We start from the raw sequence: 557715 nt of genomic DNA, 5'->3' as shown, positions 1-557715 counted from the left end.
AGCCATCCTCAGTGCTCGGGCCAACTTTGCTCCAATGGAGCCCCGGCTGCGGGAGGGGAAGAGAGAGACAGAGAGGAAGGAGAGGGGGAGGGGTGGAGAAGCAGATGGGCGCTTCTCCTCTGTGCCCTGGCAGGGAATCGAACCCGGGACTCCTGCATGCCAGGCCGACGCTCTACCACTGAGCCAACCGGCCAGGGCCCAGTACTGCGCTTTTATGTGTGTCCAAACTCTCGCTAGACACCACCAGGTCCTAAAGACTGCCTGGCCACTCTCATCTCAGATCCTGGGGTTTCGACTGGGAGAAGGGCGGGATTGTGGTCAGAGAGGTCTCCACTCTTTCTTCTAGAAGAGACTTGCAAAGCCCCACACACAAAAGCTCTTCTCAGTCTTCAGTCATTGAATCTGCCACCAGCTATTCCAGAAAATGGGGTGGGTACCGGGTAGGAGAGGAAGTGTCTCCACCCTTTTTTTTTTTTTTTTTTTTTTTTTCATATTTCATTTTTCTGAAGCTGGAAACGGGGAGAGACAGTCAGACAGACTCCCGCATGCGCCCGACCGGGATCCACCCGGCACGCCCACCAGGGGCGACGCTCTGCCCACCAGGGGGCGATGCTCTGCCCATCCTGGGCATCGCCATGTTGCGACCAGAGCCACTCTAGCGCCTGAGGCAGAGGCCACAGAGCCATCCCCAGCGCCCGGGCCATCTTTGCTCCAATGGAGCCTTGGCTGCGGGAGGGGAAGAGAAAGACAGAGAGGGAGGCGCGGCGGAGCGGTGGAGAAGCAAATGGGCGCTTCTCCTGTGTGCCCTGGCCGGGAATCGAACCCAGGTCCTCTGCACGCTAGGCCGACGCTCTACCGCTGAGCCAACCGGCCAGGGCTCTCTCCACCCTTTTGAAGCCGGATCATGAAAAAGTGGAGAGCCACACCCCAGACACCCCATATGGGGCTTCTAAGTCTCATATGAGAAGCAGTGGGGTGTGTGCACATGTCATTGGTAGTGGCCACTGTGATAACACATGGGAAGTGCTATTTAAACTGCCCCAAGTAAGGCATCATCACTTATCATTCATTGCTTGTGTCTTTCAGTGACTTTGTGAGTGCAAGGCTGCACCTCCCAGCACCCTCAGAAACATGATTTTCCAGGTTCACCTCATATAATTCCATTGCCTGTGTTAACTGTGCACATTTGTGCGATGGTGTGAAAGCCTGAATCCTGATGTCAGATATGAATGCTAGCAGCTCTGGTCAGTGGGTGATGGCATATTCACCACTGGGTTTTTTTTTTCTTTTTTAAAAGATTTTATTTATTCACTTTTAGAGAGAGAGGAGACAGAGAGAGAAAGAGAGAAGGGAGGAGGAGCAGAGAGCACCAATTCCCACATGTCCCTGGACCAGGCAAGCCCAGGGTTTCGAACTGGTGAACTCAGCGTTCCAGGTCGATGCCCTTATCCACTGCGCCATCACAGGTCAGGCTCATCACTGTTTTGAGACAGTTTCTTCACCACCTATAAAAACCATAGGGGCCTGACCAGGCGGTGGCACAGTGGATAGAGCATCAGACTGGGATGCGGAAGATCCAGGTTCGAGACCCCGAGGTCGCCAGCTGGAGTGCAGGTTCATCTGGTTTGAGCAAAGCTCACCAGCTTGGACCCAAGGTCACTGGCTCGAGCAAGGAGTTACTCGGTCTGCTGAAGGCCCACGGTTAAAGCACATATGAGAAAGCAATCAATGAACTACTAAGGTGTCGCAACGAAAAACTGATGATTGATTCTTCTCATCTCTCTCTGTTCCCATCTCTCTGTCCCTATCTGTCCCTCTCTCTGACTCTCTGTCTCTGAAAAAAAAAAAAATAATAAAAATAAAAAATAAAATAAAATAAAACCATAGGAAAGGAAATTGCTCTGTAAATCACAAGACATCCTACAACTGTAGGGGCCATTCAGCCTTCAGAGAGTTAGTGTCTTCCTCACTGTTTTGCATCAGCCTATAAAATTAATAATCTTTAGTTAATAGTGTTTAATATAAAAACTGGAAAAGCCTGACCTGTGGTGGCGCAGTGGATAAAGCGTCGACCTGGAAATGCTGAGGTCGCCAGTTCGAAACCCTGGGCTTGCCTGGTCAAGGCACATATGGGAGTTGATGCTTCCAGCTCCTCCCCCCTTCTCTCTCTCTCTGTCTCTCCCTCTCCTCTCTAAAAAATGAATAAATAAATAAAAAATAAACAAAAAACAAAAAACGTGATGTTTTAAAAAAAACTGGAAAAAAGAAGCTATAGTAGTTAAGTGCTTGGTAAAGTGTCTGAGTATATACTGCTAGATGTAGATACAATAGTGATTTTGTAAAAACTCGTACTCGTGCCCTATTTAACTCTGTAGATATTCCACTATGAGATCATAGAATTTACTTTGCAAGGTCTCTATAAGCCAATGGTTCTCAAAGTGAGATTGAGCCAGGACAGCAGCATCAGCATCACCTGTGAGCTTGTTAGAAATGCAGATTTTTTTGCCTGACCAGGTGGTGGCGCAGTGGATAGAGCGTCAGACTGGGATGTGGAAGGACCCAGGTTCGAGACCCCGAAGTCGCCAGCTTGAGCGCGGGCTCAACTGGTTTGAGCAAAGCTCACCAGCTTGGACCCAAGGTCGCTGGCTCGAGCAAGGGGTTACTCCATCTACTGAAGGCCCACGGTCAAAGCACATGTGAGAAAGCAATCAATGAGCAGCTAGGGTGTCGCAATGAAAAACTGATGATTGATGCTTCTCATCTCTCTCCGTTCCTGTCTGTCTGTCCCTATCTATCCCTCTCTCTGAATCTCTGTCTCTGTAAAAAACAAACAAACAAAAAAAAACACGCAGATTTTTGGCCTGACCAGGTGGTGTGCAGTGGTTAGAGCATCGGCCTGGAACGTTGAGGACCGAGGTTTGAAACCCTGAGGTTGCTGGCTTGAGCATGGGCTCACCAGCTTGAGCATAGGATCATAGACATGACTCCATGGTTGCTGGCTTGAGGCCAAAGTTCACTGGCTTCAACCCCAAGGTCGCTGGCTTGAGCAAGGGGTCACTGGCTCAGCTGGAGCCCCCGGTCAAGGCACGTATGAGAAAGCAATCAATGAACTAAGGTGCCACAATTATGAGTTGATGCTTCTCATCTCTCTCCCTTCCTGTCTGTCCCTGATTCTCTCTTGCTAAAAAGAAAAAAAAATGCAGATTTTTTGGGTTTTGTGCTAGACCTACTGAATCAGAAACACTGTTGTAGGGCCCAGAAATCTGTTTTAACACATTTTCCACGTGATTTTTGTCAGAAGTTTGAGAACTATTGCTGTTGCAGATACAGTAGTTGCTTAAATGATTCATTTACTGATTTTACAGAAAGGAGAGAGAGAGGAAGGGGAACATGAAGTATCAACTCATACTTGCTTCACTCTAGCTGTTCATTGCTTGCTTGTTGTATGTGCTTTGACCCAGCAAGCCCAGGGTTTCAAACCGGTGACCTCAATGAGCCACCACAGGTCAGGCAGTAGTTGCCTTTTTTTTTTTTTTTTTTTTTTTTTGGTATTTTTCTGAAGTTGAAAACGGGGAGGGAGGCAGTCAGACAGACTCCCACATGCGCCCGACCGGGATCCACTCGGCATGCCCACCAGGGGGCGATGCTCTGCCCATCTGGGGCATCGCTCTGTTGCAACCAGAGCCATTCTAGAGCCTGAGGCAGAGGCCATTGAGCCATCCTCAGGGCCTGGGCCAACTTTGCTCCAATGTAGCCTTGGCTGCGGGAGGGGAAGAGACAGACAGAGAGGAAGGAGAGGGGGAGGGGTGAAGAAGCAGATGGGCACTTCTCCTGTGTGCCCTGGCTGGGAATCTAACCCGGGACTCCTGCACACCAGGCCAACGCTCTACCACTGAGCCAACAGGCCAGGGCCAGTAGTTGCTTTTTTTAAAAATTTTAATTTTGCCTTACCTGTGGTGGCACAGTGGATGGAGCGTCAACCTGGAAACGCTGAGGTTGCCGGTTCGAAACCCTGGGCTTGCCTGGTCAAGGCACATATGGGAGTTGATGCTTCTTGCTCCTCCCCCCTTCTCTCTCTCTCTCTCCTTTCTATAATGAATAAATAAAATCTTTAAAAAATTTTTTTTTTGCCCTGGCCGGTTGGCTCAGCGGTAGAGCGTCGGCCTGGCGTGCGGGGGACCTGGGTTCGATTCCCGGCCAGGGCACATAGGAGAAGCACCCATTTGCTTCTCCACGCCCCCCCCCCCTCCTTCCTCTCTGTCTCTCTTCCCCTCCCGCAGCCAAGGCTCCATTGGAGCAAAGATGGCCCGGGCGCTGGGGATGGCTCCTTGGCCTCTGCCCCAGGCGCTAGAGTGGCTCTGGTGGCGGCAGAGCGACGCCCCAGAGGGGCAGAGCATCGCCCCTGGTGGGCAGAGCGTCGCCCCTGGTGGGCATGCCGGGTGGATCCCCATCGGGCACATGCGGGAGTCTGTCTGACTGTCTCTCCCCGTTTCCAGCTTCAGAAAAGAAAAAAAAAAAATTTAATTTTATTCATTTTTAAAATTTATTTATTCATTTTTAGAGAGGAGAGAGAGACAGAAGGGGGGAGGAGCTGGAAGCATCAACTCCCATATGTGCCTTGACCAGGCAAGCCCACGGTTTCGAAATGGCGACCTCAACATTTCCAGGTCGACGCTTTTATCCACTGCGCCACCACAGGTCAGGCCTATTCATTTTTTTAGAGAGGAGAGTGAGAGAGAGAAGGGGGGGGCAGGAAGCATCAACTCCTATATGTGCCTTGACCAGACAAGTGCAGGGTTTTGAACTGGCGACCTCAATGTTCCAGGTCGACACTATCCACTGCGCCAGCACAGGTCAGGCAGGCAGTAATTGCTTAATAAAACTTATTGTAGCCCTGGCCACTTTGCGCAGTGGTAGTGTTGGGCTTGCATGTGGATGTCTCAGGTTCAATTCCTGATCAGGGCACACAGTGACCATTTGCTTTTCCACCCCTCCTCTTCTTGATTCTATCTCTTGCCTCCTGCAGCCATAGCTCAATTGGATCGAGTTGGCCCCAGGTGCTGAGGATGGCTCCAAAGTGAGAAGAGCTCAGTTGCTGAGCAACAGAGCAATGCCCCAGATGGGCAGAACATCACTCCCTAGTGGGCTTGCCAGGTGGATCCCCATTGGGGGTGCAGGCAGTAGTGTCTCTGCCTCCTCTCCTCTCACTGAATTAAAAAAACAAAACAAAACCCCTATCATATAATACTATGTTCAGCAGCTCCACTTATGGGGAGTGGGTTCTTTCTACCTACTGACAAGGCACACCACACTCATTCTGATGTCTTGTAAACACAGTGATTATAAGTAATTCCATATAACAAATGACCTTATAACACAGCTTAAGTGTTAGAAGTGCTTATCAAAAGAAAGAGATGGGGCCTGGAAGTTTGGCTCAGTGGCAGAGCATCATCAGCCTGGTATGTGCATGTTCCGGGTTCAATTCCTGGTTAGGGCACACAGAAGTGACCATCTGCTTCTCCCCAGTCTTTACCTACCACCAATAAAGTTCACAATGGAAGGGGTATTTGTAGGACAATGCTAAAGATTGAATGACTATGTCCTCCCACCCCCAAATTTATATGTTGAAATAATATCCTCAATGTGAGGGTATTTGGAGGTCGGACCTTTGGGACATGATTAGTCATGAGGGGTCCACCTTTGTGGGTGGAATAGGATTAGTGCCCTTATATAAAGACCCCAGAGAGCTCCTTTGTCCCTTCTGACATGAGACCTGCCTATAAACCAGAAAACAGGTTGTCATCAGATACTAAATCTGTCAATACCTTGATTTGGACTTTCCAGCCTCCAGAACTGTGAGAAATATATTTGTTTATAAGCCACACAGTCTATGGTATTGTTAATAGCAGCCCAAACAGATAAGACAAACAGCTACTGCAACAGTAATTTTTGGCCTCTTCATGTCTCAAGGTAACAGTTGATGGAAATGGAGGACCATAAGACAAGATGTGCCTGACTGGTGGTGGTGCAGTGGATAGAGCACTGAAGTCTCAGGTTCAAAACCTCACTGGTTTGAGAGTGGGCTCAGCCGGTTTGAGCGCAGGCTCACCAGTTTGAGCGCGGGGTCACCGACTTGAGTGTGAGATCATCATGATCCCATGGTCACTGGCTTGAGCCCAAGGCTTCAGCAAGGGGTCACTGACTCAGGGGGAGACCCCTGGTCAAGACACCTATGAGCGATCAATGAGCAACTAAAAATGCTGCAATTATGAGTTGATGCTTCTCATCTCTCCCTTCCTGTTTCTCTCTCTCTCTCTCTCTCAAAAAAAAAAAAAAAGATGCTGACTTTATTAGGATACCTATACTTTAAGGCAGGGGTCTCAAACTCACGGCCGTGCGGCCCGCCCACCAATTTTGTGCAGCCCGCAGACTAATCAAACTTCGTGGATTAATCTGCGGGCCAGTTTGCGGCCGCACAAAATTGGTGGGCGGGCCGCGAGTTTGAGACCCCTGCTCTAAGGGAACTGTTGAGAGAGTCCTTCCAGAAGTGCCCACAATCCCAAGAACATTATTGCCTTGGCCTGGCTCCACTCCAGAACTGGGACCCCACATTTTTGTTGTGTTCACAGGTGGTCTCAGTTTGCACCTTCCATTCATGATTCCTCCCCTGTCTTTCTCACACTTCTCTCCTGGGATAACCCAACCCTTGGTATCAATTCTGAACTAACCCATCTGAAATCAGCCCAAATCAGATTCCCAGGAGAAAAAAATTGTTTTATTTCAGTGCTCAGCTATAATGTTCATATACACTACCTGGGACAGCAGGAGGAAGGAGAGGTGTACTTAGTTTGTCTTGCTCCCAAAAGGGGGTAAATAGCTAAGACGCCCTTCACTCCCACCACTGATCCTCAGAAACCCCAGATCCTGAGCTCTAGATAGCAGGGTATTATGGTAGGGCTCACCCTGCTCCAAAAAATTCAAACAACCAGTTCCCAGGAAGGCCAGCCTTCTGCTCCTTTGTCTCCTGCCTTCCCTTAGGACACAAAGCCCTTCTGTCTGGCCAGGCATCTGTTGGTGAACTCCAGGAGAATGTATCCATCTCTTCAACCATAGCAGCTATTACTAGGTCTCTGATACTCCCTTTTGGGACAGCCCTGCGGTCAGTCCCTGGAGGTACTGTTGACGCAGAGGGGGCAACTGGGGATATAGTTCAAAGCCCTCGGGTAGTGTAGAATTAGGAAGCTTATAGTGGAGGAGGTGCTGCCGGAGACTCTGCAAAAAAAGGAAGGAACTTTATGAAGTGGGTAATGAGATCCCCAAGACCCCCTATTCTCCTACCCTCCAGGATGTGTTTAACCCTACCTCATCGGCCAGCAGCCAAGTTTTCTGCAGCATGCTCCTGCGGGCAGCCTTTACCTCGTCCTAGAGGCAAAACAGGGAGAGGTGGCTCTGGGCCATGGGTTGGTACCCATCACTGGCCCTGACTGGCCCTCACCTCCTCTCCAGCTGGCCCAAAGGCAACAGTCACAGGCTCCCTTCCTCCCTCTGGAGATAGGGCTATAACTTACTGAGCTCTTTGGATCCTGGGAGAAGATGAAGCTGTTGATATGAGCTACAGTCACGGCATAGAGCACTGGGCACCAGTGTGGACGGAGTGCACTAGTGACCAGGGCCCGGAAGTAGAGCTGAAGGAGAGCCAGGTTGTCTTCAGGAGGCATCATGTAGCATTCCAGGGACACAGGCAACTGACAGGGGAGATGAAATACACTGAGGGTGAGGGTGGAAATATGTGTCCCTGCACAACAGGGTAGATAGATGGTTGATAATCACATGAATTGAATCATGAGGGCAGAGGTCAGGCCCTAGAAAGACATCCTGCCTCCTCTCTTTTTTTTTGTTTTTTGTTTCATCCTTTCTCTATATCACAAGGCTCAAAGGTAAACACTAAAAAGCTGGAAGCAGGGGAACTTGAAAACTGAGAAGCAGTTGTGCATTTCTACTGCCCAACACTACTTGTTTAATCTACTTAAAATTAAAACTTTCAAAATGTTATGTTTAACTGCTCAATTATATTACCAAACCTTTCAAAAGTTCATCTTCTTTGGACCAGTAATTCTCTTTCTAAAAAAGTATTAATTCCATGGAGAAATGATTATGAGAGAAATAGAGATAAAGCTGCCAATAATGTTTATCATAAAGTTACTTAAAATATAAAAAAATCAGAAACAACTTTAATGCCCATTAATGGGTTCTGATAGAATAAACTGGGGTACACTTACACAATGAACTGTTATATAATAATAAAAAATGTTGATTTCTTAGAATATTTAATAATGTAGAAAATGATTAGTATGTAATCATTAAATGAAGAAAACATTAAGCAGTGATCCCAATTTTATAAAAATATATATGCATATAAAAAGGACTAGAAAAAGATAAATCAAAACCAAAATGGTTACCAGTGGGATTTTAAATTCTCAAAAATATTTTTGTGTTTTTATCTAAAACACATTTATATTTTATATACATAAGTTTACTAGCAAGTTATAATAAAATTTTTTAAAATATATTAAAAAATAGTAGCTCTTTATAGCTTATAAATATAATTCCATGAGAAAGCAATCAATGAACTAAAGTGCCACAACTACAAGTTGATGCTTCTCATCTCTTCCCTTCCTGTCTGTCCCTCACCTCGCTAAAAATAAATAAATAAATAAATCAGGCCTTAGCCTGATATTTGAGGTCCTCTAAGACTTTATTATTTATTAGCCTTGTTTCCAACAAGTTGCCAAAATGAAATCTGTTCTATATTCCTTCCTGTACCCAGGCCGTCATATTCCTCTCTGCCTCTGAGCTTTTGCTTATGCTGTTCTACTAGGTATATTCCTGGTCAGTGCCAGGTCAAGTCCCACTTCTTCCACAAAGCCACCTTCTTATGGGAAGCCAACTGTCCCTTCTCTAAATCCTGATTTAACACCTAAAATCTGAAAAATTTAGAACTATCTTGGCATTTGGGACATCTCTTATCCAGATCACAGCACATTCTGAGCAAGAAGCTGTGCTTTGACAACACATCCATCTACTACTATATATGCCAGAGAACACGTTAAACCCGTTTCATGGAGTCTTTTAATTTCCTCAGAGCCTGTAAGAGTTAAGATAAAGAACTGGAGGCCCACAAAAGCTCCCCACGGTTCAGGACTGCTCCAGACCCACTGCAGAACGCCACGGCAGGCTCTGCTGGGCTGAGAAAGTACCTGGGTCAGAGGCAGGCCCAGAGCTCGCAAGGCTCCCACATGCTCCCCGAAGAGGCTGAGGCGCAAGGTGACACTGAATCGACGCTGTAGGGGAAGGAGTACCAGAGCCCCAAAGAGGTGGTCCCCAAAAGAGACAGCCTCAAAATGCTCCAGGAAGTTGGAATAGAGGTCAGAGAAAGACGTCAGGCCAGGAAGTGGGCAATCTAGGTTTAGGTTTGGCAGGACTTCAGGCTGGCAGAGCTGGGCCAGGAGAGCTGCCACCAGATGTTGTATTGGGGTCTCCCGGAACAATTCACTGTCCACCAGGAACAAACACATGAGCCGTGCCAGGCGGGCAGCAGGAGACACGGCCCAGAGGGCCTGGGAGCGCCAGCTCTCCAGGACTAGCACCCACTGCAGGGCCCGCATGGCTGTGCCCACAGTGTCAGCAGGAGGAAGCCCTGGGGGGGTGTCTGAGGCCCAGTGGTAGAGGTGAATCAATGGCAGGAACGGCCAGTCGGTGGGCAGCAGAGGCTCCTTAGGCAAAGGCAGCAGCAGAGCTGGGACTCGCTGTAGCTCCCCTCGGTACAGGGCCTGTGAAGCTAGCAGGCTGTCTCGGGCCAGTGAGCAGTGGGTCAGGTAGCAGCTGCGAATGCTGGGGAGGTCCTGGCAGGCCTGAGCCAGCAGAGCTCCTCGCCCACACCCCGGGTCTCTGCTGCTCCCTAAGGACAGCCGGTCAGAGAAGTCAGCTGCCTCTGGACCCCCTGATGCTCTTTCCCTGTAATAGAAACCAAAAACCAAAAATAAGGGTTGGAACCACAGCACCCAGGCCATGCCAGCTTTCCAGGGCTTCCCGAGGACCCAGAGCCAGCTCTCTAGGAGCAGTTTCATGGAACTTGTTTGGACCTCAGTTTCCTCACAGTAAAATAGTGATAATAGTAATACTAGCCTACTTATCGGGGTGACCACTTTGTAAGGTATGTAAATGTCTAATCACTGTTGTACATCTGAAATTAATACTGTATTTCAACTGTAGTTGAAAAATAAACTTTAAAAAACAGTAATACTTAAGGGAATACCAGGCACAGAATAAGCACTGAGTAACTGTTGGCTATTATATGTGTATAGCTAGTTTATTTTTTATTTATTCTTTTTTATTTTTAGAGAGGAGGGGGGAGGGGGGGGAGAGAGAGAGAGAGAGAGAGAGAGAGAGAAGGGGGAGGAGCAGGAAGCATCAACTCCCATATGTGCCTTGACCAGGCAAGCCAGGGTTTTGAACCGGCAACCTCAGTGTTTCCAGGTTGACGCTTTATCCACTGCGCCACCACAGGTCAGGCCTGTATAGCTAGTTTATATACCACACAGTCACACTGAAGTCGCATACTATTTCTCTAGTGTGTGTTTGTCTCCAACCTCTTTTTACTAATCAGGAAACAGAAGCTCAGGCAGGTTAAGTGTAATCCATGGAAGAAAGAAAATTAAGCTCAGGTTTCCTGGCTCCAAATTTGGGGCTGCTCTATCAACAACCAGAGCACCCTCTAAAAGGGCTGAGTTGATGCCACAAATCCTGGACTTACGGGAGAAACTCTAGCCGGAATATACAGCTCAGCAGCAGCTCATGGACAAGGTGCTCACTCCCCGGCAGCAGCCGGCTCAGCAGGGCCAAGGCCACGCCATGATGGAGGGCAGCGTTGGTGGCCAGCGTTGGCTGGAGTGTTGCCTGTGGGCAGAAGGCGGGGATCCGGGGGGTTGAGAGGGGACAAAATGGACCGAAGTGAGGATAAGGACACAAGCAAAGAGGATATGTGCTGGAGGGCATGTCTGGAGGAAGGCAGGAGCTGCACTGCCTGCAAGGAGCAGCGCAGGTGCCAGAGAAGCAGGACGGGCACAATGTGCGGTGGGGGTAGTGGAGAGAGGAATGGAGGGTTGGGGGGTACTCACTGCTTTCTGAGCCAGGGCGAGTGCCAGGTACTGCAAGTGGTACTCATGGCGGAGGGCCCACACAGAGAAGGGTGTGAGGAGCGGGGCAGCCATAGGAGCCACACATTGCAGGAAGTAGTTCTGGAGTCCTGGGGCAGCCAATACAGCAGCCAGCTGAGGAAAAGCACCTTCAGATCAGAAGGTGACTCTGATGCCTTCTGGGGGCCCCCAGGTGGCTGCTCCCTCCCCAGCAAACTCAGAAAAGTGGGAGTTGGCAGAAGAAGCCTCCTTTTCCAAGTGGCGCCCTCCCTATTTTCTTTCTGATTCCTGCCATCCTGGCCCCCTGACTGGAGGCTAACCAGGTTCCTAGGGCTCACCTGGCCACACAGCCCCTTGTGGATCCGGGACAGGGTGTTGAAAAGAGAGAGAAGGGCAGTGAGGACCGGGAAGGGTGAAGCTGCACCAGCCAGACTGAGAGGGGGGCAGCCTCCGGCGCAGCCAAGTGACACAAGGCTGGGCACAGCTTCCGGGGCTGCAGCACAGGACTGTGGGTTGCAGAGAGGAGAACAGCGCCTGGAGGCAGAATGGGGAAGTTGAGGGGGTTTGTAGCCTGATGTGCACCAGGTTGGAACAGGCAGGGGCATGGCTGCACAGACCAGTGCCCATCTTCCTCAGAGCCCCCAGCTGGTGCCTGCTGGGGAGTCAGGTTTCCCTCGGGCTGAGGGCTTTCACCTGGGATGGACCAGGCAGGTAGATCCCAGAATCCCACAAGCAGAGAAATTGCCTCCCCCACAACTACACCCAGTACATACCCAAGGGAATCCCACAGGCTGCCCAGCATGGGCTGGCTCAGCAGGGGCAGCAGCAGCTCCTCTGACAGGTGCTCCATGTCCTGAAGCCAATCCCCTGGGCACAGGTCTGGCTGGAGAACCAAAGGGCTCACTGAGCTGACAGCCCAGGACACCCATTCTCCTAGATCCTGTATACACAGGCCAAGTCCATAATTCCAGGAGCCCCCCAAAAGTCAGTGTTTGGAGGCTTCTGCCTTCTGACCCTTGTGCAGGGAGAGAAGACCCTGAAGTCGCTCTGGTACCTGCTGTTTAGAGGTCCAGAGGGAGCATAAAGGCTCCATGGAGGTTGAGCTGCTTCTTGGGGTTCTCTGGTTCCTACCAATATGGCTCTTTGGAAACTCCACTGAGTGTGGAGGTGGAAAGAGGACAAGTAGGAAGGAAAAGGTGGTTACGGAGGCAGGAGTGGAGAGGTGAAGACAGAGAGAGAGAAAGAGGGTGGAGTGTTAAGATGCAGGCAGGGTACCCAGGGCAGGGTGGAAGGCAGGCAAGCGACACTCACCTGCTGGCTCCAGGCCTCATAGTAAGCATCTAGGAAGAGCAAGCAGGCAGTGGGCACCGGGCCCAGAGCATTCCACATCTCAGGTCTGGGAAGCAACTTCAAGGTCTGTCTTAGACACTGCTTCACAAGAAACTGAAGCCCAGACACCTGTGTCCAAGTGATCGAGGCAGGGGTGGCCGACAGACTGACCTCAGTGGAGTCACTAAAGGGATGCCAAAAGGGGCCACAGTGAGGATGTGGCTGCCTCAATTCCCCTCTAAGCTCTAGCCACCCCTTCCCTGAGGAGGAGCTCTCCTGCTTGTCCAGAGCTCCTGGTGGGAGGTCCCCGCTGGCAGCTCAGGAATATAACTTACCTGCTGGGTTCTGGGGCAGTGCTGCTGGCTGCCAAGGTCAGCCGGGTGAGGACAGTGAGCAATGAGGCTATCCGCTGCATGGACAGGGGCTGAAGGGGGAAGGTGCTGAGCTCCTTCGGCAGGGCTTGTAGGGCCCGAATCAGAGCTGGGTATAGCTCTCTGGGGAGAACAATGACCGCCTTTCAGTATAGAAGAGACAGATGTAAGATACAAGGCAAGGCCTTCCCCAGGGCTCTGCAGTCTAGTTACGGGAGACCAGAAGGCAGAGGTCCCGGGGCTGGGTACTCGTAGTAGGCTTCAGAGACAAGGAAGGTTAAGAGCTGAAGGGAAGGAAGTAGCCCTTCAAGGCTTCCCCTCAACAGGGAATCTGAATCTGACTTATATCAATGCTGCTGTGCACAACAGCACTGAATTTGTTCCACTCTCCCCTGACTGGTCATTACTCCCAGAATTCCCTCTTCCTCATTCCAGCCTCGCTCCAAGTTTCAAACCTGAGCAAGGTTGAGTCATCAGGTTAGGCAAGAGCGCAGAACTGGAGGGGTCTCCCAGGGAGCCTACCCCTTCACCTGTAAAGGTCACAGCCTTGGCCGTAGGAGGCTGCTACAGCCCACAGACGGAAGGCCTCAGTGTTCAGCATCTCGGCTTCCTCTGGGGGCAAGGCCAGTTCCTGGGGAGCCTCAACTATAAAGCGGCACAGGCAGCTCCGGAGATCAAAGCTTCTCAACTGAGGGTGAACAGAGTCTGGGGTCAGGGTCAGCTGGGAGTCCCAAGTAGCCTCAGGTCCTTTCACTATGGAGATCAGCTCAACTCAGCCCTGTTCCAAGCCTCTCTGGCGCCACAGGGTCCTAGTTCTGGGACAGGGTGAAACTACTTCATCTGCCTCTCTCTCCCCACTATTCTTCTTACTAAGCACTTCCTGGGCACCTTTTCTAGGGCTACTTGGCTATGGGTGATGTGTGCCCATCTGTATGTGGCTCTTCCGGTCTGGGATCCCTCCCTTCACATAATAAGAGCAGAGTAGGCCTACAGGATAACCAGGCTTCGGGTGACTAGGTTCCTGACCAGTGGTTTTGTTTCGTTTCATCAGAGATGAAAATGGTCCAGGGGCCATGCTTAGCTCCTAGGCCAGCACTGTCTCAAGAATCCTCACCCTCACCCCCACCATGAGTCGTGCTCACCAGCCGGGCAGCGATATTTCTACCAGCTGAGGCCAGGACACGAAGCAGTTTCATAGCAGCAGCACAGGGTACTTTGTGTAGACTGGGGGTAGGCCCCACAATGGGGGACCAGCTCGTGGGCAGGAACTCTCGAACGATGGTCTCTATTAGCCGAGGGCACTCTAAGACCTGTGGGGGACAGGAGAAAAGGGAAGTAGGGAGGCTGAAGGCCAAGATCAGGCCCAGCGAGGCTTTTTGCCCATTCCCTGTTTCCTCTTTCTCACCCTTGTGGCTGACTCCAGGGAATGCCGGGCCAGGCGGATGAGCACAGCCAGGATGTCAAGGACCACAGGAGGTCCTGGGCAGGCCACCTCTAGCACGTATCGCAGCCGAGGAAGCAGGTTGGTGGCTAGAAGCCCCTGGGGATTAGAGAAGATAAACCCACTGCCAAATGCAGCTGGGCCCTGGGCTTGATGACCTCCCCATATATATATTTTAGTTTATTATTTCATGCATTTAATATTTGTTTTCTTTTTTCTCTTTTTAAAACTTTTTTTTTTTGTATTTTTCTGAAGTTGGAAACGGGGAGGTAGTCAGACAGACTCCCGCATGTGCCCGACCGGGATCCACCCGGCATGTCCACCAGGGGGTGATGCTCTGCCCATCTGGGGCATTGCTCTGTGCGACCAGAGCCATTCTATCACCTGAAGCAGAGGCTGTGGAGCCGCCCTCAGCGCCCGGGACAACTTTGCTCCAATGGAGCCTTGGCTGCGGGAGGGGAAGAGAGAGACAGAGAGGAAGGAGAGGGGGAGGGGTGGAGAAGCAGATGGGCGCTTCTCCTGTGTGCCCTGGCCGGGAATCGAACCCAGGACTCCTGCATGCCAGGCCGACGCTCTACTACTGAGCCAACCGGCCAGGGCCTCCCCCCATATTTTTTAAACTGAGAGCTTTTAGAGAGACAGGGAGGAAGAGGGGAGGGAAGGAAGTATTTATTTCTTTCTCTAGTTAGTTGGCTGCTTTCCGTATGTTTCCTGACTGGGGACCGAACCCTCAACCTTGGTGTTTTGAGATGATGCTCTAACTGACTAAGCTGTTATAGCAAACATAAAATCAAACTAATATAAAATGTAAAAAGGAAACTAAGAGTGATTTAGGTGTAACCAGTTTACATCCTTTTGAGATAACTCCATGTTTTAACTGCATACCAATACCATGTGTGAAGTAATGTGATAAACTAAATCTTATGTAAAAGCCCGCTATGTAAAGGCCAACCACCAGGAGTATCGGGTTTACTCCCTTTTCTGATCACTCCATCTATCAACCTTATCAAGCCCACATGTGACTTATGCTTGAAGTGTGATAATATTACCCTATGACGTGACAAGTGGCTAAACCAGATATAAGTAGCTGGGGTGAAGATCAAGTCAGTTGCCTGAGACTCCAACGCAGACTCCAGATCGCCCACCATGACCATTTGGCAACTGCTGCAACCTCTCTGCCTCTCCAAGCAAGTTCGTTCAGGGCCCCACCAAAGCAGGGTCCTGGACTTAACCGGCCAATCGTCTTAACCGAGAGTGAATTAAAGTCTATGTTATCTAGCTTGCTAAGAGAGTCTTTGCCTATTCAACTGACTCCTAATTACTTTCATTTTACATTGTGAACTACCTAACAAACCTAGCTATAACTTAATTATAGTGTAACCAACTAAATAGTTTATCACGACACTAACCGTCCAAGGCCTTGATGACCTCTCTTGCCTAACACGTACAGGTCCTCGGTGTCAGGACAGAGGCAGCTGTCCCAGCATCTTTTTTACCTTGATGACATCATGTCGGGCCAGTTCAGATGGAGGCCGGTTTCCTTCCTCGGGGCTCTTCCTTTTTGCCTTTTCTCCTGAGGGCTCTTCATCTTCATCCTCGTCCTCCTTATCCTTTTGGCTGGGCATCAGAGGGAACACCATAGCTCCATGGTACCAGGAGAACGTGCTGTCAAGGAGCTCCTGTCAAAAGAAAGAGAATGGGGAAGGGAGAAGCAGTCGAGCCAGGAAACAGGTCCAGGAGTAGAGAGTGGAACCATCCACAAAGAAGAGAAAGGCAACGCCTTAGGGCCTCGAGGAGAAAAGGGTGATGTTGCCGGCCCACTCACTGCTCTGCCCGGCAAAGCCTTCACAATGCGGGCATGCCCAGCAGGAGGACTAGGGGCCCTGATACCTCAAAGCCCCATTCCTATCCCTGTTGTACCTCATCTCCAGGAGCCACCAGCAGAGCCCGAAGAGCCCGAACAGCAGCTGCGATGACCCCATCCACTCTATCATCCAGGGAGAAGCGCAGCAGGAAAAGGAAACCAGCATCCAGAAGGAGGTGCAAGATACTGCCCACCAGCTGGTCCCCAAACTCACCAGTGCGGGCCTGAGAGGTAGGAGGACAAAACCTTACAGGAGGGAGTTATAGAGTCTTTGTCCTAAACCCTACACTTGCCCACCCATGACCTTGGCTTTGTCCCATTCCCAGTCTGACCCACAGACAGCGGGTGTATGGATCAGTGAGCCAGAGTGAAAAGGGCAGGAGGTGGGAAAGTCTAAGGCTGAGAGGTGAGGTGTGGTGATGGGCAGGACCAAGACGGCAGCCCACTTACCCTGCTGATGACCTGGGCCAACACATGCAGTGCTAGTGCTCTCTGCTGGGACACCTGGCTGCGTGTCAGGTGGAACAGCTCCTGTAGGGAGTACCCTGCTCTCTGGGGCAGGAACAAGAAGTCAGACAGAGCCAAGATACAGGGAAGCACCCCCCAACAAAAACAAGGCAACCCCTATATGCCAGTCACTGAGTTAGGAGTCAAAGATAAGTGGTATATCTCTTGCTGCTGCTCTCCACGGATCCTCAAACTGGTAAAGAAGAGATCTGCATAGAAGTAACCATGATCTAAGGGAGACTGAGGAAGCAGATAGTAATGTGTTTAATTTGCAACCAGAGGGGGGTACTGGAAAAGTGATATGGTCTTAGCTTTGATAGTCTGGCCTGGAGCACGGGGTAAAGGAATTCCCTGGAGCAGGCTTCAGGAGCTGAGCCCTAGAGGTCGGTATGCACAGGATCTATGTGGGGAAAAGGCAGGAGAATGGTGCAGCCGGGTAAGGGAGGCAGGGACAGACTGTGGAAGGATTGCCTGTGGGGCCAAGGAGCCAAGACTTGATTCTTTGACCAGAAGGGTGCCAGGAAACTTTCTGAGGCAAGGCATGGCTCAGGCTGGGCCAGACGGAATCAGTGTGGCAGCCCCAGAAGGGATGGGATGGAAGAGCATGGCAGAGAGAGTGAAGACTTGGTGATTGAGCAGACAAGAGGGAGCAAGTCTCTGATCTAGGAAGGAGGCATCAAGGAGAAGTAAGAGAACTGGCAAGTTCTGGCCACTGACTAGAAAGTGAGGGAACAAGAAGAAAGGTTTTTGTTTTCTTCTTTTCCAAATGAGAGAGATACAGAGACAGACTCTGGCATGCGCCCCCACTGGGATCCACCCAGCAACCCCTGTCTGGGGCCGATGCTCTCTCCATCTGGAGCCATGCTCACAGCAAAGCTATTTTTAGCACCTGAGGTGGGGGCTCCACAGAGCCATCCTCAGCGTGCCCAGACTTGATGTGCTTGAACCAATAGAGCCATGGCTGTGGGAGAGGAAAAGAGAGAGAGAGAAGGAGGAAGGGTGGAAAAGCAGATGGGCACTTCTCCTCTTCTCCTGTGTGCTCTGACTGGTATTCAAACCCGGGACATCCACATGCCGGGCGGACGCTCTACCACTGAGCCAGGCAAGGCCACGAGGAGAAAGGTTTTGAGCTAGGAAACTGAATGGATAACAAGGCCATGATCTGGAATTGGACAATAGGAGGTCCAAAGCATCTGATCGAGCACCTTTTCCACATGGTTGTTAAAAGCTGCCCAGTCCTCCCTGGGCCCCATGCCTCACCTCTGCCTCCTCTCCATGGTGGTGCAGTCCCAGATGGGTGGGTAGGTCCACATTGGGAGCCAGTAGTTCTCCCTGAAGACTGAATCGGGCCTGCATCCTCTAATGGGAAGAAGAAAGAGGACTCTGGGCTGGAGGCGGCAACAACTTCCCCACATCTACTCCTCACCTTTAATTCCAGGCCTCTTAGGACTTAGGTCCTGACTCTACTTCTGATTAGAAAACGGGTTCCTCTGGCCTATGGTGCCAGGAGGGTGAGCACAGAAAAGAGATGGTTCTCAAGCTCAGGAGAAGAAAAGGGCCCGAGTTCTAGGTGCAAGAGCCGTAGCCCCACTCTCACCCTGCTCCAGGGTAGGCCCCTTGAAGGCCAGCTGGCCCTCCTCACCTCCTGTGTCTGCTGCCGCCGCAAAGGGGGTAGGTCCTGGGTCCACTGGAGCTTATCTAGCTCAATAGTGTCCATGTGCAGCCATTCCTTGTGGGGGGCCACAGGCAGTGCCAGAGCTGAGGAGATGGAAGGAGAGTAGTATTCCCTAAGGGTCTCAGCTCACTGATCCACTGGGGTCCCAGCCATCACCCAGCAGCTGCTACATCCATCCACCTCTGCCCCAAAGGCCTAGCAGCCTCTGCCTTCAGCTATGGCTAAATGGCATGGCCCAGGAGCTGGCATTCCTGGGACTGGGCGAGTGTCTCAGATATGGCAGAACACACCCAGTCCCTGGGCTCTAGCCCCTACCTGACCCCAAGGATTTGTTAAGAAGGGAAAGAGGAAAAGGAGGAGGTAAGGAAGAGAGAGGGAACAGAGAAGGCAAGGAGGACCACAAATATCAGGGGAAACAGTTCTCCACTGCCTAGTACCAACCTCCTAAAGGAGGAGAGGAGTGGGACAATGCAGAGGGGCAGCTACACTGCTTCAGGGAGGCAAGATACAGAAACACCCCCCACAGCACCCTCTTCCTTTCTCACCCCAAACCCCACCCAACCTGCTCAGCTGATCCAGGGGCAGGAGGTTCCTGGCTCTCATAATTCAATTTCTTTTTTTTGTTAATCACTAATAAAATAATCAAGTTCCTGGGAAATGAGTGCTCCCACTGGCCTCTCCGCTTCAGGTCTGGCATGTTCATAAGGCCTGCGTCACTCTCCTCCCCTCACCCTGACCCTGCCACCCTCCCCCAACACTGAGAGCAGAGGCAGCTATGCAAAGGCAGGGAGAAGCTGATCGGCTGGGCTGCGGGAGGGAGCCTTTCAGCCACCACACTCTGCTGCCTCTCACCAGGGAAGGGAGAAGGAGAAGGAACAGGACCAGAAAACAGGAAGCATGTGCAGGAAGAATACACATATCAACAAATGAAGACTGATTTCAAGGCAATAATGAGGATTCATGTCAGAAATCAAGGACAGAAAATATTCTCTTTTCTCATATGCCAGAAGGAATACTTTTCTCTACATTTATTCCCAAAAAGATGTCCCCCTCTTCAAACCTGGGGCTCCTGGCTCCAGCTCTGCTTCCTGCCTGGACTCGCTGGCAGAAGGTGGCATGCCGGGCTCCTCTCCAGTGTCCCCAACAGAGGGTGCTCCTGACCTCTGCTCCTCTCTGGCCTTTTTCTCTGCTTGCTCATGGCTGTGAGATTTTAAGAAAGCAACCAAGCTGGGATCTAAAAAAAAGGGGGCGGGGAGAGTGGGTAAGAGCACAGCCTCCCTAACCTCCTCTAGACTGGAAACCTAAGGTAAACACTGCCTGCCTATCGGTGCCAAAGCCGAGACAAGCCATTTCCCAGCCCTGGCCTGAGCCCCCTGAGCTCTTGTGGGGCCTCAGTGACCCATACATGTCGCTGGGACCTGCCTGCCCACCCTTGTCTCCACTCCTCACAGTCCCTTGGCCCAGGTTTATGCCCATCCTTGTGCTTTGCTCCAGGTCATAGGCCCAAAGTAAGTGGCTATGGAATAAATGAGTGAATGTTGACTAGGGTGAGAGAGAAGGAACAACTTCTCTTACTTTTAGCTAATTCATTTATTTATGCACCATATTCACTAAAAAGCTAACATACATTACCTCTGCATAGGTGCTAAATAAGCAGTTTGGAACAAGACTGACTTGGTGCACAGAAACTGGGAGGTATAGTATAGTAGAGCACCACATAGCAGAGTATACTGCAGCCACACTGGAGAACAGCTACAACACTGCCTATTACGCTAGGGTAGTATAGCACACACAGCAGAGTGGTTAAGAGAAGGGCCTGTGAGACCACATGGACCTTGGTTTACATCTCATCCTTGTTTCTTATTAGCTGTGTGACCTGGGGGAGAATTTAAAATTCTGAGCGTCAGCGTGACCTGTGGTGGCACAGTGGATAAAGCATTAACCTGGAATGCTGAGGTCGCTAGTTCAATTCCCCAGGCTTGCCTGATCAAGGCACATATGGGAGTTGATGCTTCCTGCTCCTTCCCCCTTCTCTCTCTCTCTCTCTCTCCCCTTTCTAAAAGAAATAAAGTATTTAAAAAAAAAAAAGAAAAATTTTGAGCTTTAGTTTTTTACATATATAAATAAGGTTAGTACCACCTACCTCACCTGAACAGTTTGAGGGCAGAATGATATACCATATTTTCCCATGTATAAGACGCACCCCACCCCGAAAAATTTGGGGTCTAAACACTGGGTGCGTCTTATACAGTGGTTGTAGATTTTTTTTAACTTGCATTTCCCACTTTTTTGCACTTGTTTTTGCACTCATTGATGAAGTCAGTGATTTGTCATCAGACACAGATGAGGACAAGCTAACAGATGGGAGTTTTTACAGTGAGGAGGAGTTAGTTGTATGAATTTTATGAGGAATAAAATTTGAGTTCAATAATTTTATGTAATACTTTTTTTTTTTTCAAATTTCAAGCCCCAAGATTAAGGTGCATCTTATCCATGGGAGTGTCTTATACATGGGGAAATATGGTAATGCATTCAAGAACTCAGCACAGTGCCTGGCAATCACAGTACCCTTCCCTCAATAAGTGGAAGTCCTTCCCAGCCCAGTCTCAGCAGGAAGGCCAGGAACCCGTACCCAGCTGAGCCAGCAACCTCTGCTGTTCCTGCAGGATCTCCTCAGTAGTCATGGCTTGCAGTCTTGCTGTATTCTCTTCATGGATGCTTTGGGCTTCCTGCTCAGCCTCCTGGTCCCTGAGCCCCTTCCCTGTGACCAGATGGGGTCCCTGGAAGTTTTGGTTGCCCCTTGGAGGCTGGTGATCCTGCTCCCCAGGTGTGAGTGACTCACAGGTCACAGCGCCTGGAAGAAATGTATGATCAGTTTTATTGCCTCGTACCAAATGGGGTTTTGGTCCTCTTCTCCAGTCCCATTAGCCCTTGAGACAGATGGGAGGCCCCAAAGCTTTCCCAGGCACAGAGTGGAGACCCCCACCTCCAACTCCCACTCATTTTTCCCATTGAACTTGTATGAGTAGGTTTCTCTTAGAAACATCCTTTATGACCATGCTGTTGTCTGCCTCCAGGGCATGCCCCCGGCAATTCTGCTAGTAATTTGCATCATTAAAGGAATCTTGGCTCCTATCTTTATTTTACAGTCTCTGCCAGACACTTCTATCCTCTTCCTTGGCCTGCCCTTTCCCTGCATCTAAGACCCAGAAGTGGACTCAAGCCACCCATACCCAATATTTAAGTGAGGATATGGGACAGCTTTCCCCTTGATGGTTCAAATGTAATTCATATTTGAGGCAAGGAACATGTATATCCAAAGATGACTCTACGACCATGCATCACAAACAAGCCAAGCCCATGCTTTTCTTTTTATTTATTCATTTTTTTTTTTTTTAGAGAGGAGAGGGAGAGACAGACAGAGAGAGAGAGAGAGAGAGAGAGAGAGAGGAGAGACAGAGAGAGAGAGAAGGGGGGAGGAGCTGGAAGTATCAACTCCCATATGTGCCTTGACCAGGCAAGCCCAGGGTTTCGAACCGGCGACCTCAGCATTTCCAGGTCGACGCTTTATCCACTGCGCCACCACAGGTCAGGCCAAGCCCATGCTTTTCAACTCCTGCTCACCCTCTGGTGGGTCCAGGGTAGATACAACTCCTGGTAGGAACCTGGCTTCAGACACTCTCCTTGCTGCAATTTCCTGGGCAAATATGCTTCTCTTACCAGATGTTGCTGGCTTCCTCTATGGGGCAAAAAGAAAACCCAGGTGACTGATATTTATTACTTCATTCTCTTCTCACCTCTTTATACCAAGGTCACTGGAATAAAAGGGAATTGCTTAATCTCCAAGGTTCACAACCCTAGTCCTCAGAAAAAGCAGGGCACTAAAGGAGCTCAGTTCTTGAAGCCTGACAGACAAATCATTTATCTTTTGGAGGGGGTCTCAGTTTCCTCATCTGAAAAAATGGGGATATTACCTACCTTACATGATTATTATGAGGATTAAATAAAGTGATGCAAATAAAGTGCTTAATATGGTGCTGCTTTAACAACGGAATTGCTTAACACTAAGATTATTTACTCATGGAAGAGGCACTACTAGACTCATTTGCCTGTACCCTGAGCACCATCTAAGTTTACCCCTGCCTACCTGTCTCTCCTGTGAACGATGGAATACAGGGGGAAATGCAACACCACTGGGCATGGGCAGATTCACAGCCACTGAACTTGTATCTCGTTCCTGTAGCAACAGAGGATAAAGGAATGATGACATAGAGGTTTCCCCAAGCTGGAGCCTATCCCAGTAGCCCCAGTTCTGTATAACTAGAACCTCATTCGGAAGTGACAAACCCACTTGCCTTTTAGGGCACAGTGATTTTAAACCAGCCCTGACCACAAAGGAATAACGTCCCAATTTTCTTTTCTTCTTTTCCAAGTGAGAGGAGGGGATAGAGAAACAGACTCCCACATGTGCCCAAACCAGGATCCACCCCACAACCTCTATCTGGGCCCAATGCTCCATTTGGGCCATGCTTACAACTGAGCTATTTTTATTGCCTGAGGTGGAGGCTCCATAGACGCTTCCTCAGTGCCCTGAGCCAATGTGCTCAAATCAATGGAGCCGTGGCTGTGGGAAAGGAAGAAAGAGAGAAGAGGGAAGGGAAAAGGGAGGGATGGAGAAGCAGATGGTCGCTTCTCCTGTGTGCCCTGACCGGGAATCAAACCCGACATCCACAGGCCAGGCCAACGCTCTACCAGAGCCAACCAGCCAGGGCCAAAGTCCCACTTTTCTTTCTTTCTTTTTTTTTTTTACAGAGACAGAGAGAATCAGAGAAAGGGATAGACAGGGACAGACAGACAGGAAGGGAGAGATATGAGAAGCATCAATCATCAGTTTTTCGTTGCGACACCTTAGTCGTTCATTGATGGCTTTCTCATATGTGCCTTGACCATGGGCCTTCAGCAGACCAAGTAACCCCTTGCTGGAGCCGGCGACCTTGGGTCCAAGCTGGTGAGCTTTGCTCAAACCAGATGAGCCTGCGCTCAAGCTGGCAACCTCGGGGTCTCGAACCTGGGTCCTCCGCATCCTAGTCCGATGCTCTATCCACTGCGCCACCGCCTGGCCAGGCAAAGTTCCACTTTTCTAAATCACCCTTTACTCATAAGGTTTACCACCCCCACCCAATATCCTTGCTGCCCTAGAATGCCTTGTCCCACCCCACTCAGCCAGGTTGAGACGTACAATAATCTTAGTCAAGACAGCAGTGATGTGCTGATCATGCCTGTTCAGCCTCTCTTCAGGGTCCTCATGGTCAACCAGGGGATGGCCAGTGCTGAGTTTGGCTCTTTTGGGGGAAGCAGGAACCAAAGCTGGGGGCAAATCTGGGAGAGCTGAGGAATAAAAACAACCCAGATGTGAGGATACTCATACCTTTCCAGGAAGAATCTGAGGGCTAGGGGAAAGCCAAAGCAAGCTGCTGAGGGACTCTGGCTCAAGCTGTGTCACCTTGGGCAAGATCTTTAACCATTCTGAGCCTTAGTTTCTTCCTACATAAAATGGGGTTGCAGCAACAGAAGCTAGCTAGTGTATGAAATAATGGGTAGAATCTAGCCACATCAGGAAGAGAAAGGAGTCTCTCGGGCTCTACCCTCTCCATCTCAGTCTCACACCCACAGGTACTCACTGTCCAGCATCACCACATCCCGATGGTCCTGCAGAGGAGGCTGGTCCAAGCTAGCACTGGCACCTCTCCTACTTCCTTTCTTCACCAATTGTACTGCTGGGGCTGCACCAGCTGCAAGAAACTGACTCTGGAAACGCAGCAAGTCCACCTCGGACTCCCCTGGCTTTGGTCTTGACAGCATCTTGGTGCTTAAGCTGCCTCCCCAGTGCACTCTTTCCAGCACTGCTTTGGTGTGAGGACTCTGTCTCATTCACCCCTAAAAGCAATAAAACTGGGGGCTCTTTAACTGATCCCTGGTTCTGTTTATTATGCATCAAAGAAGATACTTTTTCCTTAGGTTCATGTTAACTCGTTCCCCCTCATTCATGCCTTATTGCCATTCCCTTCCTATTTTGCCCTCCCTGATGTCATCAGCCAACAATATTTACTGCCAACTTAAGTTGTTTACAACCTGTGGATGGTAATGTTAGGAAAGGCAGCTCCATTTTGCCCCTCCTAACTCCCATCTTCATTAGGACTTTGCAACTCACAATGACCACAGTCTAACCCAAGAGAAACAGACATGGTTGAAAGACTTAAAGGCTGTAAACACTTTTCTGGTGTTCCTGGAACCCACTAGGCAGACTGACCCACCTGAACTCCAAGGAGCAGAGTTTTACCAGTTCCCTAGCAACACACAAGTCAGCAAGAACTTTCAAACCCTAAAAAGCCCCGACTCCCTCTTATAGGGACTGCCGCCTTTTCCAGCCTCAGCTCATCTGCACCCAGATGCCCTAATAAAGTCCAATGTTTTATCTCCCTTGGCCTCCTGCGATTCCTCTCCACGAACCTAACAGATAGTCTTAGTAACAACCCTAGGGGAAATCAAGAAAATGCCACCAGGAGCCAGGCAGATAAATGTGTCATAACAGGGCGTGCTGATTCTGTATCAAACTGGAGAGAACACACCTGGCCTAAAAGTATTGAATGAGTAAAACACCTTGGGTTGTAGATCGATATATAAAAATCACATGTATTTTTATATACTAGCAAAGACCGATCAGAAAATGAAATTAAGAAACAATCCCACTTACAATAGCATCAAAAAGAATAAAATACTGAAGAATAGATTTCACCAAAGAAGTAGAAGACCTGTAGACTGCCGGACCCCTCCACACCCCGCAGGGCTCTGCGGTCGCGCGTATTCTTGGACCACCCAAGTCAGCAAAGAGGAATCACCGAGTTTCAGGTTGTGCTGCAGGCGGATAGAGGGCCGTGCCGGGATCTCTGCACCCAAGTGGCCGCGACTGCTCCCATGCAGTCCAAACACTCAGGCAGCCTCTGACAAAGGAACTGAATACTCCACAACACAAGGCTCCGCCTTAATCCCCTGAAAGCCGTCTCTCCAGCCCCCCACCTACTCGCACTTGGACTGCCTGGGCGCCGCCATCTTGCCCCGCAGGGACCTTGCTTCCGCCGCCGCCAGATTTGAGATTCAGCCTCGCAGCAGGCTCCGCCTCTCCGGGCCTAGCTCCGCCCATGTTGGTGTTTACCGGCTTGGCGTTTGGGACCAGCGAGCGCGTAGGTACTCCGTTTGCCGGGTACCCAGCACACGCGTTCTTTGCTGACAGAACACATCCTTAGGATGTACGTCAGACACAGGCCCTTCTCCACATACAACACCGCGACAAACGCAAAGGGTTCCTCACCATCGCAGATGACCACATCCTACAAACCTACATTCTAGTATCCAAGCTGCAGGAATGGCGGTGGTGAAAAGAGAGAAGGCAGCCTCATTGCCGTCAAGGCGATCCCCTTCGCGAGCATTCTGCCTTAGTTCGTGTCAGTGCCCTTTAATGGAAATCCTTTTTTTTTTTAGACACAGAAAAGTTCTCAGTTTTATTAATCCTCTCATGAGAAATCTGCGTAATCACCACAGTCGCTGAAGAATCTTTACTCCTTCTGTTGTCCAATCTCCAGCTTATTTTTTTTTGCCAGGACCGACGTTGGCCTTTGCAGTCCCCTATTTTCTCTTCCACCATATCCTCAAGGTCTTTCTTTCCTTATTATTATTTTTTAACTGATTGATTGATTTATAGAGAGAGAGGAAGGGGGAGAAAGAGAGAGAAACATCAGCCTGCTGCTCCACCCACTTATATATTTATTGGTTGATCCTTGCATGTGCCCCTACCAGGGATAGAGCATCAACCTTGGTGCGTCTGAACCTCACTCCAACCAAAGGCATTACCCCGCTAAGGCCCTTTCTCTTCTTTTAAGGCCTAGTTGGAATCAACTCTAAAACCTTGGCTAACCTGGCTACTCACTGAACTTTCCAGGGAACCTTCCATCTGAACCACCTGTGTGGCATGTTGGGAACGCACTACTGACTATCAGCATCACTAGTTACCTTTTCACAAGCATATGTCTTGTGTCTTTGAATAAACTGTGTGTTCCTTGAGGGCAGTAGGCCTTCACATTTTCATCCATAATACTTAGCACCAGCATATTGCCATGCACATAGGACCTTAGGAAATCATTGCTTGGTTGAAGGTTGTCTTAGGATTGCCAATTATTAGTCTAGTGGTTCTCAAATTTTAGCAGGCACCAATCATATGGATTGCTGGGATGGGTGGGGGGAGGAAAGAAGAACAGATTGCTGGGCCTCATCTTCAGAGTTTCTGATTCAGTACGTCTGGAATTGGACCCAAGATTTTGCATTTCCAACAAGTTTCCAGGTATTCTATAGAACCCTTCTTTACTTCTCCTGATCTTAACCGCAGCAGTAAATTTCAGCTACTAGGATTTAGCCAACCCTTGGAATCCAAAATAGTACTGGACCTGGGAAATGAGGAGAGGAAAACTGGAGCCTAAAATACAAGAATAATGATAGTAAAAAATCTTTGTTTGCAGCTACTAATGATACAATCACTCCAGGCAATGATCATCAATGACTGATAAAAACTATTAAGTGAGGCCCTGGCCGGTTGGCTCAGTAGTAGAGCGTCGGCCTGGTGTGCAGGAGTCCCGGGGTTCGATTCCCGGCCAGGGCACACAGGAGAAGCGCCCATCTGCTTCTCCACCCCTCCCCCTCTCCTTCCTCTCTGTCTCTCTCTTCCCCTCCTGCAGCCAAGGCTCCATTGGAGCAAAGTTAGCCTGGGCGCTGAGGATGGCTCTGTGGCCTCTGCCTCAGGCACTAGAATGGCTCTGGTTGCAACAGAGTAATGGCCCCAAATGGGCAGAGCATCGCCCCTGTTGGGCGTGCCGGGTGGATCCCGGTCAGGCACACACAGGAGTCTGTCTGACTGCCTCCCCGTTTCCAACTTAAGAAAAATACAAACAAGCAAACAAACAAAACAACATAAAAGAATCTATTAAGTGAGCCTGAGCTGTGGTGGCGCAGTGGATAAAGCTTCAATCTGGAACACTGAGGTCGCTGGTTCGAAATCTTCAGCTTGCCTGGTCAAGGCATATATGGGAGTTGATGCTTCCTGCTCCTCCCCTTCTCTTTCTCGCTCTCTCTTCCTCTTTCCCTCTCTCTCTCTGAAAAATTAATAAAGTCCTTAAAAAAAGTTATAAAAAAGCCTGACCTGTGGTGGCGCAGTGGATAAAGCGTCAACCTGGAAATGCTGAGGTCGCCGGTTCAAAACCCTGGGCTTGCCTGGTCAAGGCACATATGGGAGTTGATGCTTTCAGCTCCTCCCCCCTATCTCTCTCTCTCTCTCCTCTCTAAAATGAATAAATAAAAATAAAAAAATTAAAATAAAATAAAAAAATTAAAAAAAAAAGTTATAAAAAACTATTAAGTGAAAGGTTGGTTAGGACTTTATATTGATGGATTAAGTTGCTAACTTATGAATTTACTAATGAATCTTTTTTTTTTTTTTTTTTTTTTTTTTTTTTTTTACAGAGACAGAGAGAAAGCCAGAAAGAGGGATAGATAGGGACAGACAGGAATGGAGAGAGATGAGAAGCATCAATCATCAATTTTATGTCGCGACATTTTAGTTGTTCATTGATTGCTTTCTCATATGTGCCTTGACCATGGGGCTACAGCAGACAGAGTAACCCCTTGCTCGAGCCAGCGACCTTGGGTCCAAGCTGGTGAGCTTTGCTCAATCCAGATGGGCCTGTGCTCAAACCAGATGAGCCTGTGCTCAAACTGGCAACCTCGGGGTCTCGAACCTGGGTCCGCCGCATCCCAGTCCTACGCTCTATCCACTGCGCCACCACCTGGTCAGGCTACTAATGAATCTTTTTTATTTATTTTTTTATTAAGTGAGAGACAGGAGGCAGGGAGGCAGAGACAGATTCCCGCATGCACCCAGACCGGGATCCACCTGAGAAGCCCCCTACAGGGCAATGCTCTGCCCATCTGGGGCAGCTGCTCCATTGCTCGTTGCTCAGTGACTGAGTTATTTCAGCTCCTGAGGTGAGGCCATGGAGCCATCCTCAGTGCTCTGGGACAAATTGCTTGAACCATTCAAGCTATAGCTGTGGGAGGGGAGGAGAGGGGCGGGGGTGGAGAAGCAGATAGTCACTTCTCCTGTGTGCCCTGACAGGCAATTGAACCCAGGACTTCCACACGCTGGGCGGATACTCTATCTACTGATGAATCTTTTAAAATTATATTGATTGATTTGAGAGAGAGAGAAATTGAATTGTTGTTTCACTTATTCATGTATTCATTAATTGATTATGTTCCCTGACTGGCAATTGAACCCACAACCCTGGCATATTGGGACCATGCTCTAACCAACTGAGCTACCCAGTCAGGGCTACTGATGAATCTTAACATCATTAAAAGTGAGCCTGACCAGGTGCAGTGGATAGAGCATTGGACTGAGATGGGGAGGATCTAGGTTCGAGACCCCGAGGTTGCCAGCTTGAGTGCAGGCTCGAGGCTCACCAACTTGAGCCCAAGGTCACTGGTTCGAGCAAGGGGTCACTTGGTCTGCTGTAGCCTCCCGGTCAAGGCACATATGAGAAAGCAATCAATGAACAACTAAGGAGCCGCAACGAAGAATTGATGTTTCTCATTTCTCTCCCTTCCTGTCTGTCTGTCCTTATCTGTCCCTCTCTCTGGTGCTCTCTGTCTCTGGCCACAAACAAACAAACAAACAAAACATCACTAAAAGTGAGACCACTGGACATAATGTGCCTCCTGATGTGATACAATTGGAAGTACAAAACACTGCCTCAGGCCTGACCTGTGGTGGCGCAGTGGATAAAGCGTCGACCTGGAAATGCTGAGGTCACCGGTTCGAAACCCTGGGCTTGCCTAGTCAAGGCACATATGGGAGTTGATGCTTCCAGCTCCTCACCCCCCTTCTCTCTCTCTGTCTCTCCCTCTCCTCTCTAAAATGAATAAATAAATTAAAAAACCCACTTCCTCAGAAGGCTTTATGCCAAAAAATTGAACCTGAAACTAGCCAAGCATCTGAATCTAACTGCCAATCTTCAGGAAGTACGGGTAGGAGAGGAACATGTTAAATGATAATACAAGGATACAATTAACCAAATCCAGATTGTTGCAAGTTCTTCAAATTTATTCTATAAATATCATGCCCCAAAGAGAAAGAGCTTATCTATTAAATATGTGGTCCTGTCTCAGTGGCTAGAGTGTTGGCCAGTGTTTGGATGTCCCAGGTTCATTTCCCAGTCAGGACACACAGGAGTAGCAACCATCTGCTTCTCCCCTCTTTCCCTTCTCTCCCTCTTCCCCTCCTGCAATGGCTCAATTGGTTAGAGTGTGGGCCTGGGCACTGAGGATATCTTGGGTTAGTACCAACATGTCAGCCTCAGGCACTAAAAATAGCTTGGAACTCGAGCATTGACCCTAGATGGGGTTGCCAGGTGAATTCCAGTCAGGGCACTTGTGGGAGTCTGCCTCACTATCTCCATTCCTTTCACCTAAAAAAGAAAAAAACCTACTATAAAAAGACATTTTTTTTTTGAGACTGTTGGGGAAAACTAAAACCAAACTGCATGCAATATGATATTTTTAAAAACTTTACTGAGTATGGATGTGTATTTTTGAACTAAACTTTATTTTAGAATAGTTTTAGATTTACAGAAAAATTGTAAATAAAGAGTTTCCACTTATTGCAAACATAGTTTCTCCTGGTATTAACATCTAATAATTATGTGGTCATTTTTTTAGATTTTTTTTTTTTTTTTTTTTAGAGAGAGAGAGAGTCAGAGGGATAGATAGGGACAGATAGACAGGAATGGAGAAAGATGAGAAGCATCAATCATCAGTTTTTCGTTGCAACACCTTAGTTGTTCATTGATTGCTTTCTCATATGTGCCTTGACCGTGGGGCTTCAGCAGACCGAGTAACCCTTTGTTCAAGCCAGCAACCTTGGGTCCAAGCTGGTGAGCTTTGCTCAAACCAGATGAGCCTGCGCTCAAGCTGGCGACCTCGGGTTCTCGAACCTGGGTCCTCCGCATCCCAGTCCAACGTTCTATCCACTGCGCCACCGCCTGGTCAGGCCATTTTTTTTTTAGAATTAATGAACCAATTTGACACATTATTACTAATTAAAGTTCATACATTATTTAGACATCCTTAACTTTTCCCTAATGTCTTTTTTCCTGTTCTATCAACTAAATTACATTTAGTTGTCATATCTCCTTAGGCTCCTCTTGGCTGAAACAGTTTTGTAGACTATGATGACTTGGACAGTTTAGAATAGTACCGGTAGAGTATTTTGGAGAATGTCACTCAATTGGGGTTTGTTTGATGTTTCATAGTTAGACTGGGCTTTGGGTTTTCGGGAGGAAGATCACAGAGCTAAAATGCCATTTTACAAGGGTAGCTATTATCAATGTGACTAATCATTTTTGGTGTTAGCTTTAATCGTCTGGCTGAGGTAATGTTTGTCAGATGTTCCCACTCTAAAGTTACTTTTCTCCCACTGTGTTCCAGTGGGCACTTTCCTACTTTCTGGGACTACAAGATATTCCAGGCTCATCTTGTATATTTCCTGCCCCAATCTTAGAAGCAACACTTTTTCCATTCTTGGTTCCAAATGGTTGCCTGGCATGTGGTAGTGCAGTGGATAAAGTATCAACCTGGAACGCTAAGGTTACCGGTTCGAAACCCTGGGCTTGCATGGTCAAGGCATATATGGGAATTGATGCTTCCTGCTCCTCCCATTTCTCTTTCTCTCTCTTTCCTCCCCTCTCTAAAATGAATTTAAAAATCTAAAAAAAAAAAAAAATCTTAAAGAAAAAAAAAGAAAGGAAAATTGTGCTCTGGCTGGATAGCTTGGCTTGTTAAAGCATTATCCTAAAGCACAGAGGTTGCTGGTTTGATCCCCAGTCAGGGCACATACAGAAACAGATTGATGTTCCTGCTTCTCTCTCTCTCTCTCTCTCTCTCTCTCGCTTCGGCAGCACATATACTAAAAGAAAGGAAGCGGGCCTGACCGGGAGGTGGTGCAATGGATAGAGCGTCGGACTGGGATGCGGAAGACCCAGGTTCGAGACCCCGAGGTCGCCAGCTTGAGCGCGAGCTCATCTGGTTTGAGCAAAGCTCACCAGCTTGGACCCAAGGTCGCTGGCTTGAGCAAGGGATTACTTGGTCTGCTGAAGGCCCACGGTCAAGGCACCTATGAGAGAGCAATCAATGAACAACTAAGGTATCGCAATGAAAAACTGATGGTTGATGCTTCTCATCTCTCTCCGTTCCTGTCTCTCTGTCCCTTTCTATCCCTCTGTCTGACTCTCTCTCTCTCTGTCTCTGTAAAAAAAAAAAAAAAAAAGAACCAACCAATGAGTGCCTAGATAAGTGGAAAAACAAGTTGATCTCTCTCCCCCCCACTAAAGAAAAATAAGTAGCCTGGCCTGTGGTGGCGCAGTGGATAAAGCGTCGACCTGGAAATGCTGAGGTCGCCGGTTCGAAACCCTGGGCTTGCCTGGTCAAGGCACATATGGGAGTTGATGCTTCCAGCTCCTCCCCCCGTCTCTCTCTCCCTCTCTGTCTCTCTCTCCTCTCTAAAAAAAATGAATAAATAAAGTAAAAAAAAAAAAAAAATTTAAAAAAAAAAAAAAAAAAAGAAAAGAAAAATAAGTAAATAATTATATTAGAGCCCGACCAGTGGTGGCACAGTGGATAGAGCATCAACCTGGGACTTTGTTGGTTCTTCTCAGCTGACAAAGGAAATGTATATGTATACTATTATATATTCACATATAAATATTTCCATATATAACCTCTGAGTCTATACATGGATGAATTTTTTTAAAACTCTGTTACAGATACACAGTATAATACATCTGATATTAATTATATAGCTAAGCTCTGGCCGGATACCTCAGTTGGTTAGAGTGTCCTCCTGATAAGCCAAGATTGTGGTTTGATCCCCAGTCAGGGCACACACAAGAAGCAGCCAATGAATGCACAACTAAGTGGAATTATAAATCGGATCAGTGTTTCTCTCTCTTTCTCTCCCTCTCTCTCTCTTTTCTCTGTCTCTCTAAAAAAGTCTATTTAAAAAAGTATAGCCTGACCAGGCGGTGGTGCAGTGGATAGAGCGTCAGACTGGGATGTGTGGAGGACTGAGGTTCGAGACCCCAAGGTCGCCAGCTTGAGTGTGAGCTCATCTGGTTTGAGCAAGGCTCATCAGCTTAAGCCCAAGGTTGCTGGCTCGAGCAAGGGGTCGCTCAGTCTGCTGTAGCTCCCCGGCCAAGGCACATATGAGAAATCAATCAATGAACAACTAAGGAACCACAACGAAGAATTGATGGTTCTCATCTCTCTCCCTTCCTGTCTGTCTGTCCCTCTTTCTGACTCTGTCTCTCACACAAGAAAAAATATATATATAGCGGCCTAGGCCAGGTGGCTCAGTGGATAGAGTGTTGTCCCCTGCCTTTGATGGGGCAGGTTCAATCCATGGTCAGGATACATATGAGAAGCAACGTATGAGTGCACGTCTAAATGGAACAACTAAGTGGAGCCATGAGTTGATGCCTCTTTTTCTCTCCTCTCCCTCCACTCCCACTCAAATTAATGGAAAAAAAATTTAATTATATAGCTAAGATTTACTTTTAAAGACTCCAGCAAAACAACAACAAAAAACAAGACAGTTGGCTAAGACAATCATTAAAGCTATGATGGTTATATTGAGGAGTCATCACACTATTCTCTCTACTTGTGTATATGTTTAAAATATTCCATAATAAAAAATACTCCATAATAAAAATTTTTAAATAAAAATAGAGCCAGAAAAGCCTCAATTGCCAGGCTTCAGTTAAAGAGGATCAACTCAAAAAGAGAAACACAGCCCTGGCCAGCTTGGTTGGTTGGTTAGAGCATCGTCCTAAATAAAGCAAAGGTTTTGGGTTCCATCCCCAGTCAGGGCACATACAGGAACAGATCAATGTTTCTGTCTGTCTGTCTCTCCTTTCCTCTCTCTCTCTAGAATCAATAAATAAAAATTTTAAAAAAGAAAAAGAAAAATGCAGACAGCCAGATAAGGGTGTTCTGACACACACACTCACACATGAAACTTCCTCTCTGGGTGAAACTCTGCCATCCCTAAATGAAATTTTGAAGAGGACAAATTTTTTTCTTCCATACATTTGGATCCATCTGACAGTTCAGAAACCTCAAACTTCTTGCTCTCTTCCTCCTTCCTAAATCTGCTTTTGGGGGGTAATCTGATCATTTGAAAGTCCCCTGTGACTATAAATTAAAGTGTAGTTTTTCCTAGAAATATGACCTTTCTGCTTCATCTTTGGCTGGGCAAGGAGTGGCATTGTTTTTAGCTTGGGAATTTCAGGCAGTGGATTTTTGGCAGGGTCAGTTCCAGTTCTCAGCGCCCCTGGAATCGCACCTGCAGGTGGTTTTCCTCCAAGCCCCACAAGCCTTCTCTAAGGTGATAAGGAACACAGTCTGTGCCCTGCCCCATTCCTTCAGTGAAACTTCCCAATTCTTACCTCTTTACCATTTATTACCTCAGGAAATAATATGTTCTTGGTCACAGGGCTGGGGACTGTCAGGAATCCACGGCTCACATTGATTCCCTCTTGGTTCACCTTCACCCTTCACTCCCCTACCCACAGTGCGGGAGGGCAGACAGGAAGAGGAGGTCCAAACTCTGAAAATAATAAAGCAGTTGCTTCCTAAGACTGCTGGAAGTTGCTACCAGGGTGTTCTGCTACTTTGGGCAGATGTTTTTTTTTTTTTTTTTTTTTAAATTTTATTTATTCATTTTAGAGAGGAGAGAGACAGAGGAGAGAGAGGAGAGAGAGGAGAGAGAGACAGGGGGGAGGAGCTGGAAGCATCAACTCCCATATGTGCCTTGACCAGGCAAGCCCAGGGTTTCGAACCGGCGACCTCAGCATTTCCAGGTCAACGCTTTATCCACTGTGCCACCACAGGTCAGGCTGGGCAGATGTTTTTTATTTTGAGGTTTGTCTTTCCCTTCTCTGGATCCTTGGCCTCCTTGTGGAGTCCTAGGTCATAAAAGGCAGAGAATGGGCAGACACTTAATTGATCTGAACAGGGAAATGCCAGGGCTCAACCTTGTTCCATCCATAAGGAACTGCTGGTGGCCGTTCCTCTCCCCAGGGATAGATCATAGCTGGCTTCAGTTCTGTTCTGAGGACAGGAATTCCTGGAACAGCTGCTCCTGCATTAGGTCAAATATATTTCCTGTTGATTTGATTACTTTGCTTCCAAGCAATGAATGTATGAGAGGAAGGGAGATTTTTACAGGCGTCTATTTGCATAGGCAGCCAACCGCCTCCAGTGCACGCGCACATGCATACACACACACACACACACACACACACCCCAATACACTTTCTCCCTATCCACCCACAAAGTGTCAGTCACATTTAGAGTTTGCACAAATGCATACCTTCCCTCATATATCACAATGCACACCCTCTCACCCACCTACACACGTCTCCCACAAAAGCACACCTGCTTGGATAACTTTAAAGTATGTTCTTATACCATGCTGACAGAGAGGGGGGGGGAGGGGGAGGGGGGAGATAGGTAAGAAGAATGGGTTGTGAGGGCTCAGGAAGGCAAGCATCCTATGTAGGAGCTGGAAATTCAGAAGATCCAGATCCCACAGCTCCCCCACCCCACCCACATACCCTGCAAATAGAAATACTAAGAATTGAGGCCCTGGGCAGGTAGTTTAGTGGATAGAGTGTCCTCCAGGTGCACTGAGGTTGTGGGTTCCATCTCCGGTCAGGGCACATACAAGAAATAATCACTGAGTACGCAACTAAATGGAACAACTAAATGGAACGAGTCAATGCTTCTCTCTCTCTCCCCCCTTTCCCCTCCCTTCCCCTCTCTCTCAAGTCAATGGAAACATTTAAAAAATAAGAGAGATATACTAAGAATTGAGAGGGATTCAGAAGCAGAAACTCAAGACTCCTGGCCCCACATGGAAATTGTGCTGCTGGAGAGTGACAGTGATTTGCTTCAGCAGAGCTGAGATACAAAGTAGTAGAAACTCTGACTAGAGAATGCAGTGACATCCATGACATGTATGAGGAGCGCATTTTAATAGGTAGCTTTGAATAATCCTTGGACTGGAATTCCTTGTGGGAGTTCAGTAAATGAGGAGAAGGGAATGAGGGGAATAGAGGAAGGGGAAGACTGGGTTTGGGCTCTGGGTTTAACATTATGTAGGAGGGTCTTTCCAGTGTCAGCCAGAGTCAATAAGAAGAGGCTTCCCACCTGACCTGTGGTGGTGCAGTGGATAAAGCGTCAACCTGGAAATGCTGAGGTTGCTGGTTCAAAACCCTGGGCTTGCCTGGTCAAGGCACGTATGGGAGTTGATGCTTCCTGCTCCCCCCCCCCCCATAATGAATAAATAAAATCTTAAAAAAAAAAAAAGAAGAAGAAGAGGCTTCCCTCCACTGTAAACCTGAAGTCCCCTTTAGAGCGGTAAGGTGAAGGAGAGAGCCTTGAGAAGCGACAAGGGCTCAAGGGCAGGGCTGCTGCAGCCACACTGCCACAGTGGCGGCCCTTGCGAATCTGGTTTCAGCACCAGACTGTCCCTGCCTGCCTTGATCCGACTCAGCCCAAACTCAGAAGCTGTGGGTTCTGGAGCGGGGCAAGTTTGTTTCTTTAGGGAAGGGTCCTGGAGCCAACCCACAGTGCCCAAGAAAATTGGTAGAGTGCTCAGCTAAATCGAAGACTTGGGCCCATGCGATCCAACTGACAGAGGTTCCAGAGCCTCTCCCCATGTTGTCGCCTGGGGCGCCCATAGCTGGGTCTGAGGCTGCCACCATCACTGCTGTTGTTATCATTAGTGTAATTAATAAACAAGCACTGATGGGGCCAAGCGGAGGAAGAGCCAGGCTCCCACTCCTCAGAAGGTGAATCCCTGGAAAGATCCAGTGAGGCTGCGGGAAACATGGGACTGAGTGGTGTGTCCCTCCTCCCCACCCAGGAGTTCTGTGAAGGGCCTTCTGGAGTAAGCTCTGTGGCCCAGTTAGAGGCAAAAGCAAGGGGAGGAGAACACAGGCTGGATTTGGAACCAGCTCTACATATGCCTGACAGGATCAACCACCACAGTGATTACTAATTCTGGGACAGGCCAACCTCTGATGCAATTTAATAGGCACCTATTTATTTATGGAGTGCCTACTGTGTGCAAAGTGCCCTACTAATAGCAACTAAAGTTTTATTGGGTACTGTAATAATACAGCCAACTTTCATATCATATCCTGGGGAATGTTGGGGTAGAAGCTGAGGAAGCAACTAAGAAGAATGACAACCCCCCAAACATATGGGCCACTGAGCTTTGGCCTAGCAGATAAAACCTGAGTATTACCAAGAAAGAGCTTGGAAAACTTGAGACTCAAGGCCCAAGATCTTGAAAATAAAGGGGTGGGAAATGAGGCACGAATTGGGGAATCTGGGTGAAAAGCTAATAGAGGCACGAAGGGATGCTAGTAGATCCTGTGGGGGAGCCCTGAGGCACGACAATTCGGGGGAGGGCTGATGATCCTAAGTGTCTTGGGATGCTTTGTACACTGAGAGGCAGGTGATGGGTCGGGACAAAAGTTGGGGTGTGGTAGAGGCTTCCAGCGACGTTTTGAGGGAAGGATCTGGAGTGTTGGGTTTGAAAAGATTCAAGAGTATTTCGGAAAAGAAGGGGCGTGGCTGGAGTGCCCATCCAGGGGACCCACCCAGATCCTCGGGATCGACATTAGGGTAGTTGGGACAGGGAGTGCTGGCCAGGACTGGGGAGATATGTAGGTGGGGATCGGCCGGAGACCTGGCTGGCAACCGCCAGATTGGCGCTGGGATCAAGCGGCTGGAGGCTCCGCGGGGGGGGCGGTACGAGCTCCGGCTGCGGGCGGGAGGACCAGGGAGGAGGCGGCGGCTCCGAGAAGAACATGAATCAGCGGCGGCGGCAGCGGCGACGGCGGCGACGGCTGTGGAAGGAGCGCAGTGGCCCAGGAGTGGCCCCGCGGACCCCGCGCTGCTGACAGCGGCCACCGCGACACTCAGCGGGCGCGGGTCTCGGAGGCTCCGGCCGCAGCACCGCCCCACCCCCGGCCGGCCCCCGCCCCTCCCGCGGCCCTCCTCTCCCCTTCCTCCTCCTCCTCTCCTCCTTCCTCCGCCCTGGTCGCTCGCGGGCCGGGCCCGGCATGGTGCGGCGCCGACGCCGATGGCGCTGAGGCGGAGCATGGGGCGGTCGGGGCTCCCGCCGCTGCCGCCGCCGCCGCCGCCGCCGCAGCCGCTGCTGCTGCTGGCGGGTCTGGCCGCCCTGCTGCTCCCCGAGCCCGTGGCCGAAGGTAGGGGCTGGCCCTGGAGGCGGCGGGAAGCAGGGGCTGCGGAGGGGCGCGGCCGGGGTCGGAGCCCCGGGACCGTAGCCGAGTGAGCCCCGGGCCTGGGCGGGCCAGAGATTTGGGTGAGGGGACCAAAGCTGGATGGCCGAGCCTTGGGGACTGGCAGAGGGGGCGTAGCGGTGTGTTCGCTGTGGGATCTCGGGGCCCCCACCCCCAACTTTCTCTTGTCCGGGGCTCTTCGTGGGGAATGGAAAGGAAAGGAGTGGGGCTGTGGGCTCAGTGGTCAGCGGGGTTGTTTGGGACCGGATTTTCCCATCTCTATGTTCCTAGTTGTTGGCTCTCCCTTCTCAGCCCCGGGACCCCCATTCTGCCCACTGCACACACCAAGCTCTCGCTGAAACCACAGGGACTGGGGCTAAGCACCCAAGGGGCACCATTTAGGTACAGGGCTGTGATGGTGCGGGGTTACAGAAAACAGCTGGCATACTCCAGTTCCTGGCCCACTAAGCTTCCTGAAGTCTGGGATGTTGGAGAGGGTGGGCTGGGGCAAGGTTGCTAGTCTTTGTGGGGGTTAGCCTTGTGTTCCCACATAGCCACAGAGGCATTTGCCAGTCACAGGAGTGCTCCTTGCAGCATACTGGATCCTCAAGTTTACACTACACACCCCTGGGACTGCTGGGAGTGTATGGGGCATGAGACTGTCTCTCCTTGCCCTGTGACTGATCCTGCCAGGATGAAGGGAGTAGGGAAGAAACACATGCCAGAGCAGCAGGCAGGGAGCTGGCACCTTCTCTGGAGACAGCACTCCTTGTCATACCAGCCTCTCAGGGAAGGGAAAGGAAAGAGTGAGAAGTATTTACAAGCTGAAAGGTATGTGTCTCAGGATCAGAGAGAGCCCAGGATAGAGTCACACAGCATAGGGCAGGAAGAAGCAGGACTGGGTTTCAGATATGTGGATAGTTCACCTGCCCTTCTTTGCTTAAAAACATGCCAGGAGACTAAGAGGGTGTCTGTGTGTGCACACATGCAGAGGATAGTGTTCAGAGGGTGGCTTCTGTTGATGTGACAGTAGCTCAGGGGTCTTGGGCTCCCCATTCAGGGCCCCTCCCCTCCCTTCTACCTCCTACCTTCCTAGCACCCGCCCCTGCACACATTCAGGTATTAATAGAGCAGGCGGCTGCCAGGAAGGCTGCCATGTGTTTGATCTGACGTGGTTTTGCAGCCATATGTTCTCCACTTCAGGGGAGCACCCCCCTCCCTCCCTTCCTCAGCCTCCTTTCATTTGCCGGGGTGGGCTGCAGGGAGTTGCCAGCAGGAGTGCAGGTCTGGGCTGACACCCTGGGTGGAGAACTGGCTGCCTGTTGCACTGGCTGGGTATGGCATTCCCAGGGCAGAACCTGCCCCATGTGTGTAAGAATGCCCCACTGTTTCAGCCTAGCTTGTTTTCTTTTTAGTTTTTGGGCCTGAACTTAACGTTGCCCAGCAGGGAGGTATGGGGAGGAGGTTGTTTCCTCAGCTCTGGGGGGAGCTTGGCAGTGGCGGAAATGGTGCCTAGAGAGCCTGTTATGCCCCTTTCCACAGCTCAGGTCTAAGTCCCTTGTACACTGTCCTGCCTCTGCTTCTGTGGCCATTGGCTGAGAATGAGCCCTCTGACACAGAAGGTAGATTCTAGAAAAGGATGGGGGATATTTCTAGAGACAGGGGACCTCTTAAGCTGGCTGACACATTCTTCTTCCCACCTCACAGGCCTGAAACTCATGGGAGCCCCAGTGAAGCTGACAGTGTCTCAAGGGCAGCCGGTTAGTCTCAACTGCAGTGTGGAAGGGATGGAAGATCCTGAGATACAGTGGATGAAGGACGGGGCTGTGGTCCGGGGCCTGGATCAGATGTACATCTCAGTCAGCGAGCAGCACTGGATCGGCTTCCTCAGGTGCAGGACTGTGGGGGAAGGTGTGGGATGCCAGCCTGGGGACATTGGGAGCTGGGGCAATGCTGATGCCCGGAGGTCTGTGGTTTCTTTATTTGGCAACCTGTGAAAACTTCCAGAAGTTGGGGCAGGCTGAAACTATTGACTCTGCCCAGCAGAGCTGCTCCCCTTGACCCTGGGAGTTGAGCCTCCTATCCTGTTTCCACAGCCTGAAGTCAGTGGATCGTTCTGATGCGGGCCAGTACTGGTGCCAGGTGGAGGATGGGGGCGAAACTGAGACCTCCCCGCCAGTGTGGCTCACAGTAGAAGGTGAGGAGGCATGTGGGCATGTTGGCCGTGTGCTGGTGACCACACCACTGGAAACAAAAGCTCAGTGGAAGAAAGCTGCCTCACTGCCCTCTGGAGCCTGACTGTACCAGGCTCCAGGCCCACCCCAACATTGAAAGACCATATCTGCTGGAGTCTGGGTATTTGAGAACCAAGGGGCAACTAGGTCTCACAACCTACGGGATCAAGTCAGTTTCAGTTGTTTGAACAACAAACCTCAAGCACCCATCTGGGGCTGGACCCTGTTCTGCCAAGTGGCCAGGCTAGGAGGGGGAGAGATGGGGGAGGGGAGGAAAGATTCACAGCTGTGGGAGCTCAGAGCTGTTCAGCCCAGGAAAACAAGTGACTAAGAAAGTAACAAAGGGCTCTGAACTGGAGCTGGGTCCTGCCAGCGGAACTCTGCTCAAGCTTCTGCCCACTTTTCCTCTCTTTTTGCCCTTCCTCCAGCTCCACATCCTCTGCCCTCTCTCTTGCTATCAGAGTGGGTCTGGGAAGTGGGAATTTGCTGTGCCCCAGGGGACAGCATAAAGGGTATTCCTAAGGGAGGCACAGAAGAGCAGTCCTGTCATGCTAGGTGCCTGTTCTGCAGGTGACCCAATCAGAAGGGCCTGTGGGACCTTATGCAGAGAGGGTTTAAAATGGTAGCAAATTTGTGGTTGGGGAGCTGGAAGCTGAGAGGGAGCAAGGCTCACTCCCCATGTCTCTTTTCTCCCTAGGTGTGCCATTTTTCACTGTGGAGCCAAAAGATCTGGCAGTACCACCCAATGCCCCTTTCCAACTGTCTTGTGAGGCCGTGGGTCCCCCCGAACCAGTTACCATTATCTGGTGGAGAGGAGGCACAAAAGTTGGGGGACCTGCTCCCTCTCCTTCTGTTTTAAATGTAACAGGTAAGTAGCCTCAGGAGGGGCTTTGAACAGGGGTGGTAAGGTTGTCAGAGTTCAAATCTGCTTAAATGACTATTTGCTTTTGTGAGTGTCCAGAGCAGACTCTGGTGCCTGGGTGCGAGAGCTGCACCATAGCTAAGCTCATTAATCAGGTGTGCTAGGCCTGCTGGGTGGCGATCCTGCTGCACGTGCTTAAGGCGGATGCTGGAGCCTCGTTCCCTGGTTCATGAGAGTGTAGGCTGTGTACAGCTGGCCCTGGGAGATGAATTGGGTGGGACCAGGGGCACCCATTTCCCTTCCATCCCCCACTCTTCCCAAGGGAAGGAGCCAGGAACCAGCCCACGCAGAGCTAGGAGGAGTGTCTGGCAGATTTGCCTAGAAGACAGTCTCAGGCTGCAGAGTGGGGAATGGCCGGGGGAAGAAAATCAGGGAGGGGAGGCCAGCACAAAAATACAGGGCATCCTCTCCTCATAGCCCTTGCATTGTTTTCCTAAACATCTGTATCTGTGCACACCTCCACACAATGAGACTTAGAGCTGCCATACCTGCATACCCACCTGCACCCCAGGGTCCTCAGACACATGCCTCACATGCTTGTGAGGCTCACTTATCTGCGAAACAAAGTTAATGTTTCTGGTAGAGGCTTGAATTGGCCAGAAAAGATTGTTTTTCTGAGGTTGGTCTCATGAACGGGCAGGTGGGAGGGACAGGCTCTGATCTGCCAAGTGTCCTAGCAGTATGAATCTTGAAAAGAGGTGGACTGCAGGACCTGTTGGAAACGAGGACAGGTCCTGTTTAGGAGGTGCTGGGTTGCAGATTAGAAGGGGGGTTGGGTTTCCTTCTCTCTAGATGTGCGCAGTCGGACCCTCAGGCAGCCAGCCTGGTAATAAGCACTCACTGAACTCCTCCACACGCCACACTGTGCTAGGCATCACAGGGGATGGAGGGAATACAAAAGAAATAGAAGCCATCTGTCCAGCCCCCAAGGAATTAGACAAGACACATGCATGAGGAGCCAAGAGCTATTGCAAGACAAAGAATCTGCAGATACAGCAATGATGTGGCACAGAGCAAACACAGAAGGGCTCTGGAATGTGCAATAATGGAGTGGCCAGAAAGGGGAGGCAGTCTTGTGCTGTGTTTTGGAGATGGGATTGAGGTGGGAGGATGGGATAGCACTTCTCAAGTGCTTACTGTGTGCCATGCACTTTACATCATTTGGTTCTCACAGTTCTCCCATTTGGGAGATGAGAAGACGGAAGTCCAGTCTTTGGATTTATACCCAGGCCCGTTAGACTCCAAAGCCCCTGTTTGTTCTGCTGTAACCCCACTAGCCTCTTCTTTTGGCTGTAGGGAATTTTAGGATATTTAAGATCTGGAGCCTAAGTATCTACCTTCCCCAATCTCAGTCTGAGTGGGAGTTGCTGCTTGGTAGGGGGGCTGACTGTGGTTTTCTGGCCCCAGGGGTGACCCAGAGCACTGTGTTCTCCTGTGAAGCTCACAACCTGAAAGGCCTGGCCTCTTCTCGCCCAGCCACGATTCGGCTCCAAGGTAGGACTGGTGAGGAGAGAGGGTAGGTGAGCCAGGGGCGTTCTTGGCAAGCTGTGCAGCAGTGGGTAAAGGCAGAATCATTTGGTGTTCCAGCTCTTTTCAGCCCTGCTGGGATCTGAGGGATGAGGGGTTAATTGGCATAGCTCCATTCCTAGTGGGAGCACCTGAGACCCTGCTGAGGCTGAGATGAGAATAGAAACCTGACGTCAGAGCAGATTTCCCATCATAGAGCAGAGCCCTTGGGAGGGAGGGAGAGGGAACCAGCAGGAGGTGGTCAAGGTTCATGCCCAACCTTGCTTCTGCCAGCCCTTGTGGAGGGCCTGGAGGAGGGGAAAACAGCCTGGCTGGATGATGGAGGAGACCCAAAGGACTGTGTTCACAGAGGGAGGGGAGGAGGGCTGAGGAGAGCCAGCTTGTGGAGGAATGGGCTGTGTCTGCAGGGCCTTCCTCTCCCAAGGCCGAGGTACTGCCTCCACCCGCTATCTTATTCTTTTCCTTGGTCAGACAGGGCCCCTGATTCAGGGAGCAGCAACCTCTCTCCACAGCCTAGGCACTCTCCTGGGCATGAGCATCTGTGTCCTACTGTTTGCTTGGCTTGTGGATATTGCTGTGGTCCTGGGAGTGACGAGTAGTCATCTTTAGTTTAAAGGGGACGGACCCTAGGGAGGGAGGGACTCCAGATTTGATTCCCATGTCGTCGTCGTCTGTTCTCTCCTCTCGTATCCTTCCTGGGCACTGAACTCTAGGACACTGACTCTGAGTTCCCATCCACAGCACTGCCCGCAGCCCCCTTCAACATCACCGTGACAAAGCTCTCCAGCAACAATGCTAGTGTGGCCTGGGTGCCAGGTGCTGACGGCCGAGCTGTGCTCCAATCCTGTACAGTCCAGGTAAACTAAGAGGGCGGATAGGCACCCTTGGCCTTGTTAATTCTGGCTGCCTCCGTGGCACTGTGTGGACAGTGGTATCACACTAACTACCACTAGACTTTCCCATGGAGCTTGGTCTCCAGCTCCATTTAGGTGTCGTTCTCTTACCAGGAACAGTGCAGTTCACTGCCTCTTATAATAGGCGGCTCTGGCAACCAAGTGACTCTGCAGAGTGGCTGAAACCCATGCATTCTTCAGGCTGGAAAGCAAATCACTAAAGCAGATTTGGGGTGTCTAGAAGGTTTTTTTTATGTTGACGAAACTCAAACCTTTGATTTATCTAATATCGACTCTTTCATGCCCCACCCCCTGACTCATGTCAAACAGAACAAGGGGACTAGGAGGGCTTCTAAGCCCCGGAGTGAAAAACCTGGGTAAGGCAACACTAAAAGCAAGAAATAATACAAGCTTATTTGTTCTCAGACATTTGCCCAAAGGGTATTATTTAATGAGTGCTGGGGAAACTGTTCTAGGCGGTTCCCCCAGGAAGCAAAAGCCCTTGCTCTGGGCTTTACCATTTAGAGGACACTACTGTGACCCTCGTTGACTCCCTTTAGCCCTTGCCCCTGGGCAAGTGGGACATGCCTATCTAGATCATGGGGACAACTCCCCGGCTTCCCAACGACCATACAACATCATAGTCTAGATAGTCAAGATTTCTTGTACATGGCGAGTCTGCCCAGGACTATATGGGCCTCTTCCATGCTCTGTCCTTGGGAGGGTATGATATGTGCATTTCTATACCCAAAGGACACCCATTTGTGTTGGGGGAGGTGGGTATGAAACAGTATTTTTACACTCATGCACATGACAGCTCTCGAGGTATAGATCCTTATGTCACCACATTCTGGCTTGAGAGTCCAAGGATTTGGAGATTATAAATACAAGCCTGATCTTCCAGGTTGTTTTGAAGCTTGTTTGTCAATATATTAAGATAGAAAATATTTTATTTAATAATTTGTGCCTGACCAGGTGGTGGTGCAGTGGATAGAGCATTGACCTAGGACGGTAAGGACCCAGGTTTGAAACCCCAAGGTCACCCGTGGGTTCATCCAACTTGAGTACAGGGTCACCAGCTTGAGTGTGAGATCATAGACATGACTCCATAGTCACTGGCTTGAGCCCAAAGGTCGCTGGCTTGAAGCCCAAGGCCATTGGCTTAAGCAAGGGGCCACTGGCTCAGCTGGAGTTCTCCAGGCACGTATGAGAAAGCAATCAAGGAACAACTAAAGTGTCGCAACTACGAGTTGATGCTTCTCATCTCTCTCCCTCCCTGTCTGTCCCTGCCCCTCTCTCTTTCTCTCTCTCTCTTGCTTGCTTGCTTAAAAAAAATGTTAGCTGATTTATAACATAAGTATTAAATGGAGCCATATGGTACACGATCTCCATTTGTACTGTTGCCTTGGGCTCCCAAATTGGGAGGTGAAGGCCTGGCTCACGATGCCCAAGGCTCCCTTGAGAAGCTCTGAGACTCTGAGCTGGCTGGCATACAGACAGTTACAATAAGTGGTAACTACCCTAATCAAGTTATGCACCAAGCACAAAGGGACACGAACTTTCTGCAGTAGTTGAGAAAGGCTTTCACAGAGAAAGTGGTATTTGTGTTGAGTGTTAAAGGATGAGTTGCACTTTGCTAAGAAGAGCAGGTCATTCTAAGCAAAGGGAACAGCATTTGCAAAGGCACAGAGGTATGGAAACTGGTGTATTATTGGCGGGGTGGTGGTGGTGGAAAGGGGTGGGTTGTGTTTTCTGATAGACGTAGAAGAGGCATTAGCTCCCCCCCAAACCCATACCCATACCCATACCACATCTGTCTCCCTCTACATCATTAATTTTCTGCTTTTCTGTAGGTGACGCAGGCCCCAGGAGGCTGGGAGGTCCTGGCTGTCGTGGTCCCTGTGCCGCCTTTTACCTGCCTTCTCCGGGACCTGGCACCTGCCACCAATTACAGCCTCAGGGTGCGCTGTGCCAATGCCTTGGGGCCTTCTCCATATGCTGATTGGGTGCCCTTTCAGACAAAGGGTCTAGGTAAAAGGACTTGCAGAGCGGAGTGGCTGGGCAAGGCTGGAGTGGGGGAGGGGCCATGTTGGTTCCTGTTCTGAATGGAGTTGATTGGGAGAGGAGCTACCAGAGGGAGCTTTACACATGATTTGGCAAACACTGAGTGCCTGCAGCATACTTGTGAACTAGATAAATCCTACCCTTCTCCCAAGCAGCTCTAGTTTTAGTGAATGGAATAGATAAACTAGATAGAACAGATAAAGAGAGTTCCTCAGGGTGGTTCAAGAAAACTTTCATAAAGAGATCTGCGGTGTGATTAAGGAAGAAGCCTTGTTTGGGGGGAAAATCTCACTGCAGGAAGAGGGGACAGTGAAGCTGACTGGTGGTGGCACAGGAGATAGAGTGTCGACCTGGAACGCTGAGGTCCCAGGTTCAAAACACCAAAGTCACCAGCTTGGGTGTGGGGTTGCCAGCTTGAGTGTGAGATCATAGACATGACCTCATGGTCGTTGGCTTGAGCAAGGGATCACTGGCTCAGCTGGAGCACCCTGTCAAAGCACATATGAGAAGCAATCAATGAACAACTAAAGTGCTGCAACTATAAGTTGATGCTTCTCATCTCTATGCCTTCCTGTCTGTCTTGTCTGTCTCTAAATAAATAAGAAGAGGGCACAGTGAGTGCAAAGACCTGCATGGCAGGAACTTATTTGGCATTCTCTAGCAACTCCAAGGAGACTGGCAGGATGTGGCTGAGGCAGTCACCAAGGTGATTAAGAGCAACACTGTCTAGCAGGGGTGCTGCCATTGCTAAGCCCTCCTCCCTAGGACATGGGTGAGAGTAGTCAGAACTAGTAGGCAAGCTCTTCCCCTACCTGTTGCTCACTGAGCTGTTTAGGCAAGCTCTTCCCCTACCTATTGCTCACTGAGCTGTTTAGTTCTTGGGAGTTGGCTCCAAAGGCCAGCATGGGATAGTGATGGTGGGAAGGGTAAGGCTTTTAGCATCCTCCTCTCTTTGGGTACAGCACCAGCCAGCGCTCCCCAGAACCTCCATGCCATCCGCACAGACTCAGGCCTCATCCTGGAGTGGGAAGAAGTGATCCCTGAGGGCCCGTTTGAAAGCCCTCTGGGATCCTACAAACTATCTTGGGTTCAAGACAACGGAACCCAGGTAAGAGAAGACAGAAGCCTCTACCCTCTAGGTTTACCAGTGACCTCTCAAGGGCTCTAAGGCCTTTGGCTTAAGAATAGCTGCCCTTGGTAGGCCTGGGGCCCTGGTGGGCCTCCCACCACCCCAGGAAGTTCACTCCTCCTGCCTGCCTTCCCCTGCAGGTTGTGCTTTTTATTGGATTATGTTTCCTGTTAGGATTGCATCCATTGGCTACTTTGTTTATAACGCAGGAAGCACATTTCTGCACAAACTGGGGGAGGGCACAGAAAGGACCTTATCCAGAGTCCAGTTTCCTCCCATCCCCCACCTCTGTGTTCCCGGGACTGAGCCTTATTTGTGTTCAGGAAAGGCATCTGTAGCCTGGAGCAGGAATGTGATAAGTTCAAGCTGGTATGTTCCTAGCTGGGCCTTTTTCTGCCTTCAGGCCCCAGCTAGAGGCCTTTTCCTCAGACCCAGTGTGGGATGGGGGCTTTTCTTGGCTGCAGGGTGAACTGATAGTGGAGGGGACCTGGGCCAACTTGACGGTTTGGGATCCCCAGAAGGACCTGATTGTGCGCGTGTGCGTCTCCAATGCAGTTGGCTGTGGGCCTTGGAGTCAGCCACTGGTGGTCTCTTCTCATGACCACGCAGGTGAGGCCTGTAGAGGGAGGGGACAGGATGAGGCATGTCAAGGGCACCCTAGACTAGTGGTAGGAGGCTGACAGCACTTTACTTCCCAGTAGGCCCAAAAACTCAGAGTCAAGCAGTTGAGGCTTGGGTTGAGCCTCATCTTACACTACATCTCATTCTCTGGTTGTGCGTCGGCCTCAGGAGCCAGGGCCAGTCACTGACAGGGTAGGGGCTCTCAAGGCTTCCTTTGGAGCCTCTTACCACTTGGGACCTGACATGGCTTAGGGAGTCTCTTGACCAGGTCAGAGGGCCATCACTGGAAAGTTTTAAAGGGACTCCTAGGTGTCAGCCTTCCTCATACCCCTGTCTCCCACAGGGCAGCAGGGCCCTCCCCAGAGCCGCGCATCCTGGGTGCCTGTGGTCCTGGGTGTGCTGACAGCGCTGGTGACCGCTGCTGCCCTGGCCCTCATCCTTCTTCGAAAGAGGCGGAAGGAGACGCGGTTCGGGTAAGGGGTAGGGACACGGAGAGAGCGGCAGGTGATGACTGAAGAATTTGGAGCTGACTCGAAGTCCTGGGTTTCCCTTTTAGGCAAGCTTTTGACAGTGTCATGGCCCGAGGGGAGCCGGCCGTTCACTTCCGGGCAGCCCGATCCTTCAATCGGGAAAGGCCTGAACGCATTGAGGCCACATGTGAGTTATGGGGAATCGTACAAGGGAAGAATGAGCTATCTTGTGCCCCTATCTGTATTCCTTTTACTAATTCATTAATTTGACCAATACATCTGAACCTTGATGAGTCCCAAGCATACCGTATAGAAAAGACACTCAGATCTTACTCTTGTGGAGGTCACCATTCTAGCTGTGGGAGAGCTAAACTAATCCCATCTCTGCTCTGTGGATGGAGTCTGCGGTGTAGGAGGCAGATTGGAGTTTGGATCAGGAACCAAAGGGGTCCCTCTCCTTTCACCACCCTCTCCCCAACAGTGGACAGCTTGGGCATTAGCGATGAACTGAAGGACAAGCTGGAGGATGTGCTCATCCCAGAGCAGCAGTTCACCCTGGGCCGGATGTTGGGCAAAGGTACCCAGACCTGTGCAGAGATGGACATGAGTGGAGTTTGCCATGTCTGAGTGTGTTTGGTTGCTCCGATCACCTTGAGGGTATGGATTTGGGATATGGTTATAAACGCCCGAGTTTGGTATGCATGGGGGAATGGTAGCTGGAAACGAGGAGTGCTGAAGAGGAGTCACTCCCAGCATACTTTGCTTTGTCTGTGGATGAGGAAGCCTCCACCAGTGGCCCCAGAGTTTAGTGAGTTTGTGTCCCTATGGAGGATCACCTGGGAGGTATAGGGGTGGAGGACGGGAGGGTGAGGGGACCAACCATAATTTTGATTGGTTTGTAGGAGAGTTTGGTTCAGTGCGGGAGGCCCAGCTGAAGCAGGAGGATGGCTCCTTTGTGAAAGTGGCAGTAAAGATGCTTAAAGGTGAGTGAAGAATAGCAGATGTAGAGTGAGGGCATCACTTGAGAGGATGAAAGTGGTGACTGGTCCTGAAGCAGGCTCTGCTGGGCCCCCAGACTTCCCCAAAAGAGTTAGTCAGCACTAACTGAGATGCCACGTGAATAATTCACAGGCCTGAACCCACAGACATCCGTGCCCAGCCTTTGCTCTCTGCCATCAGCAGTGACTGGCCTCTGAACTCAGAGTGATGAAAGCTGTGGTTGGATGAGCTGCTCGGTTGTACCAAGGGAAGGCATTAGCAAGTGGAGAAGTTGTTAAATAGCACCGCTCCTATAGCACGTTCTCCTGTTCAGGACCAGACTGTTTCCTGGGCTCCCCGGGAAGCCAAGGACATCTGAAGGACTAGGCCTTGGAGTCTTGGGTCAGAACTGGGGACATATCTTCCTCATTTCCTCCCTCCCATCCTTTTCTCCCAGCTGACATCATTGCCTCAAGCGACATTGAAGAGTTCCTCAGAGAAGCGGCTTGCATGAAGGAATTTGACCACCCACATGTGGCCAAGCTTGTTGGTGAGCTCCTTCTTAGGGGAGGCAGATACAAAATAAGGCTAAAACTGTGCTCCCTAAAGATAGCCTGTGGAAGAGAAGTTCAGACTTACCTGGTGAGTAAGCAGATTGTAAAATAGCTAGGATGTCCTGGCTGAAATCTGAGCAGTCTCCAGGTAAGGAGTTTAGTTTGTAGACCTTATACCAAAGGTCTGCACATGGAGGAGGAGGAGGAGACTCAGAAGATGCTCCCAAGATACGGGTAGTTACCAGGCCAGTGTGAAACTTGTGGGGAAAGAGGTAGCAGAGCCAGGGCTAGAGGGTAGGACCCGGCAAGTAGAGGTTTATGCAGACACTTGAACCATCCTTTGACCATTATGTGCCCTGCTCCTGACTCTTGCTTATTCCCAGGGGTCAGCCTCCGGAGCAGGGCCAAAGGCCGTCTCCCCATCCCCATGGTCATCCTGCCCTTCATGAAGCACGGGGACTTGCACGCCTTCCTGCTTGCCTCCCGGATTGGGGAAAACCCCTTTGTGAGTGATTTGGGGTGGGAGTGGCCAGGAGCTGGAAAGGGACAAAGACCCTGGGAATGAGGCTGTCTGGGTAGGGAGGGCCAATTGAACTGGTTGGGCTCTGAGTTTGCCTTTTTATGCTTAATGGGAATTATGGGCCAGGCAAGGACCCTTTCTGGGAGAAAAGACCTCTGGAGCCCCAAATTGGGGAAGTCTTGATTCCTGGGCACTTTGGAAGATTTGCCAAAGCTTCCTTGTTTTGGGAAGCCCCTCTATCCTCTTCCTTTCAGTGATTCCAAGGACAGTTGTCAGGCTTTCTGGCCAGGGATCCCCGTTTATCACACTCTGACTGGGTTGGCAGATCCAGCCTGAGCTTGCTCTGTCTATCCTCCAGAACCTGCCCCTGCAGACTCTGATTCAGTTCATGGTGGACATTGCCTGCGGCATGGAGTACCTGAGCTCCCGGAACTTTATCCACCGAGACCTGGCTGCTCGGAATTGCATGTATGTGAATTTTGGGGTCTCGGAGGTGGGAGGGAGTGGCGAGTGCCAGGAGGAGCTGGCTAATGGTCAGCTCTTGCCTGGGGCAGTATGTTCTGTGCGAGGGGACAGCTTAGGAATGAGAAGATGCCTGACTTTATTAGGGCTGCCAGCATGACCCCCTCCTTTAATACGCCTCACAGGCTGGCAGAAGACATGACTGTATGTGTGGCCGACTTCGGGCTCTCCCGGAAGATCTACAGTGGGGACTACTATCGTCAGGGCTGTGCCTCCAAACTGCCTGTCAAGTGGCTGGCCCTGGAGAGCCTGGCTGACAGCCTGTATACTGTGCAGAGTGATGTGGTGAGTATGGTGGCACAGTGAGGCTTGGTGGTAATGGAAGTAGTATGGACTAGTGTGTGGGTGGGCCTGGAGGGTTTTCAAGGGCTCAGCCAGGTTAGTGCTCTGAGCTGTGGATGCCTTGTATGAAGCCCCTGAGCCCCAAGATGTGCTTGCTTCGGGGCTCTGCCTAGCTGAGGTAGCCTAGTGACACCTTTCCTCCCACCTCGATTCTGTCCCAGTGGGCCTTCGGGGTGACCATGTGGGAGATCATGACTCGTGGGCAGACACCCTATGCTGGCATCGAGAATGCTGAGATTTACAACTACCTCATTGGCGGGAACCGCCTGAAACAGCCTCTGGACTGTATAGAGGACGTGTAAGTATCCCGGGAAGGGGCTTCTGGGAGGAAAGAGGAATTTAAAGTTTCAGCTAATGGCTATGTGCTGCTCATAACCTTGTTAGACCTTTTTTTTTTTTTGAAATGTTCTTGTCATTCATTAGGGGGAAGACTGACCTCCACCCCAAACCTCTTTATCTACCACCTCCCTATTTTCTTTCTTTCCTCCTTTCCCATCTCATATTTCTTGCTCCAGACTTTTCCTGTCGCTCTATTTTCTCCAGTTTCCAGGGAGAACCAGGAGCCCTGAAGACAAGTTATAGGGGTGAGCAGCAGTCAGTGCTGTCACCATCTCCCCACCCCCACTCCTGCTCAGTTTCCAGCTAGTCTAAGAAGACCTTTTCCCTGCCTGGGGAGCTTTCCCTGCCTGGGGAGCTTTCCCTCCCTCTCAGAGAGGGCTGCACAGGGAAAGAACTGCTGCTCCATCACATTCCTTGTTTGACAAGGAGGGGGCGTTGGGGGCGGGAGTTGGGTTCCTTTCTTGTCTTAGCCTCTTGGGAGTGGAGGGATTCCCTCCCATCGGTACTAGAGAAAAGGCCCTCTGGGGGCCCAGGTAGTCTCTGGCTTGCATGGGGTAAGGGAATAATACTAGAACAAATCAGTTAGCATGGTTAAGAGGCACTTTTTTTCCCCCCAAGTGAGAGGAAGGGAGATAGTGAGGCAGTCTCGCATGTGCCCTGACTGGGATCCACCCGGCAACCCCGACTATGGCCAATCCAGGGGTCTCCAAACTTTTTTTTTTTTTTTGTATTTTTCTGAAGCTGGAAATGGGGAGGCAGTCAGACAGACTCCCGCATGCGCCTGACCGGGATCCACCCGGCACGCCCACCAGGGGGCGATGCTCTGCCCATCTGGGGCGTCGCTCTTTGGCGACCAGAGCCATTCTAGTGCCTGGAGCAGAGGCCAAGGAGCCATCCCCAGTGCCCAGGCCATCTTTTGCTCCAATGGAGCCTCGGCTGAGGGAGGGGAAGAGAGAGACAGAGAGGAAGGAGAGGGGGAGGGGTGGAGAAGCAGATGGGCGCTTCTCCTGTGTGCCCTGGCCGGGAATCGAACCCGGGACTTCCGCACGCCAGGCCGACGCTCTACCACTGAGCCAACCGGCCAGGGCCGGGGTCTCCAAACTTTTTACACAGGGGGCCAGTTCACTGTCCCTCAGACCATTGGAGGGCTGCCAAATACAGTGGTCCTCTCACTGACCACCAATGAAAGAGGTGCCCCTTCCAGAAGTGCAGTGGGGGCTGGATAAATGGCCTCAGGGGGCCGCATTGCCTGCTGTAGTTTGGGGATGCCTGGAGCTATTCTTAGCATCTGACCTTAATGCACTCAGACCAGCCGAGCTATCCTCAGTGCCCAGGGCCATGCTTAAACCAATCAAGACACTGGCTGCAGGAGGGGAAGAGGGGGAGAGAAGGAAAAGACGGAGGGGGAGAGAAGTAGATGGTCACTTCTCCTGTGTGCCCTGACTGGGAATTGAACCCGGGGCGTCCATACGCTGGGCTGACACTCTATCCACTGAGCAACCAGCCAGGGCCAAGAGACACGTTTTCTAAAATGATAGGGATCTAGGTTCAAACCCCAGCTTATCAACTTAATAACTGTGTGACATTGGTCATATTACTTAACCTCTTTAATCCCCGTTCCTCATCTACAGTATGGGGGTTAATAATAGTCTTTTCCTCATAGGATTAGAGGAGGATTACCTCTGTTTCTTGTGGAATTAGACCTCCAGTGGTCCGAGAATGTGGACAGGTAGAGGAAGGCTCAGCCTGAATGATGGGGTCCTCTTTTTCTAGGGCAGTGGGTTCAAAGTGCCCTGAGCCTGTACTGTGTGGGTAAGAGAGAAATCTGAGTCATGAACCAGACCCTACCCCTCCTATTCATTCAGCAGAGCTCAGGGCATGGCAGGGCAGGAAGCTTGGGTCATCCTTTGGCTGCAGCCTGCCTCGGACTCGAGCCGCAGAGAGTCTGCTGGGCAGTGGGGACCAGTCCCTGGCTTAGTCTCCCGGGCAGGAGCTAGTGTTGTCAATAGAGAGTGGGCAGTTGCTGGCCTTGCACCAGGCAGCCTGGTGGACAGGTGCCAGTTGGCTCCTGGTACAGCCTTGACAATGTATCCCAGCCTGGCCATGGACTGATGGCCCCAGACCATTCCCACGGCCTACTCCGTGTCTGGCATGGTTTCCTCCCATCACTGGAGGCCCCTGTCAGGAAGGCTGCTGTGTAGGGAGTGTTTGGAGCTTTTATTTTGGGCACAGGCAAGAGAGTCGGGCATTTGCTGTTTCTAACTAATCTGATTTCAGCCCCTTCCCATTAGTTCTTTTTTTCTCTCCTTAGCTTGAGTCATGTGCTAGGAACAGGGTAAGACCTCAGAGAATCTGTAAGGTTCTTGAAATTCTATGTCAAAAGTGTTTCTGCCAGGGGAAGAGGGCTGGAGCTTTTCTTAGATTCTCAAAGGTAACCGTGAACAAAGAGGATTTAAGACTGCCTGAATGGGGGAGGAGTTAAGACAAAGGGTAGGTGCTGAAATCCACATTCCAGGCTGTGTTCTGCAAGATAAAAACACTGCTGGTACTTCCTCCCAAGATAGAATAGGAGGGACTCTAGAGCCAACCCACCTGGCTTCCAATTGCTTCTTTATGACTTTCTGCCTGTGTGACCTTGGTCAAGGTTCTTAACCTCTCTGTGCCTCAGTTTCCACATTGATAGAGTGGGAATCACTTACTTCATAGGGTTGTTGTGAGAATTAAATAATAAACGTAAAATGCTTAGAACAGTTCCTGATACATGATAAGCCCTATACATGACTGTGTTAAATTAAATTTTTTATATATATATATTTATTTATTTATTTTTATTTTATTTTTTTTACAGAGACATTGAGAGAGTCAGGGAGAGGAATAGGCAGGGACAGACAGACAGGAATGGAGAGAGATGAAAAGCATCATCAGTTTTTCGTTGCGACACCTTAGTTGTTCATTGATTGCTTTCTCATATGTGCCTTGACCGTGGGGCTACAGTAGACTGAGTAACCCCTTGCTTGAGCCAGCGACCTTGGGTCCAAGCTGGTGAGCTTTTTTTCTTTCTTTCTTTTTTTTTTTTTTTGCTCAAGCTAGATGAGCCCACGCTCAAGCTGGCGACCTCGGGGTCTTGAACCTGGGTCCTCCACATCCCAGTCCGACGCTCTATTTACTGCGCCACCGCCTGGTCAGGCAAATTAAATTTTTTTTAAGTCCTGGTTTTGTATGATTAAGGGGCCTCTGCTTTTGAGGGAGGGGCCATCCTTCCCCTTTCTTCTGGCTCCTCACGACCTTCCCTCACCCTTCTGTCTGCCCCAGGTATGAGCTCATGTACCAGTGCTGGAATGCCGACCCCAAGCAGCGCCCAAGCTTCACATGCCTGCGAATGGAGCTGGAAAACATTCTGGGCCACCTGTCTGTGCTGTCCACCAGCCAGGACCCCTTGTACATCAACCTTGAGAGAGCTGAAGAGCCAGCTGAGGGTGGCAGCCTGGAGCTGCCTGGTGGGGACCAGGCCAATGGCAGCAGTGGCATGGGCGCAGTGGAGGGTACCCCCAGTGACTATCGGTACATCCTCAGCCCTGGAGGGCTAGCTGAGCAGCCCAGGCAGGAGGAGCAGCAGCCAGGAAGCCCCGTCGAGTCCCAGAGGCTACTGCTGCTGCAGCAAGGGCTACTGCCCCACAGTAGCTGTTAGCCTCCAGGCAGAGGGCATCTGGGGCCATGTGGCTGGCTCTGCTGGCTGACCCAGCCCCATCTGACCCCAGCCCAGGCAGCAAGGCATGGAGGCTCCTGTGGTAGTCTTCCCAAGCTGTGCTGGAAGCCTGGACTGACCAAATCGCCCAATCCCAGTTCTTCCTGCAGCCACTCTGTGGCCAGCCTGGTCCCCTCAATTTAGGCCTTGGCTGTGTAGAGGTGGGGCCAGGCTTAGTTGTCTAAACCCAGACAGCTGGCAGGAGTGGGTGGTTATGTTTCCATGGTTACCATGGGTGTAGAAAGGAGTTGGGGGAGAGTACATCTAGCCCTGTGGGCTCCTACTTTCCTGGCTGAGCTGCCTCTGCCGCTTCGGTGCATGCATTGAGGTGTTTCTGGCTTGGGGACCCAGCTGTGCCCATGCTTGCGGTTTAAATGCCCAGGTTTGCTCCTCCTCACATAGAGATGCCCTTGTATTTTTTCCCTTTAGGTGAGAGTTGGTAAGGGCTTGGTACAGTCAGAACCTAAGCCAGTGTTAGGAGGCAGTGGGACATTCTCAGGTCTGAATCATTGTCACCTTCCTGATTACCAACTCTGCTTAGGCCAGGTCACAGTGAGGCATGCTGGGTTACCACAGGCTACCATTTGCCCAATTTCTAAAGGCAATGCCCTGAGCCTGGCAAGAAGGGGTGCTGAGGGATTGTTCAGGAATTAGTGAGGCCAGAGAGGAAACCAGGAGCCCCTCTTCATGCCCTTTCATAGTGTGTCTAAGCATGCTACCAAATCCCGAAATATCCCAAGACTAACAAAGGCAGCTGTGTCCGATCCCAGTCCTTCCACACAGCATCCCTTAGTCCCAGCTCCCCCTCTAACAGATCGTCTTCTGTCCCAGGTCTTCAGAGACAGAAAGAAAACAGGCCTGATGGTTGGTGTGGGTGAGGGGGAGTTACTGGAGCCTGGACCCCAGTCCTGGTTGGGGAAGTGCATGGGGTGGGCCCTTGTTGTTAGGGACATTTCCTTGCTGTTAGGGGCATTTCCAAACTGTTAGATGCTGTTTAAAAGCAGAAATAAAGTTGAAGACTAAATACCCATGGCTTTGTCTCTTAAATGTTTACTTTTCCAGATCACAAAAATGAAGCATCTCTACATAGAGAAAAGTCTGGAAAGACATATGCCAAAATGTTAACAGCTGTTAACTTCACATGATGTGATTAAGGAGGCTTTTCAAGGTTTTTGCATTGAGCACAAACTGCTTTTGTAATTAGAGAAGACCTCAAAGAATCTTTATTAAACATAATACATAGTCATTGTAGACAGTTGGGAAAATGCAGAAAATAATTTAAAAACTGCTAACTACCTATATCCTATCACCTAGAAATAACCACCTTTTGGAAAATGCAAATGTTTTGAAAGAGTTCTTCACCTTGAACAAATGCAAACTGCTTTGGCTGTCTCCTAGCCTCTCTCAGACTTTTCCTTCTATCATTGGTTGTGGAGACTTTTGTTCTCACTTTCACACTGTTGCCTGGAGCCAGGGGAAACTGGGGAGAATTGGGCAAAGAGAATGGTGAGCCTCTTGATTAGAAATAAGAGCGATGAAGTTTGTGCTTCCCAGTACTTCCACCTGAAAATTTTAGTTTAGAGGCTTTTAGCGTCAGCTCATGGGAACCTGCAGCTGGTGGCATGAGAAACAGGCCCAGGGTTGTGCTGAGAGCTGTGGGGAAACTGGGCGGGACACGGGTATTACACTGCTGACTAAGGGTAATGGAATGAGACAGGTGCTTCTGAAAACAAATATCCTGAAAAACCTGTTGCTGACGCTCCGGATTCTGGTTCCCACATGGATCATGACACCTGAATTGATTTCAGGGAAGTGGCTTTCAGAATGTTTTCTGCTGTGATTATCCTTAACTGCAAGTTATATCTATGAGGTGGGAGTTACTGATTGAGAAGACCTGTACACATTTTTTTAAAAAGATTTTATTTATTGATTTTAGAGAGTAGAAAAGAGGACAGGAGCAGGAAGCGTCAACTCAGTAGTTGCTTCTTGTATGTGCCTTGACCAGGCAAGCCTGGGGTTTCGAACAGGCGACCTCAGCATTCCAGGTCCAGGCTTTATCCACTGCACCACCACAGGTCAGGCTAGAAGACAAGTATTCCAATAATTGTCCATTAATGTGTCTATTACATGCCAGGAACTGTGCCTAGCACTTTGTATATATTATCTCATTTAATACACAGAGCATTCCTATAAAGTGACATATAATTAACATCCTCTTCTGGGACAGAAATGCAGAGGAACTTATCCAAGATTATATAGCTAATGAGTGGTAGGTTCAGACTCAAAGCCCACTAAGTCAGAGAGCAGAATCTGTGCTCTCTCACCTCCCACCACTCCAGAGAGTACCCTGAAGCTCTATTGTGATCATGTCATCTTTGGGTAAATGCAGTCAGTAGTAGGCACCTTTTAAAAAATGCAGAAATTCTGAAACGAGTGTGTGGGAGTAATCTATCAGTATTTAAGTCAGTACAAATAATTTTATCAGCTTAATATCATTTCCTCAAGTACCTTGGCACCTCCATCTAGGCATGTTCAAGGGGTTTGAGGTAGGTGATAGTAGTGGAATTTTTAAAAAAAACCTTTTTTTAAAAAAAAAATATTTATTTATTTATTTATTACAGAGACAGAGTGAGTCAGAGAGAGGGATAGACAGGGACAGACAGACAGGAACAAAGAGAGATGAGAAGCATCAATCATTATAAAAAAACATTTTTTTAGCCTGACCTGTGGTGGCACAGTGGATAAAACGTCGACCCAGAAGTGCTGAGGTCGCCAGTTCGAAACCCTGGGCTTGCCTGGTCAAGGCATATATGGGAGTTGATGCTTCCAGTTCCTCCCCCCCCCTCTCTCTCTGTCTCTCCTCTTTCTCTCTCTCTCTCTCTCTGTCTCTCCCTCTCCTCTCTAAAATGAATAAATAAAAAAAAAACAAAAAAAAACATTTTTATTGAAATATAAGATACACAAAAAGGCCCTGGCTGGTTGGCTCAGTGGTAGAGCGTCAGCCTGGCATGCAGGAGTCCCGAGTTCGATTCCCGGCCAGGGCACACAGGAGAAGCACCCATCTGCTTCTCCATCCCTCCCCCTCTCCTTCCTCTCTGTCTCTCTCTTCCCCTCCCACAGCCAAGGCTCCATTGGAGCAAAGTTGGCCCGGGCACTGAGGATGGCTCTATGGCCTCTGCCTCAGGCTCTAGAATGGCTCTGATTGCGGCAGAGCGACGCCCCAGATGGGCAGAGCATTGCCCCCTGGTGGGCGTGCAAGGTGGATCCCGGTTGGGCGCATGCGGGACTCTGTCTGATTGCCTCCCCATTTCCAACTTCAGAAAAATACAAAATAAATAAATAAATAAATAAGATACACAAAAAGTGCAACAATCAGAAATGTAAAGTCTGGCCCTGGCCAATTGGCTCAGCGGTAGAGCGTCTGCCCTGCATGAGAACACACAGAAGAAGCAACCATTTGCTTCTCCACCCCTCCCTTCCCCTTCTCTTTCTCTCTCTCTCTTTCTCTTTCTCTTTCTCTCTCTCTCTCTCTCTTCTGATTCTGCAGCCATAGCTAGATTGGTTCAAGCACACTGGCCCCAGGCACTGAGGATGGCTCCTTGGAGCTTCCACCTCAGTTGCTAAAAATAGCTCGGTTGCCGGCAGGGCAGCTCCAGATGGGCAGAGCATTAGCCCTAGACGGGGTTGCTGGGTGGATCACAGTTGGGGTGCATGCAGGAGTCTGTCTCTCTATCTCCTCTCCTCTCCTCTCAACTTGAAAAAGAATAAAAAAATTAAAAAAAAAAAAAAGAAATGTATAGTCCTTAAGAATTTTCACAAACATATGTAAATAACCAGTAACATTACCAGCTCTCCAAAAGCAACCCTTGGGCCCTGCCCCAATTCTACCAACTCCCTCCTCCCCTAAGGTAACTTCTATCTAGACTACTTTTCTTTTCAATTGATTTTAGAGAGAGAGAAACATCAATTTGGTGTTCCACTTATTTATGCATTCATTAGTTGATTCTTGTATGTGCCCTGACTGGGACTGGTGCCACTGCCTGGTCAGGCTTTTTTTTTAATTTTTATTTTAAGTAAGAGGAGGGGATATAGTGAGACAGACTTTTGCATGTACCCCCGCTGGGATTCATCTGAAAACCCCTGTCTTGGGCTGATGCTTGAATCAACTGAACTATTTTTAGTGTCTGAGGCTGTCCCACTCAGACCAACAGTAGCTATCCTCAGTGCTGGGGCAACACTGGAACTAATCAAGCCACTGGCTTTGGGAGGGAAAGAAGGAGAGAAGGGGCAGAGGAAAGGGGAGAGAGTAAGTGGTTTACTTCTTCTGTGTGTTGTGATGGGGAATTATACCTGGGAGATCCATATGCTGGGCTGACGCTCTATCCACTGAGCCAACTGGCCAGGGCCTTATTTTTCTTTTATAAAAATTATTTTGGGGCGGAACTGACAACCAAACCAACATCTTCTGAGCATCAAGAGGTGTGGCACGTGGAAGTGAGCTGGGCAAGAGATTTTTAAAAATTAAAAGAATAATTTATTGAACATGCTGTTTCTCCCCTTGTTCTTTTTATAAACAACATGTATAAGTAAATAACTAATGGTATATATTCTGGATATTGTTCTAAGTACTTTCAGTATTTAATTTATTTAATCTTCAAACAACCATTAGGTACAATTGTTTCCATTTTATATATGCAATTCAAATCTAGTATACCCTTGTTGGGCAGATAAAATGTATTATGCTCACTTTGTTAAAGAGGCCATTGTCCAGGTGATATTAATGTGTGTTGAGAATCGTTGTAGCCTGAGGCTTGGTTTTGGGATTAAGCCTTTCCCACCCTTTTTTGCTGTGGGGCGGCGGTACAATCCAATTGTGCCTCAGAGAAGTGACTGTATTAGAGACTTCCCTATTTTGTATATTGGATTAGAGGTTGTGAAGCTACAATATAAAATGGGGGCGCTCTTGGTTCCTGGGATGATTAGCATGAGAGAGCAGAGGGAGCAGAGCAGAGAGCAGGAAGAGGCCATGTGGCCAGGAGAAGCAGCCAAGATGGCGGAGTGCTGAGTGAGATGCCAGTTTGTGCAGAGTTTGTATCTGGGATAAGGAAGGAGATGGGGAACTGAGGAGAATAAGGCTGGTGAGCTAGAAACCTTTGATTCTAGGAAACTTGGATAAGTCAGTGGCTTTGTGAGCACTGAATGTGAGTGGGTTTTGGAGCCCAGTGTGTGTTTTTCACTTGCCTGCTGGGTGCAAGCTAGAATTAAAGACTATGGCCCACCAGTTTGTGGCTCCATTGTTTCTTTACCGACTATCCGAATCCAATGCGAACCTGCATGGGCCGGGCTGCTTTGATGGTGGCCCTGGTCCTGGCTTCTGGCTTTACAACCCTGTAGAGCCTCTACATTATGAAGATTTTCCCCTAGCTGTATATATACATCTCCACACCTTTGTATGATGTCAGTTTATTTAACAAGTTCCCTATTGATAGGCATTTAGGTTGTTAGGAATAATTTGTTATTACAAATAGTGTTGCAATGAATTTTCTAGGCATATTATCTTTTTTTTTTTTTAATTTTTAGATTTTACTTATTGATTTTCAGAAAGAGAGGAGAGAGAGAGAAAGGGGTGTGGGGAAGAGCAGGAAGCATCACTAGTAGTAGATGTTTCTTATATGTGCCTTGACCAGGCAAGCCCAGCCACCTCAGCATTCCAGGTTGTCTCTATCCACTGCGCCACCACAGGTCAGGCTATTATCTCATTCTTGTGGGAGTATATCTATAGGAAAATTCCTAAAAGAGAAATCGCTGAGTCAAAGGAATGCGCATTTTAATTTTGGTTGATGCTGCCAAGTTGCCTTCCATTGGTGAGTTTTGCCTATCTGATGAAACTGGTATTTCATTATAATTTCAGTTTGCATTTCTCTTATTATGAACGAAGCATCTTTTCATATGTTTAAGAGCCATTTTGGTTTTCTTTGTTGTGAACTGTTTGTCATATATTTTTCTACTAAGTTGTTGGTCTCCTGTTACTAATTTGTAAGCACTCATTTTTTATTAAGATAATTATTCCTTTGTCTGTAATATGTGGTGCATATGGTGGGGTTTTTTTTTTTGTATTTTTCTTAAGTTGGAAACGGGGAGGCAGCCAGACAGACTCCTGCATGTGCCCGACCGGGATCCACCTGGCACGCCCACCAGGGGGCATCGCTCTGTTGCAACCAGAGCCATTCTAGTGCCTGAGGCAGAGGCCATGGAGCCATCCTCAGTGCCGGGGCCCAACTTTGCTCCAATGGAGCCTTGGCTGCGGGAGGGGAAGAGAGAGACAGAGAGGAAGGAGAGGGGGAGGGGTGGACAAGCAGATGGGCACTTCTCCTGTGTGCCCTGGCCTGGAATTGAATCCGGGACTCCTGCACGCCAGGCTGACGCTCTACCACTGAGCCAACCGGCCAGGGCCGGTGGTTTTTGTTTGTTTGTTTGTTTGTTATGGTGGTTGTTTCTTTCTCTGTGAGCATGTATTTGTGTGTGGCTTCTGGGTTTTGCAGCATACTCAGGACTTCCCACTTCAAGATTATTTTAAACAACCTATATTTTCTTCTAGTGCTTCTGAAGCTTATTTTTTAGTGGTTCATTTTGAGTCATCTCAAGTGTATCTTTTTTTTTTTAAAGATTTCTATTTTTTAATTTTTTTAATTCATTTTAGAGAGGAGAGAGAAAGGGAGAAAGAGGACAGAGAGGGAGAGAGAGAGGAGAGAGAGACAGAGAGAGAATGGGGGGAGGAGCTGGAAGCATCAACTCACATATGTGTCTTGACCAGGCAAGCCCAGGATTTCGAACCGGCAACCTCAGCATTTCCAGGTCGATGCTTTTATCCACTGCGCCACCACAGGTCAGGCTCAAGTGTATCTTGTGAGATATGGATCCAAATTATTTTTTCAAAATGGCTCTTCACCAAATATTGAATAATCTATATTTTCCAGACATTTATGGAATAATCTCTATGTATTCCTATATATTATTTCCTTTGTCATATACTTTATCTATAGATGTATTTGGGTTACTCTAGATTCATTTGGGTTTTTCTAGACACATTTTTCCTTGCTCAGCACCTGGGGAATTGGTCTAGATGGCTCTTATTCCCCTTTTGTAATTACAATAACTAATTGTGGTTATCATTCCCTTCCCCCCATGTCAGTTGTGTGAGCACAGGGGTCTTGTCTGCTTTATTCATTACAGTATCCTCAGCACCTTAGCACATAGTAGCCTCTTAATAAATAGCCATTAAATAAACATGGGAGCAAAGGGAAAGATTCTAGTAAAATTTGTAACTGGAGGATTTGGTGGATGAAGAAGTTATTAACCATACCTGGGGCACAGAGGGGGAAAATTCTAACCTCAGTTTTCTAAGAATGGAAAGATAGAATGGGAAAATAATATTTACTTCACAAGTCCTTTTGTAGGGTTAACTAAAACTAAGAAGAATGCCTAGTAGTAGGCAAGTTCTGTAAATGTTGGTTATGCCTCCTCTCCTTCTCCCTAAATTTTTATTAATACCTGGGGGAGGAAGCAAAGAAGAGAAGGTGTTTGGACCTCTTTAAGACACAAAGAGGTGGAGGAAGCCCCTGTATTATGAAAAGGGTGAAAACAATTTTACCTTCCCATTCAAATGGCTGTGCCTGAACATTGGTCTAACGTGCTCAAAAAACCTGGGTGGGACATGGCGGTTGCCGCCAGACATTTTCAACCAATGGGGTCGCCCAAGGGAGGCTCCACAGATGTTGGGACTGGGGTTTGGGGAGGCTGGGGCTTGAGGAGGCTCAGCAAGCCCAGCAGGGAGCCTGATTTCATGCGGAGGCCACAGGCAGGGTCACAGGCTGGTGCACTGCTCTCCATTCTCTTCAGAGGCCTCTCAGCAGCCGCAGCGGGCAGGGAAAGGATCAGATCCTGGCAGGATAGAAGCCCCTTTGTCCTCGGCGTGGAGGCGCCGCAATTGCAAGGCTGGAGAGTGGAGCCGCTGGCACCCGGCTGGCTGCTGAAGCGGGAGGGGACGTTTCCTCGCCCGCCCGGGTGGGGTAGTGACCTCGAGAGGTCAGCTGGGTGGGTCTTCCCATTGGGCCCTCCCATAGCCCAGAAAACATTCCACTGTCACCTAACACTGGCGCTGCTTTTGTTACAGCTGTCTAAATTTGCTTCTTCTGGAGGTAAAATTTAATTCACCAAGGGTTGACTGGGCCAAGAGGAAGAAAAAGAACCATGAGCTCCAGTTTTTACACCCAGGGAGCTCACACTTATGGAAACAAAGTGTCCCCAGTTTGTCCTGAAAGAGCTAAGGGGCGGTATAAGACAGTACAGTAGGTGCCAGGGAGGACAGAGAGGGAGAGAGCTACGTGGGTGGGAGCCATCTATGCAGAGTGGAGGCGTGGAGATATCCCACCCAGGGTCTGGAACTGTGGAGGTGCCACATGGAAAAGAGGTCTGCAGTGCTTACTGGGCAAAAACGTAAATGAAGAGTAGGAAGAAATTGCTAAAGCCAAAGACCATAATCCAGTTCAACAAACAAATTTTCAATGTGTTATTTACAGGTGTTAGCAGTAGTCTTTTATTCAAATAAAATATCAATATATAATGTCAATATGTACATGGTTGGAAATAATATATTAGAACCTCAAAACATTTCAATCTTCGTTGTTAGGAAATACTTCCGTTCACGTAAGAAACATCCAAACCTGCCTTGGTGGGTGGTTCAGCTGGTTAGTGTCCTCCAGATACCCAAGGTTGAGAGTTTGAGCCTGGTCAGGGCACTTATAAGAATCAACCAATGAGTGCATATGTAAGTGGAACAACAAACCAAAGTTTTTCTCTTTCTCTCTGAAGTCAATAAATAAAAAAAAAGAAAGAAATGTCCAAACCTGTAGAGCAGGGGTCAGGAACCTATAGCTCACGAGCCAGATGTGGCTCTTTTGATGGCTGCATCTGGCTCACAGACAAATCTTTAATAAAAAAATAATAACGTTAAAAATATAAAACATTCTCATGTATTACAATCCATTCATTTCCAACTGCTCATGTTCATGGTTGCGGGTGGCTGGAGCCAATCACAGCTGTCCTCCGGGACAACACCAAACTTTTATTGGATAATGCGTAACGTAAACGGTTATTGTATGGCTCTTACGGAATTACATTTTTAAATATGTGGCATTCATGACTTTCTCTGCCAAAAAGGTTCCCGACCCCTGCTGTAGAGATTTTTACGAGTTTGTTTGAGCCGAACTGGTGACAATGCTAGGAAGCAGGATCTCAAAGGATCCAGAGGGTGAACTCTCACTCCCAGGAGCACACCCACACTTTCTTCCTTCTCAAGCATGCATTTTCTAAGCTCTAAGGGACCCCATGAGACCTGAAACCAGGGGAGCAATGGGCAACAGCAGCTCAACCAGGGCTAACCCACTGAACCTCTCTCCAAGGCTCCCTTTCTCTGACTTCCCAGTGAGCCATAGCAGGCCCGCCTAGTCTCTCTGGTTGCTTCTTCTAAATCCTTCCTTGTTTCACTGTCCCCAGCTTTAATAAATGTACTCTCAAAAAAAAAAAAAATAAATCAAATCCTCTGGAGAGTGACAGTTATGCAGTTTCTTTTTCTTTTCTTTTTTATGTGTGAGACAGATAGAGACAGACAGACAGAGACAGACAGGAAGGGAGCGAGATGAGAAGCATCAATTCCTCATTGCGCCCTAGTTGTTTGTTGATTGCTTTCTCATATGTACCTTGACCAGGGGCAACAGCTGAGCCATTGACCTCTTGTGTAAGCCAGTGACCTTGGGCTCAAGCTGGTGAGCCTGCACTCAAGCTGAATAAACCCATGCTTAAGCTGGCAACCTTACTCAAGCTGATGACTTTTGGGTTTTGAACCTGGCTCCACAACTTCCCAGGTCAACCCTCTATATACACTGCGTTACTGCCTGGGCAGGTTATGCAGTTCTTTTTTATTTTTATTTTTTTACAGAGAGAAAGAGGGATAGATAAGGACAGACAGGAATGGAGAGAGATGAGAAGCATCAATTATTAGTTTTTCGTTGCGACGCCTTAGTTGTTCATTGATTGCTTTCTCATATGTGCCTTGACCATGGGCCTTCAGCAGGCTCAGTGACCCCTTGCTCGAGCCAGCGACCTTGGGTCCAAGCTGCTGGTGAGCTTTGCTCAAACCAGATAAGCCTACGCTTAAGTTGGTGACCTGGGGATCTCGAACCTGGGTCCTCCGCATCCCAGTCTGATGCTCTATCCACTGCACCACCGCCTGGCCAGGCCCTTTCTTTTTTTTTTTTTTTTTTTTTTTTTTTTTTACAGAGACAGAGAGAGAGAGTCAGAAAGAGGGATAGATAGGAACAGACAGACAGGAACGAAGAGAGATGAGAAGCATCAATCATTAATTTTTTGTTGCGACACCTTAGTTGTTCATTGATTGAGTTCTCATACGTACCTTGACAGCGGGCCTTCAGCAGACCAAGTAACCCCTTGCTTGAGCCAGCGACCTTGGGTCCAAGCTGGTGAGCTTTGCTCAAACCAGATGAGCCCGTACTCAAGCTGGTGACCTTGGGGTCTCAAACCTGGGTCCTCTGCATCTTAATCTGACGCTCTATCCACTGTGCCACCACCTGGTCAGGCAGAACTAACCACTTTTTTTGTTGTTAAAATACTTTATTTATTGATTTTACAGAGACAGGAGAGAAAGGGGAGCATGGATTGGGAAGTATCAACTCATAGGTGCTTCATGTTAGTTGTTCATTGCTCGCTTGTTGTATGTGCCTTGGCCAGGGCAGCCCAGGGTTTCGAACTGGCAACCTTGGCATTCCAGGCCAAAGGTTTATCCACTGTGCCACCACAGGCCAGGCAGAACTAACCACTTTTGACTGCCACTCACTGATCCTACTTCTGCTCTGTGGAGCAGCCTCTGAAATATTACCTAGACTGATAGTATTTGTAGTAGGCAGAGTAATGGCTCCTAAAGATGTCCATTTAAAAAGAAAAAATAGATGTCTACTTTGTGGCAGAGAGAGTCAGAGAGAGGGGCAGATAGGGACAGACAGACAGGAAGGAAGAGATGAGAAACATCAATTCTGTGTTGTGGTTCCTTAGTTGTTCATTGATTGATTTCTCATATGTGCCTTGATTGGGGGGGGGGGTTATAGCAGACCGAGTGACCCCTTGCTCAAGACAGCGACCTTGGGCTCAAGCTGGTGAGCCTCGCTCAAACCCAATGAGCCCGCGCTCAAGCTGCGACCTTGGGGTCTCGAACTTGGGTCCTCCGCGTCCCAGTCTGATGCTCTATCCACTGCGCCACCGCCTGGTTAAGCAGATGTCTACTTTTTAAATGTTAGGTTACATGGCAAAGGGAAGTTAAAGTTGCAGATGGACTTAAGTTTGCTAATCAACTGAAACGGATATGGGAATAGACACAGGATAATCAAGAGTCCTATTAGTAAAGAGGAAGGCAGAAGAGGGGGAATCAGAGATAATGTGAGAAGGATTCCTTGACATTGCTGGACTTGGCTTTGAAGATGGAGGGGCCATGAGCCAAGAAATGTGAGCAGCTTCCAGAAATTGGAAAATGACAGGAACTAGAACCTAGAGCCTCCAGAAAAGCAACCCTGCCAACTTTTAGGTTCGACTCCAGGGCCCCTTGCTAAAAGCCTTAACTAGCCAGGTTGAACTTAGGTGACCTGTCGCCAGGGTAGTTCCCGTAACTCTCCACCTGAGCAATCCTGATTGCTATCTTACCTCTGCCTGACCCTCAGACATCCTGCCAGCTAGTCATCCCCCCTCACTTATCTGAACATTCTGTTGCTTGGTGATTAATCACTACCCCTTCATTGTTGAACTGCCACAGGTAACAGAATATTTTCCCTGGGGCAAAAAATGTAGCCAAACTCAATCCTATACAGGCTGAGGCTTTTCATCTTCCTGGGGCTGACACCACTAGGGTTTCAGCCCCTCTACTCACTTATGCATAAATAAATTTCTCATAAAAGTCATCAGGCCTTGTGCATCTCTCCTTTGGTAACTGAACATCAACACCTTCATTTTAGCCCAGTCAGACCCACTTTGAACTTGTGATCTCTAGAACGGTATAGTAATAAAAGTGTGTGGTTTTGTTTTTTATTTTTGTTTTTGTTTTTTTACAGAGAGAGAGAGGGATAGATAGGAACAGAGAAAGATGAGAAGCATCAATCATCAGTTTTTCATTGCAACACCTTAGTTGTTCATTGATTGCTTCCTCATATGTGCCTTGACTGTGGGCCTTCAGCAGACCAAGTAACCCCCTTGCTCAAGCCAGTGACCTTGGGTCCAAGCTGGTGAGCTCTTTTGCTCAAACCAGACAACCCCGTGCTCAAACTGGAGACCTTGGGATCTCGAACCTGGGTCCTCCGCATCCCAGTCCAACGCTCTATCCACTGCACTACTGCCTGGTCAGGCAAAAGTGTGGTTTTTTTGTTGTTGTTGTTGTTTTTTTTGTATTTTTCTGAAGCTGGAAACGGGGAGGGACAGTCAGATAGACTCCTGCATGCGCCCGACGGGGATCCACCCGGCACGCCCACCAGGGGGCAATGCTCTGCCCCTCCGGGGCGTCGCTCAGTTGCAACCAGAGCCACTCTAGCGCCTGGGGCAGAGGCCAAGGAGACATCCCCAGCACCCGGGCCATCTTTGCTCCAATGGAGCCCTGGCTGCGGGAGGGGAAGAGAGAGACAGAGAGGAAGGAGAGGGGGAGGGGTAGAGAAGCAGATGGGCGCTTCTCCTGTGTGCCCTGGCCGGGAATCGAACCCGGGACTTCTGCACACCAGGCCGACGCTCTACCACTGAGCCAACCGGCCAGGGCAAAGTGTGTTGTTTTAAACCACTAAATTTGTGGTGGTTTGTTATAGCAGAAATAGAGAACTTCAGTCTTTTTTTTTTTTTTTTTTTTTTTACAGGGTCAGAGAGAGAGTCAGAGAGAGGGATAAATAGGGACAGACAGGAAGGGAGAGAGATGAGAAGCATCAATCATCAGTTTTTCATTGCGACACCTTAGTTGTTCACTAATTGCTTTCTCATATGTGCCTTGACCACGGGTCTTCAGCAGACCAAGTAACCCCTTGCTCGAGCCAGAGACCTTGGGTCCAAGCTAGTGAGCTTTTTGCTCAAGCCAGATGAGTCCACGCTCAAGCTGGCGACCTCAGGGTCTCGCACCTAGGTCCTTCCACATACCAGTCCGATGCTCTATCCACTGCGCCACCGCCTGGTCAGGCTTTTTTTTTTTTTTTAAGATTTTATTTATTGCCTGACTGGAGGTGGTACAGCAGTTAGGGCATCAACCTGAGACACTGAAGTCCCAGGTTTGAAACCCTGCAGTCACTAGCATGAGTGTGGGCTCATCGGCCTGAGCGCAGGTTCACCAGCCTGAGCGTGGGATTGCCAGCTTGAGTGTGGGATCATGGTGGCTGGAGTAAGTAACGGGTCATTGGCTTGGGTGGAGCACCCTCCCATCAAGGAACGTGTGAGAAGTAATCAAGAACAACTGAAGAACTGCAACTAGGAGTTGATGCTTCTCATCCCTCTCCCTTCTTTTTTCTCTCTCTCAATAAAAAAATAATAAAATAAAAATAATGATTGTATCTATTGATTTTTTTAAAAATTTTTATTTATTCATTTGTTTTAGAGAGGAGAGGGAGAGACAGAGAGAGAGGAGAGACAGAGAAGGGAGGAGGAGCTGGAAGCAGCAACTCCCATATGTCCCTTTACCAGGCAAGCCCAGGGTTTCGAACCGGCAACCTCAGCATTTCCAGGTCGACGCTTTATCCACTATGCCACCACAGGTCAGGCATATAGCTATTGATTTTTAGGGGGAGGGAGAGAAAGAGTTAAGCGTTAACTGGTAGTTCCTTCACTGTAGTTGTGCGTTGACTGTTTTCTTGTATGTACCTTGGCCAGACAAGCCCAGAGTTTTGAACCAGAAATCAGCATTCTAGGTTGATGTCCTATCCACTGCGCCACCACAGGTCAAGAGAGAACTAGTTTTTGATTTTTTTTGAGAGAGAGAGGTAGGAAGAGAGAGAGAGACAGGATCACCGAGCTCCTCCTGCATGTGCCCTGATGTTGTCCATTGATTGCTTTCTTATATGTGACCCCTTGTTCCGGCAACCTCTGTGCTCCAGGACAGCGCTACCCCCAATCAAGCTATCTGGCCAGGGCTTAATTTTTATTGATTTTTAGAGAAACAAAGAAAAAAGGGGAGAGAGGAGGGGAAAGGAAGCATTTGTTCCACTCAGTTGTGCTTTTTTTTTTTGGTTGCTTCCATGTGTGCCCTGACTGGGGATCCCACTGCAACCTTGTGGTTGTTTCAGGACAACTCTCCAAATGACTTAGCTAACCAGCCAGGGCCTTCTTTTTTAAATTTTATTATTGATTGATTTTACAGGGCAGGAGGGAGGGTAAGAAGTATCAACTCATAGTTACTTTACTGTAGTTGTTCATTGATTGCTTATCGTATGTGCTTTGACTGGGCAAACCCAGGAATTACAACCAGCGACCTCAGCATTCCAGGTTAGTGCTCTATTCATTGTACCACCACAGGTCAGGCAAACTACAATCTTTTTTTTTTTTTTTTTTTTTTTTTATTATTTTTTTATTCAGTGAGAGGAGAGGAGACAGAGACAGAGTCCTGTGTGTACCCTGACTGGGATTCACCTGGCAAGCCCACTAGGGGGCAATGCTCTGCCCATCTGGGGCTGTTACTCCTTTGCTCAGCAGCTTAGCCCTTCTTAGCACCTGAGGCGGAGGCCATAGAGCCATCTCCAGCACCCGGAGCCAACTCACTCCAATAAAGCTATGGCTGCAAGAGTGGGAGAGAGAGAGAGAGAGTGAGAGATGAAGAGAGAGAGAGAGAGAGAGAGGTGCAGGGGGAGGGCTGGAAAAGCAGATGGATGCCTCTCCTGTGTGCCCTGACTGCAAATTGAACCTGGGACATCCACATGCTGGGCCAATGCTCTACCACTAAGCCAAATGGCCAGGGACAAACTACAGTCTTTGTGTGTGTGTGTGTGTGTGTGTGTGTGTGTGTGTGTGTGTGTGTGTGTGACAGAGAGAGAGACAGGGGGACTGACAGACAGGAAGGAAGAGAGATGAGAAGCATCAGTTCTTCATTGTGGCACCTTAGCTGTTCATTCACTGCTTTCTTATATGTGCCTTGACTGAGGGGCTACAGCAAAGCGAGTGACCCCTTGCTCAGACCAGCAACCCTGGACTCAGGCCAGTGACTTGGGCTTTGTTGGGCAGATAAAATGTATTATGTTCACTTTGTTAAAGATGGAGGCCGTCGCCCAGGTGATATTAATGTGTGTTGAGAATCCTTGTAGCCTGGGGCTTGGTTTTGGGATTAAGCCTTTCCCACCCTTTTTGATGTGGGGTGGTACAATCCAATCATGCCTCAGAGAAGTGACTTTGTATTAGAGACTTCCCTATTTTGTATATTGGATTAGAGGTTGTGAAGCTACACTATAAAATGGGGGCAGAGCAGGAGCTTGCGCTCTTGGTTCCTGGGTTGACTAGCATGAGAGAGCAGAGGGAGCAGAACAGAGAGCAGAAGGAGGCCACGTGGAGGAGGCCAGGAGAAGCAGCCAAGATGGTGGAGTGCTGAGTGAGATGCCAGTTTGTGTAGAGTTTGTATCTGGGATAAGGAAGGAGATGGGGAACAGTGGTGAATAAGTCTGGTGAGCTAGAAACCTTTGATTCTAGGAAACTCGGATAATTCAGTGGCTTTGTGAGCACTGAATGTGATTGGGTTTTGGAGCCCAGTGTGTGTTTTTACTTGCCTGTCGGGTGCAAGCTAGGATTAAAGACTATGGCCCACCAGTTTGTGGCTCTGTAAAGCCAGGAGCCAAGACCAGGGCCACTATCACAGGAGCCTGGCCCATGCAGGTTCGCATTGGATTCGGACAGTCGGTAAAGAAACAACGGAGCCAAAAACTGATGAGCCATAGTCTTTAATTCTAGCTTGCACCCGGTGAGCAAGTAAAAATACACACTGGGCTCCAAAACCCACTCACATTCAGTGCTCGCAAAGCTACTGACTTATCCGAGTTTCCTAGAATCAAAGGTTTCTAGCTCACCAACCTTATTCTCCTCAGTTCCCCATCTCCTTCCTTATCCCAGATACAAACTCTGCACAAACTGGCATCTCACTCAGCACTCCGCCATCTTGGCTGCTTCTCCTGGCCTACTCCACGTGGCCTCCTTCTGCTCTCTGCTCTGCTCTCTCCTCTAATGATAATCTCAGGGACCAAGAGCGCAAACTCTGCTCTGCCCCCATTTTATATTGTAGCTTCACAACCTCTAATCCAATATACAAAATAGGGAAGTCTCTAATACAAAGTCACTTCTCTGAGGCATGATTGGATTGTACCACCCCACATCAAAAAGGGTGGGAAAGGCTTAATCCCAAAACCAAGCCCCAGGCTACAACAATCCTGCCTACCCACAGAGACACACGTTAATATCACCTGGGCAACGGCTTCCACGTGGGCAGTGGCGCCATCTTTAACAAAGTGAGCATAATACATTTTATCTGCTCAACAGGCTCCGTTGTTTCTTTACCGACTGTCCGAATCCAATGCGATCCTGCATGGGCCGGGCTGCTTTGATGGTGGCCCTAGCCCTGGCTGCTGGCTTTACAGGCTTCAAGCCAGCAACTCTTGGGCTCAAGCCAGTGACCTCAGGTTTTTGAACCTGGGTCCTCCGTGTCCCAGTCTGATGCTCTATCCACTGCACCATCACCTGGTCAGGCAAACTACAGTCTTTTATTTATTTATTTTATTGAATTTTAGAGAGAGGAGAGAGACAGAAGGGGGGAGAGCAGGAAGCATCAACTCATAGTTGCTTCTCGTATGTCCCTTGACCGGGTAAGCCCAGGGTTTTGAAAAAGCAACCTCAGCATTCCAGGTCAATGCTTCATCTACTGCACCACCACAGGTCAGACAAAAACTACAGTCTTTAAAAAAAAATTTTTTATTTATTGATTTATAGTGATAGTGGAAGGAAGAAAGCGAAATGTTGATTTGTTGTTCCACTTATTCATGCCGTCATTTGCTGGGTCTTGTACATGACCTGACTGGGTATCAAACCCTCAACCTCAGCGTGTTGGGACAATGTTCTAACCAACTGAATACTTTACCAGGGCTGTTGGGCAGATAAAATATATTATGCTTACTTTGTTAAAGATGACGTTGCTCATGTGGAAGCCCGTCAGCCAGGTAATGGTATTGGTTATCCTTCTTGCTTGGGATGGGCGTAATTATATTAATGTGTGTTGGGGGCGGGCTATGGGCAGGCAGGATCCTTGTAGCCTGGGGCTTGGTTTTGGGACTAAGCCTTTCCCACCCTTTTTGATGTGGGGCAGTGCACTCTCATGAGGAATCCCATTATGTCTCAGATAAGTGACTTTGTATCAGAGACTTCCTTATTTGTATATTGGATTAAAGGTTTTGGTTTCCACACTATAAAGTGGGGCAGACCGGTTCCTGAGATTAGCATTAGAGGAGAGAGCAGAGAAAGGAGAGCAGAGTAAGGCCACGTGGAGGAGAGGAGAGGCAGCCAAGATGGAGGAATGCTGAAGAAGCCAGTTTGTGCAGAGTTTGTGCAGAGAGAAGGAGATGGGGAACAGAGGTGAATGAGACTGGTTAGAAACCAATGAGGTTAGAAACCTTTGATTCGAGGAAGCTCGGATAAGTCAGTAGCTTTGTGAGCACTGAATGAGTGGGTTCTGAAGCCCAGTGTGTGTTTTTACTTGCCCGCCCAGTGCAAGCTAGGATTAAAGGTAATGGCCCACCTGTTCCTGGCTCCATTGTTTCATTACCATTTGTCCGAATCTAATGTGAACCTGCATGGGCCAGGCGGCTGTGATGGTGGCCGTGGCTACTGGCTTTTCTTTTTTCTTTCTTTTTTTTTTTTTTTTTTTGCTACTGGCTTTTCAAGGGCTGAGAACTACATTTTTTTTTTTAAAGAGAGACAGACAGACAGACAGGAAGGGAGAGATGAAAAGTATCAACTCATAGCTGCAGCACCTTAGTTGTTCATTGATTGCTTTTTTTTTTTTTTTTTTTTTTTTACAGAGGCAGAGATAGACAGGGACAGACAGACAGGAACAGAGAGAGAGATGAGAAGCATCAATCATCAGTTTCTTGTTGCGTGTTGCGACTTTTTAGTTGTTCATTGATTGCTTTCTCACATGTGCCCTGACCGTGGGCCTTCAGCAGACCGAGTAACCCCCTGCTGGAGCCAGCGACCTTGGGTCCAAGCTGGTGAGCTCTTTGCTCAAGCCAGATGAGCCCGCGCTCAAGCTGGCGACCTCGGGGTCTCGAACCTGGGTCCTTCCGCATCCCAGTCTGACGCTCTATCCACTGTGCCACCACCTGGTCAGGCTTGATTGCTTTTTCATATGTGTCTGGACCAGGGCACTCCAGCTGAGCCAGTGACCCCTTGCTCAAGCCAGTGACCTTGACCTTCAAGCCAGCGACCATGGAATCAGGTATATGGTCCCACACTCAAGCCGGCAACCTCAGGGTTTTGAACCTGGGTCCACAGCGCCCCAGGTCAATGCTCTATCCACTGTGCCACCACTTGGTCAGGCAATGAGAACTACAGTCTTGAATAAATGCTTATTGACTAACTACTACCTTTTGTAAGGTATTTTTCCCCGTCGAGGAAGAAGAAAGGGGCCAGAGCCACGAAGTGTGGAATAATTAAAAGGCTTTATTGAGTACAGAGTGCATCCCGCCCAGCGATGTTCCCTGGTCCTGGGGACACAGAGGCCAGGGAAGTTGCATGGGGTGACCCATGTGAGAGATATTTAAAGGGTCTCTAGGGTGGTAGAGCTAATATGACGTGGTGAAATCTCACTGGCTGGCAGACAGTTGATTTTTCCTTTTTCTTTTTTTGTATTTTTTTGAAGTTGGAAACGGGGAGGCAGTCAGACAGAGTCCCGCATGCGCCCGACCGGGATCCACCCGGCAAGCCCACCAGGGGGCGATGCTCTGCCCATCGGGGCATCGCTCTGTTGCAACCAGAGCCACTCTAGCGCCTGGGGCAGAGACCAAGGAGCCATCCCCAGCGCCCGGGCCATCTTTGCTCCAGTGGAGCCTTGGCTGCGGGAGGGGAAGAGAGAGACAGAGAGGAAGGAGAGGGGGAGGGGTGGAGAAGCAGATGGGCGCTTCTCTTATGTGCCCTGGCCGGGAATCGAACCCGGGACTCCTGCACGCCAGGCCGACACTCTACCACTGAGCCAACCGGCCAGGGCCAACAGTTGCTTTTTTCCAAAGGGCCCTGGGAAGTTTCTTTTGGTGTGCTTGGCTGTGGGCGGTTCTAGCTAAGTTCCCAGGTCTGGGTTCCTCACGTGACCTTCCCCCATTGCTGACCACCTTACATTCCGATCTTTTTGTGTTAATTAGAGGTGCTGCTTATTCGTCTGGCTACTTCCTGCTGATTAGGGGCATGGTGGGGAGGGGGAGATTAGCAGGTGGTGGCTTTGAAGGGTGTCAGGAGGAACATCTGTTTGGCCGTGAGTTGAGAAACTTCGCGGATGCAGTCCTGTAAGCATTTTTTTTTTTTTTTTTTTTAAGAAGAGTAATAGGGGGATCTGCAGAGTCCAACCTTTTGGTGAGCTGGAGATGGGTAGGGTCCAGTGGTTCCAACTGCCAGTGGTCTGTATGGAGGCAAGCTTGAGGCAAAACTGCATGTCAGGGGTGGTGTAAGAAGGGGAAAAAAAGGGGCCCCATCCATTCCCATAACCGAGACCTGTGAGGGAACTAGAGGTCCAGAGTGTGATGGCAAAACAGAAAAGGCAGCTCCTGTGTCCACAAGAAATGAAATGGACTTACCCGTTTTTGCAGCATTACCCTGGGTGTGGTGAGGATTAGTGGGGGGGTCTCTGAGTCTAGGCCGTGTCAGCCGTCCATGATGTCTAGGAGTTCAAGTGATGGGCCCGTCTGGCTGTATTGGCCTCTCATTTGGGTGGCTTGTCCTCCATGTAAAGATGTTGAGAATGAGCCTGTTACCCAAAGAGGGCAATCGCTCCGCCAGTGATCGGGCTGCTTGCAGTTAGGGCAGGGCTCAGTGGGCAGCCGCAGGCAGGGGCCCTGCCGGGACCAGTGACCTTGCTTGCCACACTTAAAGCAAGCTGCTGGTGGGATTCCTCTTTGTGGCTTGGACTTGGGTGGAGCACTTCCTGTGCCTTGCCCCTGTTGCTCTGCTGGCCTCAGGGCTGCCACAAGAGTCTGGGTTTGGAGTGTTACCTTCTGCTGCATGTGGGCCTGGCTAACACAGCCTTGGCCTGTTCCTACTAGTCATGACCATTTAAAACTTTAAATAGCCTGACCTGTGGTGGCGCAGTGGATAAAAGCGTCGACCTGGTATACTGAGGTCGCTGGTTCAAAACCCTGGGCTTGCCCAGTCAAGGCACATATGGGAGTTGAAGCTTCCTGCTCCTCCCCCCTTCTCTCTCTCTCTTCCTCTCTCTCTCTCTCCCCCCCTAAAATGAATAAATAAAAATAATTTAGAAAAAGGTTTAAAAAAAATAAAATAAAACTTTATATGCCGCCTGACCAGGCAGTGGCGCAGTGGATAGAGCGTTGGACTGGGATGCAGAAGACCCAGGTTCGAGACCCCAAGGTCACCAGCTTGAGCGTGGGCTCATCTGGTTTGAGCAAAAGCCCACCAGCTTGAACCCAAGGTCGCTGGCTCCAGCAAGGGGTTACTCGGTCTGCTGACGGCCCGCGGTCAAGGCACATATGAGAAAGCAATCAATGAACAATTAAGATGTTGCAACGCGCAATGAAAAGCTAATGATTGATGCTTCTCATCTCTCTCTCTGTTCCTGTCTGTCTGTCCCTGTCTATTCCTCTCTCTGACTCACTCTATGTCTCTGTAAAAAAAACAAACACACACACACACACACACACAAAAAAAAACTTTAAATGCCATGTTCACAGGTCCCAGATAGAGGTTTGGGGGTTAGAATAAGAGGAGGGGGGCTTGTGGGGAGCCCAGCACCCAGATCCTGCCAGAAACGCTGGAGCTAGAGGCAAGACAGGGCCAGAACTTCCTGCAAGAAAATTGGGGTTGGGCCTTGGGGTCCTGCAAACTGGTGTAAGAGCCAATAGTAGGCGGAGAATGGCCTGATGGAGGAGGAACTTAAGAACACAGTGAAGAGGCCCTGGCCGGTTGGCTCAGCGGTGGAGCGTCGGCCTGGCGTGCGGGGGACCCGGGTTCGATTCCCGGCCAGGGCACATAGGAGAAGTGCCCATTTGCTTCTCCACCCCCCCCTTCCTCTCTGTCTCTCTCTTCCCCTCCCGCAGCCAGGGCTCCATTGGAGCGAGGATGGCCCGGGTGCTGGGGATGGCTCCTTGGCCTCTGCCCCAGGCGCTAGAGTGGCTCTGGTGGCAGCAGAGCGACGCTCTGGAGGGGCAGAGCATCGCCCCCTGGTGGGCAGAGCGTTGCTCCTGGTGGGCGTGCCGGTGGATCCCGGTCGGGCGCATGCAGGAGTCTGTCTGATTGTCTCCCCGTTTCCAGCTTCAGAAAAATACAAAAAAAAAAAAAAAAAAAAAAAGAACACAGTGAAGAGCCTGACCTGTGGTGGCGCAGTGGATAAAGCGTCAACCTGGAAATGCTGAGGTCGCCGGCTCGAAACCCTGGGCTTGCCTGGTCAAGGCACATATGGGAGTTGATGCTTCCAGCTCCTCCCCCCTTCTCTCTCTCTGTCTCTCTCTCTCTCCTCTCTAAAAATGAATAAAGAAAAAAAGAAAAAAAAGATTAAAAAAAAAACAACACAGTGAAGAAGGGAGGGGCCCCTCGCCAGCAGGGGAGGAGAAAAAAAGATTGGTATTTGCAGGTGAATGAAAAACAGAATTCTGCGAAGGGAGGGGAGGGGGCTCTTGGAGTGAAGAGACCCAAGTGAAAGAGGTCCTCAGAGGGACCAGAGAGGGGTCCCAAGAGAGGGGCATCCCTGGGGGTCAGGCAGGAAGGGAAGAGAGTTGGGAGTTGGGCAAAGGAGGAAAGATTAGGAGTGGAGGGTTTAGGTGAGGTTTCTCTGGCCAAAAAAAGGGCCTGCATGGTAGAACAGGCGGCACAGAAATTAGGACTGGAGTGCAAATAACTAGAAGCCCTGAATGTAAGGGATCTCCAGCCAGTTCCCAGTTCTTTTGGCGATAGTTAAATTGGTGAGGGTGTTAAAACCGAAAGTCCCTTCAGGAGGTTACCTGGTGGGTTCTGTGGCCTGGCCACAGTGGAGAAGAAGAACAGTTTCTTCTTCTTTAGGGAGGGAGATTCCTGTGCCCCTACGGCCGCCCTCAGACCTTGGAGTGGTCAGAGATGAGCATTGGCATCCCAAAACTCAAGCTCTTGCGACGGACGGATAAGGTAAAGTGGATGTGCTCGGGATGTCTCCATGGGCGCACACGCACTCTGAATGGAAAGAGGTCCCTGACGTAGCTGCAGTTTCAGACAGGGAGTCTCAGGGGAAAGAACTGAGGCTGGAAGCAGGGGACTTACCGCACCATGCGCTGAAGTGGATGGAAGGTCTAAGGTCCTGGTTCTTTCTCAGAGGGGAAGGAGAGAGGAGTGGTCCTTGTGGACTTCAACTCCTCCCGGGATTTTGGCACCAAAATGTAAGGTATTTTTCCCCGCCAAGGAAGAAGGAAGGGGCCAGAGCCACGAAGCGTGGAATAATAAAAGGCTTTATGAGTACAGAACGCATTCCCTGGTCCCGGGGACATGGAGGCCAAGAAAGTCGCATGGGGTGACCCACGTGAGAGATATTTAAAGGGTCTCTAGGGTGGTTGAGCTAATATAACGTGGTGAAATCTCACTGGCTGGCAGACAGTCGCTTTTTTCCAAAGGGCTCCTGGGAAGTTTCTTGTTGTGTGCTTGGCTGTGGGGGGTTCTAGCTAAGTTCCCGGGTCTGGGTTCCCCAGGTGACTGTCCCACATTGCCCACTAACCTACACCTTTCCTTTTCTTTTTAAGATTTTTAAATTTATTCACTTTAGAGAAGAAAGAGAGAGAGCAAGAGAGAGAGAGAGAGAGAGAGAGAGAGAGAGAGAGAGAGAAGGGGAGAAGCAGGAAGCATCAACTCTCATATATATGCCTTGACCAGGCAAGCCCAGGATTTCGAACTGGCGACTTAGCATTCCAGGTTGATGCTTTACCTTTTCCATATAATAATCCTTTTAATTTTTGATAAGAGAAGATTTAGTTTAGATCTTGCTATCTCCCTGAAAGATACTCTTATCTTAAGTAACATGGAATTCCTGGGTGTGAAGTGAAGATGATTTTGAGGTTGATTGAAGAATGCTATAGGCCCTGGCTGGTTGGCTCAGTGGTAGAGCATCGGCCACAGCATGTGGAAGTCCGGGGTTTGATTCCTGGTCAGGGCACACAGGAGAAGCACCCATCTACTTCTCCACCCTTCCCCCTCTCCTCCTCCTCTCTCTCTCTTCCCCTCCCACAGCCAAGGCTCTATTGGAGCAAAGTTGGTCCAGGTCTTGAGGATGGCTCCATCACCTCCACCTCAGGCACTAGAATGGCTCCGATTGCAACAGAGCAGCGGCCCAGATGGGCAGAGCATCGCCCCCTGGTGGGCATGCTGGATGGATCCTGGTCGGGCGCATGTGGGAGTCTGTCTCTCTGCTTCTCACTTCAAGAAAAAAAATGCTGTGGGCTGAATGCTTGTATCCCCCCAGATTTGTATATTGAAACTTGATCCCGTGTGATGGTATTTGGAAGTGAGGACTTTGGGAAGTGATTTAATGATTAGTGTTGAATGCTTATCAATGAGTTCCTTTACAAAAATGACTCCACAGCATGTTTCCAAGGGTTATGGCTGGCTGTAGGCATAGGATCTGACACCTCAGGTCAGCATAATACCTGCCACTGCCACTCTCCTTTCCTATACCATAAAAAAATAAATTAGAGCCTGACCTGTGGTGGCGCAGTGGATAAAGCGTCAACCTGGAAACACTGAGGTTGCCGGTTCAAAACCCTGGGCTTGCCTGGTCAAGGCACATATGAGGAGTTGATGCTTCCTGCTCCTCCCCCCTTCTCTCTCTCTCTCCCCTCTCTATAATAAATAAATAAAATCTTAAAAAAAAAAAAGAAAAAAAAATAAATTAGAGAGAAGGAGACTCCACAAAGCTCCTCCAATCCTTTCACCATATAAAAAGGCCAAAGCGAGAAGATGGTTGTCTCTGAATCAGGTAGTGAGCCCTCATCAGATATTAAATCTGCTGGCACCTTGATCTTGGGTTCTCAGCCTCCAGACTGTAAGAAATAAATTTCTGTTGTTTATAAACCACCTAGTCTAAGATATTCTGTTACAATAGCCTGAGTGGATTAAAACAAAGAGATTCGAGTAATTCCAGGTTTGATACACCATTGACAGAATAATGATTTAAATCATTCCCTTTGCTGTGTGTGTGTGTGTGTGGGGGGGGAGTTAGGTGGTTAAGGAGAGTATAGGGATGGTAAATGGTGATGGGAAAAAAATTAAAATTAAAAATATTTTAAAATCATATTCCATTTGCTATGACTATCTCTAGGTGGGCCAACAGTAGGCACACTAACCCCCACCAAGCAGCCAGCAGCCTTTCTTCTCCCGCCTGGGTAACTTCTCTTATTTATTTATTTACTTATTTATTTATTTGGTTGCTTTTCAGAGAGAGAGAGAGGAAAGGAGAGAGAAAGAGAGAAGTACACATTTATTTGTTGTTCCACTCAGTTGTGCATTCATTGGTTGCTTCTCATATGTGCCCTGTCTGGGGATCAACCTGCAGCCTTGGTGTTTTGAGACAATGCTCTAACTTACTGAGCTAACTTGATCAGAGCCTGGGTGACTTTTTTTATTTATTTTATTTTTATTTTAATGAGAGAGAGAGACAGAGACAGACAGGAAGGGAGATAGAGGAGAAGCATCAATTTTTCATTGCATGGGGGAGGGGAGGGGCACAAAGAAAACCAGTTAGAAGGTGACGGAAGACAATTGGACTTTGGGTGATCGGAATGCAGCATAATCAAAAGTCAAAATAACCTAGAGATGTTTTCTTTGAACATATGTACCCTGATTTATCAATGCCACCCCATTAAAATTAATTAAAAAAAATAAAACACCTGAAGCAGTAGCAAAAACTAAAAAAAAAAAAAAAAAAGTACCTGTGAGAGTGGAAAGGCAAGCTATAAAGAGAATTTGTAATACATATTGCAAGAGGGCTATATCTAACAAATATAAATAATTCACAAATCAATAAAAAGATCATATATCCCAATTTTCATTTATTTATTTATTTATTATTTTTTACAGAGACAGAGAGTCAGAGAGAAGGATAGATAAGGACAGACAGATAGGAACGGAGAGAGATGAGAAGCATCAATCATCAGTTATTCGTTTTGACATCTTAGTTGTTTATTGATTGCTTTCTCATATGGGCCTTGACCATGGGCCTTCAGCAGATGGAGTAACCCCTTGCTCAAGCCAGCAACCTTGGTCCAAGGTGGTGAGCTTTTGCTCAAACCAGATGAGCTCGCACTCAAGCTGGCGACCGCGGGGTCTTGAACCTGGGTCATCTGCATCCCAATCCGACGCTCTATCCACTGTGCCACCACCTGGTCAGGCCATATATCCCAATTTTTAAAAAAATAAAAAAATGCCTGACCTGTGGTGGCACAGTGGATAAAGCGTCGACCTGGAAATGCTGAGGTTGCTGGTTCAAAACCCTGGGCTTGCCTGGTCAAGGCACATATGGGAGTTGATGCTTCCAGCTCCTCCCCCTTTCTCTTTCTATGTTTCTCTCTCTCCTTCTCTCTCTCCTCTCTAAAAATGAATAAATAAAATTTTAAAAAAATAAAAAAATAAAAAAATAAAAAAAAATAAAAAAAGACTTGAACAAAGATTTCCCAAAAGAAGATTTCCAAATTGCCAATAAACACAGAAAGGTGCCTGACCTGTGGTGGCGCAGTGGGATAAAGCGTCGACCTGGAACACTGAGGTTGCCGGTTCGAAACCTTGGGCTTGCCCGGTCAAGGCACATATGGGAGTTGATGCTTCCTGCTCCTCCCTCCCCTTCTCTCTCTCTCTCTCCTCTCTCTCTAAAAATTAATAAATAAAATATAAAAAACAAAACAAAACAAAAAAAAAAACACAGAAAGGTGATCAGCTTCCCTGATCATTAGGGAAATATAGGTGAAAATCACAGTATATATATACTGACCACTGGGAAAAATAAGGAGAAACTGAAATGCTCATTCATACACTGCTGCTGGGAGTGAAAAGTGGTTCTATCACCATGGACAATACAAAAAGTACCTGTTAAAGCTCAAAAGACCCAGCAATTCCAGTCTTGGGTATATACTCGACAGAAATGCTGTATGTCTTCACCAGAAGGCATGTAGAAGGATGTTTAAGGCAGGATTCTTCATAATAGCAAAACACTAGAAAACAAAACAAAACAAAAAACAAACAAACAAAATTTTTCATTGCAGCACCTTAGTTGTTCATTGATTGCTTTTTCATATGTGCCTTGACCATGGGCCTTCCAGCTGAGCCAGTGACTTCTTGCCCAAGCCAATGACCTTGGGTTCAAGCCAGCAACCACGGGGTCATATCTATGATTCCACGCTCAAACCAGCGACCCCTCACTCAAGCTGGTGAGCTCTCACGTTCAAGCTAGTGACCTCAGTGTTTCAAGCTGATGCTATCTACATTCACTGCACCACCACCTGGTCAGGCCTGGGGGACTTCTTGAGCAGTGGTTCTCAAAGAAGCAAAAGAGGAACACATCAGAGTCAGCTGGGTAATCTTACAAACTGAATGCTCACTGTCCCCTTCTTTCTTGCCTACCCAGGGAATCTGATATGCCTTTTCCCCACCTCCCATACTCTGGAGAATCACTGTTTTAAAGCAAATATTGTATGAGCAGAAGGGAGAAGTATACACATGCAGATACACAAAGGGAACTCGAAGAGATTGCATTCTTATTTAAAGTTTGTTCAAACTCTTATCCTATGACTATGTCCAAGATGTTGACCTTTTTCTGTGGACTGAGCTTTCCCAGAGGATGCAAAAGCTCCAGGAAGAGTGAGCTCAGCTGTGAGTTTCTTCCCTTCTGTTCCTTTCTGTGTCACCTTCAGTCCTGGGTAGAACAGGTTCTATTAGTTATCTTTCCTCCTGGATGCTAAACAACCTTCCTGTCCTTTTCGGGACCTAGCCATTCCTATTTTGCTTTGGACAGGCTTCTGTGTTCCAGAATTAGAAACTGTGTTTGCTATTCTTATCTGAAACATCAGTAAATGAATTTTCTTGGCTTGAGGATCCTGATCCTGTGGAAGTCAGAAGCCTCCTTTGTCCTCTGCTAGAGTTACCAGGAGCTTCCTTTACTGAACTCTATCATCTCTCTGGTTTGATATACCTTGTCTGCAGCCTCTTTACCCCAGTAGATCCTAGCTCTGAAAAAAAAAAAAAAAAAGGAAAAAAAATTCTAGGCCTTGTCTAAGGAGCTCAGTGGATAGAGCATCATCCCCACACACAAAGATTGTGCGTTTGATCCTCTGTCAGGGCACATAAGAGAAGCAACCAATCAGTGCACAACTAAATAGGACAACTAAGTGGAATGAGTTGCTGCTTCTCTCTCTCTCCCCACCCACACCTTCTCTCTCTCTCTCTCTCAAACCACTGGAGGAAAAAAGACTCAAGATAATCTCTATGTTCCTTCTTAGTTCTGTGATTCTAGGGTTGTTCTGCTTCCACTGTGCTCTCCGGCCAAATTCAGCCAAATTCTTGGGGTTATTTCTTGGATGAAGAAGTCAGATTTCTCTACTATTCTTTTTTTTTTTTTTTTTTTTTCATTTTTCTGAAGCTGGAAACAGGGAGAGACAGTCAGACAGACTCCCGCATGCGCCCGACTGGGATCCACCCGGCACGCCCACCATGGGGCGATGCTCTGCCCATCCTGGGCGTCGCCATGTTGCGACCAGAGCCACTCTAGCGCCTGGGGCAGAGGCCAAGGAGCCATCCCCAGCGCCCGGGCCATCTTTGCTCCAATGGAGCCTTGGCTGCGGGAGGGGAAGAGAGAGACAGAGAGGAAGGTGCGGCGGAGGGGTGGAGAAGCAAATGGGCGCTTCTCCTATGTGCCCTGGCCGGGAATCGAACCCGGGTCCTCCGCACGCTAGGCCGACGCTCTACCACTGAGCCAACCGGCCAGGGCAGATTTCTCTACTATTCAATAGTTTGTTCTAACTCAATCTGCAGTTTATTTCCTCTAGAAGTTCCTGCTGTCAGGATGATTGCCATTTTGCCCATGCCCTGACCATGTTTGCCATTAGGGATCCTAGATACTTCTAATCTCATTATCAGTTGGGTGAAAAAACTTTTCTTCCTGTATAACTTTTAGATTCTCTTCCTCTTAGCCGCCCTGGCAGTTTCTCTGCTCCAACCCAAGTCTGGCTCAATGACTCAGGTCTGGTTCATGGCCCCTCATCCTGCCCATTCACTGCTGTAACCCTTTTTCTTAGCAGCAAATGTCTGCTCAGATTAGGATGAGGAAGGGGAACATAGACTCATGAGTCCACATTGCTACCTTTTCTAATAATTTCTTTTTAGAGAGAGAGAGAAAGGCAGGAGGGGAGGAGCGAGAAGCATCAACTCATAGTAGCTGCTTCTCGTATGTGCCTTGACCAGGCAAGCCCAGGATTTCAAACTGGCAACTTCAGCATTTCAGGTTGATGCTTTATCCACCGTGCCACCACAAGTCAGGTATTATAATATTTTAAAACAAATGTCAAACCAGAATTCAGCTCCCAACACTGGAAGGGCATCTTTCTTCACAAGGAGGAAATATGTGCATGTGCTCACTCCATGATGCTGAACTCCGGACAGCATTCTGGTACCATGCAAGAGTAAAAACGTGTGGATGATGGGCTCAGCCTAGTGCTGTCCCTTCCTGAAGTCCTGGGGAGTAGAGGAGCTCCCCTTGAACCATATTTCTTTTGGGCATGAAGTTCCTGGGTTATCTTCTTCCCAGATCCCAGGAGTGGCCTATGTCTCTCCCAGCACTGATGTTCACCCCACCAGCACTATCCCAGGGAGTGCCTGAGTATGTTCAGGGTTTCATGACTCTGGGATGAGGCCATATTGCATTCCCTGTTAAGTCTACGTCACATTCCAGATATCAGGGTTCTTAGATTCAACCTGATCCCCAAATCCATAAACAGTAATTCAACACTTTTAGAGGTTTAAAGTCAACTCTGTCTTTATATCCTTCAGCCAGAGATTTTTTCTAGGACCGTCGGGACTCCTTAGAGTTGCTGCCAATAGAACAGAAGGGAAACTCCAGCCCAGCCCAGGTAGACAGCCCTTGGATATCAATGTGGTTTCCTGTGATGTCTTCCACTCACCAGGTCAGTTTACTGCAGCTTGTTCCTGTGTTTTACAGAGTCCTTACAGTGGAGCTGTTCAGTTTTTCCAACAGCATAGGAGGAAAACAGTGAGGAAGAGGAATATTGGGGAAAGAAAGACTCATACAAAAAAAAAAAAAAGAGGAAGTGAGTGATGCTGAGGGAGGAGAAAAAGGTGAGCAGAAGCAGCAGCAGGAGAAGTCAGGAGTGTGCGGGTGTGAGGGAAAGGCAGAAATACACGGTCCCACTTACAACAGTATTAACTGGAGTTCCCGGTTAACGGTTTACAGTGACCTGTCAAATATGCATAAGAAAGGAAGGAAGGAAGCTTGCAGTTTGAAATGATGATAAAGCCCAATGTTTGCACAGTCCCCTTTGGGTAGAGCTTTGGGCTGATCCCCCTCCCCCCAGGTTTCCTGTGCAACTGGGTCTCAGGGTTCAGAGTTGGGGAGATTAGTAGAACTTAGTGGCTTTTTTTTTTCTTTTCCAAGTGAGAGGAAAGAAAATAGACTCCTGAATACAGCCCAATGGGGATCCACCCGGCCACCCCCCTCTGGGGCTGATGCTCTGCAAATCTGGAGCCATGCTCATAACTGAGCTACTTTTAGTGCTTGAGGCAGAAGCTCCACAGAACTACCCTCAGTGCCAGGCCAATGGGCTCAAACCAATCCAGCCATGGCCGTGGGAGGGGAAGAGAGAGAGAGAGAGAGAGAGAGTGCACAAAGTGGGAGGGGGAGGGGTGGATAAACACATGGTCACTTCTCCTGTGTGCCCTGACTAGATATTAAACCTGGGACATCCACATGCTGGGTCGACGCTCTACCACTGAGCCAACTGGCCAGGGACACTGAGTGACTGTTGCACTCCTTTGCCCCTGTATTGATAGTAGATCCCCTGACTACATTGTAGTGATTGAGATGCCAACAGCTCTCTGAAGATAATTCACATTATCTCTTTCTTTCTTGGGTTTTCCCTCTGTTCATTCCCCTTTAAACCTACTTGATTCTGGATAAGTCACTAATTCTTTCTAAATCTTCTGCATCTATAAAATGGAAATAAGAACACTTTTTTGGTATTTTCCCCAGAATGCAGCAAAGATCAAATGAACTCTCATTTACTATAAAAGTCTTATACATATTTTAAATTATAACACAAATATTAATTGTCATAGCTGGCCTTGGCTGGGTAGCTCAGTTGGTTAAAGCAATGACTATTTATTTATTTATTTATTTTTTATTTACGTGAGAGTAGGGGAGATAGAGAGACAGACTCCTGCATGCTCCCTGACCGGGATCCACCCGGCAACCCCAGTCTGGGGCCAATGCTCGAATCAATTGAGTTATCCTCAACACCAGGGGCCAACTCTCCAACCAATTGCACCACTGGCTGTTGAGAGGGTAAGAGAGAGAGAAGGGAGAGGGAAGGGAAGAGAGGCAGCAGATGGTCCTTTCTCATGTGTGCCCTGACGGGGGATTGAACCCAGGATGTCTGCACACTGGGCCAACACTCTATTCATTGAGCAAACTGGCCAAGGCCAATAAATAAAATCTTTAAAAAAACAAAAACGAAGTTCTATATAGTCCCAAAGTTCCACCTAGCTTCTGTCTCTCATAACAGAACAAGAAAATATCTACAGATTCTAAAAAAATCTGTTTCTCCCATCACTTTTGCTTCTTGCATAGGCTCAAACTCTCTTCATGAATTTTTGCATCATATTTCATTCCCTTTTTGTCAATATGTAGCTTTTGGTCCTTATATTTCAACCAGAGATTAGCTCTTCTTTTCTCTTAGTCAGCTCTGTTATTCTCTTATTGGTTTAGAGTTATCTCACCATAGTCACACAGAAGGCCCTCCTTGCTATTCTATTATGTATTTCTATAGCATTTTCAAGGTTACCTCCTACACACACACACACAGACACACTACATTACACACACACACACAGAGTATTTACATAGGATCCAGATGTCCTGGGCTCATATAAACTCATTCTAAATAGATATGCAAAGCCTGAATCCATAGCTCTTGGGGAGTTTAGCCCTAAAATACTTGCTTAACTGAATAAAGGGAAGGCAAGTTGGGAATAAAGGGAAGGCCATGAGTTGTGAATATGTGAGGTGGATCACTGTCCATAGAACAGAAAACATGAGAATATAGACTCCATGTTAATCCTAGTGACCCAGCAGTTGTTTTCCAAGTTCTCATAAATGTTTCCTGCTGCCTAGGAGATAGTGAAATTCAGAAAAAGTACTGATAGAACCCTCTCTGACAATCACACTGAAAGACGAAAGCAATTTATTTCATTGTATATCACAGCCATAACAATTACTTTATTTTATTTTTAATTTATTGATTTTAGAGAGAGAGAAAGGGAGAGGGAAAGAAACATTGATTTGTTGTTCCACTTATTTATGCATTTATTGGTTGATTCTTTTTTTTTTTTTTTTTTTGTATTTTTCTGAAGCTGGAAATGGGAAGAGACAGTCAGACAGACTCCCGCATGCGCCCGACCGGGATCCACCCGGCACGCCCACCAGGGGCGAAGCTCTGCCCACCGGGGGCGATGCTCTGCCCCTCCGGGGCGTCGCTCTGCCACGACCAGAGCCACTCTAGCGCCTGGGGCAGAGGCCAAGGAGCCATCCCCAGCGCCCGGGCCATCTTTGCTCCAATGGAGCCTTGGCTGTGGGAGGGGAAGAGAGAGAGAGAGAGGAAGGAGGGTGGGGGGTGGAGAAGCAAATGGACGCTTCTCCTGTGTGCCCTGGTCGGGAATCGAACCAGAGTCCCCCGCACATCAGGCCGACGCTCTACCGCTGAGCCAACCGGCCAGGGCCTATTGGTTGATTCTTGTATGTGCCCTGACTGGGGATTGAACCCACAATCATGGCATATTACGGATCAAACCTGATCTGGCCAGTTTGACCAGTGGATAAAGCATTGGTCCGAAGTGCGGAAGTCCAGGGTTTGATCGCCAGTCAGGGCACACATGAGAAGTGACCATCTGCTTCTCTATTGCCACAGTTTAGCTTTCTTTCCACTTAGAGGTAAAGAATTAGTCTTCCCTCTACAGCCACCAGGAGGAGTCAGAGAGCAGCACGTGGCCTAAGTGATGCCAGGGGCAGCTTTTAGCTCAATAGGGGTTTATAAAAAACTCCTCCCACCTCCCCACTCCACTTCATTCCTCTGACAGCAAATGCAGAGGTTAGGGTATCAAGTTTGTTGCCCAGAGTGGGGAGGAGGGATATGAAGGAAAGAAGACAGCATGTCAAAATGCACTTCCAAAACGAAAATGATTTCTGTGGCTCATTGTGCTTCCCAGGGAGAGGTGAGAAAAACAGCCTCCTCTCATTTCAGGAACAGTTCCCAGACTTGTCTGTAGGTGGATTCACATGACACTTTTTTTTTTTTTTTTGTATTTACAGAGACAGAGAGAGAGTCAGAGAGAGGGACAGACAGACAGGAATGGAGAGGGATGAGAAGCATCAATCATTAGTTTTTCGGCCCTGGCCGGTTGGCTCAGTGGTAGAGCGTTGGCCTGGCGTGCAGAAGTCCCGGGTTTGATTCCTGGCCAGGGCACACAGGAGAAGCGCCCATCTGCTTCTCCACCCCTCCCCCTCTCCTTCCTCTCTGTCTCTCTCTTCCCCTCCCGCAGCGAGGCTCCATTGGAGCAAAGATGGCCGGCACTGGGGATGGCTCCTTTGCCTCTGCCCCAGGTGCTAGAGTGGTTCTGGTCGCAACAGAGCGACACCCCAGAGGGGCAGAGCATCGCCCCCTGGTGGGCATGCCGGGTGGATCCCGGTCGGGTGCATGCGGGAATCTGTCTGACTGTCTCTCCCTGTTTCCAGCTTCAGAAAAATACAAAAAAAAAAAAAAAAAAAAATCATTAGTTTTTCGTTGTGACACCTTAGTTGTTCATTGATTGCTTTCTCATATGTGCCCCGACCTCGGGCCTTCAGCAGAGCAAGTAACCCCTTGTTCGAGCCAGCAACCTTGGGTTCAAGCTGGTGAGCTTTGTTCAAACCACATGAGCCAGTGCTCAAGTTGGTGACCTCGGGGTCTTAAACCTGGGTCCTCCGCATCCCAGTCCAACGCTCTATCCACTGCGCCACCTCCTGGTCAGGCATGACACATCCTTAAACCAGTTCCATTCTGTGCTGTGTTTGCTCCTTGTTCACTCTCAGTAACAATGAATCTTTACATCTTTGTATCTGAGTTTGATTCCTAATTGATTGTCTAGCTGAATATCCAGGCTACCCCACATCTAATGTATTTGTGGCCGTATTTGTCCTTTGAGTCATTAAACTTCATCAACCCAGTTCTACATGCACATGTGAATTGGACTACTGAATCGTCTGACTGTTCATACCTTAAGAGAATTATTATTAAAAAGTTGGGTGTTTTTTGCAATTTTTTTTTAATTTTGAATTTTTATGGGAGTTTATTTGAGCTGAACTGACAACATATGCCAGGGAGCAAGATCTTAAATGCTCCCCTCTTCACAATGTTTTGATGTGAAAATAATACTAATACATATTGCTAGAGGAAGTGATATCAATGATACAAATTTGCTTGGAATCCATCCTGAATCCAGTTTGCCTTTCTGTGAAATATAATTTGGGTTGTGACATTTTTTTGATTGATGTTTCTATATAAGGAGGTCTTTGGCTTTTTAGTGTTGCTGCTTTTCTGTTCTTACTCCTCTCAGAATCTTTGCCAACATACTGCTGACATTTGAAGAAAAGAATAGAGGCAGTTTGGTTTCTTGTAAAATTTTCTGTTTCCTTGGTGATGTAAATAATTATGAAACATATAATAAGTTTTTAGCAAATTTAAATTTAGTTTTGAAAAAGCAAGTTTGTTACCTGTGGTAAAGGCTACAGGAATAATCTCAGCAAGAAATTCTCTGTTCCTCTTTTTTTTTTTTTTTTTTCATTAAGTGAGAAGTGGGGAGGCAGAGAGACAGACTCCCACATGTGCCCTGGGATCTACCCCGGCAAGCCCCCTATTGGGGGTTGCTCTACCCATCTGGGGTATAGCTCCGTTGCTCAGCAACTGAGCTTTTTTAGCTCCTGAGGCAGGCCATGGAGCCATCCTCAGCGCCCTGGGCCAACTTGCTCAAATCAATGGAGCCAAGGCTTCGGGAGGGGAAGAAAGAGGGAGAGAGAGTAAGAAAGGAAGAGAGAAGAGTAAGAAAGAAAGAGAAAGAAGGGGAAGGGGGAGGAGTGGAGAAGCAGATGGTTACTTCTCCTGTGTGCCGTGACCAGGAATTGAACACGGGACTTCCATATGCTGGGCCGATACTCTACCACTGAGCCAATCGGCCAGGGCCATCTCTGTTCCTCTTTAATTCACTTTAAATTAGAAAATCTTCTCTGAAAATCTCCTACTGGGGCTTCTATTCTAATGACAATATAAGACATGCATTTTATAAGATTCAGGAAAGCTGCCCAGGTGGTGGTTGACTTCAGGCCTCATCTCTGAGAGCCAGAATAATTTTCTGCCTTCTTCAGTTTTACTAGGAGAATCCTGTCTAACGGGGCATAACTAGAGTTCAGGAACTCACAAAGAAGGGTTGAATCACTTAAAACTGAATGAGGAATTATGCAGTTCTCGATCATGGGGTTCAGGAGATCAGGGGTTCAGGAGAAAGAAAGAAAAACATGGGATTGCTGCCCTAAAAGAAGTCTCATTTTGGCCTGACCTGTGGTGGCGCAGTGGATAAAGCGTCAACCTGGAAACGCTGAGGTTGCCGGTTCAAAACCCTGGGCTTACCTGGTCAAGGCACATATGGGAGTTGATGCTTCCTGCTCCTCCCCCCCTTCTCTCTCTCTCACTCTCTCTCTCCTTTCTATAATGAATAAATAAAATCTTAAAAAAAAAAAAAAGTCCTCTCAAGCCCAACCTTAAAAAAAAAAAGTCTCATTTTAATTTCGATAGCTTAGTTTTTCACTTTGGCCATTCTAAACTTTCTCATATTCTTAAGGTCTTTAATTTCCCTTTTCCTTCTTTTCCCACCACTTTTTTTTTTTCTTCAGAGAGAAGGATAGACAGGGACAGACAGACTGGAATGGAGAGAGATGAAAAACATCAATCATCAGTTTTTCGTTGTGACACCTTAGTTGTTCATTGATTGCTTTCTCATATGTGACTTGACTGTGGGCCTTCAGCAGATTGAGTAACCCCTTGCTTAAGCCAGCGACCTTGGGTCCAAGCTGGTGAGCTTTTTGCTCAAGCCAGATGAGCCTGCGCTCGAGCTGGCGACCTCGGGGTCTCGAACCTGGATCCTCCACATCCCAGTCTGACACTCTATCCACTGCGCCACCGCCTGGTCGGGCCACTTCTTTTATTCTTGGTAAATCAATTCACTTCCTTCCTATCTCACAGGTGGAAATATATATTAGCTCCACCATTTTATTAGCTGCGTGACCTTGTTTAAGTTATTTCACATCTCAGTGATCTGTTTTCTTTTCTTTTTTTTTTTTTTGTATCTCTCCGAAGCTGGAAATGGGGAGAGACAGTCGGACAGACTCCCGCATGCGCCCCACCGGGATCCACCCTGCACGCCCACCAGGGGCGACGCTTTGCCCCTCTGGGGCGTCGCTCTGCAGCGACCAGAGCCACTGCAGTGCCTGGGGCAGAGGCCAAGGAGACATCCCCAGCGCCCGGGCCATCCCCGCTCCAATGGAGCCCTGGCTGCGGGAGGGGAAGAGAGAGACAGAGAGGAAGGAGGGAGGGGTGGTGGAGAAGCAAAAGGGCGCCTCTCCTATGTGCCCTGGCCGGGAATCGAACCCGTGTCCCCCACACGCCAGGCCGACGGTCCACCGCTGAGCCAACCGGCCAGGGCCAGTGATCTGTTTTCTTAAATGTAAAATAGGCATAACAAAGGTACAGGCACACCTCAGAGACATTGCTGGTTCAGGTCTAGACTGCTGCATTCAAGTGAATTGTAATCTTTTTGCTGGTGGAGGGTCTTATCTTCAATTTCTAAAAAGTGCAACATCTATGAAGTGCAATAAAATGAGGTAAACCGCCCTGGCTGAATAGCTCCACTGGTGAGAGCATCGGCCTGAAGCGCTAGGGTTGCTGGTTCGATCCCCTGTCACGGCACATACAGGAGCAGATTGATGTTCCTGTCTTTCTCTCCTTTCCTCTCTAGCTAAAATCAATAAATTAAAAGAAAAAAAAAATGAGGTAAGCCTGTACCTACCTATGGTTGGTGGGATTAAATGAGTTAATATATATAAAATAATAAATAAATGAGATAATATATAAAAATTATTTAGGCCATTACCATGGTGAATGCTTGGAAAAATTTATTATCTTAATTTTACTGAGAAGACAGGCCAATGACAGAAACTCCATTATCCAAACTCCTCTCCACCTAAAAATAATCTCTATCACTGCACTATCCATTCCTGCCTCTCTCTCTACTTTAGAGTAAAAGGCTGTTTTATGTTTTCCATCTGTCTTAATTCCATCCTCTCCTATGTCTTCAAGGGAACTTACTATAAGAATTATTTTCTCCTTCACATTTTAAATTGATTTATTTTTTCTTGATTCCTTTTCCGACTTTCTGTCACTCAGGTCTCTCCTATTTTGAAAAAGCCTCCATATGACTCTACTCTCTTTAAGCTACTGTCCCATTTTTCCTCCTCCTTTCATTGCCAAATGCTGTGTGCCTCCATATCTTCATGACTCATTCTCTCATTATTTCTCTGCCATCTGGCTCCCCCCCCCCCATGACTGTGCCTATGGTCATCTATCTCCCAATTAAAAGACTTTTTTTTTTTTAATTAAGTAAGAGGTGGGGAGGCAGAGACAGATTCCTGCATGTGCCCCTGCTGAGATCCACCTAGTAAGCTCCTTACCAGGCAGTGCTCTGCCTGTCTTGGCTGCCACTCAGTTGCTCAGCAACTGAGCTATTCTAGTGCCTGAAATGAGGCCATGGAGCCATCCTCATCACCTGGGGCCAACTTTGCTTGAACCATTCGAGCCATTGCTGCAGGAGGGAAAGAAAGAGAGAGAGAGAGAGAGAGAGAGAGCGAAGAGGGAGGGGTGGAGAAGCAGATGGTTGTCTCTCCTGTATGCCCTGACCAGGAATCAAACCCAGGACTTCCACACGCTGGGCTGACAAACTACCACTGAGCAAACCGACCAGGGCCAACGTTTCTTTTAAAAAATTTTTTTTTAAAAATGATTGGTTTTAGAGAGGCAGAGAGAGAGAAAGGGAGAGAGACAGTGAGAGAAGCATTCATTTGTTTTCTTTTGGGTTTTTAAAAAGATTTTATTTATTGATTTGAGAGAGAGAGAGAGAGAGAGAAAGGCAGGGGAGAGGAGCAGGAAGCATCAATTCATAGTTGCTTCTCATATGTGCCTTGACTGAGCAAGCGAATCAGCGACTTCAGCATTCCAGGTCAATGCTCTATCCACTGTGCCACCACAGGTCAGGTGAGAAGCATTCGTTTTTTTCCCCACTTAGTTGTGCATTTATTGGTCACTTCCTGTATGTGCTCTGACTAGGGATCGAACCCACAACCTTGGTGTTTCAGGGCAGCGCTCTAACAGATGGAGCTAACGGGCTAGGGCCCTCAAAGACTTTTCTTAATTTCTGTCCTCTTATGCCTCTTTGCAGTGGTCAGTATTGCTGACCATTATCTGCCTGAGGAATCCTCTCCTCCCTTCACCTATGTGCAAGTCTGTTTCGCTGCTTCTTCTCCTGCCCTGTGGCCTCTTTGTCTAGACTGGAACTCTTTGCAGCTTCCATTTCTTTTCTTTCCACTCCTCAGCTATGGGCATGGAGAGAGGTTCACTGTGCGATCTCTTGATTTGTCTCTGTATTCTTACCCTTTGATCTTCTTTGTGTCTCATGCCCTACCATTATTTCACTAAGTACAGTTTCTTTATCATGTCTTGTACTCACCGCTTTTTTTTTTTTTTTTTGTGGCAGAGACAGAGAGAGTCAGAGAGAGGGACAGCTAGGGACAGACAGACAGGAAGGGAGAGAGATGAATTCTTTGCTGCGGTTCCTTAGTTGTTCATTGATTGATTTCTCACATTGATTTATTTCTGCTATAGCCTTGACAGGGTGGCTACAGCAGACCCAGTGACCCCTTGCTCGAGCCAGCAACTTTGGGCTTAAGCTGGTGAGCCTTGCTCAAAGCAGATGAGCTCACTCTCAAGCTGGCAACCTCAGGGTCTCAAACCTGGGTCCTCCACATCCCAGTCTGACGCTCTATCCACTGCCCCACAGCCTGGTCAGGCAGTCACCTCTTAAGCCTAATCATGCATCATGCTTGCTGACTTCTAGTTTCTTTTAAACTTTTTAAAAATTATTTTTATTTATTTATTTATTCATTTTAGAGGGGAGAGAGAGAGAGAGAGAGAGAGAGAGAGGAGCGGTGGAGGAGCAGGAAGCTTCGACTCCCATATGTACCTTGACCGGGCAAGCCCAGGGTTTTGAACCGGCAACCTCAGCATTCCAGGTTGATGCTTTATCCACTGCACCACCACAGGTCAGGCAGTTCTAGTTTCTTGAAGGTGCTGTGTCCTCTCTGACACCAGCTTTTTGTTATTGGTATTGCTTAACTGGCATTCATATTCATCTTTTATTTTTTTGCATTTTTTTTTTTGTATTTTTCTGAAGTTGGAAATGGGGAGGCAGTTAGACTCCCGCATGCGCCTGACCAGGATCCACCCGGCACGCCCACCAGGGGGCGATGCTCTGCCCATCTGGGGCATCGCTCTGCCGCAATCAGAGCCATTCTAGCACCTGAGGCAGAGGCCACAGAGCCATCCTCAGTGCCCGGGCAAACTTTGCTCCAATGGAGCTTTGGCTGCGGGAGGGGAAGAAAGAGACAGAGAGGAAGGAGAGGGGAGGGGTGGAGAAGCAGATGGGCGCTTCTCCTGTGTGCCCTGGCTGGGAATCGAACCCGGGACTCCCGCACACCAGACCGATGCTCTACCACTGAGCAAACCAGCCAGGGCCCATATTCATCTTTATTGTAATTTTTTCTATTTAAAAAATGGAGGCCTTGGCCAGCTTGCTTAGTGGATAGAGCATCAGCTTGGAATATAGATGTCCTGGATTTGATTCCTGGTCACAGCACACAGGAAAAGTGACCATCTGCTTCTCTCCCCATTCTCTCCCTTTTCTCCTCCCACAGCCAGTGGCTCAATTAGTTTGAGAATCATTAGCCTTAGGTGCTCAAAATAGTTTGGTTGATTTGAGCATCGGCCCCAGACAGGGGTTGCTCAGTAGATCCCAGTTGGGGCTCATATGGAAGTCTGTCTCACTATCTTCCTTCTTCTTACTTAAAAAAAATGAGATATAATTCACATACCACAAAATACACCCTTTTAAAGTATACAATTCAGTGGATTTTATATCTCATTCTAAAACATTTCATTACCTCAGAAAGAAACTATACCATTAACAGGTCCTTCCTTTCTCCTTTGCCCTCCATTAACCCTTGGCAATAGCTAATCTGCTTTCTGTCTCTATCTATGCTATAGACTTTTGCACATACTGTTCTTTTTGCCTAGAACCGAATACCTCCCATTCTCTAGTCAACTTAAATCTTCCTTCAGTGACTAGTGCCAAATTCCTTGAGCAGGTCAATTTCTCTTATTATAGGTTTTCTTTGAGAATTTATTATAAGCTTCAATTTTATATTTATTTATTAAATTCTTTGATTTCTGTCTTATATACTTACATATATATGTATTTTTTGGGAGGGAGCATTCAGAAATGAGTAAAATTCTGTATCTCCATCTATAACAGTTTCACTTGAATGTAATAGTGTAACACCCAGCATGGCAAAGACAAAATTAATTATTTTTTCTCTTAGAACTAATTCCTCCTTCATACTTCCCCATTTAATGATGCTTCCTTCTTTTCTCTCTCTTTTTTAAAAGAGTTTTTCTTTGAGTGCTTTTCAAAATAATGTATTGGTCATTGGTATTTTTATTCCTTAGTATCCAGATTTTTATTTATTTATTTATTTATTACTTTTATGGGTTTTTTTTAGGTGAGAGGAATGGAGATAGTGAGGTAGACTTCCGCATGTGCCCCGACCAGAATCCACCCAACTAACCCATCTGGGGCTAATGCTCAAGTACCGAGCTATTTTTAGTGCCTGAGGCTAACATGCTCAGACCAACTAAGCCAGGGGTCCCCAAACTACAGCCCGCGGGCCACATGCGGCCCCCTGAGGCCATTTATCCAGCCCCCGCTGCACCTCCGATAGGGGCACTTCTTTCATTGGTGGTCAGTGAGAGGAGCACAGGATCCATCCTCATCGTGTGCTCCGGGAGTACTGTATGTGGCGGCGCCACAAAGCACAGCATGGCTCACGTACAGTACTACTTCCGGTGACGTGGGATGCATGCATCATGGCTCTAGAAGCGCGTCATATCACCTGTTACAACTAGCAGTGACAAATATGGAACCGGACATTGACCATCTCATTAGCCAAAAGCAGGCCCATAGTTCCCATTGAAATACTGGTCAGTTTGTTGATTTAAATTTACTTGTTCTTTATTTTAAATATTGTATTTGTTCCCGTTTTGTTTTTTTACTTTAAAATAAGATATGTGCAGTATGCATAGGGATTTGTTCATAGTTTTTTTTTATAGTCTGGCCCTCCAACGGTCTGAGGGACAGTGAACTGGCCCCCTGTGTAAAAAGTTTGGGGACCCCTGAACTAAGCTATCCTCAGTGCCAGGGCCCAGGTTCTAACCTATCAAGTACCTGGCTGCAGGGAGGGTAAGAGGGAAAGAAGAGGGAGCAGGGGGGAAAGAAGCAGATGGTCGCTTCTCCTGTTTACCCTGACTAGGAATCAAACCCAGCAAATCCATATCCAGGCTGACGCTCTATTCACTGGGCCACTGGCCAGGGCCACATTAGGATTTAAAAATAAATATATTGCCTGACCAGGCAGTGGTGCAGTGGATAGAGCATCGGACTGGGATGCGGAAGACTCAGGTTCAAGACCCTGAGGTCGCCAGCTTGAGCACGGACTCATCTGGCTTGAGCAAAAAGCTCACCAGCTTGAGCTCAAGGTTGCTGGCTCGAGCAAGGGGTTACTCGGTCTGCTGAAGGCCCACGGTCAAGGCACATATGAGAAAGCAATCAATGAACAACTAAGGTGTTGCAATGAAAAACTGATGATTGATGCTTCTCATCTCTCTCCGTTCCTATCTGTCTGTCCCTATATATCCCTCTCTCTGACTCTCTGCCCCTGTAAAAAAAAAATAAATAAATAAATAAAAATAAATATATTTTATTATTGACTTTAGGGGGTGGAGAAAGAAGTATCAACTTATAGCTGCTTCACTTTAATTGTTCATTGATTGTTTACTTTTTGTTTATGCCTTGATCAAGCAAGCTTAGAATTTTGAATGGCCAACCTCAGCATTCTAGAATGATGCTTTAGCCACTGTATCACCACAGGCCAGGCTCTTTTTTTTTGAGAATATATGTAAAAGTTTATTTGAGCCAAACTGATTGACATATGCCAGGAAACAAAATCTCAAAAACTCTTTTGATGCTTCCTTATTTTCTCTAGGGTGCACAGGCTCAGAATCAAATCAGATATTTGACTCCTGTCTTCCTTTGTCTTCAATATACAGTACTCTTCAAATCCTCAAGTCCTGTGTTTTTGTTGTTGTTGTTCTTTATGTATTCCCACCAGCAATGTAAGAGAGTCCCAGTTGCTCAGCATCTTTGCTGGCACTTGGTATTGTCAACCTTTTAAAATTTTATTGAACCTGTAACCTTGGCATATGGGGACAATGCTCTAATAATTAAGCTAACCAGCCATGGCTTGTCAGTCTTTTAAAAACATTTTATTTTAGGCAATATATGATGCATTGGCTGGGAAGCGAGGAGGAAAGATGCTCGCAATTGGTGGACTTCAGGCACCCCGCTGGGGAGCCCCCTAACCACCCTGAAGATGTGCCTGCTGAGTGTACATAGGGGATTTTCCTGTGTGGATGGAGGGGCGGATCCCCTTTGCCAGTCTCAGCAAGGACCAGACAACGAAGGAATGAGGAAACGAAGGCACGCCAGAGTCATGTGTAACCAGGTGTAGGTCAAAGAATGGAATCCAGCACCCCTCCATCCCAAGTGGAGAGGACCCTAAACTGTGATCCTGACCACTCCAATGGCTGCCAAAGTAGAAGGAATACTTACCTGGGCTCATCGCAATTCATTGAAGCTGGCGGCTCCTATAGAGACCCCCTCATAGACAGTGTAGATGGATCCCACCAACCCCTATAAATTGACCCTGAGAAGAACAACATGCCCTGCTCCAGCCACAAACCAGAAGCTGGCTGGTCCACACACAGCTGAAGCCTGAGGAACATTGTAGTGGGGCTCCTTATAATTGGAATCTAAGCCCTGGCCAGTTGGCTCAGTGGTAGAGCGTCGGCCTGGTGTGCAGGAGTCCTGGGTTCGATTCCCGGCCAGGGCACACAGGAGAAGTACCCATCTGCTTCTCCACCCCTCCCTCTCTCCTTCCTCTCTGCCTCTCTCTTCTCCTCCCGCAGCCAAGGCTCCACTGGAGCAAAGTTTGCCTGGGTGCTGAGGATGGCTCTGTGGCCTCTGCCTCAGACGCTAGAATGGCTCTGATTGAGGCAGAGCGACGCGCCAAGATGGGCAGAGCATTGCCCCCTGGTGGGCATGCCGGGTGGATCCCGGTCGGGCACATGCGGGAGTCTGTCTGCCTGCCTCCCCGTTTCCAGCTTCAGAAAAATACAAAAAAATAATAATGATAATAATTGGAATCTAAGGAGGGAGGGAAATGAGTCAAGAGAAAGCCAGAACAAATCATCTTAAGGTTTGATGCATGTACTGCTATGAGTCATATAGAAAGAGGGTGTAGGTCCTTTGGCTGGGAGAGCAGCTACAGGTAAATAAAAAGTATATACAGTATGGCTCATAGCTACCCCTATAGAATAACCTGTGAATATTGGTCATGTGTCCAATAGGCTACTTGGAAAAGAACACCTCCAAAAAGAAATATATTTTAAAAGAGGATTATTTATTACTAACTTAGTTTTCACTGAAGGTTAAAGTTTTTGGAAATTAAGAATTCTAATTAATTAGAAAGGAATTGTATGGTTTTAATGATAAAAGGTATAACGTATAGCAGTACTTTAGAAAGGAAAATGTAAGTTGTTGTGAAAGCTGATTATTTTTTTTAAGATTTTATTTATTTATTATAGAGGGGATAGAGAGAGAGAGAGAGAGAGAGAGAGAGAGAAGGGAGGAGGAGCAGGAAGCATCAACTCTCATATGTGCCTTGACCAGGCAAGCTAGGGTTTTGAACCGGCAACCTCAGTGTTTCCAGGTTGACACTTTATCCACTGCGCCAACACAGGTCAGGCTGGTTATTTCTGAATAGATAAGAAAGTTTATGAAAGTTGGAGGTTTGGGTAAGTTGCATAAAATTTGTGCAGGCTGTAGAAGGTTTGTTCAGAGGAGAAAAAAATGGGTGAAAAGAGAACTCCAGATAAGAGACTAAAAAGAAAATGAGTGGCCTCCAGAATAGATAATCCAAATCTATAGACCTGCCACCTGGGCAGAGGATGGCTCTTGGGGATACGGTACCCCTATTTACATGTTAAACTGGATTATCTGACTACAGAGGCAGTCTTAGAAATCATTTTCAATAAGACTGAGAGAGCCCTAACCCTCCTTGAACATCAACAGACTCAGATGAGAAATACCATCTACCAAAACAGGTTGGCACTAGACTATCTGTTAGCAGCAGAAGGAGGAGTATGTGAGAAATTCAATCTCACCAATTGTTTCCTGCAAATAGATGACCAAGGTGTAAAGCCAGTAGCTACGGCCACCATCACAGCAGCCTGGCCCATGCAGGTTTGCATTGGATTCGGACAGACGGTAATGAAACAACAGAGCCAAGAACTGGTGGGCCATTAGCTTTAATCCTAGCTTGCACTTGGCAGACAAGTAAAAACACACACTGGGCTCCAAAACCCACTCATTCAGTGCTCACAAAGCTACTGACTTATCCGAGTTTCCTAGAATTAAAGGTTTCTAGCTCACTAGCCTTATTCACCTCTGTTCCCCATCTCCTTCTCTCTGCACAAACTGGCTTCTCCTTCACCATTCTGCCATCTTGGCTGCTTCTCCTCTCCTTCATGTGGCCTTTATCTGCTCTCCTACAGCATGGGCTTCTTCTAGAACATAATCAGTCTTCTCTGGGAACAACGTGATCTCTCTTCCTTTTAAAACCTTTTGGCGCGAAAGCCCGCCCCCAACACATATTAACGTAATTATGTCCATCCCAAGCAGGAAGGGCAACTAATATCATCACCTGGAAGACGGGCTTCCATGTGGGCAGTGCCATCTTTAACAAAGTGAGCATAATATATTTTATCTTCCCAATAATCCACCCCTATGCTCACTTTATTACCCACAATCTACACCACCAGCATCCTTGTGCAAGGAAATTAGGCACATTACACAAATTACAAGAACATAACAAATTATACAATTTCAACAATTACAAAGGTACATTTCACCAGTCTCTGAGCATTTTGCCAAAAGCACAAAATGTCCTCGGCCTTCTTTCTAGCCGTTTGAAAGGCTTCCCGGGGCAGGGGAAGGGCCTCCAGCAAAGTCACCCCCCACCCCCATTAGGGTATTTCACATTGTCCAAAATCCATAAGTCCATCCTGTAAGGTCGGTGAATAATGGGGATGGTCACGTGGGAAACTCAGACCCGCGAACTTTGGCTGGGACCACCCACAACCAAGCGCCAAAAGAAGCTTAGCAGGAGCCCTTTGGAAAAAAGAGACTGTCTGCCAGCCAGTGAGATTTCACCACATCATATTAGTGAGATTTCACTTCCCTAGAGGGACCCTTTAAATATCTCCCACACGGTTTAATCCTTGCGACTTCCCCGGCCTCCATCTGGCCTCCATCCTTCCTGGGGGCCAGGGAACCTCGCCAGGCGGGAGATGTGCTGTACTCAATAAAGCCTTTTGTTATTCCACACTTCGTGGCTCTGGCCTCTTCCTTCCTTCTCGGTGGGGAAAAATACCTTACACATCCAACAAAGGAGCCAGTACTCACTCTGGTCATAGTCCAGGAATCAGTCCACGCACATGGGGCCTCAGCCACCCCCCTCACCCCTGCCATCCTGGCAGGTCTTACACTTTCCCAAAGAGGAGCTTGTGGCAATGGCAGTCAGCATTTCCATCTCTGCTCCAGAGAGCATGATGGCATTCACCTCTATGTCCCAAAATCGCAGACCTATCAGGGGCATCGTAAGTACTCCTTGCTGCTGGGCTCTCACCTTCTGGAGACTGCAGATCGCAACTGCAGATCGATTCTCCTCATCCTCCAAAGAGAAACTGGAAACACCAGCTCCTGCTGCCAGAATCGAGTCCCGGGCCACTGCCGCCTTCTGTTCAGCATGTCTTGCAACCCCAGCTCCGGTCTCAGCCCTGGCCTCCCGCAGCTGCTGGCTCTCCACAATGTCCAGGGCATGCTGCAACTCATGAACCTGTGATTCCTTCTCCAGCAGCTGTTCCATTTCCAAGAGAATCTCACAAACCTGGTCAGCCTCCTCCTCCAGCACTTCCTTCAGCTCCAGGCTCAGCATCTCTTTCTCCCACATTTGCTCCAGCTCCTTCCACTGCTCAGTTTACAGGTCCCAGGCAGCCTCTTCCACAGAGCTCTTGGTTTCCTCACAGATGATTGTAAAAGTCAGCCAGCCGGTTGGCTCAGCGGTAGAGCGTCGGCCTAGCGTGCGGAGGACCCGGGTTCAATTCCCGGCCAGGGCACATAGGAGAAGCGCCCATTTGCTTCTCCACCCCTCCGCCGCACCTTCCTCTCTGTCTCTCTCTTCCCCTCCTGCAGCCAAGGCTCCATTGGAGCAAAGATGGCCCGGGCGCTGGGGATGGCTCCTTGGCCTCTGCCCCAAGTGCTAGAGTAGCTCTGGTCGCAACATGGCGACGCCCAGGATGGGCAGAGCATCGCCCCCTGGTGGGCAGAGCACCACCCCCTGGTGGGCAGAGCGTCGCCCCTGGTGGGCGTGCCGGGTGGATCCTGGTTGGGCGCATGCGGGAGTCTGTCTCACTGTCTCTCCCTGTTTCCAGCTTCAGAAAAATGCAAAAAAAAAAAAAAAAAAGTCAGCCAGCCTACGGTCCTCAAAAGGACAACCATGGGGAACCATAACAGCAATCAGTCCTCTACTCCACCGCTCAAAGGTGGTGGTGGCTCTATACCGAACTGTATTGAATCCTGCCACAGACTACGCCAAGTGTAAAGCCAGTAGCCATGGCCACCATCACAGCAGCCTGGCCCATGCAGGTTCACATTGGATTCAGACAGATGGTAATGAAACAACGGAGCCAAGGACTGGTGGATCATTATCTTTAATCCTAGCTTGCACTCAGTGGGCAAGTAAAAACACACACTGGGCTCCAAAACCCACTCATTCAGTGCTCACAAAGCTACTGACTTATCCGAGTTTCCTAGAATTAAAGGTTTCTAGCTCACTAGCCTTATTCACCTCTGTTCCCCATCTCCTTCTCTCTGCACAAACTCTGCACAGACTGGCTTCTCCTTCACCATTCTGCCATCTTGGCTGCTTCTCCTCTCCTTCATGTGGCCTTTATCTGCGTTCCTACAGCATGGGCTCCTTCTAGAACATAATCAGTCTTCTCTGGGAACAACGTGATCTCTCTTCCTTTTAAAACCTTTTGGTGCAAAAGCCCTCCCCCAGCACATATTAACATAATCATGCCCATATATCATCACCTGGGAGACAGTAGTCCCCAAGGGGACTACTGATATTATTTTTATTGCCATATGTTTTGATTATCTACTGTTATTTAAAACCATCCCCAAACCTAGTGGCTTCAAATAACAAAATCATTCATTTGCTCATGATATGCAACTTGGTCAGAGTTTAGTGAAATCAATTTGTTTCTGTTTTTTGTGGCATTAACTGAAATGGCTTGACTGAGGCTGGCGAATCCACTTCTGAGATGACTCACTTATATGGCTGGCAAGTTGCAATGGCTCTTGGCTGGGAGCTCAGCTAGGACTGATAATTGGGTACTAATTTTTCCTTCACACAGCTATTTGGGGTTCCTCACAGCACCAATTCCAAGAAGGAGAAAGTGGAAGCTTTCAGTCCTTTAAATACTAGATCCAAAAGTGATACAGCATTACTTCTGCTGTATTTTGAAGCACAAAGCAATCACAACTCCAGCCCAAATTCAAAGAGGTGGAGAAATAAACCCCAACCTTCAGTGAGAATAGTGACAAAGAATTTGGACCATCTTTATTCCATCACATCATAGATTAATTTTGTTGGTTCTCGAGTGTCATATAAATAGAATAATATAGAATGTTTTATTGTATTGTCTGGCTTCTTTTGCTCAACATGTGTTTAGAGATTTATCCATGTTGCTACATCTATTAGTGGTTCTTTCCTTTTTATTGTTGAGTAATAGTCCATTGATAATCAATTTGTTTATGTATATTTATCTGTTGATAGACATTTAGGTTGTTTCTATTTTTTTTAAATTTTTTATTTATTAATTCATTTTAGAGAGGAGAGAGAGTGAGACAGAGAGAAAGAGAGAGAGAGGAAGGGGGGAGGAGCTGGAAGCATAAACTCCCATATGTGCCTTGACCAGGCAAGCCCAGGGTTTTAAATGAGCGACCTCAGCATTCCCGGTCACTGCTTTATCCACTGCGCCACCACAGGTCAGGCAGGTTGTTTCTATTTTTTGGTTATTATGAATAAAGCTGTTATAAAAATTCTTACGCCTGACCTGTGGTGGCGCAGTGGATAAAGCGTCGACCTGGAAATGCTGAGGTCGCCGGTTTGAAACCCTGGGCTTGCCTGGTCAAGGCACATATGGGAGTTGATGCTTCCAGCTCCTCCCCACCTTCTCTCTCTCTCTCTCTCTCTCTCTCTCTCTCTCTCTTCTCTCTCTTCCTCTCTGTCTCTCTCTCCCTCTTTCTCTCTCCTCTCTAAAATGAATTAAAAAAAATTCTTACATGACACTTTTTTGTAGATATTTTTCATTTCTCTTGAGTAAATACCTGGAAATTGTATTTCTGGGTCACAGGATAGGTATATATTAAAATTTATAAAAATGGTCAAACTGGGTCCTGGCCAGCTGGCTCAGTGGTAGAGCGTCGGCCTGGCGTGCAGGAGTCCCAGGTTCGATTCCCGGCCAGGGCACACAGGAGAGGCGCCCATCTGCTTCTCCACCCCTCCCCCTCTCCTTCCTCTCTGTCTCTCTCTTCTCCTCCCGCAGCCAAGGCTCCATTGGATCAAAGTTGGCCCGGGCGCTGAGGATGGCGCTGTGGCCTCTGCCTCATGAGCTAGAATGGCTCTGGTTGCAGCAGAGCGAAGCCCCAGAGGGGCAGAACATCGCCCCCTGGTGGACATGCGGGGTGGATCCCGGTCGGGCGCATGCGGGAGTCTGTCTGACTGCCTTCCTGTTTCCAGCTTCGGAAAAATACAAAAAAAAAAAAAAAAAAAAAAAGGTCAAATTGCTATCCAAAGGATTGTACTATTTTACATTCCCAGCAGCCACGTATGAGAATTACAGTTGCTCCAAATCTAGCCGACACTTCCTCTTGTCAGTCTTTCTAATTTTAAATTTAAAATTTTTTATTATTTATTTATTTTTACAGGGACAGAGAGAGAGTCAGAGAGAGGGATAGATAGGGACAGACAGACAGGAACAGAGAGACATGAGAAGCATCAATCATCAGTTTTTCATTGCGACACCTTAGTTGTTCATTGATTGATTTCTCATATGTACCTTGACCGCGGGCCTTCAACAGACTGAGTAACCCCTTGCTCGAGCCAGCGACCTTGGGTCCAAGCTGGTGAGTTTTTTTTTTTGTTTTTTTTTTTTGTTCAAGCCAGATGAGCCCTCACTCAAGCTAGCAACCTCGGGGTCTCAAACCTGGGTCCTTCCACATCCCAGTCCGATGCTCTACCCACTGTGCCACCACCTGGTCAGGCAGTCTTTCTAATTTTAGACATTCTGGAGGGTATGTGATATCTCATTGTAGTTTCAATTTGTATTTTCTAAAAATTAATACTATGGTACATCTTTTATTTTAAAAAATGATTTTATTTATTGATTTTAGAAAGAGAAGAGAGAATTAGAAATGTTGGGGGTGGGGTGGAAGCTTCAACTTGTAGTAGTTGCTTCTCGTATGTGCCTTGACTGGGCAAGCCTGGGGTTTTGAATCAGTGATCTCAGCATTCCAGGTTGACTCTCTATCCACTGCACTACCACAGGTCAGGTAGTATTGAGCTTTTCTTATATGCTTATTAGATATTTGCAGATTTGTTTTGTTGTGTCAGTTCAAATCTTGCCTACTTAAAAAATATTGGGTTGCTGTCTTATTAATATATAATAAGGCCTGACCTGTGGTGGCGCAGTGGATAAAGCATTGACCTGGAAATGCTGAGGTCGCCGGTTCGAAATCCTGGGCTTGCCTGGTCAAGGCACATATGGGAGTTGATGCTTCCAGCTCCTCCCCCTTTCTTTCTCTCTGTCTCTCTCTCCTCTCTCTCCCTCTTTTTCTCCTCTCTAAAAATAAATAAATAAATAAAAATTAAAAAATATATATATAATAAGAATTTTTTTTTTTTTTTCTGAAGCTGGAAACGGGGAGAGACAGTCAGACAGACTCCCGCATGCGCCCGACCGGGATCCACCGGCACGCCCACCAGGGGCGAAGCTCTGCCCACCAGGGGGCAATACTCTGCCCCTCCGGGGGGGGGGGGGGTCGCTCTGCCACGACCAGAGCCACTCTAGTGCCTGGGGCAGAGGCCAAGGAGCCATCCCCAGCACCCGGGCCATCTTTGCTCCAATGGAGCCTTGGCTGCGGGAGGGGAAGAGAGAGACAGAGAGGAAGGAGGGGGTGGGGGTGGAGAAGCAAAATGGGCGCTTCTCCTATGTGTCCTGGCCGGGAATCGAACCCGGGTCCCCCGCACGCCAGGCCGACGCTCTACTGCTGAGCCAACCGGCCAGGGCCTTTGTCAGATATATGTATCATGACTACATGCTAATGGATTGAAAGACAATATTATTAAGATATTAGTTAGCCCTGGTGGGCTAGCTTGGTTGGTTAGAATGTTGTACTGAAGCACAGAGGTTGCCAGTTTAATCCCCGGACAAGGCACATACAGGAACAGATTGATGTTCCCGTCTCTCTCTCTCTCTCTCTCTCTCCCTTCCTTTCTCATTAAAATAAATAATTAACAAAAGAATATTAGTTATTTAAAAATTGACCTGTAGGCCTGACCAGATGGTGGTGCAGTGAATAGAGCATCAGACTGGGATGAAGACCCAGGTTCAAAACCCCAAGGTCGTAGGCTTGAGCGCAGGCTCGACTGGCTTGAACGCAGGCTCACCAGCTTGAGCACCGGGTTGCCGGCTTTAGTGTGGCATCATAGACATGACCCCATAGTCGCTGGCTTGAGCCCAAAGGTCACTGGCTTGAAGCCTAAGGTTGCTGGCTTGAGCAAGGAGTCACTGGCTCAGCTGGTCAAGGCACGTATGAGAAAGCAATCAATGAACAACTAAGGTGTCGCAACTATGAGTTGATGCTTCTCATCTCTCCTTTCCTGTCTTTCTGTCTCTCTCACTAAAACAAACAAACAAAAAATCGAGAGCATCCTCCTGAAATGCCAAGGTTGCAGGTTCAATCCCTTGAATTAAGTCTTCAGATGAGACTACATCCCTGGCCAACAGCTTGACTCAACCTCATAAGAAACCTTCTTCAAGATCATCTAGCTAAACTGTACCCAGATTCCTTAACCATAGAAACTATAAATATTTGCTGTTTTAAGCTTCTAAGTTTTGGGGTAATTTGTTTCAGAGTGATAGATAACTAATACAGGTACCAAGGTAATTCAAAGGGGGAAAAATAGTTTCCACAGATAGTGTTGAATCAACTTGATATCCTTATGGAAAAAAAAAATGAAACTCAACCCCCTATATCACAGTGGTGTGTCACTATACACTGATATTAATTTGAGGTATATATTAGACCTAGACATAAAAGCTAAAACTCTAAAACTTCAGCAAAAGCACAGAAGAAAATCTTTACAACTTTGGGATGGGCAAATATTTCTCAGATAAGTACTAACCATAAAGAGGAGGCTGATAAGTTGAACTTTGTCATTGGTTTTATATGGAGGCATTATACAATATGATCTGTGTATAATAAGATACATTTGGGAGCAGTGTGGATAGAATGAGAAACTGGAGACAGGAAAGCCAGTTAGCAATCTAATGTAAGAATTGAGTAAAATGCTGAGTCAAAAAAGAAAATACGAGAGAAGAGAAGGAGGGACACACACACACACATACACACACACAGCAACACACATAGAGACAGAGACAGAGAGTCTGACATCTTCTTAGGGCAAATACCATAGGTAAGATACTGTATAACACTTTCATTTTCTTTTTCTTTTTTTTTTGAGAGAGAGAGACAGAGAGAGAGATATATAGAGAGAGACAAGAAGGGAAAGAGATGAGAAACATCAACTCATAGTGTGTCACTTTAGTTGTTCATTGATTACTTCTCATATGTGCCTTGACTATAGGGGTTGGGGTGGGGCATGAGCTGGGACAGTGACCCCTTGCTCAGGCCAGCGACCTTGGGCTTCAAGCCAGCAACCTTTGGGCCCAAACCAGCAACCTTAGGATCCCATGCTCAAGCTGGCAACCTTGAATCTCCAGCCTGAGACCTCAGCATCCCAGGTAAAGCTCTATCCACTGGGTCACCACCAGTCAGACTTACTAATATTTTTAAAAGATCACACTTTGGCTGATTTGTGAAGAATAGATTATGTAGTTGGGGGACATGAAAAACAAGGTTCCAATGAATGTTCTTTTTTCAGAGTTCTAATGAATATTCTTTTATAGCATCCTCAGGTAGTTTTCTCTTCATGCTGCTAGAATTTCCTACTTTCCTATTTTTCTTTCTTTTCTTTTTTTTTTCTTTTTTTTTGTGTGACAGAGACAGAGAGAGGGACAGAAAGGAACAGACAGGAAGGAACAGACAGGAAGGGAGAGAAATGAGAAGCATCAATTCTTCATTGTGGCACCTTAGTTGTTCATTGACTACTTTCTCAAATGTGCTTTGACTGGAGGGCTACAGCAGAGTGAGTGACTCCTTTCTCAAGCCAGTGACCTCTTGGCCTCAATCCAGCGACCATGGGGTCATGTCTATGATCCCATGCTCAAGCCAGTGACCCTGTGTTCAAGCCACATGAGCCTGTGCTCAAGACAGCAACCTTGGGGTTTCAAACCTGGGTCCTCTGTGTCTCAGTCTGAGGCTCTATCCACTGGGCCACTGCTTGGTCAGGCCTACTCTCCTATTTTTCTAAATTTGTATCATATCATGGACATTGGCATTAAGGTGTCCCTTAACAGAATGGATTTTGGTCACCTCTAGCAAGTTCTTCCATTTCTGTATCATTTAGTGAGTGCTAGGTTCTGTGTGATAACTGACAATCCCAATCTCAGTGTCTTAAAACAGCCTAAGTTATCAATATTTCTTGCTCATGATACATATTCACTGCTACTTGGGGTATCTCTTTGCTTCATCCACATTATGGGGCCAAGGCTGATGGCATAACTACCAAATGGAGCATTGCTTGTAGCTGTGGCAGAAGGAGAGAGAAAATGGCTGAATTGTGCACTGGCATAAAAACTTCTCTTCCAATAAGTGATACATGTCACTTTCACTCACATTTCATTGCCAAAGCAAGTAATATGTTCACTCCAAATTTCTTTTTTTCTCTTTAAGACTATTTATTGGCCCTGGCCAGCTGGCTCAGTGGCAGAGTGTTGGTCCAGTGTATGAAAGTCCTGGGTTCAATTCCCGGTCAAGGCACACAGGATAAATGACCATCTGCTTTTCCACTCCTCTTCCCTCCCTTCTTTCTCTCTCTCTCTCTCTCTCTTTCTCTCTCTCTCTCTCTCTCTCTCTCTTCTCCTCCTGCAGCCATGGCTTGATTGGTTCTAGCAAGTTGGCCCCAGACACTGAGTATGGCTCCATGGCGTTGCCTCAGATGCTAAAATAGCTTGGTTGCCAAACAACAAAGCAATGCCCCTGAGGGGCAAAGCATTAGCTGGTAGGGGCTGGCCAGGTGGATCCCAGTCGAGATGCATGTGGGAGTCTGTCTCTCTGCCTCCTGCCTTTCAGTTAATAATAATAATAAATTTTTTATTGATTGATTTTTAGAGAGAGAAGGGAAAGAGAGAAAGGAGGGAGAGGCGGAGTGGGAAGCATCATAGTAGTTGCTTCCTGTATGTTCCTTGATAGGGCAAGCCTGAGGATTAGAACCGGCAACCTCAGCACTCCAGGTTGATGCTTTTATCCCCTGTGCCACCACAGGTCAAGCTGTCACAACTAAGTCCTTCCTTCCTTCCTTCCTTCCTTCCTTCCTTCCTTCCTTCCTTCCTTCCTTCCTTCCTTTCTTCCTTCCTTTCTGATTTTATTTATTGATTTTTAGAGAGGAGAGAGAGAGAGAGAGAGAGAGAGAGAGAGAGATAAAAGGGGGAAGCAGGAAGCATCAACTCCCATATGTGCCTTGACCAGGCAATCCCAGGGTTTTGAACCGGCTAACTCAGCATTTTAGGTTAATGCTTTACCCACTGCGCCACCACAGGTTACGCTGTCACTACTAATTTCAAGGAAGAAAGGAAAAGCAATTATATCATGTTCCTAGAAGTTGGGAGAACCAAAAATATTTGATATTAGCATAAATATCTCCCACCACTTCTGAGATCATTACTAATATTCTTTAGCACTCAGTAAAGTATCTGTCCAAAACTCCCAGACTTTATAACTTTCTATGATATATATTTATATATATTTGTTTATATTATGAGAATTATTTCAATCATTTTTACTAATGGTCACAGTGTGGGACATTACAAACTTGTGTAGTCTATTGTAAAAACATTATAGATGACAAGTTTTCTATTCTGAAATCAACTTTAACACGCTATTATTATTATAATGAGAAACTTATAATTTAAGGGTCTTCTAAAGGTTAAACTAGTGCAGTGATGGAAGAAATGGAATGTAGGGGTTGGAATTAGAATGTATTTAAATGTTAGAAGCAACAGAACTTTGTAACCAATTGAGTGTGGAAAATAGATGTGAAGAAGCAATAAAAGTCCTAGACTGACTTATTGGAATGGTGTTGTTATTGCCTATTTAAGGGAATACAGTAGCCAGTGTGTGAGGTGAAGGAACAGATAACTAGTTTCACTTTGGAAATACTGAATTTCAGATATATATAGGAAACTGCCTTATCTAAACCTTCCCTTTGTTAGGAGTTAATGCTGAAGCTAGAAGAAGAAAAGGAATCACTAGAAGAAGACTGGAAAGGGAGATCTAAAACATTGTGTTTTAGTAAAGGGAAGAGTGAGTTTTCAGGGTATCTTCATTTTGAGGTATATAGATAAATACAGTTTTAACCACCTTGAAGTGTAGGTACAGGTGCCTCCTCCAGCCTCTAAATATCTCTATATCATTATTTTACTTCAATTATGTCTACCATTCAGCATTTTAATATGTCAAGAGAAAAAAGAAACTTGAAGGCAGGAAATAATGTAACAGTTTGTACCAACAGATGGGTAACAGTCACCAAGAAGTCTAAAAGAGATGTAAGAAACTGATAGCCTCTAGCACTGTCTAGGGGAGAAAGAGAATAGTGGAGAAAAAAGGGATTCAAGAATCTGCAGCCTGACCAGGTGGTGACTGACGCGGTGGATAGATATCGGACTGGGATGCGGAGGACCCAGGTTTGAGATCCCGAGGTCTCCAGCTTGAGTGCGGGCTCATCTGGTTTGAGCAAGGCTCACCAGCTTGAGCCCAAGGTTGCTGGCTCAAGCAAGGATCACTTGGTCTGCTGTAGCCCCCCCCCCCCCCCCGGGTCAAGGCACATATGAGAAAGCAATCAATGAATAACTAAGGAGCCACAAGAATTGATGTTTCTTATCTCTCTCCCTTCCTGTCTGTACCTCTCTCTGACTGTCTCTGTCAAAAAACCCCACAAAACTGCAATATTCGCCTGACCTGTGGTGGTGTAGTAGATAAAGTTTTGACCTAGAATGCTGAGGGTTCAGCGGTTCAAAACCTTGGGCTTGCCTGGTCAAGGCACATACAGGAAGTAACTACTACAAGTTGATGCTTCTCTCTCTTTCTTTCTCTCTCTCTCTCTTAAAAAAAAAAATAAAAAAAGAAGCCTGACCAGGTAGTGGCAGTAGATAGATCTTTGACCTGGGATACTGAGGACCCATGTTGCCAGGTTGAGCGTGCGATCATAGACATGGTTTCATGGTCTCTGGCTTTAAGCCCAAGGTTGCTGGCTTGAGCAAGGGGTCACTGGCTTAGCTAGGGTCCCCTGGTCAAAGCACATAGGAGAAAGCAATCAATGAATAACTAATGTGCCACAACCATGAGTTGACACTTCTCATCTCTCTTCCTTCCTGTCTGTCTCTCTCTCGCTAAAAAAAACAAAAACAAAAAATACTGCTATATTCTACAGAGAACAGGATGCTAATTAGAACACAATCTTTGCCATTAAGTTATACTCATATTTATAGAGAGCCTCCTATTCACCCAGAATTGTGACAGATATTCTAAATATTTTTTATCTCAGAATTAGCATGATACTCTAGACTAGGTATGATTGTTCTCCATATATAGTTTAAGAACTGAACCTCAAAAAGTTCAAAACCTGTACAGAAAGTGAGAGAACTGCAAGTCACCAAGATGGGTCTGACTTTAAGGTTTGGGCTCTTTCCATTGCAGCCAATAGACCACCAAACCTAGTTGTGCATCAGTTGCCTGAAGAATATGTTTAAAAATATTTTCCAGCTTTCCACTCAAGATTCTCAGAAGATGGTAATATTAGTATAGCACTTTATCTCAGGGCTGTTGTTATGATTTCAAACAATAAAGTATATTGAACTTGACCAGGCAGTGGCACACTGGATAGAGTGTCAACCTGGGATGCTGAGGACCCAGGTTCAAAATCTCAGAGTTGCTGGGTTGAGTGTGGGCTCACCAGCTTGAGTGTGAGGTCACTGGCTTGAGCAGGGATCATAGCCATGACCCCAAGGTTGCTTGCTTGAGCTGAAAGTCGCTGGCTTGAGCAAGGGGTCTCTGGCTCAGCTGGAGTCCCCTGGTCAAGGCACGTATGAGAAATCAATCAATGAACAACTAAGGTGCTATAGCTATGAGTTGATGCTTCTCATCTCTCCCTGCCTGTTTGTCTGTCTCTCTCTCACTAAAAAGAAAAAGAAAGTATATTGAATGTTTCATAAACTTCAAGCTAAACATAAGTATATCTGTAGTTTAATGGTTTTATTATATGATTATCTAATTTCCTTACTTTTATTTTTAAATTATTTTTATTTTTATTTATTTATTTTTTATTTTATTTATTCATTTTAGAGAGGAGAGAGACAGAGAAAGAGAGAAGGGGGGAGGAGCTGGAAGCATCAACTCCCATATGTGCCTTGACCAGGCAAGCCCAAGGTTTCGAACCGGTGACCTCAGCATTTCCAGGTCGACGCTTTATCCACTGCGCCACCACAGGTCAGGCTAAATTATTTTTAATTATTATATTTTAATTAAGGTAACATTAGTTAGTAACATTACATAATTTTCAGGTGTATGTTATAATTCAATATATGAATACACTATAGCATGTACACATCTAGATTTAATTCGTTGCAATACATTTGACTCCCTTTTACACATTTCGGCCTGACCTGTGGTGGTGCAGTGGATAAAACATTGACCTGGAATGCTGAGTTCCTCAATTCAAAGTCCTGGGCTTTCCTGGTAAAAGCACAAAAAGGAAGCAACTACTAAGAGTTGATGTTTTCCACTTCTCCCTCTTCTTTCCCTCTCTCCCTCTCTCTCTCTCCTCTCTCTAAAAATCAACAAATCAATAACTAAATTCGTATTTCACCCTGTACCTGCCACTCCACCTCTTCTCTGGTAACTTACCAATTGGTTATCTTTAGCTATGAGTTTGTTCATTTGTTTCTTTTTTGTTTTATATTTTTCACATTGGTTAAATCATATGTTTTTTATCTTTTTTCATTTGATTTATTTCACTTAGCATAATACCCTCAACATCAACCCATGTTGTTGTAAACGGCACTATTTCTTTGTTTTTAGATTTTATTTTACTGATTTTAGGTGGAGGGTGAAGAAAGAGCGAGAGAGGGAGCAAAAAGCATTTGTATGTGCCTTGACCATAAAAGGCAAGCTCAGGGTTTAGAACTGGTGACCTCAGTGTTCCAGGTTGACATTCTATCCACTACACTAACACAGGTCAGGTTATTTCATTTTTTTATGGCTGAGTAATATTGCATTTTCTGTGTGTGTGCATGTGCACGCATATGTGTGTGTGTCCACATACATATTCTTTATCCAATCACCTTTCTATAGACACTTCCATATCTTGGCTATTGTAAACAATGCTGCATTGAATACTGGGGTGCATATATTTCTCAAATTAGTGTTTTCATATTCTTTAGATAAATATCCAGAAGTTTAATTCCCCCCCTTTTTTTTATTTTCTAGTCAGGAAATAATTTTCTAATAATTAATTAGGCTCATCAAGAACCTGAGAGCTGAATACGTAACCCAAAATTATATGTTTCAGCTTGGTAACCGTGTCATAAATTAATTCATTTAATTTCTTGTTTATAAATTATTGCTCTTGTGAGCCTGACTACTAGCAGTCAGATTTCCCAAACTTGATCAGCCCTTTACAAACTGAAAAAACAAAGTTTGAAATCAGCAAACTTGAGGAATGATGTGCAAAGCAGAAGAGGTATAAATTGTTTTAATTGGGAGCTTTGTGGGGGTAGAACATTAAGTTTTGACCTGGAGGTCGATTTGTGAAGAGGTTGCAAAATTAACTCTGATGTAAGACCACCTTTTCTCAGGCTTAGAAGATGGTGTTTTTCTCGGTTCCAATATACCATAGCTAGTATTAGTTTGAAACAGAAAAGGTAATAGGGACACATTTGTGGTCCCTTTAAAATGCTTCCTGCTTCTCTCCCCAACCCACCCGCTCCTTCCTCAACAGGAGTAGTAAGTTTTTTGTTTTTTGTTTTTCTTAAGAGAATGAGAAGCTCATTTAATCCAAACTGACTACAAGCGCCCAGGAACAACCTCTCAAATGCTTTTTCGAGTAGTAAGTTTACCAAGAAAGGTACGTTCTTCTGACCCAAGAAATTTTAGGTATTATTTCCTCTCCCAAGTGGGGTTTGAAGTTGTATGTAAACTAAAACAGTTTTTTACTGACCATGAAAGTTTGGCGGTTTACGTGTAGGCAAATACCCTTGCTGTTTTTTTTGCAATTCAGAAAGGCACTCAGCAGGCACTTACTACATGCATGCTTCTTGAAGAAAGGTTAAACAGTTTCTTCAAGACCACACAGATAGAAGAAGGAGGGGCGGAGGGGGACTCAAAGTGCCTGTTATATCCAGTTACACTTCCACGATTACTCAAACCGCCTTATGCCAAACCCAAGGACAGGCTTTCAGTAGCGCATTAAAGGAATGCCCGAGAGGTGAGAGCCTGGAAATCGGGAGAGGTGCCTTTCCCGGCATGCTCTGCAGCACTCCGAGGGGCGCCAGACGTATCCCGGCGTGCATCGGGGAGCGCCCAAGGGCGATGGTTCCCGGCTCCTGGAGGGGCACGCGAGGTTAAACCGGTAGGTGTGAGCTTCCTTAGTTTTGGGACCCTGCTTTCTCCTTTTACCTATGTAAATACAACCCCCTCACGGTAGAAAAGGAGGTCCTCTAACTGGCCTCCCTTTCCGCGTGCGAACGACTTTAGGTGCCGCTTCGAGCACTGTGCCAGGTGATTAGCGGTTAGGGGCAGGCCTGAGCTGAGCACGTGACCAGAGCTGGCAGCCAATGACTAGCCGGGTGGTCCAGCAGCGCGAGGATTCCCGGACCCGTGAGCGGAGTGGCGCTTGGGCCCGCTCCGGTCGGCCCGGCAGGTACGCGCAGGCGCCTTGGTTGCCACGCGCTTCGTCTGTCCCCACGCGCCCAGTGGCGTGTACTTGGCGCGAGGTGTTAAGAGTCAGTCTGGGTGTTATTGTGGGTAGGGGGAAGTCAACGGCTGGGTGGGGGGAGGATGGCGTCATGTGGACGCCACAGCCAATCGCAGGCCGAGGCGCACCCACAGCTTTCCTTGGCGCCCCAGGGGTGCGATGTGTTCGGTGAGGTTCGGCACAGCCCTGACGGCCGGGGCTCTCTTTCGAAGCGCATGTGCGGCTTGTAAAATATGGCCACGGGTTTTCGCGGTGTCCAGCACCGCTGTGAGCACGGACGACAAGTTCTCAGCAAAATGGCTGCTGGAAAGAGTCCCAGGCAGGGGGAGCGTTGGGGCCGCGTGGAGGTCACATGATGAGGTTGGCAGCGCGTGCTGCTGGCGCGGGGAAGGGGGAGGTTGGGAGAGGGGAGAGGCGTAGCCAGTCACGTGCCGTCGACTGCGCGGTGCTGTGGTTTTTCATTGCCTTTGCTGCGGACAGATTGTCTGATTTACTCCTCCCTTCTCGAAACGTGGCAAGCCTCGCCGAGAACTTGTGGTGTGGAAGAATGAGCCGAGGTCTGGGAATTAGAGACCTGGGGTCTAAGCCTTGTGTACTTTTGTAATTAGCAAGTCATGTTGCCACTCTTGACCTCTATTCTCATATTTTAGCTCTGTGTAGACTTTTTTTTAAAGGTACTTCTTTTAGTATGTGACCTCTGCTGAATCCCAATGTCACGCAGATAACGAAGGAATTAACAGCAAATTATTAACAGTTATGAGACAATATCTCCCCACAAGAAAAAAACCATAAACTGCCCCCCCCCAACATTACACTGATGTGGGAAAACTGGTGGAGGTGATTTGTTATAATATTCTAGCATGTCTGTGCATATTTATCAATGGCATTTATACTCTGTATCTGCCTGCTTTCTTGTTTGAAAACTATTCTTTTAGACATCTAGTTCTTCTTGTGTGTTTCCTGAAAAGAAATAGAAATTAGTGTTACATAACTGTGGAGATAGGAAACATAAGTAGTTAGGGACTTGCTAATGCCCTGCAAGGCTTTTCCACTTAGTGAGCCACTCTGTAAAAAAATTGAGGCTTCTGGCCAATAGCTTTGGGTTCTCTGCTCCCAGTTCCCGCTCTTCATTTTATTTAACAGTCAAGGCCTTTAGTGAAATTAAGCAGGCATACATTAAGTATTTTTCGTATCAGTCTTTAGGCTTTATGCTACCCTTTAAAAAAAAATTATTTATGCATTTTAGAGAGGAGAGTGAGAGACAGAGAGAGAGAGAGAGAAACGGGGGAGGAGCAGGAAGATTCAACTCCCATATGTGCCTTGACCAGACAAGTGCAGGGTTTTGAACCAGCGACCTCAGTGTTCCAGGTCGATGCCTTTATCCACTGCGCCACCACAGGTCAGACTATGCTACCCTTTGATGGTATCTTAAAGAGCCTTTGAACTTTGTGAGAACACAATCTGGGTAGCATTTATCGAACAATTATTTTAATAATTGTTTTCATTTTTGAGCAATTATAATAATAGTTAACATCTTATTAGCATAGTACTTTATATGTCTTAATTCATTTAGTTCTTATAACATATCTATGAGGTAAGTACTATTATCTCCATTTACCAATGAAGGAAATATTAACAGAGAGATTAAGTAATTTACATAAGGTCATACAGAATTCCAACCAGAATTCCTTTTGAAAACTTGACAGAATGATTGTAAAATTCATTTGGAGGAATGAACCTGTAAAGTAGGAAATTTTTTGAAAGAGAAAAGTGAGGGGGGAAATTACACTAGTGAATATACAAATAAATCTGTGATATTAAGTAGTAACTCTGGAATAGAGCAGTGGAACAGAATAATAAATTTAGAAATATGTGAGGCTACTTAGTACTATAAAGGTGGCATTTCTTAGTAGTTGAGAAAGAATTTCAAAATTATACTGGAACCTTTTTTTTTAATGTAAAAATCTTCATTTCTACTGGCTTGTGAGGGAAATTTGACAGTTTTTTTCTTCAATTTATTTTGAATTTTTATGGAACAATTGGCTAATCATGTGAAAAAAGGAATCATACCTTAAAATGTAAATAAAATAAAATCCAGGTGAATTAAATATTTTTTTTTTAGAGGGACAGAGAGAATCAGAGAGAGGGATAGATAGGGACAGGACAGGAACGGAAAGAGATGAGAAGCATCAATCATAAGTTTTTTGTTGCGACACCTTAGTTGTTCATTGATTGCTTTCTCATGTGCCTTGACCGTGGGCCTTCAGCAGACCGAGTAACCCCTTGCTCAAGCCAGCGACCTTGGGTCCAAGCTGGTGAGCTTTTTGCTCAAGCCAGATGAGTCTGCGCTCAAGCTGGCAACTTCGGGGTCTCGAACCTGGGTCCTTCTGCATCCTGGTCCGATGCTCTACTCACTGTGCCACCACCTGGTCAGGCCAGGTGAATTAAGTATTTAGATATAAAATGTGAAATCAGAAAAACCATAAACAGTTTTCCAGTCTTAGATGAGGATGAGTGTTCTAAGCATGGCTGCAAAGGCAGAATCCATAAAGGCAAAGATTGACAGAATTATTGCATAAAACAATCTCTATTTGGCAAAAACACCATTAAGTAAAAAGACATGTATTCATTTAATGTTCATTTAACATAATTACTGAGTGCTTACTATGAGCCAGAAAGTTTTTCAGGTATAAGGGACCCAGTGATGAGCAAAGCTAGGCAAAGTGTGGGAAAAATATCTTGCTTCATGTGTTGGATCTAGTTTAATGACCTTAATAGCTAATGGTTTGGCAAAAAGTATGGATAGGTCGCACACAGAGACATAAAAATAACCAATAAAGATAAAAATACATTATTTTTCAACTATAAACAATGCAAAATAACCCCTCATCACAGTCTAGCAAATTGGCATTTATATAATAATATGTTAATATCTGGTATTGACATAGAAGTGGGAACATTGGTACATTCATACACTGCTGTTGGGTATTTACATATTGAACATCCTTATCGGAGGGCATTTTGACTATACTGATTGAAAGAATTAAGAACCTGTATGTCCTGTTACTCAGCAGCTTCTTGCTTGTGTTAAGGCACTAATTGGTAGACTTGCAAAGATTTTCATTTGAGTTATCTTTGTAGTATTTTTTATAATAGCAAAAACTGGAAAAACATGTGTTATATAGTAGGGGATTGGTTTAAATAACTGTAGTGCCTTTATAGAGGGTAATACTTTGTAGCTGATAGACTACACAACTAAAATATGGAACAGCTAAATGGAACAATGAGTTGATGCTTATATCTGCCCCACCCATCAATGGGAAAAAAGGAACAACAAAAAACATTTTGAAATGTATATATCAAAAGTAAATTAACAGTGAAGTCAAGAATGGTATACATCAAATGTGAACTACCAGTGATTTTATTTGAGTGGTAGAATTTTTGGATGAAAAAAACTAAAAAATTTTGAATGACTTTAATTAAAGAAAATAAACTTTATTTTTTAGGACCGTTTTAGAGTTATAGAAAAATTATAAAAATGTTATAGTTTCCGCCTGACCAGGTGGTGGCGCAGTGGATAGAGCGTCGGACTGGGATGCAGAGGACCCAGGTTCGAGACCCCGAGGTCACCAGCTTGAGCGCAGGCTCATCTGGTTTGAGCAAAAGCCCATCAACTTGAACCCAAGGTCGCTGGCTCCAGAAAGGGGTTACTCGGTCTGCTGAAGGCCCACGGTCAAGGCACATATGAGAAAGCAATCAATGAACAACTAAGGTGTTGCAATGCGCAATGAAAAACTAATGATTGATGCTTCTCATCTCTCTCTGTTCCTGTCTGTCTGTCCCTGTCTATCCCTCTCTCTGACTCACTCTCTGTCTCTGTAAAAAATAAATAAATAAATAATAATAATAAAAAAAATAAAAATGTTATAGTTTCCATATACCCAACACCCAAGTGTTCCTATTAATAACATGTTATATTAGCATGGTATATATGTTATAATTATTGAACCAATAAGTACTGATACATTATTATTAACTAAAGTTTGCAGTATAATCAGATTTTTTTTAGTTTTTATCTAATGTCTTTTTTCTATTCCAGGATCCCATCTAGGATACCACAATATTTTTTTTTGTTTTTTTTGTGTTTTTCTGAAATTGGAAATGGGGAGGCAGTCAGACAGACTCCCGCATGTGCCTTACCAGGATCCACCTGGCACACCCACCAGGGGGCGATGCTCTGCCCATCTGGGGCGTTGCTCTGTTGCAACCAGAGCCATTCTAGCACCTGAGGCAGAGGCCACAGTGCCATCCTCAGCACCCGGGCCAACTTTGCTCCAATGGAGCCTTGGCTGCGGGAGGGAAAGAGAGAGACAGAGAGGAAGGAGAAGGGGAGGGGTGGAGAAGCAGATGGGTGCTTCTCCTGTGTGCCCTGGCCGGGAATCGAACCGGGGACTCCTGCACGCCAGGCCGATGCTCTACCACTGAGCCAACTGGCCAGGGCTGCTTTTTTTTTTTTTTTTTTTTTAAGTATACTAATACTTTATTGATGGGTGGAATTCAGGGAGGAAGTTAGTGGTGGTGGGTGGGAGAAAGTGAAAACAAATAAGAGATGTGGTACCAAGATAGCTGTAGCTTTGCTACATTAAAATTTGTTGCTTATCTTCCAAGGTGTCTCCAGAGAGTGCATATGAAGCTACTGTCTCTCATCATTACACAGCCTTAGTAACTTTTAGTTAATCATGTCTCGTTGGGATCCTCTTGGCTAAGATAGTTTCTTAGACTTTCCTTGTTTTTGATGACTTTGATAGTTTTGAGGAATATTGATCAGTTATTTTGTAAACTGTTCCTCAGTTAGGATTGTTTTTTTCTTTCAGTTAGGATTTGATGTTTTTCTTGTGATTAGATTGGGGCTAGAGTACATACTATCAACATGACTTGTGACACTTGATGTTGACCTTGATCACCTGCCTGTGAATTTGATTTTTAAATATTTGCTTTTCTAAAGTTTTTACTTTTTAAAATAATTGGTGTTACTTACAGTATCAGAAGTATTATAATATTCTGGGCATGTCTGTTCATCTTTATCAGTAGCATTTATAATAAGCAGTACATTGACAAGCCTGATAATATAGAAAGAGGATGTGGGAGTTATAGTCACAGAAAAATAACTGGCCAAGTTGCTGGGAGGGCTAATCTTAGAAAGGAATTAAAGGCATTAGTACAGTATAGCTTGTTTTTAACTGTCTTTAAAGTGTTTTAGAACTCTGTTCTAGCAAAATCATGAATTAGATCTAAATTTAAAGGTGGGGAAGGAATTATTCAATTATGCTATAACAAGATGAGAATATAAATAAGAGAGGTTAGACTTATTAGGTTAGTTCATTCAACAACTAATTAATGAACTCTACTATATGCCAAGTATTATACTAGATCTAGGGATTGAGCAGTGAATAAGACAAACTCTACTATTATGGAATTTATATTCTAACAGACGATAAGCTAATAAATAATATGACTTCAGATATTGTCAAAGTGGTGAAGAAAATAAAACAAGAGGATAGAGTGTGGTAGTGGTGGATTTGGTGGTTCTTTAAGATAGGTTGTCAGGGTCTGACTGGGCGGTGGTGCAGTGGATAGAGCGTCGGACTGGGATGCCGAGGACCCAGGTTTGAGACCCTGAGGTCGCCAGCTTGATCATGGGCTCATCTGGTTTGAGCAAAAGCTCACCAGCTTGAGCCCAAAGTCGCTGGCTCCAGCAAGGGGTTACTCAGTCTGCTGAAGGCCCACGGTCAAGGCACGTATGAGAAAGCAATCAATGAACAATTAAGGTGTTGCAATGCGCAACGAAAAACTAATGATTGATGCTTCTCATCTCTCCGTACCTGTCTGTCTGTCCCTGTCTATCCCTCTCTCTGACTCTCTGAGCCATACTAATGTGGAGCACTTCAAACAGTGGGAATACTAATGCAGAGAATTTAGGGTGAAAATTAGTTTGGGATTTTCAAGGAATTGCAAGAAGGCTAATATGCTAGAGTTTGGAGATTGCTGGGGTATTAATTGGTGTTGGTTGTGGGGACATGATACTGGGAAGTTGCTGGGTCTCAGATATGTAGATCCTTGTGGACCAGAAGGCTTTGAATTTTATTCTAAGTGTAATGGGATCCATTGAACAGTTTTATGAAGACAAATGAAATAATCTAATTTGTTTTAAAAAGTCACTGATTGTTGTGTAGGCAAGAGGGAAAAGCAGGAGACTATTTAGGAAGTTGTTGGAATGATATGATGAAATATTGTGGCTTAGATCAGGGGAGCAAAGATGGAAGAAACAGTGAGATTCAGGATATATTGTGAAGGGAGAATTTGCGGATTAGTTGTGGGAGGTAACAGAAAGAGAAGAATCAAAGATGATTCCAAGGTTTTTTTTTTTTTTTTTTCTTTCTTTTTCTGAAGCTGGAAACGGGGAGAGACAGTCAGACAGACTCCCGCATGCGCCCGACCGGGATCCACCCGGCACGCCCACCAGGGGCGATGCTCTGCCCACCGAGGGTGATGCTCTGCCCCTCCGGGGCGTCGCTCTGCTGTGACCAGAGCCACTCTAGCGCCTGGGGCAGAGGCCAAGGAGCCATCCCCAGCGCCCGGGCCATCCTTGCTCCAATGGAGCCTTGACTGTGGGAGGGGAAGAGAGAGACAGAGAGGAAGGAGGGGGTGGGGGTGGAGAAGCAAATGGGCGCTTCTCCTATGTGCCCTGGCCGGGAATCGAACCCGGGTCCCCCGCACGCCAGGCCGACGCTCTACCGCTGAGCCAACCAGCCAGGGCCGATTCCAAGGTTTTAAAAAAAAAAAAAAAAAATTTATTTCAGAGACAGAGCGAGAATCAGAGAGAGGAATAGATAGGGACAGACAGACAGGAATGGAGAGAGATGAGAAGCATCAATCATCAGTTTTTCGTTGCGACACCTTAGTTGTTCATTGATTGCTTTCTCATATGTGCCTTGACCGTGGGGCTTCAGACGACCGAGTAACCCCTTGCTGGAGTCAGCGACCTTGGATCCAAGCTGGTGAGCTTTTTGCTCACACCAGATGAGCCTGCGCTCAAGCTGGCGACCTCGGGGTCTCGAACCTGGGTCCTTCTGCATCCCAGTCTGACGCTCTATCCACTGCGCCTGGTCAGGCTGATTCCAAGGTTTTTAGCTAGAACAACTGAGGTCATGTAAACAGAAATGGAAGAAGTTAGTCTGGGGTTTAAAATGAAGAGTTTAGTTGGATATGTTGTATTTGAGATGCTCACTGGATATCCAGAAATAGCCATTGAGTAGGGAGTTGACTGTTCAAGTCTGGAGCCCAGAGTCAAAGTCACGGCTGTAAAATATACATTTGGGATGTCATCAGTACATAGATGGTGTTTAAAACATGAGTTGGGTGAGTTCAGCCAGGGAGTGGAAAAGAGAGCCAATGACTAAAGCCCTGAAACTCAGTTAAGAGCAAGAGCAGAGAAATCTAGGTTTACACTTAGATTTTTTTTGTGTCTGCATCAGCATAGAATTTACTGTGCTGTATTACAGTATTTTTAAATAATGCCTTTGAGATTATTACGATGTAACCTATTATCCTCCTGTTATGGGACCTGATTCTTCAGGTTTTTGTCACTCTATTACTTGAAGATTTCCAGTTTCTCTCCATTACCCAGGGGCATAAACTAAATTTCATAGCCTAGCATACCACACTTATCATTGTTTGACCCCATCATACTTGACTCTCCTATCCTCTCTCCTTTTTTTTTTTTTACACTTGATCTTAGCCAAAAGGCCGAGAAGCGATCTCCTTTTTTTTTTTTTTTAAATACTTTATTTATTGATTTTACAGAGACAGGAAAGAGAGGGGAGTATGGAATGGGAAGTATCAACTCATAGTTGCTTCATGCTAGTTGTTCATTGCTTGCTTGTTGTATGTGCCTTGACCAGGGAAGCCCAGGGTCTCAAACCGGCAACCTTGGCATTCCAGGCCGAAGGTTTATCCACTGTGCCACCACAGGCCAGGCTCCTCTCTCCTTTTTAACACTCCTGTCATGCCCCGTGTGCTCTGACCAATAGCCCTTTGTTTGCCTGGAATACTCTTTCTCCCCTTCTTCCTGTTCTTTACTTTAACCCCCTACTGAGTCTTCCATGTCAGCTTAAATTTGCTGTATAATTTCCCTAGATTTCCAAAGATAGAAGTTGGCTTCTCACTTCATGGTACTTTCTCAGCTCTTCTTTTTTTAGTGCATGAGAGAGACAGAAACAGAGAGAGAGGGACTAACAGGGACAGACAGGACGGGAGAGAGATGAGAAGCATCAACCTCTTGCAGCACTTTAGTTGTTCATTGATTGCTTTCTCATTTGTACCTTGACTGGGGAGCTCCAGCCAAGCCAGTGACCCCTCGCGCAAGCCAGTGACCTTGGGCTTCAGGCCAGTGACCTTTGGGCTCAAGCCAGCAACCATGGAGTCACGTGTATGATCCCATGCTTAGGTCAGCTACCTCGTGCTTAATCTGGAGGAGCCCACGCTCAAGCCGGCGACCTTGGGTTTTGAACCTGGGTCCTCAGCATCCCAGGCCCACGCTCTATCCACCGCGCTACCACTTAATAATCAGTTGATATTTTCACTGGCTTTTTTTATTCGTTTTGCCATTGCTTGGCCTGTGGTAGATGCTCAATTGTAATGCTATAAAAAATTAGGAAGTTTTATTTTTTTTAAGTGAGACAGACTCCCCCACTTGTGCCCAGACCAGTATCTACCTTGTAACCCCTTCTGGGGCTGATGCTCAAGAACTGAGCTATTTTTAGCATCTGAGGCTGATGCGCTCAGACCAACTAAACTAGCCTTAGCACCCTGGCCGAGGCTCGAATGAATTGAGACACTGGCTGCAGGAGGGAAGAGGTAGAGAAAGGGAAGAGGGAAGGGGAGAGAGGGACTGGTTGCTTCTCTTGTGTGCCCTGACCAGGAATTGAACCCAGGACATCCATACACTCTATCCACTGAGCTAGCTGGCCAGGACCTAGAAGTTTTGTTTTGGCAAAAGAGAGTAAATTGTAAAAACTAGATCTTACAATATACAACCATAGGGACCATTAGCAGAGATTTTTAGGTTTTTTTTTTATGGTGAATTTTTGGTTTTGTTTTTCTTTTTTTTTCCTTGTATTTTTCTGAAGCTGGAAACGGGGAGAGACAGTCAGACAGACTCCCGCATGCGCCCGACCGGGATCCACCCGGCACGCCCACCAGGGGCGAAGCTCTGCCCACCAGGGGGCGACACTCTGCCCCTCCGAGGCGTCGCTCTCGTTGCGACCAGAGCCACTCTAGCGCCTGGGGCAGAGGCCAAAGAGCCATCCCCAGCGCCCGGGCCATCCTTGCTCCAATGGAGCCCCGGCTGCGGGAGGGGAAGAGAGAGACAGAGAGGAAGGGGGGGGGTGGAGAAGCAAATGGGTGCTTCTCCTATGTGCCCTGGCCGGGAATTGAACCCGGGTCTCCCGCACGCCAGGCCGACGCTCTACCGCTGAGCCAACCGGCCAGGGCCAGAATTTTTGGTTTTAATGATACTCATTATGGTGGAATTTAGCTGGTACAAAGTTTAATGAAGTGGTGTCAGGAGTCTTAGTTCAGAGACATTTTAGGAATGTTTTAATCTCTAGGACTGAATAAGGCTTTTTCTTTGGAGGCAAGCTATTATAATATTCTTCCTTCACTTGCCCACTTTCCCACCCACCTTCTCAGTAGTTAGGAATTCTATTTTAACATTACACGTGTACTTTAAGCTTTCTGCTGTAGAAAAAGCCTACTGTAATTAAGTTCAGTAGAATCAGCAGTACTCTCCCAAAGAATGTCCATTAAACTGTTGCACAAAGGGAGGCTTAATCGTGTGAATTATAGGTGTGAGAGTTTCAGTCTGTGAGCTCAAAGTGAGGTTATTTTGTCATTCAATTATAAGCATAATATATAGTGAGCATCTGCCATATATGGGCATTGTATGAGGTGCTATGGGGGACACAGAAAAGTAAGACATGGTTCTCTACACATAAATCCCTGATAGTTTAGTTGAGGAACTGAAACATAACATTAGAAGGGAATTTAATCTTAACAAGGAATGTATCAGTAAGTGAAAAGTACTGTAGTATAAAGCAGGACTTTGTCTTATTTTTTTTTTAGGACTTTGCATTTCTTAAGCCCATAATTTTGTTCTCCAAGTTATATGCATTCTTATCTTGCATCAGTTTTTCTTCTTCTTCTTCTTTTTTTTTAATTTATTTATTTTTTACAGAGACAGAGAGAGAGTCAGAAAGGGATAGATAGGGACAGACAGGAACGGAGAGAGACGAGAAGCATCAATCATTAGTTCTTCATTGCGTGTTGCAACACCTCAGTTGTTCACTGATTGCTTTCTCATATGTGCCTTGACTGCGGGTCTTCAGCAGACCGAGTAACCCCTCGCTGGAGCCAGTGACCTTGGGTTCAAGCTGGTGGGCTTTTATTCAAACCAGATGAGCCCGCGCTCAAGCCGGCGACCTCGGGCTCTCGAACCTGGGTCCTCCGCATCCCAGTCCGACGCTCTATCCACTGCGCCACCGCCTGGTCAGGCTAGCATCAGTTTTTAACATTTTGACTTGACCTGAAAACTTTGTGATTTCTCCTATCCTTTAACATTTCTAGATTCTTAAGATACTGCTTTGGCTTTTTGTTTGATGTGATGAAGAGTGCCCTGCCAGTACATTGCATTCAAGTATTTTATTCTTTCATGTCAATAAAGCAGATACATAGGTAGAATGTTATTTATCTCTTATAAGTATGACAGAGGCATACTTTCATAGTTCTGTTATGTATAGGTTTTCCTAGACATATTTTCTCCTACCTAAGGAAAGGGGGAGAAGAATACAGAACCTAGAGAACAAATTCGGTGTGTGTGTATGATTATGAGTTTTAATATACAATTGCCTCTTGAGCAACGTGATGGTTGGGGTGCTACCCCTGCACATATATCTACATATAGCTTTTGATTCTCTCAAAACTTAACTACTAGCCTATTGTTGACTGGAAGCCTTACTGATAACATAAACAGTCGATTAGCCTGACCTATGGTGGTGCAGTGGATAAAGCGCTGACCTGAAACACTGAAGTCACTGGTTCAAAATCCTGGGCTTGCCTGGTCAAGGCACATATAGGAATTAATGCTTCTTGCTCTTCCCCCACACCCCCTCTAAAATGAATAAATAGATTAAAAAATGTAATAAAAACCAGTTGATTAACATGTATTATGTATATGTATTACATACTGTATCCTTACAATAAAGTAGCTAAAGAAAAATGTTACTATTAGGAAGCCCAGGCTGAATAAGCTTAGTTGGTTAGAATATCATCCAGTAAAGCCAAGGTTGCAGGTTTGATTCCTGGTCAGGCCCATGTAAGAATCAACCAATGAGTGCATTAATAAGTGGAACAACAAATCTATGTTTCTCTGTCCTCCTTCCTTTCTCTCTAAAAACAATAAATAAAAATTGAAAAAATAAAATGTTATTAGGAAATAGTAAGGAAAATACATTTACATACTATACATACTCATTAAAAAAAACCCTATTTAAACCATGTGGACCCATACAGTTCAAACGCATGTGATTTAAAGGGTCAACTGTACTTATTTTGATTTTTTAAATTAAGTGAGAGTAGGGGAGCAGAGAGACAGACTCCCACATGTGTCCCAGCTGGAATCCACCTGGCAAGCCCTCTATTGGGCAATACTCTGCCTATCTGAGGGTTGCTTTGTTGCTTGTCAACTGAGCTATTTTTAATGCCTAAGGTAGAAGGCCACTGCAGTACCCTGGGCCAACTCGCTCCAGCCAAGAGCCAGTTGAGCCATGGCTGTGGGAGGGGGGAGAGAAAGAGAAAGAGAGAGAGAGAGAGAGAGAGAGAGAGAGAGAAAGAAAGAAGAAGAAGAAGAAGGAGGAGGGGTGGAGAAGCAGATGGTTGCTTCTCCTATATTCCCTGACTGGGAATCTTACCTGGGACATCCATACGCCAGGCTGACACTCTACTACTGAGCCAACTGGTCAGGGCCTGTACTTAATTTATTTTTTAATGTCTATTTTATTGATTTTTAGAAAGAGAGGAAGAGCGACAGGGAGAGAGAGATAGGAACATTGATCTGTTCCTGTATGTGTTCTGACCTGGGATTGAACATACAACCTCTATGCTTTGGGACAAGGTTCTAACCAACCCAGCTATCCAGCAAAGGCTGTACTTACCATTTTATTTGGATTATAAATGCAGTTTTCTTCTCATTTGAGAGGATATGAAAAACACAAAGAAGGAAGTGAAAAGTTTTCTATTATGCTATCCACCACTGTTAACCTCAGTGGTCCCTTGTCTGTCGTGGGGAGGGGTTAAGTTCCAGAACCCCCCATGATAGGCAAAAATCTGCAAATTAACGACCTTATATTTACTTCATTATTTATATCTATTTTAAGGCTTTATAAACCCTCCTCACACACTTTTTTTTTTCTTTACACAGAGACAGAGAGATAGATAGGGACAGACAGACAGGAACGGAGAGAGATGAGAAGCATCAATTATCAGTTTTCGTTGTGACACCTTAGTTGTTCATTGATTGCTTTCTCATATGTGCCTTGACTGTGGGGCTTCAGACGACCGAGTAACCCCTTGCTTGAGCCAGCGACCTTGGGTCCAAGCTGATGAGCTTTTTGCTCAAGCCAGATGAGCCTGTGCTCAAGCTGGCGACATCGGGGTCTCGAACCTGGGTTCTTCTGTATCCCAGTCCGACGCTCTATCCATTGCGCCACTGCCCAGTCAGGCCCTCCTCACACTCTTATAAACATTTTGTACACTGTTACTAACCTTTCCCACACTCTTATAAACATTATACTCTTAAACCTACATAATTTTAACAACATATAAAGTTCTATGCTATGTATTTCATTTCGATTTAATATTTTAATGTTTTAATTAACATTTTTATATTGTTTTTAATTTTTTAGGCTAGAAAGTGCTTATTTTACTGCAAAAATAATTAAAACAAATATATAAAAATACTTATATACCGCAAAATCCCGTGATATAGCAAAAAATCCGTGATACAAAATTAGATATATTCAATTTAAAAATCCACGATACAGTGAGACTGTGAAAAGTGAACTGCGATATGGCAGGGGACGACTACTAGTCTTTTTTAGTGGTAAGTTTTGTTTTATTAAACAAAATAAATAGCTCAGATACCTTTAGAAACAAAAATTCCCAATTATTTCAACCTTTCTTTTTTTATAGAGAGAAAGAGACAGGAAGGCAAGAGATAAGAATTGTCAACTTGTAGTTGTTCATTGATTACTTTTTGTATGTTTCATGACTGGTGTCTCAAGCTGAGCCAGTGACCCCTTGCTCAAGCCAGGGACCTTGGGCTCCAGCCAGCGACCTTGGGATCATGTCAACAATTCCATGTTCAAGCCAGCGACCCTACTCTCAAGCTGGCAAGCTTGTGCTTAAGCCTGATGAAGCCTGTACTCAAGCTGGCAAACCTGGGGTCTTGAACCTGGAACCTCAGTGTCCCAGGTTGACAGTCTATCCATTGCATCACCACCGGTCAGGCTCAACCTTTCTCAAATACATCATAGTTTTTGTATACTCTTACCACCCTTATTGGCCTTTAGTACTCTTCAGAGATGGTGCCCAAATAAGATATAATAAAGTCCAGATTTACGCAAGCCAGCCCAGCATATAGAGGAATTATTTCCTCTTAGGAGCTGGATACCATACCTACATTTTAGAGTTTTTTTGCAGATGTGTCCCATTGTTGGCTTATATTGGACTTTATTGGTATTTAAAACTTTAGTTTTGCTAACAGATTATAACAATTTTTAGCTCTTTTTCCAGTGAGTGTTTACATGCTGACATAAAAGAACTGGCTAGGGTTGGCTCAGCGGTAGAGCGTCGGCCTGGCGTGCGGGGGGACCCGGGTTTGATTCCCGGCCAGGGCACATAGGGGAAGCGCCCATTTGCTTCTCCACCCCACCCTCCTTCCTCTCTGTCTCTCTCTTCCCCTCCCGCAGCCAAGGCTCCATTGGAGCAAAGATGGCCCCGGGCGCTGGGGATGGCTCCTTGGCCTCTGCCCCAGGCGTGGTTGCGGCAGAGCGACGCCCTGGAGGGGCAGAGCATTGCCCCCTGGTGGGCAGAGCGTCGCCCCCTGGTGGGCAGAGCATCGCCAGGGGCGTGCGCCGGGTGGATCCCGGTCGGGCTCATGCGGGAGTCTGTCTGACTGTCTCTCCCCGTTTCCAGCTTCAGAAAAATACAAAAAAATATATATATAAAGCACTGGCCAGCTGATCTTTCATATAGTTTTGGTTTTACCTGTCCACCTTCATTGGAAGAGCTAGTAAGTAGTAGAATATCCAAAAGTTGGCCAGTCAGAGAATACAGAAGCAAAATCTGGATTTTATAATTATTCTTCAAATAATTTAATGATGACTATACATTTTCTAGGTGCTTTCTTTAGAATTTCTGAAATTGCAGAAGTTAAGTACTTGGATAATAATTAGAAACTGATCTCTTGGCTCGCTCTTCAAATAATATTGAAGCCTGTTCTCCCTGCCTACCCCTACCTCGCAGAAAATATGCTGCTGTAGTCTTACCCTTATTTTCTTTTTCTTTCTTTTTTATTTATTTTTTATAGAGACAGAGAGAGAGTCAGAGAGGGATAGATAGGGACAGACAGGAACGGAGAGAGATGAGAAGCATCAGTCATCAGTTTTTCATTGCGACACCTTAGTTGTTCATTGATTGCTTTCTCATATGTGCCTTGACCGTGGGCCTTCAGCAGACCGAGTAACCCCTTGCTTGAGCCAGAGACCTTGGGTCCAAGCTGGTGAGCTTTGCTCAAACCAGATAAGTCTGCGCTCAAGCTGGAGACCTCGGGGTTTCGAACCTGGGTCGCCTGTATCCCAGTCCGATGCTCTATTCACTGCGCCACCGCCTGGTCAGGCAGTCTTAACCCTTATTTTCCAAAATTCTGTCCAAACTCTTATCAGCCATCAGCCCTCCATATTTTATGGCTGTTATTGGCTCTTACAGTCATTGACCAGGGATTGGCAAAAAAAATTTTTTTTTTCATTTTTCCGAAGCTGGAAACGAGGAGGCAGTCAGACAGACTCCCGTATGTGCCTGACCGGGATCCACTCGGCATGCCCACCAGGGGGCGACGCTCTGCCCCCCTGGGGCGTCGCTCTCCTGCATCCAGAGCCACTCTAGCTCCTGAGGCAGAGGCCACAGAGCCATCCCCAGTGCCTGGGCCATCCCTGCTCCAATGGAGCCCCGGCTGCGGGAGGGGAAGAGAGAGACAGAGAGGAAGGAGAGGGGGAGGGATGGAGAAGCAAATGGGCACCTCTCCTGTGTGCCCCGGCTGGGAATCGAACCCGGGACCCCTGCATGCCAGGCTGACGCTCTACCGCTGAGCCAACCGGCCAGGGCCGGCAAAATTTTTTTTGTAAAGAACCAGGTAGTACATATTTTAGGCTTTGTGGTGTGGAATGTCTCTTCCTGAATAACACAACTGTTTTGTTGTATCAGAAAAACAGCCACAGCCTGACCAGGCAGTGGTGCAGTGGATAGACTATCAGACTGGGACACGGAGGACCCAGGTTTAAAACCCCAAGGTTGTCGGCTTGAGCATGGGCTCATCTGGCTTGAGTGCAGGCTCACCAGCTTGAGTGCGGGGTCGCTGGCTTGAGCGTGGGATCATAGACATGACCCCATGGTCGCTGGCTTGAAGCCCAAGTTTGCTGGCTTGAGCCCAAGGTCACTGGCTTGAGCAAGAGGTCACTTGCTGTGCTGTAGCCCCCCGGTTAAGGCACATATGAGAATGCAGTCAATAAACAACTAAGGTGCTGCAATGAGGAATTGATGCTTCTCATCTCTCTCCCTTCCTGTTTGTCCCTCTCTCTGTCACTGTCAAAAAAAAAAAAAAAAAAAAAAAAAAAAAAAAGAAAGAAAGAAAAACGGCTACACAGATATTACATAAATGAGTGGTCATGGCTGTGTTCCAATAAAACTATTTATGAAAACAGACATCAGTTTTACAAGGATTATGCATGTTAGTGTCAGAGTGTTTTCCAAGCTGGTTATATTTTCTAAATGAAAGATTTTTAGCATTTCAGGTTACTTTTCTGTTCTTTTAAAGTGCTATGCCTGCCATTTTATTTTAAATAGTGTTAGTTTTTGCAGCCAGCATTTTATATTATCACTAAGAATTTAAGATAATTAGATCGATATAGGTAATCAATATTGGTGCCATTTGAAATAGATTTGAAAAGAGCCATTTTTTTCCAGATTGAGATATTTTCATGTATAATTTATTCAATTTTTTTCTGTGTGTGTGTGAGGGGGCAGAGGGACAGATAGGAAGGGAAAGAGGTGAGAAGCATCAACTCATAGTTGCGGTACCTTAGTTGTTTATTGATTGCTTTCTCATATGTGCCCTGACTGGGGGGCTCCAACTGAGACAGTGACCCCTTGTTCAAGACAGCAACCTTGGGCTTCAAGCCAGTGACCATGGGGTCATGTCTATGATCCCACATTCAAGCCAGAGGAGCCCGCACTGACGCCAGCGACTTCAGGGTTTTGAACCTGGGTCAACAGCATCCCAGGTAGATGGTCTATCCATTGCACTGCTGCCTGGTCAGGCATTCCCCCCCACCCCATTTTTTGAGGTCTTTGCCTTCCTAGCATGAAAGATGTGGTTAGGAACAGACCTGCATCGTCTTTATGGAAAATGAGGAATCATTATAGTTTTTTTTTTTGTTTGTTTTTTGTTTTGTATTTTTCTGAAGCTGGAAACAGGGAGAGACAGTCAGACAGACTCCTGCATCCACCCGGCACACCCTCCAGGGGCACGCTCTGCCCACCAGGGGGAGATGCTCTGCCCCTCCGGGGCGTCGCTCTGCCACGACCAGAGCCACTCTAGTGCCTGGGGCAGAGGCCAAGGAACCATCCCCAGCGCCCGGGCCATCTTTGCTCCAATGGAGCCCTGGTTACGGGAGGGGAAGAGAGAGACAGAGAGGAAGGAGTGGGGGGTGGAGAAGCAAATGGGCGCTTCCCCTATGTGCCCTGGCCGGGAATCGAACCCGGGTCTCCCGCACGCCAGGCTGACGCTCTACCGCTGAGCCAACCGGCCAGGGCCGAGGAATCATTATAAAAGCCATCAATTATTTATTTAGATTTTTTATTTTTGTTAAGCCTAAATATATGACATATATTTGCCTTGCCCAGAAACTTCAGCTGGTTATTTTACTACTAATGTTTGGTCTAACAGGATGGGAAATTCATTCCCAATCCTGGAAAAATAGATACTTTTTTATATTTTTAATTTATTTTTTATCTTTTAGTGGGAGAGAGACAGACAGGAAGGGAGAAAGATGGGAAGCATCAATTCATAGTTATGGCACTTTAGTTGTTCATGGATTGCTTCTCATACATGCCTTGATGAAGGGGGTGTGGGAGTAGGAATGCTCCAGCGAAGCCAGTGACAACTTGCTCAAGCCAGTGACCTTGGGATTCAAGCCTCAACCATAGGATCATGTCTATGATGCCACACTCAAGCCAGCGACCGTGTGCTCAAGCTGGTGACCTTGATCTTGGGGTTTCGAACCTGGGACCTCAGCATTCCAGGTCGATGCTCTAAGCACTGTGCCACCACTGGTCAGGCAAAAATAGCTACCTTTTAAGGGACACTTATGCCAGGCATTGTGTTAAGTACTTATTTATTTTATCTCCTAAAAATTTCTTCTTCTGACCTCATTCTCTTATAGTATATTCTTTCTTTTTTATTTTTGCATTGATTTGAGAGAGGGGCAGGGGAGGGGAAGAGAGAAAGGGAGAGAGAGAGAAAAGCATCAACACATTCCATTTAGTTGTATACTCATTGGTTTCTTCTTGTATATGCCCTGACCAAGGATTGAACCCGTGACCTTGTTGAGTGGTTCAGTGTTCTAGCCATTTAGTAACCTGGCCAGGCCTATTCCTTTTCTTTTTAATTGATTTGAGAGAAAAAGAGAGAGAAAAACATCGATTTGTTGTTCTACTTATTTATGTATTCACTGGTTGATTTTTGTATGTGCCCTAAGGATCAGAACCTATAACCTTGGTGTATTGGGACAGCGCCCTAACCAACTGAGCTATCTGGCTAGGGCATTAGTTGATTTTTGTATGTGCCCTGCCCTGACCGGGGATTGAACCTACAATCTTGGCATATTGGGATAATGCTCTAACTCAGTGGTTTCAACCGTTTACCTTGAGGAGTGGTGAAAATAGAATTATTTTGGGGACTGCTAAGGCAGAAATCACCCTGAGCATAAGCGAATTTGACTAAGATCATTGGGTCTGTAATCTTCATACAACATTAGGGTGGTTAACTCTTTCACTGACCAGCATGAAATTTCCAGTGGACCAGTTAGTGGACTGGTGGTTGAAGGACACTGCTCTAACCAGCTGAGCTACGCAGCAAGGGCTAGTATATTCTTAATATAGTAGCCAGAGAGATGCTATTAAATCAGAAATGCTGGTAAAATGCTGTTAAGGTCAGGTCATATCATGCTCAAAACGTTCCAATGGCTTCCTATTTCCTTATTTAGTAAAAGCTAAAATCTGTACAGTGGTCTATCCGGTTCTAAATGATCTGAAGCCTTTTGCTTTTATACGTACTGCCAGCTCTCAGCTCCAGCTCCTTAGAATCCCTGTTTTTCTTTGATTATACCCTTTCAATACTGATTTTCTATGTCTGGGAAACTGCCTGGCTTGTTTCCTCAATTCTTTCATGTCTTGATTCAGAACTTGCTTTTTCCCTCTCTCTTCTCTGCTTTTTTGGTGTTTTTTTTTCTATAGTTTCTATCACTAGGTAACATGTCATCAATTTTTTTTGGTCATATATTTACATATTTATTTTGCTTGTTTGATGTTTCCTGTGCTAAAATTTAAATACCACAGGGCAGGTTTTTTTTTTTTTCTGTCTTGTTCACTGCTGTCTCCATACCACTTGGAACAGTGCTAATGCACAGAGTAAGTACTGAGGAAATGTTTGCTGAGTGAATGAGTAAATTGCTACAATATTATAACATGGGCATTGTTATTACTTTTATTCTGCAGATGAAGAAACTATAAAGTCCAGACAGGTTAAATAACTTGTATAAAATCACATAGCTCTTAGCCATCCTGCTGAATGGCTTTGTTTCCTATTATATCTCACCATCAGTGCCTTCTGTGCTTAGTTATAGAACATTTTTTTTTGTGTGAATATCTTACAGATATGCAAGTTTTTGTGCCTTCACTCCTATTGTTTTCTTTTTGGGAGTGTTTTTCTCCTTTCCTGCCCACTATTGAGGTAAAAATTTATTTGCATAAGAAATGGTGATTTAGAGAAGAATCAAAGGTTTGAAGTTTGTTGGGGAGGTAGAGGGATGAATATTGTAAGAAAAGGTCATATGGTAGCACATGCATGTATGTTCAAGAAGCAGGTTTGGCTGGATTGAGGTTTTGTTTAGGGGTATGATGATAAAGTTGGAGAGGGAGAGGGTTATGACCCTATTATTGTGAGTTTTGAGCTACAGACTAAGGGGCTGGTGGTTTTATCTTGTTGCCCCTTGAAGATTTTTGAGTAGAAGAGCGATAATGTATAACACTACTTTATTTTTATATTTACTTATTTATTTATTAAGTGAGAGGAGGGGAGATAGAGAGGCACACTCCCGCATGCACCCCAACCTAGACCCACTTGGCAACCTTCGTCTGGGGCCTATGCTTGAATCAGCCGAGCTGTTCTTAGCACCTGAGGCCAATGCTCGGACCAGTTGAGCCATTAGCTGAGAGTGGGGAAGAGAAAGAGAAGTAGGAGAGGGAAGGGAAGAGAAGCAGAAGGTCATTTCTCATGTGTACCCTGACCAGGTATTGAACCCGGGATGTTCATACTCTGGACTGATGCTCTGTCCACTGAGCCAACTGTCCAGGGCTTGTATAACATTACTTTAAAAAAATTTGATAGTATTGTGGTGCTAAGAATGGAGTGCTAAGAGGCTCAAATGAGGAAGAACACTTAGATTAGTACAATAATATAGTCTTGAAGGGAGGCAGTAAGGACTAAAGTTGAGAAGTGAGAGTGGAAATTAAAGCACAGACATGAGATACTTAAATATGACATAAAATCCAGACTTCTTACTGTAGCCTGTGTGATCTGACCTTTGCTTACCTCTACAACCTTATCTCCTGCTACCTTTCCTCTTATTCTGTGTGCTCTAGCCACACTGGCTATTCCTTTTCTTTGCATGGAATGTTCAAGTCTCATTCCTTCCTGTCAATGCTCAGTTTAAATCACCTCTCAGCTCTTTCCTGATCCACAAGTTTTAAGCATCCTCCCTTATTGCTTCATTCTTTTTTTTCTTTTTTTTAACTATCATAGTATATAATCACTACCTGGTTTTAAAATGTGTATTTGCCTGTCACTCTCCCTTAGAATGTCAATTCCAGCCCTGGCCAGGTAGCCCAGTTGGTTAGAACATTGACCCAGTATACCAAGGGTGTAGGTTTGATCCCTGGTCAGGCACATACAAGAACCAACCAGTGAATACATAAACAAGTTGAACAATAAATTGATGTTTCTCTCTCTCTTCCTCTCTTTCTCTCTAAAATCAATTAAAAAATGTTAATTCTATGAGAGAAAGAACTTTGTCATTTTTACTGCTATATTCTTTTTTTTTTTTTTTTTCCTGAAGCTGGAAATGGGGAGAGACAGTCAAACAGACTCCCGCATGTGCCCGACCGGGATCCACCTGGCATGCCCACCAGGGGGTGACGCTCTACCCACCAGGGGGCGATGTCTGCCCCTCCGGGGCGTCACTCTGCTGCGACCAGAGCCACTTTAGCGCCTGGGGCAGAGGCCAAGGAGCCATCCCCAGTGCCTGGGCCATCCTTGCTCCAATGGAGCCTCAGCTGCAGGAGAGGAAGAGAGAGACAGAGAGGAAGGAGAGGGGGAGGGGTGGAGAAGCAGATGGGCGCTTCTCCTGTGTGCCCTGGCCGGGAATCGAACCTGGGACTTCTGCACGCCAGGCCGACGCTCTCTACCACTGAGCCAACCAGCCAGGGCCCTGCTATAGTCTTTTAAAATTTTATTTATTTATTTATTTATCAAGTGGGAGGCAGGGAGGTAGAGAGACAGACTCCCACATGTGCCCTGACCTGGATCCACTGGGCAACCCCAGTCTCGGGGGCCAATGCTCAGTATCCAAGCTCTTTTAGTGCCGGAGGTGAGGCCATGGAGCCATCCTCAGTACTTAGGGCCAACTTGCTCATTTGAGCCATGGCTGTGGGAGGAGAAGAGAGAGAGAGAGAGAGAGAGGGAGAAAGAGTGAGAAAGAGAGGAGGAGGGAGAGGTAGAGAAGGAGATGGTTGCCTTTCTTGTGTGCCCTGACTGGGAATCGAACTGGGACTTCCACATGCTGCACTGACACTCTACTGCTGAGCCAACCTGACAGGGTCTGCTATATTCTTTTTTATTTTTTAATTTTTATTTGTTTATTGATTTTAGCAAGAGAGGAAGAGGGGGAAAGAGAGAGAGAGACAGGAACATTGAACTGTTCTGTATGTGCCTTGACCGGGGACCAAACTGGCAGCCTCTGTGCTTCAGGACAATGCTCTAGCCAACCAAACTATCTGGCCAGGGCTCACTGCTATATTCTTGTACCTAGAAAGGTACCTGGTGTACTTACTGGATTTGAAATGGGATTTGATAAATCACCTGAGTGGAGGAGTTCTCTGAGTCCAAAGTTATTAGCTTGGATATCTGTACCATTGATTGAAATAGAAAAGTCAGGAGGGATTTTTTTTTTTCAAAGTGAGAGGAGAGGAGATAGTGACACAGACTCCTGCTTGTGCCCCAAACAGGATCTAACTGGTAACCCCCGTCTGGAGGCTGATGCTCGAATCAACTGAGCTATCTTTAGTGCCCGAGTCTGATGCAGTCTGACCAACCGAGCCATCTTCAGTGCTGGGAGGCCAATGCTAGAACCAATCGAGCCACTGGCTGTGGGAGGGGTACAGGGACAGAGGGGGAAAGGGAGGAGGAGAGAAGCAGATGGTCGCTTCTCTTGTGTGCCCTAACTGGGAATCAAACCCGGGACGTCCATACACTGGCGGATGCTCTATCCACTAAGCTAGCCGGTCAGGGCCAGATTTTGGTTTTTGAAGGGAAGGTGGAGTCTGAGGTGGGGGCAGGACATCCAAGTGGTGATGTCCAGTAGGCAGTGGTCTGCTTAACTGCAACTTGCAAGGATGGTTAAGACTGAAGCTATAATCTCTTTTTACTTTTATATTTTACTATAGTGTAACATACATAAAGAACACTGGACATATCTTAAATGTACAGCTTGATGCATTTTTACAAAATGGGTATATCCTGGATTTAGCATCTGGATCAAGAAAGAGTTATTACCAGCCTCATGAGGCCCCCCTCATGATTGCACATGTGATGAGCAATCATGTTTTAATTGGTATTTGTTCTGTATTTCCTTTGATTATGAATACTTTGAGGTAAGGGCCATACCTGTTTAACTTATCAAACTAACAAATTTATTTTTGTTGATGATTGCTTAGCGCAGTATTACTATATTTTCATTAAAAGTCAACCCTGGATGAGGAAAGCATTTTTCTCTAGGATTATACTCTGTAGGACTTTCTGGTGATCTTTGTTTGTTTTCCTTGTCTCTGAACTCCTATAGCATCAGTCTGTTCTACTTGATTTAATACTTCATTTATGTTATCTTTTGTTCTTTTATTTTTTCCTGTGTTCAGTTTATATTTCTTATTAGAAAGTAAGTTCCTTGAGGTTTAGAGAGAAATGACAAACATCAATTCATAGTTCATTGATTGCTTTCTCATATGTGCTTGACCGGGGTGAGGGGCTCCAGTCAAGCCAGTGACTTCTTGCTCAAGCCAGCAGCCTTTGGGTTCAAGCCAGCAACCGTGGGGTTATGTCTATGATCCCACACTCAAGCTGGTGACCCCGTGTTCAAGTTGGTGAGCCCGCACTCAAGCCGGTGATCTTGGGGTTTCAAACCTGGGTCCTCAGCATCTCAGGCCGACACTCTATCCACTGTGCCATTGCCTGGTCAGGCATATTTTATATATATATTTTTAAGTGAGAAAAGGGGAGATACAGAGATGGACTTCTGCATGCGCCCTGACTGGGATCCACCCAGCAACCCCCATCTAGGATAGATGCTCTAATCAACCAAGCTATCCTCAGCATCTGGGGCTGACGCTCAAACCAGTAGAGCCGTTGGCTACAAGAAGGGAAGAGAAAAGGGGAGGGTTTGGGGAAAAGAAGCAGATGGTTGTTTCTCATGTGTGCTCTGACTGGGGATTGAACCTGGGACGTCCGCACACTGGGCTGATGCTTTATCCACTGAGCCAACTGGCCAGGGCTGTGTTACCCTATTTTAAAGACTAAATCCTAACTAAAAATATTTGAAAACCTGAGATCTTCCTTAAGTAACATTTTAATTACTGCTGAACGCCTTGTAAAATAGCAGAGAGCTGTCCCTGGCTGGGTAGCTCAGTGAATAGAGCACCATTCTCGTGTACTGAGATCATAGGTTTGATCCTTGGGTCAGGGTGTATATGAGAAGCAACCAATGAGTGCACAATTGGAACAACTAAATGGAACGATGAGTTGATGCCACTTTCTTATGCTCTTTCTCTCTCTGTCTCTTTCTTCCCTCCTCTCCCCCTCCTCACCTTTGGATTACATTACTGTTAAGGAATGACCGGCTTGAATTAATATATTATAACATTTCCACATTTATCATATCTTCATAGGTAGTTATTAAGCATTATTAAATGTAAGGGGAATTTTCCAGTTTTTCATGATATATTTTAATGTGATTTAATTTATTTTTTAAAATAAATTTTATTTGCCTGGTCTGTGGTGGTGTAATGGATAAAGTGTTGACCTGGAATGCTGAGGTCACTGGTTCGAAACCCTGGGCTTGCCTGGTCAAGGCACATGTGGGAGTTGATGCTTCCTGCTCCTCCCCTTACTTCTCCCCTCCCCAAATAAATAAAATCTGTAAAAAAATAATAAATTTTATTATTTTAAAAGTTTTAGGTCCTGCAGCAATTGCCTGACCAGACGGTGGCACAGTGGATAGAGTGTCGGACTGGGATGCAGAGGACCCAGGTTTGAGACCCCGAGGTCACCAGCGTGAGCGTGGGCTCATCTGGTTTGAGCAAAGCTCACCAGCTTGGACCCAAGGTCGCTGGCTCGAGCAAGGGGTTACTTGGTCTGCTGAAGGCCCGTGGTCAAGGCACATATGAGAGAGCAATCAATGAACAACTAAGGTGTTGCAATGTGCAATGAAAAACTAATGATTGATGCTTCTCATCTCTCTCCGTTCCTGTCTGTCTGTCCCTGTCTGTCCCTCTCTCTGACTCACTCACTGTCTCTGTAAAAAAAAAAAAAAGTTTTAAATTTTGCTGACTAGGTGGTGGCACAGTGGATAGAACAACCTGGGACACTGAGGACCCAGGTTTGAAACCCTGAGGTCACTGGCTTGAGTGCGGACTCCTCTGGCTTGAGTATGGGCTCACCAGCTTGAGTGTGGGGTTGCTGGCTTAAGCATGGGATCATAGACATGACCCCATTGTTGTTGGCTTGAGCCCAAAGCTTGCTGGCTTGAAACCCAAGATTGCTGGCTTGAGCAAGGGGTCATTGAGTGAGCTCCCCTCCTCAGGAAACATATGAGAAAGCAATCAGTGAATAACTCAAGTGCTGCAATGATGAGTTGATGCTCCCTTCCTGTCTGACCCTGTCTGTCTGTCTCTAAATAAAAAAAAAAGTTTAGGCCCTGGCCGGTTGGCTCAGCGGTAGAGCGTCGGCCTAGCGTGCGGAGGACCCGGGTTTGATTCCCGGCCAGGGCACACAGGAGAAGCGCCCATTTGCTTCTCCACCCCTCCGCCGCGCTTTCCTCTCTGTCTCTCTCTTCCCCTCCCGCAGCCAAGGCTCCATTGGAGCAAAGATGGCCCGGGTGCTGAGGATGGCTCTGTGGCCTCTGCCTCAGGCGCTAGAGTGGCTCTGGTCGCAACATGGCGACGCCCAGGATGGGCAGAGCATCGCCCCATGGTGGGCGTGCCGGGTGGATCCCGGTCGGGTGCATGCGGGAGTCTGTCTGACTGTCTCTCCCTGTTTCCAGCTTCAGAAAAATGCAAAAAAAAAAAAAAAAAAAAAAAAAAAAAAGTTTAAAAGTTTCTAATATTATTGATTTTATAGAGAGAGGAAGGAGGGAGGGAGATAGAAACATCAATTTGTTCCATTTGTTCGTTCATTGGTTCTTTTTAAAAAATGTTTATTTTATTGATTTTAGAGAGGAAGGGGGAGGGAGGCAGGAACACTGATCTGTTTCTATATGTGCCCTGACAAGGAATCAAACTGGCAACCTCTGTGTTTCAGGATGATGCTCTAACTAACTGAGCTATCTGGCCAGGGTAATTAAAATTTTTTTTTAGAGAGGAAAGGGGAGAAAGGGGAGAGAGAGATCGAGAGAGAGAGAGAGAGAGAGAGAGAGAGAGAGAGAGAGAAACTGATTTGTTGTTCTACTTATTTATGCATTCATTGATTGGTTCTTATGTGTGTCCTGACCTAGGATCAACTTGAAACCTTGGCATATCGGGGTGATGTTCTAACCAACTGGACTAGCCGGCCATGGCCATTGGTTGATTCTGAAATGTGTCCTGACCAGGGATTGAACCCACAACCTTGGGTGTATTGGAACAGTGCTCTAACCAACTGAACTAACTGGTAGAGCGGATATATTTTTATTTCAAAGTATTTTAATCTTATTCATATGTATGTGTGTATAGATGAGTCTTATATGGTAGCTGATTTTCTTTGGGCAACCTTTATATTTAGTATCAGGTTGGCTTATATAATTAAGAAATATATGGCATCGACTTTGTTTTCCTGCATGACTTGAAAGCATAGTATGAGTCCGTGCAAGTGGGTTGGAAGGTTGCCCAGTTCAATTGAAGATTAAATAGCTACGTATATACCTGAAGCTGAAATTCTGTTTTGTATAACACTTTCCACTGGGTCGTGGAGAGACCTACGTACTACAAAAGGTAGCTACAAATAAATATAACCAGGGAGGAGCAAATGTCCTCTGTGTTAAGTTTAGTGAATGTTGTTTTTAACCACTTTTAACTATACTTTTAAGAAATTTCCACATTCACTTTAGTTTTTTGAAAGGTCCTCATCAGCCATGTTGATTCAGGAAATATGAGCATCCAGACAGCAATCCAGCCAGGACTTAATTTTACACATTTCCCAATGCTATCCTTGTTATTGTTTGATTTTTTTTTTTTAAGAGAGAGAGAGAGAGAGAGTGCATGAGTGAGAGAGAGACAGGAAGGGTGAGAGATGAGAAGTATCAATGTATTGTTGCAGCACCATAGTTGTTCATTGTTTGCTTTCTCATATGTGCTTTGACCAGGGGGCTCCAGCTGAGCCAGTGGCACCTTGCTCAAGCCAGCAACCTTGGGTTTCAAGCCAGTAACCTTCAGTCTTAAGCCAGTGACCATGAGGTCATGTCTATTATCCCATGCTCAAGCCGGCAACCTTAGGGTTTTGGTCCTCAGTGTCCCAGTACGATGCCCTCAGTGTTGATGCTCTATCTACTGTGCCACTGCCTGGTTAGGCTTGTTCGATTTTTTTTTTTTTTTTTTTTGCAGCACTTTGCTGTTTTATTATCTTCTTTCTGAGAACCTTTGTGATTGAGGGACAACGGTATTTAAATTATTTTTTTGGCCTGACCTGTGCTGGAGCAGTGGATAAAGCGTCGACCTGGAAATGCTGAGGTCGCCGGTTCAAAACCCTGGACTTGCCTGGTCAAGGCACATATGGGAGTTGATGCTTCCTGCTCCTCCCCCTTTCTCTCTCTCTCTGTCTCTTTCTCTCTTCTCTCCAAAATGAATAAATAAAATCTAAAAAACTATATATTCTAAAAAAAAAAATTAAAAAAAATATTTTTTTGTTAATTTTTTTTTTTTTTACAGAGACAGAGTCAGAGAGAGGAATAGATAGGGACAGATAGATAGGAACGGAGAGAGATGAGAAGCATCAATCATCCGTTTTTCTTTGTGACATCTTAGTTGTTCATTGATTGCTTTCTCATATGTGCCTTAACTGTGGGGCTACAGCTGACCAAGTAACCCCTTGCTTGAGCCAGCGAACTTGGGCTCAAGCTGGTGAGCTTTTGTTTTGCTCAAACCAGATGAACCCGTGCTCAAGCTGGCGACCTTGGGGTCTCAAACCTGGGTCCTCTGCATCCCAGTCCAATGCTCTATCCAGTGAGCCACCGCCTGGTTAGGCTAATTTAATTTATTTTAAAGCTAGTTTTTGCTTTTGGGTTTTTTTTTTTCCACAAAGACTGGAGGATTTTTTTTTTCTTAAATTTTCTTAATTTTAGAGGAAGGGAAAGAATGGAGAAAGACAGGAACATCGAGCTGCTCCTGTATGTGTCCTGAACTGGGAATCAAACTGGCAACCTCTGCGCTTTGGGATGATGCTCCAGCTGAGCAATCCAGCCAGGACTTAATTTTTATTGATTTTTAGAGAGACAGACTGAACAAGGGAGAGAGAAGGGAGGGGGAAGGGAAGCATTCATTTGTTGTTCCATTTAGTCGTGCATTTTTTGGTTGCTTCTCATGTGCGTCTTGACTGGGAATTGAACCTGCAACCTGGTTGTTTTGGCACGACATTCTTTACTGACTAAGGTAACCAGCCAGGGCCTAGCTATGTGATTTATAATCAATGGACAACTTAGGCTTTATTTTTTTCTCTGTGAAAGAATACAGTGTGTCCGGTCCATAAGTCATGGTGCACTTTTGACCAGTCACAGGAAAGCAACAAAAGACGATAGCAATGTGAAATCTGCACCAAATAAAAGGAAAACCCTCCCAGTTTCTATAGGATGATGTGGCAGCATGTGCGCATGCGCAGATGATGATGTAACACTGTGTATACAGCGGAGCAGCCCACGGCCATGCCAGTCGAGATGTGGATGGTACAGAGGAAAGTTCAGTGCACCCTGTGGCTCGCTAAATTTCAGTCCGTGACCAAAGTGCAACGTGAATATCGGCACCTTTATAACGAAGCGCCACCACATAGGAATAACATTACTCGGTGGGATAAGCAGTTGAAGGAAACCGGCAGTTTGGTGGAGAAACCCTGTTCTGGTAGGCCATCAGTCAGTGACGAGTCTGTAGAGGCTATATGGGATAGCTACCTAAGGAGCCCTAAAAAATCTGTGCGTGAGCCCACATCGAACTGCACTGAATAGGTATGAAACTGGGAGAGTTTTCCTTTTATTTGGTGCAGATTTCACATTTCTGTCGTCTTTTGTTGCTTTCCTGTGATGGGTCAAAAGTGCACCATGACTTTACGGACACACTGTATTAATGCGTATCTTGCTTGTTTCATGGACTTAATGTGAATTAAATATGAAACAAGTATATGTTAAAATGCTTTAGACATGTAAACTGCACCTGACCAGGTAGTGGCACAGTGGATAGAGCATTGACCTAGGACACTGAGGACCCAGGTTCAAAACCCCAAGGTTGCCTGACCTGTGGTGGTGCAGTAGATAAAACGTCAACCTGGAAACACTGAGGTCATTGGTTCAAAACCCTGGGCTTGCCTGGTTAAGGCACATATGGGAGTTGATGCTTCCAGCTCCTTCCTCCTTCTCTCTCTCTCTCTCTCTCCTCTCTCTCTCTTTCTCTTCCTCTCTCTCTCATCTCTAAAAATGAATTTAAAAAAACAACAAAAAACCCCCAAGGTTGCCACTTGAGTGTAGGATCTCTGGCTCTAGCGTGGGATCATAGAAATGATCCATGGTTGTTGGCTTGAAGCCCAAGGTTGATGGCTTGAACCCAAGGTCGCTGGATTGAGCAAGGTGTCACTGGCTGAGCTGGAGCTCCCAGTCAAGGCACATAGGAGAAAGCAATGAGTGAACAATTAAAGTGTTGCAGTTACGAGTTGATGTTTCTTATCTCTCCCTTCCTGTCTGTCTCTCTCTCTCCACCCCCAAATGTGAAATGGTATATGTATCTATAGCCTATTGTTTGTAGTCAATATTAGAGAAATTTTTTTTTGTATGGAGTATATAAAGCTTACCAAGTCAAAATCTTCCAAACAGAAAGAAGCTACAGAGGCTTTTTGGCATTTTAGGACTATAAGATGTGGTACTCTTAGGTCTCTGAGTCTTTATCTTGTTTCTAGAAAGGTTTCTTTAAAATTCAGGAATGTTTTAATAAGTACTGCTGCTGACATTAGCACCTGAAATCATTTAAAACGTTGATGGTGGGAATAATTAAGGTGTAGTGTGTGGGAAAAATTCATTTTACTTTGAAGAAACAAAGTAATTTTCAGTGGTTTAAATTTGGCACAAGATGTGTGTCTTCTGCTAGTTCACTTCTCTTAACTTTTTTTTTTTTTCTTTTTACAGAGAGAGAGAGAGATAGGGACAGACAGTAATGGAGAGAGATGAGAAGCATCAATCATCAGTTTTTCATTGTGGCACTTTAGCTGTTTATCAATTGCCCTCTCATATGTGCCTTGACCGTGGGGCTACAGCAGACCAAGTTACCCCTTGCTCAAGCCAGAGACCCTGGGTCCAAGCTGGTGAGCTTTGCTCAAACAGGATGAGCCTGCGCTCAAGCTGGTGACCTCGGGGTCTCGAATCTGGGTCCTCCGCATCCCAGTCTGATGCTCTATCCACGGCGCCACCACTCGGTCAGGCTTCTTTTAACTTTTGAAAAACTGAACTTCAATTTTATTTATGAACTCTTTAGTACAGTATTTGGTGCATTAGAGTGATTTATGCTTGGCTCTTCTCCACTTTATTTATTTTTTTTGTATTTTTCTGAAGTTGGAATCGGGGAGGCAGTCAGACAGACTCCTGCATGTGCCCGACCGGGATCCGACCGGGATCCACCCGGCATGCCCACCAGGGGGCAATGCTCTGCCCATATGGGGCGTTGCTCTGCCACAACCAAAGCCATTCTAGCGCCTGAGGCAGAGGCCACAGAGCCATCCTCAACGCCCGGGCCAACTTTGCTCTAATGGAGCCTTGGCTGTAGGAGGGGAAGAGAGAGACAGAGAGGAAGGAGAAGGGGAGGGGTGGAGAAGCAGATGAGCACTTCTCCTATGTGCCCTGGCCGGGAATTGAACCTGGGACTCCTGCACGCCAGGCCGACGCTCTACCACTGAGACAACCGGCCAGGGCTCCTTTCCACTTTATATTTGTCCTCATGACACAGAGTTTTTTCATGTGTAGGGAATCTATCCCATGGTATTTAGTAAAAATAAAAAATAAAAAAGGTTTGCATTGTACCTTTTTTTAACATTTCCATTACTTTGCCTTTATCATAAGTCCTGGGTTTCTGTGTATGATTTCTAGGTGCTGAGGATGACTGAAGAAAATCATGTAATTGAGCTGATTGTTCTAGTACGGATACGTAGTTAGTGTAATTTGGCTCATGATGTTGTAGTTATCTATGAACATTTCATTGGATATGATGCTTTCTTGTTCTGCAGGCATAAAAATACTTGATTTTTTTTTAAATTTAGAAATTAAATTCAATGGGGTGACATTGATCAATAAGAGTACATAGGGCCCTGGCCAGTTGGCTCAGCGGTAGAGCGTCGGCCTGGCGTGCGGGGGACCCGGGTTCGATTCCCAGCCAGGGCACATAGGAGAAGCGCCCATTTGCTTCTCCACCCCCACCCCTCCTCCTCTCTGTCTCTCTCTTCCCCTCCCGCAGCCAAGGCTCCATTGGAGCAAAGATGGCCCGGGCGCTGGGGATGGCTCCTTGGCCTCTGCCCCAGGCACTAGAGTGGCTCTGGTCGCAGCAGAGCGACGCCCCGGAGGGGCCGAGCATCGCCCCCTGGTGGACAGAGCGTCGCCCCTGGTGGGTGTGCCGGGTGGATCCCGGTCGGGCGCATGCGGGAGTCTGACTGTCTCTCCCCGTTTCCAGCTTCAGAAAAATACCAAAAAAAAAAAAAAAAAAAAAAAAAAAAAGAGTACATAGGTTTCAGGTGAACATCTTTACAGCATTTGAACTGTTGATTCATTTTGTACCCTTATTCATTTATTCAAATGCAGAATGGAGCAAAAGTAGATTTACAGTGTGAGTACACGAAACAGTTTATTCCTGTATTATTTATTAATTTATTATATTATTTTCTATATGAACAACTGTAAATCTTCTTTGCCCCACACTATATATTTGAGTGTACTGTGTGCTGGCCAGTATGCTAATGAGTAGAAAAATTTCAGAGGGAAATGGTAACTGTTAAAAACAGTAACAGTATGAAATACAGTGCACCTTGGTATAGGAAAATAAAGACAGAGAAAATGTTCATTTGGTTTCATGATTCAGAAGTCATCATGGTGGCCCTGGCTGGTCGGCTCAGTGGTAGAGCATCAGCCTGGCGTGCGGTGGCCTGGCTTCAGTTCCCAATGAGGGCACACAGGAGAAGCAACCATCTGCTTCTCTCTCTTCCCCCCCTCTCCCTCTCTCTTCCCTTCTCTCTCCCCCTCTTCCTCTCTCCCCCTCTCCCCTTCTCCCTCTCTCTTCCCTTCTCCCTCTCTTTCCCCCTCTCCCCCTTTTGCTCTCTCTCCCTCTTTCTCTCTCTCTCTCTCTCCCGCTCTCCTTCTCTCTTCTCCCTTTCCCTCTCTCTTACTCTCTCTTCCCCCTTCCCATAGCATGGCTTGATTGATTCAAGTGAGTTTGGCCTTGGGTGCTGAGGATTTCTTTGTGTCATCAGTCTCAGGTGCTAAAATAGCTTGGTTGCAACTGAGCAACACCCCAGATGGGTGGAGCATCACTTCACAGGGGGCTTCCCAGGTGGATCCCTGTCAGGGTGCATGTGGGGAGTCTGTTTCTCTGCCTTCCCTGCTTTCAATTTAAAAAAAAAAAAGTCATGGTGTCTGGCTTGTGGTGGTGCAGTGGAGAGAGTGCTAATCTGTAATTCTGAGGTTGCCCTTTCGAAACCCTAGGCTTGCCTAGTCAAGGCACAGATGACAAGTAACCAATGAACAGCTAGAGTGAAGCAACTACTTCTCATTCCCCCTCTCTTCCTCTCTTTCTAAAATCAATAATATAAATCTTAAAAAGTAAAAAAGTCATGACTTTAAGAGCAGTTTTTTTTGTTGTTGTTGTTTTTTTTACAGAGACAGTGAGTCAGAGAGAGGGATAGACAGGGACAGACAGACAGGAATGGAGAGAGATGAGAAGCATCAATCATTAGTTTTTCATTGCGCGTTGCAACACTTTAGTTGTTCATTGATTGCTTTCTCATATGTGCCTTGACCGCGGGCCTTCAGCAGACTTAGTAACCCCTTGCTGGAGCCAGCGACCTTGGGTTCAAGCTAATGGGCTTTTGCTCGAACCAGATGAGCCTGCGCTCAAGCTGGCGACCTCAGTCAGGGTCTCGAACCTGGGTCCTCTGCATCCCAGTCCGACGCTCTATCCACTGTACTACCGCCTGGTCAGGCAAGAGCAGTTTTTATAGGAGGTTAAGGGTGGAATCCTCCTTATAGCTGATGAAAAAGTAAATACCAAGTGATAAAGGGGTGAAAGAAGAGGATAGAAGAAAAGGGGGGGGAATGAGGGAATGAGAGAAGAAATACAAAAGGAGAGTGAGAAAGAAAAGAGGAAAGGAAGAGGGAAAGTTGGGGAAAGGGGGAAATAAATAGGAAAGAGGGGTTGGACAGGAGAGAAAAAGAGAATAACTTTTCTTTGAGAAGGTTTATTGAGAAGAGAAAGAAGAGACTGGGCCTGACCTGTGGTGGTGCAGTGGATAAAGCGTCGACCTGGAAATGCTGAGGTTGCCGGTTCGAAACCCTGGGCTTGCCTGGTTAAGGCACACATGGGAGTTGATGCTTCTAGCTCCTCCCCCCTGTCTCTCTCTCCTCTCCTCTCCTCTTCTCTCTCTCTCTCTCTCTCTTTCTTTCTCTCTCTATTTCTCTCTCTCTCTCTCTCTTTCTCCCTCCCTCCCTCTCTCTCTCTTCTCTAAAAATGAATAAATTTAAAAAATTTTTAAAAAAAGAGAGAGGCCCTGGCCAGTTGGCTCAGCGGTAGAGCGTCGGCCTGGCGTGCGGGAGACCCGGGTTCGATTCCTGGCCAGGGCACATAGGAGAAGTGTCCATTTGCTTCTCCACACCCCCCTCCTTCCTCTCTGTCTCTCTCTTCCCCTCCCGCAGCCAAGGCTGGTAGCGGCAGAGCGACCCCCCGGAGGGGCAGAGCATCCCCCCCTGGTGGGCGTGCCGGGTGGATCCCGGTCGGCCGCATGCGGGAGTCTGTCTGACTGTCTCTCCCTGTTTCCAGCTTAATAAAAATAAAAAAAAAAAAAAAAAAAAAAGAAAAGAAGAGACTGGTTGGGAGCTAGGAAGGACTTTCTTTTTAGCATAAGACCTGACCTTGTGTATGTGCTAAGGGAAGAGGTACTGTTAACAGGAAAGAAGAGGATAGCTATGGCTTGATACAACAAGGTGTTGAAGGAGGTAGGAAGGCAGTGGGAGTCTCTGTGTGGGTCAAGGGTACAGGTGGATGGCCTGGCTTTGAGCAGGAGGAAGGACACCTCATTTTCTAGGAGTGAACTAAAAATAGGTAAGGAGAGGTATGAATATGGGCAAGGTTTTAGGTAGGGTTATGAGGGAGACTGTGCCTGATAACATATCTCTAAGATCAGAAGCAAGGCTGTTGGTTGAGAGTGAAGGGCCTGGGGATGACAGGGGAGCTTGAGTTGAGAAAATGATTGAAAGATTTGTTAAGGGGAATAAAAGAGGGAATTTATCAAATTTATTTGAAAGGACTAAGGTTGGAGACTTTATAGTCATATCAGTGTATCTAGTGTGGTTTTTCTCTAGAGTAGCTCATTTCTCAGAAACAGTATGGATCTGGAGCTATTGTTTTGGGGTCAGGTTCAGAGAAAGGTGTGCAAATCTGAAGTTGCTGCTGAGTGATTTTGTTATCCAGGATCTGGGTTGGGAGGAATCAGAGGATTTGAGGGACAGGTTTCTATAAAATCATAGAGTAAGTACAATCAGAGTAAGATTTCTGTGAACTATTAGAGTAATCAAGGGGGAGCAATTTCAAGTGATGACAAGATCCAGAATAAAGAACTGAAGAATACGTGCCTGAAATAGTGTTGAGCTAAAAGTCTTTGGAACTATGAATTCTAATGTATAGTAATTGGATGGGTTATCTTCATGGACAGTGAAATTTTCCAGGATTGTGAGAGGAGATTTAGTAGAGAAGACTGAAGTAGGCTCCTAGGTCTTCAGTGAATGAGGAGGTACAGGTAAGGGAACAGAAGATGCGGGTGATGAGAAGATACATCTTGAAGGTGGGCCATAAAGGAGGTTGATTATGATCTGGAAGCTGCAATAGAAAGGCAAGGGAATGCCAATCATTTCTGCTTTGGGGGAGTATGGATTGCAGTAAAGAGAGAAAACAGAAAATGTGTAAGGGGAGAGCCAGGTTGTTTCCCCCCCCCCCCCCGAAGTGAGAAGGGGGGTGTCAGACAGACAAACTCCCACAGGCGCTGGACTGGGATCCACCCGGCGGCATGCCCACCAGGGGACGGACGCTTGGCCCCTCTGTGGTGTTGCTCCACTGCAAATGGAGTTATTCTAGTGCCTGAGGCAGAGGCCATGGAGCCATCCTCAGTGCCCCGGCCAACTCTGCTCCAATGGAGCCTTGGCTGCGGGAGGGGGAGAGAGAGAGAGAAAGGAGAAGGGGAGGGGTGGAGAAGCAGATGGGCGCTTCTCCTGTGTACCTTGACCAGGAATTGAACCTGGGACCTCCACACGCCAGGCTGATGCTCTACAGCTGAGCCAACTGGCCAGGGCTGAGCCAGGTTTTAACTCAAGGTAAACATGTAGTAAGAACATTGATCAAAAAGATTGAAGAAGTCTGAGATTTGGTAACAAGAGAATCATTATTCTCTTGGGCATAATGAAAAAGATTTGGGCAGTGATGCTATGGAAGAAACTAGAGCTGAGGACATTTAGACAAGGAAGGTGGACAGGTGGGGATATTACTGTCTTTGCTAGAGGTTATTGATGGGCTTAATTGTCTGAACTTTGAAACAGGTTATTTTGGTACCAAAGCTGGTTTAAAGTCCCAGATAGTATGTGACTTGGTCTCATAGGGGTAGTAAAGGCTTTTTATAAAGTTAAAGGCCATATTCTAGGTTGAGAGATTGATGTTCTGAGCAGAGTTAAGTTCCTTGTCAGGCAAAGGCTCTCAGGAGGAATGTGGTCAAGGGCTGGTTGTGTCCAGGATGCTTATAGAAGGACTCTAAGCCCAGGTTGGGGGGGATATGGTGACAAGGATCATTTTGGAATAGAGTGATTATCAGTTTAAAATTGAATGGCTTGTGTATATGAACTAGAGGCAAACAGAAATAACTGTTTTGTTAGGATGTTGGGATACGGGTTAATGTTTTATTTAAAATATATATATATATTTTTAACAGAGGCAAAGAGAAAGTCGGAGAGAGGGATAGACAGGGACAGACAGACAGGAATGGAGAGATGAGAAGCATCAATCATTAGTTTTTTGTTGCGACACCTTTGTTGTTCATTGATTGCCTTCTCATATGTGCCTTAACCGCGGGCCTTTAGCAGACCGAGTAACCCCTTGCTCGAGCCAGTGACCTCAGCTGGCGACCTCGGGGTCTTGAACTTGGGTCCTTGGCATCCCAGTCCAACGCTTTATCCATTGCGCCACCACCTGGTCAGGCTTAAAATATATTTTTTGGAGAATTTCTATATGAATTAAGAATCTTGCACCTGACCAGGTGATGGTACAGTGGATAGAATGTCAGCCTGAGATGCTGAGGACCCGGATTCGAAACCCCAAGGTTGCCAGTTGGAGTGTGGGCTCACCAGCTTGAGTGTGGGGTTACCGGCTTGAGCATGGGATCATAGACATGACCTCATGGTTGCTGGCTTGAAGCTAGAGGTCACTGGCTTGAAGCCCAAGGTCACTGGCTTGAGCCCAAGGTTGCTGGCTTGAGCAAGGGGTCACTGGCTTGGCTGGAGCCCTCCGGTCAAGGCACAAATGAGAAAGCAATCAGTGAACAACTAAGGCGCCGCAGCTATGAGTTGGTGCTTCTCATCTCTCTCCCTTCCTGTCTGTCCCCCCACCAAAAAAAAAAAGTCTTGGTTGCAAGTGACAGAAAATACAACCAAAATTGGCTTAAAAATATAATATTTTGTCTTATGTTACTGGAAAGTCCTGGGAAAACACTGGCTTCAGGCATGGCTTTTTGTAGTTTAGATCAGTGGTTTTCAACCACCTGTCTTCAGACTCTTGCTGGTTGTAGACCGGTGCCGGTTAATCTTTGTTCAACATCAGGTTGAACCAGGATGGTAAACATCAGGGTGGTAAACTCTTTTTTTTTAATTTTAATTTTAATTTTATTTATTTATTTATTTTTAATTTATTTTATTTTATTTTTTTACAGAGACAGAGAGAGAGTCAGAGTGGGGGATAGACATGGACAGACAGACAGGAACGGAGGGATGAGAAGCATCAATCATTAGTTTTTCGTTGCGCATTGCGACACCTTAGTTGTTCATCGATTGCCCTCTCACATGTGCCTTGACCGTGGGCCTTCAGCAGACCGAATAACCCCCTGCTCAAGCCAGCGACCTTGGGTCCAAGCTGGCGAGCTTTTTGTTCAAGTCAGATGAGCCCACGCTCAAACTGGCAACCTTGGAGTCTCGAACCTGGGTCCTCCGCATCCCAGTCCGACGCTCTATCCACTGCACCACTGCCTGGTCAGGCAGGCTGGTAAACTCTTGATGGACCAGCATGAAATTTCTGGCAGAACTGCTCTGGGCCCTGTACCAGCGGTGGTTCAAAACCACTGGTTTAGATGTGTTACTTGGATGGAGTCTCTCGCCTTCTTGGAACTCAGATCTCCTTTCCACTGTGTGTTGATTTCATCTTTAGGTTTCATGTGGCAGCAAGCTGGCTGAAATAGCTACAGTTGCTATCCTTCCGGTTCAAATGCAGTAGGAGTAACTCTTTATCCAGCAACTCAAAGAAAAGTTCTCAGTCTGATTGTTATTGAACAGATGAATAATGTGTTCATTTAAAAAATTTTTTTTTTAATTTACTAATTTTAGCAAGAGAGGACGGAAGAGAGAGACACACACACAGGAACGTAGATCTGTTCTGTGTATGTCATAACTAGGGATCGAACTGGCAACCTCTGAGCTTCCGGATAATACTCTAACCCAGTGGTCCCCAACCTTTTTTGGGCCACGGACCGGTTTAATATCAGAAAATATTTTCACGGACCGGCCTTTAGGGTGGGACGGATAAATGTGTCATGTGACCGAGACAAGAGTCAAGAGTGAGTCTTAGACGGATGTAACAGAGGGAATCTGGTCATTTTTAAAAAAGAAAACATCGTTCAAAAAAAACCCAAAAAACAAAACAAAACAAAACATTGTTCAGACTTAAATATAAATAAAACGGAAATAATGTAAGTTATTTACTCTTTCTCTGCGGACCGGACTCGGTCCGTGGCCTGGGGTTTGGGGACCACTGCTGTAACCAACCTAGCTATCTGGCCAGGCCCATATGTTTATCTTTGATTCAGTTACAGCCAAGGGAATGTAATGCCTTGATTGACATATGTCTAAGTTACTAGTAGTTATGGGTTAGGATCAGTATCTCTCTCACTGCTTTGAATTTCTTTATTTTCAGAGAAATAGTTTTTTGTTTTTTTTTTTTAGTGGTTGGGCTTGCTCAACTTTTTCTTTTTTTTTCTTTTTTTTTATTACTTTTTTATTTATTCATTTTAGAGAGGAGAGGGAGAGACAGAGAAAGAGAGAGAGAGAGAGAGGAGAGACAGAGAGAGAGAAGTGGGGGAGGAGCTAGAAGCATCAACTCCCATATGTGCCTTGACCAGGCAAGCCCAGGGTTTTGAACCGGCAACCTCAGCATTTCCAGGTTGACGCTTTATCCACTGCGCCACCACAGGTCAGGCTCCAGAGAAATAGTCTTATGTCTCTGAATTTTCCTGTGTCTAGATTGCTTTTGTCTTAGAACAGGGGTCGGGAACCTTTTTGGCTGAGAGAGCGATGAACGCCACATATTTTAAAATGTAATTCTGTGAGAGTCATACAATATGTTTAACACTAAATACAAATAAATGTGTGCATTTTATGTAAGACCAACACTTCTAAAGTACAATAAGTCTCTGAATTATTTTTAATATGTTGTTATGCTGTTGCTAACCAATGATGAATAAAGTACTGCTTACCATTAATGCGACTTCTGGTGCTGCGTGGTTTTGCTGATGGCTTTGTAATCTGGTTGATATGTGGTGAGGTTAAGCTTCATGCAGGCGTTGAGACTTTCATCCATTAAACGTGATTGTAGGTTGGTCTTAACGTTCTCTAGATGTGAGAAAGACTGCTCACATGCATACATAGAGCCAAACATTGTCAGTACAGCAATACTCACACGCTGCAGTGTATGGTATGTGACGGCAAGCGTGTTCCAAGTTTTGACAATCAGCTGGTCCGTGGGTTGAAGTTTTTTCATTTCTCCCCACTTGTGTTTGCTCGCCAGCTCTGCTTGCTGTCATGCAAGTCTTTCCAAATCTTCATTCAGTGACTTGAACTTGTTCACCCACATGTCTGAGACCTTCAGGTCAGCAGCTTGTAGCTCAAAATCTCTGACAGACACCGGGGATGTAACTCAGGTCAGCACTGTCCACTGCACACTCATGTGGATGGGTGATGAACTTAAAAAGATGAGTCCACTCACGAAATTCTCCAAAGCGCGCTTTGAATGACTGCAGGAGATTCGATGTGAAGCCCGCTAGCTGCTGGAGATCAAGATGTTGAGCAGGGTCACTTGCTGTGTATGCATCTTTAAACTCTCCCAGTTTTTCAAAGTGTAGTAAACGACCTGTTTCAATGTCTGCAATGAAGAGTTCCAGCTTGTTTTCAAATGCAAACACTGCTTGTTGAAGGGATAAGACTGTATTTCCAACGCCTTGCATTTTCACATTGAGCTGGTTCAGATGTTCAGTCATGTCCACGAGATAGTAGAACTTCAGGAGCCACTCAGTGTTAACTAACTCAGGATGCTCGATGTTTTTCATTTCAAGAGAAGTCCGGATTTTGCTCAGACAAGCCGCGAAACGGCTGAGAATCTTCCCTCTTGTCAACCAACACACATTGCTGTGCAGAAGCAGACCAGGATAATTATCCTCAACTTCATCCAGCAGTGTTTTAAACTGGCGATCATTTAAAGCTCGGGCAACAATAATGTTGACCACCCGAATGACCAGTGACATCACCTCACCAAGCTGCTCGCCACACATCTGAGCACAAAGCGCCTCCTGATGTAGGATGCAGTGAAAACTTAGGATGTGTCTCTTTTCATGTTCATGAAGAAGCGCTACAAATCCTCTGTTTTTCCCCACCATGCATGGAGCACCATCAGTAGTACACACCTAAATAAGTTTATCCATCGGTAGATTCTTTTCTTTAGTGAACTCAGTGTAAGACTTGAATAAATCCTCCCCTCTTGTCTCTTTCATAAGCAAAACAGCAAGACTTTCCTCACGTAGTGTGTCACTGACAGCATACCTTGCAATCACGCTGAACTGGGATAAATGGCTTACGTCTGTTGACTCATTCAAAGCGAGAGAAAAGAATGGTGCTGCATTTATTTCCTTCACTTGTGTTGCCTCAATTTGATTTGCCATCATGATGGTACGATCGTGAACAGTTCTTGCCGACAGAGGCATGTCTTTTATTCATTTGATTATCTTGTCTTTATCTGAAAAGTCTTCAAAAAGTTCATTGGCAACATCAAGCATGAATGTTTTGGCATACTCTCCATCCGTGAATGGCTTTCCGTTTCTCACAATTGTTAAAGCACCAGCAAAGCTAACCGAATTCTAGTCACCTTATTGGGTCCAAACATGGAGTTGCTGCTGACTAGCTTGCACTCTGCACAGTAGCTCTTTACATGCTTTCTTCCTGCTGTCCCCCGCTGGATATTTCAATACAAATGTAGTATGGCGTGTTGAAGTGCCACTTTATATTTGACTGTTTCATTGATGCAATTTTATCATTGCATACTAGACACACTGCAGAACTTGCTCTCTCCACAAAGGCGAATTCCTCTGTCCATTCCTGCTGAAAAGTATGATACTTCCCACCTTTTTCTTTTAGCCATCCATCTTCTTTGTTAGAAGAGTTTCTGCAATTAGCTAGCTGACTACTTGATTAAAAGGTGGGAAGTTTACTTCCTGACCTCACAACGACTCATGTACATTACTCATTATCTAATAAAAATTTGGTGTTGTCCCTGAGGACAGCTGTGATTGGCTCCAGCCACCTGCAACCATGAAAATGAGCAATAGGAAATGAATGGATTGTAATACATGAGAATGTTTTATATTTTTAACATTATTTTTTTTTATTAAAGATTTGTCTGCGAGCCAGATGCAGCCATCAAAAGAGCGACATGTGGCTCGTGAGCCATAGGTTCCCAACCCCTGTCTTAGAACAATCTGGATATTTGAGATTTTGTTCATTTAGTATTTCTACAACAAATTAAATCAGTGCTGAGCTTTGTGAATGCCACAGTTCCAGGTGCTTTTGGCAATCCTTCTCTCCCTCTCTTTCAAAAAAATTTTTATTTTATTTTTCATTAAGTGAGAGGCGAGGAGGCAGGGAGGCAGAGAGACAGACTCCCACATGTGCCCTAACCGGGATCCACCTGGCAAGCCCACTAAGGGGTGATGCTCTGCCCATCGGGGTTGCTGCTTTGTTGCTCAGAACCAAGCCATTTCAGTGCCTGGCAAGGCCATGTTGCCATCCTTAGCCAAATTGCTTGAATCATTCAAGCCATGGCTGAGGGAGGAGAAAAGAGAGAGAAGGGGAAGGGGATGAGAAGCAGATGGTTGCTTCTCCTGTGTGTCCTGACCGGGAATCAAACCTGGGACTTCTACATGCCAGGCCAACACTCTACTGCTGAGCCACCTGCCCAGGGTGTCTCTCTTTTGTTTTTATATTTTTTAAGATTTTATTTATTAATTTTAGAGAGAGAGAAGAGAGAGAAAGGTGGTGGGGGAGTAAGAGGAAGCTTATAGTTGTTGCTTCTCGTTTGTGCCTTGACCAGGCAAGCCCGGGGTTTTGAACCAGCACCCACTGTATTCTAGGCCAACACTTTACCCACTGCACCACCACCAGTCAGGTGAGACTATGTTTTCTTGTATTCATTTTAGCATAAAAATTTATCATTCTCCCCCTACATTGGGGTTTCTAAACTTTTAAAAAAGATTTTTAAAAAATTTATTGATTTTTGAGAGAAAGGAGGAAGGGAGAGAGAAGAGAGAAACATCGATTTGTTGTTTCATCCATTCATGCTTTTATTGGTCGATTCTTGTATGTGCCCTGATCAGGTATCAAACTTGTAACCTTGTCATGTCAGGAGGATGCTCTAACCAACTGAGCTACCTGGCCAGGGCCTGTATTGGGGGTCCCATCCCTTCCCTTCTCTTCTTTATTTTTCTCTCTCTTTTTCTTTTTTCTTTCCCTCCCTCCCTCCAACTCATTCTTGTGGCACTTTAGTTGTTGACTGATTGTTTGTGGAACTTTAGTTGTTCATTGATTGCTTTCTCATATGTACCTTGACTGGGGTGCTCCAGCCAAGCCAGTGACCTCTTGCTCAAGCCAGCAACCTTTGGGCTCAAGCCAGCGACCATGAGGTCATGTCTCTGATACCACGCTCTTGCTGGCGACCCTGTGCTCAATCTGGCGACCCCATGCTCAAACCGGATGAGCCCATGCTCCAGCTGGCGACTTCAGTGTTTTGAACCTGGGTCCTTAGTGTCCCAGGTTGATACTATCCACAGTGCCACCACCTGGTTAGGCTGCATTGAGGTTTCTTAATGTCTTTTGTGGTCTCTGGTTATATTATTCCTGTCTTACTAAACCACTCACATCACCCTTTTCTTTGTATATGCTTCTCTTACCTTATGGTTTTTAAGTCATGTATGGTTCATGCTATCTTGTGACCTGTTCTCTGGCAATATTTCTGTTCTTGCTTTCCCACTTTTCATTCAGTTAGAGAGAGAGAGGGAGAAAGAGAGAGCGTGCATTTGTATATCTAAGAGAGAAAATCTGTCATTCTTGTTGGGCTAAGCTCTTTAGCAAGCTTTTTGCTCATAGGCTGATGGCTAGTCTGTAGGACTGGTGACTTTTAGGTCAGGTGCATCCCCATAGCTAATTAATTAGGCTCTAGGGCCAGGACTATTTGGTACTTACATGGAGATTAGAAGATAATATGAAATAAGAGGCAATCACACTGCTCCTTAATATGTGAGGGGCTATTGGTAGAGCTTTAACCTTGAGGGGGAATTGTGAGTGTGTTGACTATCCTGTCCAGTGCAGTGAGAACAAGATTGCTATGCACCAAAAGAAAATTACACATAGATTTTTTGGCATTTAAGCGAAGAAGGGCACTGTTTACCCAGCAAGGACATCAAGACAGGTTCTGATAGCACTCGACTTTTGAAAATGAGAATTTCAATGAGAAGACATTAGGGGGAATGATATTGACAAATTTATGAACTATGAAGGCAGAGAGAATGCGCTAAACAATAGCAGTTGTAAATGCAAACAATCCAGATAAGAAATATTGGGCAGCATATTTAAGTACAACACATAATAGTAGTGAGAAAGAGCTGAATCCAGAGTATTGAGGTATTTTTATGCTAAGCTAAGGCGTTTAATTGCAACTTGATGTTCATTGTCCTGAATTTCTGTCTTTAAAATCACTGTGAGAATTACAAATAAGTCAAGTTTAGTCCAGAGAAGTGATATAAATTTTTTTGTAATTGAGATAAAATTGCAAGTCCTTTGAATCTTAATTTTTTGACATTAGTACTCTATTGTTCAACATTAATTTGTAAAACTTGCCTTTGTGATTTAAAAATAAGTTGTTTTTTTTTAGATTTCATTTATTGATTTTTAGAGAGAGGAGAGAGAGAGAGAGAGAGAGAGAGAGAAAGTAGGGAGAGAAACAGGAAGTATCAACTTGTAGTAGTTACTTCCTGTACATGCCTTGACCAGGCAAGCCCAGGGTTTTGAACCGACGACCTCAGCATTCCAGGTTGACGCTTTATCCACTGCGCCACCACAGGTCAGGCTAAAAATAAGTTTTGAGATATAATTCATATACTATAGTGTTCACCTATTTAAAGTATACAATTCAGTGGTTTTAGTATATTTACAGTTGTGCACACATCACCAGAATTAATTTGTAGAAGATTTCATCTTAAAAAGAAATCTTATACCTATTAGCAATCACTCCTCATTTAGCCCAATCTCTTCCAGTGTTAGGCAACTATCAGTCTACTTTGTATCTTTATGGATTCATAGGATATGAGGTCTTTTGTTACTGACTTCTTTCACTTACAATGTTTTTTTCATACATTTATATATTTATTTATTTGTGACATAGAGGGACAGATGGGGACAGACAGCCAGGAAGGGAGAGATGAGAAGCATCAATTCTTCATTGCACCTTAGTTGTTCATTGATTGCTTTCTCATATGTGCCTTGACCAGGGGGCTACAGCAGACGGAGTGTCTCCTTGCTCGAGCCAGCGACCTTGGGCTCAAACTGGTGAGTCTTGCTCAAACCAGATGAGCCCGCGCTCAAGCTGGCGACCTCGGGGTCTCGAACCTGGGTCTTCCGCGTCCCAGTTCGACGCTCTATCCACTGCGCCACCGCCTGGTCAGGGTCACTTATAATGTTTTTAAGGTTCATCAATATTGTAGTATATATTAGTACTTCATCTCTTTTGTGTGTGTGTGTGTGTGTGTGTGTGTGACAGGGACAGAGAAAGACAGAGAGAGGGACATATAGGGACAGACAGACAAGAAGGGAGAAAGATGAGAAGCATCAGTTCTTTGTTGTGGCACGTTAGTTGTTCATTGATTGCTTTCTATATGTGCCTTGACCAGGGGCTACAGTAGACAGAGTGACCCCTTGCTCAAGCCAGCGACCTTGGGCTCAAGCTGGTGAGCCTTGCTCAAACCAGATGAGCCTGTGCTCAAGCTGGTGACCTCATGGTTTCGAACCTGAGTCCTCCGCATCCCAGTCTGACACTCTATTCACTGCGCCACTGCCTGGTCAGGCAGTACTTCATTCCCTTTTATGGCTGAATAATATTCCTTTGTATGGATATATACTATCTTTTTTGTATTCTTCTTTAGTTGATGGATATATTTGGGTTGTTTTCTCTTGTTGACTACTATGAATAATGCTGGTATAAACATTATGTACATTTTTTTGGTGAACATATCTTTTCATTTTGGGGGAGTATATACCTAGTAGTGGAATTACTGGGTTATATGGCAACTCTATTTAACTTTATGAGGAACTGCCAAACTGTTTTCCAAAGCACCTATACCATGGTTTATTCCTGCCAACAGAGTATGAGAGTTTCAGTTTTTCCACATCCTTTTTTTCCCCACATCCTTGATATAGCAGTTGTTATTATCTGTCTTTTTTATTATAGCCATCTTAGTGTGAGTGAAATGACATCTATTGTGATTTTGATTTGCTTTCTCCAAGACTTTGACTTTGAGCATCTTTCCATGTGCTTTTATGGGCTTTTTGTGTATTTACTTTGGTGAGCTAAGTTCTTTGCCCATTTTTGAATTGACTTTTGTTGTTGTTGAGCTGTAAGAGTTCTTTTTTTTTTTTTAATTTTATTTATTCATTTTAGAGAGGAGAGAGAAAAGGAGAGAGAGAGAAGGTGGGGAGGAGCTGGAAGCATCAACTACCATATGTGCCTTGACCAAGCAAGCCCAGGGTTTCGAACCAGCGACCTCAGCATTTCCAGGTCAACGCTTTATCCACTGTGCCACCACAGGTCAGGCCCTGTAAGAGTTCTTTATAGATTCTGGATATTAGTCTATAAGGTCTGTAATTTGAAGATTTGTCTCCCATTCTGTGGGTTGTTTTTCACTGTATTAATAGGGTCTTTTGCTGTACAAAAAGTTTTTAATTTTGATGAAATACAGAATTTTTCTTTTGTTGCCTACGTTGACCAAATTCAAAATTGTGAAGATTTTTTTCTAATGTTTTCTTCTAAAAGTTTTATAATTTTAATGCTTACATTTAGATCATCGATCTCTTTTGAGTTAATTTTTGCATATGTTATAAGGGTCCAACTTTATTCTTTTGCCTGTGTATGTCCACTTGTGCCAGTGCCATTTGTTGATTTTTTAATATAAAGTATTTCCTCATATTTTGCATAATAGGACATTTCATATTTTATAAACTGGCCTAGCCTAAAGTTCCATTCAAAACTTTATCATATATTGCCTGACCTATGGTGGTGCAGTGGATAAGGTGTCGACCTGGAATGCTGAGATCATTGATTCAAAATCCCGGGCTTGCTTCATCAAGGCACATATGAGAAGCAATGACTATGTTTCCCGCTCTACACCCCCCCTTCTCTCTCTCTAAAAATCAATAAATGAAACCCATCATATGAAGTAAATATAAAAGGTACTATTATTATTGGAATATTAGAGTTGGAAGGTACTGTAGAAATTTTCTTCAGTCTCATTCATTTTATAAACATAGAAACCAAGTCCTAGAGAAGTTAATTAATGTCCAAGGTTGTATAGCTAATCTTAGAGATAATGCTTTAACCTAGGGGTTGGCAAATGTTTCTATAGAGGGCCAGATCGTATTTTAGGTTTTGTGGGCCAAGAGGGAAAATAGGGTATTATGTAGGTACAGTAAGTCCTCATTTAATGCCATCAATACTTTCTGTGACTTAAAGCAAACTGATGTTTAAAGAAACCAATTTTAGGCCCTGGTGGGTTAGCTCAGTCAGTTGAGTGTTTGTTGTCCTAAAACAACAAGGTTTCAGGTTTGGTCCCTGGTCAGGGCACACACAGACAACCAAAAAATTCACGACTTAGTGGAACACAAATGCTTCCCTTCTCCCTCCCCTCTCGCTTCCTCTCTCTTTCTAAAAAGTCAATAAAAATTAAGCCCTGGCTAGATAGTTTGGTTGGTTGGAGCGTCATCCTTGGAGCATGAAGATTGCCGGCTGGATTCCCTGGTCAGGGCACATACAGGAGCAGCTCAATGTTCCTTTCTCTTTTATACCTCTCTCAAAAAACAAAAGAAACAAAACACCCCACCAATTTTACTATAGGCTAATTGACATAAACAGGAGTTAAGTTTTTATGGCATCTCATCAACATTATAGTGAAATGGTGTTGAAAGAAACCATGTTATTTGTGGCGCCACTGTACTCAGAAGTGGAATTGTTGGATCATATGGTAGTTCTATTTTCAGTTTTTTTGAGGAACCTCCATACTTTTTCCATTGTGGCTGCACCAATTTACAGTCTCACCAGTAGTGCACAAAGGTTCCCTTTTCTCCATATCCTTGCCAGCATTTGTTATCTCTCTTATCTCTGGGAATGGACATCTTTTCTTATTTTAAGTCTTGACGGTATTGGATGTGTATGCCGTTTGATGTTACTTGTAATTTAAACTGTGTTTTCACAGAAATTACTTTGTTGCAATATAAGTTTTACATATAGTTACTATTTTGCCTTTTGATTTTGTGTTAAATTCATTGAGAAATATTATCAATCAAGTCTGTAGAAAAATCTAATTCCCAAAGTTTTTCAAGTTCAATAATAGTGGTTAGGGTGGTTCTCATCTGGAAAAATTTCAACTTGAAAAAAATTGCAGTCTTTACCACTGCTAGGCCTGCAAACTTTTTAATGGTCGGGTAAATCAGGATATTCACTTTCTATTTTTGATAAAAATTAATGCAGTCAATGATGGTGAAGTTCATAAGAGTGAAGTCAACCATTGGCACTACTGGTTGAATAACGTATGATAGATTCAGGTATTTTCTACAAAGTATTTTCTGATGAATAATACAATGAAGAACAGGCTTTAAACACCCTTCATTTTCACAAGCTTTGTAAATTTGTTCAGTTAAGCTTTTTTCTGCCAACAGGTATTTTAACCACTCAATTGTAATGCATCTTAGCAGATTCTACTAAATTAGTTTTTTCTCTGCTTCTTTGAAAATATTCTTACCATGCCTGACTAGGTGGTGGTGCAGTGGTTCGCTGTGATTAGTGCAGGGAAGTGGAGACCTGAGTAGGGGCGATGGAAGACTAAAGAAAACACAAAGACATAGATAGAGTTTGGGCCAGGTGGGACATTGTGCTCTGATGGAGACACAATGACTCTGAGCCTGGAAAACCCATTTATTTTATATGCTTAAACAAGAGAGTACTGTGCTGGAGGATGGAGATGATAACTATGTAACGCTCTATCCTACAAGCATATCAGGACATCCTGAACCTCTGGTGGCACTGTGCTTGTTGCCCTGCTTCTGGCGTCAATACCATTAACAGCCTTCAAGTTGTTTTAGTGACCTTACCTTGCCAGGTCACTCAAGGCTGAGCAGAGGGCCCTTCCTCTGCTCTTAGCTGCACATAGGCCAGAAGCATTCGAATGCAGTGGCTCTCAACAGTGGATAGAGCATTGGACTGGGATGCAGAGGACCCAGGTTTGAAACCCCGAGGTCACTGGCTTGAGTGTTCGCTCACCAGCTTGAGTGCAGGGTCGCTGGCTTGAGTGTTGGATCATAGACATGACCCCATGGTCACTGGCTTGAGCATTGGAGCATAGACATGACCCCATGGTTGCTGGATTGAGTCCAAAGGCCGCTGGCTTGAAGCCCAGGGTCTCTGGCTTGAGCCCAAGGATGCTGGCTTGAGCAAGGGGTCACTTGCTCTGCTGTAGGCACCCCTCTCCCACCCCATCAAGGCACATATGAGAAAGCAATCAACGAACCACTAAGATATCGCAACAGAGACTTGGGTTTGACAAGTTGGTGGGGGGGGGGAACGTTCCAGCTGAGCCAGTGACCTTTTGCTCAAGCCAGCAACCTTGGGGTCATGTCTGTGATCCCATGTCAAGGTGGACACCTCAGGATTTTGAACCTGGGTCCTCAGCATCCCAGATTGACACTTTATCCACTGTACCACTGCCTGGTCAGGCTAGACACATTTCTTTATCTATCTGCTACAGTCAAACATGATTTAATTCAGTATTTTTTTTTTAATTGAGAGGTGGGGAGTTAGAGACAGACTCTAGGCATGCACCCTGACTGGGATCCATCAGCAAGACCCCTACTAGGCGATGCTCTGCCCTTCTGGGCCTCTGCTCCTGTTGCTCACCAACTGAATTATTTTAGTGCCTGAGGCAAGGCCATGGAGCCATCCTCGTCATTCGGGGCCAACTTTGCTCTAATCGTTTGAGCCATGGCTGCGGGAGGAGAAGCAAGAGAGAGATGGGGTGGGGAGAGGGGGAGAAGAAGATGGTCGCTTCTCCTGTGTGCCCTGAATTGGGAATTGAATCCGGGACTTCCATATACTGGGCCGACGCTCTACCACTGAGCAAACTGGCCAGGGCCTAATTCAGTATTTTTCTTTTTTTTCTTTTTTTTTTAATTTTTTTTTTTTTTTTCTCATTTTTCTGAAGCTGGAGACAGGGAAAGACAGTCAGACAGACTCCCGCATGCGCCCGACCGGGATCCACCCGGCACGCCCACCAGGGGCGACGCTCTGCCCACCAGGGGGCGGTGCTCTGCCCATCCTGGGCGTCGCCATGTTGCGACCAGAGCCACTCTAGCGCCTGAGGCAGAGGCCACAGAGCCATGCCCAGCGCCCGGGCCATCTTTGCTCCAATGGAGCCTTGGCTGCGGGAGGGGAAGAGAGAGAGAGGAAAGCGCGGCGGAGGGGTGGAGAAGCAAATGGGCGCTTCTCCTGTGTGCCCTGGCCGGGAATCGAACCTGGGTCTTCCTCACGCTAGGCCGACGCTCTACCGCTGAGCCAACCGGCCAGGGCTCAAAAAAGAAATTCAGTATTTTTCAATCTCGTCTGCAGACCGGTATACTAGAAATTTCATGCTGGTTCATGAAAGATTTAACTACTCTGATGTTGTATGAAGATTATAGACCCAGTAACCTTAATTGAATTTGTTTATGCTCAGGGTGATTTCTGCCTTAGCGGTCCCCAAAATAATTCTCCTATTTTAACTGGTCCCCAAGTGCAAAAAGGTTGGAAACCAGTGATTTAAGTAACTCACCATTTTAAGGGCCTTTGTTGCTTGGCTAACAAAAGAGCAATTCAGAAGCTTACTTTAGTTGCATCCTTATTTTTATTTTTGTGAAGAAATTCAGGTTTGATGAGATCTATTTAAATATTCTGATTTTTTTGTAAGTGAGAGGAGGGGAGATAGTGAGATTCCTGCATTTGTCCAGATTGGAATCCACCTGGCAACCCTTGTCATGGGCTGATGCTCGAATCAGCCAAGCTATTTTTAGCACCTGAGACTGATGCTGGGACCAACAGTGCTATTGCTATTGCTATTGCTGAACCAACTGTGCCACTGGCTGTGGGAGGAGAAGAGAGGGAGATGGGGGAGAGGAAGGGAGATAGAAGCAGATGGTCACTTCTCTTGTGTGCCTTAACCAGGAATTGAATCCAGGATGTCCATATGTTAGGCTGATGCCCTGTCTACTGAGCCAACTGGCCAGGGCTTAAACTTTCTAATTTTTCTGATTGTTTTTCTGTGAGTTGGAAATGAGTGCTTAGTCTGGTTGATGTATATTATATTCTTGAAAAGCTTGAAAAGCTGTCAGGTTATAACTATATCACTGTATTTTGAAGTGCTCTGAGCGGCATTGCAAAGGCCCTAGAGTGTTTTGGTCTCTTGTAAATACTAAATTCTGCCATTGTAAAAATATGAAATAGTTCTCTCTTTTTAAAGCATTTAAAAATGTATAAAGTGGGGTGTACAAAAACAGGCAGACGGTCCTAGTTTGTTTGTATGCTGTAATAATTTGCCAACTTCTCCCTTAACCCTGAAGAATAAGTCTACTGGGAGGAAAATATTTCTTGATGGAGGCAAGTCTGTGAGAGAAATCATTCTGGATAACATTTTTAACATCCCTTAACTCGTACTATTTAGACTGGTTTATGTCAGTATTGATACCATCTTAGAAGAAGAAAAAGGTTGAGACAGAGATTAAGAGTTTATGTGGTTTGTTTTTTAGTTACTTATTTAAGAAAAAAACTTGTATAACCTAACCAGTGATGTTGCAGTGGATAAAACATCCAATCAGAACCCTGAGGTCGCTGGCTTTGAGCATGAGCTCATCAGTGTGCGGTCACTGGCTTGAGCAGGGAAATCATCTTCAGGATCCCAAAAGCTCACCAGCTTGAGCCTAAAGGTCGCTTGCATGAAAAGTGTAAGGTTGCTGGCTTGAGCAATGAGACAGTGCATGCTTTGGTCAAGGCACGTATGAGAAGCTCAATGTACAACTAAAGTGAAAGCAAGTAGAAGTTCATGCTTCGCACCTTCTCTCTCCCTTCTTGTCTTTCTCATTCTCTCTCTCTTTCAAAAAAAAGACTTTATAATTTGTGGGTTTTGTGTACTGTCTGAAGAGCTCTTAGCCTTCTGAGTTTCTAATCTTAGGTATTTTTTTTTGAATCAACCAAACAGTCCTCAGAGTTCAAGGCTGAAGCTCAAACCAATTGAGCCACTGGCTCTGAGAGGGGAAGAAAGAGAGGAGGAGGAGGGCCAGGGGGAGGAGGAGAGAAACAGATGGTTGCTTCTCCTGTGTGCCTACTGGGAATTGAACCTGGGATGTCCATACACTGGGCTGACACTTTGTCTACTGAGCCTCTGGCCAGAACCTAATCTTAGGTCTTTTATGTGGAAAAAAAAAAAAAAATGAATTTTCTGTCCCCATAAGAAGAGTTTATTAAACTCTTTTATTAATATTATTTATTAATATTTTGACCTAGTAATTAGTAAATCTAAAATAATTTTAAAAACATGGAATGTACTGCTCTTAGTTTAGTTTGAAATTTTAATTGTGGCAGATTTTGCACAGGATAGGAAATACCAGAAAGTTTTTATTTTCTAACTTTCTGTTTCACAGAAATTTAGAATTTTCTGTCCCCATAAGAAGAGTTTATTAAACTCTTTTATTAATAATATTTATTAATATTTTTGACCTAGTAATTAGTAAATCTAAAATAATTTAAAAAACATGGAATGTATTGCTCTTAGTTTAGTTTGAAATTTTAATTGTGGCAGATTTTGCACAGGATAGGAAATACCAGAAAGTTTTTATTTTTCTAACTTTGTTTCACAAGTCTCAACAAATTATGAAGTTGTAGGAGGCTTTGACAGAATTCTATGAAATTGTAAATAGGTGTAGTTTATCCCCAGAGATAACTCAGGGAAGCTAGGTGTGCTCTTACTATAGCAATGGTACAAAATCCTTTATTAGGATTGAGTGAAAAGCACATAATCCTTTGTTCTTTCTTGTTTTTTGTGTATTGTGATTGTTCATCCTTTATTGTTTTTTTGTTTCTAAGAGAGAGAGAAAGAGAGAGAGGGAGAGGGACAGACAGGGACAGGCAGACAGGAAGGGAGAGAGATGAGAAGCATCAGTTCTTCATTGCGGCTCCTTAGTTGTTCATTGATTGCTTTCTCACATGTGCCTTGACTGGGGAGGAGGGGGGCTACAGCAGAGCAAGCCAGGGACCTTGGGCTCAAGCCAGCAACCATGGGGTCATGTTTATGATCCTGTGCTCAAGCTGGTGAGCTCACACTCAATTCTTTCAAAAAAAATTTTTTTTTTTAAAGTAAGTTTATTTTTTTTATTTTTTTCTTTACAGGGACAGAGAGAGGGATAGATAGGGACAGACAGACAGGAATGGAGAGAGATGAGAAGCATCAATCATCAGTTTTTCATTGCGACACCTTATTTCATTGATTGGTTTCTCATATGTGCCTTGACCGCAAGCCTTCAGCAGCCAGCGACCTTGGGTCTAAGCTGGTGAGCATTTTTTATTTTGCTCAAGCTGGCAACCTCGAGGTCTCGAACCCGGGTCCTTGGCATCCCAGTCCAACGCTCTATCCACTGCGCCACCGCCTGGTCAGGCTTGCACTCAATTCTGATGAGCCCACACTCAAACCGGCAATCTCGAGGTTTTGAACCTGGGTCCTTTGCATCCCAGTTCGATGCTCTATTTATTGCGCCACTGCCTGGTTAGGCCTAATATTTTTATTTTTTATTTTTTTAGGCCTAATATTTTATTTTTAAAGTTATAAGTAATTTATTAAGAATTTAATAATGGCTACCAATTACTGAGTGATTATATGTGTGTTATTCTCTGTGGCACATGTACCATTCTCTGTTCTTTATATCTCATTTAGTGTTCTTAATAGATCTTTGAAGTAGAAAGTGTTATAATATTACTGTTTCATAGATGAGGAAATGAAGACAAATTAAGTAATTTGCCCAGTCACAGTCAGGAAATGGTAGAGTTTGGATTCATTGTGACTCCACAATTTTGGTCTGTATGCTATCATCCATCTTTCTCAAGTGTGAATCCCTTAAATCATGCATTTTTAGTGCCTGCACTTCAGAAATGCTACTCTTAGAGCAGGGGTCCCCAAACTTTTTACACAGGGGGCCAGTTCACTGTCCCTCAGACCGTTGGAGGGCCGGACTATAAAAAAACTATGAACAAATTCCTATGCACACTGCACATATCTTATTTTAAAGTAAAAAAACAAAACAGGAACAAATACAATATTTAAAATAAAGAACAAGTAAATTTAAATCAACAAACTGACCAATATTTCAATGGGAACTATGCTCCTCTCACTGACCACCAATGAAAGAGGTGCCCTTCCAGAAGTGCGGCGGGGGCCGGATAAATGGCCTCAGGGGGCCGCATGTGGCCCGCAGGCTGTAGTTTGGGGACCCTTGTCTTAGAGGAACCATTTCTCTTTGGGGCCTTGGTGTTTCTTCTATTCTTGTTGAACCTTATCTGCCTACCATCCCATCTCTTTTCCCACTTGTCTTGTAGTGAGACATATAGATCAAAGGTTAATAAAACTGGTAGAGTAGGGAAGCTAGGTGATTTTTTTTTTCTTCTTTTCCAAGTGGGAGGAGTGGAGATAGACAGACTTCCTGCATGTGCCCTGACTCAGATCCACCTGGCAACCCCCATCTGGGGCTGCTCTGCCCATCTTGGGCGATGCTCTGCTCATCTGGGGCCATGCTCATAACTGAGCTACTTTTAGCACATGAGGTGAAGGCTCCATGGAGCCATCCTTGGTGTCCGGGGCCAATGAGCTCCAACCAATTGAGCCATGGCTGCGGGAGAAGAGGGAGAAAAGAAAAGGGAGGGAGAGGGGTGGAGAAGCAGATGGTCGCTTCTCCTGTGTGCCCTGAATGGGAATCAAACCCAGGACTTCCACATGCTGGGCCGACACTCTATCACTGAGCCAGCTGGCCAGGGCCACCGGGTGATGTTTTAATTTTGGTTCTTGAAAGAAAAAAACTTAGTTAAAATTTTTTGTGTATAGACTGAAGAAAGTAAGTTAAAGAGAAATATCACAATATTAAAGACATTGCAAAACAATTAAAAAGCAGAAACAAAATCTCAAGACCTTAACCTACTATGTATAAACTCTAGTTTCCTCCCTTACCCCTGTATTTAGAGACGAACATTTTAGCGAATCAGGACCATGTTGTTTGATTCTAGGTTATTGGAAAATTACTTCAGTGCTTGTATGTGGATATTGGTTAGCAATGTATTTTTCTCACTATGACTCAGAAAAGTTTGAGAACTACTTAATACATCATATATGATACCAAATATATTTTATTTTTATTTTCTGAGTTTCATGAAGACTGCTTTTCTCCTGTGTACACATCAGTTCTTTAGATTTGTTAATCCCACTTGATAAACTTATTTTATATGTTAGTGTTCTCCAGAGTTACTTTCTAGCCTGACCCTCTTCTTTTCTTATTCAACTTCTGTGGTTCTTAACCCTCTTTTTTGGGTCATAGACTCCTTTGAAAATCTGATATAACTATGGACTCTCCCTAAAAAACTGTACATTGCAAAAACTTCTGGCCCTGACCGGTTGGCTCAGTGGTAGAGTGTCAGCCTGGCGTGCGGGGGACCTGGGTTCGATTCCCAGCCAGGGCACATAGGAGAAGCGCCCATTTGCTTCTCCACCCCCCCCTCCTTCCTCTCTGTCTCTCTCTTCCCCTCCCGCAGCCAAGGCTCCATTGGAGCAAAGATGGCCCGGGCGCTGGGGATGGCTCCTTGGCCTCTGCCCCAGGCGCTAGAGTGGCTCTGGTCGTGGCAGAGGACACCTGGAGGGGCAGAGCATCGCCCCCTGGTGGGCAGAGCGTTGCCCCTGGTGGGCGTGCCAGGTGGATCCCGGTCGGGCGCATGCGGGAGTCTGACTGTCTCTCCCCGTTTCCAGCTTCAGAAAAATACAAAAAAACCCCCAAAACTTCTGCTTACAGTTTTAGGTGTTTCGTAGGACATTCTCCCCCAGGTTGATTCCAGATTAGAGCTTCACCCTCTACGTGTCCTCCCCAAACAATTTCATTCATTTTAATTCTTCCAAATACATTGGTGATTGCCCAGTCTACATATTCAATGTGATTCTCTCTCCTGAGAGGATCTAGACCAGCGGTTCTCAACCTGTGGGTCGTGACCACCGCCGCGGTCGCGACCCACAGGTTGAGAACCGCTGATCTAGACCTTTATATCCAGTTACTTCTTAGCCATCTGGATGTCCTATTGCACTACTATACTTTGTATTTCAAATTTATAAAACTGTGTGTAGTTCCTGGAACACATTTATCTGTTCTTCAATCCTAATTCCTTGGTAATTAGGTCCTGCTGACTAATTCCTTATTCTTTGAGATATTCTCCCTCTTTAGCCTGTGTAATGTTACTCTCACCTATTTTTCTCTTACCTTTGTGACATCTTCTCTTCCTCCTTCCTAGATTCTTCTTTTACCACTTGTCCTTTAAATGTTTGCTTCCCCAGAATTCTGACCATAACTCTCTGAGATCTTTTATTCTCTACACCATTTGGGGCAATCTTTTCCAAATTCCTGGCTTTAGTTACTTCCCAAATCTTTGTATTTAGCTAAAGTTCACACTTTGATCTCCAACTGCCTGTTAGACATTTCCATTTAGACTAATGATGCCTAAATACTTGGTGGATTACATACTCCATTAAGAATCTGGAAAAAGGTATACCTCTCTCCCCAGGAAAGTACATAGGTACACGAAACTCTGCATCTTTGTTTTAAGGTGTTTCTGGGTCTTCTAGAGCAGTGATTTTCAACCTTTTTTGAGCCGAGGCACATTTTTTACATTTACAAAATCCTGGGGCACACCACCAACCAAAATGACACTCTAACTGTTAGAATTTATTTAAAGTTTAAATAAATTACATTTATTAAAAAAAGTTAAATAAAAAAGGATAACCCCCTCATTGATGTTATCCCCATGTAACATCCTTCATATATACAGTCCCGCTAATAGATACTGGAGCTTTCATCAAGGTTGTAGGTTCAAATCAATTTGGCAAATACTCTATATAGAGACTGGACAAAATCAATTTTAGAAAATGTTGGGTACTTGTGTAACATCATAAGTCTTCAGAGCATCTCTACTGTCAGATTGAGAAGTTTGCTTTCTAGGTAAGGATTCTGATAAATACTAGAGTTCTCCCTGAGGTTGTGGGTTCAAATCCTATGGTCAGCTGGGTGCAGGGACCTTGGTTCTGTCTGTTTTGATGGTGTATATAGAGATTTGAGCTCTTTAAGAAGATGACCCTTCAGGAGGCCATATACAATATAGATAACATTGTGATGCATTGTATATCACCCTCTGCGGAGGCCTCTTTTAAAAAGAAAAAGGTCAAATACTATATACACCATCAGGATAGACATAACCAGCTGAGGCTGAGGCTTCATCTAGTGGTGGCAACATTTACCTCCAGTCCTGACCAGGATTAGAAATTGGAACCATGGGGAGGAGTAGCAGCTTCAACTACTCCCCGCAGCCACACAATGACAAGTGCGCGGCAACCCGAGCGGCAACCCGAGCGGGGACCTTCCTGGGTGTGGATGAGAGGCGGCCTACTATTGGTTCGTTGCTAGTGGTCGGGATGAATCCTTGAAGGTGATTGGTCAGTGAGCATTCCCTGTGCTTCCACTCTTCCTGTCGCTGATAGCTGGAGGGATTGTGAGGGGAATGTTTACGTTCAGAGGGAGGCGGCTGGCGGTGGCCCGGATAAATAGCCTCCGCGGGCCATATCCGGCACGCAGGCCGTAGTTTGGGGACCCATGTTTAATTTCTCCATGGCACACTTGACCATGTCTCAGGGCACACTGGTTGTAAAACACTATTCTAGAGGCCTCTCCATGGACTCCTTTGAAGTATGTGATCTTCTAAGAAGTTGTGACCTAAGACATTCTTTTTTCTTTTTTACAGAGACAGAGAGAGTCAGGGAGAGGGATAGATAGGGACAGACAGACAGGAACGGAGATAAAAAGCATCAATCATCAGTTTTTCGTTGCGAGACCTTAGTTGTTCATTGATTGCTTTCTCATATGTGCCTTGACCGTGGGCCTTCAGCAGACTGAGTAACCCCTTGCTCGAGCCCCCAACCTTGGGTCCAAGCTGGTGAGCTTTGCTCAAACCAGATGAGCCCACGCTCAAGCTGGCGACCTCGGAGTCTCGAACCTGGGTCCTCCGTATCCCAATCCGACGCTCCATCCACTGTGCCACCGCCTGGTCAGGCAACTAAGACATTCTTGAATGCCTCTAATTCAGCATGTCCAAAAGCAGCATCGCTATCATTGTTTCTAATCTCTTTTTATTCTTATCCCTCTCATGCCTATAAATCTATTCATTTTCATATTAATTATTTATTAATTTATTCACTTTGCAAATATGTGAATGCCTGCTTTATTTTTTTTTAGTAGCAGGCTTACATATATAGTGATATACAGAATAGACATACTTGGCCCTCTCAAAGTTAGAGGGCCGAGACATACTCGGCCCTCTAAAGCATAGTGATTAAAAATGTGAACTTTGGATTCAAATTTTGATTCTTACTGCTTTATGACTTAGCAAATTACTTCTCTCTAACTCAGTTTCATTGGTGAAATAAATTGTGCCTGCTTCTCTGGTTATTAGGATGAAATGAATTAAAATGTGTAAAATGCTCAGTTAAGTGTTAGCTTTTATTATTTGTGATGAATAGATATGAAATGGTTGTGAATAAATAATTATACATATTGACAAATGTTATGAAATAACAGAACAGGGTACTATCAGAGAGAGTTTAGATTAGCAGGTAGGGATAGCATTGCTGAGGAAGTGGATTAAAAGAATAGATGCTAACTAGGTAAAGATTTATGAGGACTGGAAGCAGTTCAGGCAAAAAGAAAAGCTAGTAAAAGGGCCCTGAGGTAGGAAAGGGTTTGGAGAATTTGACTAAAAGGTTATTGTACCTGGAATAAGGTAGGTTATGTGGAGAATGATGTAAATGCAGAGATCTTAGGCCATATATTGAGTTTGGATTTTATTCTGTATTAAACGAGAAGCTAATGGAAGATTATAAATGGCAGAGATGGTATGGACTGATTTGTTTAGAAAGGCTTATTTGATGCTATGTAGGGAATGGATTAGAGAGGAGCTAGAATGAATGCCTAGAGATCAAGTTAAGAATCTACTGCAGCCTGACCAGGCAGTGGCACAGTGGATAGAGTGTCAGACTGGGACACAGAGGACCCAGGTTTGAAACCCCAAGGTCTCTGGCTTGAGCCCAAAAATTGCTGGCTTGAAGCCCAATGTCTCTGGCTTGAGCCACAGTCACTGGTTTGAGCAAGGGGTCACTCGCTCTGCTCTAACCCCACAGTCAAGGCACATATGAGAAAGCAATCAACGAATAACTAATATGCCCCAGTGAAGAATTGATGCTTTTCATCTCTCTTCCTTTTTGTCTGTCCCTATCTGTCCTTCTCTCTGTCTGTTACCAAAGAAAAAACAATAAAAAATAAAAATAAAAATCTATTGCAGCCCTGGCTGGGTAGCTCAGTGAGTAAAGCATCATCTCAGTGTGCCGAGGTTGTGAGGTTGTGGGTTCGATCCCTGGTCAGTGCACGTATGAGAAGCAATCAGTGAGTATACAACTAAATAGAATAGTGAGTTAATGTCTTTCTCTCTCTCTTCCCCTCAATCTCCCTCTCCCCCTCAATCTCCCTCTCCCCCTCAATCTCCCTCTCTTTTTCTCCCTCCTCTCTCCCTTTGCTTTTCCCTCCCTCCCTCAAATCAATGGAAAAATTAAACTCTATTGCAACTCTTATGCATTGTTGGTGGGAGTGCAGATTGGTGCAGCCACTATGGAAAACTATGGAGATTCCTCAAAAAATTAAAAATATAACTGCTTTATGGTTCAGTAATTCACTTCTCGTGTATATTCAAAGATAGCTAAAACACTAATTAAAAAGAATATATACACCCCTATGTTCATTGCAGTGTTATTTACAATAGTCAAGATATAGAAGCAACCCAAGTGCCCATCAACAGATGCGTGGATAAAAATGCTGTGGTACATATATACAATGGAATATTAGTTGGCCATAAGAAAGAATGGAATCTTAGTATTTGCAACAGCATGGATGGACCTAGAGGGTATTAGGCTAAGTGAAATAAATCAGTCAAAGAAAAACAAATACTGTATGATTTCACTTAAATGTGGAATCTAAAGCAGACTCATAGATACAGAGAATAGACTGATGGTCTATAGAGGGGAGGAGGGTTAGAGGACTGGATAAAAAAAGTGAAGGGATTAAGAAGTACAAATTGGTAGTTACAAAATAAGCATGGTGATGTAAAGTACAAACTAGTGAGTGTAGTCAATAGTATTGTAGTAAGTATGTATGTTGCTGGGTGGGTAGTGGAAATATCAGGGGGATCACTATGTAAAGTATATGATTATCTAACTACTATATTGTACACCTGAAACTAATACATAATAATATTGAATGTAAACTAATTAAAAAATAAAATTTAAATTAAAAAACACATTGTTAAATAAAGGTAGTTGTGAAATAATAATAATAAAGAATCATTTGCAAAAAAAGGGGGGAAAAGGTCTCTTGTAATAGTCCAGGTAAGAACTGTTTGTTGTGTTTAGGTCTAGGTTGGTTGGAAGCAGTGGAGGTAGAATTAAATGTATGGGTTTAACATGTTTTAAGTTGAGGGACTGGCTGGGTAGCTCTCTTGGTTAGAGTGTTGTACTAATACACCAAGGTTGTGGGTATGTTCCTCGGTCAGGGCACATAAAAGAATCAACCAATGAATGCATAGATAGGTGGAACAACAGGTTGATGTTTCTCTCAACTCAATAAAAAATGTTTTAAATTGAGTAGGCATCTAAATGTTTGAATGAGTGAATGTGTATATATCATGAACACCATGGAATTGTAGATGAGTAAATATTTCCCAAGTGTCCAACCACATTTCAAAGGGTAGGTTACTTCTACTTCTACATGGTACTAAGCTTACCTTTTGCATTGATGTTTACCTGTTTTACTCTTCTAAAGGCAGCCGTATTTCCTAATTCTGGATAATTTATTTTAGTTGTTTACTGACTATATAACTGCTGCTTGCAGTGCCCTCCTTTTCTCTCATTAATTTTATTTCTCCTTCCAGACCAGACCCAACTCGAAAGTCCCCTCTTCTTTGTAACCTTTCTAGATTCCCTAGGCTGTGTGCATTCCTAAGTGTTCCTAGGAGGCTTTTTCCAAACTTCCAGTAATAGTTGTGCAACATGATTATCCTTTCTCTTAATCTAGAACTTGAGATTCATGAAGGGACTTAAAAAAGTCATTCTTTTATCCCTGGTTCAGTGCCTAACACATAGTTGGTGCTTAAATATTAAACTAATCATATCCTTATTTATTTTACTTGTGCTTAGATAACCCAGAATATGTTGGATGGAATTAATCCTGGGACAAAAAATATTGGCCCTGTCTTATACTCTTTACAATTTATAATCTCTATATAAATAAATTGAATAAGGCACAACATTCATGTTGCTTGAATAATCTTTACATTCTTTATTTCTTTAACAGGTGTTCCCTGCCCTCCAGTGGTTAGATCACAGCTAACATTTTGTTAAGGTAAAAGATCCTTTTACAGTGTTTTTCAGTTATATTTAAAATCCAAGCCCTGGTCAGGGAACATGCAAGAGTCAACCAATGAATGCATAAATAAATGGAATGACAAATTGATGTTTCACTCTTTCACTCTATCTCTCTCCCCCCTCCCTTTGCTCTAAAAATCAATAAAGGTTTTTTTGGGGGGAAAATACCATTAGGTCTACTTTTCAGATAAAACAAGTACCCCACTCCTCAAGTTTCTCCTTGTCTGATGTGCTGAAAGCCTAGCTTAAACTAAGATCTGCCTCTTCCTTTGCTGCCTTGAGCCACTATGTATTCCACAGTGTTTTTAAGCCTGCTGTGATTGGTTAGGTGGTTCGCTGAGTCTGACCTTAGTTCTTGGTTTCACTAGATTCTCATGTAGCTTTTCCAAGGTTCTAGGATCTTGCCACAGTGCAAAAGCTATCATCCTGTTCTCAGTACGACCCCTGCCCCCTAAGCATGGACATTCAAAGTAGCTTGCTAGTCATGTTGCTGTCCTTTAGTCTGGATTGAATTGTCTCTTGACTAACATCCTCTTCTCCACTGATGAGAAGAGGCTGACTCTTGACTTTTTGGCAAGGTGACTTAACCCCATCCCAGGCTTGTTGTATGTTATTTTTTCTCAGAAGACCAAATCTTAGCTATCCAGGAGCCTGCAATATGGCTAGCAGTCATTTCTAAATACCGGCTGCTAAAATTTCATGGTATAGCACAAAATAAGAACAATGTCATAAATTTTTTATTTATCTAAATGTATTCAAAATAAAAGAATGTTATTATGAGGTATGTTTTCTCAAGATTTCTGGTCTCAAAATACCCATTATTTTAAGAAAGAATGGTAATAGTAGGTGTGGTATATACTGTGCAAGATAAAAATTTGGTCTATGATGTTCATCTGAATTTTTTTTGGGGGAAGTTTTATTGGTCTGTGATGTCCCAGTTATCTAGGAACTGCTGTGTTGACCATCGTAATTTATTTCCATGTTACAGTGGTGCCCTTCATGTAAAGCAAGCATGGCTTCTTTAATATGTATTAGCAGATACATTTTCAGTGTATTTTTCTGTCATAGGCTTCTTGATTTTTTTTTCTTTGCCTGATTCCAGTCTTGCACTTTACTTACTGTCTCCTAGTCATCTTCTTTGGCCAGTATCTAGTTTCTGTTTTTATATGTTCTCATGTGTGTTTTAAATTTCTCTGCATCTTTAAGCTTAGTTAGGGAAACATTTCTGTTCTTCCTTGTATGCTTTCTTAGATGAGACATTTCTCCTAAGGGCTTAGTAGTACATTGAAAACTTTTATTTATCTATATTTTAGACCTATTATTTTTTTATGTTTTTATTTTATTTTTTTGGTATTTTTCTGAAGTTAGAAGCAGGGAGGCAGTCAGACTTCCGCATGCACCCAACCGGGATCCACCTGGCAGTGCGATGCTCTGCCCATCTGGGGTGTTGCAGCGTTGCAGCTGGAGCCATTCAAGTGCCTGAGCAGAGGCCATGGAGCCGTCCTCAGTGCCTGGGCCAACTTTGCTCCAGTGGAGCCTCGGCTGCAGGGGAAGAGAGAGATAGAGAGGAAGGAGAGGGGGGAGGGTGGAGAAGCAGATGGGCGCTTCTCCTGTGTGCCCTGGTCAGGAATCGAACCCAGGACTTCCACACGCCGGACCTGTGCTCTACCGCTGAGCCAACCAGCCAGAGCCGAGACCTATTATTTTTTATTTTGTAATCCTGCTGAAACTTAACTTTCTGAACTTCATTTATCTTATTGATTCAACATTTTCCCTGTAGATCTTAGTAAAACAAACTCACTGTTAACTAAGATGTCTTTGAAGATAGTATTTACTAATTTTTTTATTATAGATGAGTATATGCAAGTAGCAGTCTCCATTACAAACTTGTTGCTTTTATTACCAGATGGTAAATTATAGAATCATAACATTTCTTTCAACATTGAGAATCTATTTCCCTTTTTTGATTTTTCTAGGTAAATATTCAGGCAGCTGTCAATAAGTAATTAGATTTTCCTAGAAAATTAAAATTCTTATCTTTGAAAGCATCTGCCCTGTCAGTAATATTTATCCATTTCTCCAAGGAGAAATAATGTGGGATAAGAGTCAGTGGTACTAGTTTTTCCTAATTATGACTGCACCCCTGTGGGGAATGTTGGCCAAAGCTAGATACTTACTTGCTTATATAATATGAGGATAGTTAAATGTATTATGATCCTGTTTTCCAAATCTCATATTGTTGGACATTAAATCATTGTTGACATTTGGATTTGCCTGGAAAACTGGAACTTGTGGTTTCATAGTCATTTAACAAATATTATGTGTCTGCTCTCTTCTAGGCACTGAAATATGGTGCTAGGCACTGAAATAGAGTGGAGCTAACAGTCTAGTGGGCAAGATGTTCATTAATACATAGGTTTAAAAATAATTACTGTTGTGGCCTGATCAGGTGGTGGTGCAATGGATAGTGTTGGACTGAGACGTGGAGGACCCAGGTTTGAGACCCCGAGGTTGCCAGCTTGAGCACGGGCTCATCTGGTTTGAGCAAGCTTACCAGCTTGAGCCCAAGGTTGCTGGCTTGAGCAAGGGGTTACTCGGTCTGCTGTAGTCCCCTGGTCAAGGCACATATGAGAAAGCAATCAATGAACAACTAACGTGCTACAACAAAGAATTGATGCTTCTCATCTCTCTCCCTTCCTGTCTGTCCCTCTCTCTGTTTCTGTCCCTGTCACAAAAAAACAAACAAAAAAACAAAAAAATAATTACTGTTGTGGTAGGTGCTGTAAAGAAATACAGGGTAAAAAAAAAAAAAAAAAAAAAAAAAAAGAAATACAATGAGAGCATATAACAACAGGGAGACCTTAACTGATGTTGGGGCTTAAGGAAAGTTTCTTGTAGTTACATGTAAGCTTAGGCATGAAGAGTTAAGTTTGAGGCATCTAGGAAGATCTTAGGCAAAATGTAAGGAACATGATTGTTCAGGCTTGAGCTATGGGCAGCAAGAGGGAATGATATTTCTTAATGGATATTGATAACATTCCATCAAATCTATCCTCTTTTTCATCCTTCTTAGCAGACATTTTCAAAAACATGTTTTTAATAGCCTACTATCTGATTTAGAAACTGACACTCTTCATTGGGTGGATTAGTTCTTTGAGGTCAGGACTCTTGTAATTTTAAATTCCTTAGTCCAATTTTTTGGATACTGGAGTTAATAATACTTTGTTCCTCGACATGAGTTGGTTTTAGGAGCAAGGACTAAATGGTAGGCAAGAATGGAGTATGACTCCCTCTTTTTTGCCCTCTGCCTAGCACACAAGTTTTTTTTTTTTTTGCATTTTTTGAAGCTGGAAACAGGGAGAGACAGTCAGACTCCCGCATGCGCCCGACCGGGATCCACCCGGCACGCCCACCATGGGGCGATGCTCTGCCCACCAGGGGGCAATGCTCTGCCCATCCTGGGCATGGCCATGTCGGGACCAGAGCCACTCTAGCACCTGAGGCAGAGGCCACAGAGCCATCCCCAGCGCCCAGGCCATCTCCGCTCCAATGGAGCCTTGGCTGCGGGAGGGGAAGAGAGAGACAGAGAGGAAGGCGCGGCGGAGGGGCAGAGAAGCAAATGGGCGCTTCTCCCGTGTGCCCTGGCCGGGAATCAAACCTGGGTCCTCCGCACGCCAGGCCGATGCTCCACTGCTGAGCCAACCGGCCAGGGCTAGCACACAAGTTTTTATGGCCAATGAAGGACTTTGTGTAAAAACAAGCTTTTTTTGTAACCCAGTCTATATTTGTAGCTCTTATTCTAAGAGTGGTCTTATTGTTTGAATTAAGATATTGTAAACAAGACCACAACCTAGGGATTTTGAGGGGTGGTAATGGTTTCATCTGAAGAGTGAGGTCATTTCTCTTTTAGTTATTTGAAAGAGGTATGTTTTAGTAGAAATCTGAACTGAGAAGGTGGAATATGAAAAGATTGGATAAGGAATATAGTTTGTCTTGTTAGTGGATTTTGTTAAGGTGTGCCACTTCTTTTGAGTTATAGTGTAGACATCTGAACAGTGCATGAGGTGCCAGCCTTTCCTCTATCCTCAGCATATACAAGGCACTTCAATATTTGTTAAATAGGAAAAATGTACATGTAAATAGGATGGGGCATATATGTTTATAGAACAATTGAACAATCTTGAATCAAAACTGTGTACTTTCTAGGCCAGACTGTTTATATTCCAGGCATTCTCTGTTTCTATCCACCTAATTTAACTAAAGTTAAATCTCTTTGAAAATTCAAGAAAAACCAAAGGAATGATTTTTGTGTTAAGCTGGATGAACAAGGTAAGCTGTGATAATTTAAGAGAATTCTGGTAGCAAGGTAAACCTGAGGAGTGTCAATTGTAGCAGTTTAGTATTTTTAAAACTTGGGTTATATAAGGATGTATTTTAAAGGAAGACATTTTGATATAGCCAAGTTAAAAAGAAAATACAACCAAGGACCCCAGTTTGAGAAATGCTGCAATAAAAGTTAAATGTAACCATTTAAGAAGTTACTTGAAAAAGCCTGACCTGTGGTGGGGCAGTGGATGGAGCCTCGACCTGGACTACTGAGGTTGCTGGTTTGAGACCGCAAACTTGCCTGGTCAAGGCACATGGGAGAAGCAACTACTATGAATTGATGCTTCCTGTACCTCCCCTATGTTTCTCTAAAATCAACTAAAAAAAAAAAAGGCAAACAAGAAGGGGTTACTTGGTACTAGCTGGATGTTAAACCAAAATTGGGCCACTGATGTGGTGTGGCATATAATTATTTTTAGATCAGCTACATAAAAACAGTTATCAACTCTCAAGAGTCCTGATAGTACATCTCTAGATATTTAGAAGTTAGGCAGACCCCAATTTGAAACAAAGTTTACCTCTCCCACCAAGAGATCCAGTGCCTAATCTTGAAAATTTGTTTTTTTAAAGTATCTGGTATTTCATACTATGTTTGCCTGGTATAGGGAAAGTGTAGCAAAAGAAAAACTCCCCTCTCCCTCCCCACTAAGCTGTCCTCATAGATTCTTCAATTAGGGATATTATTTGTGTTAACTTGTCTTTCAGGATCCAGCTACCACTAGGCATGATTGTTAAGCAGTCATCAGTCATTTATACTTTAGCATCAGGTGTTTTAATGCTAAGTCAACACAAATTTCATTTTTGACTCAAAGTGGAAATTTCGTATGACAAAACATTAGACTCTTGAAAGGAACACATTCTTGGATGAGGTGAGGTGGGAAATTCTGACTGGGCAGCTTGTAGGAAAGAGGTTTTTGGGGTCAGGGAAGAGGAGGAAGGTATCGAGTCACTTTTCAATTTTGCCTAGGATTTGTTGCACTCCTAGTGTTCTTGTTGACAGTGCCTGAATGGAGGTGTTCAGGTCAGCCTCAGAAGTCTGCAAACTTTAGCTTACACATTTTCTAGTATACTGATTCCAGCAATTTCTTCCCATGGCATATCCTCTGAGGAAAGCAGAATGAAGAAAGAGAAGACCCTTCCTAATATGCCTAGAGTCTTAACTCAGATCAGTCCTGTTGGATAAGCTTCCTCCTCTTGGCTCCTTTCTTTCAACCTCCCTCATTCTCCTCCATAGAACTTTATATTTAGTCATCTAGCACATAGTTTCTCAGTACTGTACCTACTAATTCGTTTAATTAAGAGAGTGAAAGAAAAGTTTAACATTGACCACAACATCTGCTCTCTTACTAGTTCTATTTTGCCTCTTTTCTCACTTTAAATAGCTCTCCCTTTTTACTGGAGTGTTATGTTAGCACAGAGGAAAATCAGCTGGTTCGGAATAGGGAAGAAGAGAAAGATAATTTCTGATGTTTGGGAGAAATACTGTGTTCACTTAGTTCAGCAACTGCCTGACACAGATATTCGGTAATTTTTCTTTGCACCTAATAGCTTAAATAGCTTGAACAATTGAAAACATAAAATCAAGGCATTAAAACTCAGTACAGTGCAAAATTCTCATTCTCCAAGTATTAACTTTTACCAGGACATCTTTCTCTTAATCAGGCAAGTTATTAACAAGTCTTCATCCCTTCCCATTCGGCAGTGAGGTTTTCCTTCTCCTACTGTCCTAGTGTTCTTGGTTCATGGTTATTGCATACTCGACCATTCGTTTTTTTCAAGGTTTTTTCTTCAAAGTTTCCCGACGTTCTGGCTGATCCAAGCCCACAGCGCATTGGGAGGAAGACCTCGAAATCATTTGAAGGGCTTGAGAATCCCTGGGGGCTGCGAATCCCCTGTGGGTGGGGCTGGGCGCGGTAGGGGCGGGGCCGGCAGGAGCCTTAGGGAGCCGGTGGAAGGCACAGTTGAGGAAGCCCGCGGGCGAAGGTTTCACGGTTTTCTCGAAGGCTTCGTGTGCGAGGCTGAGGGAGTTGGGGAGCCTCTCTCCTTCCTCGTCTTTCTTGATTCTGGAAGCTTCAGGAATCTTATTTCCGTTGCTGGGACCCGGAAAGGCAGCGGTTTCAGCTCCAGGGGCGGGTCCCAAGGGTCTTGTCGCTGCTATGGGGCCGTTTGGCCTCCTGTTGTTGGGGGAGGGGTGAGGGAGGTGCTGCTCGTGCCCCAGTTTGCGCATGCGCGGCGGGGTCCGAGCGGGCAGGAGCGCGTGCGCGGTGACGTGGACGTTCCGTGCGCGCGCAGGCTCTTCAGCTGGAGCGGACACACGGTGTGCGAACCGAACAGAATAACCCGCCCCCAGCGGGATGTGAAGGACTCCGGGTGAGGCCGGCCACGCCCCGCACGGTAACTCTCGGGCCTGGATTGGGAGGTGTTGCATTAGTACTAGCCCGATTGGAGTTATTTTGAGAGTTTGAAGCTCTTGTGTTTTTGAACGGCGTGAGGAGCGTTCGGCTGAGCGATCTTCGCACGCTGGGGCCAGGCCCGGCCCGGCCTTGCGCGGGGCCGTCTTTGGCGCGCGCCTTCGGTCTCCCCCCTCTTCCCCGAGCGAGGCTGCGCATGTCACCTCGCGCGCGTCCCCGGCCTTACTTCCGCGTCACGCAGCGAATTAACTGGGAACATCGACGCCAGAGAGCGGCCACGAGGCGGGCGGGGTGAGAAGCGCCCTTGGCGCGGTCCTGCGCTCGCGTGCGTGGGGTGTCGTACCGCATGGTACGATCCGCGTGATAATTTCCCTCCGGAGCGGGGCTTTAAGTTGATATACTTGCTTGTGCGCTTTGCAGATAAGAGCCCACGTTTCAGGGTTCCAAAACTCCGAGGTAAACGGTGCTGACGTCGCTTTTCTAGGGAGCTGTCTGCAGTGTTTTGACACTAGTACAAATGTCTCTTCTATCATGTAACTTTCGAGTGAATTGAGGAAAGACCGCTAGTTTAATAAACAGGGGTGAGGAAGTGAGCTGTGTAGGAGTGGGAACTTGGTAAACAAAGGACCGGTGGTTCGCAAGTGCGGAAATGAGGTCGGGGGAAACAGGTGGGAAGAGCAGGTGCTATTTTCTTTTTCTCTCGGTGGGGCAGCCTTGAACCATTTCTATTAAATTGTCAAATAGGTCTTTGTTCCCAGTGGTAGGTGCGTCAGGGGCGTGAGTAAACCTCTCCGAGCACCAGTAATCAAAGTTGAGGAATCTGTGTGCTAAGATTATGGAGAAGTTAGGGATCTTTCAAAACAAGCGGAGAATAACGTCCTCCTTTGAAGATTTTTGCTTTCCTTTTGGAACCTCGGGGATGCCTCCATCTAGCTAGGGTGGAAGCAGGGAGGACTGAAAGTCTGAAAGGAGGGATTATTGATGGCAGAACACAGTGAGTAACCAAAGTAATCTTGTAAGGGAAGACCACTCCCCCAGGATTCACGTCGCGGGAGCAGACACGTGGATGGAGGGAACTCTCCAGCCCACCTGCGCGCTGCCCGTGCATGTTGTAAAGCTCCACAGGCGTCTGCGGCGAAGTTCCTGGCAAACGCTGCCTGCCCTGCCTTTACCTTTTGGGCACGACGCCGCGGCTAAGCTGCAGGGAAAGTGGCTAGAGGCGGCATAACGGCTGGTGGGAAGGGGGCTGGCGTGGGAGGGACGGGTTGCTTGTTCTCTAGTCTCCACGGTAACTGAATGCGACTGGGTTCCTCGGATTGATCCGCGGGTTCCGGCCGGCTGCACGTGATCTGTCGGAACTGCTGTTCCCCGGAAGAGCTTTCTTTGCGGCATCTTCTCACGTGGTTTTTGGCCAGCGGGCCTCGGCAGTCGAAAAGCGGTGATTGTGGGCCCTTTATAATCGACGGCGACTGTTCTTCCCTGGGGCTGGCAGGAGGCTGTTCCGTTTCCACGGGTATGGGATCGGCGTTAGTGTTTCTAGACGCCATAGAGTTGTTTTCCAGCGGTTAATTGGGTTAGGTTCGCTTAACCGAAAACACATGCTTAGAAGTTGAGGAAGTTCAGTGCCCTGGATACCTTTGCTATACTTCAAGGCAGGGTGGCTGTTTGATTACTGTCCATTTCTGCCATGAAAGTTCTCCAAATTCTTATGCAATGGCTAGGGACCTGAGAATAGGCTAACCCCGACTTGTAGTTAGGGACCATTTCTAGGATTAAAGAAATGTTCTTGAAGCCAGCATTAACGGAATGGTATATGGTGAGTGAGATCTTAAACAAATGTGACTTTGGACCGTAAAACCTAAAGTGCTAGAGGTAGTCTTTTGGAATTCACATTATTAGGAATGTGTTGATAAAATGCCCAGAATATTGTCTGGTCTGAAATAAGTGCTTACTAATAGATAAGTACCTTTTATTTAATTACTAATATTAACTTAATGACAAGAACTGGTAATGGACTATTTCACTGATTTTTCCACCATTTGCTATCACGTTTTTCTGATTATGTTTATTCTCAATCTGTATTAAGACTTAAAATTTCTGGTTCTAGTGTATATTGTTGAGTGCTGAAATTCGAGTGAACCTATTCTCTTACAGTTTGAGAAATGTAATTTAACTTAACTGTACTCTTGAAGTGAATGATCTTAGTAAGGAACTAACATCTTGGTACCTACAATGCAGTAATGAATTTGTTGTTATGAAAAGTTATGGTTATTTTTAGCAACTTTGAAAATATTCAAAATGGGTTTACCAGTATTTGTGGTTTTCTTAATGCTTTTTTATTTTTATTTTTTGCAAATTCCTGTTTTTTGGTGTTTTTTTTTTTTAACAGAGACAGAGAGTGAGTCAGAGAGGGATAGACAGACAGGAACGGAGAGAGATGAGAAGCGTCGATCATCAGCTTTTCTTTTTATTTTGTTTTGTATTTTTCTGAAGCTGGAAACTGGGAGTCAATCAGACAGACTCCTGCATGCGCCCCACCAGGGGGCGATGCTCTGCCCATCTGGGACGTCGCTCTGTTGTGACCAGAGCCATTCTAGCGCCTGAGGCCACGGAGCCATCCTCAGCGCCCGGTCCATCTCTGCTCCAATGGAGCCTTGGTTGCGGGAAGGGAAGAGAGAGACAGAGAGGAAGCAGAGGGGGAGGGATGGAGAAACAGATGGGCGCTTCTGTGTGCCCTGGCTGGGAATCGAACCCAGGACTCCCGCACGCCAGGCTGACGCTCTACCACTGAGCCAACCAGCCAGGGCCAGTTTTTCGTTGTGACATATTTGTTGTTCATTGATTGCTTTCTCGTATGTGCCCTGACCGCAGGCCTTCAGCAGACTGAGTAACCCCTTGCTCGAGCCAGCGACCTTGGGTCCAAGCTGATGAGCTTTTGCTCAAACCAGATGAGCCCGTGCTCAGGCTGGCAACCTCGGGGTCTCGAACCTGGGTCCTCCGCATCCCAGTCCGACGCTCTATCCACTGCGCCACTGCCTGGTCAGGCATATTTTGTGTTTTTAAAGCAGTGATACTGGTTTCGAATTTTGCTTTTATTATTATTTTTTGGTACAGTATCTGAGTCATTCAATTAGGTAACTACTGAGTAAACTAAATAGTGTGTTTTGTAAGTTGGATGAGGGTCACCCACTTTAGTAAATACTTACCAAAGAGGTCATTGGTGAAAATACATTTAGAATAGGAACTCTGAAATTGTAACAGTTTGTTTATGAAACTGGCCACATTACTTACCTCAAAACAGTCTTTGTGAAAGCCTCTGTCTGCTCTCTCTGACATTTTCAGAGTGTTACATATATGTTTGCAACTAAACATTTCCTTAGCTCATTATTATAGTTATTTTATGCAGATAAAAGGTTGCTCTTGAAAAGCTGAACTGAGTTGTTTTTTTTTTTTTTAAGATTTTATTTATTCATTTTAGGTTGGGAGGGAGAGACAGAGGAAGGAGGGAAGCCAGGGTTTTGAACTGGCTACCTCAGGTCAACCAGTTCCAGGTCAACACTTGATCCACTGTGCCACCCCACAAGTCAGGCAGGATTTTTTAAATGTTGAATTATATATGTACCAAGACTGGTCTTTTAAAGCTTTTAGAGAGTCAAATACAGAGTATTTTTAGACACTTATTAGGAATATTTCTTTACCTCTTCCTAAAGTACAGTGGGTTTTTCCAATTAGAGTGGTCTTAGCTTTTAGAGTGGTATTTATTGTGTGTCTGAAACACCTGAATATGGTCAGTTGACTATTTTTTTTTAACAGAGACAGAGAGAGTCAAAGAGAGGGATAGACAGGGACAGACAGGAATGGAGAGATGAGAAGCATCAATCATTAGTTTTTCGTTGCGCATTGCGACACATAGTTGTTCATTGATTGCTTTCTCATATGTGCCTTGACCATGGGCCTTCAGCAGATCGAGTAACCCCTTGCTCGAGCCAGCAGCCTTGGGTCCAAGTTGGTGAGCTTTTGCTCAAACCAGATGAGCCCACGTTCAAGCTGGCACCTCGGGGTCTCGAACCTGGGTCCTCGGCATCCCAGTTCGACGCTCTATTCACTGCGCCACTGCCTGGTCAGGCCAGTTGACTATTATTTGATTAGATAATCCAGTGTTGTGTCTCAAAAGCATAGCCATATTCTTACAGTGAAATAAAATCTGTACCTCAAGATTGATGTGAAATAAGAATTTGATTTCTTGTTCCTAAACCAGTAGGGAGGTATGGCTTAAGTTAGAGATTGTTTTGGTCATAAATTAGATCTTTAGATTTTTTTATTTATTCATTATAGAGAGGAGAGAGAGAGAGAGAGAGAAGGGGAGAGGAGCAGGAAGCATCAACTCCCATATGCGCCTTGACCAGGCAAGCCCAGGGTTTCGAACCGGCAACCTCAGTGTTTCCAGGTTGACGCTTTATCCACTGCGCCACCACAGGTCCATAAATTAGATCTTTAGTTTTATATGTTTTGATCAACTCATGGAATAACTTGAGAGAGGATTCTTAAAAGATCTGTATATATCATAATCTGAAAGTTCTAATTTTACTGTTCAGTATATATTTTTATGTTGTTGAATTAGATTCTTGTTTACAGAGTTCAAATAAGGCAGGTTGACTTCCTGCACTTAATTTTTTTAGGTGAAAAGAAAATCTGAAATGTGTATATGCAAAGTTAGCATAAAATTTACTTCAGTGTAGTCTGTAACACTAAACTTGATTTCTGTCAGTTGAATTTTGACATTTTATAGGTTAAATTTTAAAAGATAGTGATTTTTAAAGCATTGAGTAAAACTTTTTGTCCTGGTTCTACCTGTTATGGTCTGAAAACCAAGCTTTTGTATTGTAGAAGATAATTTTTAAGAAATTCTGAACCTTTTAATGTACTGACAGGTTTGGAATAGCTAAAATTTTGGGGGGAGTAGGTCTTTGTTAACAATCATTTAAGTGTACATAAAAGTGTTTTGCATAATTGCTCACAAAAATAATTGGTGATATGTAACAAAACTTGAGTTCTCTAAGCTTTCCTCTTTTGACAAAGTCACCTTACCTGTGACTTCAAAGTGTTTAAATTTTGTTTTATGAATATCTCATAGGTGTTGCTAAAACTTGTTTTAGTAATCTAAAGAACCAAATTGTTTTAAACCTGAGGCAGCTTTTGTAAAGAATCACCCTAAACTTTCTTTTTTTGTCAACTCATTGTCACCATATATTGTTGGCCTGTTCTGTTAACTCTTCAGCTTTATCTGTGTCCATGAGTCTCAGTTTTATATCCCACTTATGTGTGAAATCATATAGTTCTTAGCTTTTTCTTATTTACTTATTTTACTTAGTATAATGTTTTCAAGGTCCATCCATGTTGTTGTAAACGGCAGTCTATCATTTCTTATTGCTGAGTAGTATTCTATTGTATCTATGTACCACATCTTTATTTAGCTCTCTCTGGAGGAACAACATATCTTGGCCACCATGTTTCCATGTCTTGGCCATCATGAACAATGCTTTGATGAACATGGGCTGCATGTTTCTTTGTGTACCAGTGTTTTCAAGTTTTTGGGTAGATACCTAGTAAAGGGATTGCTGGGTCATACGGTAATTCTATTCTTAATTTTTTGAGGTACCACCATACTTTCTTCCATAATGACTATACCAGTATATATGTCCACCAGCAGTGAATTGAGGGTTCCTTTTCCTCCACAGTATTTCCAACACTTGTTATCACCTGTCTTGTTGATAACAGCCAGTATAACAGGTGCAAGGTGGTATCTCATTGTAGATTTGATTTGCATTTCTCTAATAGCTAGTGAAGATGAGCATCTTTTAATATATCTGTTGGTCATTTATCTTCTTAGGAGAAGTGTCTGTTCAGGTCTCCTCCCCATTTAAAAAATTTTTTTTTAGAAAGGAGAGAGAGTGAGAGAGAGAGAGAAGGGGGAGGGAGGAGCAGGAAGCATCAACTCCCATATGTGCCTTGACCAGGCAAGCCCAGGGTTTTGAACCTGCGACCTCAGCGTTTCCAGGTCGATGCTTTATCCACTGCGCCACCACAGGTTAGGCCTCCTCCCCATTTTATAATTGAATTTTTGTGCTCGTTTGTTGCTGAACTTAGTGAGTTCTTTATATATTTTGGATATTAACTCTTTATTAGAGCTGTTGTTTGTGAACATCATCTTCCTTATTTATTTATTTTTATTATTTTTATTTTTTGAGAGAGACAGGAACATTAAGCTCCTCCTGTATGTGCCCTGACTGGGGCATCAAGCTAGTAGTAACCTTTGCGCTTGGGACAATGCTTCAAGCAGCTGAGCTATCTGGCTATGGCTTAATTTTTTTTTTTTTTTTTAAGAGACAGAGAGAGGAAGAGAGAGAGAGGGGAGGGGAAAGGAAGCATTCGTTTATTGTTCCTTTCAGTCATACATTCATTATTGCTTCCTGTGTGTGCCCTGACCTGGCATCGGACGTGAAACCTTATTGTTTCAGGATGATGCTCTTAACCTACCGAGCTAACCAACCAAGGCCATCTCCCTTATTTCTTAAAAATAGACTTCATATCAGAGGAGTGCTTCTTTTTTCACTTTTCTTGGGTATTAGTGCTTTTAGTGTTAGGAAGTGGTTTTCTACTTCTATATTTAGTCATAATAGGAAACAATAGCTAGCCTTAGTGAGGTCTTGATTTTTACTTGTATCTGTTATCCTTAGGCTAGAGAATATTTTAAGTTTTGGAGTTCTTCCTCCCCTCCTTTCTTTCCTTCCTTGTCTGTGGGTGTTTGTGTTGATGTGGCCAGTCCTGTAAGAAGAGATAAAATTCAGATGCTGTCCAGTAGCTCTGATGAAAGGTAAAATTAGACTTTTTAATTAAAATGAGGAGCACTGATAAGTGCTGAATTTGATTATTCAGAATTACCCATTTACATTGGTAGTAATAATGTAGCATCTTCCTTTTTTTGTGTAAAGGCTAATTGGAAGTGATAATCTAGGTAATTTAGCACATCAGTTAATTTGGATTTAACAAACTCAGATTTCTTAACTTTTTATTGAGATATAGTTTACATAGCATAAAATACACCATTTTAACAGAGACACTTGAGTTGTTTTTATTTCCTGAACATTATCATTACCTGCCCTCTTCTATTAGCAATGGTTCCAATTATCCCTCTTTCTCACTGGCAATCACGAGTTTACTTTCTGTCTATGGAGTTGCTTATTCTGGACATTTTATGTCAGTGGAATAATACAATACATGTTGTGTTTTTGGTTATAACTTTTAAGAATTAACTGGTTTACCTTTTTTTATTTAGAACTCTTTTTTTATTTTCAGAGAGAGAGACACACAAACACATACACATACAGAGGAAGGGAGAGAGATTAGAAGCATTAACTAATAGTTGTGCCACTTTAGTAGTTCATGATTGTGTCTCATACATGCCTTGATTGGGGGGACTCCAGCTAAGCCAATGAACCCTTGCTTGAGCCAGCTACCCTGGGCTCAAGCCTGTGAGCCCTACTCAAACCAAATGAGCCCGGGCTCAAGCCGGTGACCTCGAGGTTTCTAACCTGGGTCCTCTTGTGTCCCAGTCTGATGTTTTGTCCACTGTGCCACCACCTGGTCAGGCCTGAATTACTTTTTAAATACACTGGTACCTTGAGATACGAGTTTAATTTGTTCTGTAACCGAGGTCGTAAGTTAGTCAACTCGTATATCAAACAAATTTCTCCCATTTAAAATAACTGAAATAGAATTTAATCCATTACAGCCCTGTTAAACATCCCCAAACCATCCTAAATTATGAAAAAAGACATGTTTTTAATTAAGAAACACACATGTATACTTTATCAATGCATAACAAAATATATGAAATAAAAGAAAAAAGTGTTATTTAGTACTGTATTCTTACCTTGGAGACAGACGAGTGTGGCTAATGGAGGTGAATGGCCGGGAGGAAGGGATGCAGGCACTGTAGACACAAACTAAAAGTGCACTTTCTTAACACTAAATGTAAACTAAAACTGCATTTTCTTTACTTTAAACAAAACTAAAACTGCACTATTTTTTTTTCAGAGACAGAGTCAGAGAGAGGGATAGATAGGGACAGACAGACAGGAACAGAGAAATGAGAAGCATCAATCATTAGTTTCTCGTTGTGACACCTTAGTTGTTCATTGATTGCTTTCTCATATGTGCCTTGACTGTGGGCCTTCAGCAGAACGAGTAACCCCTTGCTCAAGCAGCGACCTTGGGTCCAAGCTGGTGAGCTTTGCTCAAACCAGATGAGTCTGCGCTGAAGCTGGTGACCTCGGGGTCTTGAACCTGGGTCCTCTGCATCCCAGTCCGACACTGTATCCACTGCGCCACCACCTGGTCAGGCTGTACTTTCTTTACTTAAAATGAAACCACAAAAACTTAATTGAAAAAATGTACTTTCTTAAATTAACTTTAAACTTAACCTAAGCTTAACATAACGTATTTTTCATTTAATCATCACCTGTTTTTGCCTTTTATGGCTGCACTCTTGGCACTTTCACTTGTAGGACTTTTGAATAAAAATCTATCCAAAGAGGTTTGCTTTTGCCTGCCTTTTAAAATGTTACAGAAATGTGACAAACAAGTGTCATTAAAAAGTGCTGAAGCATACCAGTTGAAACTTTTATCTGGGTGTTTCTTTTTGATGAAACTTGAAAGCTTCTCCCACATTGCCAGCATGTCTTTAATTTCACTTGCAGAAATCACTTCCTCCACCTCTACCTCCTCTTCTCTACTAACTTTTGCAGAAGCTCAGTACATTGCATCACCTGTAGCTCCTTCAACTTCTCAATTGAGAGTTCCATCTCATGTTCCTCGACAAGCTCGTTTATGTCACCCTCATCTACCTCCAGACCCATTGACTTTCCGAGGGACACAATCTCCTCCAATGCTTCTACCTCAGTCTTGGTCTCTGGTTCGAATCCTTCGAAGTCCCTGTCTGCAATAACATCAGGCCATAACTTTTTCCATGCGAGTTCAAGGTACTTCTTGTAACCTCTTGCCATGCCAGTCAATAATGTATAAACATATCACGATGTTGTAGTGATCTTTCCAAAACTCTTGAAGGGTTAGACTTGTATTCTCAGTCACCTCAAAGCAGTGGCAGAACAAGTGCTTTGTGTAAAGTTTTTTAAAGTTGGAAATGACCTGCTGATCCATAGGTTGCAAGATTGAAGTCGTGTTGGGTGGGAGGTAGAGGACTCACGAATTTGAACTCACGAGAATGTCATCTTCAAGACCAAGTAGGTGGGCTGGAGCATTTTCAAGGATTAGTAGTGCTTTCATTGGGAGTTTATTTTCTTGAAGATATTTTTTCACTGCAGGACCAAAGATGAGATTTACCCATTCAATAAAAAACTGCCATGTGACCCATGTCCTAGCATTGGCGCGCCACATAACCTGCAGTTTTTCTTTAAGAATCTTCTGAGTCTTAAAGGCTCGAGGATTTTTGGAATGATACACTAGCAGTGGTTTTACTTTACAGTCATCGCTAGCATTTGCATACAATGCAAGAGTCAGATGGTCCTTCATGGGTTTATGGTCTGGCAGCTTCTTTTCTGCGGTGATGAAAGTCCTCTGGGGCATTTTTTCCAAATCAGTCCTGTTTCATCACAGTTGAACACTTGTTGGGGGATGTAGCCTTCCTTTGTGATAAGGGTAGCAAAATGTGTGATGTACTCCTCAGTTTCCTTAACGTCAGCACTCGCAGCTTCCACCACCAAGTGGATGCCAGATCTCTTCTTGAAATTTTCAAATCAGCCATGACTTGCCTTAAACGTATCTTCTGCTGCCTCTTTTGAGGTTGATGGTTCTTTCTTCTTCAAGTCGCTGTAAATAATACGTGCCTTTTCGCATATTACAGTCTCTGTCACTATATCTCCTGCCAGCTCTTTCACCCACACCAGCAGAAGCTTCTCCATTTCTTCATGGATATTTGTCCTTAACTGGGAAAGTATTGTAGTTCCTTTCACTGGATTTGCGCTTTTGATGGCATCTTTTTGTTTAAGGATGGTACAAATTGTAGATGTATTGCAGTCGTACAGCCTTGCCAGTTCAATCACTCGTACACTATGCTCATGTTTTTCTATTATTTCTTGCTTTACTTCTATCGACATCATTCTCTTCTCACCACTGTCCTTTACTTTCACTTTCTTCGGCCCCATGATAGCACACACACAAAGTTAGTAAAAAGTGCGAAAATGATGCGAGAACGAGTACAGTGCACGAGATTTGACTTGATTCTGTGGGTAACTCATGAGAAAGAATGAGATGCTGGTGCTGTGCTGCCAATACTGGACCCGTGCACCAATGTGTCAACTAGCTGCAGCTTCCCGAATCACAACTCGTATCTTGTAATTTTGCTTGGATCTTGAACAAAATTACGGACCGAGTTGCAGCTCATATCTTAAAAATTCGTATGTTGGTCTGCTCGTATCTCAAGGTACCACTGTATTTTTTGAATGTGCTATGTGTTTAAAAGATATAAAATTTAAGAAGTGTCAGAATGTTTTTTCCCAGCCACCCAGTTTTCCTTCAGTACAGCCAATACAATCAATTCATTTTCTGTCTTCAGTCTATCTATGTCAAGCAAATAGATAATACTCTCTTCTTTCTTTGGCTTTTTTTTTTTTTTTTTTTTTTTTTACAGAGACAGAGAAAGAGTCAGAGAGAGAGATTGACAGGGACAGACAGGAACGGAGAGATGAGAAGCATCAATTATTAGTTTTTTGTTGCGCATTGCGACACCTTAGTTGTTCATTGATTGCTTTCTCATATGTGCCTTGACCGTGGGCCTTCAGCAGACTGAGTAACCCCTTGTTTGAGCCAGCAACCTTGAGTCCAAGCTGGCGAACTTTTGCTCAAACCAGATGAGCCTGCGCTGAAGCTGGTGACCTCGGGGTCTCAAACCTGGGTCCTCGCCATCGCAGTCCGACGCCCTATCCACTGCGCCACCACCTGGTCAGGCGGCTTATTTTTTTTTTACTTTAGAAAGAATAACATAATCTTTAATAAGCCTTTATTTTATTTTATTTTTGAGAGAGAGAGAGAAGGGATGAGAGAGGGAGTGTCAGGAACAGATAAAGAGATGAGAAGTATGAGCTCGTAGTTGCGGCACTTCATTTGTTCATTGATTGCTTTCTCATATGTTCCTTGACTGGGGGGCTCCAGCTGAGCCAGTGACCCCTTGATCAAGCCAGTGACCTTGGGCTCAAGCCAGTGACCTTGAGTTTCAAACTAGTGACCATGGGGTCATGGCTTTGATCCCACACTCAAGTTGGATGAGCCTGCACTTAAGCCAGTGATTCGGGGCTCGTTTTTTTTTGTTGTTTTTTTTTTTGTATTTTTTGTATTTTTCTGAAGCTGGAAACGGGGAGAGACAGTCGACTCCCGCATGCGTCCGACCGGGATCCACCCGGCACGCCCACCAAGGGCGATGCTATGCCCCTCCGGGGCGTCTCTCTGCTGCGACCAGAGCCACTCTAGCGCCTGGGGCAGAGGCCAAGGAGCCATCCCCAGCGCCCGGGCCATCTTTGCTCCAATGGAGCCTTGGCTGTGGGAAGGGAAGAGAGAGACAGAGAGGAAGGGGGGGGGGTGGAGAAGCAAATGGGCGCTTCTCCTATGTGCCCTGGCTGGGAATCGAACCCGGGTCCCCCGCACACCAGGCCGACGCTCTACCACTGAGCCAACCGGCCAGGGCCTGATTCGGGGTTTTGAAACTGGGGCCTCAGCATTCTAGGTTGATACTTTGTCCACTGTGCCATCACCTAGTCAGGCTATAACAAGTCTTTTGAACATTTTACCCTTATTATAACTTATAGATAATTTTGTATGAGTCTGTGAAGTTTATACATTTTCTTTTGTTTTTTTTTTTTTTTTTATTCATTTTAGAGAGGAGACAGAGAGGGACAGAGAGAGACAGAGAGAGAGGAGCTGGAAGCATCAACTCCCATATGTGCCTTGACCAGGCAAGCCCAGGGTTTCAAACCAGCGACCTCAGCATTTCCAGGTCGATGCTTTATCCACTGTGCTACCACAGGTCAGGCCTACATTTTCTTTTGTAACTGCAGAATGTTCCACTCTGTGGATACGCCATCATTTATTTAACCAGCCTCTATTGATAGAGGCCACAATGTCTGAGGCGGCCATTGTGACTATGTGGTGACTACAGTTATCTTACTACTGAGTTTTCTCCAGGCTTTTACTGTTCTAAATGGAAATGCAGGGAATAATCGATACATATTTATCACAGATGTTTGTGCATGCACACGGACTTAAGATAAAGTTCTAGAAGAACTGCTGTTCCATGGGATATGTACATCTGTACTCTTGATATATATATTTTGTGTGTGTGTGTGTGAGAGAGAGAGAGAAAGAGACACACACACACACACACACACACACACACACCGAGAGGGACAAATAGGGAAAACAGGAAGGGAGAGAGATGAGAAACATCACCTTTTTGTTGCGGCTTCTTAGTTGTTCATTGATTGCTTTTTCGTACGTCCCTTGACCAGAGGCTCCAACACATTGAGTGACCCCTTGCTCAAGCCAGCGACCTTGGGCTTTGAGCCAGTGACCTTTGGCTCAAGCCAGTGACCATGGGGTTTTGAACCTGGGTCCTATGCATCCCAGCCTGATGCTATATCCACTGTGCCACCGCCTGGTCAAGATGTACTCTTGATATTTTTATGTTGCCCATTCTTTTCAATACCTCTACCAAACTTTGATTTTTACCAGTTGGATAAGGTTAAAAACAGTATCTCAGGATGATTTCCATTAGCATTTCTCCTATACTGAGACTATGTGCATTTTTATAGCCATTTGCTCTTTCTATTCTTCGCCCATATTTCTATTAGGTTTTTGGTGTTGTTGATTTGTAGGAATCCTTTTTATATAGGTAAATGAGTTATTTATGCTTTAAGTTATAAATACCTCTTTCCATTTAGTCATCTGTTTTTTGATTTTGCTTGGATTATATTACTAGATATAAAAATTTACACCCTGGCTGATTGGCACAGTGTGGTAGAGTGTCAACCTAGCATGTAGAAGTCCCAGATTCGATTCTCAGTCAGGGCACACAGAAGTGACCATCTGCTTCCTCTCCCTTCTACTCCCTTTTTTATCTCCTGCAGCCATGGCTAGATTAATTCCAGTGCATAGGGTGCTGAGGATGGCTCCATGGAGTCTCTACCTGAAGTGCTAAAAATAGCTCAGTTGCCAGGGGGTGGATCCCAGTTGGGGTGCATGTGGAAGCTTGTCTCTGTATCTCCTCTACTCTCTTAAAAAAAAAAAGAAGAAAATGTGCATAATGTTGAATTTATCAAAGGTCTTGTATCCTATTTATTACCAAAAAGCTTTTCTGAAGACTTAACCCTTTGAGTAGTATGAACGTTCATGTATGTCCTTGTGCCTCCTGACCATCCAGAGTATGATTATACAAAAAATTTTATTTTAAAAATGTGTAAGGCAACATTAAAAAAAGACAGATGGCCTGACCAGGCGGTGGCGCAGTGGATAGAGCATTGGACTGGGATGCAGAGGACCCAGGTTCGAGACCCTGAGGTTACCAGTTTGAGCGCGGGCTCATCTGGTTTGAGCAAAAAGCCCACCAGCTTGAACCCAAGGTTGCTGGCTCCAGCAAGGGGTTACTCGGTCTGCTGAAGACCCACGGCCAAGGCACATATGAGAAAGCAATCAATGAACAGCTAAGGTGTTGCATCGTGCAATGAAAAACGATTGATGCTTCTCATCTCTCTCCATTCCTGTCTGTCTGTCCCTGTCTATCCCTCTCTCTGACTCACTCTCTGTCTCTGTAAAAAAACAAACAAAATAAAACAAACAAAAAAAGGCAAATGTATGTTCCTCTTGTTTTCATAAATTGGTTATCAAACAAACATGATTTTAAGTTAATAAAGCTGTAACTGAAACTAATTTTATTTTTTTTTAATTTCATTTTTTGAAAAACAAAACAAAACAAAAACTTATTCTTGGTGGTCAGCAAGCATGAAAAAAACGCACTAATCAGAGGGTTAATTAAGAATTAAAAAAATGCACTCAGGAATAGGGGAGTAATTTAAATGTTTGATCCTTCTGGAATTTTGTTCAGTGTAAAGTGTGAAATATGGAGGTAAATGTTTCTTCTCCATTAAGTTCTAATGATTTGTCATGGTTTCTTTAAATGTGTATTAAGGTAACATTTTATTTTTAATGACCCATGCTAGTACCATAATAAAGAGTGAATTCTGTATAATGGTCCTGTGGAAATTTATTTTTACTCATCCCAGAAGAACTTGCTATGTAACAGAATCTTGTGGCAGATTAATCCATAAAGTGTTGAAATACTTTTAAAATGTACAACCTTCCAATTTAGTCTCATTGAGTTGATATATTTCTGTATTGTTTTTTATAAAGTGAATATATACTTTTATTTATTTTTATGTGAGGTTATAGTATCTGTAATGAGTTATAGGAGGGCTTGGATATAGTCATTTAATTAGACTATAATGAACTTTAAAAAAGATGATTAAATAATCCAGGATGAATTTCCTTTAAAGTGATTGAGAGAAAGGCAGAAGCAACATCTTAGAAGAATTTAGGAATATATTTGGGGGTAATAATCATTTTTGTACTTCAGTTAACAAAATACTTGCTTAATTAAAGGGTTTCTGTTTTTCTGCTTATTCTTTAGGCTGGGAAGGCCATTGTGACTATGTTGTGACTACAGGTATCTTACTACTGAGTTTTCCACTGGAATCATGGAGGAGAAACAGCAGATTATATTGGCTAATCAAGATGGTGGGACAGTGGCAGGAACAGCACCTACCTTCTTTGTCATCCTAAAACAGGCAGGAAATGGCAAAACAGATCAAGGAATATTGGTTACTAATCGGGATGCCTGTGCTTTGGCTACCAGTGTGTCATCACCAGGAAAATCTAAGGGGAAGATTTGCCTTCCAGCTGATTGTACTGTGGGCGGAATCACTGTCACCTTGGATAACAATAGTATGTGGAATGAGTTCTATCATCGAAGCACAGAGATGGTTCTGACCAAGCAGGGAAGACGTATGTTCCCTTACTGTCGTTATTGGATAACAGGTTTAGATTCAAATATGAAGTATATCCTCGTCATGGATATATCTCCTGTGGATAACCATCGTTATAAGTGGAATGGTCGCTGGTGGGAACCCAGTGGGAAGGCAGAGCCTCATGTTTTGGGGAGGGTTTTTATTCATCCAGAATCTCCTTCCACAGGTCATTATTGGATGCATCAACCAGTATCTTTCTATAAACTCAAACTTACCAACAATACACTGGACCAAGAAGGGCATATCATCTTGCATTCTATGCATCGGTACCTGCCAAGGCTTCATTTGGTACCTGCAGAAAAGGCTACTGAAGTGATACAATTAAATGGTCCTGGTGTCCACACGTTTACCTTCCCACAGACTGAATTCTTTGCAGTAACAGCTTATCAGAACATACAGATTACCCAGCTGAAAATAGATTACAATCCATTTGCTAAAGGCTTCCGGGATGATGGGCTGAATAGTAAGCCCCAGAGAGATGGAAAGCAAAAGAACAGCTCTGACCAAGAAGGGACTGGTGTTCCCAGCTCTGGTCAGCGGGCCCGTCTCACAGAAGGTGAAGGGTCAGAGATACAGATAAAGGATTCGGATCCTTTATCTAGCATTTATGAAACATCAGGCAAGGGTGTGGAAAAGACTTTCCGTAATATAAATCGAGAGTTCCTTGGTTTCATGGATATTGATTCATCACTTGGTGAAGCCACTCAGTTTAAGCAAGAGGTTTCTGAAAGGTAGGTAACAATTTTTTTATTTTTAGAGATAAAAGATTTATTTTGGATTTAACTTGTTGGTTATGTGGACTGCTGATTATAGACATTCATAAATTTAAGCTACTAAAAATACACCACAACTACTTTCACATTTTGTGCATTGACTTCATTTTTCTGCAATAAGAGTTGGGTTCAAGATTCAAAGTGTAGGCAAATTAGATGATTTATCAGAATGGTGTTTTTTCATTTGTTTAGAATTTTGTTAGTCATGCATAGGAGTTCCTTGGTTATATATAAAGAACTCTATTAATTGAGGAAGGGAAAAGAAATGACCACCAGAAATGTCCATAACTGACACAAAACTTATCTAGATGAAGCACAGAAAGGATTCAAAATTATATCTAATAGTTAAGAATTTACTGCCTTATGGACATCCTAATTTATAAATTGCCTGACTAAAAAACAAGCTGAAGGTAATTACATAATAACCCTTTTAGTAGTACAAAGGTTCATGTACGTCCTTATGCCTCCTTACTAGAGTATGATCGTACATGTACGTCTTTCTTTACAGATGGGAAGTACATGAGAATTGCATGAGATAACAAAAATTTTTATTCTAAACATGTGTAAGGCAACATTACAAAAGGCAAATGTATGTTCTTGTTTCCATAAATTGGTAAACAAACCTAATTTTAAGTTAATAAAACTGTAACTAGAACTAATCTCATTTTTTGAAAAAAATTCACCCCCGGGGTAGCGAGCATGAAAAACACTCGCTACTCAAAGGATGATATACTGTTGTCTTTTTTTATTTAAACTTGGATTATTTATTATTTTTTTTAATCAAGGACTTTTCTCAGAGCAGTTTTAGGTTCACAACAACATTTGTAAAATTGAAAAGTGTAGAGTTTTTTCATAGACGACCTACCCCAACCCATGCATAGCCTCTTCCATTCTTAAAAACTCCCATCAGAGTGATTGATACATTTGTTATAATTGATGAATCAACATTTACATATCATAATCACCCAAAGTCTATAGATTACATTAGGGTTTTACTGTTTGTGTTATATATTCTTTTGGTTTGGACAAATGTATAATGACACGTATCCAACATATGTACATATGTACATTCTATACAGAGTATTTCCATTGCCCTAAAAATCCTCTGTGCTTCGCCTGTGACTATTTCCTCATGTATAAGATGCACCCTTTCCCAAAAAATTTGTGGTCTAAAAACTGGGTGCCTCTTATACAGTGGTTGTAGCTTTTTTTACTTGGATTTTCTGCTTTTTTTGCGCTTGTCTTTTTTCAAATTTTAGGTCCCAAAATTAAGGTGCATCTTACACATGGGAACGACTCTTATACATGGGGAGATACGGTAATTCTTTCCTCCTCCCCACCCCAACCTCTGGCAACCTCTCACCTTTTTATTGTTTCCATAGCTTTCCTTGTCCAGTTGTCATACACTTGAAATTGTACAGTGTGTAGGTTTTTCAGATTGGTTTCTTTCACTTAGTAATATATATTTAAGGTTCTTTCATGTCTTTTTGTGGCTTGATAGTACATTTCTTTTTAATGTAATGATATTGCATTGTCTCAGTGTACCAGCTTATTTATCTGTTTATCTACTCAAGGACATTTTAGTTACTTTCAGGTTTTGGCAAGTATGAATAAAGTTTTTATAAATATCCTTGTCCAAGTTTTCTTTAGTTCATTTGGGTCTGTAATAGCCATCTAGTATGTACAAAGTGGTATCACTGGTTTTGATTTCTATTTCCCTAATGATAGTGATGTTGAGCATCGTTCATGTGTTTATTGGTCATGTGTATATTTTCTTTAAAAATATGTTCACTCATTCTTTGCCACTTAAAAATTCTTTTTTTGTTGCTGAACTAAGGGAGTTCTTCATATGTTCTCTATATTAATGCATTGTTAAACAAATGATTTGAAAATACTTCCTCCCCCCCCCCTTTTTTTTTCTGAAGTTGGAAATGGGGAGGCAGGCAGATGCCTGCATGCACCCGACTGGGATCCACCTGGCACGCCCACCAGCGGGCGATGCTCTGCCCATCTGGGCCTTTGCTCTGTTGCGACAAGAGCCATTCTAGCGCCTGAGGCAGAGGCCACAGAGCCATCCTCAGCGCCCGGGCCAACTTTGCTCCAACGGAGCCTTGGCTGCGGGAGGGGAAGAGAGAGACAGAGAGGAAGGAGAGGGGGAGGGGTGGAGAAGCAGATGGGCGTTTCTCTGTGCCCTGGCCGGGAATCGAACCCAGGACTCCTAAACACGAGGCTGACGCTTTACCACTGAGCCAGCCGGCCAGGGCCCCTTTTATTTCTTTTTTATGCGACAGAGACAGAGACAGAGGGACAGACAGATAGGAAGGGAGACAGATGAAAAGCATCAGTTCTTCGTTGTGGCACCCTAGTTGTTCATTGATTGCTCTCTCACATGTGCCCTGACTGAGGGAGCACAGCAGACCAAGTGACTCGTTGTTCAAGCCAGTGACCCTGGGCTCAAGCTGGTGAGCTCTGCTCAAACCAAATGAGCCCATGCTCAAGCTGGCAACCTCGGGGTCTCAAACCTGGGTCCTCCACATCCCAGTCCGATGCTCTATCCACTGCACCACCGCCTGGTCAGACTTTAAAAAACATTTTTTTTTAAGTGAGAAGCTGGGAGGCAGAGAGACAGACTCCTGCATGTACCCAACTGGGATCTACCTAGCAAGCCCACTAGGGGGTGATGCTCTGTTGCAACTGGAGCCATTTTAGCATGAGGTGAGGCCATGGTGCCATTCTCAGCACTGGTGCCAACTTACTCCAGTGGAGCCATGGCTGCAGGAGGAGAAGAGAGAGAGAGATATAGAAGGGAGAGGGGGAAGGGGTGGAGAAGCAGATGGGCGCTTCTTTGTGCCTTGACCGGGAATTGAACCTGGGACATCCACACACCAGGCCGACACTTTACTACTGAGACAACTAGCCAGGACCTTACTTTCTCCCATTTTGTGAGTTGATTGTGATAGTGTCCTTTGTTGCATAAAAACAAAAGTTTTAAATTTTGATGAAGTATAATGTAAAAATATTTTTTCTTCTGCTTGTGTTTTTGGTGTCCTACTTAAGGAACCATTGCCAAACCAAGGTTATAAAGATTTCTCCCTATGTTTTTTACTAAGACTTACATATTCACTCTTTAAGTTTAGGCTTTTGATCCATTTTGTATATTTTTAATTATGTTGTAAGGGTTCAGTTTTATTCTATTGCATGTGTATATCAAGATGTTTTCCTAGCACCATTTGTCAAAAAGACTGTCCTTTTCTGATTAAATGGTCTTGGTATTCTTGTCAAAAATCAGATGCTCATATACTGGAGAGTTTATTTCTGGGCTCTCGATTCTATTTGGTCTGTCTGTCTGCTCTTAATCTGGTACACAGTGTTTTGATTACTGTAGGTTTATAGTAAGTTTTGAAATTGAGATGTGAGTCTGCCAACTCTCTCCTGATTTTTCAAGATTGTTTTGGTTATCTGGGATCTCTTGAAATTCCATATGAATTTTAGTATCTGTGTTTTTTTCTTTTACCAAAAGCACAGTTGAGATTTTTATAAGGATTACACTGAATCTGTATATTGCTTTGGCTAGTGTTACCTTCACAACATTATTTTTCCAATCCATGAACATGGGATATCTTTCCATTTATTTAGATCTTTTAATTTTTTTCAGTAATACTGTACAGTTTTTTAAATTTTATTTATTTTTAGATTTTATTTATTCATTGTTAGAGAGGAGAGAGAAAGAGAGAAGGGTAGGAGGAGCAGGAAGCATCAAGTCTTATATGTGCCTTGACTAGGCAAGCCCAGGGTTTTGAACCAGTGACCTCAGTGTTCCATGTTGATTCTTTGTGCATCGCGCCACTACAGTTCAGGCTGTATAGCTTTTTTTTTTCCATTTTTAAAAATTTTTTTATTTTTATTTATTCATTTTTAGAGAGGAGAGAAAGAGGGAGAGAGACAGAGAGAGAGAGGAGAGACAGAGAGAGAGAAGGGGGGAGGAGCTGGAAGCATCAACTCCCATATGTGCCTTGACCAGGCAAGCCCAGGGTTTCAAACTGGCGACCTCAGCATTTCCAGGTCGACGCTTTATCCACTGCGCCACCACAGGTCAGGCAGGCTGTATAGTTTTTTTTTTTTTTTTTTTTTTTTGCATTTTTCTGAAGCTGGAAACAGGGAGAGACAGTCAGACAGACTCCCGCATGCGCCCGACCGGGATCCACCCGGCACGCCCACCAGGAGGCGACGCTCTGCCCACCAGGGGGCGATGCTCTGCCCATCCTGGGCGTCGCCATGTTGCGACCAGAGCCACTCTAGCGCCTGGGGCAGAGGCCACAGAGCCATCCCCAGCGCCCGGGCCATCTTTGCTCCAATGGAGCCTTGGCTGCGGGAGGGGAAGAGAGAGACAGAGAGGAAGGCGCGGCGGAGGGGTGGAGAAGCAAATGGGCGCTTCTCCTATGTGCCCTGGCCGGGAATCGAACCCGGGTCCTCCGCACGCTAGGCCGACGCTTTACCGCTGAGCCAACCGGCCAGGGCCAGGCTATATAGTTTTTAATCTAAACATGATTCCTTGGCAAAATTGATTTCTATGTCTTTTATTCTTATTTTTTAAAAATTTTCTTTGTTTTGAGAGAAAGAGAGTTAGGAAGAAATGGAGGAGGAAAGGGGGGAGAGAAAGAGAGAGAGAAGCATCAACTTGCCATTCCACTCAGTTCCATTTAGTTGTGTACTTATTGATAGCTTCTTATATATAGCTTGACTGGGGGCGACCTTTGTGCACTGGGACAATGCCTCTTCTAGTGAGCCACCTGGCAAGGGCCTATATTTTATTTTATTTTTCCAGAGAGAGAGGAAGGGAGAGAGATTTGAGGAGGCGAGAGATGAGAAACATCAACTCATTGATGCTTCACTTTAGTTGTTTATTGATTGCTTTTCATATGTGCCTCGATTGTTGGGAGTGCCTCAAACTGAGCCAGTGACCCCTTGCTTAAGCCAGCAATCTTTGCGCTCAAGTCAGTGACCTTGGGATCATGTCAGTGACCCCTCACCTTAGCTGGTGACTTCATGGTTTGGAACTGAGGCCCTCATTGTCCCGAGAGGACACTCAGTCTATAGCACCACCACTAGTCAGGCAGTATTTTCTTTTTTTTCTTTTTTTGTATTTTTCTGAAGCTGGAAACAGGGAGGCAGTCAGACTGACTCCCGCGTGCGCCCTACCGGGATCCACCTGGCATGCCCACCAGGGGGCAATGCTCTGCCCATCTTGGGGCGTCGCTCTGCTGCAATCAGAGCCATTCTAGCGCCTGAGGCAGAGGCCACAGAGCCATCCCCAGTGCCCAGGCAAACCCTGCTCCAGTGGAGCCTTGGCTGCGGGAGGGGAAGAGAGAGGCAGAGAGGAAGGAGAGGGGGAGGGGTAGAGAAGCAGATGGGCGCTTCTCCTGTGTGCCCTGGCTGTGAATCGAACCCGGGACTCCTGCACGTCAGGTCGACACTCTACCACTGAGCCAACTGGCCAGGGCCAGGCAGTATTCTTTTTGATGCTCTTGTAAGTTGAATGGTATTCTTAAGTTCCATTTTGAAAAGGGAATTGCTGTTTTATACTGCTTATTGCTGAATGTATAAAATATAGCTGATCTATTTAAAAAAAACCTTATTTTTAATTTAGAAATTAAATTTAATGGGGTGACAATGGTCCACATAGGTTTCAGGTAAACATCTCTGTAGCACTTGGACTGTATGTTGCATTGTGGGCCCGTAACACAAATAGCTGATTCTTTTGTGTGTGTGTGTGTCAGAGATAGATAGGAACAGATAGGAAGGGAGATGAGAAGCATCAGTTCTTTGTTGCAGCACATTAGCTGTTCGTTGATTGCTTTCTCATATGTGCCTTGATGGGTGCTACAGCAGAATGAGTGACCCATTGCTCAAGCCAGTGACCTTGGGCTTAAGCCAGCAACTTTGACTTCAAGCTAGTGACCTTTGGGCTCAAGCCAGTAACCCCATGTTCAAGCTGGTAACATTGGGGTTTCCAAGCTGGGTCCTCTGCATCCCAGTCTGAAGCCCTAGCCACTGTGCTACCTCCTGGTCTGGCCCAAATTCCTGATTCTTTTTTTTTTTTTTTTGGTATTTTTCTAAGGTGAGAAGCAGGGAGGCAGAGAGACAAGACTCTTGCATATGCCCGACCAGGATCCACCTGGCAAGCCCACCAGGGGGCAATGCTCTGCCCATCTGAAGTGTTGCTCTGTTACAACTGGAGCCATTCTAGCACCTGAGGTGGAGGCCGTGGAGCCACCTGCAGTGCCCAGGCCAACTTTGCTCCAGTGGAGCCTTGGGTGCGGGAGGGGAAGAGAGAGACAGAGAGAAAGGAGAGGAGGAAGGGTTGAGAAGTAGATGGATGCTTCTCCTGTGTGCCCTGACCGAGTATCAAACCTGGGACTTCCATACGTCAGGCCGACACTGTACCACTGAGCCAGCCAGCCAGTGCCAAAGTTAAGTACTACTTTTATTTTAAAAATATTTTATTTTTATTTGTGTGAGAGAGAGAGACAGGAATGGAGAGAGATGAGAAGCATCAGTTCGTAGTTATGGCACTTTAGTTGTTCATTTATTGCTTTTCATACGTGCCTTGACCTGGGTAGGGGGGCCCTCTAGTCAAGCCAGTGACCTCTTGTTCAAGCCAGCAACCTTTGGGCTCGAGCCAGCGACCATGGGATCATTTCAAACCTGGACCTCAGTGTCCCAGGTATTGGGCTCTATCCACTGCTCCATCACTGGTCAGGCAGTTGAGCACTTTTAAATTTACGTACTTGTTGACCATTGGAACTGCTCAGGTGATCATATATATGAGGATCTGTTTTTGGACACTTTTTCCCACCAGATCAGTTTGTTTACCCAATGGCCAAAACCACATTATTTTAATTAGTATAGCTTTGTAATATAACTACCTCACTTGCAGATTCTACTTACGTGGTCATTCATTTCACCTTTTTCTAAAGTTAATTGTTGGTTCTTACCTACTTTGACGTATTTAATAAATGTTTCTTGGTTGCGTCTGGTTTATTACATGTCCTTTCCTTCTATTTTGCCCTTGTTAAGCTTTTAACTTTTTAAATAGAAATTGGTTACTGTTAACTACTGTTTAATTCTTTCAGGTCTACCTATTGCCTTAAATGTAAATAACATTTTAAGTAAAAATAGTATATTTTAGCCCCAACTTAATTAGTGTCAGACTCCATAGATTTGAAGGCAAAATCCATAAGAATACTGCCCCTACTTCAGAAGCCAGTCACAAGTGGGGTCCCTAAGCTACCTAGACTTCTGACTAATTGGCTACAAATATAGGGGTGCCTGTGAATTCTCTCAGGTTTGCTAATTCACTAAAATCACAGAACTCAGGAAAGCACCTTATATTGAACAGTTTTATTATAAAGAATACAGATTAGGACCAGCCAAATTAAGAGACATATAGGGCAAGGTCAGGAGGGTCTGAACTATGAAGTTTTCATGCCCTCTCCCCAAGAGAAACACAAAGCATGTTGCCTTCCTGGCATATTGAGGTATTCACCAACCAGGAAACTACAGTGAGTTTTGGTGTCCAGAGTTTTAGTTGAGGTTCTGTTGAGTAGGTTCAGTTAATCAAATCATTGGCCAGGTTATTGAACTCAATCTCCAGTCTCCCTCTCTTCCCTGGTGGTCATGCTGTTTTAAGTCCAAATTGGTCTTCTAGGCCTTGGCCAGTTGGCTTAGTGGTAGAGTGTTGGCCTGGCATATGGAAGTCACAGGTTCGATTCCCAGTCAGGACACACAGGAGAAACAACTATCTGCTTCTCCCTCCTACCCCCTGCCTTCTCTTTCTCTCTCTTCCCCTCCTGTAGCCATGGCCTGATTGATTTGAGAATGTTGGCCTGGGTGCTGAGGATGTCTCCATGGAGCTTCTGCCTTAGGTGCTAAGAATAGTTTGGTTCTGAGCCTGGCCCCAGACAAGCATTGCCAGTTGGGCGCATTCGGGAGTCTGTCTCTCTATCTCTGCTTCTCTTACATTAAAAAAAATAGCTCTTCTGGTAATCAACCCCATCTTGAAGCTGTCTCCTGACTATGAATCATCTTAATAGCATAATCTTAAGTGTGATCCAGTGGGCTCCTGAATGACAGAGACACTTCTATCACTCAGGAATTTTCAAGGGTTTTGGAAGCTCTGCCAGGAACCTTAGAGATAGACCAGGAAAAATCTTTATTGTACAAAAAGTTTAAAACCACATGATGAAAAAGTAGTACTTCTTTGTTTCACATCTCTTCAGTGAGAGTAGGGGAGGCAGAGACAGACTCCCGCATGCACCCTGACCATTATCCACCCATCAAGCCCACTAGGGGGTGATAACCTGCCCATTTGGAGCCCTGCCTCCATTGCAACCGGAGCCATTTTTTAGTGCCTTTGGTGGAGGCCATGGAGACATCCTCAGCGCCTGGGGCCAATTTGCTCTAGTCGAGCCATGGCTGCAGGAGAGGAAGAGAGGAGAGACAGAGAAGTGGGAGGTGAAGGGGTGGAGAAGCAGATGGTGTCTCTCCCGTGTCCCCTGACTGGGAATCAAATCTATGACTTCCACATGGCAGGCTGATGCTCTACCACTGAGCCAACTGACCAGGACCTAATTGTTTCTTGTGATATTTGCCTCTGTCTAAGTCAGGGGTCTCAAACTCGTGGCCCGCAGGCCGCATGCGGCCCGCCGAACAATTTTGTGCGGCCCGCAGACTAATCCACGGGCTTACTTAATTTTATCCAAAATATTTTGAACTTCGTGGATTAGTCTGCGGGCCGTACAAAATTGTTCGGCAGGCCGCGAGTTTGAGACCCCTGGTCTAAATCATGTACTTTATGTGAACTAATTATCAGTATGACATGTTATTCAAGTCTTTTGGCTCTTGTATTCTCTCTCATTTTGTCAGTATAGTTATCACAAAAACAAGTTTTTTTAATGTTAAGATGTATAAATGTTCAATACTGCTGAGCTATGGTATACAAGTAGTGTATCATAAACATGTTTCCTTGTATAACTGTCTTTTCAGTAGTTAATTACTGTCATTTTTTTCTTTTTCTTTTTTTTCCTAAGTACCTGGTGCTAATTCTCAAATTCTTAAATTAAACCTGAAATCCCTGAGTTCATTCAGACTCAGATAACACACACTAATTTAAGAAAGTAAAATTGTTTTTCTTTTTTTAAATTTTGAAAAAAAAATCAGCCTTGTATTTTTATTAAAGAGAGTTAGAAAGAGACTACACCTGGCAACCGAGGGGTGAGGTATTGACCTGAAAGGTGAGGTGGGCTCCAGACCTGGACTTGCAGGGGCAGGCTAGGCTGATGGTATGGATGTGGCCCAGGAGACCAAGTCCTGGCAGCAGCTGAGGAGGTGCCTAAGGGTGAGTTTTTGTAACTGGGGGGATGAACTGGTTCTGCAGAGGTTACAGGGTAGATTGGGTTGACCTGGAATGTCTCTGAAGCCGTCCTTCCTTTTCTACCTAGATCATCCACTGGTCCTGATCCTTTCTGTTCGTTGTCTTCCATGTTCACTTCATTGACCTCTCCATCAGGTGACTCATCATAGCCATCATAGCTTCATCTGATCCATGCCCTACATGTCTCTGAGTTCTCTTCACTGTCTTCTGGTTGTCTTCATCCTCCTTTTCCTCATCATCATATTGTTCTGAGGCTGGCTTGCCAATAGGTACCAGGTTGTTGTCTTTCTCTGTGATGCTCTAGAGCCAGGCTTGATGCTGCTGTTCTTCCGGCTGCAGCTCTTTCAGACAAGGTCAATTTAGATTAAACCACAGTCTCAGTCACACGGGGGAAGAGGGAAATAGGTGGACACAGCTCCTAGGCATACCAGGAAGTGGCAGCCAGTGGTCAGCTGGAAGCACCTCTTTCCGCCTGGGTGGAAGGACCCACCAGAATCTGTGACGCACCCAGGGAAAGTAAATTTTTTTTGTCTCCTGGATAATTGCTCTTTATTCTCCTTTGCCAATCTGAACTGGTCGTTCTCTTAAGACCTTAGAAAGCTAGCTGCCTTTTTCGGATTTCACTTTGCTATCATTCTATTACATTTTTAAAAAATCATTATGCTATGTGTTTTTTCAATCAAGAAATTTGTGTTCTTTGGTTTTAGAACATTTTTAGTATTTGTCTAATATTTTTTACTTTCATTTTCTTTCTTTTTGTATCTCTTTTTTGAAACTTCTTATGGTTGGATGTTTCATTTTATTTTGTTATCTGTTTGCTCAACTTTATGTTGAGATTTCATTGATTTCTAACTTAACTAAATCTTATTGCAGCTATCAGTTTCAATGTTCAAGAACTCTTCTGTTTTCTTTTGCACTCCACATTCCCTTTTCCCAGTAGATTTCTTTTTTCCTATTAATTTAATAAGCACCAGTTTGGTGGAAGATATGTTATAGGTTCTTCTAATATACACCCTTAGTACCTGTGCATATCTTCTTTTTTTTTTTTTTTTTTTCCACAGAGACAGAGTCAGAGAGAGGGACAGACAGGAACGGAGGAACAGAGAGAGATGAGAAGCATCAATCATCAGTTTTTCATTGCGACACCTTAGTTGTTCATTGATTGCTTTCTCATATGTGCCTTGATTGTGAGCCTTCAGCAGACCGAGTAACCCCTTGCTCAAGCCAGCGACCTTGGGTCCAAGCTGGTGAGCTTTGCTCAAACCACGTGAGCCTGTGCTCAAGCTGGCGACCTCAGGGTCTCAAACCTGGGTCCTCCGCATCCCAGTCCGACGCTCTATCCACTGCGTCACCACCTGGTCAGGCCTGTACATATATATCTTTTATCCTAGTCTCTATTAAATAACATTCTACTGTCAACTTGTTTGTTTCCTGCACTGGTCTGTAAATTCTTTGTGTGTAGGGACTGTGATTTTTTGGTAATCCCTGGGCCCAACAAAATTCGTCTGGTACATTACAGACCCTCATAATAGTTATCTCTCAGTATCTGCGGAGGATTGGCACCAGGAACCCCCCCACCCCAAACCATAATTGACAGATGCTCAAGCCTCTTATATAAAATAACACAGTATTTGCACATAACCTACAAAAATTCTGTATACTTTATATTTTGTTTATTTTTTTTTAGTGAGGGGGCTGGGGGAGAGAGAGAGGGACAGATGAACAGACATGCAGAAAGGGAGAGAGATGAGAAGCTCAATTTATAGGCGAGGTACTTTAGTCGTTCATAGTTGCTTTCTTATACTTATCTTGATTGGGGGGGCTCTGGCTGAGCCAGTGACCCCTTGCTCAAGCCAGCGACCATGGGATCATGTCTATCCTGTGCTCAAGCTGGTGACCTCACACTCAAGCTGGTAAGCCTTTGTCAAGCCAGTGACCTCCTGGGTTTTGAGCCGGGGTCCTCAGCGTCCCAGGTTGATCCACTGTGCTGCCATATGATCAGGCTCTTCTGTATTCTTTACATCATCTTTAGAGATTGCTTTTTAGTATCTAATGCAATGTCAATGCTATGTAAGTACTTACTATGGTATTGTTAGTGTAGACACAAGCATCAGTAGGCCTAATTATATAGTAGTACATACACATCAGCAACAACTAACTTTTTCCCCTGAATATTTGCCATCTGTGGTTGGTAAAATCCTTGGATGCCGAACCCTCAGATACAGAGGACTGACTGTAAGTATTGACTGAAGGAGCTTATCCATAGTACTCTAAGCTTTTAAGTGGGGTTTCAGAGTAGACTCAATATGTCATATTGATTTGTTGCATTGATTATGTACAGCCAATAAAAAAAGCAGCTTTTTGCTTTAAATTAATTGATGTGTACCAGTAATTGGTTTTCCCATATTCTTGCTTAGATAATCTTTCATCTAGTTTATTTGGATAGAGACTTTTTAGAAGTACGAAACTTCAGGGTTCACAAAATCCTCCTGCCAAGACAAAACTTCATGCATTATGCATAAAGTTTTTATTGAAAGATAAGGAGAGATCTTTTCTGAGAATGTTTCTAACTTAGAACTGGTTTAATTTCTCAGAAAGATGTGAAATCAGTGATTTCAGTGGGATTCTCAGTTACTGCAAACAAAATTCAGGTTGTGAGGCTAAATGAAGATACAAGCTTTCCCCTACATTTTGGAAGTTACAAAGATGAGAAGTATTATTAAGTGTGAATTCTAGATTACTTGATGTAGAATGGCATTTATGTATAAAAATATACATATAAAAACATAATAGGAAAAGGGAAAAGAAAGAACTTGTTTTGCTTAACCTTAAAAACAGAAAGGAAAACTGGACTGTGATGATTGTAAAATAATAAATTTATTAAAAACCATTGAGTTGCTATTTTTAAAATGGGTGAATTTTATGTTATGTAACTTAGTATAAAGCTGTTTAAAAAATAAATAGCTGTTTTCACAAATTCAGATTTTTGAAAGGGGGAAGTTTTTGCTTTCACATTTAAATCTGTAATCCAGGGGTTGGAAACCTTTTTGGCTGAGAGAGCCATGAACGCCACATATTTTAAAATGTAATTCCATGAGAGCCATACAACGACCCGTGTACATTATGCATTATCCAATAAAAATTTGGTGTTGTCCCGGAGGACAGCTGTGATTGGCTCCAGCCATCTGCAACCATGAATATGAATGGTAGGAAATGGATTGTAATACGTAAGAATGTTTTATATTTTTAACATTGTTATTTTTTTAATTAAAAGATTTGTCTGTGATCCAGGTGCAGCCATCAAAAGAGCCACATCTGGCTCGTGAGCCATAGGTTCCCGACCCCTGCTGTGATCCATTTTGGCTTAGTTATTGTGTATGGTGTGAGGGGAGGAGTTGGAAGTTCCCGTTTTTCCATGCAAATATCTTGGCGCTCTAGCATTATTTATTTATTTATTTAAATTAATTTTAATGGGATGACATTGATAAATCAGGGTACATATGTTCAGAGAAAACATCTCTAGGTTATTTTGACATTTGATTATGCTGCATTCCCATCACCCAAAGTCCAACTGGCTTCCGTCACCTTCTAACTGGTTTTCTTTGTGCCCCTCCCCTCTCCCAAACCCCTCCCTCTTCTCCCCCCCACCCCGTAACCCCCACACTCTTGTCCATGTCTCTGAGTCTCATTTTTATGTCCCACCTATATATGAAATCATACAGTTCTTAGTTTTTTCTGATTTACTTACTTCGCTCAGTATAATGTTATCAGGGTCCATCCATGTTGTTGTAAATGATCCGATGTCATCATTTCTTATGGCTGAGTAGTAGTCCATAGTGTATATGTACCAAAGCTTTTAATCCACTTGTCCACTGACGGACACTTGGGCTGTTTCCAGATCTTCGCTATTGTGAACAATGCTGCCATAAACATGGGAGTGCATTTCTTCTTTTCAAACAGTGCTATGGTGTTTTTGGGGTATATTCCTAAAAGTGGTATAGCTGGGTCAAAAGGCAGTTCGATTTTTAATTTTTGAGGAATCTCCATACTGTTTTCCACAGTGGCTGCACCAGTCGGCATTCTCACCAGCAGTGCAGGAGGGTTCCCCTTTCTCCACATCCTTGCCAGCACTTATTCTGTGTTGTTTTGTTGATGAGCGCCATTCTGACTGGTGTGAGGTGATATCTCATTGTGGTTTTAATTTGCATTTCTCTAATGATTAGTGATGTTGAGCATTTTTTCATATGCCTATTGGCCATCGGTATGTTCTCTTTGGAGAAGTATCTATTCATTTCTTTCACCCATTTTTTGATTGGATTGTTTGTCTTCCTGGTATTGAGTTTTACAAGTTCTTTATAAATTTTGGTTATTAACCCCTTATCGGATGTATTGTCAAATATATATATTCTCCCATTGTGTAGTTTGTCTTTTTATTCTGTTCTTACTGTCTTTAGCTGTGCAAAAGCTTTTTAGTTTGATATAGTCCCATTTGTTTATCCTGTCTTTTATTTCACTTGCCCACGGAGATAAATCAAGTATATTGCTGCGAGAGATGTCAGAGAACTTACTGCCTATGTTTTCTTCTGAGATGCTTATGGTTTTACAGCTTACATTTAAGTCTTTTATCCATTTTGAATTTATTTTTGGTAAATGGTGTAAGTTGGTGGTCTAGTTTCATTTTTTTGCAGGTAGTTGTCCAATTTTCCCAACACCATTTGTTGAAGAGGCTGTCTTTACTCCAATGTATGCTCTTACCTCCTTTGTCAAACATCAGTTGTCCATCTAGCATTATTTATTGGGAAGACTTACTTTCCCTATTAAATTGCCCTGGTGGGTTGGAAAATCAGGTGACTGTATATATTGGTGGGTTTGGGGTTTTTTTTGGATTCAATTTAGTTTCATTTGTGTATTCTTTTGCCAGTCCATAAGGTCTTGGTGATAGTAGGGATAAGTCTTGGAGTCTGGTACTGTAAGCCTTCAACTTCTGATAATAAATAGAAATCCAGTTGAGTTTTGTATGTTCATCTTTGATGGCCTTGCTAAATTAACTTAATAATTTTAATTCCTTTGGATTTTCTACATATACAATTGTGTTGCCTATGACAAAAGTTAGTTTTTTTCCTTTCCATTCTTTATGCCTATTCTCTCTCTTGCTTTATTGTATTGGTTGGACTTTCAGTAATAACTTAAAATTAAATTTTGTGAGTGGTCATTCATGTCTCTTGATCTTATAGAAAATCAGTATTTCTAGTTTGTTGTGGTAAACTAATCGGTTATACTTAAGTTATAGCTGGGTTGGTTAGGTAGTTAATAGCGTAAAATGAAAGTAATTAGGAGTCAATTGAATAGGCAAAGACACTCATAGCAAGCTAACTAACATAGACTTTAATTCACTCTTGGTTAAGATGAGTGACCAGTTAAGTCTAGGTCCTTGCTTTGGTGGGGCCCTGAACGAACTTGCTTGGAGAGGCAGAGAGGTTCACAGCAGTTGCCAAATGGTCATGGTGGGCGATCTGGAGTCTGCGTTGGAGTCTCAGGTGAATGATTTGATCTTCACCCAGCTACTTATATCTGGTTTGGCCACTCATCACGTCATCAGGTAACATTATTTCACTTAAAACATAAGTCAAGGCCTGGCTAGTTGGCTCAGTGGTAGAGCGTCGGCCTGGCGTGCAGGAGTCCCAGGTTCGATTCCCGGCCAGGGCACACAGGAGAAGTGCCCATCTGCTTCTCCACCCCTCTTCCTCTCCTTCCTGTCTCTCTCTTCCCCTCCCGCAGCTGAGGCTCCATTGGAGCAAAGTTGACCCCGGGCGTTGAGGATGGCTCCATGGCCTCCGCCTCAGGCGCTAGAATGGCTCTGGTCCCAACAGAGGAACGCCCCAGATGGGTGGAGCATCGCCCCCTGGTGGGCATGCCGGGTGGATCCCCATCGGGTGCATGCAGGAGTCTGTCTGACTGCCTCCCTGTTTCCAACTTCAGAAAAATACAAAAAAAAAAAAAAGAAAGCAAGCCATAAGTCACACATGGTCTTGATAAGATTAACAGATAAAGTTATCAGAAAAGGGAGTAAACCCATTAAGCCTTGGTAATCGGGTCTTTTACATAGTGGGCTTTTACATAAGAAATAGTTAATCACATTGTTTCACACATGGTATGCAGTTAAAACATATGGAGTTATTTCAAAAGGACGTAAACTGGTTACACTTAAATCACTCTTAGTTTCCTTTTTACGTTTTATATTAAGTTGTTTTTATGTTTACTATAACTAGTTGGATGTGTAAGTTTTTTGTAATTCCTTGTATCACATTGAGAACCTTTCTTGTCCTGATTTCCTGAGTGTTAAAAATGAGTGTTGAATTTTATCAAATGATTTTGTTGTTTACATTAAGCTGTCATATATTTCACTTTCTTTACTTTGTTAATGTGGTTACATTGCTTTTTGAGGGAGTATGGGGCAAGGACTTGAAATGCTATACCAACCAGCCTTGCATTCCTGGATAAGTATAACCTGGTCATGTTCTTTTTAAGATTGCTAGATTTAATTTGCCAGTATTTTATTGAGAATTTTTGCATCTAAATTTGTAAAGGATATTTATTGGTAATTTTATTTAATTAATTTATTTGAGAGAGAGGCAGAGACAGAGAGACAGGAATAGACAGACAAGGAGAGAGAGGAGAAGCATTCACTTGTAGTTGCAGCACCTTAGTTGTTCATTGATTGCTTCAGATTGTTCCTTGACCAGGGGGCTCCAGTGTGCCAGTGACTCTTTGCTCAAGCCAGTGACCTTGGGCTTCAGCCAGCAACTTTGGTGTCATGTCTATGATTCCACGCTCAAGCTGGTGACCTCAGGAATTTAAACCTGGGTCCTCAGTGTCATAGGCTATTTACTGGGCTGATCAGATGGTAATTTTATTTCTGATTAATTGTTTTCAGGGTTATGCTTTCTTCATGAAACAAGTTATAATTTGTTTTATTCTTGTGTATTTTCTGAATTTGTGTAAGATTGGTATTTTTCATTATGTGTTTGATAGACTTTCAGGGAAACCATGAAGTTTTGTTGGCAGGTTTCAAATCACAAATTCAATTTCTCTGTTGTTTTCTATTTCATTGATTTCCCCCACATTCCCATCTGCATTTTTTTCTATTTCCTTTGGGTTTAATTTGCCTATTTTAGATCAGGGGTTGGTAGACTAAGACCTATGGACCATAACTATACCACTGTTTGTTTTTATATTGCCTGCACACTAAGAATGGTTTTTATATTTTTAAATAGTTGTGGAACAGAAAAGAATATTTTTTCATGTGTGAAAATGATATAAAATTCAAATTGCAGTGTCTATTTGTTGGAATATAGTTATGCTCACTTATCTGTGCTTTCTTTTATGCTACAGTAGCTGAGTATTGAGTAGTTGCAGTAGAGACTATGGAACTCAAAGCCCAAAATATTTGCTACTTAGCTTTTTACAAAAAACTTAGCCCCTGACTGAATTATTGATTTTAGGCCTTTATTTTAAAGTTAAAAACTTTTCTTTGAGCACTGCTTTAGGTGCATTGTATAAATTTTAATGTATTGTGTTGATATTTGTTAGTGATTTATAGTTTGATTCTATTGTTAAAAACGTGACTAAAAACCTTTGAGATAGAAATTCATTGTGACTTTATTGCCTAGCATATGATCTGCTTTGACGAATACTTCATGCACAATCGAAAATGATGTATGTATTGTACAGTTGTTGAATATGGTGGTTATTATTATATAAAGTCTTACAGATATGTTTGGTAGTATTGATGTTCAATTCTTCTGTTTCTTGAGGTTTTGTGGAGGTTTTTTTGCATGTCTTATCAGTTACTGAGAAAGGTATTTTATAAAGTCTCACTATAATTTGGATTTGTTTCTCTTTTTAGTATTGTAAGTTTTTGATTTAAGTAATTTGAAGCTATATGATAAAGGTATGCATACATTTAGGAACTCTTTTTTTTTTTTTTTTTTAGGGAGAGAGAGAGAGAGACAAGAAGCATCAACTTACAGTTGCTGCACTTTAGTTGTTTACTGATTGGTTCTCATTTTTGCCTTGACTAGGGGTTACAGCCAAGCTAGTGACCCATTGCTCATGTCTATGATCCCATGCTCAAGCTGTTAACCCTGTGCTCAAGCTGGTGAACCTGTGCTCAAGTTGATCTCAGGGTTTCAAACTTGGGTTCTCAGTATCACAGGTGGATGCTTTATCCACTGTGCCACCATGGGTCAGGCTAGAATTGTTATGTCTTTTTTTTTTTTTTAAGTGAGAGGAGGGAAGAAAGAGGCAAGCAGGATCCACCTGGCAACTCCTGTCTGGGGTTGATACTTAAATCAGCTGAGCTATCCTCAGCACCTGAGGCCAATGCTCGGACCATTTGAGCCACTGGCTGCAAGAGGGGAAGAGAAAAGGGAGAGGGAGGGAAAGCAAAGCAGATGGTTGCTTCTTCTGTGTGCCCCTACCGGAAATTGAACCTAGGACATGCACACACACAACTGATGCTCTATCCAGTTAGCCAGCCAGCCAGGGCCCGTTATGTCTTCTTCATGTATTGAGGCCAGAAAATATTTATAATGCCCTTTTTTATTTATTTATGTATGTATGTACGTTGTGTATGTATGTATTTTTCTGAAGTGAGAAGCAGGGAGGCAGAGAGACAGACTCCCACATGGGCTTGACCGGGATCCACCCAGCATGCCCACTAGGGGGCAATGTTCTGCCCGTTTGGGCCGTTGCTCTGTTGCAACCAGAGCCATTCTAGCGCCTGAGGTGGAGGCCATGGAGCCATCCTCAGCGCTTGGGCCAACTTTGCTCCAATGGAGCTTTGGCTGTGGATGGGGAAGAGAGAGAGAGAGAAAGGAGAGGGGGAAGGGTGGAGAAGCAGATGGGCACTTCTCCTGTGTGCCCTGGCCAGAATCTAATCTGGGATTTCCAATGCCAGGCCAGTGCTCTACCACTGAGCCAACTGGCCAGGGCTGGCCTTTTAAAAAAAAAAACTTCTAATGGTACTTTCAATAAATTTTTTTTTTGTGAGAGGGAGATGAAGGGAGAGAAAAGAGAAACATCAACTGGATGTTGCAGCATTTTACTTGTTCATGGATTGCTTCTCATATGTACCTTGATGGAAAAGGGGGGAGGGCTTTAGCTGAGCCAGTGACCTTGGGCTTTAAGCCAGTGATATGTGGGCTCAAACCAGCAACCATGGATCATATTGATGATCGCATGCTCAAGCTGGCTACCTTGGGATTTCCAATCTGGGACGCCAGTATCCCAGGTCGACACTCTTATCTACTGTGCTACCACTGGTCGGGCTGATGGTACTCTTTTAAAGTCTACTTTGTTTGATATTATTGAGCCATATTGGCCATATTCTGATTTTCTATTTGTATGATTTTATCTTTTTCCTTCCTTTAACTTTCTGTGTCTTGGAATTAAAGTGTATGTGTGTTTTAAACAGCTTATATTGATAGTTAGGACTTTGTTCTTTGTCCACTGTTCAGATTTCTTGACTTTTAATTGGACTGTTTCTTCATTTAAAATTATTACTGATATTGCTGGGTTTAAAGCATTTTATCATGATATTTTCTTTTTCTCTCATCTGTTCTTTGATTATACTTCTGTTTGAATTTGGATCGAATTTTAAAATTTTTGTTTTCATTGCCTGTTGGTTTTTTAGCTATACCTCTATTTTTTTTTTCTTTTTTGTAATTGTAGTATTAGTTTGTTCAGGTTGACATAACAAAATACTCTAAGGCTAAGTGGCTCAAACACAAAAATTTCTTTTTCTCACAGTTCCGGAGGCTGGAAAGTCCAAGATAATGGTTTTGGCAGTGTTTTTTTTTGTTGAGAGCTCTTACAGCTACCACATAGTGGGGAGAGATTTCCCCACCTTTATGACTTTATTTAACCATAATTTTGTCAAGACCATATCTCACTGTATAGTCACATTAATGGGTAGGGCTTCAATGTATGAATTTGGGAGGGACACAATTTCAATCCATAGCAATAGTTATAAAGATAATATGTATCCTTAATTTCTCAAGTAGAATTGAATTAATATTATAATAGTCATGAACAGCTAATATCCTTAATTGTTCATGTCTTTGTTATTAACCCCCAAAACATTTTATTTTCAATAGTCAGTAGTCATTTAATGAAGTATAAGAAAAACAGTCTTTTATATTTACTCATATATTGATTTTCTCCTGTGTCTTTTCATTTCTTTCTCGATTTATAAAGACTTCCTTTAGTATTTTTTTAACTTTTAAAAAATTGAGGTATAGTTTACTGCCATAAAATTTATCCTTTGCAGTGTATATTTCAGTGATTTTTTAGTATATTTACAGAATTATACAGGTATAACTACAGTCATTTTCAGGACATTCCCCCCCCCCCCCCCCCAAATCTTGTGCTCTCTGCTAGTCATTTCCCATTCTTCTCAGCCACTCCTCAACCCTACATCAAATCATACACAACTATGAGTCTCCTTTTTGTTTGTCTAGATTTGTCTACTCGAGACATTTTGTACAAATGGAATTGTATGTGAATATTTTTGTGTATGTGCTTGGTTTCTTTTACTTAGTTTAATGTTTTTAAGGTTTATACATGTTGTATCATGTATCAGTGCCTCAATTCTTTTTATTGCTGAATAATATTACTTTGAGGATAATACCACATTTTATTTATCCATTCATCAGTTGGTAGACATTGAAGTTGTTTCTACATTTGGACTTGTGAATAATGTTGCCATGAACATTTGTGTACCAGTTTTCATGTGAGAACAGTTCTGGGTGGTGCTAAACTCATTCTACCCCACTGAATTGTCTTAACACTCTTGGCAATTGAAAATTAATTGATATAAATGTGGGCACTGATTAATGGACTCTGAATTCTGTTCATTTGCTCTGTATTTTTAGCCTTATGCCAATAAAACACTGTTTTGATTACTGTAGCTTTGTATTAAGTTTTGAAATTAGGAAGTATGAGTTCTCAGAACTTTTTATTTTTCAAAAAATTGGGGGTCTGTTTTTGGGTCTCGTGCATTTCCATATTAATTGTAAGATCAGTTTGTCATTTTCCACAAAAATTTCAGGTGAGTTTTGAGAGAGATTGTGTTGAGTCTGCAGATGACTTTCAGGGAGTATGGCTGTCTTAACAATACTAAGTCTTCTAGTATGTAAATATGGGGATATTTGTCCTTTTTAAAATTGTCTTTAATATCTTTCAACAGTGTTTTGTAGACTGTGTGTGTGTGTGTGTGTATAAAAGTCTTACACTTCTTTGGTTCAGTTTGTTCCTAAGTATTTTATTCTTATTGATGCTGTTGCAAATGGAATTATTTGATTTCATTTTTGATGTATATTCCTAGTGTGTAGAAATACAGGTTTTTTTTGTGTGTATTGATCCTGGATCCTGCAATCTTGCTACTCATTTATACCAATAGTTTTTTAGTGGATTTTAAAGAATTTTCTGTATACAAGACTATGTGGTCTATGAGTGGAGAATTTTTCTTTTTCATCTATAGGTCTTTTATTTATTTTTCTTTGCTGATCACCTTCATAAACTTCTTGTACAATTGAGTAGAAGTAGTGAGATCTAACATCTTTGTCTTGTTTCTGATCTTAGGAGGTAGTATTTCTTTTTTTAATTTTAATTTTTATTAATTTTTTCTTTTCAAAGTGAGAGGAGGGGAGATAGAATCCTCTGTATATGCCCCAAGCAGGATCCACCTGGTAACCCATTTGGAGCCAATGCTTGCAACTGAGCTATTTTTAGCACCTGAGGCGAAGGTGCCTTGGAGCCACCCTCAGTGCTCAGGGCTGATGTGCTCTAAACAATTGAACCATGGCTGTGGGAGGAGAAGAGAGAGAGGGAAGGAAAAGGAGGAGGGGTGGAGAAGCAGGTGGTCGCTTCTTCTGTGTGCCCTGACTGGGAATTGAATCTGGGATATTCACACACCAGGCTGACACTGAGCCAATCTGCCAGGACCCAGAAGGTAGTATATCTTATACAGTTTAAGTTCTCTCAGTTGTCTAAAAATGTCTTCAACTTTATTTATTTATTTTTAAACATCTCTAGCCTGACCAGGCGGTGGTGCAGTGGATAGAGTGTTGGACTGGAGTGTGGAAGACCCAGGTTCGAGACCCTGAGGTCACCAGCTTGAGCGCGAGCTCATCTGGCTTGAGCAAAAAAAAAAAAAAAAAGCTTACCAGCTTGGATCCAAGGTCGCTGGCTCGAGCAAGGGGTCACTCGATCTGCTGAAGGCCTGTGGTCAAGGCACATATGAGAAGGCAATCAGTGAACAACTAAGGTGTCGCAATGAGAAACTGATGCTTCTCATCTCTCTCTGTTTCTGTCTGTCCCTGTCTATCCCTCTCTCTGACTCTCTCTCTGTAAAAATTAAATAAATAACCTGACCAGGTGGTGGCGCAGTGGATAGAGCGTCGGACTGGGATGCGGAAGGACCCAGGTTCGAGACCCCGAGGTCGCCAGCTTGAGCACGGGCTCATCTGGCTTGAGTAAAGAGCTCACCAGCTTGGACCCAGGGTCGCTGGCTCCAGCAGGGGGTTGCTTGGTCTGCTGAGGGCCCACGGTCAAGGCACATGTAAGAAGGCAATCAATGAACAACTAAGAAGTCTCAACGCACAACGAGAAAACTGATGATTGATGCTTCTCATCTCTCTCCGTTCCTGTCTGTCTATCTCTGCCTCTGTAAAAACAAACAAACAAACAAACAAAAAAAACCCAAAATAAATTTTAAAAAAAATTAAATAAATAAATAAACATCTCTAGATTTTTTTTTTTTTAAATTTTATATCTTTCTGAAGCTGGAAACGGGGAGAGACAGTCAGACAGACTCCCGCATGCGCCCAACCGGGATCCACCCAGCACACCCACCAGGGGGCGATGCTCTGCCCACCAGGGGGCGATGCTCTGCCACGACCAGAGCCACTCTAGCGCCTGGGGCAGAGGCCAAGGAGCCATCCCCAGTGCCCAGGCCATCCTTGCTCCAATGGAGCCTTGGCTGCGGGAGGGGAAGAGAGAGACAGAGAAGAAGGAGAGGGGGAGGGGTGGAGAAGCAGATGGGCACTTCTCCTGTGTGCCCTGACTGGGAATCGAACCCGGGACTTCTGCACGCCAGGCCGACGCTCTACCACTGAGCCAGCCGGCCAGGGCCAACATCTCTAAATTTTTTTTTTTAATTTAATTAATTTTTTACAGAGACAGAGAGTGAGTCAGAGAGAGGGATAGACAGGGACAGACAGGATGGAGAGAGATGAGAAGCATCAATCATTAGTTTTTCGTTGCGCATTGCAACACCTTAGTTGTTCATTGATTGCTTTCTCATATGTGCCTTGACCGTGGGCCTTCAGCAGACTGAGTAACCCCTTGCTTGAGCCAGCGACCTTGGGTTCAAGCTGGTGGGCTTTTGCTCAAACCAGATGAGCCTGCGCTCAAGCTGGCAACCTTGGGGTCTCGAACCTGGGTCCTCTGCATCCCAGTCCAACGCTCTATCTACTGTGCCACCACCTTGGTCAGGCGAAAAATGTCTTCAACTTTAAAGGTTTCTTTTGCTAGATTCAGAACATTAAGTTGACTCTTTCAGTACTTTATGATAGGTGTCATTCAACGGTCTTCTGTCTTTATTATTTCCAATGAGTAGTCAGTCTGTTGTTCTCTTTGTTGTTCCCCTAATGCAGGGGTCTCAAACTCGCGGCCCGCCGAACAATTTTGTGCGGCCCGCAGACTAATCCACAAAGTTCAAAATATTTTGGATAAAATTAAGTAAGCCTAGGGTCCTACTTGTATTTTTCATTTCTCTAGCATCCTAGCTAGATATTAGCTTAGTTAACAGCAGTTGTGATGCGAACTACAGTTTCTGGTCGTTTTGTGACACTGAGTAAACTGCATGTACGATTGTGCTTGTTGTACTGATTTTTTTTTTTTTTTGCATTTTTCTGAAGCTGGAAACAGGGAGAGACAGTCAGACAGACTCCCGCATGCGCCCGACCGGGATCCACCCGGCACGCCCACCATGGGGCGATGCTCTGCCCACCAGGGGACGATGCTCTGCCCATCCTGGGCGTCGCCATGTTGCGACCAGAGCCACTCTAGCGCCTGAGGCAGAGGCCACAGAGCCATCCCCAGCGCCCGGGCCATCTTTGCTCCAATGGAGCCTTGGCTGCAGGAGGGGAAGAGAGAGACAGAGAGGAAAGCGCGGCGGAGGGGTGGAGAAGCAAATGGGCGCTTCTCCTGTGTGCCCTGGCCGGGAATCGAACCCGGGTCCTCCGCACGCTAGGCCGACGCTCTATCGCTGAGCCAACCGGCCAGGGCCTGTACTGATTTTTTTTTTGTTTTCAACTGCAGTGAGAAAAGTGTTGCGTAACAGTTGCCTTTTGTAGACCTAGTGCGGCCCGTCGAATGGCTGTGATCTCGCTCTGCGGCCCACATGCTGAGTTGAGCTTGAGACCCCTGCTCTAGTGTAATGTGTTCTTTTCCTCTGCTGTTTATAAGGTTTTTTCTTTGGATCTTCAATTTTCAGCAGCCTGACCTTGATGTGTCTAGGCATGCCTTTCTATATATTTGTTCTCCTTGGTGTTTGTTAAACTTTTTGAATCTAGAGGTTAATGTCTTTCCACTTTAGGAATATTTTGGTTCATTTTTTGTCTTCAAATGTTTCTTCTTCTGCCTTTTTGGAAGGGTAGATACTAGTATGTTAGGTTAAAGTCTTTCCACTTTTGGAATATTTTGGTTCATTTTTGTCTTCAAATGTTTCTTCTTTCTCCTGCCGTTTTGGAAGGGTAGTTACTAGTATCTTAGATCATTTGTTGTTGTCCCACAGGTCTCTGTCACACTTTCTTTGTTTTCCTCTATTTTTCAGTTTAGGGGATTTACTTTCAGCTCCCCCACATTTCAGATGTTAAGGTTGTGATTGGACTTGGTATCTTAAGTGTAAGTTCTCTGTTTTCAGGCTAGTCTTGCTGTATCATTCCTGCTTATTTTGCAGAAGTCCCCTGGAGGATACTCGGTGGAAGTGAGGACTAGTTGTCTTTGGGGTCTATCCAGAGTCGGATTTAACGGCAGGAGCACCAGACATGTACCCTGTGCCCCGACTTCTGAAGGGCCCTGCAAAACCCCAACTTTACAGTTTTTTCTAATGACACCAAGTTTGGTTTCATATGTGCAGTTTTAACATGAATAGTACATAATATTTTTTATTTATTTAAAAATATGGTTAACATGTATTTTTATGTATTTTTATTTTCCCTGTCTCTTTTTTTTAAAGGGCCCAATATTTTCTTCTGCGCTCAGAGCCTCAACCGACCTTAATCCGCCTCTGGTTCTGCCAGACTCTAGTCTGCTTATACTCAGTCATTACAAGTTTGACTGGTTTTGGCGCTGGCCATTTGGCTCAGCTATAGAGCGTCAGCCTGGTGTGTGGAAGTCCCGGGTTCAAATCCTGATCAGAGCACACAAGAGAAGCAACGATTTGATTCTCCACTCCTCCTTCTGTCTCTTCTCCTCCCCCTCCTCCCCCTCCTCTCTCCCTCCTGCAGCCATGGCTCAAATGGTTAGAGCAGTTTGGCCCCGGGCTTTGAAGATGGCTCCATGGCCTTGCCTCAGGTGCTGAAATAGCTCTGTTCAGAGCAATGGAGCAGCGGCCCTAGATGGGCAGATCATTGCCTCCTAGTGGGCTTGCCAGGTGGATCCTGGACTGGGCGCATGTGGGATACTGTCTCCCTGCCTCCATGCTTCCCTGCCTCTCACTCAATTAAAAAAAAAAGTTTAACTAGTTTCTCTCTGTCCTAGCAAACATCTTTTGCCTGGAGCTGCTTTTTTCTCTGTTCACTTATGCTTCAAGCAATGTAAATGCTGCTAAGGGTTGAAAGCAGTAGCAGTCTGTTATCTAGAGAAGGCTGGCTGATTCCTCTCTGAAATTCAGTTCATTTAGACTTACCTGTGTCCAGAGGTCTTCAATAGCTTTAAAGAAAAATTGGGTTTTTAATTTATCTAGTGTTTTCTCTTTGTTATCTCAGAAGTGATGGTCTTTGTGATCTGCAACATTTTAACTGGGAGTAAAAATCCTGCATTTAAGTATTTTCAAGTAAGGTCAAGATCTTCAAGTAGGTTGTACAGGACCAAGTAACTGCATAGTGGAGTAATGGTTGCTTGTGCATATTTGAGATAAATGAAAACTTTACAAAGACAGACTTTAACTGGGTTGGTGGATAGATAGTTCTAACACATCCGTAAGCTACATTGGTATAGTTTATATGGTTTTAATAGTTAATTGGGAGGAGGAAAAAATAACAAAAAAATTGATTTTTGAAGAATCAAAAACACTGAATCTACCCCAGTCATATATACTTGCCTTCAACTACCCTACCTTTTTTATCTTGGAAGAATTAATATTAGAGTCTTTATACTGAAAGTGAGTTTTTAAATTTTTTTCTTCTTCTTTTCCAAATGAAAAGAGGGGAGATAGATTTCCACATGTATCTGACTGGGATACACCCAGCAACCTCCATCTCGGGCCAATGCTCTGCCCATCTGGGGCCATGCTTGCAATCGAGCTAATTTTAGTGCCAGAGGCAGAGGCTCCATGGAGTCATCCTTAGTGCCCAGGGCCAATGTGCTCCAACCGGTCTGCCATGGTTGCAGGAGGAGAGGAGAGGAGAGAAAGGGATGAGAAGGGATAGGAGGGGTGGGATGGAGAAGCAGATGATCACTTCTCCTGTGTGTCCTGACCAGGAATCAAACTCAGAACATCTGCATACTGGGCTGACACTCTACCACTGAGCCAACTAACCAGGGCCTCAGTTTTAAATTTGAAAAATCACCTGGCAACAACATTGTAAATAAACTAAAAAACTACCATTTTTAAATGGTTAAGTGTTATATGAATTTTTTCTTAATTTTAAAAAAGGGAAAGATCAAGCAGGCAGTTTGAAAGGCCCTTATTGCAATTTTTAATTATAATTGACCTTTGTTTGCTTTTTTTGTGTGTTTTTGTTTTTTTACAGAGAGAGAGAGTGAGAGAGAGGGATAGATAGGGACAGGCAGACAGGAACAGAGAGAGATGAGAAGCATCAATCATCTGTTTTTTCGTTGTGACGCCTTAGTTGTTAATTGATTGCTTTCTCAAATGTGCCTTGACCGTGGACCTTCAGCAGACCGAGTAACCAGTGACTTTGGGTCCTAGCTGGTGAGCTTTGCTCACACCAGATGAGCCCGCGCTCAAGCTGGCAACCTCAGGGTCTCGAACCTGGGTCCTTCCGCATCCCAGTCCTATGCTCTATCCACTGTGCCACCACCTGGTCAGGCCCTTTGTTTGCTTTTAGTGGCAATTTATAATCACTGTATATTTCTTAAGTTTGATTTTGGTTCAGTACCAGTTGACTTCAAAATTGAGTTTATTTGAAAAATAGTGTTAGGAAAATAAGTGTTATACATATCTTTTTGATTTAGTGATAAGAGGGTTACTTGTTTAAATGTTACTCTTTATTTTATGTATATATATGTGTGAGAAATTGACAGAAAACCTAAAAGTGTGATGTTGGTAGACTGCTTTTGAGATCCTTGTTATGTTATGCAGAGTGTTTCTTGAGGAATGGCTCATAAAATATGATGTCATTTGGTTTCCAAAATCCTATTTTTTCCTCCTGAGTCTTTATTTATGGAAAAGTATCTTCTTTTCAACCCTCCCTCTCCAGACTTGTTGCCAACAATTTTGAAGATGATTCCCATGTATCATCACCATTAGACCCGAATGGAAACTTCAATGTTGTCATTAAAGAGGAGCCTCTAGAAGATTATGACTATGAACTTGGTGAGTTTCCAGAAGGGGTCACTGTGAAACAGGAAGAGACAGATGAAGAAACAGATGTATACTCAAACAGTGATGATGATCCTATACTAGAGAAACAGCTAAAGAAGCACAATAAAGTTGATAACCTAGAAGCTAACCATCCATCTTCTAAATGGTTACCAAATAGCCCATCAGGTGTTGCTAAAGCTAAAATGTTCAAATTAGATGCCGGAAAGATGCCAGTAGTCTATCTGGAGCCTTGTGCTGTCACCAAAACCACAGTGAAGATTTCTGAGCTCCCTGATAACATGCTTTCTACATCTCGGAAGGATAAGTCTTCCTTGTTGACAGAATTAGACTATTTGCCTATGTACATTGAAAATTCCAGTGAGACTAGCTTTTGCTTAGGCCAAGAATCAGAAAATGGTCTTAGAAAACATTCACCAGATCTCAAAGTGGTACAGAAATATCCCTCACTTAAAGAACCTCAGTGGAAATATCCTGATATTTCTGACAGCATGAATACAGAAAGAACACTTGACAATTCAAAGAGTACAGCTGGGGATTCATTTCTAGGAAAAGAGGACTTGGGCAGAAAGAAAACAGCCATGTTTAAGATTTCATCAGTTTCTAAGACCGTGAATGCTAATCAGAATGTCCCTCCAAATGTCACTGGAAAAAGAGGAAGGCCACGAAAATTGAAACTTTCTAAGGCCGGGCGACCACCTAAAAACACAGGAAAATCTTTGACTTCTGCAAAGAACATTCCTATGGGCCCTGGGAATACCTTTCCAGATGTGAAGCCTGATCTGGAAGACGTAGATGGTGTTCTCTTTGTTTCCTTTGAATCAAAGGTAAGATGATCATTTCAGGATTCTTTCTAAGGCTAAGTAATTCTGAATTGTATACCTGCTGGATAACCAGCTTAAAATTTAGATGGTTTTTTTTTAAAGTATCCATTATGTGAAAGTATATGCATGGGGAGCCAAGTGTCTCCAAAATATTTGGTTTAGAATAATAGGCATCACTTAAGATATTTTGTTTGAATGAAGTTAAAAATTTATATCTGCTTTGATCTCAGGTTATGATTTTCTCACTGTACAGCTGGAATTTTTCAAATCTTCAGATCTTACTGAAATTTTCACCATTATGGACTTCAGAAAGGCTTAAGTAGCCCTGGTCGGTTGCCTAATGGATAGAGCATTGCCCCAGAGTGCTGAGGTCACTGGTTTGATTCTGGGATTGCCAGCTCAAGCCCCTCTCAAAGCTCTATCCTGAGGGTACCAGCTTAACACCTAGCTTGCTGGGTTTTTTTTGTTTTGTTTTTTTTTTCTTAAGCTGGAAACGGGGAGAGACAGCCAGACAGACTCCCGCATGCGCCCGACCGGGATCCACCAGGCACGCCCACCAGCGCCTGGGGCAGAGGCCAAGGAGCCATCCCCAGCGCCCGGGCCATCTCCACTCCAGTGGAGCCCTGGCCGCGGGAGGGGAAGAGAGAGACAGAGAGGAAGGAGAGGTTAGGGGTGGAGAAGCAAATGGGCGCCTCTCCTATGTGCCCTGGCCGGGAATCGAACCGGGGTCCCCCGCACACCAGACCGACGCTCCACCGCTGAGCCAACCGGCCAGGGCCCTTAGCTTGCTGTTTTGAGCTGCAGTTAGGACATGTATGAGAAACAGTCAGTGGATGCACAACTAAGTGGAATGAGTTAATGCTTCCTTCCCTCCCTCCCTCTTTTCCCCTACCCTCCTCTCTTTCAAAAATTTTTTCCATTGATTTTAGAGAGTGAAAGAGAGGAACAAAACTACTTGTTCCACACAGTTATATATTCATTGATTGCATCTCATACGTGACCAGGCGTTGACCCGTCACCTTGGCACGCAAAGACAAAGCTTTATCCATTGAACCACCCAGCCAGGGCCTGTGCCAGCTCTTTAACTAGATTATTTTTCATTTAGATTTTTATAGAATCCAATCTATAGAATTCTATTTTATAGAATCCAATCTATTTGTAAATAGAAGTTGATTTTTTCCTACTGGCTCTTACCCACTTTCCTTGCTAATTGCTAAGTAAGCTCTCTTTACATAGGCTTTAAGAAATCTATATGCAGCCTGACTAGGCTGTGGCACAGTGGAGAGAGTGTCCACCTGGGTTGCTGAGGACCCAGGTTCAAAACTGCAAGGTTGCCGGCTTGAACATAGGATTGTTGGCTTGAGCATGGGATCATAGACATGACCCCATGGTTGCTGGCTTGATGCCCAAAGTACCTGGCTTGAGCCTAAGTTCAATTTCTTGAGCCAAGGAATCACTAAGGTGCCACAACTACAAGTTGATGCTTCTCGTCTCGCTCCCTTTTGGTCAGCCTGTCCGTCTCCCCCTTAAAAAAATCTTTATACAGATTGGCATAAATATTGTTTTTGATCAGTTAGCTGAATATAGTCAGATTTTTTTCCCTTATTAAAGTGATGTTAATGTGGAAAATTTAGAAAATATCAAAAAGTTTCAAAAAGAAAAAATGCTCTGGTTTATGTTGAAACTTTTAGAAATGATACGAATTATGTTTTTGTTTTAAATATAGGAAGCTCTAGATATTCATGCAGTTGATGGGACAACAGAAGAACCCTCTAGTCTTCAGGCATCAGCCACAAATGACCCAGGTATTATATAATGATATAAAGAGAGACGTTTTGGGATTTGACTCTAGAAATGAAAGATGGGGTGTTTATTTTTCTGAGTGCATTACTAGTCTACTTCCATTATTTGTTTTGTGAGTAGGTTGCAGAGCAAGAATTTTCCAGTTGGAAAAGGAATTGATAGAAGATTTGAAGACCTTACGGCACAAGCAAGTGATACATCCTGGTCTTCAAGAAGGTAATATTCTCTTAATAATATATATAAAACTTAGGTTTAAATTTTGTTCTCTTTCTCCTCTCCTTCCACTGTTTCCTCTCATATCCCTTCCTGTTTTTCTTTCCTTTTCTATCTCCTTTCCCCCTGTCTTTGATTGCATTTCTCTGAGGGCCTCTCTAAGCTTACATTTTTCTCTTTTCTCCCTCCATGATTCTTCTCCCCTTAGTTTAAAAACATATCTAGGTTTTGTTTTGTTTTTTTACCCTAAGAGAAACCCTATTCTGAAGATAATTATCTTATCCTTGTGAAACATAATATCTTATGCATTAAAAAAATGTATCATCGACCTGTGGTGGCGCAGTGGATAAAGCGTCGACCTGGAATGCTGAGGTCGCCGGTACGAAACCCTGGGCTTGCCTGGTCAAAGCACATATGGGAGTTGATGCTTCCTGCTCCTCCCCCTGTTCTCTCTCTATCTCTCCCTCTCTCTTTCTCCCCCCTCTCTCTAATAAAAAATGAATAAATGAAATCTAAAAAAGTAAATAAATAAAAATTAAAAAAAAAAAAAGAAATGCATTCCTTTTAAAAAAAAAAAAATGTATCATCAGGAAGTGGTATTTTCTCTTTCTTAAAACACAGTATTTTCTTCCCTATTTCTTTTAAATTTTGTTTGCTTTTGTTTCTGTAGCTTTTTGGGAGGATGAGAGGGTCCTATTTATTCTTACATACTTAGTAATATATATATATATATATACATACATATATATATATATATATATTTTTTTTTTTTTTTCCCCATTTTTCTGAAGCTGGAAACAGGGAGAGACAGTCAGACAGACTCCTGCATGCGCCCTACCGGGATCTACCCGGCACGCCCACCAGGGGCAACGCTCTGCCCACCAGGGGGCGATGCTCTGCCCATCCTGGGCGTCGCCGTGTTGCGACCAGAGCCACTCCAGTGCCTGAGGCAGAGGCCACAGAGCCATCCCCAGCGCCCAGGCCATCTTTGCTCCAATGGAGCCTTGGCTGCAGGAGGAGAAGAGAGAGACAGAGAGGAAAGCGCGGCGGAGGGGTGGAGAAGCAAATGGGCGCTTCTCCTGTGTGCCCTGGCTGGGAATTGAACCCGGGTCCTCCGCACGCTAGGCCGACGCTCTACCACTGAGCCAACCGGCCAGGGCAATATATTTAGTTGTGTAAATGGAAGAATATTTTTCTCCTTTTGTGACTAAACATTTTATATATTTTATGTATTGACTTGTGACTGAACTGAAAATTTTCACTATCTCTGATTACGTTGCTTAATTCTTTTTTTAAAATAGTGATGAAGTCTGTTACACTTAACTGCTATTGTAGTAACTACTGAAATATTTTAGGTTTATTTTATATTATTTTATTTTTTATTCTGTGAGAGGAGGGGAAGCAGAGAGACAGACTCCTGCATGCACCCCCACTGGGATCCACTTGGCAAGCCCACTGTAAGTAGTGATGCTCTGCCCATTTGGGATGTTGCTCTGTGGTTCAGCAGCTGACCTTTTAGTGCCTGAGGCAGAGGCCATGGAACCATCCTCAGTGACCTGGGTCAACTTGCTCAAACCATTCGAGCCATGGATACAGGAGGGAAAGAGAGGGTGGGGGGGAGAGAAGCAAGACTGGGGGATGGGTGCTTCTCCTGTGTGCCTTGATTGGGAATTGAACCCAGGACATCCACATGCTGGGCCAGCACTGTACCACTGAACTAACTGGCCAGGGCTTGATTTATTTTTAAGTGAGGGGAGGGGAGGTAGACTCCCACATGCACTCCAACAGGGATCAACTTGACAACCACATATGGGGCTGATGCTTGAGTCAACGGAGCTATCCTCAGTGCCTGGGGCCAATGCTCAAACCAGTGGAGCCACTGGTTGCAAGCTGGGAAAAGAGAAAAGGAGAAGAGGGAGGGAAAGAGAAGCAGATGTTTGCTTCTCATGCGTGCCCTGACCAGGGATCGAACCCAGGATGTTTGCATGCCAGGCTGACACCTTATCCACTAAGCCAACCAGCCAGAGCCAGTGACTTTTTCATTTGTACTGTATATAAAAGATTGTAAGCCATGTCCTAATTTTTAGCTTCTTATATCTTTGATTTCAAGTGTGGTTCTTGGGGTAGTTTATTGAGTTTTTGACTGTTGTCAGTTTTCTTTTCAAAGGGGACTGTCTAGCTGATTTATATTATATAGATCATTTATATCAGGGGTCCCCAAACTACGGCCCGTGGGCCGCATGCGGCCCCCTGAGGCCATTTATCCGGCCCCCGCTGCACTTCCGGAAGGGGCACCTCTTTCATTGATGGTCAGTGAGAGGAGCATAGTTCCCATTGAAATACTGGTCATTTTGTCGATTTAAATTTACTTGTTCTTTATTTTAAATATTGTATTTGTTCCCGTTTTGTTTTTTTACTTTAAAATAAGATATGTACAATGTGCATAGGGATTTGTTCATAGTTTTTTTTATAGTCAGGCCCTCCAACAGTCTGAGGGACAGTGAACTGGCCCCCTGTGTAAAAAGTTTGGGGACCCCTGACTTAATGATAGTCTAAGCATTAGGTACTAAATGATTGATTTATAAAATGATCATTTATAATTCTAAATTAAATGGTAATTAAAGAACTTTTGATTTTATGTGAAATCACATATGATCTTGAAGTGTGCAAATCTCAATCCAAGTAATAAGGACTAGATACTGTGGATTATAATGGACAATCACAGTCATACCATATTTGTCTTGCTGTGTTAACATTTGCTATTGTTTATTGTCGGCTTTCACTTTTGCTATTTTATTTAAATAATATTCTTTTCCCCCATCAGTTAATTTACTCTTTATTTTCCTTCCAACTTCCATTTTTTCCTTATGTATGCTGATAATGTATAAATACAACATTTATATTGTGTTATTTCAACCTAATCCCACATATGAGTTAGTATTAGTTTTAGAGTTAAATATATCAGTAATCCCTGCTAGTTGTTGCTCTGGTTTTCCTATTATTTCCTGTTGGGTAAGGTTTGAGTTTTTTCCTTTCTTTATAGATGTTTTAGTCAAATCTGTAATTTTTTCCTTTGTGTAATGGAGCTTCAAAGTCAGGTGCCTATGGGAACTAAGCATTAAACATAAATAAAGTGAAATAAAGCCTGAATTTGTGGGTGGGGTTGGACTTTGGTGGGCTGGAGCACAGCTACCTCTTTTAAAGGGGCAGCTACATCCATTCCTGGATTGTTGTCATATGGGAATGTAGACTCAGTACTTTCAGAAATTTTCATGTTCAGTAGAAGCTGAAATCAATATTTTTATGTAATATCTTAATTTTTAAGTGATAGCAGCTGATAACTAGCTTTTTGGGCAAAGCTTTAAAAACACTGAGCCAAACAAAATGTGTATGAGCCATCAGTTTTCACCTGTTGTACATATTCTGCATTTGGTGTCAATGTCAAGTTTTTGCTTAATCCTCAGTAGTTAAAATGAATTCAACTGCATTCTTTTATGCATTTTCTTTTTCTTGTTTTAAATACATCTGTAATCCATGTGGTACTTAACTTTTCAAAAGGTGTGAGGTAGAGTTTTGTTTTAGATTATTTTTCTCTTATTTTATTTAGGCAGATGTTCTCCCTCCTAGCCCTCCCCCCCTTTACTTCTGTTTTTTTGTTTGTTTGTTTTAAGTGAGAGGAAGGGAGATAGACTCCTATATGTGCCCTGACTGGAATCCACCCAGCAACCGCCATCTGGGGCCAATGCTCGAATCAACTGAGCTACTGGCTGCAAGATGGGAAGAGAGAGAAGGGGGAGAGGGAGAAGAGAAGCAGATGGTTGCTTCTCATATGTGCCCTGATTGGGGAACCCAGGACTTCGTACGCCAGACTGATGCTCTATCCACTGAGCCAGCCGTCCAGAGCCCCTTTTTCTTAAGACATACAATTTAAAAGAATAACTTTAAATATTTGTACTGAGTGATCCCACCCCCTGGTCTATGAAGGTAATCAAAGTATTCTCCCAGATCTCTCTGAAAATTGACACTTGAAGTAATTTTTTAAATTTCAATTTTATGTCATGTTTCTTTGCCTTTCTTTTTTCTTTTTTTATTTTAAATATTAAAGTGACAGGAGAGAAGACAGACTCCCACATGTACCCCGACCAGAATCCACCTGGCAAGCCCTCTACCAGGGCAGAGCTTTGCCCATATGGGGCCACTGCTCTGTTGCTCAGCAACTGGCTTATTTTAGTGCCTGAGGCAAGGCCATGGAGCCATCCATCCTCAGTGCCTGAGGCCAACTTGCTTGAATCATTTGAGCCATGGCTGTGGAAGGGGAAGGGAGGTGGGGTTGGAGAAGCAGATGGTCACTTCTCTTATGTACCCTGACTGGGAATTGAACCAAGGACTTCCACACACTGGGCTGACACTCTACCACTGAGTCCACTGGTTATATTTCTGTAAAAACATTCCTACTTCATTGCTACCAAGTCAATTTTATGTCAGTTTTCAAGTAAACTTTTTACTTTAGGTAAGTTTTAGATTTGCAGCAAAATTGGGAACATGCTACAGAGAGTTTTCATGTACTCTGCACAATTTCCTCTGTTATTAACAACTAGCACTAGTATAGTAGTATGTTTGCTACAGTTAGTGAGCCAGTATTGATACAATATTATCTAAAGTTCATACTTTATTCAGATTTCTTTGGTTATTTTTCTCTGTTCCATGATCCCATGTAGGAAATGACATTATATTTAGTAGTCATGTCTCCTTAGGATCCTTGGCTGAGATGGTTTCTCAGACTTACTTTGTTTTTAGTGACCTTGACAATTTTGAGTAGTACTGTTCAGGTATTTTATAGAATATCCCTCATTGGGATTTGTCTGATGTTTCATGGTTACACTGGGGTTATATGTTTGTGGGAGGAATAATACCACAGAGATAAAGTGCCACTCTTATCTTGTTATATCAAGGCTATATATTATCAGCGTGATTTGTCACTGGCCTTTCCATTCTGTACTCTTTGGAAGTCACTGTGTAGCTATACTTAATGAATAGGGAGTTATGCTCTACTTTCTTTTTTCTTTATATGCTCCACTTTCTTGAGGTTGAAGTATCTCCATAAATTACTTAGAATTTTGCTGCAGCAGACATTTGTCTATTCATCCATTTGTTCATTCATTTGTTTATATCACTATGGACTTATGAGTTCTAATGTTAAATTCCTTTATGATAGTCTTTGCAGAGTTCTCTCCTTTTTCCTTTTTAGTTATTAAAAAATATTCTGAATGTAGTGTTAAAATTAATAGCTGGAATTTTTCTTATATATGTATCTACTTTTCTGTTCTTCGTTGACTATTTTCATAGGTGTTTATTCCTCTTGAGTTTTTGTGGATGCTTTATATTTCACTGGGTTTAGCTGGAGGCAGAAATTAACAGTTTATTACTTTAGCTGACTTTGAATCTAAAGATTTTTTTCCAGTTCTTTTAAAAAAAAATTTTATTTATTGATTTTTAGAGAAAGCAGAGAGAGAGAGAGAAAAGTGGGGCGGAAGGAGGAACAGGAAGCATCAGCTCATAGTAGTTCCTTCTTACATGTGCTTTGACTGGGCAAGCCCAGGGTTCTGAACCAGTTATCTCAGTGTTCCAGGTCCACACTCCCATCTATTGCACCACCACAGGTCAGGGTCCAGTTCTAGCTATATGGATCTTTTTTTTTTTTGCAATGGTGTAATATGTATTTAAGTATCTCAGCCCTGGTCAGGTAGCTCTGTTGGTTAGAACACTGTCGTGATATACCATGGTTGTGGGTTTGATCTCTGGTCAGGGCATATACAAGAATCAGCCAATGAATGCCTAAGTAAATTAACAAATTGATGTTTCTCTCTTACTCTGTTCTTCTCTTTAAAATCAATTAAAAAAAAACACATTTAGAATGATCTCCTAATAGGCAAAAAGGCAAAAGGCATTTGGGAATATAATTTTGTTTAATATGTGGAAAGGATTTTATTTTGGGGGGCTGGAATATGCTTTCTATGAATTATTTTGTTTCATTTTCTGTAAGCTAAAGTTACTCATATGAAACCAACTAAGTCTTGATTTTTCATGTATCTGTTACTTTGGGAAGGAATATTATGCAGGCACATATTTCAGGGTAGCTTCAGGATAGGCTAAATTGGGAATTACTTTGAACCGTGTTTGTGTGCCATTTAAGGCTTTAAAAAAATATGTATATTTAAAATAAAATGATGCTCTTGTTTTTAGGACTTAGTATCACTTTTGGGGGAAGGTGGCAGTTCAAAATACAAGTAAATGCAGAAAACAAAATACATAAAAACAGTCTCTAAATTTATTATATGGGTCAGATTTTGCATGTTTATCAACTTGGTTATCAATTTGGTACATTTTTAACAACTTAACCCTTTCAGTAGTACAAACGTTTATGTACGTCCTCACTGAAAGGGTTAACAAAAATCTCACTACTCAAGTAGTTAATTCCTATTTTTTTTACCTTTTCTGTAGTCAGCTGTTCTGGTATAGTTTTTGTCAACAACAATAGATACTTTTTCTTCTGAAAGCACTACAGTATTTCATTTTATTCTTTGTTTAGCGTTCAGTTCTCACTTGAATTTGTGTAGATCTTGCTTTCTAATTCCGCTCTGCTCTCCATCCCCAACTTTCCTAGTTAATTCCTACTTGTTGTAACTTAAGAATTAGACCTTCTGAAATGTTTTACCAGATTCCCTTGGGCTTTTCAAGTGTCATTTCTTTTTGTTGACATCTCATAAGACTTATTTCCCCTATTGAAACTACTAATGAGTCAGTTGGGAAAACAAAAATGCTCATTGAGGTCTGGGAAAAGTCTTATCTCTGTCATCATTTTCATTAGACTATTTCATAGAAAAGTAGTAAAATTCTTAAAACACAAAACCCATTGTGGTGGATTAATATATTTATTTTACTGAGGAGGAAGCTAAAGCTAATAGAAGGTTAGCCCAAAGACAAGATTAGAAACCTGTTGTTTTGATTCATAATCTTATTTTCTCCCCAGTTGATTAGAAACACAAAGAAAGAATGTTTCATTTTATTGATGTTAGTTTTAACCACATCATGACATTAGATAAAATAAAAATGATAAAAGTTTTTACTTTGGCCTAAAACTGTCACCTTTATTCACATAATTCTACAAAGTATTCCTTTTCTCACAGTGCTCTTTTCTAAGTTGAAATTTTTTTTCTAAATTTTTTTTTTAAGATTTTATTTATTCATTATAGAGAGGGGGGAGGGAGAGAGAGAGAGAGAGAAGGGGGAGGAGCAGAAAGCATCAACTCCCATATGTGCCTTGACCAGGCAAGCCCAGGGTTTTGAACCGGCAACCTCAGCATTTCCAGGTTGACGCTTTATCCACTGCGCCACCACAGGTCAGGCCTAAGTTGAAATTTTTCATGGATGCATCTGATTAGCAAAACCCATGTCTCGTGTCTGCACATAAACTGCAAGAGAAATTGGAAAGTGAGGTTTTCTAACACCTGCCTTAAAGAGGTAGGCATTATAGTGGGGAAAAATAACAGCTTATATAGGAAGGGTGTTTAAAATATTTTGGGCAGCCACAAATACGCCAAACAACATTCAATACAGTTAAAAAGATGAATATAAATGCTATTATATAGTAATTCTTTTTCTGGGTAAATACCATAAGAAAAAGCTAAATACAGTATAGCAAGTTCTCATACATGGTCACATGTGTGATGTATATCCTGGTAAAAGGTGTACAATGATACTGCAGCATTGTTCATAATAGTTAAAAATAGGAAACAATTATTCTCATCAATAGAACGGTGAATAATATGGAGTATATTATAATCTGGAATAGTCTATAGCAATGAAAATAAATGCTTGAGAGATAAATCTGTCAACATAGACAAATCTCAGATGTAAATTGTTAAGCAAAAACAGTAAGGGTAAAATACTTTCCCAAAAGATTGTCTATTAACATAAGTCAATATTTATAGGCTCAATTAACTATAAATGTCATTAATAATAACTAGAGAATTAGTAGCCATAAGCAGAGCATAAGCTGAGTCTATGGTAAGTTTGTATTTGAGGTCCTAGAAAGTCTCTGGAACACAAAAGGTTAAAAGCACAAAAGATCTGAATTCTGCTATGTTTATGGATTCCGTAGTTACCTGTTGCTGTTTAGCATTTTACTGCAAACTTCGCACCTTAAAACAATACATTTATTGTCTCACAGTTTCATTGGGTCAGAAGTCTGGGTATGGCTTAACAGGGTCTCACAAAATTAATAATCAAAATGTTAGGCTTGGTTTCTCCAATTTTGAGGTTTGGGGCGGTATGTTTCTAGTTTCCCTGAGGTTGTTGGCAGAACTTGTATCCTTGAAACCCTAGCAAGATGGGTGATGCATTTATTCTTTGTTATTATATACACATAATCGTGTATATTCCACCCCTTTTGCCATACTGTGTTGCTTAGAAACAAATCATAGGCCTCTCTTACTTTCAAGGAAGGAAGAGGATAACACAAATATGTAGTACTGGGGGTTACTTTTGCCATATAAATTTTTTATTTTATCATTTTGCTCTCCACTATCTCCTAAAAATTTAGCTCTATTATCTCCCCTGCCCCTTCCTCCCTGCAACTGAAGGTTAAAAAAACCCCAATATGATTTGTGGTCCTTTTTTTTGTAGTGGGCTTAAAACTGAATTCAGTGGATCCAACAATGAGCATTGATCTGAAATACTTGGGAGTACAACTACCTTTGGCTCCAGCCACTAGCTTTCCTTTCTGGAACCTTACAGGAACCAATCCTGCCTCTCCTGGTGAGTGTATAGCATTTATGAAGTCAAATTAATTTGTGATATAAATAAAAATATACCTTTGTTAGAGACAAAGTACATTTAGGATAGTTTAGGGTAGATTTTTTATCTAGTGGTATAGTTTTAATGACTTACACATTTCAGATAAAGGCTTAGTAATTAATTGGATATTAAATATTGGCTTGCTGGGATTTTGGTCATATCTTTTACTTTTTCTTTTACAGATGCTGGATTTCCTTTTGTTTCTAGAACAGGAAAGACCAATGACTTTACTAAGATCAAGGGATGGAGGGGAAAATTTCATGGTGCTTCTGCATCTAAGAATGAAGGTAATCAATTAGCTTTTGAAAAAATTATAAATATGTTTTGTAACATGTGACCACAGCCTTTGTTAAAAGTAAGTGTTGGAGTCCTACCCTAGTAGGTGAGTTGTTTATAGCATCGTCCTGATAAGTCCAGGTTGCAGGTTTGATCCCTCGTAAAGGCACATACAAGAATCAACCAATGGCCTGACCAGACAGTGGCACAGTTGATAGAGCATCAGCCTGGGATGCTGAGGTCACAGGTTCAAAACCCCAACGTCACTGGCTTGAGTATGGGATCATAAATGTGATCCCATGGTCGCTGACTTGAGCCCAAGGTCACTGGCTTGAGCAAAGAGTTACTGGCTCTGCTGGAGGCACCCCCCCCCCCCCCATCAAGGTACATATGAGAAGTAATCAGTGAACAATGAAAGTGCTGCAACTATAATTTGATGCTTCTCATTTCTTTCCCTTCTTGTCTGTCTTGCTTTCCAATCAATGAGTGCATGAATGGGTGGAACAGCAAACCATTGTTTCTCTCTCTCTCTCAAATCAATTTAAAAATATATAAAAATAAGTAAATAAAATAAACTGAAAATAGTTGTATTGCTGATACTTGTTTATCCTCTGTGTTCCTATAGCTCTGATTCTGGGGTTCAGTCCCTATCTGTGTCAAACTTAAATAATCCCTGCCATAATTTTTAACAGCTCTTTCTTTCTGTTATTCCTATGGTTATGAAAGGCATCATTCTCAAACATTATTTCAGGACTGTATACTTCAGAGTGTATAGTGATTCCTGACAGCATTATACTTCAGAGTTTTATATGTGCTGCCATAGTGAGCACTATACAGTACTTCAGAGTTAACTTTTTTTAAAAAATTAAGTGAGAGACAGGGAAGCAGACAGACTCCCACATCTACCCTGATCTGGATCCACTTGTTAAGCCCCCTACAGGGCGATGCTCTGCCCATCTGGGGCCACTGCTCTGTTGTTCGGCGACTGAGCTATTTTAGCACCTTGAGGTGGAGGCCATGGAGCCATCCTCAGCGCCCAGGGCCAACTTGCTTGAACAGTTTGAGCCATGGCTTAGGGAGGGGAAGTGTGGGGGCCAGGGGAGAAGCGGATGGTCTCTGCTCTTGTGTGCCCTGACCAGAAATAGAACCTGGGACTTCCACATGCCAGGCTGATGCTCTATTGCTGAGCCATCCTGCCAGCGCCTAAAGTTAACTTGTAGTGCAAGCCACATTTACTATATCCTATTGGTCTTACTTTCTTAGTGTGTTTCTTTTCCTGTTGCACTTGTTGGCAGTTTGTACTCTAACCAGATAAATTTGTTGTTTGTCCAAAATAGTTCTTCTCATCTTTAAACCTTTGTACAGTATTATAATAGTGTCTTGCTACTAAACTTTTTTATTCTTTAAAAACTAAATTTTATACTTCTCTTTTTGAATCTTAACCTCTCCACATTTTTTATTATAGTCCAGGTACTGCAGTCTCTTTAATCTCTTGGCATTCTGTTGATGTCTGATTTAAGTATATATTTTTTGCTCTTAAGTTTTTATTTATGTATGGTCTCTATACTGAGGTCATAAATTGTCAAAATTTATAGACTCTTATCAGTGTTAATTATTACTAATGTTAGTACTTTTAAATAATTTATGCTAAATATATGTAATGAGGTAATTTTAGAGAATGCACTTAAATATATTATCAGTGTATGACATTTAATCTTTTTTTTTTTTTAATTTTTCTGAAATGAGAAGTGGGGAGGTAGAGAGACTCCTGCATGCACCCTGACTGGGATCCACCTGGCATGCCCACCAGGGGGCAATGCTCTGCCCATCTGGGGCATTGCTCCATTGCAACCAGAGCCATTCTAGTGCCTGAGGCAGAGGCCATGAAGCCATCCTCAGCGCCAGGGCCAACTTTGCTCCAATGGAGCGTTGGCTGCAGGAGGGGAAGAGAGAGATAGAGAGAAAGGAGAGGGGGAAAGGTGGAAAAGCAGATAGGCACTTCTCCTGTGTGCCCTGGCAGGAGTTGAACCCAGGACTTCCACACGCTGGGCTGACGCTCTACCACTGAGCCAACTGGTCAGGCCCTAAACTTTTTTTTTTTTTTTTTAAGGAGAGAGAGAGAGAAAGGGACAGATAGGAGGGAGAGAGATGAGAAACATCAGCTCATAGTTGAGGCATCTTAGTTGTTTATTGATTGCTTTCTCATATGTGCTTTGACCAAGGGGGCTCCAGCCAAGCCAGTGACCCTTTACTGAAGTCAGCAACCTTTTGGGCTCAATCCAGCAACCATGGGGTTGATGTCTAATGATTCCATGCTCAAGCCCGGTGACCTTGGGGTTTTGAACCTGGGTCCTCAGCATCCCAAGCTGATGCTCATCTACTGCTCCCCTGCCTAGTCAGGTGACATTTAATCTATTTAGTTGATTTATTTTATATTTTTCTTCTGAGGAGGGAATGCTGGCCTTTTTTGGTGTATTTTTTTAGAGATCAAAAGATCTGTCCTAAACTTCTTTTAAGTATGTGTCTTCTTATTTCTAGGTGGAAATTCAGAAGGTCCACTGAAAAACCGTTCTGCTTTCTGCAGTGATAAGCTAGATGAGTACTTGGAAAATGAAGGCAAGCTGATGGAAACAAGTATGGGTTTCTCTTCTAATGCTCCCACATCTCCTGTGGTATACCAGCTTCCCACTAAGAGTACCAGCTATGTGCGTACACTTGATAGTGTACTAAAGAAGCAATCTACCATTTCTCCTTCTACCTCTTACTCTTTGAAGCCTCATTCTGTATCCCCTGCCTCTCGAAAGGCAAAGTCTCTAAACAAGCAGGCAGCTTTCAGTGGCCGAACTAAATCATCTTATAAATCCATTTTACCGTACCCTGTTTCACCAAAGCAGAAGCACACTCATGTTGCAGGAGATAAGGGTACCAAGAATTCTTCAAACACCATCTCAGAAAATCAGGTGACTAACTTTGTTGTACCAACTTTAGATGAGAATACATTCCCAAAGCAAATTAGTTTGCGGCAGGCACACCACCAGCAGCAACATCAACAGGGCACTCGCCCTCCAGGCTTGTCTAAATCTCAAGTGAAGCTAATGGACCTCGAAGACTGTGCACTTTGGGAAGGAAAACCAAGGACCTATATTACTGAAGAGCGAGCAGATGTATCTTTAACAACCCTACTTACAGCTCAAGTAAGTATCTGTTGTTTTCCAGAGCATATATTTTCTTGGCTAGAAGGAATTAGGTTAGGATAAATGGGAATGCGATTTATTGGAAGGAGGATTGAGCATTTAGTTATCTTAGTTACAATTTAGAAGAGGTCTTCCACATTTGTTCTTCTTTATCAGCTATACCAAAGTATAGATCCCTCCTGCTGTAGAGGGAAACAGTACATTTGTGTTTTTGAATAATATTCCTCATCTATATAAAGGCATCTGGCCATTCTGAAAGTCTCTAATTTTACTCTCCAGTATGTGGACAAGTACTTCTGCTGATCTTGTTAAAACAGCTTTGAAAATTCTGCTTATACGATACTAAAGACCCCCAAATCCAAAAAATTATAAGCGTGTAGAGATAAAGCTTTTGTCTTTCAAATTTTTATATTAAAATTTTTTGTGTATTATTGCTTCAACTAACTTAGTAGCCTCTAGTGATGTGAAGTGATACAACAAAATGAGGATAATTTTTTGTCATGAAATTTCTGTACTTTCAACTTTTAATTCTGTGTCTAAATTCTAGAGCTAAAGATAATCAGATGTTGGGGCTAAATAGAAAAGTGTGCTTTATGATTAATCTTTCCTAAAGATGTTTTACACGTGGATATTGTTATTCCCTTTTTATTATCGTAGAGCAGAGGTTGGCAAACTTTCTATAAACATAGTAAATATTTTAGGTTTTGTAGGCCATGCACTCTGTTGCAGTTTCTTAACCCTGCTGTTATAATGCCATAGACATTATTTAAATGAATGAACCTGTTTGTATTTTATGAAACTTTTATTTATGAAACTGACTGGGTTTGGTCCTTGTGACTTAAATTGCCAATCTTGGCCCTAGAATATTATGTGTGATTTCCATTGAGAGTAAGTTCATCTTTCTTGATATTTTGGCTCATAATTAATTAAAATATTCTCTTGCTTCTCTGTGCTATGTATTAGAATGGGAGATTGTTCAGAGTCCTTGCTATATTCATATTCTGTCATTTGAATCTGCCATAATCTTGTGCTGTTAGTGCTGAGTGCTCAGAGAAGGAGGCAGACTAACATATGACTGACTGTAGGTTGTTAAAAAAAAATGACTATAGATTGTTGGTGGTATTGGGGGATGATTTAGTAAATTTACAATTTTCTTCTTTCACTTTAGGCATCTCTCAAAACTAAACCCATCCACACTATCATAAAGAAACGAGCCCCTCCATGCAACAATGACTTCTGTCGGTTGGGTTGCATATGTTCCAGTCTAGCTTTGGAGAAGCGCCAGCCTGCTCACTGCCGGCGACCAGATTGCATGTTTGGCTGTACTTGTTTGAAAAGAAAAGTTGTACTTGTTAAAGGGGGATCCAAAACTAAGCATTTCCAGAGGAAGGCTGCTCATCGTGATGCAGTGTGTTATGATTCTTTGGGAGATGGGCAAAGAGAAGAAGAAGAAGAGGGAGTGAGGGAGGAAGAAGAACAATTGAAAGAGAAAAAGAAGAGGAAAAAGTTGGAATACAGTGAGTATCAGTTGAGACTTAAAACAGAGTACAGTTTTATTTTTTAGAAAAGTATAGTTATTTGAAAACCTGTTTGGCCCTGGCCAGTTGTCTCAGTGGTAGAACATTGGTGTGGTGTTTTTTTTTGTTTTGTTTTGTTTTTATTTTTTCTGTAAGAGAGAGGTGGAGGAGTGGAGGAGAGATATGAGAAGCATCCTGGGTTTGATTCCTGGCCAGGGCATGCAGGAGAGGTGCCCATTTGCTTCTTCACCCCTCCCAACTCACTTTCTCTCTCTCTCTCTCTCTCTCTCTCTTTCTCTCTCTCTCTCTCTCTCTCTCTCTCTCTCTCTCCCCTCCTCCTCCTCCTCCTCCTCCTCCTCCTCCCTTCCTGCAGCCATGGCTCTATTGGAGCAGGTTGGCCCTGGGTACTGAGGATAGCACCATGGCCTCCACTTCAGGTGCTAAAAACTGGCTCTAGTTGCAACAGAGCAAGGGCCCCAGATGGGCAGAGCATTGCTCACTAGTGGGTTTGCTGGGTGGATCCCGATGGGGCAGATGAGGGAGTCTGTCTTTGCCTCCCCTCCTCTCACTAAAAACAAACAAACAAACAAACAAACACCTGTTTCAAACAAAATAGTATTACTATTTCTTTCTTTAATCCTAACCTATGATCTAATAAGAATTTTGAGAAATTTCTACTATCCTTAAATGTTCTTTCTGTAGGTCATATCTTCTACACACACACACACACACACACACACCTACCTTTTTTCAATGGAGATTTTCTTTCGAAGATGTCTTTTTTTGCCCCTTTCCCCGCCAAATTTGGGATTTGAATCTTTCATGTGGAAACTTTATTTCTCTCACCCCCAATGTTCTTTGAATATACAGATGATCAATATAATTTATTATTTTCTTCTCTCCCATCAGCTGTATTGAGGTATAATTGACAAGATTGTACATAATTAATTAAAATATACAGTATAATTTGGCATACACACACACGTTGTAAAATAACCACAATCAAGTTAACTAATACATTTTATTTTCTAGAACAAGAAACTTGCAACAGGACCTTCTGGTTGTGGTTTGGGCCACTAACCAGGGGGTTAGCGATTTGGGGACAGATTAGGGGCATATAACTGAGTTGAGCATTATTATTATACTCTTTTTTGTTTTCCCTGCAAGAGAGGAAGTGTGGGGAGGGAGATGAGATGCATCAACTTGTAGTTGTGGCATTTTCATTGTTTATTGATTACTTCTCATACAGGCCTTGACTGGGGGCTCCAGTCGAGCCACCATGGGATCATGTCAGTGATCCCACCTTCAAACCAGCAACTCTGTGCTCGAGCTGGTGTGTGACCTTGGGGTTTCAAACCTGGGTCCTCAGCATCCAAGGTTGGTGCTCTGTCCACTACAGCACCACCGGTCAGGCTGTTACTAGACTTTCTTGAAAAACTTATTATTCCTTTTTGATAAAATGTTGTGTAAACAAATTTACATATTACTTCATTCTTGATTTTCTTTACTATATATCATTTTAGTTTGTTTAAATATAAAAAACGAATTTTATCATGTAATTGAGAAGAGTTCCTTGTGTGTTAGTTTATTAGAGAATTAATATTCCTTTTTGGCAGTTTATAGTCACATTCACTATATCTTACCCTGTACTTATTTTAGTCAGAGTGGGTGATGAATGTTTCAATGTATTTTCTTCCATAGATTTTCTGTTAATTCACTTGTGTGCATCTATCCATGATATTTTTATAGAAATGGTGCTACTGTGTATGTGCTATCATAACTTTTAGAAATTTAGTATCAAAATACTCTACTTTGCATATTAACAAGTGCAAATCTATATTATAATTTTAGTTTTAATAACTTTGTTACTTAACTCCTTTAGGTTACATCTAACCTTTTTAGACTTTTAAAAAATTATAGTACAGTGATGAACATCCATGTTTAGGATAGGGTATTAAAAGTGGAATTTCTGTGACAATGAGTGCTCTTTAAACATTTGTGGATGTTGCTAGAGTTGTACCAGTCACATAATTACCAATAATTAGATGGTGCCAGTTATTCTGTATTCTTAACACAGGGTATTCAAATTGATAGGCAGAAATTGATATATTTTGATTTTATATTCTATAAATTGCCTTTAAAAACCATTTATTTTAACTTTTCAATTACAGTTGATATACAATATCATATTTCAGGTGTGCAACATAGTGATTAGCTATTTATGTAACTAAAAAGTGATTACCCTGTTAAGTCTAGTACCCACCTGATGCCCTATATAGTTATTACAATATTATTCTCTGTATTCCTGTTTTATAACTGCCAATTTGTACTTCTTAATACCACCCCATTTTTATTCATCCCTGCACCTCATCCCATCTGGCAACCATCAGTTTGTCCTCTGTACTTATGAGGCTTGTTACTGTTTTGTTCGGTTGCTTTTTAGATTCATACATAAGTGACATAATATAGTATTTGTCTTTATCTGTATGACTTATTTCAATTAGCAACTAGGTCCATCTATGTTGTTACAAATGGAAGGTTTTATTTTGTTTTATGACTGAGTAATATGCCATTGTATTTATGTACCAGTTTCTCTTTATGAAGGAGTTTTGGATTTCGTTGGATAAATACCCAGAAGTGGGATTGCTGGGTCATATGGAAGTTCTATTTAAAATTTTTTACCTACTGTTTTCCATAGTGGTTGCATCAGTTTGCAGTTCTACCAGCAGTGCACGAGGTCACATCCTCACCAACACTAATTTGTTGATATACTGATTGATTGATTTAAATGGATTTTATTGGGGTGACACTGGTTATATAATTATACAGGTTTCAGGTGACCAATTCTGCAACACTTCTATGTACACCATATTGTGTATTCACCATTTGTTGATTTATTGATATCCATTCTGACCAGTGTGAGGTGGTGTCTTATTGTAGTTTCAATTTGCATTTTCCTGGTAGTTAGTGATGTTGAACATCTTTTCATGTCTGTTGGCCATTTGTATGTTCTCTTTGGAGAACTCTATTGCTTACAATAATTAGAGGCTATTTTATCATTTCATGTGAAGCTATAAAATATCTCCTAATTGTTGTGAGCAGTATATTTGGGTCATCTGTTCATTTTTCATTGCATTGTTTGTATTTTTTGTTTTTACTTGTATGAGGTTCTTATGTATTTTGGATATTAATCCTTTATGAGATGTATCATTTGCAAATGCTTCTTCCATTCAGTAAGTTGTCTTTTTGTTTTGTTGATAGTTTCCTTCACTGTGCAAAATCTTTAAGTTCGATGTAATCCTTTGTTTTGTTTTGCTTTTCTTACCTGAGAACACATATCTAAAAACAAAGTTCTAAGAGTGATATCAAAGAATTTATTGCCTAAATTTTCTTCTAAAAGTTTCATAGCTTTGGGCCTTACATTTAAGTCTTTAATCCATTTTGAGTTTCATCTTGCATATGGTGTAAGAACATGGATCTAATTTCAGTTGTTTGTTTGTATCTGGTTTTCTTACCACCATTTACGAGATGGTCTTCAGCCCATTATATAGTCTTGCTTCCTTTGTCACAGACTAGTTGACCACCATATAGGTGTTGGTTTATTTCTGGACACTCTATTCTGGTCCACTGATCTAAGTGTCTGTTTTTATGCCAGTACAATGCTGTTTTGATTACTATAGCCTTGTGGTATAGTTTGATATCAGGTAGTGGGATACCTCCAACTTTGTAGTTCTTTCTTAAGATTGCTTTGGCTATTCAGAGTCTTTTGTGGTTCTATCTAAATTTTAGGATTATTTGCCCTAATTCTGTGAAAAATAATGGTATTTTTATAGGGATTACATTGAGTCAATAGATACTTTGGGTAGTATGGACATTTTAATGATGTTAATTTTTCCTATCCATGAACATGGTATATGCTTCCACTTATTTGTATCTTCTTCAGTTTCTTTCTTCATTGTCTTATAGTACAGGTCTTTTACATCCTTGGTTAAATTCATTTTTTGGTATTTCTTTTTGAGGCAGTTGTATTTTTAATTTCTCTTTCTGATAGATCATTATTGGTATATACAAACACAACTGACTTTTGAATATTAATTTTGTATTTGCTACTTAATGAATTCACTTATTAGTTTTAGTAGTTCTTTTTTTGGTTTGTTTTTGTTTTTGTATTTTTCCGAAGTTAGAAGCGGGGAGGAAGTCAAGACAGATTTCCACATGTGTCCGACCGGGATCCAGCCAGCATGCCCACCAGGGGGTGATGCTCTGCCCATCTGGGGCGTTGCTCCATTGTGGCTGGAGCCATTCTAGCGCCTGAGGCGGAGGCCATGGAGCTGTCCTTAGTACCCTGGCCAACTTTGCTCCAATGGAGCCTTGGCTGCGGGAGGGGAAGAGAGAGACAGAGAGGAAGAAGGGGAAGGGTGGAGAAGCAGATGGACTCTTTTCCAGTGTGCCCTAAGTGGGAGTCGAACCCGGGGCTTCCACACGTTGGGCTGATGCTCTACCTCTGGGCTGTCTATCGCTCTACCTCTGAGTCCACCAGCCAGGGCCTTAGTAGTTTTTTTGATGAACACTTAGGATTCTCTATATACAGGGTGAGGCAAAGGTAGGCTTACTGTGTGAGTACATGAAACACAGAGTTTATTCTTATATTATTATTTATTAATTGTATAAGGTCTACCGGAAAGTTCTGTCCGTTTCTATCACAAGTTTCGACATGTAAGCACATATTTATTTGGCGCATGTGTGCCTCTCTATTTTTATCACTTAATGTATACATACTGACGTAGCAAATTAACTAAAACAAAGTTGATTCACGTTAGTCTTATGTGCGAAGCGATAGTGTACCCATGGCTACTGATAAAGTTCATTTACGCCACTGTATTTTTATGAATTTCAACAAGGAAGAAATGCTACAGAAGCATGTCTGTCACATCCATCATATTCCTCAGACTTAGCACCCTCTGACTATCACTTGTTTTTGTCCTTACAAATTTTTTTTTTTTTCTTTTTCTCTGAAGCTGGAAACAGGGAGAGACAGTCAGACAGACTCCCGCATGCGCCCGACCGGGATCCACCCAGCATGCCCACCAGGGGCCACGCTCTGCCCACCAGGGGGCGATGCTCTGCCCATCCTGGGCGTCGCCATGTTGCGACCAGAGCCACTCTAGCGCCTGAGGCAGAGGCCACAGAGCCATCCCCAGCGCCCGGGCCATCCTTGCTCCAATGGAGCCTTGGCTGCGGGAGGGGAAGAGAGAGACAGAGAGGAAAGCGCGGCGGAGGGGTGGAGAAGGAAATGGGCGCTTCTCCTGTGTGCCCTGGCCGGGAATCGAACCCGGGTCCTCCGCACGCTAGGCCGACGCTCTACCGCTGAGCCAACCGGCCAGGGCCTTACAAAATTTTTTGAAGGGCAAAAAATTCAAAAATGAAGAAGATACCAAGCACCGTTTCAATTTTTTGCATCAAAAGATAAAACATTTTTCAAAAATTGGATATACAAATTGCTCTCACACTGGCAAGAAATCATTAATAATAATGGCAATTATATTATTTAATAAAGTTTATTGACGATAAGAAAAATTTGTATTTTGTTTTATTCCAAAAACGGACAGAACTTTCTGATAGACCTTATATTATTTTCCATATCAACAACTATAAACCTACTTTTGCCCCACCCTGTGTAATATCATGTCATCTGCAAATAGTTGACAGTTTTATTTCTTCCTTCCCATTTGTATGCTTTGTATTTCTTGTCTGATTGCTGTGTTTAGGTCTTTCAATACTATGTTGAATGAAAGTGCTAAAACCGGAGATCTTGGTCTTATTCCTTACTCTTAAAAGAAGCTTTCAGCCTTTTACTGTTGAGTATGATGTTAGTTATGGGTTTGTCGTACATGGCATTTACTACGTTGAGGTTCTATCTCTTCTAATTATGCTATTTTTTATCATAAATATTTCTTGAGTTTTGTCAAATGCTTTTTCTGCATCTATTTATTATTATTTTTTGTATTTTTTCTGAAGCTGGAAACGGGGAGAGACAGTCAGACAGACTCCTGCATGCGCCCGACCAGGATCCACCCGGCACGCCCACCAGGGGGCGATGCTCTGCCCCTCCGGGGCATCGCTCTGCCGTGACCAGAGCCACTCTAGCGCCTGGGGCAGAGGCCAAGGAGCCATCCCCAGCGCCCGGGCCATCTTTGCTCCAATGGAGCCTTGGCTGCGGGAGGGGAAGAGAGAGACAGAGAGGAAGGAGGGGGGGTGGTGGAGAAGCAAATGGGCGCTTCTCCTATGTGCCCTGGCCGGGAATCGAACCCGGGTCCCCCGCACGCCAGGCCGACGCTCTACCGCTGAGCCAACCGGCTAGGGCCTTTCTGTATCTATTGATATGATCATGTTATTTTTATTTATTTTGTTTTCAATGTTAATTGATTTGTGCATATTGAACCAATCTTGTATTCCAAGAAAAAATCCCACTTGATCATGGTGTATGATCTTTTTAATATATTGCTGAATTTATTTTGCTAGTATTTTATTGATGATTTTTGCATTCTATGTTCATCAGGGATATTGACTTAAATATTTTTTTTTGTAAAGTTGTCTTTGCTTTTGGTATTAGGTTGATGTAAGCCTTGTAAATGACTTTAGGAGCCTTTCATCCTTTCAGGGTTTTTTTTGTTTTTTTTACAGAGACAGAAAGAGAGTCAGAGAGAGGGATAGACAGGGACAGACAGACAGGAACGGAGAAATGAGAAGCATCAATCATTAGTTTTTCGTGGTGCGTTGCAACACCTTAGTTGTTCATTGATTGCTTTCTCATATGTGCCTTGACCGTTGGCCTTCAGCAGACCGAGTAACCCCTTGCTTGAGCCAGCGACCTTGGGTCCAAGCTGGTGAGCTTTGCCCAAACCATATGAGCCTGCGTTCAAGCTGGCGGCCTCGAGGTCTCGAACCTGGGTCCTCTGCATTCCAGTCTGATGCTCATTCCACTGCGCCACCACCTGGTCATGCTTAGTTATTTTTTATAGCTTGAGAAGGCTAGGTATTAATTCGTCTTACAATTTTTTTAAAATTCACCTGTGAAGCCATCTGTTCCAGGCCTTATGTTTGTTAGGAGGGTTTTTTTTATTATTATTACTGCTTTTATTTCATTAGTAGTTATTGGTCTGTTCAGATATATTTTTTTAACTTTAAGAAAAAACTCTATATACTCTTGGAAGAGTGTATATTTCTAGGAATTTATCCATTTCTTCCAGGTTGTTCTGTAAATTGCCTTTTTGAATTCTTTAATTTTATTGAAGTGTTTGGGTGTTTCTTGTTTGTTTGTTTTGGGGTATTTTTTGCAACATTTCCAGTAACTATATTTTTTAGGTTTAATTTTGTAATTTATATTTTAATTTAGTTCAAAGTTCCCCCCTCTCCCATCACTCCTTCCCCTGAAACTGGAAAAAGACAAGCTGGTTAAGTTTGGCTGATTAAATTTATGGTTTCTGTTTTTGGAGTACTGATTGAAAAGTCTTTCTCTAGCCTCAAGGGCAGAAATAAATTTTGATTGGATTAATAAATAGGCTTCAAAAATTAGTTTGTTAATATGATTGGGATTTATTTGATTTGTTATGGAGTATTATTTTTTTTCCCAAATGGCTAGCCAGTTGTATCATTTATTGAGAACAGATACTTTCCCTACTGGCTTGAAATGGCTACAGTCATCCCTCGCTATATCATGGCTCACTTTCGCATTCTCACTCTATCATGGATTTTTAAATTGTACATATCTAATTTTGTATTGCGGATTTTTCGCTATATTGTGGGATTTTGTGGTATATTGGTATTTTTATATATTATTTTATTTTTGCAGTAAAATTTAAAACAAAATAAATGTGGGAAGGTTTTATAAGAGTGTGGGCAGGGTTTATAAAGCCTTAAAATATATATAAATAATAAAATAAATATAAGGTTGCTACTTCACAGATTTTCGCCTATCACTGGGGGTTCTAGAACCTATCCTTGGTGATAGACTAGGGACCACTGTACTTCTTAAAAGGTTTAAAATGAAATACAGAATCATTAATTTAGGTTTGTACATAACCTTCTTTTACTGAGTTTACTGCCATGTTGCGCTTTTTGTAGCAACTCTTTTCAATTTCAAAGCAACAGTAAGTTGCAAAAGCCACATACCCTTGACTAGTGTTAAGCCCCAGAAATCAGCTTTACTTTTCAGTTTTCTCACTGGTGTAGTCCATTATAAAAAAGAACCCTTGCCTACTATGCTGTTGGAGCCATAACTTTTCTTATGTTGTTAGGGAACGATGAGGAAAGGAAAGATTTTTGTTATGATTGCTATGTAAGAGTGGGAGGTAGAAATGTTGCTGAGACCAAAAAAACAAACAAAAATGTAAAAACTGGGAGAACTTGAAGAAATCTTCTAGTATGTTTTGCAAAAGAATAGATGGCAAATGAGAAAAAAAAATTATTGATAATTTAGAATATTAAAGAAAGTAAGGAGAAAATAAAGTCAGGGTAGAAAAAGGATCTCAGAGCTGACTGATATGAAATTTCAGATTAAAAAGGCCTACTGAATATCAGTTGGTAATAATTTTAAGAATACACTATTTAGACACATATCCTTATAATATTTGAGATCATTAAGAATAAAGAAGCCTGACCAGGCAGTGGCACAGTGTATAGAGCTATCCAACTGGGAAGCAGAGGACCCAGGTTCAAAACCCCGAGGTCACCAGCCTGAGCGCAGATTCATCTGGCTTGAGTGTGGGATCATAGACATTAACACATGGTTGCTGGCTTGAGCTCAGGTCGCTGGGTTGAGCAAGGGGTCACTCTGCTCTGCTCTAGCCCCCCCACCCATGACTTATACGAGAAAGCAGTGAACAACTATGGCAACTAAGGAGCCGCAGTGAAGAATTGATGCTTCTCATCTCTCTCCCTTTCTGCCTGTTTGTCTCTCTCTGTCACCCTCCCCCCAAATAAATAAACAAAGATATCCTGAACTCTTCAGGAGAAACCCTTTGCCTAGGAAGGGTTTTAGAATCAGTTTTCTGTCAAAGATATCATCAGTAATACTGGGTTTTAGAATCTTTGTTTCTAAAATCAGAGTTGGATGGGGATGGGATGAATTTTCAACCTAAAACTCTTAGCCAATCATTATAAATCAAATATGTTCAAAAATAAAGATATACTTAAAACATAAAGGAAGTAGGCCCTGGCTGGTTGGCTTAGTGATAGAGCGTCAGCCTGGCATGTGAATGTCCTGGGTTTGATTCCCTGTCAGGGCACACAGGAAAGGTGCCCATCTGCTTCTCCACCTTTCCCCCTCTTGCTTCTTCCTCTTCCCTTCCTGCAGTTATGGCTGATAGGAGTGAGTTGGCCCTGGGTGCTGAGCATGGCTCCATGGCCTTTGCCTGAGGCGCTGAGAAAAGCTGGGTTGCTGAGCAGCAGAGTAATGCCCCAGATGGGTAGAACATCACCCCCTAGTGGGCTTGCCAGGTAGATCTCAGTGGGGTGCCTGTGGGAGTCTCTTTGTCTCTGCCTCCCCTCCTCTCACTGAATTAAAAAAAAAAAACCTGACCAGGCGGTGGCACAGTGGATAGAGCATCGGACTGGGATGCTGAGGACCCAGGTTCAAGACCCCGAGGTTGCCAGCTTGAGCACGGGCTCATCTGGTTTGAGCAAAAGCTCACCAGCATGGATGCAAGGTCGCTGGCTCAAGCAAGGGGTTACTCGGTCTGCTGAAGGCCCGTGGTCAAGGCACATATGAGAAAGCAATCAATGAACAACTAAGGTGTCGCAATGCGCAATGAAAAACTAATGATTGATGCTTCTCATCTCTCCGTTCCTGTCTGTCTGTCCCTGTCTATCCCTCTCTCTAACTCTGTCTCTGTCTCTGTAAAAACAAAACAAACAAAAATAACATAAAGGAAGGTGACCTTTTAGGAACTTCTGGGGAATTTATTGAGATTGTGCTCTAGAAAATAAATTTAAAAAGCGGGAGATATCTTCTTGTGAAGTTGATCCAGCCTAAGAGTGAGGGAAAATATCATAGGATGACAACTACATAGTAAGATTGAAAGCAACCAGTTTAATTTAAAGTGGAAAATTAGAATATGCTTAGAAGACTGTCCTCAAGAAGACATTATATATATTTGTTTTAAGAAATAACATGGTTCCTGACCAGGCGGTGGCGCAGGGGATAGAGCGTAGGACTGGGATGCGGAGGACCCAGGTTTGTGACCCTGAGGTCACCAGCTTGAGCGCGGATTCATCTGGTTTGAGCAAAGCTTACCAGCTTAGACCCAAGGTTGCTGGCTTCAGCAACGGGTTATTCGGTTTGCTGAAGGCCCGCGGTCAAGGCACATATGAGAAAGCAATCAATGAACAACTAAGGTGTCGCAACGAAAAACTGATGATTGATGCTTCTCATTTCTCTCATCAATAAGGAAAAAAGCAATTAGGAGCACTGGTTGGGAAAAAATATATTTAGGAAAATTATGGTCTAACTGTGAATCGGTAAAATTTTGATGAATTAGAGCATGTAAAAGAGAAGCTGTTTCATCAAGATAATTTGAACAAATTTAATGATACTGATTTAATTTCCTTCTGATTCTACAAGGATTAATCACATAAACATAATTTTGTAAACAAATTGATTGGTTTTTGTTTTTAGAATTGGTTTGTGTACAAAGTGCTAAAGATCTATATAATTTTAGAAGAGAAATCAGTAATAGAAACCATGAAAATATGAAAGTAGTGCTATAGCAAACGGTATTTGAGAGGTGGAGCAAGTTTAGGATGCTAATTTCCTTGCCTTTCATCACCCCGAGTCCTTAGCTACTGCTGAATCTTGGAACTGAGAAGTGTTTGACTATGAATTATTGAGGTAACCACTAAAACTAAATAAACACAAATGGTTAAAAATAATTACTTGTGGGAACAGTGACACTGGGTATGGTGTAAGACTTAAGACTTTTTAAAAAAAATTTTATGTCTTTTTGTACAGTTTGAATTTTACATGCTAGTGTAGTTTATTCTATAATTACCTATATATAAATTAAAAATTAATCTTCTCTAGGCATTTAATAATGCACTTTTTTTGTCAATGCAATAGACTTAAACATTTTCCTGCCATTAATAGCCCATTTGTGTGAACAGAGGATATGTAACATTATTACACATGCTGCCAAAGGGAGCACAGGAAACTTAACTTTATTAGACATTCTTTATGCTAAACACTGTATGAGGGTTATAGCATTTAAATTTTGCAACCCTATAAGGAGGCTTCTTCATCTTACATATGCACTAATTGAGTGTTTGGAGAGTTTAAGTAACTTTTTCCTCAAGGTCACCTTGGTTTTGAGTGGTAGGGATTTGAACCCAAGCTTTTCTGACTTCAGTTCTTCATGTTCTTTTCTACTGTGTAATGTATGGCTTCTAAAATTTGACCTTCACTCTTCTCACCTATATTTTACCCTTTTGTTTGTTAGAAATGACTGCTGCCTGACTAGGTGGTTGCACAGTGGAAGCATTGACCTGGGATGCGGAGGACCCAGGTTTCAAACCCCAAGGTTGCTGGCTTGAGCATGGTGTCTTTGGCTTGAGTGTGTGATCACAGACATGAACCCAGAGGTCTCTGGCTTGAAGCCCAAGGTTGCCGCTTGAGCCTAAAGTTGCTGGCTTGAGCAAGGGGTCACTGGTTAGGCTGGGGATCCCCCACCCCCCGTCAAGGCATGTACAAGAAACAATGAACAACTCAGGTGCTGCAACTACAAGTTGGTACTTCTCGTCTCTCTCTCCCTGTCTCTCTCTCCCTGTCTCTCTCTCACTTAAAAACAAAACCAAAAACCTGCTGATGATGTACTTAGCTGTTGTTGCTGGTACCAAGAGAAAGGATAAAATCTGGCATTCCTTTTATTTTTTTAGGCTACTTAGAGTTTTGTTAGAGATGTATACCTACAAGTTAACTATGTAAAGAGAAGATCAGTAAAATTGATATGTATAATCAAACCAATTAGGATGAAAGGAAAACACACAATTACTCGTATCAGGAATAAGAAGTGACATTATTGCAGACATTAAAATGATAATACGGGAATGTCATATACAGCTTTATGCCAATATCTTGAACAACTTAGATGAAGTGAGCAAATTCTTTGAAAACCACAAAGCTACCAAACTCAAGAAGAAATAAATAGCTGCTTAGCTCTGAACTTGTAGTGAAAAAACCCACAGTAATGACTCCGAGTTCAAATGGCTTCACTAGTGAATTCTACATTACACATAAGGGCTCAGTTCACAGAAATTCTTCCATAAAATGGCCTTAATTCTATGTGACTAGCATTACGCTGATACTCAGACCAGGAAAAGATATACTAGAAAACAGGAGTGCAGTATCCCTCATGAACATATGTAAAATTTATAAATAAAATTTTATCAAATTCAAGAATATATTTATATGAACAAGTAGGGTTTGTCCCAGGAATGCAAGGTTGATTCACATTTGAAAATAGTCTAGATCACCATTATCATAACAGACTTTAAAAAATACCGTATACCTGACCAGGCGGCGGTGCAGTGGATAGTGTCGGCCTGGGACACTGAGGTCCCAGGTTTGAAACCTTGAGGTTGCTGGCTTGAGCACGGCATCATATCCATATCCCATGGTTGCTGATTTGAGCCCAAAGGTTGCTGGCTTGAGCCCAAGGTCACTGGCTTGAGCAAGGTGTTACTAACTGTACTTACTGGCTTGGCTGGAGGCCCCCCCCCCCCATCAAGGCACATAGGAGAAAACAATCAATGAACAACTAAGGTGCCCCAACTATGAGTTGATGCTTCTCATTTCTCTTTCTTCCTGTCTGTCCATCTCTGTCTGTCTCTCTCTTGGTTAAAAAGAAAATACCATATGATGATGTTTGTTTTTTTAGATTTTATTTATTTTTGAGAGAGAAGGGGGGGAGCAGGAAGCATCAACTCCCATATGTGCCTTGACCAAGCAAGCCCAGGGTTTCAAACTGGCAACCTCAATGCTGCAGGTCGACTCTGTATCCACTGTGCCACCACAGGTCAGGCCATATGATCATTTCAAGATATTTTTTAGGCCCCAGCCAGTTGGCTCAGGGACGACCCAGTGTGCGGATGTCCCAGATTCAATCCTATTCAGGACACTCATGAAAAGTGACCATCTGCTTTTCTTCCCCTCTGCCTCCCCCTTTTTTCTCTCTTTTCATCTCATAGTCAGTAGCTTGATTGGTTCAGATGTCAGCTTCCAGTGCTGAGGATAGCTCAATTGGTCTGAGCGTCCACCTCTGGTGCTGAGGATAGCTTAGTTGATTCAAGCATCAATCCCAGATGGAGGTTGCCAGGTGGATTCCAGTAGGGGCACATGTGGGAATCTGTATCTCAATATCTGCTTCTCTCTTAAAAAAAAAGCATAATTTAAAAAATTGACAAAATTTATTTCTGGTAAAAAGTTTAGCACACTAGGAATAGAAGGAATCTTTCAGCCTGATAAAGAGCATTTGTGGAAAACTCTACAACCAACATGTTAATGGTGAGACTCGTGAGTGCTTTCCTTCTAAGATTAGGAATGAGGAAGAATGTCTTCTATCACCATGTCTGTTTCACATCATCATAGAGGTCTTAGCCAATGCACTAAAGCATGAAAAAGAAAATGCATTCATTGTAGAAAGGAAGAAGTAAAATTGGCTTTTTCATAGGCAAATTCTAAGACATCTACAGAAAAGCAACTAGCACTAGAGTGAGGTTATAGAATACAATATCAGTATACAGTATGTTTGTATGTATGCCATTGAACAATTGGAAATTGAAATAAAAAATACCATTTCATTTTTATTTTTATTTATATTCATTTTTTAGAGAGGAGAGAGAGAGAGAGACAGAAAGGAGAGAGAGACAGAGAGAGAGAAGGGGGAAGGAGCTGGAAGTATCAACTCCCATATGTGCCTTGACCAGGCAAGCCCAGGGTTTTGAACCAGCGACCTCAGCATTTCCAGGTCGACGCTTTATCCACTGCGCCACCACAGGTCAAAAATACCATTTCAAATAGCATTCAAAGAAAGGAGACAGTTACAGATAAACTTGACAAAAGTTGCATAAGATCTAAGTAAGTGGATATACTTTTTTTTTTTTTTAATTTAGTGAGAGGAGGGGAGGCAGAGAGACAGACTCCCATATTTACACTGACGGGGATCCACCTGGCAAGCTCACTAGGGGGCATGCTCTGCCCATCTGGGGCATGTTGCTCAGCAACCGAGTCCTCCTTAGTGCCTGAGGCAGAGGCCATGGAGCCATCCTCAGCATCTGGGGCCAACTCACTCCAGTTGAGCCTGGCTGCAGGAGGTGGAGAGAGAGAGAGGGAAAAAGAAGGGGAAGGGGGAAGGGGGAAGAAGCAGATGGGTGCTTCTTCTGTGTGCCCTGACTAGGAATCGAACCTGGGACATCCACTCACTAGACCTACACTGTCACTGAGCCAGCCTGCCAGGACTACTTTTCTCATTTAGTAGAAGATTCTCTTGGTAAGATATAATTTTCCACAAGTGGATTCTGATTTTACTAAAAATCCCAGCAGGTTTTTTTGGGTAGAAATTGACAGTTGTTTGTAAAATTTATATGGTAATCAAAGGCTTAGAATAGTCCTTTGATAAGTATCTTTTACAAAGAAGAACATAGGTGGGCCCCGGCTGGATGGCTTAGATAGTTAGAATGTTGTCCCAATATGCCAAGGTTGAGGTTTTGATCCCTGGTCAGAGCACATACAAGCATCAACCAGTGGATGCGTAGGAGATTGGTAGAACAACAAGTTGATATGTCTCTCTCTTTCTTCCTTCCTGTCTCTCTAAAATCAATAATAAACAGAAAAAGAACATGGTTGGTAGATTTATACTACCTAATTTTAAGATTTACTATAAAGCTGAAATAATTGGGATAAATAAAGACAATGTAGGCCAATGGAACAGAATAGAGAGTTCAGAAGTTAATACACACTTATACAAGGCCAATTAATTTTTGATACAGTTCCAAGGTAGTTCAGTGAGGGAACAGTCATCTTTTCAGCAAATGGTTATGGAGCAATTGGATAGCTGTAGACACTTCCTTCTCTAGCACAAAGTGAACCTTGACTATTACTTCATATCAGTTTATAAAAATTAACTCAGTGTCTAAGAGTTGATATCATAGATTAAACATAAGTGCTTAAAGTATAAATTTTCTAGGACAAAATATAAGATAGTTTTTTCTGAACTTGTGGCTCATAAGATTTTTTAAATAGGACATCAAAAGCAGTATTCATAAATGCAACAAAGAAAGAAAATTGAATTTTTCAAAATTAAAAACCTACTCTTCAAAAGACCTGTTAAGAAAATGAAAAGATAGCCTGACCTGTGGTGGCACAGTAGACGGGGCGTTGACCTGGGCGTTGAGGACGCTGGTTCCAGGCCTCAAGCTTGCCTGGTCAGGGCACATAAACGAAACAAGTACTGGTTGATGCTTCCCACTCCCCTCCCCCACTCCATCTCTCTCTCCTCCTAAAATCAGTGGTTAAAAATATTTTAAAATAAGAGAATGAAAAGACAAGCCACAGACTAGGAAAAACACAAAACATAACATACATCCAACATAGGACTTGTATTTAAATTTAAAAAATGAAAAATTTTGAAAGACTATTGATTTTTAGGGAGAGGAAAGAGAAAGGTTGGAGAGGAGTGGGAAGCATCAACTCAGACTAGTTGCTTTCCATATGTACCTTGACCCGGCATGCCCAGGGTTTTGAACCAGTGACCTCATCATTCCAGGTTGAATGCTTTACCAACTGTTCCACCACAGGTCAGGCTAAGAAATGAATTCTTAATACTCATTAGGAAGAATACTTAAAACTCAGTATGAAGACAGTCAGCATATTTTAAAAAACAGAAAAGTGAAACAACACTATACCACATTAGATAAAGCGTGGGGCAAAAGTAGGTTGACAGTTGTTTGTATGAAAAAATAATACAAGAATAAACTGTTTTGCCTGCTTACAACTATAAACCTACTTTTGCTCTACCCTATAGATAGACAACAGATAAATACATGAAAAGATGCTTAGCATTAGTAGTCTCACTGAGGGAAATGCTTTTGGATACCACAGAGAAATACTGTATTACCACCAGGTGGCTAAAATTAAGAAGATTGACCATACCAAATGCTGGTGAATATACTCTAGTTTCTCTTCAGATCATATAAATCTTTTGCCTTTTACAAAATGCTCTGGAAATGCTGAGGTCGCCGGTTCGAAACCCTGGGCTTGCCTGGTCAAGGCACATATGGGAGTGGATGCTTCCAGCTCCTCCCCCCTTCTCTCTCTCCTCTCTCTCTCTTCCCCTCTCTCTCTCCTTCCTAAAATGAATAAAAAAAAAATAGTGGAACAAAATGCTGGTGAGAAGATAGAACAACTTGAACTCTTATAGCTGGTAGAAATGTAAAAGAGTAAGTCACTTTGGAAAACTGTGTGATAGCTTTTTAAAATGTTAAAGATATATCTACCATACAACCTAGTTAGTTATTTTATTTCTATGTATTTACTCAACAGAAATGAAAGTCTGTGTCATCATAAATCCTTGTTCATTGGTGTTCATAACAGCTTTATTTGTAATAGCAAGAAAATTGGAAACAACCCAGGTGTCCATCAACAGGTGAATTGATTAAGAAATTTGGGATAAATACAAACAAGAATACCACTCAGCAATACAACAAAACAAACTACAGTCAGCAGTAATCTCAGGACAATAATACTGAATGAAAACAGCCAGATCTCCCAGGTCCTGCCCCCCAAAGTTAACATTTTTATTCTATTACAGTAAAGAAATCAGGGTTGAGGTAGAATCTGTAGGCAGAGGGAGGAGAGGTAACCCAGTTAAAATTATAAGAAATCTTGGAGGAGATGGTTACCTTCACTATCTTTTTTTTTTTTTTTTTTCTGAAGCTGGAAACAGGGAGAGACAGTCAGACAGACTCCCGCATGCGCCCGACCGGGATCCACCCGGCACGCCCACCAGGGGCGCCCGCTCTGCCCACCAGGGGACGATGCTCTGCCCATCCTGGGCGTCGCCATGTTGCGACCAGAGCCACTCTAGCGCCTGGGGCAGAGGCCACAGAGCCATCCCCAGCGCCTGGGCCATCTTTGCTCCAATGGAGCCTTGGCTGCGGGAGGGGAAGAGAGAGACAGAGAGGGAAAGCGCGGCGGAGGGGTGGAGAAGCAAATGGGCGCTTCTCCTGTGTGCCCTGGCTGGGAATCGAACCCAGGTCCTCCGCACGCTAGGCTGACGCTCTACCGCTGAGCCAACCGGCCAGGGCTTTTTTTTTTTTTTTTAACAGAGACAGAGAGAGTCAGAGAGAGGGATAGACAGGGACAGACAGACAGAAATGGAGAGATGAGAAGCATCAATCATTAGTTTTTCATTGTACATTGTGACACCTTAGTTGTTCATTGATTGCTTTCTCACATGCGCCTTGACCGTGGGCCTTCAGCAGCCCGAGTAACCCCTCGCTTGAGCCAGGCACCTTGGGTCCAAGCTGGTGAGTTTTTTGCTCAAACCAGATGAGCCCACGCTCAAGCTGGCGACCTCGGGGTCTCGAACCTGGGTCCTCGGCATCCCAGTCCGACACTCTGTCCACTGTGCCACCGCCTGGTCAGGCTACCTTCACTATCTTAATTGTAGTGATGGTTTCACCAGGTATGTGTATGTTAGAACTCATCAAATTGTATATATGTGATATTCTATTACAGTTATAGCTCAATAAAACTATTTTAAAAAAGGGAAAAATAAGTGTACTTATAGGACTGTTTATTGCAAATTGTTTAATACTGAAAAGATGGGAGAAAATATACTGTATAATCCGGGTTAAAGTTTTATATATTTCTACAAAAGAATACAATGTGGTCATTAAAAATGATGTAAAATATTTAAATACTCTGAGAAACATTGCACCATAGTAGTTGATCATAAAATACCATATTATCACAATTTTATCACAATATATTTGTGCATATATACATTCGTGTGTGTGTGTATGTGACAAGAGACAGAGAGGGACAGACAGGAAGGGAGAGAGATGAGAAGTATCAACTCATAGTTGTGACTTCTTAGTTGTTCATTGATTGCTTTCTCATATGTGCTTTGACGGGGGTGGGCGGCTCCAGCAGAGCAAGTGACCCCTTGCTCAAGCCAGCGATTTTGGGCTTCAAGCCAGAGACGTTTGGGCTCAAGACAGTGACTATGGGGTCATGTCTATGATCGGATGCTCAAGCCAGCAACCCTGCGCTTAAGCGGTGACCTCGGGGTTTCAAACCTGGGTCCTCTGCATCTAGTCCAACGCTTTATCCGTTGCTCCACCACCTGGTGAGACCATATATACATTTTTTAAAAAGGAAATAATGCTAAGTTTTTATAGTGATTAGCTCTGCATGTTGAGGATTTGGATGACTTCTAAAATTCATGTTCTAAGTCATCTATAATATATGTTATACCGATAATTAGTAAAGGTGTCATGTAAAGGATAATATGTGGTAGGGCTGTAAGTTTGGTTTAGATATGAATATGTAATTTTCCACACTAACAGATTGAAGAAGAGAAATTTGATATCAGCAAATGCTGTAAAGTTGAAGAAAATTCAATATTTTTTAAAGTTTTTTCATTGTAAAATAAAATACACTTAACATAAGGTTTACCAGCCTGACCAGGCGGTGGCGCAGTGGATAGAGCGTTAGACTGGGATGCAGAGGACCCAGGTTTGAGACCCCGAGGTTACCAGCTTGAGCGCAAGCTCATCTGGTTTGAGCAGAGCCCACCAGCTTGGACCCAAGGTCGCTGGCTCGAGCAAGGGGTTACTCGGTCTGCTGAAGGCTGATGGTCAAGGCACATATGAGAAAGCAATCAATGAACAACTAAGGTCTCGCAACGAAAAACTGATGATTGATGCTTCTCATCTCTCTCCGTTTCTCTCTGTCCCTGTCTATCCCTCTCTCTGACTCTCTCTCTGTCCCTGTAAAAAAAACCACAAAACAACAACATAAGGTTTGCCATTTTAACCATTTTTAAGTGCACAGTTTAGTGGTATTAAATACATTGACATAGTATTACAATAACCACCACCACCACCTGCCTCTATAACTTTTCTTCATGTTGTAAAGCTGAAACTCTGTACCTGTTAAACAATAATTCCCCATTCCCTACCCCTAACCCACTCCTAGCAACCACCATTTTACTTTCTGTCTTTATGATTTTGACTATACTATAAATTTTTCATATAAGTGGAACCATACAGTATTAGTATTTGGTGACTAGTTTATTTTGCTTAATAGAATTTTCTCAGGATTTATCCATGTTGTAGCATATTGCAGAATTTCTTTCTTTTTAAAGGCTGAATAATATTCCACTTTATGTATATACCGTATATTGCTTATCCATTCATCTGTTGATGGACCATTGGGCTGCTTCCTTGTGTTATTGAACATAGGTGTTCAATATCTCTTTGAGACCCTGCTTTTAATTTTTTTGGGTATATACCCAAAGTGGAATTTCTGGATCATATGCTAATTCTGTTTTTAATTTCTTAAGGACCTGCCATACTGTTTTGTAGAGCATCTGTACCATTTTATTGTTCTACCAACAGTGCACAAAGGTTTTAATTTTTCCAAATCCTCACCACTACTTTGAAAGTAGCCATCCTAATGGGTATGAGGTGATATCTCATTGTGGTTCTGATTTGTATTCTTTTTTTTTTTTTTTTTTTTTTTTTTTTTTCCGAAGCTGGAAGTCAGACTCCCACATGCGCCCGACCGGGATCCACCCGGCATGCCCACCAGGGGGTGATGCTCTGCCCATCTTGGGGCGTTGTTCTGCCGCAATCAGAGCCATTCTAGCGCCTGAGGCAGAGGCCACAGAGCCATCCTCAGCGCCCGGGCAAACTTTGCTCCATTGGAGCCTTGGCTGCGGGAGGGGAAGAGAGAGACAGAGAGGTGGGAGAGGGGGAGGGGTGGAGAAGCAGATGGGCGCTTCTCCTGTGTGCCCTGGCCGGGAATCGAACCCGGGACTCCTACACTCCAGGCCGACACTCTACCACTGAGCCAACCGGCCAGGGCCTGATTTGTATTCTAATGATTAGTGATGTTTAGTATCTTTTCAAGTTCTATGGCTATTTAGTTTTTTGGAGAAATGTCTGTTCAAGTTGTGAACAAAGGGGCTATGCAAAATACCTGACAAGTTCAGAGAGGCCACATGGCACGCCTGAGAAGCTCAGTGACCAAAAGTAACCACACAGGATGGTCTGATCATAAATTTCTAAGTGGGTAGGTTATAATGTGTACTCATGTTCCAGGCCTATAACTTCCTTAGCAAAATTCAGTTTTTAAGTGAGCTCTGTCCATTTTTCTCATGCACCTAGGATATCATGTCTTTGAAATGTCAGAGTAATTTTCCTACCTCCTAGAAGGCTCAACCATCAGCACCAGAATACAAACCACTAGATATGGGATCACAGAATCCCTCATTGTTACTTTGTTCCCTGCCTACCGTCTCTATGTGCTGTAAATGTTACTATCCACCAATGCAAAAGAAGTATGTGTTTCTATGTTTTGCCTCTGATCCAATCCTGGAGATTTCTGTACTGGACTTTCTCCCACATACTTAATCTATCAGAATGGATTTCATATACCTTCCTTATGTATTCTCCTTAGATTCTAATGTGTAAAATAAGCTGCAAACTGCCATTCTCTAGACTAGTATTTGTGATCTTGCTCCCCAGCATATGTTAGCAGTTTGGCTCAAATAAACTCATACATACTCTTTATGTTTGGGCATTGTTCACAATGACAGAGTCCCTTGAAATGGGTTATTTGTTGTTCTTGTATTCTGAATGTTAATCCCTTATCAGATATATGTTTTGTAATTTTTTTTTTCATTCTGTGGGTTTTTTCTGTCTTGTTAGTATCTTTTTTAGATTTTTAAAATTTTTATTTATTCATTCGTTTTTTGTGAGAGACAGACAGGGAGAGAGATGGGAAGCATCACCTCATAGTTGTGGCACTATAGTTGTTCAGTGATTGCTTCTCATACGTGCCTTGATAGGAGCTTAAGCTGAGCCAGTGACCCCTTGCTCACCTGGTGACTTTGGGCTCAAACTAGTGACCTTGATCTTCAAGCCAGTGACCTTTGGGCTCAACCCAATGACCATGTGGTTGTCTATGATCCCACGCTCAAACCAGCAACCCTGTGCTCAAGCTGGTGAGCCCGTGTTCAAGCCATTGAAACCTCAGGGTTTCAAGCCTGGATCCTCTGCGTCCCAGTCCAACACTGACCCATTGTGCTACCGCCTGGTCAGGCTGTATATGGTTCTTTATGAATGTTTTGGTCTTTAATGTTTGGCTCCTGAAAGTGGAAAAGTAGAAAATGAAAGGGGAGAGAATGTTGGCCTTTTAGTCCCTTGGAAGTCACTTAAGATACAAGAGAAAGGCTTTCAACAGTGGGGGTGGGAGAAAGGTACAACATGCTGCCTTCCTCTTTGTACCTTTGTGATGAGAAGCAGCATTCATAGCAGGGATCCCTCCTATTTGGAGAACAGGGTTCATTTTGCCCACCCTAGCTCTCATAACCTTTGTATAAGCTGCTCAGGAACATATGTAAAGCTTGTGGCTGGGGTGTGAGGAAACGACAGTTGGCTACTGTGCTAAGAGTTTATATTGATCACAGTTAATGACAGTTGATTGTCCAAGTCTTCCCCTGGAAGTTGCAAGCTTTCAACAGACTCTAGAGTTCCTAAATAGTTATAATAGGAAGATTCTGCCAGTGCAGTTGTTGTTGGGAAGGGTAGATGGATTTCCCGATGCTGCTTACTCTTCTGTCTTCCCAGGATCTTCTCAGTTTACATTCTTTTTTTTTTATTTTGTTTTTGAGAGATTAAGAGAGAGGCAGGAACATGTGCCCTGACTAGGGAATTGAACCAACAACCTCTGCTCCAGGATAATGCTCTTACTAACTGAGCTGTCTGGCCAGGGCTAAATTTCTTTTTTATTTTCAGAGAGACAGAGGAAGGGAGATGGAAGGGATAAGGAGGGAAGTAGTTATTTGTTGTTCCACTCAGTCATGTACTGATTGGCTGCTTCCTGTGTGTGCCCTGACCAGGGATTAAATCTACAACCTTGCTGTTTCGGGAAGATGTTCTTAACTAACTGAGCTAACCGGCCAGGGCAATGTTCATTCTTGATTTAAAGAAAAAAATTGTTACTATCAGAACTGAATATTGTATTGGTGTCACTTTTCATTTTCATCTGTAATTTCATTGCACTTCTAATCAAAATGTTGACAGCCTTTTATGTGAAACCCGAAAAGTTGATTCTAAAACTTATATGGAAATGCAGAGGACCTAGAAATTGCGAGGACAATCTTGGACAGTGACAAGATGGGAGGACTTGTTCTGTTGAATGTCAAAACTTATAAAACTATTACTTTTTAAGACAGGGTGAGACTGGCTTGAGTATAAAGTGAACAGATCAGTAGAACAGAATAGAGGGGCTACAGTAGATTCAAATGTATGTTGACATTTGATTTGACAAAAATGACAGGAATTAAAGATAAGAGTGATCTTTTTAATAAATGGTGGTGAAATCATTAAATATTCATATGGTAAAGAGCTAAACTATTCCTTACACCATGCATGAAAATACAATTTCTAGGCAGATTATAGACCTAATTATGAAAAGATAAACAATATAACTTTAAAAAGATAATATAGAATAATGGGAAGGTTTATTAAATAAGCATGACTGAAGAAAACCTCAATTCTTAAAGGTAATACTTTTGACTAGTTAAAAATGAGAAATTCAAGTTTTTAAGACATTAAATGAGTGAAAATATAAGCTACAGTGAGAGAACAGATATTTGCAATACCTAAGGACTTATATCCAGAATGTTGTTGAGATGTCTGCAAATTAATCACAATTTAAAAGGTTTCATAAAAAGTGGGCAAAATTTTGGAGGCACTTTGTAAAGATGATGTTGAACAGCTCATTCATCATCAGGCAAATGCAAACTAGTTCATAGCAAGGATTCAATTACATGCCTGCCAGAATGGGTATAATTAAAATCCTGGATAATATCAATTATTGATAAATGGAAACTCATATACTGCTAATGGAAATGTAAATTGGTATAACTACTTTTGAAAATAGTTTGTAATTGTCACTAATCACCAGGGAAATGCAAATTAAAGTCACAATGAGATATCATGTTACATCAGCAAATCAACTAAGAATAAGTTGTTGGCGAGGATGTGGAGAAAAGGTGCAGGGTACCCTTGTGCACTGTTGATGGAAATGCATATTGGTGCACCCACTGGGGAAAGTAGAATGAAGTTACCTCAAAAATTTAAAAATGAAACAGCCTTATGACCCAGCAATATCACTCTGGGCATATATCTGAAGAAATTCGAAACACTGATTCAAAAGAATATATGCATCCCTATGTTCACTCCAGTGTTATCTGTAATAGATTTGGAAGCAGCCCAAGTGTTCACCAGTAGATGAGTGGATTAAAAAGCTGTGGTATGTTGACCCTTGCCGTTTGGCTCAGTGGTAGAGTGATGGCCTGGCGTGTGGATGTCCCAGGTTCAATTTCTGGTCAGGGCACACAGTAAAAGCACCCATCTGCTTCTTCACCCTTTCCCTTCTCGCTTTTCTCTCTCTCTTCTCTTCCCTTCCTGCAGCCAAGGCTTGATTAGAGTGAGTTGGCCCTGGGTGATGAGGATGGCTCCATGGCCTCCACCTCAGGCTCTAAAATGGCTCCAGTTGCAATGGAGCAACAGCCGTAGATGGACAGAGCATCGCCTCCATTGCCTGTTGGATCCTGGGCAGGGTGCATGCGGGAGTCTGTGTCTGTCTCCCCTCCTCTCACTTAAAAAAAAAAAAGCTGTGGTACATTTACACAATGGAGTACTACTGTGCTGTAAAAAAGGGAAATCTTACCTTTTGTGGCAGCATGGATGGACCTGGAAAGCATTGTGTTAAGTGAAATAAGCCAGTCAGAAAGACAAGTGCCATATGATTTCATTCATATGTGGAATCTGGGGAACAAACTAAACTAACAAAATAGAAACAGGCTCATAAAAAATAGACTGACAGCTCTTCGAGGGGAGATGGGTTTTGGGGTTGGGCCAAAAGGTGAAAGAATTAAGAGAAAAAAAACTTTACAGAAACAAAGAACAGTGTGATGATTCCAGAGGGGAAGGGATGGGGGCAGGTAGGAGAGGGTATAGCAGGAATAAATGGTAATGGAAGGAGACTGACTTGGGGTGGTGAATACACAGTACAATATACAGTTGATGTATTCTAGAATTGTACATCTGAAACCTGTATAATTTTATTAAGCAATGTCACCCCAATATTCAGTGAAAAAAAATCATTGGCATTATCTACTAAAGCTGATGATTTACATGCCCTTGATCTAGTAGTTTGACTTCAAAATAACCAGCAGATCTACATTGTACAGGAATGTTTTATGGCACCATGATTCACAGTAGCTAAACCGTGAAAACAGCTCCAGAAATCTAAAACAATAGAATGAATAGACAGTAGTATGAAAAATTAGTGGAATAATCTACCACAGTTAAAATAAATGAATTATAGGTAAAGAGCAGAGATGCATTTTACAAATATAGTATTGAGTGGAAAAAAGGTAGGGAAAGTATAGCTCTGTGATTACATTTAAATGAATTGAAAAAGCAGGCAGAATTTAGAGTTGTGTATTTTGGTGTTAAAAAGGGAAGGCAAGAAGTTGGTTTATCATTTTAGCTGTTTTCTTGTGTGGGAAGGGATTGTGATTGAGAAAGGGCATACAAAAGCTTCTAGGGTTGTTGGTAATGCATTGCTTGACGTGTATAGTGTATACTTGTTAATATGTATTAAGCCATATATACATTGTTTCTATACCTGTGTGTATTATATTTGAAAATAAATAAATTCAAAACACCTACAAAAATGGGAGGGGAGAATATGGTATGTTGATTATTAGCATGACAGTTTTCTGGGACTTCTATATCTACCACTATTCATTTATGGAACAACTACTGTTGACACTGCTAGAAGTGAAAGGCTTAGATATAGACAATTAAAATGAAGGCCATTTCTAAGAGGTTACTGCCAATTTGATGAAACAGGTATGTGGTAAACATAGATGTGTGTTTATTGTAATTTTAAGTGCTACAATAACATAGGTGTCTTAATGCTTTAAGTGTCATGAGCAAAAGGTTTATTGGGAATTCGGGAGACAGTGATAATGTCAGGAGACCTTGGGAAGATAATATATAATATATTGGGAGGCATTTGAATAGAAATAAGGGGAAACCACTTTCTTGAAACAGGTTTTTCTATTCTTGGTTTCTGTGACTGTATGCTACTCAGGTTCTCCCCTTAATCTTACCTTTGCTAGCTCCATTTTTCTGGATTTCAGGTGAAGTGGTCGGAGGATCTTTAGTATATTGGGAAAGAGAGCCCAAAAGTGCTCTTGGATCGCAGGCTGTGATGAAGAATCAAGTGGATAGGGAGGGGGCTAATGGAATGTGAGGAATTGGCTCTGCCCTGGTGGGGAGTCTGTCCATTTTTATGGTTTCATATGTAGTCTCTGCCAATGACTGTCTGATTTTTATTGCTTCCCCAATTTTATGATGTTGCTGTCACTTCAGTCTTAAAAGTTCTAAGCAAGTCCTAACAGAACTTCAGCTTCTTTTCTGAATTTTCCTACTTACTGGAACCACCATTGATTCACAGTTGAAACTTGAATCTTTTTTAAGACATTTTAAGAGGTTTTCTTCTGAAGTACTATAATGTGTACTTTGTAGCTATTTTCCAAAGAAAAAGACAAACAGGGTCCTTTAATTAGTACAGTAGCTTTTAGAGACTTAAAAATCCTTGAAAGATAATTGAAAGAGGTCAAAAACAATAGGGCTTGCCCTGAGGCACTTTTATTTTTGCATTAAAATTAATGAGTATGAAATCATTAGCAACATTAGACAGCTTTTACCAAATGAGTGGTAGAGCCTCAGTAAATACCACCTTTATTGTGAAGGCATCCCTGGTTACCTATTTAAAAATCGTAACACTTGGCCTGACCTGTGGTGGCACAGTGGATAAAGCATTGACCTCTGGAACACTGAGGTTGCGGGTTCAAAACCCCTGGCTTGCCTGGTCAAGGCATGAGAATACTAGGGAGTTGATGCTTCCTGCTTCTCCCCCACCTTTCTTTCCATATCCTCTCTAAAATCAATAAATACAGTCTTTAAAAATTGTAACACTTGCCCTCAAAATACATATCTGTGCATACACGTCCTACATACTGCTTATTTCCCTTTTCTTCTGCTTTACTTTTTCTCATATGCACTTACCACAATCCAACTTTTTTTTAACACTTTTTAAAAAATTGTCTTTTTTATTGTCTGTTTTGCTCTCTTCCTCCTAACTTAAATGTAAGCTCCACGAAAATGGGGATTTTTGTTAATTTTGTTCATTACTATATCTACAAAGTCTGATATATAATAAATTCAAATATTTATACATGAATGAACACTGGGGTCTTAGAGAAGAAGCCTTTGTGAATTATGTGGCAGATGAGCTAGGTTATAAAAGTTGGATAGCAGGAACTGCTAACTAGTGAAGTAATTAGCTCAAAGTTTTTTTCTTCCTATTTTAATTTTTAAGACTTTATTCAACATTTTATGGTTCTTCTCTGAATGATGTTAGCTGTAGGAACCCTTTAGACCAGGGGTCTCCAAACTTTTTACACAGGGGGCCAGTTCACTGTCCCTCAAGACTGTTGGAGGGCCAGGCTATAAAAAAAAACTATGAACAAATCCCTATGCACACTGCATATATCTTATTTTAAAGTAAAAAAACAAAACGGGGACAAATACAATATTTAAAATAAAGAACAAGTAAATTTAAATCAACAAACTGACCAGTATTTCAATGGAAACTATGGGCCTGCTTTTGGCTAATGAGATGGTCAATGTCTGGTTCCATATTTGTCACTGCTAGCTGTAACAAGTGATATGACGCGCTTCCGGAGCCGTGACGCGTACATCCCGCGTCACCGGAAGTAGTACTGTACGTGAGGGACGCTGCTACATACAGTACTCCAGGAGCACAGGATATGGATGCTGACCACCAATGAAAGAGGTGCCCCTTCCAGAAGTGTGGTGGGGGCTGGGTAAATGACCTCAGGGGGCCGCATGTGGCCTGCGGGCCGTAGTTTGGGGACCCCTGCTTTAGACATAGTTGCGGTCTTACTATTCAGAGCAAATATTAAGTAGCAGTTTGAATTCTCCTTTGATGTAAAAGAGTATTTGAATTAAGTGTGAATGCTGCTCAGTCATATTTCATGTTATTTTAGGGAAAGAGTTTGGATCTTTGGCTTAGAACCAACTAAATCTTGAGGATTAACTATTAAAATACAATATATAATGTTTGCTTCTCTGTAACTGTCTTCTTTCTGGGATGGGCATTTTGCTTCAAGAATAAATCCTCTTAACCTAGATCTTCCATTTGTTTTCTTTTGTGTAGAACTTCTGGATGGTATGATTTAATCTCATTTGGGTTTCATTGCTTTTCTTTTGACATATTTTTGCTCTAGTGCTAAGTTCAGGCTATTTTTTGAATACAATTTGTCATCAGAGGGCAACAGTAACAGCTCAGTCTTTGAAGACAGATTAACTGGGTTTGATCCTTAATTTCTGCTTCTGCAAAATGATAATATCTCAGGGACTGCTGTGACAGTCAAATGAGGTAAAACATATTAAGTGCTTAGTGTAGGTATATAGTAAGGTTCAATAAATATTTGTTATTTGTAAAATTAAAAAGTATAGTATAGAATGGTTATCTTATTAAGATTATAAAGAAGGCCTTTTCTGACTCTGCTAAATATAATAGCATCTCCTGTTAACTTTTCATTCCTCACCATGCTACAGTTTTTCTACCTTGCACTTATTATTTGATATTGTATGTTTACTAGTTTTCTCTTAGTGAATTATAAATATGAGGGCAGAAACTTTGTTTTATTCATAGCTGTGTTCACTTTAGTGCTTAACACAGTATCGGATTTACAGTATTCAACAAATATTTGCTTAATGACTAAATTAAGGTGTATGTGGGCAACTAAAGGTTTTTTGCGGATATCTGATTGATTGATTTTTTAATGAGTTAACTGCTGTTTATGAGGAAGCATATTTTTGTATTGGTGATGTGTCGGTGAGCTTCTCTTGCCAAAAGCACCTAAAATCTTATACTTCCTTTTGTTAAGCTATATGCGAAACAGAGCCTGAACAGCCTGTTCGACATTATCCATTATGGGTGAAAGTAGAAGGTGAAGTAGATCCAGAGCCAGTTTATATCCCAACACCTTCTGTCATTGAGCCTACGAAACCATTGTTGTTGCCTCAGCCAGAAGTTTCATCTACTGTGAAGGGCAAACTACTCACTGGAATTAAACCTGTACGAGCTTATACTCCCAAACCCAATCCTGTGGTAAGCCTGGAATTTCATCTTTTATTGCAAGTTGCAAAAATCATTTGTAAAGATTATGGGTTTCAGCCAAATTTTGGTTTATATTCTGTGAATCATTTTGCTTTCGGGTAATATGTATGTAAGCTATTTCCTTTTTTATTTAATCGGTTTAGTTGCTGGCAGTTAAAAAAATGTCAAAAAAGGAGAAGTTAGTAGTAATAATTGTTTTTTTAAGTGAGAGAGGGGGACAAATGGGAACAGATAGGAAGGGAGAGAGATGAGAAGTATCAGCTCATAGTTGTGGCATCTTAATTGTTTATTGATTGCTTTCTCATACGTGCCTTAACCGGGAGACTTCAGCTGAGCCAGTGACCACTTGCTCAAGCTATCAACCTTTGGGCTCAAGCCAGCAACCATGGGGTCATGTCTATGATCCCTCACTCAAGCCAGTTGAGCCCGCACTTAAGCTGGTGACCTTGGGATTTTGCAGTCTGGGTCCCCAGTATCCCAGGCTGATGCTCAGTCCACTGCAGCACTGCCTGGTCAGGCTAGTAATTCTTAAATATAGCCAAATCTTTCTTCAGGAGGATCATATTAGATGGACTTTTAAAAAACCTGACCTGCAAAAGTCTATAACAGTTGAAATGACTATGTGAAGACTGATAGGTAAAAGAATGGTAAGCATTTATAATTATTAAATCCATTTCCATCTTCTTAGTCCATTAAATTGAAGAAAGATCCTCTTGAGTTCAGTGCTCTTCAGTAGGTCTTTGTACAAGTGCTGATTTAAAACTGTTACCAGTCTGTGATGAAATATGTATAGAAAATAAGAGTAAATATTTAGAAATTTTAATAGCAAATTGATAGTCATTTTATATATACTAAATCTAATCCAAATATTTTGGGCTTATATTTTGTCTTGTTTTTCTAGTAATCTATTTTGTATTGCATTACTAATACAAAAGTAATTAGTCAGTATTAGACTGGTAATTTAAAAGTGTGTTTTTCACCACAGATCATTGGAGAAGCATTGTTTTGGTGTGATCTGAAATTTCTTGATAGAGAATCCAATTTTTTTCTGATTACCCCAAGATTCTGCACATACAAACTGAATTTTAATTTAACTTTTTAAAGTTTGCATTTTAAAAGTTTCACATGTAATAGAAAAATTAAACATCCTTTGCATTTTCAAGTCTAGGACACTGTTTTCTCCCAACATTTGGAATGTTTTGTTGTGTGAAACTTACAGATTCGGGAAGAAGACAAGGATCCAGTCTACTTGTACTTTGAAAGTATGATGACTTGTGCCCGAGTTCGAGTATATGAACGAAAGAAAAAGGAACAGAGACAGCCATCACCATCACCATCCTCATCATTTCAGCACCCCAGCTCATGTCATTCTAGTCCAGAGACCTGTAGTGCAAAGGTGAATTACTTATTGCACAATTTCTCTTTTTTAACTTCTAGTTTCTTGTTGCTGGTATTAGAATTTGCATTACTCTCTGAATAATTTGTAGTCATTCTTGTGGGGCCGAGAAGGCTTAATTGATATGTCTATCAATTTATCTGTTTTTCTCCATACCTATTTTAGAGAACAGTTTCTCAGGGTTATTAAAAGTATTGCTTTTTTTTGGTCCTGGCCAGTTGGCTCAGTGGTAGAGTGTCAGCCCAGTGTGTGGATATCCTGGGTTCAATTCCTAGTCAGGACACACAGGAGAAGTGACCTTATGCTTCTTCACCCCTCCCCCTCCCTTTCTCTTTCTCTCTTTTTCTGTCCCATAGCCATGGCTTGATTGGTTCGAGTGCATAGGCCCTAGGTGCTGAAGATGTCTCTATGGAGCCTCTGCCTCAGGTGTTAAAAATAGCTCAGTTGTGAGCATCAGCCCCATATGGGTAGAGCATCGGCCTAGATGGGGGTGACTGGGTGGATTGTCATCTGGGTGCATGTGGAAGTCTGTCTATCTCCCCTCCTCTTACTTAAATTTAAAATAAATAAATACAACTTTTTTATTGTTTAAAGAAAGTACTGTATTTTTTTAATGTTAGAGTAATTTTTAAAAGGTTAAACATTTCTAGTTTAAATAATTTATCTGTAATTATTAGAATTCATATCTTTACACATTGATGAAATTTCTAAATACCCAAATCTTGGCCCATTAAACAGCAAATATTTTTTCTTCTTTACTTTAATACATTATAAAAAACAATGCAAATTCTTTTCTTGGTAACTTAGTCACTATCAAGGATATTGCAGAACAAGTCTGCTTGTTTTAGCAAAGAGCTATGTAATATGATAGTAATACAGCTATGTATATTGATACGATGCTTTTCCATTTTAATCTTTCTACTGTTTCAGGCTTTTTTGAGAGACTTAATTCTTATGTCTTAGTCATCATTGATAGTATATATGTTGTTGAATTGAACTATTTCTTCTTATTCCATTTCTCAGGAGCCTGATGCTGAACAACAGCCCTTGAAAACAATTACCTGTGACCTGGAGGATGATTCTGATAAATCACAAGGTCAGCATGAAAACCAGATCTTTTTTTTTCCCTTTATTTATTTATTTATTTATTTATTTATTTTTTTTCTGAAGCTGGAAACAGGGAGAGACAGTCAGACAGACTCCCGCATGCGCCCGACCGGGATCCACCCGGCACGCCCACAAGGGGCGATGCTCTGCCCACCAGGGGGCGATGCTCTGCCCATCCTGGGCGTCGCCATGTTGCGACCAGAGCCACTCTAGCGCCTGAGGCAGAGGCCACAGAGCCATCCCCAGCGCCCGGGCCATCTTTGCTCCAACGGAGCCTTGGCTGCAGGAGGGGAAGAGAGAGACAGAGAGGAAAGCGCGGCGGAGGGGTGGAGAAGCAAATGGGCGCTTCTCCTGTGTGCCCTGGCCGGGAATCGAACCCGGGTCCTCCGCACGCTAGGCCGACGCTCTACCGCTGAGCCAACCGGCCAGGGCTAAAACCAGATCTTATTATTTTGGTAGTGATTATAGTAAGAATGAGGGGAGACCAAAACTAACAATTCATAATATGTCAACCTATCCTGTTTCTAGCTTCTGCTAAAAATAGATGATAGGTAAGTTTTTTCTTTTTTTTCTTATTTCTTCTTTTTTTTTTTTTTTACAGAGACAGAGAGTGAGTCAGAGAGAGGGATAGACAGGGACAGACAGACAGGAGTGGAGAGAGATGAGAAGCATCAATCATCAGTTTTTTGTTGCGAGACCTTAGTTGTTCATTGATTGCTTTCTCATATGTGTCTTGACCGCGGGCCTTCAGCAGACCGAGTAACCCCTTGCTCGAGCCAGCAAACTTGGGTCCAAGCTGGTGAGCTTTTGCTCAAACCAGATGAGCCTGTGCTCAAGCTGGCGACCTTGGGGTCTCGAACCTGGGTCCTCTGCATCCCAGTCCGACGCTCTATCCACTGCGCCACCGCTTGGTCAGGCTTCTCATATTTTGTGGGGTTTTTTTTGTTTTTTGTTTTCTTTTTGGTGTTGGATTGTATGACTTCCTTATATACAGGGTGGGGCAAAAGTAGGTTTACAGTGTGAGTATGTGAAACAGTTTGTTCTTGTATTATTATTTATTTATTGTATTATTTTCTATACAAAGAACTGTAAATATATTTCTGCTTGTCCTGTATTTTGGACATTAACCCTTTATCAGATATTCATTGTTGAAGATCTTCTTTCATTCAGTAGGCTGTCTTTGCATTTTGTTGATGGTTTCCTTTGCTGTGCAAAAACATTTTAGTTTGGTGTAGTCTTATTTTTGTTTTGTTTCCCTTGCCCGAGGAGGTATATCAGAAAAATGTTGCTACGAGAAATGCCAGAGATTTTACTGTCAATGTTTTCTTCCTGGCATTTTATTTCAAGTCTTACATTTAAGTCTTTAATCCATTTTGAGTTTATTTTTGCATATAGTGTGTAAGAAGGTAATCTAGTTTCATATTTTTGCATTTATATGCTAATTTTCCCAACATTTATTTATTTATTTATTTTAGAGAGAGAGGAAGGGGGAGAGACAGAGAAAAACATCAGTTTTGTTGTTCCACTTAATTTATGCATTTATTGATTTTTTTTGTATTTGACCTGACTGGGGATTGAACCCACAACCTTGGCTGTAATCAACTGAGCCTACCTGGCCAGGGCCCAACATCATTTATTGAATAGACTTTCTTGATCCTATTGTATGTTCTTGCCTCTTTGTCTAATACTAATTGTCCATATATGGTATAGGTTTATTTCTGGGCTTTCTGTTGTGTTCCACTGATCTATGTGCCTTTTTTTTTTTTTTAATGCTAATATCATGCTGTTTTGATTACTGTAGCTTTTCTATTATAGTTTGATATCAGGTAACATGATGCTGCCATCTTTGTTCTTCTTTTCTCAAGACTGCTGTGGCTATTTGTCATCTTTTACGGTTTTATATAAATTTTTGGATAATTTGTTCTTGGTCTTTGAAAAATGCTATTGGTGTATGTATATATATTTTTTTAAGTGAGAAGAAGGGAGATAGACTCCGCATGTGCTTCATCTGGGATCCACCTGGCAGCAGCCCCTGTGTGGGGCTTCTGAGGCTGATGCTCGGACCAGCTGAACTATTCTCAGCTCCTGAGGCTGATACTCAAACCAGTCACGCCCTGGCTGCCATAGAGGAAGAGAGAGAAAAGAGGGAGAGGATGGGGAAGAGAAGCAGATGATCACTTCTCATGTGTGCCCTGACCGGGGATCGAACCTGGGACTCTACACATTGGGCCAGCGCTCTTATCCACTGAGCCAACCAGCCAGGGCCGCCATTGGTATTTTGATAAGAATTGTTTTGAATCTGTAGATTGCATGGGATAGTGTGGGCCTTTATGATGATAATTTTTTAATCCTATCCATAAGCATGATATATGCTTCTGTTTAGATAAAGTGTCAACCTGGAATGCTGAGGTCGCCAGTTCAAATTCCTGGTCTTGGCCCCATCAAGGCACATACGAGAAGCAACCACTATGAGTTGATGCTTCCTTCTCCTACCTTCCTCCTTTCTGTCTCTCCTCTCTCTTAAAAAAAACAAAAACAATAAAAGTATCTTCAGTTTCTTTTTTCACTATGTTATAATTTGCTGAGTACAGGTATTTTATTTTTAAGACAGATGTAAATGGAGTTGTTTTCTTAGTTTTCCTTACTGATAGTTTGTTATTGGTGTATAAAAATACAACTGATTTCTGAAATTTTTTTTTGTAACCTGCCATTTTACTGAATTTATTAGTTATAGTAGTTCTTTGGTGAAATCTTTTGGGTTCTCTATATAGAATGTAATTTCATTGCAAATGATAGTTTTACTTCTTCCTCTCCAATTTGAATGTGTTTATTTCTTCTTGTGTGTTTGCTGTGGCTAGGACTTCTAGTACTATGTTGAAGAGACTGGTAAAAGTGAACATCCCTGTCTTGTTAGTGATATTTTTTTCTTAAACTTTTTTTTGAACCTCAGTCACATTGGCATACTTAGTTATTGAAATTTTCCCTCATGCCTAAAAAGGCAGTGGAGCAGTTGGATAGAGCGTTGGACTGGGACGCGGAGGACCCAGGTTTGAAACTCTGAGGTTGCTGGCTTGAGCACGGGATCACTGGCTTGAGTGCGAGATCCTAAATATGACCCCATGGTCGCTCACTTGAGTCCAAAGTCACTGGCTTGAACAAGCGGTCACTTGCTTTGCTGTCAACCCCCGGTCAAGGCACATATGAGAAAGCAGTCAATGAAAAGTAAGGTGCCACAACAAAAAATTGATGCTTCTCATCTCTCTCCCTTCCTGTTTGTTCCTATCAGTCCCTTTCTCTGACTCTCTCTATCTCTGTCAAAAAAAAAAAAAAAAAAAAGAAAAAAATAATTTTCCCTCAGGTTCTTAATAGCTGTTGTTAGAGAAATGCAGAGGAAGGAAAGGAAGGAATATCACTGATTTATCTAGCGGAAGCTACTGCCAGATTTGATGACAAGTAATATCTAGGGAGTTTGTTTTTATTTTGCTTCCTAAGACTTTAGACACTTAAGCACTAGTGCTTTTCAACTGCTATTTTTTTTTTCTAGTGGCATGATACACAAAAAATGTGAAAATGTTTTTATAGCACACTTACGTAAAGGGAGGGTTCTGCTGGAGTGGAGAGCACCTGCCTGGGAGTACGACCACCCTTAGAGTTGACAGGATCTGTATCCTGACATATCCGTAACTAGAGAACTGGAGAACTTTGGTTGAGAGGCTCTGCTATAGAAATCTACATGTCTTGTGAAATACTCTTCTAGTTAACATGTTGCCATGAATATAAAACATGCAGAGTTTAGTAGTGATCAGCATACAATATAGAAGCAGAGCAATCATGACTAGATGTAAAAGTAATTCAGAAGTAAAAACCAAAAAGTGATTCATAAATATTTTCAGTAGAAACTAGAGGTAGAGTGCATTTCTTTTTTTTAAACCTAACACTATCTGTCTTGTTTTTTAGGATTGACTTCTTACCATGTCTTAGAAAGAATCTGGCAAAAGTTCTTTGGTTTACCTATATGGATAGCAGAACACCAAACTATACTGAATAAGCTGTAACCTGATTTATAGATTATGCTTTGTTAGCAAGATAATACTTTCTCATGTAATAAAGTAGTTATGGCTTTTAAGAGCAGTCTTAAGTGAGACTCCCTTTATTACCAAGCCTAGTTAGCAGGGCAGTGAGGACTATTATTGTCTGATTCTCTGGAATCTTTCTTTTTCCTGGAAAACTTCTAAATTAGGAGTATTAAATTACCACTGAAAATACATGGGAATGGGACACTAGGCAACTGTTGATTTTCTATACCCCTGGTATCTCTCTGAGAACTTAGGAAAAGTAACAATCTTTCAGAGTTGAATATAAAATACTGTGATGCAGAAATATCTTTTGATTTCTTATCAGAAAAGAGCTGGAAGTCTTCCTGTAATGAAGGGGAATCTTCTACCTCCTATGTGCATCAGAGGTCACCTGGTGGTCCCACCAAACTGATAGAAATCATCTCAGACTGCAACTGGGAGGAGGATCGGAACAAGATTTTGAGCATCTTATCACAGCACATCAATAGCAACATGCCACAGTCACTTAAGGTGGGCAGCTTCATCATTGAGTTGGCTTCTCAGCGAAAGAGCCGGGGTGAGAAGAACCCCCCTGTTTATTCTTCTCGTGTGAAAATCTCTATGCCATCATGTCAAGACCAAGATGATATGGCTGAGAAATCTGGATCAGAGACTCCTGATGGTCCATTATCCCCTGGGAAAATGGATGATCTCTCTCCTGTGCAGACAGATGACCTGGATTCAGTGAGGGAGAGATTACATGGAGGCAAAGGTCTGCCTTTTTATGCAGGGCTTTCTCCTGCAGGGAAGCTTGTGGCCTATAAACGTAAACCCAGTTCAAGCACATCTGGGCTTATCCAGGTGAGAATTATCTTTAATCTGGGTGCAGCACCCTTTTGTATTTAGGTAACATCTTTGTTTTTCAGAGCCCTTTGTAAACCTTATATTATTTATCTTCACATTTCCTGGAAACTGGGTAACAAAATCATTATCTCTTTTTGTAATAGGCCTAGGTTAGATATATACCTAGAGCAAATTTTTGGCACATTTATAAACAAATGTAGAGCCTAGTCTTCTCAGAAAGTTGCTCCTCTTAAACTTCATTGTCTGGGCTCTGATGATACTTTGGCAACCAAGCAGGGATAGTAAGGAATTCAGTCTGGTTCTTAGGATTATTATTACCAGAAAGCTTTAAGAATAAAACAAGGTGAAATTGAATTTAAAATAGGCAGTATATGTTTGGAAACATAGGAGAAATTTTTAATTTAGTAAGGTATTATTCAAATATATAAATTTTTAAAAATTTAAGCACAATTTGCTTAATTTATTTTTTCCTTATGTGAATCATAGCATTTTTGAAAGTATAATCATATCGTAGGACAAATATCTATTCTTACTGTTCAGTAATTTAGGCAGGTTATATTTGTAAAATTACCTGGGCATATGGAAAATCCTTTGCAAAGAGAAGTTCTGAATTAAAATAGTCAAAAGGTTTTTCTCCTCTTGCTCAGAAACATTAAATGCACTTTTTATATCAGTGTAGCAAATGTGTGGAAGTGTCTGACTTTATTAGCTTGACTGCTTCTCTGGGCTTAGGACTATTCCAGTAATAACATAGTTGATCTACTTAGTTAAAAACTTTTTATTGCAGTTTATTTATTTTTTAAATTGATTTTAGAGAGAGGAGAGGAGACTGAAGGGGGGAGGATTGGGAAGCATCAGTTCATAGTAGTTGCTTCTCATATGTGCCTTGACCTGGCAAGTCTAGGGTTTCAAACTGGCTGCAGTTTATTCTTGGTGGTCCTATATAAGTGCTTTTATTGGGATTTCTTAATCTCTTGAATGATGAGAAGAACAGTATTTTTATTTTTATGTAATTTATTGGTTGATACTTTGAGAACAGAGACTTATCTGAGACTAGTCTCTTTGAAATACAGGCATGGAAGTTTTATATTTCTCCTGTCTAGAGCTCAGAAAGCCACCATAAAATGTGACTTTGTATAAGCAGTGTGGCCACTGTAGGCTTTTGAGGAAGCTGCTGGATAGTCTTCAGAGCAGGTCCCAAGGGAGCAGATTAGGGGTATTGGTCTAGACTCCACAGAGCCTGAAAAACTGTATGGTGAAGTTTGCTTCAGGATGGAAAGATCACATTCCATGTACCAAACTGAGGCAAAGATATTCCTGATCTCTCTGAGAGTAATCATAATTTTACTTAAGTAGCAAAGAGTAATTATGTTTTGTGCCTTTGAAGAGAGAGAGTGGCTTGCTTTAGCAATCTTTACCAATTCCCTTTTAATTTAGAGAGTTTGAGTTTCTCCACCTCACTCTACCCCCTCCTCTTTTTAATACTGTTGTAAAGGAGGTGAAAGAAGGATGTCTTCTTTAGTCATCCAGCACGATGACTTAGAGAACATGGGTAAGAAACTTGGGAGGTTTTGTTTTCTCTCTTACTTAAAAAAACTACCCTGCTGCACAAAATAGGGAATCTGTCAACTCAGACAGTAGATAAAAGTCTTTACTTGATTCGTTGATTTATTTTCTTCTGACAATTTAGTGACAATTTTAAAAGTGAGTTTCTACTAGCATTTATATTGAGCTCAACATTTGTCCAAGAGATGAAGGCAGTAACTTCAAAGTTGAGTTTTTAGGAAACTGAGGTAACTCTGTTACTTAGGTTAAAGTAGACTCACTGTATATTTCCCAAATGTGAAGGATAACATGAAAGGACCCTTGTGAGAGGGTTTCATTATGCATCTCTGTGTTTGTCAGAGAGATTCCGGAAAACATATTTTTGCTGATGATTGTTAATAACTTAAGCAGAATTGTTTATTGACAGATAAAACAAATGGATTATTCCTTAGCTATAATTGTATCTTTCACATTCCTAAGATGCAGATACAATGAGTTTCTAAGACCCTCTATTTCCCAGTTACCAAAATGAAGGATGAAATAAGTTCAGAATATCAATTGATAGCATTTTTTTCACCTCCTAAAGATTACTCAGATTATACCAAATGGGAAGAGTTCATTTCTTTTCCCTTTAAATCTGAAAAATAGACTTTTAAAACATTGTAAAAATAAAACCCCTGTCAAGGGAGATGAGTTAGCAAGAGAATTTTATCTTTACAGAATTTCTCTTTGCCACTTGTTTCAGGTTAATGGTAAGAGTTACCCGCAGGCTAAGTTGCTATTGGGACAGATGGGGGCATTGCATCCAGCCAATAGGCTAGCTGCTTATATCACAGGCAGGTTGCGACCCTCAGTCCTGGACCTCTCAACCCTCAGTACTGTCATCTCCAAGGTAGCATCCAATGCCAAGGTGGCTGCATCCAGGAAACCACGTACCCTGTTGCCTTCAACATCCAATTCCAAAATGGCATCCTCCTCCGGCACTACAACAAATCGCCCTGGGAAGAATCTGAAGGCATTTGTTCCAGCAAAAAGACCAATTGGTAAGTTGGATTGTATATGTATTTTGGAAAGGCCTTGACTTTGTTGTGGGCCAGTGGATACAGTATGGAGGCTATAAAATTAGAGAAGTAAAGAATTTGGCATTATTCTTAATGTCTGTTTTGCTTAAATTTTTTTATTTTGGGGGAACTCTTCTGATGACCTGTAATACTAACTCTAGTTAGTATTACAGTTATTACCATTCTTACTTTTCCTAATTTAATATTTCTCCTATGAAGACTGATTTTTTTTTTAAATGAGGAGAGGGGAGATGGTGAGACAGACTCCCACATGCACCCCAACTGGGATCTACCCAGCAACCCCCGTCTGGGGCTGATGCTCAAATCAACTGAGCTAATTTTAGTGCCTGAGGCTGACTCTCAGACCAGCTGAGCTATCCTCAGCGCCTGGGGCTGACGCTCTACAACCAGTTGAGCCACTGGCTGCAGGCGGGTAAGGAGAGGGGGAGAGAAGCAGATTGTCGCTCATCTTGTGTGCCCTGATTGGGAATAGAACCTAGGATGTCCATATGCTGGGTCGACCCTATCTACTGAGCCACTGTCCAGGGCTGAAGACTGATTTTTTTGTTATCAGTCATTATGTATGTTCCTTGAACTTAAGAAACCATAGAGCTAGCAAAATCAAAGTGGGTTTAGTATAGGCTTAAAGTATGAAGGCTCTTATAAAGCATAATTTTGGGAACATTTTACTCATTCCTGTTCGTGAATGAAAACCTTTTTTGCTTAACATTCTATTGCTAGAATCTGTAATAATCTTTTTTGAAGCATTTGTTTTTTAGCATTGAGTGTATACAATTGGTTTATTTATTTATTTACTCAATTTTTTTTGAGAGACAGAAAGGGAGAAGACGTGAGAAGCATCAACTCGTAGTTGCGACCATTTAGTTCATTGATTGCTTCTTATATGTGTTTTGACCAGGGGCTCCAGCTGAGCCAGTGACCCCTTATTCAAGCCAGCAACATTGGGCTTCAAGCCAGTGACCTTGGAATCATGTCTATGATCCCACATTCAAGCCGGTGAGCCTGTGCTCAAGCTGGATGAACCCACACTCAAGCCAGCGACCTAGGCTTGAACCTGGGAGTTTTGAACCTGGGACTTCTGTCCCAATGCTCTATTCACTGCACCACCACTAGTCATGATACTGTTGGTTTATTGAATTTCTCTTTTTGTTGTTTCAAGTCTATTTAAGAATCTTAAGTAAAATTGTCAGTTACTGTATTTTTCCTGTAGTAGGAAATTGAAATCTCTGGCTGAATGCTGGAGTTGTGTGAAGAGAGAGGGATAATCATTGAATATCTTACAAATAACCCTTTTTTTTTCTTTATAAAAAATAGTGGTGATTAAAAAAAGTGTTATATTCCGCCTGCTCATGAAAAATGTCATCACATAATTTAGAAATATGTAACACTTAACTGTCTCATGAGTCTTCAATAAAGAGGTGGAGGTGCTGGTACAGGAGGAAGTGGTGGAAATAAGTTTTAAAATTAGAGTTAGGGGAAAAGATCTTCTTACTTTATCGGTTTGAAGTTGTGTGTGCTGTATGGTCTTGTTAGGGTCCTGGCAAATTGGCTGTATTGTATAGACAAAGATTTTTAGTAGGAACACCCCATTTTAATCCTTTTCTTGTTAGAATATAAAGGTTTGGCATGGGTTGAGGAAGTTTATGGAAATTGACACATATAATGCAGGTAGGTAGTACCTGTAAGAAGTTGACCCAGTGGTTCACACAATAAATGTTGATAAACACAGTCACTAAGAGGAAAAGATATGAGAACTGAAGATTTTTGACCTGCAAATTTTTATTTGCAGCGGCTCGACCCTCTCCTGGTGGTGTGTTCACACAGTTTGTGATGAGTAAAGTTGGAGCCCTGCAGCAGAAGATACCTGGAGTTAGCACACCCCAACCCCTAACAGGGCCACAGAAGTTCAGTATCAGACCTTCTCCAGTAATGGTCGTCACACCTGTGGTTTCTTCCGAGGCAGTTCAGGTGTGCAGCCCTGTGACTGCTGCTGTCACTCCTACCACCCCTCAAGTGTTATTAGAGAATGTTACTGCTGTGACACCTATGACTGCTATTTCTGACGTGGGAACTAAAGAAACTACTTATCCTTCTGGTGCCACCACTGCAGGGGTTGTTGAGGTCTCTGAAACTAATGCCAGCACCCCTGTAACATCTACCCAGTCTACAGCCACTGTGAACCTTATCAAAACAACTGGGATAACTACCCCTGTGGCTTCAGTTGCTTTTCCTAAGTCTTTGGTAGCATCTCCTCCAACCATAACTCTTCCTGTTGCTTCCACTGCCTCCACCTCCATAGTCGTGGTGACCACAGCTGCATCTTCCTCCATGGTGACCACACCAACTTCATCTCTTGGCTCTGTACCTATTATACTCTCAGGAATTGATGGGAGTCCACCAGTGAGCCAGAGAACAGGTAAGGCCTAGATGTTACTAGCTGTTTTACTCTACAGCTGTTTATATAAGTATGGTTGTGATAAGATTATAGCTATATAGGGTAACAGTGTAGGTGTTTCTGTATAACATGATACATGTATTCTTGAACCTTTGCATTCTGCAAGACTGAACACTAAAAATAGTAGAGCTTGTGGTTAATATAGGTTTAGGACAAATCACTGAAAATCTATGCAACCTTGTTACCAGAGTACTAATAAAAATCATAAATGGTACTGTGGAGATAAATTGAACAGCTTTGACAGATGGTTTAGTGGGGCTGGTGATTTCCTCAAGGTATTAAAATTACTCAAAAACATTAGAATGGAAATGGTGGCTCAAGGGTAGTGAAATAATGCACATGGGAATGGAGCTCTGAGGCAGTAGAGCGGTCATTAAGGTGGGCACAGGAGAAAGTTGAATCTGTTGTGTACTGAGAGCTAGGGGTGTACATCTCTGATGAGAGCACCCAAATGGAGGGGCTCCTTTTTTTGGCTGGGGTGGGTTAGTCCATCTTTCTAATTAAAAAAAGAGAGAGAGAGATTATAGGCAGAATTCTGCCAATGCTGCAACAAAGCTGAGAGCTTTTTATTTGTCCTTGCTGAAGGTTAAAATTCTAAGTTCCCTTGCCTAGTAAAAATCATTTGCGAATTAGTCCGGCTCCCATTTGCTGCTGACATTATTCTCCTACTTAGTTATTATACATGAATTGATTGAAATAAAAATAAGGAGGCATATTTCTTTGCTTGGGACTCAAATATTTTGTTTATCAGCTTTTTAAGCTAAAATTAAAAATTCTTGTTGCCTTAGGATAAGTGAATTTGAAATAGTATTTTCATACTTTGGGATAATTTCCTATCCTAATTTTCCTATCCTAATTCACCCAACTAAAATAAGTAGTTTTCTGATTATACTCAGAGAGGAATTACTGTGGAAAAGAGTGAGAGACTTTGCAGGCTCTAAGGGGATATAGTCAACAGCAATTCTCTTACGGTTATGAATATACATATTTTTTTTGTGTCAGAGAGAGGGACAGGGGCAGAGAGACAGAAAGGGAGAGAGATGAGAAGCATCAGTTCTTCATTGCAGCACAGTTGTTCATTGATTGCTTTCCCATATGTGCCTTGACAGGGGGGGGGGGGATGGTACAGCAGAGTCAGTGACCCCTTGCTCAAGCTGGTGAGCCTTGCTCAAACCAGATGAGCCTGTGCTCAAGCTGGTGACCTTGGGGTTTTGAATCTGGGTCCTCTGCGTCCCAGTACGATGCTCTATCCAATGCACCACCACCTGGTCAGGCTGTGAATATTTTTACTACTAAATATTTTTGCCTTTAATGACATGGTCCAAAACCCTGTTGATATTTCAGGAAAGGAGTGACTTGGAATTTAGTTTATAATTTGAAGTTCTGTTGAAAGGAAAAGTGAATCACAGTATTAAATGTGTTAGTCTTCTGCTTCTCCCCCTAATAATCATATAAAAATGGTTAGTTTAACATATTATTTTGGAAGTGAGATCATTGTTGATAAAGCTGCTTTGATTTCTTATTGAATCTCAAGGCTCATACCTTGTCATATTTTAACTGATCATGCTTTCTAAACCATATGGGTTCTAACCTCTCTTTATCTTCTTAGTTCTGTCATGAAACTAAAAGTCGTTTAGGTTTTTGCACTTTATTTTTTTAGATTTTAGTCACTCAGACTATACATTAATGTATTTTGCGCCCATTCCCATTTGTACTATATTGACTTAATATTTTTATTTAAATCAAGTGATTTGTTTACTTAAGTTTATTTTTAAAAGGAGCGATCTTACTGTAATTAGAAGCCAACATTACTTGCCTGAATAGAGGTTAGCCTATAAGTTAAAATGCACTGGCAACAATAATGAAATATATATTCTAGCTAACTACTATAATGTATTCCTAGCATGTAGCTTGCTCTCTCTGTTAATGAAGAAAGCTAGAAAGTGTTGGCATATAAAGACATAATATCAAAGACCTGGGATTTTATTCTGTATAAAAAATCAAAAGATTAAAATTGAAAAGGAAATTACTTTCTGATAATGTGATATAGGTTAGTCTATATTCATATACCCCTAAAACCTATTACCTATCCTAATACCACTTGAGGAAATACTAATGTTAACAGATTTTTTTTTATTTGCTGTTTTACAAATGGGGCTGAATCACATAACTTGCTACATCTAAGGAAGTGTATATAATTTTGTTCTGGGTTTATGGAGAGTCCCAACTCAGTCACTTAGATGTCTGTGCTTTTTTATTTGACTTACCTTCTTTTTCTCTTGCCCCTTCCACATTTCCGTAACTACTGCCATAGTTAGCATGTGTATTAAAGGCTGTTTTTATTCTCTCAACTGGAGTAATTTAAGTTTTAATCACTCTAAAATTCAATTTAATAGAACTGTTCAGGCCCTGGCCGGTTGGCTCAGTGGATAGAGCATCGGTCCGGTGTGTGAATATTCCCGGTTCAATCCTCAGTCAGGGCACACAGGAGGAATGACCATCTGCTTCTCTTTTCCCCCCTCTCCCTTTTCTCTTTCTTCCCCTCTTTCAGCCAGGGCTTGATTGGTTTGAGCGTTGGCTCTGGTTGTGGAGGATAGCTTGGTTGATTCTAACATCGGCCCCAGACGGGTTGCTGGGTGGGTTCCAGTCAGAGTGCGCGCGTTAATCTGTCTCTCTGTCTCCCCTCCTCTCACTTTAAAAAAAATAATAAAGAAATGTTCAGGAAATTAAAGCTTTAACATGTTTTTTAATTCATTTACAACAGATGAATGCTTTCTGTTTAAATTGCACATTATTTCATTTTCAAGGGAAGTACTACATCTTCCATATATAATTTATCATTTAAATGTTAGGCATATGACTTTCTTTTAGAAATTTGATAGGTTTCTTGTGCAGAGTGCCTATCTGATAAGATATATGTTAAACTAAATCTTTGTGTTATTTATTGATTTTTCTATTTAGTGACAAAGTAATGAAAAGATTTATTAATGTTAGATAATTTTATTAATTTGAATGGCAATGTTAGACCAGTTTCATTAGCTTACTATCATTATTCCTGCCTCTTTATTCCCAAGGCCAGAAATCTGTCTGTAGATTACTCATTTTTTCTGTCTTTAGTATTTCTAAATGCTCTTGCAAACATTAAAGTGTATCTTTAGGTACTATCAGTGGTTTTAAATCTCTTAATTCACATCTTCTGCATTAACTTTTTGCTTTTTCTGTTTGCTTTAAAACTGTCTTTTGCCTCTTCCTAACCAGGCTTTATTTCTGCTTCTTTGATGTTTCTTAATTTCCTTTCATTTTGGGGGGGAGGAGTATGTATTATTTTCTTTTTGAAAAATAATTTTCACAAGTATATACACTTTTCTTATTTCTCAGTGAATTTTAAAAGCCAAGAAGTTTTTTTATACTTTATGTATACTCCTTGACTTAATCTTACATAGTTGAATATGATCTGTGAAACTAAGTCATAAGTCTAAGGAAGTGTATATAATTTTGTTCTAGGTTTATGGAGAGTCCCAACTCAGTCACTTAGATGTCTGTGCTTTTTCATTTGACTTACCTTCGTTTTCTCTTGCCCCTTCCACATTTCCATATGTGTTAACAGCTTGAATTTTAAAGTTGAAGAAGAGAATTTTGTCATAAATAATCTCACGAGCTTTAATGATAATTCAGATTTAGAAGCCTGCCCATGTTTTTTATTAAGCAGCATTATCTCTTTAAATGCACCTCTTAACAATTGATGCCTTCTTTTTTTTTACCAGCCCTAAGGCCCTGCGATGTCTGGTTAATGCTTAGGTTTAAGATAAATTGTTCTCAGCCATAGATCTATTAAGTAGTGTATCATAGAGGTACAGGATTTCACCAACTTTATAATTCAAATTAGAAGTTATTTGTAGCATGGTCAGATCCTGTGTCATAATATGTTTTCCTACCTGTGTTAAAGGGAAATTCTGATATTATGTTTTCATTTCCTGTTTTTCAGAAAACGCTTCTCATATTCCAGTGGCTACTCCACAGGTTTCTCCCAACACAGTGAAACGTGCTGGACCTCGATTGTTGTTGATTCCAGTGCAGCAGGGTTCTCCTACTGTTAGACCTGTCTCAAACACACAACTTCCTGGACATCGGATGGTCTTGCAGCCTATTAGGAGCCCAAGTGGAATGAACCTATTCAGGCACCCTAATGGGCAGATTGTACAGCTCCTCCCTTTGCATCAGCTTCGAAGCTCTAATACCCAGCCCAATTTGCAGCCTGTCATGTTCCGGAACCCAGGTATAAAACAAGATTTTTTGATGAGTTTTTCTTTTGTTGAATTACTTGGTCATGTGGTATGTTAATACACCAGAATTGGTCTCTTAGAATCACCTGTACAATTAAGAAAAATATATCTTGAATTGACCAGGTGGTGGCGCAGACAGGTGTCCCCAAACTACAGCCCGCAGGCCGCATGCGGCCCCCTGAGGCCATTTATCCGGCCCCTCGCCACACTTCCGGAAGGGGCACCTCTTTTATTGGTGGTTAGTGAGAGGAGCACTGTATGTGGCGGCCCTCCAACGGTCTGAGGGACTGTGAACTGGCCCCCTGTGTAAAAAGTTTGGGGACCCCTGGGCTAGAATGTCAGACTGTGGCACAGAGGACCCAGGTTTGAAACCCCAAGGTTGCTGGCTTGAGTGCAGACTCATTGGTCTTGAGCACAGGGTCGCTGGCTTAAGCATGAGATCATAGATATGACCCCATGGTCGCAGGCTTGAGCCCAAAGGTCACTGGCTTGAGGAAGGGGTAATTCACTCTGCTGTAGCCTCCTGGTCAAGGCACATAGGAGAAAGCAATCAGTGAACAACTAAGGAGCTACAATGAAGAATTGATGCTTCTCATCTCTCTCCCTTCCTGTCTGTCTATCCCTATCTGTCCCTTTCTCTGTCTCTCTCAAAAAAGAAAGGGGAGGGGAGGGGAGGGGAGAATGTGTCTTGAAAGCCTTGATATAGGCAGTGGTGATCTAAAGGTTCTTTTTTTTCTTACCAGGGTCTGTGATGGGAATCCGGTTACCAACTCCTTCCAAGCCTTTAGAGACTCCACCATCTACTGCTTCATCCTCTACTTTTTCTGTTATGAGTCCTGTAATACAGGCTGTTGGGTCTTCTCCAGCAGTGAATGTTATCACTCAGGCACCATCAGTGCTTTCTTCTGGACCTAGTTTTGTGTCTCAGTCTGGTACATTGACCCTGAGGATTTCCCCTCCTGAACCACAAAACTTTGCAAGTAAAATAGGCTCTGAAACCAAAATAACCTACAGCTCAGGAGGGCAACCTGTTGGTACAGCCAGCCTCATTCCTCTCCAGTCTGGTAATTTTGCCTTATTGCAGCTCCCAGGACAAAAACCTGTTCCCAGCTCCATTCTTCAGCATGTTGCTTCTCTTCAGATGAAGAGAGAATCCCAGAATGCAGACCAGAAGGATGGAACAAGCTTTTTAAAAAGAGAGCAGGAAACTAAGAAGACCCTGCAGTCAGAAGAAGCTGTAGACTCTGAAGCTAAGGTAATAAAGCAAAAAAACTTAGGAGCTACTGCCTCAGAAGAAACCCTGAATGATTCCTTGGAAGATGGGGGTGATCATTTGGATGAAGAATCCCTTACAGAGGAAGGTCTTTCAACTGTTAAACCTTCTGAGCACTCCTATATCACTGGGTCACGCACACCTGAAGAGGATAAAAATGTTGATGAAGATGGGATTAGGAATCATAACAGTTCCAAAGAAAGACTTACTCTTCTAGAAGTTAAGACCATTTCTGAAAGAGCCAGTAATATGACAGCCCAAAGTATAAGTAATGTGCAGCTTAAAAAACTTGGTAATGTGAAAGTGGAACAGCAGAAAGGATTAGACGGTTCAGAGGAAAAATCAAATAAGTTTTCAATCATCTCTAAGGAAGACTGTAAACTTGACTTACCAGAGAGCATAGTTGTGGAGCAACATCGATCTAATTTACAACCGGAGGCCAAAAAGAAGGGCCTTGGAGACTCTCTAATGGACAGTTTTAGGGAGAGATGGAGAAAACACCTAAGGGGCCCTTTGACCCAGAAATGTGTTGGAACTTCACAAGAATGCAAGAAAGAGGCAGATGAGCAGTTAATTAAAGAAATAAAGACTTGTCAGGAAAGTTCAGATATGTTTCAACAAGAACAACGCATCTCCAACTTACTTGGAAAAAGTGGAACTGAGAATATTAGAGTTTTAAAAACTGAATGTGATTCTTGGAGTAGGATTTCTAGTCCTGCACCCTTCTCCGTTGTTCCTAGGAGAGCTACAAAAGGGAGCAGAAGGGAAGGACGTTTTCAAGGTCACTTACTGCTATCAAGAGAACAGATACAACCAAAGCAAGAGAAGAAGTGTGGGAGAAGCAGTGCTGACTTCAGTGTTTTGGATTTGGAGGAAGATGAGGAAGATGAGAATGAGAAAACCGATGATTCTATTGATGAAATTGTGGATGTTGTTTCAGACTACCAGAGTGAGGAGGTTGATGATGTAGAAAAGGTGGTGAGCCTATTTTTGTTGTGACTGAAACCTCAAGAATTTAAATGATTGTTTGAGACAGTAGTTTTTCAGAAGATCACTAAGACCTTGATACATTCAGTTGGATGCTTAGATTTAGATCATGATTAAATGACTGTCGTTTTTTGGTTGTGTCAGTCAGATAACATTTATTGAGCTTACATTGTTCTTTGAGACTTGTTTGATATGGAAAGGCTGGCCTTTGCTGGATAGATGCTTGAGAATTCCTACCAAGTTAGGTTTAAAAAAAAAATCCTGAAACCATTACTCCTATTTGACCCAAATTAGAGTGTGGGTTTTTTTGTTTTTTTGTTTTTGTTTTTTTTTACATTTTCTATATAAAGCAATTGAAGCTTATCTGGTGGATATATAAGAAACAGGGAATAGGTGACTAGAACTTGGGGAGAACTTATTGCCCTGCATTTAGAGAGATATTCTTTTTGGAGAAAAATGGAAAATACCATTTAATATTTTAATATGACCGTGCCTTCAGTCACTCTCTATCTCCTGAAATTAAATAGTTTTTAGAATTTATATTTTGAACTTTGGTTGTTGTCATTCCTAATATGACCTTTATAATTTATTTTTCTGGGGCCATTTTTGTAGGGTTTCTATTTAGGGTTGTATTTGCTGAACTAAGTAACTGAGTGTTAGGTATGATATAGGGCAGAAGTGGGGCAAACTTTTTCTGTAAAGGGCCAAATTATAAATGTTTTAAACTTTCCAGGTTTGATGGCTTGCTGTTGCAACTGTTCAATTGCTGTTGTAGCATGAAAGCAGCCATGAACAGTAATAAATGAATAAGTGTAATAGCTGTGTTCCAGTAAAACTTGATTTACCAAAACGGGGTTGGCTGTGGTTTTCTGACCCCTGACATGGTATCTGCTATAAATCATAAGGAGATTATACCTAGCTGCCTGTGGGATGCCTTGAAATCTAAATGGAGTCCCTCTCTCCAGTAGTAGATAATATGGACCTTTGCAGATTGTCATGTAATGGGGTGTTTTAGAATCTCACTTCCTTGATGTTCACTCAGTCTTTATGTTACTTGATCCTTCTATGTTAATAACTAATTGCCTTATGCAGATAAAACAACAAAGTGATTAGTATTTTTAAACTCTAAAATGTTTAAATAATTTAATGTTGGTTAATTTTGTAACCTCAGTTGTCTTGTTAATAAAACAAGGATCTAGCTCTACAGTGGGATGATTCTATAGCATTTGCCTTATTTATCTCTAACCTAATACCTTCTGAGGGCAGATATATGTAGGTAACTGAAGAATCTGAATTCACTGCGTTTGGGAGTTAGATTGCAGATCTTGAGCTTTTTGCAGTCTCCCATTGTTAGCCTGGGTGAGCATCAGACCAAAAACAGTCCAACTTTAAAATCAGTGAAAACTATTACTGTTGTAAAACTGATTTAATAGAATATTTCGAGTGTCTTTAAATTTTTTTTTAAATTTATTGATGTTAGAGAGGGCAACATTGTTTGGTTATTCCACTTATTTATGCATTCATTGGTTAATTCTTGCATGTGCCCAGTCTAGAGATGGAACCCGCAATCTTGGCATATTGGGACGATACTAGAACCAACCAAGCTATCTGAACAGGAGAGTGTCTTAATTATACAGGGTGGCATTGCTTGCATTTTCTAATAGGGAATCTGACATACAAGATACACTGACCTTTTTAGAAGTAAGGACCATTATATTAAAAGATCTCTAAAATCTGAGTTCTACATTGTATTTATACACATGTATACACCCACGATACCTTTCTTTTCTTTTTCTTTTTGGTGAGAGGAGGAGAGTTAGTGAGGCAGACTCCCTGCATGTGCCCTGATCGGGATCCACTCAGCAACCCCTTTGTGGCCAATGCTTAAGTACCGAGCTATTTTTAGTGCCTGAGGTTGACGCGCTCAGACCAGCTGAGCTATCCTCAGGACTTGAGGCTATGCTCGAACCAGTTGAACCACTGACTGAGGGAAGGGAATCAGGAGAGAAGAGGGAGAGGGAGAGAAGCAGATGTTCGCTTCTCCTGTTTTCCCTGACTGGGAATCGAACCTGGGATATCTATATGCTGGGCCCACACTATCCACTAAGCCACTGGCCAGGGTCCACCCACTGTATCTTTATGCTTGTGATTAGCATTATATTGGATACTGTAAGGAAAGTTGTAAGTAGCCTCTTTTATTTAAACCTTCCATTATGAAGTTTATTGGATATTTATAGAGCCTGAAGTTAAAGTCATGCAGTGTAGGCAGACATTCTTCAACTTAAATATTATAAAGCATCTACCTACATTATTATCCAGACTGTAGATTCTGTTGGGTCTCCATTGATTTAGCTTCCTGGAGTTAATTTTAAATTTATTTATTTTTCTTTCTTTCTTTTTTTTTTTTTTTTTTTTTTTTATTTTTCCAAAGCTGGAAACGGGGAGAGAGTCAGACAGACTCCCGCATGCGCCTGACCGGGATCCACCCGGCACGCCCACCAGGGGGCGATGCTCTGCCCCTCCGGGGCGTCACTCTGCGCTGACCAGAGCCACTCCAGCGCCTGGGGCAGAGGCCAAGGAGCCATCCCCAGCGCCCGGGCCATCTTTGCTCCAATGGAGCCTTGGCTGCGGGAGGGGAAGAGAGAGAAAGAGAGGAAGGAGAGGGGGAGGGGTGGAGAGGCAGATGGGCGCCTTTCCTGTGTGCCCTGGCCGGGAATCGAACCTGGGACCTCTGCATGCCAGGCTGACGCTCTACCACTGAGCAAACCGGCCAGGGCAAGTTAATTTTAATATATGTTGTTTACATTGTTTAAATTAAGTATACTTCATTTAAATTGTGCTTAAATTGGGGGACATAAATGATGGCTTGCATTTAGTGTCTGTCAGCCTTATGAAGCCTATAATTTTGGGGTAATTTTTGGGGGGAGTAATTTTTATAGCAAGTTTAAATATAGATTGGGATGCTTTATTTTGAGTTGTGCCTCTCTGGTACAGTATGATTATACACTGCTCACAGATACTAGGGGATATTTTATCGCTTCATATTCATTTTGAAATATCCCTTAATTTTTGTGAACACTATAGATAGCATTTTCTCTGTTTAGTTTTTGGCATAGTAAACACTACTTTTAAAGGTAGACTAAATAATCTGCATTTCTCAATCTGTATAGTATATAAAGTGCATATAATATGTATTATATATACTACATATAAATAAATAATAGCACAGGGAGTTTCTGTGACGAGTGCTCAATAAATGCTTACAGATTGACTCATTTTTTGGTATAATTAGCAAGTAGTGCAAGCCTGGGCTGCATTTGATACCAGAAATTCTTCAAAAGCTCTTGTTCTGTGGGTTTGAAAGATTTAAAAGATTGAGCTATATTTTAATTTCCATATCTGCCTTAAGTCTGTTTTTGTGGATGTCTGGTATGGGGTTAGCTATGAAGCACTTTTAAAAAATTGTTTTTCAATTACAGTTTATAGTCAATATTATTTTGTATTAGTTTTAGGTACATAGCATAGAGTTAGTCAATCATGTATTTTACAAAGTGCCCCTCCAGCTCTCACCTGGCACCATCCATATTCATCACAATGTTATTGGATATGTTCCGTAGGCTGTACTTTACATCCCTGTGACTTTTGTAGCTACCAATTTGTACTTCTTAATTGCGTCACTGTTTTTACCCAGTCCCCTCAAATCATTAACCCCCCTGCAACCATTACTTTTTTCTCTGTATCTATGAGTCTGTTACGAAGCACTCTTAAAATAGAACCTGAATTTTTTTTCTATTTTTCTCCTTGCCAAATTTTATTTTACTGCTATTTCATCTTAAGGTTTATGCAGATTTAATATATCCGTACCAGAATTTTGTTCGCATCAGTACAGCCTTTTGGGGGACTCTGCTCAGTCTAATGATGTCTGTTTAATATATATCTGAGTTATACTGTAGTTCTTGGTTGTTAGCTCCATCCATATGTTACTTTATGAGTTAATTTCTTTTTATGATTAACACATTTAGGATTATCAGTACTCATGGTATAAGATCAGTGCTTGGTACTATTTGGTTTTTATAAGGGGAGCATTTGGTTGAATAGTTGAGGTGTGCTTCTTCCCAATACTTTATTAACTGTTGGAATGCTGTATTTCAGAATAACTGTGTAGAATTCATTGAGGAGGATGAGGAGCAGGTGGATATTGAGACTGTAGAAGAGCTCTCCGAGGAAGTCAATGTTGACCACATGAAGACCACAACTGCCCACACACAGACTTTTAAACAGACGTAAGTTTTTATTTCTTTTTGAATTATTTGTTTTTGACCATAAACAAAATATTCTGTTTAGGAGCTCTGGGTAACTGACCTGGTTCCTTTATTTGTCTTTTTTCTGAGTAGAGGATGAAGAGAGTAGCTGGAATTCAGAGGTAATTAACTTGCCTTTGTTATTGCTAGGAGACATTGTGTAAATGTGAATAAATAACATATGCTTTTGGAATCTACACATTGATATTGAAATATTGGTTTTGCTAGTTTGTAGTTACTGAAGCTTGGGAAGTCTTTAATCCCTCTGAATCTTTGATTCCTTACATTGAAATGAGGAAAATTTCCCCATTTGAAGTGTTAAATGAGATAATTTATGCAACTAGCATAACTGATACAGTGGATTTTCCAGTGAAGGTTAGTTCCTTTATCTGTTAAGAAAAAGACATTAAATTCTAAATGTGGTTACTTTACTAAACAGATGAGATATAGTTGGGAAAATTTTCCTACTTGTTCTACAGATGAGATGAAAATACAGAGGATGTGATGACTTGCTCAGGAAAATTTATTTCATTTTCTGTTTTAGTGAACCTTGTGTTTATTAGGGATTAGGGTATAGGAGAAAGGGCAAGATGATAGTGAGTTCTTATTTTTGTGCCAGACATTGTGCTATTTCTGTTATTACCTCATTAACCACCATATAAAGTAGCAATGAGTTGAGAAAGGAATGCTTTTTAAAAAATTGAATTTATTGAGGTGATACTGGTTAACAGAATTATATAAGTTTCAGGTGCACAATTCTACATTTGTACATTGTATTTTTTGTTCACCCCCCCCCCAAGTCAAATCTCCTTCTTTCACCATTTATCCACTCTATACACTCCTCTACTTGCCCCCATCTTCCCCACCCCAGTAATCACCACATTGTTGTCCGTGTTCATGAATTTTTGCTCAGTGCCTTCACTGCCCCCCAGCCCCCTAATCCTTCCTACTCCGGACAGCTGTCAGCCTTCTCTCTATCTGAGTCTGCCTCTGTTTTGCTTGTTCATTTTGTTCATTAGATTCCACATATGAGTGAAATCATGTTACATGTCTTTCACAGACTTATTTCACTTAATATAATGCTCTTCAGGTCCATCCATGCTGTTGCAAAGAGAAAGTAATTCTTTATTGCTAGTGATGTTTGGAAAGTCTAAGGAGGGGGAAAGTAAGTGGTCCTAGTAGCTTTCTTCATTCCAGAGCCATTTGGAGTCTACTTCAGTTGCCTTCTGCTTAAGGATGAAAGAGTGTAAATCTCTTGAAAACTTAATTTGACTTAAAGTCAGCAGTATTGGCTGGATGTAAGTTCAGCATACTAAAATTGAGTTCAAAAACAACAACAATAAAAAAAATGTAATCTAAAAACTACCATTTACAATAGTAATAAAAAAACTGGTATCAACAAAAGTTGTGCAAGACTTGTATAAATTGTTATTCAAACACATTGAAAAAGAATTCACTAAATGGAGGCATATCATGTTAATGAACTGAAATAATAAAGGACCAGGACCAAGAATAACACAGAAAGAGCAGACACTGTTGTAAAGGAAAAGATTAAGAATTTAAAACATTTTGTCTATCAATACCACTAAACAGTAAGAAGATAAACTCAGACTATAAGGAAAATATTTGCAGTAGTGTTTAACAAAGTATTGTTATCAATGATATAAAATAACTGTTACAAGTGATTCAGTTAGAAAAGGAAGTAATGTATATTTCAGGCAATTCACACAAGAGGAAACTTGAATGGCCAGTAAACAATGAAAATTAGTTAAACCTCACAAGTAATTAGGGAAATGCAAATTAAAACACAATGACTTTATTAATTCATACCCATAACATTGGTAAAATAGAAATTTCTAATAGTACTGTTGTTATCTATGTAGTTGTAGAGTAATGGGAACATAATACAGGTGGGGAGTATAAATTGTTATAATCACTTTGTTCTTTTCTTTTTTTTTGTATTTTTCTGAAGTTGGAAATGGGGAGACAGTCAGACTCCCGCATGTGCCCGACCGGGATCCACCCGGCATGCCCACCAAGGGGCGATGCTCTGCCCATCTGGGGCATTGCTCTGTCGCAACCAGAGCCATTCTAGCACCTGAGGCAGAGGCCACAGAGCCATCCTCAGCGCCCAGGCAAACTTTGCTCCAATGGAGCCTTGGCTGTGGGAGGGGAAGAGAGAGACAGAAAGGTGGGAGAGGGGGAGGGGTGGAGAAGCAGATGGGCACTTCTCCTGTGTGCCCTGGCCGGGAATTGAACCCGGGACTCCTGCACGCCAGGCCGACGCTCTACCACTGAGCCAACCGGCCAGGACCTGTTATAATCACTTTGGAGAGAGGTATAAAATTACTAAAGTTAAAAGATGTGCATGCCTTTCTCCAACCATCTATTCTACTCCTCAGTGTATGCTCTAAAAAAGCTCACACATGTACAAGGGATCATGTATGGGATTTTCCATTGTAGCAACATGAAAATTGGAAACAACCTAAATAACTACTAACATTCTGAAAAAATAAATCTTGGAAAATTTATACTTTAGGATACTATGTAGCAGTTATAATGATTTAATTAGAACTATGTATATCACCTGTCTCAGATGAGATGTTGAGTGAAACAGATCAGTTGAGACATACACTGTACTGAATATATAATGTTTAAAGTATTGTGTAATATTTTCTATTTAGGGGTATATCCTACATACCTAGTAAAACTAAGTATGTATATGGTAAACTCAGCTTGGGAGTGTTTACCTATGATTTGGAAGGAAGGAAATGTGATTGAGTAGGTTGCACATAGGATCTCTTCATTTTTAGAGGTTTTATTTCTCAAGCTAGGGGGTAAATACCTGGCTTTTCATTATGTTGTTTATACTGGTTTGTATGTCTGAAATATGTCATGATTGAAATAAGTAATTAGGTTTAGGGGCTATCTGGACACTTTCTTAGGGAAAGAATAAATTCTGTTGCCACGTACAGACCCTGAAGAAAAGCTGTTATAATTTAGACAGTTTGGGGTGGTTTAATTTAATACAGCTGTGAAAATAGGTCTTGGATTATTGAATTTCGGTAAGATATTGAAAAATACTGTCTTTATCTAGGTGCCGTACCCATATCTCTGCAGATGAAAAAACTGCTGAAAGGAGTCGAAAGGTATTTATAATATATTTAATGATAGGTACTCATTTAATAAAATTGATAACATTTGTCCTTAGGGTTAAAACAATGTTAACCTGTGTTAGAGATATTTAGAGTTAGTCTTACCAGTGAGTTAATATAATAAGGTTTGTTAATGCTTTTTATTTGCTTAATTCTTTACTATACCCAGATGATAAAATAATTTAGAAGAATTAAAATGGATATGGAGCTTATATAACACACTAGTTTTCTTAAATTCCATATCCATTTTAATCCTATAATGTAATGATATAATATAAAACAAGCTGGCATTCTTCAGTGATTTTCAGTGACCTAAAAAATTAATTGTTATCTATAATGATGGCTGGCAAGTCAAGGAGCTACGAAACTATAAGTCTTTGATTTTATCAATGCATTTACTATGTATCATAATACCATATTTAAGCAAGATTTTCTCTTTCTCCTTACTAACACTAGGAATAGAAGAGAGTTTGGTTGTTTAAATCATTTTCCAGTTGCAGTTGCTATTCTGTGTGTGTGTGTGTGTGTGTGTGTGTGTGTGTGTGAGAGAGAGAGAGAGAGAGAGAGAGAGAGACCGAAAGAGAGAGGGAGATGAGAAGCATCAATTCTTCATTGTGGCACCTTAGTTGCTCATTGATTGCTTTCTCATATGTGCCTTGACCAGGGGGCTACAGCAGACCGAGTGACACCCTTGCTCAAGCCTTTGACCTTGGGTTTAAGCTGGTGAGCCTTGTTCAAACCAGATGAGCCTGTGCTCAAGCTGGCGACCTCGGTGTTTTGAACTTGGGTCCTCCATGTCCCAGTCCAGTACTCTACCCACTGTGCACCGTGTGGTCAGGCTATTTATTCTGTCTTCCTAATTTAAGACAGTGATCAGCAAACTCATTAGTCAACGAGTTTGACAGAAGAGCCACACTCAAGGGGCCAAAGAACCAGCTGCATGCGGCTCATGAGCTGCAGTTTGCCGACCAGGGATGTAAGAGACAGAGACAGTGCTGGAGAGGCCCTGGCTGGTGGCTCAGTGGATAGAGTGTCTGCCCAGCATATGGACGTCCTGGGTTCAATTTCTGGTCAGGGCACACAGGAAAAACAACCATCTGCTTCTACCCCTCCCTCTGCTTCTTCTCTTTCTCATTTTCTGTGTAGCCATTGGTTTGATTGGTTTGAGTGTGGCCCTGGGCACTGAGGAAGCTTTGTTGGAGCACATCAGCTGCAGGCGCTAAAAAAAATAGCTCTGTACTCCAGCATTGACCCCAGATGGGGTTGCCACATAGATCTCAGTTGGGGGCATGTGGGAATCTCCCTCACTATCTCCCCTCCTCTCACCTAAAAAAAAAGAGAGACAGTGATGGAGAATTGGGTTGAGTTGGAGGGTGGTATTCAGATCCTTTCAAAAACCACTTGGTATTATTGGTTTGAGTTTGATCTGGTTTTTGAGATCACATGATTCTTATTTACTTGTAATTATTTTGTATATATTACTATATTTTTCATTTATTTTAAAACTTTTTTCAGATATAAGAATTTCATGATAGCTTATTTGTATAATCTATGGGTTTTACATGCAAATTTGTAGTGTTTTGCCATATTTATACCTGATATTAATTTTCTTCCTATCTTGTATCTTTTATTCTCTCATGCTATACTAATGCTCAATGAGTTTACCTTCAGAAATCTAGACAGTGATTTTATATAGAGTTTTAGTGTACTAGCAGGGTTATGATAAAGACAGACAATGGAAGACAACTAGAAACATCAGAGAGAAAAACACAAAATTAAACTGTAGAAGACAGGAAATGTAATTATTTGTATGAATAGTATTCATGTTGTCATAATAGGTTAGCTGCTGTTAGTGATTTTTTGAAACTTGTATAATCTGTGAATAAAGTATAGAAGACTTAATTTTAGTCTTGAAAAATGTTTAAGTACAAATGACACATTGGGAGATAAAAAGGAAGAAAAGATAAGGGGAGGGGATGGATAACGAGTGCTAATATTCTCATTTTGCAAAGAGGTACTATCTGTTGTTGATGAATTGAGAGATTGAAATTAGTATTACACTCAAGATGCAAAGGGATCAATAGAAGACCTAAAATAAATGATATATCTATATTAGGAAGGTGCAATGGTGAAATGAAGTAAGACAATCATATGAGCAAAATCCTCATCTGTGTAGCAGGAAGTAAGTAGACAGCATTGAAAATTGAAAAGCAGCCTGACCAGACGGTACAATGGATTGAGCATCAGCCTAGGACACTGAGGACCCAGGTCCGAAACACCAAGGTTGCCGGCTTGAGCGTGGGGTCGCTGGCTTGAGCCCAAAGGTTGCTGGCTTGAAGACCAAGGTCCTTGGCTTGGCTGGAGCTCCATGGTCAGGCTACATATGAGAAAGCAATCGATGAACTAAGGTGCTACAACTATGAGTTGATGTTTCTTATCTCTCTCCCTTTCTGTCTTTCTCTTTCTCTTCCTCTTCCTCTTCCTCTTCCTCTTTCTCCTTCTCAAAGAAAAAAGCATAAGTTTATGTTACTGTTTATTATTTAGGTATAGATTTAAGAACCAGAAAAATCACCTAAAAGCATCAAGTGGATGTTTCTGTGGATCCCTTTACAGGTGCAGGCACAGTTGATTTTTATTTAAGCCTTTTAAATAGTTATACTTAAAACCTTATGTGCATTTATTACTTCTTTATAATAAATAAGTTTAAAAACTGAAATATGGAATAAGAGAAAAAGGAAGCCTAAGACATCCTGAGGGCTAAGAAAGAGTTTTCTGAAAAAATGTGCAGTTTGAGTTTTATATGTTAAGAATTTACACTGTTGCTTACTCTCCCTCTCGGAAGTATGCCTATTCCTTTCCCTTTCCTTCTTCCTCTTTTTTTCCCCCACAGGTATTCATATCCTAAATTCTAGGGGACCCCCATGAGACTTGGAACCAGGGGAGCAATGGGCAATAGCAGCTCGTTCTGGCCTAACCCCTGAACCTCTCCAATTCCTCCTTTTTTCTGATTTGCCAGTGAGCCAAAGCAGCCCACCTAGGCTCTCCTCCTATTGCTTCTTCTATTTTAAGCCCTTCCTTGTTTCACTGCCCCCAGCTTTAATAAATGCACTTTCAAAATTAAAAAAAGAATTTACACTGTTAAAGTCAGGTTTGGAGAAGGACAGAATGGTAGTAAGATGACAAATTGAGAGTCTGTTTCGATAGTTCAGACAGAAGATTGTGGGTGTCCGATATAGAGCAGTTCTATTTGGGATAGAGGAAGAAGGAAAGTACATGTGGAAGATACTTAAGTGGTAATCTTTTGTTTGTATAGGCTTCACCAATGCCTCTAAAACTAAAGCCTGATTACTGGAGTGAAAAATTACAGAAAGAAGCAGAAGCTTTTGCTTACTATCGCCGGACACACACTGCCAATGAGCGGCGGCGGCGTGGTGAAATGAGAGATCTCTTTGAAAAATTGAAAATCACACTGGGTTTACTTCATTCTTCCAAGGTTTCCAAAAGTCTCATTCTCACTAGGGTAAGTGTTCTATGTAAATGACAAATAAGAGCTTGACAAAGAGAATCTTCTAGGGATATTGGAAGAAAAAATATTGCCGTTTGAGGGAAATTGAAATAAGAGTTGTATTTAACATCTGAATATGGACTAATGAGGCCCAATACATCCTTTAGGGCAGGGGTCCCCAAACTTTTTACACAAGGGGCCAGTTCACTGTCCCTCAGACTGTTAGAGGGCTGGACTATAAAAAAAACTATGTACAAATCCCTATGCACACTGCACATGTCTTATTTTAAAGTAAAAAAAAACGGGAACAATACAATATTTAAAATAAAGAACAAGTAAGTTTAAATCAACAAACTGACCAGTATTTCAATGGGAACTATGCTCTCACTGACCACCAATGAAAGAGGTGCCCCTTCCGGAAGTGCGGCGGGGGCCAGATAAATGGCCTCGAGGCCGCAGTTTGGGGACCCCTGCTTTAGAGGGAAAAGTCTTAATGTTGAGTCAGAGAAGCTTTTCATTAAAAGTCAGGTTCTTAATCAGCAGAGCTATTGTCAGAAACCCTGGTAAGCTCTCTTTAGCACAGTCGCTTTACATTGGTGTTCTTCATTGCACTTAGAACAGTTTATCTCGGTGAAAAGCACAACATAAGTGGTATTTTAACATACTTAATAATTGACATTCCTTTTAAAAGAACAGCTGAAATATTCAGGTGAGTATAAGTTTTAAGTTTGCATGGAGGGAAATACAAGGCAAGCCTTCATATCCCTCTAAACAATGTTATTTCAACCAGATTTCACTTAGACTAGGAGATGATTTTAAAGTTGATTATTAAAATCTAAGTAAGCAGAGTAAAAGGATGCTTTTTGGAAATAATTATGTTCTCTAGAATTATAAGACAGAAAACCTGCAGTTTAACAAAAAAAATAATTTCTAAGACATGAATTATTTTAAATGGCATTATAAAGTTCTCTAAAATAGTAGGTTAAATTTTTCAATAGAGACAGTTGATTGACATGATACTATTATTTCTATTCTAGGCATTCAGCGAAATTCAGGGACTAACAGATCAGGCTGACAAGTTAATAGGACAGAAAAATCTCCTGACTCGAAAACGGAATATTTTGATACGGAAAGTATCATCTCTTTCAGGTGAGACATGTGAATGGTCTCTGGTAAAGAGTATAACAGCTTTAGTAAGGAGAAATTCTCAGTAGATCTTTCAGATAGTACTTAGTTTAAGGTTTGGTTCCCATAGCGAATGGCACAGTTATCTTTTGACTAGGTGGGACTTTTTTTTTGGATTATAATCACTCTTGCCTTCCATAGTTTTGGGGAATATAGTTAAATCAACTGGATTTCAGTTGACTCTATTTCTCATTATTATGTGGGGTCACATAGAGAGTGACACTTTATTCCCTGTCAACTTATAGGTAAGACAGAAGAAGTGGTCCTGAAGAAGCTAGAGTATATTTATGCAAAACAACAAGCACTAGAGGCACAAAAAAGAAAAAAGAAGATGGGATCAGATGAGTTTGATGTGTCTCCCAGAACTAGCAAACAGCAGGAAGGATCTTCTTCATCATCTGTAGATCTCGGACAGATGTTTATTAATAACAGGAAGGGGAAACCTTTGATTCTTTCCAGGAAAAGAGACCAGGCCACAGGTAGGAGGGACATTCTTTGCTTTCCTCAATGTAGACAAGCATTAGTTTAGATTAGTTTAGTTTAGTTTAGTTTAGTGGACTGAACATCTTGTGGCCATACTTTTAGTTGTAATTGAATGAATTAAATATGGGTTGTATAAAAAGTAAAACATTAACTATATTAGATTTCAGTTTCTAGCTTTCATGCTGAAGCAAATCCTAAGAAGTTACCAGTCATGGTAACATATAAGACCTACTTATGATATAGCCTATAGTCATATGTATTTCCCTCTAGTGTTTCACTGAGTATTTTTTTTAGGCTGCCATCTTTTCAGACTTTATATATGAACTTTTGATTTCCTTGTGGTTCTGCTCATCAGTTGTAAGAAGTTTGGGTCTAGCTGAGACAAATAAATTGGAGAATTTTTAAATTTAATTTTGTTGAACCAGGCTCTTTTTTTCCATCAGATTGCCTATCAGTGAATTGATATTAAGGAACAAAGTAAATTGATTTTAACTTACTGCCCTCTCCTATCTTTATTTTTGGAAGTGAGGCAAAACTTATTTTACATTATTTGTTTATAGCCTTGGAGAATAGTATATCCTCTTTAACTCTTTCAGTAGCCTAGTGTATAAACCAGGAAGTCCGGTTTTTAAGATTAAGATAGTAGTGATGGAAACTGAAATACGAGTTAGTTTTAACATCGCAGAATCAAATGATGTTATTGCTGAGAAAGGATTTGCCATTTAGTCCAGTCACCTTATTTTACAGATGGAAAAACTGAGGTCTAGAAACTTGAAATAATTTGTTAGAGGTATATATAGGAAAGCAAGCCTAAAGGTAGAATTGTGTATGTTTTCATCCAGATTCACCATCAAGGTGATCAGAAGCATTCCATTGAAAAAGTGGTTTCATAGCTCATTCCTCAACAGTAACGAAATCTGATATTTAGGTAACCATTATTCAGTGAAAAGTAGTTCAGAAAGTAATTTACTTCTTGCCCTTTAAGTCAGTGTGTGGTTTTAAAAATGTCTCCTTGACTCATAGGCTACACTTGCATTAGCTGAGGATTTTTTATCCTTAACTAATCTCTGATCTTTCTTACAGAAAATACCTCACCCTCTAACACTACACACACCTCTGCCAACATCGTGATGACTCCACAAGGACAATTGCTCACCTTAAAAGGTCCCCTATTCTCAGGACCAGTGGTAACTGTTTCTCCTGCTCTGTTAGAAGCAGATTTGAAGCCTCAAGCCAGTGTTTCTGTGGCTCAATCAGGTATGTCATAGGTGTTGTCCTATATGGATAGTGAAAAAGAGTTACCCCTAATGTATCATAGTGACGGAGAAAGCCTTTGAATGTGTTCTGTAATGATGAAGAACTCTTATATCCACATGTGCCCTTTTAGAACACATTTGGTATTGATTTTTTTTTTTTTTTTTTTTTTTTTTTTTTTGGTATTTTTCTGAAGTTGGAAACAGGGAAGCAGTCAGACAGACTCCCACATGCGCCCGACCGGGATCCACCTGGCACGCCCACCAGGGGGCAGTGCTCTGCCCATCCAGGACATCGCTCTGTTGCAACCAGAGCCACTCTAGCGCCTGAGGCAGAGGCCATGGAGCCATCCTCAGCGCCCCGGCCAACTTTGCTCCAGTGGAGCCTTGGCTGCGGGAGGGGAAGAGAGAGACAAAGAGGAAGGAGAGGGGGAGGGGTGGAGAAGCAGATGGGCGCTTCTCCTGTGTGCCCTGGCCGGGAATCGAACCTGGGACTCCTGCATGCCAGGCCAATGCTCTACCACTGAGCCAACCGGCCAGGGCCTTTTTTTTTTTTTTTCCCTGAAGCTGGAAACGGAGAGACAGACAGACTCCCGCATGCGCCCGACCGGGATCTACCCGGCCCACCCACCAGGGGCAACGCTCTGCCCACCAGGGAGTGATGCTCTGCCCCTCTGGGGCGTTGCTCTGCTGCGACCAGAGCCACTGCAGCGCCTGGGGCAGAGGCCAAGGATCCATCCCCAGCGCCCGGGCCATCTTTGCTCCAATGGAGCCTTGGCTGCGGGAGGGGAAGAGAGAGACAGAGAGGAAGGAGGGCGTGGGGGTGGAGAAGCAGATGGACGCTTCTCCTATGTGCCCTGGCCGGGAATTGAACCCGGGTGCCCCGCACTCCAGGCCGACGCTCTACCGCTGAGCCAACTGGCCAGGGCCTTTTTTTTTTTTGAGAGAGAGAGAGATACAGAGAGGGACAAATGGGAAGAGGGGAGAGAGATGAGAAGCATCAATTCTTTGTTGCGGCACCTTAATTGTTCATTGATTACTTTATTATGTGCCTTGACCAGGGGGCTCCAGCTGAGCCAGTCATCCCTTGCTCAAGCCAGTGAGTGACCTTGGGGTCATGTCTATGACCCTATGCTAAAGCTGGTGAGCCCATGCTCAAGCCAGATGAGCCAGTGCTCAGGCCGGCGACCTCAGGTTTCTAACCTCGGTCCTCAGTGTCCCAGGCCGATGCTCTATCCACTAGGCCACCACCTGGTCAGGCTTGATTGTTTTTTGTGTTTTATTTTTGTTTTTACCTGGGATTGGGTACTATTTTGTGATCTCTAGTTATTTCTAACTAAGAAAAAAATTGAAAAGATGTAAGAGAAGGAAGACGAGAAGTCATTGTTTTAGTTTTTGGTACTGTTAATATTTGTAAATTTTGTATTTTAGTCAGAGATGATGTATTCCTACATTATGGGCCTGATTCAGTTTGAGTGCCACTTGTTTTGGGGAATAAGGAGTAGAGTTGAGAAGGAAGTCTGTTCCTTTTTTTCATGATATAGATTTTAGGCACCTGAGTTTCTATTAACATACAAGAGTATCCTTACTAATACTGCTAAACCCAGTCTGGAGGTATCATTTTTTCTCTTACAGTTCTTCCTATAGTGCTCCTCTTTCCCCTCAGAGAAGTTACTTGAGTGAACAGAATGAAGATCTGTCTGCATCAGGATAAAAAATTACCTTGGGGGCCCTGGCCGGTTGGCTCAGCGGTAGAGCGTCGGCCTGGCGTGTGGGGGACCCGGGTTCGATTCCCGGCCAGGGCACATAGGAGAGGCACCCATTTGCTTCCCCCCCCCCTTCCTCTCTGTCTCTCTCTTCCCCTCCCGCAGCCAAGGCTCCATTGGAGCAGGGATGGCCCGGCCGCTGGGGATGGCTCCTTGGCCTCTGCCCCAGGCACTAGAGTGGCTCTGGTCGCGGCAGAGTGACGCCCTGGTGGGGCAGAGCATCGCCCCCTGGTGGGCGGGCCGGGTGGATCCCAGTCGGGTGCATGCGGGAGTCTGTCTGACTGTCTCTCCCCGTTTCCAGCTTCAGAAAAATACACACACACACACACACAAAAGAATTATCTTGGGGCTCTGGCTGGATAGCTCAGTTGGCTAAAGCATCATGCGAAAGCACAGGGTTGCTGGTTTGATCCCTAGTCAGGGCACATATAGGAACAGATCAGTGTTTCTGTCTCTGTCTCTCTCTCCCTTCCTCTTTCTCTAAAATCAATAAAATAGACATTTAAAAAATGGATTTGGAGAACCTTTAAGGCCTCCATCTAAAAAAAAAAATTACCTTGGGGAGCATTTCTATAAAATAATTAAATAGAACTTTTATTAATGATGGAATATCAAATACTTTTTTTAAATAGTCTTTTGATTGGAATTTATCTATTATCTTTTTAGGCTAGGTCCATAATTTGAAGGACTAGTATTTCTATCTTTTTCATAAAAGTAGACTGGAATTTTAAGTACAGTTCCCCAAATAGTCATTGGTATGAATGAGAGATGCTTACTACTGTAGATCTAAATGTAATTTTCTCCCCCCCAGAAAATGACGACTTATTTATGATGCCAAGAATTGTTAATGTGACATCACTGGCCACAGAAGGAGGTTTGGTAGATATGAGTGGCAGCAAATATTCTCATGAAGTTCCTGATGGCAAGCCATCCGACCGCCTGAAAAACACTGTCAGGAATGAAGATAACTCCTTTGAAGATTCAGGTAGAATCTCTTCTAGAGGCAACCATAGAAATGGCAGAATGGCATTGGGTCCAACACAGGTTTTTCTGGCAAATAAAGATTCTGGTTTTCCACAAATAGTTGATGTTTCCAGTATGCAAGAAGCACAAGACTTCTTACCCAAAATGATTTCTGGTGATATGAGAGGGATTCAGTATAAATGGAAAGAGAATGAATCAAGACGAGAGAGACTGAAGCCAAAGGAGTCTCCATTTCATAAATTAAAAATGAAAGATCTCAAAGACTCAAGCATAGAGATGGAACTAAGAAAGGCAGCATCAGCTATAGAGGAAGCAGCACTGGATCCCAGCGAACTGCTAACTAATGTGGAAGATGAGGATGATACTGATGAGACACTGACATCTCTGCTCAATGAGATTGCCTTTCTTAATCAGCAACTAAATGATGACTCTGTTAGCCTGGCGGAACTGCCCAGCTCTATGGATACAGAGTTCCCAAGGGATGCTCGACAGGCTTTCATCAGTAAGCTTCCTCCTGGGAACAGAGAAAATTTTCAGGTTGGCCATTTGGGAACTGGTTTGAAAGAATTGCCTGATGTACAAGGGGAGAGTGACTCTGCCAGTCCCCTCCTCTTGCACTTGGAGGATGATGATTTTTCTGAGAATGAAAAACAAATTTCAGAACCAGCTTCTGAGCCAGATGTCCTTAAGATTGTTATTGACTCTGAGATAAAAGATTCCCTTCTTTTTCACAGGAAAGTCAGTGATGTAGGGAAGAGTACTTCTGGAGTCCCTGCAGAACCTGAAAATGTTTCCTCACCCCCCGTTCTACACATGAAGGCTGGCCTAGAGAACAGCAGTACAGATACTTTGTGGAGGCCTATGCCAAAATTGGCGCCTCTAGGATTAAAAGTAGCTAATCCTTCCAGTGATGCAGATGGTCAGAGTCTCAAGGTGATGCCTTGTTTGGCACCTGTAGCTGCCAAAGTTGGGGCAGTTGGACACAAAATAAACTTAACAGGGAATGACCAGGAATGCCGGGAGAGCAAGGTGATGCCTACATTGGCACCTGTTATGGCCAAATTGGGCAACTCTGGGACCTCACCAAGTTCTGCAGGGAAATGAACTTACTTATTTTCAGGCAGAAGCCAGGCTGTGAGGAGAAACCTCCTTTCTCTGCTGGCATCTGTTTATTTGTGTCATGAACTGTCATCCTTGACTTTGATGCAGTGGATAATGGTAGGGAAAGGGGTAGGTTGCTGACCTCGGTGTAAGAAGTTACTGCTTTGAAATTCTGATCATGTTAAAATGTGTTACCTCACTTGTGGTGCTGGGTCTCCTCATCCTCTCTAAGAAGATGTGATCCGTTACTGAACATGAGGTGCCCCTCTTACCCAAGGAATTCGTAACAAGATTATGTAGATCCATAGATGTTTCCTAATTATTCCCTCCCAGAGAAGAAGCTGCTTGAGACTTTGGACTTGCGGTGGACTGAACTGTAGTTGATAGCTGTTGTTTAAGTGCGAAATTCAAGGAATGTGGTGTACTTGTGCAGAGGGATCCAGAAGAGATAGTTTTTAGTTGGTGTTTCAAGAATAGAGAGAGGGATGGGTACCATGGAATACCAAAGTGAAGTACTTTGTGTCATTCAGCAAAATTCTCTTTCATATCCCAAGTAGCTTCCATTCCCTCATCTTTTCAATCAGACTTATCAGTCCAAGCTTTCTGGTAAATTAGGAATGCTTTTAACTTTTATTACTAAGATAATTTTTTGAGATGTTAAAAAAAATACTAATTCTCCCTTACTGTCTTTGGGCATTGAGAAGAGCATTTCATAGTACCAGGGATATATATTATATATATTTTGCAGGTAGGCATAGAGGGATCCCTCCCACTTTCACAAATCATGTCACTTGAGAGACAGCTAAAATGAAAAGCATTCCCTTCCCAGACAGAGAAAGTGGCCAAAATGAAAAATTGTGAGGCTGGATATTTCCCAAATCAAACCAGCCTCCTGGTGCTTGAAGGTTTCATTCACTATTACTTGCACAGGATGTTAAGTAAAGGAAAGTCACAGTAGGCACTCTTTACCAGGGAAATACGGCAGTATTTGAATCACAAGATATATTTTTTATTATCTGCTACCATGGATTCAATGATCTGTAGAGCTTTTTCACTCATTAGCTGTCAGGGTATGAAGGACTGGCAGCCTGTAAAGATAAAGATATATTTATATTTTTGTATAGTTGTTTTCATAGATTTCTCAAAGGCTGAAGTTTTCAACCTAGAAGATGAGATTTGTATTGAGTATAGAAATGATGTTTCCTATCTAGTTTGTAAATAATCATGGTGCACTTGAGGGGTCTCTTGGAAACTCTTGGGGGCAAGAATCACTATTCTGAAAATGTATAGACGGATTTAGCTGCTGCATTTGCCTTTCTTAAATAATTATATTTTGGAATGTAACCCATGTTCTGTCTTCATTGACAGGAGTTGCTTGTGTTGTTAAACACTAACACAAGAGCTTCCAGTGCCTGGGCTGTGCCTAGGTGATGCTATTTCTTTTACATCCCCTGCCTTCTTTATCCCAATTCCCATCAGCATATCTTCAGACCTAGGTTGTGAGACCAACTTTGGAATGGTTCTAGCCAGTGAATTATTACTTCCATGGTTGGTTCCCTTTCTAGTAACAGAATGAAAAGGGTGGAAAATTTTCCTCTGCCAGTCACAGGGGGAGCAGATTCTTTGTTTTGTGCTACTTGCCTTTCTAGACCTTGCTCATCTAGCATTCAGCCTTCCCTCCTCTAAGATTATTGAAGAAGCTTGAAGTAGGTAATGAGTGCCTCTTAGCTTCTCATTATCCTTTCCACTCTATACCCAGCAAATTTCATTCATGCCTTAGCCAAGGAGTCCAGCACCTGTCTTCCCTGCTAATAATTGTCCTTGGAGAGTTGCTAGTACTTTAATCCAGGTATAGCAGTTTCCCATTCTTTCCTTGCTTGTCCTCACATTTCCTCCTGACTTCCCAAAGCCCTTGTTATGGCTTTTGAGAGTTAGCAAAGGAACAGGCAAGTGAGCGAATACTCCTCAGGAAAAGAAGGACCATTCTGCTTCTGAACACTGTTCACTTTTTTATAGACAAACAGGTAGAAATCAGTTTTTGATGGAAAGATAATTTGTCTCAGAGATGTACAAAGGTGGAAATAAGAGATGGTTCCTGGTGATCAAGGAAGGCTGCAGATGTCATTACAAACCCCCAAGATACGGTGTTTTTAAGAGCTCTTAGAACTAGGAAGTTATTGGCTATTCTGAGGAGGGCTCAGTCTTCAGAACAATCCTGCAGTTTGACAGAAATCCAGAATATCCAGAAAGTCCTAACCTTTCACCTTACCCCAGGAGAAACTGATTTATGAAAATTACATGTGTAATTGTGAAAGATGTAATTGAGCGAGAGAAGTTGAGGAATCTGAAGAATAGTGAGCTCTCATCCTAACTCTAAGAAGCATGATATGAGTAGACCAATAATTCGCCTTTTTTATACATCTGTAAATAAATGGAATGTTTTTAAGAATATAATTATGTCAGATTTAGCTTTTTCTTTTATATATTAAATATATATCTTTCCTTTTTTGCTGTTGAAAAATGACTATTTTTTTAGAAACCCAAGAACAGAAGAAGTTTGATGAGCGGAAGGCAGAATGTGTGAACTTGAAGTAAATAAATCAGTTATAATAATTAAAGCAGGACTTTGTGTTGGGAGGTTTGTGCTTAGTTGGAGTAGAGTCTTAATGCACCGAGTCATGTTTGAGACAGGTACCACTGAAGTCGTTTTATCATAAGAATTCCTTACTGTTTTCAAATTTTCTGACATACGATTTGGGGGAGGTTTTTGGTGTTTTAATCCTTGAAGTATGTTTTAAATGAAGACTTTAGGATTTTGTACAACTTGATGTCAAGTATATGTCTCAAGAAGTCATTCTACAGTGAAGAAAGGCTAGCTTCATAGTACCAATGTGTGCAAGGAAAGGGCAAGTGAGCCTCTTACCCTGGGGAATAAAAGAACATAAACATAGTCATAGCAGGTAAGGACGATAGATGATCTTAAATCAAGATATATGTTACCTAGTACCATGACTTACAAAAAAATTTAAAAAAAAATATATATATATATACATATTGAAGTCTTTCAGATTGAACTACTCTAGGTCACAGATCAAGTCCAATTATATAAATTCATACAAATAGCTTTGTTTAGTTTCATAGTAAATGCAGGTCTTTCCCCCCAAAACTGATGAAATTGCCTGACTGTAGGCCTTTCAATAACAAGCTTGAAAATGTTTTGAATACAGAAAAAAGTCAGACAAGCCATCTATTATTTGGTCAGAGTTTAGAAGTATACTTATTTCCCCTGCTAAATTATATTGGTTGAGATATTCTAGTGGAATGGTATCAGGTGAATTGAGAGGTAAATGCACTTTGAAGACGGGTCTAAAAAAATGGTAATAACCCTTATCCCTCACGCCCAGAAGATTATTTTTTAAAAAATGCACAGAGTAGGCACATTTTCAGGTACTCTTTATAGAGAATGGTTGATAAACAAGAATCAATACATTTCTTGCACAAAATTGTTGGTTTTGAAGAAAGTACTTGTAAGAGCATCAATACTTCATGTATCTACAGAAATTTTACATGAACGTTAATGGCTAGATGCAGAGAAAATTAAAAGATGAGGTTATAGACTCATTGCCATTTGGAGAAAAAAAGATCAGTCCAAAATGCATTTTTGAAATAAGAAATTTGATATATATAACTTTTGAATTGAGGTAGTACATTAAATTTGAACTTCTCTACAAAGATATGTGTTGAGTAACAGTGATGAAGGTGTGTGTGGAATGTGAGATGGCTAAACCATGGGATGAGTTGGGAATTTTGAGACAAGTCTAAGCTCTACTGAATTTCTATTGTAAACTCTGCTGTCAGAAGAGATTTTGTTAAATAGGAATACAGTCTTGGAAGCATTGTTTTGAGATCCACCCTGTTTCCAACTGCAAGCATTGGTCTCAGCTGTCCTATAGTGCCTTGCATGTAAAGGTGCTCAATAAATATTTGAATTGATGAGCAAATGTTTAGCCTGTCAGTTTTCCAGGATCTTATAATTGCACCTATTGGCATGTTCAGTCTAGGGTGAATTTATTTGTACTTTTTAAAAATAATTAAATTTTTTTTAATTTTAGAGAAAAGGGAGAGAGAAACATTGATTTGTTTCACTTATTTATGCACTCATTGGTGTGCCCTCACTGGGATTGAACCTACCATCTTAGTGAGCTACCTGGCCAGGGCTATTTATGAATTTTTAGAGAGAGAGATATCAGTTTGTTGCTCCACTCATTCATGCATTCATTGGTTGGTTCTTTTTTTTTTTTTTTTTACAGAGGCAGAGATAGACAGGGACAGACAGACAGGAACGGAGAGAGATGAGAAGCATCAATCATCAGTTTCTCATTGTGCGCGTTGCGACTTCTTAGTTGTTCATTGATTGCTTTCTCACATGTGCCTTGACCGTGGGCCTTCAGCAGACCGAGTAACCCCCTGCTGGAGCCAGCGACCTTGGGTCCAAGCTGGTGAGCTCTTTGCTCAAGCCAGATGAGCCCGCGCTCAAGCTGGCGACCTCGGGGTCTCGAACCTGGGTCCTTACGCATCCCAGTCCGACGCTCTATCCACTGCGCCACCACCTGGTCAGGCTCATTGGTTGGTTCTTGTATGCACCCTGTGGGGGATTGAACACACAACTTTGGCATGTGGGAACAATATTCTAACCAACTTGTGAGCTACCTGGCCAGGCCAGGGCAAATCAGACAAGTGTATACATCTTTTCCTAGATATCTCTTTTAGAGTGACAACCATGTATACTGTGTAGTACATACACAAGCAGAATAAAAAGCGAAAGAATATGAATGATCAATTGCATTTTGGAGGGTGGAGTGGTGAATATATAATTTGGAGAAAAGGGAATAAGGCTTCTATTGACACTGGACCCAGGACTGTTATTTTTTGAGGAATAATTAATAAAGGTTGGGGACAGCCTAGCACAGGGGTCAGGAACCTTTTTGACTGAGAGAGCCATGAACGCCACATATTTTAAAATGTAATTCTGTGAGAGCCATACAACGACCATGTACCTTACGCATTATCCAATAAAAATTTGGTGTTGTCCCGGAGGACAGTTATGATTGGCCCCAGTCACTCGCAACCATGAACATGAGCGGTAGGAAATGAATGGCTTGTAATACATGAGAATGTTTTATATTTTTAACATTATTATTTTCTTATTAAAGATTTGTCTGTGAGCCAGATGCAGCCATCAAAAGAGCCACATCTGGCTCGCAAGCCATAGGTTCCTGACCCCTGACCTAGATCATCTTAGGCATTGAAAATTGGAACTTGAATTTGCCTCTGCAACTTAAGCTTCAGATGAGAATAATTTGGGGGCCATTTTCTCTAAGGCGATAAACCAATATAGGACAGAAAATGACCGAAGACACTCTAGAAACCCATTTTACCTGGCCATGAGTGAGGAAATCATTATTGGACCCAAAAGTGTCAGGAGAGAATTAGGAACAACTCTTGAGGATGGAAGTGGCAGTTGCTGGGAATGCAGCACATGGACACCAGGTGGCACCATTTATTAGTGTTATATTGTTTTCAACCACCATAGAGATAAAATGATAGACGAGGAATTAAAAGGAACCAATCTCCCATTTCATATTGTGGTTAACAACTTTGCCTCCTTCCAGATTTGGAGTATAAATGTGAAAATTCCGTTTTATAATTTCATTACATCTGCAGTGCATGGTTGAAGGGAAAGGGAAGCCTCATGCCTCTGGTAGCTATTGCTAGTTGGTCTAGGAGGCCATTTCTTGAGCTGTGAGTTTTACAGATCTTGTTTTTTAATACTTGGTTAGAATACATACAAGCACATACCTAGCAGCCTTGTTTTAATAATGTAGAATACATGTGCTTGACCAGGCAGTGGCGCAGTGGATAGAATGTGGACCTGGGATGCTGAGAACCCAGGTTTCAAACTGCAAGGTTGCCACCTTGAGCTGGCACGTAAGAGAAAGTCAATGAACAACTAAAATGCTGCAACTATGAGTTGATGCTTTTCATCTCTCCCTTGTTTGTCCCTGTCAGTGCCCCACTCCCATTAAAAAGACACACGAGGACATTCCTGTTTTGCCATTTGGTTGTACAAGACGCACCCACAGCAGTGGGTTTAGGGGTTCTCCCCCCCCCTTGTTAACATATCCACCAGGTGTTTCAAGGATCTAGATAGGTTAAGACACATACATGGTACTATTTCTCTGGCTTAGGATAACCTCTTTATAAGTCACTTTCTTGAAGTACCAAGGAGGCACAAATAAACTTTTATGCTGAGACACTTGTGAAATACTGTAAAGGTATTTCTGTGTACCCCCCCCCCCTACACACACACACAAGCCCCTTGTGTTAAAGCTAAAACAATACTACTAAAACTGGTGTAAGCAAGCTTGACAGTGACCTCGCCAAAGGAGTAGTACTAGGGAAAAGGTCTCATGAGTGAATTTTGATGGGAACAAGAAAAAGATCTGGATCAATGAAGCCCTTGTTATCTCAGCGTGAGAGTGCGGTGGGACGTCGTGGGAGGTTAAACAAAAGATGAAACAAGTACATTTCATAAATACATTTGTCTCTTCTCTCCCCCCCCCCCCCACACGCCTAAAGCTCTCACCCCTGTTTTCCAGCTAATTGCCTAATAGTAACACTTCCTAGCAATCTAAAGAGTTATACTCCGGAGAGTCCTTCCACGTATGTCAACGCGCTGGGCAGGCTGTGAGCAGCTATTCTAACCGCTTTGGGTTTCAGCGCTGGTGTTCAATGTGGAGCAGAACTTTATGGCTGTGTCTCAATCTTGTAATTTTGAGCTAGGAGTTAGTTTCAGCTCTGGTCCCTCGGGCCTATCAAATGCCAACCCTGGCTTCCTGGAGGCGTAGTTGCCGTCTTGCTGGGTCTCTGAGGAGTGCGCTTCTATGAGGGATCAGACCTCATGATACCATAAAAGGCTTGGTTCTTTCAATTCTGAAGTCATATTCTGTTGACCTTCTTCTAGAAGCGATATCCGCAACCAGGCTGTGCGGAATCGGTGGTTCTGAGGTCCGAGGTCCTCTGCTTCCTAGGCTTTCCCTTTGGCTCCGCCCCCACAAGTCTCATTCGTTCACTTTCGGAACGCCCTCCTGGATACAGACCGCACCCTCTCGCTTCTGCTCCGCCTGCCCAGCTCGTAGCTTGGCGATACTTCGCGTTTTGAGCCACTTGTGCCACCATAGCTGCTCTTGCTGCCGCGGCAGCGGAGCTGAAATCGCCGAGCGCGATGCTTGAGGGCGTTATGAACGTTGCAGTCCCCGGGCCACGGGGCTGGTGAGGTTGGGTCCGAGCGGGGGCGCTGGCGAGTAGCAGGGGCTTCTAAGGGAGGTGAAAGATAAAGGTCCAGGGCCTCGTGAACGGCCTAGAGCGAGCTCCCGAGGGTCGGGGTTGCGGTGGGAGGCTCCTGTGGCAGAACGGGCTGCCGGGCCACAGCGAGCCCCGCTGTGCCGAGTGTCCCCGCGCCGCCAGCGCAGGTAGCTGCTCAGGCCCCATAAGGGAGTCCTCGGTGGCCTCTGCGGCGTCCTCCTTTGGACCCTGCATTTGCAATGGGAACTGTTGGGAATTAACGGGGACTAGACCAGCTACTAGCTACTAGTCGTACTAGGGCCTGTCCATCCCTCCAGTTTAAACGCCTCTGGCAGGCATGGGCCTGTCCTGATGCTGTAAGGGGCCAGCAGGACTTGAAGCCAGAGGTGAGGAGAGGGGAAAGGGCTATATCTAGAGATAAGAGCGGCAGACTGAAAGGTGGCAGATTAGGTATGGTCGCTTTTGCTATCTCAGGCCTGTGAGAGGGCATACTGGGAGACCCTGTGGAGTGGAAAGGCAGTGCTACTGTTGAGACAGATACCAAGATTGGGCCAGGAACTGTCCCGGAGCACCTCATCCTGATGGCTGTGGAAGGGTCAACCATTACCAGCAGGCTCAAGAACCTGCTGCGATCCCCTTCCATCAAATTACGGAGGAGTAAGGCAGGAAACCGGCGAGAGGACCTCAGTTCCAAGGTGAGTCCTAGCAACTCTCCCCTCCTCTGCTCTGTTTCTCTTTCACCTACTCTTTCTTGGTAAAGGGGAGACCTAGAAGCTCCTGTTGGCTCTGAAAGATCAAATGTGTCCATCTCTACCCCTCAGGAAAGCAGTGATTTAGTTTTAGGTTAAAGGAAAAAGAGCAGCAGGGCTGGGTGGCATGCTGAGATTCATTCATGGAAAGATAATTAGGAAGAAGGCAACCTGGATTCAGTTCAGTACAAACTAAGTCTGTGCTTGGGGAAGCCAGTTGATGTGCTATGACTCGGTTTCCCTTCTTGGATCACATTCTGTGAAGGGTTAAGTTGTGACTAATGTAGCTGCAAGTGTTAGTGTCACAGCTGGGTTATGTAAGACTGTAGTAGCGTAAAGAAATGTGCTAGAACAGCTAGTCTGAGGAATTAGCTTGGCAGATACTCTTGCCTCGGGTCAAAACATTTATTTGTCTCTTCAAGAGATCTAAATTAATTTAACTGGAACTTCTTGGCTTCTTAGGAATGATAACATCAAAACAGTTCTGGTTTGCCCTTGAACATTGCTTATTTCATTCACTAAATGCCAAGAGCCACATCCCACCCTGCTGCACAGGTTCCTCAGAGACCAAGTCCCTTTTCATCCCTTCAGTTGTCTGGGTATTGGTGTTTATGTTTTCTTCTTTAGCTTTGCTGAGCCCCACAACTTTAGGAATACAAAAGTCGACTAAATTTACTTAATTCCTGAGGGAATTTAGCTAGGGCTTTTTCCCACAGGGTCATACTAGACTTTTGTATTTTATTAGCAGCCTGTAAACACAGTAGTAGCCTTGTGTGGTACAAGGTTGTTATAGGGAGAGGCATTTGAGACAGCAGAGTTTTATTGCCCTGCATGTATCTTTTTAGAGATGAGTAAAGTCATTGAGGAATGATTTAGATAGAGTATTAATGAAGAACATGGCAGGATTCTGGGAGGACTTAGTTCAGATCCCTATCCCTTAAGCAGAACTTTACTTGAATTTGGTCAGAAGGTGAATGGCCTTTCTATATATTTCTCAGAGGTCATATTAAATCAAAATTGGCCACAAGGTTTCCTGGCAGTGTAGATAGTGACTTTTCCAAGTCCTCTTATTAATTAATCATTGTTCATTTTCTCTAGATGCAGTAGAATGAGGATGAAACTTCTAAACTTTCTTAGATTTGACACTATTCAGTCATTTTTTTGTGTTGGATCATTTGTTGCTGCAAACACTCATATTCTTGACTAATAATTTGGCAATGACCAGCACTATTAGAGCAGTCTTCTCATATCTTTATCCTCTTTTTCTCACCAAGAATGGTATATAAGTAGTATAAATGTATGATGGGAATGTAGTCGTCAGTGTTAATACATATTGTAATTTTGGTCGGGATCCAGAGATATGGTCACCATTCTTTTGTTTGTTTTTGTTTTTGTATTTTTCTGAAGCTAGAAACGGGGAGAGACAGACAGACTCCCGCACGCACCCGACCGGGATCCACCCAGCATGCCCACCAGGGGGGCGACGCTCTGCCCACCAGGGGGCGATGCTCTGCCCCTCCGGGGCGTCGCTCTGCCGCGACCAGAGCCACTCCAGTGCCTGGGGCAGAGGCCAAGGAGCCATCCCCAGCGCCCGGGCCATCTTTGCTCCAGTGGAGCGCCTGGCTGCGGGAGGGGTAGAGAGAGACAGAGAGGAAGGAGAGGGGGAGGGGTGGAGAAGCAGATGGGCACTTCTCCTGTGTGCCCTGGCCGGGAATCGAACCCGGGACTTCTGCACGCCAGGCCGACGCTCTACCACTGAGCCAACCGGCCAGGGCCATGGTCACCATTCTTTAAAACTTCCCATGTCATTCATCATTCATGCATTAAACATGTTTGTTGTATGCCTATTATGTGTGGAATCAGGGATGAATAAAACATTATCTTTGCCATTCAAAGAACTTGTGGCTCGTCAGACTTGTAGAAGGATAATTACAACATGGTGTGTTAAGTGGTATAAATATGCAAAAGGTTAATGACAGCACAGGGGAAGGAACCTAAATCAGTTTAGGGGAATTAGGAAAGACTTCACAGAGGAAGGGGTGCTTGAACTGTGAGTCCTGAGGCAAGAGAAGAGAAGAAGCTCTCCAGGAAAACAGCGAAAAAGATTATCCCTTGCATCACCATTAAATACCCAGTTTCAAATAGGAATTCAGTGCTTTAGATCATTTATTTATTTATTTATTTGAGAGGAGGGGAGATAATGAGGCAGAATCCTGCATGTGCCCTGACAGGGATCCACCAGGCAACCCTGTCTGGGGCAGATGCTCGAGTCCAGAGCTATTTTTAGTGCTTGAGGTTGATGTGCTTTGACCAGCTGAGCTATCCTCAGTGCCTGGGGCCATGCTCTAACCCAGCGGTTCTCAACCTGTGGGTCACGACCCCGGTGGGGGTCGAACAACCAAAACACAGGGGTCTCCTAAAGCCATCGGAAATACATATTTTATTTAAAAATGTATAATAATTATGTATTTTCCGATGGCTTTAGGGGACCCCTGTGTTTTGGTCGTTCGACCCCCACCGGGGTCGCAACCCACAGGTTGAGAACGGCTGCTCTAACCAGTTGAGCTGCAGGAGGGGAAGAAGGAGAGAAGAGGGAGAGGAAGAGGAGGAGAAACATATGGTCGCTTCTCCTGTGTGCCCTGAGACTTAAACTCAGAACATCTATACACTGGGCTGTCACTCTATCTGCTGAGCCATCGGCCAGGGCAGCTTCAGACTCATTTTTTATTCTTTCCTTTTTTTAAGTGAGAGGGAGAGGGACAGTCAGGAAGGAGGAGAGATGAGGATCATAAACTCATAGTTGCAGCACCTTAGTTCATTGATTGCTTTCTCATATGTGCCTTGACAGGAGGGCTCCAGCCAAGCCAGTAACCCTTTGCTCAAGCCAGCAACCGTGGGCTCAAGACAGCGACCATGGGGTGATGTCTATAATCGCACACACAAGCCATTGAGTGACTCTGTGCTCAAGCTGGAAGAGCCTGTGCTCAAGCCAGCGACTTTGGAGTTTTGAACCTAGGTCCTCATCATTCCAGGCCGACCCTCTCTCAACTGTACCGGCACCTTGTCAGGCATAGATGGCTTTGTTGGTTCTAGAGCTGTGAATGAAGAAAATACTTAGCTGAAGTTGAAAGACCATTCAGTGGTCTGACAGAGCAAGAGTATTGGTGCATATCTTTAGCACTGAAAAGTAGTAGTCTTTGTGTGCCTAGGATCCTACAGGTACATGGCTCCCAACATTCCCTTGTTGAAAACTGTCTAACATAATTCTTAAAGCCTGCCTTGTGGTAACCCACATAGGACTTGCTGTGTAAAACATAAAGCTTTGTCAGCTGTTCTAATATGTGATGGCAGTGGGTAATCATGGTTACAGAGAGCTTGTGATTCATGGACAGCAAACTCTGAAATAAAATTTGAAGGCCAAAGACATATGCCCTTTGAGGGTCAAGGGACAAAGAAGGAAGTGACAGAGGGCCTTTCATGCAACTCTTACCTCAGATGGCCTGCTGCTTTGAATCATATTGTTCCTTCTTTCTAAAGTAGCCTTTTCACTAACGTCTTCACTTATTTTTGGACTCAAATCTGCATTTTCTGGAACCACAGGGCCTTCTCCGACTAGCCCCACTACCTTGGAACCAATTGTTATTTTATGTATGTCTTCATTTCCAAAGGTCAGGAGTCACATTCTTTATTTTCTTTATATTGCACTGTTTAGTACAGTGTAAGGTATACAGTAAATACTAAGTGACTAGTAAATTAATGAGAACAATTTAAAGATGTGAACTAGAGTAGGAATCAGTTTGGAATTCTGGAAGAACAGGAAATGATCAGGAGGAGTCTGTGACCTCTTTAGAAGACAAATCAAAATTAAGAATAATAGCCTGACCTGTGGTGGTGCAGTAGGTAAAGCGTTGACCTGGAAAGCTGAGGTCGCCAATTCGAAACCCTGGGCTTGCAAGGCACATATGGGAGTTGATGCTTCCTGCTCCTCCCCCTTCTCTCTCCTCTCTCTCTAAAAATGAATAAATAAAATATAAAAAATAATTTAAAAAAATTAAGAATAATAAAATGTTAGGAGACTTGACTTGGGGTGGTGAACACACAATACAATATATAGATGACATATTACAGAATTGTACACCTGAAACCTGTATAATTAATGTCACCCCAATAAATTCAATTTAAAAAGAATAGTATAATATTGAAAAAGAAGTAGTGGCCCTGACCAGCTAGCTCAGTGGTAGAGCGTTGGCCTAGCGTGTGGAAGTCCTGGGTTCGATTCCCAGCCTTCCTCTCTGTCTCTCTCTTCCCCTCCGCAGCCAAGGCTCTATTGGAGCAAAGTTGGCCTGGGTGCTGAGGATGGTTCCATGGCCTCTGCCTCAGGTTCTAGAATGACTCCAGTTGCAATGGGGCAATGCCCTAGATGGGCACAGCATCGCCCCCTTGTGGGCTTGCCAGGTGGATCTGGGTTGGGCACATGTGGGAGTCTTGTCTCTTTGCCTCCCCACTTCTCACTTCAGAAAAAGAAGAAGGAAAAAAAAAGGTAGTGAGGCAGCCTGGTTAGGAGTGAAGGACATGAGAAGGACAGGGAAGTACATATATGCAGAAAGTAGTACTCATTAAAGGCTTTTTTTTTTTTTTTTTTTGTATTTTTCTGATGTTGGAAACGGGGAGGCAGTCAGACAGACTCCTGCATGCGCCCAACCGGGATCCACCCAGCACGCCCACCAGGGGGCGATGCTCTGCCCACCTGGGGCGTTGCTCTGTTGCAACCAGAGCCATTCTAGCACCTGAGGCAGAGGCCATGGAGCCATCCTCAGCACCCGGGCCAACTTTGCTCCAATGGAGCCTTGGCTGCGGGAGGGGAAGTGAGAGACAGAGAGGAAGGAGAGGGGGAGGGGTGGAGAAGCAGATGGATGCTTTTCCTGTGTGCCCTGGCCGGGAATCGAACCCAGGACTCCTGCACGCCAGGCCGACGCTCTACCACTGAGCCAACCGGCCAGGGCATTAAAGGCTTTTTAATTAAGGAGAGATCTAGTTAAGAATATGGTTAATTGCGGAAGTCCCGGGTTCGATTCCCGGCCAGGGCACACAGGAGAGGCGCCCATCTGCTTCTCCACCCCTCCCCCTCTCCTTCCTCTCTGTCTCTCTCTTCCCCTCCCGCAGCCAAGGCTCCATTGGAGCAAAAGATAGCCTGGACGCTGGGGATGGCTCCTTGGCCTCTGCCCCAGGCGCTCGAGTGGCTCTGGTCGCGACAGAGCAACGCCCCTGATGGGCAGAGAACATAGCCCCCTGGTGGGCGTGCTGGGTGGATTCCGGTCGGGCGCATGCGGGGAGTCTGTCTGACTGCCTCCCCGTTTCCAGCTTCAGAAAAATACAAAAAAAAAAAAAAAAAAAAAGAATATGGTTAATGCCTGACCTGTGGTGGCGCAGTGGATAAAGCATCGACCTGAAAATGCTGAGGTCGCCGGTTGGAAACCCTGGGCTTGCCTGGTCAAGGCACATATGGGAGTTGATGCTTCCAGCTCCTCCCCATCTTCTCTCTCTGTCTCTCCTCTCTCTGTCTCTCTCTCCCTCTTTATCTCTCCTCTCTAAAATGAATAAATAAAATTTTAAAAAATGTAGAAAAAAAAGAATACGGTTAATATATGGTTAAAAGCTGGAGAGTTGGTAGAGATGGGAATTTAAATTATTAGAGAGTTGATGAGAGCTGAGATTTTTAAAAACATTCTCTAAGGTAGGGAAGCCTCTGCAGTATAATAGTACTGGAAATAATTTGCAGTTTTATGCCATATCTGCTGAGTCTCTAGAATAACTTACAGTTATCAGTTGTAAATACCCTTCAACTCTGAAATCCTGTACACTTAATTGTCAGGTCTATCTCTCATCTCAGTTGAGGCTATGTTATCCTTAGGCAAATGTGTGCTCTTGGTAGCTAACCCTCCCCCTATTAAAGTTTCTGAAAGATTTTTATGTGAAGGGAGTGGGGTTGTTCTTCTCTTTTAACAAAGGACAGAAATGGACTGAAGCTGAACAAACAAGATTTAAGTTAGGGACACAAAAGCATCACCTGTGCTGGAGTGCTGTTAATTTTGAAAAAGTAAGTGAAGGAGGTTTTCAGATCTTCTTTCTTAATACCCATTAATCCAGTCTGGGTTATATATTATCCCTTTTCGAAACAATGGACAAGGCGACTTGCAGCTTGCTTCTAGTTCTCAGTTTTATGAAGAAAAGTCTAATTAATTCTCATATTCTCCCCAATTTCCTTTCTCTCATTTTTTTCCCCAAAAATTTCTCCTGAATGTATGGTGGTACTTTGAGCCTTTTAACATGTGGCTCTAGGAAGTTTGTATAGATGAGCTTCGTGGAGGAGAAAAAAACTGGCAATAAATCTAACTTCAATTTTTGCTCAGTGTTTTTGTGTCCAAGTATTAGTATTGAAACTCTTTTTTTTTTTAATTGCTTTTCAGAAAGAAAGGAAGAGAGAGAGACAGAGAAAAACAACAGACTTGTTCGGCTTATTCATGCTGTCATTCTTTGATTCTTTTCTTTGATTCTTATATGTGCCCTGACCGGGGATCAAACCCATAATCTTGGCATGTCAGGACACATTTTAACCAACTGAGTTATGCAGTGAGGGCCAATATTGAAACTCTTTAATCTATCTATTTGTTACTGGGGAGACATTTATTTTTAAAACATTTATGGATCATTGGCTCTAGCTCAATGGCTTTTACTTGGGGAAAGGGTCAGGAGGGCAGTGGGACATCAGAATACCTGTGCAACATTTAAAAATACACATTCCTGGGGCATTTGGTAGTTGTATATATCCTTTTTTTTTTTTTTTTTTTAGTGAGAGAGAGAGAGAGGACAGACAGATGGGAAGGGAGAGAGATGAGAAGCATTAACTCATAATTGTGGCACCTTAGTTGTTTATTGATTGCTTTCTCACTTGTGCTTTGATCATGGTGGGCTCCAGACAAGCCAGTAACACGTTGCTCAAGCCAGCGACCATGGGGTCATGTCGATGATCCTATGCTCAAGCTGGTGACCCTGTGCTCAAGTTGATGGGTCTATGCTCAAGCCAGATGAGCCCATGCTCAAGCTGGCAATTTCGGGATTTCAAACCTGGGTTCTCAGCATCCCAGGTCGATGCTCCTGTGCTACCACCTGCTCTCGTGGTAGTTGTATGTGTCTTAAGTTATAAGGTCTACCGGAAAGTTCTTTCCATTTTTGGAATAAAACAAAATACAAATTTTTCTTACCGTCAATAAACTTTATTAAATAATATAATTGCCATAATTATTAATGATTTCTTGCCTGTGTGAGGGCAATTGTATATCCCATTTTTGAAAAATGTTTTATCTTTTGATGCAAAAAATTGAACAAGTGCTTGTTTGATATCTTCTTCATTTTTGAATTTTTTGCCCTTCAAAAAATTTTGTAAGGACAAAAGCAAGTGATAGTCGGAGGGTGCTAAGTCCGGGGAATATGGTGGATGCGACAGACATGCTTCTGTAGCATTTTTTCCTTGTTGAAATTCGTAAAAATTACAGTGGCATAAATGAACTTTATCAGTAGCCATGGGTACACTATCGCTTCACACATAAGACTAACGTGAATCAACTTTGTTTTAGTTAATTTGCTATGTCAGTATGTATACATTAAGTGATAAAAATAGAGAGGCACACATGTGCCAAATAAACATGTGCTTACGTGTCAAAACTTGTTGTGATAGTGCTAGTACCCTGATATCTGTTGGCTTTATACCCAAGCCCACATTGAGGCTTCTTGAGACTATGTAAAGCTAGCCCAGTAACTGTTCTCTTCTCCTTGAGTAGTTAAAAAAAATTTTTTTTTGCTTGACCAGTGGTAGTACAGTGGATTGAGAGTCGACCTGGGGTACTGAGGTCCTACGTTTGAAACTCTGAGGTTACTGGCTTGAGCATGGGATGTGGCTTGATCCCATCAACATGATCCCATGGTCACTAGCTTGAGCCCAAGGTCGCTGGCTTGAGCAAGCGGTAACTGGCTTGGCTGGAGCCCCCCGGTCAAGGCACATATGAGAAAACAATCAATGAACAACTAAAGTGCCACAACTACAAGTTGCTGCTTCTCATTTTTCTCCGTTTGTCTGTCTCTCAAAAAAATTTTTTTTTAATTTTTAAATTGCCGTTTACATATAATATCATACATATTTTAGTTTCAGGTGATTAGATGTTTATATCACTTATGAAATGATTATCTTGATAAAATGTAGTACCCATCTGACATCATAGTTATTACCATATTATTGGTTACATTCCCTGTGCTGTACCCTACATCCTCATGACTTTTTATAACTAGCAATTTGTAATTTGTACATCTTAGTCCTTCCCCTTTTTCATCTGTTTCCCTAAACTTCTCCCGTCTGGCAGCCATCAGTTCTCTTTATCTATGAGTTTGTTCTGGGGGTTTTTTTTGTTTTGTTTTGTTTTTCATTTATTTTGTTTTTTAGATTACACATATAAGAGAAATCATTGTATTTGTCTTTCTCTATCTTATTTCAATTAGCACAATATCCTTTAGGTCCATCCATGCTGTTACAGATGGGAGGTTTTATTTTTTTTTTTTATGGCTGAGTAATATTCTATTCTATGTATATATGTCATCTTCTTTATCCAGTCATCTCTTAATAGACACTTAGGTTGCTTCCCAAGCTTGGCTATTGTAAATAATGCTGCAGTGAATACAAGGCTGCATATATCTCCCTTTGCTGTCTAAAATATCCCATCCTCTTTAGGCTCTGAGTTGTCTTGCAAAGCTTTCCCTCATCTATTTGCCCTTACTCATTTTCAGAATCAAATAGCACTGCTGCTTTCCAAGTTTCTTTTTCCTTCTTTCACCTTGTAGTTTAAGGAAAGTTTCCCCTGTTGAATCCGTTTGAGTGACTGTCTTATTTCTTCCTAGTATTTTGAATGCCTTAGGGGCCATTGGTATTTCTCTAATTTCCTTTCTCTCCTCCATTTATCACTTGTGTGTTTTCATTTCTTGGCTGATGAAACAACTGGTAGAAGAGAGCTTGACCACTGTAATTCTCCGTCAATCCCGAGTCTAAAGTTGGGGCTTGTGGCTTTTATCACTTGGCCTTTTGTTTGGAAAACAGTTTAGGGCTTGAAATTTAGGACTATGTTTATTCAAACTAAGCTTCTCTGAGAACACAGTCTGTCCTACTGTAGTTCCCAGAGTATCTGTTGGTTTTACTTTATGTCCAGACTGCAGTGTTGGTAAAGAAAAAAACTACAGTGTTTTCAGTAGTATTTGTTGTATCATATTATACATCACATTCCCTCTTGTCTGGATTCAATTTTAGTTAATTTGTTTTTATTAATATTTATTTTATTGATTTTAGAGAGAGGAAGTGAAAGAGCAGAAACAGGAACATCCATCTGTTCCTGTATGTGCCCTGACCAGGGATTGAACTGGCAACCTCTGTGCTTTCAGACAAGGCTCTAATCAACCAAGCTATCCACTCAGGGCTGGGCTCCATTGTTTAATGCAGAACAAGGCCAGATGTTCTGCCAGCTTCCTTTTGCAGCAATTCTCAGTAGAGATATGTAATGAGAGCTGTCCACCTGCTTGGAAGTTTACTGAATTAAATCCACATCGTGGGTTTTAACTTCTGTTACTTCTTAAAATTAAAAAGAGAGAGAGAGATTGGGAGGAGGGCAAGAAATAAAGAATGACGGACAGACTGGGCAGTGTAGATCTTTAGGGTTGGTATTTTAGAGAGTTCAGATTTTCCAATTCTTGGTTTCCTTCCTCCCAACAATTGTACTAACAAGTCTGCAGTGCTTCTTAAATGGCCACGGCCTTTTCCTCTTGTTTTGAAGGATGCTTAATAAAAGAATGAGTTCACAGTATGGATAATTCCTCTTAGACTTTTAGGAGTAAATGCCACACCTTTTATTTTATCACAGAAAATATTTGTAATGCTTTTTTCTTGCTACCCTAGTCTATAAAACAATATTGTTTTTATTTTTATATAAAACAGTCTTTTATTTACCCCATGGCTGTTTATTTGGGGAAACCCAAAACACTAGTTCAAAAGACATATTCATCCATATGCTCATTACAACATCATTTGCAATAGCCAAGATATGGAAGCAACCTAAGTACCCATCAATAGGTGATTGGATAAAGAAGATGTGGTACGTATATACCATGGAATATTTCTGAACCTTAAAAAGAAAAATGGTCTGACCTGTGGTGGTGTAGTAGATAAAGCATCAACCTGGAATGCTGAAGTCTCCAGTTCAGAACCCTGGGCTTGCCAGTCAAAGCACATGCAAGAAGCAACTACTATGAGTTGATGCTCCCTTATTGTTTCCCTCCTTCCCTCCCCTCTCTCTCCTCTCTAAAATCAATAATAGTAATAAATAAATGAATTCCATGAAAAATGAAAGAAAAAAAGAATGAAATCTTACCATTTTTGACAACATGGTTGGACCTAGAGGGTCTTGTGTTGAATGAAGTAAGTTAGAGAAAGACAAATATGATTTCATTTACATGTGGAATCTAAAAAACAAAATAAATGAACAAACAAAACAGAAACAGACTCATAGATACAAAGAACATTTTGGTGGTTGCCAGAGGGGACGCTGGGTGAAAAAGGCTAAGGGGTTAAGAAGCATAAATTGGTAGTTACAAAATAGTCACAGGAAAATAAAGTACAGCATAGGGAATATAGTTAATAATATTATAATAACTGTGTATGGTGCTTGATGGGTACTAGGCTTATTGGGTTGATCACTCGTAAGCTATGTAAATGTCTAATCACTGGGTTGTATACCTGAAACTAATATAATGTTGTATGTCCACTGTAATTGAAAAATAAAAAACTATTAAGCAAAAACAACTAGATTTCTAAGTTTATATATATACTTTAAAGATGTTTTCTCTTCCCTGCCCTTTCATTCATAGTTGAGATTTAGTTTTTGAAGATCGTGGAACAATGCTTTGTGAAACTATGTGGCTGATTTTCTATCACTTTGTCAAATTCTCTTTAGTGGAGGAATACTGAGAACGGAGTTTCTTAGGTTCGTCTGGATTTGAACATTACTTCTTATTCCTGCTGAGCTCAAACAATTTCTAACTTCCCTTCATAAATCTTATCAGTCTCCGAACTCTGTGTCCCATAAGTGTAGCTGACCCCATTAAAGGTGTTGATGCTTAAAAACAAACTTTAAAAAAATTATGATATATAACAGAGAAGTTTATGAAATATATATTATTGTATTGTGAATAATTATAAAATGATTTCCCATATTACTACCACCCAAATCAAGAAATAGAACACTGCACCCTGGCCAGGTGACTTAGTGGATAAAGCGTTGACCTGGCCGCCATACGAGAAGCAATCAGTGAGTACACAACTAAAATGGAACAATTAAGTGAAACGAGTTGATGCTTCTCTTGATCTCTCTGCCATCTCTCCCTCCCTTCCCCCTTTCTTCTCTCTCTCTCTCTCAAATCAATGGAAAATTTTAAAAAAAGAAAAGAAATAGAAAACTGCCACAGCTTTGGTAGTTTCTGAAGGATGTGATGCTAATACTGTCATCAAGGTGGGTGAGGATGGAGATAAGGTTTTTCTCCTGTGTAATTAGGATGATTTTATTTTTAAAGATTACCCAAGGACTCGATCCTATTCTTATATTTTTATTTTAATTTAAATTTTATTTTTCAATTACAGTTTACATTCGATATTATTTTGTATTAGTTTCAGGTGTACAGCATAGTGGTTAGATAATTATATACTTTATAAAACGTTCCTCTAGGTCCATCCATGCTGTTGCAAATGATAAGATTTCATTTTTTTATGGCTGAGTAATATTCCATTGTATATATGTATCACAGCTTGTCTATGGATGTGCAGTTGGGTTGCTTTTATATCTTGGCTATTATAAATAGCCAGTTCACTGCAGTGAACATAGGGATGCATATATCTTTTGAATTAATGTTTTGGTATTCTTCAGAAATATACCTAGAAGTGGAATCTCTGGGTCATAAGGCAGTCTTATTTTTTATCGTTTTTTGTCGTAACTCCACATTGCTTTCCACAGTGGCTGAACCAATCTGCATTCCCACCAACAGTGCACAATAGGTTCCCTTTTCTCCATATCCTGGCCACACTTGTTGGTTGATTTATTAGTAATGGTTTTTTGACAGATATGAGATGACATTACACTGTGGCTTTAATTTGCATTTCTCAGATGATTAGTGATGTTGAACATCTTTTCATATACCTGTTGGCCATTTGTCTTCTTTGGAGAAGTATCTATTCAGGTAGTCTGCCTTTTTTAAATTTTTTATTGATTTTTAGATAGAGGGCAGAGAGTGAGAGAGAGAGAGGAGGGGGTGGGGAGAAGCAGGAAGCATCAACTCGTAGTAGTTGCTTCCCATCTGTGCCTTGACCGGGCAAGCCCAGGGTTTCGAACCAGCAACCTCAGCATTCAAGGTCAACGCTTTATCCACTGCACCGCCACAGGTCAGGCTCTGCCCTTTTTAAATTGGATCATTTGGGGCTTTGGGGGGTTTAGTTATATGAGTTCTTTATATATTTTGGATGTTAACTCCTTATTGATGTATCATTTACGAATACCTTCCATTCAGTAGGTTGTTTTTTTGTTTTATTGATAGTTTCCTTTGCTCTGTGTTCTTGTACTTTCCAAGTTTCTTCTTTTCCCATTAGATTTGTGCCATTCTGCATTTTCAGGCAGTATGCCTACTGATACTAGAAATAATAATATTTATAGTGTTAATAATGGCTAACATTTGTTGAGCTTTTGCTATATGCTGTACTAAGCATTTCATATATATTATCTCACTCAAGTTTTACATCACCCTACTTTAAGTATTTCTATTCCCATTCTGTATATCAGGAAACTGATATTAAGACAGGTTAGATTAGTAGCTGGTGGTTACATAACCTGTAGGTGGCTGAAGTGGGATTCAAACCTCGACTACCTGAACTCTAAAGCCTACATTTTATTCTCTTCTCCTCCCATGGACTCTTCATGTTCAAAACATGACACCAAGCATAGAAGTATGTCCAGTATTGCTATAGCCAAGAGTCACATCTGCATTCAGCTTGGAAAATGGTGGTACCTTAAAAAATACGCTTTTCTCCCAACATTCCTATAAGAGTTAATTTAATAAATTTCATTGTTATTTTAGAGCCATCATTCAGTAACCCTTGTCCCGCTACATACTTGCTCCTTTTCTCACCCCAACTCCAGATTTTCTGAACTGGTATCCTCACTTGTCTCCCTGTGGTTCTGTGGATACAAGAATGTCAAGTTGATAGGGTGCAGCTCCATGGTTCCAGATGTCCATAAGCCACAAGCAGTTGGTACTCCTCTCTGGAGTGATGTGAGGGAGTGGAGACCAACAGATGCCTTGGTTGTTTTTGTATATAGGTATCGTGAGACTTTCAGCTGTTTTGCTTTCAATTGGCAATTGATTGTGTACTCACATTCCTGACTGCTTGTTAGTGCTGCCTATTCCAAATCTCTCCCTTTTAAAAGATAAAGCATTTCTGTGCTTTATTATTTTATCTCTATAGCTGGCCCCACCCACAACAGACCTTATTTTTGAAGCAACAGAGAGTTGCTGAGTTAAAATACCTATTTTCTGTGGAAAAAACTGGATTTAAAATGTCCTTTGCCATGGCTGTCCTGGATTGTGGCAGTTGAAGTTCAGTGGACATGAAAATGAGCAAAATGAAGTCATTTCACTGACTCTGTTTGACTGGGTGGCCTCTGGGGTTGCTAAGTTCCTTGAACAAGTGATTTGCCTCCTCATTTGATCTCAAATTTGTATTATGGGTTCCCCACACTATCTGAAAGTAGAGTGTTCCTATGAAACCTTTTGTAAGCTGAAATGGAATAAAGCAAAGAAGCAATTACCATTAATTTACATGGAAAATTTTGTGTGTGTGTGTGTGTGTGTGTGTGACGGAGACAGAGAGAGTCAGAGAGAGGGACAGATAGGGACAGACAGGAAGGGAGAGAGATGCGAAGCATCAATTTTTCATTGCAGAACCTTAGTTGTTTATTGATTGCTTTCTCATATGTGCCTTGACCGGGGGGCTACATTAGACTGAGTGATCCCTTGCTTGAGCCAATGACCTTGGGCACAAGTGGATAGTGTCGGACTGGGATGCGGAGGACCCAAGTTTGAGATGCCGAGGTCGCCAACTTGATTGTGGGCTCATCTAGTTTGAGCAAAGCTCACCAGCTTGAGCCCAAGGTCGCTGGCTCGAGCAAAGGGTCACTTGGTCTGTTGTAGCCCCCACCCCCCAACGGTCAAGGCACATATGAAAAATCAACCATTGAACAACTAAGGAGCCGCAACGAAGAATTGATGTTTCTCATCTCTCTCCCTTCCTGTCATCTGTCCCTCTCTCTGACTCAGTCTGTCTCTGCCATAAAAAAAAAAAAAAAAAAAAAAAAAAAAAGAACTCATTATGGGATCTTAATGTATACTTTCCTACAGGTGTCCCAGTTAGTCCTACGGAGAGGTAGCCCCAAGCCAGGTGGATTGGGTAGAGGGCAGCCCAGGGATAGTTTGTTATCATGGGGGAGGAGGAGCTCAGAGCATGCTCAGGAACCCTGACCCTTGCTACCTCTCAGCTACTGCCTGGGAGAAAAGTAAGAGCTGCTTATCAGGACTAAATGTGCAACATGCAGCCTGCAGTCTATGCTCATTGGTCAGCTTCTGTTTGGGAAACCCACTATCTTTGTAGACCATGATTGTTTTCATAGGACATTATAACCTACTGCTGACTTTTCTAAACATGTCCTATCTTCTTATGATGCCCTTCATTCCTCAGGCTGCTATGGTCTCTCTTGTGAGGCCCCTATAGCAGCTGTCGTACTTTCCCTTGTAGCAAACCCAGAACTGGCTAGTTAACCGGGCTTCTAAGAGTTAATGCACATACAGATCAGTTGGTGGAGGTGAGAGGCAGTGGTCTTGCAGATCAGATTCAGATTCTGGTCCACCCCAGGACTCTGCATCTTTGCCAATTTCTCAAAAGATGCCTTTGCTGCTCTTTCCTGGGCCATACTTTGTGTAGCTAGGGGTGTGTGTGTGTGTGTGTGTGTGTGTGTGTGTGTGTGTGTAGTGGGGGATAATGAAACAAATTCCTCACTTCTGGGGAGCTGGTTTCTCTCTCATTTGTAAACTTGGAATACTGATGGCTTTTCCCAGAGCTGTTGGGAGGATTACATAAGATGAACATGAAAGCACATTGTAACATCTAAATAAGTTTACAGCAGCCAAGGTTGCAGATTTGAGTGCTAGTCAGAGCACATGTGGGAAGCAACCAATGAATGCACAGCTAAAGTGGAACAAGAAGTGCATGTTCTCCCTCCACACCCTCCCATCTCTCTAAATATCAATCAGTAATAAAAAAAAATAGTCTTTAAAAATAAATAAATAAGTTTGCAGGTGTTAAGGAACTGCTAAATATTATCAGGGTCTATAGATTTCTAGAATAACCAGTAATTTTCTTCTGATTTGCTGGTGAGGTTTTATTCCTTCAAGTTTCAACTAGTGAGAAGTCCTCTTTTGTATGTTTGCCCTCTTCAACTCTAACATTTTTTTTTTCCGAAGTAAGAAGCAAAGGGTGACAGACAGACTCCCGCATGCGCCCGACAGGGATCCACCTGACATGCCCACTAGGGGACAATGCTCTGCCCGGCTGGGCCGTTGCTCCGTTGCAACCAGAGCCATTCTAGCGCCTGAGGTGGAGGCCACAGAACCATCCTCAGCGCCTGGGCCAACTTTGCTCCAATAGAGCCTTGGCTGCAGGAGGGGAAGAGAGAAATAAAGAGAAAGGAGAGGGGAAGGGGTGGAGAAGCAGATGGGCGCTTCTCCTGTGTGCCCTGGCCAGGAATCAAACCTGGGACTTCCACATGCTAGACCAATGCTCTACCACTAAGCCAACTGGTCAGGGCCCAATTCCAACATTTAATTGTTTTCCCTGTGCAATGTTTTAAAATTTTTTATTTAAAATTTCTTAAATTTATGGTGTTAACATGGTTTCAAGTGTCCCACTCAATGTAACGTGTGCAACTTTTTATTGTTATATGGTATATCTTCAGTACCATTTTCTTCTCAACTGCTAACCAGAAGGAAGGCTTAACAAATATTCTTTTTGATACTATTGAAATCACTGGAATGATGAGCATGCTTTTGAATAGCAATCACTTCTCTAGAAATAGATATAACTTTTTTTTTCTTAAGAGGCTAATTTATTTCTATTGAGAAATAATTTGGAATGTGAATTAGTCCTAGAGCTTCCTTAGACCAAGAATTTAAAGGCAGAGTGAAAACACATTAACTTTATCACCCGTTGTTTTCAGTTTTAATGTTGTAATGAGTGTAATATTCTATTTAAATAATTTTTGCTGCAAGAAAATATATGTGGCCTGACTGGGCGGTGGCGCAGTGGATAGAGCGTCGGACTGGGATGCGGAAGACCCAGGTTCGAGACCCTGAGGTCTCCAGCTTGAGCGCGGGCTCATCTGCTTTGAGCAAGGCTCACCAGCTTGGACCCAAGGTTGCTGGCTCGAGCAAGGGGTTACTTGGTCTGCTGAAGGCCCACAGTCAAGGCACATATGAGAAAGCAATCAATGAACAATTAAAGTGTTGCAACGCGCAATGAAAAACTAATGATTGATGCTTCTCATCTCTCCGTTCCTGTCTGTCTATGCCTCTCTCTGACTCTCTCTCTGCCTCTGTTAAAAAAAAAAAAGAAAAAAAAAAAAGAAAATATATGTGAAGATTTGGGGAAACAGCACCCTCATACCTTACACTGCAAGAAAACATTCACACTGATGCAGCCTGCTTAAGGGACCATTGGATAATATCCATTAGGAGAAAAATTTGTATATTTTTATCTTTTGATGTACCAGTTATAATTCTGAGATCTTACTCTCTGCAAACATTCACACCACACAAAAGTGTATATAACTGATTTTATATTTTTTGGTGTTATTCACGGTCATGAGATCTTTGAAGTAATCCAAGTAGCCATCAGAAGGGGTTGGGGTGTGCATCTATAAAATGAAATATCTTGTGTTTGCTAAAATAGAGTGAGGTCAATCTATAGGTACCGATATTAAAACATGTACAAGATATATTAACAAAAAGCAAACTGTATAATAGTTTTTTATGTTAATGATTATGCATATTTTTGTTAAAACATACCTGTTATTATATGCATAGGAAAAAAAAAAAAGTAAGGCTATAAATACCAAACTGTTGTTAATATTGGTTACCTCAGGGAAGGATAGTAGATTATGACTGGATATTCACTATCTACATTTCTCTATTTCTGTAATGTTGGGAATTTTACAATTAGTCTGTATTATTTTTCTAAGTAGAAAAATAATAAAGGTAAAAGTCTCTCCAATTTGAAATTGTGTATTTTATATTTTAATATAAAATATTTAAATTTTGGGGCCTGACCTGTGGTGGCGCAGTGGATAAAGTGTTGACCTGGAAACGCTGAGGTCGCCGGTTCGAAACCCTGGGCTTGCCCGGTCAAGGCACATATGGGAGTTGATGCTTCCAGCTCCTCCCCCTTTCTCTCTCTCTCTGTCTCTCTCTCCTCTCTCTCTCTCTCTGTCCTCTCTAAAAATGAATAAATAAAAAAAAATTAAAAATCATTTAAAAAAAAAGAAGAGGTGTTGTATGTAGGAGATAGCTTTTAAAAAAATATTTAAATTTTGGGATCTATATCATTATTTTATTAAAGCAGTTATGTACAATTGTTACTGAAAAAATATATCTGGTACAATAAACTTCTGGTAATAAGAGAACAAAATACTTTCTCACAAATTAATCATTAACTTGTTGAATTTAAGATAATTTATTTCTACTATCTTCAAAAACATTTCCTTGGTTAGCTTTGGTAAATAAATTTTTTTTTGATACTTTCTGAAGTACATGTGCTTTCTAAAAAGATGTTTTATGTAACGAATACAGAGAAACATAAAGAAGAAAACAAGTCACTCATAATTCCACCATTCAGAATAACTACTCATAGCTGTATTTATTTCTTCTTATAAAGGACAGATAAGGCTCTTTTTAAACAATAGAATTGTTACTTTTATGAAAAAGTATTATCTTTTTGGACTTATTGTTTAATTATAATTTAAGTAAGATGTGTGTTGAGCCATGCCATGCATGTGTTTACTAAAGTCAAGGATACAACTGTTTTGTTTGTAATCATTTAAGGCACATGGATTATTCCATTCAGGCCTTCCCTTCTTCTGGAAAGACATCAAAAACTGGTTTCCTGTTCCATCTTCTAGGTCTGGTTGTGAATGTGGAGAATTCTCTAGGAGGTTAAATAACTTTCTCATTAAGATGAACCAAAGTGCCTGACCTGTGGTGGCACAGTGGATAAAGCGTTGACCTGGAAACGCTGAGGTTGCCGGTTCGAAACCCTGGGCTTGCCTGGTCAAGGCACATATGGGAGTTGATGCTTCCAGCTCCTCCCCACATTCTCTCTGTGTCTCTCCTCTCTCTCTCCCTTCCTCTCTCCTCTCTAAAATGAATAAGTAAAATTTAAAAAAAAAAAAGATGAACCAAACATATTCACAAATATCTTTAATGTATTAAAAATAGATTCAATAAATATATGGTAAACACTGTACCCTGTGCTAAAGCAGTGGTCCCCAACTCCTGGGCCGCGGACCGGTACCGGTCCGTGGGCCATTTGGTACCAGTCTACAGAGAAAGAATAAATAACTTACATTATTTCCGTTTTATTTATATTTAAGTCTGAACAATGTTTTATTTTTAAAAAATGAACAGATTCCCTCTTTTATATCCATCTAAGACTCACTCTTGACGCTTGTCTCGGTCACCTGATACATTTATCTGTCCCACGCCGGTCCATGAAAATATTTTCTGACATTAAACCGGTCCGTGGCCCAAAAAAGGTTGGGGACCACTGTGCTAAAGCACAGAGTTGGATGAGATATGGCCTTGGCCTTCCAGGAGATTACAGACTAATAGGAGAAAGAAGACAGATCCACAAAGAACTTCTCTACAAGGTACTAAGTAGCACATGCCATGTGAATGATGCAAATTAAGTGCTACTGTAGGAATACCAAGGAGGGAGAAATCATTTCTGTCCAGAGTGATCACAGAAAGAATCCTAGGGATGTGACATTTGAGCTGGTCCTTGAAGGAAGAGTAGGATTTTAGTATGGGGTGGTTGAAGGGAGGGGTATTCCAGGTAGAAGAAGAATGTAAACTAAAGCCCCAAAGCTCCTTTCTAGAATAATGAATATTCCAGATTTGCAAACATACTATTCATACAGGTGAGTAGTAGGAAATAGAATAATAAAACAGATAGGGCCCATTGAAAGAGAACTCTGGATACTATGCTAAGACAATAATTTATTTAGTTGGCAGTAAGGAGCCATTGACAATTTTTGAGCGAGGAGGCACATAAAGCTATGTCCTGGAAAGGTTATTCTCATGGGTTGCAGGATGTGAGGACAGGGTCTATGGTAAGCATATTGATTAGAAAGCCATTACTATATCTGGTAAGGAGATTGGTTAGAAAGCCATTACTATATCTGGTAAGGAGATTGGTTAGAAAGCCGTTACTATATCCAGGAATGTGGTGCTGAAGGCCTAAACCAGAGTGTTGATATTAGGAATGGAAAAGATGCAAGCATTTTACAGAGAATAATATGTTGAAGAAACCTTTCTTTTCCTAGGAGAGTCCTATGGCACAAGCTGGCATGATTGCAGGACACCAAGAATCCCCCCCTCATTGTCTCACAACACATGTTCTCTTTGCATATTTTATCCAGATAAGGAACAGTCAGTGTCTTCTCCTTGGTACAAAGTTGGGAAACCAAGAGATTAGGAAAACTCAAGGACCTGACCAGGCGGTGGTGCAGTGGATAGCGTGTCGGACTGGGATGCAGAGGACCCAGGTTCAAGACCCTGAGGTCGCCAGCTTGAGCGCGGGCTCATCTGGTTTGAGCAAAAGCTCACCAGCTTGGACCCAAGGTCACTGGCTCAAGCAAGGGGTTACTCGGTCTGCTGAAGGCCCACAGTCAAGGCACATATGAGAAAGCAATCAATGAACAACTAAGGTGTCTCAACGAAAAACTATTTAATTGATGCTTCTCGTCTCTCTCCGTTCCTGCCTGTCTCTATCTATCCCTCTCTCTGACTCTCTGTCTCTTAAAAAAAAAAGAAAAGTTCTCTGTATCTATAACTTTTTAAAAAAGAAAAAAAACTGAGGCATGTTGAGTTGGTGAATGAAGGGGAGTTAGATTTTTCTTGATGATCAGACCTTTAGCTCTTAAAGCTTTGTGGTTCTGGTCTTGCTGTAGAGGGAAATTTTTTACCTTATTTTGGTTGCTTAAATTAAGATATCTCTTGTGGCCCTGGCCAGTTGGCTCAGCGGTAGAGCATCGGCCTGGCGTGCGTGGGACCGGGGTTCGATTCCCGGCCAGGGCACATAGGAGAAGCGCCCATTTGCTTCTCCACCCCCCCCCTCCTTCCTCTCTGTCTCTCTCTTCCCCTCCCGCAGCCAAGGCTCCATTGGAGCAAAGATGGCCCGGGCGCTGGGGATGGCTCCTTGGCCTCTGCCCCAGGCGCTAGAGTGGCTCTGGTCACAGCAGAGCGGTGCCCCGGAGGGGCAGATCATCACCCCCTGGTGGGCAGAGCCTCGCCCCTGGTGGGCGTGCCGGGTGGATCCCGGTTGGGCGCATACGGGAGTCTGTCTGACTGTCTCTCCCTGTTTCCAGCTTCAGAAAAATACAAAAAAAAAAAAAAAAGATATCTCTTGTGCTTGCCTTCTGATAGCTGGATGAGAAAGGGAGGGTAGAAGTGCCTGGTCTGTACCAGGCACTGTGTTGTTAAAACTGGTCTTTGGACTTGAGCGCATGCTGATGTTTATATTAATTGAGTCCTTCAGCTAGAGGCCCCTTATTCCCTCCCCTCTTATCTGAGGTCTTATGCTCTTTTAACCTCTTTCTCTTTCTGCACATGAAATAAGATTCTCTGCTTCTGAAACAGTAATGTCAGTTGCCTTGGAAATGGGTGTCAGCTGTCCATGTTAACTGTAGATCAAGTACCGCTGGACATGGGCAAGATCTGACTACGTGGGTCCTCTGGCATTGTAAGAACCTCCATTCGCCTTTCTCTGTAATCATCTCAGTGAGGAGAGGTCAGAACCCATTTTTTTTTTTTTTTGTATTTTTTTTTTTGTATTTTTCTGAAGCTAGAAACGGGGAGAGACAGTCAGACAGACTCCCACATGCGCCCGACCGGGATCCACCTGGCACGCCCACCAGGGGGCGATGCTCTGCCCCTCCGGGGCATCGCTCTGCCATGACCAGAGCCACTCTAGCGCCTGGGGCAGAGGCCAAAGAGCCATCCCAGCGCCCGGGCCATCTTTGCTCCAATGGAGCCTCGGCTGCAGGAGGGGAAGAGAGAGACAGAGAGGAAGGAGAGGGGGAGGGGTGGAGAAGCAGATGGGCGCTTCTCCTGTATGCCCTGGCCGGGAATCAAACCCAGGACTTCTGCACGCCAGGCCGACGCTCTACCACTGAGCCAACCGGCCAGGGCCAGAACCCATTTTTTAAAGACAATTTCAGCTACTGGTAAGGCCTGCAATTTATTTTTTAAACATTAAAGCTAGCAGGGGAGGACCCTATTGGCTCTCTACTTTATCCTGTGCCCTCTGCCTACTACCTTAGTTCCCAGACTTGTCCCTGTTGGTTCCCCAAAGGCACAGTGACTTCCCCATGCACTCTTTCAGAAACTGCAACGTTCTAGTGGTTTTGGAGAACCTGACCTCCCTCCTCAGGTCACCATGGTTTCTGTAACTGGACAGATCTGGGTCTAAATCCTGATTGTTCCACTCACTGCTTACCTGCCTCCTTCATCTGTAAATGAAGATAATGCTTCTCCTTCATAAAGCTGTCAAGAGTGTTAAATGAGATAATCCTGTAAAGTGCTTAGCACAATTCTTGGCACAGAGTACACACACATGTAGTGAATGGTAGCTGTTATAGTTGTAGGTCCTCTCTATACAAGATACTTTGTACCCCATGGGTCTGGATATCGATTTTTTTCAAATTATAAGAGAAAGTTTACTTAGAAAGTTACAGAGGTAGTAAGAGTGAGCCACCTGGGCTATGCAGACTCAGGAAACAAGTTACAGAAACAAAAGAAGGGCCCTTGGAGCTTAGAAGTGAGAAGCGCAAAGGTAATGCATCTGGGGGAAGAAGAGGAGGACCGGAAAGGTGGGGGCACGCTCAGGGGAGGGAGAGCGCCTGGGTATTCTTGTAAGAATACTGGAAACATTGTTTTCTCTTTAGCCCTAGGAGTGGCTGTAATTTGGAAACAAAAAGGAAAATGCATTAATTTAATAGTTCCCTACCTAATTAATCATTAGAACCACCTGGAGAGCTTTATTATGCAGATTATTGAACCCCACTCCATGTCTGTAGATTGAAAATCTTTCAAGAAAGGAGATGGGAATAATGAAATGGGACTGCTATCTGAAAAAAATCTGTTAAACCTCCTGAGTAATTCTGTTGATAGGGCAGGACTGGGAACCTTTGTTCTCTAGTCTCCAGGGATTTAGGACTAGAGCAGTGGTGGGATTCAAATAATTTAACAACTAGTTCTCTGCCCTAATGACCATTTTAAGTATAAAAAAAACAATATACCGAAATGTAGTTTATTATTTCTTGCGTTTAATACTTAAATAAGAACAATAAAAGTACATGGAACTAGATTATAAGAAAGAGTTTTAGCCTGACCAGGCGGTGGCGCAGTGGATAGAGCATCGGACTGGTACACAGAGGATCCCCGTTCGAAACCCAGAGGTTGCTGGCTTGAGCATGGGCTCATCTGGTTTGAGTGTGGGGTCTCTGGCTTGAGAAAGGGGTCACTCACTCTGCTGTAGCCCCTGGTCAAGGCACATATGAGAAAGCAATTAATGAACAACTAAGGAGCTGCAACAAAGAATTGATGCTTCTCATCTCTCTCCCTTCCTGTCTGTCTGTTCCTATCTGTCCTTCTCTCTGTCTTTGTCACAAAAAAAGTTTTAAAATACTAATGAAAATATAATATACATTTTCTTCATTTTGTTGCTACTAAACGAAAATTTCTAGGCTGAGTTAATAAACGGCATAGGTTATGCTGATTAAATATGACCAAATAATGTGTACGACAAACCTGTTATGGGAAGGTTGTGAGCATTCTTCCACAGCTTCTGAAATGGGCAGTAACCCTTGAAATCTATATTTCTATTGGTTCATTGTGTCCTAGCTTTCTGTTGGTTTCACTGTTCTGAGAACACCAGCACACTCATAGTATCTCGGGAATTTTGGGCATAACACAAAGCTGAAACAAGTGACAGCTTGTCAGCCCCTACTTGTTTGGCACTTTTTCTCTTTACATTATATGTTTGTTTACTGAAGTAACAAACGCAAGGGAGTTAAAATGTAGTGTTTCATCAAAAGTATAATGAGTTTTATAAAATGAATAAATATTACAAGCATAGTTCTGTCAAATTTTTTTCACCTGTGGATGGAATGAACAGGCGCTTAGAATACACTGTTGCACAGATAAACATTAAAAAAGAGTAAGGAATGTAAATTTGTAATTTCCACATTGGGCGGCTGCCCAGGCTCACAGCTTAGAGAGAATCCTGGTGACAAGTGCCATTTTAATAGCCAGTTCTCTGAACTCAACAAAAAATTTAGGTATTGGTTCTGCCGAACCAGTGCAAACCGGCTGAATCCCACCATTGGACTAGAGAATCTCTAAGTTTACCTCCTCCCAAGCAGTGGCAGATTTACCTTCCTTAGAAGCTGAGGCTATTTTAATCTCAGCCCAGAGAATTGGCTCAACTCCAGCTGATTCTGAACTCAAGCAAGGGTGTGTGGTTTTTCTGTCATATTGGAAGTTACTTGTTTCTAGGAGCCTTTATGGTTTAGAACTTGTAAATCAGCCAGATGGGGTAGAGACCAGAGCGGAGTAGAGAGGCAAGGTCTGTTCTACAGTCTTGGAGTGGCCATCATGACCCTTCCTGCTTCTGACCAGATGGCACCTTGGACTCTGAAGGAGCAGGAGTGAACGAGCTTTGGCATAACACCTGCCTCCCCCTTTCCCTCCTCGGGCCAGTCACTAGGTCTCTGCCCAGCTGGCTAAATCTCTGCACAAAGCCTGGCCTCGGGCTTCCTCTGTGGCTTGCATAAGTGGCAATTCTCAGAATCTGGTGGAGATTCTGCTTTGTGAGATTAGAGTGTTGTGTGTGGGCCAGAGAAAAGCATAGTTATTCTTAACCTGCAGGAAGGGAGGGAAAGACGAGAGTGCTCTGGACAAGTCTGTGACATGTTTGTTTATAGAAATACCAAGTCTGTGGTTTGGCTAGGATGACTTATATAACTCAGGTATTTATAACTTATATTCAGTGGGATTGAGAAGTGGAGAAAGGGAGAAGGAAGAAACTGGTGGCAATAAAATATGGCAACACCATCAGAGATAGGCTTCCTCCAAGTTGCTGGGGTTTCCTTTACCAGTTTGAGGTCAGCTAAATCTTAGATGACCCTGGCCTTTGGTGACTCTGGCCTCTTAGTTCCACTATTGCAGACTCCCTGTAGTGGCCCATCATTCTAAGAAAGGAATACCCCTGGCTCAACCAGAAGCCCTACTCTAATAGCGTCATTATCTTGGCTCTACAAACTAGATCTTTTATTGGCTGGTGTTTCTCTTCTAGTTTGTGAGCTGCACAGTTCTGGGAGGTTGGGGTGGGGGGGTGCGGGTGAGAGAGATGGAGATAAAGAGAACAGAAAAACTTAGAAGGCCCTGTTCTTTGATCTTGTGTTAGAGGTCTGGGACTGCTTGGGACCCTGTTGCCATCTGTTACAGATGACTGGATTCTGGAGAGTCCTTTTCTTGCCTCCTTTACTTCTCTTTAGCACATCAACCAACTGTCCCTTCTGGGAATTCTCCCCTTCACTGGCTTCCTGGTTCTCCTCCCTTTCTAACGGCTGGCACCGCATCTTCTTCATACTCTAAAGATAGGTATTTTTCATGGTTCTAGCCTTTCTCTCCCCTTTCCTTTTTTCAACTCCTGTCTCATTGTACTTTTCAATGGTGGTTTTCACCTCCATGTGAATAATTCTCAGATATCGATTTCTAGTCATGACCTCTCTCCGAGCATTAATTCCTTGTTCAAGTTGCTAAGTTGAACATTCTATGTTTCCTACTAAATATCTCTGAAACACCTTAGATTCAACACATCTAAAATAGACATCACTGGCTCCCATTCTTCCTTTTGTATCCAGACCCAGGTCCTCTTTTTGATTATGGTACCATTTCTTTTCATGGTACCACCCTATTCCCTATCTCTGAGGTTCAAGATTTGAGTTTTCTTTTTCCTCCGACTTCTCCACTGCCCAGTCTTGGCAATTCTGTTTGCTTTGTCACTTTTGAATCCATCATTTCTACTCCCACTATCTTCATGCTGATCTAGATTCTCATTCTCACCTGAACTATTTTAACAGCTTCCTGCCCGGGTTGTGTGTCTTATATACATTATCGCCAAAATAGAGCTTTGATTATGTCCCTGGCTTGAAACCCTTCAATGGCTTCCCATGCCTACTCATAGCCCACTCCGTTTGGCATTCCAGCCCTTCCTGGTCTGGTTGCAGTCTGCCTCTCCTGACTTACTATCCTATACAATCTTTGCTTTCCTCATTGCTCAACTGCTCAGTTATTTCCTTCTGCCAAACTTTTGGTCATGCAGTTTCTTCTACTGAGAATTTCTGCTGTCTCTGTGTCCACCTATCAAAATTGACGGCCACATCCAAATACCATCTTACCCTCCAAGAAAGCTTTGTTGTTTTTCTTTCCTGATTCTGTTCAGAAATCATTTCTCTTCCTCTTCTTTGAGCACTCTGTATCTTTCTCATGACTCTTGTCACATAGTGGCTTGCTTTGTAGTATATCATTCATCTTCCTTGATGGATTTTGAGTGTAGAGGGTAAAGTATGTGTATTCTTTATCTTAGGATTTCCCCATAGCCTCCCAGTGGCTCTCAAACATTTTGTAGAACAGCCTGCATTAAGAAATACATTATAGCCTGACCAGGTGGTGGCGCAGTGGATAGAGCGTCGGACTGGGATGCAGAAGGACCCAGGTTCGAGACCCCGAGGTCGCCAGCTTGAGCGCGGGCTCATCTGGCTTGAACAAAGAGCTCACCAGCTTGGACCCAAGGTCGCTGGCTCCAGCAGGGGGTTACTCGGTCTGCTGAAGGCCCACGGTCAAGGCACATGTGAGAAAGCAATCAATGAACAACTAAGAAGTCGCAACGCGCACAACGAGAAACTGATGATTGATGCTTCTCATCTCTCTCCGTTCCTGTCTGTCTGTCCCTGTCTATCTCTGCCTCTGTAAAAAAAAAAAAAAAAAAAAAAAAAAATACATTATATATTGTGACCCAGTACACATACACACACATGTGCACACACACCCTGAAACAAAAGCTTCATGATAAATACCCTTAGAACATGCCATGTGAGATATATATATGTATATGGTGACAGAGACAGAGATAGGGACAGACAGAAAGGCAGAAAGGGAGAGATGAGAAGCATCAGTTCTTTGTTGTGGCTCCTTAATTGTTCATTGATTTCTTTCCCATATGTGCGTTGACTGGGGGCCTACAGCAGAGTGAGTGACCCCTTGCTCAATCCAGCGACCTTGGGCTCAAGCCAGCAACCATGGGGTCATGTCTATGATCCCACGCTCAAGCCAGCGACCCTGCACTCAAGCTGGTGAGCCCGCGCTCAAGCCGGTGACCTTAGTGTTTCGAACCTGGCTCCTCTGTGTTCCAGTCTGACACTGTATTCACTGTACCACCACCTGGTCAGGCGAGATTTATTTTATTCTATTTGTTCATTACCCACTAAATTGATTTTAAGTCCCATTTAATAGGCATGTTGGAAAATACTGTTTTTCTAAGATGAATGAGTAGTCTGTCGCCTCTAAGTCACCTGTTTTTTCTGTCTTCTTTAATTAGAGCCAGAATAGCACTTAAACAGTTGGCTTTATTCCTATTTTCTCTTTTGGGAATAGGCTATTATGAAGTTATCCTTTTATCTCATTATAGCGAGGGATGATTTTACTTTCCTTTTTTCTCTCAGGATACAATACTGCCCTGTCTAGTACATGCTGGGAGTGATGGATATTCAAGCCCTCCTTCACAGTATACCTGTAGTAATTCTGTCCTTCTGCAGCCTTGTTTCCAGGGAAAGATGACACCCTTTTTCAGGCTGGTATAGGCTTTCCTCTTATCTCAGCACCCCACCTGCCAAAGCAAAGGCTGGGTCACAACTTAATTCTTCTTCCTGTTTTTAGGCCGTGTTTTGGATGTGAGGAGATCGGTATAGAGTACAAAGTGAATGCTTTTTTCTTAGCTCTGAGTTTTTACTTGTACATGAAGCGATGTTCCTAGATCTATTGGATATATAGTGGGGTGCTAGCTGCCTGTCGTAGTTGTCTCCCAAGTCATAATCTGTTACCTAAATTCGTATGTGTCTTTGGGCTATGTTTCATTGGCATTTGGATAATGATGGTTCAGAATTGAAGTCCCTGTCAGAACTTTGGGCCTCATGCTAGACTTTGAATGTAGCTGTTTTCTTTTCAGTGACAATAGAATATTATTTTATTTATTTTTAAACCATTTATTTATTTATTTATTTATTTTTCTGAAGTTGGAAACAGGGAGGCAGTCAGACTCCTTCATGCGCCCTACCGGGATTTATCTGGCATGCCCACCAGGGGGCGATGCTCTGCCCATCTGGGGCGTCGCTCTGTTGCAACCAGAGCCACTCTAGCGCCTGAGGCAGAGGCCATGGAGCCATCCCCAGAGCCCGGGCCAACTTTGCTCTAATGGAGCCTTGGCTGCGGGAGGGGAAGAGAGAGACAAAGAGGAAGAAGAGGGGGAGGGGTGGAGAAGCAGATGGGTGCTTCTCCTGTGTGCCCTGGCCGGGAATCAAACCCGGGACTCCTGCACGCCAGGCCGATGCTCTACCACTGAGCCAACCGGCCAGGGCCATTTTTTTTTTTTTTTTTTTTTTTTTATTATTTTTTTTTCTTCTCATTTTTCTGAAGCTGGAAACAGGGAGAGACAGTCAGACAGACTCCCGCAGCGCCCGACCGGGATCCACCCGGCACGCCCACCAGGGGCAACACTCTGCCCACCAGGGAGCGATGCTCTGCCCATCCTGGGCGTTGCCATGTTGCGACCAGAGCCACTCTAGCGCCTGAGGCAGAGGCCACAGAGCCATCCCCAGCGCCCGGGCCATCTTTGCTCCAATGGAGCCTTGGCTGCGGGAGGGGAAGAGAGAGACAGAGAGGAAAGCGCAGCGGAGGGGTGGAGAAGCAAATGGGCGCTTCTCCTGTGTGCCCTGGCCGGGAATCGAACCCCGGGCCCTCCGCACGCTAGGCTGACGCTCTACCGCTGAGCCAACCGGCCAGGGCCTATTTTTTAATTACAGTTGACATACAATGTTATGTTAGTTTCAGGTGTATATTCTAGTGATCAGATTATATAACTTACTGACCATCCCAATAAATCTCATACCCATCTGACACCATACAGAATTATTAGATTATTACTAACTATAGTCCCTATGTGGTACTTTACATCCCCAGGACTGTTCTGTAACTACCAGTTTGTACTTCTTAATCCCTTCACCTTTTCCACCCATCCCTCCAGCCCCCTCCCATTTGGCAATTATCAAAATGTTGTCTGTATCTATGAGTCTGTTTCTGTTCTGCTTTTTATTTTGTCTTTTAGATTCAATTGTTGATATATATTTACTGCTATTTTATTATTATTATTATTATTTTATTTTTTTACAGAGACAGAGAGAGTCAGAGTGAGGGATAGACAAGGACAGACAGACAGGAACGGAGAGATGAGAAACATCAATCATCAGCCTTTCGTTGCGCACTGCGACACCTTAGTTGTTCATTGATTGTTCTCTCACATGTGCCTTGACCGTGGGCCCCCAGCAGACAGAATAACCCCTTGCTCGAGCCAGCAGCCCTGGGTCCAAGCTGGCGAGCTTTTTGCTCAAACCAGATGAGCCCGCGCTCAAACTGGCAACCTCGGGGTCTCGAACCTGGGCCCTCTGCATCCCAGTCCGACGTTCTATCCACTGCGCCACCGCCTGGTCAGGCTTTACTGCTATTTTATTGTTTCTATTTTAATCTTTATTTTTCTCCTTCTTAAAGACCCTTTAACATTTCATGTAATACTGGTTTGGTGGTGATGAACTACTTTAGCTTTAGCTTTTTCTTGTCTGGGAAGCTCATTATATATCTTTGGGTTCTAAATGATAGCTTTGCTGGGTAGAGTAATTTTGGTTGTAGGTCCTTACTTTTCATTACTTTGAATATTTCTTGCCACTCCCTTCTGGCCTGCACAGTTTCTGCTGAGAAATCAGCTGACAGTCTGTCTTATGGGAGCTCCCTTGTAGGTAACTGCCTTTCTGTTGAAGTTTTTAAGCTTCTTTTATTGTTTTTAACATTTTACATTTTAATTATGATGTGTCTTGGTGCAAGCATTTTTGGGTTTGTCTGCTTTGGACTCTCTGCATTCCTGGACTTGTATTTCTATTTCCTTCACCAGGTTAGGAAAGTTTTCCATCATTATTTTTTTGAATAGGTTTTCAGTTTCTTGATCTCTCTCTTCTCCTTCCAGCACCTCCATGATCTGAATGTTGGTATGCTTGAACTAGTTCCAGAGGTTTCTTACTGTAACCTCATTTTTTAAAATTTCTTTTTCTTTTTGCTGTTCTGATTGGGTATTTTCTGTGTGTTTTTTTTTTTTAATTTATTTTGGTGAGAGGCAGGGTGGGGAGGGAGAAAGAGGGAGAGACAAGGACAGGAACATAGATCTGTTCCTGTATGTGCCCTGACCAAGGATCAAACCAGCAACCTCTGTGCTTTGGGAGGATGTTCCAACCAACTGAGCTATCTGGCCAAGGCTGATGGGGTGTTTTTGCTTTCTTTCTTTTTTTTTTTCTTTTTTTTTTTTTTGAGAGAGAGAGGGAGGGAGAGAGAGATGAAAAACATCAACCTGAAGTTGCGTCACTTTTGTTGTTGAGTGCTTCTCATACATGCCTTGACTGGGGGAGGGGCTCCAACAGAGCCAGGGACCCTGGGTTCAAGCCAGTGACCTTGGGCTCAAGCCAGCGACCATGGGATCATGTCGGTGATCCCACACTCAGTCTGATGACCCCGCGCTCAAGCTGGCAAGCCTGCACTCAAGCCGATGAACTTGGGGTTTTGAACTTGGGTCCTCAGTGTTCCAGATCGACACTATATCCACTGTGCTACCACCAGTCAAGCTTTTTTGCTTCTTTATATTCCAAATTGCTGTTTTGATTCTGAGCCTTATCTATGCTGTTGATTTCCTGTAAGTTATTCTCCATTTCAGCTAGTGTCTCCTTCATTTCTGACTGGTTCTTTTTTATGGTTTCCTTGTCTTTTTTTATGCTGTTGAAGTTCTGAGTTCATCTACTCTTCCCCTAAGCTCATTGAGCATCCTGTAACCAATGTTTTGAGCTCTGCATCTAATAGATTGCTTGCGTTCACCCCACAGAGCAGGACTTCCTTCAGCAGGGCTCTAGTGCCCACTAAGTCTGTCCCTTGAGTGTGTTGCTCATGGAGGTGGTTGGGTGGTGCTTTGACGTGGTCTAAAGCTGTCCACTGGGTGGGCTGGCTCTGGGGCCTCCCATGAGGTGCACAAGGTCAGCTCCCACCTTCGTTCTGCTCGGGGCAACTCAGCATGAGCTACAGAGCAATCTGCAGATGGTTGCTCCTTGTACTGAGCTTAGAGTTGCTCAGGAGAGCCCACTGAGAGCCAGCTGCCACTTAATGAGAGATACGGGTCCCACTAAGGCCAGAAACTGCTTGTTTGAGAGATTTTTAGGAAATCTGAAGCATGAGCCAAGACAAATCATTTGTATGGAAAATCCACTGGAAACAGATTATGTGGGTCCACAAGATGGTGGGGGTGTCTCAGGGAATCACCAGGGCGGGGTGAACACTGATAGCCAGGTTGACAGACTCAGATATGGTGCCCGCCTGCTAGTTCCGTGGAGGAAGGGCTCAGAAAAGGAACAGTGGTCTCTGCCTGCCCTTCTGTCTGTAAGAAAGCTGCTTCTCCAGCCCTTGCTCTTATGCCAGACAATCCGTTTCCTCCCCATGTGTCCTTGGTACCTTTCAACCTGCTGCTGCAGCACTGGAACTCAGGGGCAGTGGGTCTGAGTAAGTCTGTGTATGGGCCCTTTAAGAGGAACTGCCTGGGACTCCTGCAGACCTCCATCTCACTCAGCCACAATTCCCTCTGGTTGTTACAGCCAGAAGTTATGGAGACTTCTCTTCCTGGCACCGGAACACTAAGCTGGGAACCCTGGTGGGGGCTGGGATCCCTTGCTCCTTGGGGGGACCTCCGCAGCCCAGATATCGTGATTTTATTCACCTTTTTCCACATCTCTGTCCCTCATATTAGTCTCTATGTGGCTTCTTTATATGCTAAGTTATCAGACTATGTTCAGCTAGATTTCAGGCAGTTCTGAATTATGGTTGTTTTGTAGTTTAGGTGTATTTTTGATGTGGTTGTGGGAGGATGTGAGTATTGCATTTACCTACACCATCATCTTAACTGGAAGTCAGTGAATTCAGCTATTTTCCCTTAGGGCCTCTTCCCTGTGCCAGTTTCCTCAAATGATGCTTGAGGCCAGAATCTCACAGTTGTGAGCTTGATGATATAGTATTCAAGAGGGGCTAGGTCAGTGGTCCCCATCCCCTGGGCCGCAGACCGGTACCGGCCCATGAGCCATTTGGTACCGGTCTGCAGAGAAAGAATAAATATTATTTCCGTTTTATTTATATTTAAGTCTGAACGATGTTTTATTTTTTAAAAATGACCAGATTCCTTCTTTTACATCCATCTAAGACTCACTCTTGACGCTGTCTCGGTCACGTGATACATTTATCCATCCCACCCTAAAGGCCGGTTCGTGAAAATATTTTCTGACATTAAACCAGTCCGTGGCCCAAAAAAGGTTGGGGACCACTAGGCTAGGTGATTGATTCTCAAAGTGGGGTTTGAGGACCCCTGGTGTCCCAAAAACCCTTTTAAGGGATCCATGAGATCCCCCTTTTGCATTTACATTTCCAGATCAGGCCAGATTTTCTTTATATTCAACTGGAATAACATTACAACAGATTGAATGTAGATGCAGATATGAAAATCCAGCTGTTTTCTGTTGAACCAGATATTAAAGAGATTTGCAAAAATATTAAACAATGCCACTCTTCTCATTAATTTTTTTTATTTGGAAAGTTTATTTTTATTAAAAGTGTTATGTTAGCATATAATGGGTATATTTTTAATGAATTAACAAATATATTTAAATATTTACATTATAAATTTTTGTTATTATTAGGTGAGAGGAGAGATAGTGAGGCAGCGTCCTGCACATGCCCTAACTGGGATCTGCCCGGCAAACCCGTCTGGGGCTGATGCTTGAGTACCGAGCTATTTTTAGCACCTGAGGCTGATATACTCAGACCAACCAAACTGTCCTTAGTGCCCAGGGCTACGTTTGAACCAATTGAGCCACTGGCTGTAGGAGGGGAAGACAGAGAGATGGGGGAGAGGAAGGGAGGAGAAGCAGATGGTAACTTCTCCTGTGTGCCTTGACCAGCAGTCAAACCCAGGACATCCATATGCCAGGTCAACACTCTTATCCACTGAGCCACTGGCCAGGGCTTATCATTTCTGTAGTAAATATTGATAAAAATAACATGTAAACAAGCTTTTTGGGGTCCTTGATAATTTCTAAGCATGTACCAAAAGAAGAAACTAAAGCGTGTAAGAGACCAAAACATGAAAATTGCTGGGCTAGGTCACACTATGGTAACACATCACCTCACAATCTCTCTCACTTAACAAGTAGTTATTTCTTGTTCATGCTTATATTTAGTGTGGGTCATCACAGGGCTTATGTTTGTCAAAGTTACTCATGGACCCAAACTGCTGCCATACTAAAAAGTCAGAAGAAGGGGTATACACTGTGGTTCTTGAAAGCTTCCACTGGGAGCGTCATGTCAGAGCATCATGAAAATGTGCAGCCTTTTAAGTACCTAAGCGAGAGACCTAAATTAAATAAAAACACATGTTCTTGAGCGTATTGTGCCCTTTCCTCCTGCATTGCTGGGTGAGTATCAGTGATAGGGCTTGAGGATAACGAGAGAATTCAGGGATGTATATTATCGAAGGATGTTGCTCATGAGATACTAAGCTCTATACCCCATCCTGGACCATATCTTTTCTGTTTTTGTTTTTTTTGTTTTGTTTTGTATTTTTCTGAAGCTGGAAACGGGGAAAGACAGTCAGACAGACTCCTGCATGCGCCCGACCGGGATCCACCCGGCACGCCCACCAGGGGGCGACGCTCTGCCCACCAGGGGGCGATGCTCTGCCCCTCCGGGGTGTTGCTCTGTTGCAACCAGAGCCACTCCAGCGCCTGGGGCAGAGGCCAAGAAGCCATCCCCAGCGCACGGGCCATCTTTGCTCCAATGGAGCCTCGCTGCGGGAAGGGAAGAGAGAGGCAGAGAGGAAGGAGAGGGGGAGGGGTGGAGAAGCAGATGGGCACTTCTCCTGTGTGCCCTGGCCGGGAATCGAACCCGGGACTTCTGCACGCCAGGCCGACGCTCTACCACTGAGCCAACTGGCCAGGGCTCTTTTCTGTTTTTAACATTTACTATGCAATATGTAAGACATATGATAAAGACATATGGAATATTAGAGTGAACAATTGTGTGCCCACTGTCAGCTTGTCCTCATATGGACGTTGTCTTTCTGTCACAACAGTTTTAGATACTGGGTGGAGAGCAACTCTCATGGCCTGAAATACCAGTGTTCCTGGGGTTTTCATGTCTTGTCTTTCGCTGTTTCTGAAGCCTCTGCCATGCATTCATTTATTCATCAAATATTTATCAAGTGCCCTTGTGTACCAGCATGATATAAATTATGTGCCATGGATTTGATTCATCAGTAAGGGATAGCTCCTTGCCCTCAAGGAGTTTATATTCTGGTGGAGAAGACAGACAATAATTAGGTTGACAGAGATATGATTAATGTCAGGTCACTGCCTGACTCTAAGTATAATGAAGAAAAATAAAACAGGGTAATTATACAATGATGGCAGAAAAAGCTAGTATGGAGAGCCTTTTCTGAGGCAGAGACCTTTGAACAAAGACCTGAGGGCCTGACCTGTGGTGGCGCAGTGGATAAAGTGTCGACCTGGGAACGCTGAGGTCGCCGGTTCAAAAAAAAAACCCTGGGCTTGCCTGGCCAAGGCACATATGAGAGTTGATGCTTTCTGCTCCTCTCCCTTCTCTCTCTCTGCCTGACCTGTGGTGGCACAGTGGATAAAGCGTCGACCTGGAAATGCTGAGATCGCCGGTTCAAAACCCTGGGCTTGCCAGGCCGAGGCACATATGGGAGTTGATGCTTCCAGCTCCTCCCCCCTTCTCTCTCTTTGTCTCTCTCTCCTCTCTAAAATGAATAAAAAAAAAAAAAATAATAATAATAATAAAAAAAAGACCTGAGAGAATTAGCTTTGTGAATAACTGGAAGGGGCATTTTAGTCCATGGAATAGCCTATGCGAAGAACCTTAGGCTAGAATCTGCTTGAGGTGCTTACTGCAGCCAGGATGGTGGGGGTGGCAAGTGAGAGGGATAGTGTAACAAATGAGGTCAGGGAGGTAGCCAGTGGCCAGATGATTTAGGGCCTTGTGAACCAGGATAAAGTATTGGATTTGAACTTAAGGATAGGAAGGTTTTGAGCAGAGTAAATGACATGTGTATGTAAAAATAATCACTGTGGCCTGTCATGTTGGAAAAAGACTGTCAGGGGCAAGGCCTGAAGTGGAGAGAACATGTAGGAGTTACAGCTGCAGACCAAGTGAGAGATAATAGTTGCTTAAACTCATTGTAGTGTTGGTAAATGTTTGCAGGCTCTCTGAGAGGAAAAAGGGACCCTGATATGTAGTGTTTGCTGATTTCCATGGTGTCCGTGCTCCCACTGTCGCTGAATGTGGAGGTGGGAAAAGAGTGCACGACCAGCTCTCACAGCCAGTGCAGGCTGGCTCCAGCACAGCACTGCTGGAACTTGGGTCCCTTTAGTTTTTAGAGTGTTTGCAGGGAGGATCCAGGTTTGTCTCCATTTTCTAGGGTACATGGAAACAATACCGTGTTTTTGGAAAGAAAAGATATGCAAAAAGTTATGAGAAGAAGAATCAGTTTATAAAGCCCATCGTGCTGGAGCTTTGTAAAATAAGCCTAGATGTTGGAGGCCTTGCAGGCTCTCTGACCTCTCAGATACTTTGAAAGTGGAGTTCAGCCCAAAACCTCCCTGCAAACAGGAAGCTGGTTTGAGTTAGAACATAAAATAAAAACCAGCTGATGCCCCTGTTTTCCCCTCCTCTTCCCCTCCACAGAGCCAAAGGAAACTGCCTTTCCCCCCTTGGATAGATAGTTTCTCAGAAAGCCAGAAAAAGCCAAAAACCACAAATCCTTTGCAAATAAGCCAAGTTTTGAGCCCTGGCAAACTGCTGACTGTGGGGTTTCCTAGCCCAGATGTCTGTGCTCTGCTGAGAATCCTGGGAGGAAAATGACTGGGAAACACAGACGTGCCAGATAGCAGAGCCTGAAACCCAGGCCCAGCAGAAAACGATGGTATGTAGCAGGGTTTTGCTAACTATAGCTTCCAGCCATTTTGTAGGTCATGAAATCAATAAAGTAGGCCATCACCAGAATTATTTTTAATGAAATAGAGTACAGCCTGGTCTGTGGTGGTGCAATGGAGAAGGCATCGACCTTCAGTGCAGGGGTCACTGGTTTGAAACCCCAGGCTTACCCAATCAAGGCACATACAAGAAGCAACTTCTACGAGTAGATGCTTCCTGCTCCTTTCTCCGTCTTTCTCTCACTATCCTCTCTCTAAAATAAATAAATAAAATCTGAAATAGATTACAATAAAAAATAGAGTATTACATTACTAACTATACCTAGTACTATATGCAATAAGAATAAGTATTGTTTTATGAAACTTTGTTTCACTTTTATATACATACACACACTACATATTATAAGATGTGTTTCTTATTGTGAGTCATGGTCAAAAATGTTAAACACTAGTCTTGGGAACCATTTGAGATCTTGCTCCCCTGCATACATCCTCAGTTTGGCTCAGATAACTCATAAAATTTCTCAAAAACAAACAAACAAAAACACTGGCCTTTAGGCTCTGAATAACTCACATCTCCTTTCTGCTTTAGACTGCTGGCAAAAGGTTCACACTAGTTTCAGAATCAATCCTCTATGGAAATGGATCATCTACCCACAAAATACCTACCCACATTCCTGTCAGAAGAAAAAGAAGCTGAGAACCAATGGACTGGTCTGATTCTTTGGGACCAAGCTAAAGCTAAGGGAGTGATTGATGCGAATTTGAAGCCAAAAACTTTGTCTGAAATCAGATTAGCTTGAAGAAAATAGGACTTGAGCAGTGTTTTAGCTTACTGCACTTGATTTTATGACCTTTCCCATCTGTCTGGGTAATGCAGCTTGGGCTTCTCTCTCCTCTGCAGTAGGCAGTTGATGCAGCAGCAATGTTCCTGAGCACCCTCCTTTGGGATAGCCAGAGGCACAATGCCAGCATAGGGGGTGGTGCCCTGAGCTGAGTGTCCTCCACATTTCCCCAGGATTATTTTGTGCTTTCCTGCCACTGCCTGGCCTGTCAGAAAGGTGACTGGGTGCCAGGGGCTCATTAAGCTGAGACTATGTTAGAACACACTATCAAGAATGTATCGCCCTTAAAAATAATGTATTGAGGGTCCATTTTTCCATCAGGAAGGACTTTGGTATTAAGGAGACTATAACTACTATGCCTTCCAGTGCTTGGATGAAACCTCAGATGTGTGGCCTGGCCAAGTGTCAGCAATTATGTTGTTGGAGTGATCAATGTGTAAGTTTGCTGTGGCTAAACCAAGAAAGAAGGTATATGGAGATTTCTACAGAAATTATGATTCCATGAAAGATTATTTGTTTTTTTAGTGAAAGAGACTCTGGACAGGAGAGAGATGAGAATCATCAACTTGTAGTTACATCACATTAGATGTTCATTGATTGCATCTCATTTGTGCCTTGACTGTGGGGAGGGGGGCTCCACTTGAACCAGTGACCCCTTGTTCAAGTCAGCTACCTTGGGCTTCAAGTCAGCAATCTTGGGGTTTCGAACCTGGGACTCTAGCATCCCAGGTTGATGCTCTGTCAACTGCATCACCACCAGTTAGGTCCATGAAAGATTTTGAGGAGATGAGCGAAGCTAGTATCTTTCAGAATGTAAAGTTATTTCCAAATGTAAAGAATTCTTTGGGTTGAGTCCCTGGAAGTTTGTCATTGACCTGTGTTTCTGAACTATGAAATATGAATATTTGAGCTAAGGAATAGTTTTTCCTGATAAACAACTAACAAAAACATGTATTGAATAGGCTAAAGTTAGTTTATCCCATACTAGTTTTAGTGCCTCAGATAGGCCCAAGGGTAACTGGTAAGTTTGATGCTTGCCAGGTGGTTATGGGTCGGCTTGGTATCCTAGAACTAATCTGCCTCTCTGTGAATAGACTAAGAATTTGGTCCATATCCCTAAGAAGCACAGAAGACTCTTGGGACCCTTCTGGAAAATAGGTTTTAATTATAATGTCTTTATTTTGGTCCTTGGCAGCCACAGGGCATTTCTTTACAAACTAATTTAAACTAAAATGGTCCTTGGAGATGGGAATTTAAACAGGCCCTCTAGGAGTACTTTGAACCCTCCAGCTGGGACAGTAAGAGAAAGAATGACCCTAAAGCTACTGTAATTGATTCTGGGCTTCCCCTCCCTAGAAACTGGCCTGGACTAGTAGGAGATCACTCTGCCACAGATATGAATACCCATGAAGTGTTTCTGGTTCTCATCTCCCTCCTAGGGCCTCCGAGACTCTCTTATCAGAGTACAGTCTAGCGTGTTTACTTGGCCATTCAAATTCAGAAGGCCCTTTCTTTGAGCCAACGAAAACCAAGGACGTCTCTGAGGAGACCCAGTGTAGGGAATCCAGACAGTACTAGAGAAAACTGGACCTGGAGTGACAGCAAGATATTTTGTAGCAGGGGTAAGATTTAGTGACAAGCAAGAGGTTATAGGGAAGTCTGACTCTCACTTGACATCATGTGACTGAAAGACCAGTAAACTAATTTGAGGTTAGTCCACTGTGCACCCTGGAGACTGCAGATGTGTGGGGTAACAATAGTGATGATGGGAGTGATGGTGAATATCCTGTGTAGTCATGTCCTCTTAGAATATCTGAGCACTTTCCACATGTTTCCCTTTCATCTCTGTGGGAATTGTGGCTTAATAATAATAATTAGAATATTCTGAGCATTTGTGCTTTGCAAAACACACCATTAAGCCATGTTTCTGCCTCCTAGGCTCATAGTCTTTATGAACTGGCAGACATATGGGTAGGGGTGGGGTCCTCTGATGGAGAAGAACATGATAGAATGCAAAGATCAAGGACATGTTTGTCACTTAAATGATACCTAACATTTTTCTGGTTCTTGGTAAATCAGAGTGGCCTTTCTTTCATGCCTGCCAAGGCACAAAGGTCAGTGACCTCCCTTGAATATCATCCACCCAAGAGTCAGTCTGGGGATCAAGGGCTTTATCTTCTTGTAATAGAGCCTTTCTGGATTGGGAGAGTGCTTTTTCTTTTCTGGCCAGGAGCAGAGTTTTAACCTCTTCATTTTCATTCCCATGGTACCAGAGGATTGAACCCTGTTAAAAGCCAGTGATGCACACTGGCTTTTCCCCAGGTGAATAAGGGACCTGTGGCCAGAAAAGAACCTGGAAAAGTCAATAGCCCATTCTCCCGAAGCAGGGCCATCAGGAAAGTAGTCAGCACTACAGGATGATCCCAAGTACCTTCAGTACCTCTTTTCCAACCACTCTGTCCATAACATGTCACTTCTCTGTCTTGCTCTAACAGGTGACCTTGGAGAAGGTGCTTGGAATAACAGTGTCTGGAGGTAGAGGACTTGCTTGTGACCCCCGAACTGGTTTAGTTGCCTATCCAGCTGGGTAAGTACCTTGGAAGAGGTCTCATTGCATGTGAATTTATAGCTATGCTAAACCGGTTGAAGTGGCCAGGGGTTTTCTGGTATCTTCTGGGAGATACATCCAGGTTAATGTTTTGGTGTCATTTTTGTAAAGGAGATGCAGGGCCAGACAAAAGCGCTGGCTTTTGGCCACCATCCCCACCCACACATACAGATTGGCATTTTATATTACACACAGCTCCCAATACTATCTTTAATATCTACTTTATCATTTAAAAAAACATGTTTATTGACATGGAATTCATATAACGCACAATTTGGCCATTTAAAATTCACAATTCAGTGGTTTCTAGTATATCCACAGAATTGTGTAGCCATCACTACAGTCAGTTATAGAACATTTTCATCACCCTAAAAGAAATCCTGTACTCATTAGTAATCACTCTCCATTTCCCCCTAAGATCTCCAGCCTTGGGTAACAACTAATTTATATTCTATGTAGACTTGCCTGTTCTGGATATTTTATATAGATGGAGTCATATACTGTTTGTCCTTTTATGACTTGCTTTTATCATTTAGCGTAATGTTTTCATGATTCATACATGTTGTAGCAGGTATTAGTACTATAATTCCTTTTTATAGCCAAGTAACCTTACATCCAAGATAAGCATTTTCTTGCGTCATCAGTTGATCGCACTCGAGTATTGTTCCCACTTTTTGGCTGTTATGAAAAGCTGCTGTGAACATTTATCTGCTCTGATCACCTTGAGAAATGTCAGTGCCCTGGAAGGAAAGCAGGCTCTGGGCTGGTGTTCTGCTCTCCCTTGCTGCTGTCTCACTTCTCTGCTCTTGCAGATAGAAATCTCAGCCATCGTTTTGTTAAGGCTTTTGCAGAAGTGTTTCTTTTGGAGGCTCAGGGCCATGCCTGTTTCTTGTCTGTCAGCCTCTGTTCCGTGCTCCTGGGCACAGAGACACAAAAATGAGAAGGCTACTGCTCTCCTTCTCTTGCCTCTCAGCCTGGGAATGCCGAGTTTCCCCACCTGAGTTTGTGAGTTTGTGTAGGTTTTGTGCCAGATACATGATTTTCTTAGTTTTATCATCCCATCACAAAAGCTACCTTATCAAGAACTTAACTCTGCTGCGCAGTCTGTGAAGCATTTTACAGGAATTATTTAATACTCAAAGCAGCCATGTGAGGTTGGTACTGTTATTGTTCTATATTTTAGAAACTAAAATTCAAAGAGCTTAAGCTGTTGGTGCAAGGTCACACAGCTAGTGTCTGTAGTGGGATTCCAACTCAAGTAGTCTGAGTGCAGAGCTCTTAATTTTAAAATGAGGGAAGATCAGACTTTCTGCTCATTTTTAAAAGTGACTTTTGCTTGACCAGGCAGTGGCACAGTGGATAGAGTGTCGATCTGGGATGCTGAGAACCCAGGTTCGGTACCCTGAGGTTGCCGGCTTGAGTGCAGGCTCTTTCGGCTTGGGCTCAGGCTCACCAGCTTGAGGCTGGTCACTGGCTTGAACCGAAAGGTTGCTGGCTTGAGCAAGGGGTCACTGGCTTGGCTAGAGCCCCCTACCCCCGTCAAGGCACATATAAGAAAGCAATCAATGAACAACTAAGGTGCCACAACTATGAGTTGATGCTTCTCATCTCTTTCTCTTCCTCTCTCTAAAAACAAACAAACAAATAAATAAATAAAGGTGACTTTCTCCCTAAGATGTCTACTTACATTTGAATGAGAAGAGCCCAATTTATGGGCATCTCAGTCTATGTTAGGGAGACTTCTGTCCTTGGGCTCTGGGGTCAGTGTCTTCTGAGTGGCCTTCTGGCATTTGATACCTGGTGGAGATGCTGTGGGAGCTGCACTGGCTTTGCCCTGCAGAAGCAAGTCCACGAATGACCTCTGTTGCTGGATACCCTGTGCAGCCTGCCTCAGGGGAATTCCTTTCATGCCTGCCACTGCCTGGGAAAGCTAGGTTCCTTGTTGGAGGTGGGGATGGGGCTGGGTAGGAACAGCCTGGGCTTCTGCTCAGTGCATGCTGAGCCCTGTGTCCTGCCTTTGAATCATGGAGCCCTGCCCGTTTCTTCCCCACACACCCCTGAACCTCAGGCCTGGCTCCTTTAAGGGCGAGTGTTTAAGGACAGGTCCTATCTGCTTCATGTGCCTTTCCGTCATTATCCTTCCAGGTGTTATGTGGGAGATTTCCTGCTGTGACCTCAGGTAGATTTCCTCAGTGTGCTTGTCTTGGGCCGGCCCTGGATAGTGCCCAGATCTACTCCCTGACCTTTTGATTTCCTAGAACTTTAAGTTCTCTTTTTGCAACTGGCCCCTTTCTGGCTGTTCAGTTTTGCTCTGTGCTAGAGCTGCCTGATGTGCCTCTGGGGTATCTGGGGGCCACCAGAGTCTGTGTGAGCCAGGCGGCTCATTCCTTCCCTCCTTCTCTTCCTTTTCTTCCTATCTGGTGATCCTAACACCCCCACCCCACCCCACCCCCACTCTCCTGTTCCTACTGAGCATGTTGGTCTGGGAGCAGCTCAGGTATCCTAGAAACAAGAAGAGAAACAAAGCTCAGAACATTCTCTCAGAGGCCTAGAGGCAAATATCAAACCAAAACAAAGTTTTCTGAAAGGAAATGAAACAGCTCAGGGAGGGCAGGGTTGGAACTCAGGCAGAAGTCTCTGGGCAGAGAACCCTCAGTTTTAGTGGCTCCAACATCTCTTCTGCAGAGTTCTCCCTTTGCTGTGGTTCTCCCCACAGGAAGCCTACCCCTCACCTGTCACCTTTCAGCCCCCTGCCCTAGGAGACCAGGCTGTTCCCCAGGTAGCCTCTTTGAAGGACTCAGTTTAGTTAACACTCAGAATTGACTTGGGCCCCTTTCCTGACTGGCTTGGTAGAGGGTTCAGGGGCTTTAGAGTCCGCACAGCCCCTATTGCTACTGTGGAGCCAGTCAGTGCTGAGAAAAGACTTCTCTTGGCCCCCAGTGCCAGGGCCTGGCTTGGGTGAATGCCATAGGCAGAAGAGCTACTGGAGTGGGAGGTGTCCTGGAAAGATGACTGTACCTATCTGGCAGCCAAGAGGAGACATTTTGGTTGCTTTAACTAGGGAGGAGGAGGGGAAACTCATTTCTCCTGAGAAGGCTCTTCATTTACTCAGCCCGTGTTGGAATTTATGCTGAAATCCCAGCTTCAAAGCACTGGACCAGGCGTGAAGCCACAGAATCTTCTCTTGAACTGTGTTCTAATGACATCTGAACTGAAGGTGCACAGAGCTACTTTCTTATTGTCTGTGGCAAGCCTTCTGTGGGCGTTGTGGAGAGACTGTGTGAACTTGAGAAATGAGGATGCTTGACTTGATGCCCTGAGGGATGTGAATCTGTGAATAAGACAGGCAGGGACACTACTTTTGTGGGGTTTACAATATGCATGTAAACAAAAAAATGAGCAATATCAGAGAGTGATAAATGTTCAAGAAAATAAAACTGGGTGATGGAAGAAACAACATGTGAAGTTTGACACTGAAGTGTTATAGGTAGAAAAAACCTCAAGTGTAAAGGTCCCAAGGAGAGAAGGCATCCATCCCCTCACTTTCCTGAGAAATGAAACAGTAGCCATGGTGGCTAGACCATAATGACTGAGAGTAAGGAGACTCAGACCTGCCACTTTGACCTGGATTGTAAGTCTTATACCTTACAGAGATTCAACTCTTGTCCGGGAAGAAAATATGTCTAACTTGATCAGGCGGTGACGCAGTGGATAGAATGTCAGCCTGGGATACAGAGAACCCATGTTCAAAACCCCAAGGTCGCCTGACCAGGCAGTGGTGCAGTGGACAGAGTGTCGGACTGGGATGCGGAGGACCCAGGTTCGAGACTCCGAGGTCGCCAGCTTGACCACGGGCTCAAGAAAAAAGCAGCATACTGGTAGCTCTACACTGGTGGCCATGTTATTCACTGGATTATTACCAAGTTTTTTCTCATGCCTTAGTGCTGGGGGGGCGGCAGGAATAGGGGTTCATAAAATGTCCCCGTGGGTCTCATGGCCTGGCTTAAGAGGGTTACTTATTTGGAAGGCTTTGGAGTTCCAGGTGTCTAAAGAGGACCACAACCAAGGATGCCCTAGGAAACATCCTAGGCTTATTATTTCATAGAATATTGATAGTTAAAGCTGTAAGATTTCCCCTTTTGGGGTAAATCTGGATAGACAGTCTATAACTGCACACCTGGATGAGGACCCTAATGAGTCACTGGTATCCAGCAAGTCCTAGATGGGATGCCATAGTTGGGTGCCTGCTACAACAGCTGACTCCCTGGATACCCCTGCTGTCATCCTTAAACACAGGGGTCACCTAAAGCCATCGGAAATTTCCCCTGTGTTTTGGTCGTTCAACCCCTGCCGGGGTCACGACCCACAGGTTGAGAACCGCTGGGATAGAGCGTCAGACTGGGATGCGGAGGACGGACCCAGGTTTGAGACCCCGAGGTCACCAGCTTGAGCGCAGGCTCATCTGGTTTGAACAAAGCTCACCAGCTTGGACCCAAGGTCACTGGCTTGAGCAAGGGGTCACTCGGTCTGCTGAAGGCCCATGGTCAAGGAACATATGAGAAAGCAATCAATGAACAACTAAGGTGTCGCAACGAAAAACTGATGATTGATGCTTCTCATCTCTCTCCATTCCTATCTGTCCCTATCTATCCCTCTCTCTGTCTCTCTGTCTCTGTAAAAAAACAAAAAACAAAAAAACCCAATATGGCTAGGAGCACCATGCTGGTTACTTTGACCATGATCTTCAGTCTCACAACAATTCTTTGAGGTAGATGCTATATTTCTATTTTACCATTGAGGAAATTGAGGTTCAGAGAAGTTAAGGAATATGCCCAAGATCACACAGTATGTTACCAGACAAGTCTTTCTGACCACAGTTTTCTTGTTTCCATCATCACTCTGCCCTTGAGCATCAGTGTGTCCTAGCAGCCTGAGATGGGGATCACGGGCCTGCCCGAAGTCCCTAGTTCACAGGCCTGCTGCTCAGAAGGTTCGGCAGCCGGGCTTTGAGCTCTCACAGCTACAGACTTAAAGATTTATTCACTTAGAAATATTTATTGAGCACCTATCTTCAAGGCCCTAGGGATGTAACAGCAAACAAAACAGACAAAAATACCCCCTTCACAGAGCAGGCAATCTACTGATGAAGATAGATCCCCTCCATCCAAGAAAGTAAAGTATACTGTTATAAGTTGATGTGTGCTTTGAAAAAAGTATATATAAGCAAAAGTAGTGAAAGAATGGGAAACCGCGGGATATGGAGTTGTAATGTAAAATAGGACTAGAGCGTGACATTTGAGCAGGGCTTTAGAATCCTTTGGTGTTCTTCTGTGAGTCACTTGATTTTACCTGGTCTGAAATTCTAAAACACAATGTCTCTGCTCGAACCTTCTGTGTTTTGCTATCTTTATGTGCTGGTGCATTCATTGCTCATCCCAGTTTGTTTCTGTGTTCTGAGAGATGGAGAGTGATAGGAGGCCATTCATGTGGGAAAACTGGGTTCTTGGTGGTGGCAGCAGGCTTGGACCTGTCCAGGGGAGGGAGTTGTCGAGGGCTGGGTTTCCTGATTCGGAGAAGTTCCTGGTCCATGGGCCCAGCACCTGGTACTGGTGCTCCTTGTGACTTTCAGTCTGAAGCCCAAGGTACTGAGGCCTCACTGTCTTCCTGTGAGAGTGAGCAGTCTCCCTGCACCTGCACCTGCACCATGGGGTTCTGAATTACAGGACTCAGCTGGTTGGGCCAGCCCAGACTTGTTAAGGCAGGGGTCCCCACACTACAGCCTGCAGGCTGCATGCGGCCCCCAGAGGCCATTTATGCAGCCCCTGCCGCACTTCCGGAAGGGGCACCTCTTTCATTGGTGGTCAGTGGAATGCATCCTGTGCTCCAAGAGTACTGTATGTGGCGGCACCGCAAAGCGCAGCGTCGCTCACGTACAGTACTACTTCCGGTGACGTGGGATGCACGCGTCACGGCTCCGGAAGCGCGTCATATCACTTGTTATGGCTAGCAGTGACAAATATGGAACCGAACATTGACCATTTCATTAGCCAAAAAAAGCTGGCCCATAGTTCCCATTGAAATACTGGTCAGTTTGTTGGTTTAAATTTACTTGTTATTTTAAATATTTTATTTGTTCCCGGTTTTTTTTTTACTTTAAGATATGTGCAGTGTGCATAGGGATTTGTTCATATTTTTTTTTTATTTTTTAAATTTTTATTTATTTATTCATTTTAGAGAGGAGAGAGAGAGGGAGATAGAGAGAGACAGAGAGGAGAGAGAGAGAAGGGGGGAGGAGCTGAAAGCATCAACTCCCATATGTGCCTTGACCAGGCAAGCCCAGGGTTTTGAACCGGCGACCTCAGCATTTCCAGGTCGACGCTTTATCCACTGCGCCACCACAGGTCAGGCCTCATAGTTTTTTTAATAGTCCGGCCCTCCAACGGTCTGAGGGACAGTGAACTGGCCCCCTGTATAAAAAGTTTGGGGACCCCTGTGTTAAGGATTTTGGCCAGCTCTGCAAGGGTCACGTGAAGATAACTGCTTGCTGTGCTGGGCTAGGTCAGGGACTTGGAGGCCAAGGGTCAAAGACTGATTATGCAAACTGAGCCCCACCCTCTTTTCCAGCAGACTGAGGCGGCTCTCACATCAGTGTTTTTGAGGTCTGTTCTCTTGAGAGGACCTCAACAAACTGGCCCAGGGGGAACTTTGGATGTCTTTGCCAAGTTCTGCCCTCACTTCAACATCTGCATTATTGTCCCTGCAAATGTGACCATGGGTTGGTCTTTTTCTTCCTTTTTTCTGTGTTGGAAGCATTCCAAATTTGAATAATTAGGAGTAAAAATTTCAGCTTAAGGGCCTACTTTGTTTTTCCCTCCTTTGCTTAACTCTTCAATGCCACACCTGAGAATGTTTTCAGGTTGTAGTGTGTTGGGGGGGAGATGTTAGAAAAAGGAAGAGTGGTCTCATAGCCAGTTATCTTTCTACCTATATATTTTTACACACACGCACACACATGTTGCTCGCCCTCCTCTTTCCACTATTGAGTTGCACTTAGGGGAAGGAAGAAACAGAAGATGTTGGGGTCCAGCAAGAATTTGTGTGTACTTGCTTGAAAACTGTTTTAAGCAGTATTATTACTGGAAAGAAGACCTGGCCCTTCACGTCTGCCTAGGGCTGGCTGGTAGTGTGTGGGTTCTTGACTCAGGCAGGCAGGATTTCACAATGAGTCCAGGTGATTTTGAGAGTAAGTTTATTAAAGCTGGGGACAGTTAAACGAGTAATGGCCTAGAAAAGAAGCAGCAACAGGAAAGAGTCTTGGCCGGGCTACTTTAGCTCTCTAGAAACCTTATGGGAAAGAAATGAGTCTACACTAGGAAGTCAGAGAAAAGGGGACCTTGGAGACCGGCTCAAGAGGTTAGCCCTGGACAAGCTGCTGCTGCTGCCTGTTGCCAGAAAGGGTTGGGCCATTCCATTTAATAAAGTCTCACAATGGCGGACAAGCACACAGGCAGAGGAAACTGCCTCTCAGGCAAACAAACAGCAAAATAGCCCCTCACAGTGGCGGGCAGGAAATCCTCACATCTGCAATCCCCCTGAGCACAAGCACCTATAGCCTTATATAGGCCATGCACACTTGCCTTTGCCACGTGCTCACACTAATCAGGCATAGTGCTTGCATATAGTAACCCCATGAGCAAGCCTAACACAACTGCCCCACATTCCACCCTTTAAGGGTTGCTTGCTTCATAATCTACATGGCATCAAATATTGATGACAGCAACAGCAAAAGTTACACAATAATTACAAAGGTGTTCTTCACAATGTCTCCCTGAGCACTTTGCCCAAGGTGCAAACTGGAGACCCAACTCCCCACCCCACGGTGCCAACAAGGCCACCCCTTGTAGGTTGGTGGGACCTGTACAGTCCTGGGCCATGTCCATTGAGAGCAAAAAGTGTCTTTGGTGCGTCTGCCCAACTGGGTGAGAGCAGCTTCCCAGTGCAGGAGGATATCCACCAGAGCTGCCCCCCGCCCATCAGGGTCTCTCATACTGTCCAAAGGTGGCGTGCTTATCCAACAAGGGAGCCGGTGCCCACCTCTGGCTGCAGTCCATGATAGCCCGGCTATCTGTGCAAATCACCAAGGTAAAGGTCCGTTACAGGCAACTAGGTTCACAAAGGGCCTCAGGCCTCCCTCCTTATTCCTGCCATCATGGCAGCTCTGAAGACACTGCCCCAAGGAGGAGCACGTGGGAACAGTGGTCAGCTTCTCCACCTCTGCTCCAGAGAGCATGATGCCATCCACCCCTATGCCCCACAATCACAGCAACCCTACCAGGGGTGGTACTCTTTGATGCTGGGCTTTTACCTTCTGGATGGCCACTGGCCGGGCTCCAAGTGTGCTGACGGCAGCTTCAGCCCAACCCTCCTCATCCTGGGAAGAGGAGCTGGAAACGCCTGCTCCCGCCAACTCAGAGCCACTCTGACAGCACGGCTCCATCTTTGGCTCCTGCGGCTGCCAGCTCTCAGCCTGAAGCTGAACCCACAGTTGTTCCTCTGACAACTGCTGCTGCCAACGTTCAGCTTCTAAGGTAGACTGCAACTCACAAACCTGTTCGGCCTCCTCCAACGCTCGCTCCAGTTCAAGCCATTGCTGCCGCTCAGTATGCAGCTCATTCTGGAGCTTTCGACCTTGCTCAGCTGCTTGCACAGAGCTCTTGGTTTCTTCTCATAGGATTGTAAAAATCGGCCAGTCCACGGTCCCCAAAAGGACAACCATGGGGAGCCTTAACAACAACCAGTCCTCTACCCCACCCCTCAAGGATGGTTGCGGCTCCATACCCATCTGCTCCGAATCCTGCCCACTACGACATGTAATGCTGGTGGCCGCCATCATAGCCAGGCGGGTTCACACTGGATTTGGGCAGATAGTAGAAAAACTGCGGAGCCAGAAAGGGTTGGGCTATCCCATTTAATAAAGTCTCACAATGGCGGACAAGCACACAGGCAGGGGAAACCACCCCTCAGGCAAACAAACAGCAAAATGGCCCCTCACAGTGGAGAGCAGGCAACCTGCCATCCACAATCCCCATCTTTCATCTCTCTCAAATGCAAGCACCCATGGCCTTACATAGGCTATGCACACGTGCCTCTGCCACGTGCTCATGCACTAATCAGGCAAAGTGCTTGCAGCTAGTAACCCCACGAACAAGCCTAACCCAGCTGCCCCACACTCCCCTAGTTGCAGATTTCTCAGAGACCCTTAGAGTTTAGGAGATGAAGGCCTGTGGGGGAAGAGGAAGAGGAGGAAGGGAAAGGCACAGGTGTATTCCTGGGAGGGAGAGAGTACATGGGGGGGGGTCTTCGTTTTGAGGGGTTTTAAAGACTGATAATTGAGGAGAGATCTCAGTAGAATATTCAGTTTTTCAGGTGTGCCTTTGCAGGGTTGTCTTCTCTGCTGGTTTGGTCAGCACTAAGAGGTCCTTAGTCACTGCCCCTGGTCCTTGCATCGCCCACTTGATTTTGCTGCTTTTGTGGGCTTGGTGCTAAAATACAACTGAGGCCTAGATGTTATCTCTAAGGAAGTGAACTTCAGTATCTGGCTATAAATTGCTTGGCCAGTTTGTTCAGCTATCTGTCTCAGTTTCCCCATTCTACTTGTAAGAAAATTTATCTAGCTTATTACTATATTTTGCCGCAGTGTGATGCATTGCCCTTGAAGGTCATGATGCTGCTTTGGGATGATGGCTTTAAAGGAAAACTCAAAAGCTAATCATAGAGCCCTCCTCACCTACTTGTTCTAGATTTGGAATGCTACTGGCTGAAATATGCATCAAGTCAGTTGAAGTTAGATCACTTCTCAACTGAAGCCTTCTGCCATAGTTTATCTGTAGCTAATCAGAAAGCGAAGTAACCTGTAACCGCTTAGACTAGAAGCTATTGCTGGAGCGAGGAGCCTGCAGAGGCCCTCCTCAGCAGGTGAGCACAGAGAGCAAGAGGGTTCAGCAAACATCAGGAAGATGAGCCCAAGAGCTTGCTAGGCTCTTACTGATGGTGGCAAGCCTGGGGGGTGTATCATCATTTTTCACAGACTGAATAAAGTATTAAAATCTAAATATTTAAATCTATGAACTTTGAATTGTAACTGCTATGATACTCACTGTGCCCTGCTCTGATTTCCAAAAATTCTATCAGTTAAATACTCTTTTCCCCCCAAAAGACAAAAAAACCTCTTCCTCAGAGTGCCCTAGTTTTCTGTCCTTCTCAGAGGCTCTTGCCCTCAGCACCCTGCCTCAGGTCACTGAGCTTCCTGTGTTTCAACTGCAGTGTTCTCTTCTTTGCCCCACTCACTCTCCCTGCTTCTCTTTGAGCACTGCTTCTGGGATTCTGACTCTGTTTCACTTCAGCTGAGTGGCCCTGAGCAGCTTACCTCACTGCTCTGAACTCATTTCTCCATCTATAAAGTGGGGCTAACTGTACCAGCAGTCTAAGGTTGTCGTAAGGATTAGCTAAGATGACATCAGAGTTGCTTAGCAGCGTGCCTGCTACATAGAAAGTGCTTGATAAACGGGAGTTCTTATTGGGCAGGGTGAAAGGCACAAGATGAGTTACTTAAAGAAGTGGACGCCTTCATATTTAGAGTTCATTGAAACTGTTGCGTGATGCTTCTGAACTTAGCCGGGATATGTTACTTCTGTTATCTTTCCATTTCGGTGCTGCTCTCCCAGATAAAGGTAGTTTCTCCTTTAGTATTTCCCCATCCCTTCCTTGCTACCTTGCAAGCTTATCATCTCCTAAGCCGATGCAGATATTTTCTTTCCCCAATCTTAACCTAAGTCTTCTTTTTTAGCTGCCTTCCCAGAACAAAAGATGAAGTCTCTTTAAGGTTTGTATCATCACTTAGAGACCTTAACAGAGTTCACCGGACAGTCCTGGGGCATCTGGTTTCCAGGGGCCCCTGCAGCGTCATTTCCATGTTCCAGGGGTAGTCTCATGGCTCCTACTATGTGTCAGAAAACCTTTTCATCTTCACAGAAGTCCTATGAGCTAGATCCAGGTGTCTCCTTTTATATAGATAAGGAAACAGGCTTGTGACTTACCCAGGGTCACAAGTTGCACATGGCAGAATAAGGACTCAGCTTGGTGTCTGACTCTGAACCCACAATGTCCCTTTTGCCCCACTCTGCGTCTGAGGATCCAGGGGTCCTTGGTCCCTTCTTCCATAGATGATAGGTGTGTGGAGTAGGGGAGCCTCACAGCACCAAGCTAGTGGACTGTGGGAGACACTCATCCTTTCAATAAATGTTTCTTGAACAACTGCAATGGGCCAGACTCGGCTAGGCTCCGGACACAAAGCAGTGAGCAAAACCAGGCCCAGTTTCCACCCTCAAGGAATGCATAGTCTAACGGGAGAGATGATCGAGGCTAAATGTAAAATTGCAGCTGTGATAAATGTCATAAAAGGTTGATACACTGTTCCATGACATCATATATGAGGCTATATAACCTGAGATCCAAAAGACGACTAAGGATAAACTTGTTGGAAAAGAGAGAGAAGAATGTTGTAGACAAGGGAAGTGGCTCCTTCAAAGGCCCTGTAGTGGAAGGAGCATAGCAAGTTAAAGGGAGTGAAAGAATGTAGTTGGAGCATGATCCCCGGTGAGGCTGGTGGGTGGGCAGGGGTCACACCTCCCGGGGCCTTCATGAGCACTTTCAGGAGTCTGATCTTAGAAACTTCCCAGGGGTTATCAGCAAAGGGTGACATCTTAAGCTCAGAGGTATGTGCTTGTTTGGTGTAAAGAGTGCTGGCAAGTCCTGGTTCTGCTCTGTAGGAGCCTATGTTTCTGAGCCTAAGTTTTCTTGTCTCACAGTTTTGGAAGGCTGGACCAGGTGATCTTTAAAGTCACCTAACACAGTACATTTAATTTCTTTCATCCTTTCTTCAGCTCTAAGTTACTGTAATGCCTGTGGCCGAGGCCAGGCAGGTTCACATTGGATTCGGGCAGACGGTAAAGAAACCGTGCAGCCAGAAAACATTAGGGCCATTCCATTTAATAAAGTTTCACAATGGCAGATAAGCACGCAGGCAGGGGGTAAACTCTTCTCCAGCACACAAACAGCAAAATGGCCCCTCACAGTGACAGGCAGGCAACTCACCATCCACAACCCCCCCCCCCCATCTCTCTTGAACTCAAACATCCATAGCCTTATATAGGCTATGCACACATGCCTCCTCTGCCAGGTGCTTATGCACTAATCAAGCAAAGTGCTTGCAGCTGGTACACCAGCAAGCAAGCCTAACACAGCTGCCCCACAGTTACTATGAGTCCATCTGTTTTGGAGGAATTAGGCTCCCTGTATCTTGGATTGCCCCTAATAGAAGCTGGGAAAGTGTGCATTGGGGTGTGTGTGTGTGTGTGTGTGTGTGTGTGTGTGTATGTTTTGGGAGAGGAGAAGGAGAGTGATAGGACCCAGAGCTTCCAAAGCCATCTGATTTTTGTTATGTTTAAAAACTCTCCTTACATAGCATTCTGTAAAGGAAGCAGGAGACTGCAAGTTGGTATAAAAAGAAAAAGGAGAACGGGAAACAAAGAAAGATTAGGAGATGGGGAGAAAGAAAGCAGTGGGAAAGGATTTGAGGGAGGAGGGTGTTAGAGGAGAAGAAGGGGGTTAGATGACTCAGGAATTCAAAGGCTGTTGAATCAGTCTGGCAGTTCTGGGCATACCTGGTGCACCTCAGAGATCCCAGCGTCCCCAGAGATTGCCTGTGGAGTTTGCATATATTGTCATCGAATCTAAGGTGCTCAACACTCACTAGCAGGTTGTACCTGCCCTTGCTTCAAGATTCTAACAAGTATGAATTTCAGGTGTGGGGCCAATAGGGGTTTTCCTACTAAACAAGTCTAGGTCTGGGGATGCTGTTCTGCTCATTTGCTTCCCCTCCCCTCACCTAGTACAGTAGGCCTCATGCTTGCTCCTGTCAGCTAGTTATAGGGCTGACAAAGTAGAGGCAGAAGGTACAACAGGGTCAGGCCTGCTGACAGCCGAGGAGCCTAAGGGAGAATACTGCCTAGCTATGGCTTCTGGCTTCTTGCCCCTGACTCCTACCATCTAGCCTCCTCTCCCGAGTTGACTGGAAGTCACTCTGAACCTGATCCCATCTAGCCTTGCCACCTGACAGAGAGGGTACTGCTGCCCTCCTCTCTGCAAGGTGGGTGGAGCCCCTGACTGCCTTCTGGCAACCCAGAGGCTCCTTCTCAGGCTCCTCGGGGCCAGGAATTCTCAGGGCTGGGCCTGGGAGCTCGGAGACACTGGACAGGCTTTCTCTGCCCCTCCCCTTAGTCTTCCTGAGATTTTTTTGCAATTTTGGCCACCTACCTCCCACCCCCTTCCTCATCTGACGTGTAGAGGTTGTGGAGGGCCCGCTCCTGCCAAGTGCACACATGAGTGCACATGTGAAAGGCCTCACCTTACCTTGGAGCACAAATGCTTGACACACGTATGAGTCTAAGCCTGTGAACTGGCTGTATACCCATGTCCTGCATTGCCCAAATCATGCATAGTCTTCCCTCCTGTACCCCTTCCAGGGCTATGTGTGAGGACTGTGGAAGGCCTGTGTTGCTGCCCTTTGTGGGTATGACCAGAGATGGTGCTGGTGTTTAGGGATCTGGTTGGAATAGGATTCCTTGCCTTACCAGGTGGTGGCGCAATGAATAAAGCGTTGGCCTGGGACTCAGAGGTCTCAGGTTTGAAACCCCGAGGTCCCCAGTGTGAGCGCGGGTTCATTTGGCTTGAGCATGGAATCATTAACATGACCCCATGATCACTGCCTTGAAGCCCAAGGTCGCTGGCTTGAGCAAGGGGTCACTGGCTCAGCTGGTGCCCTCAGTCAATTCACATATGAGAAAGCAATCAATAAACAATTAAGGTGCTGCAAAGAAAAATTGATGCTTCTTATCTCTCTCCCTTCCTGTCTGTCTGTTCCTCTGCCTCTCTCTGTCTGTCTGTCTCTCTCTCTCTCACTTAAAAAAATGAAGGCTTCCTTTCACTGTCATGGGGCTGTACAGATAGGCCCTTGTGAGCAAAGAAAGGAAGAACTGATTGCAGGAGAAAGTAGTCATTTGCCCTCAGTGGCAAGTGGAGCCTCTCTAGTGGGTGACTGGAATTCCAGGTGGCCTGGGAGCCCCTGGGGAAGCTGTGGTTTGGTGCTAAGTGAATTGTTTAACTTATCTCCCCAGGTGTGTGGTCGTGCTGTTCAATCCCCGGAAGCACAAGCAGCACCATATCCTTAACAGTTCCAGGTAAATGGTCTGGGCCCTTAGGAAATATTTCCTTCTCCTGGGAACTGTGGCAAGGGCACAGTCTGTCTGGGTGTTTGTGGCTCTTGGGACTGGGACCTGGTTGGGCCTCAGGGCCAGAGAGGAAAATGCCACATTTGCCATTGGTGTCTGCTAGTCTTGCCATTTCTTTTCTTTTTTTTTTTTTTTAGGTCATTTTATTTTATTAAATTAATTTTATTGAGGTGACACTGGTTAACATAATTATACAGGTTTCAGGTACCCAATTCTATAGCACATCTCTGTATACTGTATTGTGTGTTCACTGCCCCTCTGAAGTCAAGTCTTTGTCCATCACCATTTATCCCTCCCTACCCTCCACTGCCCCCTCCCTGGCTACCTTTTGAGGGAACTATGAGGGAGCCAGGCTTAGGTCACGCTGCCAGTGCCCCTCTGAACCTGCCTCCTCTCTTGCAGAAAAACCATCACTGCCCTTGCCTTCTCCCCTGATGGCAAGTACTTGGTCACAGGAGAGGTGAGTGTAAAGGGGGCTGTAAGTCTCTGGAGAGAGTGTGTGGTCTGCCCTCAGCAGAGAGCTACAATCCTAGGCCTGTTTAGGGCTGCTGCCCCATTGGCTTTCTAAACAGAAGCCAAATCCTGATGTTTGCTACACCTTAAACAATGGCTCTTAAACTTTAGTGTGCATCAGAATCATCTGAAAGTATTGTAAAGTACACAGTGCTGGGCCTAACCCCAGAGTTTTGGGTTCTGTAGGTCTGGAATAGGGCTCCAAAATTTGCATATCTAACAAGTTCCCACATTGTGCTGATTCTGATGGTTTAGGAAGCACACTTTGAAAACCATTGCCTTAAAATATTTCTTATCCCCGGAGGTCCCCTGCTGGGCACATGAAGAATACACCTCTTCTCAGTCTTAAAGGGAGGCAGTGGGGGCAGAAATAGGTCTGAGTGGTAATAGTTCTCAGCCCTAGCTGTACATCAGAATCACTCAAGAAGCTTTAAACAAATACAGAGGTGTAGACCCTCACCCAGAGATATTGAACAAAACCTGGGGCCATTTTATCAGTGATAATCACTGTTGTCCTGAGATATTTATTATTTTCCCTCTACCTTTGCCCTGTATAGCACTCTGCTCTTGACTCGTGGCCAGGTCTTAGAGAGATTGTATGCAGTAGCTGGGAGGCTGGGGCCCCAACTCTGAAAGGCTAGTGGGGTCTGTATGCTTCTGGATCTCACTTCCAGTTCTTGCCTCCCTGTAGAGTGGGCATATGCCAGCAGTGCGAGTCTGGGATGTGGCTGAGCGTAGCCAGGTGGCAGAGCTGCAGGAGCATAAGTATGGTGTGGCTTGCGTGGCCTTCTCCCCTAGCGCCAAGTACATTGTCTCCGTGGGCTACCAGCATGACATGATCGTCAACGTCTGGGCCTGGAAGGTGAGTGGGCTGCTGGGCTGGCCTGGCAGCCTCATGAGCGTCTGAGGGCCAGTTTGGGAGCCAGGAAAATACTGACTTGAACCCCTTCATTCTGTTCTGCTGATCTCAGTCTCATTCTAGAAAATGTTCTGGAGCAGGAAAGAGCAACTATATAGCCAAGTGTGGTGGTGAAAAGGGGCTAGCTTTGTGCCTTTGAGGACCTCCAGAGGACATGAACCTCATCAATTCCCCTGGAAAGGGGTTCTCCTCTCTCCCCTGCCCTCCCCACTTTTTTAATAATATTTTTTCTTTTTTTTAAAAATTATTTTTATTTATTCATTTTAGAGAAGAGAGAGAGAGAGAAGGGGGGGAGGAGCAGGAAGCATCAACTGCCATATGTGCCTTGACCAGGCAAGCCCAGGGTTTTGAACCGGCGACCTCAGAATTCCAGCCTCCCCACTTTTTTTGAGCAGTAAATCCTGGAAAGAAACTTTTTTTTTCAAGTGTAAATACTGTCTAACCCTCCTCCATCCTCTGTGCCTCTTACTTCTTAGCTCCAAGAGGCAAAATCTTGATTCTTCCTTTGGCTTTCCCTCCAGAAAAACATTGTGGTGGCCTCCAATAAGGTGTCTAGTCGTGTGACAGCAGTGTCCTTCTCTGAAGATTGCAGCTACTTTGTCACTGCAGGCAACCGACACATCAAATTCTGGTACCTTGATGATAGCAAGACCTCAAAGGTGAGACGCTGAGGCAGGAAGTACCCACCAGGGCCAGGCCCCGCTCAGCCCACCCCGGGGGGCCTGCTCCACTCGCACCTCTCTCTGCTTGCTCAGCAGCTATATAGAAGTCCTGGAGGAGCCAGATGCTCTCCAACCGAAGAGTAGTCTCAAAGAACAAGGAGGTCCTAGTTTCCAGGGGCAGGCTCTGGGGGGACAGGTGGGCAGTAGTGGTGTGTCTCCACAGGTGAATGCCACTGTGCCCCTGCTGGGCCGCTCAGGGCTGCTGGGGGAGCTGCGGAACAACTTGTTCACGGATGTGGCCTGTGGCCGAGGGAAAAAGGCAGACAGCACCTTCTGCATCACATCCTCTGGGCTACTGTGCGAGTTCAGTGATCGGAGGCTTTTGGATAAGTGGGTGGAGCTGAGAGTAAGTACCTCTGGTCCCTTTGGTTGGGGCTGTGCATGTCTTGGCTCAGGGGAAAACTGATACCTATGGCTCCATACTAGGGGCTGGGCCCTCGTGCATGCAGGAGGGGACCCCAGGAGAAAGAACCGTGAGGGAGCCAGAGCTCGGCCTAGTTCCAGCCCATGGAGATCTGTATAACTGCTTCTTCTTTGCTGTCTTCCTGTTTTTCTTTCCCTTGCTTTCCTCTTCTGCTCAGAACACAGACAGCTTCACAGTAAGTGATGCCTAGACTCTCCTGTCTTCCTCATGCTGTTTCTTTCTCTTCCCTGGGCTTTTTCCTACTTTGTTTTCTTTGTCAAAATCTCTCATACCTTAGAAGGGTCCCTAGGGGACTCCCATCCCCCAAACTGCACATGACTATGGGCCCTCTGGCCACCTGCTGCTAGAGGGAAGGGCATCTCTAGATGAGAGCTGATGGACTCAGGCCAGAGCAGCTGTGCTGCTTTTCCCTTGGCCCTGCCTTGGCTGGTCTCTCCTCTTGGCAGGTGACTATTGAGGGGTTGGGCAGGTGGCCTGTGCTGACCTGAGCCCCTCTGCCTGCAGACCACTGTGGCCTATTGCATCTCTGTGAGCCAAGACTACATCTTCTGTGGCTGTGCTGATGGCACCGTGCGCCTCTTCAACCCCTCTAACCTGCACTTTCTCAGCACCCTGCCCCGACCTCATGCCTTGGGGACAGACATTGCTAGCATTACAGAGGCCAGGTGAGCTATGTGAGCCCCCTGCCTTCATTCATAGACTCTGCTATGCCCAGCCTTCAGGGAACAAGGTAAAGAGTGGATCAGTGCCTCAGAGATAACCAGGAATAATACCTCTATAGACAAACAATTTGGGTTTGTTGGTACTCGTTGCAACCAAGGAGAACCAGGGGCTATTTTAAGTGTGGGAGGGGTATTGTAAGATTTGGGATATTGTGATTTTAGAAATGGTTCAAGAGATTGAAAGTTTGCTCTGATTGGATGCTGTCAGGAAGTAGGGACAATTCTGTAGTTAGACATCTTAATAATTTCTATCGAAAAGGTTGGGCAAAGCTATAATTGATAAAGAAGCAACAATTAATCCTGATAGATGGGGAAGGGTGATGTTTGGTCATTTTTGTGGTTTGCACAGTGATCTTGTTTTTATCTCTGCTCCAACACCATGACAGAGTTGTCTTGTTTTAGGTTTGCTCTGTCATGGCCATAGAGTAACCTTATCTGATGTTGGTGTTCTGTGACATTGTAGGTGTTTATCAGTAGAACACCATGGCCCAGCAGCTAGTGCCAGGTCAGCTGACAGCTGACAGCTGTCAGGGGCTGCTTTTGTCTTTCTTAAGCAACTGTTTTCAAACCTGTGGGTCTGGAGGGGGTTCCCAGGCTCTGCTCCTTCCTTCATGGTTTGGCTTCCGTTTTCATTCCCTTCAGTCTTCCATTTTATCAGTTACTTCACTCACCAGTTTGCCTGTCCTCTTTCCCACAGTCGCCTCTTCTCTGGAGTGGCCAATGCCAAGTATCCAGACACCATTGCCTTGACCTTTGATCCCACTAATCAGTGGCTGTCTTGTGTATACAACGACCACAGCATTTATGTTTGGGATGTGAGGGACCCCAAGAAAGTAGGCAAGGTGTACTCGGCTCTGTATCATTCCTCCTGCGTCTGGAGTGTTGAGGTATGTGGCTGGGTTGGCTTGAGACCGACCAGGTTTGCTGGGATACCATTGTGAAGACAGAAAGTGGGGATCCCCAAGTATGATGTTATGTTCCTGCTGCCTCCTTGTTTCTCTAGCATCATCCCTGTGTATTGCCAATCCTCAGATAGGTCCTAAGCATTGAGCTTGAATTTTAGTGCTTATATATCTTGGGCTTTTTCCAATGTACTCTTGTCCATTCTTAGCTTTGCCTTGTCCTAGGCTGAGTGATATTGTACAAGTTAATGAATTTGATCAAGCCTCAGTTTTTTCAACTATAAAGTAATATACCTGATTCACCTAATTTTTCTAAGAATTAAATGAAATAATGTTAAGTGGGAAACATAGAAGAGTTGGTACATAGTAGGTGCTTGGTTAATATGCTTTCCCTTAGGGATTATGAAGAATGTCTAATAGTTATGGCTTGTTTACTATGTCACAGACATTGGGCTAAGTCTTGGCCAGCATTATCTCTTTCATCTCATTCCTTTCTCTCTGGGCAAAGGACTGCTCCCTCTGGAGATCTGACTTTGTTCCCTCTGCCCCTTCAGGTTTACCCAGAAGTGAAGGACAGTAACCAAGCCTGCCTTCCCCCTAGTTCCTTCATCACTTGTTCCTCAGACAACACCATCCGCCTGTGGAACACAGAGAGCTCCGGGGTCCATGGCTCTACCCTGCACCGGAATATCCTCAGCAATGTGAGCCGTCAGGCCTTAGGGCCCTTACTCCATACTTAGTATCCCCATCCCCTCAGCCTTCACACCTTCTCAGGAACTAGGTCCCCAGACCTTGATCTTCCAGCTCTTATCTGACTGGGCTCTATAAGCCAAAGGTTTATCTTGTCCAGCAAAACAAACATCGCCCCTTGCAGCTGTACTGGGTCAGGCCTGCCTTATCCACTTCTCCACACCTGTTCCACTATAGGATCTCATTAAGATCATCTATGTGGATGGGAATACTCAGGCCCTGCTGGACAGCGAGCTGCCCGGAGGAGACAAAGCTGATGGGTCCCTGATGGATCCCCGCGTGGGCATCCGTTCTGTGTGTATCAGCCCCAATGGACAGCATCTAGCTTCGGGGGACCGTATTGGCACACTCAGGTAACACCTGGCCTGGAGTGGGTACTGGCTGCCTCCCATGGTGCAGGCTGGGGGAATTAGGTCCTCAAGGACAGAGCTTTAGAAAAATTTGGTTCAAAAAGATTGGAGAAGATATTTATATACAAGGAAAGATAATTTAAATGAAGAAACACAGCAGAAACCATCTTACCCAAGTGATCAAGCTTTGTATCTCCATATCAACATCATGAAGCCCATAATATGATATACAAATAAGGATATAGCATTGTTTCTATGGTATTCTTGCCAAAAATGTATAAGCTCAGTCCAATCATGGGAAAGCATCAGACAAATTCAAATTGAGGCACATGTGACGGAGTACCTATATGGATTAATACTCTTAAAAAATGTCAAGGTCTTGCCTGACCTGTGGTGGCGCAGTGGATAAAGCATCGACCTGGAAATGCTGAGGTCGCCGGTTCGAAACCCTGGGCTTGCCTGGACAAGGCACATATGGGAGTTGATGCTTCCAGCTCCTCCCCCCTTCTCTCTCTCTGTGTCTCCTCTCTCTCTCTCTCTCTCTCTCTCTCTCTCTCTCTCCCTCTCTGCTCTAAAATGAATAAATAAAAAAAAATTAAAAAAAAATGTCAAGGTCTTGAAAGATATGGAAAGACTGAAGAACTATTCAAGACTGCAGAAAACCAAAGAGAAATAACAACTACATGCAAATTGGATAGGAGCCTGGATCCAGAAAAAGAACATTGTGGAAAAACTGGTGAAATTCAGATAAAGCCTTCCATTAATAGTATTGTATGAATGTAACTTTCCTGGTTCTGGTAATTCAATTGTTATGTAAGATGTTAATATTAGGGAAAGCTGGGTAAAGGAAATGTGGAAACTTCTATAATCATTGCAACTTTTCTCTAAGCCTAAAAGTTTAAAAATAAATAAGAATAAAGGTTGGGGGAGAGCAGAGGAAGCAGGTGAGTCTCTCCTCCTGCAGCATAGCAATGACCTCTACACTCATCTTCTCAATTTTACAGGGTGCACGAGCTACAGTCCTTAAGTGAGATGCTGAAGGTGGAAGCCCACGACTCGGAAATTCTGTGCCTGGAGTACTCGAAGCCAGACACAGGTAAGAAGGAGACCTGGCCCCTAGCCCACAGTGGCACAGTGCTTCTCCAGTCCTGCCAGTGCCACTTACCTCTGTCCTGGCTTTTGTATGTGGGACTGAAAGGTTTTGAAACATTTATTGTGTCTGCAGGTTTAGAGGACAGCTCCATTCCTGCTCCATGGGGCTCAGTTACTGTAGGCTTCTTTGCAGGGTTGATAGGGGCCTGCTCTGGGCACTTGTGGGATGATGAATTCTTCCAACCCCAGGTCTGAAGCTGCTAGCGTCAGCAAGCCGGGACAGGTTGATCCACGTGCTGGATGCTGGACGGGAGTATAGCCTACAGCAGACACTGGATGAGCACTCGTCCTCCATCACTGCTGTCAAATTTGCAGGTGGGTGCAGGGCAATTGAAACACATTCTGCCACTTACCACCAACATCACCCTTACCTCTCGCACTGCCACCTGCCTCCTGCCTCTGTGAGAAGGGTGTGCCTGTCTTGATGGAGTGTTAGACAGCTGCTGGGAGGCCTCGGGCTGGATGGGAAGACAGATGGCATGTAGATTCTCAGTCCAGGGGACCCTGAGCAAACCAGGTTGGCTGAGGATAGGGATAAAGGAAAGCCTTGGCGTGGAGGTAAACATCCTGATTTAATTGGTTGTCCCAGTCATGTAGAGTAGTAGCTCAACAGGCGGGGTATATGGCGGGAAGGCAGAGGAAAGGCTGGCCCTGTGCGTTGAGAGCAGTGGGAGTAGCTAGGCCCCTCTCCTCCATAGCCAGCGATGGGCAAGTCCGCATGATCAGTTGTGGAGCAGACAAGAGCATCTACTTCCGCACTGCACAGAAGGTGAGTGGTGAGATTTTCCTGAATGGGGCAGTAGGTGGCGGTGGGGGTCCCTACCACTCTTGTACCTGAGGTTATGGGACATAAAGAGAGGAGCAAGCAAGGTTCTCTGGGCCTGGTGAGACATTTGAGCTCAGGGTCTTTCCACATGCTCCACTCTCGCAGTCTGGAGATGGAGTACAGTTTACACGGACACACCATGTGGTACGGAAGACGACCCTCTATGACATGGATGTAGAGCCCAGCTGGAAGTACACGGCTATTGGCTGCCAGGATCGAAATATTCGGTGAGCATCCCTTTTTCTGTCCATCTAACTATATTCCTTCATGCCTGAGGAGCTCAGCTCTAGATACCTCAGTCCCTCTGTCTGTCTTTTTGGCAAGAACTTTATGCCCCCTCAAACCTATGGAATGAGTACTTTGCCTCACCCAAGAGGTGGTAGTCCCTTTGGTGTTGGGTAGTGGCTCCCATAGAGAGCGGGGCTGGGAGCGAGTTCTGGCATTTCTATCACCTAGGTGTACTTGATCGTGACTTCTTCTTCATGTGAATGAGCGTGTGTTTCTTTGTAGGATCTTTAACATCAGCAGTGGGAAGCAAAAGAAACTATTTAAAGGGTCACAGGGTGAGGATGGCACTCTGATTAAGGTAAGGGGCCAGTAGGATGGCCTCTGGGCCAGAGACAGGAGGATGAGGGTAGTAGGTGGAGAGAGACTGGTGCTTCCCTTCTTCCAGCTGTGTGTCCCACTCCTCAGGTGCAGACAGACCCCTCGGGGATCTACATTGCTACCAGCTGTTCTGACAAGAACCTCTCCATATTTGACTTCTTCTCAGGCGAATGTGTGGCCACCATGTTTGGCCACTCAGGTGAGTGTAGCCCCAATACTTTACCCCTGGAACTTGACTCTTTCTCCCTTCAGTTTTTTGGGACCCATCAGAGCTGCCTGTCCCTCCTTCCAACCAATGCCTGACCTCCACTGTTGGAACAGAAGCTTGGCAGAACTTCAGGATGGTTCATGGACAATATTTGTTCTTCACAGAGATTGTCACTGGCATGAAATTTAGTAATGACTGCAAACATCTCATCTCTGTGTCAGGGGACAGGTGAGCAGAATCCATCTTCACTGAGACACAGATTCTTCCTCTGAACCCAGACATACCCTGCTCCATCCTCCCTCTTCACCTCAGTGCTGTCTCTGGGAAGTAGGGCTGAATAGGGATATTTCTTGGCTGGACCTACCCTGGCATTAGACTCAGAGGGTGGCTCTCATCTCCTTGCCAGCTTATGGAGGAGGTGAACTAATGGTGTTGCCAACCCCAGGGGCTACCCCTCCCTCACCCTACTCTGTGGCTCTACCCAGCTGTATATTTGTGTGGCGCCTGAGCTCTGAGATGACCATCAGCATGAGGCAGCGCCTGGCCGAGCTGCGCCAGCGTCAGCGTGGGGGCAAGCAGCCAGGACCATCCTCTCCCCAAAGGGCTGCTGGACCCACTCGGTGAGAACAGAGAATGGGGGGTATGGGCAGGCAGTGGGTGGGTGTCCACATTGCTCACTGTCGTCTTACTGCTCTCGCTCCTTGTTCTGAACCTCCCTTTCAGCAACTCTGTATCCTCCAACACCTGTTGCTCACACGAAGACTCATGTTGTCCTCTTCCCCCATTGAGTCTCTTCTCCCTGTGACCTTCCTTGTCTTGGACTCAGGCCCGAGGCCCCGTCAATGCTGTCTTCTGGACCAGCTCTCTCATCAGACAGTGACAAGGAGGGAGAAGATGAGGGCACTGAAGAAGAAGAACTTCCAGCTCTGCCTACCCTTGCCAAGGGTACCAAGAAAGAGCCAGGTCTGTGGAAGTCTGTCATGGGGCTAGGCAGGCACTAGTTGGTATAGTGGCTACATAAGTCCTTTCTGGGACTGTGGGGGTAAGAGTATGTGAGCTGAGGAGGCCAGAGCATCATTGTGGCCACATAGGGTATGGGCTGGTGTGGGGCCAGGGCTCTGGGGTGGGTGGGCAGGAGACACTCTCTGACTGCCTGTGTCTGTCTAGCCTTGGTGCCCAGCTCAGCGCTGCCCCGAAGCCAGTCCCACTGGGAGATGAGTCGGGTGAGTCACCATCATTAAAATGCCCTCCTTACATTACAGGTTACAGGAGTGAAAGAAGGTGAAAGGAGAGCTCTCTGGGCTTGGCGGGGCATTTGGGCATGGGGTCTTCCCACATCCTTTGTATCCAAAGAAGGGCCCCATGGGGGAGTTCAGGCAGCTGGGCTAGTCCCAGGTTAGAGATGGAGATGTTTCCTTCCTGTGGGCCAGGTGAGGGACTACAAGGATTAGTCACTGCTAGGGGAAGTACTGCACTTGTTCAGCTGTCCTTAGGCCTGGGAGTAAATATGAACAAAGAACAGGTTGAGGTGGGGAGTAGTAAGGGGGTGTTTAGAAGTAAAGTTCAAGAAAATCAAAGGTCCACAGAGCAGAACTATGGAGAAACTATAGTTTTAAAGACCCCAGGTTAGGAGGTAAGCTCAGAACTCCCAAATAGTTAGGTTAGAGAGAAAAAGCCATAAGAGGGCCAGTAACTGAATGACTACTCAGAGTAGTAGAAGGAGAGTGTAATGCCAGTGGCCAAGGCCAGGCAGGTTCACATTGGGTTCGGACAGACGGTAGAGGAACTATGGAACCGGGAAGGGTTGGGCCATTCCTGTTTAATAGTCTTGCAATGGCAGACGAGCAAACTGGCAGGAGAAACCTTTTCCCATTGCAGCAGGCAAACAAACAGCAAAACACAGTGGCGGGCAGGCAATCTTCCATCCGCCCTGAGTCAGACCACCCTTACATAGGCTCTGCACATGTGGCGTGCTTACGACTAGTCATGCAAAGTACAAGCGAGCAAGCCTAACACAGCTGTGTTCCCAACATTCCACCCCTTTAGGGTTGCTCGCCCACAATCTATGCAACAGGTATCTTCTGTGATGGTCCCTGTGCAAGGAGTAAAGTACATTACATAAACAAACAGAGACTACAGCACAAGTTATACAGTAATCACAAAGGCCCAGTGCAGTCCCCACTTGTCCTGTGTCGAGATATCAAGTGCCAGCCCCTTTCATTGTCAGCAGCAGTTACCTGGGATAATGGTGTGGTGCCTCTCCTGCGTTCTGACGAGGCCGGTGTCTCAAGCCTGGGCTATCGGTTTGTTCTTGATGCTATGAATGGACTTGGGGTCCTTGCTGAGACTGTTTTCAGGGTAGGGAACTTCTGGAGACTCCTAGCTCTAAGGTGTACATGACACCAGGTAAACATTGAGACCAGAAGGTCGTCTAAGACAGTATGTAGAGTGAAGCTAAGAGCATGAACTCCGGAGCCAAACTGCCTGAGTAATAACCTATAGGCAGGCCACTTACTGTCTTTGGGACTTGGACAGGTTACTTAAGCCTGCTCTGCTTCAGTTTCCTAATCTGTAAATACGGGGATATTAGTACCTACTTCATAAGCTGGTTGTACGGTTTCAGTGAGCTAATACATGTGAAGTGCCTGGCACACAGTAAGTGATATATAAATTTTTGCTAAAAATTTTGTTTGATTGTTAACTGTTACATGTCTCCCACCGCTGCCCCACACCAGGCCAAAGAGACAGTGGAGTTCCTAGACCCAGCTCCTACAGCCAGCCAAGGACCCAGAAGAAGGGGGCGCTGGTCTCAGTCAGGCGTGGAGCTGAGTGTTCGTTCCATGCTGGACCTGCGGCAGCTGGAGACGCTGACTCCAAGCCCTAGGGGCCCTAGCAGGGACTCTCTGGCCGTGACCCCATCTGGTTCTGGGAAGCATGGTCAGCAGGCCCCTGAGGACTCACAGGCTATCCAGGTGAGCCAGCTTTCTCCCAGTTCCATAGAGATCTCCAAGCAGCCTTGTGCCAACACCTAGAGCCTGAGCGCTGGTCCAGCTATGCTCACTCTGCCCCTATGGCACCTGGGTAACCTGAACTGCAAATTCAGGGTGGGGCTAGTCAGGCTGCATGCTGTAGTGATTGTCTTGGTCTGGGCTCCTTGGAGGGCTGATGATAATATGTAGTGGCTGGAGGCTAGCAGCCACAGTGCTAATATAGTTCTTCTAGAGCAGGGGTCCCCAAACTTTTTACACAGGGGCCCAGTTCACTGTCCCTCAGACTGTTGGAGGGCCAGACTATAAAAAAAAACTATGAACAAATCCCTATGCACACTGCACATATCTTATTTTAAAGTAAAAAAACAAAACGGGAACAAATACAATATTTAAAATAAAGAACAAGTAAATTTAAATCAACAAACTGACCAGTATTTCAATGGGAACTATGCTCCTCCCACTGACCACCAATGAAAGAGGTGCCCCTTCCAGAAGTGCGGCGGAGGCCGGATAAATGGCCTCAGGGGGCCATAGTTTGGGGACCCCTGTTCTAGAGGCTCAAGAACACTGGTTGGGGCCCAGCCTGGTTTTTGGTGTCTGTCCTCAGAGTTGGAGTATTCAGCATTTCTCAGAATTGATGTACACCCCTTCCTCTTTTCCCAGACTCACTATGACATCAGCTACCCCAGTATCATACTTTTGTGTGTTTCTAGAATGAAAAGCCCCCTCCGCCTCAGGCTTCCCAACCCTGTTCCTGCCCCCATGTTATCCGATTGTTGTCCCAAGAGGAAGGGGTCTTTCCCCAAGATCTGGAGCCAACATCCATGGAAGATGGTATTGTCTACCCAGAGCCGAGTGACAGCCCCATCTTGGATACCAGGCAAGGGTCCATGCAGCCTCCAGTCTACCCTTCCCTCTGAGTGTTCTTTAATGAGCAGAAGGCTGGTCCCAGGGTACTCAGGCTTGCTCTTCATGTCAGCACTGCCTCATCTCCCATCCTGCTCAGAGCAGGAGGAGAGGAAGTCAGGGGTCTAGTGGGGCTGCTGCTTATCCCTGCTCACTGCCTCTTTTTGCCCCTGCTGGCCTTCCTGGCAGTGAGTTCCAGGTGCAGGCACCAGCTCGAGGGACCCAGGGAAGAGTGTACACAGGCAGCAGGGGCTCAGAGAAGCACAGCCCTGACAGTGCCTGCTCTGTGGATTATAGCAGCAGCCGCCTTTCCAGCCCTGAGCACCCCAATGAAGGTGAGGCTGCAGCCCTGAGGGAGGGCCAGAACCACACAGGTCAGTGGACAGAGGTGGGAGTGGAGGCCCTGGTGACAGATGGGCCCAGGATGATGCTTCTCTCCCCCTCCTCCACATCCAGACTCTGAGAGCACAGAGCCCTTGAGTGTGGATGGCATTTCCTCAGACCTTGAAGAGCCAGCTGAGTGTGATGAGGAAGAGGAGGAAGAGGAGGGAGGCCCTGGCCCCTACGAGCTGCAGGAAGGCAGCCCCCATACCCCGGACCAGGAGCAGTTTTTAAAACAGCACTTTGAGACTCTGGCCAGTGGGGCTGCTCCAGGTGTGGTCAGAAGGCCAGCATGTGGTCACTGCAGTCTGCCTGGCTCCCCTCCTTGCCTGGCTCAGAGGTTCAGAGGGAGGTTCAAAGGGAGGCCATGTCCTGGCACTTGCCTTCTCTAGGGGGTAGAATCTGGGGCGGGAGTTTCGTTCATTTCCTGATTTCTGTCACCCTGGCAGGGGGCCCAGTTCGGGTACCAGAAAGGACCGAATCTCAGAGCATCTCTTCACGATTCCTTCTGCAAGTGCTAACGCCCCCACTCAGGTACTCTCCCTAAGCAGCTCTCACTTTGCCATGAGGAGCTCTGGCTTTCCTGACCGCCCTCTGCTTCCGATTAGGGCCAGTCCTGCCCCTGACGCAGCATGGAGCCTCCTCTCTCCAAGGCTTTCCATGCACAACGGTATTTCGCACTCTCCGAGTTTTGGGACAACCAGCCTGTCTGGCTTTATGCTGCCCTTCTCTCCTAGCGCCTCCCTAGAGCTGTGGGAACTTCTCCCCATCTTGGCAAGAAAGAACCTGAGCCTCCCCTGGGCCTTCTTTCACATTTCCTCCCTGTAGGGAACCGCCCCCATCTTCCTCAAGCCTGGCACTGACATTGAGGCCAGTGCAGGTGCCGCAGGCTTCTGGGGAGCAGCTGAGAGGCAATGGTGCTAACCCTCCAGGAGCACCCCCAGAGGCGGAGTCCTCCCCTGGAAACCCTGGCGCCCAGCAGGCAGCTCCTGTGCTCTTGCCACGATGCCGTCTCAGCAGGGACAGCAGCTGGACCCCCAAGAGAGTGGCCACAGCCAGTCCCTTAGGTGGACTCCAGAAAGCCCATTCCGTGCAGAGTCTGGTGCCACAGGGTGAGGAGTCTGGTGGGCTCAGCTGCAGGGTGTGGGAGTGTGGAGCACGTGAGCATGCTGGAGGAAGGAGGGTCTGAGGTAGCCCTCTGTGTTACTGCACTTGGGTGTCCTTTAGTGGTATGTGCAGGGCACAGGAGCTCCTCAGGAATTCAGCCTTGGCACCTGGGATGCCTTCCTCACTACCTAACCTGCATATATCTGTCTCCTCTGTAGGTGAGGCTCTTCCACCAGGCCCATTACTCTTACGGGAGATGGAAGCCCAGGAGGGCCTAAGTTCCCTGTCCCAGGCTGATGGCTGTCTGTCTCAACCCCACTCCTACCAGAACCCCACCACCAGCTTCATGGCCAAGATATCTCGCAGCATTTCTGTTGGGGAGAACCTGGGCCTGCCAACTGAACCTCAAGTTTCTGTCCCCATCCGGGTCTCACCACTCAGGCAGCTGGCCCTGCCCAGCAGGGCTCATCTGGTCCTGGACATTCCAAAGCCACTGCCTGATCGTCCTACCCTGGCCACATTCTCACCTGTTACCAGGGGCCGGGCCCCTGGTGAGGCAGAACATCCTGGTTCCTCAATGGGCGTAGGAAAGGCTCAAAGTACAACTGAGAGGCGGGCCTGTTTAGGGGAGGGTATCCCTCCCAGGCCTAGGACAGAGTGCCAGGTTCAACCTGGGCCCAACAGCCTTTGTGCCCAGCACCTGCCGGTTGGCAGCCTCCTCCAAGACCCTGAGAACTTGCAGCTCCCACCCCCTGAGAAGACTCCCAGCCCCATGGAGTGCACCAGGCGAGGAATAGCCCTAAGCCAGGCCTCAGGTGTGCACGGCTCCCCAGCTTTCATCTCCTGTCCCATCCTCTTTCTCTCACTTTTGTTGGTCACTCTGGCTCCATCCCATTTCTCTGCATCCAGTTTCTGGTGGTTTTGTCCTGTCTGTTCCTGTCTTAGTCTGTAAGTCACACCCCTGATGGTGAGACACTCCTGGCAACCGTCCTTATCTCCCTGTGACCCACTTGCCCTTCTGTGCCCTCTGTCCCTGGGGCTGGGGCCGGCCATTTCCTCTAGACCTTATTTTCTGAATGGTGCCAAGAAGGGGTTGGGAAAGAAGAGGCAAGAGGAAAGGACTGCGGCCAATTGGAAGGGGTATAATGCTAGTGGGTAGACCTGTCCTGCTGTCAGGGCCATGGGTGGGAGGCCTGAAAGGGCAGCTTTGCTGGGCCTGAGCAATGCCTGTCTCTTCTAGAACCCACGGTAAGCCTGGAGCAGTGCGAACAGCTTGTGGCAGAGCTCCGGGGCGGTTTGCGCCGAGCTGTGCAGCTCTACCACTTGGTACGTGTGGGGCAGCCACCAGTGGGGGAGTCAGCAGGGCGGGAGTGCTGGCTGAATCTCCAGAACAATGAAAGGCTCTCCCACTGATGGGTGGGTAGAGCAATCAAGAACATACTGAGCAAGGGGGTGAGAGGCCAAGCTGGGCCACTTGAACCAAACAGCTGTTGGTTATTTCTAAGAGCTGGAGACTTTCTTAGACAAGAAGGCGGGATAGAGAGCCCACATGTCCTAGTTTGCTTAGGACCATCCCAGTTTATGCCTGTTGTCCTGGTATGATTATTAATAGTGTCCCTTTTCATATTCAAAAGTTATTTGTCTGCCCGGACATGGGGGTAGTCCAGCAGGGCCATGCCTTGAAAGAAGAGTTACTACCAAAATGTAGAGGGACTCCTCCTTTGAGGTTTCCCCACAGTCTGCCTCCATCCATAGCCTTTGGTCATACTTGCTGATCTTGGAGTGTGGAACTTCCAGCCACACCCAGCCAGGCATGCAGTCCTTTCTTTGGGGGCAGGCTACCCAGGTGGGGCCCCTTCTTTTTTTAGACATGCATTGACAGGTCGCTTTACTATTCCTCCAACCCATTTCCCGGGTCCTGTTGCAGGTGGCTAGCTGCAAGACGCCCTCAGCGGAGCAAAGTAGCATCATCCAGCTCCTCAGAAACACCTTCTCTTCAGTGCAGCAGGAGCTAGAGGCCCTGGCCGGGACAGTGCTGTCCAGCCCTGGCGGGAGCCCTGGGGCTGTAGGAGCTGAGCAAACACAGGCCCTGCTAGAGCAATACTCAGAGCTGCTGCTTCGAGCTGTGGAACGGCGCATGGAACGCAGACTCTGAATTCCAGAAACCTGTCCCAAGTGAATGCTCCCCCTATTCCAAACTAGCCCCTCCTCCACTCACTCAAACCTGTGGGGGTGCTTGGAGTGGACAGCAGTAATCGTGCTCGGAGGGGAAGCAGCTTTCTCAGCTGCTTCTCATGGGGTCCCTGTATTTATTAATTTATTTCCTTGACTGTTGCTTCACTTTCTTGGAACTTCTGCCTCCACAGCCATTCCAGTGGCTTATGCAGGAGTTAGGTCTTGGGTCTTTGTCATCTTGGTGCTGTAAGGAGTATGAGGGCAACCCTGCCCCATCTGGGGGAGATCAGGAAGTGCTGGCCCTCTCTCTTCTTAGAAGCCATTTGAAATTACTGCAGGGATTAGCTCCCTGGGGTGGAGCACATACACAGGGTATTCACTGGGTAGAGCTGAGAGGTAATGTGGTATTCAGTGCCCTTCAGCCAATAGTATAGCCTCTCCTCTACCTCCACTTCCCCTCACATACCAGCTGCACTCCCCTGGCTGCCAGAGCAGGGGTTATTGCTTTTCTCCAATTCCTGGCAGTTCAGAAAGGCAGACCCTCTGGCCCTCCAGGGCATTCCCAGCCATCAGGAAACAAGTTGGTATCAAGGCCTGAGCTCCTACATTCCACTTCCATCTCCCTTTCTGTCTTGGCCAGAACTTGTGGATCCAGCTGTGGGATGTTACTGCAGGACAGTAAAGCCCTCTGCTAGGCAGACATGAAGCCCTGACCTCCTTTCCTTAGGCCCTTGGCCTTCCCAGTCCTCCAACCCTTGTCCCCAGCAGGCTACTGGAGCCCAGAGGCCATCTCCCTACATCCTGAGTGATTCTCAGTGAGAAGCCTGTGTTGGAGTTTTCCTCATGGTTTACAGGGCGCTGGCCCACCTTCTGAAGACCTTGGCCACAGATACACACACACACACACACACACACACACACACACACACACACACACACACACTGTCTCTCTCATGCTCTCTCTCTCTCATACTTGCCAGTTGGGTAAGGGTACATTGCTAGAGTACTTGGCCAAGTACCCAAGTACTTGGTTGTGTGTGCCTGGTTTCCTCATGTCCTGCCGCAGCTGCACCACCCTTACCACCCTGGCTCATGTAGAATGCCTATTAAGAAGCATGAAACGGGGGGGGGGGGGGGGGAGCATGAGGCACACTAAACCCAAATTCTGGGTTCTTGGTGTCACCAGTCTAGGTGGTATGAGATGGCACATACGGTACCCTATCAAAGGCAGTGCTAGGCACCTAAGGTGCTCCGGATATTGAAGGTTGAGGGGAGGGAGGCACATGGGACTGCAGCAGTGGCCAAGAGACACTGGAAAGGTGGTAGGAGGGACAGGTAAGTGGTAGAGGTGGGGGGACAGATTAGAATTAGAAGGGCAGTTCAGGGTGAGGAGAAGGAGATAGGGCACAGTGGGCAGGTAGAGTAGGACCAAGTAGCGAAGCAGTTACTGAAGAATTGGGGTGAAGAACGTGTCTCTGGGCCCAGCTGCTTCCCTCTGCTTCAGGTGAGGCACTTTACCATGGCTTCAGGCCACAAAAGCCCATTCTTCCATGAACAGACCTTTGGGCTCTACTGGCTGTACAGGCAGAGAGGCTTAGAAAGAAATGGTATTGTTTGAATCAGCCTGAGTGCACCTGAAAAGATGGAGCCTATTTCACCCCCACTGTTCTCTACTACCACCACCTGTATGGCCGATCTACAGAGAATCCGGGGCCCAAGAACTCATAACTGAGGGTGGATTCCCTGGCAGGGCTGCAGTTAACCTAGTTCGGTTTAAAAATATACTTGCAACTCAACCCCCCTCATCCACAACCCGAACACCAGCCACAGCACACCCGAACAGGGCTCTGGCCCGGCCCTCTGGGCTGGGTTCCTCGTAATCCTTAGCCAGTTTGACCCTCACAAGGAGGAAGCAATACTCTGGCTGATGTTTGTGAGAAGGTGGCCGCCCTTCCCCAACCCTCAGCCCAGCGTCGGGGAAGGGGTCCTGTGGCCGGGCTGGTGCCCATTCCTTTCTGCATGTCTGAGGCCACTCAACTGCCGTCCCTGCCCAGATTTTCCCTGACCCAGTTTTGAAAGCCCCCTTATTTATAAATTTTATATTTTGTCCAGGGCCTGGCGCTTTCCTACTCCCCAGGTCTCACGGGGCAGGGGCTGTTTTTAACATGTCTGTTTGTATTGATGTATGAACTTGTTAATAAACAGTCATTTGTTAATTCTGGGACGCCAGCAAATGGGGCAGGCATCAAAAGGCTCTTCTCGCTCGCCGCATGGGTAGCGGAATCCGCATTGCGCGGGGGGGCGGGGAGAGGAGACTTGTCTCCAGGCTGCGAACGTGAGCGGAGGGGACAACGAAGCGACGGGAGAAGATCGCGGGACCGCGTCCAGGGGCGGGGGCACCTGGGCGGGGTTCTAAGGGGAGGGCGGGGCTAAAAGGGGAGGGTGGGCCTCGGGCGGCGTCATGGCGGAGGTGGCTTTGGACGCTGTGCGGAGGGAGTTACGAGAATTCCCCGCGGCTGTAAGGGGTGAGTGGGTTCGCTCAGGCTGTGACGTCCTAGTTTTGATTGCAGATCAGTCTTGGGACGCGGGAGTGCCGTGGGCATACCCGGGACCCGGTCCCGGAGTTGTGTGGCCCTGGTGCTTCCTGGGAGCACAATAGTTCTTAAACTCGAGTGCACAACCTCGTACACGGGACTGGTTGATGCCTCCTTTCTGACACTTCTGTCGATTCCCCTCCTCCAGTCCCGCGGGTAGGTTCTTCAGCTCCCCTCTTCCCGTGTTTGCACGCCCTCGTGGCTTCCTGCGCTGATTGTTCCGGTGTTGTCCTGCGTTTCCCACAGCCAGCCCTGCACTGAATAATCGGGGGTCTGTTGTTGCCCTTCCCATCCTTTCTTGCCCTGAAGTCTTTAAGGTGGTCGGATTCTCCCTCTCTGAACCCCTCTCTGCTGGATCTCTTTATTCAAGAACCGACTCCTCCAAGCTGGGGGCCTTGCAAGAGCTTGGGGAGAATTAGGGGCAGCTGCACAAATGATCACAGGTTCCCCACTGCTTGGTTTTTATTTTTCTTCCTCTTTCCCTTCCTTCTTCTCTTCCTTCCTTTTATCTTTTTATTTTTATTTTTTTATTTTTGCATTTTTCTGAAGCTGGAAACAGGGAGAGACAGTCAGACAAACTCCGGTATGCACCCAACCGGGATCCACTCGGCACGCCCACCAGGGGGCGATGCTCTGCCCATCCTGGGCGTCGCCATGTTGCGACCAGAGCTACTCTAGCGCCTGAGGCAGAGGCCACAGAGCCATCCCCAGCGCCTGGGCCATCTTTGCTCCAATGGAGCCTTGGCTGCGGGAGGGGAAGAGAGAGACAGAGAGGAAGGCGCTGCGGAGGGGTGGAGAAGCAAATGGGCGCTTCCCCTGTGTGCCCTGGCCGGGAATCGAACCTGGGTCCTCTGCACGCTAGGCCGACGCTCTACCGCTGAGCCAACCGGCCAGGGCTTACCTTTTTATTTTTAAGTGATTTATCATGATTTTAAGTGAATAGAACATGAGCACATGGTTTTGATAACAGGATTTATAATGTAAAATAAGCTTTCCTCCCTTTCCAGGCCCAATTTGCATCCTTCCAGAAACACTTTGTAGCCACACACAAGATTATATACCTCCTTTTTTATACAAATGATAGAACTGCTAAATACACTATTTTACCTTATGTATCTTGGAGATCATTTCCTATCTTTTTTTTTTTTTTTTGGTGACAGACAGAGGGACAGATAGGGACAGACAGACAGAAAGGGAGAGAGATGAGAAGCATCAATTCTTTTTGCATCTCCTTAGTTGTTCATTGATGCTTTCTCATATGTGCCTTGACTGGGAGTGGGGGCTGCAGCAGAGCAAGTGACCCCTTGCTCAAGCCAGTGACCATGGGGTCATGTCTATGATCCCATAGACTCAATGACCTCAGGGTTTTGAACCTGGGTCCTCTGTGTTCTAGTCTGACGCTCTATCCACTATGCCACTGCCTGGTCAGGCCATTTCCTATCTGTGCTGCAGTCTTTTTCCCACTTGGGTACTGAGGAGCCACTGAGCCATTTCACCCGCAGGTGTTGTAAAGTACCAAAGGCTACAGAATTAATATTAATATTTTAAGAGGCTTGGAGAACATTTTATTAATTTGGGTTAAGGTGTGCAGAGAAGTTGTGAGAATAGTCTCTGTACTGTGTGATTGGCATAGTCAGGATGGCCCTTGGCATTGTGTTGCAAATGCAGAGGGGAGGAAAACATGGATCCCCAGACATTCCACCACACCTGTGGGGAAAAGGGTGAATGGCTAGCCAGGTACAGGGAGAGAAAAGCCAAAATAAACCTTTTCTCATAGCAATGAGCCATTTGCGGGAATTTGTCCCCATTGAAACTACCTCTCCTATGTAAATGCGTGTGGTTAACACGTGTGACTCTGGACGGAGAGATAGCAGATGAACACTAGATAATATAGGAATACCTTTTAATATGTAAAGAGACATCTTTCTACCATTGCAGTTGGCTTGTAAACTTTGTTTTCCCCAAAAGGATGTATGGCTTGCAAATTGAACGTGGTCCTATCATGTTAAAGGACATATGACTATAACCAATAGTGGTAAGGGGCTCCTAATTGCAATTTTTGCTTCTGTACTTCCCACTTACAAAACTATAAAAACTAAGTAGAACAAAGGGCCGGGGCACTCTTTTTCCTTCAGAATTCTGTCGGAGTAGCCGCCGCTTGGCCAAGCTAGACAATAAAGCTTTGATGTGTAACCAACGGACCTTGTTCCTGTCTTCCATGTTTTGGGTCCCTCCGAATTTGGCTTAACAGGTAGTAGTGCTGTAATCAGCCCACTGTTAGGCATTTAGATCATTCCCAATCTATTCCCAATCTATAATGCTGCAATGAAAATATCTGTTTAACAAATAGTACTGCCATGTGCTGCACGTCAAGCTGGGTAATTTCCTTATGCAAACATCACAGTATATTTACACAAACCTAGATAATATAGCCTACTATTATAATTGTATATGCTATACATACTTTTTGTGACTGCCAGTATCACCACAAACCTGATGGGACCACTGTTGTATTTGTGATCTGTTGGCCAAAACAATTTTATGTGGCCTATGACTATACTTTTGTTTGGGATACATCACTGAACAAAACAGATCTCTGCCCTGGTAGAGTTTACAATTCTGAGGAGACAGACAATGAACCATAGGCCCACTAAGTGAGTAAATTATATAGTAGAAGAAATGAGTTACAAGGTAAGTGCTCTGAGGGAAAAGAAAAACAAAGCAGAATGATGGACCTCAGGATGCTGGGGTGGAGTGCATGTTATAAGTTTAAATAAGGTGGTCAGGGTAGGCTTCCTTGATAAGGCGACATTTGAGCACAGGCTCAAAGTAAGGAGAGGGGGAAATGTTCAGACATCTGAGAGAAGAGCATTAGGGTAAAGGACGGGAGTGTGCCTGGTGTGTTCAAGGAACAGTGAAGAGCCAGTGTGCCTGGAGCAGAGTCTGTGCACATGCCTGAGTATTTTTTTTATTTTTGTATTTTTCTGAAGCTGGAAACGGGGAGAGACAGTCAGACAGACTCCTGCATGCGCCCGACCGGGATCCACCCGGCACGCCCACCAGGGGCAACGCTCTGCCCACCAGGGGGCAATGCTCTGCCCCTCCGGGGCGTCGCTCTGCCGCGACCAGAGCCACTCTAGTGCCTGGGGAAGAGGCCAAGGAGCCATCCCCAGCGCCCGGGCCATCTTTGCTCCAATGGAGCCTTGGCTGCAGGAGGGGAAGAGAGAGACAGAGAGGAAGGAGGGAGAGGGGGTAGAGAAGCAAATGGGCGCTTCTCTTATGTGCCCTGGCCGGGAATCGAACCCGGGTCCCCCGCATGCCAGGCCGACGCTCTACTGCTGAGCCAACCGGCCAGGGCCACCTGAGTATTTTTGTTGGCTAAATTTCTAGCAGAAAAATTGTTGGGCCCGAGGAATTTGTTGGATCCCTTTTGAAACTTCCTCACTTTGAAGCTACAGGAGAAGACAGTGGATCTTTTTTTCTAAAAGAAAACGATTAAATGGTGAGAAAGTAAAACTGAAGTAGCTGCAGAAAGTACAAAGGGTAAAAAAAAAATGGCAGTTTCAGTGTACTTTAAAATCCTAGTGAGAATTATTAATGGGGAGATTCACTGAGCCCCACATCAACACCCCTCACCACCACCACTAGGGGACTGCTTTGATGGGTTGGTATGACTTGGAAGGTCCTTTGCCAGTTTCTTCCTGTTGCTCCCTTATCTACTTGGCAGGTCCCATCTTATTCTCTTGCCTGTGAAGTAAGCATGCATACCAGCACTTTTCAGTTTTCCTGGGCCCATCAGGGTCTGTCTTCCCACTCAGTTCCAATTCTTTTTCTAATGACATTTACTTTTTGACTGATTGCAAGGCAGAGATGCCCGGTGAGACACAGTTGTGAAAGAGAAAGCTTGTCCTCAGAGGTGCAAATGAATGCAGTGGCCATTTGGGGTAGGAGGCAATCACCACCCATTGGGGGTTAAGACATTCAGGCTAGAACTCAAGGATGACCATAACAAAGTAAAGCCTTGTATCCTTTATAAAAGCCAGGAGAAAGGCATTCCAGTCGGAGTGAGCAGTAGGAACAAAGTGTGGAACTACCTGAGTAGTGTGTGTGGGAAGGGGCAGGTACCAGACAGGAGGAAACCAGACTGGAAAAGTAGGTTGGGCCTGAATGCACACCAAGCAGACAGTATTTTGTAAGGAGTAGTATTAAGTCATCAAAGGACTTTTTTTACTGGGGGTGTGACAAGATGCAGTTGTATTTAGGAAGATGACTGGGACGAGGGTGAGGGTGAGGATGAGGGATGCTTTGAGAGGGTGGGGAATTAAACCAAGGAAACCAATTAGTTCACTGCAGCAACCATCCAGCCAGGAGATGTTGGAGACTTTCATTCAACCATTAAGCAAATATTTACTGAGTGCCTACTGTTTCTTCAGTATTATTCTAGACCCCAGGGATGTATCAGTGAACAAGACAAGCATCCCTACCATCAGGCTTACATTCTACCAAGAGACAGACCAATAAACAGTTTGTATATAGTGTGTTAGATGGTAATAAGTGATAGGAAAACGGAAATATAAAGGAAGGGATATAAGGATTATTGGGAGAAGATTACAGTTTTTAAAAGGGTGGCCTGGGAGGGAAGCCTTATTGAAGTGACATTTGAGAACCCAAAGGAGGTGGGTGAATGTGGGTACCAGCCGAGGAAAGGAGGAGGGTGGTTTGACAGTCACAGGAGATTGAATCAATAGGACTTAGAGACAATTAATGGGATGACAGAAGTGAGAGAAGAAAGAGTCAAAAAGGAGAGATTTTTATTCAGGTGACACAGGGCCACTATAGACTCCTGCATAGGCAGCGAGCGACTGCACAACCTGCCCAAGCGCATGTGGCAGCCTTGGGTGTCTGAGGATGTGATTCTGTTCAGTAAGAGCAAACCCACAGTTCAGCCCTCGCTGTTGCTCATGTCTGTCTCTCAGGTTAGGTTGTAAGCTTCCTAAGGTGGTGATTGGATCAACCACTGATACCTTCACATTAGCCAAACCAAGTACTGAGCACATGCTGGGTGCTCAGTAAATATCACTGTTAGAGGGTGCTGTCCATAACCCCAATCCTCCCACACCCGCTTGTAACCTTGGGGCCTCAGCTGTACTCATTCTGGAGGTCCCAGCACTGCCTCAGTGGCTGCCTTTCCTGATGGATGCCAGGAGGTTGGCCATTCTCAAGGGAGAAAGCTGGGGGTCCGTGGTGCGGCTGGGCATGGTCCCACGGAGGGTTTGGATAATGGGCTGAGCAAGCAGCCCGTGGCTCTGTCGACTCTTGAGGCCCATACTGGTGTGTGTGTGTGTGTGTACCTCAAGCTTACTCCTTAAATTCCTTCCTCATTCAATTCCTGATTGTCCATGATCTCTTAGTCACCAATGGGCGTTGTCTAGGGACACAGTGTGGCCTGCCCAGGGAGGGCATCTCTTATGCAGACAGTGCAGCAGCCACTGGGTGCTGTTGGCTTCAACCTCCCCACACCCCTTTTCCAGAGCTCAGTGTGCCTCTTTCTGTGCCCTACCTGGATGAGCCCCCAACTCCACTGCACTTCTACCGGGACTGGGTCTGCCCCAACAGGCCCTGCATCATCCGCAACGCCCTGAAGCACTGGCCAGCCCTCCAGAAGTGGTCTCTCCCCTACCTCAGGTGGTGGCTGCCCCCGCAGGATGTGGGCGGTGCGGGTGGCATCTGGGCGTGGACTGAATGTCCATTCTTCCAGAACCACAGTGGGCTCCACGGAGGTGAGTGTGGCCATAACCCCAGATGGCTATGCGGACGTTGTGAGAGGGGACCGCTTTGTGATGCCTGCTGAGCACCGCCTGCCCCTGAGCCACGTGCTGGACGTGCTGGAGGGCCGAGCCCAACACCCAGGAGTCCTCTATGTGCAGAAGCAGTGCTCCAACCTGCCCACCGAGCTGCCCCAGCTGCTGCCTGATCTGGAGCCCCATGTGCCCTGGGCCTCGGAGGCGCTGGGTGAGTGGAGGTGGGGGCCCTGCTTGCTTCTTCTCTCCCTTCCATGATGACTTGGCCCACGCTCTTGGCCCCACAGGGTCAGATGCTGTGCACTAATCGCTCAAGTCCCCAGGCCTGGACTGAAGTGAACTACTGAAGACTGGCTGCCCCTCACCCATGACCCACCTCTGCCTTTCTCCCTGTGACCACTCTGCTCCCACCCGTGTTCTGGCCCAGCATCACTGTAAGGTGTTTAATCCCAGCCTGGCTTTCAGGACGCCCTCTCCTAATTTACCCTCTTTCCTCTGACCTGCAGGAAAAATGCCTGATGCTGTGAACTTCTGGCTGGGGGAGGCGGCTGCAGTGACATCGTGTAGGTGTCAGGTGGGGGGGAGACCAAGAGTTGGAGGTTGGGCCTGGACCAAAGTTAGACTGTCTCTTCTCTAAGATTTCTTCTGGGATTCTGGGCTCGGACATAAGAGAGGACCTCCCCTGACAGCTCAGGTGGGGGAAAGTACCCATGGCATTGGGGGTGGAGGGCACTGTTTCTTCTAAGTCCTTAGAAAGCTTTCCAAAGGCAAGCTAGGTGAGGGGGTAAGCTCAGGAGAGCCCTTAGCTAGAATTCCCCTGTTGTGGAAATGAGCACAGGGCCTGGCAACTGTCAGTTCTCTGGAGGACAAAGATTGGAAATGCCTGAAGCCCACCAGACACCTTGGTATTCCCTTAAATCTGCTCTGACATTGCATGCTCTTATACCATAAACTGTCTTGGGGTGCAGGGGCCCCAACACGATTGTTTGCCTCCTCCTGTGCCCTGCCCTTTACAACCCTGCCCACCGGGCCTTCTTTGTGTTGGCAGTGCATAAGGACCACTATGAGAACCTCTACTGTGTGGTCTCGGGAGAGAAGTACTTCCTGCTCCATCCCCCCAGTGACCGGCCCTTCATCCCCTATGGTAGGGGACTTGGCCTGCAGGGACTCTGGAGAGCAGGCAGCTCGAGGTGGAGGGAGGGCAGCAAGGGCCCTGGGCAAGCTAGTGCCCCCGGCCTGGGGTGTGGACGCAGGGTTTCCACTGCACCAGGGCTCCCGACCTTGCCCTGGTACCCAAGGAATGAATAAACGGGGTGGCTGGCAAGCGGCAGTCCTCTTGAGGGTCCCCACACCTTTCTCCCTCTGGTTTCAGAGATATACACACCGGCAACCTACCAGCTAACTGAAGAGGGCTCCTTTACAATGGTGGATGAGGAGGCCATGGAGAAGGTGTCTGTCTGGTTCCAGGGCCCCAGGGAGGGGAAAGGGTAGGAACTTGGGCTCTGAGCAGCAGGCACAAAGGAGCTGGGGCAGTGGCACCTTGCTCTGAAAAATCCCTAAGCCTGCGCCTTCCAGTGCTGAGCAGGGCAGGACCCATGGTGTTTACCTTTGGAGGAGATAGAGTTGGAGGGCCTGAGGCTTCAGGCCTGTTCCCTGGCAGCCACTGTGTCCCCAGGTGCCCTGGATCCCGCTGGACCCACTGGCTCCAGATCTGGCTCAGTACCCCAGTTACAGTCAGGCCCAGGCTCTTCGCTGTACGGTGCGGGCTGGTGAGATGCTCTACCTGCCAGCCCTGTGGTTCCACCATGTCCAGCAGTCCCATGCCTGCATTGCTGGTGAGGAGCTGCCCAGTCACCCAGAGGCAGGCCCAGCAGGGAATGGGTCAGGGAGGGGAAGGGTCAGGAAAGCTGTAGGTTAGCAGGGGGACCCTCATGCTTAGGTCTCATTTTGCCTGCAGTGAATTTCTGGTACGACATGGAGTATGACCTCAAGTACAGTTACTTCCAGCTGCTCGACTCCCTCACTAAGGCCTCAGGCCTTGACTGATGGAGCCCTGGTGAACATTGCCGTGGACAACTCGCGGTCAATTCAAGAGGCAACTTGGAGTCAGAATGTGCTGGCTCCTGGTACAGCTCAGCTTGCAGTCTGCTTTGTAGGATCTCTGGAGGCTGTCTGGAGGACCAGGAGGGACCAGGCAGGTGTGGGTGTGGGCTCACACAGGTGAGGCAGCAGCCCGTACTGGAGGAGGAGTGGGTCTCCAGGTGTGGCACCACCTCTTACCTCCATGACCTTGGGTGAGTTAATGCCTTGGAGCATTGATATTTTCCTGTCTGCAAAATAGATAATGATGGTTCCTACCTCACAGGGTGTTGTGAGGCTTGGAGATGATATCTATAAGGACAGCATGGGGCTGGCCCGAGGGATTGTTCAATAAAAGATGGCTGTGAATCATGTGTGCTGAGACTTCCTCTCGAAATTGCCTTCTGTGGTCTGGTGAGGGCTGGGAGGTTCAGCTAAAAATTTCAGGGTGACTGTGATTGGGGGTGATCTCTGGGTCCAGGCCTGGGCCCGAGGAGCACTCTACTGCCCCTCTATTCGTGACAGCCATGGCAGCCCCTGTTGGCAAGCAGGCTGACCTCGTTCTCGCCATGGCCCTTTGGCACAGATCCCATTGATTTGGGGCCTGCAAAGCAATTTCTAGCTTTGTTGTTCAGCTCCAGGGTAGTTGGTGAGTCTGGTTCCTTGAGGGTCAGTCACCCTTGCTGCTTCTCCTACAAGCACAAGTAGGAGGGTACAGAAGCCCCTGTCCCTCTGGAGACTGTTCCCCTGTGGAAGGAGTGGGTCTCCGCACTGAGACCCTCCCTGCTCCACCAACCTGGCCCTGGGGATTGGAGAGCCCCCTTTCCCACATGCCGACCCAGAGGCCTCATCCCCTATCATCCAGCACCCAGCTCCACCCAGCCGGCTTTGAAGGGCTGTTTCATAGAACAGCCACGCCCTTGGCGGGTCAGGGTGGCCTGGGGCACTCCTCTCACATTGGCCAAGCACAAGCAAGACTGGGTATTCCTGTCGTACTGGCATTGGGAAGTTATGGAAGCCCTGCAATGGGGGAAATGGCTCTTCTGTTGCTGCTGTTCTGGGCCCACCACCTGCTTCCTGAAGGTGGCTCCTCCAAGCCTCACCTTCCAGTCTCTGCTCAGCCTCTGACAGCGAGCTCTCCCGGGGGCCCCCTCCTCTAGGTGAGACCTGAGAGAGCTGGGAGAGCAGGTCTGGGTGGGTGGGCAGAATGGGTGATGGCTGGAGAGAATGGGTCTTTGGGGGTGTTGGTCCCCCACCACAGGGATGGTCAGTGGTTTTGTACAAGTTTAAGGTACCTCATTTCCTGGATAAGTAGCTGATCTAGGAATGAGTGGCTTGGGTGGAGTGGAAGCAATTGGGAGGGGCCAGGGAGGAGCTTGGAGCCAGCTGGGACATCCCTGGCTCTGGATTAAAAAGCTGACAGTCCTTGGTTCTCCAGCCACTGCCTGTCATTCCTGGTTCCTGAGGACTCAGCCTCATGGCTCTGGTAAGACGGGGAACTGGGCCTCCACTCGGACCCCTGGTTCGCCCGGGGCCTGGTTAATGCTGTTTCTTAAAGGAACTATGGGCTTCTTAGACCAGGATGCTGAGCAGAAGCTTGGGATGAGGGACCATCCTGAGTTCCTCCTGCCCTAGGGATAGGCCCAGGTAGAGCTCCCTGGAGCCGTGGACCAGATAACTCAGGCTCCCAGCTGCTGTCCTGGGCCCCCAGAAGGAAGTGGCTGCTCCCGTGCTCCTTCTGACTCAGTGGTTTGGGGGAAGGGCGGCCAGGGCTGACACTGGTAGAGGAGCTTCCCCCGTTCTCTGGGTCCCATCAGTCAGGGCCAGAAGGCCAAAAGAAAGACCTGGTTGGCACAGCTTCCCCTGCCTTGGCAGCCTGCCAGGGCCCACATCCCCAGACCAGGGTTCTGGGTTTGGTTGGAGCTGCCGGAGGACCACTGTTAGCCTGACCTTGTAGGACCTGAAGGACTTGACAACCTGTGGGTGGTCTGACCTGGTAACTGCTGTCACTACCTTAGTAGAGAGCCCATTTCCAGAACTGTCCCCTAGCCAAGGGTGGAGAGTGTAGGGGCCAGGAGCAGCTCAGCCAGGGGCCCACAGCCAGGCGGAGCCCTGACATGCTTCTTCCCTGGGCCCCTGCTGCCCGGACCAGCCTCAAGGCTACTACCCATCAAGGGTGAGCTGGGGGTGTGGGACAAGGGAGACTGCCAGGAAGTGGAAGCAGGCTCCTGTGGGGACTGAGAGCCCAAGTCTGGAGCTAGCCTGGCCCAATCCTGGCCCTGACCGTGGGCAAATGACAAGTCTTTCTGCCTCAGTTTCCTGATGGAGTTGATCATAAGTGGTGTCCATGCATAGGGTGGTTGTGTGATTAAATTAGTTAATGTACAAAAAGATGACCCAGAGCATTGTATGAGTGTTGGCAGGCATCATCAGCAGGTATTGTAGCCTCCTTTCTTTTCTTTTTTAGCAAGAGAGATAGAGACGGAGAGAGGTACAGATAGGGACAGACAGAAAGGAAAAGAGATGAGAAGCATCAGTTCTTCGTTGTGGCACCTTAGTTGTTCATTGATTGCTTTCTCATATGTGCCTTGACTGTGGGGCTCCAGCCAAGAAGTGACCCCTTGCTCAAGCCAGCAACCTTAGGCTTCAAGCCAGCGACCATGGGGTCATGTCTGATTTCATGCTCAAGCCGGTGACCTTGGGGGTTGAACCTGAGTCCTCTGCAACCTAGTGTGAAGCTCTATCCACTGTGCCACCGCCTGGTCAGGCCGTAGCCTCCTTTCCATTCAGGCCTGTGGCTAGGCAGGGGTGGACCTTTTGGTTCAGAATTAGGCCTCCATGGGTCACTGCAGCCTCCCTTTAGACCTTTGACTCCTTTGGGTCTCTCTGCCAAGAACAAACCTGTCCCTTTCTCCTCTGCAGGCAAAGGTACATGGGACCTGCCTGCTCACCATTCGTGTCCTGCAGGCCCGTGGCCTGCCCTCCAAGGACCTAGGTAAGTGCTGGGTCCAGGGTGGGCAACAGTTTGCAGCTGCATTCAGATTGGGGCAGGGGAGGTGGGAAGAGGTATGAATAGGGCTGGGTGTGCAGGGGGCTCTTGGGTGGAAAGTCTCAGTCAGCGCTCTGCCTCTGCTCTTCTGCCTCCTGACCCATCCCCATTCCTTGGGTCTCTAGGTCTTCCATGGGTGACCGGGCTGGGAAGGGCTCTTGACAATCACCAAGTGCTTGTTCCTCCTTCCCACAGTGACCCCCTCTGATTGCTATGTGACTCTGTGGCTGCCTACGGCCTCCAGCCACAGGCTCCGGACACGCACAGTGAAGAACAGCAGAAACCCCATCTGGAATCAGAGCTTCCGCTTCCGAATCCACAGCCAGCTCAAGGTGGGCCAGGAATCAGCCCAGCCGTGCTGACTGTCCCTGTTCCTGCCGCTGTCCACTCCCAGTCCTCTGTCCTGCCCCACTCACCTCCCCTTTCTACCCCTCCTTCCTGCAGCCCCCTCACTCTGTTCCCCTTCCAGAACGTCCTACAACTGCAAGTCTTTGACCAGGACCTTCTGACCAGTGATGACCCCGTGCTGTCGGTGCTGTTTGACGTGGGGACTTTGCGGGTGGGGGAGTTCCGCCATGAGCGCTTCCCCCAGAGCCCTCAGGCAAGGCTGCTTCCTGGGCAGGGGGGGGCCTGTGCCCTGGGAGGGGGGATGCTTGGGTGAGCGGTTGAGTACATGGGGCCCTCTTCTCCAGTGAGTGGTCCAGGCTTTCCTGGCATCCCAGGGGCCTCTGTCAGCTGGTAGCTACAGAGGCAGAGGAGCCATCCCGTCCCCAACCCTCCTTTTTGACCCTTAAGCTAAGGGCAGCTTTCTCGGAGCAGTCCAGAGAAGGTGGACGGGGTAACCTGTTGATGGGCACTGGCTCTCCCCCCACTGGGGCCCCAGCTGGCACCTGGGTTGGAATCTGCGCATGCCTTCTCTGTCTCTCTCTTTCCTGCCCCGTCCCTGTCCTGGTCACTTCCCCTCCCCTCTCCTCCCCTCCCCTCCCCTACCTTACCCTACCCTTCCCTTCCCTCCCCTCCCCTCCCCTACCCTACCTTCCCCTACCCTTCCCTTCCCTACCCTCCCCTACCTACCCTTTCCTACCCTACTATCCCCTTCCCTCCCCTACCTTACCCTACCCTTCCCTTCCCTACCCTCCCTACCCTACCCTTTCCTACCCTACTCTCCCCTTCCCTCCCCTTTCCTCCGCTCCCCTCTCCTACCCTCCCCTACCTTCCCCTACCCTTCCCTACTCTCCCCTACCCTACCCTACCCTCTCCACTTTTTTTAAACCATCCTTTCCCCTCTGTCCCCTCTCCCTTTCTAACTTGCTTCTTTCTCTCTCCAGGGTGAGAAGCAGCTGGAAGTTGAATTTCGGCTGCAGAGTGTGTGAGTCAGGGGCCATGGGACAGTTCCCAGGTGAGGGTGCTTCTTTCTGGGAAGGACAGGGCCCAGCACACCCAGAGCCGACACCCTTCCCTGGGAGACAGCCAGGGATAAAGGAGGAATGCCCAGGCTTTGTTGGGGGATGAGCACCTCAGAACCTGGACTCCCACTTAGGGCCACTGGGGGTTCTTTCAGGACAGACGGTGCTGAGCAGCTCGTCAGCAACGGCATCCTGGTGGTGAGTCTAGGACCCCTCCCTCAAGCCATCTGCTTGTCCTCCTTCCCAAGCTTCAGGTCCACCATGGGGGTTGGGGGAGTAGCAGTGAGTTGGGGGACCCTGGGTTTTCAGTTCCTCAAGGTGATGCAACCCTGCCTGACCAGTGGTGGCGCAGTGCCTAGAGCACCAGCCTGGGACTCAGAGGACCCAGGTTTGAAACCCCGTGGTCGCTGGCTTGAGCATGGGGTCACTCGATCTGCTGTAGTTCCTGGGTCAAGGCACATATGAGAAAGCAGTCAATGAACAACTAAGGTGCCACAACAAAGAATTGATGCTTCTCATCTGTCCCTCCTATCCTTCTGTCCCTATCTGTCCCTGCCCTCCCCCTCTCGTGCGCATGCATGCTAAAAAAGGGGGGAGGAATGCCACCTCAAGCAAATGTTTGCTGACTCAGGCCAAGGTAATAAAGTGCTGAGGAGCAAGAGCCAGGGTGCTGGGAGGGTGGGGCCTCTTACAGGGGAAGGTCTATGTCTGAGGGGTTCTCTGAATGACTCAGGCCCGGGAGCTCTCCTGCTTGCATGTTCGACTGGAGGAGGCTGAGGGCCAGAAGGGTGAGTCCCTCACTGACCCCTGGGAGAACCCTCGGCCCTTGTCTTCCCCTTTGTGTGCAGATCCTCAGCACTCAGGCAGGAGCAGTGGTTGGGGGGGTGCAAGTTCATGCTGGGGCTCTTCTCCATCCTCAGAGGGGCTGTGGAGGGGACATTCCATGCCCCGGCCTCGTCCCGGGCCAGCCAGCCATCTCAGTGCGGGGAGGGACGTGCCCCCCCAGGCCCTTTAGGCAAGATGAGGGTCTCTGTGGGCCAAGATCCTATTCTCAGGCTCTCTGCTCTGGTTCCTGTGTTCAGGGTCAGAGGGCAAAATTCAGCTTGTGGTTCCTGGGTCCTGTGAGGGTCCACAGGAGGCCTTAGTGGGGACTGCCTCCTGCTTCCATTGCGTGGCCTGCTGGGAGCAAGAGCTGAGTATCCATCTGCAGGTAATGCACCATTTGCTCCCACGAGGGGCCTACAGATCCTTTCCCTTCCTTCCCTCAGCACCTCCTCCCAGACTGTCCCTCTGCTCACCTGGAGCCCCCCAGCACCCCCCTCACGCCCTGGCAGAGTCAGCACCCTGGGGGGAGTGTGGGGCGGGGCTGACGCTGGCCTCATGACCCCCTTCCCGCTGCTTCTCTGTCACTCCCTGGGCAGTTGGGGAAGTCCTTGCTGGAAAGGAAAGGTAGATTCTTAGCTCTTTCATCCCTCCTGCAGGATACCCCACAGGAGCAACTGAAGGTGCCCTTGAGGGCCCTGCCTCCTGGCCAAGTGGTGAGACTCGTCTTCCCTACGTCCCAGGTACTGGTCTCCAGAGGAAGAAAGCCAGATGCAAGGTCAGGGCTGGGCCCCAGGCTCTGAAGGAGTGGCCTGCTTCAGTTGAAACTTCTGTCTTTGGTCCAGATAAGTGCTGGACCAGGCTCGGCGGAGGGGTCCTCTGAGCATCCCTGCCTTCAGGTGTCAGGCCTGGCCCCTGTGGAGATGGCCAAGGGCCCAAGGGAGCATGGGGGCATCGTGGGGTATGGTGTGGGCTGTGTGGCCCACCTTTGTGACTGGAGCATTTATGGTTTTCAGGAGCCCCTGATGAAAGTGGAGCTGAAAAAGGAAGGGTAAGGGCTGGGCTGGGCCCTGGGGAAGGCCATGGGGAGAGCAGCCAGGGGCGGGGCCCAGTGGTCAGGCCCTCGGCCTGGAGGAGCGAAGGGCAGGGCAGCGTGGCTCCCAGCACAACACCTGGAATCTTTTCTTAGTTGCTCAGGGCTTTGCTCCCAGGGTGGCTCATGGTGTGTGGGGAGCCTTAGCAGATGGAGGCTCGTTTTAACATTTTACTTGCATTTCTGCTTTACTCGGAGGGGTGTTAGCCTAGCCCAGTGCCTGGCTCTTGGAAGGCACTTGATAAACATTTGGCTAGAAAAAACAGGTGGAAGGTGAGGAGAGTGGTTTGAGGCCCAGTGAGGGCAAGAAAACCAGGAGAGGAGAGGAATGGTGCATCTTCGGGTGGCATCTATTGTGGGGGAATTTAGCTGGTCGTCACAAAATGAGCAGTAGCTGGCCCCGGCCTTCCCCATGCCCGGAGGACTGGCTGCTCTCTACGGAGGGCGGGAGCGCTGGTTCCGTCCCTCTGTCATCACTGTCGGGTGCGTGAGGGTAGGAGTAGATCTGTGGTATTGGGTCCCACCCAGGCATGTCTGGACCTGGGACCCCAGAGGGGGCTCTTTAGTCACCAGTGTTGCTGGGTCTATGACTTGCTTTGTGGCATTTCCCAAGTGTGTTCCCTCATGGGTCTAGATTCATCCCCCACCCCTCCGCCCCATCCACATGTGTCACACTTCTGCCAGGACACAGGAGGAGGGCTGAGGGTTGGGGAGAGGAGAGAAGAGACGGCAGTGGGTTTTTCAGGGAGGCAGACTCAGCTTCCCTTCTCTGAAGAGGCTGGGAGCTGCCTGATGGGCCCTGCCTTTCCACCAGCCCCAAGGAGCTGGCTGTGCGGCTGGGCTGCGGGCCCTGTGCTGAGGAACAAGCCTTCCTGAGCAGGAGGAAGCAGGTGGTGGCCCAGGCCTTGAAGCAGGCCCTGCAGCTGGATGGAGACCTGCAGGACGATGAGGTCTGGGGACTGGCTGGAGGGGGCAGGCGCCCTTAGCCTTGCTTGGGTCCAGAGCCCGCTACTGAATGCTGGAACTGGTTGTTCACTAACCAAACCAGGGCTAGTGCCAAGCTGGGCTTGGACCCGCCTCCTCTCTTCCTGCCTCTGCTCGCTGCCCTTTCTCTGATGTTATCAGGAGCTTGATCACATTAAATTCAGAACACTGCATGAGACACTTGAAGCTTGCAAGCTACCCCACTGGACTAGCTTTCCTTCTTGTTGGTTCTTGATCCTTGGCCTGGTCCAGGTTATGAGACCAGACCTAGTCTGACCAATCAGTAAGACATACAACCTGAGGGCTGCCTGCTGGCCTGGGGCAGTCCCTGGAGGTTCAGATTAGCCTGGGAATCTCCTCAGGAGATGACCTGTCCTTGCAAGAGGCAGAGGGGTGGCACTATGGGAATTTTGTTTGTGTTTTTTTTTTTTTTAGCGAGAGAGTCTAGAGACAGACAGACACAGATAGGGACAGACAGAGAGAGAGAGATGAGAAGCGTCAATTCTTCATTGCAGCACCTTTGTTCATTGATTGCTTTCTCATATGTGCCTAGACTGGGGATGAAGGGTCTATAGCTGAGCCAGTGACCCCTTGCTCAAGCCAGCGACCTCAGGGTTTCAAACCTGGCTCCTCTGTGCTCTATCCACTGCACCACCGCCTGGTCAGGCAACCTGGTTGATTTTTGAGATGACCGTGTGGCTTTCAAAAGCAGTCACCAGACTACTCAGGTTAGAGGTGAGGAGACGAGTCCTGGAACTGGCCTGGTCCATTTTCCTTGGAGTTCTTAAAACCAGGCAAGCCTGACCGTCAAGAGGCTTCTCCTTCTCCTTCCCCTTCTCCTTCCCCTTCCCCTTCTCCTTCTTTCTCCTTCTCCTTCTCCTTCTCCTTCTCCTCCTCCTCCTCCTTCTCCTCCTCCTCCTCCTCCTTCTCTTTCTCCTTCCCCTTCTCCTCCTCTTCCTCCTCCTCCTCCTTCTCCTTCTCCTTCTCCTCCTTCTTTCTCCTTCTCCTTCTCCTTCTCCTCCTTCTTTCTCCTTCTCCTTCTCCTTCTTTCTCCTTCTCCTTCTCCTTCTCCTTCTCCTCCTTCTTTCTCCTTCTCCTTCTCCTTCTCCTTCTTTCTCCTTCTCCTTCTTTCTCCTTCTCCTTCTCCTTCTTTCTCCTTCTCCTTCTCCTTCTCCTTCTCCTCCTTCTTTCTCCTTCTCCTTCTCCTTCTTTCTCCTTCTCCTTCTCCTTCTCCTTCTCCTCCTTCTTTCTCCTTCTCCTTCTCCTTCTCCTTCTTTCTCCTTCTCCTTCTTTCTCCTTCTCCTTCTCCTTCTCCTTCTTTCTCCTTCTCCTTCTCCTTCTCCTCCTTCTTTCTCCTTCTCCTTCTCCTTCTCCTTCTTTCTCCTTCTCCTTCTCCTCCTTCTTTCTCCTCCTTCTCCTTCTCCTTCTCCTCCTCCTCCTCTTCCTCCTCCTCCTCCTCCTCCTCCTCCTCATTCTTCTTCTTCCTTCTTTCTTCTCCTTCTTTCTTCTTTTTTTTTAAGTCAGAGGAGAGGAGATAGACAGACTTCCACATGTGCCCTGACTTGGACCCATCAAGCACCCCTGTCTCCGGCCAGTGCTTGAGCTATTTTTAGCACCTAAGGCTGATGTGCTTGGACAACTCAAACTATCCTTAGCGCCCGGGGTGTATGCTCGAACCAGTTGAGCCACTGGCTGTGGGAGAGAAACCAATGGTTGCTTCCCTGTGTGCCCCAACCAGCCAGAGCCAAGAGGCTACTTCTGACTAATCAACAGGCCTGACTAGAACTGGTCCAAAGAGCCCCAAGTAGATTTTGAGCAGCCTTAGCTGTGGGTGAGCTGAGCGACCGCTTGGCTTACTACCTCCTCTTCCTGTGGCTCGTCCGCCCTGTCCTGAGGCCTCTCTGACCCTGGCTGTGCTCTCTTTCAGATCCCAGTGGTAGCTGTTATGGCCACTGGTGGTGGGATCCGGGCGATGACTTCACTGTATGGGCAGCTGGCTGGCCTGAGGGAGCTGGGCCTCTTGGATTGCATTTCCTATATAACAGGGGCCTCAGGGTCCACCTGGTAAGCTGGTGACAGGTTGTGTGTAGGCGCCTGGGGGTGGCTGGTTGGGTTGTGGCAGGGGTTGGGGTGGGTAAGGCTTTTGGGCATAAGCCTCTCCACCCAAATTGGACGGGCTGAGAGAATGCATGTGCCAAAGAGAAATATGCTCAGGGGACCCTTGGAAGGTGCCTGCCAGGCTGCTGTCCTAGAACAGAGCCCAAGGCGTGCGGTAGGGTCTTTGAGTGGTGGTCCCCCTGGCTTTGGCTTTGGCTTTTCCAGGGCATTGGCCAACCTCTATGAGGACCCAGAGTGGTCTCAGAAGGATCTGGCAGGGCCCACCGAGTTGCTGAAGACCCAAGTGACCAAGAGCAAGCTGGGTGTGCTGGCCCCCCGCCAGCTGCAGTGGTACCGGCAGGAGTTGGCCGAGCGTGCCCGCCTGGGCCACCCGACCTGCTTCACCAACCTGTGGGCCCTCATCAACGAGGCGCTGCTGCATGGTGAGGTGTGTGGGGGGGTGCAGTCTGGGTAGTGGAGGTGGGTGGCAAGGCCACAGGATGGTCCGGAGATGAGAGCAACCCTGGGTAGCAATGGGTGTGAAAGACCCCAGGTACCAGGAAGCCATGGCTTTAGGCTCAAATTATCTCTACCCCATGCCCCAGCCCCATGACCACAAACTCTCAGACCAGCGGGAGGCCCTGAGTCGTGGCCAGAATCCTCTGCCCATCTACTGTGCCCTCAACACCAAGGGGAAGAACCTGACCACCTTTGAGTTTGGAGGTGAGTAGCCTGGAGCTGAGACCCATGCTTTCCTGGCTAGTGGGGCAAGGGGTCAGTGGGCCTGTGTGTAGGAGGCGGGTGTTATACCCACTTCTGGACCAGGCCCCAGGCTTTCTAGAGACTGCCATTCAGGCTTTGGGATAGGGGCGAGAGCCTTAGGTCTTATGCCCACAGGGCCAGCAATAAGGCTGAGCCTCTAGGTCACCAGGCTGCCCTGACATAAAGTCTGTGGTGGGTGCATTGGTGCCGAAGGTCCTCAGGTCCTGGGCCCCGTGGTAAGGCCGTGTGGCCTCCTTACAGAGTGGTGCGAATTCTCCCCCTACGAGGTCGGCTTTCCCAAGTATGGGGCCTTCATCCCCTCCGAGCTCTTTGGCTCTGAGTTCTTCATGGGGCGCCTGACGAAGCGGCTTCCTGAGTCTCGCATCTGCTTCCTGGAAGGTGAGGGGGGTGGGAAGGCTGGAGAAGCTGGGGTATTAGGGAGAAGGGCCCTGGGAGAGATGGCGGGCCTTGACCTTCCTCATTCAGTCACTGAGATGTCTCCTGGTTTAGGATGGGCCTTGGGGAAGGGTCAGGTTGTGATGGGGTGAGGGGCTCTCTTCCCTGCGTGTCCCCTATCTCAGGTATCTGGAGCAATCTGTATGCAGCCAACCTCCAGGACAGCTTATACTGGGCCTCAGAACCCAGCCAGTTCTGGGACCGCTGGGCACAGCATCAGGCCAGCCTGGGTAGGTGCCTAGACTCCTTATTAGGATGTAGGGTGGCCGGTGGGCTGTGTTTGGGAGAAGGTGGACTCTCAGGCCTTTGAGAGTCCACAGAGGCTGGGACAAAGACCCAGGGGTACCCATTTCCTGAAAGACATCCTGCTTCCCTCTTGACTGCAGACAAGGAGCAGGCCCCCCTTCTGAAGACAGAAGAGCCTCCCACGGTGGCCGGCAGGATAGCTGAATTTTTCACTGACCTTCTGACACGGCGCCCACTTGCCCAAGCCTCCCACAATTTCCTGCATGGCCTCCATTTCCACAAGGACTATTTCCAACATCCTCACTTCTCCACCTGGAAAGGTATCTATCTGCTTTTCTCCTCATCTCAGCTCTCCGGTCTTCCCATGGCCGCCTGCGCCTGGGATCCTTGGCCTAGACACCCACACTCTGTCACCCCTCACCCCCAAGCCCTGTGAGTTCAGTTCCTCGGGCTGCTTGGAGCGAGAGCCCTTTTTCTCTCCTGTGTTGGAGAGCAGGGTCAGAGTCCCTTCCGCAGCAGCAGGGAGCTGGCATTAGGCCCAAGGGCTGGTGCACTGAGCACCTGTGACAGCTGCTTTTCCACCCCATCCTCCCAACCTTTCCAGCCACCAAACTGGACGGGCTCCCCAACCAGCTGACACCTTCAGAGCCCCACCTGTGTCTGCTGGATGTTGGCTACCTCATCAACACCAGCTGCCCACCCCTCCTGCAGCCCACACGGGACGTGGACCTCATCCTGTCACTGGATTACAACCTCCATGGCGCCTTTCAGGTGGGCTGCAGCAGGCTGGAGGCAGCGGGCAGCCCCAGGTCTGGCGTCCTGGCCGGTGTCTCCAGGGTGATCAGCTTTGGAGTCCAGTGTCTAGCTCACCTTTCCTTAAGGGCTGTCACAGTGACACCGCGTGAACGGGAAACTGAAGTCATAGAATCCACAACCAGGGAACCGTGTGTCAAAATGTATTTTATGCTTGGGTCCCCTTTGGTCCTGGCCCCCTGATTTGAGCCTCTGCTGGTCCAGGGAAGGGTTTACCTCCCAGTTGTGGAACTGGGGCCTTGTGAGCAGCCCGCTCTGCTGAGCCCGGTGGAGCTGCGGCGGGGGCTCTCAGGTTTGGAGCGCTTCCCCAAGTCTGGCCCACTCTGCTGGGCCCACTCGAGTCTGAGTTGGCCTCTGGGCACTAACTCCCACATGTGTTAGTGGACCTCCACGTTCAGTCAGCCTGCTGTTGGGGACCCTGGGGAGCCCGTGGGCCGCCCTCTGACGCCACTCCTGCCCACCCTGCAGCAGCTGCAGCTCCTCGGCCGGTTCTGCCAGGAGCAAGGGATCCCGTTCCCCCCCATCTCGCCCAGCCCCGAGGAGCAGTGCCAGCCTCGGGAGTGCCGCCTGTTCCTGGACACCGACTGCCCCGAAGCCCCTGCTGTGCTGCACTTCCCCCTGGTCAACGACTCCTTCCGGGAGCACTCGGCCCCTGGTGAGCCGCCGTCCCAGCCTCTGCCCCTCACCCTGCTGGTGCCCCAGGCCCCCCCGTCCCTTGTCCCACTTCTCTATCCTTTATGTCTCTGAAGGTGACCCCCAGCTCCCTCCACTTCCAGTGTCCCCACCCCCCACCCCGGTGCCCGGGCTGCACTCTCTCTCCACTAGGGGTCCGCCGGACAGCGGAGGAGCAGGAGGCTGGAGAGGTGAACCTGTCTTCATCCAACTCCCCCTACCACTACTCGAAGGTGACCTACAGCCAGGAGGACGTGGACAAGCTGCTGCACCTGACACATTACAACATCTGCAACAACCGGCAGCAGCTGCTGGAGGCCCTGCGTGAGGCCATGCGGCGGCGGAGACGGCACAGGCAGCACCGGCCCCAGTGATGGCGGCACGCGCCGGGCGCTCCCACCTGGCCTGCTGCCCCTGACTTTCTTTCAGGCTCACTCCCTGTCTCTCTGGCAGCTCTGGTTGAGTTGGGGCAGAAACCATCATTACCAGGGGTTCCAGGACCTCTGGGGGTGCAGATGGCCCCACTGGGGGCTCCACCACAGTGTGTACCCAGCACCCCCTAGATGTGGCACTGAAGCCACCAGTAAGCCTGCCACAGACAACTCTGGGTAGGTCGAGCCTTCTAAAAGGGCTGGAGCCTGGTCCCCGTGATGTGGGCAGGAGATGGCTTCCTTTTGAGCACAGAGAAGATTCAGAGATTGGGTATAAGCCAGGGGTAAAGATGGGGTGCCAGGAGCAGCACTGCCTATATTTGTGTACGGGTTAAGAGCCCCGTGACCTGTGTCTGTTCTTTGCTACCTGGAGTAGTTGTACGGCATAAAATAGAATGCTTTATATCTTACAGAGGCTCGTACAAATGTGGGGCATTGTCTGAGATTCTGTCATCGCTGCCGAGAAGGGACATGTTAGTCCAGGCTCTTGGATACCCAGGGCGAGGACTGGTGTAAGAAACAAAATGTCTCCCCTGCCACCCCATGAAACTGGCGAGTCAGCAGGGGCCTCCCCTGAAATGTGGGTCATCTGCTCCCAGCTCTTCTCCAGGCAGGAGGGAGGGACGGAGAGGGACGGAGGCTGCAGCCCTGGCTCTGCCCAGATGAGCAGACTTGCAGGCAGTGACCGCCAGCACCTGTCCTTACTTGGTCAGGGACCTTGGGGTGTGGCCAGGGAGTCAGTCAGGGCTGCTTCCTCTCCCACGACAGGGGTAGCCAGACCTGGGACCAGATGAGCTGAAGAAAGAGACTAGCGGGTAGCCTCCCGGGCTGTGGGCTGGGAGAGGGACTAGCGGGTAGCCTCCCGGGCTGTGGCCTGGGAGAGGGACTAGCGGGTAGCCTCCCCGGGCCGTGGGCTGGGAGAGGGACTAGCGGGTAGCCTCCCGGGCCGTGGGCTGGGAGAGAGACTAGCGGGTAGCCTCCCCGGGCCGTGGGCTGGGAGAGGGACTAGCGGGTAGCCTCCCCGGGCCGTGGGCTGGGAGAGGGACTAGCGGGTAGCCTCCCCGGGCCGTGGGCTGGGGGAGGGACTAGCGGGTAGCCTCCCCGGGCCGTGGGCTGGGGGAGTGACTAGCAGCATAGCCTCCCCGGGCCATGGGCTGGGGGAGGGACTAGCGGGTAGCCTCCCCGGGCCGTGGGCTGGGGGAGTGACTAGCAGCATAGCCTCCCCGGGCCGTGGGCTGGGGGAGGGACTAGCAGCATAGCCTCCCCGGGCCGTGGGCTGGGGGAGAGACTAGCAGCATAGCCTCCCCGGGCCGTGGGCTGGGGGAGAGACTAGCAGCATAGCCTCCCCGGGCCGTGGGCTGGGGGAGAGACTAGCAGCATAGCCTCCCCGGGCCGTGGGCTGGGGGAGAGACTAGCAGCATAGCCTCCCCGGGCTGTGGCCTGGGGGTGGGGTGGTGGTTCTGTCTCTTAACAAGTAATCTTTTTTCCTGCAGTCAGTAGGGCCCAGGTAACTGAGTCTTGTTCTGGTCCCCAAGGGGGTGTCCTCACTTGTAACCCTGAGCTTTGGTGGTACCTCAGGGTTCACTTCAGGGCCCAGACCTGTGGAGAGAACTGGGAAGCAGAGTGAATTCAGGGCCTAGGGACCCCAGATTCTTCTCCCCATACTTGTGCCCCAGGCTACTGGCTTCCCTGTCAACACCCTACCTCCTCCTAATGTTGATGAGGACAGCAGGCAGCTGCAGGAGTGACCCTGGTGTGTGAGCTGGATGGGAGATTACTGGGTCTCACTGCGTGTCTGCCCTGGCCCAGCGACTCAGTCCCTGCCCTGGGCATGTGGCTAGAGCCACAGAGTAGAAGAAATGGCTGTCTTGCTAGCCTTAGATACCACTGTGTCCAGGACAAAGCCATTCACTCAGCAAAACATCACCTGAATCATAAATTAGAACCTGTACCCTGTAGGAGTGTGAGTGGATCCTTTACCAGGGACCACAGTTACGGCTGCTGCCCGTTATGATGTGAGTGCTCCTCTGACATGAGGCCGTGTCTGTGGATCTCTGTCTAACTCTCTGGGTTTGTCTCTGTGTGTGACTTTGTGTGGGGGTCTTGGGGTCTATGGGTATGTGTTTGGGTGACATCCTGACTCCTGGTCTCTAGGACAGAAGGCCCCCCTTCTCCCTTGGAGCAGGGCTGAAGCAGGAGAGGAGGGAAGTAGAGAGCAGGGAGAGGTTAAGGGTGTGGGAGGGGTCTGGCTGTCCTGCAGACAGTGCTGTCTTGGAGAAGAGGAGAACAAGGAACAAGGGGGGTGTGGTCCCAGGTGGATAGAGCCAGGCGAGCTCTCTAGCATGTGCAAAGGTAGCCCAGGGGCCACTCAGCTTGGGTCTGGCCTGAGCAGGAAAGGTGCTGGGAACAGTGTGCAGTTTCCTCTGCAGGGCCAGTGTCTGCAGCAGTTCCAGCGCCGTGGGTGGCCATCGGCGCACGTGCATCTCCCTCAGCAAGGAGGGTGGGGACAGCCGTGGAATCCGGGGAAAGGGAGCCTCGTGACCCTGATTCTTCTGTCGCTGCTGAGAGTGAGCAGGGGTTTGCACCAGACACGGTAGGTGCTAGGGCTTTCTGTTTCTCATAGGTGGTCCAGGACCTCAAACTGGGATTTATTGCATTCACTAGCAGTGTAGGTCTGAGTGTCAGGACCTTGGCCTAAGAGGGCAGCAGCTGGGCTGGTCATGAGGCTCAGGATGCCCACCTGCACACCTGGGTGCCCTGCCTGAGTGGAGTGGCCATGCTGGGCACCTCCTCAGTGGCACACTCAGCCAGGAAGTCCAGAGGCCTGGCTCTGAGCTCTGGGCTTAGACTCAGCTGCAGAGCAAGGGAAGAACACTGGTCAGCCCCAGGTTAGACGCTCAGGCAGAGTCCCTGCAGGCTCCCACCTCTTGGCTGTGATCTAAATGTATCTCCCCCACCATTTCCCCCACCAAAATTCATGTTAGAATCCTATCCCCAAGGTGATAGTAGTAGGAAGAGGGAGGGGCTTTGGGAGGTGACTAGGTTATGAGACTAGAGGCCTTAGAAGAGAGACCCTGGGAGCACCCTCCCTCTTCTGCCTGGGAAGGCACAGTACAGAGGCACCACCTGCAACTGAAAGACAGCCTTCACCAGACACCCAGTTTGCCAGCACCTTGACCTTGGACTTTCCAGCCTCCAGAACTATGAGAAATAAATCTGTTGGGTATAACCTATCCAGTCTGCGGGTGTTTTTGTTACAGCAGCCCGAACAGACTAAGGCATTCCTGCTTCTGGAAATTCCCTGCATATCAAGCCTCGTGGGGGGGCGCACTGTGCAGGCCAAGCACCCCCAGTGCCTCCCACCTCCAGGAAGGCGAAATGCTGGCAGCCTAAGAAAGGCTCAGCCTGAAGGAGATAGTGAAGAAACTTGAGATTCCTTTGGGATTCTGGAATTACAGGCCCAGGGAGATCTCTGGGGGAACAAAGATCGTGTGAAGAACAGAGCCAGGAACCCAAAGCCTGGGAGGAGCAGGATCTCTGCTCTGCTGCTTGGCCTGCCACCCAGACAGCCATAGATCAAACTCTCTGCCTCCTGTGCAAGGACCCCTGACCCCAAGCTCGTGACTGCTCTTGGGAGGTTCTACCTGCTGGTCAGTGGGTCCCAGGGCCAGTGTCTCCCCTGCAGCCCTCACCTTAAGGAGGAAGTATGTATCCTGTTATGGCAGTGCCTTGGCCTCTCAAACTGGGCTCCCACCAGGTCAAGGGAGCCTGTGGAAGCCACATTCCGAGGGTCAGCATAGCCATCAGCTTTTCCCAGTGGTCCTCTGTCCTCTGTGTCCTCCAATCCCCACTGCCCAGTACCTCTGTTGCCATCCTTCCCCAATGGAATAGGCTGCCCCTGACCAAGATCCCAATATAGCTGTCCCAGCTGGGCTGTGGAGGGAAGGCAGTGAGGTTGGACCAACTGCACCAGGACCAAGTTTCCTCGGGAAACCAGGGAGCAACTTATAATGAAGCCAGAAGAGGAGGAAGAGCCCCATCCTCTACTCTACTTGGGTTGGTGCAAAAGCTGGGAAGAGACCCTATGAAGAAACTATGCTAAGAATGGAGGGCCAGGGGAGTTCACCAGAATCCACAATGCCAAGGGACCAGGCCCTGATGCCCCCCCTTGGACATCCCAAGCCCCTCTAGTGGTTCTGTGGAGGGGAGCCGCCCAGAGCAGGTGCCCCCTGGCATTTACCTGCTGCCCCCCAGGCCGGAGCTGCTGCTTAAGCTCCAAAGACCCCTCTATGGGGGGGCACCCTTCACATCCTGAAAACGCAACATGGGGCCCAGGAAAACATCAGGACCCGCACAGAGGAGGAGGGGGCTAGTTACGCACTCCTCCCCTACCTCCTCATTGTTGATAACCCCTGGCCCCTGGGCCTCAGGGCTGGTTTCAGGGTATGGCCCTGCCCCCCACAGCCCCACTGAGGTGCTGCTGCCCTGCTGCCTGCTCCGGAGAAGGGGATACACTGCCTGGCAGTGACACCTGGCTGCAAGTCCCTTGTCTCAGCCAGATGTGCTCTTGGCCACCAGCTTCTAAGGCCTGTCCTGGAGGGAGGTTAGCCCGCTGCCAACTCTTCTGGGTTTTAGCCCCTTCACCTGTTGCAGTAGCTTCTGTTCCCACTGGGAGAGGGCAGTAAGGAACCCTGGCTGGGACATGGGGGCTCCGAGCTCACCCTCTCCTTCCCACACCCCTCCCTCCCAGAGGGAGCCTGTGTCTTCAGATCAACAGTCTTTTCTCTCAGCCCAACCCGCCATGGCATCCAGCCCGCCAGGACATGGGTGCACACACTCTGAAGCTGTCAAGGGCAAGACTGGGGTTTCCTCAAGGGTCAGAGGTAGTCTCCGTGCCCTGGGGAGACCCCGACTTTCAGGCTGAGACAGGGACTGCTCCCACCACCGGCCTCAGGCCCCATCTCCTAGGCTTCCCCTGCCTCAGCCTCACTCCCCCCTGCCTTCCTCTGTAGTTGGACAAACTTATCCTCCTGGGCCACCAACAGCTTTTCTAAGTCCTGATGTCTGTGGAGCAACAGCTCTACATCCAATACCGAGTGCCAGGGCGGAGAAAGCCAGGGGGAGGGTCAGCCCCTGGGGAGGAGAAAGCCGGGTGAGGGCCAGCCCCTGGGGATGCCAGAGCTTGCTCCCTTCCCTCTGCAGCTGGCCTGGGTGCAGCGAGAGGAGCAGTCGGAGCTGCCCTGGACCGTAGCTGTTAGCACAGGGGGCAAGAGGGCAGAGCCTTGGCTCACCCTGCAGCTGGAGTCCAGTGGGAGGCCCTCCCAGAAGGCCAGCCAGGCCTGTCTGCTTCATCCCCTGCTGCAGTTTCTGCAGGCCCCAGCGTTCTTGTCAATGTTCCATGCAGGGCCCAGGCCTCCTCAAGGTTCTGCAGCTGCCCTTCCAGCTCCTGCAGACACTCTGTCACCTGAAGGGTAGGGGTGCTTCGGGTGGGCTGTTGAGCAGAGCCACCCAGGTGGGGCAGGATTGGAGTGCCCAGCAGAAGTGGGGGGGGGGCTGAGAGGCCCGGATCCTCTCTTTTCCATCCCTCTCTCTCCACCCCTAGCCTGGCCTTCCTCTCCCCGCGAGGGGTTCTGAGGCCTTCGGTAATCAGGCTCTGTGCCCAGCTTAACTCCAGGCCCACCACTGTGTTTGTACTTCCAGGGACATGAAGTGGACATTGTCTACCAGCTGCTGCCCCTCCTGCTGTACATCCTGGGTGTGAAGGCAGTGCTCCCTGATTTCTCGCCTCAGTTCCTCATGCTGCTCCAGGAGCCGCCGGGCCCCAGCCACATACATCCACAGCCAGCTCCTCTGTGGATAGCAGCGCCTGCTTCTCCTAAGCCCAGGCTCTGTGTGCATGCAGGGGCAGCCGGGAGTTGGGGGGGGGGCAGGGCAGGAGCTATGCAGAAGAAGGTAGAATCCAGTTTCCCTAAGAGCTGAAGTGGCTGAAGTGACCCCCCCACACTGCAGGGCAGAGCGGAACCAACAGCTGGGGCAGGATGCCACCTACAGCAGTTCCCGACAGCGTCCGAGGAAGGTGCGTCCCTGGGCAGCCTGCTCCCGCTGCTGGTTCTGCTTTTGGGCCTTCGCATCCAGGGTGGCCCAGGCCTCCTGCGCCTCGGCCAGCTGCTGGACCAGGCTTCCCTGAGCCACAGGTTGTAGCAGGCCTAATCAGCAGGACTTCATCAGCACCTCTGCCACCTTCTCTCCATAGCTGCCAATTCCCTCTGCAGCCAGAACGTATGAGCTGACCTCACTTGGTAGCCACCCTGCCGCATGATCCTTGTTCGGGGAGCGTCCAGTTCTCTCTGAGGAGTCCTGCTCTGCTTCCCACTCTCCCAGGCCATCTCTGCTGTGCTCCACAGCCTGGAAGAGCAACCCCTGGGCCAGGAGGGTCCTTGCCTCTCACCTCCGGGTACCCCTTATCCACCACCTTCAGGGAGTGGCTCAGACAGGAAGCCCACTTACCTCCAGGTGCCTGTGCTGCTGCTGCAGGGACTGCACCGATGACAGCCTGTGGTCACAGGCGTCTCTTGCCATCAGGGTGGCCTCTCCTGCATCTAGCCCCGGGGCTCAGCCACTGCCGGCTCAAAGCTATGCACCTCAGGGGCTGCAGCCACGCTCTGGGAGAGGAGGGAGGGCCTGCTCTGGGCTCAGCTTATTCCCAGCGTCCTTCCTCCCTGGAGTCATGGCAACTTGTTCATGACCACCATGCCCAGAAAATGTCCTAGACGTGGCAGCTGCTCAGTGAATGTGTGATCTTACTGGTAATGTGGTTGGGCCTCAGGGGACTTCTGTGGGGAGAGGGCCTTCAGGGCACAACTCAGGAGAGAGGCTGAGATGGAGGCTCTGAAGCGGGCGGGGATGGGTCCATGTGAGGAGGAGGTTGGTTTGGGGGCATCCATAGGGCCAAGAGGAGAAGGTCAGCTCAGGAGGCTGCTCCGGCTTAGACCCTCAGAGGCAGCATCTCTGGGCTGTGGGGTCTGCTGGCGGCTCAAGGAGCTGGGCTGCTTTTATAGAAACCACCAGCTGTGCTGAGAGCTAAGCTTGTGAGGGAACACCTGGCAAACAAATCCACCCGGAGCACTGAGCTGAGAAGAGTGAATGAACGAAGGAGCATCTGCCGCGTGACAGTGAACTCGTGCCCAGTAAGTGTGGTTAAAGAGAAGAGAGCAACAAGACATACATGTAAATAGAACTGAAGCCTGTGGTTAAGGGGCGTGGTGGGGGCTAGCAGTTGGCCAGACGTGCTGTCTGTTTCTCCGTGGAGGTGTGAGCTGCACTCGGAGGAAACACACAGGTGGAGAAGGCAGGAGGTGGAAGACTTCGAGACTCACAGTCTGCTTGGTGCTGGGAGCTAGAGGCAGGCAGACAGAGAGAGAGAGGAGAGAGAGAAAGAGCGAGAGAGATACAGAGACTGAGAGACAGAGACATACCCCCCCACACACACACACAAACACACACACACCTGGTGGGTCTGCCTGTCCCTGGCCCCCACAGAAAGCACAGATGGCCCTGCCCCTTGGCGACCCCTGGCCTGTGGCAGCTACCTGCATGCTGGCTTTTATGCCCTGTCTAGCCTCTCCCAAGTGGCTTTGATGCAACTCCTCTGCACTTGAATCTGGGGATGGCACCTGGGCGCTGCCCACTCCCGGTCGCCTGCCGGCTCTCTTAGGGCGGCACGTTGGCCTGCCCCGCACTCTGACTTCCTTTCTGAAAAGCATCAAACTTCTCTTCCAAGGCCTGCAAGTGTCCGGCAGCTCTGGGAGCTCAAAAGGGCTTGACAGTATCTGACAGTCCCAATGCCCCTCACCCCATGCTCTAGACCCAAAGGGTCTCCCAGAGCCCAGAGCCCCCCAATCCTGTTCTGCTCACCCCTTATTCCCCAGACACACACCTTTGCCTAGCTCAGCCTCAATTCACTTATGCCAGGTTCACTCAGGAGTGGGTCACCATGATGTCCTCAGGTCTTGTCCAGAGTCCTGAGACTCAGCAGTGGCCACCTTGCCGACCAACCAGGCATCGAGGAGCAGGGCCTCACGCTCCAGTTGGTAGAGCTGCAGCTGTTCCTGCAGGCCTTGCCCCTGCCATCCACTCTCTGCAATAGCCCCAAATGCACCTTCCTCACGACCTGCACCCAGGCCAGCAGCTTGGGGCTGTGGCACGAAGGAGAGCCCCACCAAAGCCCTTTCTGTCCACCCCGGACCAGCCTTGTGTGCCTCTGCAGGGGGTGCCCTCCCTGCTCTTCCCCAGACGGGCCTGGCTCCCACCCACCTTTCTGGGTTCTGCCTGCCTTCCCGATGGCTGATGGCTGCCGAAGTCTCTCGATGCACGAGCCGAACCCCTCCAGGCCTCTCCTGCTGGCCTCCAGCTGCCACATAGAAAGACCTATGTGGTCTCAGCACTCTGGCCCATGTCCTCAATGTCCAGGATATAGCTCCATTCAGCCAGCCAGGATTCTGCCGCCAGGAGTTGGGGTGACGCGGAACAGGACAGTTTTCCCAGAGTAATGCCCTTCTGAGAGGGGAGAAACCAGAAGAATGCAAGAGAAAGAGTCTGCAGGAATGACTGACTCAGCCAGTTAAAGATTATCCACATCCTATAGATCTCTAACTGATCTCCTGGAGACTCTTTTTTTTTTTTTCATTTTTCTGAAGCTGGAAACGGGGAGGCAGACAGACTCGCGCATGCGCACGACCGGGATCCACCCGGCATGCCCACCAGGGGGCGATATTCTGCCCCTTTGGGGCGTTGCTCTGTTGCATCCAGAGCCATTCTAGCGCCTGAGGCAGAGGCCACAGAGCCATCCCCAGCGCCCGGGCCATCTTTGCTCCAATGGAGCCTCGGCTGCAGGAGGGGAAGAGAGAGACAGAGAGGAAGGAGAGGGGGAGGGGTGGAGAAGCAGATGGGCACTTCTCCTGTGTGCCCTGGCTGGGAATTTAACCCGGGACTCCTGCACGCCAGGCCGACGCTCTACCGCTGAACCAACCGGCCAGGGCCTCCTGGAGACTCTTAAAACACAGGAATAACAGGATCTGTAAATAAATAGGACCAGAGGCCCGGAAACCTCTTCCCCCTTGCTGCCCTGCCGAAACTCCCCCACTTCACCTTGAGTCATGAGGTGCACGTAGGACCTCAGGCAAAGGAATCACGTGCTCCTTGCATGGACCCTGTAAAAGGTATATGAGATGTAAGAAATCTAACTTCAGGGAGCTCCTGCTTTGGTGCTACTAACTTCATGTGCTCCACCAGCTACTAATAAATTCCTCTTCCTCTGTTAAGTTGTATGGATGTCTATTCTCCTCCGTATGGATGGCATTTTCCTGCCACACTCCAGGGCTCCCCACTTAGGGTTCATGCTTTGGGATTGAGAACAGTGGTTCTTAGTCGGGCCACACCCTCAAATCAACTAAGGGCTTTAAAAATGCCCCATTCCTGGCTCTCACCCTGGAAAGATCCTAGTTTGGTCTGGAATGGAGCGTAAGTATCAACATTTCTGAGAGAATCATGGATTGAAAACCACTGGTTTAGAAGAAATAGCAAACCTGAACCCAACCCAGGGGAATTATGCAGCGGGAAATATGCAGAAGGGAGCCTGAGCGCAGGATAGCACCCGGTGAAGGTGACAAAGATGCACAGAGCTGGGAGACACACCGGGTCACCCTCCGGGGCTGCGTCCTCTCCGGGTTTTCTCACGCCCACTCCAGCCCTCTCTACGCCTCCCCACCTCACCCCTCACCTCTGGGTTTTCTCACGCCCACTCCAGCCCTCTCGATGCCTCCCCACCTCACCCCTCACCTCTGTCGGGAGCTGCTGGGTGTCCTGAGCTCCCCGCAGCTGCTGCCGCCTCTGCGAGGCCAGCCCACGGCGTTCTCCAGCAGCTGCACCTGCGCAGCCACGTCCGGGGCAGCAGAGTGCCCTGCCAGCCTGCCGCAGCTTATGCCCTGTGCCCACCACTACCTGGATCAGAGCCTTGTTGCTGCTCATCCCACTCGCCAGGTTCTGTGGAGTTGGGGAAGACGAAATGGGAATGCTATTGGCAACTATGCTGGAGACCCCAGGGTGATGCCAGAAGCCTCCTGGGACCCCACGGACTTGCCCCCAACAAATTCCCTGTCCTTGTGATTAACAAAGAATCGAGGTGCTCCAGAGCGCCCTGGAGGGTGAGCACTCAGTTGGCCACAGCTCCATTTCCTCGGTGGACTGGAGGCGTGGGCCCACACGTGGTGCTGCTCCTGCAGGCGCTGCGGGTGCTCAGGCTCCAGTCCCGGGTAGACACAAGGGCCAGCCTCTCCAGCACCCAGGTCATCTCCTCATCAGCATCCCTGAAGAACTGCAAGAGGAGGCTCGGGGCCTCAGGGCTGTCCTGTGCCCCCTCGGGGGCTCCCACAGGCTCTTGCATCTGCAGCAGTAGGCAGGCAGTGGGGCCAAGGAGCTGGGCATCATGGTCATCAGTGTTAGGGCCAAACATTGCTCCCTCATCTGTGCCCCTCCCCGAAGGCAGTGGAGGCAGCTGCCTTTCAAGTGGGCTTGCTCTTTCCTACCCTGGGCAAGGCAGCGGCCTTCCCACATAAAGACCTGTGCCTGCCTGGCTACTGTGGCCTCCAGTTCTCCTTGAGCCCCCAGGATCCCCCCGGGGCCACCCTGGTCCTGTCCCCCTATGGGGGCTCTCAGCTCGACCTCCACAGGCTCCAGCCAGCTCTCCAGTTCCTCCACTCTTCTCTGTAGATGCAGGGCCTGGGGCAGGATGGATGTGGGCATGAGAGGGAGAGGCCGGAGCCTCTCCCGCCTGCTCACAGCCCGCGGGGCCTCACCTCGCAGGCCCCCGGTAGGTTGGCTGCCTTTCTCTGGCAGTTGGCCTGCAGCTCGTCTCAGATATCTTCCGGCTCCTGCAAGTGCTCCTGGGTGGTCTCTGAGGCCAGGTGCCCCCCTCCCCACTGCCTCTGCCCCTCTGACAGCCACAACATGGACTGCTGGAGCTGGGCACTTGTGTCAGTGCCAACCACCAGCCCTACGCTTGCAATCTCTGTGTGCTGGCTGTGTGATCTTGGGCAAGTTCTTTAACCTTTCTGAACTCATTAGTCATATCCATTTCATTGAGATAATAATGGTTATTTTGTTTAAATGAGATAAAACATTTAACATAGTTCATAGGGCACTTTATATCAGAGGGAACCAACCTGGGTTCAGGGCCTACACTCTGTAGGTAAATTTAAAAGAAGCTACACTTTGACTCCAGGACTGCTGGCTATGTCCTGACTGTGTCTTCTAATACCTTTCTAAGGTAGTTTTAAAAGCCATCATGTCAAAAGATGACCTTTAACATAGTTGAAAAGCCCCTCTTTGGAGAGGGTGCCTGGGGAAGCTGCTGTTTCTCACTGCCCTTTGGTTCTCAGCGTGGTGCCTGCTCACTGACAGTACTTAGTGACCATCGGCTACCCACGGCTGTGGTTCAGAGCCACTGCCGGGCTGTGCAGTCGCCGCGTGCTCTGGCCGGCCAGGCTGCTGCACGGTCCCCAGCTGCGCCCCTGGGCCTGTCACCGTCTGCAGCCTTTGTTGTTGGTGCACACTTGTGTCCAGCTCAGCCTGGAGACTCCGCAACTGCGCCTGCAGCCTGGCTGGGTCCTGCCAGCCCTCTTCCAGGGCCACCAGGTTCTTCTCTCTAGCCGTGTGCCACCTGGATGCACAGGGAGGACCAGGCTCTGTTGCCTAGAGCTCTCCACTTCCCCTTCATTTCTGGGCTGCCCTGAGGAAGAGTGGCCCTCTCTGGGGGCAACTTCTTCCCACACAACCATTCCCCAGCCCGGTCGGCAGGAACCTTGTAGGAATCCTGCAGGCAAGTCTGTAGCTGCTGGAGCTCCTCCAGTTGGCGGTGGCGGTTATGGGCTCACTCCAGGAGTGCCTCTGTCCTGCCAGAAGGAGGGTCTCATGTGCTCACAGGTCTGTCTACGGGACCCGGAGCTGCGACGGGGGTGATTGCTCATGCACATCCCTGTGCGAATGGGTGCCCTGCCAGCCTAGGACAGCCTTTCTCGGGTGCCAGTGTACCCCGAATCTGGGGTTTTCCTTGAAATGGAGACACATTCTATCTTTCTTTCTCTTTCTTTCTTTCTTCTTTTTCTTTCTTTCTTTCTCTTTTTTTTTTTTTTTAGCAAGAGAGAGAGAGGCAGATAGACAGGGACAGACAGGCTGGAAGGGAGAGAAATGAGAAGCATCAGTTCTTCATTGTGGCACATTAGTTGTTCATTGATTGCTTTCTCATATGTGCCTTGACCAGGGGGGCTGCAGCAGAGTGAGTGACCCCTTGCTCAAGCCAGTGACCTTGGGCTCAAGCCAGTGACATTTGGGCTCAAGCCAGCGACTATGAGGTCATGTCTATGGTCCCATGCTCAAGCCAGGAACCCTGTGCTCAAGCTGGTAAACCTGCACTCAAGCTGGATGAGCCCACGCTCAAGCCAGTGATTTCAGGGTTTCAAACCTGTGTCCTCAGCATCCCAGTCCAATGCTCTATCCACTGCACTACCGCCTGGTCAGGTTCAGACTCCCCTCTTTCTTACTGTCTGTTGTGAGCTGAATTGTGTTCCCCTGCCCCCCAAAATACTTATGTTGAAGTCCTAATCCCCAATACCTGAGAATGTGACTTTATTTGGAGATAGGGCCTGTAAAGAGGTAATTAAGTTAAAATGAGATTATAGAGGGCAGGCCCTAATATGACATGACAGGTGTCCATGTAAGAAGAGATTAAGACACAGAAACACATACAAGGATGACTGTGAGAACACAGAGAGAGATGACAGCCATCTGTAAGCCAAGGACACCACCCCTGCTAACATCTTGGTCCAGGACTTTCAGCTTCCAGAACTGTGAGAAAATAAGTTTTAGTCGGCTAAGCCGTCCAGCCTGTGGTATTTTGTGATGGCAGCCTGAGCAGACTAGTACAGTGTCTGTACAACTTCTGTCGTGAGCTGCTATTAGTACGAATGTTTTGAGCAGGCGCCTCCAAAATCTATCTGTATGTGTGTGGTGTGTGCATGTATCTAAATATAGATTGATGTGTTTATGTAAGAACTTCCTTACCAGTGTATTAAGTATATACATTGCCATGTGTACAAAATAGAAATTAGATCAATAAAAATTAGGAAAAGAAGTTCTAGTCCGCCCCCTCACTCTGGGGTTCCCACCCACACCTCACATCCGCAGAATCTCCACACCGGTGTGTTACCTTTGTTTCCCTGCTGGGGTGCCAAAGGGTGGGGGCCGGGAGACGCAGAGAAGCTTCTGACACAAACACCCTACGGCAGTGCCAGAGCCTGGGAGGGGCGGGGGGCACAGTCCTGGGGGCAGTTGGGGCTGCCAGGCATGGTCTGAAGTGACTGGGCATAGGGGTTCTTGACACAGCCCAGCAAGCTAACCGTCTGCCATCTGTGTTAATCAAGGACCCCTCAGGGTTCCTAGCCAGGGGTCCTCTTGTAAGGAGGGGGGTGCTCACTGAGCCCCTGCCAGGACTCCAGCATAAGGAATCACAAACATTATGGGCTCTGGTGGGCTCTCTCAGGATAGAGACCCCCTGCCACTCTGGGTTCCAGCTGTAGGCCCAAATCTGCCTTGATCTAAATGTCTGAGGAGCTGGATGAGGCAGCTGAACCAGGTGGGCTTCTGTGAGAAAAAATACATGGAACCTGGTGTCTTGAAGCTGTATCAGTTTCAGTTAAATGAGCATAAAAAAAAATCTGTCAACCTGCCCGAGTGCCAGGTACCATGCTGAGACAGCAAGGCCACCTTTTCTATCCTCACACAGTCCTCAGAGGCAGGTATTGTTAGCCCTTTGTAGTAAACACCAGACTCCGGGAGAAACCTGCCCCAGTGCCCTTATGAATGGGCAACAAGGAACTCAGGGTGTCTGGCTCTGCAGGCCTGGTGCTTAACCACTGTGCTCTGCTACTGTCGTTCCATCAGGCTGTTTCTCACTCAGCTTCCCAGTATATATTTCTTGGTAAAACTCCCCCTGATCTCAGCCAAATGACCACGTGCTACTTGACATCCATAATGGGCCAACTCACTGCAGGGCCGGGAGTTGCGGGTCCCTGGCATCTGACTGCAGCCCTTGGAAAGGCTGGTGAGTGTGGGCCAAGAGACAGAAGGGCAGGAAGGGAAGAGCTGGATGCCCCATGCCCATGCCAGCCCACCCACAACTCCGCTCGCCCCAGAGCAAGGGGCCCCTGAGGAGCATGGCCTGGCACCGCCCAGGGCACGCTGGGTCTTGGGGCATCCAGCCCAGTGCAGGCTGCGGGCTGCAGCTTCCAGTGCGTTGGTCTTTTCTGCCTGTGCCTCCAGATCCGTGTGCTTCCACAGGAGGGTCTCCACATTTGCCAAGGGGACCTGGTGGGAGAAGAGAAGCTGATACTGCCCACGGGGATGCCCCCACCCCATCCCATGAGCTATCCTACCAAACATCGCTGTCATGGGGAGTGCTCTGCCCAAACAACCCCCTCAGCCCTCTCAGGGTTGTATCTGGCATTAAGACTACGATTGCCCTGGCTGGTTGGCTCAGTGGTAGAGCGTCGGCCTGGCGTGCAGAAGTCCCAGGTTCGATTCCTGGCCAGGGCACACAGGAGAAGCGCCCATCTGCTTCTCCACCCCTCCCCCTCTCCTTCCTCTCCGTCTCTCTCTTCCCCTCTTGCAGCCGAGGCTCCATTGGAGCAAAGATGGCCCAGGCGCTGGGGATGGCTCCTTGGCCTCTGCCCCAGGCGCTAGAGTGGCTCTGGTCGCAACAGAGCATCGCCCCTGGTGGGCGTGCCGGGTGGATCCCGGTCGGGCGCATGCGGGAGTCTGTCTGACTGTCTGTCCCCGTTTTCAGCTTCGGAAAAATACAAAATAAATAAATAAATAAATAAATAAATAAATAAATAAAAAGACTATGATTGCCAGCCAGTGAAGGTGCTGAGGGGTAAGGCTGAAGTGTCAGCATTTCCAGGGGAGGTGGAGCTTTTCACCTAACAAGACACCTTCCTCCACTGCACTCCCAGTCAGGCCACCTCAGCACAGGACGGGCTAGCCCCCAGTTGTTCTCTGAGGTTTCCGTGAGTCAGGCTCACCAAACACAGGGGTTGGGACACTGGTCGGAAAAGCAAACCTCTGGGTGTAAGGAAGTGAGGAGGGCAGAGGTGAGAAGAGTGGAGGGAAGAGGGCAAGAACGGGTCCAGGGCCACACACACGCACCCTCTACGCTCCCACGACATTCCCCGTGGGGCCTGGCCCAGGTGCGCCTGAACTGCGCACAGGGAAGAGCAAGTGACCGCCCGGTGACTGATGTGACTGAGGTGGGGAGACCCCTTGGTCCGGGGAGCTCAGGCGGCACTGGCTGGTTTGGTCCTCATGGTGCTCTGCAAACCCTTCCTCACTCTTGCTGTGCACCTGCTGCTAGACCCTCGCTGGCTGGGCAGACTTCCTGGCTGCAAGCCAACATTGCATCTGCTCCACAGAGCTCAGAAATCACTGTTGAGAAAGAAAAAGGCAAGAGGAAATGAGCAGAGGGTCCAGCGACTGCAGGTGCATGAACCGGTGGTGGCCCAGTGGAGAAACCAGGGACCTGGGGCCGGTTCAACAGAATGAGTCCACAGCAGGCAAGGCTTGTGGGCAAGCTGGGTGGTGAGTGGTAGGAAGAGGCCCTGGCATAGCAGCGTCTCTGGCTTTGGCTTTGACCAGGGGTGATGGGGTTAGTGCAGGCCCAGGGGGTAGGGGCAGGATGGCGGCTGCTGACCTGTAGCTTCAAAGCTGGTGCTCCTGCCAGGCCCCTTCCAGGCTGCTCAGCTCCTGCTCTAAGCCAGCCAGGGCCTGTATGTTGGGGGTAGACAGGTGCCCAGCTGCAAGCAGTCGCCTCTCTGTGCTCCGGGCCAAGCTTACGCTGTCTGTTCGGGAGTCCGGCTCACCCTGTAACAGGGCTGGACTCAGATACCAGAGGCTGAGGCATTCAGGGCTGGCGGAGGCCCAGTGGAAAGGAGGAGAGGTGGGGAGAGAGCTGAGGGAGTGGGATGGAAGAGGAGAAAAGCAGAGGCAGGTGACAGAGAAAGGACCCAGGAGAAAGCTGGGATTACAGTAAGGGAGAAGAGACACGGGGAGATGTCAGGGGAAGCCCAGGTCCCAGCCGCCCATCTTTCACTCCTGGTGTTCCGTTAACGTGCGCGGGGCCTCCGCAGCACCGCGGGGAGCATTCAGGCATCCATCTCAGGCCGCAGCCTCTGGGCCCAGACCTGCAGCTCCTGCAGCATCTCCCGCAGTTTCCGAGCTTGGTGCGAGGCATCCAGGTGCTCCCTCCTGCCCACAGAGTCTCTGAGGCCCTTCCCCCTGTGCCCCCCACCCCGCTGCCTTCTGTTCCTGAATCCCCTCAGCCAAAGAAGGTCAGGGCTGGGGAACGGATGGGGTGACCACACAGATGGTTATTTGAGGGATGGAGAAAGATTCTTAGAGGAAAACTGGGGCCAGAGGTGTGATTAGGTGCCAAAGAACTGCAAAAATTAATAGTAGTATTTTAAAAGGAAGAGTCAGACCCCCTAACTCCTCCTTTCTGAAAAGAAAAAAAAACCCCAGAGAAAGAGATTAAAGGGGCAAAAGTTAGTAACTAATCATAGTTTAACTATAGTTCTCTGGAAGGACTAAGGCCACTTGCTAGACAGCAAAGAAGACGACGGTTATCTGAAAACTTCCTCTTCCCCTTCAATAGGATCCTTTAGGAGACAGTGTTTACATATCCTACACTGATTCCAGCTCTTCCTCCCCTCCTGGAGTCCTGAGAGTGACACATACCTCTAGACCAGCGGTTCTCAACCTGTGGGTCGCGACCCCTGTGTTTTGGTCATTCGACCCCCGCTGGGGTCGCGACCCACAGGTTGAGAACCGCTGCTCTAGACAGAGGGATCACGAGGCCACTCCCCTTGCCTGAAAAACCTGCATTCTGGAACATTTCATATGCTTTCTAATAATCATCCCTTTTGAAATCCTTTATATGTATAAACTTTTAAAACTAAAGCTAGGCTCAATACTTTTAGCAAAGGTAATCTCCTATTTCCTTATTCTTTTTTGTGTATGTGGCAGAGACAGAGAGAGTCAGAGAGAGGGACAGATAGGGACAGATAGACAGGAAGGGAGAGAGATGAGAAACATCAATTCTTCCTTGCGGTTCCTTAGTTGTTCATTGATGGCTTTCTCATATGTGCCTTGACCGGGGTACTACAGCAGACCGAGACCCCTTGCTCGAGCCAACGACCTTGGGTCCAAGCTGGTGAGCCTTGCTCAAACCCAATGAGCCCATGCTCAAGCTGGCAAGGACCTCGGGGTCTGGAACCCTGGTCTTCTGCGTCCCAGTCCGACGCTCTATCCACTGCGCCACCGACTGGTCAGGCCCTATTTCCTTATTCTAAGCTAAAACTTTTCACTGTTGTGGCAACGACCCTAGAAGATTTGGGAATGTCTTTGATATGTAAAATGACATATATCATTATTGTGTTACCTTGTAAGTTTTGATATGTAGGAATGTTTTTTTCCTTTTAATAGATCTATAGATAAATGTTATAAGCTTGTTAATAATTGACTATTGTGTCATCTTCCCCCCTCCTTTTCCCCCAACCTGTATGTGATCAAGTCTATATAACTAGCCTCAGAGCTATATTCGAGGCTGCACGATTTGGGTTATCTATACCCCATGTAGGTCCTATATAGCCAGCTTATTAATAAAAACCTTCTAAAATTTTTTCTGTATCCTGCCTTGGTGTCTCTACCTAACCTGCGGAATTAAGGTAATATACTTCATAACAAAGGGAAGTATGGGGACTGAGGGCTGGGTCAGCAGGGTAGTAAGGATCACACCACTCCTGGGCCCCGCGCTGGAGCTGCAGCCCACTGGCCACCATCTCCTGCTGCTTGCAGCTGAGGCTGTGGGCTGCCTGGGGCTTTCTCTGGCAGAAGCAGCCCACCTCATGCTCTAGGGGCTGTGGGGGAAGCAGGGCCAAGGGCCAGGGCCAGGAGGGAGGTTTTACTCAGGGGAGCTGGAGTAGTAACAGCTGAGCGGACCTGGCTGGCTCTCGGGGTTCTGAGCCCCCTTGTCTTCTGCATGCCTCCCCAGCATCCCGCAGAGGGGGTGCCCTGGGTCCACCTCCACGCCCTGCCGCACACCTCCACCCGGCCCGGAAGAGGCCCGTTTCCTGCTTCAACTTCTCCAGTTTCCACAGCAGCCTCTGCGCGCTCTCCAAATCTTTCCTGTAGTCTGGGGCCTGGACCAGAGCGGGCTGGGTAGGAGAGAAGATAGATGGGCTTTGCCTTTCTCCAGCTCCTCCCTCCCTGCAGAGGGATGCCTGGGGGCAGGTTTCTGTGTAGAAAGCACCCAGTGTGATTCCTCTCCCGTGCCCTCCGTGGGGCTGGAGCAGGGTGCTGGCCCCGGCCTGAGGCCCCTTCCTTCTGTGAAGGAGGCAGGTCCCAAGCGGAGACCGGGGGTGGGGATTTGCTCTGAGGCAGTGACTGCTCGCTGTGAGGGGTTTCCACATACATGGTCTCATTTGACCCTCACTCCTTCGGGGGGCGTGGACATGGACAGCCAGGTCTGGCTGGGATGGGAATCACAGGTGACAGGAGGATGGTTCACATGGGGCTTCTCTGGCTGCCGACCACTCCTTCACTTCTGCCACTGCCAGCGTTTGGCCCAAGTCTCTCTGCGGCGCTGACGTAGTCCTGGGGCAAACATCCCATGGATTCTGAGCTTGCTCAGGGACAACAGAGGAGACACTGGGGTGGGGGACCTGGCCTCTGGGCTCACGGTGCTTCTGGGGGTAAAAAGATCCAGGTGGGTTAGCCTCCAAGACTGAACTTGGGGCTTCTATAGTCCAGAGGTGATCCCGAGAGCCCCTGGTGGACCCCTGACAGACTCTTTTTTTTTTTTAAATGACTAGGGTCATTTGTTTTTTTTGTTGTTGTTGTTTTTTTATTTATTCATTTTAGAGAGGAGAGGGAGAGACAGAGGGATAGAGAAAGAGGAGAGACATAGAGAGAGAAGGGGGAGGAGCTGGAAGCATCAACTCCCATATGTGCCTTGACCAGGAAAGCCCAGGGTTTTGAACCGGCGACCTCAGCATTTCTAGGTCAACGCTTTATCCACTGCGCCACCACAGGTCAGACCCCTGACAGACTCTTGGTGGGACCCTCAGGTACCTCAGCTGAAGAGGAGAGGTGGGTGAGGGCAGAACCTGCAGCTGGCCACACTCCCCTCTGGGCTGCCTTTGCTCTTTGACCACTTACTTTCCCCCTGATCCACTCAGTGATGGCGTCCAGCTCACAGGACAATGTGTGTATCTTCAAGCTGCCTCTGGTACTTGAGCAGGTTGCCATGGAAACTGTGCCACTTGGCAGAGAAGATGTGAGGGTGAGTCTGAGGTGGCCCTCCAGTCCCCTCTCCTGCCCCACTGCTTCCCTATCTTGGGACAGGCTGCTGACGAGCTGGTGTTGCTGCTGGCAGATGGTCTTGACTTGTTCGGGGTCCCAGTTCTTGAGGGGCAGTGACAAGTCGTTGATGCTCCTGATGTGTGTGCCATCCACTGAGTCCTGCGGTGGGTGCAGGGTGAGTGCACTGGCACCACCCACTCTGAGACCCTTGCTTGTATGAAGGTCTACTTGGGCCCAAGAGAGCGGGAGGAGCAGCTTGTCTGGGGAGTGGAGGCAGCTGCTTCCTTTGCTGTGGCATCACATCCCATCCTGTCCCGGTTCAACGAGCAGATTCTAGGAGCCTGCAGCCTCAGAGTCACCTCTAAGGCTAGAAGTGTGCCCCCGAGTCAGGATCAGACAGAAGGCGGTGGGTGGGTATGCACTGATGAACAGAAGCTTTTAAAGTTTAAAGGTGGCTTGTTGGGATAAGAAAAGCAAAGTGAGGGGTGGAATAAAATGATGAGTGTGGGCCTCGTGGGGTTGGGTGTCCCCACTCTGGAGAGTCACTGGACTGAGGCTGCTAGGCACCAGGTGGGACTTACAGGTACACGGGGAGGAGTCCCCGACAGTGGGCGGGATTGCAGGCTTCCTGCCCCTAGTAAAAGCACCTTGTATTTGTAGAGCATGTTAAATTTCCAAAGCACTTCCTTATGAAGTATCTCAGATGAGATGGGCAGGGAAAGGGGTTTTCTCCTTTTACAGATGCCAGAGCAGAGCTCAGAGATTAATGCAGCTACACTGTGGCCGAGCCAGGATTCAGGCCCAGCTCCCTTCTGAGTCTAGTGCTCTTTCTGCTACAGCATCTGGTACAGCGGCCGTGAAATCCCACCATTAGCAAAGGGTACCTTAGCTTGGGGTTATGCAGCCTTTTAAAAAATCATATATACTTACATTAGGGGGATGAGGTACACATTTGGTCTCTAACACCTGATTGTGAATATATCTTTCCAAGTGCTTTTCTCTATTCTATATAAGAGAAATAGATGTGGGTGGTGACAAGAGGAGGAGATGCTGAGATGCTGAGAGTTGGTTACTGATTTTCCACTACATCCAGGCATATGGGCATTCTTGCATTCTTTACTTTCAATTTTGAAATAATTATAGATGCATGAGAGATTGCAAAAGTGGTATAGAAAAATTCCATTGCTCTTGCCTCGGCTTTCCCTGATCAGTAACATCTTACATATCTACAGTACAATATGGAAACCAGGAAACTGGCATTGGTTTAACTATTAACTAGACTACAGATTTCACTCAGAGTTCATCAGTTTCTACATGTGCTCATCTGTGTGTAGGTGGTATAGTGTTATGTAGTTTTGTTACGTGCACCTATTTGTGTAACCACCACCACACACATATGCTCTCTGACCTAAGAGTAAGTGTTATCCCCATTTTAAAGACGAAGAACTAACGAATGCTCAGTGAGATAGGAGAGCCTGCCTAAGCACATACAGGTAGTCAGTGCGGAGGTGACACTTGAGCCCATGCCTGGCTCCAGAGCCCACGCTCGGTCAGTGCTCTGAGCTGTATTTCCCAATGAGGGATGTGTAGGCTGAGCTCTCCCCTGCAGGACCCCAGCCCAGACCCCCCGGAACTCCCGGAGCTGTTTGAGGAGCTGCGGGCAATGCTCCAGGTTCTGTCCCAGATGCTCACCACCACCTCCTGTGGAGGCCAAGGATCCAGGGGCAGCACTCTGAGCACCAGCCTTGGTGCTCCCAGCCCCCTGGCACCCAGCTGCTAGGGCTCCCTCCTGTCAGGGAACCAGGGGGCTACAGGCCTGGGGCTCCCCCATTTCTTAGCCACACGGCCTCACCCCCAGCTCTGCCCCTGCCCAGCTGTGTCTCACCGTGTCCTGGATCCAAGCTTCACAAAAGTCCACCCTCTGCAGGAACTCCAGGTTCTGCCTCAGCTTCTCCCAGTGTCCCCACAACGCCAGCAGCCTCTGGGAGACCTCCGCCCGAGGGTGGCTCTGTGCCAGGAGACTCTCATCCTCCTGGAGAAGTAAGGGACACCAGAAGATGCTGCCTGGCAACCTTCCTACTGCTTTTCTGCCATCACAGGACCCCTCGCCTTTCTGGTTTGCCATCTGGAGTCCCACTTTGGGGCAGGTCTGGGCTGAGGGCCTGGCTGTTACCTTGCCAACAGAAATGATGGCCTCCTCATGGGCCTGGACCTCAGCTTGGAAGGCCTGGTGCTTCTGCAGCTAACCTCAATGTCTCTTTCAGATCCCCAGGAAGAAGCAGCTCTCCCAGTGGCTGAACCTGATCCTGGATCCAGTCCGCAGACTGGTGGGCATGGTGACATGAACCCCATGGTGCTGATACTGCTTCTGTCCACAGAGACATCTGCCCACCTACCTCCAGTTGTGCCCGGTAGCTGACTGCTGGCTCCAAGGCTGGGATTGGGCAGAGCCTGGTAAATGAACCAATGATTCTAGCCCAGGAAGACATGTCCCAGTCCACACTGGACTCCCAGCCACAGAAAGGGAGCTTGGGTGGTAGTTATGCTGGAGATGGGGCTTGCCTACTCCCTGGACTGCTCTGCTCTCTTCGTCCTGGCCCTGCAAGAGCCGAGGATGCAGTAGGATTTGCACAAAGGGTCTTTGAATGAAATATTCTGGGCTTTAGCATGGCCTTTGAGAAAGCCACTCAACTCTCTAAACCCCAGTGTCCTCATTACAGGGTTGGGGTGGAGGCTGAATGAGCCCAGGAAGGTCAATGTCATCTGTAAACTGTAAAATGTGGCCCAAATAGAAGGCACTGGGTCGGGGTGGCCCTCTGACCTGGGTCATGGCCCTGGTGAAGCCAGCTGTCAGGAGGGAGGTGTGCAGGGCCTGTCTCTGGGTCTCAGCCGGTTCCTTCATGTGAGCCTAAGGCTCCAGCACTGTAGGGCGCAGGCTCTGAACCCTGGGGCCCTGGAGCGTCTGCTGGTTCACACAGGGCTGCCTCCTGTGGAGCGAGGGGCACAGCCTGCCCCCCTGGTACCCCCCCCCCCACTGGTGAGGTGGCAGCAGGGGCCAGCCCACAGGGAAGCCCTCACCTCAAGCCTGTGCAGCCCAGGGCTGACCTAGGGCTGGCTGATCCTCCCAGCAAGCCAGGACCCAGTGACCACACGATATGGGGCCAAGTGAACTCCTTGTCCCTGCACTGTGGCCCACCCCATCCAGGGCCCCCTTCGTTTTTTTTTTTTTTTTTTTTTCTTTTTCAGAGACAGAGAGAGTCATAGAAAGGGACAGACAGGGACAGACAGACAGGAAGGGAGAGAGATGAGAAACATCAATTCTTTGTTGCAGCTCCTTAGTTGTTCATTGATTGCTTTCCCATATGTGCCTTGACTGGGATGCAAAAGCAGACCGAGTGACCCCCTTGCTCGAGCCAGCGATCTTGGGTCCAAGCTGGTGAGCTTGGCTCAAACCAGATGAGCTCGCGCTCAAGCTGGTGACCTCGGGGTCTCGAACCTGGGTCCTCCACATCCCAGTCCGATGCTCTATCCACTGCGCCACCGCCTGGCCAGGCCAAGGCCCCCTTCTTGAGTCACATGTTCACCTCTGCTCAGTCAGCCCCAGTCATGTGCCCCTAGCCCCACAGGCCACCCCCCACATCAGCATTGCCTCTGGCTACTCACCAAGTACCCTGTGTCCTCCAAAGTTCCCAGGCTCTCCCCTTCTCCCCAACCTGATCAAGCCCAGGACTCCCTGAGCCCATTACCATCTCATCCTGGGCAGTCAGCACCTTCTGGAAGATCTCGTGCTTGCGGGTCAACTGCTCCACCTCTTCCACCAAGCTCCCCAGGGCACTGGTTTTCAGGGAGACCTGGATCAGAGGCCATCAGGGACTGTCCAGAAAATCAGCTCCCTCACCTGTTTGCAGCCATCTGTGCCAAGGTGGTGCACCGCCTTTGTGCTCCGTGTCAAGGAAAAAGCCAGAGCCCCAGGAAGCAAGAGAGTGAGTAAGAGAGGCGGAAACCGTAAGAAGAGGGAGCAGGAAGACGTGTGTTGTGTGGTGAGGGCACTGCCTCCTGGGCAATGAGCATCTCATCCAGGTGGCCACGCTTCTTAAGGAAGAGCTGCTCCTGGCGCATGGCTTGCAGCGTCTCTTGCTTCTGCTCCCAGGCCTGGAACACCTCCTCTCGCCTGTCCTGCAGGGCTTGCAGCCCTTCCTGGACTGGGGACAGGCACGTGGGAGCCTGTACTGGTGCAGCCGCATGGATGAGAGGAAAGTGGGTCCTGAGGGAAGCCTTGGAGGGGAGGCTGGTGTGGCATGGCAGAGCCCAAGGTCAGGCTCAGGCTAGGTCAGGGGAGCCTGGGGAAACCAGAAAAGAGGGCTCAGTCTACTGCCATACCACCCTGAACGTGCCCGATCTCATCAGAAAAGAGGGCCCACCTCCCTGATGGGTGTTCCTGCAGCCAGAAGTGCCTGCTGGCCCAGTTGGACAGCCCACTGGTATAGCTCCTCCTGGGCTTCTAGCTCTGCTCGAAACTGCTACGGACACTGAGCTTTGTTGGGCCACTGCTGGCCTCCTGGGAGCTCTCCTCTGCCTGCAGCTCCTGCCACACACCGTCCGCCCAGGATGTGTAGTTTCGTACCTGGATCCCAGGGAGATGGAAGGAGAGAGCTGGGTGAGGGCTGGCTGGGCATCAGAGAACCAGGCTTTAGACACAACTATAGCTCACCTGGGTCCACTCCCATATCTCAGCGGCCTGCGCTGTCCCAGGCCCAGTCTCAGGTGAGGCTCAGGGCCCTTTGTTCCCTGGTCCTCCATTGTCATCCAACCAAGTCCTCCCAGAGTCCCTGAACCTCCTCGTCACCCTTACCAAGGCTCATCTCCACCCTCTCCTTTTGCTGCCTGTCTTATTTTATTTATTTTTTCTTTAAATTTTTAAAAATTCGCCTGACCTGTGGTGGCGCAGTGGATAAAGTGTCGACCTGGAAACGCTGAGGTCGCCGGTTCGAAACCCTGGGCTTGCCTGGTCAAGGCACATATGGGAGTTGATGCTTCCAGCTCCTCCCCCCTTCTCTCTGTCTCTCCTCTCTCTCTCTCTCTGTCTGTCTCTCCCTCTCCTCTCTAAAATGAATAAATAAAAAATAAAAAAAAAAAAGTGGCCCCTGAGCCACTTTTAAGAAAAAAAAAAAAAAAAAAAATTTTAAAAATTCATTGTGTTAACATGTTTTCACGTGTCCCACTCGATATATACCCTCAACCCCCCGGATCGCACTGCCCATGCCCCTGGGCCGCCTGTTTCAGCAGACCCTTCTCCTCCGTCTCCTAGGCCGCCTGTCCCTCCAGGACCGAGGCCTTCTTTGCCTCATGAGGGCTTCTCTGGCCCCTTGACTCCTCGCTGCTCACCTTGTCTTCTAGATTTCCGATTTAAGACGAACTATCTTCTGTTGATGTGTGTATGAACAGTGTTAGAGCTGGAGGGCCTGATCCAGGTGTGGATATCTCACTGCCCAGATATAGAAGGGGAGATCGCATCGGCGTGTGAATGAGATCTGTAAACTCTGGGTATGCACAACTGGGCTAACAACCTAGGGCCAGGTGCCTGGTTCAAGCCCACCCTGCTTGAAGGTGGTACAACTGGATCCCTAAACTCAAGCTTTTTTGTAGTGTCTTAGTTTGGGCTTTCTGGTCGAGCAGGCACTGGGACCTGAGGACTTCTGGGACATCCCACGCCAGGGCCCACTGTCCCAACCTGACTCTCTTAAGTATTAGACTCATCTCAGCTAGACAGACTCCATGAAAGCAGTAGTTTCTTCTTATACAAAGCTTCTGTGTCACCCTCCGCTCTCCACCTATATAGAGCTAAACACAGATGTTAAATGACCCAGAGGTTGTTGTCTAAAATATCTGAGTCTTCATTTACAGGCTTTCTTGGACCATTTTTACTCTCCAGCCCTGGGCTGGGACCCCTATCTCCTGACTTCCCTGAACTGGTGTTGACTCAGACCTAAGTAGTCACACTGCTCAGCTCTCTGAACAGCCAGAGGGACACCCAGACACGCCCATGCTCTTCCACCTCCGTCCACACATTGTCTTCTCTCTGGTGCCCACTCCAGCTGGAGCCGCACTGCTCCATGCATAGCTTCAGGGCCTCCCAGGCCCCACCAGCACCTGCTGCCTCCGCTGCACTGCATGGGCCTCAGGCCCCGCACCCACCTTCTGCCCCATGCCTGCAGTCTCCAGCAGCTCCTGCACCTGGGGTCAGAGCAGGGCACAGGGAGAGAAGCATTATGCCCTCCTAGATGCTGAAGGGCTTGTTCATCCTGCAGACCCCGCCTTGGGGCATGCCCTGTCACCCAGTGAGCCCAACTGGAGGCCCCAAGGGAGTGTGGGAAATGTAGAGGGCGTGCCTGAGGAGGCCTGAGGGCACTAAGGGGGAGATGCAGGCACTGGGCTCACCTGCCACTCAGTGCCCACGAGTCCACTCTCCAGCCCCTATGTCTTCTCAGCTGAGCCTCCAGCCCACGCAGGTCCTGGGCCCCATCACTGGGGAGGCTTGTGGCTTTCTCCTGAGGAGAGGGGAGGGCCAAGGGCATCGGGAATGGAAGGCAGGGCACTGAGCCTGGGGTGGATCACGTCTAGAAAGAATCCTCCCTCTCCCGCTGGGATCACACCTGGACCTGGGTGAGGGTTTCTGACAAATCTCTGTGAACTTTGAGGGTAATCTCAGCATCGTGGAGCAGCTAGCCTTGGGCCTGCTTCAGCCCCCACAGCTCAGCCAGGCAGCCCTGCCCCAGGAATGGGGGACAAAGCAGCAGATCAGCCACTGCAGTCCAGCAATGCAGTCCACCTCCTCAGCTGGTCTGGCCAGTGCCAGCCCTCCTCTTCTCTGGGCACATCCAGGACTGTCCCAAAGCTCCCCTTCTTATACCCTTTCCTGCCTCCAGCCCTCACTTCAATCCCTCCTCCCTGGAGCCTGCCTTTCCAGTTTCTTTACTCTGAGTTCAGTCCTTCACGGCTCTCACGCTCAGCGCTTATATAGTTGGTGTCTCTGCTTTGTGGGACTCCTATCTTGCGTGTTGCAGTCTCAATATAACAATCAGATTATAATGCTTGAGGGAAGGGACCACTGCTTCTCTCCATTCCTCATTTACTCTGCAAACTCTCACTGAGCTCCTAAGGCCTCTGCCAGGCCCGCTCTGCGCTAAGTAAGGGTTATGACCTTGCCTCATAGCACATAGGTTGGGGGTGGGCATTAGGCATTCTTTCCTCAACTCCTCCAGGTCTTGGGAGCCTGTGTTTTGGAAATGTGTCTCTGGAGGTCTAGGCGGGGCTCCTGAACCCACACACCCAGCCTCACCTCCCTGCACAGGCCATGGCCCCCTGCGGCTGGGTCAGCTTCCCTGGAACCAGACCTCTGTTGACTCCTTGTGGGCAGGCGAGCTTTGTGGCCCTGAGAGCGTGCTACCGGCTCTCTTAACACTCACTCCAGGACCTGCCTGCTGGCCTCACCTGCTGTGCACTGCCTCCGATGGGCCTCAGGGCGGCGCTGGGCCCATGCTCTTGCAGGCCCTCCACCAGTTGCTGGCAGGTTGCCACTCGCTGGCCGCCCATCTCCAGTTGGTGCTGAAACTTTGCAAACTTGGTGCAGAGGCGCTAAGGAGAAGAAGGAGATTGAGTGGCTGGGTGGCTCCCAGCCAGCAAGGCAGCAAGCAGCCAGCCCGGGAAGTGAGGCATCTCAGCGCCTGCCCTCTCTACTCAGAGGTCTATCCTCAACCAGGGCTCCTAAGTCCCAGGGCCCCTTTCTCCACACTGCCAGACAGGCCAGCCACCCTCATACCCAGCACTTTGCCTCAGGGCTGCTTTGCCCCGCCCTCTTCTCACCAGACACAGGCGTGATCTCCTCCGAGGCTCTCTCCTCCTCCGGCTGCCTGTGTCTAGCCGGCCAGCCAACCCTGCAGCTCCTTGGCCTCCCTCCAGCTCCCGGTCCTTGGAGGGATAACTCCTGGTTCCCCAGAAATTAGCTGCCCAAACCCCTGGAGACAGCTAGCCTAGGCAGAGGAGGTGACCTCAGGAGGTTATTTTGGTCCCTGTCCAAGCCTATGGCTCCGAATGCAGGGAGAAGTAAACACAGGCCAGTATAGGGCAGGAGTGTAGGGATGTGGGGAGAGCTGGGAGCTGAGGTGCCTGTTCCCGCCTCGAGGAGGAGCTGAGGTGCCTGTTCCCGCCTCGAGGGGGAGCTGAGGTGTCTGTTCCCGCCTCGAGGGCCGTCGCGGAGGAATTTATGGAAAGAGGTGAGCAACACACAGCAGGACTCATGTGACACATCTCTATGGACTGGGTTCATGAGTTCCTTCCAACTCAGGGTTGTGAGACGGAAACAGTCAACTGTGGCTGAACCTCCTGCGCCCAGAGGGGGTACAGTCACCCTCAGCGTGCGGCTGCCAACTCCTGCAGGGCCCAACGCTGCTCCTAGACCCTCTCTTGCACTGCACACCCCTGCTCAGGGGCCTCGGGGTCACTGAGGATTTGGGCCCTCTGGTCAAGCTTCTCCCTGGAGCTCCAATAAAGAGCCAGTTCCTGTTGCAGTCTGCCAGCACACCCATGCCGGGCTCAGACTGGGTGACCTACCTTTCCACCTCCCATCCATGTGCCCACCATCTCCCCCTGTCCACTCACCCACCCTTCTATCCACCCACGCTTCCATCACCCACCTACCCATTAGTGATGGAATTCTTACTGTCCTACAAATGTGAAGACATGGTCTGTGCCCTCAGAGGCTCACTATTTAGCAGGGAAGGGTGAATCCTGGGTAATCTGGGTCTAGGAAGAGAGGGCATAGGAGGCACTGTACTAGATTCCAACATCACAGGATAAGGAATGGACAGAGTTAAGCGAGTTTCCCAGGATGCCTGGGACACCAAAGCTCCACGAGGCACAGCTACAGGTCTGTGCCTCAGGAATGGCCCTTGGAAAGTCTTCAGTTACAGGACATTGAAACACAGACCACTAGGGCTACAGAGAAAAAATGAGCAGACAAGAGGAAAATTCAATGACAACAGGAACCAAGATTGCTTTGGTCCAGGCTTTGGGGCTTGTGCGGTCCTTGAGCCTGATCTCAGAGAGGAGGAGGGAGTTCCAGGCCTTTCTCCTTTTAATCAGGAGATGCTTGTGGGCGAGAGAGGCTGTAGGAAGGGTATTTGACTAGCTCAGAGGATGATAATAAAAGTGTGGGAGGAAAAACCCTTAGGAAGACAAGAACAAGGCTAGAACAAGTGACCCTAAGAGAGGAAAAAGGTGCCAGAGGGAGGAGAGGAAGCAAGAAGAGAAGGCAGGAAGCCCAAGTCACGGTGTAGATTAGTACAGAGACTAAAGAGGGAAAGGGTCCTCCAAAGGCGGGTTGCCTCTGGGCCCTGGTCAGTTGGCTCAGCGGTAGAGCGTCAGCCTGGCATGTGGAAGTCCCAGGTTCGATTCCCAGTCAGGGCACACAGGAGAAGCACCCATCTGCTTCTCTACCCTTCTCCCTCTTCTTCTTCTCTATCTCTCTCTTCCCCTCCCACAGCCAAGGCCTCATTGGAGCAAAGTTGGCCCAGGCGCTGAGGATGGCTCTATGGCCTCTGCCTCAGGTGCTAGAATGGCTCCAGCTGCAACAGAGCAACAGCCCAGATGGGCAGAGCATCGCCCCATGGTGGGCTTGTCAGGTGGATCCCAGTCGGGCACATGTGGGAGTCTGTCTGTCTACCTCTCCGCTTCTAACTTAGAAAAAAATACAAAAATTTTTTTAAAAAGGGGGGTTGCCTCTAAAGAAGGGGAGCACTGAGGATGAGAAGAGGCCCCAAAAGATTTGGGTGGGTGGTAGGGAAGGGGCTGGCTATGTCTTCAGGAAGAAATAGCAGGGCTCTGTGCTTCCAAGAAGTAGGAAGTGCCCTTTGGGTGTGTGGTGACCCTGTCCTCATGGCCCATCATCACCCAAGTCCAGAATGTGTGGAGGATGCTCAGGACATGGTACCTGGTGCTTCTCAATGAGCCTGATGGTGGCAGCCTCATCTCCGCCACAGTCCTGACTGCTCACCAGCAGCCACTTCTCCACCCTGTGTCTCAAGCTCTGACACATCAGAAAATACTGCCAAGAATGGTGCTGACTCATCTTGATGATCTTGGGACCCTTCATTGCCCCTTGGGGACATCCTGCCAGGCTCTCCAGCAGTCAGTTCAAAGAGGCTTCTGTGCCCATATGGGGACCAGCCAGCTCTTGGCCCAGAGCTCTCAGCACTGACCCACCTCCCAGAGGGTCCCAGGCCCAGCAGAGCTCACTCACAGAGCCTGCCTGACTTTGGCCACTGTCCCGACCCTGTGCTCTCTGCATCCTACCTGCTGAGAAGCAACAGTTCACTGCAGGCACTGGGCTTGTGCCTCTCATGCCTGCTGCAGCTCTGCCCAGCAGCCTTCCAGCTTCTGGCACTGCTCCATGATGTGCTGGGCTTGGGGGTGCCCCGAGGCTGCCAGGCTCCATCTAGAACCAGACACCTTAGCACCAGTCCCTGGTGGGCTTTCCCCTCTGTCCTGAGACTCTATCATGGAATAGCATGAGGAGTTGCTGTCTCCAGAGTCCCTTAGCTACAGGTGCCCATAAAAGAGCTACTGATATGGCTCCAGGCCGCATTTGTGGCAAAACTGTCAGGGAGAGACTAGCTATGATAGAGACCTGGAAACCAGGACACCCTGAGTAGCAGCAGAGGGCTTCTAAGGCTTGGGAACGGGACATCACAGATCCTGGGAGCAAGAGGGGGCCATTGCCTCATGTTTGTGGCAAAGTCTCTGGGCATCAACCAAGCATACGTTGAAGCTGGCAGAGCATGCACTGGGCATGTGCTCAGCAACCCATGTGATCTCCAAGGTGGTCAGGGGGTAGAACTGGTACAGCTCAACCGAGGCCTGTAGCTGTAGGTGCCAGGTGACCAGATGTTCCTGCAGGGACTCCAACCTGGGTAGAGGCAGAAGAGATGAGAGATGATGGGAACACATGAGGACAAACCTTCAATCCTTCCCTTGCCTCAGCTAGTAACCTGTGAGGAATAAGGCGGGGCACAGCGGAAGCCTCATATGATGGAGAGAGAGGGTGGAGGCAGCTGGAAAGGGCCTAGGGTTCAACCTCCCACCCAGGTGACCCATCTGACTTCAGAGATTATGGGATGCTTAGGATGCTTAGCTGGAGTCTCTGACCCTTTTATCCTACTCATAAGGGAAGGGGATTTGGACAACCTCAGGTCATGTAGATGTCACCCTGCCAGGCTCACGGTGAAACCACCCTCAGGTTCCCGTGGGAGGGTGACACACAGTGGGGTGAAGATGCAACAGGCAGGTGAGTATCTCTAGAGGTACTTTTGGGTTTCCTCCGTGATGGGCTGGGAATGGACTAACCGGTGGGCCTGGGAGATGAGAGCAGCCACCTGTAGGCCAGTGCCTGGCTCTTACCTCCCAGCTGGCAGTGCCATTTCTGCAGCCCCGGCTGGAGCACGGGACCTGCCCCATCTCCGCACTCTGCAGAACCGGCCCCAGCTGCTCTGTCTTCTCCTTGGCGTCCCGGGGAGGGACGATGGTGCACATCCGGCTCCCCACAGGTAGGCTAGCAAATGACCTTTCTTGGGCTCTAGGACTGAATGCTTATAGCACACCATATTCACCAAGGACCTACTGGGGACCTCTCTGTCTTTGACATTTCTATCCCCCACCGGCAATGCCCAAACCTTCCCCTAGGACCTTATGAACACCCTGTCCCCTCACGCCTCTCCCTCCCTGGGGGACTCAAACTGTATTAACCACACGCTGGGCACCCAGGAGACGACCCTTTGTGGACCTACCAGTGGGTAAAGCCAGGCTCCACTTGTCACAGGCCAGAGGCAGCCAAAGGCTGCAGGACTTCCCAGGGCTGTTCCAGAGTCAGCAAAACACCCTGGCTCTTATCTGTTCCCAGCCCAGCCCAGCCCAGACTCAGTCTCCCTCCTGTGCCTTGCTCCCCCATTCAGATGAGCCGTAGCAGCCCCAGGAGTTGGGCCTGCTGACTCGCCTGCTGGGGCTTCTTCCCATGCTCTTCCATCTTGCAGTTCAACTCTTCCCACTGGCTACTCAGGCCTCGCAGCCTGGCCTGCACATTCTCCTGGGCACAGGGCCCATTGCTCAATAGCTTTCTCCCTACCTGTGTGGACACAAGGGCCCAGGGAGTCTTGTTGAGCTACTGGCCCCAGGATCAGCCACAGCAGGCTAGACCCATGTGGCAGAGGTGGGGGTGGCTGGCTACAGGGCTGCAAGGGCTCGAGCAGTTCATGTGGCCCCAAAGCTGTGGTCAGAGGAGGGAGAGCTCTCCTCTGATGCCCATAAACAGTGCAAGATGAGCGGGCATCCAGCTGCTGGTAGGAAAGGGCTTTGTTCATGCGGAGGCGGTAGGTCCTGGGCTGCTCCGGACAGTTGAGGGGAGGAGACAGTGGAGGCTTTCTGGGCTGGTTTGGGTGTGTATACAGACCTGGGGGTGCCTAGCTGAGTGGAGGAGGAAGCTGGACAATCCTAACTGCCTGGTAACTGAGGGTGATTATTCCTCGGGTGAGTATGTTCCATGAAAACATGCCATACAGCAGGGCAGGGGATATGAACAAGTAGGCCCTATGTCCTCTGTCCAGTATCCCCACCTGCTGCAGGCCCTCCATGTGCCCATGGGTGGCCAGTGGCTTGTGCTCAGCTCCTTCGAGTCACTTGAGTTTTTGCAGGATGTTGCCGGACTCCCGGGAGGGCTCATCCACTGCCATCAGCTCCTTCTCCTCCACCCACAGCATCAGTTCAGCCGCATCTCACTTCCCTCCCTGCCCAAGAACCAGGGGAGATTGAGTCTCACAGACTAAGGGTGAGGGCTGGTGTGAGGACCTCTTTCATAGGGTCTAAGGGACAAGAGGAGTGTGGCTGGGGGTTACTGCTCCCAAGTAGGGGAGGAAAACGGAGCTCAGGAAGGAACCATCTCAGGGAAAATAGTCGGAGGAGACCAGGAGATTCGGGACTCGGCCCCACAGTGCCCTCGCCCAGCAAGGAGGAGAGCCTGACTGGTCCCCCTGCTCCAGCCTACATCAGCCGGAGCCATCTCTCTCCAAACAGGCTTACATTTTGGGAGGCCTGTGGACTGGCCCAGCTCTCTGGGCAGTTGAACAAATATCTGACAGAGCCCAGGTCTGTGGCTGGTGCCTATGTCCCATGCAAGAACCTAGAATGTGTCCAGAAATGATGGGGAAGAGGAGTAGCCGAATGAGGGAGGGTGAGGGGGTCATTCAAGACTGTGAGCCCAGCCCTGCCTCGGAGCAGTGTGGTCGCGGTTTTCCTTATCGGGAGTAATCAGGCATAATACCTGTCTCCCAGGGGTGCTGCGACGGTCAGTGATGTAATGTGTAGGAAGTGCTCTGTAAACTGTAAAGTGCTGTGCACGGTGCACAGTTGTTAGTGCAGCAGTGGACTCGCAGACACTCCTCTAGGGGAGGCCTCATGCACCTGGGCTGGCTCCTTTACCTGGAGCTGGAGGAGAGCCAGCAGCTGCCTCCTCCTCTGATCACTCTTCTCTTAGACCGCTGTCCACTGTGCCTGGATGCTCTGAAGCTGCTCTCTGACCCTGGAGGGTAGGCGGAGGTGGGGGTGTGTGGGGAGGGCTCCATAATGCATGGGGTCCGCCCCAAAGGTCAGCCCACCACAGCCCAGGGTATCCCTTCCCATCCCATCCTTACTCTCCACCCACTCTCCCAGCCTCAGGGCAACAGACTGCGCAGACTGAGAAAGAAAAGCTGCTTCTCAGACAGGCCTATGCTCACTTGTGTGCAGCAGGGTGCTGGCTCTGAGGCAGCTTCCTGCCATGTGCCCACAGAGCCTCTGCTCCAGCGTCCAGGGTTCCCAGGAACCGCCCAAACCCTGTTGGGGACCGAAATATAAACAGAGTGTTTTTACAAACTGCATATCCAGGGGACAGAGGTGCTGCTGGGCCAAACCCTCCACTTCACCTGTTCAGTTAACAAAGAGCTATGCCCGATTCTTGCTTGTCCCACCCATGTTCTCCGGAGGAGGCTGGTAGCTAGTTTATTACTGGTGTGAAGTTAGATCTAAATGGTATGGTGGAGGTTGTCTTTGAGTTGTCTTGGAAACAATTGAATTGCTAATGGATCACGTTTTTTCCCTGAATAAAAACTGATGTGCTTTGGGAGCAGTCATGTTACGGCTGAGGAACAGTAGAGACTGTTCGCCATGCTGTCCTCCTGAGCCCATCTTTATGTATATATCTTTAAGTCTCTGTCTATCATTTATTTAATTCCATACCTTTTCCCGTTCGAGGACCCCGTAATAGACTTGTCGTGGCTGGACCGTGACAAAACCCTTCATGCCGCTGCAGCAGGCTCTGGGCCTCCCCCACACCCTCCTGGGGGTGCAGAGACTGGGGATCATGCTTGGGAGCATGGGGATGAGCTCCCATCTCACTCACTACTGGCCCAGAGACCTCCTGCCAAGCCTGGTCCCGGTGATGGGGAAGTGGCACCCAGCTGCATGTCCCTGGCTCTGTGCCCCAAGGCTGTCCAGAGTCAGGAAGGCCTTGTGGTTGGCACAGTTGTCAGAGAAACCAACCACTGCTTGGCCCAAACTCTGCAGCTCCAGCCCCTCCTGCAGCTGCTACGTTTCTGCTCCCAGGCAATCTTCAGCCCCCGGCTGTGCTGGCCCAGGAGCCTCAGAGTCCTGGTCACCTCTTGGGAGTCCAAGGCTGCCCTGGGCTGGCCCTGAGTCTCCAGCTGCTGCATCCTGCCCAAGACGACAGCAGGTCAAAGCCTATCCCTCCTCTCACCAACCTTCCTCCTATTTCGCATCCATGGTCATTCATCTCAGAGCTCTGACGTGAAGGTAGCGGGAGGGGGTGTGAGGCTGGTTAACTCCATGGTTCACTCATCCCATGGGACAGCTGTGCCCGGGCCCACTAGTAAGACACTAAGTGTAAGAGCCCCGGCCTAGTACTTAGGGCTCAATAGTCCCCATGCTCCCTGCCATGTCACACCCTTGCTCAGGCTGGCCATGCGGACAGCTAATGCCCAGGCAAGGAGACAGCACAGTTTGGGAACAGGTAACACCTTTGTGGGAATTAGGAAAAGGCTCCACTGCTCTGAGCTGACACAGCCCTGAACCTGGTGGTAAAGTCTGGTGGGCAGAGGGTAGGCTAGATCAGTGCCTGGTCGCCTGTCAGGTTCCCTGCTGTGGGCACAGTCTGCAGACTGCTCGATAACCCTGCCTGCCTGACAGGCCCGAACCACAGCCTTTGAAGGAGGAGAGGCAGACCATCCTGAGGCGAGTGCCACAGTCCTGTGACAGTCCTGGTCCATTGCCCCTGGGGATAGTGTGGTCTGTGTCACTCAGAAGGGCTGAGAGACTAGGCAGCCCTGAAAGAAAGCAATCTGTCCCATTCCCTGGATGGTATGGCCAGGCCTGGACTGGACAGAACCTTCAGGCCGCTCAAACTTTGCCCTGGGCCCCTCCCTGAACGTGCAGAATGCCTGATCAGTTCTTAGTTATATCTTTTCTCTTTGAAAACCTGCCTCAGGCATCATGCTAGACACCAGCCTGGGTTAAGCCCCTGAGTGATACACTGCTTCCTGCTTCTCCCTTTCTGGTGACCTGTCCTGACAGGCCTTGGCCGGTCTGAAGTTAGCTCTGTCCACCCTTCTGTCCTGACCTATCCTGCTGCCAGCGGATGCAGGCCAGCTTCTGCTGGGCTGAGGCCACACCTACCACCTCCTCCTAGCTGTGCCGCGGAGTGGACACCCCCCACCCACGCAGCCATTGCCCACTCTCCCACAGGAAGCTGTGCTGGGCCTGCACCTGCGCCCGTTGGGCCACTGGCTGCTGCGCCTGCTCAAGTGGCTCCTGTAGCATCTCCACCTGTTCCTGTAGGGCCTGGTTCTCTGTGGGGCCTGACTTCTCGACGTGGGGGGACAGGTCCACCACCCAGTTAATGCCTTGCCCTGGGCTGGGTAACCAGGCCTGTTTTCCCTAGGGAAGGGGGGGCTTTGAACCCCCACCTCCCCCTGGACTTAGAGGCAGCAAACATGTGTGGCCCTCTCTCCCTTTCTCCACGAGCATTTCTTACACTGTTCCCCCACGTTTGACCCTGTACTTCAGATAGCACCTCCTGCCCATCCTCACCACCCCAGTTCCTGTCTCCTTCCACATTCCCTAACCCTGCTCAGGCCTTCCCTCCCTCCCCTGGCATTGTCACTGTGCCAAACCCAGGCTGTACTTTACGGCCACCCTGGGCAGGTAGTGGGTGGTCCTCTCCAGGGCTAACATCTGCTGGGCCAGCTGTAGGAGGCGGCGGCTGTCTTCTGAGCCCCTGGCTCCAGAGCTTCCAGCTGGACGTCATGTCTTGCAGCTGGACCTGTGGGTGGCCACACTCCTGCAGAAACATGCACACATCCGTGATGAGCACCAGTTGCGTTTCCTTCTCCATCTTCAGGGCCTTTAGCTGCCCCAGCCTGGGCAGAGGGAGAAGGATGTTGCCACTACAGGAACACTTCCCTGTCCATCCTGGGGCCTTGGCCAGAGGCTCACATGATAGAAGCTACTGGGCATGCTGGCCCAGTCCCTCTCCTCCCGTCTCTGACACATCCAGGCTTTCTTCCTGGCATCTTTGGAAGCAGGTGAGCAGGCCCTTAGACCTCTGCCCTGAGTCCAACCTGCACCCCTTACCCTGCACTCCTTCTTCCTTCTCACCTCGGGCAGAATCCCTCCTGCTGTTGCTGGATTTTGGCCGAGTTGCTTAGCAGAGCTGATGATGTCAGCCCATGGCCCTTTCCCACAGCCAGAGCAGTGAGGAAATTCTAGGGAAAGGAGGACCCAGGTCTTGAAAGTGCTTATTTTCTTCCCACATTCTCCTCAAGACTATGAATGACCTCAGATGTGCTCTGTTACAGATATGTTCAAGCTGCATCCCTCTGGAAGAATATGGTTTTGTGTCCTTAAAGGGCTAGGAGAGCCCTTTGAAAATTCAAGGACAAGTATTCAAATTGGAAAGGAAAGCCCTGGCTGGTAGGCTCAGCGGTAGTCAGCTCAGTGTGTGGAAGTCCTGGGTTCAATTCCCAGTCAGGGCACACAGGAGAAGCAATCATCTGCTTCTCCAACCTCTCCTCCTTCTCTCTCTCTCTCTCTCTTTTTCTCCTGCAGCCATGGTTGAATGGTTTGAACAAGTTGGCCCCGGGGCACTGAAGATGGCTCCATGGCCTTGCCTCAGGTGCTAAAATACCTCAGTTGCAGAGCAACAAAGCAGTGGCCCCAGATGGGCAAAGCATTGCCCAGTTGGGGTGCATGTGTGTAAGAAATGACTCTGCACCAATATAAAGGGCAGTTAACTGCAGAGCAAGGGTTAATTGGAGACGAGAGATCTTGGAGTATATTGGCCATAAAGAGACACTGGCCAGGGTTACTCGAATGCATGTACGCAGGATTCTTGGAGGAATGCCTCCAAGAACCAGATGTCCTCTGTGATTGATAAGCTCTGGAACTCTGACTCTTCTTGTGTCCTTGTTCATGAAAAACAAACAAACAAAAAACAGTAGATGTGCAGGGTTGGGGATGAAACAGATGGGAAAAAAAGCTGTGTAACTTTCTAGTTTTATCTGCTGAGCTACGTACGGCTTTTGAAACTCAATAAATATGCAGTAGCACTGTTTCTTGGGGCTGGTCTGCCTACAAGTTTCAGCCCTCTGCCCAGTAATTAGAATCTAGTGTGTCTTTTGCCTTGCGAGCCCAAACCATAAATTCATAACACATGTGGGAGTCCATCTCTCTGCCTCCCCACCTCTCCCTTAATAAGAAAGAATAAAATAAAACAAATTAGAAAGGAAGAAGTAAAACTATCACTATTTGCAGATGACATGATATATGCAAATCCTAAAGATTTCACCAAAAAATCGTTAGAATTAATCAATGAATTCAGTAAAGTCATAGGATACAAAATCAATGCACACAAATCCATTGCATTGCTATACACTAATAACAAAAGAGAAACTAAAAAAAAAATTACACTTACAATTGCATTAAAAAGAATAATAATATACCTAGGAATAAATTTAACCAGAGGTGAAGACCTGTACACTGAAAACTATAAGACATTGATGAGAGAAATTAAAGAAGACATAAATAAATGGAAAGATATTCTATGCTCATGGCCTGGAAGACATAATAGTAAAATGTCCATACTACCCCACACACTCTAGATTCAGTGCAATCCCTATCAAACTTCCAATAGCATCTTTCATGGAAAAAACAATCTTATATTTTGTATGGAACCACAAAAGACCCTAAATAACCAAAGCAATATTGATAAAGAACAAATCTGGAGGCAGCATGCTCCCTGATAGCAAACTAAAGCATATCACAAAACTACAGTAATCCAAACAGTATGGTATTGGCATAAAAACAGACACACAGTTCAATGGCACAAAATAGAGAGCCCAGAAGTAAACTCATGCCTATATGGTCACTTCATATACGACAAAGGAGGCAAGAAGATACAATTGGGAAAGGACAATAAATGGTGTTGGGAAACTGACTAGCCACATGCAAAAGAATGAAACTAGACTACTATCTTACACCATACACAAAACTTAACTCAAAATGGATTAAAAAAAACAAAAAACAAAACAAACAAACAAAAAAAGGATTAAAAGTTGGAGGTAAGACCTGAAACCATAAAACTCCATAAAACTCATAGGCGGTGCACTGTTTGACATAGTCTTGGCAATAATTTTCTGGATTTGATATCAAAATCAAAGGTCACAAAAGAAAAAATAAACAAGTAGGACTACACCAAACTAAAAAGCTTTTGCACAACAAAATTAAAAGGCAAACTTTTGACACCATCAACAAAATTAAAAGGTAAACTTTCAGGGGAGACAAGTATTTATAAATCATATAGCTAATAAGGATATATCCAAAATATCTAAATAACTCATACAATGCAATAGCAAAAACAAACAAAGAAACAAACAAAAAACTTCAAACAATCTGATTTAAAAATGGGCAGAGAATCTGAAGACTTTTTTTTTGTGTGGCAGAGACAGAGAGAGTCAGAGAGAGGGACAGATAGGGACAGACAGACAGAAAGGGAGAGAGATAAGAAACATCAATTCTTCATTGCAGGTTCTTAGTTGTTCATTGATTGCTTTCTCATATGTGCCTTGACCGGGGGGCTACAGCAGACCTAGTGACCCCTTGCTCGAGCCAGCAACCTTGTGTCCAAGCTGGTGAGCCTTGCTCAAACTAGATGAGCTCACGCTCAAGTTGGTGACCTCGGGGTTTGGAACCTGGGTCCTCTGCATCCCAGTCTGACGCTCTATCCACTGCGCCACTGCCTGGTCAGGCTGAAGACATTTTTTTAAAGAAGATATATGCATGGCCAACACGTTCATAAAAATGGTACTCAACATCATTAATCACCAAGAAAATTCAAATCCAAATGACAATGAGATATCAATTACCTCACACCTGTTAGAATGGTTATTATATAATAAGACAAGAATTTGTAAGTGCTGAGAGGCTGTGGAGAAAAGGAAATCCTTGTGCACTGTTGGTAGGAATACAAATTGGTGCAGCCACTTTGGAAATCAGTATGTAGGTTCCTCAAAAAATTAGACGTAGAACTACCACATAATCCAGCAATTTCACTTCTAGGTATTTCTCTGAAGAAAACAAAATATTAACTGGAAAAGAATATGCACCCTCATGTTCACTGTAGCATTATTTACAATAGATAAGGTATGGAAACAACCTAGACATCCATCAGTGGATGAATGGATAAAGAAGATGTGACACATATATACAACGGAATATTATTCAGCCATAAAAAGAAGGAAATCTTGCTATTTGGGACAATGTGGATGGACCTTGAGGGTATTATGCTAAGTGGAATAAGTCAAAGATAAGTATAATATGGCAGCACTCACATGTGAGATTAAAAAAAAACCAAACAAGCTCATAGAGAACAGATTGGTGGTTGTCAGAGGCAGTGGGTGGTGGTGGGCAAACTGGGTGAAGGGAGTCAAAAGGTACAAACTTCTAGTTACAAATAAGTCCTGGGGATGTAATGTACGCATGGTGACTACAGTCAACACCATATTGCATATTTGAAAGTAACTAAGAGAGTGAATCTTAAAAGTTTTCATCACAAGAAAAAAAATTAACTATGGATGGTAACAGATGTTACCTAAATTTATTGTGGTGATCATTGTGTAATGTATACAAATATGGAACGCTGAAAGCTAATCTAATGTATGTGAATTATACCTCACTAAAAAGTTCAAGGCCAGATCCTTCCTCCCACACAGGATTACAGTTACCATGGAGAACTGAGGCACAGTTATGAATGAAGAGGAGGCGGACAAGGTGAGGAGGGGAGTACAGGAACAAGGAGAGGCAGCCGGGCTGAGCAGCTAAAATTCCCCCTTGGCTCCAGAGACTGTACCTCAAATTTGAGCTGCATGGCCTGCAAGTTGTCAGCCTGGGGCTGCAGCATTGGAGCAGTGCTGTCTGCTTCTCAGCCAGAACTGGAGCTCCTCCCATGAGCCATAGGAACCAAACAGAGCCACTGCCTCCTCCGGCCAGGCCCTGTGGTGCCGAGAACAGGCAGGCCCAGAGGGCAGCGTGAGTGAGGGTTAATGCCCTCCCCCTCAGTCACTCAGAGTGGGCCCTGCAGCAGAGCCCATGTCAGCACCAGAGAGCGTTTCTGCCTCATTGCCGGGCTCTGTGCCCTCTGTGTCCAGGGGAGGGAGCTGGCATCAGCTCAGCAGGTAGAGGGCCCTGGCGGAATGTGCTCTTTTAAGCTTGTCTTACTCAAGCCCTTCAGCTCTCAGGCACACTCTGCACTTCTCCCTTGGGACCTGGCTGGACTCACATCCGCTCCAGGCTCTCCTCCAGCCACTCCCCAGCTCTCTTCTGAGCTCCAGGCGCCCTGGCCTCCACTCGCCCGCTGGGCCTTTCGCCTGCCTTTGCATAGGTCCTGCTGAGGACATTGCCACCCTGCCATCTCCCCTGCCTTCCAACTTTACCTGCTCTCAGCTTTGTGTTCAAGTCTCAGCCTGAAATCCTTCCCTCTGAGACACCGTCCCTGTCTCCCCAGCTCCACTTGGGCTCCTGTCTCATGTGCTTCCATGACACCTGCATCCATCTGATAATTTGCGTTCCACCTTCCCTGCCACGATGCCAACTCCTTGAGGGCAGGGAGCCTGTCCAGTTACTGCTCTGTCCCTGGGTTCACAACTCAGGGTCTAGCACAGAGTAGGTGCCTCATGGGCATTCTTGAACAGGAGCATTACCTCTGCCAGGGCCCGCAGGCCCTTGTAGTCCTGGCTCAGCAGTCCTGTGTCTGGAGTATGGTGTTGGGATCAAAGTCAGGGTCAGGCTCAAGTGGGAGGACTATCTTCTGAGTGCCCTGGAGGCCAGAGCAGCAGGACTCCTCAACCCAGGCCTTTGGTTCCTTGGTTCCTTTAGAGAGCTCAAGGCAGACACTACCTGTGCTGACACAGAGGGCGGTGTGTCCAGAGGGGCTCCCCCAAGCCGCAGAAGGCTTGGCGGAGACGGGGAAGAGCACTTGTACCCGGGGTTCCTGCTCCATGACCTGGCTGGTGGGCACCCTGGCCTGGCAGCCCTCCCAGTCCCCCAGCTCCCAGGTGTCGGGGCCTGTCCGGTGTCCTGGCTGTGGGGCCTCCCCTGGGAGCGAGGTGGAAGCACAGGTGCTGTGGGGTGCTGGCCCTCCCCACGGGGGGTAGACGAGCATCTGGTCTCCGTTTGTCCGTCTGTACTTCTAGCTCTGGGTGTGATAAGGTGTCAAGGAACTGCAAAACTGTTGATACTGGTATTTCAAGAAGAAGAGCCAGGCCCCCCCTTACCCCTCCTTTCTGAGGAGAAAAAAACAACAAAAAAACCCCAGAAGATTTGGGAATGTCTTTGATATGTAGAACATTTATGCTACTGTGTTGAAGTATAAAACATTTATCGCTAGCTACTGTGTTATCTTGTAGTCTTAATGTGTAGGAATGTTCTTCCTTTTAATAGATCCTATAGATAAATGTTGTAAGCTTATCAGTAAATGACTTTTGTATCATGCTCCCCCTCCTTTCCCCCCAACCAGCTTGTGATCATGTCTATATAACCAAGCGCAGGACTATAATCAAGGCGGCACGATTTGGGTTAGCTATACCCCGTGTCAGTCATATGTAGCTGGCTTACTAATAAATCTCCTCCTAAAATTTCTTCTGTGTCCTGCCTTGGTGTCTCTATGTAACCCGCGGATTAGAGCACACTGCTTTATAACCTGGCCAAGGGTCAGACGGAGCAGCAGAAGCCAGGGTGGCTGCACAGCGTGGGGCAGAGGGCCCTGGAGAGAAGGAACAGGCATAAGGAAGGATGGGAGGGGGGAAAAACAAAGAGCAGGTGGAAGCCAGAGAAGAGACTTGGAACTTGGGGCAGCTTCACATATTTCTTTCTGTTGAGCTCCAAGTAGTTTCCCCTTAACTTTCTCCCTTCAATAGTTGGATGCCCCAGAGAGCCACACAGAGTAAATTTATGATGGTTTGATTAAGCTCCCACAGGAGGTCTTGGCCTTGTACCTCTGTAGCTGAAGTGCATTTGAACCCGGGAACATGAGTGCTGGCTGCTGGGAGGGTGCTAAGAGTTGGGTCCTGGGATCTCTCAGTCACATTGCCATCAGCCTTCTTGGGGTGCCCTCTGTGTGGAGGAGGAAAGGCTCTGCTTGGCTGCAAAGTGGCTCCCCACCCCCAGCATAGGGAGTACCTCTGCACCCCCTCAGAACATTATGGGGTAAAGCAAGGGTGCCAAAATGCCAGGGACCGAGCATAACCCCCCTGTTGATACCAGGGCTGGCTGGGTAGTAGAAAACACAAAAGAACACAGGGTACTACTTGTTCATTCATTCAAACAACACAAACTGGAAAAGCAGGCCACATGGAACACAAAGGCAACACTAAAAACAGCATGTGTTAGTATAACGCAAGTGCTAGGAGTGAAATATCATAACACACAGTGAGGGATGGGGTAGGAACAGCCCTGGACCAGGAGTTGGGAGGCCTCCCTGCAGGGATAGCCACATGTCCTTGGGCACTAATTTGGCTTCTCTGAGTGTTGGTTACCTCATCTGCAAAGGGAGGGGCTTAGACCAGACAACCGTCAATGTACTGTCGATCTTATAAAAAATATTAATTATGTGATCCAGGGAAAAATGCAAAGAAAAAAGGAGAGATTTAATCTTGGCTAAGTTTGAACCACAGACCTTTCAGGCTTGGTAGTCAGGTGCCATGTAAATGAACCGTGAAGGCCGGACCAAAAACCGTCAGCTACTGATGACTCAGCCACGCCATCTCCCAAGATGTGAGAACCTGATTTGCAGCTCACAGGGTGCATGCACGTGGCTGGGCAGAGAGGGGGCCCAGCACATCATGGAGTTTCCTCAGGAATTAGGGTGGAGGAAGGGGCTAAATGTGAGTGTAGGGTCTGAGAGCCTGTGACTTCCACATCGTGAGCTACACATTCAACTTGTGGAAAGAGGACTGCAAACCCTGATAAGACTGAGCCAATCACGAACGTGTTTTCAAAACTGGGGAATCAAAGAACTGAGGGCGGGGGTGGTTTTCAGACAGCAGTCTGGTGTATTGATGAGGCCACCACAAACCTACCAGAACCAAGGCAGGAGAGAGCGCTGGGCAGGGCCTAAGGGCAAAGGGTCACATTAGGTCCGGCTGAGAAAGTAAAAGGGACATTCCTGGGAGAACCTGATTATTGCCCGGTAACTGGTGGGCAAAGTGCACAGAGCCAAAATATAGTTGCACGATCTCCATAGGCGTGGGCAGAGGGGATTCCTCTAACACTGGGCTGCAAGGGGAGATGCGCACCATGAGAGGTGCCCAGGCTGTAACCACTGACGCTTGCTGGTCCAACTGCTGCGGCTCAGCCCCAAGGCACGCACAGCACGCACAGCACGCTCAGCACAGCACGCTCCAGCCGCAGGTGGTGCGCAGCGGGGCCTTGGCGCTCGCCTCATCTAGCCCACAGAATGCGTTCTCCAGAGAGCACCGCTGCTCCCATAGCCACAAGGCTGCGTCCTCCGCGTCCGTCCGTAAAGTACTCCGGAGAGAAGGGCTGGCTGGGCACTGGCCAACCCTGCACACACCACTCACCAGTCTGTAGCCCGCATCCCACTACCTGTTGGATGAGCAAGATTGCCTGCAGCTGCGCGCCCAGTTGCACTGACAGGGCACGGATCTGCTGCCACGCCTCCTGCACTGTCTCAGCCTGCTCCTGGGGATCTGGCTATGTAGGGGCCAGCAGACGCCCAGGTGCAGTTCCCTCCACTGGAGACCAGTGCACACAGCCTGGTAGCGGTGGAGCTCGGCTTCCAGGGCCTGGCAGAATGTAGAGCAGAGAGTGGGTATAAGGGAGCAGTGGCAGGGAGGTGGAACAAGCAGGACACAGGGTAGCAGACACCTCGTGTTTCTATAGAGCGGCTGTGATCTGGCCAAGATCCTAACCCTGGGCCACATCCTCTACCAACTGTCTGCGCTCCCTCAGCCAGGCTTCCTCTTCCTCACAGTTGTGCAGGAGCTCTGACCCAGCAGGGCCTGCTCCAGCAGGGTCACTGAGGGGCTGGCTGTGGGGTGGGAAGGGGGCTCCCCACTCAGCTCAGACACTCCCCTTAGGTAGACAGAAATTTTTTAGCCCTCTGGATGACTCAACAGGGAAGATAGAGGCCTTGGGGGGGGGTGAGGATCAGTTGCCAGGCTAGCAGGATTTTAACCTGGGCAGGAGGTAATTTGCATTACAGAAAAGTTCTGGAGAAGGTAGAGGAGTTGGGGTGAGCTCTTATCAGGCTCTGACAAGAGACACCAGGCTCTGGTGGAGCTGAGAGAGCTCCTGGACACCTGCGGCACGTCCACACTAGTGCCCAGGGAGGAGCTCAGCTCTGTGGTCTGGCAGGCCAGATGGCTTGCATGGGCTCCATGAGCAGAGACCTGGGCCTCCAGCAGGTCATACCTTTGCAGCAGCCCAGTACCTCTGCCAGCTGTTGTCCACAAGCTGTGGAGCTGATCAGCACCTGGCCAGAGATGAGTGGTCATCACAGTCCCAGAGTGCTGGGTCCCCACGAGTGCCAAGAGCTGGAACACCTGCCGTATTCCCCAGGGGTCTGCTGGTCCAGGACCCACCTGCAGCTCCTTGAGCTGGCTGCAGGCAGTCTCCAACTCCTGCAGCAGGCTTAGCACAGCCATTCATTTCCTCTGCCCTTGGAGATGCTGAAGGAGCTGCTCCCAGTGCCGAGTATTCTCCAAGTACCTGAAGAACATGAGTAAGGGTGGTGTCCACCAGACTGGCGCAGGGAGCTGCCTTGGGGTGCACAGCTTGTTGGGAGCTTGGCTGTCCTGGAGGAGCCTGACCTCCCTGGACGAGGGCTGTGAGCATCCTAGCCTTGGGCGGTAAGGGCAACGCCTCCCTGCCTCTTAGATACAGGCAGAGAGGCCAAGAGGCCTGGGAGGCTCAGGCCTTCATGCCCTGCCCCAAGCCTTCTTTCCCATCCCCATCTCAGTTGATAGCAACTCCATCCTTCCAGATGCCGGGCTAAAACCTCGATAACTCCCTTTCTCACATCCCACATCAGTTCTGTCTTCAAGTCCTCTTGGATTGAAAATACATCTAGAATTTGCCATTTCTTGTCACCTCCACTGCTTCTTGGACTGGGTTATTTAAATGGCTTCCCAACTGCTCTCCCTGTTTCTGCTTTTGCCATTTCTGTCTGTTCTGGCATCCAGAGTGATTGTTGTAAAACAAAAGTTAGATTGTGCCCCTCTTCTGCTCAAGCCTTCCCAAGAATTCCTATCTTTCTCAGAGGAAAAACCAAGTCCTTACTGTGTCCTACAGAGCCCAGCACGATCTCTGCTCCACCCCTTACCCCTGTACCTTCCTGACCCCAACTCCTATTTGTCCACTTTGGCCAACATCGGCCTCTATGCTGTTTTCCAAACATTCATGTGATATACCCACCTTGGGCCACTGCACCGCCTCCTCGGCCTAGTACAGTCTGTCCCCTAGTATGGCTGGCCCTTCCTTTCTGGTCTTTGCTTAAAAGTGCACATACTCTGGCCACCCAATCTAACTCCCTCCCCTCCCCTTGCAACCTCTTATTTTCTTCTCCTGCTTTATTATTATTTTATCACCATCTCACATACTATACATTTTCTTATTTGCCCATTTGCCTTAATAGTGTGTTACTCCATGAGGGGAGAGATTTTTGTGTGTACCTTTGTCACTGCAAAATCTCTGGCGCTTTAAATGGTGCTTGGGAATTACAAACACTTGATAAGTGCCTGTTCAGTGAGTGAATTAATAAGAGGCTATCCAGAGAGAACAGTGTTCTACCAGAAGGAATGAATTATAAGTGGTGGAATTTCAGGCATCAGCAGGAGCTAGATCTTTTTAAAGGGAACCCTGCATCCAGGTCACCCCTCTGTGGGAATGGGTATGTATAATCAGAGGCATGGTAGGAAGTTTTGAGGATGGTTTATGTGCCTGGGGCTCACCTACAGGCCACATCTGCCCAGCTGTGGTATTGCTCCTGCTGGAGGATGTCCTTGATCTTGACCAATGCCTGGAGGCACCCTTCCTGGGGCAGGATGATGGCCTCTAGCATGCCCAGCCTCTGGGCGGCCACCTTCACTGTGGCTGGGCTGGCTCGCAGGGCTGCAACCTGGTCCAGCACCTGCTCTGTGTCTGTCAGAAAGCTCTCCCAGAGGGCTGCCTTGTGCTGGAAGCGCCAGGCCAGGGTTTCTAGCCCCTCCAGCTGCAGGAGTCTCTGCTGCAGTGCCTTGCTCTGTGAGGCCTCTGCCTGCTCCAGGCCTGCCCAGCACTGGGACAGTTCTGCAGGGCCCAGGCCCTCATGAAGCAGGAAGGGCCTACGGTTCTGGCCTCAGAGTGTTGTCTGCAGCCGGAAGAGCAGGTCCTCTGTGGCCGCTCTCTGCTGCAGCTGCAATGGCTTCTCCTGGGTACAGAAGGAGGCAAAGGCCACCAGTAGCTGGCGCGTGGCAGACAGGGAGTCTGGGAAATCCCGTGCTTACAGCTGCACCTGTGTCTCTGCAATCCAGCACAGTAGGTCGGCCAGCAGGTGCTTGCACTGGGTCTGCAGCTCCTCTGTGTCCTGGAGCTGAAGCAGGATCTGGCGGAGGGCATGGGAAGGGTCAGGGTGACACTCTGGGGCAGGCCCTGGAATGAAGGCACTCCCATTTTGGACACCAAATACCAGCCAGGGTTATCTAGGTGGGTGGTAGCTCCTTCCCTCAGTTGAGAATGCGCTGAAATGGGGTCAACCCAACTGCCAGAGAAGTAGGTCTGCCTGCATTGCCCACTCAGACCTGGGACTGTGGGGCCCCCATCCAACTCGCTTCTATCTTATTTTACCCCATTTGGCCTCACCTTTGAGGATGCTATGCTTTTTCTGAGCTTTTGTTTCCTTCCCTGATCCACCCACCCCATGCCCATACTCTTAAAGCAGCTCAGCGCGCTTGGCCTGGATCATCTTCCCGTGCCAACCGAGACACCAACGCTGAGAACAGCCCTCCATGGTCTCAGCCTCTGCCATCGTGCGTAGCAAGTAAGAGAGCCCCCAAAATCATGGGCTCAGCCCAGTAGAGCTGCTGCTTCTGTACTTTCCTTACAGAGTCCAGGAATTCCCCTGAGCCTTTTAATCCTATTAGGAGTTCAGCAGCCTAAGAGCGGTGGGGGCGGGGAGGGCAGGATCAGAAGGGGACGTCACTCACTAGGCTTTCTCTGTGTGCCAGGGACCATGTGGGCACTTTGCTCATGCTCCCTTAAACCCTCACAGCAGCCTTCTATCACCCAGGCACTATGGCTTCCATTCTATGGATGGTGCACAGTGACGTTAGGTGAGTGGCTCTGGCCACACAACCAGGAAGTGGCAGGGGCAGGCTTCAGCCCAGGTATGTCTGACTCCGGGGCCCCGCTGCCCTCCCTTCTTCTTGGTGCCACCTTCCCTTTGTCATCAGTCTCAACGAGTCTCCTCTGGACAATCTGCCCTGGTGCAAGCAGGAGAGTGGTGGTAGTACAGGGGGGCCTAGGTCACAACGGAGCGCTCATCAGGCTGCAGGGCCGCATATCCTCGGGCCCAGCAGCCGAGCAATGCCCAGCTTCTGCTCAGCCATGCGGAGAGCAAGGTCGAGGTTGGGCAGTGGGCGGTCAGGCCGCAGGGAGGTAGTCAAGCAGGTCTGGCCTGGACAGAGAGCAGACAGGGCTCTTCACCAGAGCCATTTACTGCTTGGGCGTAAGTAGATTTGTTAAAAAGGCCAATAAGCTCCTATTGGTCGCTCACACCTTACTGGGCATTAGTTCTCCCCTGATACTCACCTGAGAGCCTGGCTGGAAGAATAAGGCTCTGACAGAGAGGGTAGGGTTAATTTGGCTCAGGGGCCAGGCTCCTGGGGAGGCGGAGCCCCAAAGGGCCGGTGCTTGAGAGGAAGAAGACTGAGAGTACAGCCAGGGACACAAAATGGAGACAGGAAGGGCTCAAAGGCAAACCTGGCCAATTGCGTGGAATTTCCTAGAAAAGGGGGTTTGGGGTGATCACAGACCAGGGCCTTGGCTAGCAGCCCTCTCTACTTCTGTGCCCAGGGTGCAGGGGTCAGGGTACATGGGACGATGGGCAGGTGGAGGACTTGAGCCCCAGAGCAGTTGCTCAGTGGGTGGAAGCCTCCAGGAAGAAGGCTGAGGCCTGTCTCAGGCCAGGTCAGGGCTGGGACCCTCTTTCACACACACACCTATGGGTGTGGATGAGGGTGCTGAAGCCCAGCCTGTTGCTACAGCTACGGGAGAAGTCGGTGATGTTGATGTTGGCATAGAAGGCTGTCTTCCGCTGGCACCAGACCAGCAGAGCTTCCTTGGCAGATAGCAAAGCTTCCTTGGTCTGTGATCACCCAGAACCCCCTTTTCTAGGAAATTCTACGCAATTGGCCAGGTTTGCCTTTGAGCCCTTCCTGTCTCTATTTTGTGTCCCGGGCTGTACTCTCAGTCTTCTTCCTCTCAAGCACCAGCCCTTTGGGGCTCCGCCTCCCCAGGAGCCTGGCCCCTGAGCCAAATTAACCCTACCCTCTCTGTCAGAGCCTTATTCTTCCAGCCAGGCTATCGAGTGAGTATCAGGGGAGAACTAATGCCCAGTAAGGTTGCACTGGCCCCAAGCTCCTCCTGGAGTGACAGAGCATGCGGAGATAGATGGGGAGGCAGCAGAGCCTGTAGCTGTGGGGGAGGCAGGCTGGGTGTGGCTGTGATCCTGCTTCCCCACCTTCCAAAGCCATGAACGCTGATGGTGCTTCTAAAGCAGGGGTAGTCAACCTTTTTATACCTACCGCCCACTTCTGTATCTCTATTAGTAGTAAAATTTTCTAACCGCCCACTGGTTCCACAGTAATGGTGATTTATTGATATAAAGTAGGGAAGTAACTTTACTTTATAAAATTTATAAAGCAGAGGTGAGCCAGATGTGGCTCTTTTGATGGCTGCATCTGGCTCGCAGACAAATCTTTAATAAAAAAAATAATGTTAAAAAAAATTTATAAAGCAGAGTTACAGCAAGTTAAAGCATATAATAATAATTACTTACCAAGTACTTTATGTCAGATTTTCACTAAGTTTGGCAGAATAAATCTTTATAAAACAACTTACTATAGTTAAATCTATCTTTTTATTTATACTTTGGTTGCTCCGCTACCGCCCACCATGAAAGCTGGAATGCCATGAAAGCTAGTGGGAGTTAGGGACCAGGTTGACTACCACTGTTAAATCTAAAGAATCAGGGTCTTATGGATTTCTGTACAGTTCGGACTCACGAGGCAAAAGACACACCAGATTCAAATAACTGGGCAGAGGGCTGAAACTCTTAGGCGGAATCAGCCCCGAGAAACAGCGCCTCTGCATATTTATTGAGTTCCAAAAGCCGTAGCTCAGCAGAGAAAACTAGAAAGTTACACAGCCTTTTCTCCCATCCGTTTCATCCCCAACCCTGCACATCTAATGTTTCTTTTCATGAACAAGGACACAAGAAGAGAGTTCCAGAGCTTATCAATCACAGAGGACATCTGGTTCTTGGAGGCATTCCTCCAAGAATCCTGAATACATTGCATTGAGTAACCCTGGCCAGTGTCTCTTTATGGCCAATATACTCCAAGATCTCTCGTCTCCAGTTAACCCTTGCTCTCCAGTTAACTGCCCTTTATATTGGTGGATAGTCGTCTCCTACATCAGGGTGTCTGAAAGCTGTTACCTCCAAGCAGCTGGCTTTGAGTTACAACTGGTGACAACAGTAGCAGTAGCCCCCTTTGAATGGGCTGGGCATTGTGCTAACCAACCCTATGCCACATGGAATTGAGGCCAGCTTCATTAGACCCACTCCTAGTCACTGTGGGCTTTCTGCCATCTAGGCTTTGGTCCCATGCACATAGCTCTCCACCCGTCACAGCCCTGTAAGGTAGGCACTATCAGTATTTATGTTCTAAGGGTGACACAGTGAGGTGCAGTAAGAGATTAAGAAGCTGTCCAGTATCCCCCAGCTGTTGGGGAGGGTCTCACTTGACCCAGAACTGTTGACAGGGAGCCCACCTGTGATGTATGAGTCCACCTGTCTCCCACCTGAATGCCTCATGCAGCTGCCTGAAGGAAGATCAGGTGCTTTTGCAGGCTGAGAAATGACTATCTGTATTCCCCACCCCCCTGCATGTTCCTCTTATTGACACTGCCATTTCCTTTATTTTGCCGTTCACTAGTGAATGACTTGTCCCAGCTCAGATCTGAAGCCCATGAATCTAGTTCTCACTTCAGCATATGAAATCTCTCTGACATTCCAAGTTGTTTGCCTGTGGTTGAAGAGTGAATAGTAATTGTGTGGATATCAAGGATCTGCTGTGGGGATGACAGTGGGTGGAACTGCTCTGTGTGTGGACCTGGGGAGCCGGCGGTGCAGCCAGGGCTGGGCTGGGTAATCGCACTAGGTGGTGAGACAGACCCTGTCTAGGGAGATGGGGGAATCTGGAAACCAGGATGATGACCCAGATGAGTCCCGGGATGAGTGTCTGGTCTCTGTCCACAATGTCCTCTGGCTCAGTGAGGGGGATCAGCACCTGTGGGCACGGTTAGCTAGCTCGGCGTGAAGCCTGTGCACCAGAGAAGGCTCAGAGTAATCGCTAGTCCAGGGAAGCATCCTGGAATCTGTCCTGCCCCACAGGATCCCCAAGCCAGAAGCAGACGCAGGGTACAAAGCCAGGCAAGCAAAGGCTTTCTAATTGGTTGGGGCTCTGGCCCAAGCCCACCAGGGTGAAGCCCCAACCTGGTGAACTTAGCTGGACCACTGGAGTGGGGGTACCCCCATATGAGAGCTACAGGTAAACTCCCCATAAGGTCTGGCAGGAAGCTGGCTTCAGCCAGTCATCTGCCCTGTGGGAGGGGCTGAATCCCGGGTACTATCCATGGGTACACTTTGCTATAGCCCTGTGGTATGTAGAGGATGCACCCCATGCTCTGCCCTCTTCTCCTGGCATCCCCAAACCCTTTTGCATTCCCCTCAGCTTGGAGTTGGAGTATCTGGCTGATGGGGTATTGGTCTGCTCATACCAACTAATGAGTGCTGATCTTCCCAACCTTGAGTTTCATGACAACATGCTGGTAGCTTGAAATCAACCATGGTGGGGGTATCAGTGCCTCAGAAACCAGCAAATGCTACAAACCAGGGCCTTAATTTCCCCCCAGGGAGCTGGTTGTTAAAGATTTACCCAGCACACCACTGATCTGGGTTTAACTGAACTGTCTCCCCTGAAATAGGTCCCCGTGGTCAGACCTGGGCTTTGCTGACTGCAGTCCTGAAGTCTGACATCGAGTGCCCAGCACATCGCATTCTCCAGAAGTGAGTTCCTCCCACATTCTGCTACTTATTAACCAGGATTTGGAGCAACTCCCTTGTTTTTGCTTGACCTCAGCTGTCTTGGATGAATAGTAGAGATGAGGTTGTCACCTCCACAAGCTGCGTATCCGTGACACGACCAGGATGTAAGCTGGAGGGGAGGTGCAGGGTCTCTGCCATGGGGCTTGCACCCTTCCCGAGTTCCCCAAGGGGAGCTGGCTGGCTCGCAGGCCATTACCCCTGGGGCCAAGTAGGGCCTGGCATTCTGTGGCAGCAGCTTTCTGCTTTTCCCTGTGCCCGGGGATCACAGTGCTCCTGTCCCTTGTTTTGGTTTCTTACCTCCTCAGACTCCCTCCAGCACACCAGGCTCCCGCGGGACTGACTGCTGTGACCTCCAATCCAGGACATAAGTGACAGGCAGACACACTCAGGCTCAGCCCAGCCAGTTCCAGTTCAGTGACTTCACATCCTCTCTGACAGCCTCCTCTCAGCTGAGCCCTCCTAATTCCTGCTTCTCACTATAAATGACCCCTGCAAAGCCCCCGACACGGACCATGAGGGTTCTGCTGTGTCCCTGGAGCACCTATCTCCCTTTAGTGACTATTTCTTTCTTTCTTCCTTCCTCCCCTCCCTCTCTTTTTCCCTCCTTCCTTCCTTCCTTCCCTCTCTCCCTCCCTCCTTCCCTCCCTTTTCTCTTCTCTTCTCTTCTCTTCTCTTCTCTTCTCTTCTCTTCTCTTCTCTTCTCTTCTCTTCTCTTCTCTTTTCCTTTCTTCCTTCCTTTCTTTCTTTCTTTCTTTCTTTCTTTCTTTCTTTCTTTCCTTCTTTCTCTCTCTCTCTCTTTCTTTCTTTCTTTCTTTCTTTCTTTCTTTCTTTCTTTCTTTCTTTCTTTCTTTATTTCTTTCTTTCTTTCTCTTTAGTGAAAAAGAGACAGACAGGAAGGGAGAGAAATGAGAAGCATCAATTCTTTCTTGCGGCACCTTAGTTGTTCATGGATTGATTTCTCATACGTGCCTTGACCGGGGGCTCCAGTTGAGCCAGTGACCCCTTGCTCAAGCCAGTGACCTTGGGGTCATGTCTATGATCCTACACTCAAACTGGCAACTCCGCGCTCAAGCTGGTGAACCTCGCGCTCAAGCCAGATGAGCTCGTCAAGCCAGTGACTTTGGGGTTTTGAACCTGGGTCCTCCACATCCCAGGCCGACACTCTATCCACTGCGCACCGCCTGGTCAGGCTAGTGACTATCTCTTTGGCTTTTACTTTCTTTCAGGGTCCATCATTTGCTGAGGCCCCTTCCTGCTAGCTGGCCCAGCTTCTGCAAGGCAGACTCTGAATCTCTCCCCTCCACAGCGTGGCTCAGTGTCTGGGACCCTTACCCTGTGTCCTAACCACAGCCTGCCTCCCGTGGCCCCAAATATGGGCTCTGATGGTCGGTGACCATAGGTCTTCCCTGGTAAACAGTTTCCTCAGTTATGAAAAGAGAAGGTTAAGAGTGCACTGAATCTTCTAGCTTAGAATCCTGCGATTCTCTCACTACAGTCAGGGGCAGAGCACAGTCACGCCTACTAGGGATGATGGCTGCTGGTTGGGTGCTCTCTTAGCTGGGAATACAGGGCTAGGCAGGGCCTTGCTCCTTCTGGAGTCAGACTCCAGAGCCCCTGCTGTGCCCTGTGGCCAGCCCAGGAGAGACAGTCTAGGAGGCCAGCCTGTCCCTGCTGCCCACCCAGCACCGTGCCCAGAAGCCCTCTTCCCAGGGCCCACCTCGGCCCCGAGGAAGGCAGAGCCTAGCTGCTGTTCCCCAGGGGGTGTATGCACATTCGGCCCCAGCTGGGGGTGGCCGGGCCTCAGGGAGACGAGCTCCAGCAGTCGCAGTAGGTGGGTGCCGTCAGCCAGCTCTGTGTGCAGGTTCTGGAGCTTGAGGCCCACCTGGGACAGAAAGGGGGAAGACACAGGGTCAGCCCAGCCTCACCTGTCTGCCCCATCCCAGGACCTGTGAGGAGCGGTGCAGAGCAGCTGCCTCAAGGAAGGAGCATTGGCCTCAGCTGTGCTGTTGGGTGGAGAGACGCCTCAGCTGGATGACCTCCTCACCGGCTCCGGGGTCCACTGGCCAGAGAGCTGGGGGGAGGTAGAGGTGTGCTATGAACCACCCTGGCTGCCCTCACCCGGCCCTGCTGGAAGATGTTGTTGATCCAGTTGGTGAAGTCTTCTCCTGCATCCACATGTGCTGTGCCTGCAGCTTGTGAGAGTCTTGTAGGCAGAGTCCGTGGTGGGACGGGGCTGGGAAAGCTGTCCCAAGGCTGTGTCCGGCCTCCTGCTTCGGGTGTCCTGTAGCCCCAAGGAGTTGCTTGAGGTTGTGGGGCCAATGAGCCATCAGCCCTAGAGCCCTTTGGGGATGAGGGGCTAGTGGACAGAAGTTTCCCTAAGCTGAAGATGTTGGGGGTAGGGAGGCTTGGGGAGGAATGTGGATATGATGACTCCTCTGTGGGACAGTCTTGCCTCTTCTAGGGGTAAGGGGACCCTTCCTGTCACACTGCCCCTACATTTGGTGGAAGGTTGCAGCTTAGCCAGGTAATGTTCTATGCTCCTGGTCAGCGTCCTGCACTTGAATGGTTCAGGGCCCCTTTTGCCCACCCCACTTTCCAGATTCTTCTCAGAGCTCTGATGCCAGAGGTCTCCCCTGGGCCACAGGGATTGGCTGCCGCTCCTTGGCATAAATAGGGTGGTGGAAGGAAAACAGCTCGCCTTACCAATGTCTGGGTCTGGGGTGGAGACCTGGCTGGACAGATGGAGACAAAAGACAGCAGGAACTGTTTTGGGGGGGGGAGAGCCATTAGGAGAGACCGAGGCTGGAGCTGGGAGGTTATGCCATGTCCCTCCTCTTGAGCCAGCAGGACGGTGGGCACAGCACACAGCCAGCGTTAGCCTCCCGCCTGCCATAGGGCGTGGAGGGGGAGCTCAGGAATGCTCCAGACCATTGACCCAGGATCCCTCCTTTATCATGTCTCCAGTGTCAGGTGGGGGTCCTGGTTCCCAAGACACAGGGGCCCATAGGGTGGCCTGCAGCAGGCTGGAGTTGGGAGCCCTATGGAGGAGCCGCAGCCTGGGTAAAAACTGGAACGTAGAATCTCTGGTCAGAAGCTTCTGCAGTGGGGGCCTGCCTCTCTGCACCCCACAGTGCCTCTTTGGGAGCACCCACAAGGAAGGGGTGGGAGGGAACATGCTGGACTGGGGCCCCACCACTCCCCTCCTGGGGAATCGGTCAGACCCTGGGCTCAGCTTCCCAGCCCGACAGAACCGCACCCAACCTAGCCTGGGGTTCACTGGCAGTACTCTCCTGTGCTGGGGTTACTTTCTGAAAGGGGTTCCCCTGGAGGGGTAACCTGACCCAAAGAGGCCATGGGGACGGCCGTAGCTCCTCCCAATCCAGCGCGTTCATGCCAGGGCTCTCCTGTGCGCCGCCACCCCTGGAGTCGCTGTGCCGCTCCGCTCAGAGGCAGGGCTGCTCTCTCTCCCTCCCTGAGCCACAGGACAGCGTGCGAGGGGGAGAGTGAGTTCTATTCACATGGTTCACAGCATAGTATGGCTGAACTCGGGGTAGCAGTCTCTGAACTGGGGTATGTGTCTTGGTTCATTCACCCAGTGGCCTTGGGAGACTCCGGAAGGAGACAGCACTTCTCACAGAGGCGTCCCGGACAGGCAAGGCCAATGAGGAGCCCAGCGGCCACAGCCTGCCCCTGAGAGACCGGGAGGACGAATCATACCTGAACCCAGGCTGTGGCTCTTGGGGTGGGGCAACTGCCCTACATCTGAGAGGAGCATGTCCCTGTGAGAGTCCTGCTGCCACTGGCTGGCTGCCTGGTTCTTGGGATGAGCCCCAGCTACCTCCTCGCTCACAGCCCAGAGCCAATCAGTCTCCAGTGGCTGCTGCGTGCCCCCCCCACCCCCCACCCCCCGTGCTCCATGCTCCGTCTCCCCACCCCACCCACTCTCACTGCCCCTGCAGGTGCTCATCGTGGGTCTTCCCCCGCCATCCTGCCTGCACAGCAGCCTACTCGGCCCCCTGATTCACCTCCCAGAGCACGACTCTGCTCACACCTATGAAGACTCTCCATTCTGCCCGTGCCTGGACGGAAACAGTTTTCCTGCCCACATCTGGGCTTCAGCTGTTCTCTTAGCTTAGAATGTCCTTTCTAGTTGCCATTGTCCTATTCTATCAGCCCAGTTTCAATACTGCTCCTTGTAGTATTCTACGTCCCCAGCTTGTTTCTCTTCCTATTAAGACCCTTGGCCCAGGGCACCTTGTGTGACATGACCACTGGAGGATGGCAGGAAGTTGTATGACACTTTGGACACAGATCTCAGCAGAAGTTGTTGTATCTGAGGTTGTTGAGTGGAGCTGCAGAACTGCTTTTCTCCCCATTAGCTCAATTGCAGGAAAGCCACTGCAGTGACTGATTGTAGCCCCTACTGAAATGAGAATCCTGTTGGTTTTGGATTATTTACCTTAAAGGTAAGTGAAATCTCTAGTCAAATGGGGTTAAATAGTATAAAAGGAGCGTGGCAGGAGGACTTTAGGTGAGGTTTGATCCAGCAGCTCAAATGATGCCACCACACACCTGGATTACCTCAGCCTAACCTCCCTGCCCTGCCCTCAGCAGTTCTGGGCACCCTCTCAATGCCATTTATATTGTTGCACCAATAGGCTTGCTTCTTTGCATTGCATGGTTTAGAGAAGAGAACATTTCTCCTAAGAGTTGAAACAAGTCTGAAGGGCTTGGCTCTCATAGGCTTGAATCGAACCACATGTCCACTCCTGAACCAACTTCTGTGACCAGGGGATGAATTGCTCTAATTAGCTCAAGCCAATCAGGACCCACCCTGGAAAGAAGGGGAAGGGGGTCTAGCTCACCCAAACCTCATGGCTCAGACAGAGGGCGGGGAAGTGCGGAGTGCTCTGGAGAGGAATTCTAAGTCTGGATCACCAGGAGGTAGACGGTTGCCAGTGGGAAAACCCCACGTCTGCAGTGGGCGGTCCACCGTGAGGTGTGGGAGAGGCAGGGGCAGTGCCCGCCGCCAGGCCTGCAGTCCAGCACTATGCACCTTCTGTGTGTGGGAAGAGGGCATCACGGCAGGACTGCTCCTCCGAGTGTTCGGTGCTGCTGTTCCGTCCTTGGAAGGGTCCCCTCTAGTCTTGGCTTCCAGTCGCTCTCAGTGGGGGCGTTAGCTTCCCTTGAGGCCTGCCCCCAGTGGATGGAGCTGCTTTCCCTCTAAAGAAGCCCCATTTTGGGAGTCTCCTACCCAGAGCGAACACAGGAAGTCAGGGGTCACAAGGATAGTGTGCCAAAGGGGTACTCCATCTCCTAACTCCTCTGCCTGTTTCCGAATGGATGACGGGATCCCTGCTTTACTCCAGAGACAGCTAGCTGCACCCAGTCCCTGGACAATCAGAGCTGGGAGAGGAAAGGTAGTGGTGTTTTTCAGAAATTTATTGATCAGTAGACTCTTTTTTGACACTGCTAAAAAAGATTACAAAAAAAATGTAGCATTGTGTATTAACTGCATTGGCTAATTGACATGTAACCTGACTGTTGGGAAAATGTTTAAAGTTAGGCTTGGTCACTTTTTTCGGCTGTGCAGCCATAATACCTGATATAACCACAGACATAGGACCTTGAGCCCTGCCTTAATGTAAGCTCCTTATGTAATCAAGGACATGGTTTTTGACAAAATGCCACTATTGTCTGATTAGCTGCACCTGAGTGCAGCTCAGCTGCTGCTGTCACTATTGTTGCTGCCACCCAATAAAGCATGCATCATCTACAGACAGGTCTGCACATCTTCTTCAGCTCCCGGCCCCAGCCTTATGTCCCTTGCCTCCAAACTCAGACTTGACACTTGATATAGATGGCAGGATGGTGTAAGTGTCCCTACCATCCCACCAGAGGACATGTGGCCTCAGACTGGGTTGTGGTACCCCCTGGCTGCGATCCCAACATCTTGGGCTCTTCCCGAGGAGTGGGGGGAGGTAGATGGGAGCCCGCAGGGTTTGGAGAAGGCCTTGTGTGTCCCTGAAGACGCAATTTCTGAGAAGTCTCGGGTTGCAGCCGGCCGAGTTGGCTGGCTGTTCCTCACGGCCTTGAAGCAGCAGCATGAAGCCCAAGTGGATGTTTTATGGCTCGAGGAGGAATGGCTGGAAGCCTGTGGACGAGCTCTTGAGCACGAGCTCGCTTATCCGGGGGAGGACCCAAAATCTGTGGACACTGGTGAGCCTGGGAACAGGGGAGAGGAAGTTCCACCCCTGGCCCAGAACAGCATGCATGCCTGGTGGTGAAGCAGAGGCTGGGGCTTGACCAACCTCTAGCCCGGGGGAGGGGGTGTGGTGGTCCGGAGGCCCCCCTGGAGGTGACAGAATTTACCAGGTACACTACTTACACTCCCACCGAGCCGAGGGGGCTCAGGAAGCAGAGCCGGCAGCATCTGGGGGAGCCCATCCCAGCTTGGCTCCTTCACTTATGGGAGGAAGGAGCAGACAGTCTGCATTACCGCCTGCTGAGATGGAGAGGCTGGCCTCCATCACCATACATCCGTCCTTGAGACAGTGACCGCAGAGCAGCTGGCGCTTGGGAGGCGCCCAGCGTGACCACTCGCTGATGGACTGGCTGATGTGGATGGGACACCTGTCAGGTTGGAAAAGGCTCTACACGTGGGTGAGGGCTTTGAGAAACAAACAGAAAACACGCCCCCACAGAGGCAGGGGCTGTGACGTAGATATTTCTTATAGCTCTGCGGGCAGAAACTGAAAGCACTCCAGATTGGGAGGTGCGAGCCGAAGAGCTCCAGTAGTAGGAGCTGAGAGCCGAACGCCAGCAGCAGCAGACACTGGATGACACCAGTTGCTGGAGGAGCAGCCGCCTTTGTGCCGGGGGAGCAACTCTGGGTCTGCGGTAATGGCTGCCTCTGACTTCTTCAAGGGTGAGGGGCTGAGATGAGCCTTCTCAGGCTCAAAGCCCGGCAGCAGAGCGCGCGCCTCAGGGGCAGGCACAACCTGTAGAGCATTCTGTGGTCCAGCCCTCGACCCATACAGAGTTAGAGTTAGGGATGCAGTTCAGGTGGAAACCCACCGGGTCTCTAGCAGCCTGGTTGCTGTGGTTATGGGACACAGGGGTGGAGGGTGTCATGCTCTCCGGAGCACAGATTCCCTGGAGCACCCTGCTTGCTCTTTTTAGGTCCCTGGTGGCCATTCTGGGCCTGCAGCCCATCAACGTGATCATGCAGATGGTGGTGGATTTGGGGAAAGCAAAGGCAGTGCAGCACCCAAGGGCATGAGGGCTGCCCCTGCTGACCCCCCAACCCCCACAAGGAAAAGGGCTGCTGAAGGTAACCAGACTGAAGTTTCGGCCATTGAAGAAGCAGAGGAAACGAGCACTATGCACACAGCGCGCGGTGAGACTACTGTGCAGGAAGGAGCTGAGGGGGTCGGGGGACCCCCAAGCCTTGTTCTGTTTGAATAGGGGGAAGGCCAAGAGACCCTCTTAAAAGGGATAGGCAGGGACCAAAGGCCTTGTATGGAATTGGCAATCCACTGGTCCCCTTCTATTGTGAAATAAGTGTTAGCGTGGATGGATACCAGCGCTGACTGCTCCCTCCCCTACAGGAACCCGGAGAGGTTCCCTGGGCCCCCCGTGGCCACTGGTAGTTGCAGGGCTTGGGCTGTCTAAGTGAGGCCAGTATTTGTTCCATTGGAGATGGGAGACTGCCTCCTACGCCATGCAGCGCACTGTGTCCTATCCCTGAATACATCTTAAGGGTAGATAGTTGTCTTACAAGGGCTGCAGTTGGGAGTTCCACCTTTGGGTTTAGGTCATGAAGGTGGTGTTGCAGAGGCATGGAAGCACATCCCCCCTTGTCGCCTGCCTCCCTCCCCGCAGGGGACTGACACTGAGCAGTGTTGGGAGGACGTGTGAGGGCGTGCTCCCTAGGTTCTCCTGCAGCTGTGGGCAGGAGTGGAGCTGGCAGGGGGCTCCCACATGGAAGGCCGAGAGGACAGGAGGAAATCACAGGAGCAATTCTACTAAAATTAGAAGAGTGGGAGCTGTTTGGCTGGCACACAGCCCTTGCAACTCACCAGTGTGGCCTGTGCACAAGCCAGACAGGAAACCTTTGTAGGCCTCTTGGGATATTGGCATGTGTTCATTCCCTACCTAGCCTGGGCCACTCACCCTTTGTACCGACTGTGTTGGAAGGGGGCAGTCTGGAATTGGACTTCAGAGGCAGAGCAGGACTTTGAGGATGCCTGGTGGGCAGTGGCCCAGGCACAGGCCCTACAAGTGGTTGATCCCACTAAGCCTTTCCAATTAAATGTTAATGTAACCCCTGACAGGTTTGAATGGGGCCTATTGTAGAAGTCTGGGCAAAGATGCACCACTCTAGGCTTTCGGTCCCAGTTATGTTAAGGCGCCAAGACTCGCTACTTCTTGGTGGAGAAACATCTAATAGCTGTCTGTGTGGTCCCGCAGGCCTGCTAGTCCATTACCTTTTAGAAGCCAGTGCAAGTCAGCACTGCCTACCCGAGAGCCAGATGGGTGCGCTCATGGGTGTCTGCTCCCAAGTCGGGTGTAGCGCAAACTGCGACTTTGGCTTTAGTGGAGTGCCGCTCTAGAGCAAAGAGCTGTACTGAGTGCTAGCCCTCTGACCCAGGAGCCGCAAGTGTTGGGCCCCATTGCCTTTGCAGAGCTGCCGGGTGCCATGCAGGGGTTGATGTCACCTCCGGTCTCTATTGTGAAGGGATGCCAGATGAGCAGCATAGTGTCAGCCAGGCCTTGCCTGGGTTGGCAAAAGAAACCTGGGAGGTAGAACGTCTCACTGGAGACCCTCTCCAGAAAGGGAGGGGCATTCCTAGCATCACGATGCTGTGCCACCTTGCTTGTTACTGTTGGTATAGCTTGCTCAGTTAAGTTTTTGCTGCAGTCTCTATTGCTGTTGTGGGATATAGATAATATACCTCATTCCTCGCAGAGGGACGCTTGCAGAAGAAACCTATTGCGTAGATTGTGAGGCAAGCAACCCTAAGGGGAGGACTGTCGGGAAAATGGTTCAAGTTAGGCTTGCTCACCTGTTTTTAGGCTGTGTAGCCATAATGCCTGAAGCAATCAAGGACACAGGACCTTGAGCACTGCCCTAATATGAGCACCTTATGGAATCAAGGACGTGGTTTTTGACTGACACTATTGTCTGATTAGCCATAAAAAGTCTGAGTGAAGCGGCCTGCTGCTGTTATTGTTGCTGCTGCTGCCCAACAAAGCAGCAGCATCTCTACAGACAAGTTCTTCGGCTCCCGTCCCCTCACAGCCTACATCTTACCTCCAACCTCGAGCCCAACACTGACACTCTACTAGGCCCACATTTACCTGAATAAACTCAGTGGTTGTCTGTCCTAAGAATGGCCTCTGCCACATGGTGGAAATCAAGTGACTCTGTGAAATGCTCTCTTATCTTCAAGGCAGTTTTTCTGAGGCACTGGATGTGAGGCAGAACCCTGGTAGTTAAACCCCATACTGGCAGTGGACTCCAGTACAAGACGTTCTCAGTGTGGGTGAAGCAGCTCCTTAGGAGACCCAACAAACCACTGGAATGGGCAGGGGCAGGGGCAGCGGGCTCGGGCTCTGCCAAGGCCTCTCCTGGGGGCTGGAAGAGGAGACATTATGCTTCTCCTCACATGCTCACCTACCTAGACACCCAGCCCCATGATAACAGAATAACAATTCAACTATTCAAGGCCCACCATCTTGTGAGAGGAACCATAGCCGCAAGTCCAAATTCGCTATTGTTGCATAATGACAAGTGGTCCAAAGAGAAAAGTCTGGCCCTGGAGAAGTGAAAGCCAATGAGATGAATGGCTCTAACCACTGAAGACTGACCCCAACTGGGCCATCCCACTGCACAGGGAGAAAAGAATCCATTTTTGACGCTGGGCCGGAGCAAAGGCTGAAGCAGGCTGGGCGTCTGCACATCCCCACAGGGCTGGGGAGTTTGGGCAGGGCTTACTTAGTGCCCGATTCTTTCTACAGGTTCCAGGCCTCATCAGCAGGCTGACAACTGGGACGTCAACTTCAGGAAGAGCAGGCTCCAGTTTCCATCCTAACTGCAGCAGTTTGTTGCACACTGTATGCGCTGCATAGAAACTAGATTTTCTTCCGTGGACTCCTGGTGAGCATGAGGTAGTTTCTAGAACTATAGTTTACCTGCTTCTGCCCTCCCAATCATCGGTGAACACTTCAGGAGGGGTGCTTTGAAAACTGGGCTAGTGTGGGGAGGGCAGTAAGGTAGGTCAAGGTGAGCAGACGCCACTGGAACCTGCAGGCTGCCTGGGGCAGGGGTGGGACAGTGGGGGCTTTGCACACAGAGTAGAGCTTGTGCGAGGCCTGGGAAGATATGGGTCCTCACCGGGTGCCTTCCCTGATGTTTTCCAGTTTTTCTTTCTAATCAATTCCAATGACTTCATGTTAGAAGATGTTAAGAAAAATAAACATGTGACATTTTTTTTTTCCTCAGTAGGAAAAGATTGAGCTTCCAGGTGTTCTCCCACCTGCAGGCATGGCAGGATGGGGTCACGACACGGGAGTTTCTTTCCGCATAGAAACCAGAAACCTCAGTCCACTGGCTCTCTAAAACAGTTTTCTTACATGTCTCTCCATAGACAGCACTCGGCCACATCTACATATGTACATATTGACAAGTGTTAAAAAGACATATTCATGTGACATATACATATGTGTACATATTTATCTTTATATAGGACAACTCAGTAGAGTTAAAGAAGCAAGATAATTCTGAGTGGAAAAGCAGCTAACCTTGGCATCTCTAAGTCTATGAACCATCGAACCCTCTTCTCTCAATTCAGCCCTGCAGTGGACTCCACGGTGCCTACCCACTCGGGCAGTCCTAGTGCATTCACAGAACCATCTGCTCCATTCCAGTGCTGGAATTATAAACATCTCTTTTCTCTGTGTCTAATTTAAAAGTGCTCAGTAAGAATAAAGACCATACTAGTCATTTATTTCTATTAAAATTATTTAGAAAGCAAGCTAGGTAGTGTGAGTTGGCATCTGCGTACATGCTCCTCTAAAGTAAAACATATCTCTTAAGTCTGCGGTTCTGACCCTGATGTCATAGGTAACACCAAACAAACAAACAAACAAAACTGACTTTTGGAAGGCTCAGGTGGGACTGTTTGGATCTCATTCCCTCTGGCGCTGGCAGGGCCTGTGCCAGGCAGTCATCCTTTCCTATCCCTCTCTTACTGCAGCGCACTGTGTGACGGGGAGGCGCCGCACTCCCCAGCTGGAGCGCGCAGAGCGGGGAGGGGCGTGAGCATCACCACCCCCACCTGACACCGGCAGCTGAGTGGGAGGCCCAGAGGGGCTGACACAGGAGACAGAGAACCCTCATGCCTCACGATTGGCATTCATGATACAAACCACACAGCTTTTTGAAGGTTTTATATAAAAGGTTCCACCTGTTTCTGTATAAAGGCTTTTATCCGATAAGAAAAAAACCAAAACAAAACTGGACATAATAAAAATGACTTTTAAAAAATTAAGAATAGCGTGTAATGCTAGTGGACCGACCTTTTCTACCTGACACCTCAGGGCAGGCTGGATCCTCATTCCTGTGTCTGCAGGCCCAGGACTCGGCACTCAGTAAGACATGCTTGGTGAATTTAAATGCTGCCACTGACCAAGGGGACTTGGGGACATGTAACAAGTCTAAGCGACAACTGGGGAGAACCATCTCCTTTCTGAAGTTTTAAGTATGATAAATAGACTTTGCTACAAACTATTGGTCAGACCAGTAAGAAAAGCTAATCATCGGACTTCGACATGACTTGAAGTGAATACTAGAAATCTTGCCGGGCTAATAAAATTAATTATTAATTCCTAATTAATTCCAAATTCCTAACCAAACACAATTTTGCGGGGAAGGCCACGGGGTGGGGCTGGGAGGGCCGCTCGGCAGGGAGCCGGAACAGATGCTGCCTGAGCCCGGCTGCCTGTCTGCTTGGGGCCGCGAAAGGCACGGGGCACATACAGACACGGTGCACCCTCCTTTTAAACCTTGGGCAGCAGTTTCTTTCTCTTTGGTAGACAGTCTGGAGAGAACAGAACCCTTTCTGCTGTTTCTTTCCACTCTTAACATAGCAGGAAATAAATAAGATCATCTTTGCTCGGTCAGGCTGCACTCTGAGGGACGAGTTCCGGATGATGAGCGGGGCAGGGAGCCAGCAGATTCACGCTGCGGCGCTGGCCCCAGCTCCCAGCTCTCGGACTCCAGCAGGCCCACCTCCATACTTATGTCTCTCCAGGTTTGAGAACTCTTTGGTCAATTTCTGTTTCTTCTCCACCCTACAATCTCCTATCCTCCATCCTCTCAATATTTTAATAAAAACTTGTGAGAATTTTATAGGTCAAAGAACCTCATCTAGTGTCCAGTGTCTGCCCTCCCTACTCTACATATGGGTAAACTGAGGCCCAGAGAGGGCAGTGCCTTGCCCAGGGCCACTCAGTGAGTCAGTGGCAGCAAGGGTCTCTGGCCCAAGCCCCAGGACTCCCACCCCACACTGCCTGCCCTGTGGGTGCCCTGTCCCTCAGTCAGCCTTCTGAAGGGACTTCCTGTGAGAGGGGGGCACGAGATGGGGGGGCAGGCTGTTGGGCAGCTCGTAGCCGTCCAGCTTGATCTTGATGAGGTGCTTGGCCAGCGCGAACTCCTCCTCGTCCAGCATGCCATCACAGTCACAGTCGGCCAGCTTCCAGATTTTGCCCAGGACGCTGTTGGGCAGCTTGGAGGTCACCATTTCCTTCTTGGCATTGACACCTGTTATTTTGCCATTGACAGGTGACAGGGTGTAGAAGAGCTCATCGTAGACAGGCTTGTCTTTGGCCACAACCCACTCCTCCTCATCGGCGCCCTCCCCGGCGCCCTCCCCATAGCCCTGGTTGAAGGGGCCCTCAGCAGTGCCGTCGAAGGCGCCGCCCTGCACGAGCTGAGTGGGCATGTTCAGCTCCTCTTGGCTGATGAGGCCCATCAGGGACGAGATCTTGCTGGTCAGCATGTTGTCCACGGCCTCGATCAGCTTGGGCTTCAGTGAGTGGAATTTGGTGAAGTCATAGTTCTCAAGCTGTTCCTGTGAAAGGAGAAACCGCAGACTCGGTTACAGGCCCTCTCTTCAGGGAGCAAGCAGGGAGGGGAGCCGAGGGAGAGGAATGCTTTTCTAAAGCAGATACTCCACACCCTGGGCCGTTCCAGAGCTCGCTCTCTGGTGGAGTCCCACATCCAAACTCCTAGACAAAGGAGTGGCTTACCAAAAAAACAAAAACAAAATGCCAAGACCAACCACCACCACCAAAATACCCACCTTCCCATCTTATAGAATTGCTGTTCTGGGGCAGTCCTTCCACACTTAACTAGGCTTGCACTGAACCTGGGAATCAGCCTGACATAGAACCTTATTCTTAATTGCTATATAATACTGAATTTATATCGGAGTCACTGTCACTGACTTTGTCTCACCCTCAGATGTGTAGGTTGTTTCCAATGGAGAATCAAAATTGTGTTCTCTAGGGTATACTGGCAGGGCAGACATTTTTTGTTATTCATTTAGAAGTGGAACCCTTAGCTTTATTGTTTTTAAATTTTTAAAAAGTATTTTATTTATTGATTTTACGGAGGGGAGGGAAAGCGAGAAGTATCAACTCATAGTTGCTTCACTTTAGTTGTCCACTGATCGCTTGTTGTATGAGCCTTGACCAGGCAAGCCCAGGGTTATGAACTGGCAACCTCAGGGTTCCAGATCAATGCTCTATCCACTGTGCAGCCACCACAGGCGAGGGACACTTAGCTGTAGATGGCAGAGGGGACAGAACTGAAAGCTAAAGAGCCTGACATTATTTCTAGAGAGGCACCGCCAATCCTCTTCTTAGCAGCGAACTCTGGAGCTGTCAAATCTCGTTGGGCTGGGCTGACATCAGTGTACGGCCTGCACTTAGCTTAAAGCAGCAAGGTGGTGCAGACCGAGTTTCTAAAACACAATCCTCCATCCTCACTGGCAGACTGTGGTCACCTGCATGTCACCCAACATCAGCTCCAAACCATGCTGCCAACATCTGAGTCAGCCAAGGGGGCTGAGATAGGAACAGCCAGAAGGAGGAAAGCAGGAAGCCTACACAAAAATCCGAGTGCTGCTGAGGTTAACAAGCCTGGATTTCCCTGGGTGCACAAATACCTCCCCTCCTTCCTCATGAACAAGCCTGAGCTCTGAGCACACACAGAGCCCCTGTGTCTGGCCACGCAGACAATGAGGGTGGTGTCCGCCCAAACTTCCCCCGCTCCTGTAGGGGCATGGAAACCTCTGGGAAGTTGGCAAGGGGAAATGGCCACATATCTGTAGGGGTGGACAGGAAACAGCAATGGTAGCCATTCCTGCCTTGGAGGGCACACAGGAAATACACCCTGCACTCCCCCATCACCCAGGTCCGACCAGAGAGTGTGTGGGTACAAATCAAACTGCCATCCCTGCCCTCCACCAGGGTGACTCCAAAACAGAAACCTTCCGAATGGGATAAATGCATCCTGGGTAATTTAAAGATTTAGTCATCAATAACTGCATCTATCAAAGCCACCTAGCCCAGAATCCTGGAACTGCTCTCTCCCAAAACTCAAAGGGCAGTTTCTAGCCCAGTCTCCATGGGCCATCCCTTGCCCATCCACTCTGAACATTTATCAGATGTGGTTTTCAAACTCTGAGAAGGTTTGGGCTGATGGGGGATGGCTCTGCTGCCCTCTGCTGTTGAAATGCTGCCAACTCCTCAGCTGCAGTAGTGGAATTCTCCTTGGAGGACTATTGGGTCAGTAATCAAGGTGACCTCGCTAGTGTTCTTGTTTTCCAGGATGGACATATCAGTGTGGTAAATCAGATTCCCTCCCAAAGGGGCACTTTGTGTGTGGGGACACAGGCAGCTTTACCAGCAGGTCACAGGCATTTCCTAGCACCAGGCACAAGCCTTCAAAATACATTTGACTCGCCTGACCTGTGGTGGCACAGTGGATAAAGCGTCAACCTGGAAATGCTGAGGTTGCTGGTTCAAAACCCTGGCTTCCTGGGTCAAGGCACATATGGGAGTTGATGCTTCCTGCTTCTCTCTCTCTCTCTCTCTCTCTGTCTTCCCTCTCTATAATAAATAAATAAAATCTTTAAAAAAAAAAAAAATACATTTGACTCGTTAAGGCTGAGCCTGCCAGACCAGCTTGGTCTATGAGAGCACAGGGAGAACAGAGACTTAGAGATGGCATCAGCGAACTCCCTGAGTGACCCTCAGGTGTGCAAAGATCATGATAAAGTCATTGCCAAGCTCAAGCCCCACCCCTGTCCCAGACGCAGCTGACGTGAGGTGCAGTGCCTGTGTTGTAGAGGAAGTCAGACTCAGGGATGACAGCCCTGACCACCCATTCCCCGTTTCTCCACCTGAGCTTCCTAGGTGACAGCAAACTACCCAAGGTATCAGGTGACTGAAAGCACACCTTGCAAGCTTCAGGCCCACCTGGTCCCTGGGCAGTCCCTGAAGGGATTGGGGTGGTGTGTGATCAGGACCCACCTAGCTTCCCAAGGAGGAAGCCCCTCCCTGCTTTCAGGGGCTTGCTCTGAAACTGCTGGTCTATAAGCCCTGTGAGAGTCAGATTCAGGGCTGGGCCAGGGTCTGAGATAGTCACTACCTTAGAGCCTGCTATATTATCTGTGTGAATGGAAAAGAGTGCCTATGTAGCAGGCCCGACAAGCTCAGCGACCAAGAAGAACCACGCGAAATGTCTAATCATGAATTCTTAACTGGGCGTGTCACGGTGCATAGTCACATTCCGGGCCTATAGATTCCTTAATAAAAGGTTAATTTGTGCCTTCAGAACTTTTTTTTAAAGACTTTATTTATTCATTTTAGAGAGGTGAGGGGAGTAGGAAGCGTCAACTCCCATATGTGCCTTGACCAGACAAGCCCAGGGTTTCAAACCAGCGACCTCAGCGTTCCAGGTCAATGCTTTATCCACTGCGCCACCACAGGTCAGGCAAGAACCCTCTTTACCAGACCCCTCGGAGGAGGCCTTACTACCTGCACCAGGGTAGGACTACCAGGAAACCCCTTACTGTTATCTCGTTGCCTCAGAACAGCTCTATCTACTACAAACGAGAAACGTTAAGTACCCTGCACCTACCAATGTAAAACAAGTATGAATCTAATATTTCACTTTTTATCCAGTCCCAGAGATCTCCCTGCTTTGCTTTCTCCTGCCTCCTTAAACGACCAGTAATGGACTTCATGTGCCTTACACTTTCTCCTTTGGTTCTAAATGTATGAAAAGAACTGCAAACTGCCCTTCTTTGGAGCACTTTTCTTTTTCTTTTTTGTATTTTTCTGAAGGTGGAATCGGGGAGGCAGTCAGACAGACTCCCGCATGCGCTGGACCGGGATCCAACCGGCATGCCCACCAGGGGCGATACTCTGTTGCAACCAGAGCCATTCTAGCGCCTGAGGCAGAGGCTACAGAGCCATCCTCGCTGCCCGGGCCATCTTTGCTCCAATGGAGCCTTGGCTGCGGAAGGGGAAGAGAGAGACAGAGAGGAAGGAGAGGGGGAGGGGTGGAGAAGCAGATGGTTGCCTCTCCTGTGTGCCCTGGCCCGGAATCGAATGCCAGGCCGACGCTCTACCACTGAGCCAACTGGCTAGGGCCTGGAGCACTTTTTCAACCCTTTGAGATTTTGCTTCTGGAGGTCCTCAGTGTTTCGGCTCAAATAAACTCTTTTGAAGTTTTTCTATAAGCTTGGACCTTCCTTTGTTGACATGAACATACACTAAAACTTGATGACAACTCATTCAACACACACTAACTGAGCACCTGTGACATACCAGGTGCTGGGTCTATGGCAGTGAACAGGACACAGTCACTGGCCTCATGGAATTACAGCTTTATTAGAAAGAGCCCCTAAATAACAGACCATGATACATTAATTAATTACACCGAGGCACAACAGCACTTGTGTGGTGACAAGGAGCACATGTCCTAATAATAACCCTCGCCAACCATAGTCATAGTGGCAAAAGATCATAATCCACAATGTACAGCCCATAGGGGCAAAGATTTCTGCCATTTGTTCATTGACTTATTCTGGGGCCTAGAAGAGTGCCTGGCCACAGTAGACATAGTATTTCTTGGGTGAAAGAATAAGTGAGTACGGGTGAATGGGGCACTTGTCAGGTAGAGCTCCCTGATACTAGTCCTGGGCACTCAGGAGGTGTCCACTGAAGGCGCGAAGGTGCCTGGTGCAGGGCCTGGCCCACAGGGTTCTCAGTGAAGGCCTGGGCCTTTCCTTTATTGTCCAGCCCACTGGGCTGGGCCTGCTCCTAGGAGCCGAGGTGAGGGGCCACCGGCTTCCTTGTTTTCTTCCCCAGGACTGCCCTCTGCCCCAGCTCTGACCCGGCCAGGCCCAGGCTGACGAGGCAGACAGCCCCAGGCCCAACCTTCCAGCTGCAGATTTCAAACTGTTCTCTCACTTCAGTGTTGCCTTTCTTTGGGGCTCAGGGAACAGCCAGTATGAGGTACCCTTTGTTTGGCCTATGTAGTAGTATCTTTGAAAGTTTAAGCCTGACCAGGCGGTGGCACAGTGGATACAGCGTTAGACTGCGATGTGTAGGACCCAGGTTCAAAACCCTGAGGTCGCCGGCTTGAGCCCAAAGGTCGCTGGCTTGAGCAAGCAGTCACTCACTCTGCTGTATCCCTTGCTCAAGGCACATATGAGAAAGCAATCACTGAACAACCAAGAAGCCGCAATGAAGAATTGATGCTTCTCATCTCTCTCCCTATCTGTCCATCTGTCTGACTCTTTGTCTCTGTCAAAAAAAAAAAAAAATAAATAAATAAAAAGAAAGAAGAAAGGAAGAAAGTTTGAGAACAACTTTGAAAACCAGGGTACTTCCCAGACTTCCAGCTTCTCCTGAGCCATCCAGGCCTATTTTCCCACAGGGCAGGGCCAACCGGGCAGGCAGGGCTTCCCTCCTAGGGGGGGGTTAGAATCTCCAATCTGCCCCCACCACGGGCCCCCACAAGTTCTCATCTCAATTGTAGAATTGACTTCTTCCTTGTAGAGATATTTCTAGAAACCCGTATCTGTGTCAAATGTGAGAAAGTAGGAGGTAGTTGGGGAGAGTGACACGGTTGCTGTGCACCTGGCCTGCCTCACCTGTCCACCTGGCCCGCCTCACCTGTCCACCTGGCCCGCCTCACCTGTCCACGTTATTGGCTGGGGGCTGCGGCCATCTCGGTTTGCACTGCGGCTCCCACTGCAGACAGGTCCTTGCACTGGACAAGAGGACGGTCAGTCTGGCTCTGTGAAGATCATCTTCTTGCCCAGAGCAAGGACCTGTTTGCCTCAGCAGAAGGATGTGTTCAGTGTTGATCTGTTCATTTAACACAACTGTGGGGCGGTGGACACACTGGTCAGGCCGGGGTGGCTGAATGCAGCACCTACTCAGGCTGACCTAGGGCTGGTCCACATACATCTTAGGGAGACCCTGAAATCTGACCAAAGGCCCAATGTGGACACTTAAGCAAAATCTTCAGTGAGCATGTCTCACTGTGTCCAGTCCAGCCGAGTCCACAGAGCCCCATGGCCTCCGACTGTCCCCGAGGCTGTAAGCAGTGGCGTGGCCCAAGCACAGACTCCCACAGCAGGGCAGTGCTGGACACGGCCGGCCGAGGGGGCAGCCTGGGTGACCTCCAAGGTCACTCCCAGCTCTAATTCCCTTAGGTTCTGGGATTCTAAAAAAACAGGTGTCACTTCAACATCCAAACAACCTTGAATAGAGCCTGAGAAGGCGACTCATATTTTTTCATGTGAGTTTAACTTCCGAAATGTGTCCCCTTTTGTTTTAATGTTTCAGGAGGCAGATAACTTCTGCTTTCTTCACAGCAGCCCCTTATCACAGATCCCCATTAGGAAGATGAATTAATTGCATTCTCCTCCATCCTAAACCACGAAACCACGTGTGGCCAGCAACCAGCCAGACCAGGCGGTGGTGCCCCTGCCCCTGCCACTGTACCTGCATTGCCTTGACCTCTGGGAAGTCCCCTGCAGAAATCTGGTATTCTCGCTGCAGCTGAACGTAGATTTCTGGCAACCTGCTGATAAGCTCTCTTTTCTTGTTTTCCTTTCCAAAAACACTCGGCATCTCCTTCTTCAGGTGGCTGATGATGTAGGCATGTACCTGAAAGGACACATGTCTGTGAGAACGTGCCGTTTAGAAGTCACCAGAAGGACAAACAAGATGGCATCTTATGTGCATCACAACACACAACCAGACACCCATGCAGAGCCACGGTCCCAGGGACAGGGAGGGCAAGGGCTGGGGGAGAGGAAGGGCGACCGACCGGGGGAGTTATATGGCCACAGCTCAGTTGTGACTGAGTGGCTATTCTGTGTCTGTGTAGGGAGTGAGTGCAGTGGGTGGGGCCTGGCTGGGAAAGACCTTATTCTGGTGATTAACCAGAAGATCTAAAGAGAGTTCCACCAGGGCCAGTGCCGGGAGCACCAGGAAACGAAACTGGAGCTGATGTAATGGCTGATCATGGAATCCTGTGCCCAGGGAGTGGTGACATGGGCAGTCCCTTAACCTTCCTGTGAACGGTGCAGATCTAGAGGGTTCCACAGGGGGCACTAAAGTCATTTCTGCACAGGACCAGCTGCCTGGGCCAGGCTGGACAGTAGAAGCTCGCTCTGGGAGAGAGGACCCCAGCACACGAGGGGGGAGCCCCAGAAGCCCTGGTCACACGGCCGACCAGGACCCGAAGGGCGGTGAATCCTGCTTGCCCGTCTTACCACCTTCCTTAACCTCTGCACTCTTCCACTGCTTTCCAACTTTAGGGCATTAAGAAATGTTCATTACAAAAGTTCTTTTTGTGTATCTAGACTTCTACAGAGTAATTTAGAAGTCAAGAAAATAACTAAAATGAGAAAGGATGAAAAACAGAGCAGTGATTATAAAACAAAAATGACTCTGTAGCTATAGAAAATCCTATTATAGAAAACAGACTTCTATAATCTTGTGGAAGAATGGAAATTAAATAAAGGGGGTACAGATACATCCCACAGTTCAGCTGAGCCTCTGTGCGTGGACACGCACTGGGCGCAGCCAAGGCCGCTGTGCTGAGAGCTGCTAGAACGAGGAAGGGCACAGTGCGGATGCCTGTCGGCAGCCAGCACCCACCTCTCCGGCCCCACGAAGGTCACGTCTACATTAGCTCCCACTGTGCTGCCTGGCTGTTGCTACAAGTATAGGTTGGGAGAGATTATTCTAAACTTTTTGTCACTAGTAAACTTGTTTATTTACTTATTTTTCAAATCAAAATAACATAACATTTACACGATTCTTTGAGATGGAGAAACCCAGTCTGCGAATCCTTTATTTGGAGTGACGGGCTTCAACTGCATTCCTGAGGATGTGATGACTGAGTGGTAGACCAGTAATTTTCTTGTCTTGGATAGTGATGCCGACTTGGTTTGGACGGGGCTGAGGAAGGCCCTGCGAGGCCCTGAAGGACCTGGAGCGCTGTCCTATCTAGTCAGGGAGAACCAGCTGTTCACCGGGGTCCTTGCGTCGTTTCCTTGGCGTCGGCCCTCCTGGAACCCCTGGACGGAACCTGTGGACTCAGCCCCCTTCCGTGCCCAGCCCTGCTCTGCTCTGGAGCAGCCCCGGCTGAAGTAGGAAGTTCCACAGCTGCTTAGTCTCCAAGGGTTTCTTACCAACACCAACCCCTCACCGCCACTCGCTCAGGCCTGGGGCAGCTGGCAGGCCTGTTTAGAGTTTCCTAAGATCCCCTCACCACCTACGGCTGGGGTACCTCAGAGCTTCCAGCCCTTGCTCAGGGAAGGCTGACTCCCCACCCAGCCTCTGGCCCCCTAGGGTTGGTGCCTGTCCCGGACACTTCCTGGGACCCAGGAGCCTGCTCCACCTGGGCTGCGCTGCAGGTGATGTGCACTACCACAGCTCTCCCTCCCACTGCCTGGCACCTGCTCCCTGACCTCTGCCCTCACGGTGTCCAGTGGCTGATGACTAAAGCTACTGAATAATGGGTCCCCTTTGGCCACCAGGTCTCCAGGGCCCTGACATAACTAGGGCAGTTTTCGTGCCAGTCCTCAACTCCCCCTCCTCCCACCTGCCTGGTGCTCCGAGTCACGATCCTCAGGCGGCCTGCTCATAACTGCAGGCTGCTCTCAGCCTTAACCTCCATCCACTTCCAGGAAGTTCCTTTGGCCTGTTTCGTGGAAGTTTCCTATTGCGCTGCCTCTGCATGGTCGCCCCCCTCCTGCCCTTCCCTGGGCATCCTGAGACAATAACCCAGGGTCAGATTCCATGACTGGGCCCCACCTCTAAGAAGCTTATTAAGTTACAAGGTAAATTATAATCCATAGAATCATGGAGTATTAAATCTGGAAGGGTCCCCCTATATCTAAATGAATACTTGGTTCCAGTAAACTCATTTGACTTACTCAAGTCACACAGCTAGTTAGGGGACATAGAGTTGACACTATCATTCAACTGACTCATCCTTGCCCTTACAGAATTGCTTACAGTGGGTATGAATTAAAAAAGTTACTGAAGCCTGACCAGGCGGTGGTGCAATGGATAGAGCATTGGACTGGGACATGGAGGACCCAGGTTCGAAACCTCAAGGTCGCCAGCTTGAGCACAGGCTCATCTGGTTTGAGCAAGGCTCACTAGCTTGAGCCCAAGGTTGCTGGCTCGAGCAAGGGGTCACTGGCTTTGCTGTAGCATCCCGGTCAAGACACATATGAGAAAGGAATCAATGAACTAAGGTGCTGCAATGAAGAATTGATGCTTCTCATCTCTTTCCCTTCCTGTCTGTCTGTCCCTTCCCTCTTTCTGACTCTGTCACAAAAACAAAACAAAACAAAAAACTTACTGAAGCTGTTGAAAATCTGGACTTCTAAATGAACTGTGTCCTATAGAACAACAGTGTGGACAACTTTGAGGTTTGGCTTCTGATCGTTCCTAAGTCACAGGGAAGCTCTTCCCTTCCACACACAACACTATGAACACAATGTGGGCAAAACCTGCAATCTTCTGGCAGAACGTCACCTTGTAATTTTCTAAGGATTCTTGGTAAACAGGGCACAGCTGGGCTGGCTGAAATCCCTAGTTAATGTCAACAAAAGCCCTGATGTGTCAAAGGTGCTTCTCCAAATAAATACCTGGAGGGACAGACCAGGCAATGGTTTTGTGGAATGAAGTAGAAATTGTCTGACACCTTTTGTTCTTCAGAGAAAACTCACAGAGAAGAAGAGAAACAGCAGTGGGAAGGGCGGGTCTGGCCAGTTGGCTTAGCAGTAGAGTGTTGGCCTAGCAGTGTTGGCCCAGCGTGTAGAAGTCCCGGGTTTGATTCCTGGTCAGGACGCGACTGCTGCTTCTATATCCTTCCCCCTCCCCTTCTCTCTCTCACCTTCCTGCAGCCATGGCTTGAATGGTTCAAGCAAAGTTGGCCCTGGGTACTGAGGATGGCTCCATGGCCTGGCCTCAGGTGCTGAAATAGCTTGGTTGTTGAGCAACGAAGCAGCGGCCCCAGATGGGCAGCACATCAGCTCCCTATGGGGCTTGCCTGATAGATCCAGGTCGGAACACATGCAGATGTCTGTCTCTTTGCCTCCTCGCCTTTCACTTAATGAAAGAAAAAAAAAAAAAAAAGAAGAGAAGAGGGGGGAGAGGGAGAAGAGTGGAGAGAGGGAGAAGAGGGGGAGGCAGGACAACACCTAGCACTGGAAGGCCAGGGTCGGGCCTGCCACCACTGGCCACTCACCGAGCAACTCCAATCATCTAATCCCCGGCCTTAGTTTGCCCATTGAAGCTTGGAAATTAAAACCCTTACCTCACAGGGAGGGTTGTTATCAAGAGGTCATGGACTTGAATGTACTCTGTCCACTAGAAAGAGGACTAAAAATGTTCCTTGTTCTTGACTAATTGTCAAAGACTAATAGCTGGAGGGGTAGCAATGCCAGAGAAGGATCGTGGTTATTTAGTGCTTACTGAGTAATTAATAAACTCTCCATATTTGAACAGTAGTATGATGACCTTGGGTCCCAAGTGCTTTATTCACAAGTGAAGGACATGAACCCTGGGGGTTTTTGAATATTCTTGTCTTGTTCAATTCACCCATTCCACTGTATAAAACCGGAAAAGCCCCAAATGTCAATTTATTTCTGAGCTAATAACTCAATGAGCAGAAAGAGATGTCTTCCCTTTAAATGAACATGAATTGATAGTTCACATACAGACTCTGCCATGGCCTCATTAACTGTGCTTAGGGACAAATGTTTATATATATATATACACTGCTCACAAAAATGAGGGGATATTTCAAAATGAATATGAAGCTATAAAATATCCCCTCATTTTTGTGAGCAGTGTTTATCAAGACTGAGAAGCATGTACGCAGAGTGATATTGGATATACCCACCCTGGGCTTGGAGGGCAAACACCGGCAGGGAGCGTGGGAAGCTTCCAGTGCTTATGGTCAGTAAGAACGGAAATGCTCATGGAAGCTGGATTCTGGGGAGCAGCCTGGGGAAGTCAGTCTGGGAAAACCTGACTCTACACTGTGCAACCTCATCTGCAAGCCTAAGAGGACCTGCTGGACACCTGCGTCTTCATAGGCCTGCTGGAACCTTGCACAGAGCACTCAATGTCAGGGGATCAGCATGAATTTAAAGTCAATTTATGATGATATAAGAAATTTGGTTTATAAAGACCCAAAAGATGAACCCTAGGCATAGGAGAGTGTAAGACCGGGAGAGGCAGAGAGAAGCAGCTGACAGGTTTCCACTTGAGCGGGTGTGTGTTCTTCTGCTGAAATCATGGCTGACACTGACAGCCATGTGATTCTGAGGAGTGTGAAAGGGGACAGGGGACTCACTCAGTCATCTTCAAAGAGACAGGCTTCCTGCACGGTTCAAGCACTGACACACGTCCACGGCATTTCAGGGCTGCTGATTGAGCTGTTTTTAGAAGCCCTACGGCGGACTAGCATTAAAGGGATCATCACCACCTACTGTAGAATGACTCACACTCCTTAGCCTAGGCTCATCTGGTGAATTTCAAAATGTCTAACTTCTCCACAGAAGGAGATGACAGTGCAGACAAACCAGGGAGCTGGGCTCTACACACTACACGTGACCAAGAAGAGGACACGCTCTGCTCTGAAGATAAAACTAAATTCCACAGAACTATAGTGGAGCCAGAAAATCACTGACCTCTCCTTTTCCTTCTCATTTTCAGTTGCTCCTTCCTCAAATGTTCACTCATTTTTGTTGAGCAAAGATCTCCAAGTGGGTGGGAACCTTTTCTATTCTTGGGCAATGTGCGGATGAAGGGTGCGGTTTGACAGTGAACTGGCCTTGGTTTTACTTTTGTACATTTATCCCAGAAAATACTATCATTTCAGGTTTGTAAGAGCCCAATTTCTTTAATTTGCTGTTGTAATTATAGCTGAATGCAACTAAATTATATAGTCTAAACCTTTTTATGGGTCTTTCCCCAAATAGCTTACTTTAAAGAATCATGAACTAATGTGGAAGCTAATGAACAAAAAGAACTAACAAGCCAATTAGAGACTGATACACAGAGAGCAGGCTGACAGCTGCTGGGGTGACTGGGGGCGCTGGGTGAGGGAGGCAGAGGGACAGAAAACATGGACACTGACTACAGAGTGGTGATTGCCGAGGGAGGGGGGTGGGGGGGTATGGGGCAGGAATGGTGATGGGCAAATACTTGACTCGGGCGGGGGGTGAGCACACAATACGATGTACAGAGATGTGTTATAGAATCGGGTAGCTAAAACCTGCATAATTATGTTAACAGTGTCACCCTAATAAATTCAATTAAAAAAAGAGAGAGTCGTGAAACAAATGCTGACCGGCATCTTAGACTGTGAACACTCTTCAAAGAGTGGTATCTACTACAGGCATGGAGAGAGACTGCACGGGGCACGGGGTGGAGGGTAGAGGGTGTGATATTGAGCGGGACACCTGAAACCATGTCAACACGATAAATTAAAAATTAAAATGTCTATTGAACATACTGTTGACCTGGGGGGAAAAAAAAGAACGATGTCTACTGATATCATAAGATGTGATCTGTGAGACTAACCAAAAACCCACTCCAAAGGTTTCCTGTCATTTGAAATAGAGAACTTTGAAAAAATATATATAAATAGAAAGAGCCAGGTAATCATTAAATTTCAAGAGTTCTTTGGCAAGAGTGACATTTTTCATGTTATGAAAACGCATGTTTATGACACCTTGAGTCTGATTACTGCAGAACTGGCAGAACATTAGCGCACTTGTTTTATTTCTGGATGGGTCATGAATTCTGCCTAATAATGGTGTTCTATAAATAGACACACTCCATACCCCAACTCGGTTCTGACACCTCCTAGGTGACATCTGACAATGTATCCTTTGCAGGTTTTCAAAATGTCAGCTCAATAAACCTCTAAACTTTTGTAGGGTTCCTGTGGATAGAGAATTTTATGGAATAAACAGAAAGGCAGATTAGTGCAGAAAACAAGGACACACACAGAAAGCAGCAATAGAGGCCGTCCTCTCTGGATTTCAGGTGAATACTTTGCATGCTGAGGAGCCAGACCGACTGGGGTTTAAATCTGTATTTTGCAACTTACAGGCTGTGAAGGCTTGAGCAAGTTACTTCACCTTTCTGAGCCTCAGTTCGCTCATGAAGAGAAATGAGGAGAATGCCTGATGCTGTGCAGTTAGTGACTGGGTCAGACAAAATAACAGGCACTGTACATCGTAATGCTGCTGGAACCCGGGACCCTCAGTAAGCGCTGACTTGCCAAAGGAAAACTGAATGAAGAGAAATCAAGATGAATAAATATATCAAAATCAAAGAGCATTTTTAAACTTTCTTCTTTATATTTAGACTTCTCCAATAGTCTTTTTCTAGTTTTTTTTTTAAATGTTTATTTATTGATTTTAGAGAGAGAGGAAGGAAGAGAGAGAGAGAGAGAGAGAGACAGGAACATCAATCTGCTCCTGTATGTGCCCGGACCAGGGATCGAACCGGCAACCTCTGTGCTTCGGGACGATGTTCCAACCCACCGAGCTATCTGGCCAGGGCTTTCTAGTTTTTTTCTAAGAACTATAAATAGAGCAAAGAGAAAAACTCAGGTGACTCCTTGTCCATTGAAGCAACAACCCATTGACAAATGGCCATAAAACTGCAGATGGTGTAAAGTGGATGGCGCTGAAGGCCCCCGTGCTTTCTCCTTACTCGCTCGCGTGGCACGTGCTGTCCAGGAGCACACTGGCACTGAGAAGCTCACTGGAACATCTGTACTTCAAACATGTTCCTCTATGAAAGGAACAAGCCAGCACTATTCTCAGGAAGAAACAAAAAAAGACAAGCTTTTTTCCTAGAAGCAAGCTCAGCAGGCTGACCAAGTCCTGACACCATCTACATAAGGGCCTCATTACTCCTGGTGCCTGTCCAGTGCCTCTCTAGACCCAGGCCCTGCTGGCCCAGTCAGAGGGCCTCATGCTCAAGAATGGCAGAAAGTCCCATGTGCCTGGCATTCCCAGGGAGCTCTCGGCTTTCTTTCTATGAATAAATGCAGCTCTGTGGTCAGTCACTAGGCTCTCAACAATGACAGGTAAATTTAATATGTCCATGTACATTTAAAAGTAGTTTCAAAATCTGCCAAGCCTTGCAATCTTCCAAGGCTATGATATGACTTACCAGCCTTGGTTATGAAATAATGTTGGAAATGGACCCGGAAAGTTAAGCTCAGCTATGTCAGCTAGAGAAGAGAAAGACCACATGCCAGCACGTATGGGCAAAATCAGACTTCCTGCCCCCAAGCAATGGGCCCAGGACAAGCAGGAGAGAGGAGTCATTTCAGGAGGCCTGCGGGTAAGTGGACTGACACACCGGTTAGCACAACCACCTTGCAGAACTGGATAAAAGTGGCGGTGGTTCTGGAAAGGAAGCAGCTTGTAGCAGGAAGGGAACATGGCTCACAGGAGCACTAGTGACTGCAGGGTAGCTGAGTGCTATGAGGAGGGGTGAGCACGCCTGGGGATGGGGTTTGGGGAGAGGAGAAGAGCGGAGGGAAGTATTGCACGTGCGGCACGGCAGCCGGGGAGGCCTTGCTTTTGACACAGGGGAGATGCTACCGTGTGAACGCACTGGCATGAAGACAGGCTGCTTGGAAAGCCGGCCACCCTCAATGAAGTCCTCCTGCCTTCCCTGGCCAGGCCCTCTCCCCACAGCAGTGTCCACACCCCAAGGACACACAGCTCAGCATTCTGCAACGGGTTCAGAGCCACGCTCCTCTACCAGACTAGGCTCTCCAGCTCTGGCCCAAGGGCACTGAGCCACTGTTGGCTGAATGAGACACCGTAGTGAAGCCATGTTCAGCTCCAAAGCTGTACCAGGAGCCACTCACGGTGTAGCCAGAGGATGTGGGAGGGGACAAGGGTTCTGTGCCACCAGAAGACAAAGGGGAAGTGAGCTGACCTCATCTCCTAACCAGGGTACCAATGGATTGGGACAGGCAGCCTGTGGACCGTTTTTAGCTGAAGTGACAAGGCTAAAGTAGAAGGCTAGACTGAGGGCCAGGAGGGCTGTCTGTTAGTCCTGGCTTTGCCACTAATGGAGTAGGTGACCCTGGAGGAACGGCTTACCTTATCGTGCCCCTGTAAAGTTAAGGTGATTAGGGAGTCAGGATAGACCTCTGGTTCCTAAAACCAGCTGCTCTTCAGAATCACCTGGGGAGCTTTACAGACACACACACCTGAATCGGAGAGAAACTCTGGGGCAGGGTACGCACACACACACGCGCGCGCACACACACACACACACACACACCATTTTCTTTTAGGTGAGAGGAGTGGAGATAGTGAGACAGATACCTGCATGTGCCTTAACCAGGATCCACCCGGCTACCCCTATCTGGAGCTGATGCTTGAATCAACCAAGCTATTTTTAGCACCCAAAGCTGAAGTGCTCCAATGGAGCTGTCCTTAGTGCCCAGGGCCACACTCAAATCAACTGAGCCACTGTCTACCGGAAGGGAAGAGGGAAAGTGGGGGAGAGAGAAGAGGGTGAGAAGCAGATGGTCGCTTCTCATGTGTGCCCTGATTGGGGATCTACCCTGGGATGTCCCACACACCAGACCGACACTATCCACTGAGCCAACTGGTCAGGGCCACATCACAAGAATTTTTAACCTGACTATATAGTCAAGGCTATGGCCCTTTTTCCCCTTTGACTGTCAAATTAAAAAAAAAAAATGATAACAGCCACACAATAATCATCCAATGTGAATGAATCAAAATTATACCTATTTTCTTAGGTCAGATCAGCAAAAGATTTATTTTTTGGTGTGCCACAGAATTTTAGTAGCTTATGTGTGCCATGAGATGAAAGAGGTTGAAAATCGCTGTCCTAACTTAAGAGTTGCCTTCAGGTGGTAAGTGCACTGCTCCCTCCCTCTGAGCCAGGTGCTACACCAAATGCTTTGCAAGCCCTGTCACCCTGAATCTTTACAAGCACCTTGTAACATGCTCTTCTTAGCTCCATTTTTCAGATTAGAAAACAGGTTTGGAAAGGCTAAGCCACTCGCCCAGGGTCAGAGAGTTAGGAGCCAGAAACTAAACAGAGACACCGATCTGGAGGACACAGGCTCTCTTCTAACCCATGACAAGTACTTTCCCCAAGTCTCCTGGGGTGGGGCACCCCCACCCCCTTTCTCTTAGAGAGAAGCGAGTGGAAAATATCCCCTGCCTGAAGCTGCCACCACTGGGCACAGCTGGCTTACCTTGGCCAGCCTCGCTCGCTTGATGAGGTCGTTGAGTTTGCGCACCGCCGCCTTCTGGGGAAGGCTCTGTATATCTCTGAAGAGGTCCTGGGCCTCAGCCTCGAAGAGCCGGCGGTTGTCAGTGTTCTGTAGGGGCTGTGCCCAGAAGGAGCCGATGTAGACGCGCAGCACCTCGGGCGTGTTGATGACCTTGCCCAGGGACCACATGAGGGCCCCATAGACGCGCATCAGCTGCTGTGTGTCCACTTGGTCAGCCTTGTTCAGCACCACGCGGATCTTGTCATCCTGGCCCCGGAAGGCCTTGATGGCCTCTGAGAACTCATCCGAGATGTCCAGTTTGTGAGCATCGAAGAGCAAGATGATCCTGTCGACCCGCTCAGCGAACCACTGCAGGACCTGGCAGAAGTCGTACCCTAGGGGGAGAGAGGAGCGCATCAGTACAGCCACTGCTGCATGTGGGAGACACAGGTAATGGGAGTCTGGGCCTGATCAAGAGGTGGCACAGCGGATAGAGCATCGGACTGGGAAGCAGAGGACCCAGGTTCGAAGCCCCAAGGTCGCCAGCTTGAGTGTGGGCTCAGCTGATTGAACACGGGCTCACTAACTTGAGCCCAAGGTCACTGTCTTGAGCAAGGTGTCACTCATTCTGCTGTAGCCCCCAGGTCAAGGCACATATGAGAGAGCAATCAATGAACAACTAAGGTGCCACAACGAAGAATTGATGCTTCTCATCTCTCTTCCTTCCTGTCTGTGTGTTCCTATCTATCCCTCTCTGCCTCTGTCAAAATAAATAAATAAATAAATAAATAGTTTTTAAAAAAAGGAAAGAGAGTCTGGGAATTACTAATTTTCTAGCAGCCACCAGGGAGACAGACCTCTAAGCTGGAGGCAGTGGAGGCCTGAAGATCACTTCAAATGGGGCCCCCTGGATTGGATGCATCTAGTTAATGCTGGGGTTCTCAGGAACCCTTCTGTGGGAAGAAATGGGGAATGAAAAAGGGGCTCACAGTCACTTTGGACATTGCTTATTCCATATTTGTAATTTCAGTTAGTCCTCACAAGTCTCTTATTTCACCTAGCACTGTCCTTCGGATCAATGAGAAAAATGAGCAATGGTTCTATAAAACCATAGGCCATGGGTCAAAAGCTATTACTTTTTATCAGTTTCACTTTCCTGAAAATACCAGAGATAGAGAAGGAAGAAAACCTGAAAGCCACTTGGAGTCCCACTGGGTGTCCAGTAACACAAAAGAGAAACTGCCTTCTCTCAATCTAAGTTTTTAATAGTGTTAAGGAGGTCAAGGGTTGGGCTGGCTAAAATTGTGACCAATAGTTATCATTTGGACTATTTATATCTTAAGGATGTTGTAAATATTTTTTAAAATCATGTCTCACAGCCATTCTGTGAAATAGTCTCTTGCCAATTTTTTTTTTTAATGGCTAGGCCCACCACACATTCTGTTCAGTTTGTTTTGGCCATGTACCAATACACTCCAAATCATGCAGTTAAATCAACACTCTTCTCAGCCTGCGGTCAAGATGCTCAGGCATTTCCCCAGGGAGCAGAGTCCCACGGAAAGCAAACAAGAGGAGGCCAGTTGCACAAGGTTTATTTTTAATCTCAATCTGATTAGCTGTCGAATCACCGTCTCAGTGCAGCCCAATCGGAGGTGCTTGTGTCTCTTTTTTTAGACTGTGAAAACTCCCAAATGCACAAAAGTTTAGAGAATACTAACAGGACTGTTGATATACTCACCAGGTAACTTGAATAAATTTTGACAGTTGGCCCTGTTTGCTTCAGAGACTTTAAAATTTTTAAGTCGTTTATTTATAAAACAAAATACCATATAGCACTGAGGATGAACTAGATTTTCACTTGTCAGCATAGCCCAATCTCTGAAAAATTGATGAGTAAAAATGTCGGTTTCAAAAGGATACGGACAGTGTGATAACACTCAGGTAAAATGCTACAAAACTAGGCAATACTCAGCAGCCTTCCAATACGTACCGCAGCACAAACACAAAAACATTAATACCATTGGGGGATATTGAGAATGAGGGATCCAGACGAGAAAGTGTTTTAGAAGTAAAGGGGTCCATGCACTAAAGTTTCTATGAAGTTTGAAGAGCAGGTATAACAGGAGTAGTTGAACAAGCAAGCTGGATTCAGACACGTTTTCAATAATAATAATAATAATAATAAAAAAAAAAACAACCTCAAACGTTCAGGAACGCTGAGGTCCCCGGTGCACCATGCCGAGCCCTTGACTCAGATTGCTCCTGGAAGAAACCACTGCTCGCTGCAGTATCTCTCACACGTGTCTCTGTGCTCCCAGGTCACGCGGTTCACTTCTCTATTCTGCTCACTCCCTGGGGACAAGCAGGGCAAGGGTGGTTCTCAGAATGTGGGCCCCAGTTTATTTTCACTGCTGTCAGCAGCCAGTTAATTAATTTTTAATGTTTATTTTATTGATTTTATAGGAAGAAGGGAGAGAGACAGGAACATCGACCCATTCCCACATGCACCCTGACCAGGGGTCGACCAGCAAGCTCCGTGCTTTAAGCTGATGTGCTAGCCAACTGAGCTATCTGGCCAGGGCAGCTGCCAGTTTAGAACAGAGTAAATAAAATCAAAGGCCTATTGAACGGGTCACATGGTAGCACTAAAGATAGAGAGTCAAGATTTCACTTTGAGTTGTCCCTGTGAGGCCAGAACAAACTGTCTCCTAAGATAAGAGTAAGTAGTTCTGTCCTTTGAGACTGACTTGTGGGCCAGAAAGCCCCAGATCCCAGTAGTAGATTCCCCACAGATGAATGCTCTGTTTCCCTAGGAGCTGGGAAGATACCGTGGAAACACCCACCAGAGGACGTGCATATAAACTTGCTTTTCCAGTAGTGATGACTGCCTTCTCGCTCTGACCCAAACACTCTCTCACTTGTTGTCAGAAACAGGTTAAAGAAAATCTGTATTGCATGCGAAACAGGACTTGCATTCTGCTGAACCCCCTTCCTGTTGGGGTGGTGGGTACTCCCTGTGAGCCAGAGAAGCTGCAGGTGTGGCAGACAGTCCTGTGCCTAGCTCATTAGCAGGCTGGGTGCATGTGACCTAGACTCAGACAAGCATCACCTTCCACCTGGGTGGATCGTCTAATCTTGAGGGAACGATGCCGACACAGGGAGAATGAGACTTCATTCATAGTGGCGGTGGCTTCCTAACCTAGTTTTTGAGCCTAGTTCTCCAACCTTCTCATTAATTCTGTAAACAACCCGATCTTCTGGAAAATTCCCTTTCTGCTTATGTTAACCAGAACCAGCTTCTTTGGTTTGCTACAAAGAACCATGATTGGTAAATAATATTCCCCCCATGTTTGCATATTCCTGAATTCCAGATGCTTCTTATAATCAGCGCCAAAAGAAACCTGCCACTCCCATAACTGTCCCCACTGGTGCATATGAAAATTCAGCTACCCAGATACGCATCTCTTTCCCCAAGGGCCACTTGGGCGGAGCGGTGGGCCTCATTAGTACTACATGTAGTTAAGCTTTAACTTAAATTTGAGTTCCTAAGAGTTATTTTAAATGTGTGGATTTTTTAAATACTTCATTCCAATGCTTTGGTGCAATAAAAAGTTACCGGGCACTGACTGCCAGATGTAAGTTTACTGTAAGTGACCCAATTACCTATCTCTGGAGGAATGGCTACACATACATATTTTCTTGTTGTTTTTTTTTAAGTTTTTTTTTTCTTTACAGGGAGAGAGAGAGAGAGAGAGAGAGAGACAGACAGGGACAGACAGGAACGGGGAGAGATGAGAAGCATCAATCATCAGTTTTTCGTTGCAACACCTTAGTTGTTCATTGATTACTTCCTCATATGTGCCTTGACCGCGGGCCTTCAGCAGACCGAGTAACCCCCTGCTTGAGCCAGCGACCTTGGGTCTAAGCTGGTAAGCATTTTTTTTTGCTCAAGCCAGATGAGCCCGCGCTCAAGATGGCGACCTCGGGGTCTTGAACCTGGGTCCTCCGGCATCCCAGTCCAACACTCTATCCACTGCGCCACCGCCTGGTCAGGCCATATTTTCTTGTTTTAAAATAACAATGATGCCTGACCTGTGGTGGTGCAGTGGATAAAGCATCAATCTGGAAATGCTGAGGTCGTTGGTTCAAAACCCCAGGCTTGCCTGGTCAAGGCACATGTGGGTGTTGATGTTTCCTGCTTCTCCCATCCCCCTTTAAAAAAAGAAGAAAAAAAAAATAACAATGAGCCTGACCAGGTGGTGGTGCAGTGGATAGAGCATCAGACTGGGATCCAGAAGACCCAGGTTCGAGATCCCAAGGTCGCCAGCTTGAGCATGGGCTCATCTGGTTTGAGCAAAAATTCACCAGCTTGGACCCAAGGTCGCTGGCTCCAACAAGGGGTTACTCAGTCTGCTGAAGGCCTGCGGTCAAGGCACATATGAGAAAGCAATCAATGAACAACTAAGGTGTCACAATGCACAACGAAAAACCATGATTGATGCTTCTCATCTCTCTGTTTCTGTCTGTCTGTCCCTGTCTATCCCTCACACTGACTCTCTCTGTCTCTGTAAAAATAAAATAAAATTTTAAATAAATAAATAAATAAAATAAAATAACAATGAGAGCCTGACCAGGAGGTGGAACATGTCTTTCTGGAAACTGTAAGTACACTAAACATTTTAGAATTTTTTTTTAATTTATTTTTATTTTTATGTATTTTTAGAGAGGAGAGAGAGAGGGAGAGAGAGAGACAGAGAGAGAAGGGGGAGGAGCTGGAAGCATCAACTCCCATATATGCCTTGACCAGGCAAGCCCAGGGTTTTGAACCGGTGACCTCAGCATTTCCAGGTCGATGCTTTATCCACTGCGCCACCACAGGTCAGGCTAAACATTTTAGAATTTAACAAGATAAATTTAAATATGAATATAAAGAATGGATTAATTAATAATTACCAAGTGCCTAGGATGTGCCTGAAACTGTTACTGAGGGACATACATCTATCAAACTGAGGCTGCTAGCTTTACCCATCATAGCCCCAAACTGAAAACAAGCCAAGTCCCTAAACAGGTGAACGGATCGACTGTGGTACCTGTACACAGTGGAATAATACTCAGCAATTAAAGGAATGAGCTGACATGTGCAACCACTCGGGTGACTCTTAGAAACATCATGCTGAGTGAGAGAAACCAGACATACTGTGTGGTGCCATTTATAGTCATTTGAATCCTAGAATAGGCAAAGCTTAGACCCAGTGACGGAGAACAGCGGGTGCCTGTGACTGGGAGTGGGGCGGGGACTGACTGCCAAGTGTATGAACAAAGAAGGAACCTCTCAGGGTAACAGAAAGTTTCCATTTCTTGATGGTTACGTTGGTTACAAGAGTATGCAAATTTGTCAAAACCTGAGTACAATTAAATGAGTACATCCTCACACAAAGTGAGTGCACTGTTATATACTATACTTTGATAAAATTGATTTAAAGAAAGAAAGACAGAATGAGAGAAAGAGAGAAAGAGAGAAAGAGAAAGAGAGAAAGAAAGAAAAAGAAAATAACTCAAAGTTGCTAAATTTGCTTAAAGGTACACATGTCCTAAAACTGCTGAATGGTCCCTTAATCAAGGGGACCATGTAACTAACCTGGCTGATATGCAGTTGAATTTAGCCAAAAGCAGGAGCCCTACACCTTAGTCTTAACCAAAGAAATTAATGTTAAAATGTGGCTAGTCCCGTGGAATTCTGAGAGTTGTAAAATTTCACGTGTCCTGCCTTCTGGGCTAGGTGTGAAAGAGCCTCTCATGGTGATGGGTTAGGGATGAGAATGCTCTGAGTGTGTGTGTGTGCACATGTGTATACATGTGAGCCTGCAGGTGTATTGTATGTATCAGTGTGTGGGGGGTTGTGCAGGAATCAACATAATAATAGAACTGTCCCTATGGTGCTCAATATATTTTAAAAACTTATTCATTCAATTATAGACATTTCAGTTCTATTAGACTTTCCAAAGAAACTTTTATTAGCCTGAAAGAAAACAGAGATGTAATCAGTCCAATGTTTAAAAATATAATTTCTATCTTTGCAAAAGGAGCCAAAAGCTCTATAGCTTTGGGAGCTGGTAAAGAGAATTTGTCCTGTGGAAGATCCCAGCTTGGCATTGCTGGCTCCACGTTTGGGAACAAAGGGAGGGGGCAGGAAGGAAAGGGACCCTTCCACCCAATCAGGGGCTTCCCGTCACAGCCCCCATGGAAACTGGTCTCCATCCTGGCCAAAGGGACCCACCAGGAAATGGCATCTGAGGTTAGAACAGTGGCCCTGGCTAGGGTAAATACAGGGCGGAAGCCCCGAGGAAGCAAATTTGGCAGAATATTTTAAATAAAACAACAGGGGAAAAAAACCCCTTCAATTTATTTCCAGAGCCAAGTTTCTAATTACAAGAGTTTTAAACAAGATTTGTGTCAATAAAAGGATGCAAGATAACAAAGGACAGCCAGAACTGAGGCCAGGATCTCCCCGATGTCTTAGCCCCATTCTTGGGGTGGCAAGGCCACTTGCCTTGCTCGACTTGGCCAAGATTCTGCTCGGACTGCTCCTCTTGGGGCGGCCCCGGCTGCCCCTCCCGAAGCTACCAGCTAACCGCCCGCCCAGGCATTCGCATGCCTGCCCCAACACTCACAGTGCACATTTGTCTGTGTCACACTGGCCTCTCTCCCTGAGGCCCCTACATGGCATGCACCCAGTCGACTGTCCAGCACAGCCCGTCCCTGTCCAGACAGGCACTGAGAGAGGCAGTGCCCCTTACCTGCATTTCTAAGCCCTGGCTCATTCCTCTCCAATCCAGCCCTCAAAGTATCCCCTCTCCTTCTTAGGACTCAGAATCTCCAACACTGTGAGTGTCCTGATTATTTTTAGAATAAATGTATACAGAACAAATTCTCCATCACTAGTCCCCAACTTACCTCTCCAGACTTTTCTCATAGTCTCTTACTAAACCCAAACTACACTGGATTCTTTGCTGTTTCCCCAAAAGCATTCTGCACTTCCCTGCCTCTGCACCTTTGCCCAAACTTTTCCTTCTGCCTGGAATGCCCTCCCTTCTTCTCCATGTCCAATATATGTATTCTTACAGCATCAGTGATTTTGTTCATAGCACTTATACTCTACAATGATGTATTTAGTTAGTGATTACAAGACAGAAATTCTATGAGGATAGTCACCACACTTATTTTGATTACCACTATACCCCCAGTATCTACTACCAAACATAATAGGTTTCCAATAAATTTGGTTTATTTCTTAAAAAATTAAAAATAGAACTACCATATGATCCAGGAATCCCACTTCTGGGTATTTATCCAAAAGAATTTAAAGCAAGATTTTGAAGAGATGTTAGCAATCTCATGATTATTGCAGTACTATTCACAATAGCCACGATGTGGAAACAACCTAAATGTTCATTGGCAAATAAGTGGATAAAGAAAATGGGGTGCATACATACAACAGAATATTATTCAGTCTTTAAAAAAGGAGATTCTGCAATATGCCACAGCCTGGATGAAGCTGGATGACACTATGTTACGTGAAATAGCCAGTCACGGAAGGACAAATACTGCATGCTTCCACTTAAATTAGGAACCTGAAATAGTGAAACCCAGAATCACAGAGTGGAACAGTGGTGACCAGGTGCCAGCGGCAGAGAACATAGGGAGTTACTATTCAACGGGCACAAAGTTTCAGTTAAGCAAGAGGAGTAAGTTCTAGAGAGCTACTGTACAACACTGTGCCTACAGTTAATAACACTCTTGTACACTAAAAACTTGTAGGAGGTAGATTCACATGTTAAGTGAATAAAATAAAATTAAAAATAAAATAGAAAAACTTGGTTTTATGAAGTTAATTGTCTTGAACAAGAAGTGTAACTGTTTTTTGTTTTTGGAAAGTTAGAGGGTTAAATAGTACTGGAAGTTTCTTTTAAAAAAAGGCTACTACTAAATATAGAAAGTACAAATCAGCTTAAAATAAACATCAAATATCTGGAACCCCTCAGGTATTAAATATAAATTTTCAAAAATAGTCACTTCAGTTAAGAATAACAGCTGCTTCAGTTAAACACGTGCAAGGAGTCCTTGTATCGTTTCCAGGCTGAGTTTACTTTGCAACTGGAAAAGGCAGTTTCTGAAAATGTTGTTGCAGTTGGTGTAGAGTAATAGCTAAAGATAAACACTTGCAGCAAATATTTACTGGGCTCTATCAACATTCCTACACTGCTCTGAGAGCTTTCTATCAACCACATCTCCCGTAATCCGCACCGTAACCCCATGAGGCAGGCACTGTTATCATCCCCATTTTGCAGGAAACAACACAGAGATTCAGAGGTAAATAATTATCCCCGGTCACACAGCTGAACTGCTCACAAAAATTAGGGGTTATCTCAAAATAAATAGGAAGCGATAAACTATCCCCTAATTTTTGTGAGCAGTGCATTTCCCAGGGGAGTCAGTATTCAAACCCAGGGACTCTCATCACACAGCCTGTACTTTTATTCACTGCCCTGTATCCTACATACACTATATTGAGATTGGATAGCACCTTCATTTTCTCCTTTTTTGATCTTTAAAAAGTAGTTTTCTAAGCGTTCTACAATGAATATATACTATTTTTTTAGTAAGAAAAAAATAAGCATATTGTAAAAAATTATTGGCCCATATGCAACTGGGCTAAGAATATTGAGGAGGGCGCTCCTTTTCTCCTATAATGGTGTTTACAGGGGTAGTAGTCAGATTTCTAGCGCTTTCCAGCCCATGGCCACCTCAAGGAACCTGGAGGGTGAAGTAGTGTCTTTGCAACTACACAGCACCTGGGGGAAGAGGCTGCCCCAACCAGCTGGGAACAAGCTGGGTGACAATGAGTCATAGACACTTAGCTCCTGCAGCCCTCCCAGCCTCCCCTCTCTTCCCTCCTGGCTCCTTCCTCCCAGCTGAGCAGACAATTGGGGCAGGGTGGGAAGGGGCTGATACCAAACCCCATCCAGGAGATGAACACTGCTGCCCAGGGAGGACAAACCCTGCAGCCTCCACCGCTACACAGGTGTCCTGAGTTCATTTCCCTCCCTCCCTCCCTCCTTCCCTCCCTCCCTTCTCTCTCTCTCTCTCTCTCTCTCTCTCTCTCTCTCTCTCTCTCTCTCTCTTAATGTATTGGGGTAACACTGGTCAACAAAATAATACAGGTTTCAGGTACACAATTCCACAACACGTCACCTGTACCCTGTATTGTGTATTCACTACCCAAGTCAGGTCTGTTCACCACCATTTATCCTACACCTTCCCCATCTGCTCCAGGCTATCTGTGTCCACGACTTTTGTTTTTCTCTTTTTTGCTCAATCCTCCCACCCCCTCACCAGAACTCCTGTCCCCCCAGAAAGCTGTCAGCCTGCTCTCTATCTATTTCATTTCTTTTTGTGCAGGTTCAATGCCCATTCACTCAAGGCGTTCAGTTGGTAATGGCCAATTCTTGGAGGCTGTAAATGGCTACAAATAATCCCTGCAGTTACTGAGTTCCCTGCCTCACTGGGCCTGGCCTTGAAGGGGGCTTGGCCACTCAGCATGCCACAACGTAACTAAAATCTGGGAACAAACATGTCCCGGGATGGGCTTGGTGTTTATTCTCTGTCTCCTCTCCCTATTCCTTCTCCCTTTGGAATTTAGTCCGAGCCCCTATGAATTAATTTTTCTGTGCTTGTTTCTTAAAATAAACAGGCTAACCTCGCAGCCTGTCTCTCCTTCCTCTGGAGGATGTTGTGAGGATAACAATGGGGTAGATGGGGCCACGGGGCCCTGAAGGCCCCTCGCTCATGGCGTCACACCACTCCATGGACAGGGAACAGAGAAAGGCTCTACTTGACTATTTAGCCTGGTGCACGCTGCTGCCTCTGGCCACATGACCAAGTAAAAGGGAAAATTGGGTTTCATATCTCATTTTCCATCTCAGATGAAAAATTAGGCTAAGAAGCAGATCCATTTAAAGAGGACCGAGTCCTAGAAACAGACAGCACATTACAAGGCATGTTGGGCCCTTTGCTGGAGACAGAAGTTGGCAAAAATTCACCAAGAAAAATTTACAAGCCTGGAGCCTGGCTCGGCCATTTTACCTAGCTGGGCTTTGGTTTCTACATCTATCTGATGGGTCAGAATCAAGGGTCCCCAAACTTTTTACACAGGGGGTCAGTTCACTGTTCCTCAGACTGATGGAGAGCCAGACTATAAAAAAAAACTTTGAACAAATCCCTATGCACACTGCACATATCTTATTTTAAAGTAAAAAAACAAAACAGGAACAAATACAATATTTAAAATAAAGAACAAGTAAATTGCCTCGGCCGGTTGGCTCAGTGGTAGAGCGTCGGCCTGGCGTGCAGAAGTCCCAGGTTCGATTCCCGGCCAGGGCACACAGGAGAAGCGCCCATCTGCTTCTCCACCCCTCCCCCTCTCCTTCCTCTCTGTCTCTCTCTTCCCCTCCCGCAGCGAGGCTCCATTGGAGCAAAGATGGCCCGGGCGCTGGGGATGGCTCCTTGGCCTCTGCCCCAGGCACTAGAGTGGCTCTGGTCACGACAGAGTGACGCCCTGGAGGGGCGGAGCATCGTCCCCTGGTGGGCAGAGCGTGGCTCCATGGTGGGCGTGCCGGGTGGATCCCGATCGGGCACATGCAGGAGTCTGTCTGACTGTCTTTCCCTGTTTCCAGCTTCAGAAAAATACAAAAAAAAAAAAAAGACAAGTAAATTTAAATCAACAAACTGACCAGTATTTCAATGGGAACTATGGGCCTGCTTTTGGCTAATGAGATGGTGGTGCCCCTTCCAGAAGTGCGGTGGGGGCCGGATAAATGGCCTCAGGGGGCTGCAGGTGGCCTGTGGGCCGTAGTTTGGGGACCCCTGGGTCAGATGATCAGTAAGAATGCTTTCCGGATCTCAAATTAAAGTTATATATGGTGGTTCTGAAGATTAGGCTTTTCTAAAATAAAGTCATTCATATTCTCAGGAGAATCAATTTAGTGTCTTTACAGTAGCGATCAACTAGTTATAGCACCAGCGTAAGAATGTAGAACCATTTCAGTGGACACAGGAATACTCAATGTCTCAATCGAAGTGATAATATTATCAAGTAGCAAGTTTCACTTTATTTTATTCATTCCACTGGACACATGTGCTATGACACTTTGGGCTGGTTTGAAATCCCTTCATGTTTCCATAGGGCCAATTAGTTGCCCTGAACTTTAATTTACTTGTAACCCAATTCTAAACAAATCTATGCTGGAAGATATGACCAAACAAAAAGTCATAAAATTTGTGACTCTCAAGGATGCTTAAGAGGTCATTAGCATCAACTTTCTATTATTTTAATTAATAGAATCCAGGAGTCAGGCCCTGGCTGGTTGGCTCAGTGGTAGAGCGTCAGCCTGGCGTGCAGGAGTCCTGGGTTCGATTCCCGGCCAGGGCACACAGGAGAAGTGCCCATCTGCTTCTCCACCCCTCCCCCTCTCCTTCCTCTCTGTCTCTCTCTTCCCCTCCTGCAACCGAGGCTCCATTGGAGCAAAGATGGCCCAGGCATTGAGAATGGCTCTGTGGCCTCTGCCTCAAGTGCTAGAATGGCTCTGGTTGCAAAAGAGCGATGCCCCAGATGGGCAGAGCATCGCCCCCTGGTGGGCGTGCCGGGTGGATCTCGGTCGGGCTCATGAGGGAGTCTATCTGACTGCTTCCCCATTTCCAACTTCAGAAAAATACAAAAAAAGAAAAAAAAAAGAAAAAGAATCCAGGAATCAAGTGTCATGCAACATGGAAATTGCCCATTCCTCATTTTCAAGTGGGCTTTGTGTACCTCAAGCAAGAAAGTCTCAGACAATACGTCTATAAATCAGAATCAGTTTGTACTTGCACTAGATTTTCTTGAGGCAAAATGCCAGTGGCATACAGACTCCACCCGAGTGTGATGAGGCCAAATATTTATAAATTAGGCTTCAATGCATCTTGTCATTTTGAAGGGCAAAAAGACACTGTTTCTTCACGCCACAATTTTCTAAAGAGAAATGTTAAACCAAGAGGATGACAACTTTGGGATCAACAAAGGGCATGTAAGTACCTTCTGACCTTGAACACCCTGCCCTGCCCTGTTTCGCCTTTGGAACATTCCCAGGGCTGCGTGAGTGTTCTCCGAGCACCTGGACAACAGCCAGTCATGAAGTTCAACTTCAACCACTACATTATCAGTGAACTTGCTCCTAAAGCCAAACTATTACTCAGAGATGGTTATTTCTGGGTTTAGGTCATAGATGGAAAGACAGATCAAGTCACTGGGGACCTGTGAGTCCACAATGGGTCCCTTATTACAAAGAAATGACTCACTTACTTTATGAAATAGAAGTCCATGTCGTTACCAACAGTATTTCAAAATGGTCAAATACTTCCAGAAAGAAAATCCTTTGACAAGATCTGTCAATATGAAAAGAAGCTCAACCACACTCATAAAGAGAAATGAAAATTAGAATTATAATGAGATGTCTGTTGTTCACCTATCAGATAAAGCAAAGATAAAGGGGGGGGGGAATGGCCATGTCCTGAGTAGGGGAGGGTGTGAGGACACAGGCACTTCTGCCTGTTGGTGGGAATGCAGATGGATACCCCTTCTAGAGCAGGTATTCTGGCATCAGCTGCACAGTAAAAAGTCCACAGTTCCTTTTGATCTGAATCTGTGCAATTCCACTACTGGGAGTGTATCTTTTAGTTACATTTGCACATTACTGTGCAAAAGTATCCATATGCACTGCGGCACTGTTTGTAACAACAAGATTAGAAATGCCAGATGTCATCAATCTAAAGGATACCAGCTATTAACACTGGCACATCTATAAGATGGGATAAGAAGGAGGCAGCTCTCATGCCCTGACATGGACGTGCTCTAAGACTTACTGCTCACTGGAAAAAGCCTGATGCAGAACAGTGTGCAGAGGGTCGTCCCGCTCTGGGAGGAAGCCTAGCAGACTGCTGACAAGGTTTGCTCTGAGAGGAACTGGGGGAGGAAAGGGCGCGGACTCCTGTTCTTCACTCCCTAACATTCTGCAACTTGAATTTTTTGTCCCAAGCATATACACACATTCGCACAAAACAGTGGAACTCCTGAAGAGCACTTGAGAAAGGTGAAATGCGGAATCAGTGGTAGGACTTGTGCTCTGCATTGTGATTTAGATTCAAAGGGAGGTGGTTTTGAGAAAGAGACAAAAAGAACTCAGGCAATTAGGTTTCTTGAGAAACTGCGTCATGGCACAAGTGAGAAATAACCCACGTTATGAGAAAGAGGATGTTGGCAAAAAGAAATTGGAATAGTGACAGAACTGGGCCCTTGGCCACAGGAGGACGTCGCTCCTGGTCCCTCTCGTCACCCCTCCTTGCCTGTGTTCTCCCAGCATTCCCCCACAGCTCTGCTCTCAAGCCCCAATTTTTCCTTACTCTCCCCAAATCCTTTTTTGGGTTCCTGGAAGAGTCAAGTCATTGTCTGTCTGAGTCTCAGGACTCGGCCACCATCTGCCCTTCCCAGGGAAACTCGGAAACACTTGGCCGGGCCAACACTTCGATCCCGGTCAGCCTATGCCAGAGCATCTCAGTTCCAGGACATGAACAAAGACCACCCTCTCCACCAGTTCTTCCCGGGACTCTATGCTCAATGGTTTATATACATTGTTTCATTCTCTCTTCACACAACCTTGGGAGGGAGAATTCCCTCACTTTATAAAAGTATAAACTGAGGGCCCCAGTGAAGAGGGGTTGCCAGGAGTTGAGCTCAGGTCAGCCTCCAGGGACCAGCATGAACTTGCCTACCCCCTCCCCACCTCACTGTTTGCTCCCCAGAAACCAGATGCCCTGAGAGCGTCATTGTTCTCAGTGTGTTTCTACATCCACCTGGTTGCGATGCCCACCTGCCAGGCGCCAGCACATGAAACCTGACATCCATCCACACTGTGGGTCCTCGCATTCTGTGCTACCTCACAGCTTATGTCTGTGGGACACTTAGATGTTTACACAGATTCAGATCCTCACAGCGGGTGATCTAACCTTGTGAGGGAAAGTACTTTCTACCCATTTTATAGAGGAAAAAATCGAGGCTCAAGAGGTGGAGTAACTTGCCCAAGTCTTCCTGCTGGTAAGTGGAAGAGCCAGGGGAATGGAAAAATGTCTCAGGCCAGCATTTCTCGGCACGACACTGCTCCTCTCCTGCCCAATGTGCACAATGATTAGAGGGAAGGAGGGTCTGTGTCACATAACAGTAGGGATGGAGGCTGTGTAACAAGAATGTTCTCATTATAGTGGAGAAGTTATTAAACATTTGGTCCCGGCCAGATGGCTCAATGGATAAAGCACTGTCCCAGCGTGCTGAGGTTATGGGTTTAATCCCTGGTCAGGGAACAGAGGAGAAGCAATCAATGAGTGTACAACTGAGTAGAACAGGAAGTTGATGCTTCTCTCTCTCTCTCTCTCTCTTTTCCCTCCCGTTTCCCTTCTCTCTCAAATCAATGGAAAAACTTAAAGTTATTAAACATTTGAAAGTGTAAATGACAAATCTTTTTAAAATTCCTTCTTCATTTTTCTTTAGGTGTTCCTAAATATCTTACCTTCCAAAGAGGTCTAGAATGGTTTGGGGGTGCTCCTACAGCGTGCAGGCACAGACAGAAAACAGCAAGCATCAGGCCAGCACTGTCAGATGCCCACAAGGCTAATACAGTAACAGTCACCTGTCACCCCTGGGGTAACGTTACCTCTGCTCCCTTTCAAAGCCCTCACCTGGGAGAATGTTGGTTAGCCACAGAACCCAGCCCAGTGCTGGGCTGCCCCTCACCTCACCCAGAGAGAGCCCCTTTCACTTACATTTTTCATCCTGTCATTGAGGGTAGCATTCACACTCATGTGACAGAGATGTGTGACACAGCTCAAATTCATTTGGTGGGTTTTCCAAGTTTGTGATCATGTTTTCTTTCACCTGGTTTGGAGGTGGCAGAGTGCAAGGAAGGGGCAGGCTCAGTGCTACCCCGACTCCTCAAAGTGGGGACCTCCTGCATCAGAACCCTGGACAGTCAACTTTCTGGGCCTACCCCAGAATCCCCCAGAATAATCTGTGTTAACTGTTTATCCCTGAGGCCAGGAAGTAGCATATGACCCCCGAAGCCTGAGAGTCACTGCTCTATGCTTCAGTGCATCATCCAGAGCCTCAGCAGCTCCAGGGAGGAAGGGGAGCTGAGGGCAGCGGGTGACCTAAGAATGGGTACAACAGAAGGGATAAGAGTGACAGCCTGGTGTCAATGGAAGACTATCAACCAACCATCCAAATGACCCCACAGAGACCCAGAAGCAGACCAGAACTGGCTCTGTCCTTGCGCAGCCCAAGAACACTACGGATGTTCATAGTGATAATTCTGGGCAGGCCACAGAAGGTTATGAGAGATAATCCTTCAATGGCTTCCTGTTCCTCTCAGAATAAAACTGACATGCTTCGCTAAGGCCAACAGCTCACACCAGCAGGCCTGCCCAACCTCACTGCTCCACACTTCTCCAGCCTTCCCTGAGCCTGCCAGGTTTACCTGCCGTCTGGACTTCGCCTGCAATGCCCTTCCCCCAACCCCCTGCCAGGCTGGTCCCTTTATTCTTTAGGTCTGAGTCTAAATGCCACCTCCTCAGAGACCTCTTCTCACAACCATCGGAGTAGGGATGGCCCAGATGTGAGGCTCAGTGATTATTTCCTTCAAGCCTTCGTTTCTACTTGCATTTGGGCTCATCCATTGGCTCCCAGTGTGTGCTCCAGGAAGGCAGAGACAGGGCCTGTTGTGCTGCTGTTGAAACTAAAGCACCTAGTCCCTGACACGTAGAATGTGCTTAAGAAATAAACCAGAAGGCACCTAGCAGACCATGGTACAAGGCAGACATTTGATGTAAGTAAACCTCTTTCCCCTTCTACCATCCTCTGAGTGAAAATGCAGGACAGCATGTACTGTTTTCCCCAAAGATTACCATCCAAATGCACTGAAGAAAATCCCCCAGGAGATTTGGTATTTATAGGGGAAAAGCATCAATCAATTACATGGAAACCTGCCCCACATGGCACCCTTCCCCGGTATGCGCGCGCGTGTGTGTGTGTGTGTGGGGGGGGGGTGCGAGGGGGTAGGGGCTGGTGGGAGTGTATCCCTGGTTTGTGTATTTGTCTCTTACAGTTAACAGCATGTGCTCTGGAACCAGGATGTCTGGTTTGAATCCTACTCAGCCCCTTACTAGTTGCTTTGGTTATCAGTCACCTTCAAACTTAAACAACTTATTGTTTCCTCTGGTATGAGGTTTGTCTGGGCTCAGGGCGTGGTTCCTGACCAGGGTCTGTCACGCGGTGACAGTCAAATGGCAGCGAGGCTGGAGCCATCTGAAGGCTCAGTTGAGCTGGTGGTCCACAACGCCTTCACTCACATCTCAGCGGGGCCAGCTAGAGGCCGGCGGAGGCCTCTTGCCGCCCACGCTCCTAGCTTTGGCTTCCCTCCCAGTGTGGCAGCCTCAGAGCGGTTGGACTTCTTAGAAGGCAGCCGGCCTCCCAGAACCAATATGCCAAGAGAGCCCGGCAGAACCTTCAGGGCTTCTTATGATTTGGACCTGGAAAGTCATAAAGTATCACCTCTGCTGAATCGTACTGACCAAAAACGAGTCGGCGCCAACCCCGATCAAGGGGAGGAGACTACGGCAGGGCAGATTCCTGGGAGGTGTGGTTCATGGTGGGGGGATGGTGGGAGCAGAAGGCAGCTTCTGAGACTACCTACCACACTGGCTATAGGACTGTGGGCTAAAAATAACCTGTGCCTCGGTCTTCTCTCATATAAAGTGGGAAAATAGTTCCTACCTCATAGAGCTTTTGTGAGGAGCAAATGAGTAAATGATATACTGCTTATAGAAATGAGGAAATATTTATAGTTCCTACTTCATAGAGCTTTTGTGAGTAGCAAATAAGTTAATAATATACTGCTTATAGAAATGAGGGGATATTTCAAAATAAATATGAAGCAATAAAATATCCCCTAATTTTTGTGAGCAGTGTATATGGAAAGCACTCAGCAATGTACTAAGTATTAGCTATTATCATCATCATATTATTATTATTATTATTACTGAAAAGAGTCAGGGGCAGACCTTTTCTGTGGTTAATCTTTGGGAGTATATTTCTTAATAATTCCCAATATCTGTGAAATGTTTATGATCATGAGCTGCTCTATATGGAAAATAAGAGAAGTACCCTTCTCTTAACTCCCCCCAAATTTTGTTTTTCATTTAAAAGTCTAGGTAGGTTTAAAGTTTGGGTAGAAGAGGTCATTCCGCATGATTAAGTATGCACTTAAAATAATAACGATAATGAAAAATAGTTTCCAGGGCTTGGCAAATGCCATTCTGAGTCACTAATGATGCGCTCACATTGGGGGCAGAAGCAGCGACACTGTGGTGTGGAATTTCCCGGGCACCAGCAGAGAAGGAGCCAGGAATGTGTTTGTCAGCCAACTTCCACCAAACAAAAAGAAACCAGGATTTCCTGCTGGAGGCCAAGGAAGTCAGTGATGTCCAGGACCTCACAACCCACCTTCAGCCTGGCCTTAGCACTGGTCAGAAAACAGGATCTGACAACAAATCATCAGCGGTGGGCCCCAACCCCTGCAGATGGACACTGCGCTATGGCTGCCAAATTCAAACAGAGCTCAGAGACAAGTCACTGAGCTCAAGTTCTAAATATAAAAACGGCTTCATAACCCATCTAAGCCTGTGAACATATGTTCTATTCTACAGAGTTCTCTACCATTTGCTACCTCAAAGCCTATGGTATTCCATGCAGCCTTTACCCTGACATGTGCACTCACACGCCACACACCCGAGTTCCAGCCTGGAGCACAGCATTCCTCCAAAGGGCCCTGAGCTCACACCTCTTCCCTGGTCCTTGCACACACTCTTCCTGCTGTCTGGGAGAGAATAACAATAGTAAGGACGGCCACAGTTATCCTTCCCCTGACTTCTCACCAGACACGAGCTGTGGTGAGAGTTTCACCTTGTTATCTCACTTTATCCTTGCCCATCCTATAAGGCTGGGACCTCACCAGCTGATGAATGCACACATTTACCTGGAGGCTCTGATCAGGAAGAGCTTCTTTATCTTCATCAGGTCAGATGTATGGAACAATGAAATAGAACTGAGAATCCAGAAATAACCCTTCACATTTATAGCCAACTGATTTTAACAAAGGGGTCAATACAATTCAATGGGGAAAGTACAGGTGACCCTTCCCTGAACAACATGGGTTTAAACTGTGGGGGTCCAGTAATATGCTTATTATTTTCAATAAACACATATAGTACTATAACTGTATTTTTTCTTTCTTATGAATTCCCTAACATTTTCTTTTTTCTAGCTTATTTTATTGTAAAAATATCATATATAAGACATATAACATACAAAATATATGTTAATTGACTATTATGTTATTGATAAAGCTTCCTTCCAGTCAACAGTAGGCTATCAGTAGTTAAGATTTTGGAAAGTCAAAAGTTTACACCAATTTTTGACTGCCCAGAGTCAGTGTCCTTAACTCCTACATTGTTCAAGGATCAACTGTATTCTCTTTTCAACAAATGGTGCTGGGACAACTGAATATATACATGAAAAGAATCAAGTTGGACCTGACCCTCACACCATATAGAAAAGTTAACTTTAAAATGGATCAGTTACCTAAATGCAAATACTAAAACTATAAAACTCTTAGAAAAATATAGGAGTAAATTTTCATGAACTTGGGTTAGGCCAAAAGCACAAGTGACAAAAACTACTATAGATAAATTAGGCTTTGTTAAAATGAAAACCTTTTGTTCTTCATAAAGTGAAAGACAACCCAGAAAATGAGCAAAATATTTGCAAATCATATATTTGACTAGTACGTAGTATAAGGAATGTTAAAAGTCAATAAAAATAATGCAGTTTAAAAATGGGCAAAGATCTGCATACACATTACTCCAAAGATATACATGTAACCAACAAAGTCCACGAAAGATGCTCCATATCATCATTCATCAGAGAAACGTAAACCAAACCGTAACAAAAATACCACTTCATCACATAGAAATGATGTGATGATGAAGGCAGCAAATGTGTAGGATGATGCTTCCACAATCCAAGGAACATCAAAGAGTGCCAGCAAACCACTAGAAGCAACCCGGAGGCTTGGAACAGATTCTCTCTCAGAGCCCTCGGGGGGACCCATCCTGTCAACACCAGATCTGACACTGCAGCCTCCAGAACTGTGAAACAAGAAATTTCGGTTAAGTCACCCAGCATGTGGTGCTTTGTTATGGCAGCCTGAACAAACTGTTATATAAGATGTGTGTAGGAATAAATCATAACGTGATTGAGCAAAATAAAAAGTGGTCAAGTAAAAAACAAACCAGCCACTTCTTGCCTACTGAAATGGCTCTAATCAAAAGGACAGTGTTGATGAGGATGGGAAGAAACCAAAACTTTCATATATGTTTTTGGTGGAAATGTAAAATGATGGAGTCACTTTGTAAAACTGTCTGGCAGTTCCTCAAAATAGTAAATATTGAGTTTTCGTATGATCCAGCAATTCTGCTCCTAGGTATAAACCCAAGAGAATTAAAAGCTTATGTTTTCACAAAAACTTGTACATGAATGATTATAGCAGCATTACTCATAATAGCCCTACAAATGTAAACAAACCAAATGTCCATCAACTAATGATGGACATAAAATGTGGTAGAGCAATACAATGGAATGCTGTTCAACCATAAAAAGGAATGAAGCAGCCTGACCAGGCGGTGGCAAAGTGGATAGAGCGTTAGACTGGGATGTGGAGGACCCAGGTTCGAGACCCCAAGGTTGCCAGCTTGAGTGCAGGCTAATCTAGTTTGAGCAGGGCTCACCAGCTGAAGCCCAAGGTCGCTGGCTTGAGCAAGGAGTCACTTGGTCTGCTGTAAAGACCCTCCCGCCCCGTCAAGGCATATATGAGAAATCAGTCAGTCATTGAACAGCTAAGGAACCACAACAAAGAATTCATGTTTCTCATCTCTCTCCCTTCCTGTCTGTCTGTCCCTATCTGTTCCTCTCTCTGGCACAAAAAAAAAAAAAAAAAAAAGGAATAAAGTACTGATACATGCTGGTATATGAGTGAACCTTGAAAATATTGTGCTAAGTGAAAGAAGCCAGACATAAAGGACACATATTGTATAATTCCATTTATATGAAATGTCCAGAATAGACAAATTCACGAAGACAGAAAGTACAATAGTGGCTGCCAGGGTCTGGGGAGAGGAAGAGAATGGATAGTGATTGCTAATGAATACAAAGTTTCTTTTTGGGGTGATAAAAATGTTCTAAAACTGTGGCAATGCCTGCACAACTCTGTAAATATACAAAAAAAATTCACTGAATTGTAAAAGAGAAAGAGAGAGAGCGAGAGACAGAGAGCGAGCGAGAGAGATGCCTGACCTGTGGTGGCGCAGTGGATAAAGTGTGGACCTGGAATGCTGAGGTCGCTGGTTCACAACCCTAGAATTACTATGAGTTTCCTGGTCAAGGCATTACTCTGAGTTTATGCTTCCATCTCCCTTTCTCTTTCTCTCAAATCAATAAATAAAATCTTTAAAAAAAGAAAGAGAGAAAGAGAGAATATACAAATAAAATAAAATAGGGGAAGAGCCCTTTCTCTTAGCAGCTTTGCTGACTCTGCCTACCTCCCCTGCCCTGGCTCAAGGCTGATGAGGTCCCTCTGTTCACTGCCCCCCTCCTTTTTTTCTTTTTTTTTAAATTTCAGCAAGAGAGGAAGCAGGAGAGAGAAAGAGAGACAGAAACTTCGATCAGTGCCCTGACTGGGGATCAAACCGGCAACCTCTGTGCTTTGGGAAAATGCTCTAACCAACTGAGCTATCCAGCCAGGGCTGTTCACTGTACTTTTGATTCAGAACTTCAAGTAATGTACAGGATTGGAGGGCTCGTTTGCAGGTCCATCCACACCAATAGCATGTGAGCTCTCTGGCCAGGGTCTGTGTCTCACTCATTTTGAATCCTGGCAACCAGGACAGTGCTTGGCATTCAGCAGAAAATCAACATGTATGTATGTGGAATGGCTAGCTACTTACATGCCCCTGATATTAACCATTGTTTTTTATACCATCATTTCTAATAGAAATGCCAAAAAGATCACACACTCATTCACACACATACACACACACATTATTATTTTAAAATTCTTTTTCCACCAAATATTTTTTAAACTGAATAATCAATTAGAGTGTTACCTCTCTTTTTTTTCCCTGAGTTTTAAAAAATTCAGTGAGAGGAAGGGAGGCAGAGAGACAGATTCCCGTATGCACCTTGACCAGGATCAACCCGGCAAACCTACTAGGGGGCGATGCTCTGCCCATCTGGAGTATTGCTCCATTGTTGAGCAACTGAGCTCTTCTTAGTGCCTGAGGCAGAAGCCATGGAGCTATCCTCAGTGCCCAGGGCTAACTCATTCCAATCAAACCATGGCTGTAGGAGGAGGAGGGAGAGAGAGGTAGAGAGAGAGAAAGAGAGAGAAGTGAGAGGGAGAGGGGTGGAGAAGCAGATGGGCACTTCTCCTGTGTGCCCTGACTAGGAATTGAACCTGGGACATCCACTCACTGGGCCAAAGCTCTACCACTGAGCCAACTGGCCAGGACAAAGTGTTATCTCTTTTCTATTTCCTGTAAGACATACGGTTTCAAAACTGAAAAGCAAATCATCAATAAAATGACTGAGATAATGTAAATAAAAGGTAGAATCACTTAACCAGAAATAGTATTTTTAGTCCATGAACAACAAACTTTACATTTCAAATTTAAAAAATTTCCCCTACTCGCCTGTCCAGGCACAGTGGATAGAGCATTGGCCTGGGATGCTAAGGACCCAGGTTCAAAATCTTGAGATTACCAGCTTGCGTGTGGGATCATAGACATGACCACACGGTTGCTGGCTTGAAGCCCAAGGTCTCTGGCTTGAGCAAGGGGTCACTCTGCTGGAGCCCCTGGATCTAGGCACATATGAGAAAGCAAAAATCAATGAAAAGCCTAGGTGCCACAATGAACAATTGATGCTTCTCATCTCTCTCCCTTCCTGTAATGTCTGTCCCAGTCTGTCCCACTCTCCACTAAAAAAAAAAAAAAAAAAAAAAAAAAAAAATTCCCCTACTTTATGAGACAGAATACTTTACAAGACAAGAAGCTAATATAAGCCAATATAAAAGTTAATTAAATTCAGCCTTTGGAAACTCTTTGGCCTTCAACAACAATACAATGAAATGATAAAGATAATAACAGCTAATATTTATTATACACTTACTATGTGCTAGGCTAGGAATTATTTTCTGTGTCCTATGCATTAACTCAGTTACAACATTATGTGGTAGGTACTATTATGCTCACGTTATAGCGAGATTAACAACTTTTTCATGGCCACATGGTAAGTGGCTGGAACTCAGGATGTTCAAACCTATTGTCCCTGCTCTTCCTCCCCTACGTGGGACAGCCTTCAGGGACTTCAATCCATGAAGGACCAAGAAAAGCGATTTGTCTGATTCCAGGTTTACAGACTGATGAGTGTAGGTTCCAGGAAAGCTCTGTGGTGTTGCTGGAAGCTGGGACTGCCCCGAGCTGTATCTGGAACTGCAGGGAGACCAGAACTGGGGAGGACAGGGCCACGTCACACCACCACCACCACCCTTAATTTAATTGTTATTTATTTCTAAGTAAGGCCTGAACTTCCTCATTCCAGGGATACTTGGCAGGCATCGCAGGCTCCTCTCAGAAGATCTTCGTGAAGTTCAGCACTTACACCTCCAGCCTGGCTGTGAGGTCCACTTCCAGGACAGGCTCCACCTGTCATCACTGCTGTGCCCTGGAGAATCCAGTGCTTCTTAGAAGGGTCTTTGCTGCTGTGGAACCTGGCTCCAAGCCTTCTCGTTCCTTTAGGGGAAAAAACATTCCTCTTATGTGTGCGTTTTCCTCTCTAGTTCTTCTCTTTCCCGAAGCCTGTGAGGAAAGTCACTCTTCTCTGGACCTCTCTAAATGTTCTCACCTTTCTTAGGCAGCCTTCAAAATCCTCGTTTGTCTTTCAAGTTCAAAAAACATGTCATGTAGGTGTGTTTGTACTTCCCTGATAAGAGTTTGTTTTTGCCTTTTCTATTTTTTTCCGCACCTTTATTGATTACAGGTTAGATTTCCATGCCCTGCGTCCCAAGTCTGTTGATTCTTTTGTGATACTATGTTTGGGCACCTCAGTGTGTTGCAGACCCTTAAAACTGCCTGTTCATGTTTACCTGTCAGTATTCAGGTGCCTTTTTTATTTTTGAGGACTTTACGTAATGTTGCCAAAATCAGGAGGACCTAAGAATGTCTATATGTAAATGTTACAACAGTAATCAATGATGTTGACACTAATGTTATGGTCCATCATTTGAAGTGCAGTGAGATCCTTTTTGCTTCATGCATTAGTATTATTTATTGTTTTTACTAGCTGGACATTTTCTGCCTTTCTGTTCTTTACTGTCTCCTCAGTTCTACTTATTGACATGTAATAAAAAGGGCTTCTACAGAGAAAAGCTTAAACACCAGAAGACACCCTCTACCTTTCATTTGACAAGCTGTTGGTGCTGGGAGACTAGGCACATCTGCTAGAAAATTCAGATCAAGAGTTTTTTTCTTTTCTTTTTTTTTAGTGAGAAAGACAGATAGGAAGGAAAGAGGTGAGAAGCATCAATTCTTTGTTGTGGCACCTTAGTTGTTCATTGATTGCTTTCTCATATGTGCCTTGACTGGGGGGGGGGGGCTCCAGCCAAACCAGTGACCCCATACTCAAGCCAGTGACCTTGGGCTTCAAGCCAGCAACCCTGTGCTCAAGCTGGTGAGCCCACAATCAAGCCAGCGACCTCAGGATTTTGAACCTGGGTCCTTTGCAGCCCAGGCCAATGCTCTATCCACTGCATCACCACCCCATCAGGCTAGAGATAAGTTTTTAAAAGAGAAAAACTGTACTATTTTTGTTCCCAAAGTCCAGCCTATTGAAGACACAGAATGTCATACTCTCAAGAAACCACAGGAATAATTATTTGCTGCTCAAATAGCACCTTCCAAATACTTATGTGCTAAATATACTGCTCGCAAACATTAGGGGATATTTCAAAACAAATATGAAGCAATAAAATATCCCCTAATTTCTGTGAGCAGTGTACATGGACAGGTCCACCAGATAACACAGTGGCTTTTCAGCATTCTCCTTGTCAGACAGGGACATTATGATTGGAGCCAGAACCAGAGGTTTGTACGTAGTAGTTGGGAACATACTTGGGTTCATGCCAAATCCAGAAATAAATCCTAGGTGACATTTAGGGTTAGCAAGAAATAAACAGTATTTTAGGATGGAAAGCATTCAGCAGCCGAAATAATAAGAGAATGGGAATGTAAATAAGGACATGTGCTCTTTTCTCATCACAGAGAGTCAAAACTCAGGATGTTGTTGTCAGGGGCAAGAACGCCTCTCCAGAGTAAACCAGTTAGTTTTCACCCATCCACTTTGACATGGTAATCTAAAAAAATCTTAAGAATCCAGATATTCTTTTATTAAATCAAGAGAAGTTTGGCCTGACCTGTGGTGGCGCAGTGGATAAAGCATCGACCTGGAACACTGAGGTCGCTGGTTCAATACCCTGGGCTTGCCTGGTCAAGGCACATATGGGAGTTGAAGCTTCCTGCTCCCCTCCCCCTCTTTCTCACTCTCTTTCTCCTCTCTAAAATGAATAAATAAATAAAAATTTAAAAAAAAACACTGGTTAAAAAAAAGAAGAGTTTGTAGGGCTTTTAGGTAGCTATTACTTGATTAGAATAAAATTATTATTACAAATATATCAGACCATTGCTTGATAGAAATTCTTTATGTGGGTCAGGAAAGCTAGTTTAGTAACTCAGCTACATCTTTCGTTCCTAAAGATTTTATGCCAATTATAATTAAACAAAGTAACATTTGAAGGGTAATAGGTTTTCATAATAGAATACTAAAACCTGCTTCAAAATCAATTACTCTAGTGGGTTCTATTTATAGACTTACTCTCCCAAATGCTGGCTCTGCATTTGGATTTTTCTGGAGAACAGGGCAGGGAGGCGAGGAGTGCAGTGACCTGAGGTCTAGGGTCAGTCAGTGTTAAGAGTCTGCTGATGAGAAGGCAGTGCTAAGACACATTCTAATTGGTAAAGGTCCCTTCTAACGTAAGAGTGGCTTTACCATGTGTCACCTCAAACCTAACACCACAAAATATGAACTATGATGCAGAAATGTCAAATCTTTCTTCTCGTCACCTGTAATTTTGGCCTAGAGAAGAGCAATGTCTGCGAAACGTCACATCCTCCCTCCCTGTCATCATACTTGCCCCCTCTACTCAGCACAGAATTAAAGGGAACGAGGCTTATGACGTCATGAGAGAAAAGACCGAACAAGGAAGAATGGGCCACAGGTGAGGTGAGGCACATGACTGGACCCAGGTTCAGAGGCTCCAGTTTTGCTTTCACTACTGAGGCATCAGGACTCCTCCCGGGAGACCCTCCCCCAGGCCCTCTGGTCTGGGCAATAACCAGGAGGAACACGAGCTGCTGGTGGTGATGTGACGCCAGCTCTCCAGTTCAGGTCCCTCCTTCCCTATTTGTCCCCCAGCAAAGCAGCACAAGGCTCCAGCCCTCCACCTGCCATGTCCATGCTCTGGAGAAACTCAGGGTGTAGTGTCGTCAGTAGATCCTCCTGGGGGGTGCTCAGCTGTCCCATACACACGCCACCTCCTCCTCCTGCAGCTGCATGTTCTCACCCAGGGCTGCGCAGCCTTGCCGGCTAGAGGGTGAGGGGTCTGCACTGCAGCTCCCACCTTCAGCAACTACCTCAAACACTCATCCTCTGAGGCTGGCCTCCAAAAGTGGCACCTTGTCAACAGATTGTACTCAGCCCACTCCCAGAGGTTGCGCTCCACCGCCCATCTGCCCAGCAGCTGGGGAAGAACTCTCATGATCACTGGAAGGCTCTGCTTTCCAGAGGGAGTGAGGGCGAGGAGGGTTTCCGTGGCCAGGGCTCAGCGTCTGTCTGCATATGATCGTAAGTCACTTAGAGAGTAAGTCCTGAACCATTAACACAGTGCAGACACACAGCAAGGGCTCAATACACGGTGTCCATTCTCACACCACTCTCATGGAAACACACTCCAAGGAGAGGCCTTAAATATGTAGAGGAACCCACTTGATGAGGCTGCTTGTTGAGGGTTAGCACACGGACTGCGTAAAGGGACAAGGAGGAGGCACGGCAGCTGCCCCTTCCTCTTCCTCAGACCGAACACTCGTAAGGGAGGCACGGCTCTCTGATGACGTCAACGCGTATGCTTCACATGTTCTGTGGGGTCCCAGCTGGTACCGCCTACCTCATCCCATGTTGATATAAACGACTGACAGAGGCAGTGCTGTGATTTAGGAAGCTGGAAGGAATGAAGCGGGTATGAGCAGGAGTGAGAATGCAGCATTATTTGCAGTAGTTGAAGCAGAAGCAGCTTTAAAACAGTGTATGTTCTTTGGGTTAATGTGTTGGAACTGTCAGCTGAGTGACTCCAGCAACTAACCGTGCCCAAACACGGTGTGATCTCAGCTTGGGAACCGGGGCCCATGTGTAGTGCTGTCACTGTCTGCAGCTCTCGGTCCTTCCTTACCAGCTGCTAGTCTGTCTGTCAGGGCGGCCGGCACCAGCCAACTGGTTGGAACCGTGTGTGCTATTTCTGTGCACAGGATGTAAGTACGTGTCACAGTAAGCTAGACCAGGATATGATTCAGATTTTTAAAAAGTGTTAAAAAGAATTGATCTTCAGAGCACCCCGACACCGTCATGTCATACTACACTACTGTAAGGGAGCCACAGTTAGAGAGACACTTATAATTACTAAGCAAAGGAAGAATCCTGAAGAATATGGGTGATTAGAATTGGCCAAAGGCCTACACCCAAGAAAAGAAATGGATAAGCTTGAAGTTACATTGGTCTTAAAACGTAGAGGTAAAAGGAAAGATTTACTTCCGGGACCACACATTTCTCCAGCAGACTCGGGTCAGACAGGTAGAAGCAGCAAAACACGGGCAGCTTGGAAAAGCTGTGGCACATGGGTTTGCTTCATTTTCCTTTTAAAACAAAACATTTTCTCTGCAGAGCAACTGGCATGAGCCAAATTAATGGTCCTAAACTGGCTCTTAAAAAACAAATCTATTGGCCCTGATGTGTAAAGCTACAAAAAGATGCCTATCTATAACACTAGTTATAAGAGTAAAAAGTTATTAACTATCAGAATATGCACAAAGTAGTTAAATAAACTATGTTACGTACTTTTGATGGAGCCTAAGCAGCTGTTAAATGTAATCAAGTAATTTGAATACACTGGCATGGAATGATGTCTGCAATAGACTGCTACTACAAAAATGAACTTGTAGACAATGTGCATAGTAATCATATTTCTGTTAAAAATGATATATTATACATGCATAGAAAACAGTCTCTAAGGAGTCAAAGAAAACTGTTGTTTTCTGCGACAGAGGGAGATTTTTGTACATCCTCTCATTGTTTGAATCCTTTACAATCAACATTACTTTTTTTTAACAGAAAATAAAACCAACAAAGATATTTATGAGAAAAATATAGTAATAACCTGACTTTTTCTATAAGTGCAATGTTCTCGGAGGCCTCAGGGCAGCCTAATTGCCCCCCGACCGAACGGCTGGAGGCATAGGCAGCCCCAGGCTCTCGGCAAGTCCACGAGGCTGCGGTCAACACCTCTGAAATGCCGTGAGAAGGAGGCGTGCAGACCAAGGAAGCCCTTTACTTACCCGTCCTGGGACCCTTGCTTCCTAGCTCTTTGTCACCTTTATGACTATACTTCTGCTTCAAGAGCACTGAGGGAGTTCACTGCATGGTCATAACTTGTGGCCATGACCCCAGACAGGTCACTGCTCAACCTTCGCATGCCAGCACTCTCAACATAGTTCTAGTGATGTGCTGTTCAAGGGGTGACGAAGACCTTTCAGTGAAAAGTGACAGCAGCAGTTCATCTTCCGCATCTCCCCCCCTTCCCCCCAGCAAAGCCTGGGGGAACTACCTTTTATTTTAAAGGCTAGGATGAAGGGAATTTGACCTGTCTCTGCTCTCCCAGTCAGGAATTTCCCTTCTCTAAGTAAACTGTGTCCTCTGGTCTGCCTCGGAAGCCTCCCTTTTCCAAGGTGGGAGAGCAGGCTCATCTATTTAACCATAAGGCATAGGTCTGGAAACGGTTACTGCCTTGGCCTGGTTTCCGGAAGGCTAAGATGCCTAGATGGCACTGTTCCTCACAAGCATTTTCTGTTCTTTATCAACTCCTCTGAATACCTTTCAGCCAATCCTTCCCACCCGAGCTTCCCTTCGGTAATTCCTGGTCTTCCTCCAGATTCTGGCTCAAACGAGTGTCCTCTGGGGAGCCTTTCCCAACACCCCATGGCCAGGCCAGGTGCCCTCTGCCTGATATACAGCCTCCCTCTGAGAGTGCTTGTCCCAGCTCTTGTTTTCCATTTATGTCCCTGAAAACTTGATCAACATCTGCCTTCCTCAATAGAATAGAGCTCCCCAAGCACAGAGACTGTGCCTGCTTCTGCTGCACGCCCAGCGCACAGCAGCTGGCACCAAGGGCACACCAGTAAATCCTTACGAGACGGAAAGATGTCGAGGAGGCAACTGGGTGGAATATGTGCCGACAGGGGAGAGAAAAGAGCAGCTGGGACGCCCCCCTGCCCCCCGTTGTCATTAGCTTGACTCCTTCATTTTTTGTCATATGTGTGCAAGTGAACGTTTAGCCAGACTTCTTGATTATTTCTTGGGGCCCCTTCAGGTCTGGACCCTGGGGCTGCCCAGGGATGCTGGGGGTGATCTGGAGCATGGGGACAATATGATAGGGACAGAAATCCTCTGCCAACAGCAGGGAGCCTTGCTGGCATTGGGGGGGGGGGGCACTGACCTCGGCTGATGCGCTGCTTCTCCCCAGACAGGATGCCGGGGCTGTCGATGATGCTGATACTCTTCAGGACCTGATTGGGCAGCTGGGAGCACATGAACCTGGAAGAAAGAGATCAATGGTGGGATCAGAAACTGCAATGCCGAGCATTCTAATGACAAAACTCCTTGGCCTTACCGGGCTACTGACATTTGCCCTAAAAGGGAGGTTTGCAGGGGACTGACGGGACCTCACTGGTGCTAGCGCCCAGGGAGCAGGTATGGGAGGGCCCAGGCACCTGCTGCTACCTGCCACCAGACCCCTTACTGTTCACTGTGATTTTCACTAACTTTTATTGAACACGTAGGTATTTTACAACATCATCTCGTTTGCTCCTATTAACCTCAAGGGTAAGATATCAGTGTTAACCTCAGAGAGGTTAAGTGATTTGCTCAGAGTCACTCAGAGCTGGGCCTTAAATCCAAGTCAGCCTGACTCTAAAGCCTGTCAGCCTCACCTGCACCTCCTCCATGCTGTTCCTTGGCCAAGTGTCCCAGTTCTCCTCCTGGGGAATCCGGTGTCTCCTCCAGGGTCACCGCCCCACTGGGTTGGGGTGTCCAGGGCTTCCTGCCAGCCCCTGCACTACCCCTGAAGTGACCTTGGAGGTACTGGGGCCTGTTTCCACTGTCTAATGCCCTAGGGACTCAGCACTGAGCCTGGCACCTGCTATGGCCAGGCTCAGGGTGGGGCACACATCAATAATGTGGGAAAGCCCCAAATCCTCCAGGTGCTTTGAGTCCTAGGGGTGCCCAGGGAGCAGGTATGGGAGGGCCCAGGCACCTGCTGCTGGGCGAAGGAAGAGGCAGGGTGGGGAGACACCTGACCCAGCTTCTCCACGCCTCTTTCCTGGTCCAGCACTTTCCTTCCTTCCCCTCTGCTCTCCCTCCTCTGGTCTAGTTGGCTGTCCCGGCAAGGCCTTACGGAAGTAGAGTAGCAAAATAAGTGTAGCCTGGGGGTTGGCAGACCTGGGTTCAGGTTCAGCTCTGCCTTTGTCAATAAACTGCTGTGGGACCCTGGACAAGGACCTCCCCCCCCGGGCTTCAGTTCCCTGATGTGTAAACGGAGGCACTTATACCAGGGGCTGATGAGTCTTTTTAGCTCTAACACCGTCTGACTCTAGAGTAACAGGAGAAAAGATTTTGTTCCCCCACCCCAGGCAACAGGAGCCTGAGGTGGGCCTCTTTTAGGCACTGTGTATGTCAGAGGTCCCCAAACTACGGCCCGCGGGCCATTTATCCGGCCCCCACCGCACTTCCGGGAGGGGCACCTCTTTCATTGGTGGTCAGTGAGAGGAGCATAGTTCCCATTGAAATACTGGTCAGTTTGTTTATTTAAATTTACTTGTTCTTTATTTTAAATATTGTATTTGTTCCCATTTTGTTTTTCTACTTTAAAATAAGATATGTGCAGTGTGCATAGATTTGTTCATAGTTTTTTTATAGTCCGGCCCTCCAACAGTCTGAGAGACAGTGAACTGGCCCCCTGTGTAAAAAGTTTGGGGACCCCTGGTCTATGTTTTAAGGTGGAAACTGTCAACGCTGACTTCTGTATCTGTGTGGACAGAAAGCTTGAAGACCTTTGTAAAAACTCAATTCTTCCATTCAGTGGAAACGGTGGGATTACTCAGAGTAAATATGCTGGGAATGCAGGACAGGGCGGCCTGCAGCCTGCATGGTGCCCAGGCACCCACAGCGGGCAGGGCGGGGGTGGGGCCGGACGGGCAGGGGTGGGCGGCCCTGAGCTTCTGCTGTAACTACTGACCTTTCAAAAGAATTTTCTTTGAAGGCGTTCAGGACAAGTTTCTCATACATTCTTTCCTAGATTTTCAAGTCAGCCCAGGATGATGAGGGAAAGATATTATGATCATTTTGTAGCTAGAAAAGTTGACGCACAAAGCAGTTCTGACATCTTGAAGTCATGCCACTAATGCACGGCTGGCTGGAGAACACAACCTAACAGTTCTGATGTCAGCTGAAAACTCAACCCATAAAGTTAAAACACCTCATAACGTGAAAAAGGGTCAAGTTAATTTAAGAGAAGCCTCTCATTTCTGATTTTTCCTGCCCCTCCTGCACCCTTTATTTAAACCCCACTGCCCACCACTCAGAGATCTGTGAGAATAAAGTGTACAGAGATCACCAAGCATTCCTTGTAAGTTCACAGAATAAAGACTGCCACATTCAATTCTCTAGAATTGGGAAAGGAACAGAGTTCTGAGTACATCTGTGGTAGACCATGTATCTGGTCGGTAATGATGTCCCGTCCTTTTTATCAGATGGCTTGAGACATTTGGCAATCTGAAAAAATTACACATATGTGGAAAAGCATTCCTAGAGAGGCTGGCCTTTTTCCAAACCACTCAATATCAATATTCTGAAACAGAAAACCCCTGGATGCTATTGTAAAGTTAAAAGACAGATTAAAAAATTTATAAACTGTCTACTCCTTCTGTGCAAAGTAACAATGTTTCAATAACTAGCATGGCTCCTGATACATCAGCAGAGACAAAATGTATGAGCCAAGAAACAAGATGTAGTCTGATGTGGTGAAGTTACCACAGGATGAACAAGGGAGCAGGCTCCGGGGCCAGGAGGGGTAACTGCAGACAGAGGGGAAGGGGTAAGGGAGAGAGAGGGTGGAGGGGAGGGAAGGAGGAAGGGGGAATGGGGACAGGAAGGGGAAACAAGAACATGGAGGAGATGGGGAAGGGGGAGAAGAGGAGAGGACACTTACATTGCAATTCAAGGAGGAAGGGGAAGAGAAAGACCAGGGGGAGAGGAAGGAGCTTGACGGGGCACCCGGAGAGGGAGTGGTGGGGTAGTGTGCAAAGCTGGCCTACTCCAAAGAACACCTACATGGGGGAAGGGAGTTGGGGCAGAAGGGAGTGCAAAGCACAGTCAGCTTTCAGACCCCTGGTGGTGGCATGACTCATACTTCAGGGATTATATCTACAAACACATTTTCTTAAATAACCGTAATCAGAAAAAACCCTACTATAATGTTGTTAGAGCAAACCTGTGTTATTTTTATGCTCTAAGAAAGGAAGATAAAGCAAGTTTATTTGTTGGGTAGGCCGCAGTCAGCCAGGGGTCAGGCCCTTCCCTTCTTATGTGTCTGCTGAAATGTGCCCAAGCACGGATTTGCTGTCCCGGGATAGATTTCCTCTTCCTTCCTGGAGTGATTAACATGAAGCGTAGCCATGCCCTGCCTTCCACATTTCATATGAAATATGCAAACATGTGCTAAGCCCAGAGCCTCACATAAGCTGTTATAAAGCACCTCCCTCACCTAGGGTTGACCTGATACATTTTATTTCTGACAAAAGGAGGGCAGGAGGGGACCAAGCCCTAGTCTGGACCCCTGTTACCTGATATTCCCCACAACCAAGGTAGGCTCAGGGGCAGCAGAAAGCAGGGGGGTAAAGGAATGATCTGGGCTGTAAGGTCTCAGGAGGGTGGCTGGCTAGGAGCCCAGCGGGACAGTACAAGGGGGTGAGAGGATTAGAGTTCTTAAAATTGCCTCCAAGCATTAACATTCCAATTCTTTGATCAACATTTTTAAAGAACTAGGCAGTATCTTAATACTGCTTTTGATTTCCAAACAACATAGTGATATCTAGTAGTTCACTCACTCAACCCTCACCATAACTTCAGAGGTAGGGGCTTTGTGTTATTTTACAGAGGAGACTGGGGCACTGAGGGGTCACAGACCTCGACCTGTCAACTCACACGGCTGAGAAGTGACGAGCTGAGACGCTAACCACGCAGTTCTGACTCCAAAGCCCAGGTTCTTAACTACCAGGCTGCTTCTACCATGCCATGCCTTTGAACCACAGCTGTGTGCCTTTATCACACAGAAGGCAGCATCCGAACCAAAGGAGTGACACGCCACAGTCCTGAACTCACCAAAGAGGCTCCTGTGTGTGATTTTTCTCAAACCACTGGTGAAGGGTGGAACAGTGAACAGGAGGAAGGTCCAAGCTCTGGTTATCTTCCTTGCTCACCCACCCTGTGACTGCTGTAGGTCTCTGAGCAATTATGAGGACTCCTAGGCTGTCATTAGGTTCAAATAAACCTGAGCTTCAATGGAAAGTATGGAGCTATTTCAAAACACCTCCTTTATCAGCTCACTTTACTGATAAGAGCAAGACCAGAGAGATTATACAACTTCCTATTTACACAGTAAACAGCATACAATACACAGAAGGACTTTGACAACTAACTTGTAATAATTTTATATGGTCCAACCACATGTGGTTGATCTAACCTTCCATTGCCCAGAGGAATTTATTTTATTATAAATTCGCATTGTAAAAAGCCCAAGGTTACCACTAGATCTTATGGAATTACCATTTTTATAAGTAGAAGATGGTTGAATACTGGCAATCTCATGTGGTTCAATCTAAATATGTACTTTTCACTGTCATGGGGAGGGGGGCTGGGGGCTGGGTGCAATGTACCAGTCAGTGCCAGGGGGGAAGTCCGCTGGAGCCTGAGTAGTAAAGCTGGTTTTCTGGAATGTTAGGACCAGAACTGCGCAGGCAGCTGTCAATAAGGAACAATGGTTTAATGACCTGGGAGCCATCACAATCCTGAGGTTAAAGATTAATGGCAAGAGCTTCAGGGTGTTTATTATGGATAAGCACAGCACACACACAAAAACCAATTAATGCCTCAGATTAATTTTTATTTTTCATTTTTGGCTCGTGAATCAAGAGCGATTCTTGGCAAGAGTTTATTTTTCTTAATCTCTGCAGCTAAATTAGCGGGCGGAGCCAGCATGTGTCTGGACTGATACTGTATACTTGTACTAAGTCAGTTTTTTAAAAATTCCCATTGATGCTAAGTGACTATGTAATATTCATAATCTAAAAAAGTCTATTTAGTTAAGCCTCATTTAATTACAAACATAGAGGTAACAAATAGAGTGCAAGTCCACAAATACACATATGTGTTCTATTATTGCTCAATTATTACACAAGCACACACAGTATTTGTTTTATTATCAGGCCTGGCCAAAATGACAGGCTCTCTAAAAGGACTGCTCAGATCCCTTCAGTTTAGAAGGAAGTTCCAAATGTAATCCTTAAGGCCAATGATTCAAGTTATTTTTTTTTTAAAGAAATCAAGGCGATAAAGAAGTAAATGAGATTAAGAATTTCTTCTGTGGAAGACTACAATTTAAAATTATATCTACACTAAAAACAATGTCTTTAGCTATCTGAATTTAAAAACAAGAATAACATTTTTAGAAAAGTGGATTGAGGGAAAAATATAACGTCCAATTCAAAAGCAGACTGACTGCAGGGGTAGTATCAGAAGCCAGTTCCTGACACCTGTGGAACTGACCAAAACACACTCGGATCTGTTTCCCGGGGCTCATGGCCTCAGGGTGCTGTTGGTGTGTCCACCTCCTTCCCTGTGAAGTGAGCTGCCTCCTGATAATGGACTTGGTAACCTCAATAACCACTCCCACGGAGCAGCTGCAAGACAGGCCTGCCTGTGTAATGGCTCTCGGAAGTAAAGCAGCATGGTGAAGTTGCAGAATGTCATCTTCAAGTCATTTCCAGAGAACTTTTTTTTGCTCAAGTATGGAATTTCTGTCATTTGAAGCTGTCTTTTTGGGAATTGGTCTTCATTTCTTAAAAATGCACCATAGGGCCTGACCAGGCAGTGGCGCAGTAGACAGAGTGTCAGCCTGGAACGTTGAGGTCGCAGGTTCAAAACCTTGGGCTTGCCTGGTCAAGGCACATATGGGAGTTGATGCTTCCTGTTCCTCCCCCCTTGCTCTCTCTCTGTCTCTCACTCTGTCTCTCTTCTCTAAAATGAATAAAAATAATTAAAAAAATAAAAAAGCAGGAGTCGCCCAAGACTCATCTGCCATAAAAAAGAAAAAAAAATGCACCATAGATTCCCTGTTACTTTCTTAGGAACAGCCTCAGGGATTGAGAGGCTCCAATGGTTTGCTTAACACTTTGAGGCTGGTGTCACTCTCCAGGTGTCATCAGGTATTACCTTGGGGAGTACTAAACTCTTAAAGATGCTGCTGGGGGAAGATGCCCAAGCCAACACCCTGGAATGGCAGTGGACCCTATCCCAAGGGTGACTGGTAGTTGTTAGTGGGGAAAGGGGAGTTCTCCACAGCAGGCAGATAATTCTCTTTTCTACTAAGTATTGTTTTTTTACCTCATTCCCAGAAACTATGCTATGTAAAAAGAAGTCTGCCTGTCTTTAGAGCAAACCTGCTGATATTCTCACAGGGAGGCTAAAATTAAATACACACACTTGAGCTTCCTACACTAACTGACCCTCTCACATACTGCCGAGGTGAACAGCAGCGTCTTCATTATCGTTGGTGGGCTATATTAAGACAGCCTTAAACATTAGGTGGCAGGGGGCAGTAGGCAATGATTCTTGATCTAAACATTACATCATTGGGCAGCTCAGCATAGTGGTCACTAGCAGGACTCTGGGCCAGAAGGCTTAGGTTCCAATTCCAGCACTGCCACTTAGCTGAGTGACCCCGTGGAAGTTAAATCAACCTCTTTATACATCAATTCCTCCTCACTGTGTTGGGATAACAGTACCACCTAGTCACAGGGTTTTTGTGAGGATTTAGAGGTAAAGTTAGAATAGTATCTGACACAGTAAATGCCATATAATTATTTGCTTTTATTCCTCTACGTATTCTGAAGTCAATTAACACTTGCTTATATAATGCACGAATTATTTTCAGCAAGTTTTCAATTCTGAAATAAACCTTGCCATTCAAAATCTTTCCTGAATGCTTCATTTTTATAATCATCTACTAAATGTTTGGGATTTGGTAAAAAAAACAAAACAAAACAAAACAAAAAAAACCTGTTGGGACAGTAAATCACCTGCCAAAATTAAACAAGTCAAAAGCCATTCTTCCTGGTTTTTCCCTTGCGAATATGGACTTTACAAAATGGGAACTTAAAAAAAGTCACGGCTTATTTCTTTTTTAAGCCTTTGTCAGCCAAAGAGAGAGTAAGACTAAACACAGCGGTAATGAAACCACAGGACTCGAGGCAGCCTTCCGCAGAGAAGGATGCTGTGCCCTGTACTTCCTTCAGGCCCGTGTTGGGACCGGAAGCCTAGCTACTGCCTGCCCGTCACCATGGCTTCCTGGGAGGCCCTGATGGGGGAGCTTTTTGTTCTACTTCCCTCAGTGTGATTTATGCATTCCACTCCTTCCTGAGATCCTCTGTTGTTCCATGACCTGGGCCCGACCCCCACTTCTCCCACCAGGAGATGCTCTGGTGCTAATCCACAACGCTCTGGAGTTGAGGAATAAATAAACTGCAAATCACTGTCGGTAACAAGAAGAAATTTCTCTCTGGCTCCATCTATATCACTGGCACCTTTCTGGTTATCCTCCTGCCAAGCTGCCTCCCTACCACTTGGATGCACTTTGATCTGCAATAGGAACATGAAAAACCCTTAAAGGAGAGTAAGAATCCCTACAGAGTTCAGGTTTTCACAGAAGGCACCTGTGGAGGTTGCCTGGGCCACTGTGGGTAGGGCAACTGCACAGCACCCAGGCACACCGTTCATTCCATAGCCCTTGTGAACAGCGGCCCCTGGAGTTGTGCAGTGAGAGGCCTCAGCCTCTGGGAGGACAGCAGCCAACTGGGAGGATACATCCCTATTTAAAAAAAAAAATCTATCAAGAAGTGCAGTTCAAGTCTCTTGTCTGTCCACTCTAGTCCTACCTCTCCGTAAAGGGTGTGGATGACCCCAACCTGTCCCTGAACCTCCCACAGCCACTCCCCGAAACCACCCAGTCTAAAGCAGGAGACTCAAAAAAGAGGGGATGAGGGGAGAGGGAAATGACCGGAAAAACATAGAGAGAAACTTTTTTTTAAAAAAAGGGCAAGGAGTGGAAAGAGGAGGATGGAGCGAGAGGTAAGTGCAGCTCATATCTGAAGGGGCAGAGCGTCCGGGAGAACCTGCTGGCTGCTCTCCGCCCTCACACCCATTTCACCGGGAAGTCTGGTGAAAGGTTACAGGGCTGTAAAAATAAAACGCACCTCCAGTGCAGCCAGCAGTCAGAACTTCGGCCATCCTACTACTTCACACCTGTAAGATAATGCCCCTGCATGGGACGGGACTTCTTGTGTTGTTTTGGCCCTTTTTCCTCTGCTCTGCTTTAATAAAAAGGAAGCATCTCATAGAATGGGAATGAGAAGCATAAGGAACAGCCAGGGAGGTGAGGTGACCTGTCCTGCAATAATCAATAGACCAAATCTGGGGGTCAGGTGCACCTCAGGGGTCCTCTGGAAAAGCTCCATGCACACTGTCTGAGGGTGACCGTCCAGCCACTTATTTAACCAGTGATGGACAGCCCACACCTCACAAGGCAATTTGATCCATTTCTGTGTAGCTCAAACTATTAGAAATTTGCTCCTTATACTGTGTGGCCTTATAATGTCCAACCCTGGGCCTTAGGTCTTCCCTCTGAAGCCACCCAGAATATATGTAAATGATCTTTTCCTATGAAAATCTTTCAAAATATTTTAATACCATACCTATATTTTCTATAACATCTCCTAGAACAGACATGCTCTGTTCTTTATTTTTCCTAATATTTCCATGTAATTGGCAAGAATTGAAAGAAAAGTTTTAAATAACCTGACCAAAGATGGCAGTTTGCTGGTCCTTACCGATTCAGGAAAGCATTTCCAAAGCGACTAAGTTTTCGAAATGGCTTTTTGGGGTCCACGACTAAAGCATTCCCTGGGGTGCTGCCTTCAGTCTCCCCGTACATCACAGCAATGAAGGAATCGGTGGTGGGCTCTGGTCCAATCCTCATGCCAGGGAAATCTTGCTCCAGTAAGTATCTGGGAGAGGGGAGAAAAGAAACAGCATGTTGTCACAAAGCAAAAGGTCAGAATGTTTTCTGGTTCTACAAATTTTTAACATAATCATTTAAAGACTTAGAAATACAAGCCCCCTGAAGAGAATGATTTACTCCTTTGCTAATGATTTTTCAAAGCTTAAAATCAGCAGACCTACTTTTTCTCCAGTGTAAGAAGCCTCGCAAACGAGGTCAGACATTTTGCAGATAGACTGAACCTTCTAAAAGTGTAGCACATGCCTGGCCAGGTGGTGACGCAGTGGGTAGCACGTCAGACTGGGACATGAAGGACCCAGGCTAGAACACTCGAGGTCTTCAGCTTGAGTGTGGGCTCACCAGCTTGAGCACGGGTCACTGGCTTGAGCAAGGGGTCATTCGCTCTGCTGGAGCCCCTTGGTCAAGGCACATATGAGAAAGCAATCACTGAACTAAGGAGATGCAACGAAGACTTGATGCTTCTCATCTCTCTCCCTTCCTGTCCCTCTCTCTGACTGTCTCAGTCAGAAAGAAAAAGAAAGAAAGAAAAAAAGAAAGAAAGAAAAAAAGAAAGAAAGAGAGAAAGAAAGAGAGAGAAGAGGCCCAGGCTGGTTGGTGTCAGCCTGGCGCGTGGAAGTTCTGTTCAATTCCTGGTCAGGGCACACAGGAGAAGCGCCTATCTGCTTCTCCACCCCTCCCCTTCTCCTTCATCTCTGTCTCTCTCTTCCCCTCCTGTAGCCAAGGCTCCACTGGAGCAAAGTTTGCCAGGGTGCTGATGCTAGAATGGCTCAGGCCACAATGGAGCAACGCCCCAGATGGGCAGAGCATTGCCTCCTGGTGGGCATACCAGGTGGATCCTGGTTGGGTGCATGCGGGAAGTCTGACTGCCTCCCCACTTCAAACTTCGGAAAAATACCAAAAAAAAAAGTGTAGCACAGCAGTTTCTTGCTCAGAGTTCCGTTGGTGCAACAGACAGCACCCCAGAGCATACCTAGCTAGCTCCTATACATCCTATAATACCCTGCTTGGGCCCACCTCCTATAGGGAAGTATCCATGTCCCTTCAGAGTGTTGGGGATGCCTCCCTGTGGCCATCATGGTGCTCACCATGCACATTGTACTTCTCTGCTTATTGTTCCTTGCAGGATGCCTGTAGCCAGAGGCATATCTCTAGCACCCAGCACCCATCACTGTGCCTGCCCACTGAGAGCACTCAGTGTAGTGAATGAAATAGTGAGCCATCTCCTTCCTTGTCACTGACAGTCTATGAGGCCAGCACATCCTCACTTGTGATTTTACAGCTCCCTTGGGCTCCTGCAGGTTGTAGCCATGGAGGTTGATTTCTAAATAGTTCAGTAGCAACAGAGGCTGCTATGGAGGATGAGGTGCAGAAGGGAAACACAGATTAGATATCACCAGGGCCATACTAACCCTTGTGTAAAATGGGAAAGGTTGCCCTTTCCTCCAGGCAGACACAGCCCTGGACCGAGATTCACAGCTTAGCAAGGAGGACTCAGCTGGATTCCATGCCCCACTTGCCCTTTCCCCAGGGGCCCACATTAGTTTAACCTGCACAACTGTACCAGTGGCCTAGCAAATATCTCTGAGGATCCTCATTCAGTGAACTGAGGAGACCAACTAATGTGAAACAAGGCATTAGGACTGGCTCAGTGATATGCGGGGGTGGGTCAAGCCTACTACTGTGGGAACTCGCTGTGACCTAACGGATCTCTCCCCATCCTTACCAGCACTTCATTCAGACACTTACAGTCCATCTCCCTCCCCGCCAAGATTTCCTTTCCATGATATAGGAAGATACTATGTGTGTTTATACAAATTTGGGGCGGTGGGGGGCGGGGGGACACAACACACAAAGACTACTTCCTCCTTCTCTGCAACCAAAAAGAACATGAAGAAGGGAGTACAGCTGACCCTTGAACAATGCAATCAAAAATCTGTATGTAGGCCCTGGCCGGTTGGCTCAGCGGTAGAGCGTTAGCCTGGCGTGTGGGGGACCCGGGTTCGATTCCCGTCCAGGGCACACAGGAGAAGCGCCCATTTGCTTCTCCACCCCTCCCCCCCTCCTTCCTCTCTGTCTCTCTCTTCCCCTCCCGCAGCCAAGGCTCCACTGGAGCAAAGATGGCCAGGGCGCTGGGGATGGCTCCTTGGCCTCTGCCCCAGGCGCTAGAGTGGCTCTGGTCTCTGGTCGCGGCAGAGCGATGCCCCGGAGGGGCAGAGCATCACCCCCTGGTGGGCAGAGCGTTGCCCCTGGTGGGCATGCCGGGTGGATCCTGGTCGGGCGCATGTGGGAGTCTGTCTGACTGTCTCTCCCCGTTTCCAGCTTCAGAAAAATACAAAAAAACCCCACAAAAAACCCCATGTGTAACTTTTGACTCCCCAAAAACTTAACTACTGACAGCCTACTGTTGGCTGGAAGTCTTACTGATAACATAAGCAATTAACACGCATTTTGTATGTTATATGTATTATAAACTGTAATGGAAAGGAGATTGGGGGGAGGCATAAAAGGCTCGAGGGGGAGATGTGATGGAAGGAGACGTGACCTGGGGCCAAGTCCGTATGGTGAACACAGAATACAGTGTACAGATGATGTATTATAGAATTGTACACCCGAAAGCTACATAATTTTATTAACCAATGTCTCCCAATCAAGTCAGCAAAAGAGTGAAAACTGTATTCTTACAATACAGGAAGTCAGAGAAGAGAAAATGTTACTAAGAAAATCACAAGAGAAAATACAGTCACAGTTTTTGCTGAAAAAAAAAAAAGTATATATATGGACCCACACAGTTAAAATCCATGTTGTTCAAGTACAGTATCAACTGTATTTTGGAATACGCTTTACTCATTACCAAGCAACAGATGGAAACGCAACACCTTCAGAGAATCCCTGACAGTGACTGTGACCAGGCCCGGGGGGGGGGGGGCAGTGGTGAAAGGGAGTCCTTGTTCAGGGTGGCTGGGCAGAGCCGTGCCCCAACCCTGTCAGGGAGATGACCCTTCGCTCTGGTGAGAGGCCCGAGGGCAGAAACCAGCCTCAGCTCCCCATCCCTGCAGCGAATAATCTACTTAGCCCTACACTACACTGCTCACAAAAACTAGGAAATATTTTATTGCTTCATGTTCATTTTGAACTATCCCCTAATTTTTGTGAGCAGTATATTTCCTTTGTTTTTACAATGTCCTAACTGATCAAATTTAAGTCCAGACCTGTGATTTAATTTCCAGGGACAGAAAAAAAAAGAACTGAACTGTCAAATGTCCAACGCAATTTTGCCACCTTTCTAAAGATAAGAAATTGAGCCATGCTTTATTTAGATCTATGTTTTCTACATAAATTAAATTAAAATTGTTTAAGCAATCTTAGCAAGCTATTTCTAAACATTTAATAGATTTCATTGCTAGTTCTAATGTCATCCAAAGTTTCTACATTTCTGTGAAGTTGTGGAGAACCCTAATAGATACATCACTTAAGAGATTTTGTTTTTTGGGTTTTTTTTAGAATTTTTTTTTCATTTTAGAGAGAGGAGAGAGAGAGAGAGAGAGAGAGAAGGGGGGAGGAGCAGGAAGCATCAACTCCCATATATGCCTTGACCAGGCAAGCCCAGAGTTTCAAACAGGCAACTTCAGCGTTCCAGGTAGATGCTTTATCCACTAAGCCACCACAGGTCAGTCAATACATACATCATTTAAATATATTCCCTGAATTTAGAGAAAATGTGAAAAAAAAATGAATAGCAACCAGCATTTACCAAGTACTCACTATTAACCTGGTATAGTACAAAGCCCTCTACACACACATTGATTGTTTCATTCAATTCCCGGAGCACTTTGAGGTGGTCACTAACACTCTTATTTTATAGGTGGGAACACTGAGGCATCAGAAAGGCTAAGCAACCTGCTCAAGGTCACACAGTAAGTGTTTCAGTGGAGATGAAATACTTGCAGTTGGACCCCGGTTCTGGTGCTGTCTCCAGATAGAAGCCTGGGTTTGAACTGGTGGTTTGCTCAGAGGTGAGCATGAGGGGCAGTCAGGGCCATAGCGCAGTGTGCCACTGGATATAAGCCACCATATTTCCTTAAAAGTGAAGGAAAAGAGCTATTCAAACTGCCCTGCATGGTCTTTGGGCTGCCCTAACAACAAGGGCCTGGCTCTCCCCCATCTCCCCGGAGCAAAGATGGGGAGAGAGGTGCTATTTTCAAAACATGCTCAAATTTAATTAAAAATTTTTTTCAAAACCTTTTCAAGCACCTAGTAGACTAGTAAATACTCTTAGAAGCAGACATATCCATGTTTATAAATTCTTATGAAATTCCACACAGGTACTGGTAAAAGTGAGAGTGCCTCACATGGTGCGCAACTCCAGCATGTTGTAGAGTGCGTATGGAATGTGTGGGTTTCACACAAACATATAAGTGTGGAATTTAGGTTTTACACTTGCTCTGGGATCTCAAGTCTGAAGTCAGCAGCAGCAAAGCTAGAATTCAAGTCCAGATCACACCCCTGTACATTCAGTTTGATTTCCATGCCCTGTGGCCCGGAGGAAGCTAAGCCAGGAGGCCATGGGGGAGAGCTGGAGCAACGGCAGACAACCACAGAGAGGGGCCGGGGCTCGAAGAACAGCAGCCAATGCAGCACACACAGTTCTCATCTCACAAAAAAGAGTTAGGTCCAAGTATTGGTTTGGAACTTTACAGGCACTTTCCATAGAATCAGTTGTAAAACTGCAATGGTTGGTTTGTCAAGACAGCCTACAAAAGGTCATGCACACCAGTACAACAGATAAATCGGACAAGAACTGTAGCACTTTGACCTTAGGGGAAAGCTCACTGCAATATGTCCCCTTCTCAGCGCCTTCCCAGGCCTGGGCAAGTGGAGGGCCCCCCAGCTCCGGGGGAGGATGGGGCTCAGGCAGCAGTGACAGAGTGTGGGAGCTATAGTTACACACTGAGTTCCAGCAGGACAGTAACTCACAGGTAAAGGTGTGTAAGTCAGACCATCATTGCTGAGGAGTGCCTCAATTGCTTCCTGATGTTTCATTCCTATAAAAGGACAGCAAACCCCACAATTTTGGAATGACAGAAGTTTCAACGAAAAATCTAAAGTATGAAATTGTTTAAAGAAGAGCACAAGTTTCTTACTTTCAAGTTCATACTGTAATAGAAGCTAGAATTCCCTTTGTAGAACCCTGGAAGGCAGAGTGTTAACAATTTTACTTATTTACTTATTTTTAAATTTTTATTTATAGCTTTTTTAGAGAGGAAGAGAGAGACAGAGACACAGAGAGAGAGAAACATTGATTCACTGATCCACTTACTTATGCTGTTGTTGGTTGACTCATGCATGTGCCCTGACCAGAGATCAAACCTATAATCTGGGCTTGTTGGGACAACACTCCAACCAACTGAGCTACCTGGCCAGGGTCTTTTTATTTTATTTTTAAATTTTTATTTATTTATTTATTTATTGGCAGAGACAGAGCGAGAGGGACAGATAGACCAGAAGGGAGAGAGATGAGAAGCATCAATTCTTCGTTGAGGCACCTTAGTTTCTCATTGATTGCTTTCTCACAAGTGCCTTGAATGGGGGGGGGGGGCTACAGCAAGACCGAGTGACCCCTTGCTCAAGCAAGTGACCTTGGTGAGCTGTGCTAAAACCAGATAAGCCCGCGCACAAGCTGGCGACCTCGGGGTTTCAAACCTGGGTCCTCCATGTCCCAGTCCAACGCTGTATCCACTGCGCCACCACCTGGTTGGACTATTTTATTTTTAAAAAATGTTATTTCTTTATTGATTTCTTTTTAGAGAGAGGAAAGGAGAGAGAGACACACAGAGAGAAAAACATAATTTGTTGTTTCACTTATTTATGCATTCATTGGTTGATTCCTGTATGTGCATTCATTGGTTGATTCCTGTATGTGCCCTGATAGGAGATCAAAGCGTATTGGGATAATGCTCTAACCAACTGAGACACCTGACCAGGGCATAATTATTTTTAAACTATGCTGCTAATGTGAATCCGTTTGAAGTAAAAGGTGTCTCCTAAACTGTGATTTTGGTAAATCATCTAATCTCTGGGTCTCAGACACTGAGAAAGAACCAGAACGAAAAAAAGAATTACTGTATTTTATAGTTTGCTTACATTATTGATTTGCTTAGTGATAGTTTCTCCTACAGATAATAAAAAATCAAAATTCAATGTTCAATTTCATTATCAAGGTAATACCAATTAAAGACAGCATATTAGCACTTAAAAAAAACCTCTTAATACTCAATGCTGATGAGGTTATAGTAAAATAAATATTCCTATGTATGCAGGTAGAAGAATAAGTTAGTATAACCTCACTGAAAGCAATTTGATACTCTGTTAAAAATCTTTAAAATGGGGCCCTGGTCAGTTGGCTCAGCGGTAAAGCGTCGGCCTGGCGTGCGGGGGACCCAGGTTCGATTCCCGGCTAGGGCACATAGGAGAAGTGCCCATTTGCTTCTCCACCCCCCACCCTCCTTCCTCTCTATCTCTCTCTTCCCCTCCCGCAGCCAAGGCTCCATTGGCGCAAAGATGGCCCAGGCACTGGGGATGGCTCCTTGGCCTCTGCCCCAGGCGCTAGAGTGGCTCTGGTCTCGGCAGAGCGACGCCCCGGAGGGGCAGAGCATCGCCCCCTGGTGGGCAGAGCTTTGCCCCTGGTGGGCGTGCCGGGTGGATCCCCTGGTGGGCGTGCCAGGTGGATCCTGGTCGGGCGCATGCGGGAGTTTGTCTGACTGTCTCTTCCCGTTTCCAGCTTCAGAAAAATACAAAAAAAAAAAAAAAATCTTTAAAATGGGCGTAATTACACTTTTTTTTTTTTTGTACTTTTTTGAAGTGAGCAGCAGGGAGGAAGAGAGACAGACTCCCACATAGGCCTGACAGGGATCCACTTGGCAAGCCCACTAAGGGGCGATGTTCTGTTGCAACTGGAGCCATTCTAGCACCTGAGGTGGAGGCCATGGAGCCATCCTCAGCACCCAGGCCAACTCTGCTCCAATGGAGCCCTGGCTGCAGGAGGGGAAGAGAGGGACAAAGAGAGAGGAGAGGGGGAAGGGTGGAGAAGTAGATGAGTGCTTCTCCTGTATGCCCTGACCAGGAATCTAACTGGGGACTCCCACATGCTGGGCCGACACTCTACTGCTGAGCCAACCAGCCAGGGTGGTTCAAATTATACTTTTTGAAATCTATCCTTAGGAAACATCCTAGACACGTGAAAAAGATTTCTGCATGAAGATGCCTATTGCATTATCTATAGCAGAAAAAAATTGTGTTCTCTTTCCCATAGCTCTTAGTACTTCTATCATAATATAGGATTTACTTACTATTTTATGATTTATTCCATCTCCACCTGGTAGAGTGTAAGATACAGGAAAGCAGGACTTTTTGTCTCTCCTGTTCACTAATGCTTTCTATGTGCTTGGAACCATCTCTGGCACATGTTTGAGATGGTCGATAAATACTTATTGACAAAGTAGCCTCTCCAGTCCGATGCCCCCGTCCCTCTCTCTCTCTCATTTCCTTACTGATAGAAATTATCTCATGTTACTATTTGCTGTTACTGTCCCAGGATACTAGGAGCATATGAAAGAGAGGACCCTCATCTATCTGGCTCACCACGGTATCCTAGCATCTAACAATGTCTGGCACGTAGTAGGTGCAGCATCAGTATCTGGGGACTCGTTGACTTTCTCCATGCCCTCATGCAACAGTCCCAGCTCTGGCCTCCCTCCCTCACTTCTTTGCCTCCTCATCACACCTCACTTGGGCTCTGGTCACTCCGCACTTCCCAGTGGCCTCCCAGCCTCCCTCTCCCCATTTGCCCTTGAAGATCAGATCCCTTCTGTAAAGGACCACTCTAACAGCTCAGTCCTTCCCAGATAACTTCCATTCAGGGACCCCCACAAGCCACCCTTTGCAGTCTGGGCTCTTGCTCCTCCCTTAAACTGGGCCTTTTCTTCCCATCTTGATCAGTCTCTTCTAGGTTTGAAATTCCTACCCATAATCTTACCTCACTTCATTTCCTCTGTGTGGTGGGAAATCATGTCTCATGATCCCTACCATCTATCCTGCCCACCCTTTACTGCCTCCTTCAGGCAGTCTTCCTTGATCACTTCAGGACCTTTAGCCCCGGAAATTCCCTGCCTCACCTCTAGTGAGCTCTTCATGGATCACTTGGTATTGGTGTTATTGGTGGGCCATTTCCTCTCTTCTGATAGGTTATCATTTCCTGCATGACACATTCTATACACTCAGAACTTTAGAGCCCCAAAGTCTTTTAAGAATCATTTGGTTCAACCTCTCGTCTGTACATGTGAAAAGACTAAGGATGAGGGCACGAATGTGCCTTGTTGCTGTCACACTCACTAGTGACCCTGCAGGACTGGAGTCTGGAGCGCCTCTCTTCTGCGTGGAGGCTTTGGCTCTAGGCTCAGCCCTACAGCCTTGGGGTCCCACACACCCCCGGCTTCTGGTCCCCTAAGTAGGGCCTGTCAGACACATGAGTTAACATATGACGTGTTAAGCTATTTGCCCAGAAGTTTTCACAGTGGCTAATGGTGAAACTCAGACACATTATGTCACACTGCTGGGCCGGCAGTGAGAGAACTAAAAACAACTGGGACACAAGCTCTGACAGGAGTCAAGTGAGAATGAAGTTAAGATGAGGTTCAAGCCAGCAACCTTGAAAAGAAGAGTCTGAGCAGATCAGGAGGTGAGATGTACAAAAATGAGCTCCCTGCACAGCCCTCTGCATGAGGCTTATCAACTGTGTTAAAAAAAAAATTTTTTTTTGACACCTCAGAGGTTTTTCCAAAGCCTTGAGTTCCAGGGACCTCGTGGTGTTATCTGCGATAACAAGAATTCAAAGGAACAAGACGCCGCAGGAAACCTACAAAAAAGACTCCACCAGGGCTCAGAGCCGCGGGCCCTGCACAGGCATCCTGTCGTTACACGGGTCCTTGTCCCTGGCTCCAGCTCGCCCTCCCTTTCCTGCGTTCTCAGACAGGCTGCCAACTCCAGTGGCGACTGCTCTGAGCATTGAGCCAAGCCATCCACGTAGAAAGGGACAGACATTTGGATTCCAAGCAGCTGGGAGGAGGGGGTGATGGGAGGATGGGAGTCCCGGTATCTCTCCGTCCCCATCTGCTGAGAGCCATGGTTCAGCCTCGTCCAAATGGCTCCTGGGCACAGTGGCTGCCATGTTCAGGCGAGGCTCAAGGAGCTGCTTTCATGCAAGGGTATATATGTGGGAAGTGTGTTTTCTTCCACTGCTTAGGTTAGATTTTTGTTTTTAACTTCATGGGAAAAAAAAATGTTATTATGACAAGAAGAAAAGAATCTTGAAGAGATGAAAAGTCCCTTAACATACCCAAGCACCATCTTCTCAAGGATGGGCGTCAGAATAAATAAAATACAAATGAACAAACCAATTATAAGAGGCACATTATTAAAAAATGCCAGCTGCAAATTTTGTCTTCCCTGAGTATTCATCTATGCATTCGTAAACTTATTCCCGGCCCTGGCCGGTTGGCTCAGTGGTAGAGTGTCGGCCTGGTGTGTAGAAGTCCCAGGTTTGATTCCCGGCCAGGGCACACAGGAGAAGCGCCCATCTGCTTCTCCACCCCTCCCCCTCTCCTTCCTCTTTGTCTCTCTCTTCCCCTCCTGCAGCCGAGGCTCCATTGGAGCAAAGTTAGCCCAGGCACTGAGGATGGCTCTGTGGCCTCTGCCTCAGGCGCTAGCGTGGCTCTGGTCGCAACAGAGCGATACCCCGGATGGGTAGAGCATCGCCCCCTGGTGGGCATGCCAGGTGGATCCCGGTCGGGCGCATGCAGGAGTCTGTCTGTCTGACTGCCTCTCCATTTCCAGCTTCAGAAAAATACAAAAAAAAACCCCCCAAAACAACTTATTCCCAAAGTACCTTATGCGGTAAATACTATTTTTATTCCCATTTTACAGATGAGGAAACTAGGGCTTAAATAAATTAAGTGGTTTATTAGAACCTAGGATTTCTTCCTAGTTCTGTGAGAACACTACCTGACCTAAATCAGTTTGACAAGCTGAGTCAAGTCTCAAACAGGAGCATTAGAGGCGCACAGTCTATGAACTATAACAAATATACAAATATAAGGCTTGTTAGTATTATTCAATAGTTTAAAAAGCATTTTAAAAAATAATGTGGCACATACATTATTTTAAATTAATGCTTGGGGTATATTACAAGCATGAATTTAAAATTCTTGAGTCAAAATCTAGAGAAATAGCTGTGTAATAAGTGAGAGGGAATGACAAGAAATAGCCCTTCAACTCTGATTTATCTGGAACCTGGAACTGATGTCTTTAAAGCAGTTTCCTTTGTTCATCTTCTTGTTTAACGTTAAGAAACATTTACTATCACAAATGTCTTATAAAATGGTCCAGAATATGCAAATTAATACTACCACCAATGCTACTTCTAGACTCCATCAAGCACCGGTTCTTAGGAAACCATGCTGCACAGGCTATACAGCTTTTCACACATTTTATCACTTTGTCCCACTATTGTTAGAGCAGGTATTCTTATCCTTAACTTATAGAAAACTGTGCTTAATGGCAAGTTAAGTACCTTGTGCAAGATCACATTAGTACAAGATAATGACCACTTTTGAGATTTTGAAGTATTCCTATCCATTTTTCTGCAAATATAATTTTTTAATAAAATTGGGATCAAAGTGGCCCTGGTTGGTGGCACATGAATAGAGAGCATTGTCCTGAAGCACCAGTTTGACACTGAGGGCTCCAGTTTGAGCCCCAGTCAAGGCACATAGGAGAAACAATCAATGGCACAACTGAGTGAAACAATGAGTTGATACTTCCCTCTCTCTCTTTCCCTCCCCATGCTAAAAAAAAATGGAATCAAAGTGGTTAAACAATTTTGTATCTAGATTCTCACCATTAGTTTTCCCTCATACTATTAAAAGTTTTTTGTAAACAATTTTTTTTTTTAAATTTTTTTATTTATTCATTTTAGAAAGGAGAGAGAGGGGGAGAGAGAGAGAGGAGAGAAAGAAGGGGGGGAGGAGCAGGAAGCATCAACTCCCATATATGCTCTGACCAGGCAAGCCCAGGGTTTCGAACCGGCAACCTCAGCATCTCCAGGTCGGTGTTTTATTCACTGCGCCACCACAGGTCAGGCTGTAAACAATTTTTAATGGTTGTATACTGTTTTAAGGTAAATACATATCAAGATTAATATCCCTGAACAAATCTTTCATCTACTTAAAAAAATTTTAATCTTGAGTTGTTATTAAAAAACTGTCAGATGAGCTTCACTTCCATTTTAAAATTATGTCTTTCTTAAGTATGAAACATTTTATTTTCATTTTCATTTTCCCCTTAGCTAAGTCATTGACATATTATCACCAGGGATGTTTACTTAGAATATATCATATTTGAGCCTGACCGGTGGCGGTGTGATGTATACAGCGTCAACCTAGGACGCTGAAGACTGGTTTGAGCCCAAAGGTCACTCACTGGCTTGAAGCCCAGGTCACTGGCTTGAGCAAGGAGTCATGGGCTCGGCTGGAGCCCCCCTGGTCAGGGCACATATGAGAAAGCAATCAATGAACAACTAAGGTGCCGCAAATTATGAGTTGATGCCTCTCATCTCTCTCCTTTCTCCCCTCTCTCTAGCTTAAAACGATAAAAGGAATATATCATATTTGAAACTGCTGACCTACTAAGGGAACATTACCCTGTTGGATCAAGAAGGTGGAATTTGCTGGGTAAAGCCTTTCACCTCTCTATCCTGTTCTGAATGGGATTTAAATTACACAGGGTTGAGATGTGCTGAAAGCACACTGCTGTCTATGCCCTTCCCTGCAGCCATTCCATTCTACCTTCCATGCTGTTCGGGAGGAAGGTGAAGAATGAGGAAGGAAGAAGAAGACAGAGAGGAAGTTTACTGGAATCAAAGGCGACATGCTTTCCACTTTCTTACAGCCTTATTTATTTTCCCAGTCATTCATTCCTTTGTTCATGCAATGAAGATCTATTAAGTGTTTTCTATGTTATGACTTGTAACTTATGAATCTTACAATAGACTTTAGGTTGATCTGGGAGTACTGTAAGCTTCATGAGGAGGCTACGGAACACAGCATTTTCCAGTTACTTGACTAGAGAATCCTTTTTTTCTTTGAATACTTGTTTACAATCTCCCAGAATTCCGTTCCACAGACCACAGGTTGAAGGAAAAAGTGAAAAGGAATTTAATAAAACTCAACATCCATCCTAATTTTTTCAAATGAAATTCTTTTAAAATTAGCAATAGAAAAATAATTTCCCAATGTAATTATAATTTATAAAATATTAACCCAAAAGCTACCATCCATCTCAGAGTGAAATAACAAAAGACATCATCATTAAAATTAGAAGCTTGATATGAACACTCACTTCCCAATACAATGAAATATGAAAAAGAAGAAACAAAATAATCATGAATGTAACTGATATACCTGTCTATCCAGAAAACCTAAAAGAACATAGTTCTTTTTACTGTCAGAATAACTTGAATCAAATGAACAGACACAAAATAAAAATAAAAATGCAAAAAAGTCAGTAGCTATCTTAACATACTAGCAATACTCATCTAGAAAATATAAAGAAAATAACCCGATTCACAAAGCAACAGAATATAAACTAACCGAAGAACAACATTAATATGAATATATATATATAACTTGTATGAGTAAATCAACCACTTCTTTGAGATATAAAAGGTCTGAATAAAAGCAATGCTGAGTTCCTGCTTGGGAAAAGCACGTACCAAGATATAAATGCAGTTCCAGTACAAACAGATCACAATGGGGTTTTCTGGGAAGAATCTAATGAAGTAATTTTAAAGTTCCTCTGAAAGAATAACAGGAAATGATGATTGACAGTATTTGGAAAACAAAGAAAAATGAGATCAAAAGAGTCTGCACTATAATTTATTAAAGAATGTTTTAAAGTGACAATAAAGTTATTTAAAACACTGAAAGTGACTTAAGACAGTAATGGTGTGGGTATAAGAATCTACCAACAGAACAAAAAGAAGCAAGAGAAAGGTCCCTAAAGATATCAATATTTGCCTAACCAGGCAGTGGATAGAGTCAGACTGGGATGCAGAGGACGCAGGTTCAAAACCCTGAGGTCACTGGCTTGAGTGTGGGCTCACCAGCTTGGGCATGGGGCCGCTGGCTTGAGTGTGAGATCATAGAGATGACTCCATGGTCGGTGGCTTGAGCCCAAGGTCGCTGGCTTGAGCAAGGGGTCACTCACTTTGCTGTAGCCCTCCAGTCAAGGCACATATGAGAAAGCAATCAATGAATAAGGTGCTGCAATGAAGAATTGATGCTTCTCATCTCTCTCCCAACCTATCTCTCTGTCCCTCTCTCTGTCTTTGTCACACACACACACACACACACACACACACACACACGACATCAATATTTAATAAATTAGCATTGGAGAAAGTCTCATGTGACATTGGGAAGAGACAGGTTTTTCAATAATGTTAAAAAACAAAAAACCAAATAAATGAATACTTTTGAGAGACAGATTTTACTTCCAAGTGGCTTAAAGAGTTTTATTTGTTTGTTTGGTTAAGTGAGAGGAGGGGAAATAGTGAGACAGATTCCTGCATGCGCCCAGCTGGGATTCACCGGGCAACCCGTCTGGGGCTGATGCTGGAACCAACCAAGCTATCCTTCAGCGCCCAGGGCAATGCTCATGCCAACCGAGCCACTGGCTACAGGAGGGTAAGAGAGAAAGAAGGGAAAGGGAGGGGAAGAGAAACAGATGGTCACTTCTCATATGTGCCCTGACATGAACCTGTGAGGTCCACATGCCCGGCTGATGCCCTATCCACTGAGTGAACCGGCCAGGGATGAGTTAAATATTTTTAAAAGCCTATAAGATAAAGAAGGATTTTGTATGATAAGAGTGATAAATGACATTCATAAAAAAGAAAAAAATGGAGGGAGACAACTTGGGGTGGTGAACACACAATACAATATATAGATGTATTATAGAAAAGCACACCTGAAACCTATATAGTTTTATTAACTGTCACCCCAATAAAAAATAAAAAAAAATGTTAGATTTGATTATGAATATTAAATATATTTGCATGTCAAAATTATCATAAAATATTAAAAAGGCAAGCTCAAACTGAAAAAATACTTTTAATAATTATGACAAAGGGTTGAGAGCCATGTTTGAGCAAAATCTACAATATAAAGAATAATATCCATTATCTAAATGAAAATTGGGTAAAGTTCAGACAATTCACCAATAAATACAGATGATGACCATGTATTTTACAATTTTACTAGTAAATAAAAGCAAATTAGCCTGACCAGGCAGTGGCAGAGTGGATACAGTGTCAGCCTGGGACCCAGGGGACCCAGGTTTGAGACCCTGAGATTGCCAGCTTGAGCGCAGGCTCACCGGCTTGAGTGTGGGATCATAGACATGACCCCATGGTTGCTGGTTTTAGTGAGGGGCAACTGGCTCATCTGGACACACCTGGTCAAGGCATGTGTGAGAAAGCAATCAGTGAACAACTAAAGTGCCACAACGAAGGACTGATGCTTCTCATCTCTCTCCTTCCATTCTGTCTGTCCCTGTCTGTCCTCCCCACCCCCATCTCTCTTGCTTTAAAAAAAAAAAGCAAATTAGAAGAAATATTTTCCTATCATATTTATTTATTTTTAATAGTAATACTTAGTTTAATTGAAGGTTTGGTGAAATAATGATCCTATTAGACTCCCTGGTGGGAATCTAATTTGGAATATTTTTTCTGAAAAGAATATGTATATATGTTATTATAAGAAGTATATAAGCTTGAAAAACACTCCTTTTGAGGCAGTAATTCATGCCCTGACACCAATTCTAAAAAACCTAGAAATAAAAAGTTTATAGCCAAGATAATTCATAACAGCATAAAATTAGAAACAATGTTTCAAGCTGTGCAATAGAATAGAATGCAGTCATAAAATTCTTGAAGATTACTTAATGATACAAGAAAAAGTTTGTCAAATATTAAGTGAAAAAGGCTGTTTATTAAATTGCATTTATTGTATAATCCCCAGTTTTGTAAGCATGGTTTCTATGTCTTTATCCAGGTCGTTTGCTAAAAATCTAAACAGATGGAGCGTGGACCACACTCCATGGAAGGTCCACCAAAGTGAGCCTTTGAGGCTGGCCCTTTTCTGGCTTAATGATGCAACTGTCATGAGTCATCTATCAGTGATTCCCAAATGTTTCCTGGAGGAGGCTAAGATTCACCTTGACAGGTGGTTTATAAACAGAAAAACAAAAACAGATTTCCGAGCCTCAGCCACAGTGATATTCCAAATGGGGAGGTCTGGGTCGAGGCCCTGGCTTCTGTTCAGATCTCCTGGGGATCCTGACTCACAGCCAGATCCAGGAACCACAGCTTTCTAGTTCACAATTTTCTAAGGTTTTGAAAAGTATATTGAAGGTCTTTTAGAAATAAGTTTCTAGATGTGAGTTATGTTAGAGAATTGTTATTAAAAAAAAAAAAAACAACTTTTCTCCCCCACATTTCTCCTAATCCTTCAGCACTGCTGCCCTTTGTCAGGCAGATGACGTACTGAGCAGACAAGAGGCCAACCTGTGGTGTCTCACCGAAATGACGGCGGTCACTCACACAACAGCAAGCCTGCCCTGCCGTCTCCACAGCCCTCCTCAGAGTCCTTGCTCCAAGCCCTGCCTCTTCTTAGGCCTTTGAAACACCGGCTGCCCCTCTATGGTCCCCTTCCATCAACTTGTAACTCACGCTCATCTTGAACCAAACCTCTGGAATGCCTGTGACCATGGTCCAGCCCCTCCCCTTCAGTGCCTCACTGCTGAGAGTTTTCTATATTTACACTTCACCTCCCACTCATTCCTCAAACCACTGTCACCTGGGTTCCATCACCACCACTTACTGACACAGCTTCTTGCCAAGGTGACCCTGGCTCCTGATGGCTAATCCACTGGTTCCATTTTAATCCTTGTCCCAGAAGCAGCCGACAGTGCTCACCAACCCCCTCCTCCCTTTCCCTGACTTTTGTGGGTAGTGTCTGTTTCAACAGCTGAGGAGCCACCTCGCCCCACTCTGAGTCCACATGGTTGGGGGGTTGACTACCCCGCTCCAGGCATGGCCTTCTTCATTCCCCTTGGCTCTAGGGATTGGCTTAGGGATGGGCATATGGCCAAAGTTGAACCATTGAGAGTCAAACCTGAGATTTTTGCTGAAATATTTGGGGGAAAGATTCTCTTTTTCCCCACCAGGGTTGCCGAGCTGACAGAATGTGAGTCTGGAATTGGAAACTGCCAGCTGCCCAACCCTTGAGGGGCAGCTGACTGGGAGGGAAGCCCACCTGAGGGAGGCAGCAGAGCTGAGACAGTCCTCAGCTGACCGTGCTACTTGGGATCCTCCGTCAGGTCTGAAGCAAGCACACCTGGCCTTATCAGTTTCATGAGAAAATTTGTACCTTTTTACTTACACCTTTTCTAGTTGAATTTCTGTCACTGCAACCACAAGAGCCCTAAGATGGCTCTGAGCCACCATCTTCCCCTGACATGACCCACCTCTCTGGCGACTTTTCCTCAAGTGTCTCCAATGTGCTCTTCCTTTAGGTTGTATCCTCAGGGGTCTTTCTTCAACCTCCAAGTCTGAATGAAGGTCCTTCCTATGCCCCCAACCCACCTGTGCTTCTAGTGTCTCAGCTCATCACCCAAAGCCCAAATGGCTTGTGGATTCTTTTTCACATTCCCCACGAAACTCTAAGTCCTGTGATATCCAAACCCATCCCTTAAATCAACATCACTTGAATAAATGAACACTAGGGTATGTAGGTATGATCTTATATATTGCAAATATAGTCTATTCTACCTAAAAATTTAATATTTCAGACCTGACCAGTGGTGGCGCTGTGAACAGAGCATCGACCTGGGACACTGAGGTCCCCAGTTCAAAACCCCAATGTTGCCAACTTGAGCACAGGCTCGTTGGCTTGAGTGCAGGTTCACCAGCTTGAGTGCAGGGTCGCTGGATTGAGCATGGGATCAGAGACATGATCCCATGGTCACTGGCATTTGCCAAGAGGTTGCTGGCTTGAGCAAGGGGTCACTGGTTTGGCCTGAGCGCCCTCCGCCCCGCCCATCAGGGCACATATGAGAAGCAATCAATGAACAACTAAAGTGACACAACTACAAGCTCATGCTTCTCATTTCTCTCTTTCTCACCAAAAAAAAAAAAAAAAAAAAAAAAAAAAAAAAGAAAAATTTCAATATCTCAGAGAGATCTGCAAAGGGCATGGTATCTGGCACAGGAGAGTATAATTTTCAGGGGCTACTGTGCCAGAATGATGGTGAGAACCATGAGAACCACCAAACTGAGCCCACAGTGATTCCTAATGGGATCTTTTCTAATGGGTGAATCAGGCTGCCTAATGTGAGCACCTTCACCTCTCTTCTCTTTAATAATGGAGTCTAGAGCTTATCAAAGGAATGAAGTAGAGCTTTGTTCTTAAATGCAATCTATATTTGTCTTTTTCAAAAACTGGAATATTTGGCTGCTTTCAATTTTCTGATACTTTTCATATTCTTCATCATTTCTTAAAAATCACCAACCACAGTTCTTTGAGCACAGCTACAAGTTATTCCTCTACCATCCTCCCATCATTCTACATACCCAGGCGTTTACTGGGTAGAGAGACCTTGTCTGTGCAGGCCTTTGAGGATGAGAGGACCTCATCCTCGGGCTGTGAACTCCCTCTCAAACATGGCTGGGCTCCTTCTACCATCTCTGGATCATCTGCTCTGAGGGAAAAGAAGGAAGCAAAATAATAGCTGAGTAGTTCTGGTTTTTGTTACTGTTACAGCTAGAGTCCCAAGCAGTGAGCTTATCACTTCCTGCTTCTTTTTCTGGTTCTAAACATGCCCCAAAAGGCTTTTTAATTGTCAGGCATTTCTGCCTTCTCCACCCACTCACTCCAGCTTCTTAATGCTTCATACTGTCCATAAACCTTGTTCCTACCCTTGCATACAGAACCCTGTCCCCCCTTCCCTATTAACATTATATTCAAATAATATTTAAAGTTTTAAAATACAATTAATTACTTTATCAAGCATTCCATAGGAAAACATTGTATCTTGATTTTAAAAACTTGAGAGTTATAAAGAATGAACATGTTTATACATTGACAATATATAGGGGAAAAAACATATAAAGATTGTGTGGTGGCGACTCCCTTTCTTCTTATGTGTATTCCTTAGTTCCTTTTTTCCTTGGGTTCTTTTAGCTATTTCCTTTTCTTTTTCTGTTTTGTTTCTTTCTGGCACCCATTTTTTTTTCAAATTATTGCACACAGATGCAGAAATTTCTTGACTGGCAAAAATTGCAGCATTATGGAAGATAAATAAATCATAGGATGCTGAGTATTAGAAGACTGAATTGTTTTATATATTTACTGAGATATAATTCATATATATTATCAATAAAATTCATCTTTTTTTTTTTTTTTTTTTTGTATTTTTCTGAAGCTGGAAACGGGGAGACACAGTCAGACAGACTCCCGCATGCGCCCGACAGGGATCCACCCGGCACGCCCACCAGGGGTGACGCTCTGCCCACCAAGGGGGCAATGCTCTGCCCCTCCGGGGCATCGCTCTGCCGGGACCAGAGCCTCTCTAGCGCCTGGGGCAGAGGCCAAGGAGCCATCCCCAGCGCCCAGGCCATCTTTGCTCCAATGGAGCCTTGGCTGCAGGAGGGGAAGAGAGAGACAGAGAGGAAGGAGGGGGTGGGGGTGGAGAAGCAAATGGGCGCTTCTCCTATGTGCCCTGGCCGAGAATCGAACCCAGGTCCCCCACACGCCAGGCTGACGCTCTACCACTGAGCCAACCGGCCAGGGCCAAAATTTATCCTTTTAAAGGGTATAATTCTCTGTTTTTTAGCATAATCACAAAGTTATGCAGCTATGCAGCTAATACCACTATCTAATTACAGAACACTTTCATCACCCCCAAAATAAACCCTGTATCCACCAGCAGTCACCCTCTCCCTTTCACAATGTGGATATCCAGCTGTCCCACCATCACCTGTTGAAAAAAATATTCTTTCCCCCATTGAATTATCTTGGAATCCTTATAAGAACAAATTTATCATAGGTGTAGGAGTTTATTTCTGGACTCTGAGCTCTGCTCAATTGATATATCTATCTATCCTTATGCCAGTACCACATGCTTGTTTACGGTAACTTTATAGAAAGTTTTGAAATCAGGAAATGCAAGAACTACAGCTTTGTTCTTTGTCAAGTTTGCTTTCTGGATCTAGCACATTTCTACCTGAATTTTAGGACTGGTTTGTCAATTTCTGTAAAGAAAGCAGTTGGAGTTTTGGTTGGGACTGCATTGAATCTGTAGATCACTCCAAGTAGTATTGCTATTCTAAAAACAATATATTCCACACACAGACCAATGGAACAGAATAGAGAGCCAGACCACATATATATAGTCCAATCATCTTTGATAAAGGAGCCAAAAATACACAATGGAGAAAAGAAAGCCTCTTCAATAAATGGTGCTGGGAAAACTGGAGAGCCACATACAAAGGAATGAAACTCAACTACAGTTTGTCTCCTTGCACAAAAAGTAATTCAAAATGGATCCAAGACCTAAATATAAGACCTGAAACAATAAATTACATAGAAGTAAACATAGGTACTAAACTCATGGACCTTGGCCGTAGGGAACATTTTATGAATTTGACTCCAAACGCACAAGAAGTAAAGGCAAAGATAAATGGATGGGACATTAAACTAAGAAGCTTCTGCACAGCAAAAGAAACTGACAACAAAACAAACAGCCAACTGAATGGGAGATATTTTCTTTATTCTTTTTTTTGTGTGTGTGTGTATTTTTCTGAAGTTGGAAACGGGGAGGCAGTCAGACAGACTCCCGCATGCGCCTGACCAGGATCTACCCGGCATGCCCACCAGGGGGCAATGCTCTGCTCATCTGGGGCGTTGCTCTGTTGCAATCAGAGCCCTTCTAGCACCTGAGGCAGAGGCCATAGAGCCATCCTCAGCGCCTGGGCCAACTTTGCTCCAATGGAGCCTTGGCTGTGGGAGGGAAAGAGAGAGACAGAGAGGAAGGAGAGGGGGAGAGGTGGAGAAGCAGATAGGCACTTCTCCTGTGTGTCCTGGCCGGGAATCGAACCTGGGACTCCTGCACGCCAGGCCGATGCTCTACCATTGAGCCAACCGGTCAGGGCAGGGAGATATTTTCAAACAACACCTCAGATAAGGGCCTAATATCCAAAATACACAAAGAACTCACAAAACTCAACAAAAAACAAGCAAAAAATCCAATAAAAATATGGGAAGAGACGCCTGACCAGGTGGTGGCTCAGTGGATAGAATGTCAGACTGGGATGCAGAGGACCCAGGTTCAAGACCCTGAGCTTGCCAGCTTGAGTGCCAGCTCATCTGGTTTGAGCAAAAAGCTCATCAGCTTGGACTCAAGGTCGCTGGCTCAAGCAAGGGGTTACTCGGTCTGCTGAAGGCCCATGGTCAAAGCACATATGAGAAAGCAATCAATGAACAACTAAAGTCTTGCAACAAAAAACTGATGGTCGATGCTTCTCATCTCTCTCCGTTCCTGTCTGTCTGTCCCTGTCTATCCCTCTATCTGACTCTCTCTCTGTCTCTGAAAAAAAAAATATATGGGAAGAGGATCCTGGCGGGTTGGCTTAGCAGTAGAGCATTGGCCCAGTGTGTGGAACTCCTGGGTTCAATTTCCGGCCAGTGCACAGAGGAGAAGCACCCATCTGCTTCTCCACCCTTCCCCCTCTCCTTTCTCTCTGTCTCTCTCTTTCCCTCCCGCAACCAACGCACCATTGGAGCAAAAGTTGGCCCAGACGCTGAGGATGGCTCCATGGCCTCCGCCTCAGGCGCTAGAATGGCTCCAGCTGAGATACAGCAACACCCCAGATGGGCAGAGCATCGCTCCCGGTGAGCATGCCAGGTGGATCCTGGTCGGGCGCATGCGGGAGTCTGTCTGACTGCCTGCCCACTTCTAGCTTCGGAAAAATTACAAAAAAAAAAAAAGAAAGAAAAAGAATGGGAAGAGGACATGAACAGACACTCAACCAAGAAATACAAATGGCCAACAGATATATGAAAAGATGCTCATCTTCACTAGCTATTAAAGAAATGCAAATCAAAACTACAATGAGACACCACCTCACACTTGTTAGACTGGCTATTACCAACAAGACAGGTAATGACAAGTGTTGGAGAGGCTGTGGAGAAAAAGGAATCCTCATCCACTGTTGGTAGGAATGCAAATTAGTACAACCATTATGGAAGAAAGTATGGTAGTTCCTCAAAAAATTAAAATAGAACTACCATATGACCCAGCAATCCCTCTACTGCAGTGGTCCCAAACTTTTTTGGGGCCACGGACCAGTTTTATGTCAGAAAATATTTTCACAGACCGGCCTTTAGGGTGAGATGGATAAATGTATCACGAGACAAGCGTCAAGAGTGAGTCTTAGAGGGAATCTGGTCATTTTTAAAAAAATAAAACATCGTTCAGACTTAAATATAAATAAAACAGAAATAATGTAAGTTATTTATTCTTTCTCTGTGGACCGGTACCAACTGGCCCACAGACCGATACCGGTCCATAGCCCAAGGGCTAGGGGCCACTGCTCTACTGGGTATATTCCCCCAAAACTCGAAAACATTGGTATGTAAAGACACATGCAGCCCATGTTCATTGCAGCATTGTTCACAGTGGCAAAACACGGAAACCACCAAAAAGCCCTTCAATAGAGGATTGGATAAAGAAGATGTGGTACATATATACTATGGAATACTACTCAGCCATAAGAAATGATGACATAGCATCATTTACGACAACATGAATGGACCTTGATAACATTATACTAAGTGAAATAAGTAAATCAGAAAAAACTAAGAACTGTACAATTCCATACATAGGTGGGATGCAAAATTGAGACTCATGGGCATAGATAAGAATGCAGTGGTTACCAGGAGGAAGGGAAAGGAGGAGAGGGAGGGGGGTAGGGAGATGGGAGGGGCATAAAGAAAACCAAATAAAAGGTGACAGAGGAAAAAAATAATAATAATGTTTTCCAAACCATTAACATAGGCTGTCTTTCCAATTTTTTATGTTTTCTTTAATTCCTTTCAACAAAGTTTTGTAGCTTTAAATGTGTAACTTTCATAGTACCTTTGTTAAATTTATTCCTAAGTATTTTATTTTTTTAGACACTATTATAAATGGAATTGTTTTCTTTTCTTTTTTTTCAGAGAGAGAGTCAGAGAGAGGACTAGACAGATAGGAACAGAGAGAGATGAGAAGCATCAATCATCAGTTTTTCGTTGCGACACCTTAGTTGCTCATTGATTGCCTTCTCATATGTGCCTTGACCATGGGGGCCGCAGCAGACCGAGTAACCCCTTGCTTAAGCCAGCGACCTTGGGTCCAAGCTGGTGAGCCCTGCTCAAGCCAGATGAGCCCACGCTCAAGCTGGCGACCTCAGGGTCTTGAACCTGGGTCCTCTGCATCCCAGTCCGACGCTCTATCCACTGTGCCACTGCCTAGTCAGGCGGAATTGTTTTCTTAATTTCATTTTCAGATAGTTCATTGCTAGTATACAGCAATACAATTAATTTTGTATATTGACCTTGTGTTCTGTCACTCTGCTGAACTCATTTCTGAGTTATAAGAGATTTTTAAAAGGATTTTCCTAAATCTTCAGGACTATCTAAGATCACGTCCTTTGTGAACAGAGATAATTTTACTTTCCAATGTATATGCTTTTTATTTATTTCTTTTTCTTGCATAATTGCCTTGATCTCTGACCTTTTAAAGTCTATACAGTTTCTTGAATGACTTCCCTCTCTTTTTCTCACTAGAAAAAGTTTTTTGGGCCTGACCTGTGGTGGCACAGTGGATAGAGTGTCGACCTGGAATGCTGAGGTTGCCGGTTCAAAACCCTGGGCTTGCCTGGTCAAGGCACATATGGGAGTTGATGCTTCCTGCTCCTCCCCTCTTTTTTTTCTCTCTCTCTCTCCAATAAAAATGAATTTAAAAAAAAGTTTTTTGGGAGAAGGAGACAGGGTATAGGAGGAAGAGAGAAAGTGGGGCTCCTAAAAATCAGAAGTTGCAACTGTGTGGTTTGAACTGATTTTCAGTGAGTCTCACATCCTCTCAGCAGAAATGGCTTCTTTCACAGCACCTGATCCCAGGGATTTTCTGGGGGAATCTCTGAAGCTTGTTTTCCTTGGGTTTTGGACACAAACCTGGCCAAACCCAGCATCTACCCTTCTGTGGCTATTATAGAGCCTAAGACAACATGGCTCTTTTCCCTGTGCCCATCTCTTTTTCTTTGGCCAGTTCTTTCTTGCTGTCAGAGGTACAGCACCAACAGTTCTCACATTGCATCCTCTGTCTGGAGGGAAATAAAACTGTCAGTGACAATAAGTTTATCAGCCGTTCTGTTTCTACCCACAGAGACTTTGACAAATATCTTCAGCTGAAGTCTCCTTTTAGACCAGTTTGGTGATGCATGTGAGCGGAGTCCACCAAGCCTCTCCTTTTATTCATCTTCTTCCTAGCACTTGGCCCCTCCTGGCTATCTCCCATGCAGAAGTGAGCATATTTTCTTGACACACGGGCTCTATATCCACCCCATCCAGGAGACCTTTTCATTATAAGAAGCCACACACTTAATTTCCTCACTCCTAATGAAGGTCCTGGATGTTTTAATGGGGCTCCTAGTTCTTCCCAGTTACAGGAAAAAAGGAGGGAAGAGTAAGGTTCCATTAAAAAGGTGTGGAATACATACCAAAGGCCTTGCTGAGTGGCTTTACAATGAGGTAAGCATCCCTCCTCATCAGTGCAGGCTGTTACCAGTGACCTCCTGAGATGTAGAAAGCCAGGTGGACAGAGTCTATAACTATGTAGATAGGTGTACCCCACAGCCAAGTATGAGCTTCTAGTGCTCAATGGCTAGAAGCAAACAACATAGACACAAACCTCAGAGAAAAGATAGCCGCAGATGCAGGCAGGATCCAGGATGGTCAGCACCCTAGGTCAAGCCCTCTGTTCCCCAGTTAGAGTGTAGATCTCTAGAGGGTAGGTGCCCTTTTGTTTAAGGCTTTCCTCCCAGGAGCTAAATCTCTTCCTCCTCACTCCACTCTGAAACCAAACTCAGGTTTCTGGTGCCACACCAAACTTCCTGTCCGTCCTGATTTCCCTCTAACTTCACAGGGTCACTTTGTACCTACTAACCAATGCCAAAGTCACTTAGGCCAGGGGAGGTCTCAAGAGCAAGTGACTTCCTGATATGGTAACTCCTCTCTCACTGTGGGGTTGCACTTGGTTCAGTGCCTACTGAGAAGCGCTCTACTTGGATGGAATCTCCAGGAGTCAGATCTCAAAATTCTTAAAACTATGCTTAGCTATACCCGAAAACTCCAGCCAAATGGTGCAGAGAGAAGAGTGAGAAATTACTATAATGAAATAGTAAACTGAAAAAAAAAAAGAGATCTATTCATGTTTCTGTGAATTGTGTTTTCCTGACTCAGGCTTGCTTATTTTCCAGGCTATGGGAGCAGAGGGTCACACCACATCCAGGTTGGTACAGCAAGAAGGGTCTCCTAACCACACAGGGTATAATAAAGTCTGCATGGCAAAGACAGACAGGGGGAACTGTCTGGGGTGCTGTGAACATGCCACCACTAATATCTGAGATTACTATAATTATAACAATGCTACATCCTTATCCTTTACCTGTATATTTCAAAAGGTTTACCTACTACTCTTGTACCACTTGGTCATAATAACTCATTATCCCATATACTTAAACAATTGTTTGTATTACTGAGACCTTAAAAGTATTGTCTTGACATCTTTCAAGGTCCCAGTTACTGTGATATTTCTATGGTTCATTTTGAGTATCTGGGATAACATATTTAATATTAATTTTAATATATTAATAAGCACCAAAAAAGCAATTTTAAAAATATTTTCTTCAGTTATCCTTCACATTCAAGTTACTGTCTAGAACTATATTTCAATAAAATGTATTTGTTTTGCTTAATTCATTCATAGAGTATCTGCAGGCCTGGACTGAACATATTTTCAGTAGTGACAACTACTGTATTTGTAGGAACTATTTAGGTCACTGGAGTAGAGAAAAAGAGGCCGCTACTTAATAGAAGTGGCATGTATCCAAATATAGATACAATTTTCTGAACACCTGTTAAACATCAATGTTGAAGAAATTGTTATCAGTCACTTTGTTTCAACTGACACAGGGTTTAACCCAGGAAAACAAGTTTCCTAACCAAAGAATGGAAAGTCTTAACATGCCAGCTGCTTGACAGAAAATAGCCTCTTCAAAAATCAGTTTTGGTGTCAATACTTTCCCATCAAAAGTCACTTCTGAGGAGCTATGTGATTTGAACCTTAGAGCATGCACAGTGATTGCTTCTGGAGACACAGAGGGCATGACAAATATTTTTAGTTGTCAAGGGTGAGCCAGCAGGGAATGACCCACCTAAGAAATGGAAACTAATGAATAGTAACATGACACTCCCCCTTAGTTCCACTGGGTGTGGTTTGCTATTCACAGCTTACTTCCTATGGCAAGATAAAGGTGAGGCTGTGTAAGAGCTGAATAAAGGTGGCCTCTCTATCCCTACCCCCCAACACTGGTGGGGGTGGAGGGCGACCTCAAGAGATGGGGGCATGGGCAATACCCTCTTCTGTTGCCTTTCATTCATTCATTCGATCGTTATACATCGGGCACTGTGCTAGCGACCTGACTCTCCGACTATGACTCAGTGGCCTATTCTGATACCCCACACCTCTGTCCCCATTTCCAGGCCTAGGCCACACTCACTCATCAAGAAGATGCTTATTATAGCCTCTCTCTCCCGGGTCCCCAGGCCGGAGCAACAGGATAAAGCTAGCCAAAGCAGTGCCTTTCCAAGAGCAAGGAAGTAGAGCTCAAAGTACGCGGAGAAGGGGTTTTGGGGACTCTCCTATCCACGAGAGAGCGGGTCCCTACTCGGGCGGCCGCGCCCCGGGGCGGGGTTGCGGTCACCACGCTGCCACGGAGAACCTGAGGTCACATCGCTGCTGGCGGGGGAAGCGGTGACGAGGGGGTTCCATGAAAAGGGAAGTGTGCGCTGCAGGAAGCCCGAGGACGGCGGGAGGCTAGTGACTACACTCGTACACGTGAACAGGACTGTCTCCACCTAGGTGGAAGGGGCTGGCGGGGGTGGGGGGTGGGCGTCCAGGAAGGGGTGTGGAGGGGCGGCGCGGGTTACCTGATAAAGGTGGTCTTGCCGGTGCTGTATTGGCCCACCAGAAGGATCATGGGCTTGTTCTCGAAGTCGGCGTCCTCCAGGGCGGGAGAGTGGAACTCGTGGAAGCGGTACGCCTCCTCCAGCGGCAGCACCTTGCGCAGGTAGAGCGAGCGCAGGCCGCCCGTCACCGTCTGGATGGCGTCCGCGCCGCCCGCACGCTCGCGCCCGCCCGCCTGCCGCCCCATCCAGCTGAACATCCTGCCGCCCACCAGTCCGCCGCCCGCAATCCGACCCTTCTCTGGGTTCGACCCTCCCTGGCTCGCACTGAGCTGCCCCAGCTGAGCTCTCCGCCGCTCGAGCTGGCCCCGCCTTGCGCCGTTGCAGCCAATCTCAGGTGGCCACGTCACGAGAGCTCGTTCACTATTTAAAAGAGCCCTCTCAAGTCCTTCCTCATTGGGCCGCTGCCAGTGCGGGTGGAGGTGTCAGCCAATGGAGAGGAGGTTCTTAATGAATTATTGATGACGGAGTCGTCTAGGGGTCTGGGGTGTGGAGAGGGTGTTTCTAGAGTCCGAGGGGCCTCTTTAGTTGCCGGGTCTCCATCTCTGGCCAGGTGGTGTCGGATTCTAGGCAATTCTGAACTGGGAAACAAAACACACAGACAAGCCCTCCAGCCCCCCCAAATAACAATAACAACTGAGCCTCTAGGAGTCTGCTTAGTCTCCTGGAGTATTCACTCTTCCTCGCCCAATAGATGTCGATGCTGGAGACAGAAGTGCAGAAAGTTGACAGGCAGGTTCTTTCTACCCGCTGGCAAGTTTTTATTACCTTTATTTTATTGGCGGAGACCTTGACTCACGGATGTAATGGACACAATTTTAAGTAAGGTTAAGTAGATTTCAATCTTCTTGGGTACATGTTTCTTCTCTTCAACAAGCTGCCTCCACTAAATTCTGGACCGATTGAAGTCCTTGTGCCCTTACTTTATTTTATTTGAGTTTCTGTAAAACTGAAGATTTAGCCATCATCCTCATTGGTTATTACCAATTTCCACATATTGGCATGTGAAAGAGTTAATGTTACCTCCCTGCTGTCTCTTTTTCAGGGTTAAAAAATAAGTAAAACAAGCACTTACCTAAATTGAGATTGGAAGAAATCAGCCATCACTTTTGGTGTCGTAGGTAACAGTTTTTGAATATTTCTCAATTGTTTTAGAGCCTGTACATCCTTTATCAAGAATGATCCACTGAACCATCCGCATAAGAATAAACTGGAATGCGCCCTGACCTACTGTCAGAAACACAGAGGTTGCCAGTTCAATTCCAGGTCAGGGCACATACAGGAACAGATCGATGTTCTTCGCTCTCTATCTCCCTTCCTCTCTTTCTAAAATCAATAAGTAAAATATTAAAAAGAAAAGAATAACCTAGAATGCTTGTTAAAATGCAGATCTGTAGTTCTCACCCCAGATCTACTGAGTCAAAATATTGAGTAGGGATGTGTTGGGCAGATAAAATATATTATGCTCACTTCGCTGCCCACGTGGAAGCCCGTCTCCCAGGTGATGATATTAGTTGATCTTATGCTTGGAATGGGCATAATTATATTAATGTGTGTTGGGGGCGGGCTGTGGGCAGGCAGGATCCTTATAGGACTGGGGCTTGGTTTTAGGACTAAGCCTTTCCCACCCTTTTTGATGTGGAGTGGTGCACTCTCATGAGGAATCCCATTATGCCTCAGATAGTTGACTTTGTATCAGAGACTTCCTTGTTTGTTTGGATTAAAGGTTTTGATTTTTTTTTTTACAAGGACAGAGAGAGAGAGAGAGAGAGAGAGAGAGTCAGAACAGAGGGATAGATAGGGACAGAGAGAGGGAGTCAGAGAGAGGGATAGATAGGGACAGACAGACAGAAACGGAGAGAGAGGAGAAGCATCAATCATCAGTTTTTCATTGCGACACCTTAGTTGTTCATTGATTGCTTTCTCATATGTGCCTTGACCGCGGGCCTTCAGCAGACTGAGTAACCCCTTGCTCCAGCCAGCGACCTTGGGTCCAAGCTGGTGAGCTTCTGCTCAAACCAGATGAGCCCGTGCTCAAGCCGGCGACCTCAGGGTCTCGAACCTGGGTCCTTCTGCATCCCAGTCCAACGCTCTATCCACTGTGCCACTGCCTGGTCAGGCAAAGGTTTTGATTTCTACACTATAAAGTAGGGCAGACCAAGAGCTTGCTCTCTCTCAGTTCCTGAGATTAGCATTAGAGAGGAGAGCAGAGAAAGGCCACGTGGAGGAGAGGCAGCCAAGATGGCAGAATGCTAAAGGAAAAGCCAGTTTGTGCAGAGTTTGTGCAGAGAGGAGATGGGGAACAGAGGTGAATAAGGCTAGTGAGCTAGAAACCTTCGATTCTAGGAAACTCAGATAAGTCAGTAGCTTTTTGAGCACTGAATGAGTGGGTTTTGGAGCCCAGTGTGTGTTTTTACTTGCCCGCCGGATGCAAGTTAGCATTAAAGCTAATGGCCCACCAGTTCTTGGCTCCATTGTTTCATTATTGTCTGTCTGAATCCAATGGGAACCTGCATGTGAATGGCCACGATGGTGGCTCCTAGCCTTACAGGATGGAGCTCCACAATTGTCCCAGGTGATTTTGATGAACCCTAAATTTGGTGAAATATGATGCACAAAAGTACTTCTTAACCTTGACAGAAATGCAGATTCTGATTGAGTATGAGGTGAGACCCAAGACTCCCCATTTCTAACAAGCTCCCAGGGTTGCCAAAGCTGCTTGTTCATGGACCATACTTTGAGTACCAAGGCTGTGGTAAAGAGAGAACAGGAATTGGCATCAAAAGACATGGAATTGAATCCTGATAATGTAAATTAATGGCTATGTGATCTTTAAATGCAGTGAGTTACCATTATGTGTCAGTTTCCTTGTTTGCAAAATGGGAACTCCTTTGTTGCTGCAGTGTGGATAAAATATTTAGAGGAAGCTATATGTAAATATGGAAGGAAAAAGAAAGCCAAGAAAAAAGTGAAATTAGATATTGGCAATATGTCAAAATAAAACAAAGATTGAAATGTAAAAATAAAATGAAACTATAGAACTACTGGATGAAGGTACAGGTGAAGATCTAGAAAATTTTAGAAGGAAAAGAGCTTCAATAAAACCAGAGGCAGGTTCGAAACCCCGAGGTCGCCAGCTTGAGCGAGGGCTCATCTGGTTTGAGCAGAAGCTCACCAGCTTGAGCCCAACGTTCCTGGCTCGAGCAAGGGGTTACGCGGTCTGCTGAAGGCCCACGGTCAAGGCACATTAAAAAAAAAAAAAAAATCAAACCAGAGACAGAAATTATAAAAGATAAGGTTGATAGTTTTGTCAACAAAAAAAGTAAAAGCTTCAGTGTGTCTTAAAAAACATACAAACCAACTGATGTGTGGTGGCACAGTGGATAAAGCTGTAGTAAGGTACCAAAAAGTTGAAATATTAATATTGATATTCTAGGAGGAAAGGTCAGGCTTTCGTGTCCCATCCTTCCTTTGGGGAGGGCAGGGAGGAGAATGTAGAAGTTTCCGGCTTGCAGGAACAATGGGTCATTTAGTATTTTTAGTTATTTTTTAATGTTTCTTTTATTTATGATATTGTTTTCTTCAATTTATTTTTTATTTTTATTTTTTTTATTATTTTTTTCAGAGACAGAGAGAGAGTCAGAGAGAGGGATAGACAGGGATGGAGAGATGAGAAGCATCAATCATCAGTTTTTCATTGCACATTGCAACACCTTAGTTGTTCATTGATTGTTTTCTCATATGTGCCTTGACCGCGGGGCTTCAGCAGACCGAGTAACCCCTTGCTGGAGCCAGCGACCTTGGGTCCAAGCTGGTGAGCTTTTTGCTCAAACCAGATGAGCCCGTGCTCAAGCTGGCGACCTCGGGGTCTTCAACCTGGGTCCTCGGCATCCCAGTCCAATGCTCTATCCACTGCGCCACCGCCTGGTCAGGTGGGTCATTTAGTTTTAAATCTAAAATAAAGGTTAACTGAGAAACTTCTTCTCTTTCAATGAGAGACAGGATTTACATACCACCCTACATTGATTGTAGTTCCTCCCCCTTCCTGGAATCCTGAGAGTAACATACCTTTAGGTAAAGGAGGGAAGAGGAACCCTGAAAGATTTGTAAATATCTTCAATTGCATTACCTTGAAAGTCTTAATGTTTCTTTGTATCCCCTAAACAAATGTAAGCTTGTGCCATGATGTCATCCTCTCCCCCTGCCCGTGTGTGATCAAGGGTATACAACCAGCCCTTGAAATGTTTTTGGCGCACATGATTTGGGTTTGCAACTGCCCCATGTCAGCCATATGCAGCCGGCATATTTTATAAACCTCCTCCTTTAATAAAACTCTTCAAAATTCATCTGGACTTGGTGTCTCTACGTAAACTTGCAGAATTGAGGTACGGGTACTTTACAACAAAGCATTGACCTGGAACTCTGAGGTTGCTGGTTCAAAACCATGGGCTTGCCCAGTCAAGGCACATACTACAAGCCATGAGCAACTAAAGCAGGGGTAGTCAACGTTTTTATACCTACCGCCCATTTTTGTATCTCTGTTAGTAGTAAAATTTTCTAACCGCCCACCGGTTCCATAGTAATGGTGATTTATAAAGTAGGGAAGTAACTTTACTTTATAAAACTTATAAAGCAGAATTACAGCAAGTTAAAGCATATAATAATAATTACTTACCAAGTACTTTATGTCGGATTTTCGCTGTTTGGCAGAATAAATCTTTATAAAACAACTTACTATAGTTAAATCTATCTTTTTATTTATACTTTGGTTGCTCTGCTACTGCCCACCATGAAAGCTGGAATGCCCACTAGTGGGCGGTAGGGACCAGGTTGACTGCCACTGGACTAAAGTGAAGCAAATATAAGTTGAAACTTCCCACTCCCCATTTTTCCCTCTTTCTTCTCTCACTATAAAAATAAATGTCTTTAAAACAAACAATAACAACAACAAAACATACAAACTCATATAAAATACTCTTACCATATGATCCAGAAATTATGTTTCTTGGTACTTAGTCAAATTAGTTTAAAAGTGAATATATGCAACAAAGAAATGGGGGTAGGGGGAATACACACAATTGCTCTGGAAAACAGTATGGCAGTTTCTCAAAAAATTAAAAACAGAACTACCATGTGATCTAGCAATCCCACTTTTGGGTATAGAGGGGGTCCTTGGGTTACCACAGTCTCAACATATGATGTTTCAAGTTTAAGATGCTCAGTCCCATAAAAACTTGAAAAAATTGAGACGTGAATGTTTTGGCTGTTATGGACGCCTTGCAACCCTATAGGCAGGTTTTGGAAGAGAAGAAGTCATCAATCTTCCAGACTAGCCTGGGACAATTCTTTAAGAAGGCAGAGGCCTGCAATAAATCCTGTACCCTTGACATCAGCT

General features: G+C 45.8%; 7 protein-coding genes and 1 pseudogene across 32 annotated transcripts; 5 read left to right on the top strand and 3 right to left on the bottom strand.

The window, feature by feature from the left end:
* Window positions 1–6738: 6738 nt before the first annotated feature.
* Window positions 6739–25534, bottom strand: RPAP1 (RNA polymerase II associated protein 1). Of its 4 annotated transcripts, none has more exons than XM_066277008.1 (25): window positions 25464–25534; window positions 24064–24319; window positions 23622–23770; window positions 22530–22619; window positions 22007–22121; window positions 21015–21236; window positions 19443–19616; window positions 18350–18465; window positions 17968–18066; window positions 16651–16752; window positions 16257–16424; window positions 15833–16015; window positions 14301–14435; window positions 14038–14205; window positions 13426–13583; window positions 12860–13018; window positions 12507–12708; window positions 11969–12078; window positions 11534–11729; window positions 11178–11330; window positions 10814–10956; window positions 9258–10014; window positions 7569–7745; window positions 7363–7422; window positions 6739–7272 (listed from the first exon to the last, which is right to left on the bottom strand). In XM_066277008.1, exons 2-25 carry the CDS (start codon window positions 24311–24313, stop codon window positions 7123–7125), a joined length of 4236 nt encoding a protein of 1411 aa, XP_066133105.1. In that variant the 5' UTR covers window positions 24314–24319; window positions 25464–25534; the 3' UTR covers window positions 6739–7122. The 4 variants fall into 4 exon arrangements, with proteins under 4 accessions (XP_066133105.1, XP_066133101.1, XP_066133102.1 ...); XM_066277004.1 differs by having other exon boundaries at window positions 25137–25526; XM_066277005.1 differs by having other exon boundaries at window positions 25195–25526.
* An 11760-nt stretch (window positions 25535–37294) lies between these two features.
* TYRO3 (TYRO3 protein tyrosine kinase) lies at window positions 37295–55742 on the top strand. The gene is made up of 19 exons (XM_066277003.1): window positions 37295–37821; window positions 39562–39745; window positions 39951–40051; window positions 40786–40956; window positions 42418–42504; window positions 43279–43394; window positions 45284–45461; window positions 46457–46602; window positions 47088–47232; window positions 47588–47717; window positions 47801–47901; window positions 48196–48291; window positions 48617–48697; window positions 49150–49242; window positions 49630–49751; window positions 50125–50234; window positions 50414–50573; window positions 50792–50928; window positions 54282–55742. Exons 1-19 carry the CDS (start codon window positions 37695–37697, stop codon window positions 54655–54657), a joined length of 2661 nt encoding a protein of 886 aa, XP_066133100.1. The 5' UTR covers window positions 37295–37694; the 3' UTR covers window positions 54658–55742.
* Window positions 55743–113886: 58144 nt separating this feature from the next.
* Window positions 113887–310649, top strand: MGA (MAX dimerization protein MGA). Of its 19 annotated transcripts, none has more exons than XM_066276986.1 (25): window positions 113887–113959; window positions 174541–174588; window positions 196161–197288; window positions 224496–225444; window positions 227168–227246; window positions 227365–227460; window positions 236143–236274; window positions 236496–236600; window positions 239128–239783; window positions 240952–241300; window positions 269644–269867; window positions 271096–271272; window positions 272296–272368; window positions 276781–276965; window positions 279736–279886; window positions 281715–282341; window positions 286366–286656; window positions 287407–288911; window positions 293076–293206; window positions 296322–296373; window positions 299693–299899; window positions 300922–301033; window positions 301315–301548; window positions 302636–302809; window positions 305383–310649. In XM_066276986.1, exons 3-25 carry the CDS (start codon window positions 196228–196230, stop codon window positions 306657–306659), a joined length of 8847 nt encoding a protein of 2948 aa, XP_066133083.1. In that variant the 5' UTR covers window positions 113887–113959; window positions 174541–174588; window positions 196161–196227; the 3' UTR covers window positions 306660–310649. The 19 variants fall into 19 exon arrangements, with proteins under 19 accessions (XP_066133083.1, XP_066133082.1, XP_066133080.1 ...); XM_066276985.1 differs by having other exon boundaries at window positions 279589–279886; XM_066276983.1 differs by having other exon boundaries at window positions 276781–277295.
* LOC136333916 (anaphase-promoting complex subunit 15 pseudogene) lies at window positions 206827–222157 on the bottom strand (annotated as a pseudogene).
* Window positions 310650–313895: 3246 nt separating the features above from the next.
* MAPKBP1 (mitogen-activated protein kinase binding protein 1) lies at window positions 313896–386411 on the top strand. 4 transcript variants are annotated; one of them, XM_066277020.1, is made up of 32 exons: window positions 313896–313988; window positions 314496–314716; window positions 353987–354078; window positions 368334–368396; window positions 368850–368907; window positions 369652–369822; window positions 370401–370538; window positions 370765–370947; window positions 371183–371200; window positions 371530–371690; window positions 372445–372634; window positions 373204–373350; window positions 373577–373752; window positions 374754–374845; window positions 375091–375216; window positions 375600–375670; window positions 375833–375954; window positions 376238–376313; window positions 376421–376532; window positions 376706–376769; window positions 377027–377161; window positions 377368–377504; window positions 377709–377764; window positions 379277–379513; window positions 380245–380411; window positions 380627–380811; window positions 380894–381091; window positions 381268–381352; window positions 381647–381930; window positions 382144–382740; window positions 383166–383251; window positions 383853–386411. In XM_066277020.1, exons 2-32 carry the CDS (start codon window positions 314603–314605, stop codon window positions 384078–384080), a joined length of 4569 nt encoding a protein of 1522 aa, XP_066133117.1. In that variant the 5' UTR covers window positions 313896–313988; window positions 314496–314602; the 3' UTR covers window positions 384081–386411. The 4 variants fall into 4 exon arrangements, with proteins under 4 accessions (XP_066133117.1, XP_066133119.1, XP_066133118.1 ...); XM_066277022.1 differs by having other exon boundaries at window positions 380627–380772; window positions 383853–386410; XM_066277021.1 differs by lacking the exon at window positions 371183–371200 and having other exon boundaries at window positions 383853–386410.
* A 132-nt stretch (window positions 386412–386543) lies between these two features.
* JMJD7 (jumonji domain containing 7) lies at window positions 386544–395047 on the top strand. 2 transcript variants are annotated; one of them, XM_066276973.1, is made up of 8 exons: window positions 386544–386625; window positions 392226–392379; window positions 392453–392706; window positions 393002–393058; window positions 393544–393639; window positions 393868–393982; window positions 394171–394330; window positions 394453–395047. In XM_066276973.1, the coding sequence occupies exons 1-8, from the start codon at window positions 386562–386564 to the stop codon at window positions 394453–394455; spliced, it is 903 nt and encodes a 300-aa protein (XP_066133070.1). In that variant the 5' UTR covers window positions 386544–386561; the 3' UTR covers window positions 394456–395047. The 2 variants fall into 2 exon arrangements, with proteins under 2 accessions (XP_066133070.1, XP_066133069.1); XM_066276972.1 differs by having other exon boundaries at window positions 393868–393944; window positions 394453–395043.
* Window positions 395048–396003: 956 nt separating this feature from the next.
* PLA2G4B (phospholipase A2 group IVB) lies at window positions 396004–408571 on the top strand. The gene is made up of 20 exons (XM_066276971.1): window positions 396004–396060; window positions 397497–397569; window positions 397819–397955; window positions 398093–398224; window positions 398952–398992; window positions 399185–399227; window positions 399763–399817; window positions 400112–400239; window positions 400511–400594; window positions 400868–400902; window positions 401759–401894; window positions 403856–403992; window positions 404251–404473; window positions 404631–404748; window positions 405049–405186; window positions 405369–405473; window positions 405630–405809; window positions 406094–406260; window positions 406771–406957; window positions 407128–408571. The coding sequence occupies exons 1-20, from the start codon at window positions 396052–396054 to the stop codon at window positions 407346–407348; spliced, it is 2349 nt and encodes a 782-aa protein (XP_066133068.1). The 5' UTR covers window positions 396004–396051; the 3' UTR covers window positions 407349–408571.
* A 60949-nt stretch (window positions 408572–469520) lies between these two features.
* Window positions 469521–552627, bottom strand: EHD4 (EH domain containing 4). Its single transcript, XM_066276968.1, has 6 exons — window positions 552285–552627; window positions 525674–525850; window positions 516952–517049; window positions 487811–488223; window positions 478003–478167; window positions 469521–472043 (listed from the first exon to the last, which is right to left on the bottom strand). The coding sequence occupies exons 1-6, from the start codon at window positions 552518–552520 to the stop codon at window positions 471507–471509; spliced, it is 1626 nt and encodes a 541-aa protein (XP_066133065.1). The 5' UTR covers window positions 552521–552627; the 3' UTR covers window positions 469521–471506.
* Window positions 552628–557715: the final 5088 nt, after the last annotated feature.

Source organism: Saccopteryx bilineata, chromosome 4 (genome assembly GCF_036850765.1).
Source record: "Saccopteryx bilineata isolate mSacBil1 chromosome 4, mSacBil1_pri_phased_curated, whole genome shotgun sequence".
Lineage (NCBI taxonomy): Eukaryota > Metazoa > Chordata > Mammalia > Chiroptera > Emballonuridae > Saccopteryx > Saccopteryx bilineata.
Note: the sequence above shows the minus strand (reverse complement) of the source record. Positions and strands in the feature narration are given on the sequence as shown.

Coding starts and splice junctions, on each gene's coding strand:
- MAPKBP1 (XM_066277020.1), top strand. CDS start 314,603: ATGGCTGTGGAAGGGTCAACCATTACCAGCAGGCTCAAGAACCTGCTG. Junction 371,691..372,444: donor GCTAGCATTACAGAGGCCAG/GTGAGCTATGTG, acceptor TCTTTCCCACAG/TCGCCTCTTCTCTGGAGTGG. Junction 376,533..376,705: donor CACCATGTTTGGCCACTCAG/GTGAGTGTAGCC, acceptor TGTTCTTCACAG/AGATTGTCACTGGCATGAAA.
- MGA (XM_066276979.1), top strand. CDS start 196,228: ATGGAGGAGAAACAGCAGATTATATTGGCTAATCAAGATGGTGGGACA. Junction 225,445..227,167: donor TTGTTTCCTTTGAATCAAAG/GTAAGATGATCA, acceptor TTTTAAATATAG/GAAGCTCTAGATATTCATGC. Junction 301,549..302,635: donor GAAAAGAGACCAGGCCACAG/GTAGGAGGGACA, acceptor TCTTTCTTACAG/AAAATACCTCACCCTCTAAC.
- EHD4 (XM_066276968.1), bottom strand. CDS start 552,520: ATGTTCAGCTGGATGGGGCGGCAGGCGGGCGGGCGCGAGCGTGCGGGC. Junction 525,851..552,284: donor GGCAAGACCACCTTTATCAG/GTAACCCGCGCC, acceptor CCCCTCTCCCAG/ATACTTACTGGAGCAAGATT. Junction 478,168..487,810: donor AGCGAGCGAGGCTGGCCAAG/GTAAGCCAGCTG, acceptor GTGTCCTTTCAG/GTACATGCCTACATCATCAG.
- PLA2G4B (XM_066276971.1), top strand. Junction 398,993..399,184: donor GAATTTCGGCTGCAGAGTGT/GTGAGTCAGGGG, acceptor GGGTTCTTTCAG/GACAGACGGTGCTGAGCAGC. Junction 399,818..400,111: donor GGAGGCTGAGGGCCAGAAGG/GTGAGTCCCTCA, acceptor TCCTGTGTTCAG/GGTCAGAGGGCAAAATTCAG.
- RPAP1 (XM_066277008.1), bottom strand. CDS start 24,313: ATGAGACAGAGTCCTCACACCAAAGCAGTGCTGGAAAGAGTGCACTGG. Junction 11,331..11,533: donor ACAAGGGGCTGTGTGGCCAG/GTGAGCCCTAGG, acceptor GCTTTTCCTCAG/CTGGCTGCTGTATTGGCTGC. Junction 7,423..7,568: donor CCCAGGATCCAAAGAGCTCA/GTAAGTTATAGC, acceptor TTTTGCCTCTAG/GACGAGGTAAAGGCTGCCCG.
- JMJD7 (XM_066276972.1), top strand. CDS start 386,562: ATGGCGGAGGTGGCTTTGGACGCTGTGCGGAGGGAGTTACGAGAATTC. Junction 393,640..393,867: donor CCGGCCCTTCATCCCCTATG/GTAGGGGACTTG, acceptor CTCTGGTTTCAG/AGATATACACACCGGCAACC. Junction 394,331..394,452: donor GTCCCATGCCTGCATTGCTG/GTGAGGAGCTGC, acceptor TTTTGCCTGCAG/TGAATTTCTGGTACGACATG.
- TYRO3 (XM_066277003.1), top strand. CDS start 37,695: ATGGCGCTGAGGCGGAGCATGGGGCGGTCGGGGCTCCCGCCGCTGCCG. Junction 46,603..47,087: donor TTCAAGACAACGGAACCCAG/GTAAGAGAAGAC, acceptor TCTTGGCTGCAG/GGTGAACTGATAGTGGAGGG. Junction 50,574..50,791: donor ATACTGTGCAGAGTGATGTG/GTGAGTATGGTG, acceptor ATTCTGTCCCAG/TGGGCCTTCGGGGTGACCAT.